The sequence below is a fragment of the Arvicanthis niloticus genome, chromosome 11 (genome assembly GCF_011762505.2).
Source record: "Arvicanthis niloticus isolate mArvNil1 chromosome 11, mArvNil1.pat.X, whole genome shotgun sequence".
Classification (NCBI taxonomy): Eukaryota; Metazoa; Chordata; class Mammalia; order Rodentia; family Muridae; genus Arvicanthis; species Arvicanthis niloticus.
This window is the reverse complement of record NC_047668.1, coordinates 15521337-16079033: the sequence shown is the minus strand read 5'-3', so window position 1 is coordinate 16079033 and position 557697 is coordinate 15521337. Positions and strand designations below refer to the sequence as shown.

The following is a 557697-nucleotide window of genomic DNA, read 5'->3' as shown; positions in this document are numbered from 1 at the left end:
CACCAAAGAATACAAATTCTACTCAGCAACACACACTTTTCTAAAATATACCACATACTGTGACACAATTTTTTTACAGATTCAAAAAGGTAGAAATCCACTCCATGCATCCTGTCTAACCATGATGCAGTAAAATTGGAAGCAAGCGAATGTCTAGTAAATACACAAGCTTTAGAGATTAAACAACTCATTACTGAATGTTTCAAAGAAATCAAGAAATAAAATGTCTTGGAACTGAATGAAAATAAAATAAAAACACTGGGACACATGGAAAGCAGTCACAGTAGAAAAATTTATAGCTCTGTGAGCCTGCATTAAAAAAATCAAAAAGAGCACAAACAACTTAATGATGCAACTCAAAACTTTGGAAAAACAAGAACAATCTAAATCCAAACTTCATCAAAGGGAAGATATAATCAGAGCAAAAATCAATGAAATAGAAGCAATACAAAGAATCAACACATCTAAGAGCTGGTTCTTGGAGAAGATAAGTTCAAGGGATCCTTGGCTCAACTAACCAAAAGAAAAAGGGTACCCAAAATACACAGAATTATAATGAGCAGGGAAACTACAACACACACCAAAGAAATTCAGAATACCATAAGGGAATATTTTTAAAATCTGTACTCCATTAAACTTTGAAACAATAAGAAATTGGATGAATTTCTAAATTCCACTTACCAAAGTTAAACTGAGAAGTAAAAATCCTAAACAGACCCATAACAAATGAGATTGCAATAGTAATAATAATAACAACAATAATAGCAATAACTTAATACTAAGAAAATTTCATGACTAGATGGACTCAAAATGGAATTCTACCAGACTTCCAAGGAAGATACACAGACAATCCTCAAGAAGAAAGAGGACCCAGCCGATCTGCTCCCCTCTGGAAACTGAGTCCGGAGGCACCCTAGGGATGTCACAGACTGCAGAGCTGCAGGCATCCTAGAGAGGACACGGCCCACAGAGCTGCAGAGCAGGGGACACAATATCCTGAAGCATCATAGAGGAGCAACTACATTCAAAGCAGCAAACATCTACCGTGGAGACACCATATCCTGAAATATCCTAGAGGAGCCACTGTACCCAGAGCAGCTGGAGCTCAGGATCATAGAGTCATCCAGACCCCGAGGAGTTCTGACACAACCAAGATAACTGGAAAGGCAGACCCCAGTCAGAAACAGTGAGTGCAAGTAGCACTACAGCTAACCAAATGGCTAAAGGCAAGCGTTAAGAATGCAAACAACAGAAACCAAAGTTACTTGGCATCACCAGAACCCAGTTCCCCCACCATAGCAAGTCCTGAACACCACATCACACCAGAAAAGCAGGACTCAGAATTAAAATCACTTCTCATGATGATGATGGAGGACTTTAAAAAGGATATAAACAACACTCTCAAAGAATTTGAGAACACAGGTAAACAGGTAGAAGCCCTTAAAGAAATGCAAGAAAACACAACCAAACAGGTGAAGGAATTACACAAAACCGTCCAAGACCTAAAAATTGAAGTAGAAACAATAAAGAAATCTCAAAGGGAGACTACCCTGGAGATAGAAAACCTAGGAAAAAAATCAGGAGTCATAGACACAAGCATCACCAACAGAATACAAGAGATAGAAGAGAGAATTTCATGTGCAGAAGATACCATGGAAAACATAGACACAACGGTCAAAGAAAATGTGAAATATAAAAAGCTACTAACACAAAACATCCAGGAAATCCAGAACAAATTAAGAAAACCAAACCTAAGGATAATAGGTATAGATGAAGGTGAAGACTCCCAACTTAAAGGGCCAGTAAATATCTTCAACAAAATTATAGAGGAAAACTTCCCTAACCTAAAGAAAGAGATGTCCTTAAATATACAAGAAGCCTACAGAACCCCAAATAGACTAGACCAAAAAAGAAACACCTCCTGTCACATAATAATCAAAACATCAAATATACAAAACAAAGAGAAGATACTAAAAGCAGTAAGGGAAAATGGCAAAGTAACATATAAAGGCAGACCTATAAGAATTTCAACAGATTACTCACCAGAGACTATAAAAGCCAGAAGATCCTGGACTGATATCATACAGGCCCTAAGAGAACACAAATGCCAGCCCAGACTATTATACCCAGCAAAACTCTCAATCAATATTGATGGAGAAACCAAAATATTCCATGACAAATCCAAATTTACACAATATCTTACCACAAATCCAGCACTTTAAAGGATAATTGGTGGAAAACTCCAACACAAGGAGGGAAAACAACCTAGAAAAAGCAAGAAAGTAATTTTCCAACAACCCTAAAAGAAGGTAACTATACAAACATAACACCACTGCCAATAACAAAAATAACAGGAAACAACATTCATTTTTCCTTAATATCTCTTAACATCAATGGACTCAATTCTCCAATAAAAAGACATAGACTATGAGATTGGATACATAAACAGGACCCAACATTTTGCTGCATACAGGAAACACACCTTTGTGACAAAGACAGACACTACCTCAGAGTAAAAGGTTGGAAAACAATCTTCCAAGCAAATGGCCCCAAGAAGCAAGCTGGAGTAGCAATTCTAATATCAAATAAAATTGTTTTTCAACCAAAAGTAATCAAAAAAGATAAAGAAGGATACTTCATATTCATCAAAGGAAAAATGTACCAAGAGGAACTTGCAATTCTGAACATCTATGCTCCAAATGCAAGGGCACCCACATACATAAAAGAAACTTTACTAAAGCTTAAAGCATACTATTCCGGGCCCCTTCCGTGTCCCCTTTGCCTGCGAAAGAGACACGTGAGACAGTGTTCGGGTGGTTACCACAGCGAGGCTTTATTCTTGTATCAGCAGAAGCAGAAGACCCAAAGCCCGGGAAAGGCACTGCTATATGTACCCTAGAGTGGTGTGTTCATTTCTGATTGGCTGTTCACTCATTACCCCTTATTACGCCCCGGGATGGGCAGTGACTTTGGCGCGCTTTTGCCTTTTGCACCTGCGCAGTTTATTTGTGGGAGCACAGGATGCCCTCGCCATCTTGTAATGGTGAATGTTGTCATGCTCACTGCGGCTCCTAACATCTCCCCCTATCAATTTTATTAAGATGGAACAGCCTATTGCCTATCAAGCATGGCACCAACTCAGTGAGGGAAAGCAGAGGCCTGATCCCCTGTGCAAAATGAGATATTGTAATGGGTTTCTTCTCTTGTCGTCGTGCAATGAGGAATACTTCCCATACCCATCTCGATGCCTTTTGATGGGGAAAGGGAGCCTCTGCCCTGGGGCGCCACCAGGGGAGGAGGTTTCTTGGCATCAAACCTTTGTGCAATCAGGCATAATTTTGGGAAATCTATCCACACTCGTGGAACATTCCCTGTCGAGTACCCACTTGCAAATACCTCTAAATATTCAGGTACCACAGTTATTCAGGCAAGGGCTGGCTAGACTTAGACCTCTCATCAACCCAGTGCAATGGGCTGAACCCTAGGGGTGCATCGACTGAGGGTCTCAGTCATCAGTTACTTTCTTAGCATAGATAGCCAAATTTCAGGGGGAGATGCTTGCTCCAAGGCTACGAGTGCTTGGGCGATAACGGCCTTGTCACATTTTTGTTGGGCTCTGAGCTTGCAGACCAACCATAACATGAACACTAATCCACAACATAGGGCTGCACCAAACAGGCCTATCCCCACCCTTTAAGAAAGAAAGAAAAGGCAGAGGTAAGCCAAGAAGTAAAATTGCCAGGGGTAACAGGGTCCACTCGTGTTCCATCAAGGCTCAAAATCCAGATCTGCAATTGCCGCTGCATCTGGTACAGCTCCCTAGTCCAATTCCCTTGTAAATAAGCAGAAAGGTTATGGCTTTGAATAAATGTATCATTCATAAATCTCAGAGGTGTAATACATAGATGTGGGGTTGCTGACACGCAGCTCATTTGAACCACATCTGTGAGTTGTTCTACATGGGCTTGGAGCAAATCAACTCTCTGATTGACCAACAGAATGTCTGATGCCAAGTGTGCATCCACCTTCTGTAGAGTGGTCAAAGCCTCAGAAGTCTTTTCTGAAATTTGATTAACAACAGTAGCTGTTGTAACTTGATTAGCCATGGCTATGCCGGCTGTCACAGCTGCAGCTGCAGAGATGGTAATAGCAGTGACAATGGCTGCCGTTATATCAAAATCTCTCTTCTGTCGAAATAAAGTCAAGGTCCCAGACGTCTGAACAGGGATAGGGATCCAAGTGGTATACTGGCTATTAGGGCCTGCTTATAGACAAGAGCAGACCAGCACTGGGACATAAATCAAATTACATAGGTAGAAGTATTAAAGGGGTTGTTGGATAGGATGAAAAGAAATGGAGGATACACACAAACTGGAGTGAGGCATTACAGTTAAGGGTAAGGAGAAATTCTGTTTAGCAGAAGCGGCGCCTTTTAAGAAGGCAAGGGCATAGGTTTTGGAAAAGCAGATAGGGTAGCCCATCTAAATTCACGATATATACTAGGAACCCAATTTAGGAGAGTCCAAGTGAGAACTGAGAGCGTCTGCAGATGAATCCTTTGGGGGGTCATTTTCAGGAACCGTCAGTCGCTCTGGCAGCCAAAATGGGTTGTCTTCTTCCTGTGGAAAAACACAAACCGCTCCCATGAATCTTATTAAAATAGGATCCGGGCCTTTCCATTGACCAGTCAAAACATCTTTCCATTTTATCATTTCTTTTGGCCTAGTTGGTTCCAGGCAATGGCGATCAGCCGCCGTGTTGCCCTGACTGTCCAAATTCAAAAAATTAAGAGTAAAAAGTGCCAGAGAGACAATAACCCATGGCACCGTGGGCAGAGCTTCCTCAACTTCTCCTTTTTGTTTTATCAAATAAGTTTTAAGGGTACGATGAGCACGTTCAATGATGCCCTGTCCCTGAGGGTTGTAAGGAAGACCCGTCAGGTGTGTCACCTCCATTTGACGACAAAATTGTCCAAAATTTTGAGAAGTGTAGGCTGGTCCATTGTCAGTTTTAAGGATTTTAGTCTTTCCCCAGGCACTCCAAGCCTCGAGACAATGTTGAATAACATGGGCTGCCTTTTCTCCGGTCAATGGAGAGGCGAACATAACTCCAGAACAGGTATCAATGGAGACATGCAACTATTGTAATTTGCCAAAGCATGGGATGTGGGTAACATCCATTTGCCAGATCTGTAATGGCCTAATTCCCCGAGGGTTAATTCCGGTATGGGGAACAGGTAGGAATTGACAGCAGTTTTGGCATTGAGTCACGATATCTCTAGCCTCCTTTCTAGTAATGTTAAATCGACATCATAGCGTCTCAGCTGTCACATGAAACCTTTTATGAAAGGCTTTAGCCAAATCCAATTTTGGCGAAAGGGCAATTGCAATCAACTTTGTGGCTCGATCTGCCAGGTCATTTCCATGGGACATAGGTCCCGGTAAGCCTGAGTGAGCCCTAACATGAGTTATAAAGACAGGGAATCTTTGCTTAGCCAGGGTAAGCTGAATCTTTTGAAAAACTTCTACAAGTCTGCTAGATGTCTTAATTAACCCAGCAACTTCTAATGCTTTTACTGCATTAACCACATAGAAGGAATCTGAAACAATATTTAAGGGACCTGGAAAGATTTCCAGAACCTCTAACACCACTAAACATTCCACAATTTGAGGTGAGGTTTCATGGTATTGTTTGGATGTAACCTTATTATTAACCACATAGGCACCCACTCCTGTTTTAAGGAGGACTGCAGCCATTTCTAAGTTTGCTGCTGCAAGTCCAGCATTAGTAAGGGAGCCTCCCAAGCCGCGACAGGCTCTCAACCAGTCTTGTAACCCTCTGTTCCTACGAGGGGCAATGACTGTGCGGCATTCCGCCGTAGCATTTTCAAAGACCATTTCTATCAATGGCATCACCTGTTCCGGGTCACCAAAAATCCTACCCGCTGCCTCGATCATTTGGGCCACAAAATCAGAAAAAGACTCCTTAGATGTCTGAATTATCTTGGACAAATAAAGTTTACTGCCTTCCTTCCTAGGGAGAGACTTCCATGCCTTTATTGCAGCTGATGCTATCTGTGCGTAGACCTGCCAGGGATGAGTGGTCTGGTCGTTCGCGTGTACGCCAACTCCAGCCAGCATGTCAAAAGTCCATAATTGTTGTCCCTCAGTGTTTGCATTAATCCTGGCTTGTGCTTGCAGTGCCTCGTGCCACAAGGCCTTCCACTCTAGGTATTGGCCCATATTGGCACCGCCTTCACCGTGTCCTGCCAGTCTCCTGGTGTCATAGCAGCTGCACTTAACCTCTCCACTTGGGATACGGTAAAATTAGCCCCAATTCCATATGCACATACCACCTCAGCTAATTCTTTGACCTGCCTATACTCTACTGGGGCATGAACACGTGCTCCTTCTGCCACTTCAAAGACCAGAAATGCAAGCTGTAGCTGTCTCCGATCTCCTGGGCTGAGAAATGAATTAGAGGCACTGCCCGGGGTATAGGCCGGAGGCAAGGGCGGGGCCGAGGGGCTCAAGGTCTTTCTTAGTCTTATCTCAGAACGGCTATCCTTTGCACAGGCGGCTGCCTCCTCCTCTAGGCTCTCCTCCTCGGAGCTGCCAAGGTCTATGGAGGCAGGCTCCTTAATGGGGTACGGGGGGTCCCCCCGAACTCTTTCTTCACCAGCCGGTGAAGGGTCCTTAACCTTAACAGGCCCTGCAGTGGCCCCTGTTCCTTTTGAGTACTCTTTTCTTTGACCAGGCTCCTTGGCCTGTCTCTGTTGCCCAGGCTTTTTTGCCTGCTTCTCCTTTCCAGGATCTTTGGCCTTATCTTTTTCCCCAGGCTCCTTGGCCTGATGCCGGCTAACACGCTCTGTTTCTGATACCCTGGAGTGGACCTCTCTTGAAACCTCTTGACTTGCACTAATAGCTGTTCTGCAAGCTGGATCCTCAAAACACAAATAAGCTAAAAACGAAAGCAACGCAAGCAAGAGGCCAACTAGCGCAGAGGCGGCAATGAGTGAAAATCTGCTCGAAACCAAGGCTTCCACCCCAAACATACCTCTCAGAGACGTACCTCGATCCTGTAGTCTTTTAACCCGCCCCGAGTCTCGGGGGGTTCCGCGGCGCCTTGAAGTTACCGGGTTTCGGCACCAGATGTTCTGGGCCCCTTCCGTGTCCCCTTAGCCCACGAAAGAGACACGTGAGACAGTGTTCGGGTGGTTACCACAGCGAGGCTTTATTCTTGTATCAGCAGAAGGGGAAGACCCAAAGCCCGGGAAAGGCACTGCTATATGTACCCTAGAGTGGCGTGTTCACTTCTGATTGGCTGTTCACTCATTACCCCTTATTATGCCCTGGGATGGGCAGTGACTTTGGCGCACTTTTGCCTTTTGCACCTGCGCAGTTAGTTGTTTATTTGTGGGAGCACAGGATGCCCACGCCATCTTGTAATGGCGAATGTTGTCACGCTAACTGCGGCTCCTAACAGCATACATTGTACCTCACACAATAATAGTGGGAGATTTCAACACCCCACTCTCAGCTATGGACAGATCATGGAAACAGAAACTAAACTGAGACACAAGGAAACTAACAGAAGTTATGAACCAATTGGACTTAACTGACATCTATAGAACATTTCATCCTAAAATAAAAGAATATACCTTTTTCTCAGCACCTCATGGTACCTTCTCCAAAATAGACCATATAATTGGTCACAAAACAGGCCTTAAGAGATACAAAAAGATTGAAATAATCCCTTGTACCCTATCAGACCACCATGGACTAAGATTGTCTTTGACATGGACAAACACAACGGAAAGCCCACATACATGTGGAAACTGAACAATGCTCTACTCAATGATAACTTGGACAAGGAAGAAATAAAGAAAGAAATTAAAGACTTTTTAGATTTAAATGAAAATGAGGACACATCATATCAAAATTTGTGGGACTCCATGAAAGCAGTACTAAGAGGAAAAATCATAGCTCTAAGTGCCCACAAAAAAGAAAATGAAAAGAGCACACATTAATAACTTGATAGCACACCTGAAAGAGTTAAAACAAAAAGAAGCTAATATGCCCAAGGGGAGTAGACGGCAGGAAATAATCAAACTCAGGGCTGAAATCAACCAAGTTGAAACAAAAAGAACTATACAGATTATCAACAAAACCAGGAGCTGGTTCTTTGAGAAAATCAACAAGATAGACAAACCCTTAGCCAGACTAACCAAAGGGTACAGAGACAGTACTCAAATTAATAAAATCAGAACTGAAAAGGGAGACATAACAACAGAAACAGGGGAAATTTAAAAAATGTCAGATCCTACTACAAAGGCCTATACTCAACAAAATTGGAAAATCTGGATGAAATGGACAATTTTCTAGATAGATACCAGGTACCAAAGTTAAACGAGGAGCAGATAAACCATCTAAACAGTCGCATAACCCCTAAAGAAATAGAAGCAGTCATTAAAAATCTCCCCACCAAAAAAAGTCCAGGGCCAGATGGTTTTAGTGCAGAATTCTATCAGACCTTCCAGGAAGACCTAATACCAATTCTCTTCAAACTATGCCACAGAATAGAAACAGAAGGAACAATACCCAATTTGTTCTATGAAGTTACAATTATGCTTATACCTAAGCCTCACAAAGACACAACAAAGAAAGAGAACTACAGACCAATCTCTCTTATGAATATTGATGCAAAAATACTCAATAAAATTCTTGCAAACCAAATCCAACAACACATCAAAGCAATCATCCATCACGATCAAGTAGGCTTTATCCCAGGAATGCAGGGATGGTTCAATATTCCGAAATCCATCAATGTAATCCACTACATAAATAAACTCAAAGAAAAAAACCACATGATCATCTCACTAGATGCTGAGAAAGCATTTGACAAAATTCAACATCCCTTCATGTTAAAAGTCTTGGAAAGATTAGGAATTCAAGGTTCATACCTAAACATAGTAAAAGCAATATACAGCAAGCCAGTAGCCAACATCAAACTAAATGGAGAGAAACTTGAAGCAATCCCACTAAGATAAGGGACTAGACAAGGCTGCCCACTCTCACCCTACCTATTCAATATAGTACTGGAAGTCCTAGCTAGAGCGATTAGACAACAAAAGTAAGTCAAGGGGATACAAACAGGAAAGGAAGAAGTCAAAATTTCACTATATGCGGATGATATGATAGTATAATTAAGTGACCCTAAAACTTCCACCAGAGAACTCCTAAACCTGATAAACAACTTCAGTAAAGTGGCTGGATATAAAATCAACTCAAACAAATCAGTAACCTTCCTCTACTCAAAAGATAAACAGGCTGAGAAAGAAATTAGGGAAATGACACCCTTTGTAGCCGCCCGAGGCCACAAGTCAACTGGATTCACCTGAAAGGGGGGCTGGGAATGAAAGGGGAAGGAGGGCGAGAAGAGATGAGGCCAAGACAAAGTTCTCTGATCAAGGCCCCAAGCTTTAATGTTCAGCTCTCAATTTAAAGGGGAAGACCCAACCCACAACCCCTCCTGGTTTCAGATGGGTGGGATAATCCATAGTCCATTCCAGGTCACAGCCAGAGATGTCTCAAGGCAAGCCCAGGGGCAGTTCTGCTGTGTTCCGGGCAGCCAAGGTGGGTAACTCCACCTAGATCCCGTCACTTGACCTTGCTGTGGTAAACAAGGTCTCTCCAGGCTTGCTCAAGGTGGGGGGAAGGTACAACCCTTCACAATAGCCACGAATAATATAAAATATCTTGGAGTGAATCTAACCAAGCAAGTGAAAGATCTGTATGACAAGAACTTCAAGTCTCTGAAGAAAGAAATAGAAGAAGATCTCAGAAAATGGAAAGATCTCCCATGCTCCTGGATTGGCAGGATTAATTTAGTAAAAATGGCCATCTTGCCAAAAGCAATCTATAGATTCAATACAATCCCCATCAAAATTCCAAATCAATTCTTCATAGAAATAGAAAGAGCAATTTGCAAATTTATTTGGAACAACAAAAAACCCAGAATAGTGAGAACTATTCTCAACAACAAAAGAACTTCTTGGGGAATCACCATCCCTGACCTCAACCTATACTACAGGGCAATAGTAATAAAAACTGCATGGTATTGGTACAGAGACAGGCAGGAAGATCAATGGAATAGAATTGAAGATCCAGAAATGAGCCCACATACCTATGGTCACTTGATCTTTGACAAAGGAGCTAAAACCATCCAGTGGAAAAAGGACAGCATTTTCAGCAAATGGTGCTGGTTCAACTGGAGGTCACCATGTAGAAGGATGCAAATCAATCCATTCATATCTTCGTATACAAAGCTGAAATCCAAGTGGATAAAAGATCTTCACTTAAAAGCAGATACACTGAAACTAATAGAAGAGAAGGTGGGAAAGACACTCGAATACCTAGGCACGGGGGAAACGTTCCTGAACAGAACACCAATGGCTTATGCTCTAAGATCAAGAATTGACAAATGGGACCTCATCAAATTGCAAAGCTCTGTAAGGCAAAGGATATTGTCAATAAGACAAAACGGCAACCAACAGATTGGGAAAAGATCTCAACCAATCCTACATGCGATAGAGGGATAGTATCCAAGATATACAAAGAACTCAAGAAATTAGACTCCAGACAACCATATAACCCTATTGAAAAATGGTGTACAGAGCTAAACAAAGAATTCTCAACAGAGGAAACTCGAATGGCTGAGAAGCACCTTAAGAAATGCTCGACATCGGCTCACCCCTCTTCCGGTCTGAGGCCAGCTTGTGAGGGCACCCCGGATACCACCAGACACATTCTGGGGGATCCATAGAACCCATAGCCAGCGCTAGCACTCCCCGTCCATCGCTTGCCCCTCTTCAGGTCTGAGGCCTGGGCCGGACCTCTGCCCAGTCAGCCTGTGAGGGCACCCTGGATACCGCCAGACACATTGGGGGGGGGGATCCATAGAACCCATAGCCAGCGCTAGCACTCCCCTTCCGGTCTGAGGCCTGCTGGTGAGTGCACCCCGGTTACCGCTGCCAGACACATTCTGGGGGCACCACAGATCCCACAACCAGCTTTAGGTAGGAAAACACACATACTACCCTGAGCTCATAGCTGGGTGCCCTGAGTGCTCAGAATCCAGCAGATAACCCCCCTCGCCCCTGCCGGCTAGCACCCCCCTTCTGCCCATCTCCCGGGTCTGAGGCCTAGACCAGACCTCTGCCAGGTCTGCAGTTGTGTGGACCCCGGATTCCGCCTGAGACATACTGGAAGGTCCACTCAACCCAGAGCCACAGAGGAAAAACTGAACTCAGAGTGTCAGACAACATATCCTGAGATATCCAAGAGGAGACACTGCACCCAGAACAGCAGACAACTAGCTGGACTGCTACCTTGGAGGCACCATATCCTGAGGCATCCTAGAGATACCACCGTAATCAGTGCAGCTGGGAAAAAATCACAGAGACATCTGGACCCCTAGAAGACCAAACACAAGCGAGACAACTGGAAAGGCAGGCTTCAATCAGAGACAGAAGTACAGGTAGCACTAGATTTAACCAGATGGCAAAAGGCAGGTGCAAGAACGTGAGCAACAGAAACCAAAGTTACATGGCATCATCAGAACCCAGTTCTCCCATCATAGCAAGCCCTGAACACCCCATCACACCAGAAAAGCAGGATTCAGAATTAAAATCACTTCTCATGATGATGATAGAGGACTTTAAGAAAGACATAAATAACACTCTCAAAGAACAGATAGAAACCCTTAAAGAGGAAACACAAAAATCCCTTAAGGAATTGCAAGAAAATGCAACCAAACGGGAGAAGGAATTAAACAAAACCATGCAGGATCTAAAAATGGAAGTAGAAACAATAAAGAAATCACAAAGGGAGAATACCCTGGAGAGAGTACCTTATCAGTACCTTATCAGACCACCATGGATTAAGACTTGTCTTTGATATGGACAAAAACAACAGAAAGCCCACATACACTTGGCAACTGGACAATGCTCTACTCAATGATAACTTGGTCAAAGAAGAAATTAAGAAAGAAATTAAAGACTTTTTAGATTTAAATGAAAATGAGGACACATCATATCAAAACATGTGGGACTCATTGAAAGCAGTACTAAGAGGAAAAATCATAGTTCTAAGTGCTCACAAAAAGAAAGTGGAAAGAGCATATGTTAACAACTTGACAGCAAACCTGAAAGCATTAGAACAAAAAGAAGCTAGTATACCCAAGAGGAGTAGACGGCAGGAAATAATCAAACTCAGGGCTGAAATCAACCAAGTCGAAACAAAAAGAACTATACAAAATATCAACAAAACCAGGAGCTGGTTCTTTGAGAAAATCAACAAGATAGACAAACCCTTAGCCAGACTAACCAAAGGGTGCAGAGACAGCATTCAAATTAATAAAATCAGAACTGAAAAGGGAGACATAACAACAGAAACAGAGGAAATTAAAAAAAATTATCAGATCCTACTACAAAGGCCTATACTCAACAAAATTGGAAAATCTGGATGAAATGGACAATTTTCTAGATAGATACCAGGTACCAAAGTTAAACGAGGAGCAGATAAACCAACTAAACAGTCCCATAACGCCTAAAGAAATAGACACAGTCATTAAAAATCTTCCCACCAAAAAATGTCTAGGGCCAGATGGATTCAGTGCAGAATTCTTTCAGACCTTCAAGGAAGACCTAATACCAATCCTCTTCAAGCTATTCCATCGAATAGAAACAGAAGGAACACTACCCAATTCGTTCTATGAAGCTACCATTACACTCATACCTAAACCACAGAAAGACCCAACAAAGAAAGAGAACTACAGACCAATCTCTCTTATGAATATTGATACAAAAATACTCAATAAAATTCTCGCAAACCGAATCCAACAACACATCAAAACAATTATCCATCAAGATCAAGTAGGCTTTATCCCAGGAATGCAGGGATGGTTCAATATTCCGAAATCCATCAATGTAATCCACTACATAAATAAACTCAAAGAGAAAAACCACATGGTCATCTCACTAGACGCTGAGAAACATTTGACAAAATTCAACATCCCTTCATGTTAAAAGTCTTGGAAAGATCAGGAATTCAAGGCCCATATCTAAACATAGTAAAAGCAATATACAGCAAGCCAATAGCCAACATCAAACTAAATGGAGAGAAACTTGAAGCAATCCCACTAAGATCAGGGACTAGGCAAGGCTGCCCACTCTCACCTTACCTATTCAATATAGTACTGGAAGTCCTAGCTAGAGCAATTAGACAACAAAAGGAAGTCAAAGGAATACAGATAGGAAAGGAAGAAGTCAAAATTTCACTATTTGCAGATGATATGATAGTATACTTAAGTGAACCTAAAACTTCCACCAGAGAACTCCTAAACCTGATAAACAACTTTAGCAATGTGGCTGGATATAAAATCAACTCAAACAAATCAGTAGCCTTCCTCTATTCAAAGGATAAACAGGCAGAGAAAGAAATTAGGGAAATGACACCCTTTACAATAGCCACAAATAAAATAAATTATCTTGGAGTGAATCTAACAAAGCAAGTGAAAGATCTGTATGACAAGAACTTTAAGTCTCTGAAGAAAGAAATTGAAGAAGATCTCAGAAGATGGAAAGATCTCCCATGCCCCTGGATTGGCAGGATTAACTTAGTAAAAATGGCTATCCTGCCAAAAGCAATCTACAGATTCAATGCAATACCCATCAAAATTCCAAATCAATTCTTCATAGAGGTAGAAAGAGCAATTTACAAATTCATTTGGAATAACAAAAAACCTAGGATATCGAGAACTATTCTCAACAATAAAAGAACCTCTGGGGGAATCACCATTCCGGACCTCAAACTGTACTACAGAGCAGTAGTGATAAAAACTGCATGGTATGGGTACAGAGATAGACAGGATGATCAATGGAAGAGAATTGAAGACCCAGAAATGAACCCGCACACCTATGGTCACTTGATCTTTGACAAAGGAGCTAAATCCATCCAGTGGAAAAAGGACAGCATTTTCAACAAGTGGTGCTGGCTCAACTGGAGGTCAACATGTAGAAGAATGCAAATCAATCCATTCTTATCCCCTTGTACAAAGCTCAAGTCCAAGTAGATAAAGGACCTTCACATAAAGCCAGATACACTGAAACTATTAGAAGAGAAGTTGGGGAAGACCCTCGAATACCTAGGCACAGGGGAAAAGTTCCTGAACAGAACACCAATGGCTTATGCTCTAAGATCAAGAATTGACAAATGGGACCTCATCAAATTGCAAAGCTTCTGTAAGGCAAAGGACACTGTCAACAAGACAAAATGGCAACCAACAGATTGGGAAAAGATATATTACCAATCCTACATCCGATAGGGGGGCTAATATCGAATATTTACAAAGAACTCAAGAAATTAGACGCCAAACAACAAAATAACCCCATTAAAAATGGGGTACAGAGCTAAACAAAGAATTCTCAACTGAGGAAACTCGAATGGCCGAGAAGCACCTTAAGAAATGCTCAACATCCTTAGTAATCAGGGAAATGCAAATCAAAACAACACTGAGATACCACCTCACACCAGTCAGAATGGCTAAGATCAAAAACTCAGGTGATAGTAGATGCTGGCGAGGATGTGAAGAAAGAGGAACACTCCTGCATTGTTGGTGGGGTTGCAAGCTGGTACAACCACTTTGGAAGTCAATCTGGAGGTTCCTCAGAAAATTGGACATAGCACTACCTGAAGACCCAGCTATACCACTCCTGGGCATATACCCAGAAAATGCCCCAACAAATAACAAAGACATATGCTCCACTATGTTCATAGCAGCCTTATTTATAATAGCCAGAAGCTGGAAAGAACCCAGATGCCCTTCAACAGAGGAATGGATACAAAAAATGTGGTACATTTATACAATGGAATATTACTCAGCTATTAAAAATAATGAATTCCAGAAATTCTTAGGTAAATGGATGGAACTAGAAAATATCATCCTGAGTGAGATAACCCAATCACAAAAGAACACACATGGTATTTACTCACTGATAAGTGGAGATTAGCCCAAAAATTTGAAACAACAAAGATTCAACTACCAGACGACACGAAGCTCATGAAGAAGAAAGAACAAGTGAGGATGCCTAGGTCTTTCTTAGAAGGAGTAACTAAATACCCAAGGGAGCAAATATGGAGACAAAGTGTGGGACAGAATCTGAAGGGGGTGTTGTAGGGAGACCATTCCATCTGGGTATTCATTCCATGGGCAGTCACCAAAAATAGACGCTAATAGGGATGTCAGGATGGGAAAGTTGACAGCAGCCTGATAAGGCTGTCTCCTTAGAGGTCCCCCAGAGTTGGACATACCCAGAGACAGATACCCACAGCTATCTATTAATCTGATCAAAGGTTCCCAATGGAGGAGTTAGTGAGTAAATTGAAGGAACCTTAAGGGCTGGTGGCCCAGTGAGGAGAGCAACAATACCAATCAGCCAGAGCTCCCCAGGGTCTAAACTACCAGCCTAAGAGCACATATGGAGAGACACATGACTCCAGCTGTATATGTAGGGGAGGATGGCCTTGTTGGGCATAGATGGGAGACAAGGTCATTGGTACCCTGAAGGCTGAGCACTGAGGGGGGGGTGGGAATCTGAGGGTGGGGAGGGGGGCTGGGGGTAGGTGGGTAACACCTTCATAGAAGCAGGAGGAGGGGGGATGGGATAAGGGGTTCCTGGGTGGTGGTGGAAATATGGTAAGGGGATAAAATTTGAAATGTAAATATTATATCCAATAAAAGAGGGGAAAAAATAGAAAAGCGGTTAGAACCAACATTCTTAATAAAATGTCAGCCCTCTTTAAAAAAAAAAACTATCTTGATACTAAAATTTGTTTTGAGAATTGTATATTGCAGAATGATCAGCCTTGGTGTATCTACTCAACAAGCAAGCTGGGCAGACCTGCTCAAACCTCTGAGGAACGGGAATTCCATCTGGAGGCATTGAAGACACAGCATCAGAGGATTGTCAATTTGCTCTCCCCCCCCCCACTCGTCTTCTAATATCTCAACGCCCATAATCAGCTTGAAGAAGCTAATGATGAGTCAGCGCCCCTATTCCCTGGGCTTGGGGACTAAGGTGGTAAATGTTGGGCTGTCTCTCTAGGGAAAAGTAGTGGTTTAGTAGGAATAGAGAGGATTAGCTAGGGTATATTGCATAGCCATAACCTATTAGTAGAAATCTGTATAATTAATATCAAGATGAAGATATAAATTCTTAAATGGCACCAATTTACTTTGTTTACAAATTTTAAGGTTTTAATTGGCATGAGCTTCTTAGTGATATAAGAGTGAGATGAATATTGTTACTCTCATAGGCATTGTACCAGTATAACACATTTAGGAATACAAAGCTTAGACCCAGTCCTTCTTTAACTTTTTTTTAACTGATTTGAGATGGTCAGCCTGTGAGTTAAGGGACTACAGCAAATTCATGACTTGGAGTTTATTATAAGGGTGTTCTCTATGTTTTATTTAGAAATAGCTGAGTGGAGTTAACAGGCAACAGTCCAGATTACCTTACATGGATAGCTGGTTTTCAAAACATCAGAAATCCTTAGAATTGACATGACAAACATTTCAGTATTAATGTTCATTTTCATTAGAGACCTGTCTGCTCCGGACAGCTTCCTATATTGAATTCTAAGAAGAAATTGAGCATCCTTGGAGTTACTCCAGTTGTGCAGTGACAGCCACTAGGCAAGAATTGCCTCTTTCCATCTACAGACAAATTACTGTCCAGAAAAGGACACACTTGCAGAATAGTTGACTGATTTTATCTGCCCAGACAGAGTAATCAGCCCTTAATAATCCTGCATCACTAAGGTCTGTCAGATGATTCTGGGCCAGAAGGCTGAAGATTTGATGCTCCAACGTTCGGTAGTATAGGGGCTTTTCAGGTGTTCAGCAATCTCTATAAATTGGCTAAGTTTTAGAAGCTATGCTTAGTGCTTCCCATAATTTCAGTTAATTCAGTCATTCTGGATTTCTGACAGGGTTGAAGTCAGAAATATTCTCATAGCCAATCCTGGCTATTTACTTTGAGAGAAAAGATCTGAGTGGATTGTTTTCAGCTGACATTCATTCTAAAGCCAAGAAAAAAGCAAGGTTCAAAACTAAGTGTTTTAGTTAGGAGAGATGATAGAGGTTCTGGTTAGTCAATAAAATGATGGACTGGGTATTAGGACTATCTTGTACCTTATTGGTACAATTAGGAATAATTATGCTCTAATTGCATTTTGAGGGAAAAAATTTTATTTTAACAGGAAGGGTGAAGCTAGGTGATGAGAGAGAGAAAGAGAGAGAAAGGGGGACATGGAGGCAGATGTTCACGTGTCTCCACCAGTCAAAGATAGTTTATATATCTAGGTTGGGTATTGGGTTACACTTCTGATTGAGCATTACTAAACTTATAAAGCCTTTGATTAACATTTAAAAAATGTATAAAAGCAAAAAGGAAAAGGGTGCATGGGATAGGGGTTTTCTAGGGAGGGGAAATGGGGAAAGGGGATGGTATCTGAAATGTAAATAAAATATAAAATAAATAAAAAAATTTTTAAAAAAGAAGAAAGAGGAAAGAGAAAAGGATAACCAAACTTCTACAAACTTCTACAAAGCCAGAATCTTTCTAATACCAAAACTAGATAAAGATATAACAACAACAAAAACCCTACCAGCCAATATCCCTGATGAACACAGACTTAAAAATGCTCAATAAAACATTTTTAAATCACATACAAATGTATATAAAAAAGATTATCCACCATGACTAAGTTCACTTCATCCTTGGATTTCAGGGATGGTTCAACATATACAAGGTAATATATGTAATAAACCACATAAATGGGCTTAAAGGCAAAAATCACATTATCATCTCAATAGATGTCCAAAACGCCTTTAACAAAATCCAACATATCTTCATGATAAAAGTCCTAGAAAGGTGTAGGGAAAGAAGGAAACATACGTCAATATAATGAAAGGTATGTATGAGAAACCCACAATTAACATAATCTGAAATAGTGAAAAGCTTGAAGCAATCTCACTGAAGTCAGAAACAACAGGAATGTCCTCTCTGGCCACTCCTTTTCAATATTGTGCTTGAAGTAGTAGCTAGAGCAATAAGGCAAGAGAAGGAAATGGAGGGATACAAATAGGAAAAGAAGTTAAATACCCCTATATGTAGATGACATGTTACTACTGTACATTAGAGCTCTCCAAAATTCTACCAGAAAGCTAGACACAATAAACAAATTCTGTAATGTGGCAGGATACAGAATGAACTTGCAGAAATCAATAGCTTATCTATAAAGCAACAGCAAACATACAAAGGAGAGCATGGACATATTCCCATTCATAGTAGCATCAAAGGACATAAAATATCTACAAGAATAAGCCTAACCAAGCATGTGAAGGACCTCTACAATGAAACCTTTAAACCTCTGAGGAAAGTGATATACAAAGACATTAGAAAATGGAAATATGTCTCATGCTCATAGATTGATATTGTGGTAATATGTGAAAATTACCATTTAACCAAAAGCTATTTACAGACTCAATGCAATCCCAATCAAAATTCCCATCTTATTCTTCACAGAAATAGGGGACAAAACTATACTGAAATTAATAAGAAATTACAAAAGTCCCCAGACTGCCCAAACAGTCCTGATCAAAAGGTACAGTGCAAGAGGGATTTCTAAGAGATTTTTAAGAGGAAGTTCTTTAGGTACTTTACAAAGCCATAGTAATAAAAACAATATGATACTGGCACAAAGACAGACAGATAGACCAATGGAACAAATCAAAGATTAAACATGAGTACATGTAACCTCAGCCCTTTAGTATTTAACAAAGAAGCCAAAATACGTAAAGTGGAATTGGACTCATGTCTATCACCTTGCTCAAAAACTAACTCCAAATGGATCACAGAGATGAATGTGAAACCTGAAACTTCCAAAAAAAAATAGGCAGAACCCTACATGATAGAATCGTAGGAAAGAACTTCCAGAAAAAGGCTCTATTTACTCAGGAATTAAGGACAATAGACAAGTGAGGCTTCATAAAACTAAAAAGCTCCTGTACAGCTAAAGAAACAGCTGAAGAGGAAGCCCTCAGAATGGGAGAGGATCTTTGACCGCTATACATATGACAGAGGAATAATTTCCATAATATATAAAGAACTCAAAAAGTGAAGCTTTAAAAAAAAAAAAAAAAAGTAACCCCTTTGAAAAATGGGTTTAGGACCTGAACATAGAGTTCTAGAGAGAAGAAAAGAATTCTGAAGTTTCATCTTACCCAAGTCAGAACGGCAAAGATCAGCAGAACAACTGAAAACAAATACTGGAGGGTATGTGGGAGAAAAGGAATCCTTCTTCACTGCTGGTAGGATGACAAGCTGGTACAGCCACTATGGTAATAAGTGTGTGTAATTTTTTTAAAAGCTAAAAAATAAAGCTACCATATGATCCAACTATACTACTACTTGGCACATGCCCAAAGAACTCAGCATCCTTAGAGATACTCGTTCAGCTGTGTTCATTGCTGCTCTATTCACAATAGCTAGGGAATGGAAAAGGCCTACATGTACTTCAACTGACAAATGGATAATTAAAGTGTTGTACATAAATAGTATGGGATACTATTCATCTGTAAAGAAAAATGAAATCAGAATTTAGCAGCTAAGTATATGGAACTAGAGTGAAGTTAATCAGACCCAGAGTGACAAAGGTCCTATGTTTTTTCTCATTAGCAGATCCTAGCTCCAAATCTTCAGGTCTAAGTACATTTCTTGGAGTAATGGCAGAAACCAGGAAAGTAAAAAGGGACCATTGCCAGAATAGGGGGTGGAAAACAATAGAGAGAGAAATAGCGGGGTACAAATTATCTGACTGGGGAATAGGAAAGAGGAGGATCTAACTGAGGAGGGTTGGAGGTAAGGAGAAGGAGGGAAGAGGGTAAAATAACAATAAAGATGTCTGAAAAAAGTCATAAGGAATCGTACTGTTAACTATTTACATTTCTCCCTAGAGGTGGAAGGTACTGAAGACACTCTACATTTCAGGTGTTGGGCCCACAGGCCCCTGACCTCCTGCCTGAGGATTAGCTACACCCACAGATGAATGTAGTCCTTATCCCTCATCAAGAAAACTGCTTTTTGTAACATGGAGACCGTTACAGGAGATCACAACCAATTAAAATGCAGAGTTGTGGAACCCAGTCCCAATGGATAAATTTACAAAGCAGCTCCCACACCTAAGACTCCAGGAATATTGCAGAAGAGGGAGTAGAAAGATTGCAAAAGCCGATGGATCATGGAGTTTGCTGTGAGATTGTCTCCTAGTAATGTCAGAAACTACATCCATAAAGTCTCACCAACATGACAGCCTAAATATGAGCTGAACAAGGACAACACCAATAGATATGCCAAAGTGAGTGAGGGAAAACCCATGAAGCCTCAACCCTATTGATAGATAGATAAATAAATAAATAAATAAATAAATATTTAAATATTTAAATATTTTTAAAAAAACTACAGGAAGCTAAGGAATGCTGAGAGCAGGAGAAATAGTCTTCCCCAGGAAAGAGCACACCAATTGGTTATCCAATAGCAAATGGCTAACCCTGAAAACATACAAGTAATATTATATGGATTGAACAGGTTATATTTAGGAATATTAAATAATATATATATATACACACACATACATATATGTATGTAACAATGATCAAAGAAAAACAGGACATAAAATTGAAAGAGCAAGAAGAGGTATATGGGGGAGTTTGGGTAGGAAAGGGAACGGAGATTTGATTATAATTGTATCATAATCTTAAAAAATACAGTAACAAATAGTTCAATAGTGGTATGAATGTTATGGAAGTAATCAACCACTTTCTGATTGTATCAAAGGCCTGCTCCATGAGATGGAACCCTTATGTGGCCACGTTAACAGGACCAATAACCTGTAGCTAGATAGGTCATAGGACCTAGGGAAGAACCTACTACTATTATTCTGCTAAATATCTATTTAAAACTATTTGTATTCACTTACTGCTCTACCCAGAGATCAATGCATCTTTAAACCTTTATTACAGAATCTTCTCTTGCAGTAGATGGTAGTTAGCTGAGACCATCAACTGGTCAACATGTACAGAATAAGAAATTCTGGAGTGCTTAGCCCTAAATGGAACATAGCTATTATATTTTTCCCCAACTCATAGATGTTTAAGGCTGCGTGAGAAAACATTCACAAGACCTGAATAAGTTCAAGATAGAAGAATACTAGCATGGAGGTGGGATGTGGGCATGGCAATGTCTAGGCAGGCATGGAGCTGGAGGAGCTGAGAGTTCCTCCATCTTGATCTGAAGGCCAACAGGAGACTATCTTGCAAACAGCTCTGAGGAGGTCTCGAAGCCCACCCCCACAGTGACACACTTCCTTTAAATCATTTTGAAATACTAGTTTTTTATGTCTTATAAGAAATGTTCTAATATATTTTGGCACAGAAAAGTTTTTATTTTTATATGTTCAGTAATTTAGTTAAAGTTTTAGAGATCATATTCTCTAGCATCACTCTGCTGTAATACCGTTCTCCTAGACAACTCATATATTGCCAGGTAGATTGCCATCAGAATTCAGAAGGAATGTAAGGTTTCTGATTCCTGGGTCCTGTGTTTGGTAATACTCATTACACTACTATTAGTATGTCTTGAGGCTTCAATTCTTTTTTTTTTTTTCTTTTTTTATTGGATATTATATTTACACTTCAGATTTTATCCCCTTACCCCATTCCCCCCTCCACCCAGGAACCCCTAATCCCATCCCCCCTCCTCCTGCTGAGGCTTCAATTCTTTAATACTTTTATTGATTTAAGATTTAAGTTGACTTAAGATACCATTTCGTTGTCTTTTACTTAAGTGTACGAAGTTGGCTATCAGTCTAATAGTGGTTCTTTTGTAGAGAATCTGTCCCTTTATCTGACCTCGAGTCTAAGCTTGTATTTCTTTTCATTTATATTGCCTTAGATTTTAAAGTTAACCAAAAATTTGTTCTCTTTTGCTATGTCCTTAAATATTCTGTCTTAAATATTTGGTTAGTCTTGCCTGCTATTATGAACAGAATTGGGTCCCACCAACACTCATGTGTTAAAGCCCTGATGGCAGCGTAACTATATTTAGCGATGCGGACCTTTGGTAGCTAATTAAGGCCAAATGAGGACATATGGGACATCATTCAGTACAACTGGTGTCCTCACAAGAGACCAGAGTACTGTCTCTGTACTTACCACCCTACATATGCACAGAGGAAAGGCTGTCTGAAGACACAGACAGAAGACAGCTGTCTACAAGCCAGGAGAAACCTGGCTTCATCTGGAACCAGTCTTAGGCAGAACCTTAATCTTGGCTGTCTAATTTGCAGAACAAAGAAAAATAGATTTCTGTGAAAAGACACAAAGCCTTTGGTGTTCTGTCTCGACAGTCTTCGCACAGAAAAATATTTGCATTTTGGAAAAGTACATTGTAGATGTCTTCCTCTAACAAGGCCACACCTCCCAACAGTGCCACTCCCTATGGGGCAAGCCTCATGTCAGGGTATATGGCTCAAGATGGCTGCAAAGCTGATAGCCGCTTTCTGCTAAAAGTCGGCCCCCAACACCTCCTAACTCTTATATGCTGTCAGTTAAAGCCAACAGGTCTACATTTCCAAAGACTGTCACACGCCACCATCATACCCAGTGTGCATTATCTCTGTGGAGGGGATTTTCTTGCCATCTTCCAGATGTTTATTTACAGAGATTTTAGAATAGTGTTCTCCCTTTCTCTCTCTCCCTCTCCCTGCACCTCTCTCCCACTCCCAGTTCTCTGCACTGATAGAATTTCTTGGGGCATCTTATTCTCATATTACTAAAAACAAAATTGAGTCTTATGCTTCCGAGATGCCTAATTTAATTATACAGTTAGACTTTCACCACACATTTAGATTTGTGTATTCATAGTTCATCTCCAGGTACAGAGCCTTGTTTAATTAGGAATATGATGGGCTGAGTCTATAATTAATTCCTTTATTCAAATACATAATTTTATTTCAGTGTTAACTTTATTCTGGGTAATGTGCTAGAATTTGTTTGTTTGTTTGTTTGTTTGTTTTTTAAACGAAGACTAGGTTCTCAAGGTCTTCAGAATTTAAGAGGCAGCACATTGAAGAGATGGTTTCAGATTACTCTTGTGGAGCTATGAAACAACTTGCCTGGGGTTATATGAAAGGTCAGAGAAGAGCCTCTGATCCAGATTCCTGTGGAGGAGGAGCACCCTGAAGGCTGACAGTCACAAAATGTTGTCATCAGTAAAATGCTTAACAAAACCCAATTTGGTCAGTTGGCTAACGTTGTTAGTTTTAAGCGTGAACCCGTGTGTTCCTGTCTGCAGAAGCTTCTAATCTTATCCATGGCATATGGTCACCAAAGCTATTCTTCCTCATCTGACTCCCTGCAAACGCAAACTAGCAGATGATAGATAGCCACAGGTTTGCAAGAGAGACAGAGGTGGGCCTCGTGCACTTCTACCTTTACTGAACAAAGAGCCTAGAGCAGATGCCCCCAGGGGTTGGGTGAACAGAAACACATAGGTGATTGAAGGCAAGCGAATACTTAATCCAAGGAACAGACTCTGTGTTCCTCAGTAGGGCAGCTGGGTGCCAATTTTGTATGTTGATAATTAAAATATTACCTTGCTGTTGCCTTTGGCTTCTTTACACAGATAAACCATACTCATATTAAAAAATAGTTATTTTCTAGAGCATCAGGAGGGGACTCCTCACAGATTTTTAATACTTATCTCCATAAATATTCACATTTATCATAAACACATGGCAAAGAGAGTAAGGTTGGTAGGAAAAGGTGAGTCAGAAGTAATTGTTTGATAATATGTCTGTTTAAATTTTCTTATAAAGCTTTTTAATATACTCTATATTTTTCATTTCAATGTAGCATTTATTAGGCGCCTACTGTATGTGAAGATTTTCAGGGAACCAAAGGACAAATAGTACTGAGCTTCTAACTCCAGACTTCCAACCAGGAAAACGAGTAGAGAGGTTCCTGAAAGCGTGAATGAGATACATAGTAAAAGATGCAACGTTTGTGTGGATGAAAAAGGCTCCAAGATGAGATGTGTTTATAACAAAAGAGATTGCTGTTAGGTTTTTAGAACAAGTCACTTACTGAAGTCCAGCATTATGAAAGTACACAAATGAGATGTGGCGTCTATTGACACATGAACGTGCTTGTGGAAACAGCACCCAAGCATGTCCATAGTCTCTCTGTCTTGAAATTTTCCACTTTTCTTCTTCAAAGATAATGGCCATCCTAAGTAAAACTCTTCTCTCTCTCTCTTTTTTTTTTTTTTTTTTTTTTTTTTTTTTTTTTTTTTTTTTTTTTTTTGTGAATTCACAAAAGTAGAACAGACTACTCAACAAAATAAATATATTTGTTTGGCCTCATTTGATTAGCATTTTGTTTTCATGATTCTGATGTTTTGCAGTATTTCATTGTGAAGACAGATATCTAGACCAGACAGCGTATGTTTGTTACACTCTAACAGATTCTGACAGTTTTTGTGATTGTACAAATCTACACATTGAATTAGAATTAAATGAAAGACAGATTCGTATACACCTGTCTAAGAAAACAAGGATTGTGTTTTAGAAGCAATACAATTGTGACTTTGTGGCTAGGCAAACGTTGCAGTGAGTGCTGACTAATATAAACCTGGATGGCGTAGAGTACTAAACACCTGGGCTACAGTGTACACCCTACTGCCCTGTGCTACACATCTACACTGCATGCTCTCTTTCTGAACACCATGGGTGAGCAGTAATACACCATGCTAAGTACCTGGACATGTGTTTATCTACACACAGAAAAGCAACAGTCAAAACATAGTGTAAAAGATAAAACATGGGTTACTTGTGGAGGGCACTTACCATAAATGGAGCTTGTAGGATTCAGTCTTTCTAGCTGAGTCGCTAAGAAGGAGAGAGGGTGAATGGGAAGGTTGAAGACATTACTGTGTACTAACCTCAACTTTCTCATTTAGGCTACACCACATTTAATTGCATTTTCCCTAAGCAGTAAAGTAGTTTTCCTTCTTTAATGTAAAAGAACAATTTTTAAAAAAATTTAAATTATTCGTGTGTGTGTGTGTGCATGGGTATGTGTACACGAGTGCAAGTGTCTGAGGCCACCAAGAAAGCTGTTGGATCCCCTGTGGCTGGAGTCACAGGTACTTACGAGCTTGCCTGATCTGGGTGCTGGGAATCAAATTCACATCCTCTGCAAGGACAGTACACTCTTAACTGCTCAGCTATTACTCTAGGCTCCTTTTATAACTTTTATTTTTACTTTATAGACTTTTGTAGTTTTAAACACTTTGGACTCTCTTGGAAGATGCTTAGGTTAAAATATATGCATTGCTGGGACTCTGCTCAGTGGGCACCAGGGTACACAGGTGTATACTGTGTATATATAAACACACAGAGCTGCATATTAATACACACAAATAAACAATAAAATAAATCTTAAAACATATATTGTATTGGGCACAAAATATTTTTCTTTGATTATATCATGAGTCTTTAGACTTTTTTCTATTACAAAATTTTTTTTAAAAACCTATTTTTTTTTTTTTAAAAGAAACAAACACACAAATTCGCCCAGGCTTATGTAAGATTAGGATAATCTATATCACTTGCTTCCACCTTCACATCTTGTCCTATTGGAAGGTTCAGGCAGTAACACAAATAGAGCTGTCATTTCCTGGAGAACAAGAACTTCTATCTGTACCACCACTCCCTGAAGGATGCGCCTGGGGCGTTCTGTGAGTAGGTGCCTCCTCAGACATGTGTCTTTTGTGGAGTTCCCAGGTTTTCCTATTTCTTTTTATTCTAGATTTGCTTCTAAGTAGATAGTGTAGGGTGAGTGCTCTATTAATGACAATGTTTCAGGGTTGGTTCTGTATTTTCTACCTTTTTATAAATGTATATTTTCATTTGTATGTATGTGTGTTCGAGTGTGTATGTTGTTCATGTGTAAACATGTTGAGGTCAGATGGCAACTTGTGGGAGTTAGTTCTTTCCTTTCCCCAGAGTGGGGTTTAACCTCAGGTGGTCAGGACTGGCAGCATTTAGGAATGGTGGCAAGGTTCTTTACCCACTGTGCAGTCTTTGCCAGCCCCATTTTCACTTTTGAAAGGGTTCACTGAGGTCTGCTGAAGTGTCTTCTAACCCTATCCACAGTGAATCAGCTTAGGGTTACTTTTAATTTTCCTGCTATTTCCCCCTTTTCTTGCCTTCTCTTCAGCTACCTGTTCCTGGTCCAGGTACATTACAATCTTATGGGACACTTGCTGTATGTGAGGACTGTCTTGGAAATGCTATGCGGCATGTGACTGAACAGCATATGTAGACAGCCATGCCAGTGATCTGTCACTGAAGATCATGGATGTTCTGGTGACAAAAGGAAGAAAGGGTTGCTGCTCGGGATAGGGTAAACATGCATAACACAAGCTCATCAGGATGAAAATAAGCCTCTGACGAATGGTGAAAACAGCCCCGTCAACCTGCAGAAGATTGCCTATCTTAAGTAGAAAGGCTACTGATTTAATCAAATGGTCTAGAAAGACAGCTTAAAAAAATAAAAGTGTCCACCCCATCAAGGGATCACCGGGAATTTGGGGATGATTTGTTTATTAAAATACTGAGTGCTTGCTGGGTAATAAACAGTAACATTCAATGTGGAGTTTTTCAAGAGCCTTCTCTGGATAAGGACTCTGTTCAGGGGAACAGACTGAGTAAGCTGCTACCCTCCATCATTACAGAGGTCAGAGTCTAATGAGGGGAAAGATAAGACACACCCAGGTAACAGTTATACAAAACATTATGTGATAAGAACCATACAGAAAGAAGAGTGAAAATGAAACAATAGATTTTTTTGAGTATTTTTTTTTGTGAGCCAGCCCCACTGAGTGCACCATCTTACTTTTTAATCTTATGATAACAGAAGGTGGTTTATTCTTAAGGCACTGAACAAGTACAAAGGACTCTAGATAGTGACATTTAATGACAGAGCTAACACTCAAATTCTGATATGTTCAGCCTGTGTTTCAAACAACCCTACAGGTTAAAAATCATGTAATTTACAGAAAAGATGTTTTTGTTTGTTTGCCTTTGTAGTGCTGAGGATTGAAAGCAAGGCCTCCCACATGCTAGGCAGGCATCGGGCCCCTGATCCCCAGCCCAGGGGATACTTACTAATCTTGTATTTTAGAATATGGAAGAGAAAGAGAGTCCTCTTCTTTCTCCCCCTCTTCTGCCTGTTTAACTTACCCCTGTCCACTTTTTTTTATTAACTGTTAGTATTTATATAGCAATCTTTTGACCCCCAGTTTTTGCTCTGTTCAAGTATCAAGAATGCACAGTTTTCAGCCTCAAGTTCATTCCTTGCCTTCACTTATGTTCCTGCATCTCAGTTTCTCAAGAGTTACCGTTGTCTCTGTCACCATTCCCTAAGGCAAATGAACACAGGTACAGCTTTTCATCTGGGGAGTCGGGGGAGGGGGGGGGTCAGCTGACCATCTGCACAGGATTCTCTCCCACATGGCTTGCTTGGCGGAGAGGAGATGCTAGTGATGAACCCAGAAAGGACAACTCGGGTCTCCTGGTTGAACTCTTACAACGAGTAAGCCACTTAGAAGATCATATTTGTCCTCTGCAGGTCTCTGCTTCCAAGTAGGCAATCACTAATGGCAATCAGTCCACTAGCTGTCCGCCCTGAGCTTCTGAAGGGCTCTCTAAGGGAAAGCAGTGGTATTCTTCAGGATAGTACTAGGTTCATAATAGAAACTAGAAGTACAGGGATAATTTCACCTGTTTAAGTTTGTGTAGTGGTTGGCTTTGAATAAAAACAAAACTGAGTTTGAACAAGATTTGTGATCTTAACTGAGATTACTACTATTTTTGGCTTTTCGCCGGTGTCAAGCAAAGCTAGAACTCTAAGGAGCTGAATCCTCTGTCTCTATGGATAAGAACCAAAATAAACAGATTAAAATCAGCAATACTATCGCAACAGTGTATAATAGATGCTCAACGATTTCTGACCGTGGGGATCAACTGGATGACAGAAACCATTTTGGTGTCCTAAGAGCTCACCACAGTTTTAGAGCATTTAACATTTAAGACCTGTACTATGCCTGATGTGACAAATTCGGTTGGTATGATGTCTTATTTTTACAGGGCCCTTGGAGCTTAGAGATATAGAAATTCCCAAGTTCTTAACTAGGTTACTCCTTAGATATTCAAGCTGTGAGGAGAACTGGGAGCTCCAGCGAAGCGGAAGCAGCTGTGAACCATGTCACGTGCTTCTCTTTAAACACACACTCCTGCACTCTTAATTGTTGTCTAACAAACTGTCCATCTGTCCTCTCCAAGAGACTGCGTGAGGAAATAATGTGCACAGTGAAATGTGGCTTCATGTTTCAAAAAGGATTTTCACTGTACAATGAGACTAAAAGAGGCTGATTTTCTGATCAGGAGGGAGCTGAACAGAGGATAATTTGACATGCAAACACATGTGGCGCACATACTTGGTCTCATCGATGAGTAAAATATGGTCTCGTATTTAATTCTCTAAATATTTTATCTTCATGGTATTAACGGTCAGCTGAAGTTACCTACCCTTATTTGCATATCTTCTCATTGTTTATCTCCTCTACACAGGAGAACCCTGAGGCAAGAGGTTGAGGGACTGGATCATTGCTCTACACTGGTGCCAAGAACACTGAGAACTTAGTAAATAATGAGTGCAGTGAATCCCTCGGTCATAGACCTCTGCAATCCAAATAGCTTTCTTCATTTAAGCATAGTGTTGCTGCAGTGTAAGTGGCAATTTTAGTGAGATTTAGATTCCAACTACGTAGTTGAAATGCTTTGAAAGATGAATATACTACATGCCGGCTGACATGAAGAACTTTACATCATTCCAGAAAGTTCCCTTCCTTAGAACACCTTGTAGTCTAGACACCATTTCTCCCTCTAACCATTGCTATTTCAATTTCTATTACAATTAGGTTAGCTTTGCTTATACATAGACCTTAGCATAGATAGCTTAAACATTTTTACATTATTTTTATTATTATATTTATTTACATCTCACATGTTGCCTCCCCATCTATCCTGGCAGAGTTCTTCACTCCCCTACCCCCATGCCTTCCATTTGCCTATGAAAGGGTGCCTCCTGCCCTCGTATCTCTCCTTCCTGGGGCATCAAGTCTGTATAGGATTAGGCACATCCTCTCCCACTGAGGCCAGACAAGGCAGTCCTCTGCTGCATATGTGCCAAGGGCCTCGGACCAGCCAGTATATGCTCTTTGTTTGGTAGCTTAGTCTCTGAGAGCTCCCAGAGGTCCAGAGAAACTAGTTGAAACAGTTGGTCTTCCTATATATGGGGTTGCCATCCCCTTCAGTTCCTTCAATCCTTCCCCTACTCTTCCATGGGGTCCCTGACCTCAGTCCAATGCTTGGCTATGAGTATCTGCATCTGTCTCAGTCAGCTGCTGGTAGAGCCTCTCAGAGGACAACTATGCTACACTCCTCTCTGCAAGCACAGCATAGCATCAGTAATAGTGTCAGGCTGTGGTGCCTGCCCATGGGATGGATCCTAAGTTAGGCCAGTCACTGGTTCAGTTTTGTCCCTGCATTTCTTTTAGACAGGAACAATTCTGGGTCAAAAATCTTGAAGGTGTGTTGTTGTCCCCATCCCTCCACTGGAGGCCCTGTCTAACTACTGGAGGTGGTCTCTTCAGGTTTTATCGCTCCACTGTTGGTCATTTTGGCTAAGGTCACCTACATTGAGTCCTGGGAGCCTTAAACATCTCTTAATTGCATGTATGTATGTATGTATGTATGTATGTATGTATGTATGTGGGATTTGGGGAATGCATATGCCTTATGAGAAAGTCAGAAATTTGTTCTCTCCTTCCACCTTGTAGGTCCCAGAGAGACCTCAGGTTGTCAGGCTCAGTGGAAAGTAAGCACCTTTACTTGCTGAGTCATGTGTGCATAGACTTTCATGAATCGACTCATGACGCAAACCTCTCCCAATTGCCTTCTTTTGTGAACCACACCTGTGAAACACATTCATTCTGTGCACATCAGCAACAGGCTTCTTCTTATGGCTGAATAGCATTCCATTGTATCAGTATGTCACAATCCATCTTTCCCTGTGTTATACAAATATGTGAACTTCAGTCTTAATTTTTCCTGTATAATATTTAGAAACTGGTAGGTCCTAATAGGTTTTCCTCTGTAAGACTTCCCAGTTTTTAATTGCTGTAATAAAATACTCTTGCAAAAGTAATTTCAAGAGTCATTTACACTCACAGTTCAAGGTACAGTTGATCATGGAAGGAAGTCTGGGCAGCAGGAACTTGAAGGAGCTGGTCACAGGACATCCACAATGAGGGGAGAGGGTGAGTGTCGGCTTGCGAATGCTCAGTTCACTTTCTTTATACTATACAGACTAGAATCTACTGCCCAGAGAACGCTTGCACCAACAATTGAAATGGGTCTCACATCAATATATATCACAACTAATATCAAGACAACCCCCCACAGGAATATCAGATGTCCACCTTCCTTTGATTCCTGATTATGCCAAGGTGATAATTAGCATGAATCTTCGCACAGAAAAGCTAAACAGTTCTTTAAAAATGTACCACTTCTCCTCTCTCCCTCCCTGACAGCATCACCTAGGAGCTCCAGCTGCTCTTAATTGCCCGAGTTTTATTCTTAGTTTTTGCCATTTTAGTACCGGGAGATGGTATTTAGTGGCTATTAGTAATTTTCTAGTGATTGTCAGTATTGAATTTGTCTCCTTTTGCATGTGAGGCATTTATATATCTTTTTTTCATTTTCACTTTTTGTTTCATTTTGATTTTCATTTGTTATATTTTTGCCAAGTATTTGTCTAAACCTTTTGCTCATTCTTTGGCATATTTTTAATGTTGAAATTTAAAAGCATCCCTCAATTTATTATTTAACATATTTTAGATTTTTCTTATGCATATGAGTGTTTCGCCTGCATGTCTGTCTGTCTGTCTGTCTGTGTTCCACAATGTGCCTGATGCCGTCAGAAATCAGAAGAGGAGTTCAATCCCCTGGAAGTGGGGTTTCAGATAACCATCTGTGAGCCATCGCTATGAATAAGCCTGTGTCCTCTGGAAGAGCAACCACTGAGCCTTTTTTCCAGCCCCATCTGGATTTATTCCTGATACATTTCTGATGACGGATTCTGATTATTTTCTTCAGTTTCTGTCCTGTATTACAGTTTGACTCTGTGTTGAACAGGGTTTTACATTATGATAAAGACCAGTTTGACAAGTTTTTCCGAGTTTCTACTTTCTGTATTCTATCTTAGAACTCATTGTTCACCCCAAGGATTCAAAAATACTTTCCTATGTTTTCTTCTGTAATCTCTATCTCAAGTTAATTTTTCACTGGAAAGAAAATAAAACTAAATCTTACCCACATACTTTGGAGTTCTCAGAAGAACTGAAAACCAGTGAGATGGGTAAAGGTGCTTGCTATCCAGCCTAATGATAGGAGTTTTATCCCTTGAACTTACTTGGTAGAAGGAGAAATCTAACTCCTAGCAAGTTGACCTCAGACCACAACATGCATGCACGTAATAAATAAATAATGCAATAAAAATATTAAAAGAAGTACTAAAACACATGTAACCTCATGGGGATGTTGCAATAAAAAACATTAAATTAATGCAAGTTTACTGACCTAAACCTAAAGTTGGCTTGATTTAGCATTCATTCAAACAACTGAAACGTTATTTTATGCAAACAAATGGAGGGGGTGAGGGGAGGGGAAATGAGAGGGAGGGACTGGGAGAAAGGAGGGAGGGGAAGTTGCAATCTGGACATAAAATAAATAAATTAATTCATAAAAAATTATCATAAAAGACAGGCTAACAGAAAAGTTAGACCAAAGCTTTTAAAAAAGCTTCTAATTGTATAATTTAATTCAATAGACATGTCATTTTCACTTGGCTTTTTTTTCCCTTGGGGAAAGAACAGTGTTTTTATTACTTTTCAAAAGTTGTTAAAGAAAACGATCAACTTTAAACACAAAGAAGGGAAGCTATGCTCATCAGACATGCGTGTGGACTGTTTCCTCTCCTCTGCTTTTGTCTCAGTGGTGCAGAATGTCTATAGACTCCACAATGGTTCCTTTTTTGTACACCAGAAACCCGGTGCCAATTAACAAGTTTTAAAATTATTTCACGTGCCAGGTTGGAGGAAAAATGGGATGATAAGGAGGAGAAGAAAAAAAACAAGCGAAACTCTAGTTAAATTAAGTAACACGCCTTGTCCCTCAGTAGTTCGTTTGTTTATTAAGCGAGACAGAGCGTGAATAGGTGTTGTACAGGACTATCTTTTGAACCAAACAAAATCCATCTTGCCACATTCCGTAGTGTCTACTGGCAAAAGATCTCAGCTGGGCTTGTTGACTTACACCTGTTCATAAGGGAGCAAGGAGCTCGGGAGACCCTTACCTGAGTATCCACCCTACCTACTGTAGTACAGTTTTATCCATAACTACAGGTAGCCTCGCTGAGGGGAGCGGGTAGTCTGTAAGCTGGAAGTGGGGTGGCTGGAGAAGTCTTCATCTCTGCTGGGTAAAGGCTTTCTAGGTGTAACCTGGGGATGAACACCCACGGCTCTGTGAACAACTCCTTGTGTATATCATAGAAGGAAGCTCAACTCACTGATTCCCTCCCCAGAATGTCCTTTGGAGGACTCATCTTCTGTTTGCTGCTGGAACAAGGATAGGCCTTGTTTGTCTGCTCAAGGTTGGGAATTTTAGCTGACTAGCTCAGGCTGGGCTTGTATTCGCTATGTAGGGAAGTCTGGCCTTGAGCTTCTGGTTTTTCTGTGTTTTCCTCTCAAGTACTGGGATTACAGGCAGGTGCCGCACCACAACCGACTAAGGCTGCTAATTATAAGCACACAGGAAAACCTTTGTCCCGAAGTCATTCTGAGAAATCCTGAAACCACACCAAACTAGCAGAGTTTCTGACCTTTGTCCGTCATTTTACAGCCCACAAAGCTATGCCTTGAACAGCAAAGGCTTTCAACAAATATTTCCTGCAAGTAGGTATGTTTTACACATTTGTATCGTAACAGAGCTAACATGCCATTTAATATGCAGGAAAAGAAAAGGAAGAACAAGAGTGACTCTGCTGCTCTACTCCAAAGTGAATCCTTAAATTCCCCTCTCAGGCCAAGTAGGTGGGCTTCCGCCCTTCCATCTGTGTTCCGGATGTTTGGTTACCAGGCAACGCGCTAGCGCCTGCCAGACACCTGTGAAGGGGTGTGGCCCCTGGTCCCCGAGCCTCTGTCCTGGACCTCACCGGCGCCTGCGCAGAATGTGCACAGGCTGGCGTTACCTGCGACTGGCCACTCGGAGAGAGTAGAAGGGCGTGGCCGCCCAGTCAAACTCCTCGGGTCCAGGCCCCGGCAGCGCCTGCTGCAAATAAACTGTACCCCACACTCTGGAGGGCCTAACCGAGCTTTTGCTACGTACCTAGAGTATGGTGCCGATAGTTCTGGAACCCAGTAGGTCTATGCTGGGGAGGGATCACCTGGCGGGATGGGCATACTTCAACGGGCACTGGGCTCTTACGTCGCAGTGGAAATAGGTAATAAGTTTCGTATTTAAGTGTGTGGGGGAGTAGGTGATTGATTCAGGGCCCTGGTGACTTAGCTGCCACACATTTCCCAAGACGGCAAAGCCTCCCAGCATGCCAGGATAGCGGACTGTTTAGAGAACTTACTCCCCTCCCCGGGCAGATAGAGGAAAGCTTTTACCCGACATGCACCGGGAATCATTTGCATATCACTAGAGGTAAACCACAAGGACCCACACTGCCCTCGCGACCCCCTCTCAGAATCGGGATCCACGAGTCTAGCCACACAATTCTGGTGAAAAACACTTCTTCTTTGTTCTCAGGAATGCGGGGATGCTCGGATAACGCAAACATCAAAATCACCCTAAGTGAAACATCTGAGAGCTTTTTGGCTCTTATATAATCCGCGGCTAGAAGGCAGGTTCGTGCTCGCTTCGGCAGCACATATACTAAAATTGGAACGATACAGAGAAGATTAGCATGGCCCCTGCGCAAGGATGACACGCAAATTCGTGAAGCGTTCCATATTTTGGTGCAGCTCTGCTTAGATAAGTCACTCACCCTGACCTATTAGTGTATTTGGCCCCTAGTGCTTGTTTTCATCAAAAAATCTGCTGTTATCAAATTCATGTTACGCAGCATTGGCCAGTGATTTTTCGAGCCACCTTGTGAGACAGAGCCTAATGGCAGGGTCTTTTTTAGTTGTAACATACACTCGGGTCTACAAGCCGGGAGAAACAGACGCTCCTGTTGCTTCCCTAGGAGGGCTAATCAATTCATCAATGTAAATTCAAAAAAAGAATCATCAAGCAATTCATAAACCAGGAAGTCTCCTAAGTGAAAAATGCCATGCTTCCCGGTTTTATAAGACTTCATCTTATAAAACAGTTATATAATGTTGCCAGTTTTGTAAACCAGAATCTCAATATTGGGTGTAAACCAATATACTTCATTTAATAATATGAGTTTAGATTGCAAAATATGGAACGCTTCACGAATTTGCGTGTCATCCTTGCGCAGGGGCCATGCTAATCTTCTCTGTATCGTTCCAATTTTAGTATATGTGCTGCCGAAGCGAGCACGAATGTGTAGCCTAGCCGCGGACTATATAAAGACCAAAAGCTCTTTAATCTTATACTTAGGGTGACTTTGATGCTAGTGTTACCCGAGCTTTTTCGCACGCCTGAGAACGAAGAAGAAGTGTTTTTCACCGGAATTGTGTGAAACCCGTGAGGATCGTGAATCTCATTGCTGAGCGGAGATCACGCTGGGAGCGTGGGTCCTTGTGGTTTACCTCTAGGGATATGCAAATGTACCCGGTGCATGTCGGGTAAGAGCCCTCCTCTAGAGGGCTCCGCTCTTTCCCCGCGCGGCATGCCGGGACAGCGGGCTGTGGAGCCTCCCTACCTCTGTGAGCGGGTAACCTCCACACTTCGCAGCTCTAGAGTAGGTGGTTTTACCACTTAAAAGTTCCAGAGATAAGCACACTGGAAACAGAAACTAGGGAATAAACAAGCAAAAGTCCCTAATTACCCTACCATTAGTAAATATTACTGTAAGTCCTTTTTATATCGCCTGATACTCAGCTCATGCTCAAATTTACTTGATTTCAAAGATGCCATCTTAGAAATTTTCATAAAGGGCTAAACTTAATCTCACATCTTATTTAATTTGGTTTCTATTCTCCAGCGATCATTATTCATTCCTCTTCAGGCTGTTGATCTCCTTATTATGGGTATGGTATGTCTTAGATACGGTCCATTGTGTTGTTAAGGAATTGATACTTTTTGTTGCTTAATTTGTTTATTCGCCCTGTTTCTTGAAAATGTGTCGTTATGCAGAAGCTGAGATTTTGACTTAAAAAGAAAACAAATTTGTATGCAATAATGATGGTAGGGCATGCGCTTGATATTGCACCTCATCAAGGAGCATACGATCTTGACCTGTGAGTAATCAAGTCTGATGGGGTCAGCATCCTGGCACCTCCATTATAAAGCTTTTACATTTGTAAAACCACCCAATGGTTTTAGACAACACTAATGAACGTTGTTCTGGTATGCTTGTATTTAACCCTTGGTTTATGAGTTAGTATGGGTAGTCTGGTGGCCAACTTCTGTGCTTCATGCTAGAGAACGAAGAGAAAGAGGTGGCAAAGAAATGAAGAAAGGAGCGTCGATTCTGAGTCTCTGGATCATCGCGTTTCGTAACCAGGTGTTTCCCAAAATTCGAGTTAATAAATTACCTTCTTCGGGCAAGATTGAAGGTGTTTGTTCTCTCGCTGTGGAGTGGATCTAGAGCCCTGCTGTGCTAGCTCTGAACCCTGGTTTCTAGGGCCGTTGTCAGCGGTGTAGAGTTTTGTAGAATCCAGTGGATACACTGAAGTAGCTTCTCTTCCTCTCCCTCTGTCGGCATGCATGAGTCTTGTCTGGATATTTTCTATATGTTTCCGGTCAGTGTCTTACAGTTTTATTGCTGTGAAGAGACAACATAACCGCTGTAACTGTTATAAAGAAAAACATTTAATTGGGACTGACTCACAGTTTCAGGCAGACTTGGTGCTGGAGAGGAGCTGAAAGTTCTACATCTTGATCCACAAGCATCAGGAAGAGACAGTGAGCTACTAGGCCTGGCTTGAGCTTCTGAGTTCTCAAAACCTACTCCCAGTGACATATATACTCCAACAAGGCCACATCTCATAATAGTACCACTCTCTATGAACCTATGGAGGGCATCTTTATTCAAACCACCACAGTCAGTCTATACAATTATTGAAAAACTCATCTGTTAAGTGAATTAGCCAGGGTTATTCAAACTTAACATCTTCTTTACTCTTCTGTTTCTATCGCATAGCTACCTTTGTTGCTTTGTTTTCCCACAGATTCTTGTCTTTCCTTATAGTGTTTTCCTATTTCTTTTCTCCCTCCTGTCCACGCTGCATACGTTACTGCACATGTTTACTCCGTCTTATGCTTTTGTTACAAATTATGTTCAAGTCTTACACTACACATTTGCAATATTAAAATGCTTTTGGTTTCTGCTGAACTCATAATATATTTAAGATCCCACATTAGCAGTTTAATTTTAAAACTCCTGTTCTTTTACCCTGAAGTATATGTGATCATTTAGTCTTTTCATGGGAAAATGTTTTTTTATTACATCTTCTAAAAGGCATTTAGAAAAGTATGCAGCAGGTAGGTGTCTTTTAAAGTAGTTATGTCTTAAATTAAGATTTGCTTATGTGAGAATAATAAGTTTAGTTGGCATGGTTAACAACTTAGCTTTAGGAGACATTTATTTGAAGGATTTCCTCAGATTAGATTTTTTTAGTAAGGAAAAATTTATTTTTGTATCCTGGAACATTTGGACTTTATTGTTAGTAAATATTATTGTCATAATAATCCTACTTTTTCACATTAATAGTAATTCTGTTGTTTTATTAAAAATAAAAACCAGCTACTTAAAACTACTTAATGAGTAATTTTGTCAAACTGTTGTACATCTTATAATCAACGACTTTTTAGATATGATGAGATGTATTTTTCCTGAGAAAGGAAACTGAGACCAAGCTCTGCTGAACAGTATTGGCACTGCCCCATCAGTGTTTGAGGCCAACTCCATTTCTCTTTCCTTCGCACCGCTGAGTGTTATTAAGTCAATACCTTTTTTTCAATAGGTTACGAAGGAAACAGCCTTTACGTCTGTCATTCCACAACCATACTTCCGGGTTGTCATTCTGGTCAGTACGCACGGGAAGGCACATCCTGCGATCCGACACTCTTTAAAAGCAAGAACAACAAAAATCTAGCATCCACCACAAGTTATTTCCTGTTCAGGAATTTTGCTTTCATTTAAAAGAGATGAGACTCAACCCAAACCCTTCCATCCTCCTTAGCAGGAAGAGCTGAGTCACCACTGTGCTGAATCATCACCGCACCTATGATCTCTTTCATCTCCTCTGACAAGGAGGAGCTCTAGCCTCCTCGACTGAGGTTAGCAACCTGGATTCCAGCTGCAACCATTATGAGAACCTACGAAACACCAGGGTGGGAGCTCTCCTATGAGGGTCCTGATTTAATTGTCCTGAGTGGGGCTTGGGTTTCTGAGAGATATTTTTGAATACTTGGAGTTCTCCCCTTTGTAAGATCTGCTTTGCATTTCTCATTATCTTTCTGTCTCTCCTCTCTTCGTTTGTCCTCATCAGATACACTGTGTAGCAGGTGAAGTGTCTCTTGAATTCTCTACCACTCCTCTGCCTTTCCCCCTTCCCTCTCTATGACTACATTCAGGGTGAATCCAGTGGTCCTGATAGACTTTTGGACAGAACTATAGGCTTTTAAGAGACGTACCAGTCTATTTCATTTCTGGTATCTAACTTCATAAACTAAAGCATGCCCAAACTTGCCTGGCAATAGATCTCTGACTCAATTTCTGACAGCTTCTAGAGGTTTGATCTATTCTAGTCATTCAAAGAATAAAACAGAACATCTCCCCAGTGATCTGTGGGTTTTGGTTTTTTTTTTTGTTTGTTTGTTTTGTTTGTTTGTTTTTTTTTAGAACTGTTTAGCCATTCCTCTGGCTAAGCAGTTCAGAGCACTTACGGTTCTTGCAGAGGACCTGAGTCCAGCTCTCAGTACCTATATGGTGGCTACACATATTGTGAACATATACAAAAATTAAAAATAAAATAATAAAAAGATTGTTAAATGCCTTGACTTGTGGCTTTCTTTTAACTCTGTTAGTGTTAAAACTCAATAAAACTATGACCATTTTGGAACATGAGAATTGAGGTAACCTGAACCTGTGTTTCTGGGTCATTTGGCTCTAGAATGTCTCTTACTATCCTTGAGGTGAGAGCTGTGTTCTTGCTTTGACACTGGTGTGAGATCTTTATTGTGCGTAGAGTTTTCTCACAGTGAGCACTTCACTTAATTTGTAGCAAATGTTTCATTGAACGTGCCAGAGGGATGGAGGAAGCTGTCATAGATGAACATCCTAAATTTCTTGTAGTTGTTATAAGCTAACAGGTGGATAAACTCACTCTCCCCTTCTATCTTGTTTAAAATGATAGGTGACCCTTGTGTATGAAAAATGTGTGGGTGGAAAGGTTCATTGTCTGGATCTAATATTTAAGTCTAAGCCTCTGGATGCTGTTTTACAGCTATGTAAGCAGTAGGTAAATGGTGACCGTGCACAGTAGTCTTTGTTGTCGACTACAGATGCTGGCCTGGCCTTCAGGCAACCTCTCTGTAAGAAGCCAGTTTTGCTTCCATTTGCACCTTTGTCTCAACATTCCTTTATTCTACATAATTTAAAAAGTTTTTTTTGAATTGGCTGTGTCATATATCTTTATTATTAATATATTACCTAAAATCTCTGATCCATGTTTTGCTTTTTAATCCACAGAAGAGGCATGGTTTTAATTAAAAATAGTTTTATATAAGTTTGGAGTTCTTCCACCGAGTTTTCCACTCACCTAACAGAGCTGAGTATATTTATAATCTAAGAAAGTACAGTTTATGGTCTAATTAAAGCTCAGATACATTTCTCTTCATTTCTAAATGACAATAGAAATCAGATGACTTTTTCTTATTTAAATATTCTCTGTTAATTTTATAGTTTCTTTGCCTTGCCATGGATGATTCATTGCTAACCTTTGATAGCAATGGTTGGGAATTTGGTGTTAAGATTTATTAAGTATACTCTATGACTATTTTTAGAGATATAGTCTCCGTTGGGTGAAAACCTCCAGAAAACATATCTTTTTAGGACTTTATCTTCTTTAGACTCAATCAGATAAGAATGTTGTGCTCACTAGCAAGGGGCTTGGATACCAGATATGAGATGCCAGAGTTGGTAAGTTTGGGGACCTGTCTTCATCTTTATCATTTTGGAACTTTGTATCTATATTTTATCTTTCAGAAAGGTATTTATTTGCCTTGTAGCGAATGTGAGATACTTCTCTAAAATCCAGGCAATGCTACTAATTGAGACTGAAATATCCTAAATCAAAGGAAGCCCATACACATTGATTTAAGATGATTCCAATGATTTAGGTTCTAAATCTCCTAATTTAAGATTTCTTCTCGGTGTGTAAGATATGTAAGTAAAATACTCCTATGATCCCTTTGTCTTAGTTAGGGTTACTATTTCTAATGACTCATCATGACAAAAAGCAACTTGGAGAGGAAAGGTTTATTTCATTCACAATTCCATTTAAAAACCATCAAAAGCAATGAGGGCAGGAACTCAGGCAGGGCAGGAACATGGAGGCAGGAGCTGATGGCAGAGGCCATGGAGGGTGCAGCTTACTGGGTTGCACCTTATGGCTTGCTCAACCTGTTTTGTTATAGAGTCCAGGACCACTAGCCCAGAAGTGGCACCACCCACAATGGACAGAGCCCTCCCCCATCAATCACTTATTAAGAAAAAGCTCTACAGGCTTGCCTAGAGCCCTGTCTTATAGAGACATTTTTTTCAATGAAGCATCCTCCTCTCTGGTAACTCTAGCTTTTGTCAAATTGACATAAAACTACCCAGTGCATGCTTGAAAATAATAATGTAGAAAATTTCAAAAGTTGTTCTAGTTTTGAAAGTATTCTTTATCCCCATTTTATTGAAAGTAGATCTTTTTGCCTCATATATCTTGATTATGGTATCCCCTCCCCCCACTCCTCCCAGCCCCTCCTCCCCCTGCCTCCTCTCCCATCTAGATCCAGTCCATTCCTGTATCTTATGTGTGATGGTTTGTATATATTTGGCCCAGGGAATGGCAGTATTTGGAGGTGTGAGCTTGTTGGAGTAGGTGTGCCATTGTGGGCTTGGCCTTTAATACCCTTGTCCTAGCGCCTGGAAGTCAGATTTTTCCTAGCAGCCTCCAGATGAAGATGTAGAACTCTCAGCTCCTCCTGCACCATGCCTGCCCGAATGCTGCGATGGTCCCTCCATGATGATATTGGACTGAACCTCTGAACCTGAAAGCCAGCCCAAATGAAATGTTGTCCATATAAGAGTTGCCTAGGTCTTGGTATCTGTTTCCAGCAGTAAAACCCTAACTAGACAGAGGTTGGTACTAGGGACTGGGCTATGGCTATGATAGGCCTGACCATGCTTTTGTCTGGAAGAATATGGATTTTGGGATTTTGGATTTGGAAAGCAGTGGAATGCTTTAAGTGGGGCTTAATGGGCTCTCCTAGTAAGAATATGAAAGGCTTTGTTGCTGAGATTGGTTTGAACTGTGCAGACCTGGCCCAAGAGAGTTTAGGGAAGAAGCATTTCAGCATGTGGCCTAGAGAACATTTCTGTGATATTTTGCTGAAGAATGTAGCTGCTTTCTCCCCTTCTCTGAAGAGTTTACCTGAGGCTAAGGTAAAGAGATTGACATTAACTGCATTGACAAAGGAAATTTCAAAAAAAGCCCAGCAGAAACTTTGTTCTCTGGTTAAGTCTCATGAAGAATGTTTTGAACAAGCATAGCAAGATTACAAAGGAAAAAAAATATATAATACATGAGGGACACCAGGAAATGAAATGGAGCAGAATCCTGTGTTCAAGATCTCACCCAGCTAAGTTTAGGACCAGGCATGGTACTATAATATTTTAGTTCCGGAAGACTGAGGCAAGCAGACCTCTGAGTTCAAGGCCAGCCTGGGACAAAGCAAGTTTTTGATCCAGGCATGGCAGTACAAACCTTTAAGAGCACTTGGGAGACAGGTATGAATTCAAAGTCAGTCTACAGAGCAAGTTCCAGGCAGTGAAAGAGTTGGAAAACAGAAAGCTAGTGATAATGTAATAAATAGAACAAGGGACCATGTTCCAGCCCCAGGAAGCAGCAGAACTCAGCAGCTTTAGTATTTGGCTCTGGCTTTATAGTCAGGAGGAGAAGGAGACTACTGGGACAATTGATGCTGGTTAGGTGGAGCTAAGAAATTAGTGGTGATTAAGAAGAGACCAGCATCACTGAGGTGAAATCTTCTGAGAAGTGTTTTCTGAGAGCACAAAGAAGCTGTGTTCCAGAGATAGCCAAGGTTGTACCTTGTGCTGCAGCTGGACCTGATAATGTAAGAGTCACCCAGGTGGTACTAGTTTTAAAGGCATGAGGGGTCATAAAGAACAGCTGAGGCTTGGCACAGTGAGAAGACCATTGGTGAAGGAGCAGGACTGAAGGGGTCATGCAAAGGTGTTGAGGCTTGGCACCATGAAGAGAGCCTATGAGAGGTTATTGGTGAAGCCTGGTTGCAGCGGAAGACCCCAGTGTATTGGAGATGCCAGTACCATGGAATAATCACCAAGAACAGCAGCATCACTGGAGTGGAGTCATCCTGAGCTTAGAGTGCTACAGAGGGCAGACTGGAGAAGTTATATCAGCCCTTTGGAGGAGCCCAGAAGATCATGTGTGGATCCCAGACATTGAAACAAGAAGTTGTGACATTGAAGTTGCCTTGGAGACCCCAAGATGTTCAAGATGCCAGAGTGGTGGGAAATCTGGTAACAGGGAGTGGAACAGAACCAGCCCAGGAGAAAGAAGTTTGTTGCAGTCAACAAATATGAAAAAGGAATTTCTTGATCTGAAGACTGCTTTGACATCAGACATGGAGATGCAGAGTTTGGAGTTTGCCCAGCTGGTTTCCTGTCTTGCTTTGGGGATTACAGTTAAGTGATTGCCTGAATCTCAGAAGATACCGTGAACTTTGAACTTTTAACATTGTTGAGACTGCTATAGACTATGGGGACTTCTGAAGTTGGATGAACAGAGATCTGCCTGCCTCTGCAGCCCAGGTGCTGGAATTAAAAGTGTGCACCACTAAGCTCAGCTCTGGCTTTATTATTATTATTATTATTATTATTATTATTATTATTATTTATTTATTTATTTTTTTAAATTTTTTTTTTTGCTTTATTTTTAAAGAAGGAAAAATGATCTGTTTTTAATTAACTCTGCATTTTGTGTGTCTTAGAAAGACATTAGGATCCTACGGCCAGAGTTCAAACCCCGGCTGCAGGGCTTGCATTGCTCACGTCTCCAACAGCTAGTCTGAGTGCTAACCTTTGCTTTTTATTATTTTATATATGAGAGACCTAAAACTTACCCCAACCAGTTGCAAATAAACACAGGGTTATCTTCCTTGTCATCATGCCTAGGTCAGTTTTATTATGGTGTGTGTTGTCTTCCCTATATTTCTCTTCCCCTCTCCCACCTTTCCCTTCTTTCATTACTCAGTCACTCACTAAGGCCATTTGGCTTTTCTCTTTATTCACGTTGCATATCATTCTAATGGGGCCTCTATTGCCCCATCTCATATGCGGGCTATTTGAAAGTCTACTTTCTTTTATTTTTCTGCTGTATTTCATTTGCACATAGTTGACTATTGTTTTTGCACAAATACAAGCTTTAATAAATGGTTGTTCTGAAGCATCTATAATTTCTACCTTTCACATTGCAACTTTATGTTTTCTGTCAACTGTGCTCACAACAACTTTAAAATATTGCCTGCACCCACTACTCATACTCAACTAACATATTTTTGTTTTTGATTCTCAAAGAATATTCACAGTACTGGGGAGGTAGAGGCAGAAGGATAAGAAGTTCAAGGCCATCATCTTCTGCATAGGAAGTTTGAAGCTAGACTGTTATTTATAATATTTAAGCTGACGTGTCTTGAAATAGAGATTTATCTATAAGCTCAGGAGATGTAGCCAATACTTGTCTTACTCTTGTCATAGTGCTTTGGTGTCCTGGTAGACATGGAGATGCTTATGTTGGACATGATTTAAGCAGAGAGGATAGGCTCCTACAGTCAGTTATTTCAGGATCTGGACCATTCCCATCTAGTGGCTCAGCTACCCCAGATCTAAGTTCCCAGGACAGCACTGAAAGTTTTAACACATCAGAGGATAAATTATTTATATAGTTTTTAGTTTTTGCTCACCTTTCTTTCTTTTCTTTTTCTTTTTTTTTTTTTTTGGTTTTGAACTCAGAAATCCGCCTGCCTCTGCCTCCCAAGTGCTGGATTAAAGGCGTGCGCCACCACTGCCCGGCTTGCTCACCTTTCTTTGATGAGACCTAGTCACACTTTCCTGGATGCAGGATGAGTCTGGGAGACAGCCCTGCAGCCACGGCTGAGCAGCGCATCCTCACCGAATAGAACAGATCTTTGGAAGCCATGTAGCTACCTCTGCCACAGACTTCCCACTGTCTGGTCTCCCTCTCCCTCCTTCCCACCTCCTGCTCTACCTGTCCCTTTCCTCTTCTCCTGCCTTCTGCAGGCCTGATCCTCTTCCATTTCTTTGTATTCTCTCTGTTGCCTCGGCACATACATTCATATCTTCTCATTTTAGTAGCTGCCCTCACAGTTCTAACATATTTACTTAAGTTCTGAAATGTCTATAAGCCTATGTGTATTTAGTACATCTCTTCTCTACAGGTAAGAAGCCCTTCCTTCCTCTTCTCCCACAAGAAATGCACCATATATCCTTCTTATGGTATAGCATGTGGCTTTATTCAAAGAAACTCATAAAATTGTTATGAATATGAAATAAACACACATTATGATTTTAAAATTTCTGTGCTCCTTCCCCCCTGAAACCATGTTCCTAGACTTTGGTCTCACTAATACCTTTGTGAAGTATGTTCTCCATATATTTTTCCCAAGTGAGTATCTGTGGCAGGTTCATCCCTCAGCTAAAGTAGGTAGGTCAGTATGGAATCCTTATTGGCTAGATTTTCCTCTCAGTGTGGGGATGCTATTGCTCCACTTTCTTTTAATATTGATTGTTGCTAATGCTAAATCTTTTGTTAGTCTGAATCTTTTCCTTGGATGAATCTGTCTTTCCTATCTAGTGGCTTTTACAATGCTCTGTAGTTGAACTGCACTGTGTTTATGGATTTATTTTGATTGATTCTTCACCTTGCTTCTCAGAACGTGTCTTCAAATTTTGAACTTGTGTTTCTCCAGTTCTTAAAATTATTAGCCACACCCCCTTCAAGTATTGTTTCTCTTCCATTAGCTCTATTTTTATAAGATTGATTAGATGTATTTTGAAACTTCTCGATACATTTTTCATGTCTCCAAACTGGCTTTTATGTTTGTTTGTTCTTAGTGGTTTTTCAATACTTTGTTGGGTGTGTGTAGCTGGAGGTAAACTCTTTTTTCAAAAAAGAAATCTTTGAGGATTTTGATCACTCCTCTTCCAGCTTTTCCCCAACTCATCCCCTTCTCTATCCGCCCAAATCCTTAAAGATAAAACTGTGCTGTCTGTGCTAGAGACTGTACTCAAACAGAAAACGGTCTTTCTAGCCCAGTATCTGTGAGTTGTCAGTAACTCCCTGTCTTGGGGTAGGAGTGTGCCCACCTCCTCTGTCCTGGCTGGGCTTTGCTCTGGCTTGGGCTTGGACAGGTTTTGTACACATTCTTGCACCTGCTTTGAGTTCATCTGTGCAGCCGCCCTGATGTATCCAGATCATAATGTGTTTCCTTGTAGCCACCCATTATTTCTGGCTCTTACACTCTTTCTGCCCCCCTCTTCAAAAATTACCTTTGAGCCTCAGGAGAGGGTTGAGGTGTATAAGTTCCCTTTAGGGCCTAGAGTTCTTAAATCCCTTGTTCTCTGCACCTTGGCTAATTGTGAGTCATGGTTTGAATTTTTAGAATTTTTTGAGATTTTATTTATTTTCATTTTAAGTGCATGAATGTTCTTCCTGTGTGCTTATCAGTACACTATGTGATATGCAATGCCTGCAGAGGCCATAAAAGGGTATTGGATTCTCTGGAACCAGAGTTACAGATGGTTGTGAGCCACCACTTGAGTGCTAGAAACTGAACTGGGATCCTTTGGAATAGCAGCCAGTGCTCTTAAGTGCTGATCTACTCTCCAGCTCTTTTCTTTCTGCTTTGAGAGATACTCTCCTTCCTGCCTCTCTTCACTTATTCCTCTTGTAATGGTTGTCTGTATCCCAATTCCAAGAAGCCCCAGCTCTCTCAGTGCCTAGCACAAAGGTGGTAGGACCTGTGCCCTTTGTAATAGTTTACATATTTAGTTCCTGCACTTGTGAATAGTTTGCTTGGGGTCTGGTTGTAATGATCTTGATGTCAGGACTATAGAGTTTCCTCTTGTCTCTTTGGGTTTTCAGGACATGGTTCCATTCTTCTCTTAGGAATCACCTATCCTGATTTGAGAGTTTTTCCCTGTTCATTTTGATGTCTTTATTGATGACTTTATTGTTCTACGTGTTTTTCATTGGGCATGCCCTTGTCATTGCTGGACTTCACAATAAAACCAGAGCAAACAAGCCCAAGTTGTTCTTGATTTTCTTTTAGAGATAGATGGTGGTGATTGAAACTGGTGATAGGAGTGTGTTGAATCTCAGGAGCTGTCCTGTCTATAAAGATGACAGGGTGTAGTTGGCACAGTAATGTGAGTCTTGCCAAGGACTCTGGGCTCTCTCCATCCTTGTTCTTCCTAACACCCTCTCTTCTTGTCTTGTCTGGTATTGATTGATGCCCCAATGCAGAGGGCCACGTGAGGACTGGTTTAGGGCCAGACAGCCTAGAAGCTAGCTTATTTATAGTCTCTGACATAGGGGACGAGGCAATCTGTATGGCTGTGTGTTATGTATGGGGTCTGAAATTCAGCCTGTACAAAATTGGGATAGTCCTGCTAGAACGCATCTACAGACTCTTTCCAGGTTTACCCACACCTTGGGTAAGACAGTCAGTTTGTTAACATTCTCTTTGCCATCTTTATAGACAGGATGCTGTTGAATCCTAGACTGGGGATCTCAGTAGGTTGGCTGAAGAGAAGGTGAGGTCCTAGTACCAAGTCATGCCATGCTGTTAGTTGCTAGAATACACACCAGAGGCTGGGCTTCTTTCCTTATTGCAATGTGGAACTGAGAGGTAAAGTGTAAGCCTCCTTTTTTGAGCTGAGTCATAATTGAGCCATTTTCTCTAGTTAGTGATGCCCTCAAACTTTCCTTGAATAGATTTGGCTCTCAGCCAAGCTTTTTTTCTACAGAAGCCCCCTTTTGGTAACACTGTCCCCAAATTAATCATGCAGGTAATAAGATTCAGACACCATGAGGAATTTGTCTTATGCCTGAGGGGCGAGGCTGATGAGTTCACCTGTTAGGACTTTAGGTTTAGAAGCAAGGAGGCTTTTGATGGGCTTCTCTGTTGGACAGCATTGTATTAGTCTGGAGACAGTTGGGGGTGCAGTAGCATCAATGTTCCATATGGTAAGCTGTTTTCAAGCAGTCCTTGAACACCTAGACGTCTTTGTATGCCTTCCACGATTTCTTTAAAGAAACTATCAGCTGAGAACTGGGAGAGTACTGGCAGAACAGTGGGAAATAAAATCCCTAGAGAACAACAGGCCCTGACATCATGAAATTTACCAAATTGCCGGAGTCTGAGGCACTGTTTCTACTCAGATCACAGACATTAAACATAGGTCTATGAATAACATTGGTACTGTGGGAGATACAGGAGTTGCACAGAAGAACTAGGGAACAGAGAGTGTGTTCTTCTGTCTGCTGCATTTAAAGAGTAGCACGGGGAAGTTTGCAGGTGAACTCTACTGTTGTGGGTAGAAACGAACTTGAGATCCACCAGAAAACAAGGTTTTCATGATAGAGGCCATTTGGAGGGTTGAAAATCCAGATCCTGGAGAAATGTGTCATACTGTGTGTTTATGTCACTCACAGTGTCTCTACTTCTTTCTCTTTTAAATCATTTCTTCTTTTTAAAAATCTCTATTATTTAAAGCTTCTACAATTGACTTCTTCCTAAGGCATCTTTCCTCCCCCCTGGGAGAAATAGTGTCTTGATAACATGCAGCATCTTATGTATTTCATATGTAGCACTTTTTTTTCATGATGTAGGCAAGCCCATGAATTGGCCAATGATGAAGGGATTATTTTGAAATCCTTCAAAAAAAAAAATCTCAAAGTAGACGAAAATTTAAGTAGATGAAAATCTTCTTTCATGGTCACTATTAGGATACTGTGACCACCATTTGTAGATCAGGTTCAAGGGTCTCTGAAGAAGATCTTCTCTTACTAATGAACATATGAGTTTTCTATGTCTCTTTTAAATGAACTAGTATGTCTTGGAGTCAGATTTGAATCAGTGGATTTTTGTGGCAAGTCAGGAAAATATTGGTACCTTTCTAGGCAAGTGTAATGATGTGATGTTTCTTGCCAAAGAGGATCAGAGATTGAAATGGTTGAATCCCCTGAGGCTGAAAGTATATGCTGGATCCACATATGACCTCAGAAGAATCGTAAAGTGTGAATAATTAGCTTCTCAGTGGTAGGCACAAAGTGTTCAATTATAATACGTTTGGTAGTCACGCTCTGCTTTATAGTTTAAAATGGACTCTTTTATCTGAGGTATCTGTGATGAGAGCTCATAGTCAAGGACTATCTGTGAGCTAGAAGCAGAAATCATCTTCCTTTGCCAGACGCCACCATTAAGAGGTTGTGTCATGCAGTGTATCGGATTCAAGGAAAGATGGAAGGAGCAAGAGTGTGCATCTAGATCTCAGATGTGTGCATCATAGGGTGTGTTAATCTGTTGTGCTGCTGGGACAAAGCACTGGATAAAAGCAACCAAGGCAGGAAGGGTTTATTTTGGTCCCCAGTTTGAGGGTTTAGTCCATCATGGTGTGGAAGCCATGGCATTGAACCTTAAGGCAGTGAGTCGCTGAGCAGGGACTTCACTTGTTTCTTTTTTTTTTTTTTTTTTTTGCATTCATTCAGGCAGGTGTGTGTGTGTGTGTGTGTGTGTGTGTGTGTGTGTGTCTGTGTGCGAAAGTGTCAACCATATTTAGGGTAGGGTGTCCTCAGTTAACTTAATCTAGATGACCCCTCACTGACATGCCAAGAGGTTTGTTTCTATGGTGAGTCTGAATTTCATCAAGTTGACAACTAAGATTAGCCATCTCAGAGGTGTTAGACCATGGCTATAGGAGTTGGGAATGAACCATCTTTCCTGGTGTAAAAAGATGGAAGAAAGAACATGTTCTTGACCAAATGACCATAGATACATGAAGAGAACCATTGACAGGAGGTGCTATAGCAAACAAATCCTATCTCCACAGATAGGAAACTGAAGCTCTAAGAAGTTTGTTGAAGGCCACAAAGGAACAGTCAGAGGAGGGTTTCAGTCCCTGTTTTCAGAGTTCTATCATATGCAGTTGAATTAATTATCTTCTTAAGATTCACAATTCAGTTCTGCATCTGATGTGGCTAGAGTCTCTTGCTTTTATTAAGGAAGAAATCACGGCTCGACTATTAATTTGCTTATGAGCAATGATATGCCAGAAGGTTAAGTTACAAACCAGACAAAGTACTACTCCTGTTCTGGGAGAAAAGGTATATATCTATATCTATCTATATCTATCTATATCTATATCTATATCTATATCTATATCTATATCTATATCTATATCTATATCTATATCTATATCTCTTGTAAAAAAAATCCTAGTTCGGTAATGGATTTGGTTCTTACTATCATTCATTTCTTGCTCCCTGTTTTCTTTTATTTTGGTGATGCCTTTGGGCTTCCTGGAGTGAATGATGATTTGCCATGAGCAAAAGAGAATTTGTCCTTGAATCCTGCTGCTGTAAATAAACGGAAACAGATGAAAGTCTGGAGAGTAAAGCCGACTGCTTACATAAGCATGTAGTTAGTCTCTTCATTCTGGTTCATCAAGCTGATAGTCCATCTCCTTGCCTACATGCAGGACCTTCACTCAGGTTACCTGCTATTGATTCATTTGTAGCGAGATGGGGGAGTTCTTTCTCTTTGCTATCATTCTTAGGAGGGGCCTTTGGCAAATTGGAAAGAAAAGATGGGGACCTCTATCAGTTTAATAGTGTGCTAAACGAAGTCATACTGTGTAAGATGTCAAATAGTGGTGGTACCAGGAATGGCGGTCTTGTAAGTCTTGTTCCTCTGAGACTGTGAATGACTTGAAAGTTGATTTACATTCCTTTTCCTCAGAGAGAACAAGGCCCTTATGGGAAAGATACGGGTAGAAGAATTTAGGGAGACATGGAAAAGAGGGATGGAAAAGGAAAACAGAAAAAAAAGGTGACCTGGGTAACTTGATGGAAAAGTACAGGGCCTCAAATGTATTTGTCATAATCAGATAGTAGAAACCATTTTGGTGATAGATTACACCTATGGAAAAGTATAACACACCATCCAAATTGACATGCTTTAGTAAGGGAAAGAGTAAGAGCCCCTTACTATTGCTGATTCTGAGCTGTAAGTCTGTCAGGTAAATTGAGATGTATGGTTTCGGATTAAACCTATACCAGACCTACAGCCAGACAATATGCAAAGAGTGAGAGACCTTGGAACACTCAGCCTTAAATGGGACATCTCCATCAAATCCCTCCTGTCAGGGCTCAGGAAATGCTGCAGAAGAGGAGGTGAAAAGGGTGCAAGAGCCAGAGGGGATGGAGGACACCATGAAAACAAGGCCTCTGAATCAACATGAAGAACAGTCAGAGGAACTCACAGAAACTGAAGCAGCAAGAATAGGGCCTGCACAGGTCTGCACCAGATGGGGTCCTAGAGTTGAAAGGAGAAGTGGACACATGCCCCCACCCCTAACCCATAGTAACCACTTGCAATGAAAATTTAGTTTCCTCCAATGGAATCTGCCTGGGGGAAAAAGTACTCTTAAAGTTAGGCAGTATGTGCAGCAATAGACACTAACAGAAAACAAACTCAATGGAATCGGTTAGCACCTTTAACGTTTTCTTATTTATATTTTTTAAATTATTTTTTATCTTTTTTTAACCCTATAGGTTCTTTGTGTATATATTATGGCTTCCAGCTTAGTGTGTTTGTGGGATTCCTGAGTAGGCAAATGAATAGGTCTCTACGCCCTATCTGTTTCATGTGCCTTTTCTTGGGCTCTTTTCTTTCTATTTGTTTTGTCCTATTCTGATGTTTTAGTTATTTTATTATGTTTTATTATTATCCCTTTGAAGCCTGTTTGTTTTCTAATGAGAGAAAGGGAGAGGAAGGGGGTGGATCTCGGTGGGAGAAGAGCTGGGGAGAACTGGGAAGAGTAGAGGGAGGGAAACCCTAATCAGAATATATTATATGAGAAAAAACTGGTTTCAAAAAAGAAAGATGGAGTTGCTGTGTGGTTTTGATTTGCATTTACCTGGTGGCAAAGGATATTGGACTTCCTTAATGTATTTATTAGCCAAGTACACTTCATTTGGAAAAGTATTCATTCCGTTATCCATCCTGTTTGCTTACTCTTTTGTTCATTTTTTCATTCTTTATATATTTTAGATATGAAGCTACTGCCAGATGAATATTTGGCAGAGGCCATCTTCCATCTTATGGGCTGTCTCTTTACTCTCTGATTTTTTCTTTGGTAGGTCAGGATCTTTTACAACTTGTACTATGACATTTGCACAGTTGTTAAGCTGTTCTTTCTTTGACCCTGACTTTCGTAATACTGACTCATGGAGTCACACCCCCACAGCTGAGTTCACCCATTTTGGTGCATGTATGGCTCCATCAGTTTTGTTCATGTGGTACTTCTGTGCACTCTGAAGCATGAGAAGACAGAGCAGCATGGTTTTCCTCTGTTTCTGCCCCAAATAGGCTGGTTTCAATCAAATGAATACCTCATCCAATAATGAATCTTATTAAACCCTTTACCCCACCCCATCCTATCTGGTATGTGTCTTATTCTTTATCTCCAGAATGGCAGAAACCAAGTTTTTTCTCAGATTTTTTCTCCTCCTCTCAGTATCTGGTATCTTTCAGATCTAGGACTGGAGTCAAGATTTGTAATCAGGCTGAGGTGTGTCTGAGGATTCCCAACATTCCATGTGGCTTTTTGTAATGCCTCACTTCTCCCAGCAAGGCCTCCTGCTGTTTAGTGTAGTGATCTGTAAAGCTCTACAGTTATTCACAGACCTCCGTGCTAGGACCACAGTCATGGCTTCTCCAGAATCTAAGATCCCAAAAGATTTCAGGGAGATGGTTCTGATAACATTCTTTTGTATAAGCAGGTCTGTGTCTGCCCCCAGCCTTGCTGCAGGACCTTGGTATCTGACGGTAAGAGGAATCAGTGGTTTCACCTCAGTAGGCTTCTCTTAGCCTTCTCTCTGTTGGCTAGTTTATTTTTTTTCTAACTAAGCATCATTGATATCAAAACCAACTGGATTTGGAAATAGACTTTAGTATTTCTATCTAGGGAATAGCAAAAGGAATACAATCTTCCCCAAGTTAAATATTTCTGGTTTTAATCCTTGGCAAGTATAATGTTTTACTCTAGAAGAATAAAAAAAAAAATACTTTAGGAGTATTGTTAGTGTGGAAAGTTCCAAATTTGGTGCCATTTCAGCAATTGCAATGGCAGACACTTAGATCCTGACCCCCCTTGCATTATTTATTAGCCTTACTGTCTGTTGATGACCTCTCTAAAGTCTCCTGGGAGGAGGAAGTTTCTTGTGTCTGTCAGCCTTCCATTCCAGTGTGAACTTACTGCTTTCCAAGGAGAAAATAATTGATAAATATGTCTAAACTCCTGCAAATCAGTAGTTCCATTCATTGATCCATCCTCTGTGCAGAAAAGCACACGTTTTTAAAATAGTTTTTTTTATATAGAATGCATGAAATCACTTACATCTTGCTACTTAAATTTCTTTCAAGATGCAAGGCCATGGGTGAGGATGTAGACAATATTAAGATCACCCCATCTGCAGTCATAGGGAGAGAGGTTGATACCCTATTTCTTAGTTATGTTTCTATTCCTGTGATAAACACCACAACTGAAGGCAACTTGATGGGGGGAGGGTTTATTTAGCTTTCACTTCCAGGTAAACACTCCATCACTAAGGGAAGTCAGGTCAGAAACTTAAAGCAGGAACCTGGACTCAGTAATTGATGCTAAGGCCTTGGAAGACTAATGTTCACTGCCTTCTTCTCCTAGTGATTTTAATTTGCTTCCCTAAGCCAGGATCACTTCTCCAGGGGTGGTACCATGTCAGCCAAATCAAGAAAATTCCCTACAGACTTGCCTACAGGCATCCAATATTATGGAGACAGTTTTCTCATTTGAAGTTCTTCTCCCCAGATAACTCTAATTTATTAGAAGGTGGAGGAGGAGGAGGAGGAAGAGGAAGAGGAAGAGGAAGAAGAGGAAAATGAGGAAGAGGAGGAGGAAAAGGAGAAGGAGAAGGAGAAGGAGAAGGAGAAGGAGAAGGAGAAGGAGAAGGAGAAGGAGAAGGAGAAGGAGAAGGAGAAGGAGAAGAAGAAGAAGAAGAAGAAGAAGAAGAAGAAGAAGAAGAAGAAGAAGAAGAAGAAGAAGAGCAGTAACAACAACAACAACAACATAGCCAACCAACCAAACAAACAATCCAGGACACCCTAAATGCAGAAATCTTCAGTCCTCTAGTGGATGCAGGCAAAATATGGCACTGGTGTCACACAAATGTCTTCTTTCCCTGTTTACTGCAGTTACAATCTAAGATACACATACAAATACTCTTTGCAGTGAGGGGGGGGGGGCGGGGAGACTGAAAAGACGCCTAAATGCAATGCTTGGTTAAACTAGGGTGGATAAGGACGACCCAGGATCCTTAGCTGGCTCTCTCACTAACTCCCTGAGGCTACTATGTGTCTCATCTTGAACTGAGCTTGAATGAGTCATGCTTAAAGGAATCCAGAGGGAATAAAACAAAGGAAAGATGGTCACTGATTTTCTGTGTCCTATTCCTGATAAGGTAGTAGTCAACCCTGCTGTAGCATGCTGTCTATTGCTGTGACACTTTCACATTGCTATCCTCTACTAAAAGCCAGGGGTTCTTATGCTTCATTACATGTCTGCACAAACTTTGCTTGTTGGAATTTCTATTCCCATTGATGATAATAAAATTTTCTGCTTTACCATTGAGGGGTGGCAGTACGATAAAGTTATACAAATAGGCTATTATGAAAAGATAAAGAAATATGAAAAAGATGTATTATATCCACTTTCTCTTTACTGAAAGTAGGCTTCCTTTTATTTAGAACTGAGTGGTAAGAAATTTGACACAGTACCTGCATTTATGTGGTGAAAGTCATGATTTTGGTAGGTAGAGAATTATATAGGACCGTCTGTGCATGGGTCTGCAACTCTTACAAAACCTGCTTCCAGTCAGTGTGCACCCTGCTCTTAGTCAGAAGGAAGGGGAGACCTTGTAATTTGCACCAGAAGGATGTTTTGCAATTCTAATAATATCAAGAGTCTTGTCATCTACCTAACAAGAGGGAAAATACCCACCAAGACCCATATCCAGGGCTGGCACTATAACACGAAGCTAAAGTGCTCACTCGTATGCACAGATTCAATTCCCAGCACTGAAAATATCCATGACTCCAGTAATTAAGCCATAGTTCTGAACAGCAAGATGTAGGATATAGTCCTTTGATTCCAGATTGATGGTCTTTGCTTATCCTCTTCTTGACTTTGCTTGGTTTATGAGCAGGAGTGACCTAGAAAAGCTGATTGGCAAAGTTCTGTATAGCTCTTCTAACTGTTCTTCTTATTGAGCTTCACGATTTTAAAGTAAAAACATCCTTGGCTTTCTTGCACATGGTACAAGAAGAAAACGGACTCCTGCAAGTTGTCCTGTGACCTCCACACTCATGCCATGATACATATGTGTTCTTCCCTTTCCACCATAAAATCAATAAATGCAATCAAAATAAAATTTAAAACTATTTGTTTAAAAAGAGTATTATCCAGCCCCGATCAACACAGCGCTACACATACCTATTAAATACAAGGTTTCTGCTCCTGTGCTTTAGAGCATAGCTGAGAAAGCCAACAGAAAAAAAAAAAAAAAAAAAAAAAAAAAAACCAACACCTAAAACCAAAACCATGAAGCTTTCTAAACTGGGCATAAGCAGTCATGAGTGGTGGCAGAAGGCTTACTTAAAGGACAAAGGTTGGGAGGAGACATGAGGGATCCGGATTAGCAAACAGGTAATCCTGGTAAGCTATCCCCTATAGAGAGGATCAAGCCAACAAGCCAACTGTGTCAGGGACTGATAGTTCTAGAAACCTGAACATTTTCCCCTTCAGACAGGCTTCCCTTTAGTAGCCCAGGTTGTCCATCCTACCATACACAGCTCAGGACTTAAACAATGGAACTCAAATGTAATGAACACATTGAGACCCGGTGGGCTTGAGGGACGTGTCTTTGTAGCTACTAATGTAGTGTTTTGCCATTAGCAAACACTCACTAATCAGTTGCATAGAATTTTCAGATGGTAAGAATGACGTTGGTAGAAAGCCCTGATGTTGATGGTCAACCTTTTCTCCTGTACAGTTTTGTGATGCTAGGAGGGGCTGAGGAGCAGGTAATGAAACAGCCGACTTAGGATTCTGAAAGATTGGGTGTTGATGCAACATGGGATGTGAAGAAATTCTGCCAACAGATGTGTTTGGGCAGAGGTAAATGGCGGATGCCCTTCAGCTAAGGTATTTGAGATTGGTCCAAATGTAGAACTCTAGAAGGGGCTTCAGTGAGCAGTACAACATACTTAATTATACTATAGAAAGATCACCAGGTGAAATGTAAGTCTTGGGTTACAAGAATATAAATAGAGACAGAGAAGCCAGCTGCAAGGATGGCAGGGCAATTTGGGGAATTATAATTTTGATTTGAACTAGGATAGTGGCAATGAGAGTTGAGACATGCAGATATATCCAAGAGGGAAGTCTCTGACATCGATTGGATGTGAGGGACTTTGAGTAAAGAGGAGTGGTGGGACTTGATTTGCAGGTTCATCTGAACAATGCTGGTAGGTACCCCCTCTCCCCACAAAAGAAGAAGAAGAAGAAGAAGAAGAAGAAGAAGAAGAAGAAGAAGAAGAAGAAGAAGAAGAAGAAGAAGAAGAAGAAGAAGAAGAAGAAGAAGAAGAATGTGGGAGATGATAGAGGGAGATGATGGGTTCTGTTTTCTATACACTGACCTTGAGAAGCTTGTAAGGCATTTTATAAACGGGAGGTGGAGAAGGAGGGAGGGGGAGTGCAAGTCAGCAGAAACCTCGGCACAGATATAGATACACAAAGAAGTCTAGCTATGAGTGGTCAGAGAGGTAATACATACACACAGGGAAGGAGCTTGGAGGAAAGAGTTTAAAGAAAAGAGACTGCTATAGTTTCTCCACCTTTAAAACATCTAGTTTCTATGTTCCCAAATATTTTAGACTGCTCATGATCAAAAACTCCTATACGAGGGGAGTGGGTGAGAAAACCAGTGTGAACAGAACAGTGCAGATGACATAGCCTGAAGGTTGTTATGTTTGTTTAGGTTCTGATCGCTGATGATTTTTACCTAATTCTAAAGAAGATGAGAGAGAGAGAAAAAAAAAAAAAACCTCTTTATTTACTGTACCAGTTCACAAATACTAGCCAGCAAGGAAAATGACCTATAAATACTCTGAGAGCATTAAGGTAAGTACACTTTTTAAAAAGGTTATGTCTTTTGGCTACTGCCTGATGTGATGATGGGTGAGGGCAGAACTGGAGACTGGCAGGGGATATTAATGGAAGGCGGTGTGCAGTCCTTCAGCCTTACGAAGAGCAATGGACTAAATCTGTTCCCAGAGGGAGGCTTGATGAGCGATGACCTCGATACTCTTTAAAACATTCTGACAGTGAAGTAATGGATGCTTCTTTTACTGTTTGACTAGCAGGTTCTTGTTTGAGTGATTAGATCTATTATGTTGAGTCTACTTAAAGGGTCACCTCAGGGCACGGTGGCTGAAGCATCAAAGCAGCTATATTTGTCTCTGTTATAGGCAGTGGGGACTGTAAAAGGCGTGCTGTAAGAGGGTGCGAGTGGGTGCTGTAACATCAAAGGCCTTTTCCCTGAGTGGTGGGAAGAGAGCGAGCACAAAGTCTGGAGAAGGTATACTTCCCCCAAACGTCCCACTCTCCTCCGGTGTGCTGATGAAGAGCTGAGGGTGATTCACAGTTAGGCGGCCTTCCACTCCTACCCTTTCCCTAACAACATAAAACCTGACTCAATCCTGAACCTTGCTAACAAAACAGATTTGCTCTTTTTCCGTCTTAGCAGCATCGGAGTCTAAAGACGGACTCCGTGGGAAGGCAGGTCCTTAGTTACCTCCTCCCCAAGCTGTTGTAGGAATTTCACATCTCTTGCTTTGCCAAAGCATTCTCATGGAGTTCAGAATTTTGGGGGTGCTGGGGTGCTGAATGTACAGCCTAAGCCACCCCTCACTCAACTCTGGGATTTTCTCTCTCTAACAAAGAGTTTGGCATTAGGGGGTCTTCTAGGGTTCCCTGCCTGCATCCTCACAACCTGATTCCAATAGAGTCTGCCCTTGGCCTGGTCCTTTCACGGTGAGCTTGACTGGCTCATGAGTGCTGTTCTGTACTTGAACAAGGCAAGTCATGTGTCAGTCTGCTGAGAAGAATCTTGCTTGCTGTAGAAACCCATCAGGGTAGCGTCTTCTAGGTTGGAAATGTATTTATTTCTCTGGGAGATGGAAGACAAAGTATGCTACTGTAAGGAGTCGAGAAAGAGAGTGGTTATGTTTCCCTGGCTCTGCCAGTGCTCGCCCAGTACCCTGGCCTGTTTAGTTTGTGTTTACCTCTGTGAAAAGCTTCCAGGTTTAAAGAAAGGGTATCATGAAGAGGCAGGTATCACAAACCTAGCTCCGACACTAGGCTGTTGTGTGACCTTGGATCACTAGGTCAGTCGTTGAACTTTATATACTGCATCGTCTTTATCTGTTAAATAATGATGCCTCATGGGAAGACTAAATGAACCAACACACACACACACACACACACACACACACACACACACACACACACAGAGCAACCTTTCGTGTGTTTTGGGATGTCACCTTCTGCATCTTCAGTCCCTTTACGAACCTTTGCTTATCCCTATCTGATCTCACCTTTGGTGCTGAAGGAAGTCTTCTGTTGTTTCCTAGTGCTTAGGTCCCCCTGGTGCTCCATATACATCACTTGGCCTTATATTCTGGTGATGGCTTTCTTATATTGTTCTAGTATTGCTGGTCACCAAGGGAATACTGCTTATCATTCTATTCTATTCGCTCACCGAGTCTTAGGTGCATATGAGTGAATATAGAAAACACTAAATCGCAAGGGAGAGAAACAGGACATTATGTGTAGGAGTTAAATCCTCCATGGATGCTTAAACCAACTGTCCTGGGTTTGAATATTAATGCTGCCAGCACAGACCTTTGCAAGTTTAGGGAGTTGCTAGTTCCTTAGTTTGTTCATCTGTGTAATGGCTCTGGTAAAAATAAAACTTTTTTCCCCAGGGCTTTTGTAATGATTAAATAAATTATTGTTTGAAGACTGTTTTGGCTGATGCTGGAGAGAACCCACTACTGTTATTTTAAAGAGCACAGGCTTACGATCAGACAAAACTGAGCCCAGAGCCTGTTATATAGTTTATCTTAATTGCCCTTGAAAAGAAATTATTCAATTTCTCTATACTGCCCTCCACTTCTCATTCAAATAGGAGAAAAACAACACTCTTTGATCAGCTGTCAGGGTGACATTAGGATGAAGATCTAAAACATTGCATGTGTCTGGTAACTGTCGGTTTCTAAAAATTAGCCAGGGTTTGTCAGTTGCCACATGGGGAATTGTTGCAGTAGCCCAGGCCCTGTTTAGGAAACTGAAGACCTGTATCTGACCCTGAGCAGAGAGAAGAGTTGAGTCAGGGTGGCTGTGGGTAAACTGCAGGGAGAGATGCTAAAGCTACTTTGTGTGGGTTGCTAAGCTGTAGCATAGGGAGCGATGCTGAAGTTACTTTGTGTTGGTTGCTAAGAGATATCATCACTGTCTTGACCAAATTAGGTCATTAAAATGTTGCCTTTGGAAGGGACTAGAGTCTTTGCCCATGGGAAATGCCAGCACAGGTCCATGCCCGTCGCGTTTGAGCATATCTGTCATTATGTAAGGCATTCCTCATGTTTGCCCTTATGTAGGCATCTCAGTTAGTGTCATGGTGATGCATCAGGTGTGGGTGAGGAGGTATCTGCCATCCCTCCGCCCCGCAGCCAAGTGGCTCTTCGAATCTTATTCTTAGAGAAGGTGAAGTTTAACAATGCAGACCTTGTGTATCTGAGAGGTACACTCGGCTTATTCTTTTAAACTGGAGGAGTTAAAAAAAAAACCATGCTGAAGTTCATGGAGACCTAGTTTCTGGGTTCAGATTGTTGGTTCTAACTTTGAAATCTAATTTAGCCCTGAATGTTGTTTTAGTATCTGCAGAGTGATTCCCCTCTTCTCTGTCAGCAGTGAGGGGCCAACTGCTTTCTACTCTAGAAGGTAGAGATATTTGAGGGGGTGGTCTCAGTCAGGAACCCCTACTAAGTCTGTCAGTCTTACAAAGAAGTAACAGAGGAAGAAAGAACAAAGAGAGGCAGGCAGTGTTGACACTAATGGCTTCTTCCTAAGATGGCTTTGCTGTGTTCCCATAGTTAAACTGGAGGCCTGAGCCTGTCTTCTGCCATAGTCTGGATCTTCATTAGACTTTATTGTTCAAGTTTATCATTACCCATTTTTCTTTGTAATTTAATTACTCTTCTGTTTGTTTGAAGGTAAAATTAAGTTTGGCAATTCAATCAGTTCTTTAGTAAGGAGATGTCATCATATATTTATGCCTCAGAATTTCAGATTTATTGCATGTTTGCTTATATAAGATGATATTCTCTATATCATCTTATATAAGCAAACAACTGATAACAACTGGCTTCAGATGTAAATATATCAGTTACAACTTTCTTCATTACCTCCAAATATTTTATAATCCTAGTCTTATCTACACTCTATTCCTGTAAGAGAAAGATTAATGTCATTTTGCAGAAAAAATTTAGTAGACAAAGTTTAAAGAAAACTTTTAGGAGCAGGAAATGGTCATAAACTTCTGTGATCCCAGCATTTGGGAGGTGAAGGCATCCTGGATTGGGAGTCATCCTCAACTACCTCCAAGGGCTGAGGTCATAGCTCAGTGGTAGATAGAGTGCTTGCATAACATGTGTGAGGCCCTGGGTTCAATTTTTAGTCACACACACACACACACACACACACACACACACACACACACACACGTGCACAGTGCACTTGCTTGAGGCTTATTGTGCAGCACAAGAAGCCTGGGAGTTAATCAACAGCATAAAATAAACTAGGGGTGGTGTGCATTTATAATCTTAGTACTCCAGAAGAAAAACAAGTGCAATTTTAACTACTTACTGAGTTCAAGGCCAGCCTGAGGTACATGCCAGCTTGCCTTAGAATACATAAATACATACACAATGCATACATACATACATACATACATACATGGAGCCTTAGAATACATACATACATACATACATACATACATACATACATGAAGATTGTTCTGCTGGCTGACCTAGATGTACTCATCCTGGTTATATGCTGGAGGAATTTTAAAAAAAAGTGCCCAGATTCCACCCCCAAACCAGTTAAAAGTAACAATCCATTATTTGGTGGTAGTGCTATGGAATTTAATCTTTTCAGAAGAGTTTGAGGGGCAAACATAGAATCCCTGATGAATTTACTGAAGAAGTAAATTCATTTTACTTTTACCATTTTAATTAGGAGATTACAAGAATTAGTATAAAAGAATTTTTTAAATGTAGCTATAACATTAAATTGAAATTTGCATTCTGCTGTTACTTTTTGGTCAGCATTTTGCATACGGAAGTTTCTGGGCAGTGACAGCTACAACAAGGCTTTGCCTTTGTGTTTTTGTTTAAGGGTTCCAGGGCTAAAATGATCATTGGCCTTTTACGGGGACCTTAGAGCATGAATGCAAGGTCTTACCATCTCTGTATTCTCTACTGTGTGATTGTGTTAGCAATAGACTTTCCCAGAGGTTGAGCAGAATACCTCTAGAGGGCTAGTCAGAGTTGATTTTTCAGAGTACAGCTGTTACTATTTCTGTGATGAAACATCATGACCAAAGAGACTTGGGGAGGAAAGGGTTTATTTAGCTTATGCTTCCATATCACTGTTCATCGCCAAAGAAAGTCAAAACAGGAACACAAACAGGGTAGGAACCTGGAGGCAGGGGTTGCTATAGAAGTCATGAGGCTCACTGGCTTGCTACTCATGGCTTGCTCAGTCTGCTTTCTTATAGAGCCCATGACTATAGGCCTGGGGATGATAACACCCATAATGTTCTGAGGACTAGAGGCCCAGGGACCTTCCCCATTAATCACTAATTAATAAAAAGTCATTTAGACTTGCCTACTGTCTTATAGCATGGAGGTCTTTTCTCAATTGAGGCTCTTTCCTCTTAGATGACTCTAGCCTGTGCTAAGATGGCATAAAACCAGCCAGAACAACAGCTTTCTTAAAGTACATGCCCTGGCACAGCTCCCACCCTCTTTTGTCTTGGATTTCAGTTATGTAACTTCAGCCTTGGTAACTGATGAAGCATATCTTTGGAATATGTGAAAGAAGAAATTATATTAAGAGCTACTTGCTTAAATTTCTCTTCATGCTTTTGTAAATATGGCAGATCCATCCTTGTGTGTAGTAAAACTCTTGTGGAAATGTCAACTCAGTACTTGCAAAAACCCTTCTAGTTCATCAGAAAGTATGATGTAACCAAGGCTGGAATTCTCTTCTTGGGGCTGAAGTCAGGGCAAAAAGGAAAGCATTCTGAGGAAGACTGTCCCTGGAGTGGCATCTGCATCAGAGTTCTTGAGTCACTTTGAGATTCTTCAGATTTGGGGCTTAGCAGGGGAGTTTGTCATTAGCATTTGTGAGAAGCAACCAAATCATATCCACAAAAGGTGTGGTACTGGCTCTAGAGGGGCTATAGTCGTGGGATATATTGTTTCATCTTGGATTAATACCATAGTTATTTCGCTTGGTGCATATTTGAAGTGGAAACTTAAGTGTTTTTGGTTTTTTGTTGTTGTTGTTTTGTTTTTTGTTTTTGAAATTCAGTTGGATACTGTTTTGCTTGGGGCAAACCCGTGAAAGAATGTTTGGCTGAAGCAGACACAGAAGAAAGGATGTTCTGCTAAAGCAAGCACATGAAAGGACACATGATGAAGGATTCTTTGCTAACAACACACATGTTTTGGTTCACTTTACATTGTGTAGTTGAGCTGCGTTTGTCAAGACTCCATAGAGAGAAAACACCAAAAAAAACCCCAAAACAAAACCCAAAAAACAAACAAACAAAACAACAACAACAACAAAAAACAACCCTTCTGGTGGTGTGCTGCAGTTTCTTGGTATTTTGATATAGACTTGGGCTGATTGGCAGAATGATGTCAGTTGAGACAGACTCATATGCTGAGACAAGACCTGTGGAAGGCAAGTGATGTTTGGAGACAGTATTCAAAGGACTTGATGGATACTGATGGAGGCTGGGCTTGGCTTGCTTATGGAGCTAGCTACGCAAGGCTTGTTGGTCTGACGTCTTTGCTGATCTTCTCTTCTTCTCTGAGAGAGGCACAGCTGAGAACTTCCCCTGGCATTTGTTGTGTTAGAATCTTGGCTCATCTGAACAGATTACACCAGACCAGTATAGTCCCATGGGAAAGGGTTATTGTGGTGGAAAAGGACAAAAGAGAGCAAAGACGACGAAGGGGGAAGAGAGCGAAGGTCAAGGGGGTCTGCCTTTTATTTGGGCTGTGACACAACTGCTCGAAGGTTGGGGATGTGGACCAGGTGGACGCTGGGATGGGTGACCTCATCACTGGATTAGGAAGCTCACTTCTGATGCCAACAGCTTCCTCTGTGGTTCCTCCTGCTGACTCAAGCCAAGGCTGGGACCTGGCTGTCTCTTCTAGGTCGTGTCACCACTGTTGCTAACTCAACTCTACCAAACTGGCTGTTGGTGTATCCTTGAGGTTTTTGTGAGTGGATAGAGCTGCTGCTGCCTGCTAACCTGTGAACTGAGCTGCCAATTTTCAGACAACACAGATGGGAGTTGCTCCAAAGAATCATTTCTAAACAGGTCCACTTCCTCCATAGCCTTTCTTTCCCACTACCTCTGGTGGGTGGTGGGCTAAAGGGGAGGTTAAATCATTTAAGATCCATCATTAAAAATAGGTTTTGAAAAAATTAAAGTTACACAGATCCAACTCTATGTGGGAATGTTACTTTTTCATACTTGGAGGTAAGTTTGTCATTAATGAATTAAAAACAACACCAACACCAACACACCACCTGAGCTTGATACCTGAAACCGTGGTGGAAGGTAGAAGAAACTGGTCTCGGCAAATTCTTCTCAGACCTAACTACAACACATCAACACATTCTCTCTCTCTCTCTCTCTCTCTCTCTCTCTCTCTCTTTCTGTGTGTGTGTGTGTTTGTCTGTCTGTCTCTCATTTTATAAAACCTTAAAAAAATCCACAGTTTATCAAAATGATTTCTTTGTCATGACAACTTACCTAGAGATGTGAAAAGACTTTTGATACAGGGTAGAACATTTCCTGCCATATTTGCCCACCATTGATGCACATTTGACTGAAGCCAGGGAGTGGCCATCTGTGAGCATTTTGTTGCAGCTAAACTGGGGACTGACAGAGGTTGATGATAGTCATTTGTATATAAAGAATTCATTCCCAAAGTCTTAGCTATCACATACCAGGAAAGATGATTGTGAAAGGCAGGGGCAGACACAAGTATTTCCCAGCTGTTGTGGGTATAGTTGGTATGTGTAATTCTGCCCGACAGTGTTTACTACTTGGTTGTCTAAGCAGAACTTTGTGGTGGCAAGGAAGGATTAATGGGCACATCTAGCAGTTATCAAGAGATAAGTGGTTATGCCAACGAGCCTTACACTGAAGCACTCAGCTTGGGAGTCTTCAGCTGCCCTCCTCAGTTGTACTGTTTGAGAGGTTTGTCCAGGAATTATGTGCTGCATAGGTCTTGTGAAGACAGAGGCCTAGATGAAGTGTTTTCCAGGACTCTGAAGACTCTCACTTCTCTTGTCTGCATCTCAGCTCCTTGGGTCTTGATATTGCAACAGCAACCCCTAGTGTGTTACAGGGTGAAAATAGGACTCTAGCTAATACGTGAGATGGAGCAGGATGTGGCAAACAAACAGGCATCTTGGTGTTTATTGAGCAACACAAGCAGATCTAAATAAGCAGTATCATCATATTTTCTAGGTCTTGACAGCTGGGAGAAGAGAAGGCAGCAGGGAGTTAGGTTTTATATTTCTTTAGAAAAGAATGCAGATGCTAAGAAGAGCCACAGAGTAGGAGGGAATCAGTAGGTCACTGGAGAAGAAATTGTTCATGAGAAATTGTTCTCATGAACAATTTGCTATTCTTCCAAAGGCTGAAAAACTTGGCTGTGCACGGAGAGAGTGGTTAGGGCTTGGTCACAAAGGTCTTGAGGCTGATCCTTCTGATCGAAGTCCTATGATGGGGCAGAAATCTTTTCCTCCTAAGGTGGTTAAATTGAAATTCTAGAGATGTCAAACAGTAACCTAAAGGCTATCAGAGTGTAAGTGGATGATAGCTATTTACTAATAATAGAGTTTTGATTAAAAGGGCTAGACCCAAGTAAGACAGGAAACTAGAAAGAAGGCGGTGGTGAAGGTGGCGGTGGAGAGACGAGGCAGGGAGTATGGGTATGAGTACAACAGACCCTCTGTCGTGGAGCTTACAGTTTGTGCAGTTGCCAAGGATCAGCTCACCACAGCTTAGACCTTGGTGTTTGTATGTTTCGAGCATGAGTCACATACAGGCAGAGCGTGATTCCTCAAACGGAAAGCACCCACAGCTCACAATGTTGTCTCCTCTTGCCCTGTCTGTCTCTTCTGAAAACGTCTAATCCCAAATGTTGTTTTCCAAAGAAGGACTGATGGAGCCAGGTACTTTTGACTGGTGAAAATGACAAACTTTGAGGTGACAGGACAGTGATGATGGGGTAAATCCTGACCCTAGGGGTACTGAGTGGTGGCTCTAAGGAACCTGTTTCTCAGGGTCAAGTGTCACTCCCCATAGAAACAGCTGCATTGATGTCTGCCAGGTCCTTTCCAGCAATAAAAAACATTCTGTCTCACGAGGCGGGTACCATTTGAGAAGGTTCAGAGCATAGGACATCTTGGGAACCCTAGTATTTGAGGATAAAAATAAGATCAGACTGAAACTGAAAAGCAAAGAGGAGACCATGAAGAGGGAGTATGAAGCTGATAATCAAATTCAGGCAGCTTAATGTTTCTAGGGCATTTTCTTTACCCAGGTTCATTTTCTGACTTGCAATTGCTTAGATCTGTGAACATGATTGTTGTATTTTTGGGAGAAGCATAATTAGTTTTACTTTTGTAATTCAAATTATTTTTCAAAATTGCTCACAGAGCTCACAGTTGCAGCCCTGATTCCTAAGTTGCAGTGACTTCGTTAAGAACTATATGGTGTGGGTTTTCTTGTTGTATGGGGTGAGGGTTTTTTTTTTTTTTTTTTTTTTTTTTTTTTATTAGTTTTCTTGTTTAGGGCATGGTACTGCAAACTGAGATGCTTAGTCCTAGAAAGCAAGCCATCTGCCTTGTGTAGTACCTGAAATATCCAGTAAAATATGTTTTAGGGAATGGCTTTCCAGCTTGAAATATGAGTTCCAGTACAGAGACACTGAATTATGATCGTTCTCCTGTGTAACTTTGATAACAGCACAACTTTTCTCCTTAAAAAGAGGAAAGCCAAATCCACAGACAGTTCTGTCTTAGAAAACACTCTAGTTAATGTCCACAACACAGGTAATAGACACCAGTTAAAGCTTTCATTGGGGTTAGTGCTGTTTTTAAATGTAGAAGCTACCTGCTGGGTTCTCTCACAGGTAGAGGATATTGCTCTGGGTCTTTGCAGTTTATCACCCAGGCTTTCCTTGAGTTATGCTTCTTTCTGCAGTTTTTGCTTCTCCATGAAAACAAAAGTATCATGTAAACAGGATTGTAGGCTGGAATGTGAGTGAAGTTTTAAAATTTGCAGAATCCCGTCCAACACTTGGGCCTTTTACAAAAATGTTTTCCATGTTGGGGATTGAATTCAGGGACTCGTGCTTGCTAAGCTCCCCCTTAGCCCTGCTGACTTTTAAGGCACTGATACCAAGGACATTCTGAGAGACAAAAATAAACAAATAAAAACCACGCTGGGTGGTTTTAGAATTTTCTATGTGAGTGTTCTGCCACCTGCTGGAAAGGGATCAGCAAGCGCTGCAAGCTGAGAAGCAGTGAAGCTGCTGTAGTTGTGGTCTCTCTTCCCCTCACCCCATCCCACTCTCAAAGCTGGGCAGAGGAAAATAAAGCCCTGAAGTCTTAGTGTGTTTGGTTTTCTATTGAATCTCACAAGCTAGGAGCTGATCATCTCTCAGGGATTTCCCCTTTGACCTGTTGACCTCTCCCTCCCAGCTCAGGCCCGGGATGCTTTGGGAAGTTGCCTCATATCATCTTCAGGCTTCATAACGCTAGGGACCCAGGATGTTGGCTGCTGTTCCCCTATTTGCCTTGGTTTAAAGTGAACACAAAATAAAATGTTTAATCCACCTTCATAAGCATGAAGGCCAAATGACCTATTGAAAGAAATAGCCTCTTTCTCTCTGTAAGAATCATAGTCACCCTACTCCTGAGTGAGCTTTTTGTTTTATTTTTTATTGTATATGCAGATCAGAGGTGTAAAGTATCATTCTCTAGACAAACTACTGCCGCCTTTGTGAGATAAGCCCTACGAATGGCTGGCTAGCATGCACCAATGGAGCCTGAGGAGTGTTGTCATTATCTCCTAGAAGGAGGGCGTGGGAGAGTCATTGAACCCGTACTAGTGTGTCTGGCCACCTTCCCCAGCCATATGCATACAGTTCTGCTCTAATTGCATGTGGCTTCAGAGTCTGGGAAGGGCTGAGGTACATAAACTGGGGAGGATTAGGGAAGGGGGCTCCATCCAGCAGCTATGAGCAAGCTGCTGTCCATGTTGGGTGTGAAGACTTTGCGGTGTGACTGCTTTGGCACCACAGGTGCTTCTGTCACCACCCATTTACTCATGCTGTACACAAAAGTCCAATCAACGTTCTGGTCCCCTGAGGTCAAATGTAGTGGACTCCAAACTGTTTGGTTTGTCACTGAGACTTGGGGTGTGTGTAGGGCAGACATCTACATCTCTCTCAGGGAAGGAATCTTGGTGACAAGAGTTAAAAATGTTCATTTTCTTGGCCAAAGAAAATGTTAACAGCAATAAATCAATCCCCCAACTCTTCACAAATGTTTCCCAATCTATGAAATCACCCAATTTGGGCAAGCACAGTTTTAAAACCCTACGGTCTCGGCTTTTCTCTCATGTGACAACTTGTGAAAAAAAAGTGGGGTCAATAATTCTCAGTTGTGACTTCCATCTTTTCCCTGGAAAATTCTCCATAGAATTTTCTGTGCTGTGACCCACATAGAAACACAAAAATAAAAGCGCTGTGGAATGAGGGTAATGTCTCCTCACTAACTGGGTCGCTGCTTCCTAGACGGATTTTGTCTGTAGTAAATGCTTGGCCTGATTTCACAGCCCTACGGATGGTTTTCTTTCTCTGGAGTTCTGGCTGGAGGATGACCTTCCTGGCTGGATGTGTGTATGGTTCTCCCATGGGGAAAACTTAGATTTTTGGCAGCCAGGCCTTCAAGGCAACTGGGACAGGATGTGGAGGCCCAGCTTCCCCGCCCTAATGAAAATTCTCAAACACACAATATTTTCGAAATATTTTCACATAGGAGTACCACATTTTAATATCTATGATTAGCTGAAAAAAATACTAGCAACTAAATTAATAAAACTGATTTTAGTATTAAAGATATTATTATGAATTTCCTCCCACATGTTTTAAGCCTTAATTCAGGCAACTTGAATTAAAAGGGAGAAAAAGAAGAGCTACCCTGGCCGAGGCAGGTATGACGGGTGGCTTCATGTAACCAGAACTGAAAATTGGTGGTAGAGAAAGCCTGAATTAAAACTTACTTTGAAAAGAATTTTAGTTAAAGAAGGTAGATGCTGTGATCAGAGTAGGGAGAGGCTGGGAAAATTTGTACTTCAGCCAGGACACATGGTGACTTCATTAAATACATGGTCCCAAGAAAAAAAAAGGGTTTGCTTGTTTGTTTGTTTGTTTGTTATTGATAACAACAGCTTTTGATCAACTGGGATGCACCATAGTCTCAGGGGCTGGAGTCTTATGAACAAATACAGAAGTTGTATCCCCAAGGCCACATGAAGAAGGTAGAAAAAAGACCCCTGCTTTACTTTCATGGTCCATACTGTTAGAGTTATGTCCAAGGAGTGATCTCATAAAACTTTTGAAGCTTAGCTGAAAACTCAGCAGATCATCTGGTAAATATTTTAGACTTTTTAATGCTGTTTTCAAAGAAAAAATTTCAACAACAACAACAACAACAACAACAACATTTTGCAGGGGTTGCCTTGTAGCCAAAATTTTGATAAAGACTGAGGTATTTTTTCTACCCATCTCACCCCAGCGAGTACATTCTATATACCGGTATAGCTGATAGAATTAATTCAATTTAAATTTGTTCTAACTAAAGGTGACCAGGCAGGGCCGGGGGGAGAAGGCTCAGCAGGCAAAGGTGCTTGCCTCCAAGTCTGGCTAACCAAGTTTCACCTTCGAACTCAAATGGTTGAAGCCAGAGTGGCTTCCACAAGTTACCTCTGACCTCCACAGGGGAGCTGTGCCAGGCACGACTCCTTCACAATAAACAGATGCAATGTAATAATTTTTTTTTTTTTTTTAAAAACAGGTGACCAGATAGAACTTGGCAAGTTAACAAAGTGTTGCCAAGTTGTATTACCTGGGAGTTTTCCCTTTTCTTCAGTCTTCTTTGTATTAAAGAGCTGATGGAATCTCAACATCACTTACATCTTAAAATGCCAGAGTTTCAGCAACAACCGGTACTGTGAATTTTCTAGGAAGATTAGGAAGAAGACAAATATGGAAGTTGCACCTTTATTTCCCCAGGTCACAGTCTTCTGTTAGTGACCCCATCTGAGCTTCTTTCCCTGTGGGGTTTAGTTCTGCCATCTCATTTGTCTTTCAAAATACCTGCTAAAGTGAGTGGCTGGAGTAAGCCTGCTTCCAGCTTCACACCGAGAGACAGGGTTACAAGGGAGGAGTTGTTTTCCTGTCTCCCTTTCCCTCAGTCATGGATCTTCTGGTCATAAGGAAACATAAATGTTAACAACTTTCTCTATGCTAAATGTCCCACGCTGATAATTTATTCCTCAGGTTGGTTTGTTCTTTTATTTCCGTCTGAAATGGCTCCCACAGGGTCACATTGCAAGAACCTGACCTCAGGCTCATCGTGTTACTTTGAAGGCTGTGGAGCCTTTTAGGAGGTGGGGCCTGACTAGGTCGCTAGTGGTGGGCCTCTGAAGGTCAGAGGTCATATCCACCCTTGGTTCTAGTCAAGTTCTATGCTCATGGTCTACTGCCACGTGAACAAATGTCGGCTACATGAACCTGTCACCATGACCTCTGCCATGTGTCCTTATGATGAGAGGATGAAACTTCTGAAACGGTGAGGCGAAATAAGCTTTATTCCCATAGGCTGTTCCAGTCTGGTAGGGTTGACGCACAGGTATTTGAAAAACTTGGGAGTTTACATAGCCAGTGAGTGGAGCTTAGAACCGACACATTTCTGATGTCCTGACTTAGGTGTGAAGCCATACAGCCTGATAGCAGTGTGCTGCCGAGAAGGTGGCTTTCCCAGGCTGTTGGGTTCAACTGCCCATCAGCAGAGGTTCAGTCTCATCACTCTGCTCCATGTCCAGCACTGAGAGAAGCAAGGAACTAACTTAGAGGTCCCAGGAAAGAGTCCTGGAAAGGCCACAGGGTCTGGCTCTCTAACTCAGGATCATCTGCTGTCTGGAAGGCCCTTCTCTAAGATGTCTTGGGATCACGCAACACAGTAATGAATACATTTTCTATATAAAGGTTCAGAAAATAGGAGTTCAGTAATTGTCCACTGCCTTGGTGGGCAAGCAGGAAGCCTCAACATGAACATGCCTGCCCAGCATGTGGCACAGGTTATCCCCTAGGCTGAACATACCTGCCCAGTGTATGGCACAGTTTATCCCCTAGGCTGAACATGCCTGCCAAGTGTGTGGTCATCCCCTAGGCTCTACTCCCACCACAGTCTCTTCCCTTTTCTGGTGACTTGGGCAAGCAAAGTCTCAACTTTTCTTTACAAATGATCAATGCTAAAACTTTTGGCTGTCCAAATCAGGCTGACACTAGATGTTGGCTTTCTCTCAGAAAAGACAGGCTGGCCTGGACTCTCTCCTTTTGGCATCCAGGAAATTCAAACTCCACAGAAGATCCTTAAAACCAATAGCTGTCTTTTTCAGACACCACTAGAGTGGCCAAGGTAGGCTGCATTGACTTCAAAGGCAGCCACATACTGAGACTGTTTTAAATAATAAGGAAACAAACCAAAACAAATAAAGCAGTCAGATCAACACCAAATGTACCTGGTGTCAAGCAAAAGTTATCTGGGGGATGCCATCCAGACTTTCTAGTGTGTGTTTAAAAAACTATCCCATCTCTTTTAAGCCATAGGCCTGTATCAATGAAATTATATTTGCATATAAAGCTTATCCTACAAAGGGGGTATATTTTGCACTGGTTCTAGTTTTGAAGCATAGTCTAGTTTTGTTGATTATGAATTGTCTAGAAGGAATGGTTTTGCAGAGCATGTATGTTCTGGGCCGTGTGTGTGAAAAATTCACCTTAAAGGAAGGCACTTTAAATATCTCACTGTTGGAAAGAGAGACACATTTAAGTTTTTCATTGTTCTTTCTTAGACGTGCAAGCTTGTGAGATATCCTCAGTGTACAGGCAGGCACCACCTCATCGGCTTTATCTGGCTTTATCCACACTTGTCTCAGAAATTCAAATGTCTTGTCTACTCATCACAACAAAATACCACAAATTCTTTAAGAGTTTTAGAAGGGCAGTCAAAATACACTGTATGTCAGAAGCTGTACCTGTAAAGCCTCACCAACATAGCCATCCAAACATGAGCTAAACAAGGAGGACACCAACAGACACGCCAAACTGAATGGGGAGAAGCTCACAAGGCCTCAACCGTATATGAAGAACTACAGATGACCGTGTAAAGCTGGGAGCAGGAGAGGGGTTCCTGTCCAGGGAAGAACACAACGATTGATTGTCAGTGCTAGATTATCAGCCTCAAAACACAGACAAGTAACATCGTATGGATTTGACAGGTTCTATTTAGGAATATTTGTGAACATACAAACACATATATGCATACAATAACAGTTAATGATAAAAGAGGCCATGAATTTCTAAGGGAGTGAGGAGGGATCCATTAGAGGGTTTGGGGGGAGGAATGGAACGGTAGAGATGTTGTAATTAAATTGCAATCTCAAAAATAAACAAAAATATTGAAAAATACACAGTATGAAATTGTCAAAGAATAAATAAAATATTACATCAAAAAAAGTTCGAGAAAGAAAGGTGTGGTCAAGGCGCTGTCTCCCTGCCCCCAATCAGTTGAGAAGCAGCTGTTTATTCTCTAATTCCTTTCAGAAAATAAAGGCCTTCTGTTTTAGCTTCTGCAGATTGTGGACCTGATTCCTAATGTCAGTTCATTATAGCCAAGGCCTCTTGTTTTATTTTTTCTTTTTTTATATAATATTTTCCCTTTTAATAAAAATAGATTATTTTTTTTCATACAATATTATCCTGATTAGTTTTGCCTCCCTCCACTCCTCCAAGATCCTCCTCTCCTCCCTTCCCATCAGATCCACCCCTTCTGTCTTTCATTAGCTAAGAGCAGGCTTCTAATAGACAACACCAAAATACAACATAATAAAATATAATATGATAAAACAAAAACCTATCACATCAAACCTTCGATTTCACAGGAGGAAAATAGCCCCAAGAGAAGGTACAAGAATCAGAGACCTACTTGTTCACACACTCTGGAGTCCCATAAAAACACTAAGCTGAAAGCTAATATATAGATACAGAGGTCCTGGGCTTACAGTTTTAGTCTCTTGTGAGTTCATATGAGCTTTGCTCAGTTGATTAAGAGGACTTTGTTCTTCTGGTGTCCTCCATCCCCTCTGGCTCTTAAACTCATTCTATCTCTTCTTCTAGGATTCCCTGAGCTCTAAGGGGAGGGATTTGATGGAGACATCCCATTTAGAGCTCTGTGGTCCAAGGTCTTTCTCTCTGCATAATGTCTGGCTGTGGGTCTCTAGATTATCCCTCAGCTCTCCTAGTACCACAGGCAGTGCAATTTGGCTTGTACCAACCACATGGGGGTTAGTCTAAGTGCCGTTATCAGAGAGACTTTCTTCTGCAGCAGATGGGAATAAAGCCAACTATTTTAAACATCTGGTCTCAGATGTTCATTATGATGCTATTTCCTCTCTTTCCTAAGAACAGGTACTATCACTCATAGCTGGCAAGTAGAAGAGTGAAGTAGACAAGCAGTAACTCATCACCAGCTCAGCCCCAGCCTCTGGCAACAGGTGATTTTTTTTTTTTTTTTTGATCTCTCACTAAATGGGACCTTTTATAGGAAACAACCATAGAGGAAGAATCTGAGTATGTTGTCAGTTTTATAGGCAACATATATGTAAACCAGAAGACAATCTTTTTCATGTACCAAACATTATAAAGTAGTGGGACCAGGTGCACAAGGGATCCTAAAATGAAGCTTCACTCTGTTCACATTGTCTAATAAGACATTAGACAACCATTGTTGGTGATATCTTGTCTATATCTTAAACCCCAAGTTGAAGAAGGGGAATAAGACCATCTACATTTAATGTGTCCATCTACATTTAATAATAAGACCATCTACATTTAATGATAGTAAGGGAAGCTGCTAGTATTGGGTCATAAAATGAAATAATTAGGGCTGAAGAACCAGCTAAGAAGTAGAACATAGGCATAGCATCCGTATTCTACATCACAAAAACAAAAGGCACACAGGAAAGGAGTGAACACAACTGGTTAAAATTGAGCCGAATCAAGACTGGTAATATTTGCTGGGGCTTATACAGCCATTTCTGTGAGGCTGAGTAGGTAGTTGACACTAGGGGCGATACTGTAGTCACAAAGAGGCATCAAATATACAGGAGTTTACATTAAGGATTATGTCTATTTTGTTTTTTTTTCTTAATACCTTTTGCTATCTCTTGAAGGAGGAAGGGTTATGATTTCAATTGCTCCATAGATCATACAGACAGCATAATGTTGACCAAGTGAACTGTAGGATAGTGATGACTCTTAGTCCCTCTCGTAGCTGGGCATTGATATATCTCCATGCGTTCGTGCACATGCATATATAATACATACTCTCCTACTTCTAGAACTTCTTATGGATAAATATCAACAGTTACCATCACCACTAACTCAATGTCCCAAGAGAACTTCACAATGCAACTGAAGAACAGGAAAAGAGTGTCTTCATGATCTATATTAATTGGGTGGGTAGCAGCCTTGTTTATCTTCTAGGAAGCACTTCTCTGGCAGCATTAAAATTGCCTGGGTCAAGTTGTTTCTAGACCTCATGGGATAGGGGTCTCAGATGAACAATTTATACTGAGTATTCATGAAAGACAGAAAATTTGTCATATACAAGACAGCTGAAGGAGATGTACAGAGGAAGCTAACTGCCTCTCATTCGTCTTTTTTTTTTTTTTTTTGAACAAGCAACCCTTCACATCTACTCTTCAAACTGCCTACTCTCTCCCTCTCATTTCTAGTTTCAGTTTGTGACACTGTTCTATTGCACCAAGTGCTGTAAAGCAGTCAGTAAGGATGCCTCATAGTGACACGCTCTCAGTTAGGCTTCTGTTATCTGCAAACTCTAAAACTTTCTAAATGAGGTATTGAGGATGCACACATGCAGAACTGGCTGATGCCTAAAGTACAAATATCAGGATCTTCAGTAGGAGATTTGATAGTTAATTAAAGTCCAGAATGAAGAATTTTAAAGCAGGAAGATACAATAGTTTTGGGATTTCGGTAAGTAGCAGCCATGTACTGCTGGTCCAGTTAGTCTCAAGTGATTGACGACAAGACTGATTTATGTCTACTGGCCTATCATTTTGCCCATTTGTTTACCCAACACCTATTGGATGGTGAATGCATGAATGGAACACAAATGACTTTTTGCACTCATCTGTTTACAGGGATCTTTTTACCTTTTGTCTTCTGATAGATTTTCTTTTCAGGTCTTTGATTAGATAGTTATATGTTTAGCCTTGACAATCACTGAGATAATTTTGGCCACTTGCCCTCTGTACTGCCCCCTGGTCTCTATTTGTATAGGGTTTTATCACATCATTACCAAGCTTTGTGGCTGCCTCCCTTACTACAGGTTCTGAAGGACCTGACACTGTCAGTGATTCACCTTTACCAGAAAGTTCTATGTGGTCTTGGAGTAGTAAACATCGTCATGGCTCTTCTAGAAACTACAATCCTCTACCAAGCATTCAGCATCCCATAAGGTATCTATTCCTGCATGTCCACCTTTTTCCCAGCCTCTTTCTCTCTTCCTTGTTACATGTCAGTATTCAAGTGTATCTGCTTTGCTGAGCATCAGTTGTGTTTTTTTTCCAGGCATCACCAAGTCAGCAGGGTGGTAGGACCTTAGCAAGCTTACCAGACCCTGAGTTTTTTTGCGTGGATGTTAAATTCTGCACCCCTTATTACTTTACTCTTCATATGAATCTTATGTTCTCTCTCTTGATCAGTTACCCTCAAAACCAGCTACAGAAGTCCTCCCGTGGGCTGGTTGGGACATGTGTGTGGATTTTCACAGTTCCTTTGGAGTGTAATCTCTTTCTTCTCTCACCAGTGCTAACATGTCACCACAGATTGTGCTGGAATTTATCCCTAGTTATCAGCTTGGCAGGATCAGTGTGGGGCAACACCTAAAGATGGAGTGTTTGCCTTGTAGCATAGAAGATTCTGACTAATATTCCTGTGTGTAGACTTGCTAGTTCCTAGTAAATAGAGGTGGCCTACCTCTGTACGCTCTAAAGGCTCAAGTGAGTCTGTAGATATCACAGTGATTAGTGACACTAATTCAGATGCCCCACCTGGTTCCAAGGTTTTCTAGAATAGGACTTTTATAAAATATATCTGCCTTGGCTAAGTATTTAAGTGCTTACTGGATGTACTTGGATGGCTTTAGTCAGTATAGGTACTTTCCCTGAAAAAATGAGGCCCTTCATTCAGACCCTTAGCACCCATGTAAAATAGACAAGTGTGAATGATGTGCACTAGGAAGGCAGAGACAGAAGGATCTAGGGGCTTACTGGCCAGCCAGCCCAAACAATCAGTGAGCTCCAGGATTCCAGGATCAGTTAGAGCCACTAGGTCAGAAAATGGATGTTGGTAATGATAGGGAAATCAAATGACTTGTGACCTGTGGCTTACACACACACACACACACACACACACACACACACACACACACGTAACATTTATTGGGCAAGCCTTCTGTCTCCTTTCCCACCACAGGCAATGAGAGCCTCTTTGTAAATGACCAAAAAGACCATTAGATTGTGGTACTTTAACTGTTCGTAGGTATCCCCAGGCTCTTTCTTATTCTTCTGTAGGGCAGTGTAACAGTATTGACCAGCCAACCCCACTGTTATCCATTTTAAATGTTTGAGTCTAAATAGTAAGAGAATTGTCTTCAATGGGACATGTTCCCACATCACTATCAGTAAAAACTTGGGCATCTGGTCTATCTTGTGCCAAGGACTATTCATGACCTAACCAACCACCTGGATTGAAATCATCTTTGCTAGATGAGTAGTGGATGATCCAAACTAAAAATCCCTTCTTACTGCCTGTATTTCTCAGACTATTCCAACTATGGGTGTGTCTACTCAAATTCTACAGATGTAGATAGGAGAGGGGGGGGGAAGGGGATGCATAGAATATTTCACATGTCTGTTTGATACCTTTGAAAAGAAAGGATATGGAGAAGTACAGACTGGTTACAGCTCTGAAGAAATCTTACTTAGCAAGCAAGGAGACAGAGAAGAGAGTGTCTTTGGAAGTACCCTTGAACTTCTGTGATAGTCAGGCATTGGCCCAGAGCAGTTCTGAGAGGCTGAGACTACTGCCTTGGCCTGGATGCTGCCTTAGAACCTGAGCATACAGTTAATTGGATACAATACATCCTAGAGCAGGGAGGCCCAAATGGCACCTTACAATTGACCAGCTCTTATAAGTGGCTACATTTCCTATTGCACGGGACAAAATCATAGAATCACATTTTAATTTTTAAAGTATTACTCACTTTCAAATGTGCTAAAATACCCTGTGGCTAAACCTTCAAGTCCTACATGGCATTTGCTCTTGCTACCTTCATTATCAGAGACTCAGGGAGAAGATGGCCATCTACAAGCTAAGGGATACCTGACAGTACCAGAAGCCAGAAGCCATGACTGAAACAGAAGGGAGGGAGCATGGTCCTGCCAATACCTTTTTAAACAATTTTTAACCCTCCAGAACGTTGAGATCACAAATGTCTGTTGCTTAAATCCCCAGGCTGTGGTGCTTGGTAGTAGTAGCTCTGAGAACTGGTTACAGATACCACCTCACATTGATTTATCACAAGATCTTTCCTACTAATCTCTGATTCAGTCTCTTCCACCAGAGCAGTGGAAATGATTTTTCTTGATCCAAGTGAGACTGCACTCCTTTCCACCATAAAACCAGGGGCGATTTCTATCTTTAAAAACAGACTTTATAAAGTCCTGTATTTAGCCCATTTCTGCCTAACCTGTTTTGGGTGTTCACCTTTAGCTTTCAAACCAGCCAGGTTCTCTCCCACACAGGAACCTTCACATGGTTGTTTTGTCTCACTGCTCTTCCCCCAGTGCTACCTGGTTCACTCCCTCACATTTCCCTGTTCTCTGCTTAGCTCTCACTGGTGTAAGGAAGTCTACCCTGACTTCTCTATTTCAAACCAGAGCCACTCTTCACTGTACAATTGATTGCCTCCCCTGTGGTAGACAATAGATTCCCATTAGCCAAGTATATTATATTTTCCCATAGCACCTGGCACCTAACATTCGATATAAATTATTATACTTATTTCTGATCATTTATTTCCCTTTATTAGAATGCAGATGATAGGGGAAGAAGTTTTTTGCTTTTTTTTTTTTTCTTTCTCCAAGGAGTCAAACAGTGCCTTGTTGTAGAAGGTGCTTAAAGCTGGCCAGTTTAAAAAGAATAGACTCTCCAAGCTAGAAATATGAGTGCAATATACAGCTCACAGCCGAGTGGCATAGCAAGTCCCCTACAGTTTAGATCTTGTTTGAATCTTCTACCCAGGAGAGACAACTCTTTATTTCCCCAAGATAATAAGAAAACATCTTATGTCAGACACAGGATGGAAAGGGAATCACACTTGCTCTTTGCCTTCAGTGACTCTAGGTCTTCAGGGTGGAGTGAAGCAAATGGGCACCACTGACTGTCTCCTTGTAACTCTTTTTATGTTTGTCCCCATTTAATTAGGTGGTGGGAAGACAAGGGATGCAAGTGAGCAATGACAGGACCATGTAGATTCATGTTCTTCCCTTTGAAGCAAACAAGACTTTCTTTGATGCAAAGTTGAAAGGTATTTTACTTAGAACTAAAATCTTACCTTTTCTACCTTGTCTCTAACCAAAGGGTATAGATTTCAGATGAAAAAAAAAATCATCATCAGGAAAACAATGACTAACTTTCTGGAACGCACAAATTTCTATTCATGAAATGTGCCGTCATGGAAGCTGTGGACTAATTCTAATTATCTCTAGGCCAATTTCACAATGACTTGTAAATAAAAATGCTGCTGGCAGCATCATGTAGAAGAAGCCTCTACATGGGTGACATCCAAGGTCAGTGAGCACAGACAAAATAAAAACAAATGAGGTGACAACCCAGTCATTCTTAGGCAAGAAAATAGGCATCTGTTCTGTTAAGTATTAGCTAGGGTTTTACTTCCAAAATTTCTATTCATAATCTATCAAAAGACAATTTTTAGAAAAACAGATCAAGAGCCTAGAGAGATAGCTCAGAGGTTAAGAGAATGTACTATTCTTCCAGAGGCTCCGCATTTGGTTCCCAGTGCTTGTACCTGGCAGTTCTCAGCTCCCTGTATCTCAGCTTCAGGGGAATCTGACATCCTCTTCTGGCCTCCTTAGGGACCACAAAGTACAAATCCACACTCAACACACAATTCAAAATAAAAATATAGTTAAAAAGCAGATCTATGTTGTATTTCATATTGAATTACTTTTCTTTTTTTTTAAATTTTATTTTATATTTTCTTTACATTTCAGATGCCATCCCCTATCCCCATTTCCCCTCCCTAGAAAGCCCTATCCCATTCCCCCTCCTCCTTTTTGCTTTTATACATTTTTTAAAAATGTTAATGAAAGGCTTTATAAGTTTGGTAATGCTCAATTAGAAGTGTAAGCCAATACCCAACCTAGATATATAAACTATCTTTGACTGGAGGAGACACGTGAACATCTGCCTCCATGCCCCCCTCTCTTTCTCTCTCTTTCTCTCTCTCATCACCTAGCTTCACCCTTCCTGTTAAAATAACACTTTTCTCTCAAAATGCAATTAGAGCATAGTCATTCCTAATTGTACCAGTGCGGTACAAGATAGTCCTAATACCCAGTCCATCATTTTGTTGACTAACCAGAACCTCTGTCATCTCTCCTAACTAAAGCACTTAGTTTTGAACCTGGCTTTTTTTCTTGGCTTTTGAATGAATGTCAGCTGAAAACCGTCCACTCAGATCGGTTCTCTCAAAGTAAATAGCCAGGATTGGCTATGAGACTATAGGTCTTCACCCCGTCAGAAATCCAGAATGACTAGTTAACTGAAATTATGGGAAGCACTAAGCATAACTTCTAAAACTTAGCCAATTTGTAGAGACCACTGAACACCTGAAAAGCCCCTATACTACCGAACGTTGGAGCATCAAATCTTCAGCCTTCTGGCCCAGAATCATCTGACAGACATTAGTGATGCAGAATTATTAAGGGCTGACTACTCTGTCTAGGCAGATATAATCAGTCGACTATTCTGCAAGCGTGTCCTTTTCTGGACAGTAATTTGTCTGTAGATGGAAAGAGGCAATTCTTGCCTAGTGGCTGTCACCGCACAACTGGAGTAACTCCAAGGATGCTCAATTTCTTCTTAGAATCCACAACAGGAAGCTGTCAGGAGCAGACAGGTCTCTACTCAAAATAAACATTAATATAGAAATATTTGTAACATGAATTCTATGGACTTCTGATGTTTTGAAAACCAACTATCCATGTAAGGTAACCTGGACTGTTGTCTGTTAACTTCTCTCAGCTATTTCTAAATAAAATATGGAAAACACCCTAACAATAAACTCAAAGCCCTGAATTTGCTATAGTCCCTTAACTCATAGGCTAACTGTCCCAAATCAGTTAAAAAAAATTAAAGAAGGACTGGGTCTAAGCCTTGTATTCCTAAATGTGTTATACAGGCACAATGCCCATGAGAGTATCAATATTCATCTCACTTTTATATCAATAAGAAGCTCATACCAATGAAAACCTTAAATTTGAAATCAAAGTAAATTTTGTACCATTTAAGAAATTATACCTTCATCTTGATATTAATTGTACAGATTTCTACTAATAGGTTATGGCTATGCAATAAGTCCTAGCTAATCCTCCCTGTTCCAACAAAACCACTACTTTTCCCTAGAAGGACAGACCATTATTAACCATCTTAGTCCCCAAGCCCAGGGAATAGGGGTACTGACTCTTCTTTAACTTCTTCAAGCTGATTAAGGGCGTTGAGATATTAGAAGAGGGGTGGGGGGAAGTGTAAGTTGATAAGCCTCTGATGCTGTGTCTTCACTGCATCCAGATGGAATTCCAGGACATCGGAGGTTTGGGCAGGTCTGTTAAGTATGCTTGATGAGTAGATACACCAAGGCTGTGTATTCTGCTGCTCTGCTGTCCCGTGCCCTCCCTAGGGTGCCTCCGGACTCAGTTTCCAGAGGGGAGCAGATCACCTGGGAGACTGCTCCAGCCACCAGTATTCGGGCCAGGGGCGGAGGGGCTTGAATTACTTTTCTTTGCTTGAATTAAAATATACTATTCAATGTTTTTTTTTGTTTGTTTTGTTTTTGTTTTTTTATATGACTTAGAAATCTTGAGTGGTGTCTTAGGAATGATGTAGTGTTTCAGGAGCAAGTCTGTTTACCCACTCCTTCCTTACTGTTGACCGCCTCTTACCCACCAATATGGATGATAAAGGGTGAGTGTTCTTTAAGCAGCACTTTTATTTACAAACTTTCCTGAAATTAGCCAAGGCAAGATGAACTACTCAGAAGCTGATGTGATTATAACTTTTCATGAATAGAAATTGTTCTGTATTTTTAACCAGTGTAATCATGGTAGAATTGGAAATCATAGTTATCAGACTCCTCTAAACGGTGTGGACAGAGAAGGAATAGCTTTCCCTGTATTAGTTACAGAAACTTTAAATTTTTTAATTTTGAATTTTTTTGAGTAGGTGTGTTTATGTGACTGTCTCTGTGGTTGCTGCAGAGGCCAGAAGTGTTGGATATCCTGAAACCAGAGTTACAACCGGTCTGTAAGCTGCCCTAAGTGGGACATTGGAACTGAACCCCAGTACTTATGATAGAGCAGTCATAAGCTTGAACTATCCAGTTTCAATTATAGGGACTTGCAGGGAAAACATTCTCATACCTCTTATTGTAAATAATTATCCTTCATTTAAATTGGGCTAAGAACATATCATAAACCTACTTCTTGTAATTTGAACGTGTGATGTCCTCAAAGGATCATCTGTTTGAACACTTTGGTTCCCAGCTGACTGATGGTTCTGTTTTAGGAGGTGGTGACCCTTGTGAACATGGGGCCTTCTGTAGATGAAGCTTGAGGACTATTGACTGGCTCTGATTCCAGCAGATTTCTTCTTCTTCCTGATCCACTGAGATGTGAAGAGCCCAGCCACATGCTTCCAGGGAAAAAATGTCTTGCATATAATTGAGGGAAAAATAAACATTTAATTTAAAATTTGAGCAAACATCCTCATTTCTAAGCATCATTTACCCATTTTGATTCATTTCTACATTTTCTCCAAAAGGGCTGCATTGGTTAACCTCATTTGTCAACTGGAAACATCTGTGAAGAGAGAAGCTCAAAGGAGAAACTGCTTCCAGCTAATTGGTCTATGGTTGTTGTCTGCTGGGGCATTTCTTAATTGTTAATTAATATAGGAGAGCCCAGTTCACAGTGGGCAGTGCCATCTCTAGGCAGGTGGGCTTGGGGTGTGTAAGATCAAAATGTAAAAGCCTTGGGATGTTATATTATTTGCTTTTGTTCCAAACTAATTTGTGTGAACTAAACAACTTTTTTCACTCCATGTTAGTAAGAACTGTTTCAAAATGAAATGCCCCTGCCTATGCTGACCAACTTCCTCCTTTTCTTCAGCCTCACTTTTTGTTGTGAGGTTTAGGATTTAAAGCTTATCACGACACCATTTTATTGGAAAAGCAATTCTTGGGAGCAAACTTTTCACTCAGTACACATTTTCAGTGTTAAACTGCCAGTCAACCTGCCTCCCCACCCCCCCAACCATTATCTCCCCATCTTCTCAGGCTTTTTCCATTTTATTTCCTTACAGGACTTACTGTTGTTGAACACTGGCTTGACTCTGGTTTGTGAAGCATAATATGGTATTCTCAGTCCTAAGGATCTGCTCTTTTGAGGAACAAAGGCTCTAAAAGATTTTTAAAAAACATTGAAGAGTTATCTTTACAGTTAGGCATGGTAGCACGTAGCTCTATTCCTAGTAACCAGGGAACCAAGGCAGGAAGATTGTTAGTTTGACAATAGGTCAGTCTTCAGTCTACATAGGAAGACCTTGTGTGAGGAGAAGGAGGAGGAAGAGTCATCTTTAGAGAAGCACCTACTACTGTCCTGACGTTCAGTTTCACAGTTTACTGGGGTAGCTGGAATCAGAGAAACAGAAATGGTGCCGGTGAGGATGGAGAGATGCTGGGTGTCTCTTCTCTCTGGTGGGATGTAAAATGTACAGCTCCTCAAGTCTCTGAGGACAGAATTACTGTATGATATTATTCCAGGCAGGCATGCATACGCATGAGAGCATGGAAACACATACATACAAAATCTTACAGACAGCGGTGCTATCAATAACATCCAATGACTATCTATACACTTTATAGTACACATTTTTTCTCTTCTAGCACTAATTTTTATTAGATCAAGGATAAATGGCAAGGCAATCTCCCCCACTCCCATATAAGCTCTCCTTCACTGTGTTATATTTTCTTTGCTATCTTTTATGTCCCTCTTCTGCTTCTATACTTTTCTACACATAAGGGTTTTCAATACTTTTGTCACAGAATCAGGTCACGACTTTTTTTTTTTTTTTTTTTTCACTTTGCGTGACACAAAGAGATGCTTGAAAGATGCTGATGTGTTATATAAACTGACTACTGGGACGAAGTGAAGCGGAAACACAGTAACCAAATTAACAGAAAGGAAGAGAGTAAAGGGCAGAACTCTGACACATCAAATGCTTCAGGGAATCAGTGGCTGCTGCCATCAAGTTGCAGACAGATAGCAAAGCTGGTAGTCATCATTCCTGGATTTCTTTTTTTTTTTTAAATTGGATATTTTATTTATTTACACTTCAGATGTTATCTCCTTTACCCATTGCTCCCACTCCATAAACCCCCTCTCCCATCCCCCCTCCTCCTTTTTGCTTTTATACCATTTTAATTTCATGCAAGTATTAAGGTCAGTTCTAGCAATACAATAGATGCAAATAGTCAAGGAACAAACAAGGCAATAAACACCAATAGTCAACAAACAAGCAAGGCAGTAAACAGAGTCCTGTGATCATGAGATTTCTAAGGGATAATCCTGATGACCAACTTATCTGAGCCTACTTCCCTGTCCTAGCCCAAAGTCGTTTTCATACCTGAAGCCTACTTCTTAGTTCTAGCTTAAGATTTATATTCCTGCCTGTAATTACTTCTTTGTTCTAGCCTAGGATTTAAATTCTTGCCTGAAATTATATCTTTGTTCTAGCCTAATGTCAGATTCCTTCCAAGCAGCTCATTTCCTTGTCCTTGGCCAATGCCAGATTCCTGCCAGGCAGCCCCACAAGCTCTCCACATCTCTCCCCTTTTTATTGCATAAACAAGACTGAGCCTGTCTTAGGTTGTTCTGCCAAGAATGCCTTCCTTAACCATCATGAAATATGCATTTATGTATGCATTTATAGTTCATTTATGGGTATCAATTCTATTCCAATGATCCTCCTGCCTGTCTCTGTACAAATACCATGCAGTTTTTATCACTATTGCTCTGTAGCATAGCTTGAGCTCAGGGATGGTGATTCCTCCAGAAGATCTTTTATTGTTGAGAATAGTTTTTGCTATCCTGGGTTTTTTGTTATTCTAAATGAATTTGAGAATTGCTCTTTCTATCTCTATGAAAAACTGAGTTGGAATTTTGATGGGGATTGCATTGAATCTGTAGATTGATTTTGGCAAGATGGCCATTTTTTACTAAATTAATCCTGCCCATCCATGAGCATGGGAGATCTTTCAATTTTTGGAGACATGAAGTTTTTGTCATACAGATCATTTCACTTGCTTGGTTAGGTTCACAACAAGGTACTTTATATTATTTGTGACTATTGTAAAGGGTGTCATTTCCCTAATTTCTTTCTCAGCCTGTTTATCCTTCGAGTAGAGGAAGGCTACTGATTTGTTTGAGTTGATTTTATAACCATCCACTTTGCTGAAGTTGTTTATCAGGTTTAGGAGTTCTCTGGTGGAAGTTTTGGGATCACTTAAGTATACTATTATATCATCTGCAAATAGTGAAACTTTTACTTCTTCCTTTTATATTTGTATCCCTTTGACTTCCTTTTGTTGTCTAATTGCTCTGGCTAGGACTTCCAGTACTATATTGAATAGGTAGGGATAGAGTGGGCAGCCTTGTCTAGTCTCTGATCTTAGTGGGATTGCTTTAAGTTTCTCTCCATTTAGTTTGATGTTGGCTACTGGCTTGCTGTATATTGCTTTTACTATGTTTAGGTATGGACTTTGAATTCCTGATCTTTCCAAGACTTTTACCATGAAGGGATGTTGAATTTTGTCAAATGCTTTCTCAGCATCTAGTGAGATGATCATGTGTTTTCTTCCTTTGAGTTTGTTTATGTAGTGGATTATGATGATGGATTTCCGAATATTCAACCATCCCTGCATTCGTGGGATAAAGCCTACTTGATCATGGTGGATGATTGTCTTGATGTGTTCTTGGATTCAGTTTTCAAGAATTTTATTGAGTATTTCTGCATCGATATTCATAAGGGAGATTGGTCTGAAGTTCTCTTTCTTTGTTGGGTCTTTGTGAGGTTTAAGTATGAGCATGATTGTAGCTTCATATTATGAACTGGGTAGTGTTTTTTCTGTTTCTATTTTGTGGAATAGTTTGAAGAGAATTGGTATCAGGCCTTCCTTGAAGGTCTGAGAGAATTCTGCACTAAAACCATCTGGTCCTGGGCTTTTTTTTGGTGGGGAGACTTTTAATGACTGCTGCTATTTCTTTAGGGGTTATGGGTCTGTTTAGACGGTTTATTTGTTCCTGATTTAACTTTGATACCTGGTATCTGTCTAGAAAATTGTCCATTTCATCCAGATTTTCCAGTTTTCTTGAGTATAGGCCTTTGTAGTAGAATCTGATGATTATTTTGAATTTCCTCTGTTGTTATGTCTCCCTTTTCAGTTCTGATTTTATTAATTTGGATACTGTCTCTGTGCCCTTTGATTAGTCTCGATAAGGGTTTATCTATCTTGTTGAATTTCTCAAAGAACCAGCTCCTGGTTTTGTTGATATTTTGTATAGTTCTTTCAGTTTCTACTTGGTTGATTTCAGCTGTGAGTTTGATTATTACCTGCCGTCTACTCCTCTTGGGTGTATTTGCTTCTTTTTGTTCTAGAGCTTTCAGGTGTGCTGTCAAATTGTTAGTGTATGAACTCTCCAGTTTCTTTTTGTGGGCACTTAGAGTTATGAGTTTTCCTCTTAGTGCTGCTTTCATTGTGTCCTACAAGTTTTGGTATGATGTGTCCTCACTTTCATTAAATTCTAAAAAGTCTTTAGTTTTTTTCATCATTTCTTTTTTGACCAAGTCATCATTGAGTAGAGCGTTGTTCAGTTTCCACATGTATGTGGGCTTTCCATTGTTTTTGTTATGATTGAAGACCAGCCTTAGTTCGTGGTGATCTGAAAGGATGCAAGGGATTATTTCAATCTTTTTCTATCTGTCGAGGCCTGTTTTGTGACCAATTATGTATCAATTTTAGAGAAGGTACCATGAGGTGCTTAGATGAAGGTATATTCTTTTGTTTTTGGATGAGATGTTCTATAAGTATCTGTTAAATCTATTTGGTTCATAACTTCTGTCAATTTCATTGTATCTCTGTTTAGTTTCTGTTTCCATGATCTGTTCATTGCTGAGAGTGGGGTGTTGAAATCCCCCACTATTATTGTGTGAGGTTCAATTTGTGCTTTGAGTTTTAGTTTTATGTATGTGGGTGCCCTTGCATTTGGAGCATAGATGTTCAGAATTGAGAGTTCATCTTGGTAGATTTTTCCTTTGATGAGTATGAAGTGTCCTTCCTTATCTTTTTTTGATTACTTTAGGTTGAAAGTCAATTTTATTTGATATTAGAATGGCTACTCCAGCTTGTTTCTTGGGACCATTTTTTTGGAAAATTTTTTCCAGCCTTTTACTCTTAGGTAGTGTCTGTCTTTGTCACGGAAGTGTGTTTCCTGTATGCAGCAAAATGCTGGGTCCTGTTTACGTATCCAGCCTGTTAGTCTACATCTTTTTATTGGGGAATTGAGTCCATTGCTGTTAAGAGATATTAAGGAAAAATGATTGTTGTTTCCTGCTATTTTTGTTATTAGAGGTGGTATTATGTTTATGTAGCTCTCTTCTTTGGGGTTGTTGGAAGATTACTTTCTTGCTTTTTCTAGGTTGTAGTTTCCTCCCTTGTGTTGGAGTTTTCCATCTATTTTTTTCTTTGTAGTGCTGGATTTGTGGAACGATATTGTGTGAATATGGTTTTGTCATGGAATATCTTAGTTTCTCCATCTATAGTGATTGAGAGTTTTGCTGGGTATAGTAGTCTGGGTTGGCATTTGTGTTCTCTTAGGGTCTGTATGATATCAGTCCAGGATCTTCTGGCTTTTAAAGTCTTTCATGAGAAGTCTGGCGTAATTCTGATAGGTCTGCCTTTATATGTTACTTTACCTTTTTACCTTACTGCTTTTGGCATTTTTTCTTTGTTTTATGCATTTGATATTTTAATTATTATGTGATGGAAGGTATTTCTTTTCTTGTTTAGTCTATTTGGAGTTCTGTAGGCTTCTTGTGTGTTCATGGGCATCTCTTTCTTTAGGTTAGGAAAGTTTTTCTCTATACTTTTGTTGAAGATATTTACTGGTCCTTTAATTTGGAAATTTTCACTCTCATCTATATCTACTATCCTTAGGTTTGGTCTTCTCTTTGTGTCCTGAATTTCCTGGATGATTTGGGTTAGGAGATTTTTGCATTTTGCATTTTATTTGACAGTTGTGTCAAAGTTTTCTATGGTATCTTCTGCCCCTGAGATTCTCTCTTCTGTCTCTTGTATTCTGTTGGTGATGCTTGTGTCTATGACTTCTGATCTCTTTCCTAGGTTTTCTATCTCCAGGGTAGTCTCCCTTTGAGATTTCTTTATTGTTTTTACTTCCATTTTTATATCCTGGATGGTTTTGTTCAATTCCTTCACCCATTTTGTTGTGTTGTCTTATAATTCTTTAAGGGATTTTTGAGTTTCCTCTTTACCTGTGTTCTCCTGTATTTTTTTTTTAAGGAGTTATTTATGTCCTTCTTAAAGTCTTCTATCTTCATCATCATGAGAAGTGATTTTAAATCTGAATCTTGCTTTTCCTGTGTGATGGGGGCTCCAGGAGTTGTTATGGTGGGAGAATTGGGTTCTGATAATGCTAGGTAACTTTGGTTTCTGTTGCTTATATTCTTGTGCTTGCCTTTTGCCATCTGGTTAACTCTAGTGATACCTGCACTCACTGTTTCTGACTGGATTCTCTCTCTTCAGTTATCTTGCTTGTGTCAGAACTCCTCAGAGTCCAGCTGTCTCTGTGATCCTATGATCTTGAGCTCCTGGGTGGAAGAGCTCCTGGGACTGAAGCTCACTCTGGGATCCTGAAATCCTGCTGCACTGAGTGCAGTGGTTCCTCTAGGATGGCTCAGGATATTGTGTCTTTTATGGGAGCTGTCTAGGTGTCTGCCCCAACCAAAAGGACCAGTTCAGGGGCCGAAGGGAAGTGGTATTCTGGAGTGGCGGGGTTTGGGTGGCTGATGGGTCCTGAGTGCCCTAGGCTCTGGGGCATAGGGTTGTGGGAGAGGGTTCTTACCTGTTGTTCTGAGTGCAGTGGTTCCTCTAGGATGTCTCAGGATATGGCATCTTCACGGGAGCAGACCAGCTAGGTGTCTGCCCCAGCTAAAAGGACCAAGCAAGGGTATTCAATTTATTTATTCTATGTGAGTACACTTTTGCTGTCTTCAGACACACCAGAAGAGGGTATGGAATCTTATTACAAATGGTTGTGAGCCACCATGTCATTTCTGGGAATTGAACTCATGACTTCTGCAGAAGAGCAGCTAGTGCTCTTAACTGCTGAGCCATCTCCCCAGTCCCCCCTACCCTATTTCTTTTTTTCTCTGTTTCTCATAGTTTTTGAAGAAACTCTTAGATATTTATCTCTAGAGATTTCCATAGTGAAAAATAAGGTTTCTCTTAAGTAAACATAACCGCAAACTATTATTATACTTAAAAGGCAAGTAAATACCTAAAATATAACATTTTATCAAAATATTTAGTTTACCTAAAAGTGTATTAACAATTACTATTAACAATAATTTAATGTAATAACTAGGCCTAACAGTGGTATAGTTCTGTAAACCCAGACACTTGAGAGCCTGAAACATGAGGCTACTAAACTTAAAGTTTCCTACAGAGTGAATTTAAGGTCAACCTTGACAATTCAGATCCCATTTCAAAAGACAAAGTCAGAGTGTTAGAGATTTATTGCTGTAAAGAGACACCATGATCATGACAACCCTCATAAAAACAACATTTAATTGGGGCTGGCTTACAGTTTCAGAGGATCTGTCCATTATCATCACGGCAGCATACAGACAGACTTGGTGCTAGAACAAGCAGGTGCTGAGAGTTCTACATCTTGATCCATAGGCAGCAGAAGGAGACTATGTCACACTAGATGTAACTGGAGCATAGAAGACCTTAAAGCCTGCTCCTACAATGACACACTTTCTCCAACAAGGCCACACCTCTTAATAGTACCACTCTGTATAACCAAGCATTCAAACACATGAATCTAGGGGGCTATACCTATTCAAACCACCACAAGGATGTAACTTAGTGGTAGAGTGCTTGCTTAGCATGTATGAGACCCTAGGCCCTGTAACTCTCATATTCACTATCAACTAATATCCAGTGATTACATATTTCCTTCCTGGTTGTTTAAGTTGTTATAGTCAGGATCTAAGAAAGGTTAGTTATTGAGATTGCATTTCTTACATTTCTCTTAATCTATGGCTCTACTCCTATCTCCCTTTCCTTTGCAAGTTTTATGTCATCAGCCTTGTAGAACGTTTCATACCTGTATTTTTGCATATTGCATTTCTGTGCTATTAACAATTTTGTATAAACTGTATAAGTTGGCAGGTAAATTTAGTGGTAGATCAGACTAGATGCTTTCTGGGGTGTAGTGTTACTAGGAGGTATGCAGTGTTTTCTCCATTTAAGGATGTTAAGAGCTGCTAATGATTATTTCCGAGACCTGTTAATTCCCAAGACACTCCGGAGGGGGATGCTCTGTTTTCACTTCTCCCTTTCTCAGTTGCAGTGTTTCCAGCTAAAAAAAGTGCTTACCCTCAGCCATCACCCTCGCTGAGGCAGTTCGTAAGAGAAAGGAAGGTGACTGCTTGATCCTTTCCTCTGTTCACCAATGTAAACCTGGTAAGTAGTCCCCAAAGGCATCTGTGATAGGCAATGTTTTTGTTTGTTTGCTTGCTTGCTCATTTGTATTTTTACTGTCTCTGTACCTCAGGCTGGACTAGAACTAACTCTGTAGCCCAGGCTAGCCTCATACTCACTGCTTCCCAGGTGCTGACATTGCTACCATACCTAGCCAACCAATGGTTCTTATAGGATTGTTACACATTGCTAGAGTCTAATCAGTTGCAGTTATTGTATATATAATCATTACCAGGATCTAAAATTTTTTTGTATTTGTCAGTTGGAATGCTCAGGTTGGCTCCTGAGTTCTCTGGATACAACTCTAGTAGTTTTTGAGGATTTCCTACTTAGTGACAGCCTCCCCGTGGCTCCAGAAAGCCTGAAGTATTTTAGAAACCACATTACCTGGGTACTATTGGTACTTATTACTTTTTTTGACTGTTATTTCTTGTGTTTTTTCCCCAGTAGACAAATAAAGGAAAAAAAAATAAAGTAAAAATACAATATGAATTGATAGTGATGCTTTTAGATTTAAAAAGATGAGTTTTATTTAATGTAATTAATCTTTTTAAATTAAAATATTTTTATTCTATGTGCATGAGTGTTTTGCCTGCATGTGTGTCTGTGTACCATGTGAATAACTGGTGCTTAAGTGGACCAAGAAAAGGTCATAAGATCTTCTGGAACTGGGGTGACAGTAAGTCATGAGTTGCCATGTGCGTGCTGGGTATTGAACTTGGGTTCTCTGGAAGAGCAGCCAGCATTCTTACTTGCTTAGCCATTTATCCATCTTCTAAATGATCTTACATTTCCTTTTCCTTTCTTCAACACTGAAATCTGTTCTTAACATCAAGATGGTTACTCATTTCCTCAACTCCATTCAAAGAAGCATGATGCTTTGCCACTGACATGACTAATGTGGCTGGCCTCTAAAGTTTTAAATTGTTTGTGCTGCCTTTTAAAAAGACTTTATTTATTTTTATTTTGTGTATTTGAGTGCTTTCCTGAATGTGTGCCACATGTGCCTAGTGCCCACAGAGGTCAGAAGAAGGCACTGGAATTCTTGGAATTCTATTTATAGGTGGTGATGGGTCACCATGTGGGCAATAAGATCTGAGGCTAGGTCCTCTGCAGCAGAAGTGTAGTTTTGAGTTGGAATTATGGGTATGATAAGATGTAATCACCCTCTTTCCTTTTTCCCTCTGTTTCTAACTCATATGTTACAAGGCAGTGGGTGGACGTATCTGCTGCATGGACTTAGCTATGCTAGTTATACTGCAAAGTTTCAGGAATGGTTAAGATTTCCAGAGGCAATGTAGGCCTTGTACAAGCTTAGGCAGCAAAAGCAAAAGTATTATTGAGTGCCTGCTCGTGCCAGGCAGATGGCAGTGTGACGAGGTGTGGCTGGGAATAAGTCGGGCATTCTCTGCGATCTCATGATTTATATTTCTGAGAAGGGAAGAGAAAAGAGTGGTAAAAAGGTTTACCATGCTGAGAGATGACTTTTACAAACATGGAAATGTCAGTTAATTTGGCTTGGTAATAAAAGTCATCTTTTGGTCTGTCCTTATCTTCAGAAACAGCTGTTTAAATAAATAAGGAAGGGACTGTACATTAAAAATGTTGGTCTTTTCCATCCTTGCTCAATGCATTTAAAACATTTCTAGAAGATAGAAGTGTCTCCAGAATTATTAATAAGAATACGGGGAGGGTAGCTGGGGATCTGATTGTGGCTAAGTAAATGTACCTGTGACAGAAAAGCAAAATGATTCTAAGTGGTTGAGTGATAAACCCAGTCAGTATCCATTGGATGGAATGACCTCTTAGCTAAACACACATGTGATGCAGGAAATGGAAGAGCTGAAGGCAGGTCTAGGAAGCAGCAGAGCAAGTTGCAAGCATTCTGTCCATCCAGAGCAACAGAATGGCTGTCCGCATCATTCCTGCACATTAAATCTCCCATAGACAAGATTCTGTGTTCAGCCTTTACTGAATCCACAGGAAATTAATGTTGTTTGGCCATGTTGGCATATCACAAAGCCACCACAAGTGTACTCTGATGTAACTATGCTTTTTTAAAAAAGTGGGTAGCAGACTGTAGTTGAAATTAGCTAAGGAAGAGTTGGAATATGCTTAGTGGTATGGTGCTTACTTAGCAATGTGTAGAATGCTAAGCTCAATCTTAAAACACTAGCTAAGGAGAAAAGTAATGTTGATGATGCAGGGTGACTCATGTCAACCCTGAATGAGAACACAGCCAGGTCTCCTGGAGTGAGGCACTACATGACATGTTGATTCTTTCTTTGCTGTGCCTTGACATAGCTGCTTCATACTTTCTGCAGGCCTGTTTCTTCTGTGTTTGTGACCTACATGGCAAGTGGAAGCTGTCCAGCCCACAGGTCCAAGACTGTATTTGTGGAAACTGAATGAGACCTTTGAGGACACCAAGTTAATCTGTCTCTGTCCATTCTCTACTATGAGTGTGTCTGTCTGTCTGTGTGTGTGTGCTGGGAGGAAGATAAGGTACACAGGTATGTGCAGATACATACACATTACACACATATATACACACATATATGAATACACACACACACACACACACACACACACACACACACACACACACACACACAGAGAGAGAGAGAGAGAGAGAGAGAGAGAGAGAGAGAGAGAGAGAGAGAATTTCTCACTGACCTGGAACCCACAGACTAACAAAAAGACTAAGCTGTCTGTCCAGTGAACTCTATGATAATTTCCACCTTCCAGCCTTAGGATTGCAAGTGCACATTATCTGGCTGGGCCTTCTATTCACACGGATTCTTGAGCTGAACCCAGACAACTACTTTATGTGCTAAGCTATCTCCCCACCCCCACTTCTAGACTATCTCTACTACAATATTAGTAAGTGGATTTTGATTGGTCTAGTTTATAATTCATTCTCATTCCTGAGCACATCAAGAGTACAGAATCAAGTCTGAGATGCCAAGGCCTAGCACCTACCATTGTGAGGGAGGCACCCAATTCAGGAGAATTCTCTTGGGACTTTCAGGAAGTTGTTCACCATTTACATTTATCCTTGAGCAAACTGTAATAGCACAGGACTTGTTTAGAATTCAGTGTGGCTCAGGGTATTACAGCAGGTCTTATTTCACACTCTGCAGTTCTATTCTGCTTTCAGTGCACACGGCTCCACTGCTCAATCCCTTCAGGCCCAGGAAAGCAATGAACATGTTACCTTCTCATGTTCCACTCAGAAATGGAGCTGTCTGTATTATCAGAGAGAAATAGAAAAGGGCAATACAATATTCAGCTCCAGGGAATAAGGGTAATTGTGCCTCAACAAAAGGAAAGCAACAAAGCCTTCTGGACCTTGAAGAAGGTAAACTCTGATTTTTGGCTCCCCCATTTCCTTTTAATCAGACTTAGATGTTTGAGAATCCAAAAGGACCTAACCAGGTGGGAAAAGCAGACCAGGTGAGAAGTAAGAATTATCATTTGCTTAGTCCCATGTGATAATTTGGAAAAAATATAATAGAGCTAGGATCCAGTTCTTTTTAGTACTGAATTGGGACAAATTAAAAGATACTGTTTAATCTCATTGTCACCAATATTACTTCACCAAATACAGAATTCATTAATTTGCCTTTCTTGGAGGATTGTACAGAATGGTGGATATAATATATAACCAATGATCTGCTGGGGACCTTTCCAGCATCACAAGTACTGAGGTGGGACACAGAGTCGGACAAAAGCCAAAGACGGATGATCTATGGCCTTGTAACTCTCTCTTACTGTTCTGGGAGCCAGAAGCTGATGGCCTCTGAAAATGTAACTCTTTCTAACTGTTCTGTTCTGATAAGTGCTGGTTTCTTACTCTGTAACTCTCTTACTATTTGTGCTTTAATAAGTGCTTGTTTCTTACCCTGTAACGCTGTGCTTTAATAAGCACTGGTTTCTTACTTCATAACTCTCTGTTCTTTTATAAGTGCTGATTTCCTACTTTGTCTCCTTTCAAGAACCTCTCACTGGCCGATTCTTGAATGGATGGGGCAGAGCCCCACCAAGCCACACACATTCATTTGGTGGGTGGAGGGGGCAGAGCCCCAAATGCTATGCTGTATTCTTTTTCTCTGGTTTTCTTATACCTTCTTAGACAAAAAAGTTCTTTAGAAAATTAGCTTATAGATAAAATGTTACACAAAAGGGGAGTTACAGAAGGATGTTGATATTAAGTTCAAAGCAATGTTTCATTCTATAAGCTCATTATAAGTTCAAAGCAACAGTTTCACATGGCTTTGCTTTATCATAGTGCACACCAGTGGCTTCATTCTTGGATATGACCTAGAATGAATGTTTTTCCTTGACCACAAATGTGTCCCAAGCCTATTTCTCTTTTTAGTGTAATTGTAAAAGCTTGTAGTATTCTTTATTATGCAGCCTTTACTTATTATTCTATGAGGAGTGGGCACAAGTCAGGTGCAGGACAGTAATACTATATATACTCACTTACGGGGTGAAAGCTTAAAAGTTGATCTCAAAGAAGTAGAGATTAGAATATGGTTACCAGAGCCTGCGGGGGAGGATGTGGGAAGGGAAAGTGGTGTCAGGATTGAATAACTTCTAATCTGCTTTTGCACAGTAGGATAACTATGGTGGAAAATAACAGAATATTTCAAAGTAGTTACTCGAGAGAATTGTGTTCTCGATGATAATAAATGTTTTAGGTTATTGACATGCCAACTTCTCTGATCATGGTATTGTATACAGGTATTGAAGTTCTACATGACACCTCATAAATATATATAATTATAATTATAAAATCACAAAAGGAGATCTCTCTTCTGGGGCTAAGGCAGGCACAGCCTCTCTTGAGGCCAGTGACCCTCTGATAGCTGAGTCATATCGTATAAATTGTATAAAAATACCTTTTGGCTATATTTTTATCTTCCGATACCCCACATTGTGGGACACTGATTATGATCTCATAAGCTAAGGGGGAGAATGTTTATTTTTATGTGTTCATGTGTTTGTGTGCACATGTGTGTACATGTATGTGGGCATTAGAGGTTGATATTGGGTGTTTTCTTCTGTTGCTCTGCAACTTATATTTTGGGACAGGGTCTTTAACTGAACCTGAAGCTCACTCATTGGCAAGGCTAGCTGAGTTCTAGGGATCCTCATATTTCTGTCTCCCCAACACTAGCATTACAGGTGTATCCCACCATGCTTGGCCAAACACAGGTATACATGTTGTACAAATGACACTTTACCAACTAAGCCACCTCCACAGCCCCTTGTTTAATTACTTTTGGTATCCTCTGCTTCTCCATGTTAAAAAGGTATTTGAGATATTAAAGGAAAGAAAAGAATCAGTATACTTTAAGTCTATGCTTGTTATATCAATCAGGGGTTTGTCAGATAAATATGTATATATCTGTATCCTAGGGTGGCTCCAAGGTCAACCCTTGTAACAAATTCCTTCATGTGCATATGTGTATGGATACACATACACCTGAATATGTGTAGGCAGATCTAATGGGAGAAGATATGTCATTGAGGGACACAGCTGTGAAGGTTATGTTAGGTACCAGTCACTTCCTGTTTCTCTTTGCTTCCTGGCTGCCATGACCTGAACAACTTTTTTTTTTTTTTTTTTCCCTGCTGTACATTTTCACATGCTGCATTGCTTTGGTGGGGACCTCAAAGCAACTACACCAACTAACAGGGACTTGGGACACTCTGAACTAAAAGAGTTGGTTTTTAAACTTGATTTGCTTCAGGTATTTTGTTACGGTGATGTAAAACTCACAAACCCTAATCTATTAAGAACAGGCTGAGTTTTGCTGTCCCTGATCTTTCTTTATCAGTTGAATCTTGCTTAGATTCCAGTAATTGGTGAACTTGGAGTCTGAGCCACTTAGTCGAGAATTTCTTCCCTATATTTAAGCCTAAAATTATTTTCATTTATTTAATTATTAATGTGCATTCACATGTGTGTTTGCCATGTGTAGAGCTCATGTGTGGAGCTATGTGGGCTGTGGGGATTGGATTCAGGCTTTCGGGCATGGCTGCAGGTGTGTTTATCAGTTGAACTATTCTGCTGGACCATGTGAACTTCTTAACACCTAGAATGTCATAACCAGATGACAAATCTAACATTAAAATTTGAAATGTGCACTTACTGTAAGATTTCATTTCCAGTAGCAGAACAGAGAGACAGAAAGGGCTGGTTGAAGTAATGCATTTCCGGGTTTTACCAGGTAGTCTCTTTTCCTTCCTTTTTCTTTCCTTTGTTAAGACTTGGGTAATTTAATTATTAACAACTTCCCAGACTTCTTTCTTTGTCTTCAGTAAGCAGGAAACATACACATTTAAAAAAAAAAAAAAAAAAAAAAAACAATCCTGGGGAGTTTCCCATCGCTGAGCAAAGTTAGGGGGGTAAAAGTTGAAGAAGTGTGGTTGCACTCAGAAGTAGCATCTTGGACTAGTTCTCTTCAGTCTTCTCTCCGTCTGTAACAGCGCAAAGACAGAACGATCCCCAGCATCCTTGTTCAGTCCAGGGACCTCTATCCGCCCCACACAAAGGAAGTATGGGGCGCTCCGGCCTGTCCTCCTTCCTTATTCACACCATGGGAATCGTAAGCAGCAAATGTTGTCTTCTTTCCTTATGGCTTTGGCCCCATCTCTAAGTTTTGTTTGTTTACTGGTGTATGTGTGGATTTGTGGATATTTTTGCTGGTGTATGTGTGGATTTGTGGGAGCATGTGCACATGTGCACGTGTATGTGGTACTGTATGAGCTAGTGTGTGCATGTGTATATATTTTTTTGACGCAGGGTCTCTAACTGACCCTGGATGTCACTGACTTGCCAGGTTGGTCAATGAGCATCAGAGATCTGTCTGTCTCTATCAGCCAAGTGGTGGTTTTGAGGTATGTGCTGCCACGCTGGCTCCACCCAGCTCCCCGTATGGGTGCTGAGTACCCAACTCTGGTCCTCATGCACGCACAGCAGATTCTTCACCAGCTGAGCCACACACATTACCAGCCTCCTAGCTCCCTCACCCCCATTTCTGATTTTTAAGCTACCTCATACTTATTTTTTTAAAAATAAAAACATAAAAGTGTTTTTACTTTCAAAGAATTCAGTATTATACAAATTTTGAATCATTCTCATAATCTGAAATTAAATATAAATTAATTTACAAATTTATATGCTCGTATAGACATTTATGCTTTGTCTATTTTGTATATGTTCTCTATTTCGGTCAGACCAACTGTTTCCCCAGCCTCATGTCTGGAGTTTGAAACTTGTATAGGCAAGAATTCTTCTGATGGCTCTATTTAATAGCCATGTCATATCATTCAAGTAATTTGCCCTTGATAAGCACATTTATAATTAATAAACACATAGAGTATAATTTAGAAATGCCCATTGAAATAGAACATAAATATTATATAGTAATATAATCCCTTGATTTAGTAATCCTTCTGTTAGGAGTTGTATTTTGCTAAAGTAGTCGGAGAATATATGATGGTACTAGTAAGTACAAGATCGGTTAAATAAACACACACTTAGAACAAACTATTATTTTTAGCTACTAGAGTAAGTGAAGTATATTTATCAAGTAACAATAATAACTAGAACAAAACCAATTGTAAAAACGTATAAAATGAAGTCATTTCATCTTAAATATCTACCTATATGTACAAATAGCCCATGTAAGTGTTTTTGAATGTCTAAAAGTGAGTTAAATAAAACAACTGTTAAGAAAGATGTATATATATATATATATATATATATATATATATATATAGACATTTTCTTTATCTGTTAAATTTTAAGTGTTTTGATTTTTAATAACTATAATATATTCCTTTTATAATAAAAATACTTAAAATATCTTGTTTCCATCAAATATCTTGACTCCATCAAGATTTATCAGGCGGCATGAGCAAGGGGAAACGTTGACTATGAGCTCCAGAGAGAGCTGCTGAAGTAGACACTGGCTATCTTTAACCTAAAGAATAGTATCCTAACCACACCATCAAGCCTAATTAGAAATGGAAACTGCGTGGATGGAGAGACCGGCACACACGCGTCTGGGGACTCATTCTTTCCTGACTCCCTCTGGATCCTTCCAGTGCATTAGCTAAGGAGCTGTTAGGAAGGCCGGTTCCAGTCACAGCTGCTGCCTTCTCATGTGTCCTTCTGATCAGCCCTTGGAGAACAGCAGGCTCTGAACCTGACAGCCCTGCCGGTTGATTGCTTCCAAGCTGGCCTGCTGGCCCGCCCCCTCCCTGCCCCCTCCCTGCCCCCTCTGGACCCTGCCCCCCAGCCATTGTGCTTTGAGTAATCATTAGAAAACACCACGAACTAAGAGGCTTTATGCTCCAGGGTGGGCTGTGCCAGGAGGGAGGCACTCATACCCTGGGTCCTTATTAGAGACAATCCCAGATCTGCGATCTTAGTTACCACCATGGCCAATAGCGTTATTTGGGTGAGAAACGCGTTCTTTCTGGCAACCATTCTATGCTCCTGGGTGTTTGGATTATGAAAGAGAATTGTTGTTTGTTGCTCTTTCTGTAAACCTGAAGACCCCACCCCCTACCCCTCACCCCTGCATCCCTTAGAAGTTTGCTCCAGGAGATTCCCCCCAAAAAGAGACAGGATGAGACATTATTCATGTAAAGGTGGCGCAGCAGAACAATTCAGGGCAGTTAATCACAGGAGGAATGCTGGGGTTGAGTTCTTGTGTGGTGGCAGCTCTATGACAGCAGAGTCAGTGGTGGGTGATAGAAGCACCCACAGAAGACAGGAAATCCTTCTGGAGAGGTCCCTCTGGGCTCCCAACACCAGAACTAGGCTCCCTTAGCTCATGTTACATCAGACCTGGAACATGACCTTTAGCTGTTTTCTGCCAGCTATACTAGTTGCCATGGACCTGACTCTCTGCCCCTACTTTTTACTCACAGTGATTATTCTGACATTGAAGGAGATGGGGGTAGGAAAAACCGAGGTGGGCACTGGAAGATGCTTTTCTCAGTATGAAGCTGAAACATTCAACTTTCTTTCCCGTCTAGTACATTTTTACTTTCATTATTTACCAAGCAAATTTTACATATCTTGATTGCTTAACTTCAATATTTTTCTATATCATTATAAAATCAGTTTTTTTGAAACACGTGCAAGTGTGTGTGTGTGTATGCATATGTGTGTGTGTGTGTGTGTGTGAGAGAGAGAGAGAGAGAGAGAGAGAGAGAGAGAGAGAGAGAGAGAGACTTGTTATATAGCCTTGGCTGGCTTGGAACTCACTATGTAAACCTGTGTGTGTGTGTGTATACATGTCTTATTCAAGTAGGAAAGATTCTGTATTTGAACCTCTGTGTGTGTGTGTATACATGTCTTATTCAAGTAGGAAAAATTCTGTATTCCAGTGTGATATGATTTGAGCTTGGATAAATACCCCAGACTTTGCTTTTGAAAGTGAAGGAGCTTTCTGCACGCAGCAGAGCTGACTGGTATACTATATCCGTGTGCTTACCTTCTCGGGCACACAGCTGGCCCTCAGTTTTCACTGCCTTTGTAGTCCCCATTGCACACACCTTCCTCGGTGCCGCCTGGTGACTGTGCTGGCTAGTGACATGTGAACAAAGCTGTCTCCTGCTCTAGGCCAGGCCTGTGGAAACTGTCTCTGGACAAGCTTACTGTCCTTCATTTCTGAACAGAAGATTCAGAGACTCAGATGAGGTCACAGTTACAGAATGGAGGAACCTGGAGACTGAATAATTTTGTGAGAAGCCTTTTGGGTAATATTCACTGACCTCTGATCTGGGTAAGAAATACATTTAATGTGCTAAGTTACTGAGACTTGAGAATTCTTAAAACAGTTCTTTCTAATATATTAAAATAATCTACTTTAAGATAAAGTTCAGAGGTACTTTCTGTACTCTTTAACTCATTTCAGTAATGGAAAATACAAGAAAAATATTAATATTCTGTGTGGTTAGATCTCCATTTAGTGTGAAAACTAGTTCATGGCATCAATAACTCTTTAAGTTCCCCTACCCTCTAAGTAGCAACACTGTGAAATATTTATAGGAAAGCCCTCAGAGACTGTTCATAATAGTGTGCTATTAATCTCAAGGACAAAAAAAATGACCGTTCACTTAGCAAGACTAAACACAAATTAAAACAACTTTCTTCAATTTCAACGTAATGGTTGGGGGTAGGATATGCTGTCATTAAGTCATTTCTAAGGGGGCCTTCCAGATGCAACGTTCTGATCATATAGGAGAATCTGACTAACAGAAACAGAAAATAAGATCTCACAAGGACAGAACCCATGAGCTTCAGGGTTGGAGGAATTCATGGAAAGTGTCACAGAAAGTGATAGTGCCCCTGAGTGCTCGGCTCAACTCTGCTTTCCTACCCCATCTATCAGCAATGCTATAGCACTGAGTCTTAGGTTCTAGTATGTGAGTCTTGGGGTAACATTTACATTCAAGCCATAGCATTGCCTAAAAGACTTAAAATAATTTAATGCATTTAGTTGCTCATAAGAGGAATGGAATTCTTGGGCATAAATAACGTCCCAGAAATAAGACAATCATTACATGTGTGTCCCTGAAGAATAATTGTGGCTTTTGATACCATGCTTAACTTAGTCTCATTAGCAGATTTTTATGAGAAGTATCTTAAGACTGACAGCAGTTTTTAAAGTATTTTATTTGACTGAGAAGAACTATCTGGGCTTATTGGTATCCGAGGTCAAAGAGCAGTGTGTAAATCATATTAAGTCTACATATTGATCTTTGAATCCCTGGGCTTTTAGCCCACCACTTTAATGACTCCTAATCTGGGTTCTGTGTACCCTGTGAAATGCAGTTACACAACTTTTTAAAAACCGTTTATTCTGAAACAGATTGAGCATTGCAAAAAGGTTGCAAAGGCAGCTCTTTGTCGTGTGAAAGTGTAGTGTGTTCATAGTTACACTCACTTCTTACTGACTGTGCTTGAGTACAATCTTTTAGACTTGAGAGAGTTAGAACAATGCATTTAAAAAAGAGAGGGGTCTTAAACAGAATAAATGTGATTCTAGGCCTTTTGTCACACTTTGTAGCAATTATATAATACCTAGCAAGTTACCGTCTTGAAATGGAGGGCTATCTTTGTTATAGGGCACTTACGGGTATTAAGCATACCTGGAATTATCTGGTAAGGTTTGGTTCACAGTAGATGTTTAATTACTGTTCATATCCCTGAATTGTATCTCCATTCTTTGGCTTCCTTATATTTCCTCCCTCTTTCTGGTTTATTTATTGGATAATATTATTCTCACGCACATTTCAACTTTATGTTTGCCAGTCTTCTAATGTCTCCACTTTCAGCCTTTTCTGTCTAAGGGGGAAAACAGCTTTCTTTGACTGTCCAGCCTATTCTGAGATAATGGAAAACCATGGCACTTGTCAACCCAAGTTTGAAGTATGGGATGTCTCCACATAACTACAAGGACATGGAGAAAATAAGTGGGAAAAATTAAACCAGTTAGATATTGCAAAATATGAATGTATGTGTGATGAGAGACAAGCAGCCAAGGACATAAACTCTCAAAGACAACTCACTCTCTCCCCTTATACTTTAGCACTGAAGGAGATCTATAGTGTCTGAGTTTTGAGATTCTGGTTCCCAACAATCCATTTTAGCTAAGTATGATTCAGGCTTTTGCTGGATTAATTTGTTCTCATCACTTACTATGATAGAAGTCCACAGGGAGGGAAAACAGTACAATACTGGCATCATCTCACCCCTCAACAAAAACCTGCTTAAAACCAGATGCCTGGTAGCCATATGACAGACGCTCCACGCTGAGGAGGGGATGTCCTCTGGGATCCTGGAGTGGCAGGGCGATTATGCTTCATGCCTGCTTCCAAGCCTAATAGGCAGGCAGAAAGGGAGAGATGGAGGCCTGAACATCTTGGAGGTGACACGCTCTGGGCAATAAGTTCTTTATGTTGGCTTGAGCCACAGTTTAGCAGCTGTCCTGTGTGATAACAACTCTTTCTGCCATATGGGGGAGCAAGATTTTTCATGAAATTCAGATTCCCAGGCTCCAGTGTTTATTTAAAAGTGTTGGTTAGAGGCCTGATCCGAGAATGAAATGGATAGCTTACATCTGTTCTCAATTGCTTCTCTTTTAAAAATGTAATGCAAGGACTATTACTTTGGCCCATAGGCCATAGGAGAGGAGAGAGAACATTGCTTCTTACCAACAGGGGTTATCCATAACAGTCAGTGTTGCGTTGGCAAGAGTTTTTACCAGGAAGAAATGCTTACCTGTAGTGCTTTGTTTAGAACTCCATCACAAATTAGTGAGAACACAAAATGAAAATATCCTTGGGACCCAGAGAACTCCATGCTCTACCACAGAAACATTTTCTCTACATTCCTGTTGCTGCTTTATTCATTATAGCAAGGAAATAGAACCAACCTAGTTGTCCTTCAACAGATGAGTAGATAATGAAAATATAGAACATTTATAGAATGGAATAGTATTTAGCTGTTTAAAAAATGAAATTAAAAACTTGTAAGCAAATAGATGGACTTAGAATGCATAATATTAAGCAAGGTCATGCTTTGCTCAAAAAATCCTGTTATGTTTTTTCTCATGTTGGATCATAGTATATAAGGCATGTGTGTATTTATACTTGCAAACAAATGTACATGTAGACATAATGTAACATGTAGAAGGGAGAAAAATAAAAGAAAAGTAGGCTAGAGAGGTGGCTTCATGGGTAAGAACACTGACTGCTCTTCCAGAGGTCCTGAGTTTAATTTCCAGCAACAACATAGTGGCTCACAATCATTTGTGATGTGATCTAATACCCTCTTCTTGTGTCTGATGACAGCTACAGTGTACTCATATATATAATAAATAAGTAAAATTACAGGGTAAGCATTGGGTGAGCGAAAGGATTAGATGCAGACTACAGATACTAGAGCCATAAAAAGATAAAGGCTGATTGGTTTTTAGTTTTAACTCTACCACAGAGTTTTAATTTTCTGTTCATTTTTTTGTGGCATGTAAGTACATAATATATTTAAGAGAGAAAGTATAGCCCTTCTGCCTGGTCCTTTATGTTGGGGCAGATTCCTAGCTGGTCTGCTCCTGTGAAGACACCATATTCTAACCCATCCCAGAGTATCCACTGTACTCAAAGCAGTTGTCTGAGCTGGTGCCCTGAGCAGACCTTGGTTGGGCACTAGCTCTGTAACTAACCCCACAACACTCAGAGGAAGCTGGACTCCCAGGAGCTCTAACATGCCCAGGATCATAGGATTACAGGATCCCAGAGGCAGCCTAATTCCCAGGAGCTCTTACACCCAGAATCCCAAAATCACAGAGACAGCTGGACTCTGAGGAATTCTGACACAACCAAGGTAACAGGAGAGACAGTCTCCAGTCAGAAACAGTGAGTGCAGGTAGCATTAGAGATAACCAGATGGCGAAGGGCAAGCACAAGAACATAAGCAACAGAAACAATGGTTACTGGGCATCATCAGAATCCAATTCCTTCTCCATAGCAAGTCACTTCTCATGATGATAGAAGACTTTAAGAAGAACATAAATAACTCCCTTAAAGAAATACAGAAGAACAAAGATAAAGAGGAAACACAAAAATCCCTTAAAGAATTGCAAGACAAGGGGGCAGACACCTAGTGGGTGTGCTCCCGTGAAGACACCATATCCTGAGACATCCTAGAGGAGCCACTTCACTTGGAGCATTGGTTAAGAACATCACTATTTGCATATAATATGATAGTATATTTAAGTGACCCTAAAACTTTCACCAGAGAACTCCTAAATTTGATTAAAAAAAAAAAAAAACTTCAGCAAAGTGGCTGGATATAAAGTCAACTCAAACAAATCAGTAGCCTTTCTCTACTGGAAAGATAAACAGGCTGAGAAAGAAATTAGGGAAATGACACCCTTCACAATAGTCACAAACAATATAAAGTAACTTGGTGTGAATTTAACCAAGCAAGTGAAAGATCTGTATGACAAGAACTTCAAGTCTCTGAAGAACGAACTCAAGAAGATCTCAGAAGATAGAAAGATCTTCTATGCTCATGGATTGTCAGGATTCATATAGTAAAAATGGCCATCTTGCCAAAAGCAATCTACAGATTCAATGCAATCCCTATCAAAATTCCAACTCAATCCTTCACAAAGTTAGAAAGAGCAATTTTCAAATTCATTTGGAATAACATAAAACTCAGGATAGCAAGAACTATTCTCAACAATAAAAGATCTTCTGGAGGAATCACCATCCCTGAGCTCAAGCTGTACTACAGAGCAATAGTTATAAAAACTGCATGATATTTGTACAGAGACAGGCAGGAAGATCAATGGAATAGAATTGAAGACCCAGAAATGAACCCACACACCTAAGGTCACTTGATCTTTGACAAAGGAGCTAAAACTGCCCAGTCAAAAAAGGACAGCATTTTCAACAAATGGTGCTGGTTCAACTGGAGGTCAGCATGTAGAAGAATGCAAATTAATCCATTCTTATCCCCTTGTACTAAGCTCAAGTCCAAGTGGATCAGGGACCTCCACATAAAACCAGATACACTGAAACTAACAGAAGAGAAAATGGGGAAGAGCCTCGAATACATGGGTACAGGGGAAAAGTTCCTGAACAGAATACCAATGGCTTATGCTCTAAGATCAAGAATTTACAAATGGGACCTCATAAAATTGCAAAGCTTCTGTAAGGCAAAGGACATTGTCAATAAGACAAATAGGCAACCAACAGATTGGGAAAAGATCCTAACCAATCCTACATCCGATAGAGGGCTAATATCCAAAATATACAAAGAACTCAAGAAATTAGACTCCAGACAACCATATAACCCTATTAAAAATGAGGTACAGAGCCAAACAAAGAATTCTCAACTGAGAAAACTTGAATGATTGGAAAGCACCTAAAGAAATGTCCAACATCCTTAGTCATCAGGAAAATGCAAATCAAAACAACCCTGAGATTCCAGCTCTCATCAATCAGAATGGCTAAGATCAAAAACTCAGGTGCTAGTAGATGCTGGAGAGGATGCGGAGAAAGAGGAACACTCCTCCATTGTTGGTGGGATTACAAGCTGGTTCAACCACTCTGGAAATCAGTCTGGCTGTTCCTCAGAAAATTGGACATTGTATTACCTGAGGATGCAGCTATACCACTCCTCGGCATATGCCCAAAGATGCTCCAACATATAACAAGGACACATGCTCCACTATGATCATAGCAGCCTTATTTATAATAACCAGAAGCTGTAAAGAACCCAGATGTCCTTCAACAGAGGAATGGATACAAAAAATGTGGTACGTCTACACAATGGAGTACTACTCAGCTATTAAAAACAATGAATTCATGAAATTCTTAGGCAAATGGATGGAACTAGAAAATATCATCCTGATTGAGGTAACTCAATCACAAAACAACACATATGGTATGCACTCACTGATAAGTGGATATTAGCCCAAATGCTCGAAATACCCAGGATACAACTCACAGACCACATGAATCTCATGAAGAAGGAAGACCAAAGTGTGTGTGCTTCAGTCCTTCTTAGGAGTAACAAAATACTCATGGGAGCAAATAAGGAGACAAAGTGTGGAGCAGAGACTGAAGAAGTGGCTGTCTGGAGACTTCCCCACCTGGGTATCCATCCCATGTGCAGTCAACAAATGCATAAGCTATTGTGGATGCCACTGAGTGCATGCTGACAGGAGCCTGATATTCCTGTCTCCTAAGAGGCTCTGCTGGAATCTGACATATACAGAGGTGGATGCTCACAGCCAATCATTGAACTGATCACAAGGTCCCCAATGGAGGTGTTAGAGAGAAGACTGAAGGAGCTGAAGGGGCTTGTGGCCCCATGTGGTGAGTGACAATACCAACCAGCCAGAGCTCCCAAAGTCTAAACCACCAGCCATGGAACACACATGAAGGGACCCATGGCTCCAGCTGTATATGTAGTGGAGGGCATCAGTGGGAGAGGAGGTCCTTGGTCCTGTGAAGGCTGGATGCCCCAGTGTGGGGGAATTGGAGGGCAGCGAGGCAGGAGTGGGTGGATGGTTGGGAGCACACCCTCATAAAAGCAGGAGGAGGGGGGATGGGTTAGGAGGTTTCGGGGGGGGGCGGGTAAATTGGGAAAGAAGATAACATCTGAAATAAGATGTCCAATAAAAAAAGAGTGAAAGTGTCAAATCCAATGTGAAGCTCTGCAGCTTCAAAGAGGCGACTCTAACTGTCTGGAAGTTCATTGGGAAGTAGAGACGTTGGGTCTGTTTAGTTTCACTAAGTATTGTTTTTCATTTGTAAGTTATTTATAATGAAGGTTTAATAAAAATGACTAAAAAATGCATTTGATAAGAAAAATGAGGCCAAACCCAAGCAAATGACATTTCTATAATAGCAGCACACCCAGATTTGTAGCCAGGATGGGAGCAAAAGCTCTGGCCTGGAGCATTTTTTAAAAATCATCACATTTTATCTATCTACTTGCCTGCCTGCCTGCCTGCCTGCCTGCTTGCCTGCCTGCCTGCCTGCCTATCTATCTATCTATCTATCTATCTATCTATCTATCTATCTATCTATCTATCTATTGATCTAGCATGTGTGTGTGTGTTCATGTGCACACGCATGCTCTCGTACATGTGATGGTGTGCTTGTGAAGCTCAGAGACAACTTGATGCAGTTGGTTCTCTCCTCCCATCATTTGGGTATTGGGAGTCAAATGCAGGCCATCACTCTCGGTGGGCAGTGCCTTTACCTGCTGAGCTGAGCCACCTCACTGGCCCCTGGAGTGTTGTTGACTGTGGAGGCCTCCCCTGGACCACAAAGATCTGAAATGGGAGAGAGGAAGAGGGGCAACATGAAAGAGTGAAGCTCACTTTCTATGGCCCCACATCAAGGTACTCAGGTTATGGCTTGGTATTGAGAATATTCAATGGTTCAGAGAACCATTCAGTGCTTTGTTTTAGGACTGAAACCCGAGTACTCCCAGTGTTGTAGCTGTTGTAACTCCAAGTGCAGTGGGAGAATGCTAGTGCATAAAAGTCTACTGTGCATCCAGCAGAATGAGAGTCCAGCACATCCAGTTACACATACCCCACAGCACTTGGTAATAAATGACTATTGCTGGCTTATGAATTTATTATACTATGTTTTTGCAGTTGATTTAGAATGTATCCCAACTTACCAAAAAACCATTTTCTATATAGCTACTCCAGAAGACGTGCTACCCCAGAAACCTCATACATCTATGCTTACTGTATCTCTTCATTGCGTTGTTTTCTCTTGAGGTTAATTTAGTCTCGTGTTACTCTCTTTACCATGATCCTACAAGCAGTAGATCATGCCATCTCTACATACGGTATAGCTTTAACTAGGTAGTAAGCTGCAGCATCTCGGCTTGTGACCATATATTCTGTGATGTTTGAGCAATGAAATCCCTTACTAAATGTATTTCTCAGAATGTATCACCAGCATTAAGTGATGTATGACTATATATAACTCAGTAAAAAAAAAAAATGGCTGAGAAACATGAAACCGGATTGGTTGTCTCTGTTCTTTCACTAAGTTGCCTTGGTTTCTTCAGCCATCAGTGAGGATGATAATAATAGCTAATGTCTCATTAGGAGTAGCTATGTGCCTCGTAGATTCCCTGTATCAGCTCACTAGTCATCCAGCTGTCCTGGCATGATGCACTATTATACTCTTATTTGTTTTACAGTGTGAACAAGCAAAGACCTTGGTGAAGTAACTTATGCAATTTAAATCATGTAGTAAGTGACAGAGCTGTCATTTGGCTCCAGATTGCCTAACTTTACAGCCTATCTTTCCAATACTCTCAGGATATTGCCCATTCCACTTATGTCAAAAGGGTGCCGAGGATGAAAGAAACAGACTGCTTTTGACATGACTGCTAAGACGGAAAAAGGCTGGCAAAGGTGGATTTGTGTCTCTACCCCCACCTTATAAGTAGCTTACCTTAAAAAAAAATCATTTTTGATTTATGTAGATATTCTCAACTCACAGAGATTCACAGACCTCTGCCTCCTGTGAGTAGTGATGGAAAGCCTGCATCAAAGGCCTGCACCACCACATTTGGCTCTAAAGTAACATTTTTTTAAGTAGGATGTATTTCCTTTTAAAAATTAACCCAGATTTTCAGATGTTAACACATGCCCCTAAACTTTAGCAAAGGTTTTCATGAAGGTAATTAATGATCAGTTTACTTATGCAGGTGTGTCTGTAAGGCTGTTTGAACAGAGGGTTAACGGAGGAGACGAAACCTACATTGAATGTGGACACTCAAGGCTGGGGTCCAGGGCGGAATGAAAAGGGAAAAACGAGAAGACACCTGCAGTTTCCTTTCTCTGCTTTCTGTTCCAGATGTGAGAAAGAAGGTCGTGCCACGCCTTTCCCTCCTTGATGACCTTATCCTCAAACCATAAGCCATAAGAAATCCTTCTAATTAGTTCCTTTGAGGCATTTGGTCACAGCAGAGAGAAAAGAAGTTCAGATGCAAATAACAGTTGCTGGTTTGCTGAGTGGTGATTACAGATGAAGTACCTGCTGTGTTCAATTCCTAATAGGAAATTAAAATTTGACATCTGTCATTATTTGTTCTTATTTTCATGTATTACTCTCAAAGACCAGCTCCATGTGTATTTTGGTGTACTATTTTAGTTATAATGGGAAGGAGCGCACGTTTACCACTAACCTACTAATAGCAATAGTTAATGCTTTACGAGGGCTTGTGATAGGCCTGTGCCTCAAAGGTTATTTATATACAACAGTTAAGCTAGCGACCAGATGATGGAGAGCATACTCTTATACACCCGAGGAAGTCAAGATAAAGAGGTACTAACTAATATGCTCAAAGTCACACAGCTTGTAAGGACAAGGCTGGGGTTGGAAACCAGGTAGGCTGATTCCCATCATCAAAAACCTGAAAGAAGAAATGGCTGCTCTGGAAATAACTTGTTTCATGGTTTTTAAATGAAGTTTATTCAGCTTCTGTGCCCGGACACCCGTAGCACTTTGGACCTCAATTGCTTTCCTTACCCATAGAGGAAATTCCACAATCCCTTTTGTGTATCCTTGACTCTAAAGCCAGACCATGTGTCTGAAGCTGTCAGATTCTTCTGCTTGCTGAATCTGGAACTCAATTCCTTTGTTCAAATTACTTTCACAAGTTTCCTTTTTCTGGTGATTTCCTTTACTGCTTAAACTTTTGTTTCATTGCTTTACACATATTGGAAGCTCAGCTGGCTGGGTCTTCCCCAGACTTAGCTCTATTACACTCCCTGGTGCTCCTTTTCCTTTTCAAGTTGTACACTTTGTATTTTCCTTGCCCAGTTTGCCCCTTTTCATTATATATCTGTATAAGAGCGGCCACTAAGAACCACACAACAGAGTCAAGGTTAGGCTGTCTTAAAATCTCCTCTGACAATGTCGTTAATCCAAAAGCCTTTGATTTAGCCCCAGAGAGATACTTTTGGACAAGGAAGGACAGAATGCAGCTACATTCTTCACCAAAATATCACAAGAACTGTCTCTAGGCCTCTTAGTAATATTCATCTCTACAACCTCTTGAGCTGAGATGTCATTATCAACATTGCTGTCAGCACCACGGACTTCTGTGCTTCTAGTAGCATGGCCATTAAGTTCCCACATAAAGCATTCAATTGGTAATCCTTTCCTAGTCTAAAGTCCCAAAGTCCGCATTTCAACAAGCAGCATGGGTAGGTCTGCCACAGCAAGACTCAACTCCCTGGTACTAAATGTATTGCTATGAAGAGACACCATGACCACAGCAACTCTTATAAAAGAAAACATTTAATTGTGTGTTTGCTTACACTTTCAAAGGTTTAGTCCATTATTGTCATGGTGGGAAACATGATAGCATACAGGCAGACATAGTGCTGGAGAAGTAGCTGAGAATTCTACGCCTAGATCCAGAGACAACTATTGCTGGAATTTCCAACCCTAATCACACGATCAAGCCGGGCGGTGGTGGCGCACACCTTTAATCCCAGCACTTGGGAGGCAGAGGCAGAGGCAGAGACAGGCTGATTTCTGAGTTCGAGGCCAGCCTGGTCTACAGAGTGAGTTCCAGGACAGTCAGGGTGACACAGAGAAACCCTGTCTCAACCTCCCTCACCCACCCAAAAAATTACACAAACTAGTTATTATAATTATAAGCTAGATACCTATATATAGGCATATATATATACCTGTATATACCTATATTGGACAGATCTAACACTATACTAACTTATTCCATTATAAGCTATAAGATCCCTTGCTACTTGTGGTATCTCCTGGACAGTATGGTTCTAGTTCATCATGTCTTCTTCCTCCTCTTCCTGTATCCTCTTTTTCCCCTCTGTCCTCTTCCTCTTCTCTACCTTCCCCCATTCTCAAACCTCCAGTCCCACCTTTCCCCTCCACGGCCCAATCACAGGCTCTACCCTTTATTGACCAGTTAGAATGGGGAGAAGGTTCAGATGAGATCACCTGAGTATGTGATGGACTGCTTGTTGGGACAGCCCCTCCTGAGGAATCAGAGCTAACAGAATACAAACAGCATCAGGACAACCCACAACAAACAACAAAAAAGAGGGGGACACTGAGGGTGGCTTGGGCTTTTGAAACCTCTAATTCCACCACAGTGACACAGTTCCTCTAACAAGGCCACCTTTACTTCAATAAGGCCACACCCCCTAATTCTTCCTAAGTAGTGCCACTCCCTGATGACCAAACATGAGCCTATGGGGGAATTTCTTATTCACACCGCCACACTAGCTAATTTGGTTGCTGGTAAGGGAGCTTTTTTTCTGGCTTCTCACTGTGTTCTTACATGGTCCCAGTGTCTCTCCCTTTTTTATAAGACTATAACTTCTTTTGGCTAGGGACCCACCCTTATTATAAACCTTAATCTTTGCTGACTTCTCATGGTTTCTGACTTCAAATACAGTTATCTGGGTGGTGGGGGGGTTATGGTGTCAACATATGAATTTTGAGAAAATTTAATTCTGTGCACAAGATCCTGTAACCATAAGGAAAAGGGTAAGTGGTAGAGATTTATGGAGAGCTGAGGGAAAAGGCAGTGGACAGCGAGCCTTCATCTCTATGAACTGAGAGGAGCTAGAGCCTCCTTTCTGCACTCAGGGTCTGCACTCTCTGTTTCTGTAATTTCACCTGGGCCCTGAAATATCCACTTCTTTGTTTTGAGTAGCTATGATAACAGAGTAGTTGGTCAGGAAACAAATGGCTGATATTTGTTATTGCAACAATTATTCTTGTGTTTCAAGCCCTGGGATTTACTTGGCCATCACATATTGAACATTTGTTTTCATGCCATAGGAAACAACTGTGGGAGTGTGGGGCGAGCAGGTTGTAAGCTGGAGCCCTTCACTGTAGGGACACAGACCCCTTTCTATGATATACACGCTGAAGAGATGGCTGTAGGGCCTGACAGAGAAGTCTTAGCAGCCCTTGCCGAGAGGGCTAAGGTAGGACACCCATTGCTTTTATGTTACAGCCTGCTACAACCAGGAAGAGAGTGGGAGACAGGGCAAACAAACAAATTCCGTGCCCTCTATAATTCTTCAAATTTCAGTTGGTAGAAAAATTGCAGCTCCAAGTGCCTTGGACAAGATGAGAATTGACCAGTTTGTATGAAACTTCACAATCAGGTTGAGCTGGTACAGGTAGAATCAGTGCTTGGAGACCACCAGTGAGATCTGCTTCTGTTTGCTTCATCTGGCTGTCAGACTTGTGGCTGTATCCTTGAACTAACAATTCCAGAGAAAGAGTAAACATGTTTCCTTGACTGTGATTATGTTATGTGCCATTCTGGAACTAATCAGTGAAACCGCAGCAGTGAGATGTGCTATGATTTTAACTCAGCCAGAGATCTCCTGTACACATGGGTTGGGATTAGTTACATTAAAACCATATGACTGGAGAACAGGAAAGGGGTTTTTTGTTTTGTTTCGGTTTGTTTTGGTTTGGTTTTGGTTTTCCAAAGGAAATTTTAGATCCCTTTTCCCAGAAGAAACTTCCCTTAAAAGTTTTAGAAATGGATGCTGGAGAGAAATAACAGACATTTACTACAGAGTGTGACTCTGTAGTTTACTAAACATATCTTTGGTCTAATGTTACTCTAGTTTATCTGGAGATTACAATAATGTGTGTTCTTATTAAAGCAAATTTCAGCCTTTTGGGCTGCTATAATAAAATACCAACGAGTAGATGAGTTAACACAACAGAAATTTATATTCTTTAAGTTTTAGGGATTAGGAAATCCAGAATCAATATTCAGAACAACTTAGAATCGAGTTCTTGACTTTCAGTTGATCAGCTTCTCATTGTTCTCATATGGCAAAAAGGAGAAAAGCTCTGCCCCCCTTTAAAATCACACCAGTACTGTTTGCCTTGATTTCTGCTCTTACAACTTTATTGGTCTCTACTGTCTTTTTTATAGATCCTCTCTCCAAATAGTAGGGGTTAGGGCCTCAACATAGGAATTTAGGGGAGAGGGCCACCAGTTTGGCTGCCTCCAGTGTATGGACACATAGATCTAGGAGCTTCCTCTAGTGCCAGCCTGTTCAGTTCTCTGCATGACTCTGTGTGGCGGAGGCTAGTGGGTAATCTCCAGGAGTAGACGAAGCTATGTCTACTGATAAATACCTAAGCATGTCTGCACAGGCACAGGCAGAGAGAAAGTTCCTCTACTTATCTCCTAAGGTTGGCTCTTTCAATCCCTGCATGTTTTCTTAAGTCTTATCCACTGATCACTGTCGCAATCATTGTCCCATCCAGTGACTGTGACTATATATTCCTTTTAACAGAACATATCCTCAATCCATAGTCCTCCTTCTCAAAAGAGAAAAAGTCTTTAAAAGCTACACAAGAGCTAGAGAGGTGATTTAGTGCTTGCTACCCAAGCACAAGGACATGAGTTTGTTTCCTTAATAACCATGTGAAAAAGTCGAGTGTGGTGTGTGTGTGTGTCTGTAATCCCAGCACTTGGGGGAAGGAGACAAGGAGAACCCTGGAATTTACTGAGCAGTTGGTCTAGCTGAATTGGTGCACTCCATGTTCTATGAGACAGTGCTCTATCTCAAAACACGAGATAGAGAGTGACTGAGGAATTTTCTAGATGCCAACTTTGGCCTGTAAACACACACACACACACCTATACTGGAACACACACACATGCACTTACATTGGTGCACACACATGAACATACATGTTACACACATACACTTAAACTGGTGTGCACACACACATGCACTTACATTGGTGCACACACATGAACATACATGTACATATATGCACTTAAACTGGTGTGTGCACACACATGAACATGTATGTATAGACACATGAGCATGTACATGTACACACACATGTACATGTACATACACACATACACCCCACTTAAATTCATCTCAAAAAGAAAATCATCTCCTCCCCAAATAAAAATGTTTATATTTTAAGTTTGAACCATCTCTTCTTAGATTATATCACATTTTTTTCCCAAAGAAAGTTAGTAGATATTTCCAAAATATTTTTTTTTAAACAATGGCTCCTTTCACTTCAAAGAGAATTCAAGTACCCATGTCGTTAAAGAGAGAACTATTTCCAGCACATAAAGAAAAGTTCCTTAAGGAAATTACTTGAGACTTGTATTACATTACACAGTACAGTATCTGTCTTTCTTTCTGTTGTTTGATAATTTCATACATGCATATAGCCCCTTCTATTTTGCCCTCTACTTTTGACCCCAATTTAATGTACTATTCTTAATTTTAAGATGTATTTTATTGCCTTTAACTACATGTAGGTGTGTGTCTACATGAGGGTATGCACATATGAGTGCAGGTATCTGGGAAGACAGAAGTCTCTGAACCCCTAGAGCTGGAGTTACAGACAGTTGTACGCCTCCTGATGTGGGTGCTGAGAACTGAACTTGAGTCCTCTGGAAGAACAGCAAGGGCTCCTCATCGACTGAGTTATCCTTTGTGCTTTTTAAAAATATTTATACAATTTTATTTTATGTTGGGGTATTTTGCTTGCATGTATATGTTCTATGTGCATTACAGTGCCTACAGAGCCCAGAAGAGGGCATCATAGCTCCTGAAACTGGAGTTGGAGACTGTTGTGAGCAGCCATGTGGGTACTGGGAACCAAATCTGGGTTCTCAGAAGAAGAGCACTTACATACTTGGGTCAACTCTTCAGCCCTTTATTTTCTCTTAAAAACAAATATTTAAAATCCATTGTGTCCACTTAAAATATTGCATGTTCATGGGTGTAGGACCATTCACTGGAGCATGGGCATCCTCTTAGGGCTCACATCCCTAAAGAAAACTGACACCCTATATCTAAGCAGCCGCCAACCATCATTAGCCCTTCAGCTGGGTGTGGAGCTTCATGAGCCCCTCTTCCATGCATGTGATATGTATATATATATATATATATATATATATATATATATATATATATATACACACATACACACACATACACACACATACACACACATACACACACACACACACACACACACACTCACTCCATCCTGTTCAGGTCTTGTGCATAGCATGATATCTTACTCTTTGAAGCTGTACCTCTGTATCTCTGAATCTCTTGATTGGAATGATGGGTCAAATCTTTATCTAAAACTGCCAAAAATTATTTTTCTGTGTATATAGCAGTAAGAAATGGGGATCCTATTTGGAATATGCTTTCTATTTCCAGTCTCTGACAGAGTTAAATGTCACTTAGCTATAATTAAGGAAATGATTTCTTGGAGATTAGAAAGATGGAGCAGCAATTAAGAGCACTTGCTGCTTTTACAGAGACCTGGCTTCGGTTTCTAGCACCCTCATCAGATGGTTCCTAACTGCCTGACTCCAGGCCCGGGGGATTTCGAAGCCGTTTTCAAGCCTCTTTGGGCATGGGTCCCTGCACTCACACGATGCACATACATACTCTCAGGCGAGCGCGCACACACACACACACACACACACATACACACACACACCTAAGTAAAGTAAAAAATAAAATTAAAAAGAAAAGAGCTGATTCCTTATTGCTTGGAGTAGCCTTGGATATTGATAGACTCAGCAATGTGTCAGGCCAACCAATGTTTTCTTTGCTGGTAGAAAATAACTCCTCTTGTAGGGAAAGACACATTTTTAAAGTGTTTTTTCCCCATCTGTTGATTGAATGATTGGCCTAGAATTTCCATGGGATATATTTAACACAGTTAAAATATATTCCAACGTTCAATGAGTAAACCATTTATACCTTTAAAAGCTTAAAAATAATAAATAAGATTAAAATATATTTCTAGAATCAGCTGAGTCTGAGTATTACCTTTTCAGAAATAGGGATAAAGATAGCAAATAACATTTACATATAGCTTTAGAGTTCACAAAATGCTTGGTGGATTGCCACTAGGTCCATTTTAGAGAGATCACTGCATTAATGTTCTCCAAAGGAGCAGCCTATTTATCTTTACATAATTACATTATATAAAATTACAGAAAGATATTTATCAGACATGTTTATACTAGTGGAGGCTGGAAAGTCAAAAAATGGCCATCTGTAAGTCAGGAAGGCAGAGAACAGATCATCTTCTGTAAAGAAGCTGGAGGCCTCAGGGATGTCAAAAATGCAGTCATGATTCAAGGTTGAAGGGAGCCCAAGGAGAGTCATCCGTGTGAGTCCATGTTAAAAGGCTGAAGAAGATGGAGTCAGATGTTCACTGGCAAGAGCAGCAGCGATAGAACTGAACCGAGTTTGCACCCGGATTTCAAAGGAAAACCTGAGACATCTGGCAATGTCAGAGATGACAGGCATGGCCACTGTAAATGCAGCTCATGCGAGGGTGGGACAGACTTTGAAGGTGAAACTGGCGTGGCAACTCCAGGATGTTGGAAGTGCCAGCAATGTGGGACACGGAAGTCAGGGCAAAGAGAGGAGGTAGCCTAAAAGAAGCCATGCTGGCTGACGACAAGACAACAGGAGTCAGGATGGATGCCACATGCCCACTAGAGGCACAGGCTTAGTATTAGTCCTGCTGAGGGTTGGTCTTGCTTTCACTCAGTTCTTCCCTGCCCTTTCTAGCCCTCCCTTTGTTATGGGAATGCTTAGTCTATGCCATTATATTTTGGATATATATATATATATATATATATATATATATATATATATATAACTCTAATTTTGATTTTATATATTTTAGTCTTTTGAAAAATGCCACATCTGTTATGACTCAGAGGACTTTTGGAGATAGACTCCTCGGGGTTGAATCTTAATCTGACACTTCTTGTATCTTTTTCTGTCCTTCCTGGCGGCCATGGCATGAGTTCCTCTGTCCTCTTCCAGCCTCAATGCACGGCTGCCTCTGAAGCTGTCAGCCACCCCTCCTGTAAGTGCTTTTGCAGATATTTTGGTCATAGCAGCATTTGCCCCACTACTAATTGCTAGTTAGTAACTCCAAACCTCAAAGTTGAAATAATTAGTGGTGTTTTGTGGTTCTAGTGACACCTAGTTTTGCTGCTTCTTACTCAGTGTTACGTCTGATGTATCTGTTATGCCACTTAACCTTTCTGACCTGCCACTATGTGACTCTAGGACAAAAAACAAACAAACAAACAAAAAACCAAAAAAACAGGATGAGAGTGTTTTTGGTACCAACAAAGAGCTGTCTGTGACAACTGTCTCAAAACTGCCACCCTGGATCATTGTACTTACAGATTCATCCTGACTCACAGTCAGCTAGTTGATGGATATATGTAATAAGCGAAAATTTGATGTCATGAGAGTTTGTACTTTTCCGTTTCTCAGCTCAGGTCCATTCCTGACAAATACTGAACTTGGCAAGATCATGAATCTGGAGTCAGGCAATCTGTTCTGGAGAGGGTCAAGAGAAGTCACAGGGCCTCAATGACGTGATGAAGAGCGAGGGCCGACAGTTTTCCCTACTGCTCTTGGGAACACATCTCTTCCGAGTCCACTGTACAGAAGTGGAGAACCCATGCTTTTTCTTCTCTGGACTGACAAGTCAGGCTGCTCTGAGAAAAGCTGCTTCTCTTCTTGGGACCCAGCCAAGTGGAACCTTCCCTGTGACCTCGAGAGACAAAGTGCTGCATTATATAGAGTTCATCCGGCCTGTACAGAAAAGAAGGTGTGTGACTTGTTTGCTGGAAGGACAGGCTGTTGTCCCTCACTCTTGAGTTAGCAAGCTGGGAAGTGAAGATTTTCCTGATGTATTTTAACCACTCTCTGTTGTTCTGTTAGGAAGTTAACTCTGTGGTGGGCGGTTATCTCAGAGTGCTTAGTGTTTTGTGTACATTTATTTGGATGAGTGTTTGAACGAACACCTTTGTACATCTGCTCACAAGGTAAGTGTATTTTCTCTATTGGATGTCTCCTTTTGGGAAAAGACTTCTTTCTATATATGGTTAATTGTTAACCCTTGAGCGTGTTGGCTCTTTCTTAACTGTTTCCTATTTAAACATACACTCGTGTTTACAAGCTTCTCCTCACACGAATGTAGAGCATCAATTACTAAAGCACCACACAGGGGCATCTCTGCAAAGACCTATGTGCTGTTACTGCTGGATAAACTGATGACCATTCATAATAGAGCATGTGGATTGCCCTCATACAGCTCTGAGCATGCTTGAACCTTAATACCAGCACCCACATTGTTAGAAGTAGTGCATGGTACTGGGACAGACAAATGCACGTTACATATGGAAGTAAACGTACAGCACCAAGGACAGCTGCACTACTAACACACTGCACACAGATGTACTGAAACAGAAGTGTTAATAGATTTTAATAGTAAACATTTAATAGATTTAAATAGTAAACGTTTGATTTTTTTTTAAATTTTGAAACTAGTTCTTTTGCTTCTCTGTATATGTTTCTCTGTATATGTTTGTGATTCAAGTTGAGAGTAAATGTTTAAGATGGCTTGTAGACAAGGTAAGAGACTGTCTTAGTTTCTTTTCTACTGTTGTCCTAAGACACCATGACTAAGACAATTTATAAAAGAAAATGTTTTATTTGGGGCTCACAGTTCTAGAGATTTCGAGTCCATGGCCGTCATGGTAGGCAGCAGGCAGGCAGGGACTGGGGCAGTATCTGAGAGCTTACACATTGATGTAAAAGCATGAGGCAGAGTGAGCTAACTGAAAACTCAAAGCTCACTCTCAGTGGCATATGACTTCCAACAAGGATCTCCACACCCCCTAATCCTTTCCTTACCAACTGGATAGCAAGTATCAAATGTAGGAGCCTGAAGGGGCCATTCTCATTCAAAACAACAGAGACGTGCCAATTTAGAGATGAGGTGAAGAGCCTGATTCTCGGAATCCCAGATAGAAAGAAAATTATTTTAACTTCATTTGAAGACCACTGTTCTCACATTTTCATAATTCCTATAAAGGACTCCCCTCAGACAGAGCCCTCTGAGAGGTTCACTTGAGCTCCTTCCATTTTGCTTCCCAGGCTTCATCTTACACACTTCACTTCATGTCAATAAAATGAAGAAGGGAAGTGACTGCAGCATAAACATGTCACCCTTAGCAGAAAATCTTAAAATTTCCTACTCTAGTCACAAAAAGTTCATGATGACTCCTATATATTAATTACATACACACACTTTACATAGTATAACAAGATAACTCGATTATTCACATGCCAGTTACTTATTTCAGTTTCTCAATCTTTTTTTTAGAAGATTTTTATTTATTCTTTGACAATTTCATTTGTGTTTATAATGTATCTCATTCATATCCCTCCAACTCATCCATTCTTCTCTCTCTGGGTTCCCCCAACACACTCTCTTATCACATACATATCCTCTTATTTTTTTTGTGTAATCCACTAATTAGTGATGCTTCTGTGCATATGGGCATGGGGCCATCCAGCAGGCTATGAACAACCTATCAGTGGCCACGCTTGCAAAGACCAATGACACTTCCTCCAGCAGCTACCAGTAAGTAATAGTTCCTCAGTCTTATGATCCCCTCTTCCACTCAGGATGGAATATTGACTCTTGTGCAGTGACCATGACATGCTTAGAAGACATCATTGCACAGAACTCCTTCCCATTCTATGATCTTACATTCTTTCTACCCATTCTTCTGTGATGTTCCCTGAATTAAGGTGTTAATATAAATGTCCCCTTTAGGTAAGAATATATATATATATATATATATCGAGGAGTATTGGTACAGTTCTCCTTTAATGTTCTGGTCTAATTCTGGGCTGAATTTATCTTTTTGTTACTGTTGGAAAATTTCTAGTTACATCTTCAATCTTAAATTAATTCTTAATTAATTAATTAATTAGTTGTTCTTAAATTACTTACTTTATTTCAACTTAACTTTGGGAGGTTAATTTATCCATTTTGTTCAGATTTTTCCAGTTTGGTGGAATATGGCTTGTTTGTTTGTTTGTTTTTATTTTGTTTGTCTGGTGTTCAATTGTGGAGGATTTTTAAAAAGTAATTATTTTATTTATTTATATTCCAAATGTTGTCCCTCCTGGTCCCCACCCCCCAGAGTTTTTCATCTCATTTCTTTCCCCTTTGCCACTGAGAGGGTGCTCCTCCACCTACCCACCCACACCAATCACACCTCTACACCCCCACCTACCAGGCATTCCCCTTCCCTGGGGCATCAAATCTCTATAGAATTAGATATATCCTCTCCCACTGAGGCCAGACAAGGCAGCCCTTTGCAACATATGTGCTGGGGGCCTCAGACCAGCCTGTGTATGCTCTTTGGTTGGTGGCTCAGTCTCTGGGAGCTCTTAGGGATCTGGGTTAGTTGACACTGTTGGTCTTCCTATGGGGTCGCCATTCCCTTCAGCTCCTTCAATCCTTCCCCTAACTCTTCCATAGCAGTCCCCGAGCTCAGTGCAATGGTTGGCTGTATCTGCATCTGTCTCAGTTGACTGCCGGTAGAGCCTTTCAGAGGACAGCAATGTTAGGCATTTGTCTGCAAGTACAACATAGTACCAGTAATAGTGTCAGGTTTGGTGCCCACCCATAAGGATGGATCCCAAGTTGGACCGTACACTGGATGGCTTTTCCTTCAGTCTCTGCTCCATTTTTTTCTCAGCATTTCATTTAGACAGAAATAATTCTGGGCCAAAAATTTTGACGGTGGGTTGGTGACCCCATCCCCCTAGTGGAGGCCCTGTCTATTTATTGGAGGTGGTCACTTCAGGTTCCATCTCCCCACTGTTGGGCATTTCAGCTAAGATCATTCCCATTGTGTCTCTGGGACTTTCTAGAAGTTCATTCCATCTCAACCCCCAGCAGTTTCACATTTCCAGTCATTTTTCTGGTCCTCTGGGCTTCTAAGAACACTTGTTCTTTGACAAAGAAGCCAAAAATATACAGTGAAAAAAAGAAAGCATCTTCAACAAATGGTGCTGGTCTAACTGGCAGTCTGAACATGGAAGAATGTGAATTGATCCATATTTACCACCTTGCACAAAGATCAAGTTCAAATGAATCAAGGACCTCAACATAAAGCCAGATACACTGAATCTAATAGAAGAGAAACTGGGAAAAAACCTCAAACTCATGGGCACAGGGGAAATTTTCCTGAACAGAACACCAATGGCTCAGGCTCTGAGATCAACAATTGACAAGTGAGACCTCATGAAAATGAAAAGCTTTTGTAAGGAAAAAGGACACTGTCAATATGACAAAACAGCAACCTACAGCCTGGGAAAAGATCTTCACCAACCCTACATCCCTACATCTGATAGAGGGCTAAAATCCAAAGTATATAAAGAACTCAATAAGTTGGACTCCAAAAAACCAAATAATCCAATTAAAAATGGGGTACAGTGCTAAACAGAGAATTTTCAACAGAGGAATCTCGAATGACTGAGACACACTTAAAGAAATGTTCAACATCCTTAATCATCAGGGAAATGCAAATCAAAATGACCCTGAGATTCCACATCACATCAGTCAGAATGGCTAAGATCAAAAACTCCGGTGACAGCAGATGCTGGTGAGGATGTGAAGAAAAAGGAACACTCCTCCATTGCTGGTGGGATTGCAAGAGGTACAACCACTCTGGAAATCAGTCTGGTGGTTCCTCAGAAAATTGAAAATAGTTCTACCTGAAGACCCAGCTATACCACTCCTGGGCATGTACCCAAAAGATGCTCAACCATACCACGGGGGCATGCGTTCCACTATGTTCATAGCAGCCTTATTTGCAATAGCCAGAAACTGGAAACAACCCAGATATCCCTCAACCAAAGAATGGACACAGAAAATATGGTTCATTTATACAGTGTAATACTATTCAGCAATCAAAAATGAGAACATCACGAATTTTGCAGGCAAATAGATGGAACTAGAAAATATCATATCATCCTAAGTGAAGTAGCTCAGATACAAAAGGACATGCATGTATATACTCACAGAGAAGTGGATATTAGCCCAAAAGCTCAGAATATCCATGATACAACCCACAGACTGTAAGAAGTTTAACAAGAAGGAAGGCCCAAGTGAGGATGTCTCAATACCACTTAGAAGGAGGAACAAAATAATCACAGGAGGCAGAGGGAGGGAGGAACCTGGGTGGGAGAGGGGAGCAGGAGGGGAAAGGGGAACGGGATCAGGTGTGTATGGAGACAGGAGAAATATAGACTTTTAAATGACATTCCAAGTCTTTGGATTTCCTTAGAGTCTTTTGTAATGCCCCACTTTCATCTCTAGTTTATTAATTCGGATCCCCCACCCCTCTGTTTTTCTGGTTAATTTGGCTAAAGATTTGTCAATGTTTCTCAAATAACTAATTTCTTTGATTGGTTGATTCTTTGTAAAGCTTTTGTTTGTTTCTATTACATTAATTCAGCCCTGATATTAATTATCTTTCCCTATCTGCTTTGCTTATGCATGTGTGTTCTTGCTTTTCCAAGGCTTTCAGATGCCATCAGGAAGTTATTCATTTGAAGTCTCTCAAATGTTTTTATGTAGGCACATAGTGCAACAAACTTTCTGTTTATGACTATATTTATTTTGTGCTATAGATTTTTGGTATTTTGTGGCTTCATTACACTCAATTATAAGAATTTAAGTTTTCCCTCTCTGATTTCTCTTTTGACCAGGTTGCCATTTAGTAGTGGTTGTTCATTCCCATGGCCTTGTCTACTTTGTGGAGTTTCTATTGCTGTTGTGTCCAGCTTTATTCCACGTGGCCAAATAGACAAAGAATGTGATTTCAATTTTTCTATATTTGTCCGGACTTTCTTTGTGTTCTCATAAGTGATCAGTTTTTTTCCTATGACTGCTGAGAAGAATGTGTATTATTTAGTGTTTGGGTAAAATGTTTTGTAGATATCAGTTAGGCCCATTTGATTTATGATGTCATTAACTCTAGATTTTGTCTGTTTAATTTTTTTCTAGATGACCTGTCTCATCTAACTAGTTTTGGTTTAAGTGTGTTTTGTCAGATATTAGAATAGCTATGCCTGCTTGGTTTGTAGTTACATTTGTTTGGCAAAACCTTTGGTATCTATCATTGATAGGGGAGTGTGTTTCTTGGAGGCAACACACACACACACACACACAAACACACAAACACACACACACACAAACACAGACACACACACACACACAAACACAGACACACACACACACACAGACACACAGATCCCCCTGATTTGTTTTGTTTTGATATAATCTGTTAGTGTGTTTCTTTAAAATTTGGAAAGACCAAACAGGCTTCAAAATATCTCTCTCTCTCTCTCTCTCTCTCTCTCTCTCTCTCTCTCTCTCTCTCTCTCTCTCTTTTCTCTTTCTCTCTGAGAGGTCTTGTCCTGGTTTGCTTTGTACACTGTTGTGATAAACTCCATGACCAAAAGCAACCTGTACTGAGGAGGAAAGTGTTTATTCATCTTATTGCTATAGTCTATCAGAAATGGAAGACAGGGGAAAACTCAAAGCAGGTACAGGGAAGCAGGAACTATGGAGAACACTGCTTAGTGGCTTGCTCCATGTGAACATAGGAGGCTATGGAGAACACTGCTTAGTGGCTTGCTCCATGTGACTTGCTTAGCTAGCTTTTTTTTTTGTTGTTTATTTGTTTTTATTTTTCGAGACAGGGTTTCTCTGTGTAGCCTTGGCTGTCCTGGAACTCACTCTGTAGACCAGGCTGGCCTCAAACTCAGAAATCCGCCTGCCTCTGCCTCCCAAGTGCTGGGATTAAAGGTGTGCACCACCATGGCCTGGCTGCTAGCTTTCTTTAACAATTCAAGGCCACCTGCCCAGTGGTGGCACAAGCCACAGTGGGTCTGGCCCTCCCATATCAATCATGAGTCAATAAAATGCCCCACAAATTTGTCTATAGTCCAAATTGATGTAGATAATTTTCCAACTGAGGTTCCTTCTCCCCAGATGACCAGACCTTGTGTCAAGTTAACAAAAAACTAACCAGCACAGGAAGTCTATGAGACACGGGTGACAGGTAGAGTAAATAGTGACTTGTTTAGGCTGATTGAAGAAACATACGCAGCAAACTTAAACCCCAACCAAACATATACCAACAAATGCAAAACCATCATGAGATGTATATACAGGAATGGAGATTAAACAGGAAGAAACAAGCAATAAAAAGATGCTTACAAATTCTGGCACAACTACACTGAGCTGAAAGGCCAGGTTCTCAGATCCCTCTGACTCTTACAGGCTTCACTGGGTGCTGTGTGCTGGAAGGGTTACTGGGAGCCGTCGATCTCTGCAACCTCTGTGTACTGAGTGGTTCTGGCTTGTGAGGAAGATGGTTGTATGTCCTTTTCTGGTAGCTTTGTCACCCTCTCACCCCACAGCACTTCCCTCACAGTCTTTACTGCTCTCTCCCAGGCAGCAACTGCCCCATGGTGCCCATCTGAGGAGCTTGCATCTGCCCTCCAGTTCTTAGCTCTTCTCCCTTGCTTTCCCACGGAGAACCCCTCTGGTCTGATAGGTTCATTTATAGGTCTAGTCTCTCATAGAAAAAGAACGTACCTTGTGATAAGTCATTTGTTGTTTAGTTTAGTTTGGTTTAGTTTAGTTTAATTTAGTTTAGTTTAGTTTAGTTTTTAGCAAGTTTCAGTGGCAAAACTATGTGCTTGTCTTCCCCTGGGAGTTCTTCCTTCAGTCTTGACTGCTCACGAGTCTAACCTAAGATTCCTGGATACGTGCACATAAGAAATCCAGTTAATGGTGCCTATTGGTCTTCACGCACTGTCCACTGTTGGGAGCTTCTGGCTTTGGAGATGTTCTCTTCTCCACACAGCACAGAGCTGTTCTGCCAGAAGCACAGGTTCTCAGCAGTTCCTCTTTCAGGTTCTCCTCTGGGTTCTGGCTCTTTCTTCCTCATCTAAATTCACCTATTAGAGTTCCTCTTCTCCAAGCTGAGAAACCATTGCTTTGTAACAAAACTAGTTTCTAATGCAGGTTTCCTGAGTGATTGCAAGTGTCCATAACAACCTTGCAAGGCCCTTATTATCCTCATTCGTTAGGGGAAAATCTGAAGCTGAGATAGAAACTTTGTCTGAGGATATATATTAGGCGGGAGCAGAAAGGCATGAATTCAGGTTCTCAAAGTGCACTCTATTTCTATTATTATTAAACCTTCCTTTTTCTTATCTTCTGATTTCCCTGTTCTTTCTTTCCCTTTCTCTAGTTTTTAACCCCTTCTCTGCCCGCTCCCTCCTTTATCACTCTTATTCTTCCTTCTCTTTGCTGTGTAAGTTCTCTTCTTCATTACTCTGCACACAAGCCTATGTTTGTTTTAATGTGATTACAAAGAAAGAATTTTGCTTTCCATTCCCTTTTATTGGGTGATGTGTGTGTGTGTGTGTGTGTGTGTGGAGGGGAAGGGAAGGGCTTTCTATGTATTCCAGACTGGCCTTGAACTTACAATCCTGTGGTCTCAGGCTTCCCTGTGCTGGGATCCTGGGCCTGAGCCGTGGTGTCTGGCACAACTTACCTCTTGGGTTGTAATAGCCATGTTAGGTAAGCAGTGTGTTTTAGTTCTCGTTTTATGGAGGCGAATCTGAAAGAGGTTAAATAATGTATCCCATTTCCCATAGCAAATTAGAGCTAGAACATCTGTCCAATGCCTTCCTACCAACTTACTGTCCTCCCCACAGCATGAACTGCTTTGCAGGTATCAGTGGCTGCTGACGGCTGACAGTCATCTAACCAACCAAATTACTCATTGGTTTTTCAAGTTAGTGGATTGAATCCTGAGGTAATCTAGAAACCCAGTCAGGCTCGAGAGGGACACAATGGACCTGAGGTTGGCTTTTTCTTAAGTCTCACTGTATGAGTGGCAGTTAGTCATAAGTCTGGCTTCTGCTAGGACAAGACACCAAAGTTGGTTCCAAAGCTAATCTTGAGATGTTAAAGCCCTTTCTGTGGGACAGGAGAGGCTTTGGTATTCACACTTTGAAAAGTAACACCCTAAATCTCACATATAAAAGTGTTGCTGGCTGATTTCCATCTTGGGATACCATCCTTTTCTTTAGTCTTAAATCTTCTTTACTTCAATCAGCCATATTCTGCAGTGTAGTGCTAACAGCTCAAAACATGAACCAGATGCAGTTACAGAGCTGCCTAACCACAGTGGCTATTCCATGGGTATACCACATTTCTTGGGTGGTTCGACTTAAGCCAAGGACTAGCATGCCAATAAAACAGGCTCTAGGCTAGCTTCTAATCTTGTATGGTTAGGAAAAAGGCTTATCTTTATGGGAAAGTACCATATAAAAGCCAGGGAACACTATAAACACAGCTCTGTATAAAGCAATAGTTTTATTACTCTATTTTGTTATTTTATAATACTGAATATGTTCTTTTGTGGCATATGCATGCATGCACGCATGCAGGAGCACACACACACACACACACACACATACACACACACACACACACGCACATTTATTTAGATTTATGTCTGTGTCAGTCTTTTCAAGAGAATTCTGTGAAGTCATCATTTTGCTCCTGTCTAGGTGCAGACTCATGACTGGGCAGGTCTCTCATGGAAATCCATGGAAATTATATCTGTGAAGTTGATACAAAGATATTGGGGCCTGTGAAAGGGAATGTTTTAAGGCGTTATGCATTTGGATATATAGTGTCTGTAGGCAAAGTGCAGTGAAACCGTTGAACTAAACCTCTCTGTGAGCAGAAAGGCAGTTTCTTGTGGGAACAAATGGCTGGGCTGCCTCAGAGAACAGCAGCTGGTAGGGAAAGCCCTGGGAAGATAGTGATGGGGGGTAGCATGCAGGCCAGAAACGCCTGGGCGTCAGCATGGGGACTGTGAACTGCTGTAGGCTGTTCTGTTTGGCTTCATCAGGAACCAGAAGCTCTTTGCTCAGGGTAGTTGACCATTGTGGGCAGATAAGGGAAGTAGTGGCTTTTCTGATAGGCAGAAACCTGCCTCAAATGGCCAGGGAACGCTGAGTTTAGGTTTCTGTTTACCTGGTGGCAGTCCTTCTGTTTACTCAGTAAGAATCCAGCCTAGTTTGGACCGAATCATCAACTTAGGACCTTGTCAGCAGCACTGGTATTTTGGGAGCCTCCTTTGTGGCCTAACACTGTCCTCTTTGTACTTAAGCTGTTACTAGGGGCCAGATACAATAGTTCCTGGACACTGCACTGCTGTACGGATTGCTGCATGGGTGCTGGATTAGAAGAGTGCTTGATACTGCATTGCTGGCAAACTCCCTGAGTTGACCAGAGCTCTGATTGACTTGTACACTTGAACGTTCCCGGCCTCTTTCAAGGGTGTGGCCATTTACCTGAGCGCTAGCTTTTGTAACGAGTGTGGAAATGACTAATGCTTTCAGACCAGACTCCATTCAACACTCATCTTTCTTCTCCGATTGATCAATGTATCCCAAGGACTCGGGTACTAAAGGGTGATGAAACCCCAACATGGAGTCCTTGAAGTGGTCCATGGCGATTGACAGTGTCCACAGAGACATCAATTGAAGTACAAGACATGTGAAATACAAAATAGCATTAAATCAAACAGTGACTTGGACAGGGGTGAGGGGAGGAGACTTATCTTAAATCTATTAGTACTTACTAAACTGGCTCAGATTTCCCAACATTTCTCATATATATATAACTTTTCTTATTAAATGCTAAGAGGAATAGGCCCAATGTATTGGAGAAATGGCTTTGAGATTAAAAATATTTAAATATTGATGGTGTGTGTGTGCGCGTGTGTGTATCTGTCTATCTCTCTCTTTGTGTGTGTGTCTGTCTCTCTTTATGTGTGTCTGTCTATCTTTCTTTCTATCTCTGTCTCTGTCTGTCTGTCTCTCTGTTTCTGTCTCTGTCTCTTGTTCTGTCTCTGTCTGTCTCTCTCTCTCTCTCTGTATATGTGTTTGTGTCTCTGTGTGTGTCTGTGTCTGTGTCTATTTCTGTGTGGGGACATATCTATGTATGTGTGTGTGTCTGGTCTGTGGAGACCAGAAGGAGGTCAGAATCCTTGGACCTGGAGTTAGAGACATTTGTGAATGCTGGTTTGTTTGGGTACTGGAATCTGAATGCTGGTCTTCATGATTGAGCTATAAATCACTGAACCATCTCTCTTGCCCAGCATATATATTTAAATCCAAAAATGCAAACATTTATTTTGTTACGGTGGCAACATTCCTAAGACAAACAACTTAAAGGAGGGAGCATTACCTTGGTTCCTAATTCCATGGTCAGTTGGATGTGTGGTTTTCATGCAGGCAGAAAAGCGGTAACAGTGAGGGCAGGTAATTTACCTTACAGCAGTCATGAAGCAAGGAGGACTAGTAGGAAGGGCCCAAACTCAAGACATAGGCTTCTAAGGCATGCTGCCATGACCCACCTCCTCCACCTAAGCCCCACCTTCCTCTCCCAGTTCTACTGTCTCCCAAGAGTCTATTCATATCTTTTCTCATGTGTATATATGTGTATATATGTATGTGAGTATATATGTGCATATATGTATGTGAGTGACTGTGCTTGCACATGGAGGGTGTTTATGGAGGTCAGAAGTTTGGATGTCAGTTGACTTTTTCAAAGATTCTTTGTCTTATTTTGAGCAAGGTTTCTCATCAAATCTGGACTTGCCATTTGGGCTAGACTGTCTGGCCATCAAGCTCCCCAGATCTGCTGCTCCTACTCACTAACTCCCCAAGGGTAGCATGAAGGTTGTAACCATGTGCTGTCACACCTGACTTATGTGTGTGCTGAGAGCTGAGCTCAGGTCTTTATGCTTGTTCACCAAACACCTACTGAACCATCTTCATGGTTCTTTTTTACTTGAGTTTTAAAACAATCAATGAATCATTTCATTCACCAAATCATGGTTACTCATGGGTAATTTGAAGTGGAAACTTAGGGGTTCTTTGATGAAGCCGGTTGGATGGTGTTTTGCTGGGGCAAACACACGAAGGAACGTTTCATTAAAGTGGTCACAGGTGTGAAAGGCTAAGGCAGACTCATGAAGGAACGTTTCACTGAAGCAGACACAGGAGAGAACAAGCACATGAAGGAACATGTAATGAAGGATTCTTTGTTAATGACATGCATGCATTGGTTCACCTACATTGCTTAGTTGAGCTGCAATTACTGGGACACCATAGAGAGAAATGCACCAACAAAACTTCTGGTGGTGTACTGCAGTTTGTTGCCACTTCCAAGGACTCGGGCTGATTGGATGCACATGTTGAGGCAAAAGCCATGCTGAGGCAGGGCACGTGGAGGACACATGATGTTTAGAGATTATATAAACAGGACTCCATGGAGTGACAGAGTTAGAGCTTGGCTTGCTGGTACAGCTAGCTGTGCAGTGCTAGTGGACCAGTCTCTTGTCTTTGCTAATCTTCACTTCTGAGAGAGAGGCACAGCTGAGAACTTCTGGTGTTTCTGCTGGTCCCTCCTGCTGACTTGAGCCTAGGCTGAGGCCTGGCTGCCTCTGCTAGGTTGTGCACAGCTGAGAACTTCTGGTGTTTCTGCTGGTCCCTCCTGCTGACTTGAGCCTAGGCTGAGGCCTGGCTGCCTCTGCTAGGTTGTGTCACCATTGTTGCTACCCTGACTCTATAGAACTGGACTGCTGGTGTGTCTGTGAGGTGTTCACAAGTGGATGGAGCTGCTACTGCTGACCTGTAAACTGAACTGCTGATTTCCAGACAACACGGATAGGAGTTGCTCCAAAGAAACTTTCTAAACAGGTCCACGCCCCCCCGCCCCCCAATATTCTTTCTTTTTCAGTACCTCTGGTGGGTGGTGGGTTACAAGGAAGCTTAAAACATTTAAGATTCATCATTAAAAGTAGGATTTGAAAAAAAATTAAAGTTACAATAATTCTTTCTGGAAACACCTTTAGACATACTCAGATGTGTGCTTCATTAATCTCCTAGACATCTCTCAATTGAGTCAAGTTGGTAGTCAAAATTAACTACCACCATGGCCTATTTCTTGCTCATTACAGCCCAGTGAATGTAGTGACTAGTTAGAAGGTATCTCGCCCCCATATAGTTCTTCCAGGACCCAGAGATACTCACAGTGTGGTTCTACTATCCCTTAGAGACTTAGGGATCCATTGGGCTGTGTATCCAGCTAGCAAGGGAAGGAAATGAGAAGGCAAACCCACTTTTAACCACCTTCTAAGGTAAAATTTCTTCTTAGCTCCCATTCCTTGGTTAGAGCCAGTCTCAAGGCTAACCTAAGTGGCACTAGGAGGGTGCCTATACAAGAGACGGTTGATATTAGTGAGTGACCCACCAGTCTGTCCTGCTGACTTTCTGTTTCTTCTCTCCTGCCTCCTTATGAAGAACATACCTTTGTTGTCTCTCACAAAGAATATGTATCCCAGGTGATCTACCTAATATGCCCTGTACTCTGTATTCACACAAAAGCCCAAAAATTCATGTGTGTATGTGTATGCGCGCACATTTATGTGGATGTGTGTGCACACATATATGTGCGTGGTTGCCCATATGAATGCACGTGGAGGCCAGAGGCCAATGTCCAGCATCTTTATATACTCTGCTTTATGTTTCTGAGACAGGGTTTCTCTCTGCCCTTGGCACTCACCATTTTGACTACGTTTTTAAGATAGGAAGACCATGGGATCCTTTTATCTTGGTTATTCCAGCTCTTGAGATACAGGCAGAGGCTCCCACACTGGCCTTTAGGTGAATGCCAGGGATCCAAAATCATGTCCTCTTGTTTGCTAAGCAATGGCTTTACCCACAGTCACTTTCTGGAGGGTGAAGAGTCATCTCTGAAAGACAATACCTGCTGTGTCATGTGGTCTCCACCTGTCTATTTTTTAACACATTTTCGGTACATTTCTTTTCAGAGTTAGAGACACTTAGCCAGCTGTTTTAATTCCATCTAAAACGATATCACGTGCTGGAGGATTGTCAGAGCAGTTACAAGCACTGGTTGCTTTTCCAGAGGACACAGATTCCATTCTTAACACCCAGCTCACAAGTGTCTGTTATTACAGTTTCAGGGAATCTAGTGCCCTCTTCTGGCATCTGTGGGCCCCAGGCACATGGTGAATGCATGCGCGCGCACACACACACACACACACACACACACACACACACACACAGGCAAAGCACCTATGCACATGAAAAAATAAAGTTATCAATATGCTTAAAAATGAGTTCTCACAAGTTATTTTTCAGGCCTTCCTTTTCTCTGCATTCTGGAAAGTCTTCTAATTTTTCAGTGTGAGTTTTGCTTCACTTCCCTTCTCTGACCCTAGTTCTGTTCTCAAGAAGTGACTTATTTGTACCTTGTTGCCCAAAGTTGTGGTGTGGCCTCTGAGAGAACCCCCTGCCCTTTAGCCTCCCGGGATCTCCTCTGCAGTAGCTGTTGTCTGCTTGGTCTTCTTCAGTCATTGGGCAGACCTTGTTGGCTGTTTCCGAATCATTTGATCCTAGAGTCTAGAATCTGAGTGCTAAGGAACTTCCACTAATGGCACAAGGGTGTTAACAGTGGCATTAACAAACTCTGGCGTTTCTGGTTTCCAAAATGCCATTTGTGGTGGTCTGAATAAGAACGGCCCCCATAGGCTCATATATTTGAATGCTTGGTCATCACAGAGTGGCATTACTTGAGAAGGATTAGGAGGTGTGACCTTGTTGGAGGAAATGTGTCATTGGAGGTGCGCTTTGAGGTTTCAAAAGTTCAAGCCAGCCTCCGTGTCTTTATCTTCCTGTTACCTGTGGGTCCAGATGTAGAATTCTCAGCTACCTATCCAGCAACATGTTTGCCTGTCTGCTACCAAACTCCCTGTCATGATACTGGGCTGTTGAAACTGTAAGCAAGCCCCAATTAAATTTTTTCTTTTATAAGAGCTGTATGGTTATGGTGTCTCTTCATAGCAGGAGAACACTGTCTAAGATACCATTATATACATCATAGCACATAATTTCCAAGACAACCCAGGAAGTGAGCAGCACAGTAACAGGCTCCTGGGAAGTTCAGAGTGAACTATCATATTCACATTCACAAAGCAAGGACATGCTTCATGGCTTGCTTCTACTAAAGATTGTTGCCATTTTCAGCCAGTCTGGGTCAACTTGTAAGCTACTGTTTAGCTAGTCTAGGATGTCAAAAATCGGACTTGATGTCAGATTTATTGAGCTATCTGATCTTTCTTGCCATATTTAGAACCTGAAAAGGTGGTCTATGGACATTTTCTCATTCTAAGAAACTATATTCCGGTGTGATTGAAAGAAAATGTGGATTTGTCTGTGTTAGGCTGGCTTATTTTACTTAATGTCATACTCTGTAGTTCTGCCCATTTTCCCTGCAAATGACATAATTCATTCTCCTTATGACTGGGTAAAATGACATTCTCTTTTATCTGTCTATCTGTTGGCCTGCCCCCTCCTCTTTATGGAGCCCTGGGATTTATGGAGCCCTCTCTGCAAAGGCTAATCTTGTTCTAGCTCTATGATTTTCACCCCATTTCTTTCTGGAGACCCAAGAGTTTTTCAGAGAGGCCAGTAGTACTCGATAGCAGGCAGCGTTAGTAATTATGCCAAGAAGGGTCCAACAATCTTGATTCTGGACTTCTTCGCTCCTGCCCCAGTTAAGGAAGTCCAGCTTTGCTCTGTATCATAAAAGAAACATTTTAAAATATTATTAGCAAACCATGATTATTATCTAAGTCACACCCTCCCTCAAATGAAACCCCTGAGCCCCTGAGAGGTTACTAACCCTGAGTACACAGAAGGAGCTCTAGGAGGGAGTACCATCACAGGGGGACTTCCTGAGCTCCAGGCTGATGCTCTTGGCTCTGCAGTGGCTCTATGCTAACCTCTCAGTGAGTACCATGGGGTCTAAGATAAGGAAAGTCAAGTTCTGTTGTGATGCTGAGTATATAGACAAGTTCTCCTCTTGCTCTTCCCTTCTTTGTTCCTAATCTGGAAAAGCAAGAGCGATCATGACTTTACATCCAAGGCAGGGCTGCTCTGTGGAAGGCTGGATCTTGGCATCTCTCCTTCAGTTTATCAGTTTTTCTTTACAGTGGGTTGCTTGAGTTCCTTCTGCCTTCCTCCTGACCCTCATGCTGCTAATTAAGAGGGCTGTTTTACATCTCAGTGAGGACTAAACAATATAATTGTCTCATTCTGTATTAGGTTTCAGAATTTTGTGCTTCCCCAGAGTTGTAGAGACAGAATGGATGTAGGTCAGCTTGGTGGTGCCTTTCTCTGTCAGTGGCCTGCAAGCCTTAGATGCTTGAGATGGCTTGCTGGTCCATGTTTAGCTCCCCTCAGGGTCACAACATGATGTTTGTTTATGCTTCAGACTGGAAAGAAGTGATTGCTTTGGATTTTCCTTGTTTGACTAAGTGGAGAAATCCTCTTGGAGTCTTGTTTTAATGTGCCTGTCAGTGGTCCAGACCCAGTGGGGGAGGGGAGAAAGTAATAGCCTCCCTGGTAGGCAGTCTTACTGCTTCAACAAAACAAAACAAACCCCAGGGTTGGGAGTGGTGGTCACAAGAAATTTCTACAGGTCTTTCACTTGTTCCAGATTTAAGTCCCAGAAGACTCTTGCCTTTTGGCCATGTGGAGGGGGAGTTCTCTGTAAGATGGGGGACAGGTCTCTAGGATCCAACCCCTTTCCACTGCTCCTGAAGGTTAGGTGGCAGCTGAGTACTCCAGCAGCAGACTCTGGGGTGGTGTCTACCCGAGAACACCCTCATGGCAGACCTAGGGCTGAGGTTTTGCCCATGTTCTGACAATTATTAGTCTGTGTACTTTAGAATTAGACTCACTTGGTCAGCTGTTTTATTACATTTTAAATTGTTTTAAAATCCATGCTTTGTTCTTTTCCTCCTTGCCAGATGAACTAAACTTCTTTTTAGTAACTTTTAAAGAGGTATTATTACTAGCTGGAGAGAAAGGCGATCGAATTGCCTGTAAGGGAACCATGAATATGAGTTTGTATTTGCTTAGTACTGAATCTGCATTCTACTCGAACCTTTATTCTCTAAATGTAGAGGAGCAAACGAAGAGGTAATTTTTATTTTATCTTCTAAAATTATTCTAAGAAAGCCCCTTTTAAACTTACGGATTTTAGTCCAATGAGGAGCCCTGTTTCTCTGGACTACATTTTGCATATTGTCTGCTTCTTACAGGGCTTCTGTATTGTCTCAGGCTCCACTGGAAATGCAGCAAGGATTCCTAGCACATCCCAGTTGCCATAGCAACAGCAGCCTTTCCCATAATGAGCTGCATCATCTGAACTGATGTCACAGCATCATGCAGCAGGTCAAACAAGGCATCTCCTAGTATTGCATCCTACAGATGTGCTGTAAACATCAAAAGGAGACGTTGGGAGCAGGAGATGGTGAGTGTTAAACGTTTGGGCCTTAATTGCATCTCTGTTTTGTTGGTTAGTCCCGCGGTGTCTGCTAAGGCAGGGATTGGGGGGGGATGTTGTCTGCTTAAAATGGACTGGAGAAAGAAGGGTTGTTTTGCCTAATTCTGTTTTCAGGCTGCTGTGTTAAGACAAAGGCCTGTGAGAGTCGCATAAAAATCAAAATGCAAAGATTTCTTGCTCCGTCTCCGCCTGTTATTTTTCGTGTTCTCATGAATTAAAAAAAAAAAAGCACAAGGTAATTTTCTATTGCAAAAGCCTAGATAAGCTCTGAAATGTGCAGTTCATTGTATTTTAACATTGTAAAGACATGTTTCTCTCTCTCTCTCTTTTTTTATGAGGCAGGGTTAATTGGTCCCATTTGCTTCTGTGATTTATGAAATATTTAGTGACTTGCAGAACGGAATTCAGTATTTACCTCCATTGGGTTTCAGATTCTTCACGGCAAGGAATGAGTGCTGAATAAGCGTTTGACATAACCCTATGTGAAAGGGATTCTCTTACATGTTCAAGAAATAATTTGTTAAAAACATTAAGACTGAAACCAGGTGAAATTATTTATGCCTTTTGATTTGTGTGGAATTTCTTCAATTCCTGTCCTCCATAGTTAGTAGGCTGTAGCTGGAGTTTTTTTCTAGGCTGGTTTGTAACTGACAGAGGAGCAAGTCTCCTCTCTGCGGCAGTTACAGTCAAGGATAACCCCAGGGAGAGACTCTGGAAAGGCCAGTGGTGATGCTGATGCTGCCGCTGGCTCTTGCTTAACTTTAGCCCCAACCTGGTGTGATGGATAAATGTCAGAGGCCTTGGTGTTTGTTAGGAATGCAAATCTCTGGACCCATAGCCTCAACTCAGTTCCAAAGCTCCAGATAAACATACATTGTTTACATTTAATTCAGGGCTTGCTCTTAAGAATCGTTACTATTTTATTTGCTAAAACACAGCCTAACCGGTCAGTAAAGAACAGAGAATTGTTGCCTTTTGTTTGGGGAAATGAAATGAATTTCCTTGGTGCAACTAATTGCTATTGGGGGAGAGAGAGGAGAAAGCACATGTCAGTTCAGTTGATCAATCTGCCGGCTCACAGTCAGGGAGTGGTCCTGTGTTTCAGTGCAGTCGAGCTGATAGTTTTTATTTATACAGTCTTACTGGAAAGAATAGTACCCTTGAGTTCCTTTGCATTAGTTAAGATTGTTGGAGCCTAAACAGTTTAGATGGAGCCTAAAACAGATATTTCACAGGAAGAAGAAAAAGCAACACCTCTAGCCAGCTTGGATTGATTTTTCTCCCCTATGGAGTTGAGCATAGCAGGTCCCATTAGGCACAGGCTGAGTGGTAGAGCTCGGGTTTTAATTAGTTTGTTTACCCCACCCGCGTGCTACTTCCAGTCTTTTAAGCTTATATCGCTGGCGTGCAGCTCTATGGGATGGAAGAGGTCAACTCGGCCTGGCCTTCTCACAAGCAATTAGGAGTATGGATGTTCATTGCCTGCTTTTTTATGACGCATAGTGTGAGCCGAGAGCTCTTCTGGGACCACTGGGTGTGAACCTAGCCCAGTCAGAAGCTCTCAGGTGAAAGGGAGGAGCAAGACGGTTAATGGGGGAGGGGAAAGTGGTTAGAACCCCCTGAAGTACAGAGCGGAGCGATGCGAAAAGACTTGTTCGGTGACATAAATTGCTAGGAGTGAAACAGATAACTGAAGGCAACGGTTTAGTGGGGTTTCTTCTGGCTTAATCCTCCTTCCTTTTGTCTAACAGTGCTTTCCGCTGCTTCATCACGGGTGATACATATGGTTACTGGAAGTCACAGTGGCCAGATTCCTTAAGGGCAGTGTTAGAAAAGTGAAGTCATGCTTTGAGGGTGGGGAAGGGCACTGGCGGGTGTGGGCCGCCACGCAGTTGCTAGCGGAACATCCGCCCTGCGCAGCAGCCAAACCTGTCATCCTCCCAACCCCAACAGCACGAAGCGACAGTTCCTCAACTTTATGCTTTTGTGCTTTTTGCTCCAGGAGAACAAAGCCCTGATAGCAGGAGCTGTCACCCCGTGTTCTGTTTCTTAGAGGACCACAGCCTGTGCTGCACTCTGCGCTCTGATTAGCTGTGCCTTAATTACTAGCTAAGGCTATTTCAGTTGCGGTAGTTTTAATATATCCCCAAGGGGTGTGTGTGTGTGTGTGTGTGTGTGTGTGTGTGTGTGTGTGTGTGTGTACGAATGGGGGAGGGAGAGAGATTGTTCTGTGGCTGGATTCACTGTGACCGTGCCTCAGTGAAATTTTCTAGAATTTCAAGTATTTTGATGTACATCATGACTGGAATATTATCAAAACTATGTTGACTGTGCAGCCAAGTTTAGACTGTGTAAGTCTAACAATTAACCTATACTTTTGGTTATGGTTTTTGTTACTAAATTACAAAGTTATAATGGATTTAAATCTTTCTAGATAACTAGGCCTTAGTGGAGCTAATAATCACAGTAACAACTGTAGCTAATATGTATTCAGCTGGTTATTTATTACTTTTACTAAGCTAAGCTTTGTATATTAGCTTGTTTAACTCTTAAGATGACACTATGAGAAAGAAAGTACCAATCTCACTTCATAAGATCGGGCTGGTATTCCTATTTTGCAGAATCAGTTCATAGGTTAGACGCTTGGCTGAAGCCACATGTTTTATAAATTATTGGGCTGAGTTTCTAAACCAAGGCAGTCTGGCTGTAAAGCCTTCGAGCTTTCCACAGCTACTCCAGTGTTGTGACTCCTTCTTTTAGTCAATCCGCTTCATTGCACGGGCCCCACCCTTCTTGATTCTAATCCGAAGGTCAGATTTCACAGGTAGAATGCACTCTTACTGCAGTCTGGTCAGTTTTCCTGTAAAGATGAGCATGAATCCTGGCCAGATGTGAGTAATTACTCTGACCACCGCTGTTTAAGTAATGCAGCAGAATTGATGTTCAGCCCTTTGCCAGGACCCCGCTTGACATATTGGTTTAGCTGACTCTGTAAAGTGCTCCACGGATAAGCGTGGGCACGACAGAGTCTCACTACAGTGAGTCTTACCTGAGTCAGTAGTGGTTCAAGTTTACTGTTCCTGTCTTATCAGCGACATCTGTAGTGTTCTGCTATTCTTAAGATATTTGCATTTGGTGGTAACACCCGTCCTCTAAAAGCGGAAATCTCCCTCACAGGCTAGAGGGTCTAATATGAATCCATCTCTTGAGTCAAGAAAAGCAAAAGAGGGTTTATTTGGCTGATGTGTCAATGCCTGAAACCAAGTGCTGTGTGATCTAATTTAAGAATCACAGCCTTGTGCAACATCCCGGAAGCCTTCTGCCTGTGGAGAGCCAATACAGTCATCTCTGCTTCATCTTGCCCATCCCCAGCTATCCGCCCCCGGTGTCATTACAGGGCTCTTGGGGCTGCTCTTGGTTTAATATAGGCTAATGCACATACTGACAGCACACTGATATTGATTCTGGAGGGGTGAATACTTAAAAATATTACTCCACAGGGTGCACTAGCTTTTTCTAGGTTCTGGGAAGAAGCTGGCCACTGACCTAGACTGCTCCAAGAAGGCCTAAGTTTGTTTCTGCATGAGGTACAGGATTGAGAGGTTGCTTAGAAAATAGTGGAGCATCTACACACACAGTGTATTTTAGAGGGGAGATGAAAATAAACTGGCACAATTGTTACGGCGATTCTTTTCGCCCGAACACAAAAATCTGTTTCTGTTTATTTGGATCTTATGCGCTAATATAGAAATCACTATACCTATATAGCTGTTTATGCACAGTTTGTATATGGGGATGAACATACCACATTGAATAATAGCCCTTTTTTTTCCTCCTTGGGATGTATGAGAATCTTGCCATGTGTCAAAAAGGCCAATATTGCCATTAATGTCTTATTGGTATAAGCTATTCTGAGAAATATAATTGCAATAATTCAAAAAGTATATTTCTGTCTCATTTGGAAAAACAACTGACTTGTGGAAATAAATGTATAAGACAGATCAACTAAGGAGAGATATAAAAAATTATCACACTATTTCTCACCTTGACAAACTCCCTTCTTGGAAAGGCCTCTAGGTAAAGCATTCTGGGAAGTTAGTTGGCTGGGGAGGGGCATACACAGAAGGCTCCAACCTTGCATGTTTACACTAGCATGTTGTACAAATATCAATTCAAGTGAGAAGGCTTCAAAACAAGCATCTTAACTAAGTTATTTAAAGCTATGTGTTTACAGAAACATTTCTAGGTCCACGCTTGTATTAGTTACTTTTTCATCACTTTGACAAAATGCCTCACGGAAGCAAAGGTCTATTTTGGCCCATGGATTCTGAAGGTGTATTCTCTCATGACTGGGATATTGGGGCATGAGATCAAGTACCTTTATGATGGCAGGAGACCCAGGGGGCAGTTCTCCATATCTTGATGACTCAGAAAGTAGAAAACTGGACTGGAACCAGAGGCAAGAATGATTATCAAAGACCTCTCCAAGTCTCACCTCTTCAGACTGTGACCCCAGCTGGGCACCAAGTACTGACAACAAGAACCTTTGGGAATATTCCAAATTACAACTGTAGCAACATTTATGTGTCTACCTTGGCTTGTCAAGGTAGAAAAACCAAATAAACACTTAAGATTGAGGGCTCCCTCATTTTTTGCTGGTGCCTGGAAATGGCCCCTTCTGTCAGGAGTGAGAAGACTTCCCTGGGAGTATCACTTTTTATAGGACTTGGTACAATAGTATCTGACTGCTAGGCATTCTGAATTAAAAAGGCAAACGGTTTCTTCCCCAGGAGCATTTATCTGTTAGAATCGGAATCCTTGATTTGGTTTGAAGACTTGGTGAGGATATAAGAAAGACTGTTTTCCTTATAATCCACCAGCTATACTTTTCTCGGCTCCCCAGCCATGAAGCATGCTCCAAGTTCTTTCAGCCATCTTGCCACCATACGCTTGAGTCACAGGGAGAACAAGGGGATACATGTGGAACTTTCAGAGCACGTTCTCAAGCTGACTGGTGCCTGAACTGAACCTGGCTTGCAGCTTATGTCATAACCTGTGCAGTTAGGTAAGCCCACAAGTGGCTTAATACTCTGCTGTTGTGGCCCTGGAACTTAATAATATCTGCCTAAGGGCGTCTGGATTTTCATTTTATACTGGACTCTATAAAATATGCAGTGAGTTCTTTATAGTCCCTTTAGCAGGCCTTTGCTATGCCTGAGCTCTCTAGGCCTTGGTTTTGAGGCTATCGTATATGATAGTCCTGAGCCAGTTCAGACATGGTTTAGAACTTGAAAGCTAAGGGACCACTGTTATTAAAACAACTCAGAGCAAAAGGCTCCCCCACCCTCGTAGAAACCAGCAGTGTGCACAGTAACTCAGTGGTATTGCTTTTAGAGGCAACGAGGGACATATTATGTTATACCTGATGATGTTTGGGAAGCCAGGTTTATGTGTCATAGCCGTTGCTTTCTGGGGAGAAATCAAATCTGCCCTGCAAAGCGAGCTAATTAACCATCCTATCGGCTCAGCGCTTATAGCAATTCTCCTGCCCTTTGTTTACTACTTGATTACTTTTATCAGCTTCTTTGTTTAACTCTCATTTAACTAATTACACAAGGTATTTATGCTGGCTGGCTCTGTTCTTACCACTCCCTCTCCCCTCTTTACTCATCATCTTAGTCTTCTCAGCAGGAGGCCAGGGGCCTATGACTGGGGATTGTATCACTGCAGGGAGAGTTCATATATATATACTTTTTTAATTAAAAAGGGAATTGCGGTCAATATAATGAACCATTCTCAGCTCTGCCTTGCTAATGTCCCACAGTCCAGATCCAGGGCTAGTGCTTGTGGCAATGATGCTCTGGTGATTGGCTCTGGGCCCCACAATAGGGATGCAGCCCACTCATCGCAACAATCAGAAAGGACTATGTTCATTTGTGACTCTACAGATTTGCATGGTTGTCAGAGAATTAACATGGATGATGCTACCTTGAGGAAAAACGATAAATTATTTCTTCTTTTTTGACTATAGGAATAAATAGGAACCTTGAGGAGTCTATAGAGGGATTTGCTGTCACTTGGAAGCCTTAGGATGGAGTTCTCTTCAAGGGTTGAGCCCCAAGAACTGCACACAATAAGTGTTGATATTTACCATGGCTACCATTGTACAAGTCATAAATTCAGATAATTAATTCAGATAATTGCATCAGTAGTCAGCAAGGAACAAATGCATCAAATATACACCATCTGCTAAAGGGAAAAAAACCTTAAAAATAAAGACAATTACAAGGACACACACACAACACACACACATACAACACACACACACACACACACACACACACACACACACAGACACACACACACACCCCACACACACAGACCACACCACACACTGCTTGGAGAGCTTGTCACAGATTCAACATTGTATTATTGTCTGAGTGCTACTTGCAACTGCCCTGATTACTTGTTTCCTTGCTCTGGACACCTGGGATGAAGTGCCAGCATGCCTGGTCACCCTTTCATTTACTCTTAGTTGACTTTTCAACATAAATGCTTTTTAAACAACTCATTACGTTCACTCACTGGCTCACTCACTCACTGGTTCCTAGCATGTCTTCCTGCTCAGCGTGTGTACCTCATGCAGAGTTACTTAAGACAGTTCTATGTGGGGCATCTCAGGTCAGGTCAGCAGCCTCCAGGGCCCTGTTTCTGCACCACCGTTACCCCCTTTACATCAGCATAACAACAATCTGCGGACACCAAGTCTCCTCTTCACAAGTCCCCTTGTGAAATAATCTGCTTGCATTTCACCTTTAATAACTGCCCTATGTTCAATTGCTGTTCGTGTTTCTGTGAATCAGGAGAATGTCTCTTTAAGAATAATTTTAATTGTTACTGTAGGCAGCCTACCTACTAATAATAGCTAAAACAGGGGGATTCTATGTGGCAGAAAACTATATGTAAAAATGAACATAGGAGTGGTAAGTATGATTAATAACATCTCCTTATTACTATTATTAATTAAAGATAAAGATAGGAGAAGTAAGAATGAGAAGTCAGTAGGCAGAGCAAGCCAGGAAGATGTGTATTTCTTCTGCACCGGCTTAGAATGGTAGCTATAAAATAATGTAAACACCTGCTTCAGAAGGGCAGCCGGTCCAGAACAGGGCCATAAGTCAGGAAACAGGTTAAACAACCAACCAACCAACCAAACAAACAACAAAACTCCCTAAAACAGTGATGATTGCACTGAGAACCAGTAAAGAATCAGACTCATACACTGAGACAGGAATTTAGCAATAAATAAAAATAATTGATATCAGATTTTAAAAAGATCTAAAGTTATTTTAGCATGGAATAAATAAGGTTTGTTATTGTTGTTTGGGTTTGGGTTTTTGTTTTTTTTCCATTCTGGGGCTCAAACTTAGGGCCTTGGGCTCTACCACTTAGCTATCTCCATAATCCTGGTAATTATATTTTTAAACATAGGAGGTTTAAATAAAACTGAAAATGGTTGGGAACCAAGGAAACTATAACATAATCCTCTCAAGAAGAGCTACTTTTTACTGTTAGTTTCTGCTTTGTTCCTAGCCTCTTTGTTTTGGTTAATATCATTTGACTTATTTGTTACAAAGAAGCACTCAATAGTGCTGGGGCATCGGTGATATCATCTCCTCAGGCTTTCTGTGAGGGAGCTGGGGCTCAGTAGCTCAGTGGACAGACCCATCGAGGGAGAGGAGAAATCGCTCAGCACGTGGTGGCTTACAACAACCTGTAACTCCAGTCAGTCCCAGGTGATCCGATGCTCTCTCTGTCTCTGAGAGGTCCTGTACAATCGTGGTGTATATAAATTCATGTATGTACACACAAATACACATAATAAAAAGACAGAAAGTTCTTGTACATACACACAATGAAGATACAGACAGACAGACAGACAGACAGACAGGCATGTTGGTTCTTCTTCTGGTGGTTGTCTCCTGTGGTGAATTTGAAGCTCCATTGGGATCAGAGTCATTTATTCTTCTTTAATTCCTGAATCCTTAGCCAAAACTATGCTTGATGGATTGGTGAGTTTGGGAAGAACTTTTTGATAAACGCACCCAGCAGGGAGAATGGTCAGCCATAGAAGTGGCCCTTCCATGTTAAAAGTGCCCAGATGAAAATACTTAGGACTGTTGTGGCAAAGGCCGAAAAGCACAGGCCTGTGGCCGTGGAGCTGTTGCCGGAGCGTGCAGCCTCACGCATGAAGCCACGAGCGAGGGCGTGTGCTTCTGTTACCCACGTGCTTCGAGAGGCAAACTAACTGTCAGTCATAGATATCTACTGTTGACTTCTGTTCCAGAGGCTTCTTTTAAATCTCATGCTGCTAATGCATTTCTTTAATAACAGGTGGTTTTTGCTGTTTTTTTTTTTTTATTTAACCCATTTTAATTAAAAGCTGTTTTTAGAATACCTTCCTTTTTAAAAAGACAGACTATCCAGCAGCAATTAGAAAAGCACCCTGAATAAGAAAATCGAAAATGCAGTGTTTTTTTTCTTTAACGATTGTAAGACCTATTCAAGTTTACTTTTGTTAGTCTCATGCTACTAGAGAAATGATTGTGATGTCTGAGGATTTTCTTATGTCTGTAGCATGTGGCATGGCCAGTTGCAGTATCCAAGGATGTTACTGTGTTCAAATAGCATTTTTGTGTTCAAATGGCAGCGTGTCAGGGAGACATTGGCTGCAGCACTGAAGCTGAGATTTAGTGTTTCCTAGGGTATTTCCCAAACCTTGGTTTCCTTCACAGGAAAACAAGGGCTAAAGCAAACGGGTTAGATTTGAATGATTTTTAAATTTCCTGTTATATCAAATATTTTTTATCTCACTTGAAGATTCTCTGTATCTTTTAATTGTTTATCTTTCTGATTTTCAATAACATGTTCCAATATTTTAAATATGTTTGTTGTCTTCATGTAGATGGAATCATTTAAATATACTGTAATCCAGTGAGGCTGTTATAATATTATAAAGTAGGTACCTTATGACAAAAACTTATCCCTCACAGTGAGGAATGGAGGCCGGAGATCAAGGCTAGGATCCTGCAGACTTGGTGTGCAGTAAGTGTTCACAGAAGGGAACCATGCTTTTCTGCTTTTGTCTTGGGCCTCTTATGTGAGCACTAACCTCTTTCACTGGGATCTGAAGAGTTTCCCATTGGCTCCACTTGCTAATATCATTACCTTGGGAGTTGGGGTTTCAACACACAAGTTTTGGTAACAAATGTGTAGACAATAGTGTTTATCTGTCCTTTTTTCTTACATTTGTGTTTGTCTTTAGCTTGAGTCTCCCAGTACATCATGGTTCCCAGCCCCTAGTTTCATCTGGGTTTCGTAAGGTTTCACTTAAACTAACCAATTGTTTTCTTTCATATCAATTCTCCCTAACTTCTCTATCTTGTGAATTCATGAATTCCTCTCTCCCTTCCTCCCTTCCTCCCTTCCTCCCTTCCTCCCTTCCTCCCTTCCTCCCTTCCTCCCTTCCTCCCTTCCTCCCTTCCTCTCTCTCTCTCTCTCTCTCTCTCTCTCTCTCTCTCTCTCTCTCTCTCTCTCTCTCTCTTTCTGCCACAGCAGATACATTCAGTACTGATCAGGATAAAAACTTGGTTCTTCCTGCCCATTAAGTATGGAATCTCTGGAAATTCATCCCTGCTTCTGACATCTTTATGAAATACGACTGACTGCTTTTATGAGTTTGAATCGTATGGGATTCCCATTTTTGTGGTCAAATGGCCAAATAATTATCAATCTTATGTGGTTCAATAAAAACCATTTGTTATCATAAACTATTAGTTTTTACTGTTTTTACATGTCAGTGGTGAAAATCAGTCCTCAGTGAACAAGTAAAGTAGTGCGCGGTATTCAGGGCCCCAGTGAAGGCTGCTCTGGGACGGTATTCAGGGCCCCAGTGAAGGCTGCTCTGGGATGGATTTCTGCCTTTTCTGCTTCCAACATTAGGACCTTATTAAGTTGCTTAACTTTGCCAAGCTTTACTTAAAAAGTGGAAATGGTAAAGCCAGCCTTGCAAGCTTGTTGGTAATGGTCACTGCTAACAGAATGGCAGCTAAAAGATGATGATACTCAAGAAGTGGTTATGATGTGGTTACTAGTAACTACCACAGTAACTACCACTAGTAACTACCACAATACCTCTCATCAGGATGTCTAAATGCTCAGCTGTCAATCAACAAGAAGAGAAACTGCTATAAGATACGGAAAGTTTGTGAGAAGTCTCTCCTTTAGCATGATGTAATGCCAGATCCACTCTCACAAAACTCACTCTGACAAGGCTTCTAAAGACATTTCTTTTGTGTCATCCTCAGGTGGTTATATTGGGAGCAGAGTCCATAATTTATCTGGCATCTTATAATGTACTTAATCTTCTTCCTTTAATTTTTATTTTTTTCAAATAATAAAATTTCATTAGAACTATAAAGTTTGTACATTTATAACAAATTATTTTCAAAAATTAGTTTTTGCATTAGCCAGGCATGGTGTTGCTTGACTTGTACTTGCCAGTACTTGTAAGGCAGAGACAATTGAATCTCTGGGAGTTCTAGGCCAGCCTGGTCTACAGAACAAGTTCCAGGACAGCCAGGGCTATTATATATAAAAAAAAAACCCTATCTTGGAAAAAAAAAAGGAGTTTATATTAAAACTATCTTATTGAGGTTAAGTGTTTACAAGTGTTTAGGAGACACAAACCTTTAACTCATTTTCTTTTCTCTGAGTGATTCGTGTTTGTTGATGACTAGTATAGAGGAGAGAGCTGACTAGTCATGAATTCAGATTTCTAGCCTCAGGTAATTTTTCTTAGGGTCAGATTTATACTTCTTCAGTTGTTTGATGTCTTCTGAACTTTCTGGATACGACTCTTCTGAATACCTCAAATGTCATCCATTCTAAAGCCATTCTTTTTGCATTTCCTCTCTGGAGAAAGCATTGTCCGCTGTCTTTCTCCCCAGGAGGATGTTAGGAGTCGTGTCAGCACTCTGTGATCTTTTCCCTCACCTAAACCTTGTGTAGTAGATTACGTTGGGCTCTCCCATCTCCCAGCTTCCCTTTGTGGAAACCACAGACTGGATACAATTAGGTAGTATCTCATGGAACTCTCTCTTGTCTCCATAATTTTTCTAATTACCTCTGAACCTTTTCCCACTTGGCTACAGTGTGTCCAGGACAACTTCATGACCAAGTGTAGCTCCCCGCACTGTCATGCTGACACGGGGACAGTATGTATAATACGAAGGCTGGATGGGAGTGTAGGAAACAGATATTGCCCTAAATCATTGTTACATTTTAAATTTGAACTAACACTTTATCTGGTCAAAGTGTCCTCAAAGTTCGTGTGTGGTTACTACATACACCCTGACTCAATGCTGGGAACATACAGCTGCCTCCAGCAAGGTTTACAATAGAGTTAAACAGTATCCTTCCTCTTTGAGGAGTCAGAAGACTGGCTTCTTTGAAGAAAGCAGATGGGACACTGGTGAGCTTAAGTTTCTGAGTTTAGAGGTTAGTCTCACCAACTGCTAGCTACCTACCCAGCCTTCCTAGGCCCTGCTTTTCCTTATATGAGCTGCTTTGTAAGCTACTGTAAAGCTTGGAAACAATGCTTACCAACTCTTAGCATAGTGCTTGGGTGGGGAGGGGGTGCAGGAAATGCCCAGCAGTGATCAGTAGAGACTGAAATATTTATAGCTTGCCTCTGCCCTGTCCTCATTTTAGAACAATTTTTGTTTCAGTTCTAAACCTGTGGGTTATTATTGGTCAGACTCCTGTACCAGCATCTTCTGTTTGTGCCAGCTAGGCAGGAAATGGCATCACACAACTAACTTAACAAAGTAAAGAGCTGGGGAGACAAGTAGGAATTACACTTATGAATTCAGCCTGGCGTCGTATCCTATACGTCCCAGGTCCCTTTAAAAATCTTTTCTCATTCCTCCAACACTGTCCCTGTAACTTCTGAATTTATAAAGCAATAATTCTTTTATTTTATGTTGCTACTTATTCACACTGAGCTTGTAAACACGTGCACTGAATCCCCAAACAGTTGCCAGTGCTGTTGACAACCGCAACTTTGCTTGCTCTTTATTCTGCAAGGAATCTGGCTATGGTACTCCCAGTGGCCTGTGTGGAACTCAGGGCAGGTGCAATTTGACTATCTCTCCATATTCTGGGTCTTTTCTGCTGCGCACAGAGCCTGAAGGCTGTTCTAATAACTGACTTCATGCCTGTTTCGTAAGGCAATGTCCCACGATCCACCTGTACACTGTCTTGACACTGTGGATATAGTGTTTCAGACACTTTCAAGATATGTAGAGGATTAAAAGATCAAGGGATTCTGTTTAGTTCCTTCATAGAACAGTGATCAAATTTTAGCATGCATTATTGTTGACATCTGCTTAGTGACTATGATTGTGTACAATGTTTGTAGCAAAGTAGTGATAGGAAAGTCAGAAAAATTATAAACCCGTCTAACTAATTCTACTAACTATAAAGTGTAATTGGGAAATACATGAGTGTGTAGTTAATTGGGCTTCAGGGTTTAATCAGGTAGTAAATCTGACCTAAGTTCCTTTGAATGTAGAATATTGCTAAGTACAGGTGCTTTCCATGTTATGTAACAATTATAAAAGTATATGAGGATAATGAGTGTGTAGAGTGTTTGAGATTTGGCTTGGGTAGGCTATAGAAAGGCTGTTCATGCAATTGCTATTTAAAAAAGATTATTTATATATTATTATAAATATCTTATATATTTGCTTCTAGCTTTAGAAAAATGTTTCCATACCAAAAAAATTGGAGCCCAGTGGATAATAAAAATCCAAGTTAAAGCTCAAAATATTGTCAAGGAAAAGCCCACATGTAAAACTATGAGTTTATTCTCTAACACAGGTCAAAGCCTATAGTATACTTAAACACAATTAGCCTTGCAGTTTTAAACACGGCATCGAGGACATTGAGGACACAAGCAGACACAGAGGTAACATATACATAGTTAGGGCACTATATTTTCTGGAAAGATTTTCAGATTACAGCCTGCCATCCATAGAGGTATTTAGAAGACTAGCATTCATTAGCAAAGTAGGCATCAAATATTCCGTCATCCACCTGTTTGGTAGGCTTGAGGAACTTTCACGTCTAGTTTCTTCTAAATACAGGGTCTCTATTTAGAAACTCCCAGCAATCCTGCTGCTTTAGCCTCCCAAGTATTGTGATCAGACGCGTCAGACACCATGCCTGCCCATTTTCTTTTAGGTGTTCCAACTGTATGTTAACAACGTTACTTGTGGTAGGGATTTGCATCTTTTAATATACATCTTGCCATCAGAAATCTTTCTAACCTGGTGTTCCTAGACACAGAGATAAAGGCATCACTAAAAGGTGCTGCCAGTTAAGACTTCAGAGAATTCTTATTCTTTGTTCTTGCAAGTGTTTTTTTTTTTCAAACTATTTTAGCTAGCCCACATGTCTTAGATATATGTAATTCAACAAATAAAAAACATGTCTAACTGTTAGTGTTTGCCTTGAAGTGAAACTATTTAATTGGCATACATATCACATGATGTCAAATTATTTTAAAGTAAATGATAGATCTTGTCAAACAAGGTTAAGTTTCTTACCCACCTCTTACCAAACGAGAGCCATTACAGTGTTCTAATTTCACCTGTCCCTCATCTGATGAAAGGTGGATTAATAAGTCAACCTAAGCTACTGTCATCTGCATGTTGTTTTTATAATACCGAAACATTTGATCCTACACTCACTTCTGGGACAGAGCTGGAACCCAAACACTCTGCCCACTGATGTCATTTTAATACACTTCAAAGTTTAGTTAATATTAATATTTGAACATTAAAAGTTAAGGAATCTGGGATGGCGAGACGGTTCAGTGGGTAAAGGCACTGCTGCTAATCCTCCAGGTCAACCTTAGCCTGATCCCTAGAGCCCACACGGTAGAAAAAAACAAAATCTCACAAGTTGTTCTCTAACCTTCACCCATGCAAGCTGTAGCACACACGGCACATTCCCCATAAATAAATAAATAAATAAATAAATAAATAAATACCTGTAATTTTATTTTAACATATTGAAACTGTGTCTTCTGTTCACCTGGTCTCTTCAGTATGTCTTTCCCCAGAAGATGGATAATTCCTACCAGAATTATTTAAATTTCTCAAGGGTGGCTATGCTTGCCTAGGTTTTTGTAATTCTTTCCTGAAGCAAAATTGGGCTACATCTTTCAGGGGCTGTAAGACATTCGTGTGACGCCATCTCAGCAAAGACCCCTAACTTAGACTGGGATGAGTTTTTCACGCTGTCTCTTACCCAGCAACATAACCGAGTCCAGATAATTCTTTGACAGCTGTAAGTGCTCCTGTGTCCTTTATTCAACCCTTTTCTCATTCCCAAGGCTTGATCGTTGGTTCCAACATCCTGCTCACAGATCCTCCAGGATTCACATCTGATCTTGTTTCAGAAGATTCCTGGCAGCTCCTCTCATGACCAGAGTGTTTGAGGGAGAGAACCCCTTCATATTCCTTTCTTAGAGCTTTTCCTTTCGTGTTTAAGTCATGAGTGGAGTTATCTATTTGTATACCATTAACATGTAAAAACAGTGACATTGTGTTTCAGGAACTAGGACTCACTTGAAGGTGTTTTTATATATCTGTAAGACAGTATCCATTTCCCAAAAGATGACATCACAGCATTTTACAGCAACAACTACTTTGGGCAGATTCAAGAGTGTACCTTCTAGACCTTATGCGAGTTTGACTTGTATGTGTGAGTGCTTGGTTTTTTGTTTTGGTGTGTTTTGCTTCCTTTCTTAGTGCTCTTCAAAATGTTTCATTTAGACTTGAAAATCAGAGAAGAACTTTCCCACAGAGGTCTTTGATTTTGTAGCTTATGGCCCATGACTGCAGGCTCCTGAGGTAAAAATGGAGGGATTTCCATTCCTTAAGTTTATGTGGTCTTCAGCCTCCAAAGTGAAGAAATCCCTGTAGACATATGAAGGCTTGGTGCCATGCCAGCGGGATGTCATTTGGGATTAGGATTTGAAACATACATATTTATTGTAAGCATGTAAAGCAGTAGCAATAGCAACAGTAAGGACTTCTACTTGCTGAGTGATTATCTGAGCAAGGCTCTATGTTCAGCATTGCTACATACGCACTCAAACCCTCAACACTTGTTAAAAGCTAGTTGAAGACATAAACCAGCTAGACTGTGGAGTCCTTGTACAATTCTTCAATAAACAGATTAAAGACATTTTGCAGAAATGGCTAATCATGGAGCCAGTACCAAGAAAAACTCAAACTAAACATAGCTATTTTGTAATTTGAAAAAGAAAACATTAAAAACAACAACAACAACAAAAAGATGGGTATTTCAAAGGGAAGACTAAATTAAAGACACCCAACTAAAATGGTTTCTATTGCCCAGGTCTGATAGATGATATATAGCATTGAGTTATAATTGAAGAACAAAAAAATGAATAAACATGAGTGTGTCCTGGATGAGAAACAGTGATTTAATACAGAGATAAGCAGAAGAAACAAACCTTCATGACAGAATAACTCCAGATTATATATGTTAGTGTTCCCATCTTCAGAAGGAAGAAGTTAACCCACCTTGGGGTGGGGGTGGGTGGGCTAGATTTAGAGGTTTCATTTTCAATGGACTGGGTAAGGAAGTGAGGATATAGTAGCTTTACAACAGAGAAATGTGCAGATGTGATCTTAACCAAACAAAGAAGTTCATGTCACTAGTGATGTGTGACTATCTGCATCTAGAGTGTGATGCGGTCATCTTTGTGATGTTCTTCCTTCTAAACTTATAATCACATTTGTGATGTGAGTTTTCATGTACTCCACACTGGTATCAAACCTACAATGTAGCTGAGGGTGACCTTAAACCACCAATCCTCCTGCTTCAGCCTTTCAAGTATTGGAATTACAGTGTGGGCCGCTCTGCTTTCTTCTTCATACCTTTTGGATTTCAAGAAAGCATCAGTAAAGTTAAGACGACACATTCTCTCTGATAAATGGCCTATATCCCTTAAGTCTGTCAAGGCCATGAAAAAATAAGGAAAGCCTAATGTTCCTGATAACAAGAGACCAAGGAGACAGGGCGGCCAGTGCAGTGAGGTGCGCTCAGCTGTGTCCTAGGAAAGAGGACACTGACGCAAACACTGCTGAAAGGCAAGCCTAGAGGCTGACAGACCCATGCTGAGATTAGATGTATAGCGTTACCACCGCATGGTGGTCCATAACACGCTGTGTTAATAACAGCAGCTATTACAGTGAGGAGGTTTAGGGAAACTAAAAATTTTAACTTTGTAAAAACTTTTTAAAACTTTTGCACTTTGTAAAGTTTTTCCTCAAATATAAAATTATTCTAAAAAGAAAAGTTTCTTCAATGGATGGAGTAATAAAAGGCGATATAGGCTTAGATTAAAATAACAGAATATTACAGAAAATTAAAGCTGAAAATTTCCTTCTCCGAGATGAACCATCAGCCTACTGGCTACCGATCTCATGGACAAATGGCTTGAGGGTTTGCTACACATTCTTCCAGACATTTTCTGTGATGTACAGACCGGTAGTTGGAAAGCACATAGTGAAATAAATCTTTATTTTTATCTACCAAACCGTGAATCAGAGCTTTAACTTCAGGACAGAGAAACGATTTTCCAGATCACGTTTAAATGTTTGTGAGAGCATTTAAACCGTCAAGTCTGTGTTTTCATTTTAAGTCTTTTAGATGATTTTTTTATAGGTACTAAATATTTTTTATTTCTTCTTCCAGACTAGAAGACTAAAATAATCTTTTAGAATTTCTAAATTTTTAACTCCTTACACAAAATTATTATCTCTAAGTGCTTTAAAAATAGTATTTGGTAACAGTATACTCTTTTAGAAGCAAAGAGGAGAAGAAATGTATTAATAATTTAGAAAAGCAGAAATAGAAAAATTATCAATAGCTGGCTATATTTAACTTTGTAGATGGATCCTAGCTTAAATGGTTACTGGTAGAAATTGAATACTTAATAACATTTAGTAAACCTAGCTTAGGTAGGATGAAAACTGTAACCTTTGTTTATCTCTGCTTAGGACCATAGAAATCACAAATTAGAATAATTTCAGATTTTGTTTACTTTTCTTCTTCCCTGGTGTTTTGGGGCTCACTCTGTAGCCTAGGTCTCAAACTCAGTGTATAACACAGGCTGGCCTTGAACACATGGCTGTGAACCTCCTGTCTCATCCTCCTGAGAGCTGGGTACACAGGCATGAGGCACCACACGGCTGGCTTTCGTTACCCCTACTGGTCTTCATGACAGCTGCATCCGGGACCTGAATTAGACTCATTTGTCCAAGCAGCATGTCCAACCTTGACAGACTTTTGAGGCCAGGGCTCTGCCATTCTCAACTGCTATTTCTCAACCAATGACTGGTACTTCTCTGTAGAAAAAAAAAAAAAAAGAAGCTAAGTGATAGAAACCTCTGCTATAGCTCATCCCTCTTGTACAAACCAGCAAGCTAGAACACTTCTCTGTAGTGCTGGGCCTTATACAAATAGGTAAAAAGTTGTCAAAATAGCCTAGAAATCAGAAAGACAGGGGCATCCTTCTTGCTCACCCACCGCTGCTTTGTGTTCTTAAATAATTTGCTTAAAACTTGCTGATTTTTTTCTTCAACATAGTATTTTTTTATTGATTCTTCTGGAATTTCACATCATGTACCCAGATCATACTCACTTTCCCAGACTGTCCATGTTCATCCCCTAACCCTTGTGACCTCCCTCTCCCCCACAATATGAAATTTAAAATTAAATATTAAAAAAAAAACAAGTCAAATTTGATTGTCTATATACTCTCTGGAGCATGATCAAATTCTCAATGGCCTGGCCCTTAATAGATCTGAGCCTTCCCCTTCCAAAAGCCTTTGCTTCCCAAAGCCAGCAGCTGTGGAGAGCTGCGCTTGGCATCCTTATCACACTTTTAAAGGGTTTTCTTCGATGGCTTCCTGTTTAGGCTGTTACTCTCTTCTGGGGTGGGTTATGGTTACCACAGAAACTTTCCCTGTCCCTCTTTCTCAACTGTGTATCTGCAGTCATCGATCTCATTGCAAAAGTAGCTTCCTTGCTCTTCGCAGTCAGCGAGAGCACAGAGGCTTCCACATGATTTCTGGTGACAGCACAGATGACTAACACGGATGCGGAAGGACTTCAGACCCAGATAGGCCCTCAGAGGCAGCCTGGACCCAAGGACATCAACATGGCAAGCATAGGCCACTCAGATCATTACGGCCCCCAGTAGTAGCACGGCCCATGGACATAGAGCATGGACATCCAAGTGGTCTTGGGTGGTAATACGGGCCACAAACATCAACACAGACAACGGCTGCAGTAGGACCACGGGACCCAGACATGACCCTAAGAGGCAGTATGGATCTGGACATCACTGTGCTGCCTATGTGGCAGCACAGGCCCCAAAACTTGCTAATTTTTAATTCCCTTGCCTGTGGGTTATAGATGGTTATTTTAATAAATCCCAGTATCAAACGATAATGCGGGTGTTTAGACTGATGTCTGATGCAGTAAATGCCTGGCATGGTAAGTGGGAATAGTAATTTATTTCTGAACAGATTGAGCCCATTTCTCCCAGGCTCATCTGTGTCTTAAAATTTTCCTCTTGCCTTCTTCTCTCTAGAAACAACCAAAGCCTGACCCCTGATTCTGCCTTTCTTATTGTCTTCCCAGTTCTCATTTCTAACAGCCATGCTTTCTGGCAGAGTAGGACGCTCTGCTGTTCGCTAAGCCGGCTCCTACACAGTAGGGATCTGGAGCAGGGTGCGTGAAGACTGCGCTCACTGTGGTCACTGGGGAGACTGCTAAGTGGACATTTGCTTTTACTTACCGTGCATCCTTTGCCATCCTGGTGTCCCTCTGTATCTTAGGAGCTGCCTTATGCATTAGTGGATCTTCCTGCAACTGTCATTTCAGTTCAAGAAACCTGCAATGGACACAAGTCCTAAGTTAGACCAAGCCAGAGAGTCTGAGGAGTGACACCAAGGCAGTTCTTTCCTGCTACCTGTTTACCTCCAGCCTTGACAGTCTTTTCTTGTCATTTCTATGGATTGCTTCCATCCTTCCCTTGGAGGCTGGGCTGCTTCCTATTCCTTCAACCTGTGTTTTTGCATCTGTTAGCTCTGTTGCTTAGAGAAGAACTCTTAAATGGATTCTCAACCTAACTGGTAAGTTAAAGGAGACATGCCAGTCTTTGTGTGATGCATTTTCTAACACCACAGTTCTGCCTTCACCAGTTTCTGTCCTCGTAATTTCCTGCCGAGGCACTGTCCTGGCCCTCTCTCTCTCTTACTTCTTCACATGGTTTCTTCGAGTCCTAAATTTTCTGATGGTTTTGTTCTCACACTAACTTGGGTGTTTTGAATTGCGCCACAGACCTTCTGGCAGGAGAGGGAAGCCTCTTGGATCCTCTTCTAGATAATGTTTCTAAATGCATTGAACCAAATACACAGAATGATACTACTAATAAGTAACTGTAAAAATACTTCTGAAAATTGTGACACACCAATGAATGCTTTTGTTTTAATTTTGTGTTGTATTTTTTACACAGTCTGGGTCCAGAATGACTTGGAACTCACAATATAGCCCAGGCTAGTCTCAAATTCACTGCCATCTTCCCGAGAGCTAGGATTACAGCTTGAGTCATGATGACTGGTTAAAATATGTTCAGATGATTTTTAATATTGTTTCTGTTGTTTGTTTTGAGACAGGATCTTGCTATGCAACCAACTGGCCTTGAATGTTCTTTCAACCTTTACCCACAAGCTCTAGGGTTACAGAGGTTAGCATCATACCTTGCTGTTGTTTTTCTTTTAAAATTAATTACACTGAATGATAAGATCCAGTTGTAACCCTAATAACTACTATAATTTTAAGCAGTGATTAGGATAAATGTACTCTGAGATATGCTTAAGAACAGTGATGTGATTTATTCTTGTGATCAGAGGCATTGCTAATACTTGTGGGGTATATTCTCTGTGTTTATAATTGAAATTATTTGAGAGAAATTCAGTTAGTGACCATGAGGTTGTAATTTTTCTCTCATTTAAGTTTTCCAACCTTTTGAATTCTATCCACAAAGCCATTAGGACCCCATCACGGTGTCCCTGCCTCCACCTCTGCATTGAACTGTCATTTATGCCAGCATTTATTATTGCCACACATATCCCCAGGACTCAGCTTTGTCCTGAGCCTGGATGCCAGGGACCATCCCTTGAATGTCCTCAGACAGTCACCCTACACTTCTTTCTCCTGGCATTTCTCATGCCCTCTCTGTTCCACAACTAACTCCTGGTATGGCCCTCTTCCATACACCTTCCTCAAAGCTCTGGGATGGCCATTCTGAGAAGCTATTCTGTTCTAAACCTAAGAAGAACCTCTCCTAAGACATTCAGTGGCTACCCTCCTGCCTGCAGATTGCAATCGAGAGTTCCTCGCATGTTGTGAGAAGCTTATCCACAGGCAATGGCCTCCGCTCCCGCCACCCTCCTCTGCTCTTTGCTGACACAACTGACTTTGACAATATACATGTGCCCCTTCCTGCACGTCTTTTATTTTTTCACACCCAGAATCTCTATATAGGCTTCTGACACCTTAGCTTTGTCTTCCTGCTAATTCTTACTCGGCTCCCAAGACTAGGCCAAGGGGCCCCCTCCTAGGAAAGATTTTGATGCTTCACACATAGTTGACTCCCTCTCTCTTTCCTCCTTTCTTCTCCACTTTTATGCTTGAATCTAACTCTTGTTTCTAGTGAGGGTTATGGTACACTGTATTATCATTATGTGTTTACATATTTTTCTTTTCCATTGATGTGTAAGGTTCTTGATGAAAAGCATGTATTTTAAGTAAATAAATACATAAATACACAAATAAATACATAAATAATCATGTATCTCTAACTCCTAAATGATAGGGACTTTATATAGTTATTATTTCTAAGAAATATTTGTTGACATATTTAATATTACTGAAAAGTTTCTAATATGCGACTAATACAAATTAACTCATTTTAGAGGATGAGAGCAAATTAATTTCTTTCTTTATAAATTGAGGGCAATGTTTTAGCATTGCTGTGTAATGTAATTGGATTTTTTTTTTTTTTTGCTGGAGAAACCAGGTCAAGGAGCTGTTGTAATGCAGGAAGATTGAAACTGTACACACTTAGAAAGTGGTCTGCAGGTTAGAATAGGCCATGACGTTTTAATGTACTGTTTTAGCTCAGTTATTACTTTGCATGTTATTGCTGTTTTTTTTTTTTTTGAGGTGATAAATGTTTATCTGAGCTGAGATGATATTTGCAGAAACTCTTAGGGAAATTGTTAAAAGCTTAGGGGTGTTTGTGTGGTCTTACTGCAGAATAATGTATAAGAATTCAGAGAGTAGATTAGGCTTGGTGATACAGAGCTGGAGAGGATTACAAATTTGAGTCCAGCCTGGGCTACATAACAAGACTCTGGTTAAATAACATTAAAAAAAAAAAAATCAAATCACAAAGAGTGAACAGAAAATAGCCTTGCAGTGGGTTATTAGTCATGGCTGCTGCTAGTTCATGTGCTACTGTGATAAAAATTAGAAAAAGACATTTCTTCCTCCAAACACTTCCCTACTATCTCTGGAAACTGCCCTAATTGGCTGATCTTATTAGAACAATGCATGTTCCTGCAACCTTCTGCTGAACTTCACGGATAAATATGCAAATCTGTGGTACCTTACAAATGGTGATTTTGTATAATGCACATCCTGGTCACCCTAGCCACAGGTTCTATTTTGCATTTCCCCTTGTATTCAGTTTTGCAACCAATTAGTTACTTTTTTTGAAAGATGGTAAATGTTTGCACATTCAAAACAAGTACCAGCTGTGCTTTAGTCAAGGCTTGGAGAAGTGGACTTTCAGTACTTCCAGGTGACCCAAGACCACATCTGCACAAGAGCTTCCTACAGAATGGAAACCAGGCACCAGAGAACACTGTAGCTCCCCGGGACAGCAGAGAGCACTGTAGCCTCCAGGACACCAGAGAGCACTGTAGCCTCCTACGCATCAAGTACCGTGCTTCCACGGGAAGCCATTTTACAGAAGCTCTGGGACAAATTTCCAAGTACACAGTGTAGAAGTACATCAACTAACAAAAGTTATAGCCAGCACCTGATCTTTGCCACACCTTATACTTTCTTGATTTAGAATTCAGAATCCCTGTTTGTGTGCAAGTCCTGGGATTGATGTGTTCACCATAGGATGCCAGGAATCTCTGTCTCCTGGTTAAAAAGAAACCCTCCCCGTCTTGTTGCTTTTGTTTGTTTTTGTTGTTGTTTTGTTGTTTGTTTTCCTTATCAAGGATGAAGTTTGGGGTCTAAAATAATTTAGATATATTTTGTTTCCTTTATATTTCCCTCTGTGTTTGCTCTCCATCTGTGTGTTGGGGACATGAACAAATGCAGGGAGCCGAGAACAGAACAGTTTACTCCAGGTGTGTTCTGGTCTGAAAGGTCTCAAAGTTGGAGGAAAGCTTGGATTTCAGAAAGCTTGGTGGTGAAGGGAGCAAATACTGGTTGTAGGTGAACTTGTTAACTTAGAAGCTGGGACCATGGGTAGGGCTCCCAGGGAACAGCAGGAGGGGAAGACTAGGATGAAGGGCAGGTGCAAAGATGCCTGGACCAGCATGAGACTGCCACTGAGCAAGCCCCAGTGATCAAGCAGGCTGTGCTTTTAATGGTGACCAGGGTTGGTAAAGTTCTGAATAAATCATTCTGGGGCTGACTGGCCCCAGAGCTCTGCTGTAAGCTTCTATCAGGGTAGATACCTGCTGAGCTTCCAGGTGCAGGGGAGATCTGGAGAAACAACAGCTGGCAGGCTGGTCTCAAAACCAGAGTTGGCTCAGGGTCTAGCCTTAGATGGATGGGGGCTTCTTTTGTAACAATAACTCAGCTGGTGAGCACTGGATTCTAAATGTGGATGGGATTTAAAGAGCGTTTGCCTTTGTAGAGCTGCCAAAAAGAGAGATACATGCCAAATACAAAGTAAGCTGGAGGAGTGCTTCACTGGAGTTTTGGATGAGGAATCTGGAAGAAGTTCAACATAAGACACTATTCGCTTTCCTGAGGAGAGACTTCTCTAAAAAGATGGTCTCTAAAAATAAAAAAGTTTCTGATGTTTTTCAGGGAAACATGCTCATTTTAAAGATACAAAATATACAATGTATCAAAGAAACAGAGCAGGGCAAAGTGGATGTTAGAAACTCTTTTAAAACATTTTTATTTACCAAAGAGTTGCAAAAATATTACAGACTATATTCATATCTATCAATCTATCATTTATATATCTACCACCTAACATCTATCATCTATGTATCTAATCTATCAATCATCTATCGTTTATCACCTATGTATATCTATCTATAATCTATCATTTATCATCTATTTATGTATCATCTCTATCATCTATCTATCATCTATCTATCTATCTATCTATCATCTATCTATCTATCTATCTATCTATCTATCTATCTATCTATTCTTTATCAAGCTTTCTCTTGTGTTAGAGTCCAACATAACCTCGACCTGCACAATATCTATACAAGGTCAAGTCAATCAAAATTCTAGCATAGATGAGGAAATAGGATATCTCTAGTCCTTAAACCTTACTGAAGAGTTATTGGCCGTTGGTAGCTCTTAAGAGAGGGAGGATTTTTTTTTTTTTGCAGGTGTTCTCACTAGTAGGTTTCCTGTACCCCAGTGGATAGTACCACACCCATGCACATACTGACAGTTAACTTGACTTAGTGGGTTACCCCCTCCAAAAAAAAAAAAAAGGACATGATGTTAGTAAAAGACATTTTTGAGACTGTACAGGGGAAATTGGAGACAGAAATGGGAGTGGATATGTTAGTGATCATATTTCAAGATCATATTTTGTTTTATACATGTATGAAGCACTCAAGAATCAAGAAAAATTAACTTAATAAGTTAACATAACCACAGTATATTGACATTTTACCATCAATTATAGATTTTTCAGACTGTCCTGGAGTTTCTGTTAGCATCCCTTTTCTGTTCTGTTGAACATCCAACCCAGGTTCCTGTGTTAAACTCAGTTTTCACATGTCCTCAGTGAAGTCTAGTTTGTGTGATTTCTCTATCTTTCATAGTTTTTTATGGCATTATTGCTTTTAAAGACTAATGGCAAGATGTTTGGTAAGGTGTTTCCAAGGTCTATCTGTTATCGGGTCCAGAACTATCTGAGGCTGTAGCTTTGGAGAGACTACCACAGAAGTGTACTTTTCTTCACACCTTAGATGAAGGTTCATAATGTCCATGCAGCTAGTTATGGGTGCTTTAGCTTGGAACACATGGGTCACTAGGTGTGTCCCTGTAAAGTGACTATCTTTCCTTTCCATGATCATTCCTTAGGAGTGACACCATTCGGTTTAGTTGGGCTTTTAAAAGGAGGGAAGTTGAGTTCATGTCCTGGAGGGAGATCTACCAAAGGAGGTTTGGCATGTATAAATTGAATTCTTACTGAAGATTCCTACTTCAGCGTTTACATCCTAGCCTGGGCATGTATTAAAGCACCAAACTGGCAAATCCGGAAGGAGATATTTTTGAGGCTATGCACCTGTCTTATTCCTCTTGAAACTTTTGTCTACCTATGACTTTTCCAGTAGTTTTTTCTTGAGACAATTGTTACGGTGATGATATTATAATAGTAATTTTTAATTTTCCCTATTCACTCACCTTTAATAATTGCATGTTCATGTAAGGAATATTTGCTCCCTTTTCTCCATTACTCACTAATTACTTGTATCCATATAAATTCATACATATTTGTTTTATGTTTTGGATTAGCATCTAATGCTATGTTTACTTGTTAAGTTGTTCAAGTGAGCTCACCTTTTCTAATAAGTGTATGTTTTTGAGAAGCTGAGGAAGATAATTATAGGCCAATAACACCGTGTCACTTATAATCTGTAGGGGAGGAAGCTAGTGGGATGAGAGAATCCGGGTTAAGCTCAGCTATAAATGGCAGAGGATGAGGGGAGGAAAGAGGAGGTGACAAGGCCAGCTCAGGAGGTCAGTGAGGCCAGTACTTCAGAGAAAGCAGCAGACAGCCAAGTTGGCAGCTAGTTCAAACACAGTAACTAGACAATCGCTGGATCATTAGAGAAGGCTACCCATATGTTGTTTTAGATTCTGCAGAACAACCAGTGATGTGAGGGCCTAATTAGAATTTTCTTCCTTGCTTCTGGGATCACTCTCCTTCCTGCAGGGTGTATTTGCAGCTTCAGTTGTGATAACAATCAGATTCTTGCTGGTTTGGGGGTAAACTTACTTTACACTTTAAAGGCTGAATCTCAGCAGAACCAGATCTGTCTTGTACTGCAGGGGGAAACATTTGTTTCTGCACATGCGTTTGTTGTAGGTTCACTGAAGGGCAGTGGCTTGCTTGTGTTCATACCAAAAGCAAACTCACGTTTCCTGCTGCGCAGGCTCCTTATGTCAGTGGGATGCTCTTGGACATGTGGGAACCTGGGCAAGTCTTTTTTTCTGAGCTGCTTTTCCTTCAGCTCTCTGTGAAAGTGAATAGATGGCTGATTAGTAATTTCAACAACACCTAGCACCTTGATGGACTTACTGCAGAAGTACAGTAGTGCTGTGAGAATTACCCCTGGAAAACAGTCTTCAAGTGATTGTCTAGTATGCCCTTCTGTCTGTGGGCCAGCCAGTGCCCCAGCACCCAGGCTGGTTAAGTGTTTTGTGTCTTCTCTTGAATGTTTCAGGTGTGCAGACTTGATGTTGGAAATAGTAAGATTCTGCTTTGTGTCAGTACTGTATAATGTGTGTCCATTAGAAAGATGAATAAGATATGTCATGGACACCAACCAATGAGTTTGTACCATTATAGGAGATTCAAATCTATTTATGTAAGTAAAATTTTGTGGATCAAACCAAAATAATATGGGCATAGTGTGAAGGGAACAAGTGAACTCTGCTAGACTTGGGGAAAGCTTCAACAACAAGCTGACATTTGTGGGGGCCAGGATAAGGCACGTATGTGCTGTGAGTGTTTATATGTGTTTGGGAGGAGAGGGAGCAGACTGCTGGTGACATTCCAGGTAGGGTGAACAGCATGTGCAGAGGGAACCATGAACAAATGTGACCTAAACCAGTTTGTGCTTCAGAGGTGAGATGAATAAATAGTTGCTGGGATCAGGCAGCCATGGAGGCTGAAGAAATGATGTGTCCATAGAGGCTGAAGAAATGATGTGGCCATAGAAGCTACAAACTGAAGAAATTATGTGGACCCATGTCCAGATGGGAGTCACACAATCAGGACTGTGCTTTAGAAAACCACTTCTAGAGAACTAAAATTGATGAGCAATTTATAGGTCAAGTTATAGGCCATGAGAGAAAAGACAAGGACAGAGCTGAGGCTGCAACATGGAGTTAGAAAGATGAGAAAGTCTGTAGTTTAGACATTGATGGAACGGGGAAGAGATCAGGCTGAAACAAAGATTGAGAGCTTCAGTGTGATCTGGTTAATGGACAGGGCATTTTGTTTGAGAAGTAGATAACACATACTCGTTAGCTAAGTATTAGGAACAGTGTTATTTTGGGCACTGAACCTACAGAGCAAGCAAGCAAGCAAGCAAGCAAGCAAGCAAGCAAGCAAGCAAGCAGACAGTCATGTTTCTGTTGCAGGATGTGCTGCTTTAGTGCATATATAGAGGAAAACAAACTCAACCACTAGTAAGACCCTGACCACCAGCAGGCTGCGTGGACACTGGTGGCAGAGGAACACTGGGAAAACAAGTCCCTGTGGGGAGTAGAAGAATTCACAGAGGAAGAACCACTTGATTGGAGAAGTGAAATATCTGGTTCCTAAGGAGGCAAGAGGGCCGAGAGAATCCCACAGAAAAATGTCACATAGGCAATGGTAAGAAAGGATGGCAGAGGTCCGTCTTCCCAATTAGCTTGTATGCAGGGTAAGGGTGGGGCATTTTCTCTCGTGCTCATCCTTGTAGCTCTAGTCTGAGTGATAGTAGAAAATATAAAAGTAGAGTGTGAATCAAAACAACTTTCCCCTGGGATAGGATGCAGAGACAATGGATCCAGATTTATTTATCCTTCGTAAAATTTGAGCAAGAAAAGAAACTATAAACAGGAAGGTAGTCGATGTGGGAGGAATAAGGTGAGGCAGAGATCTGAACCAGTTCCTATCAGGTCTCCTTGGGCTTCTAGATGTTGATACAGATTTTTTTCTCGTAGCACCACAAGCAGAGATCTGAGAAAGTCTGAGTAAGTCGGGAGCCATGGTTACGGCTGGTGAGTTTGTAACTATTACAGCAGTTTTCCTCCACGATGGTCCTGTTCCATCCACTGGAAAGCTAGTAAATCTAGGAGACATAGGTGACTACATTCTCCATCTAATGTAAGGAGCTATAGCCTTTTCCCTTTTACACTGGAGGTATGTTCCAAGCATGTTCCCCTCCCCTCGGTACTATCCATTTCCTGGCCCCGTTTTTTTCCCCTCTCCCACTAAACGGTAGCTATGTCTGGGGAAAAGACATGGGATTTTCAATCCACAAAAAGTGAAGAGGAAGGGGGCTGTTGGAATCATTTCTCACAGTCAGTAAGGTGACTACTTTTCTGGACTTTGTTGACAATGAGCAGAAAGTCGTGTCAGCCGTGTCAGAACGTTTTGGTTTTCTGTTTGTTGTTAGATGGTAGGTTCGAGTTATCTGACATGCTTTGACTCTGGAATCTTCAGGCATTCAATTCATAAAGTTAATGGTACTGTCATAAAGAGTAACGAAATCACGGATCAGTCAGCTGACAGATGATCTAAATGCCTGGCTGACTACACACACGAGGAAGTTAACGTTCAGTCTAACCTATGTGCTCAGGTTAGCACAAGGGTGGAGACAGACTCACAGCTATCCCCACAAGGACATGTCTGACTTGGGTCTCCTCCAGATGTAGCCACCAAGCCACATGCCCTAATTGCTTCCAGAGTTGCTCTTCTCTTTCTCTTGATTTTGTAAGATGCACATTGGCAGTAATTAGGTCTAGTGAGTCATTGCTAGACAGGAAGCTCCTCATCTAATGTTTATAGGAGACTAGAGAGAGATTCTCTAGAGGGGAGCTTTCCACAGCTCAGGGACATGTCGAGCTATGGAACCTAGATCTCTCTTCCCTGCCAATCTGTGCTGTCTTCATGAAGAGCTACCAGGAGCATGCATACTTCATGCCCTCACTGCCTGTTCGCTGCCTATCTGATTCTTCCTGATTTAAAGTGCTCCAATGCCTGACTGACACATGTCATTATTTTACTAGCTGGCAAATCCTTCTTTACTGAGAAAGTGGCACTTGAACAACCTCCAACGCTGTGGATCTTCAAGGCTGATTCTTTATGGGCAATCATCAGACCGCACTGACAGCCTGCCTCCCACAGCTCCCAGTGGGTAACGGTGACTATGGGCAGAGTGAGAAGGGAAGCTGTGGTCCTCACAGATGCTCTCTGACTTCAGTGCAGAGTCTTTTAAGATTTATTTATTTAATGTATGTGAGTACACTGAAGCTGTCTTCAGACACACCAGAAGAGGGCATTGGATCCCATTACAGATGGTTGTGAGCCACCATGTGGTTGCTGGGAATTGAACTCAGGACCTCTGGAAGAGCAAAGCCATCTTAACTGCTGAGACATCTCTCCAGCACCCAGTGCAAAGTCTTTGGAAACTTTGTGAAGGCAAGTCAATCTGTTTTGAAAAACCAAGCCCTTTAAATTGTAGAACAGGCTTGGAATATTTTATCTCTTGCTCTGTTTTCTAACTAGAAAATGAAAACTTTCTATATTTGGATTAGACAATTCTCTCTCTCTCTCTCTCTCTCTCTCTCTCTCTCTCTCTCTGTGTGTGTGTGTGTGTGTGTGTGTGTTGGGGTCTGGCAGTTGAAAATGGTCATTTAAGCTGTAAAACAGTTTTGTGTATGTTTAGACTGTCTGGCGAATGTGTGAATTATTAAATTTGAGGTGTTACAATCTCAGGTTTATGCCTTAGGGGCAAGATCACAGCCCAGCTAGCAAGACACTGAGGGTAAAGAAGTCCCAGGGCACACTAGCAGGTACTTTATAAACCAGCTCAAGTGTCCTTTTCCTGAGTGAGTTCTTGAATGCGGCCAGCACGGTAGTCTGGCATAAGGCCATCACAGAGTTGTCCACGGTGGGCTGTTCTGATTCTGATCATGAATTCTTCAGAAGGTATTTTAGATTACAGAGGTCCCATTCCCCTGGGAAAACTCTGACACATCTTCTGACATGGCAGCTGAGACTGGCTTCTCTTCCTAAGTCGGCAGAACGGCAGAGTCTACAAAGCACAGATCAGAGTCATCAGTCTGTCACCTAGAGTCTTACATCAGAGCCACTGAAGGCAGACACTTGGAGGTTAATGGTATGAAAGGGCTAGAGATGGCCCAGTGCATTAGAGTGTGTTTGAGGACCTAGTATTGCTCTTGCAGAGGACCCAGGTTCAATTCCCAGAACCTACAAGGTGGCTCACAACCATCCATAGCTCCAGTTCCAGGGGATCTGATGCCCTCTTCTGGTGTCCATGGCACCAGGCACATAAGTGGTACACATACATACATGTAAGAAAAACACTCATATAAAAATAAATCTAAAACATTTAAAAAAGGGAATATGAAGTGATTGGAAGTGTTTATGTTCATGGAATTTTTAATTAGCTTCCTTGTTTTGTCCATTTTTAAGTTATTAATTGATAAGCAGCTAAGTTCATGGACATAAATAAACATTAGCAGATATTATTTGGTTTGAAAAACAAAATCAATTCTTCACCTGGAATTAAAGTGGATACTTTCCTCTCTCTTTTTATTGGTCATTGATCATTGATTCCAATATCTGTTTGCAAATATTATTGTTTTTAACATGAATGCATTGTCAACCGGTTGCATTTTTGTGGTTTTCTCACTGAGGACCTTGTCTTTATTGTGCTGTTTATTTAGCCATCCTGTCCTGCTTCAACCCTCTTGTCTATAGGACAAGAAGAATGGGGGTGGGGATGGGTTCCCAGCTAGCTCAGCGAAGTATACACTGGGGCCTTTTATTTATTTATTTATTTATTTATTTATTTATTATTTTCCTTTCTAATTTGGACAAACCATTTAGACACTTGAATCTTTCCTACTTTTCTTCTGTTGATCACTGCTAAGACAGTCAAGCCCACCTCCTCTGTACAATGTTGTAATCTGCTCCACTGTGAGTGCCTTTGGAGACAGGGAACTCTGCTCTGTGAGCAGCCGATTGCTAAAAGCCTGTATCCGTTACCCTCCAATTTCCTACCATTCATTTCCCCAAGGGCTTGCCAACTCATGTTTAATATTCTTGTAGAAAATTCACGAGTCCTTACATGTCATTTTGCCCTTCTCTTCCTGGGTTGAACTGTTTTCAGTTTGCACTCTTAGCCTACGATTGCTTTTCTCTGGGCAGGAAGTAGGGTGTGTTCCCATTAACACTTAGCCTCCAGAACTGAGCGTAATCCATCACAGAGTAAGGCAGGGCTGCCTTTTCATCTCACCTTGCTATTCATTAGTTCCAATTCAGGAGTCCTATAGTGACTCCATGAATGACCATGTGCCAGGTGAGTGTGTGTGGATGTGTATGTGTATGTGCATGTGTATGTGTTGTCCTACTGTAAATCAAGGTGGCGGGAAAAGAATCAGGAGACCCTGCTGATTAGGAAGCATGGCGAGGGGTTGACAGCTTAGGGAAGCACAGGCGGCTGTGAGCAGACACAGAGGGAGGGCACTGCCTGCCTAGTTAGAGGGATGAGGAAGGTCTCCCAGAGAGAAGGATTTTAAGGCTGGGTCCTGAGGGAAATTAGGGAGACAAGACAGGCAGAAGGGGTGGGGCAGTAGGAGGAAAGCACACCAGACAAAAGGAAGGATACCTTTAAAGGCCTTGTGAAAAGAAACAGAAGGGAATGTACCCTGACTGAAGAGCAGATGGAAGATTGTGACACGGCCACCCAACATACATTCTTTTATGTGTTGTGTATGTGTGTGCATGGTGTGTGTATGTGTGTATGTATGTATGTATGTATGTATGGTATGTGTGTTGTGTGTGTGATGTATGTCTCTCTGTGTGTGTATGGTGTGTATGTGTGTAGTATGTGTATGATGCGTGTGTATGGCATGTGTGTATGGTGTGAGTATATGTGTGTGGCGTGTATTGTGTATAGGCTTCTGTCTCTGTGTATGTGTGTTGTATGGTGTGAGTAGCACCTTAAGATGAAGCCTTCAAAAGAGAGTCAGTTTTATCCTTCCATCATGGAGAATGCAATAATTCAGGTCATCAGCCTTATCCACTGAGCCATTTTGCTGGGCCCCCCAACAACATTTGAACATCTAGTATGTGTTAGGAACAGTTCTGAGCAATGGGATTATGTCAGCTAACAAAATAGTCTGAGTAAAGTAAACAAAAGCAAATAATAACTAAAATTTCCACCTCGTGGTTATGGATAGTTAGGAGTTCAAATTCCAGTGTCATATCAAACAATTTTGGGTTTTGAAGCAGTAGAAAATCACCCAAAGGATTAAGGGTTATTAATGTGGTTGGGGTCATGCTGCCTAAAGGTAGCTATGAAATTCACATAATGAGGAAACTATAGAAAAGGGCTTTATTAATAATTATTATGGGATAACAAACATAAACTGGACAATGATGGAAAGCTGAATATTCTTAAAATATTGAGAATAGTCCTGAGAGACTAGAAGCAGAGACAGTCCAAGAACCTAGATGAAAATAGGCTGGATAGCACTAGATTGTGCAGTAAGGTACACAATAATGGATGGCTATAGACTTGTTGTCTAAAATAGATAAGCAAGACATCTTTTCAGATTGATGAGATCACTAACCAGTAACTGCTAGATGGGCCTTTAGCATCTCCACTGTGCTCTTATCTGTACAAAAGCGGAATAAGAATGGTACATCAGTTATGTTCTCTGAACTGTTCATCTAGCAAACCCGGGTAAAACCACAGTACTAGAGACCTTAGCCTGATGCGACTGTTTCCAGTGACTGTTCCTGACCCTGGGATTATTGTCTCCTTCCTTTCAAGAGCTGTCTTACTGTTACTATTACACACTATGAATTCTTTTTTCCAGACAGGCAAAGGAGAGGACAACCTGTTTTAAGCATTGACTTTATTCTTTAACTGATTGATTTACTCCAAATTCCTCTTATTGTTTTCCATGATTTAAAACTACAAAGCAAATGAAATGTGTAAGTCCAGACATATCAGAAGAGGGCATTGGGTCCCATTACAGGTGATTGTGAGCCATCATGCACTTGCTGGGAATTGAACTCATGACCTCTGGAAGAGCAGTCAGTGCTCTTAACTGCTGAGCCATCTCTCCAGCACCCTCCTCCCCCAATCTCATTCTTTATGTTTTCTTTCTCTAACCGTATCTTCTTTCCTGTGTAAAGGAATGAGGATTGACTCATCATGACTTCTGGTTTTACTTTCAATAGATTTCAGAAGGCATAAACGTAAGTCAATGGATCACCTTGTGTGCATTCATTTTATTCAGCTTATATAATAGCTTAAATAGCAATATTTTGAGACACAGAAGGGGCATGTAGGAAATTGTGGTAAGAAAACTCCAGAAATATGGATATTAACTAAACCATAAAAGTTATTGTTTCTTATGGCCCAACAGACATCACACGTGAGATCTATGAACCGAGATTCCTAAGAAATTCACATGGATTTTTAGAGAGAATTTTCATGTGTTAAAATCCACCCAAAACTCTTTTCTAAGAATACATAAATAAAATGAACCTATGAAAAGTGCAATTTGCATTTATTTCAACATGAAAATGACTGTAAACATTGTTCTTTAGCTGAGTGGAGGCCATGGTGGGTTCAAATAGATGAAGAAAGCTTCATGAAGCAGATGGAATCTTCTGCATCACTTCCTGAGGGTGGAACTGATAAAAACAGGTCAGAATGAGGTGGGAGGATGCCTCAGATGTAGAGAATCAATAAGGCAGAGCCCGGGGGCAGAGGCCCAGCCCTGAGTCCTGTGCAGCTCCTGTGGGCAAATCACTGCCTGATTTGGACGTTTTCCTCATCTGCAAAATATATACAGACCAGTCCTCTTTTCAATCCTATCTACATTTATTTATTTATTTATTTATTTATTTATTTATTTATTTATTTATGTATTTCACTTTTCTCTCTCTTCTCCCCTTACCTTTCTGGTTTTTACCTTTTCCACACATGCTTACTAAGAGTTACTTTTATGTCTAACATTGGACAATGCCATGGAGACACACAAAGCCCCATTTCTACCTCTGTGGAGACAAACTTGCCATATCACACTGACTTTTATAAACGTGAGAAGTTGGCACTGTTAATCTAAAACAAAAAAAAATCTTTAAAAGACAAAATGTAACAATGATTGGCAAAGATGCCAGGGAAAACGTAACATTGTACATTGCTGGCAGTAATCAAATTTTTGCAGTCATTATAGTAATTCCTAAGACAAAATTAAAAGTTGAGCTGTCCTATGGTCTACCAATCCCACTAGTGGTATTTATCCAGAGGAGAGCATCACCATTTGTGGAAGAGACATATGTATTCCCATATTTATTATAGCACTACTCATAATAACTAAGACATGGAAACAATGGCAGTATTTATTAACTGGTAAATGACTAAAGAAAAGGTGGGGCATATATACACTAGATTACTATCCAGGCACAGGAGGAATGACATCTTGTCATTTTTAACATAGGTGGAGTCTGATGTCACTAGGTTAAGTGACATAAGTCAAGCACAGAGACACGTGCTATATATTCTCTCTCATGCGTGGAATCTGAAAGAAGGAGCTCTCTGAAGCTGAGAGTGCTGTGGAGCCTCTCAGGGACAACAGAAGAAAGGAAAGGGCAAGTTATGGGCAGACACCAAGATGCACTAGCTAGGATCAGAAGCTTTGGTATGCTGTTGCATGAGAGAGTGACTGCAGCCAAAGACAATGTACTACATAGTTCTTCAAAAGCTACAATATTTAAATACTTGCACCAAAAAGAAATAATAAGTGTTTGAGGAGAGAGATCTGTTACAATTATTTGAACATTGTGCATAGTGTATATCAAGGCATCACATGGCATTCTACAAAATGTACAATTTTTGTGTATTTGTTTTTTAAAAGAACTATCACAGTGTGTTGAGTCAGTCACAGGGAAACAAACTAGAAACTTACTTTATAAGTTCAAGTGAGAGATATGTGGGGACTTGGGAGCACACGTAGCAGGAAGGAAGAGGCCCTGCCAGTAAGGGGACAATCCTGAAGGGGAACGAGGATCTCTGACCAGATGAGTGTGGGTCAGGAAACAGCAGAGGGCAGCTGAGAGAGTTCTAAAGGTGCAAATGCCAATTCCAGGCTTTCCAGCTTCATCTGGTGATGGGCAGAGGGATGCAGCTGGGCAGGAGGCTGGCAGCAGGAGAGTACAGTTTGGACGTGTAGCTTTCCATGTGCTGTAGGATATTTTAGGTGATATTTGCAGCTCACAGTTGGAAATACTCTTATATTATGAACGTGTATCAGGAATAAGTTTGCAGATGCTGCGTGTGTCATGTGGAGGAAATGAGATTACTCAGTGAAGGAGAACATATGCTGGGAAGGGGGTAGAAGACATCTTAGGAGAGAACATACTTAAGAACTCTGGAGAAAAGGCTGAGCTTACAGTAGGAGGCAAAAAGGAACACTCAACTGATAGAAGAAGCCAGGCTTCAAACAGATAGGTGTTGGGTGTTACAGGGCAGGGGTGTGTGTGTGTGTGGGGGGGGGCAGGCAGGACAAGGATGGCAGGGTGGTGGCCAAAGTGGGGAAGGAGACTATTAAAACCCACTTTGTTTAAAAATGTCATAATGGCATCTAATGCCTCATGTGCTAACTTAAAAAAATCAAAAGTGGGTCAGTTGATATCTAGTGTCATAATTAAAGTTTATATTTATAGACTTACTGAATCCTGTAACAACAACTTATTTAATTGATGAGGAAATAAGAGAAGAAAAAGTCAAATGACTTGAAGAAAGTCTTGCAGCTAATAAGTGGTAAAGCTAGACACTGACACTCTCGTTTTACCATGGCAGTAAGAAAAGACATTTCTAGTAGGTTTCAGTCTTTGGTGGTCTGACCCCAACCAACCTACCTACCTTCTTTCCTTCCTTCCTTCCTTTTTTCCTTCCTTCCTTTTTTCCTTCCTTCCTTTTTTCCTTCCTTCCTTCCTTCCTTCCTTCCTTCCTTCCTTCCTTCCTTCCTTCTGTTTGTTTGTTTGTTTCCCCTTTGGGTTGTTGTTTGAACCCTTTTATATCTATCCTAGCTTTTTAATAAAGATGATGATAGTAAAGAATGAGAAATTAATACACAAATGCTTTCTTTGTAACGAGTTGGAAGCTCACAGTTAGGAAGGACTGAATGTGGCCAACAGCTGACTGTACACAGTTGCTTCCATAAACCGAACCATAAGTTAAACTTCCAGAAATTTCTTCAACAGTCTGAATTTGCAGTTGCTCTTAAAGAGTTGAAATATTTATTCTTTTACATGTATGAATGTTTTGCCTGCATGCATGTGTACCGTGTCAGAAGAGGGTGGTGGCTCCCCTGGAACTGGGGTTACAAATGGCTGTGAGCTACCATATGGATAGCAAGGGACTGAACTGAAGTTCTCTGCAAGAACAACCAGTGCTCTTAACCACTGAGCCAACCTTTCCATACCTAACCTACCTTTCAGTCTTACCTGGTTTGTTTGTTTTGAGACAAGCCCTTGCTATGTACCTAAGGCCAGTCTGGAAATCACTCACACTCCAGCCCAGTCGACTAAAAAATATCTCAATATCTTCAATGCAAGCTCAACGCCCTGAGAACTGTCCAAAGTATTTTGTGAAACACTAGTCTCATGAGAGTCTTTGTGGGGAAAAAAAAAGTCCCTTAGTCAAATGACTCTGAGAAATGCTCTGTTCTCTTAGAACTGAGCATCAGAGGCATTGAGCCCCACAATACAGAATTTGCTCTGTTTTCCAAACTTATTTGAATATGTTTGAACTTAGGGACAATCCCTCTCCCACCCAACCCCTTTGTCTAGAAAAATCTATAGACATCCCTCCGGGCTAGGGTTCTGAACCATTCCAAGTGTTACCTGTATCTTACTCTTCGTTCCAGAAGGCAGTTGCTCTTGCACTGTGCTTATGCACACATCAGTCTGTGGCTGAAGTTTATATGCTACACTTGAGTCCTTATAGAAAACCTGGTGCAGAGCCTTGCACACAGCAATTGTCCAGTTTGTCTCTATCAAACAGAGAAGTAAAATGTGTAAATGATATTAAAGGAGCTAACATGGTTCTAGATATGGGTAAAAATTTATATTCAGACCAAGATGAAATTTGAGAATACAGAGACATTATAGGTTTAGCTTTCAGTTGGATCATATATGTGCTTTGGAGTTAAGTTGAGGTATGGTAATGTGAGCATTGAATTGTATTTTAAAAAGAATTTTTTTCCTGCGTTTTGATATTGTCTTATGATTTGAGGCCATGCTTGGATTTGTTACCTGCCTAGACCTGATACAGCCTTTCTTTCCATCTTGGTACAATGCTTTCTCTTGCTTGATATTGGTAGCAGTCCCACGGGTTGCTTTAGTTTATCTGTGAAAGTCTGTGCAAAATTCAATCATCTGTGTTGTCTGATCTCTCTTCCTTTGCGTGTGTAACATAGCTCTGCTCTGTGTTCCACCTGTGGAGAGAAGATAGCCTTCTTTGCTTTCCCCTGAACTGTTTTCTGGATCATATGACTTGTCATGTATGGTTACATCATATAAAAGAGTGTGCCTATGAGAGAGACTGGGGGTGGGGGGTGGGGAAGGAGAGGGAGGGGAAAGGAAGGAGAAAGGGAGAGGAAGAGGGAGAGGAAGGGAGAATGCTTGCTGAGGGAGCTAGGCCAGACACCAGAGCAAGCACTTATGAGGGTGTGGTAATCTCTTGAAAGACCCTGAGCTTTTGGAGGAAAGGAGCTGATCTTCTTCCATGTAGGTATTGGCTTTACCCATGTTCTGAAAGCTAAATGTTGTATCTTTGGAGCAGAACATGAGAGGCCTTGTGAGGCCAGAGGGCTTAATAGGAGTTTTATTAAGTCACTCTACTTGTTTAAGAGCCCCGGATTAATCATAATTATTACTTTAAAATGAGTCTGAGGTTTTTATGAAGCAGGACAGGCTCATTCGGAATGTGCTTTCTCCTCTTCAGAGTCTCTTCAATTTCCAGAGCCTTTTTGGTGTCATGAAAAGTAAGTCGTTTGTGTTTGTATGTATAGAATGGCACTGGTAGTATACAGATAACCGTGGACGTGACAGGCATGGCAGGCATTTGAATTTAAAGTCAGAAATTCATTATATTAAATTACCTAAATATAGCTCGACAGTAAGCGTGCTATATTTAGAGAGTCTAGTGGGTACAAAACCCTTTGATTTCCAATTCTGCATAGTGGCCCATGTTGGTAACACCAGCATTCAAGCGGAGGTAGAAGGGTCAGAAGTTCAAGGCCATCTTTACTTACATAGCAACTTTGAGGGCAGCCTGGGCTATAATGAGAGTCTGTCTCAGAAAACAGACAGACAAACAAACAAATAAACAAATAAATTGCATGTGTGAAATAAAGTTCGGAGAATGACATTTGGCTGTGTATAACAAGTAAGCATTATGCTATCAAGAATAATTCTGTCGTTTTCCACAGTGACATTATGGTATGCAATTAAAATGGAAATTTCTTTTTCTTGGCAAGGCAAAATTTCAGCGTCATGTGAGGAGAAACTAACATTTAACAGTATTGTAATAATATTGGAATATTTAGGGCAGATATTAATATTTCCTAGAGCAAACAACTATTATGTTGTTATCATAAAGCAAGTGTTGAAAGAGAATAACACACTTCCGGCTGAATGCCAGGGGGATGCTGGTGGCATGCATTAAGCATGAACCACTAAGACAGCAGAATTTTCATCTCTGCCCCTCCCGTATGAAATATCTTGGTGCTTCGCTCACTTTGAAGTCAATATATGGTCTTTGCTTTAATCCATTTTTAAAGCTCCCTTTGAAGTCAGTGGGAGCTCATGCCCTGAAGAGCCGAGGCAGTGGAGGACTGGGTGCCTGCTGGCGATGAGGGGCGGTGTAATCTTCTCCAGAAAGTGTTTACTGCTCGACCTCATGCACGTGAGCCACTCGGTTCCACGCAGATTCTCAAACTAGTCTGAAGTATTTGTTCCTGTTATCATCAGGCTTTTAAAATGACCTAAACCAGTAACTTCTTTTTAGGATAGGACGTTTCTGTTTTAAATGATTGGGGAAGGGAGAATTTATAAGTGGAAACAATTATTTTATGTAGACAGGTTCAAAACCGTCTCACTTAACTGAAATTTTCAGGTAACTGAAAACAATAATTCTCCTGTTTGGAATTCCTTCATGCTAGTCAACCTTGCTTTTATCAGTCTTATTAAAATGCTATGAATCAGGTAGGAGGTTACTAATCTTCACTTTTCTTGCCTTCTTTTATATTGTCAATCGTCCTCTATAACACAGGCTCTGTTTCTGCTCTGATCCCTGATTATATCCGCAGCCCGAGGAAGGACGCGGAAGACTCCAGTGGATCTGCATTTCCCCCAGAGCCAAGAGTGAGACCGTTCCTCCTCTCTCTCTCTTTTCCCACCTCTCTCCTCTTATCTTATTCCTCCTTGCCTGTGTTTCCTATCTGCTGCCTGTGCCCTGGACTACTCACTGCCGACCCTACCTGCCCTTGAGGGTTGGAGGTGAGGCGGTGCGGACAACAGATATCTCTTCTAAACGGCAGTTCCCAATTGGCTGGCATTGGTCTCTCAGGCAGTCCTCAATTAGGTCCTCCTGAAGGAGATGCTTTTGCAGCTGCACCCACCGCACCCCAGCGTTTACATAGAGATGGCCCTGCCGGTCCTGTTTGTTACACCTCTCCTTGAGTTTCCTGCCTTTTTTTTTTTTTTTTTTTTTTTGCTCATTCCCTTTTAATCCGCTCCTAGGACGTTGAACTTGCCCACAAAGGATGCCTCCACTAATGTGTGCCATGGAGAGTTTGGTTCAAGGGTTGCACTCCCTCTCTGTGGTTGGATCTTGACCTGACAGTTTCTCAGAGCTTCAAACTCAGCAGCTCAAACCTTATCTCTACAGCACCAGGGATGCTTTAATTTCAACTGCGAGTGGCATCAGCTTCTCTCTAGCTCCCGTCTAGCCTGCAACATCCAGGACTGACTGATCTTGACAGCTCTTCCCTGTGCTCGCCTCGTTCCTTATCACATCTTGGCGGTGACTACAGCTGCGTTCCCTCTTGTGGCTTTGCTGTACAAACATGTCTTCGCTCTGTTTGGAGTTTTCTCCAGAGAGCCTGGAGACCATGCCACTCTCAGACCTCAGGACTCATTGTTTTGGCTGGGTGAGATGGCTCAGTCAGCGGATATAAGCACTTGAGTTTGGATGCCCAGCACCTGTATAAAACACAGTATGTGGTGGCACCTATCTGTAACTCCAGGGATGGGGGGCAGAGACAGGAAAATCCCTGGGGCTTCTGGCCAGTCAGTCTAGCTAAAACAGCAAGCTCAAGATTCAGCGAGAAGCCCAAGCTAAAACAGTAAAATGGACAGTATCGAGGAAGTCGTGCCAGCTTTGCTCTCTGGCTTTCACATGCACCTGCATGTAAGCACACATGGATACACATGCATATACAACCTTACAAAGAGCCCCCCCCCCCCCCATTTTAATCTCAGCTGACATCTGAAGACTTACAATTTGACCGGATTCTTTTTTTTTTTTTCCTTTAGCCCTCTTTTCTTTGCAGGGACTAATCTTGTGGAAGGAAGCACGCATATATTTTAAGACTGGGTCAGGGAGCTGCCTCTGTGGTGAAGATGTGCCCTTTCAGTAGCCACCCGACCCTTGACTGAGCTCCCCAACATCCATTCTTTCTGTTCTTTTAGTACGCAGCCAGGTGACCTGCAATGATCTGACGTCATGTCTTGCACACCAGAACAAAAACAAACTCTCCTGAAAATATACCCTATAGTTATTTCTCTCTTGATCTCCAGCCCAGTGCCCATCTCTGACTAGATACAAGTCCATAGAAGTTTAGTGAACAAATGAGAGAATTAAGATTTTGAGAGGCTTTGCTTTTATTTTGTTTTTTAGTTTACACTTAGGCTTTAGACCACATTTTACATTATTCAGATAGCTGATTTGAATATTAATAAAACATTTTTTAAAAATAAATATAGATAGGAAGATATTAAATTTAACTCTTATAAGGGGAAACAGTGCTAATACAATAAAGTCTGAACAGGATAGGAAATGCTGGTATAAATGTCTCCGGCCTCTTTACTGCCTTCAGAGTTACCTGCCACCAGTGAACTGCTTCTCAACCTTCCTGATGCTGCGACCCTTCAACACAGTCCCTCATGCTGTGGTGACCCCCAACCATAAAATTATTTTGTTGCTACTTCATAACTGTAATTTTGCTAGTTAGGAATCATCTATAAATATCTGTGTTTTCCCATAGTCTGAGGCGACTTCTGTGAAAGGGTCTTCTGACTCCCTTTACAATCCACTGGCTGAGAACTGCTGTGGTGGAGTCCCTGCCACCAGAGGAGAGCATCTTCCTCCCACGGAAGCCACTTCAGTCAGGGATGGAGAGCCACTGTCTGCTTCCGACACAGCTTCCTTATCACATGGGTTTCCCTTAAAAGTCTGGTGTAAAAGACTTGCTTTTCCTTAGTGTTTTAAACCAGGGTTTATAAACACACTATGCAAATCCGTCTAATCTTATTTTTTAGAAACTGATAATCTAGTTGATAAAACATGAAGTCAAAACACCCAACCTGTGCTAAGCACCTTTAAAGGAATATAGATAATATCAGTAGAAACTTTTTCCTTGTAAAGACAGACTTGGGTCTAAGTTTTGGTGATGTTTCTTTTCTGAACAGTAGAAGGGATATAGTTTTTATTGCTTATGCAACTTAAAAATAAGTGAGAATGTATAACTTTACTCAAAAATATTTTAAATTAGAAGTAACCCTTGGCTCCATTGTTTGGGTTGTTAAAAGATGTAAAAATGAGACTATACCTGGAAGCCAAACAGCGAGAGGATAGAACAAAGCCCCAGAGGAAAGGCTGGCTTGTGAAGAGGCCACCAAGAGGCCGGCATCCTTCGCTCCTTGGCTATTTCCTTATTGCTTCATGCAGCTAAGTCGGGTCTTTGCATGCTCCCCACTTGCTTCAAACTTACCACCTCATCCGCGGTCCATCCCTCTTCATCCTTCGTGACCTGTCTCGCTGAGTTTCTGTTTGTAATAAAGTCTTTCTCCTAGTGTCTGCCTCCAAGTTACAATCTGCCACAGGTCCAGGGTCCCAGTCACCGTCTTTTCATTCTTTCTTCTCTTTGCTCCTTGCTTGTCTCCAGCCCGGTGGCGTTCTAATTATTTCAGAACCTCTGGGCTTCGGGACCTAGTTTGTGAAAGGGGGATTAGCAGTAAAAACCATTCAGGACTGCCTCAGGAAACATTCTTTCCTGTTCCCCCTTTGCCTTCCACACAGTCCCTTCCAGTCACTCCTCTGCAGATGCGAACACTCTTTGTTCCTCCCACCCACTATGCTGGTTGCTTTGAATCAGCTTCTAGAATTCTCAGGGATGACCCAGTGAGCCTAGGTTTCAGGTACCGGAGAGAGGGCTCTCTTAGTGAATGAATCCAGGTCCCAGCCTCCACATTGCGTCGAAAGCTCCAGTTAGGACTAATTTTACTCCCTCTTCTGAACTCCTCGGGTATTGCACTATGTACATACATACATACATACATACATACATACATACATACGGCCAAGCACACATATACATAAAATAAAATAAATAATTCTACTTTAAAACAACAACTAACAGTTTCAATGGAAGGCTTTGAGGTCAGGATAGAGTCAGTGAGCTCTGGGCTCACTCTAGAAGCAGACACCACAGGCTCATGCCTGCTTTTCCCATGGGTTTGCTACATGAGGTTTGGGTAGGTTGTATAGTCTCTTTGTGTCCTATTTTCTTAACTAAAAAATATACACAGGCTTATGGTAAGTATTAAATGAGCTACTTCATGCAAGTTTTAGTAGAATAATGCTAGCATAAGTGGTTGATTAACATTATCATTATTTAATAATTCTTCTAAAAGTTGAGTGTCTTATAACTGATGACACAGCATTCTCTTATATTTTTGGTTGTGAGCCTAGCCTTTAATGGCCGAGCCATCTCTCCAGCTGACACAGCATTCTCTCTCTCTCTCTCTCTCTCTCTCTCTCTCTCTCTCTCTCTCTCTCTCTCTCTGGTTTTCTGAGACAGGGTTTCTCTGTGTAGTCCTGGCTGTCCTGGAACTCACTCTGTAGACCAGGCTGGCCTCAAACTCAGAAATCTGCCTGCCTCTGCCTCCCAAGTGCTGGGATTAATTGACACAGCATTCTCAATGCTCACATTTAGTTTCCCATTTCAAGGAGAGTCGGGGGATTCAGGTATCTGAATATCTCGACAATGGCTGTCAAGAGATAGATCCTTGCTTGGCTTGCTGTGTGCTGTAGAAGGGGCATGTGGAAGTCTGTGGCAGCTTTGTTTTTCATGGGAGAGAAACAAAAAGAAGAATGTCCAGACTCCAGGAACGTATTCAGAGATTTAGGTACAGCTGTTTGGAAGAGGAGACACTTAGCAGCCAGACTGGCCAGGTGACAATGGTGCTGCTGCTGCCATCTTTACTGGACGTCTCCTGTTTTTAACCAGCTTAGAAATCCCTAGTCACACAAGCCTACACTCTGCCTTTAAAGAACGCTACTTTAGAAATGGTATGTTCTAGAGTTAGAGGTAGGACTTTAAGATTTGGAAAAGAAAAATTAATTTCAAGTTTGCTCATTGTCACCTTTTCCTAGCTAAAAATATCAAGAGGTTGAAGAAGAAATAGTCAAATATCAATTAAATGTTTAGATGTGTTTTTTTTTTTTTTTTTTTTAAAAACTGTTTTACAGCAACTTCAAGAGAATTTATGTTAGCATAGTGTATGGCACATTTCTGTAATCCCTCCTACTCTCTCTGAGACAGGAGGATTGAAAGCGTGGAGCCACCCTGAGCAACTTGGCAAAACTCTGGCTCAAGTTAAAAATAGTAAAAGAGATGAGGAAATATAACTCAGTGGAATTTGGCTTTTCTACCATTTGAGAGGCCCTGGGTCCAATCCTCAGTACTGCAAGAAAAAATAAGTAGATAAAATCCAAAATGAATATTGTAACACACACACACACACACACACACACACACACACACACACACCAGGAATAGATCACTGCTGCTTAAAAAACAATTAAGAGGTGTGTCTGTCTGCCTGTCTGTGTCTATATATAATCTCTCATTTTCTTTTTTTCCCCAAACACTTTATTTATCAGTATTTGTATATACATACATACTTATACATGTATACATATATACATAATATATGAACAATAATTAAATAAGATATATTTGAAAAGTATTGGGGGTTGGGAAGAGAGGGAGGAAGGAAAGAAAGAAAAAATTATGTAAATACAATGCTCATATATGAAATTCTCAAAAAGGAATCCAGTTTAAAAAAAATGTTCAACAGATTAACTTGCATTTTACAATATGAAAATAAATATGACCTATAATTATGTTGAAGGACATTTTAACTCACTACAAACTTTGAAATTTAAAATGAAATCAATAAAAATTATTTTACCCAGCATACTAACAAAAACAACATTAACATTTTATAATTCAAAGTATTTCTGAGAACAAGAAAATGGATTGTCAGAAGCTAAATCAGCAGAGCCAGGGGGACACTGTGTGTTATTTCTTTTCTTTTCATTTCTTTTTTTTTATTATTATCAAATCATAATTTTTACTTTTAAACACAGGGGTTATAAACACAAAAATGCAGGATATGGGGAAGGGGATGACACAAGAGCATAGGTGTTCAGGGGGAGTACGATCTCTCATTTTCTATCGTAGTCTGAAAGAGTGGTTAAATTTTTATATTCGTCTGTTATATTATTTTCTAGAATGACTAGTTTTATGAAACCTAGAGTTTCTTATATAGTCTAAAACTGAGACAGAATATCTACATGTGTCCAGTCTCTAGAAAATCCAGTATGCTTTTCTGGTGTATTATGATGGAGTTAAAGTACAAGACATTTAACCTATAGAAGTTCAACCAGGGATGTTTGAAAACGAATTACTGTGCACAATTCTGCTCGTCAAACCAATCAACAAGCCTGAGCCTGACCAGCGCTCCTGGGGGTGGGAGGGATGTCTGCTTTGCCTTTCCTCCACTGAGTGACTCCCTTGGGCCTCACATTGTCAGAACATCTTCAAGGACAGAAGGTGATTCTTGTTTTAAAATGGCTCCAGTGCAAGCTAACCTTCTCATATGACCTAACCCAGGGAAGAGTCATTGTCTGCTTAACACAATGGGGAAACAATATTAAGAGGCTAGGCTAATGTATTTCAAGAATGATGTCCAGCATGAGAGTGTTAGCATTCCTGCTGCCTTGAGAACATAAAGCTTGGTGACATGCGGTTTCTCTCTCCCCAGTTAATTGTCATTCCGCACATTCTCCACCAAACAAGTTGCTCTTTTTTTTTTTTTTTTTTTTTTTTTTTTTTTTTTTTTTTTTTTTGACCTGTCACCAGAAATGGGCTGTTGATTCCCCATCAGAAAACAGCCTCTACAATGTGCTTAGTGCTAGTGCATTAAGAGCGCTGTTCAGTATTTAATAGCTCCTAACTGAATGAAGAAGACAGGTTTGGGGGAATGGTGGGAAGGAACAAAATCCATTAATTTGTGAATGCAGGTTATAGGCCCAAGAGGAGTATTTGATTGTGTTCTCTTCTTGGTAGAACAGCAGGGAAAGGGCCCGCTTTCTCTACCAGGCTAATTCATCAGAGGGATAGGTAAACTCCAGGGTAAGGCTCTGTGTTTTGTGTTGCCCTTGTTTCCAAAGGATTTGGTTTTTTTTTTTTTTTTTTTTTTTTTTTTTTTTTTTTCTCTAGGCATATTTTCATGGGACAGTAGACAGTGAGATCTGGAAGTCCCGAGTGTGTTGTTCATGGTCTGCTACTGCAGCAGAAGTCCAGGAGGGGAGGAGCAAAGGGAAACCTATGTCAGCTGCTTAGGAGTCAGCACCAGAAGGTTTCCGTAATCAATGTGACATCAGACTTCCACTGAGTTTTAAGTGTGTGAAATGATTCATTTACATTGAAAATATGTGGCAAAGAATTTCAGTTTCCTGGCCTCGGGCCCCATTCCTTGTCCTATTACAGTGTCTCTGATGAACTGGTTTAATTGGAACTGGTTTGTCCTGTTTTGTGGTAATACAGCCCTGCCTTTCAGTGAGCTTCCTGCACCAGGGAGAACAAAGTACACTTATTGTTGCTTGCTCTGATCTCAGGGAGCGTGACTGCCACCGACAAAGTGCCCAGAGAGCCTAAGCTCTGCAAACACTCGTGTATGTGTGGGAATGGGGAAGGAGTCGAATGAGCAAGTTAGGATGGATGGAGACGTGTGGGTGAAGCTTACGGTGAAACCTGCAATTGTAAACATTGATTTCATTTACGGTAATGGTGGCCTATAAAATTAGTGGGAGTTTTATGACTATCCTAGTCTTTGATCTGACTGGCACTGGGACAACAGGCAGTGAATTTGACAGGGCAGGTAGCTGTAGCCATAAGTCCCCACATCCACCTGTTATGGTGCTGCCCTGGTCTTGCTTTGAGCTCACTCACATCAAGACACTCTTGGGGTCTTCACAACACCCTGCAAAAAAAACTTGGACACAAGAAAGCATTATTCTGTGTGTAACAATACCAGCAGCCATTATTTAGACTGAAAACATTTATTTGAAGGGAGAGGTATGGCTTCCCTAATAATATTAAAAGAGTAACCTCTAATTCAGGGGGATTAAAAAAAAGAAAACCACATTTATTTGCACACCAACTCTGACTCAAGCTGTAAAGACAGAGTCCAGGTCAAAGGTCTTAAAAAGAGAGTCCTTCTCCTCTTCCTCTTAACTACATTGATCTGAATGGCAGTTTCTACTTCATGAAGATCATTACTTTTGCTTAAAATTTGCAAATCCTAAAAGATTATTTAACTGAATTGAAATACAAGAAGCATCCATGTTTAAGTTCCGTGTTGTTACCAGTGCCAGCGCTGGGGTGAACGTTTCCAGATGGCCATTCTTGGCCACTTCTTCAAAGAATTAAAATAAAGATTCACATAGATTTAAAGGTAACAAGGAAACTTTTCAAAAGCCCAAGGAAATTAGAGGCAAGAAATACATGGTCAAGAGTGACAGCAGACCTCATGGTGGTGGTGGGTGTGGCATGGGAAGTGAGGATATGCAAGGGTTCCAGATATTTGGAGTTTTCTTTCATGGGTTTCAAGAGAAGGAGGAGTTCAGTTGTTATGGTGAATAGTTTTGTCAACTTGACATAAACTAGAGTCACTTGGGAAGAGAGAACCTCAACTGAAGAACTGCCTTTATCAGATTAACCTGTATGTCTGCAGGGCATTTTTTTAATTGGTTAGGGAAAGTCCAGCTCACTGAGGGTGGCACCGCTGCTGGGCAGGTGGTCCTGGGTTGTATGACCAAACAAGCTGAGCAAGTCATGGAGTAAACCAGGTTCCTCCACGGTCGGTCTTCGCTTCAGTCCTGTTCAGGTTCATGCTGTCGCTTCTCTCTATGGACTGTAGCCTTTCAGCAAAATTAAGCCCTTTCCTCTCCAAGTTGGATTTGATTCATGTTTTATCCACAGCAACAGAGAAACAAACCAAGACAGTTGCAAAGGAGCACAGTGTGGCACTTCTCAGTTTTGATTGACAGGCCTGATTTATATATGCCTTTGCTTACTGTTTTTCCTTTCCCATCATGCATCTGATTTTAACTGTATGTCTACCCAACTATGCATAGGCATAAGATGGTAAATCGGGCATTCTCCTTAAGAGTTTATTCAGAGGATATAGTTTGCCTTATTGTACTAACATCCAAAACCATTCTGGGCCAGATGCTTAGTAGATCCAGAGTGTGTTTGAATACAATAGGACATTATCAGGCATTCACTAAGGGGATCCCAGGTTGTCAACAGGTTGCTAGATTGCATTGTTTGGAAAGAGTGTGAGTAGAGCCCAAGCCAAGTGAGTCCCACCTGCCTCAAAGTGGTATTTCAGTATATACATTGTATGAAGTTCAGGTCAGGGTCAATATATCTATCTATCTCTTTTAGCATTTGCTGTTTGTTTAAGATAAGATATTCCCCATATTTTCTTCCACTTTTGTCTTTGCCTATAAGACACCAGCATTTACTGTTTCTATTTATTTAATCAACATTATCCTAGTCTTCTGCCTTCTACTGTCCCTCGCCCTGTCTTCCTGTTTCACATCAGCCTCTGTGAAACAGGCTTTGTCCTTTGAAGCATGCATTTTCTATTTTGTCATGTGATCCTGTCAGAGGAAATAAACCTTGTTTAAACCTTAAATTATAAGGGCCCATCTCTCTATGCTTTGACTACATGGCCTGTAACTGTTTCCTTGGGGCCTGAAGTGATGTGAGCCAAAGCCCTGTGAGCTTTGTTAATGCAGCAAGGCTGCTGCATATGTGGAGGGTCTTAGACTGCTAAGTGTCAGTTTAAAGAAACAGACAAATAACATTCAGTGACACTAAGTCCCTACTAATTTAATTAGTTATTAGTCTGTTAGTTCTTTAATGTCTCCTGATTGGGAACAGAACTTGCCTTTTTAAAATACAAAACCAGCCACATTTGCAGTGTGTGTTTAGTATTCTGTCTAAACTCTACCCCCACAGGTAGAGTGGATTCTGGATCTACAGGTAGGCCTGGCCCATTATAAAAGGAGCTGCTTGCCCCCTCCTCTCTCTCTTAATCTCTTACTCTCTTAATCTCTTGATTTCTTGCCTCTAGCTCTTCTCTGTCCCTTTGCCCCTCCCCTTCCCTTCCCTTCCCTTCCCCCTCTCTCCACGTGGTCATGGCCGGCCTCTACTTATCTGCTTCTCTCTCTCTCTCTCTCTCTCTCTCTCTCTCTCTCTCTCTCTCTCTCTCTCTCTCTCTCTCTCTGCCTCTACTACCCTCCTGGCCCCCCTCCCGATATCCTGAATTAACTCCATTCCATACTATACCGGTTGTGGCTGGTCCCTCAGGGGAAGAGATGCCTCGGCATGGGCCCGCTGAGACAATCCCTTCCCCATACCTCTCCACACACCCACAGAACATACTCTCTTTATCTCTTTATCTTTTTATAAACACTTCAGTGTGGAGGAGTGAGGTCACACCAGTCCATTGGCTGATGGAAGCCTTTACTGTGGGACTATTATGGGGTTGAGGGCTTGAGCTGGAGTTGGAGCAGCAGGAGGAACTGAAGCTTGGGTCTAAGCAGGTCCTACAGCCACAGCCTTTGCCAGGGCCTTAGCCCTTAGTTGACAGAGCCTGTGACGTTTGGCCATGTAGCGATGAAGGCTTCTTTCATGCTTGGGGTGGATGATGAGAGCAAATCTGTGCAACTTGCTGTTGGGACAAGTTGGCATCTTGGACTTAACCTCTATGGCTTTACAAGAGCCGTGATGGCCTTTCCATGTGTATCTTCACATTGTTAGAACTCTTGAAGGTCTCTTTCCCTGTGCTTCTTGGCAGGTGCACAGTCTTACGAAATCCTTGGTTTACCTCTGTAAGAGATTTACATCTTTGTAAAGGGTTTCTTGATGCCATTCCTGAGTGCAAAGTACTGTGATGTTTGTAAGTAGGTCCCTGGATTCCAAATTTATAATCTCAAAATGGGATAAAAATACAATCAGCTCCAGGCTCATTGTAGAAGCTCACCCTTCCTTCTGCCTAGACCAACCCTTGCTAGGTATGGGGCATTGAGGCAGGGAATCTCACACTGGTTGTACATGGTGTACTCCTTGGGTTGTTACTACACAGTAAGTCATAGTTCCTAAAGTGTCTAAGGCCACAGAACCTCACAGAACTTTTTGCTAAGGAACCTCTGCTCTGGTTTTATTCATATTTTCTTAGTATCAGTCTTAGTTTTTTTTTTTTTTTTTTTTTTACATTTCTATAAATTTATTATGATAATATTTTTATTGGATTTTTTATTTATTTACAATACAGATGTCATCCCCTTTCCCCATTTTCCCTCCCTAGAACTTTCTATCCTATACCTCTTCTTCCTTTATGCTTTTATACCATTTTGATTACATGCATGTAATAAGGTCAGTTCTAGGTTGAGGGTCTAGCAATACAATAGATGCAAACAGTTGAGAAACAAGCAATACAATAAACACAAGTAATCAAAGAAAAAGCAAGGCATTAAACCCAGTTACGTGAACATTCCCATGATCACTGTTTCTAAAGGCTTATCAGGAAGGCCAAAGTATCTGAGCCTACTTCCTTATCCTAACCCAAGGTCATTTTTATGTCTGAAGCCTACTTCCTTGTTCTAGTCTAAAATTTAGATTCCTGTTTGAAATTACTTCTTTGTTCTAGCCTAATATTTAGATTCTTGCCTGAGATTATTTTTTTGTTGTAGCCTATGATTTAGATTCCTACCTGAAATTACTTCTTTGTTCTAGTCTAATGTCAGATTCCTTCTTAAAGCCTACTTCCTTGTCCTTGGCCAATGTCATATTCCTGCCAAGTAGCCCATTTCCTTGTCCTTGGCCCATGTCAGCTTCTTGCCAAGCAGCCTCAAAGGCTCTCTACCTCTCCCCCTTTTTTATTTCATTAACAAGACTGAGCCTGTCTTAGATCATTCTGAGAAGAATGCTTTCTTTACCCATCATGGAATATGCATTATCAAAAGCAATGCACTTCTGTCTTAGGTTGGTAAGGCTCTGTGCAGAATCTTATCCTCCTTGGCTTGCCAGCCTGTTAATTTAATAACTCTGTCTGGGGGTCCATTTTCAGGTTCAAGCCATGTACTTTGGCTGCCAACATGTTGATGTTGTTAAAGATAAGCTTTAACATGATGGACAGGAAAAAAGTATTCTCAGGACAAGAAGGGCTAGCCTGCTCAAGCTATATATGCCATTCCTGAGGTTTGATCAAAATGGAAATAGTGACCTCAGGCCATGGATAATTTTATAGGCATTATCTGCAGCATCAAAGGTCAACAGAGCAGCATTCTTTAAATTCATAATCTCACTATGCAAAGTTAACATACCCAAGAGAGGTGTTAGGATTATATCCTACAAGTGACTTTAAATTTTTTTCTAATTATAATGACAATCACTGTGAATTTCAAAAGTAACACTACTCCAATGATATTTGTCATAACACTTGGGATGGCTCCTAACTTTTGAACCCTAAACCTCCTTCAGATAATTTGAATGGGTTATAAAGCATCATTCGTTGTTCCAGATACCTATATAAATCCTTTTGTATACTCAATACATTAGTAACATTTTTTTGCTAGATGGTTAACAAAAATAGTTGTCTTAACTCCTTGTGTCAATGCTATTGCAGAAGCAGTGGTGCTAGCAATTAATGGAATTAAAGTTGTTATACCAGCAATAATCAAGCCTGCTACCCTCTTGCTTCTGCTTAAAGCCTAACTCACTTCTTCCAGAACTTTCAAGCTTTTATCAGAGAATCAAGGTTTTCTAATACTCAGGGCAGAGAGACAAAAGCTGGTTGATAGACCCCTGTAACAGACATGCCAGATTTCAACACACTAACGTAATTGGAAATTATACAGTCACTGCAACTTACAATAAATACTGTAGAAGAGACAAAACCAATTTTAGCTTGACAATTAAATGAGTCTTAAAACATGTACTAACCCTTGTTTGAAATCCAGATCCTGTCCCAACTTTATCTGTTGCTATTGTAACATCATAGTGAGCTACAGCCAGCTTCCAAATATGTCTCTGACAAAGTCCAGATCCAGTCTTCCAAAAGTAGACTGTTATTTCCCATATTGGATTGATTTCTAGACCAGTACATGATTGAGACCTAATAGCTGGTCACCTTTAAGAAGAGTACAAGAGACATAATTTCTCTTTTCGATTCTCTGTCTCACAATGTCTAAAAAGTTGAGTCAAGGTAGCTTGTCCCATCTGAGATATAGTCAGGCAAAGATGGGTCAGGAACATATGTCCAATACAGCTCCCCAGTCACTCTTGTTAGGGCACTCAGCAAGCTCACAGGTCGGCATAATTCTTTGTCTTAGCAACAGTATGTCTCACCAATCTTTTTAAAGTTCCACAGGCCTCTTCCACAATACCTTGTCCTTGAGGATTATATGAAATCCTCATAATAAATTGTTGACAAAAAGTCTCGACTGCTCAATTACAATTGTCAGACCAATTTTCTGTTTTTTTATTGGATATTTTATTTATTTACCTTTCAATGTTATCTAATCTCTCATTACCCCCCCCCCAAACCCCTTATCCCATTACCCCTTCCTCCAATTTCTATGAGGGTGTGCTCCCACCATCCTCCCATTTCCACCTCCCTGCTCTCGAATTCCCCAAACACTAGGGAATCCAAACTTTCAGGGACCAAGGCCCTCCACTTCCACTGATGCCTGACAAGGCCACCCTCAACTACCTATAGAAATGGAGCCATGAGTCCCTCCCTTTCTGTTGTCAGGCTAGAGGTTTAGACCCTGGGAGCTCTGGTTGAGTATTTTGATACTCTTTCTAAGAAGGACCAAGGCACCCACACTTTGGTCTTCATTCTTCTTGAGTTTCATGTGGTCTATGCATTGTATCTTAGGTATTGTGAGCTTTTGGGCTTATATCCACTTATCAGTGAGTGCATACCATGTATGTTCTTTTGTAATTGGGTTACCTCACTCAGGATGATATTTTCTAGTTCCATCCTAAGAATTTCATGAACTCATTTTTTTAATAGCTGAGTAGTACTTCATTGTGTAAATGTACCACATTTTCTGTATCCATTCCTCTTTTGCAGAACATCTGGGTTCTTTCCAGCTTCTGGCTATTATAAATAAGGCTGCTGTGAACATAGTGGAGCATGTGTCCCTGTTGTATCTTGAAACATCTTTTGGGTATATACCCAGGAGTGGTGTAGCTGGATCCTCAGGTAAATACTATATTCAATTTTCTGAGGTACCACCAGACTGCTTTCCATAGTGGTTGTATCAGATTACAATTCCACCTCTTAGTATCAGTCTTGAGTTCTCAGCTTATTTTCAGCATTAGAAAGTTCATCTCCCAGCTTTCTTTATAAAACCAGGTTTGATAAATTTTATTTTTGTACTAGGAAAAGATGTACCCAGCACCAAGAGCTGCAAGTTCACAAAATTTTGGTTTTAATTATCTCTGTTCCTACATGTCTCTGCACAGATATGTGGAATCCAGTCTATTAAGAAGCTTACTTTCTTCCAAAGTAAGAATTCTCTGGAGCCAGGTCCCTGAGCACTGAGTGTTTTGAGCGGAGCTTCAAGGTCGGTCTGTGTCTTAGTCACTGTTCCGTTTCTGTGAAGAAACACAATGATCAAAGCAACTTTTAGAAGAAAGCATTTAGTTGGGAGCTTGTTTATAGTTTCAGAGCCTTAGTCCACGACAGTCAAGGCAGAGAGTGTGGTGGGGGTCCTGGTGCTGGAGCAGTAGCTGAGAGCTTTCATCCAGATCTCCAGGCAGGAGGCAGAAAGAGAGAGTCTGGGCCTCGTGGTGTGGGGTTTTGAAATCTCAAAACCCATTATTGACATACCTCCTCCAACAAGGCCACACCTAGTCCTATAAAGCTGTACTTCTTAAACATTCCCAAACAGTTCCACTAACAGGGACCAAGCATTTAAACATGTGAGGCTGGGGGTCATTTTCATTCAAAGCACCAGAGTCTAGCGGACTTTATGAGGAAGAGAGTAAGTTCTCAGTCACTAGTGTAAGGTCTCACCTCCTGCATGGAGAGCACTGACTCTGTTAGTCTGCAGCCACATCACACAACTAGTATGTGCTCACGTGGGCCTGACGGGAACCACGTAGGGCTGAGAAGAACTTTTCAACCTGTTTCTGAGTGTGCAAAAACAGACTAAATCAGTCCTTGTGCACAGTGTATTTGTGTGCAAGCTTATCACAGATCCTACTTCAGGTACAGCTTAGCAGTTTTACTAGCTTTCTGAGAGTCAGCTGTGATACACTCCCTTGTGCCATCTTTGAAGTTTTAAGGTGGGGAGGGAGAAGGAAGGAGAGGTAGAAAGAAACAGAAGCATGAGGGAAGGGTGGGGAGAAGGGCCAGGAGCTGGGGGGCAGGGAGAGGCACAGAGGGGGAGGGAATAAGAAAGAGCAAATGCCTGAATGTAAGGAGAGGATACGCTCTCTTCTACTGGAGCATGTTTCCCTGCTGTCTGAGGCTGCTTGTTATTCAGTAGTGTCGCACAAATGAGATAAAACATCTAAATGACATTTTAAACGTTAGAAATACATTTTTTTTTCAGATATACCATAGGGGAGATTTGATTGTATTTCAGATTATCATTAAAGACCAGAAACTGTCTCTAGAATTCTAGCATGAAAGCTGGAAAAGGTTTCTTTAACATCTTTAAATAAACAATCTTTTATTTAAGCAAATACAATAATTATTTTTATTTAGTAAAAAATATATAAATAAATAATCTTTAAACAAATGAATAGACTGCATATATAAATAGAATAAAATAAATGAAATAGCTTTTCTTTTCCTCATAGGAACAAACTGAAGAAGTTCACATATGCTAAGTGACATCACCAGACGTTATTAGCTATTCAGAGGCAGAGCAAGGACCACACAGTTCTTCTAACTTGTGGTTCTGGCTTTCTATTACACTCCAGGTACACATATATACATCAGACATGCTGGGGGCCTTTGGAGAACAAAGAGTGAGTGGAACTGACTTAGAGGCAAAGGAATAAAAGCTGGTTTGTTTTGAAGCAGAACAGGGTAAAGTACAGAGACTTGAGAAGGAAGCATGCGATGAAATAGGTTGCAGTTTCAGCCATCAAAAGGAATCAAGTGAGAGAAGATGCTATTTACTTCCAGGAATAGTCTATTGGTCATTAACCTGCAACAGAGAAACGATTATCTTCTCTCCTGACTAAGAGAGTGATAGACAGATGTGGCCGATGTTCATATTTGGAGTTGTCTGAAGGGGAAAAATTAGAGAGCTGAGCTGTGGTGAGGCATCCAGGTGGAGGTGCTTGAGGTGGAACTGGACAACAGGAAGTGTTGGAGACACTTGAAATCGATTACATCGACTTTCCAGTCATGCCTGCCAAGTGAATGCAGCCAAGCAGAAGGTGGTTGAATCTGTTATAGGGTAGCAACTTACACACAGGCAGCCTTTTAGGGATGCTGTCATTGAAAACAACATAAGGATAACCCACAAAGGAAAATTTACCCACATTTCAGACAGAAAATTCAATGTTTATATACAAACATACATAGACATTCTATTTATACAAATATATGAATACTATACCTTTTGTATTATAGTCTCTTTTACTTAAAATTGAAATTACTTTTATTGTACCAGGAATCAGAAAGGTAGGTTACAATTTCTACTGTTTTTATGTAATGATTTCTCTTGAACTGATTTTTGTTGCCATGATTATAGGACCCTTTTGTTTTCTGACGGAGTCTACTTGACAGTGAGAAAATCTGTCTCTCTTGTATGCCATACCTTTTTCATTCATTTCGCCTATCTGTGACTTTATTTAAAGTAAATTTTCTAGATAGCATGTAGTTGGGTCTTATTTTCTGACTGTGGCCATCTTTGCCTTTTAATTGGAAAACTTTATATTTAATGTTATTATTGATATGATTGGGTTGAACCTTCCAACTTGTTTTCTATTTGTTCTAGCTACTGTTTGTTCATTTCTCTCATTTCTTTTGGGTAGAATATTTAGTATTTAATTCTACTTGTATAGCATTGAGTACTAATTTTTTAACCTACTTTGTCTCCTCTATCACGATGTTATTTTCTTGCTCTAAAGTTTATAAAATACACACATAACACCATACTTTGTATTTGAACAATTTATGTAAGATGATATTGAAATACATACATAATATTATACTTTTTATTTAAACAATTTACACAATATTGAAATATACAATTACATGACACTTTGTAGTCAAACAATTTATATAATATAATATTGAAATGTAAAAATCAAGCAAATTTCAAATATTTTTTCCTAGTGTTTGTGTTATTTTCTTACATGTTTTATTTTTATGTATGTTGTAAATCTCAAAATGCATTAATACTCTTTTTTAAATAGTCATTTTCCTCCTAGAAACATTTTAACGAGAAATTTCTTATATATTTACAACAGTACGCCTACATTGTCTACAGATTTTGTTATTTATAGTTTCAACTAAGTTTAGACTGAAGTATTTGGAGAAAACCAGTATGTGTTAGACATATACTGGCTATTTTTCTTGCCATTATTTGCCAAACCATACAGCATAATGACGATTTTATAGCATTTCCATTATTTCAGTTATACAGGAGGGTAAGAAAATGTAAATGCTATTCCACAGGACCTGGTTTCAGTTCCCAGCACACACACTGGGCAGCTCACAATGAACTGCAACTCCACTTCTCTGGTACACCGTTTTAGCCTCCGTGGGGAACTGAACTCATCTGAACATAATCTACCCTCCCCTCCCCACTTAATTAAAAAAAATGTGCATATATATACACGGGAGTATGTAAGGTGCTTACAAAGACAAAACTTTTGCATTTAAAACACTTGAGCATATGCAGTATTTTGTATTTAGGGAGAGACCCTGTAACCAGTTCCTCATGAATGCTGAAAAACAAATAGACAACCACATAGCTACATTTTTACTGCTTTTCACATATTCTGCAAATCTACATTTCTATTGTCTATTATCTTTTGCTTAAAATGGCCTTTAAACTTTTCTACAGTACATTGCTGATAATAATTTTTTTTAGCTTTTCTTTGCCTAAAATCAAAGTTATTTCTGAAAGACATTTTCAGTAGATATAACATTTTAAATGGGCAGTATCAGTAGTTTCCTTTCTGCATGCCAAAACTGCCAGTTTGTTGTCTTCTTCTTGCATATCTCCTTTTAAGAAACCTATAATTATATTTTATTTGTTTCTTGCTACATAAGTCATAGACCTTCAGCAATTTGATTATGTGCCATAATATGAGTAGTTTTCATGTTTATACTGTTTGAAATTTGTTTTTGTTTTTAACTATGGTGAATTTGTGAATACATGCTTTTTATATGTGAAAGAAAGTTTTTCGTTATATTTTTGAATGTTTTCTCGTCACGTATCCTTTCCTGAGACTCCCATCTCCCGTTTCTATTTGACTTCCGCCATCTTTGGACGTCCTCTCTCTATGCTATGGTCTGGGATTTGTATCCGGAAGAAAGCTGGGCTTACTTCCTCTAGGTTAAAATCCAGACATTTTAGTTGTGTGGACCAGTGTGTAAGGACCAGAGCTGAGGCTATGTTGAAGACAGGCATGAAAAATACCGTCTATAGATGTCTTATAAGATGGTAAACTTCTGCAGAGTCAGCCATGCAAGGCTGTCCTTAAACAGAAGTGACCTCTCAAACACCTTCATCTGCTCTTTTTTTTTTTTTCTCTCATCTTAGTTCCAGTCCTAGAGGAAACATTTAATACATTTCACCATTGCTTGTTGTTTCAACTGGCAAGGGACCTCTGTACCCTGCTGATTCCTAGTGTCAGGAGCGGAAGTTCTCTGTTATCTGACTATGTAATTCACATCAAAGAGTTTAGATAATCGCCGCCCTTTAAGAAGACTGCCTTGCTTTTATGATATGCATGGAGCTAATGCATTGTGGAAAGTAGAACTAATTTCTTAAAAGGCTCCTCTGAGACGTAACACTGATGTATGGATTGTGAATAATATGTGTGAGTAACATAAAATACATTTCATTTAGAATACACCTGTATCTTATTAACTAAGAAACAAGAACAGATGGTTTTCCCGTGTCCTTTTGATTTATTACTTGGATGTGTTTGTTAATCAAAGATAGTCTCCTGGAAATAAGGCCAGACACATTGGCCTTGTGCAACACTCAACCGCGGGACGTGAGGTAACCTTAACAATGAATCTTAAGTGTAGTGTTAAAAGATTGACAAGATCTGCAAAATTTCTCTTGTGGGATTTGACTCAGCAGGTTTTTATTTAAATATCTTTAAAAGAGGTAAAATGAAGTATAACTATCAGATTCTGCCTAATATTTAAAACAAATATGAATTGATCAATATATGTTGTTCTGATTTTGGCCTGACAATAATACCTATTTTAATCTTTAACTACTTAAAAGTTTTTTCTTTTAAATATTATTTGTAACTCTTATATTGTCTTTTAATATTTGAACCAAATATAGATAATCGTTTATCTATAATTATTAAAATAGACCTTTTATCACTATAATTATTATAAACTACATAAAACAACACAATGTCAGAAGGGTTACAGAGAAATAAAAATACTGATTTTTATTAAGAAGATAGAGTGTTGGATGGCATTTTATTTTATTCATTATTTTTCAATGTAGTTATAATACTTTTAGAGTGGAATAGTACATCCCTATATCAAAATTCAATATAACAACAAAATATTAACAAATTGAATCCAATTCATAAAAAGAATTAGGATGACCAGGTAGAACTTAATCTCAGATATGCAGGTCTGATGAACTGCATAAACAATTAGTATGCTTCCATCCAACATCAAGGGAAAAAAGCAAGGTTATATTAAATAAATATAGAAAAAGCATTTGGCAGAATCCAATAGCAATTCACATAAAAATCTCTCAGCAAACTAGAACAGAGAGACACTTCTCAAGCTCAGGAAAGAACGACAAATTCTCAGGTTAGCTCTTGAAGTGTCCTCTTAGGACATGAACAAAGACAGGATGTCCATTCTTATCACAACAGGACTAGAATGGAAGCTAATGCATAAGACAAGGAAAGGAAATGAGAACACACCAATTAGAGAAGGAAGACATGACATTCATTCTCTGCCTTCAGCTGACATGGTTGTCTATGTAGAAAATACTAACCTACTAGAATAAGCAATTTCAGTAAAGTTTCAGGATAAAAATTTAGCATACAAAAGAAAATAAATAGCAGCAATAAGTGAGTGGGACTCAAAATTAAAATTTCAAGCCATTTATATTATTTCTAAAAAAGAGAGAAACAAATGCAAATTGACAAAATATATGCATATACATCTGACAAAATATACTTATAAGGATAAAAGCAGTGAAACGCCAATGAAAGAAATAGAAATAAAGGATGTTTACTGCTCATTGGATAGAAATTATTGCCAGATGCCATCTTCCCCACGTTGATATATAGATTCAGTTCAGTCCTATTTAAAAATCTCTTCAAATTGTTTATAAATCTGAAAAGGCTGATTTGAATCATTGTACTGAGGTGAAACTCATAGTAGCCAGCATTCTTTTGAAGAGAATGAATATGCACTCACTGCCCAAATGACTGCATATATGTGTACGTATGGTATGTATATGTGTACTTACTATTTATGCTTACTATGAAATCTACAGTGTAGTAGTGGTCAAAGTATAGACAGAACTTGACAGAACTGAATGAAGAGAAAAAGACAGACATGCTAGCATAACTGTAGGCAAACCATCTTTGACAAATCAGCAGTGGTAATGCATATACAAAGGTTTTTTTTTTTTTCAATAAATTGTCCCATATCAACTAAATGATTTTCAGATGCAAAACAAACAAACAAACAAACAACAAAAAACCCAAGACACAGACTGTACCCCTTTCATAAAAATAAAGTCAAAATGAGTCACAGACTTAAGTTTATAAGTCAACATTATAAAACTAGAAAATAGCTTGGTAGAAACCTAGGTGACCTTGGGTGTGACAATCAGTTTTATAAGCAACACTGGTGGCACGGTACCTAAGGTGCAGTGGGTCTGGTATGCTGGGCTTCCTTACAATTACAGTTCACGGCTGTGCAAATATCAAGTGAATGAGAAGATAGGAAACAGACTAGGAAAATATTTATAAAAGATATAGTTTTAAAAGGACTTTTATACAAAACAAACAGGGAGAACTTAGAAATCACCAACCTCAAATAAACAACCCTTTAAAAACATGGGCCAAAAAACCTGGGTAGACAACTCACTGAAAGATATTCTGATGAGAAATAATCATATTAAGAGAGAATTATTTTTTTATGCCACCAAGGAAATGAAAGCTGGCCTTTACCAAGTAGCCTTTATTTGAAAATCTATAATCCAGAAAGATTCAAAATTTGTGACATTTTAATTGAAAGAATGCCACAAACAGAAAATTCCTTATCTCAACAATACGATAGGTGGTTGTCAAAGCACAGGTGTACTAAAGTCATTGTTCAAATTACTTTGAAACTGATGTGCATAAGGTATTGTTTAGTTCCTTTTCTCACCTTGAGAAGCATGGAAAGGTCAGAGGGTTTAAGAAGGATGCAGTCCACTGTGGGGCCAGCACAGGGCAGTGTGGCCCGGTGTCGCCTCCTCGGCTTTACTTGGATGTGAATACAGTGGATTCCCCCAGCTCCTCTCTGCACATCAAGGCTATTCCAAGGGGAATTTCCCCATCTGATCATTCCAGAGTAATTAACACAATGGACAAACGGCTCCTTAACTCTCAGTTTACCTGATTAGGTCCAATCTTGACAACCTTTGAAACAATTGTTCTTTTCTTAAGGCCACGAGTGGCATTGCTAAACTCGAATTCAAAGCTGGAATGTTCAGTATTTTTCTGCCCTTGGGGAGTGCAAAAGTATTTGGGTCATTGAAAATACTTTGTTTTAATAGTGAAGTATGAGGTTCAGCGGTGGAAAAGACAGCTGACTTTATGAGGTAGTCGTTTCCCACCACCCACCTCTGTGGAGGCTTACACATAAACTCTGCTATCTTGCCTTGTACTTGAATTATGGTTTATTTTAAATTAGCACTTGTTAATTGCTTCTTATCCTTTTACTTTTTCTCTTATTTATTGCTCAGCAGTTTGACACTGGTTTGGTTATTTCTCATATCTTTTTTGTTCTTGTTTTGGAATGAAAAATGTTTAAATACTGTCTCAGTTACTGTTTCTGTGGCTCTGATAAACCACCAAGACGAAAAGAGAGTTGTGGAGGAACTGTCAGGTCACATTCTATCACTGAGGAAATTTAGGGTGGGAACTCAAAGCAGGAACCTGGAGGCAGGAACTGAAGCAAAGGCCATGGGGACGTTCTGCTTACTGGTTTATTCCTCATGGCTTGCCTAGCCTGCCTTCTTATAGAACTCAAGACCACCTGCCCTGGTATGGGAAGGACCTTACCATATCCATCATTAATCAAGAAAATGCTTGACAGAACTGTCTACATAAATTCCTCATAGAGGAATTTCCTCAATTGAAATTCTCTTTTCCCAAATGGCACTAGGTTGTATCAAGTTGACAGAAATCTAGCCAAAACAAACAAATGGCATCTAAAGCCTACAGTCTCAACATGGTGAAAACGAGCCTTTGGAAGGGCAAAAATCTGTTTTACATGTAAGGTGCAGGTAAGTTCTAGTGCATGTATAGCGTACATAAAGATCTCATACCACAGATACGCTATACAGTAATGCATAGTTCACAGACATATATGTAATTTGTAGTATCTGTGATATTACATTTAATATACAATGATTATTTTAAAAATATGTGTAAAAGTATCCGAAGGATAGTAATAACGAAAAGCACCAGTCTAGAAGTAAGAAAGATAATTTTAAGGTAAAATGGTGGCCTATGTTGAAAGCTTCAGCATGCCGTCTGCCGTCTCTGCCAGTATGCCTCTGTCTGAATTAATGACTGTAAGCTCCTGTGCATGGGAGCTGAGTTGTTATTTGTACCCTTCTTTTCCCTTTCTGACTTCTTAATCTTTGTTATCTATTCACCCTGTTGGTTTTCTTGGCCTTGTCTCACTGTTTCCCCATAATGACTGAATATTTATGAATGGGATGGGAGTCGGGATCCATTGAGTTACAGTAATTCAGAGCTTGCAATCATCTGCTGTGTTACATCCCCACAGATGAGTGCTTCTTCTTTTAGCTCATTCTCAGAATATTTTGTTAGTAAAAAGACAGCGGTAATAACATCTACAGTGCACCATCACTCAGTAAGATCTGTAATAAACACGAGCATTCTGGTGCATCTACCTGCTCTTTCAGGCAGCGGTGTCCACCCTACATTTCTAGGCCATTTAAAACACAACCTTCCCAGCATATGACCTGGTTATGTATATGGGTCATTAACTCCAAGTTGTTATCTACATCCCTTCTGTTGAATGTCTTAACTCAGAGTCGCAATTACCCAGAGAGTGTGTAACAAATATCCCCAATAGTTTAATAAATTACTGTGTATTGTCATTATAGCTCGGAGATATTAGAAATGACAGAGTAGCCTGAAATCTGTTTGGAGTATTGTGCCAAGAGATACCATATTGTAGATGAGTGAGAAGTTATTCATCATCCAAAAAAAAAAAAAAAAAAAAAAAAAAAAAAAAAAGGGAGAAATCTTGTCATATTTTCCGATACTTACCTATGTATGGTACTAGCATTTGAAGAAACACTTTCTTCTGGGAAATGTTAGTTGAAATAGTCTAGAATTTGAACATACTGCAATATATCTTTCTTTTACCTTTTTTCTCCCAATCAAAAGACTTAAAAATAAACTATACTCTTTGTGACCTAATATGATGCTCCGTAGTTCAAGCTAACTAACTAGCTAGCTAGCTAGCTAACTAACTAACTAGGAATGTGCATGCCAGCCTCTTAGTCTTCAGTCTGTAACTAAATAACTAAATAACTAAATAACTAAATAACTAAGTGAAATGATTGTATTGGATATCTTCTGTGTAACAAAGATATGCAAATAGCAAGTACACCTTCACAAAATACGGATGCACAGCCCAGAATGACTGAGATTGGTGCATAGGAGGGAGGCAGAAGTGGATGGAGTCATAGAGAAGAGAGGGAGGGGTACAAGGTCCTCTGATGTACATAAAGGTACATAAATGCCATTGTATACTCTGTTTTCTAGAACCATGCATGCAATGTTTTACCTACTCAAAAAAAAATCCAGGATGAGGAGAAATCCCAAACAGATACAATTAGTATGTTATGAGTCTATTAGACCTGCACATAGCAGTGATTGATAAATGGAGGTAGAAGAAATGAACCTGAGAAAGTTTGGAATTGCCTCTGCTTTGACAATATATTACGGACTGAAGACTAAGAGGCTGGCTTACACATTCCTAGTTCTTATCCCTGAGGAGGCCTGGAATCTGTGAGTATCTAGTAACCATTATCAGTCCATTTCTATATCTCTTTCCTTTGAGTTTCCTTCCCTCTCTCCCCATCTCTCTTACTCTCCCTTATATATTTTGAAATGGGTTCTCACTGTATCAACCTGCTCTGTTCTCAATCTTACAAGTCTCCCTCGCCTCAGAGTTCGGTGAGATAACACACCTGCACACCCTATACTGTTTCCCAATAAAAGGAACCTCTGCTTCTCAGAGAAATGGTTGAATACGTGTGTGTGTGTGTGTGTGTGTGTGTGTGTGTGTGTGTGTTGAATCTAACCATCTTGTTATGCCAGAGAAAAAAGATGTGCTGACAAAAGAATTGAGAAAACATAAGAATATTGAATAGGGTGGCTCAGTGGTTAAGAGCACTGGCTGCTCTTCCAGGGCACTCAGGCTCAATTTCCAGCACCCACCTGGCAGCTCATAGCCATCTGTAACCCCAGATCCAGAGGATCTGTTGCCCTTTTCTGGCCTCCATGGGTACCAGACTTGTAAGTGATATGTATACATTCCTAGAGGTAAAAACACCAATACGCCTAAAATGTTTTTTTTATAAATGTTTTAATAAAAGAGAATATAGAAGCTATATCTCTACCACACCACTAGCCTAGTTGAAAAGCTTGATAAACAAAATAAATATAGCAGTAATGGGTTTCAATTCCTACAATAACATAAATATTCATGAGGATATAGGATTAAAATCGACAAATACATAGAGAGAAAGGAAACCTCTTTCTATAGTAGAAATCTAATTAATGAATGTAGATAAATGATAGAAATATCATCATTTTGACATACAATGGAAATTATAAGTATCATTAAGACACAAATAAGTTACCATGATCAGGAAAAAGCATGTTGACTTTGCGTGTCTTTTGTTATTACCTGAGAAAGATGTACTATCACTTCTCTGATGTTTTTGCAAAAATTTATAACCTTAATTCAATAGTAAGGTTGACAAAACAAAATTGAAAGCCATTATCTAAAATAACAGGCCACGAAAGTACTGTCCAAGATAGGTAGTATCTAAGGCTCCATGACCCGAGTGACTGTTACAGGTCTGGGCCAGGGAGCAGGTGCAGAAAGACAAAAGACACAGTGTGAATAAATGGGAAGCTCAGGGCACCTTTTTCAACACTCAGTTCCTGGTTTCAGCAATTGTATTATGAATGTGTAAAATGTTAACATCTGGGGAAGCTAGATGAAAAGTTTCCTGGGCTTCTTTGTACTATTGTACAACTGTTTTGTTAGGAAAAATAGAAAGTTAAAATTCAGAGTGCCCAGAGATGGCCCAGGAGAGACAAGTATTGATCTCCATGCCTGAGGATCTGCCTTTGATCCCAGGACCCACACAATTGCACATAAAATATATAAAATGTAGTAACTTTAGTAAAAGGACAAGTCATAGAAATTAAGCACAAATCAATGGCATCTTTTGGAGGAGAACAGAGATCATGCAGGGAATGATCACCTTCCTGGGCTTCAGTTACTGCATCCTGAAAGTAATGCCCATCAAATAGTGTTGTGTACAGACTGGGTGAAATTACTATACTTATCAGAGTGCAGGGATTCTGTCTTTTCAGTATGAAATTGAGACTGGGTCCCTCCCATCGTGTTTACTAAAGTAGACATGGACGTAGTGCCTGAAACTGAAAGCAGTTTGGTGGGATTTCTGGGAGGAGTTTTCTCGAGCTCTTCTTTAAGGTCCTCTTGAAAGACTATCTCTAGTCATAAAGTTTACAGTTTACCCATGATGTGCTGAGTCTTAACCCACAGGGTTATAGTCTGGGCCTTTTTGGGGACAAATGTCTTAGGATTCTCAGGAGTGTAATGATCATGTATTTATTTGTTAATAGGCTCAAAGTAAGATCCATAGAGTAGAGGAGAATTAATTGAACACTGACTCAGAATATCAAAAATCATAAAATTATAAGTGCTAGAGTTCAGGAAATGATAAGTCACTGATAAAGCAAATATCGAAAAGTACCATTAAGGTCACTCAGTCTTCATTTTTTTTTTTTTTTTTTTTAATACTACAGTGTCTCGCTAGATAAAGCTTAGGCTAGCCTCAAGCTTGTGATCTTCCTCCTCAGCTTCCCAAGTACTGAGATTATAAGGAATTTTCAAGAAACTTAGTTTACACCACCTCAGAGTTATTTTTCCTTTTGTTGCTTTCTACAAATGCATGCACATAGATGGGCAGCTATCCCTGAACAGCTATGTTGTGTTTCTTTGTTACCAGAGTCTGTTCTTGCTGTAATGGCCTTTATTTCCTGTCCCAGTCAGCTAATACATGTAAATTAATCCTGACATCAAGGCTGGTGCCAAGAAATGGTCTCCTGCTGTTTTCTAGCAGAGCCCTTTGAAATGGATTAGGCAGGTGTGAAGTTAATAGAATTATCAACTTGACAGGCTCTCCAGTCACCTAGGACACAAGCTCTGGTCATACCATGACAGACTATCCAGATGAGGTTAGGTTCTGGCTAGAGGTTAACTAAGGTGGAGAACCGACCAAGAGCAACATCTTTCTAAGGGTTGATGTCCTAGGCTGAATAAAACGAAAGTGTCCTGAGTAAGCATTCATTGTTCACTGTGGATACATTCTTGCAATGTGACCAGATGTCTCATGTGCTTGCCACCATGATGGACTGTATCCTTGAACTGGGAGCCAATAAACCTTTCTTCCTTAAACAGGTTTTGTCAGGGTATTTTATCACAGTAACAGAAACAGAGGTGACAGCACATGGTGGGGCTCTACCAAGCAACCTTTTACTTTTCAACCATGAGAGGGGGTTATGCCTGTGCCGCCTTCATTGCCCGTAGGCATTAATAGATATTCTCCACAACGTTTGGTTAAGCCACTGTATGGCTAGATCTGTAAGGTAAGGGCAAGTAGAATATCGTGTGCCAATCCTTGTCCATGTTGATGATTATAAAAATAACAGTTACCTAAGAAACTCCAGCAACTTCTCTGTTGAGAGAAATGCAGCATTGAAGTCCTTTTTGGAGTCTTAGGATCCTGAACAGGAAAACTGTCACTGTGTACACTTTCTGTTTTTTATAGTAAACAGAGAATGCAGCAAAACTCTGCCAATGCTTTACAGGCTGGACAAAGTTAATTTGCTTTCAAGAACTCCCGTTTCTCCCCCATCAATCCAAGTTTATAATCAAGGAGACCACCCATGCTTTATGTAAATAACAAGCTATCACTTTTCAGGGAAAGAGAACCTCCCCTCCTTTATCTAGTCTACATTCAGACAAATAGCTGTTTCTTAAATAAGACACATAATTAGTATTTATATACAAGGGCAATGACTACTTCCATGTTTTCTTTCCAAACAGCAAACAGTCCCAGACACAGCAAACTGTCTCAAAATGCAAGGAATCTACCAGTGTGAGGTGTCTTCCCGGACTTGGGGATCTCTGCTGTGGCAGGGTTATAACATGTCCACTGTAGAATGCCCGTGTTGAAGATTTGGTCCCCAGTGAGAATACCCTCACTCTCTCATCCCCAGTTAAGAGAGAAGATTCCTGTTGCTGCTTCCCATGAGTGGATTTTGCTCCTAGTCTAATCTCAGTTTTATGGTCCTACCCTGTGATCACTTTATAGATAAGATCTTTGTTACAGACAGTGTGTTGGGGGGAGTGGACCACAAGATCAACACAACCTCGAGGAGCTGTTTTTAAACTTTTCACTTTTGTATTACTCCTTTGAAAGGTTCATTCCTGAGAATTTGGTTATGTCTTATACAGCATTTTCAGGTCTTTGAATTGAGGAAGTGACCACTCAGGCTAAAGCTGACCCAGTTTCAGGTGCTTGGTAGTAGGAGTATTTAGAAATACGTAGATAGTTTCAGAAAGAATAGTTAAAAACAGTGGGAAAGTTAAGTAAGCACTGAAAAGTACAGATTTAATGTGACAGCTCTTGGGTCATCTTAATGGTTATGGTGTGCCTCGGTTCCTAGTTTCTTGACCAGTGTCCCAGAATATAAAATCTACTTCATTCTACTTGACACCTATAATTTATAAACTTACGTGTTTCTGAATTTCCTGGAAATTTCATGAAAACATAGATGAAAGATGACCTCTGGAGATTCTCTTTTAGTGAATCTCAGTTGACACTGAGGGGCCAAAGTCTACATTTGAATCTGTCATGGTAATACTGGGTCTTCCATTGTGATTAGTTTTATGAATGGGCATGTGACAGAAATATGCCAGAAGAGACATGAGGGGAAGTCTGCCCTTGGTTTCTAAGAAAGATTCCCTCAATTCCTGGAAATAGCAGAGGATCAAGTATTTCTGGCTTTCCTCTAGAAATTGTCTTGTTGGGTTGTGATGGCTAGGACTACCACAAGCATCCTGCCTTCACCCTGAGGATGAAGCACAAAAAAGCCATAGGCTGTAGAACTTGAATCTTATTAGCTGTTCTTTGGCTAGGTTATGCTTTATCTGATCATTTCATTGTATGAGGTATTATATATATACAATTTGAGCCAAGTTTTTCTATTGAAGCCAAAATATTGTAAATGATACAGTTGTCATTGGTGTATTTAGTCTTGTCCCCTGCCCTGTTCCCAGCTATAAAGTACCCATGCTCCTAAGTTTATGTCATTTCCTATTTCTTTCCTTTGTTCCTTTTTTTGAACTCCTAATTTCCATTGACATTCTCTTTACTTTACTCTTCTCTATCACCAGTCTTACCCAGTCTCTGGGAATATGCTGTAACACTTCAGAATTTGGAATCCCTTGAAAGGAGACAACTGTGCTAAACCTGCATCTCATCTGCATCTGTGAAACTGTAGGATCCATTTCTAGTTGAATGCATGGTGACAGTTTTACTGGATGTCTTTTTCCTCATCTTCCATTTTCACACATTACTGTGTCTTTGGAAACCATAATTAATTAGTAGCTTAATCTATCTCTTTTCTGACTTTAATTCAGATTTTCAGAATCCCACAATCAAGTCAACATTGATTCTATCAGACTTTCAAATATGCCCCGTCCTTCTGTGTTGTGTTTTTGTTGCAAAGTGTTGCAGCAGGCAGGAATCAAGGCTGCATGGTGTAAATTCCCAAATCCTGAATCGTGACCAGGATTGAAAGGAGAATGAAAAGATGTTTGCTTTCTAGGGATCTCAACCAGCTCAGCTCAAACATGGAGTTTGAAAAGGGAACAGATTTTTTTCCCCCACCTCCTTTTTAATCCCAAATTGAACTTTTTTTTTTTTCTTTTTGTTACTTAGAACACTAAGGACCTTGGCAGGTTGATAAAAAGTGTAGAATCTCATGGAATCTCTAAGAAGATTCAAAACTGTCTTGGAATTAAAACAAATATCTGTGTGTTGACTTCTCTGGTTATGGGGAGATGAGTTAATAGCCTCAAGCCAATTTCTATTGACTGGTGTCCTTACCATGATCAACAGTATTATGGTTATTTTAGTTGGATTCTGAGAGTGATGATGGGCAGGATCTTCCTGTTACAGGATACTCTTCCTACAGATTACCGGCTGAAGTGAGCAAGGAGTATTTATGTGACATGAACATTGCTATCTGGTAGGAAATAAGCTCCTCCTCCTCTTCCTCCTCCTCTTCCTTCTCCTCCTCCTCCTCCTCCTCCCTTGATTTTTTGAAACAGGATTGTGTAGTCCTAGTTATGCTGGAACTAGCTCTGTAGACCAGACTGGCCTCAAACTCACAGAGTTCCACCTACCTTTGCCTCCCGGGTGCTGACATTAAAGGTGTGTCCCGCCACCACTTGGAAATAAGGTTCTTGGTAATTATAGTGAATGTATAATTTTGTTTTGCTGTTTTATATTCTCACATAGCCCAGGATGACCTCCAACTTATCATGTAATGCATGATAACATTGTGTTTCTGACATTGGGCTTTTAATCCTCTTTCCCCTTCCTCCAAAGTACTGGGATTACAGGCATGTGCCACCATAGACCAGTATTTTAAATCCTATTTTGAAATTTTGCCTGACAACTCACACTAGAAGTAATAACTTCCTCTGACTATATAGAGAAGTCAGTCCTCTACTCTTTGTGTGTGTGTGTGTGTGTGTGTGTGTGTGTGTGTGTGTGTATGTATTTAGGTCTAGGCTCAGAAGGCACACAGATGATACTCCTTGCTTCTCCCTTACCCACAAGCTTCTGAGTATTCTCCTGTCTCTCCCTCAAATCTTGCTGTAGGACCACTAAGACTATAGGCATGTGTTACCACATCCAGCTTTTGCATGGGCTTGGGTACTAGAACTTAGGTCCTTATGCTTGGGTGGCAAGCACTTTACCCCCTGAGCCAAGCCTCCAATGCTCTAGTCTTATTTTATTTTGTACACTTGACTGTGCAGCTCTTTGGAGATAGGGAACAATAGATATAGAATCTAATTTTTGAAGTTCATCACAGAGGTTTTATATGTAGCAGGTAGTCAATAAATATTATTTGATTTGGATAATCTTTCCCCAAGAAGTATATAGCATTGTAGACTCAAAAAAATCTAATCTAAAATAGTGTTTGCTGGCATAACGTAAAGCTGAGGGTGGGCATCAAAGTTCCCATAACTCCCAAAATCGGATGCAAAGTTCTACAGAGAGGAATGAAAATTGTCAGCAGAGTCATAAAGGGATTCTTGATTCCCCTCCAAATGCTCAGAATTAATGAGATGGCTTATTAATTGACTTTTCTTCCTGATATTACAGTTTCCCCAGTTGTTGGTATCCTGTCCTGACCCCACAAATGTTATAGCAATGAGTTTCCTTTGGATATTTCAGTTCTGTTAAGTTATTCATGAAAGAGACATAGATATTCAGTGGAATTCATGCACTAGGATTAAGATAATTGTATTGTAGATAATTAAATGTCCAACATTCCCAAGTTCCAACAGTGGTGTTATGGTGGTTGGAGAGGCAGGCTCAGAGCCAGATGGTTCCAGTTCTGTTTCTTACTAGCTGTGTGACCTTAAGCAAATTGTTTACACTCCAAGTCTAGTTTCTTGTAGATTGGAGGTTGCACCAGGTATCTAGCTCTTGGCATTGTTCTAGAATTAGGTGACTCAGTGTATGAAAAACATTTCTCACCGCCTAGCACACATCGTGAGCATGGAATATTAGCTGTTACTGCTGTTGCTTTTGTATTGTTCAGCTGTAGCTCCAGTTTTCATCCTTACAGATGAGTCATGGCAGCTGTGCCTTCTGCATCCCTTTACCAATGAATTCGCTTTTGTGTGACCACATCATGGTCAGGTCAGACTGTTAAGTTGTTGGTGAAAACTTATGCCATTTTCTTCTTTGGTTTTTCTTAGTGGACTTTGCTTGATAGTCAGAGGTCAAGTTCTCACATTATGAAGATATTCCGGTCATTTTAAATGTGAGGTCAGAGGAACAAGACTCTATGAATTTCAATGAACATGCCTTATATTTTAAAACATTAATAACAAATATCTTTTATTAAAAAATTTTAATATAGTCTTTTAGTTGTCACTGAAGAGATAGTTGCCATGGAGAAAGGTGAAGTGACTGCAGGGGACTGGAGCAGACTGCAGTTCATACTGCCTAGAATTAATGCTTTCATTAGCTTTGAAATTCAGCCTCTGAAAATAATCAATGATTTTGATTAATCTAAGAGTGTCTAAGTTTAATTTGTCGAGGTAGTTTGGCTGGTGTGTTTGTTAGATTTGCTTTTGCTAGAAGTAGAAAAATACTTCTGGCATTTGAGAGAGGAGGGGTTGTGTTAAATGAGGCAGTCTTTCAGACTTTATTTTTCTGACTGGATTGGCAAGGATTTAAGATGGAACGGTAAGTTTTAGCTGCTGTGCTGCAGCAGACTTATTTTAAAGTCTGTCATTACCCTACAGGGGATATTACCCTACACTTTCTTAAATAGTTAATCATAGCTAAGCAACTAATACCAAGTGCTTCACAGAGCCAAAGTGCCTGTCGACTTAAAATGACATATGAAAATTTCCCATTGAGATCTAGGGTAATACAGAGTTATGAAAACTGAATCTAAGAACAGTAAGGATATCCATGTATATCCAAATGTAATATATATATATATTACATTTATATATATATGGATATATTATATAATTATATTATATATATGTAAAATTGTGTGTATATGTACAGAGGATCTCAGGAAAATAATAGTTATGTATAAAACTCGGTGATTTTTCAGAGTTGCACTAAATTTTTTAAAATATGGGCAGGGCATAAGGAAAATATAAAAGATTTTGAAGGATCCTGAGACTCATGAGGGTTAAGGGCAGTTTCTTTGACTCCCTGGGGTTGAACTGGTGAGTGGGGCAAACAACTAATGTGGCGAGATCTTTCTGGAACGTGCACGCCAACACCAGTGAGGGCAAAAGAGAGGAAATGTCACCAGAAGCCAGGTCAACTGAAAGGCTGCTATGCAGAGTCTAGTCTGTATTCTCATTTTATACTTTAAAAACACAAGGCGGGGTGGGTAGGCAAGCAAGACTTCACAGAAGTGTGCCTGACAGTCAGAAAGTTGTTAAGGGTAACATTCCATTGTTTTGGCTATGTCTCCAGGTCATTCTTCCCCAGGTAGAAAGTGAAGTCATGCTTAGCATACAGGCAGTGCAAGCAGTGTTGGGAGTAAGTCACTAAATAAACCGATAAAGCAGTACCTAATACATGCTCCCTTCTACCTGATTCTACTCCATGATTTAGAACAGAGGGAAATAAAGAACAGTGTGGAGAGCACTTCAACAGGAGTTGTGAACTCTGATCCAAGTAAAGGACGTTGTCAAGCCAAGACCAGCTGCGAGTGGAGGTGGGAGCAGTATCCCACTTTCTTCCTTTGACACTTCTGGCTGTGTTTCCCTGTGGCTCTGTCACAAGCCAGAGAAGGCTGTTCAGAGACTCTACAGGCAATGGATCTGCACACCCAGTGCATATTATTAATTAGTTAATTAAGTTTTGTGTGTGTGTGTGTGTGTGCACTTGTGCGTGCACATGTATATGGGGATGTGTGTGCCACCGCGTGCATATGGAAATCATTGGACAATTTGTGGGACTTAGTTCCCTCATTCCACTGTAGGTTCCAGAGATGGCTCATGCCATCAGGCTTGACGGCAGGCTCCCTGACCTCTGAACCACATGCCTGGTCTAGAACAAATCATGTTAAACACTTTACACCTGCTTGTAAGTATTTTCTATGATAATCACGTAAATAATCGGCCATGGTCAATTGTTCTCTTTGTTCACCTTTAGATTCTACGACAAGTGTAATTACCGTTTTATAAAGATTAAGTTCCAACGGTAACACTTTTAAATTCAGTGAAATATGTCACATTTTCATCTCCAATTTTGCATTTGCCAAGCAAAATTTACACTTTACAGCTCACACTGTGTACCATGGTTTTACGTTTTAAACAGGAGCTTCAGATTCCAAGCATCCACACACAGCGACAGAACTGACAGAGCTCTCGTTTGTGCTCTTCCCATGTTGTTTGCAAACAACCATTTAAATGGAATTCTGGGTGCTCTGAGGAAGGAAGGACTTCCATCTGTCAGGACCCTACAACCGAGCCTGTTGCCAAGTCAGAGAAGTGTTGGGATTCACACTGGAACTGGAGGCTGTCTGAATTGAATCCTCTCTAGAGTACAATGTTTTAAGAAGTAAATTTAAGAAGAGGAGAGGGAGCAGAGAAAGCATAGTCGGAGAAGTTGGATGTTGACGGACATACAAAAATTCTGGCAAATCTGATTTTAGAGTTTTTGTCTATGGTGTTAATAAAGGACAAGTTGGTTTTTTTGGTCGATTTATTCTTATTTTAAAATTCTCTGCAAACTATGTTTTCACTGTATGCATGACAGACACAAAGCCAGGGAAAGGAAAGGGGGTTGTTTGCCCGTGTTGTTAAGTTTTCCTAGTTCCTTGTTGTCTGTTTTCATGAAACTGTCAAGTCAGCTAGCCTCATAGTCCCATAGATTATATCGTGACAGACATATAACTGAAGTGAATGTGAGTGACTGTAACCCAGAGGAAGTCTATGTAGTTCTACACACTAAGTGAAAGCCACCACAGCCTGAGGTTTTCAGCAAACGGCATGCTGGGATCAGTGTGTGCCATCTCCATTGGTATTTGTTTCCTCTGGATGCCTGCACACCTCACTCAAGAGCCTCCATTTAAGTCTCTTCCTGTTTTTCTTGCTTTCACCCTTGGCCCCGCTTCTTGGCCACTTCTGTTTTCTTTACTAGACTAGGAATGAATTTGTTCTGGGAACTTTTAGTAATCTATGGAAAAGGTTGTTAAAAGGCTTTATGTCAGAAATGCAGTTGCTTGGTAACTTAGCCTTCTGCCAAGTTTATGTTCAGAGAGTTAAACAAACGATATAGCCTCCCACTGTTCTCAGGCCTGGGCAGCATCAGCTTTGTGGCTTAGCTATGTCCGAGCAACTCTCCAAATGGGCACAGAAAGGAGCTCAGCTTCTGCAGAGCAAGGAAGAGAAGTTGATTCTACCTGGTCAGACCTGAAGAGGCACCTAGGGAGGCTGACAGGAACAGAGGTGCTGGCATGCTTGCAGAGTTCCTAAAGCTGGCAAAAACTCGTGCTGGTAAGGTCTGAGATTCACTCTGTTTTTGCTTTTTTTCTGCATCCCCACTTCTGATAGCTCATTTTCTTGCTGCATTTTCTAACAATTTTGTGAAAAACAGTAGTTGTTGATGTTAAACCTTCCTAACAAATGACATCAGGAGCAACGGTATAGAGATCACCTGTCTTGGCCAACTTCTAACACAAGGCACATCCACACACAATGATACACTCCCCAAGATGGTGTATTAGGAGGCATAATATTAGAATAAAGAGGAGGTAGTCTAGATCTGGATGAAATATTCAACTTTATGTCAAACAGCAACTCAGGCACCAAAAATATCTAACATTCCACAGGGCCTCCTTGCTAAATAGTGTGTGGAGGTGAGTGTGTGTATGTATGTGTGTGTATGTATGTGTGTGTGTATCTGTATGTGTGGTGTGCATGAGTGTGTGTGTGTGAGTGTTGTGTGTGGCTATGTGAGTGTGTATGAGTGTGTGAGTGTATGTGCATGTGTGCATGCCTCTGTGCATGTGTATATATGTGGTGTGTTTGTATGTTTGTGTGTCTCTTTGTGTGTGTGTGTGTGTATGTGTGGGTATTTTGTCTGCATGTGTATGAATTTATATGTGTCTGTATGAGTGTGTATGTGTGTGCATGTGAGTGTGTTTTGTGTGTGTGCGTGCGTGCACAGGAAATCTATTCTCTGCACAAATTATCAGCTCTATAACTTCATATCACAGTAATACAGAAGAAGACAGAAGCTGTCATGCAATGAATAAAATTACTGTTTGACACACCATGGTGAGCCCTCCGGAGTAGGTGGCTGAGCAGAATTTTTCTTTAAAACTGGCTGGATGTGAGCCAAGATTATGCAAGTGGAAATGAACAGGGAAGGGGGGGGAGACAAAAGTCTATTGAAAGATATAATAAAAAATTTAGGGAGCCTTCAAATGTTACATTGTCTTGTAAAAGTCGCCATTGTATCATTTGCCTGTTATGTTTCAATCACTTGATTTAAATTGGTCTAGAGCCTTGAAAGGAATAGGTTCCAGATTAAAGAATACTTTTACTAAATAATCTTCAGTGTTTAGAGTAATAGAATGGGTTAGGATACTAATTATATGGTAAGCTCTTTTAATTGTAACTTGGTAGCAAAAGAATCTCTTCATACTCAAGAATGATCAACAATTAAACTATTTTCTTTTAAAAAAAAAAAGGCAGCAGTACTATATACTTGAGCATTTGCCAGAACCAGTGCGGTTTTCCCTCTCTTGTTGTTCCGCCCAAGTCCATCTGCTTGCTGCTGGGAAGTCAATGCTCAGAAACCAGCAGCTGGGAGAAAATCAGGTTTCTCCAAAAGCAAGTTCCTGAGAACAGGCAGAGCCATTGTCTCCCTAAACAAGACTGTCTTTGGGAGCCCAAATACATGAAAGAGTTTACATAAGGAAAGAAAGTGCAGAGACAGGAGGACAGATGCTGACAGGGTCTTCATCCTCCCTTTCTTCTCTCTCTTTTATGGCTAGGATATCAAGAGTAGCCCTGGCCTCCAGGAACCAGCTTCTGTAATTGTTCATGTAAATGTGTTGCGTTTCTACAAAGTTAGACCTCACACTAACGTACATGCTTTATGTTAGCTCATGGCAGGACTAAAGAAGAAAGGGAACATTGTATCTGAGAGTTACAAAATGTTCTAAGGTCTAGAAATCGAAAGAAAGATGATTTCACAGTTAACAAAGCTAATCACTTAGCTGTTACTGTATCAAGCAGGGGGAAGACAACTCCCAGTGCTGTTACTGGAGGAGGGGTTGGGGTGTGTTCTAAGGTTCCTTTCCACTTTGAAATATGTTCTTCTAAAACTCAAAACACACTTCTCATATTGACTGTCCTCCTCTAACAGATAAAGCAGCAAATAGTATAAAAGGAAATAAAAATCCATGTTTTCAAAACAATGAGAGTTTCTCAGTCAATCCTCTTGTTCATATAGGAGAGTTTTAGAAGATTATTATGAAACAATCATAATGAAAAAATAATTTTGAGTGACAAAAACGCAAATATTTAAAATTGTGTAAAACAGCTGGCCCAATTAAATTTTCCATAGATACACTGCATTAGTAGTAATTTTTTGTTAGACTTTTACTTATACAATATTCTTTAGGATTTTTCTTTAGTTTAAATCATCTAAAGAATAAAATAATATGAATGAGAAAAGCTAAATTACTTTATTCTTCATAGATGGCTAATTCGTGTATAAATACAAAGTGTATCTATACTCACCCATGCATAGCTTTAGTTAGCATCAATTTTTATCTAAGCAGTTGATGTACAACTCTGCATATATAATAGAGGCTTGTCTATAAGCCTCAATAAAAAGCTGGAGTTTTGTTTGTTTGTTGTGAGACAGGATCTCTTTACCTAGCCCTGGCTGCTCTAGAACTTTTGTAGAAGAGGCTGGCCTTGAAATAATGGAGCTCTTCCTGCCTCTCTGCCTCTAACCTCTCTGCCCCTCTGCCCCTCTGCCCCTCTGCCCCTCTGCCCCTCTGCCCCTCTGCCCCTCTGCCCCTCTGCCCCTCTGCCCCTCTGCCCCTCTGCCCCTCTGCCCCTCTGCCCCTCTGCCCCTCTGCCCCTCTGCCCCTCTGCCCCTCTGCCCCTCTGCCCCTCTGCCCCTCTGCCTCTCTGCCCCTCTGCCTCCTCTGCCTCCTCTGCCTCCTCTGCCTCTCTGCCTCTGCCTCTGCCTCTGCCTCTGCCTCTGCCTCTGCCTCTGCCTCTGCCTCTGCCTCTGCCTCTGCCTCTGCCTCTGCCTCTGCCTCTGCCTCTGCCTCTGCCTCTGCCTCTGCCTCTGCCTCTGCCTCTGCCTCTGCCTCTGCCTCTGCCTCCTGAGAAAGCTGGAGTTCTTTGGAGGCTTTCACTTCCCAAGGAACACTCAGCAGTATCTATAAATACTTCTGATCGTCATGACTGGAGAAGTAGGGGAATATTCCTTGCACGTAGTAGGCAGAGACCACAGCGGCTGAACATTCACTCCACAGTGCTGACATGACAAATGTCAAATGGTTTGAGCCAAATTTTAACAGTGTCAAGGTTGAGAAATTTTGTTGTTGGATAAATAGGCTGTTTATTAATAGAATATGAGAGATAAATGTAAACATCCAATAGGTATATATTGACCAAATCTCCAAGTTAAAGGTAGGCCACTCTTGCCTACAGCTATATTTTGTATCTTAGAAAAGAGATTCTTCGTTTTATTTTTTTTTTCTGGAGAAAGACATACTCCAAACAATAAAAATGTAGGATTCTATTTAAATTTGCTTTCATAAATGAAGAGTAAATATTTAAAGTAATTCAAAGAAAATCAACAAAATGAAGGGAACATATGGATATCAGGGAAGCACTATATCACTGCCCTATATTCCAAGACCAATTTTTAAAAGAACAGTATGTTAATACATTGGAAAAATCTAGAAAAAAAATACATATTTACAGACTTAGATGAATGAAGAGGATATAAAAACCCAAGTAGACAGATAACAAGGAATGATGTCAATCCTGTAACAAGTTTTCCAATACGTTCCAGATGGGAAGGCTTTATTGCTGAACTTTACCAACTTCTAATGGAGAAAAAATTATGATGTTTCTCAAACTATTCCATAAAATTGAAAGAAAACCCTTGAAATTTATCCTTTGAAGCCTGAATTACTCTACTACAAAACCTGGAAGTAGTGCCACCACATCTGTAGACAATATTCCTGAACTTAGATGCAAAAGTCTTCAACAAAATACATCACAAATTAAATTCAGCATCATGATAAAAACAGCCAGTCACACACCATGGAAAACAGATATTATTCTAGGGATGCAAGGATGGTTGGACATGTGCAAATCAGTAATTGCATATAAGAAGAACCAAAGACAAAAACCACATGATTATAATAGATACAGAGAAAGCCTTTAATAAAACTCAACTCCCTCTCATAGTACAAGGCCCTAAATGAACTAGGCATAGAAAGATTATAACTCAATAGAGTAAAGGTTATATATAATCATCCTATAGCTAACATTGTACTAAGTTAGAAAAACTGAAAGCATTTTCTTTAAGATAATGAAAAATATAAGCGTGTCCACTCTCTCCTTCAACCAAAGTGGCTCCCATGAGTCACACTCAGGTTGCAAGGGTTAGTGGCCAAGCACATTAACTCACTGAAACATCTGTCTGCATTTCTTGGAAGAAATATAAATCTATATAAATATAGATGTTTAAAATGATCAATATAATTTTAGCAGTTGGGGAAATGCAAATAAAACTATAATTGGATTCCATATCACCCCAGTTAGAATGCCTTTTATAAAACAAACAAACAAACAAACAAACAAACAAAAAAAAAAAACAAAGAAAGAAATGCCATCAAGGATGTAAAGGATAAGCAACCCTTCTACACTGTTCATAGAATGTTAACTTGTCCTGATTCTACATAAACCAGCAACAAGGTTTCTTTAAAGACTGAAAATACAATGCCACGATGTGGTCCAGCTGTGTCATTCATGAGATATCTGTAAACCTTAGAGATACCTGCATACCCACAAATCTTATGCTATTGTTGTTTGTGTGTTTGTACATGTGCGTGTGTATATTATTTAACCATAAAGAAGAATGAAATTTTATTATTTCAAGAAAGTGGATAAAATTAGAGAATATCATATTAAGTGAAACAAGCCAGAAATACAAATATCACTTCTTTTTTTCAAATGTAAAGACTCAAAAATGAACAACAAACAACCAAAACCAAAACAAACAAACAAAAAACCCAAAAAACAAACAAACAAACAAACAAAACAGTAAGAGGAGCTGAAAGTAGAAGAGGAACTTCAGGAACTGTGTAGGGGCTGGAAGAGGAAGGGAAAAGGGCAGAAGGGTGAATGACATGATTACATGTTACATGCATGTACAGAAATAGTAAAATGAGTCTCACGAATGTTTACCATTATTTTGTTAGTAGTTATAATAAAATAATTTTCTAATAATGAATATAATTTACCTAAATACATAAATAAAGGAGATTTTTTTTTTGACCATGTTCTCCTCATGCCTAGGGTGAAAATATGTTACTGGTTCTAGGCATTTGGGTGGTCTTCCTATATATAAACCTGCCTGTTATTTTCTCCGTTGCTAGCTAACGATTTGGCTTACACATCTTATTTGTTATTTTTTGTAACACATTTCCTAATTTCGGATTTTGCTGGCTACCCAGAGATCTTTAAGGGTATACATATTGGTTTTTTTTTTTGTTTTTGTTTTATTTGTTTGTGTTTTGTTTTTTGACTTTTAAAAATTGCCTATGTGTCAACTGTGGCTCATCATCTATAAAAAATTGCTATGTAACACTGAATTCTACAATATTAGCTTTTATCAGAAGCTAATGTGAGTAGCTCAGTTTCAGAAAATGGTGGTTGGAGACAGAGTTCCCAGACCTACCCATTTGTAAGTACTGTGTCAGTGGTACATTACAGAACTTGTGTCAAATGCATCCCTTCTGAGGGAGTGATATTCTGCTTACTCTACACTGTGAATGCCCATTTCTTCAGGAGGACTTTTTATTCTCTAAGTTGACAAAGCTCTCCTTATGTAATTTTGCAGCAGAATTAATTGACCCGCTTGTTTGTATTTTGATAGAGGAAAAAAAAAAAAGGCTGACTTGAGCTAGCCCTATTCCAGAGTAGACATTTTTATCATGAATGCATGTATTAATATATGTTATTTCTACTATTAAGAGAATATAATACAGAATATAAAGAAATATTTGAAGCATTTACATTTTATAGCCAAGTTAAGAAAGAGAGTATGGCCCACTGAAACTTCTGCATGGTTTGCATTTCTGTTTAGTTTTGTCCTAGGGGAGGGCAGTGGTTGGTGATAGTGGATGACTTTGATTTGCTCTCTATTGCTGTGATAAAACACCATGACCAAAACTAACGTGGAGAGGAAAGGGTTAATCCAGAATGAGATTTTAGATATGTGTCTCCAATATTTCAGAAACTTTTATGATATTATTGGTACCCAGAAAGAATTAGTACCCAAGAAGTGTGGGTTAAGTCTGTGTGGTTAAATATCCAAGGCCTTACAGACTCACAGAAGCTCTGAGATATGTATTTCTGTAGCAGCACACACATTTCTCCAGGTTTGGACAGATGTTGAAATGATGCCAATACTCAGGTAGTATTGAGAAATTGCCTTTGTTGTTATCTAAGTTTCTTTTCCTATTTGTGACAAAATACTCTGACAAGCAACTCAAAGGAGAAAGGGTTGATTCTTGCTCACAGTTCTACGGTACAGTCAGAGAAGTCAAGGCAGCAGGAGCTTGAAGCAACTGTTCACAATAAGTCAACAATGAGGTACAGAGAACAAGGAATGCTAGTCTCACCATGTTTATGCATGATCCATTACACAGTTCAGGACCCTGGCCTAGGGAATGGTGCTGCCCACAGTTAAGATGGCGTCCTCTACCTCGGTTAACTTAATCAAGATAATCCCTTACAGGCATGACCAGATCCATCTCCCAGGTGATTCCAGAATCTGTTTAGTTGACAATTAACACTAAATATCACAATATTGATTGTGTGTTTTTAGGCTATGTCCTGAATCGTGTTTGAAATCAATTCATGTATAAATATGAGATCTTATATTAATTTAGCTGAAATTTTAGATCTGTAGAGTCTGAATTTTCTATAATACTTTCATAACTTTTGACATTCCCTTGATTTTACTACTAGTCCTTATTCACTAACAGTTCTTTTCAAAGACACATGACATGAATTTACCACAAGGATCACCTTTATTTATATGTATTTATATGTTGAGAATCTCATATGTGTGCAAAATATATTTTTCTTCTTTTAAAATCTTTAAAATTAAAATGAACTCAATGGAATTTTTATGGGCTTTATGCTTCAGTTAGGCATTTTTGGTAAGAACCATTTTTAAATTAATCATTCAGTGGAATTAAATACATTCATATTGTTGCGTAGCCACCCCCACAGACATCTTACTCCCCATTTTGTAAACTTTACCAAGCAGTAACGACTAATTCCCTTTCCCCTCCCCACCAACTACCCACACTTTACTGCCTGTCTTTGTGGTTTGGGCTATTTGCATGGAATCATACAGTATTTGTCTTTTTGTGATTGGCTTGTTTTCACTTAGCATATGTCTCCAAGGTTCATTCACCTTGTGTCAGAACGCCTTTTAAGGGTGACTGATGCTCTATTGTATGTATTTACTACGTTTGGTTTCCCCATTCGTCAGCTGAGGGTTGATCCCTTGCTTGTTCCCATGTTCTGGCTGCTGTGAACCCTGCTGCTATTGAACACGAGTTCAGACTTTCTCTTTCTGAGCGTGGTTTCATTCCTTTTTGGCTCCATATCCAAAAGAGAATTTTTTTTCTTGGAACTTTTCTGGCTGCTGATTCTATTTTTATTTCTTCCAGAATTGCCACACTGTTTCCTACAGGGCTGTGTTGCTTCATACTTCTGTTAACATAAAGGTTCCAATATTTCTACACGCTCATGCTTTTGCTTACTTGTTTGTTTGTTGGGGAGGCAGTCTCTTCTAGCTCTGGTGAGCATTTCCCTGATGGTTGCTGATGCTTGACGATGCTTTGTGGATTTATCAGCCATTTGTACACCTTCTTTGGAGAAATATATATATATTTTAGTTCTTTGCTCATTTTTAAAATTGGGTTGTTTGTGGTTTTGTTTCTGTGTCCTGAAGTTTTCTGTATATTCTATTTGTTGATCCTTTTACATATGCATGATTTATTGATGTTTCTCTCTCACCCTGCCACTTGCTGTTTTACTGTGTTGAATTTTTTTTTTTTTTTGGACAAATGTTTTAAGTTTTTGTGAAGCCCAGTTTGTCTATTTTATTTTCTTTATAGTCAGTGAAGAATAAAAACCAATGCTATTTGACTCAAGTGACTGCTTCATACTCTTAGCTCAGGAAGATGTTCTTCCTGCACTCTGGACTTCTGTTACAATGGAAACCTTGCTCCATTTAGATATGGATACATCTCAACACATTTTAACAGTTTGTTAAGTGAGAGGTATTTCTTCCTTTAAAACATCCTTTGGGAAACTCAAGTGCTGAGGCTTGCCCTTGCATCCCGAGCTCAGTGGTTTTCAGCTTGTTTCCATTCTCATTCAGTTGAGAAGCAACTGAGCTTAGAAGCTGCAGCTGTTCCTCTGGGGGTGGGGTAAAGGATGAGCACATGTTGAGTCACCTTTTGCCAGAATACCCAGGACGATGCCAAATCTAAAGGAACCAATAATCCCCTTCTTCCCTTAAACTGTCAGCTAGCATATTCCTCTGCTTCTTTATAGATGTGACTAATTTTCTTCAAAAATCTCACATCATAAACATGAGCTATTTCTGTTGCTCTTGATCACATCCCAGAGCTGGAAGGCCAGTTCCTATTGCTGAAGACACCATACACGTTGGATACAGGATTCTGAATATCCAAAATGGATCTACCCTGAAAATCTTCCTGTGGTTTGTCTTTCACGGCACCAGAACCACCACATAAGCCTCTCAGGGAGGGAAGCAACCAATAATCCTACCCAGCTATGACAGCTATGAACCATAACAAGAACCAGGATGGCACAATATTCCAAAGGGTATAACAGTGGCACACACATCTTGGTAGTAACCTTCAGATATTTAACTGAATGTAAGATCTGCTCATGGAAAAATCACACCTGGTACTGGGCACCTAGCCAACTACCTCAGGCTAGTAAAATAATGAGTCTTGGAGAAGAACCTACAACTGCCACTTTACTCAACCAGCATTTTCCGTAACCAAATTTTAAATATTTATTCTTATACCCACAGATAAGTAGTATATTTCACCTTCAAGAATGAAACCACTTTGCAACTGATGGAGACCATTACAGGAAACTACACCGGGTACAAATGCAGACAATAAGTGATTGTATCGTGCCCAACCCCAACTGATAGATCTACAATACAACTCCTGTATCTAAGTTTCGGGGATCATAGCAGAAGAGGAAACAAAAAGATTGTAGTTGCTAGGAGACCAGCAAGGTTGCTGAGTCTGCATCTCCCAGAAAAGTCAGAGAGGCTGTACTCCTGAAGTCTCATCAACACAGCTGTCTAAACAAGACTTAAACAAGGACGGTATCAGGATACATGTTAACAAGGAAGGAGGAGAGCTCAAGGGGCCCCAACTCTAGACAAAATCTGCATGTGACTAACGAATTCTGAGATCAGGAGAAATAGTTTTCCCCAGGGAAGAACCTCCAATTGGTTAACCAATACCAAGTGGTCAGTCCTGAAATCATGTATGTACTAGTAATAGTGTATGGAATGTTTAGATCACATCTATATATTGACACACACACACACACACACACACACACACACACACACACACACGCAAAACTACAATAAAAGAAAAAGAGGTAGTCAATTTGAGAATGAGCAAGGGGAGAATACATAGGAAGAATAGAAGAGTGGAAAGGGAAGGAGAAATGATGTAATTGTATTCTAATTTAAAAAAAAATCACATCAATTTTCACATTGAAGGGAGGAAACTATAGTCTTCCAGCTACTTGTGTTTTATTATATGTTAAAAGAAAAAAATAAAACCCTTACCACATAGAACCAGCTTATTAGAGACCACTCCCAAATTCTTTTTTTTTAAAAAAAAAAACTAAAGCAGCTGACTGTTAGAAATATTCTATATCACTCATTTTTCTGGCAGGAAAAGTAGCATTTCTTGCTGGAGAAACTCAAAGGACCTCCAGGAGACACGTCAGTGCCTGAATCATTCAGAATTGTTAGCAATGTCAGGATCACAGCAAAGTGTGAGATAAACAGAAGCCACCGCAAGCAGACTTATCTGAGATTCTTTTGTAGCCGCTGTAAATGATTAAGTGGGAACAAAAGTAGCTGTGTCACGTGGTGGATCTGACTGTGGTGCATGAGTCAAAAAGAGACAGACAGGTTATTGAGAAGGCCCTGCTGTTTCTGAGTGCCACATCAATTATGAGAAACTATTGCCTACAAGGGAAAGACATGAAAAATTGAAACATCGAGTGCACAGTCATCTTCCATGCCACCAAGCTGCCGGCGAGTCGCTCCTGTGTGGGGCGTGACTGCAGGCTTAGCTGAGTCGCAGAGTAAGTGAGCAGCTCAGATTGTGACCTCTTGTGGAAACTGCCGCTGCTTCTTTTTCTCTGCAGCTCAGCTTGGGAGGTGGGAAGTGGAGAGAGCCGATGACTGGACGGACTTTGCTTTCAGACCCTAGCGTGCTGATGCCATAGGTGAGAGACTGTGAGTCGGCCTTTGAAAGACATCCAGCATGTTGATCTTCATGTGCATGACACCTAGAGAAGCCCTACATTCAAAACGTAAATCTTTCTGATGTCTTTAATGAGCGGAAGAGCTGCCCACGTGTCCGGTGGGATTCAAACTGTAGTCTTCTAAGGTTGATACAGGATCTAGTGGACTCTTTGTCGAGGTTTGAAGTCGTTAGCTCCTAATCAGAAGTCCTATTGTAGTTATGCATTTTACTGAACAGTGAAATAATTAATTTATTAAGAAACAAGAATCCAGTGGAGGAGAATTTTATGCTGAACTAGTCCATGCCTTACGCGTTTATAACTTCCAATATAGACACAACATCCTTGAGCTTGTACTGTCTACCTAGTACTTAAAATATGTGAGGTATTTTTCTTCTAAGGCTTATTGTATAAGATCCTCATTGCTCTGTGGATGTTTTTCAAAACACCAATTCATTTTGGAGCAAAGTCTGATTCAACCAGACATTAACTTTTGATTTTGAAATGCTTGACTGTTTCATGAACTTGATAGATTTAGAGCAAAATGACTGAAAGATATTTGAAACAAACAGGCTCTGTCTTACTGAAAGGCTGTGGGAGTGGCTTCTGCAGTAAGGAACACAGGAGGAGGACCCTGCTCATGGGAGACCTTTGCAGCCAGGGGCACCTTTCATTGTTATATTTCTCAGACATTAGATGCCTCGAATGTCAGAGAAGCTAAAGTGAAGGAATATTGGTTGGGAAATTCCAGTCAATTCCAGTCCTTCTAAGAGTTCTTCATTTCCACAGTCCTCTGTTTCTGAGAGAAAGTGTAATAGTTATTCGAGGTGTTCTCACACTGCAGCGTGAGCAGCAGAAGGCAAATTAATATCAATGGAAAGAATTGGCTCAATTCATTATTTGATTTTGTAGCCTGATTCACTTGTCCTTGAAAACAAGAGTTATCTTCTCTACCATGTATGTACTCGTTAGGATGAACATTGAAATAGCTTAGATTCACCTTGATCTCTCTCTCCCTCACCCAAGTCTCGTCATTGCCACAGGCAAATAAAACAAACCACAATGGAAAGTAAAAATTAAAAAGAAAAGAAAAAGCAGAAGAAACACACACACACACACACACACACACACACACACACACAAAATCCATGAAAACACAAAATCAGAAACTATGATATATAAACAAAAGACCAGTCTTTTTTTTTTTAAAAGCCCAAACAGAGCAATTTGAAACAAAAAGAAAATCTCCAAAAATACCCTTGAGATTGTTTTGTGTTGGCATTTACTGGTGCCCATGGGGCTGCCCTTAAGCGTGCTTTGTACACCCAGTGAGACTCCATTGGGCTGGTGGTTGTTAATCAGAAATGTCTTCTTGGTTCTTAAAGTTCTTTCTGAAAGATTATTTTAGTGAAATGTATGCAGCAGTGTTATTGAATTGAGTCAAGGTGAACATTTTGTATTTAAAATTATGGCACTTCCTTGCCTGGGCCGCACAGTAGAGCTGACCCTGGTGGAAGGGGAGGGGGTGAGCCGCTCTGTGGGGGTGAGCATGGGAGAGCTGGTCTGGCTACCCATCTGTCCTGGGGTATGGCTTGGGCTCAGGAGTGCTGTGCTCTACCCACTCACCCACTGTCCCTAGGGTCATGAGTGCTGGTAAGATGGTTCTGCCCCTGGCTAGCTGCAGGCCCTGCCATGGGAAGCACAGTAGAGCTAGTCCCTGGGGCCCAGGTGAGCTGGCCCTGCAGGTGTGAGGGCAGGAGAGTTGACCCTACCTCATGCCAATGGCAGAATTGGGTGGATTAGCCTGAAGAGCTGGAGAGCTCACCCAGTGGTACAATAAGGTGGTCATCAGGCTGACCAGCTCAGCTAGCACCCAAGCCCAATCCAGGGCTATGAGTTAGCCCACCCCAAAATCTACATCATCTGTGAGCTACTGGCGCTCATGAAAGGGCTGGTCCTGCTGTTCCAAAGCTGCAGTATCGTCATGACACAAGGCAACAACTGGATTACTGGGAGGAGTCCCGGCGAGGATCCAATATTGATGATGTCACAGAAGCTAGAGGTCTTGAACCAGACTCATTGCAATGAATATTTGACTGGCTTATTTACTTCTCCAGAGCCCTTCTGCCGCTCTTCTCTTTACCTCTTTCTTTCTTTCTTTCTTTCTTTCTTTCTTTCTTCCTTCCTTCCTTCCTTCCTTCCTTTCTTTCTCTCTCTCTCTTTTTTCTTTCTTCCCTTTATTTTTTTAAAGACACAATATTTATACAACCTTATGGGATGCATTATGACGACATAGGACATGTGTATCATGTGTAATAAGGATAACAAACATCCCCATCTCCTGGTTAATCATTTTTATTTATTGGGAATTTCATATTCTATTCCTCATTTTAAAATCTATCATAGATTATTGTAACTGATAGGTTCTCTACTATGCTGAAGACCCAGAGGAAGTTTCTCCAGTCTGTGTTTCGGGGTACGTTATGAGATTTCATTCTGTCTCCATTCCCCTCTGAACTGCATGGCGTCTAGTGACCACTACTCCCATTTATTATTATTTGAGATTAGTATATTTGTTTATGCAAATTAGGGAGAACATAGAATTTTGCTTTTCTTTTGCTTATTTCAATTAACACAATGACCTCCAGTTCCATCCGTATGTAAATGACATATGTAAATGACAGAATGCCATACATTTTTATGGCTGAATAATATCTCATTGTTTATATATGCCACACAAACTTTATCTACGCATTTATTGAAAGGCATCTGTGTTGTTTCCATATTTCAGGGATTGTGAATTGGGGTTAAATAAACAGAAATGCAAACCTTTGTTTGATGTGTTTCATCTCTGTTTTGATGTTGTACTCAGTAGCGCACTTGCTAGATAATATGATGGTTTTAATTTCAATTGTAGAGGAGTCGTTACTATTTTCCATGCAGCTGTATTGATTACATCACCCCAACCGTCTATAAGAGTTCTTCATTCTCTATATTCCTGCCAAACTGTGTTAGCTTTTGCCATTCTATTGGAGTGAGGTAATATTCGAGGGCCGTGACTTACATTTCCCCAATGCTCGGTTAGATCAATCATTTATTTGTGCACATACTGGCCATTTATGTTTCTCTTCTTGAGAAGTGCTTACTTAGTCCTTAATAGATAGGACTTATTTTTTCTTCTGAAGAAAAATAGTTTGCTTTTTCTTTTTTCAATTCCCATGTTAAGAAATCCAAATATTAAGAGATATATCATTCAGTAAACTTGCCACAAACATGAACACCTGTGTCCAGACCCCTCTCATTCACATAAAAAGCTGGGCACAGCAGTTTATACCTGTAACCTAGGTGCTGAGGAGCTAGAGACAGAAGGACCCTCATGGCTTGCTGGCAGTTTAGGGATCTACTCAAATCACTACACTCTAAGAGACCTTGTTTCAAAAAATAGGGTAGAAAATAATTAAGGAAAACACCCAATATTGACCTCTGGCCTCCGTGTGTACGTTTACACATGTACCCACACATCCCTGCAGAGACATGAACAAATACCACACACACACACACACACACACTATATCAAGTGCTGCCAACTTTGGAAGCACCCCTGAGCTTCAAGGTTCACTGTCATTTTGGGGGGCTTCAGAGTAGGGGCATGAAAGGTGACAGCCCTAACCCTTTGGATTGCTGGTTGATCCATCTGTCCATTAGGCTTCATTCTCAGTTGTTCTGATCACTTAGAAAACCTCATGCACTTAGGGGTTTCCTCCTAGGAGCTTGGACAAAGACCAGACCTCTTTTGGGTAAAATTATTTCCCCCAGGCACCACCCCTGCCTATCCAAAGAGATGACTAAGTCCACCAGTTCCAAAATCCTTGAAAGAAAAGGCAAGTTGCTTCTGTGTTCCCTGAATTACTGGCTTAGAATTTAGCTTTTGTAAGTTATGAAAGCCATGTATTACTTGCTTATCTAATTTACAGCTTTCAAAACATTGCTTTTCCTCTTATTTTTGGCATTTACTTAGCAGAAAAGCCCCTTTTTTGGTAGTGATTGTAGGCATTTAGAAGGAGCAAAATTAGGTAGCTGTATTCAGTGGGCTGTCTACCTAGATATTTCCTTAGCAACCTCTTCACAGAAATGTGTTTGTATCTGGGAATGTACAGGGAGTTACCAAACACTGTGTTAATACAGGTGATGAACAGATTTGTGAATTCAGGATGCTAAGAGCTTACTCTGTTGTTGCAGTTCGGCTTCCTCTTACTTTTCGTTTTGAAGGAGGACAGGAACGCAGAGGCTCTCCATTTGTTGTTAGGACTTAAAAACATGGAGATGGAGAGGATTTTTTCACCTTGGTGCTTCCATCTTGACAATGTTTGATTTAATATGTATGAATTTGAAAGACATTTTAGAACAAGAAAAAAGTCACATAATTATATAAAATGGTATTTAAAAGTTTTCCACTTCGAATCTGCGATACGACTGTGAGCGGACGCTAATGGAGAACTAAAAATGGAGCCTCCTTTTTATATTTAATGGAGTAGGTAGGACAGGACACACAGTCCCCTTAATCACTCTGATATAAAGCCAATCCCTTTCTCCCTCCCTCCCTTCTGGTACTTCTGGAAGTTTTAAGGTTATATTCTGTGTTGATTAAGATTTGCCTAGACAAAGCAGCCTTAATTATCTCAATTTTTCTTTTTCATTCCCCTTTCTTGATAAATAAGCTTCCATACGTCGTTTATTGTCTCATTTTATCTGTTCTCTCTTCTTAAGCCGCCTTTCCAGATTCCGTAGCCCCGTGAGATTCATTCCAAGCCTCACATATTCCAAAGCCATCGGAATGTGGCTGCAGTTTTTCCTCTGCCCTACTCCCGGGTCACACTGAATTCTCAGTTCTCTCAACAGTTATCTGCTGACTTTCTGACTCCATGATGTAGGGGTGGTTGTGTTAACCCATTTCCCCTGCCTACAATCCCATCAACGTCCTTCTGTCTCCTCCTATCTAAATCAAACTCAGTTTATTTCCACTATCACCTTTTCCAGCAAATGGTGCTGTTAACATGTTTCTGTCCAGGGATTAATCCATTCTGTTAGTTTGCCTATGTGTATCTCACTGCTTCTTGCCTATGCAGTATACAGAAGTGCCGAGGTAGGAGAGACAGAGACTGTTCCTACGAAATTGTATCTCTTGACCCTACATACAATGTGTCATATAAACATAAGGTGTTTTACACATAGTTGCTATGTCAGCTGATTTGAAATGACTCTTAATTCATTTCATTCACATTAATAGTAGTGGCTAAGTAACAATACTGGTATTTTGCTTTGTATTTTTTAGAGATTGTGTGTTCTTTCCAGCTCATTGTGGCCCACGAACACACTGATGATTGTGCATGCTTTGAGGCTGATTGCCTCAGGCAGCCAAGTGAATCTCTGTGACAGGGACTTCTTTCTGTCCTGGAAGAAAGAAAACATGAGACATAGTGACTAGTCTGGTCAGACTGGCTATTCAGTCTTCAGAAAATCTAGGAGGAGGGGCTGAGGAAGGAATGTGATTTATGAAGTACAGTATTGCTGACAGAAGATGCTATGCTTAGGGGGAGGGGAGTTAAGGGCATGGCTGAAGGAAAAAGTGTAATTCCACACAGGCTGTCTGAATGATGGGTGGATGTAATCAGCCATGTGCCCGTGGAAGGACATTAAAACATAGAAAGGGGAAAACCCCGTGGTGGTCTGTCCCAGCCTGCTTGTCAACATGTCCCCTTCCCAGGTGCCCTGGATGTTCTCTTTACCCTGAGATGGCCTGTGAATGCAGGAAGGTTAGAACAGTGTCATTCCCAGGAGTCCCAGAAAACATGCGGTTGGTGGTTGGTGAGTGAGAAGGCACAGGAAGAGGCTCAGTTCACGGCTCTGGAGATTTCGTTTGGAGGCGGAGCCATTGTCTCTTCTTTCCCTCAGTTCATTGTGTACTTCCAACTCGCCAGCAGCTCTTTGACTTAAAATGGTTCAGTTTCCTGTCTGTGGACCCGCAGGATACAGGGCGGTAGGCAGGCGGCATGATAAAGCGGCATGATAAAGCCCGGAGGCAGATGCACATCCCTCTAGGTGGGCGGGGCATCAATTTCAGCAGCTTATTAACATGCCCTTGTGCTTTCTTCCGTCCTGGGCTCAGGTTTCAGGTGTACTTCTTGAATTTGTTTGTTTTCCTTAATGCAATCAAATCATGAGACAAAAACCGAAATAGTCTAGAAGATGTGTTTTTCCTTTCTAAATGTCAGTATGAATGGGGTCTGTGACGAGTGGTTATCAGAGCAGAAAAGAAGGAAATGAAAGGAAGTGGGGAAAAGGGACTGTTTGTTAGGTCAGAATTGATGGAATCATGCCTAACACAATGGCCTCTGCCTCTGTTTTGTGATGTGACATGCAGCACGCAGATCTGTCAATGTGGCTAAAATTAGTCACGTCGGGCAAGCAGAGTGTGGAAGGCTGTATTCAGACTTATGATTGCTTCATGTAATAACGAGACTGTTTCTCACTTCATGGAATACATACACGAGAGAAACAGTTTCTTGAGGAAAAGGGGAACACACAAGCCCACTCAGTCAGACAGCTTTGACAGCTAGCACACCACCCTTACTTTATCTGGCCTCAGGCATACGGAGTATCATCCTGGTTCTTCTGAGCAGTGGCTGGCAGTGTTCTGTCCATGGAGCACTCTTTTCCTTAGGTGTCCTAGTTTTGGCAACTATCTCCTTTGCCTAGCACAGATCGTCACTGACTGTTTACAATAGGCCTGCCCGTGGCTACAGTCTGTAACATACACAATGGCTTCCAAATAGGGACTGGGTAGCAGCCTTCATTTAAGGGTTAGGTCACTCAAGAGAACCGAGGCTGCTGCAGCACTGCCAGCCTGGAGCAGCTGACACTGGCCTTGCTCTTGTTTGACTACAAGCAAAAAGCCAGGATGGGGAGAGAAGGAGGAGCCAGAGGTTTGATCCTGAAGGGACATTAGGAACCAAGCATTTACAGTGAGTACAGTTGGTAACTTCTCGCTTTTTGTGCTTATTTAAGAGAGGGGAATTACAGGAGAAAGGAGAGATGGGCGATTTTAGGGCTGGACAGCTAGGGTCCTTGCTTTCTGATTTTCCCTAAGAAGGCTGCCCTCATCTAAACATATACAAATGTATCCTGGGAAACTCAGGCTTTGTATATTGCCTCTCCTTTAGTTGCATGGAAAGGAGAGGATTTGATGGATGCTATTTTTAACAGGAGCCAGGATAAAAGGGGGTATTATCTCTAATGCCAGGAAGGTGACCACAGACAAACATTTGGTGATGGGAGGGAGGGAGAGGTCCCTGGGCTTCAAACGCTGATTGATCGGTCTCTGTCTTCTTGGAGTCAGTTGCAACTCGGTGGGTACCTGTATGCTCTTGGCCTGATGCTCTCACTTGCCCTGTCGTGACCTGCTGTCTAGTGGCATTTTCTTTTCTAACATCTCTGTGACTAGAAGGCCTCTTTTCCTGTATGAAGTGACTCGTGAAGGAAAAGAGTAGAAGTTGCAGCACCTAGAAGTAGAAACTTGTGCCCTACTATTTTGCATTAGTTGAATAGTTAATGTGTTTCAAAAGCCAGAGTGAGTACCAGGATAAGGACAGGAAAAGGCCACACAAAGGTCATCACCATAGTCTCTGCATGCTGAAGCTGTTGCCTTGAATTGCACAGGTTTATCTTTTACATCGGACGTGACGTTTGTGAAAACCAGGGAGCGGAGCCATCGATGCTGTGTTGCAATGTGAACTGTCAGAGTTGAAAATCAGATGTTCCTATTAATTGTTTCTCGTGAGCCATGTGATTGATTCACTTATACCACCAGGTCCCACGATTGCTAAGCGTATGACCCAAGCATTCATTTCTCAGTAGCAAAAGTATATGTAAAGGACCGTACACAACAGAAACTCAAGTGTGAGCTCAGTAAAACACCGCTTTGTCTACATCCCTAGGCTACAGGAGAAACTTCTTTGCTTGCAGTTTGATTAGTAGAACATTTGTCACAGGAAAAACTTGCTTTGAAGTTTGCCTTTCAGGGCTTGTAAGCCGCAAGGCTTCTAAGCCCTCTCTGGAGTGATGCACAGTGGTCCTCCCCAGACACCTTCTTGTTTAGTTTTTCTATCATGTTTATGCTCTACACACAGAACCATGACGGTGCCATTAGTTTTGAGGGGAAGGTTCCTTGAGGGGAGTCCTTGTTGTGTTTGTTCTTCTGGGGAAAAATATCAATGCTAACCATGCTTTAGAAATGATTTTTCTTAGTAATATTTTTTTTCTTATGAACTAGGGCAAGTCAGTTGATTCTATTTGTGTGCTTTAGTGTGATGGAGAGCCGCCATGCAGTAGTTACACATGATAAGAATAGATAAGAAGCAGAAGCAGTGATCACCGTGAAATTCTGGATCTCCAGCTGCGAGCAGTCTCACATTCTTCTGCCCAGATAAGATCTTCTCTAGTTCGGTCCCTTCATTCTGCAGCTGAGGAAACTAAGTCTGAGAGACATTGAGTGATTGCCCTGTGCTTACTTGTGTGTGACCTGAGGGCACAGGGTAAGACAATTCTGTGATTGGGTGAGCTGACTCGTTGATATATCTCTAGTTTAAGGTAGGATGTGTGTGACTTGGTTTAGGACTCTGACAAAACTGCCTGTCAGTAAGGGACACCCATTAGTTATACAGGGTCTTGGGCAAGTAGGTGCTATCTGTGCATCTGAGGCAGCTCAGTGCACACCAGTCTGACTCTTAGTTGACCTTTGACACAGTCCAGTTTTTGAGACAATCATTGTTACATTGTCTTCATTTGTAACCAGTTATACGTCCTTGAATAAGGAGGCTTTATTAACCTTTGTTATCAGATTTCTTTTCTGAGACTGAGACTTGATATTGGTCCCTTAGAAAGCAGTGAGCTGATTAATAATTAAGGGAAGTTTTCGGGGAAGTCAGAGTCAGCACCTGTGTGACACAGGAAGTACTGGGGTAACTCGCACTTCCTGGGATTGGATGCCTTCCATGGAATTTTGTTATATTTGAGTTTTTTTTTTATTAGCTAAAGCTAGTATCATTACCATTTAATAAGTTAAACACAAGATGGTTAAAAATATAAGGGATTTCTCTCTCCTGTCACCAGGCAGATTCCTAAGGCAGGCACCAAAGGGGGTCAGCCAACTGAATGAGATGTGTTTTGCCTTTTGCAAATAACCTTGCTTCAGAAAATTCACTGATAAACTTTATTTAACTCAAAATTCAGATGCTGAAAAATTAGGAAAGGGAATGTAGACATTGTGTATACTCCAGGTGTCCCAGCACTTGGGGGTCAGAAGCAAGAGGATCAGAACTTTAAAGCCAGTTTTGAATGCAAAAGTCTGAGACCAGTGTGTGCTGCATGGGACCTTGTAGGGGGGAGGGAGAGGGGAGGAGGGGGGAGAGGGGATATGATAGTAGATAAAAGAGGGAGAAACAAGGAAGTCAGGAGAGGGGTTATAGAGCTGTACTGGGAGAGTACTTAAGACATACGGACCCACTCCACTCTTACCCAACTCACTCTTACCCACCCCACTCCTACCCACCCCACTCTTACCCACCCTACTCTTACATACCCCACTTACCCGCCCCACTCTTACCCGCCCCACTCTTAGGCACTTTGTCAGTTCAGCAGATCTAGTTGTTTCCCACGCTCATTTGGTGTGGACAGTTACAAGTTCATCATACTGGTACTTGATTTTTTGCTGTCTTGATTTTTCCCTCTTTGTTATTGGTGGGTAAGAATAACTTTGTTTTTGTTACAATGTTGGTTGATTTTTTTGTTGTTGTTGTTGTTAACTTGAAACAAGTTAGAGTCTCCGGGAAGACAGAACCTCAATTGAGAAAACGAGAACATCAGACTGTTCTGTGTGCAAGTCATTTTTTTTTCTTTCTTTTTTTTTGTGAATGTACATTTTTTTTTAAAAAAATTGATTATTTTATTTATTTACATGTCAAATATTGTCTGCCTTCCCAGTCTCCCCTCTGCAACCCCCTCCCCTTCTTCCCTTTGCCTCTAAGAGGGTGCTCCTCCACCCACTCCTTCCTCACCCCTCTAGCTTCTCCCTACTCTGGGGCATCGAACCTCCACAGGACCCAGCACCTCCCCTCCCACTGATGCCCTATAAGGCAGTCCTCTCCTACATAGGTATTAGAGCCATGGACCCAACCATGTATTCTCTTTGGTTGGTGGTAGTCTTTTTCATGATTAGTGATTAATGATTAACCCGTGGGTGCTGCCACCCCTAGGCTGGTGGTCTTCACTTGTGTAAGAATGCAAGTGAAGCAAGCCTGTAAGCAGTCCTCCTCCACGGCCCCTGCTTCAGCTCCTGCCTCCGGGTATCTGGACTGAGTTCCTGCCCTGACTTCCTGTCATGATAGACTGTGACCTCTGAGGTGAAATAGGTCTTTTCTGCAGTTTCCTCCCAAAACTGCTTTGTTCATGGCCTTGGTTATAGCAAGGGAAGCAAAGGCAGCTGCTAAGTGAATATTAATAAAATTATCTGACAAAATGTGTGAGCTGCTTTCTGATAACCACATTAACTTCTTGAACTTTCGATCAGCTACTTTTCAGTAATGAAAGTATAATTTGAATTGGCTAAACAAACAAACAGACAAACAAACACATAAACACCACCACAGCAAAGCACAACCTTGTAATATACAAAAACACCCATTAGTCTTGAGTACAAGCTGTTCCCAGGACTGAAATAACACCCATTTATTATAAAACATAAGAGCTAAAGGGTATTTTATGCTAGATCACTTCCAGAAGAGCAAGATCATTTAGTAACTAAACGTTATCCTCAAAAGCAAACCTAGTTCCCCATGATATGCAGTTGTTAGTCTCACCTGTCTGGTAACCCTTTTACTAGTATGTGTCAAAACAGCTTATTACTCTAAAATTTCAAATGCCTCTGAAATTTTCAACATAACTACATATTATATTGATGTAACCTGGGTGTGGCATTAATTAATCAGCATTAATTAGACCTTTTCACTATAATCTATTTTCAAGAAACTAACATTTTGGAATTGCTACATATTATGTCTATCTATCTATCTATCTATCTATCTATCTATCTATCTATCTATCTATCTATTTCTGTCATCTCTCCAATCTTCAGAGTAGACAATATCTGAGACTAGCACATTGTGTTTCATAACTAGATCACCGTGCCGGGCAGTGGTGGCACACCCCTTTAATCCCAGCACTTGGGAGGCAGAGGCAGGTGGATTTCTGAGTTCGAGGCCAGCCTGGTCTACAGAGTGAGTTCCAGGACAGCCAGGACTACACTGAGAAACCCTGTCTCAAAAAAACAAAAACAAACAAAAAAAAAAAGAAAGAAAGAAAGAAAGAAAAACCCAAAACAAAACAAAAACAAAAAAAAAATTAACTAGATCACCCTCCCTTTTTTTACTTACTCATGTATAGAATATGTTGGTTTTAGTCTAAATGATGTTTGGATACACACATTAGGAAAACCCCCTTTAATCATTGTTTTGACACAATAGAAATTTGTTCTTTCCTTTCACATGTCAGCAATACTGGCAGAGGTTCCTTGGTTCATTTGATCCACGGTCATAGCTCTGTGCTTCACCATCCTCTCCTGCGAGCACCCCAGGGCATCTTCCAGCCTGACAGGGAGCTAGAACTCTGGCCATGAAGTCCACCATAGAGACTGGAGTAACGGTGAACAGCAGATGGGCTGGCAGCTGGCTTATTCAACAGTCCCTTGAAACAGCAATCAGAATTTCTGCATAGCTATTCCACTTCTCATTGGCTAGAACTTGGCTACAGGGCCACAGCTAGCTGCAAAGGAGATAGGGGACTCTAGCTCTAAATTAAGGACAGGAATATTAACAGTTCAATCTCAGTATTTGTTACTAAGGAAATGAGAAAATGGGTATTTGGAGAGACAATATCACCATGCTCTTGTGTTACATACTGGGTCTTGGGGCTACAATGTATAAAATCAAAACCCCTCTTTCTGTTTTTGTTATGAGCAATGGTTTCTTAATTTAGAACCTGGCTTTATTTAGAAACCCCGTTTCTTCTGCGAAGTATTGTTGCTTTATTTGGCAATCTAGTCTGACTTTGCTTTCCTATTTCCTTTTGCCTTTCAGCTGTTTTGGAAAGAAGTAAGGCTTAGATTTCTCCATGTTAACCATGAGCGTGACACTTTCCCCACTGGGGTCACAGGACCCAGATCCCATGGCCACTGATGCCTCACCCATGGCCATCAACATGACACCTACTGTGGAGCAGGAGGAGGGAGAGGGAGAAGAGGCTGTGAAGGACATAGAGGCTGAGCCGCAGTATGGAAAGCTACCTCCACTCCACACAGCAGCTGACTGGAAGATTGTCCTGCACTTACCTGAGATTGAGACCTGGCTCCGGATGACCTCAGAGAGGGTCCGTGACCTAACCTACTCCGTCCAGCAGGATGCAGACAGCAAGCATGTGGACGTGCATCTAGTTCAGCTAAAGGTAAGGCAGGCTTTCTGGAAAGAAGTTTAAAATTACCTCTGGTACCTTGAGCCAGTTTGGGTTTTATAACTGCCAATGAGGAAGAGTCCAAGGTGAAAATATAGTAACATTTGGGAACATTATTCTTGATGGTAAACAGATAATTTTTCTTCTCATTTTACGACATTGTAAATTACCTAGAGTAAAACTGGCCTTTGAGAATAGAACAGAGATACAAGAAACAGGAAGGATATTTTTGTTCCGTGTCATAGAAATCAGTTGTGGAGAATGAAAGGATCTTACAAACGATTCCATAAAGCTTAACAAAAGACTCGTGGGAGAATACCGAGCTGTGATGGTGAACAGGTCATGTGATTAGTACCTTCTGCAGAAGCTGATGCTGCCTTTGAAGCAAACAGTGGTTTCTACCCTGGTGGGAAGGGCAATGCTCTCCTTGTAGAGTGCCTTTCATCCGAAGACAATGCATCATGCAGAAGAAAGGAGCGTTTTATAACAACTGATCTAGTGTCAGAAGTTTTTCAAATGTCTGTGGCTTCTGGAGACCTTTTGAAAGTGTCACAGCACTGAGAAATGGAGGTGCTGGTGAGAATTCAATTCAATGAGGGCTCCAGAAATACACGCTGTGACTCTGACCCTGCCGTAGCCTCTTCTCTCTCCCAGGTCCTTGAGGGGAAAAATATATACCATGTAGGCCTTATATAAACTTCAAGTTAGAGGGGATCTTAAGGATGATCATTTCACCTAAGCTGGTTCATCTTAAATGACCTAAAATAAAAAGCCTAAACAGATTCATAGATCTTAACACTGAAGTGACTTACAGCCTGTAACCACCATGGAAGAGAGGTGAGCAGTCAAGAGAGAGCATGTTTCTAAATGTTTAGAGTGGATCTGGCTTAGCCTTTTATCTGGCTTAACCTTTGACCTTTGACGTTAGTTCGACAGATCATCAGCCAGATGTCTTGGTTACACTCCCACTCTTGTGATACAGCACGGTGACCAAACACGCCTGGGGAGGAAACGGTTTATTCAGCTTACACCTGTCAGGTCTCAGTCTATCACTGAAGGAAGTCAGGACAAAACCTTAAGGCAGGAGCCTGGAGGCAGAGTTGATACAGAAGCCAGAGAGGAATGCTGCTTACTGGCTCACTCCAAATGGCTTGCACAGCCTGCTTTCTTATAGCACCCAGGACCACCAGCTCAGGGATGATACCATCCACAATGGTCTGGGCCCATCCTCATCAGTCCATAATTAAGAAAAGGTCCTGCGGGCTTGCCTACAGCCAGATCTTATGAGACATTTTCCTCAGTTGTGATTCCCTCCTTTCAGATAACTCTAGCTTGTGTCAAATTGACAAGACCTCACTAGGACACAGATTACTCCATTAGTGTTTAAGACAGGGAGGGAAAAAAGACACAGAGGAGAGAAGGGAGGAGGGGAGGAGTAAGAGAGGGAGGGAGGGGAGCACTCGAACAAATGATCAGTGTAAGCCAGAGAGGCAGATGTCACTGGTAGCTGCTCCCGGTAAGAACTCAGCATGATGGAAGCAGCCGCCTCAGCAGAATGACAGGCCCTGACAGCGCCCTCCTATGGCAGTAGGGAGTATTGTAATTGGGTTCCAGAAATAATTTATTCAGAGGAATAGTCCCTGGGCATCTCGGGATGAGAGTAAACTAGAAGTTAGAGGACACGCCTTCGTACCACTCTCTCCAGTGCTGATCTGGTATGTGGCTTCCCTAAGTTGATAGAGGATTGAGCTTGTAAGGCAAATCAGTTGTTACCCCACAAATTCTTCGCACGTGCACAGGAAGTTAGTAAACGCTAGAAGAAGTGTGTGTGTGGGGGGGTGTGAACACGCTGTTAGAAGACACAGCTAAAAACACTGTTAAAAGTTTAAACGGTCTTAAAAATACTAACTTGTCATTAACTTCATTTAATTAGATCAATAGCGTACATATGGAAACTTAAATTTTAAACCAGAATAGGAATGTAAATTTTATGTGCCATTAGTGTATAGTTGTTTTGAGCGTTAGACACATCATCTCCGGGGAGATCTGCTTTCTCGTTGTAGCTGTCCTCCTACTTTCCAAAGACTTCTTGTGTCTGTCATTGCTGTTTCAGGGTGTGGGTTATCTTCTCCACTGAGAAAGGAGCTTCAGGAGACATAAGGTCAGGACAGTGGTCCTGTAATACCAGACAGTGACTGTTTAGTGATGAATTGGAATTGTTTATTTTTGGTTTATTCTAGGGCTTCTGTTAGCACCTTCTTGTATGTTTGTTTCATCAAGTTACTTAACTATAAATTCTCTGTAATGTTCTCAAATGTGTGTAACAATGGAGCTCTCCCCCTATTGAGCCCCAAATTAGCAAGCTCCAGTATGTGTGGCCTCTACTATGGTCTGCATGAAGGGCTTAGTTTTGAGTCCTAATATGCTTATATAAGTTTCTCCTTCATTATATAACATTTCTTTATTCAATGAGATTTTGGTACATTTAAATATTTGCATATGTCACTGTGGTACCGGGTTCAGCCTCTCTTCCCGGGGTGTGCAGGTGCTGCCTGTAAGCTGGGGGCCCACAGTCTGCCTAAGTCAGATACTGCTCCAGGAGGGGGTGAAGCTGAGGGAGCGGGAAGGAAACAGAATATGAAGCAGCTCTCTGAGATGATCCTAGCTTGTTTGTATTTCTTTATTGGGGGTGGGGATGGGTTTGAATGCACACACTTTATTCAAGTGAACAAAGGGTTAAATAATTTTGGGGAAAGGGCCGTGAGAATATCCAGGGAGGGAAAGGCAATTCATTGCCTGAAGGATAAGGCTACTGAGATACCTCATTAGCAGGGCAAGGTATTCCAGGTGCTGGGTAGTGACTGACTGGGACAAGCTGGTTGGGTGCTCTGAGGCTGGTATGGAAACAGGAGGGAGTTAACCCTACTCCTACTGGTCTCAGGATGAGGTTCTAATCTCAGTGTTTCAGATTTCCAGGGTTTGGACATGCTCAACCTGGCCTGTTCCATACCAGTTTCTCTGGTGGCATGGTACACGTGCCCTACATATCATCCTTTTGCATTCTACATACATTCAAACTGATAAAGAACATAGCAATGTTTTAGTGGATCTTTAACAGGACAGCCTGGTAAAGCAGCTTCCAGATGAGACTGTGGCAAAGCAGGGGGCAGATCCACCTTGGGTGAGTGGTCTCGGCTTCCCATCACTGCTTTGGTTCGTTATGTGATTTATTAATTTTCAGTGGGAAGCAGTCATCAGGGCTGAGAATGCCCAGGACCTTAAAGACATCTGAGTGCAGAAAATGACAATTCTGTGTATCTATTCCAGTGTTTCCCTAACGGTCCAAACCCAAGTTTCTTACCTGGCTACTCTGCTCCTGTCTTAGCAGGCCTCTCAAGCTGGAGATATCACTTCAATTTCTCTGAGTCCTTCCCTACTTGTCCCGGTTATGGTAGAGAGACCAGTCTTTGCCTAGGCACACATACATCTCCATCGACAGGGAGCCCATTCCCCAGATGTGCCCTCAACTTGTTCACTGCTGTTTAACATTACTGCCGCGGCTGCACCAGCTAGGCCCTTGCCTGCCTGGGTACGTAAGCCATGTACCAATCTTGCTTTCTTTTATCTTCACCTCTCTTGAAGCCTATTTCCCACTTAGTAGCTATTTTTTTTTTTAAATTTCTATCAGGGTATGCCACCCTTTTCATTTGGATCTCTTTCTTTGATTCTTATATTTTTGGTTATGAGCTTAGCCTTTAACGACCGAGCCATCTCTCCAGCCTTTTCTTTGACTCTTTACTGCCTAAGTCTCTGGTGTGGCTCCTCCCGCTCACCCTTATCATCAAAGCCCCAGAGAATGTCACGGTTGTTCTTGCCCTGTAGCTTTCCTTGTTCCTTTTGCCTCGAGACTGTTTGCCTGTGTTGCACAGCTGACTCTTGATCCTCACTGTTAGCCAGAGACACAGCCAGGTTCCAACATCCTCTCACTGGAGAGGATCAGGCAGAGGCTGGGAAGAAGTAGGTGGGGCTTATTCTGTATTTGATGAAGGACACACACACACACACACACACACAGAGAGACATCTAATTGTCTATGCATCTCACACTGCCTTTAGAATGCTTACTTTAAGTCATTTCAATGCTGCCTTCTCTGACATTATATTAATGCACACTTTTTCAAAGCTTTATTAAAAAAATGTTTTTTAAAAATGCCCCAATGGTCATATATTAAATTCCTGATGCTGACTCTTAAAACACCTACCTCAATCTCATAGACATTAGTCCTTCTGTTTTACTTATTTTTCTTTTATCCTATACAATTACATCGTTTGTTTGCTTTTTGTTTCAGATGTCTACTCTTTATCATCCTCCTTGCTCAGGACAGGATAAGGTACCAAGTGTGGGATCAGTTCATACACAGGGCTAGATAGTTAAACCCAAGGCTTTATGCCCAGTGTCTCCTCTCCCCACAGGCAGGCTTGTTTTTAAAAACATATGGGATGTGTGCTTGTTTCATGAGTACTGAATTCAGACAAGAACACTGGAGGAATCAAGACCCAAAAGCATTTGGGGCATTGTTCTCTCACTGTTGGACAATCTATCAGTGTATTTGAAAGCTTGGGTATATACATTGCCTGGGGAATCTGCTCAGACATTCTACACATTTCATAGGTGGATATGCTTGCCCAAACCCTTGTAATCCTTTTTTGTCTGGCTCATTAATTGGCAGTTATTTTGATCAGTAAATATACTTTTGGGGGCCGAGGGGGTAACTCAGTCAGTAATGTACTTGCTGTGAAAACAGGAGGACCTGAGTTCAGTCACCACGAGCCACGCCAATGTTAGCACAGACCTGTGCACTTGCAGTCCCAGTGCTGGGACACGGGACACCCACAGAAGTATCCCTGGGTCATGCTGGTTGGACAAAGTAGCCTCATCTGGAGCTCCATGTCTCAGCTAGAGACCCTGCCTCTAAAACCAAGGTGGGAGGCTGCTGAGGAACAACCCAGGGCTGGGCTCCAGCATCTGTGAAGTACATGTGCACATGTATGAACATGACCACACATATGAACACATACGAACACACAAAGTAGATGTTCAGATCTTTCACGCAGACGCTCATTTCCTTCCACCTGCCCCTGCTCCTTGTGATATCAGACCAAGCACCAACACTTTGCATCCCCAGCCTTATCCTCTAAAGGTGACTTTGTAGTCATTGTGTTGGTCTTAAAGTTTCTCTCTCATACACTACTTGTATTGGTCAATATTCTATTGCTGTGAAGGGAAACAGAACACTAATTATGGGATCAGTTAATGCATAGGGCCAGATAGTTGAGTCCAAGAATGAGTCCAAGGAGGCCATGACCATAGCAACTCTGATAAGGAAAGACATTTATTTGGGGCTGGCTTAGAGTTCAGAGGTTTAGTCTATTGTTACTATGATGAGAAGCATGGTGGCGCACAGGCAGACATGGTGCTAGAGAGGTAACTGAGAGCTCTACATCCAGATCCACTGGCAGCAGGAGGGGAGTCTGGGCCTGGCTTGAGCACTTGAAACCCCAAAGCCCACCCTCAGTGAGATACTTCCTCCAGCACGGCCACACCTCCTAATCCTGTCAAGTAGTGCTCCCTAATATTCAAGCCTTTAAATATATGAGCCTATGAGGGCAATATATTATTCAAACCAACACACCACTCTCTTATCTCCCTGAGTTCCAAGTTCTCAGGAGGAAATTTCACTATACCCTCCAGGCTGACTTAATCATTATTACTGTTTTCACAGGGATGTGATTGCTACTGAAAATTGGGGGGGGGGGGGATATAACCTTAAGATGAAAAAAATCACAGGAAAACTGACACTAAGTCCCTTCTCCATTGCTTTCAAACTGAACACACAGTCTGCCTATTTGACTTCCTGCTTTCCAGAGACATTCCTCAGTAAGAGGCATGAGAAGCATCTGAATCAGTCTTAGAGAGACTCATCTACACACCCAGGTTTGGCAGTTGTGCTGCACAGAAAGAGCCGGCCAAGAACCTTCAAACATTTCAGTCTTAGCTGAGACCCCGGCTACATGAATGAGTGTAGGTGCTGAACAGGCACCCTTCTCAGGGAGAATGCTGCTTGTGTCCCTAAAGACGTGCCAGCAGATGAGGCAAGGTGTGGACTAGCTGGAGCAAGTAACGTAGCGTATAAATAAACCGAAGTCTGGAAGTGACTTAATTGGAATCAGTTCTTGACTTTAGATTCTACTTCAAACTCCCACCACGTAAGGCTTGTGCCTGCATCTTTGATATAGGCCTGGTTTTCAAAGTTAGAACACTGGATAAGATCTGTTTAAAAGACCTTCTGATTCACAAGCCCGAGACATCTGGGAGTTGAGCCTGCTAACTCACATGGGGGCTAGAGGGCCTGCTGGGAAAAGGTTTGTGTCCTCTTCACAGCTGGGAATTTGCACACCAGCTGTGCCTGATGATCTAAAGATGGTGGAAATCTAGAGACAAGGGGCCACTAGGAGAGGATTCATGATCATCATGAGTCCAAGAGGCTACAAGAATATGACAGAAAGGGAGAGCAAGGATGGGTTGTGGCACTGCTCCAGCCCTGGAACAGAGCAATGTGGGTAAAAACTAGAGAGAAGAAAGGCTGGGCACATGGTACCAGTGGCCTCCTGATGGGCTGAGGTAGACTTGTCCCTGATTTGGGAGGCGTGGAGGGAGGAACATTCTCTTCTTTCTGTTATAGAAGAATAACAAGTCACGATGACGGTGGTTTGCTCAGAGGACAGCTATGGAGTCCAGCCTATGATTGTGAGCAACAGCCAAGGTTGGTCACTGAGGGCTTCTACCCAGTGCCCCAAATTCTTGACATACATGTTTCTGAGATCACTGAACTACTAGCACCAGCAGTTGGGGGGCTGGAGGATTCTGATCTTAACACCTGTGCGACCTCACACCATAGTCTGAATGAAGCATTCAGTTTCTACCAGCTCTGAGTAAAGGTAGCGTATCTTAAATAAGACCGAAGAGAATTTTTTTTCTGGGAAAAATACACATTTTCCTTTTTGTCCTTTCAACCATTACTTTTTTCAGAAGAAAATCTCAATCCATTTAGCAGGTTGTGAGATAGATTTAGTTAGATCATTGAAACAAGGCAGTTAAACAGAATTGTAGAGATGAAATATTTTGCAATGTTTGGTTATAAATATATTCATGTACACATACTTGGTCATGGTACGTTTATGTCTTTTTCTGAGTCAATATGAGAGTAGTTTAATAGTCAATGATTTAGACCATTCTCGAATTTCCTCAATATTTTTGATTTATACTCAAATTTTGGAAGATATACTGCACACAAACTTAGGTACTGTTTTGTGGAAAAAAAAAAAAAAACCTCGCGGGGGAGGTCCAGTGGCGGGTCCCGGCGGGCTTCCCACACCGCCAGAGAAGGATCCCACATTCACGAAGCAGTGTGGGACGGCCAGCGGCTGCCTCAGGAAGGTGTGGCAGCTGCAGTTCAAGGTTCCAAAGGCTGGGAACCTGGAGGCTGCAGGCCCAGGAGACACGTGGAGTTCAGTTTTCCAAAGCTTTTATTGTTCATTCGTGGTGAATGGGTGTAGATGGTGCGTGCTCCCCACAAAAAGTCAGGGGGCCTGGCTTTTTATAGGGAGGGGGAAAAGGGGCGGGATTAACTTAATTAGCTACGCCCCCTTCCACCTCCCCGCCTTTAGAAAACTAATATTTTAATCTCTGGAGGTGGAGACTTGTTAATCACGCCCTCTACCTACATCCTACGTGATTGATGGTGCAGGTTAAATGGCCAAGGCCCGACACTGTTTCGTGCATTATGGCCGCTGTTCTTTATTCTGGACTCAAACTTACGTGGAACGTTCATTAAATCACTACCATCAAAGGTATATCCCACATCTCAGGAGTTTGAGATAGGACTTGATTGGCAGAAATGAAGATTCATTTTTAAAATTTTTCTCAATCTTAGATCTCCTCAACCCAGAATCTCTTTTTGATTGATGTGTAATATGGTCTAAATATATCACCCCAAAATTCATGTGTGGCATCCCTTAAGAAGTGTGGCTTTCGAAGGCCCCACCCTCCTGAGTGAGATGGCTAACCTACAGTATAGGCTGGGCAGTTTCTTTTACCATGTAAGGATACACGGCGAGAGCATGCCTACTTCAGAGCAGGAAGACCTCACTAGGCACTCATTCTGCTGCTGCCTCCTCATGGGTTTCCCAGCCTCCAACAGTGAAAAAAATGTCCTTCCTTATAAATTACTAAACAACGCTGAAATCCACCCGAGTGGTGAGCGTCTTGGGAGTGTGCTTTCTCTTCTGTTTTCATTTCATTCTTTCCTTTTGTAATTTTAGAAAAGCACTCTAAAGTCTTGGTATTTTGCTTCTTCTTATACATCGAGCCATGAATTCATAGAAAATGGGTTCGAGCCACTCAGGCCCTTTTCTGTATGTTTTCACTAAGTGCTTCTCTGGGTACCATGGGCTGCTGATTTAGGTGAATCCCAGTGACTTTCTCTCTGCTTCCTTTGTCCTCTGATCATGTTCCTTCACCCTTTTCGGGGTGCTGTCTGAGTTCTTCAAGTACTCCCGTGCTCAATTTGTGCAATCATTCTTTTGGCAAAGATCTCACTCCAAACTTGCCTGTTTACATTGATGTCCATGGCTTTCTGAGTGATGGAGACGCTTCCAGTGTAGCCAAGATGACAGTTTTAGGGCATTCTTTTGTGAATGGTACCCAATCCCTTGATGCCTACAAGACTATCCTTTGTGTGTATTTGGTGAATGTGGTTGAAGGAGCAAGTCCTTGTTTCCTAAAAGGCCTGGAGAACATGTAGTGTGGACCCCTCCTCTTCTGTGTTTGTCATTTTGGCAGATTACTGGAAGATGGCTGCTCTGACCAAAAGTTTGTTTATCCAGTCATTCTTTCTTTCTTTTTAAATTTTTCTTTTGGAGATAGAGTCTCATGTGTCTCAGGCTGGTTTCAAACTCACTAGGCAGTGAGGATGACTTTGAATTCTACCTCCCTCATGTACTTAGTTTCAAGCACAGACCATCACACTTGCAGGGCTGTGCTTTCATTACATTGAATCAGTTGGAAGTTTTCATAGTAACTAGTGTATAGGTCATGTGAGCTAAGGATGTTGTGTTGTATCTAGTTAAGTGGAGCTGAAGAATCAGTCATGGTTAACAAGAGACTGGCACCACTGAAATGAAACTTTTGAGTTACATGATTGATGGGGGAGGACCCTTTCTATTGTGGGTGGTATCATCCTTGGGCCAGTGGTCCCGGTTGCTATAAGAATGCAAGCTGAGCAAGCCATGAGGAGCAAGCAAGTTAGCAGTACTCTTCCACGGCCTCTATGGCAGATCCTATCTCCAGGTTTCTGCCCTATGGGAGTTCCTATCCTGAGTTCTTTAATGATAGACTGTGATGTAAAAATGTAAGCCAAATAAGCTTTCCTTTCTAACTTGCTTTTGGTCATGGTCTTTCATCACAGTGGTGGTAACTTTGACGAGGATACCCCATAAAGTCAGGAGAAACAAAAGTAGAAAGGTTAGAAACATGCAGACATTACCCCCGCCTTTTTTTTTTTTTAGTTAGAATATACAGCCCTATATTATTTATATTATTTTCGTAACTTTATAAAGAGAAAAGGAGAGGGCTTACATTTCTCTTTACTGGTGTGGAAATCATCTTACATGTGGATCCAGACAAGAGGCAGCTCACCTGTATCCATACGCATTATATATGAATGGCTCATTTTGAAGCTCTGAAGCTGTGTTGTGTACCACACACACAGTCGTATGCAGCCACTTTGTTCAAGAGATAGAGATGGTCTGAACAAAGAACCCCGCATCTGGAGGACAGAGAGCATCTTCTACTCTATAAAGAGGGTGTTATGTTACTGAGCTTGGGCTAGGGGCATCACGTCTGGAAGACCATGCAAACAAAAGTGCCTCGATGAAGTGTGGGCTTGATAGAATCACCGCACAACTATCTATAAAGGTAAAATGTAGATGAAAAATTAAAAGCCCTAACCCCGTCTTAATATGAGCTTACAGGTATATACGGGGTGATTGGACAGGAGAGAGACATGAGCTGCTTACAAGGCTGTTAAGTAACACCATAGCTGGACTTGGGCGGGGAGGGTAGGAAGCAAACCAAAACCAAAAACCATCAAACAAGAAGCTCATCACACTGAATAACAACCTGGATCGAGCAGGGAATCGGAGGCAACTAGCTTCTGCCACCCCCATCAGCATCTTGTTGTTAGGGGCTGAGTTATTTTTCTTTTTGTGTGGAAATAGAGCATTGAAGCCTCCAGCCTGTGCATGGCTGTTATCAGCAGTGTCTGCTGTAAGCTGCTTCTGTGGTTTATCATTATCTGAATAAGAAATGTTTGCCAAATACATCGTTAAATGGAAAAGGAAATGCGTGAAATACAGCATGGAAAGCATTTTACTCTACTCCAGGGGAAGAAGAAATGGACCTGCAGTCCCAGGAGCCTTAGTTCACGAGGAAAGAACTGGTGCTTCTTACGGTGATTTCCTCTTCCATTCAGAAACGGAATTTCTGTCAAAGCTCACGCAGTGTTCATCATTGGCCTCCTTGCAAACCTTCACTGCTACAGAGGGAATGGGTACTGCCCCTGCTGAAGGAATCCATCTCCAAAACGATGCGAGCCAGGCCTCAGTGGCTGACTGAAAAGACTGCTTTTCACTGTCTAGTTCTTCAAACACCATCGAAGATGGTTTCCTTTCTGCACCTGTCTGTGCATCTTTCTCAAAGCAACCCAGAGTGAAGTGTTGTTTTAAGAAATATTTTAACTACAGATCTTACCTCCCCTAGCTTCCAGTGTTCCTCTCACATAAAGCAGAGATGCATGGACATGCTCTCTGAAACGTCTTCAAAGTCTATACCCAGCTGGTCTGGTGCTCCTTCTAACTTTTCTCTTCTGGTATCTCTGACAAGCCAGGTCCCTTCAGAAATGCATGCCTCAGAAGAGTTTCCCTTCTCCCTGTAAACTACCATGGTCTTCATGCTACACATTCTTTATGGGACAGATGAAGTGCCTACTCATGAAACCCTCTTTCAGGGCAAGCAGGTGAGACTTTCTGTGGGAGTTCCCCGACATTCTCTTGAGTTGTCTGCTGTAGCAAGGTCATGAACTCCCTGCTGTGTCTGCAGAGATGGTCTCTTTCACCTCCAGCTGTACTCCCCCCTTGATACTTACATCTTTGAAATAGAATTAGGGAGAACAATTAGCTTTCAGCTAATTTCCTGTGATTATTTTCTTGATCAAAACCAAACCAATACTCTTATCCTTGTGATGGCTTTGAGGACTTCTGAGGTGGAGTTACACTCACCCCTGGACATCCAGGTGTTAGTAATTCCTTCACTTTCTTCTAGACCCAGCCCAGAATACTTTACACTTAAGGGAAATGACTTGGAGAAGAAATCCTTGTCACAAAAGCGTTGTTTGCAGCTTTAAAATTGTGAATATTTAGAGGTAAATCATTTTGTTATCATTAAAGAATAGTTTACCTCAGAAGATATGCAATACGGAGAGACATTGAAGCTGAGATTTCTTTTGTCCTGCTTCATACAAACATGAGGTTTCTATACTCATACACCTGGCAGAGCTTCCATCGCTGTGGAAATCAGCTTGTGAAACATCCTCGTGGGCTCCCAGATTTCCTGTATTCTATGTTAAATATGTGGATTCTGATAGCGTCTCCCAAGTATGGGAGTCTACTGGATTATGGTCTTCTACAGTAAAGTAGATAAGTCAAGGTGAATGTACTCTCTGCTCAACTCAGTACAGAGTATTCTTGTGTGTGTGTGTGCGTGTGCGTGTGCGTGTGCGTGTGCGTGTGCGTGTGTGACTACACGCTCTCCTTTTCTTTTTTGTCCTTTTTGTTTTCTTGTGACCTCTTTGTGTCTGTTCCTGGTAGGTATAAGCATGAAGTGTCTATAGCTCCAATAATAGTCTTTACTATTCAATTTTCATAAATTATACCATAGATTTTTAAAAAATATTTGAAAAAGCAGTAAATTTTCTTCTTAAAGCTGATGGACATCTGCTTTGTCTCTTTCTGTGGCAGTGGGGGAGGGGTCTTGTTTTAAAACATTGCTTTAGCTTTTTCTTCAGTTCTCTGGGGAGCTATATATTTTTTGTCTGTCACAAGGCCATAAATAGGAATAAATATTGCATAACCATCTAAAGTGGTTTGCTAAAATTCAATATGTTTTTTAAAATGCAACTCCATGGATGTTTTTCAGGTTGCTAGAACAAATTTATTAAAGCTCAGAACGTAAAAATTTATAAAGACTGTGCATTTACTGTGTGTTTATGTAACAGAATTTTATAGCTTCTGCCTTTATTTCAAAAAGCTACTGTGCGGTATTTTGTTCTTCATCAAACCTAAATTCTTTTATTTGATATGTCATTTTCTTAACATTTTTATAGATTAGCCAGAGATGGCCCAAAGGACTCCTTCTTCAAACAGAAGCATGTTTAAGATGTTCATGGTTTTTGTCCTTACATAATGGCAGCAGGCAGACTCTGCAGAATGGGTCATGCAGGCATGGGGACACTCTCCACACCCACTTCTAAGCCAGCAGTCACACAGAGGCTGCAGCTCTGCCAGAAAGTCCCCCTGCCTCTGTGCACAGTGTCCATGGTCCTCGCTCCCTGTGTCTGAGGACCCGGTTTCTTTATTTGCTTTTGCCTACACCATTTCCTAACCTTCCCATGCAACTCCTAAAGCTTTATAGGGTCACGTGAGTACTCTTATTTCTTTGTATAAAATTGCAAATTTTTTTTTTGTACTCTGAGTGACTGAATTCTCACACGATCATCTTAAAGTTTCCTTTCTTCTCTTCCTATAAATGGCATTAGCATACCATGGAAACCATAACTTCTAAATCATGTTTCAGAGAAATAATAAAATATATTCATACGCACTATTAAGTTAGCAAATCATTCACAGAAATTCGGGAGTTAGGAGGAGTTGGCCAATGTAAACTGAATTTTGGTGGTTTGAACTCGGATCAAAATTTGACATTTTAAAAACAATGTAGTGTTGCTTTTTAAATTAAATTTCATCATAGACAACAGACTCCAAAGTTTCTCCTTGTTGTTTGTGGTTTTGGTTTTATCACATTTTTGCAGTCCTCGGATTCAAATCCAGGGCCTCAACCATGACAGGTATGAGCTATGTCCCCAGGCCTACATCCCAGTTAATGTAACCCAACATTTGGACCCAGTTAAATCTTAAAGTCCTCTGAAAGTGCCTATCAGTTCAGTTCATGAACTGAGACCTTACTGTTGGAAAGGAAGTAGGTTTCTGACTCTAACACTGCCCCAAACCAGTCGGCAGCCTTGCCACTCATATATCTGTTCTCTGTAGACCAAGGCAGTGCCAGAGAATGCTAACACATATTGTTTCCCAGAAGCTGCACAGTGGCTTCAAAGGTTACAGCAGGTACCAGGAGACACATGCACACTGTAGAATGGAGAGCTCTGAGGAGAAGCGGGAAAGGAATACAAATGCACTGTCAGTTTGATTAATAAAGTCCAGGCCCAAAGGTCATCTTTCAAGGGAGAAAAATAACTACAGATCAGCTGAAGTCAAGGTGTTAGCCAACAGCAGTACTGTGAGATGCTGCTTCTTCTACTTCTTTTTCCTCCTCTTTCTTCCTCTTTTCCTCCTCTTTTCCTCCTCTTTTTCCTCCTCTTTTTCCTCTTTTTTTCCTCCTCCTCCTCCTTCTTCTCTTTCTCCTTCTCCTCCTCTTCCTCTTCCTCTTTCTCCTCCTCCTTATCTTCCTTCCCTTTTTTTAGCTGCCTGGACTGGAACCAAAATCTGGTGTCCAAATTTTGTCACCAACTTGATGTTGTGGCCAAGCCACCATTTTCTAGATCTCCGCATAGCTGTTTAGCACCTGAGGAAAGTGCTTTCCACTGGGATATTTGTGGATACAGCTAAGCAGATCCTGAGCAAGACATCCATTTTGGTGATTTTGTAACCTTGGTTTGTTCTCTTCCTTCTACGTCTGTTTGAGGACCTTCCTCTCAGGGTTCCTCAAGTGTTTCACCTTTCAAGTAGTGATGTCATCAACTATTGACCTTGTTTACTTTGTTTGTCACAAAGCACTTTTCATTATGAATTTTAAAAATTCATATAATAACACCTAGAATCGAGGCACAGAGAGGATTAGTGACTTACCTAAAATCACACAGTGGGAAGGTGACAGAGGTAGAATTAGAAAGCAGGTGTTTTAAAAACATTTTTATTAATTATTTGAGCATTTCATACACTGTATTTTGAATTTATTCACCCCCTTCCCACCCTCCCATTCCTTCCCACCCAACTTTGGGATTTGTTCTTTTTAAGTCTAGTTTGTGTTGCCCAGCTAGTCTTGGAAGTGGGGCCTGATGTAGCATGTGGTTGATTTAGAATTATTAAATTGTATTTACAATAAATTTGATTTATAATTATTAAATTATTATTAAAGAAATGGACTCCCCACTCCTAGAAGCTTTTAAATGTCAATAGCTCTTCAGCTAATGTTGGGATCTTCTGGGATCTGGTGTGGCTGGAGCTTTTGTGGGGTTCATGCAGGTCATCACAGGTTGTCACAGGTTGTCACAGTCGCTGTGAGTTCATGTGTGCAACTGCCCTGTTGTATCTGGAAAACACCCATTTCCTTTATGTCATCCACTGCCATGGTTCTTACAGCCTTTCTGCCTCTTCTTCTGCAAAGATCCCTCAGCCCTGGCTGGTGTGCAGGGGGAGGGGGCCAGTAATATGAATATCTCATTTAGGGCTTAGCACGCCAGTATCTTGTTCTCAGCCTGTCGACCAGCTGAAGGTCTGTGCTCTATCTACTGCAAGGAGAAGCTTCTTTGGTGAGAGTTGAGAAGTCCTGTGATCTGTAGATAGAATAATAAGTTATTAGGAGTCAGTTCAACACTATATCCATTTAGCCAAATAATAGTGTTCTGTTCTACCCTAGGGCCCTGACCTATGTCTAGCCACAGGAAGTAAGTCTCTCTGATCCTAGTCTGTACTAATCTTTTCCGTATTAGTGAGATTTTTGACAATGTGATAAAATAGAAATCATTTCATATACATGCTCTTAATATTTTATGTTCTATATCAAGAGACTCTCCTCCATCCCCACCCCAAGACAGTTTCTTTGTGGATCCCTGGATGTCCCGGAACTTGCTCTGTGGGTCAGGCTGGCCCCAAACTCACATAGATCTGCCCCTGCTAAGATTGAAGATCTGCACCTGCCAGCTTCAAGAGTCTCTTAAACCCATTTGCAGCAACTTCAAGTTAACCCCAGAATGTCATATCATAATACCTTTTCAGGTCCCTGATTTCAAAGGGAAGAGCTACAGGGGCGGGAAGAACACACAGCTGATTGCACTGTGTTCTGTTTAGTAGTATATTGACACGGGGGCTGGCGGGAGTCTTTCTGTTATATTTCTTCTTCTACTTCAACATCAAGGACTTTGAGAAAGCTTCCTTCCTAGCTGCAAAGTGAGATTACCAGAGAGAGACTCACATTGGAAGAAGAACTTTATACCCTGGGGACTGGGCAGGAGGGCGTGTGAGGCCAGCCAGGCTGACAGGAAGAGGCCCCCCTCTGAAAACAAAATGCTTAATTAATGACTGGATTTCCCTTGCCCTCTACAAAGACGTTCTTTCTCTACTTAGCGATTAACAGTGAGAAAGGCCAGTCATGCACTGGCTGGCATTCACACCGAGAACCGACACCAAGGGCTTTTACTTGTTTATTTATTTTATGTGCATGTGTGTACGGAAGCCAGAGGATCACTCGTGAGAGTAAGTCCTCTCCTTCTAGCATGTGGATGACAGGGTTGGAACTCAGCCTGCCATACTTGGTGGCAAGAGCATCTACCAGATGAGCCATCTTACCACCCACCCCCTTTAGAGGAAGGAAGGACTCTAGCTTAGAAAACAGAGTTGGAAGGAAACAGCTCAGCAGTTTCTGAAAGAACCTTTACCTAAACACCAAGGTGTGGTGTCTTTCTTTTTTGTTTTGGTTTTGTTCATTTCTGGCCTTTAGGACAAGGTCTCAGTGCATCCCCAGCTGGCTTTGAATTTGTTATGGAGTTTTGGATGACCCTGAACTTCTGATCTACTGGCCCCACGCTCTCCCCAAGTGTTAGGATTATACCCAGACCCTGCAAAGCTGCGGATGGAGCACAGGGGGTTGTGAATGCTCGGCAAGCCTATTACCAACTGAGCCGAGTCCATAGCCCTAAGCGTCAGGTCCCAAGCATGAGGGCTGTGGCTACCATGGCAACAGAGGGTATTCCGAAAGCTAGTAGTTGTCTTGTCGAGTGTTCAGTGTAGGCTGGGATGACCCAGCCTGCTTCCTAGATGAAGGCTCACTTAGTGCAAGCCGCTTCAGAGACTTCAGAAGCACCCTGGGAGCATAAAACTTCAGTCAGTCTTAAGAGCTTACATGTTAAAATGGGGATTCTTCAGTCAGGGGCTTGTGATTCTTAGTCTCCTGTCATCCCCAGTGGAAAGGCCTGAATATGCAGATGCAGGCCTGGTTTTTCCAGTCCTGTCTCCATTACTTACTAGGAATTAGACACCAAATAGTACAATAACTCCTATGAGTCTTAATTTCCTTAGTTGTAAATACCTTACTCGGAAGGCTGTTGTTAAAACTAAGTAGGACCCTCGTGTAGAACTCTGAAATTTCTCAAAGATCACATAAATCTTAGTAAATCTGACTATGACAGTTCCCAGCCAAAATACTGCTGCCACCCCTGTGACTGTAGTTAATAAGTGACTACGTGTGCTAGATTAGTGGCAACTGTATATACTACCAGCCATAGTTAAAATCTTACATAATTTACTGTTAGATACTAAAACACAACAAAATTATCCTTAGCCATGCTTAAAAGAAGCAGGCTATTTGTTGTTTGAAATTGTAGTCCATAGAATATGATAAAAATAAACCTGATTTTCCTTCAAGATTAAAAACAGAAACCACAAAACACTGTGTTCCACATCAGTGTTCATTCTCACCGAGATTCCTGTATGCCTCTGTACATAGTACTGCATGTCTCTAAGTTTTCCTCAGCATTAATGATAATACAATTTTTAATGTTAGCACCTAAAACATCATTTATATATAACAAAGTGAATCTATACCAGATGTTTTCTCTTTCCTTATCTCTCCATAAAAGTTTTTTTTTCCCCTGTAAAAAGTGAAATTGAGAAATTCCTTTACGGTTTTTTGTTTGTTTTGTTTTGTTTTATTTTAGTAAGAATAATATAGTTTGAGGTAGGACGACATCTCAGTAGGTAAGAGTGCTTAGCTACACAAGCATTGAGGACCTAAGTTCAAATTGCCAGAACCCGTGTAAAAAGTTAGATATGTTCATGCATGTGCACCTGTAATTTCAGCAGTCTATATGGGGGTTAGGAGGTCATTAGGGCTTGCTGGCTCAGTCTAGCTCCAGATTCATTGGAAGACCCTGCCTCAGGGGAATAAGGCAGAGCATCATAGACCAGAACACCAAATATCCTTCTCTGGACTCTGGTTGTGCTCGTGTAATGCCTATAAAACTTCTCGATGTATGTTTGGGGAAGGTATGAATACATGTGTATGTGCACTCGCCTGCATGTGCTTGTAGGGGGCTGATCTCAGGGGTCCCTATTCAGTTGCTCTACACCTTTTAGACAAGGTCTCCCATTGGCTTTAATTGGTACAGCCTCCTCAGTATTGCACCACCACACCCGATTTTCTGTAGGGTCTGGGGATCGAACTCAGACCTCATGCTTCTAAGGCATGAGGTTTTACCGACTGAGCCATCTCTCCAGCTTATTTTTTCCTTCCCTTCCTCTTTCCTCTTTCTTTACCTTCCTTTCCTCACCTCTCTATACCTGTCCTGACCCCTTTATTTCACGCCCCCCCCCCCACTGGGGGTTGAATTTGGAGCCTTGTTCATGCCAGACAAGGGCTTTACTAACTGAGCCATGCTCCCAGCACTAGAAAGCTTCTCCGAATCCTGAGTCTCTAATAAAGTATTACTATGTTCCATTACTGATAGCCCAAGCTGAGAAAACCACAAATGAAAAACGAGAGAGCTTGGTTATTTTTTTTTCTCAGCTGTCTAACAATCTGGTAATGAAAACCTCATTTGACAGAGAAAGGCTTCCTGTCTGCGAACAGACCAGACTTGGGAAACACTATAAAAGATAACCCAGCCCCCACCCCACCCTTTATGTAGGTCTAAAATCGTATTAGCTGTTAGCTTGTTTGCGTGACTTCTCAAGACTATCTTTTAGGCTGGCTGCTGCAAGGAAAAAATGTGGTATGTTGTTGCTTCATCCATTTTGACATAATCAAAGCTGGTAGGTAGAAAACACAAGCTTCCTAGTCACTACAAATCCGTTCTGGGAGCTGAATAATTTATTACCCTTTCAGGAAAAGGACCTTGCTTTCAGTGTTCCAGTGTCTACTTTCTGTTCCCTCTTATGATCCTCCAGTCTTCTGGGGAGCTGCAACAGAAGATGCCGCTTCCTTGGCATGCACCCATTTACTTGTGGGCGTGTGGACTGGTATCTAGGAAACCTTCCAAGAAGCACAGTCATGCACAGTCTGGAAACCACATGCATAAGCCACACCCTGCTCCCTGCACAGCAGTGTCTCTGGTGAAGTTTCTGGTGACTAAATCTCTTCCGTATCTTCTGGCTGTCCTCCAGGTGTGGGCCAATTGCTCTTTGTGGTTGTTGTTTAAGGTGTTTGTGTTGACTTTTACAGATTTTTCTGATTATAAAGTAACATGAAATATCTGTCTGCTTCACCATCCTGTCCAGTAGAGTAGCCTCTGGTCACGTGTGATTATTTAAATTTAAATTAATTTAAAGTGAATTTAAGCTTACAAAAAGTCAGTTATTTGCTCATACACAGTTTAGTGTAGAGAGTGTCGGTCTGGACTGGAGAGCACAGAGAACCACTTCTGCACAGGCCAACAGCCTCGCTGGGTAGAGCAGACTGATTTAATTTCTTTGCTCCCAGACAAGGATAAGGTCTGGCTGGCCTAGTTCTACTGTATCACACAGGGTCTGTTGCTCTTACTATAAGTGCTCCACTGTATTCTCCTGCTTGGATAGTCCTTAATCCACTTATCTACTGATGAGTATATAGATGGCTTCTATTTTCCCTGCTATAAAAACAGTTTGACTCTTTTTTGCGTATTTGCCTTCACATACATTTTTATTGGATTTGATTTAAATTGTTCTATTTTGGTTTACATTGCCAAGCTACCCTTCAGCGTCTGTATGAAATGGTCTGCTGTGAGCCATTAAACTTTTCAATTAAACTAGAGCAATCAGAATACTTACCGTGTCCCTTACTAGGTAATTATGAGATACAAGTAATATAAACATATTAATACTTTAAAAATAAAACACTGCAGCCATGCGTGGTCTTTATATTAATTCGTGTGATAGTTGGAAGGATGGGGTGGGAACCATGGATATGTTGTTATCTCGTTCAACACAAAAGAAAAACAACGATTGTGAAGATCGGGGTAAGAATGCAGCCCTTGAGTCTTCCTTATGGGGCAGAATCCATGGCTCTACGATCGTTGTTTGTGACTGTAGGCACAGGCATGCTAATACAAAGGTGGAACTTTCCAAGGACACTGAGAAATGAGGTGTCTTCGGCTTTGGTGTTAGAATGGAGAGAATGGGGTGACAGACCATCTAATCATTCTGTTCTTTCTATAAACAAGGCAAGATTCTAGAGACATGAAATACTGGGGCTCACTCCTAGCAGGTGGTAGAAACCAATAGCCTGGCTTCTTATTGTCTACTCAGAGTCTCCTTTAGGGTCACCCCTTTCACCACTCCGTCCCCATTTTGAAGGATACAGCAAGGAGACAATTTTACTATCTTGAACATGGAAGATATGCTGGTGACATTCACTTAGTTTATTCTTGAAATAAATACTTTATGAAGGCTAGCTAGGCACATCGAAGTCAGACCTCACAATTTTCACTAGTCACTTGAAATGGCTGCAGGAATCCTAGAATGGTCCAAGCTGATTCTCTGGGCCAAATGGCAGATCGAATCTTCTCTTTACAAATGGCAGCCATGTTGCGCCACCTTCCTTAGTAACACGGTTTGGTGAGGGCCTGAGATGCCCTGTTTTTAGTTCATCTCTGAATTTTAGTTCCCTTTAAAAATAGGAAATCAAATGAATAGGCAGCCTCAAGTAATGCAGGAGATTGGGAGTAGCCTATAAAACCAGCCAGAGAGCCAGGCCCTGAATGGGCCTCAGAATCTCTTTATGAGTGGCTGTAACTGCTAGCCTTCAAGATATCTCTTTTCATTGGAATGTTTTACTTTAAAAACATTTTCTATTTTTTTTCTGTGAGAATTTCACACATGCATACAATGTATTTGATAATTCTCATTTCCCACTACTTCTTCACCCCACCCCAACTTGTGTCTTTTTTTTAAAAAAAAATAACCCTGGTCTAATCTGTGTTGCCTGTATACTCATGGGTATGGGGCCTACCACTGATGTTTGATTGACCAGCCAGGAGCCATAGCTTTAAAGAAAAACAAGTCTCTTCTCCACAGAAGCCCTCATCTGTCAACAGTATCTCAGCGAGGGGTGGGTACCACACTCTGTACATCTCCAGGTATTGACTTAACTGGAGCGGCAAAGGATGAAGAAATCACAAACACACAGATACTTAGACACAAAATACCTGGGATGGGGTGGTCTGAGCTCCCTAATGGCGAAGCTGCAGCACCTTGGGAGTGCAACATGGTTATTTATATAAGGGAGGCTGGCATTAAAAAGAGAGGCAGGGTGATTGCACATGACTGAACAAGGAGGCAGGGCTTCATGGTATGCAGCTAGACAAAAGGAAGCAAGTTTAGCTAATCTTGGTAGGAACAGACTCTGTAGTAGAGCAGTCTTAAGGTTATAATCATGGAAATGAGGAGCTACAGGTGGGCATTTTCTAATAATAATATAACATATAACATATAACATATAACATAACATAGAACATATAACATATAACATATAACAAATAACATATACCATATACCATATACCATATACCATATACCATATACCATATACCATATAACATATAACATATAACATATAACATATAACATATAACATATATATACAGATGGGTATGTATTATCAACAACCACACTGAGACCAGAGGAATGCTCTGCTATCTGGCTGAGCCTTGCCCGGAAGGCTTTGCCACTCCCATGGGTCCATGGAGTTCTTGACACGTCTGCGCCCATGCTAACAATGTACATTCACTCAGATGGGGGACCGTGAGCCCCTCCCAACTCTGTGCTGGAATGCTGACTGGCTTGATCTTGTGCAGGTCTTAAGTAGGCAGCCACAGCTACTGCGAGTTCGTGAGTGCAACGGTCTGGTTACGTTCAGAAGACGTGACTTCAGTCCAGTCTTCCTTGACCGCTGGCTCTTCTCTACATCACTTCCACGATGGTTCCTGATCCTTGAGAGAAGTTGGAGTATGATACAGACATCCCACACGTGACTGAGCATGACACAGGCATTTGTTCTTTCCACCTTTACCAGTTGTGAATTGTTTTAAGGGCCCAGCAGCTATTAGAAATTGCTCTCCCAATCTTGTTTATATGTTTATTTAGCATCATCTCCTTAGTAGTTGCTGAGTTCCTAACTCTAGAGCTGTCAGACTCCTCCCCCCCACCCCCCCCACCCCCCAGTGAATCCTGTGCTGAAATGCAAAGCGCGAGTGCCTGTCTTTCTGCAGGAAGCCAAAGGCTTCAGAGGCCTCTGGATGGTGAGCAGCTTCTCTTATGGCTCCTGCAGTGAAAGGCTTTACATGCATGACGATGCTTGGTCTTACACTGGCTAATATTTTCAACCATAAAGCAGTAGAAAATGAGGTGACAGACTATTTTGTTCCACCAGATCAAGGTGAAAATATGTCACAGTAGAATTTTGATTTTTTTATATAAAGTAAAATAAAGATGAGAACAAAACATTTGGGGGGTACCTAATTTAATAAATTGTCCATTATTTCAGATTTAGCCTTTTCTATACAGTTTTAGAAACACATAATTAGAGCTGGTGTGATGGCTCAGGGAGCAAACGCAATGACTGTCGAGCCTGACGTGGTAGAAGGAGAGAGCAAACTCCTACAGGGTTTCCTCTGGCTTTCACATAAGTAAGTGTGTGGCACAACCCCTGCCCCCCACACACGTGCAAGAGAGTTTTATAAATCTACATAATTATAATATTGGAATGGCTAGTTACTTCCCCAATATCAGTGCTTCCTTTATGTTAAATTGTTTTCTTCTGTTCATTCAAGAATAGAGTGTTTTCTAGAACATTCATTCATTGTGCCGTTTGAGGGAGGGAAGACTGCACTGAGACACAAAGTCTGTGCTTTTCTCAATATTCATCAAGCATGGCTTGTTCCCAAACCCTGAAACTCACCCTTGGAATTAATTAGAAAATTAGTTCACCTGGCTTCTCCCTCATTTCTCTCTCTTAAGCAAAACTAGTTCACCTCAAAATGTTTTTCCCTTTGTGATGTTGACCCAGGAGGAAGATACAGTAAAACCTTATTATCTTGGCCCCTTTTATCTCATTTGATCTGTTATGGTTTGCCACTTATGCTCTATTTTCAAGTTGCATAGCACTTTCGACCTGTCCCAAGCTCACTCTTCAAATATGTACAATGCAAACCCCAAATGGCTCTGCCAACCATCTGTCTGCTGAAAGCAAATGGGTTTGTGGAAAAGGTCACTGACTACAGAGAGCCTCCCTGGTGAGAGGGGATGATGAAAAAAGGGATTTGTTGTAGTTTTTACACTTACTTAGGTTCCCCCCCACACACACGGTTTTTATTTTTGTTTTATGGGATAGATACACACAGAGAAAGGCAGATCCATACACATTTCAGAATCATAGAAATCACTAAGATTTAATAAATGCATGTGTGTCTTTAGTACAGAGGGTTGCTGTCAGTAGATCCATGGCGATCTCCCTGAATATGATTCTGGTGCCTTACTTGAAAAGACTACATTTGGCATAGTTTAATTTTAATACTGATCGGTCCTACAGTGCTTTTAATATCGTTAGTACTATCGTATTTATTTGGTAAATCTTTCAAAGAAGATTTAAGGAAGAAATAAGTAAAGATATTGTCTTTATGCCACAGAAATGTAGTTCAATTGTAACTTCAAAAACAAATGAAATAGATATCATAGAGGATGCTGAAATAACACAAAACTATCACCATCGACATCTGATTTTCAACAAAGGCAACAGAAACTCCTGTTGGAGGAAAGAGAATCTCTGACACAGGGAAAACAAACTCAGGAGAAACTCACTCACAGGAGAAAACAAACTCACTCTCCACTTCACAGTCTGGGAAAAATCAACCCAATAGAAGCCAAAATCCTTAATAAGGCATAAAATTTCACATTAGAGAAAATACGTCAAGATACAGGTGCAAGCAAGACATTTCTGATAGCTCAGGAGATAGTGGCGAACTGACAAACAGGATTGCATCAAACTGGAAAGCTTCATCCAATGAAGAAAACAGTGAAGTGAAGGGAAGACTACCAAGAGACTATTCATTCGGTGAGATAAGCTTCCAGAATACCTCACTGGGTATGACATCATGGGCTCTACTACCCTCTGGAGCTGTGAGCCCCAAATTAAATGCTTTCTTTTATAAGTTCCTTTGCATATGGGGTCTCTTCAAAGCAGATGTGTAATGTCCTGTGAGACTCATGCCAACTAAAGTAATATTTCAAAAAAAATTTTTTTTGGCTCATGGCTGGAACAAAATACCTATCTCAAATTAGGTGCTTTCATTTATCTGTGGGTGGAAAACAGGACTAGTCTGGTCCAGAGCTAGAGAATTGGATCATGTCCATGGACCTCGAAAATAACTCTTAATGGACTCACAACTTCTTTGATGCTAATAATTATAAACATTTTAATCAAATAATTATCTTACCCAAGAGAGGGAAATAACATGTACTAATAAAAATAATTGAATATAAAAATAATGAATGATCTTCAATTTGAGATACTCAAATAAATAATAGCTTTCAAACTACCTTTAGAAGTTTTAAATGCCTAATGAAAACTGTTTATCCTTGATATGGCTTCACAGGTTGACGTTTTTCTTGTTTTCTGGACTTATGTCATTGTCGAAGTAATTAACACTTCTTATGTTGGTCAGGGAACTCTGAGCTGCATTAAATGAAAAAAAAAAAAGAATAGTTTTCAAATTAATTTAGTTTACCCATCAGGCACAGTCCTTTTAAACCAATCGTTTTATTGGAGGAAAAGGTTGCCCATAAGGAGAAAGCCAGCCAATAACATTTCTCCACGAATAATAGATTGGAGAACCACTGAAATAGTGTAGTTAATAAAACATTACCATCCAAGTGCGACCCAGGAAATGTTACCTAGAAAGGCTTCAATACAGTTGGAGCATAGAAGGGAATGGAGCTGTGCTGGTAATGCCATTTTTACCAGTGCTGAGTTAGGCCCTGGGGATTTCAACTCCTACCATAACTGTTCCTCTGGTTAACCTAGCTGGCTCGGCCGTAGAGGAGGGGTAGCTCAAAATCAACTTCCTTTGAGTAGCTGGAAGTTCTTCATACAGTGAATCTGATAGAAGCATTTCCGCCAGGAAGTGTAGTCTGCAAGGCTCTGGAATAGGTAGAACTTAGACAACCCTCATGCTTTATATGAATTTAGGACCAGCTTCAGGACTTCCACACAGTGTGGAAGAGGAAGTAGACTCACACTGACAAATGCCTGTGTGGTGAGCCCACTGGACCTGCTTCAGGGCTAACTGACACCTGCTGATGCTGCACACAGGGCCTGTGGTGTCTGGACCACATGCTTTTCATGTGTTGTAATGATGACATTTGTGAAGCGTTGCTGTCAACGCTTTCATCTTTGTTCAGAGGTCACAGGCTCTAATGATACAGCTAGGGTCCAACTCTCATCAACCCAAACAGAGAACATAACCGTCTTCTCATTTGCTGCTGGAGACCTCTTGAGACCCCTTCTCAACCTGGCAAGTCTGAACTGGTCATCTCAGCAACTTAGTTACTTACTTGTCATTTAGGGATGCTGTCAGCTTTGCTACAGGTATCTTCTAGTGACCAAAAGTTACATTTCACTTTATCTGCCTGGTCAAGAATTCATTGTTGTAAATGAAAGTCATGGAAAATAACCGTGAATATATAAAATTAACTTGCACAGGATGACATTTTTAAAGCCACTAAAGTGGCAGTATTGTTCAGAAATGTTCCTCCGCTGTCCCACTGTCTTCCTGGTGGTGCGATCAATCCTAGTGCTTGCAGGCTTTAGGCAAGCACTCTGCCACTGGACTGTATTCCCATCCCAAGTTTGTGTCCCTCCGTCCCTCCCTCCCTCTATCTTTCTCCCTCCATCTCTCCTTTTCTTCCTTTGCTCCTTCCTTCCTTTCTTCCTCTTCCTTTTCCCTACACCCTCAAAAGAGCAAAGAACTAGGAGCCATCCCATGTTGTTAATTCCAGCACCCAGGAAGCAGGACCAGGTGAACTTTTATGAGTTCAAGACCAGCCTGGTTTGTATAGCAAGGAAATTCCAGGCCAGAATGTGCTACACAGTGAGACTAGATAGATGGATCGATGGATAGATAGATCGATCAATCGATCAATCGATAGATGATGGATAGATAGATAGACAGACAGACAGACAGATAGATTAAATGGAAGTAGCTAAGGCTGGGAGATGGCTTGGTGATAAAGATAATCTGCTGGCAATCCTGGTAAACCTGAGTTTGAATCCTGAGTCCCATATGAAAGAACTGTCTCCCACAAGTTGTCCTCTGACTTCTATACACACTGTGATGTGCACATGCACACAGGCATGCACCCATGAGAGTGCACAAACACCCCTCCCCAAATAAATAAATAAATAAATAAATAAATAAATAAATAAATAAAACTAAATGTAGAGGGAAACCTATTCTAAAAAGACTGTGCCTCAGGTTAAGGCATGATCTGTGTGTGCTCACAGAAACTCAGAGTTGTAATGCTGCCTTTCTGTAAATGTGAAGAAACATAAATTTTGATGCATCAGTTTCTTTTTTAGTAAACAAGGATAAATCTGACTGTAAAATTCGCAGGCAGGGAAAATGTTACTACTGCCTACAGAAGACATCATGGACTGCTACTGCTATACTCGATTAATGTATTATTTTCTATAGGACGTATTTCTATCATTTAAACTACGTGTGTGTGTGCATGGGTGTGGGGGAGTGTGACAAATGCCTGTGAGTGTAGGTGCCCACAGAGGCCAGAGGCATCCAATCCCTGAGAGTTGGAGTTGCAGGCAGCTGTGAACTGTCTGACACGGGTGCTGGGAACCAAACTCGAGTCCTCTGGGAGAGCAATGGATGCTTTTAGCTATCAACCTACCTTTCAAGCCCCTTATGTGCTGTTTCCTGAGGAAAGCTGTCAAAATTATTATTTGTAATTGCAAACGCTTTACAAAGTGTTATTAGTAACTGCAATAATAGTAAAGAAAATGGGCAAGAGAAGACGTCAGTTACCAAAGTTATATTTTGACAGGAGAAGCAATATACTAATGTATTTGCAGATAAAGAAAGTATACCAGAAAGATATGGCCACAATCATGGAAATGGTATGTAGTTCCTCTGATGGAGCCAAAAGCTACTTAGAAAATGGTTTAAGTTATGAAATGCAAACATGAGTAAGGATTGGAAACACTCAGGCTGCGAAGATAGTGCAGTGGGTGAACAGCTCGCTGTGTAAAGCGTAAGCACCCAGCTTCAGATCCTTAGCATCCGAAGAACAGCAAGCACATGCCTGTAATCCCAGCACATAAGCCAGAGTCAGGAGAACCCCCGGGACTCACTGGTCAGGCAGATCAGCCAGTTAGTGAACCCTAGGTGAAAGAGCCTCAGTAAAGAAGATACAGAAAGTGATAGACACCCGGGGCTAGCTTCTGGCTTCAGTGAGTTTATCCACAGACATGTACATGTACACACATGGAGACACACATACTTAAATCTAGACAACTCAAGTTTCCTTATTTAAAAAAAGGAAGATCTTTAAAATCAGGTGAAAAAAAAGAACCTCTGAAAATTAGAAGTAAACTAGGTGTCGGGGTACGCGCCTTTAATTCCAGCACTCAAGAGGCAGAAACAGACAAATTTCTGAATTCAAGGTTAGCCTGGTCTACACACGTTCCAGACCAGCTGGGGCTGTATAGTCAGACAGTATCTGAAAAAGAAGAAATCGTAAAAGAAAGAAGGGAAGAGAAAAGAATAAAGGAAGGAGGAAAGAATGAAAATTTCAGCAAAGGAGAGTAAGCGAGAAGGAAAGAAGACGGTGTACTCAAGCATCGCAGATGATAAACAGGAATATTGACTGGCAGACTCATAACAGCTCCAACCTGGAAACCCAAATACCCATCCAGGAAGAGAGAGAGAGAGAGAGAGAGAGAGAGAGAGAGAGAGAGAGAGAGAGAGGAAGAAGGAGGAGGAGGAGGAGGAAGAGGAAGAAGAAGAAGAGGAAGAGGAAGAAGAAGAAGAGGAAGAAGAAGAGGAAGAGGAAGAAGAAGAAGAGGAAGAAGAAGAAGAAGAGGAAGAGGAAGAAGAAGAAGAGGAAGAAGAAGAAGAAGAAGAAGAGGAAGAAGAAGAAAGGAAGGAAGGAAGGAAGGAAGGAAGGAAGGAAGGAAGGAAGGAAGGAAGGAAATGAAAATGCCGCCCATATAGAGGACAAGAGGACCTACTAAGAACATAACAAATGCCCTACTTATATGTACAGTAACATTGATACATCCCAAGGCATTATATTGCATGAATTACATAAAGCACAATAAAAACAGCATGCTGTGTGATTCCATTTAAATGACATTCTAAAAATGACAAAAATCTAGGGGCTGAAAACGGTGGTATGTATCTTGGCTTTACTGCTTATCTTCAAATAATGTTTGCCAAACTCTACATTCAAGGTAAATTATATTGTATGTAAACTATATCTTAGTTTTTAAAAAAGATAAAAAGGATTTGAGAAAAGTGATCACCGCAGGCATGATGTCGGGAGGTTTGAACATGTGAATCATGTTCAAACACCTCGGAGAAGAAGCTGCAACAGTGTGGTCACTAGCAGGAATTCTCTCAGCACCTCGAGAGGTTCCTCAGATAAGGCTCTAAGTTATTTAAATGCAGGCCAATGATTCAGCTATTCTGGAGTGAAGACCATAGTCACACTTGAAAGAAATTAGGATATGCTGCTCCCATGAGTGGTTCTTGTGGGATCTTTTGTAATCAGAATGACTAGAGAAACATCCACATCCACGAAGCATGAATCCATGAAGCATGAAGCTGGCAGCGAATTCTTCTTGCTAATAAAATCACAGACATGAAGACATCATATGCAACCCTCTTGCCAAAACCACACACCGTCTATAAATCATTCTGAGAAGGTCGGGGAGAGAGTGGGATGAAGAAAAAGAAGCCTAACCATGAGCAAGCCTCCAGATCTGCCGGTTTCCAGATCTGCTAAGCAACACAATAGGAGTACAGGAAGCAAAGTGGAGGCTGTGAAACTCAGCAGGGCAAGCAAGCCTATTCCTTCAGCAAGACTCCCGGAAAGAGAATGCAGGGAGAGAGCAAGACCAATAGAGATAGTAAGAAACGTATCACCATTCAGTGGCTGTACCTTTTTTTTTGGGGGGGGGGTAACGATTAAAAATATAAGGCATAGGAACGTGACAGTTGAGATAACGCAGGCAGTAATTTATATTTGGTAACGTTACGGAGTTAACTTTAAATGGAATCTACAACGGCGTTGTGGTTGTAGTTACAAAACAGGGCCCTTGCATTTTAGCAGTGGGCACTGCAATCCCAGCGTGTCCCGGCTTTGCTTACCAGAAGGTTTAATTATAATCGGGGGAACTCAGATAAAGTGGGACTGGCTGAGGACCCTATCTGCTTTGCTCAGTGATGGGTTCGTGGAAGCCTGTTACTCTTTCTCACCCTGCTTTTGTATCTTTAAAATTTTCCAGAATGAAAACAGTATCTTTAAAAATAGCATTTATGTAAGACTTCTCACAAACCTGTAACAGAAATGTTATCATCCACGTAGACAGGAAGTGGCACTGCGGAGGTGATCACTGGCCCCAGAGTTTGTAAGGAGGCTGTTGGACCCAAGCGTGGAGGCCCATCCTCAGACACTGTGTCTTATCTCTGCTTGTTTAATAGTGTTTTCTTTAAATCAGAGAAGGGCATTTCAGGGGATGGTTTTCTCTTCCCAGTGCTCTGACAGCCGTGGTCCCTGAGGCAGTGGCATTCTTTTCAACCAGAGCCCCTTTCCATCAGCTCACGGTGCTCAGTTCTCCATCCATCCCCACGGACTAAAATGCTTCTGCTTGTTTGCTTCTCTTTCTCTCTTTCATTTTTCACGTTCTTCACTCTGTCCTGTTGATGTTTCTCCCTGGTCCTCCTTCAATTCACCAAGTGACTTGTCACCCACTGGCTGTGCTCTAGCCACCATCCCTTTGCCCCTCCCACTCTAGTGATGACTTACCAAGCATTGGGCGTGGCAAAGGAACCTTTCACTGGGCATGCGCAAAGCAGGAGCCTGGGTAAAAACACTCATAACCATGTGCTTTTTCTACTTCAAAGTTGTTGGGGGAGAAAATGCTGGCGTCTTGAATGCTAAGGACATCAAGAAGAAATGACCTCAGAAAGGATAGTTTTATACCCCAAATATTCCATACTCTATACACCTGGAGGGGTTTTAATCTCCATCCCTGTATGCCTTGCTTCCTGCCCAAGGAATGAGTACATTGAAGCCTTCAGGGACGACACTTAGATAATACTGTTTAGTGTCCTGAAGATTAATCCATATCTTTCAAGGCACACAGCATTAGAGTGGAAGAGCCTTGTGGACAGGGACCTTGCTGATCCAAGTTTAAGCCTCCATGTATGTATAGATATGGTGTGGTTGCAAGCTTTTCCAGGATGTCAACACTTTCCCTGAGGCCCAGTGGATAAAGGTCTTTGCTGGCTCACCCAGCTACAACACCACACGAGAGAACATGGTCTGAAGCAGTGCTTTTCACCTTTGGTGTACTCTGCTGTCTTCCCACTTCCCATCATTTTCTTTCCTAAGTACCTCACATAGACACTCATGTTTCATCCTCATCAAAGTCCTCCCATCAACATGACAACCTTGAAAGACTAGCCAGTCCCCCAGTGCCCTGTACTGTAGTTGGGCAAAACCCTTTGCTGAAAATTTTCCACATTGCTTTCATCAACTTTAATATTTCTAGGTTTCCATCCCAGACCACTGGTAGTAAATAGCTCTTCATAAAATAGGAATGAGGAGGGAGGGATGGATGTCTGGGCGGCTAGACGGCCAGAGGGCTGGCTCAGCTTTTTAGAGAAAGTCCTGTTCTTGCAGAGGACCCGAGTTTTGTTCTCAGCATGTACATGGGAAGCTGTGAGCTGCCTGTAACTCAGCTCCAGGAGGACCCAAAGCCCCAGATCTTCATGGGCACTGGCATTCGTATGCCCATATTCATGTACTGACACACATGTGCACATAAATAAAAATAATAAGTCTTTTAAAAGAGGGAAAATGATGGGAATTGGGGAAGGGAGATGGATTGTCTTGCAAGCCTTGTGACCAGAGTGTCATTCCCACAACAGAAAAGGTGGAGATGGCAGTGTGCCTCTGTAATACCAGAGCTTTGTGGCAAGATGGGAAGCAGAGGCAGGAAAAATGTGTAAGAACTTGTGTATCCGAAGCAATGGCAGAAGCATCAAGAAAGACCCTAATTCAAAACCCAAACAACTCACAACAGAGAAACAAGGTGGAGTAAGAGAACTAACTCCCTCAGAGTCCTCTGATTGCATACATGCTGTGGTGTGTACTTACATGAATATGCACACCACACACACACACACACACACACACACACACACACACACACACACGGCAGAATTAGTTCAGATTATTATATGTTCAGGGGAATGTGTAAAGATTGTTTTCAACTCTGTGGTGATGTTACTGGCAGACTTATTAAGTAGGCATTCCAGTAGCAAACTTGATGAACCCTCCTCTGCTTGTTAATCCTCCCTGACTCATGGGTTTTACTGTGAGAACTAATGCAACTTCAGAAAAGTGCTTTACTGTTTTGCCACAAGATCTTGTTCCAGGAAGTCATTTCTAGGCATTGTCTGATAAAGTACACCCACTGGCTTTTGAAGTAGGCCCCAGAAAGCAGCAGAAGGTTTTGTTTTACTCTCAATCTCCAATGGTGATTTTTAGAACTTTTTATATGGCTGTGCTTAGCAGATTTTGTGATTGATAATATTATCTAAGTAATTTGTGAAGAATTAAAAGCACACATGCACAGATTTAAAAACACTAATAGATTATGTGATGTTTAAATTCCCAATAGATTAATGACGTTCTGCAGTGTAACACGCCTTTAAAACATGTCCAAAAGTCTAGTATAAACCCAAGATCTTTTGAATCGTTATCTGTAGTAATGTGGTAGGATTTAGTGACTCCCAGAAAAGGAAGCAGCTGGACAATTGCCATTCACTTGTTCCGCAGCGCCATCTAGTGTTCATGGAGAAATATGCTTTTAAGTCTCTTTCTCTGCCTTGCAGGTTAAGAGAATCTTGGTGCTAAGAGTACCTACACAGATTTCTACCTGTATGTGCCAGCCAATGCTCCTTAGAGATTACATCACCTTACATCACTTTATATTAATTTCCATGGTGAAGGATTATGCATTCAATCACCTAATGAGAAGAATTGGTGTATGTATCAGTATGCATATGTGACATTTTATCTCAAGACTACTATCTTTATTTCCCAATAAAATGGCCCATAGATGCTGGGACTTACTAGTTTACTTTCGCTTCACTTGCCCTTACAACAAACATTTTTAAATGGCCAAACATGAATTCTTCTGAATATTATTATAACATTTACTATATGATATAACACATTCAAATGTCCTTTTAGGCTCAGGATGGTCTTCCATAATATTGCTTCCTTTCTGAAACTTCCAACAGATTCTTTACTGCTAGAAGAAGCCACAAAACGTCATCTGGGCCCTGACATTCAGAGCTTTGCCACCCTGGAATCTTAGGCAGCCCCTCAGCAGGTGTGAAGGCTCAGAATGTCTGCACCCCACCCTGTCCTCCAAACCACACTTCCACTTAAGGTAGCCCAGGGTTACAGATGCATGTAAAATCTGAGAGGAGCTACCTTAGAAATGTCTTCTCCTCATGCTCGTTGGACAGTGGTCAACCGAGACTGGAGACTTTCATTCCAATTTCAGATTTACAATATTTTATTCTTGGAGAAAGTTACATAACTCTCCTGTGTGACTCATTACTCGTCTCACTGTATCATGGTTGTTGCTGAAACTCACACAGCAGCTGAACAAAGAGAGCACATCCCTTCCCTGTCTGATCTGTCATTTTCATCTCTGCAGAGCCAGAAGCTGAGAGGAATTGCCAACTGTGAAACTTAGGGCATACATTCACTACCGAAAATATTTAAGTCTGCTGTGACAGAATCATGATTTGAACCCACAGTAGCAGGTGAGGCTTAAATCCTCACAGCTGAAGCTCAAAGGAACACGTAGAACTAAAAGGAGAGATTTTAAATCATAGCTTTCCTTGGGTCTTAATTCTCTTCCCTCTCCCTCTCCCTCTCCCTCTCCCCTCCCCCTCCCCCTCCCTCTCCCCCTCTCCTTTTCTTCCTCCCTCTCCCTCTATCCCTCTCCTCCTCTTCCTCCCTCTTCCTCTCCCTCTCTCCCTCCCTGTTCTCCTCTCCCTTCTCCTTCCCTCTCCCCTTCCTCTCTCTCTCTCTCTCTCTCTCTCTCTCTCTCTCTCTCTCACCCCTCCCCCTCCCCCTACCTCTCCCCCTCTCCTTTTCTTCCTCCCTCTCCCTCTATCCCTCTCCTCCTCTTCCTCCCTCTTCCTCTCCCTCTCTCCCTCCCTGTCCTCCTCTCCCTTCTCCCTCCCTCTCCCCTTCCTCTCTCCTTCCTCTCTCCTTCTCTCTCTCTCTCTCTCTCTCTCTCTCTCTCACCCCTCCCCCTCCCCCTCCCTCTCCCCCTCTCCTTTTCTTCCTCCCTCTCCCTCTCCCTCTATCCCTCTCCTCCTCTTCCTCCCTCTTCCTCTCCCTCTCTCCCTCCCTGTCCTCCTCTCCCTTCTCCCTCCCTCTCCCCTTCCTCTCTCCTTCTCTCTCTCTCTCTCTCTCTCTCTCTCTCTCTCTCTCTCTCTCTCACTCTCTCTCTCTCTCTCTCCCACACTCACTTTTAAACCTAGCAAGCTTACTACGAAAGTCAGAGTATTTATAGCCATTTGTTTCTTTTGGCTAATGTTCAGTTAGCTCGTAATCTAATGCCATTCCAAATTCACTCAAATTCCCTGAGACAGTTATCTAACCATTTCAGATAACAGAACAGACGTCAAAGTGCAAGGCACTCTCCTTACAGACTGAGGCTACTTGGGAAAGCATTTTAAGTGCACAATTATGATAAGCCAGGTTCTTACATATTACAAAATTCTCCCCTTCTCTAAGATCTGGGCTGATAGCTATTAAACATTTCAAATTAAAACTCCAAGGTAATATATTATTGGTTCTTTAAAAAATTTCAAAATCTAAAAGTAATAAATGGATTGTTCCACAGTCATGAAAATTATCACTGCAATTAGCACATAGGTCCACAAGCTAGGCTAATCCCATTATCTCTGTGGCTCTAATTATCCCAGGACTTAAGGAAAGCAGAAGTTATTTGACCCGTGACTGGCCCTGCAGTCTGCTGGTGAGGGTATACGGTAACACACGTGCAGCAAAACTCAGACTTCCTAAACTGCAGATTATCATGTTGAATCTTTCTTGGATTATCTTACATGTCAATAGAGAATTCCAAGGTCACAGTTACGAGCTAGGACGGATTCACATGCCGGTGCCTCTTGTCTTCTGAATATATTCTACCTTCCTTTGCTTTTCTTGTAAATCCTTTCAACATCCACTGGCTTAATTGGGGTGAATGGAGTCTATATCTCCTGCTAGGGCAAACGTCTTGGTTGAATAATTAGTGTTAATTGACACAGGCACCTCTACCCAAGGTATAAAGTGTCTTCATAGTTTATTTCATTAGTTGCTTCTTTCCTCTTCATTTTATAAAATCCTACTGACATGGCTACCTGACTGGATTGACTAGAGTTAAAGCACTGGACATGCTGTTACAGGACTCTATTTGGAAGCACAGATATAGCAGAGTCTTAGGAATTCTGGGTTATGACCTGGGATGACAAATTATGAGCTCTAACTTGAAAAACAATCCTTCAATGTATAAAACTTAGTAGCCTTTGTTCTTACAAGAAGTATGATATTTGACGTTTGTCACAAGTCCCTGGGCAGTCCGTCCTGGGCCTGGGGTTTTGACTTCTGCATTCTAAAGGTTTGTTGGGGATGACAAAATTTCTTTGAGGGCCCAGAAACCAGATCAAGCTGACAGAGGGGCCAAATTATCCTAGAGCATCTACAGTAGAGGCCCAGCCTCTTAATCAGGAGGTGTCTCCCTCCAGCTTCGGATCCTCTCCAGAAAGCAGCCAGTGGGCGTGGAAAGCTCCCAGGGAACATGTGGCCATGGTGGGACAATCCTTAGGAAGGGCTCATCTGAGAGCCCAGAGCAGCAGCTGGGGGAATACGTGCTTGAGCAGACAAGCAGGCTGCAAGGAGGATAAATACACTAGCATTTCCTACAAGTGCCTTCTCTGTTACTGTTGTTATTAAAAGGGGCTTGTATGGGGGAGGAGGGGGAAACCCAGGTCTTTAGCTATGGAACCATGGAACTTATTCAGAAGAGGCAGTGTGACAGCAGACTGATCTCTGTAATACAAATGGCAGCTCTTTGCTGACAGCCATTGTGTAGACTGCATGAGAACGTGGCAGTGACTTGGCAGGGGGATGGCAGCAAGGTTCTCTGGACCAACTGTCTCCTGCAGCTGTGAAAGACACACAGCCTGGCTGCCAAATGTTGGGCTCTTTTGTGCTTTGGCTGAGTTTAGTTCACTCCTATGGCAACTTGAGAGTCAGCGTTCAGGAATATTGGTCTGGTTTGGACCATCGCCATCTCTTAGCAACCGAGGGAGATAGAAATTGCCAGCTGGGTAATTTGATACTGGGAACTTGAAGGTCATGAAAATGGGATATAATGGCTGTTTGTGTTGAAGGGGGAGAGAGGGGGAAAATGATGTAATCCTAATGTGTAGAAATGTTTGGAATGCCACAGAGATTACAAAGGAAAATCCAGTTCAAACTGGACTCTGTCTCACTCAGAGCGATTAAAGTTGGGCCAAGAAGATCCTTTAAACATGTATTTTTGCACAAAAATAAAACCCCTAATGGGGGTTTGGAACGGCAGTATAGAAAATAGTTTATTCTGCATTAATTTTCTCTGAGATTGGCTCATAGCTTTATTTACATCAAGTTTTGAAACAGCGATTTCAGAATAACATAAATAACAGGTTAGGATTATATTGTTCTGACTTCTGAAGGCACCGGGCACAGGGACCAGCGAGGATGATTGGGCTGGGGAGCACTGGCAAGGATGGATCTCAGAAACAACAAGGCGCTGGAGATGTGCTTCCTGGATGCTCTCACTGTCTCCAGTTCACGCGCACACCAGCTCTACAAGGAATTGAATGTTGGGAAACTGGAAAGTAAAAGCCAAAGGAAATTCTTGATAACACGTTGTTTTCCTTTTCCCTGGGCCCAGTGAAGGGACCATCTGTTTTCTAACTAGAAAAGCCAGAAAATATAGTGTTTGTTCCTGGAACGAGCCAAATTGTCATAATCTAATCAAAATACCAAAGCAGAAAGGGAGAAAGGGATAGAGGGGCGGGGAAACCGGCACAACATTTCCCATTTGCTCTTTGCATTTCTGTAGATTCATCCAGGTGTTTAGTAAACCTGCCTGGACAAGATGCATTTGAAGGGAGTATGAATTACAGCCATGAGGACTAAAAATCCAGGGTTTTGCATGACAGGTAACTGGTCTTGTTCTCAGGATAGCTTGTTCATCCACTCCACATGTGGCTTTCGTGCTGGCACAGTGGACAGAACACCTTGCTTTCCTTGTCTCGGTCAGTGCTTAGACTTCCTTGGCACACTTTTATAGAGTTGGGTCATGTATCTAATGCAAGCAGCAGAGTGCTCCTAGCTTTTTCAACAGTACTAAGAATGTTTACTTCCTTCTATGTGAAGAGATTAGCATTTGATTTTGTGACCCAGCTTCAATGAGGTAAAGTAATAAATTTATTAACAAAAAATAGACCTCTTTTTATACATCCACTTCCTTGTATCCTCAGCCCTCCAAGGCCCATACCCATCCAACTTATAACAGAAGGGACTGAATCACATGAAATCACTGGTTTTATAGGTTAGAAACATTTTCACATTGGTTGTTAACAACGCATAGCATAGATAATCAGTACAGACAAACAAGTCCTCTGATAAGAAAACACTGTAGAATCATGAACACTATCATTAGGAGTCCCTGAGAAGAGAGGGTCTCAGCAGTGCTTCCCAACCTTCCCAATGCTATGCCCTTTAACACAGTTCCTCACGATGTGGTGACCTCCAGCCATAAAATTATTTTGTTGCTACTTCATAACTGTATTTTTGCTAATGTTATGAATTGTAATGTAAATATCTGATTTGTGGGATATTGGATATGTGACTCTGTCAAAGGGAGAGCCAAGGGTAAAGGACCACTGATTTCAAGGCTTTAAGGTAGCCAGAATGATAGATTGCTTTGCAACCAAACTAAATCGAAGGGTGACACAAACAGAAGACACAGGCGGCGTCCTGCAGAGCACAGTGCATCCCCCAGAGCCACCAGGGCTTGTAGATTAATTACTTCTAGCTCAATGGATCTTGCATTTATTTAAAAAATATTTTTCATATTCTATTTCCCTCATATTTCAAAAATGGTTCTGATTCTGAATTCATGCTAAAATTCTATGCTCTTTGCTATGAAGAATGAGAAATGTGCCAATTTTCAAAAAGCAGGTGGGAAGTTTAACCTTTTATTCATTTGGAAAAGTCCAGTCACACTCATTTTAATTGTATATCTACTTTCTGTGCCTATACATATACATATACACACATACATATATTGAGGTGCAAGAAGTATATATTTTTAACTTTTCTGTCTTGAGATGAAGACACGAAGCTACAGCCAATAAGTGTATTACAAAAAGAATGGACATCATAATCTTGTACTTTTTACTTTGCTTATGAACTTGTGATAGTCACAGTAAAACTTTACTTGATGCCTACTGTGTGGCAGGTGCCTGGGAAGCACCTATTCCTAGCTCCATCTTCCTAGTTCAAACTCACATAACAGATGGAAGAACTGAGGAATTTTTCTCCCATGGAACTAAGGTTGTCAATGTAACCGACCTTCAGGCTGTCCCTGGGCCTGCGTTGTTATGACTGTTTGTCCAGCCTTCACATTGACATACTTGATTCAGGCATCTCCTTGTGTATCGTGTTTGGTGAACATTTTTGTTGTTCTTATTTCGAAGGTGGCATTGGACAGGGCCTTTTGAACAGCTGATGATGGGTATATTTACAGTTCAGTGAAGGGCAAAGGCAGCATTTTGTAACTTTTTTCCAGAGAAGGATCGAACAAAAGTGTCTTCTGCCTGTTTGTGGACGGTTGTATTATCTGCTTTGATTAGCCCTTCTGTTTCAGGCAGCTGAGCAGATCTGCAGGCACAGGGCATTTTCAGCTATCTTTCAAAAATAAAATTTGATGTGTGTATGTATGTATGCCCTGTACAAGTGTGGGGATCTGTACACAGTGTGGATGTGTACATATGTGTGGAAGTCAAGAAGTTTTCAGACTGGGGTTCTCACTGTTGGATCTGACCAACAAGCCCCAGAAATCCTCCTGTTTCCATGTCCTCAGCCCCCAGTGCAAGGGTATAGTTATATATAACTAAAGTTTAATCTTTATCTTATGTAGCAAACACTTTTACCCATGATTCATATTTATTTAGTTCATTTTAGAAGTGTTTCACCTGCATATATGGTTTTGCATTGTGTGTGTTCCTACTATCACCAGAGACAAGAAGAAGATGCTTGGTCCCCTAGAACTGGCATTATAGATGATTGTGAGCCACGAGGTGGATGCTACAAACTGAATGCAGATCCTCTGTAAGAGCAGCAACCACTGAGCCATCTCTCCATCCCCCTCTGTCTCCTTGGAACATCCACAAAATCGTTTTATGTTCACAATTAATGAACAATGCTTACACTTTATAAATGCTTATTTAATACATTTACATTTTTCTGCATTTAAACAGAAGCATTTAGTATATCATCTTTTGTTATACTTCTGGGGTGTATTTTCACTGGCTTTTCGCTTTGCAATGAAAAACAAACTAATGAAAATTCTGATCTCATATATTTACTGTTCCCATAGCAGTCAGTCTTTCGAAGGATTATCTACAGAAGATTATCTCCTGGGAAGGAGAGTGGATATCTAGAAGCATTTCCTTGGAGTTGAGAGGCAGGATAGAAATGCACGGGTCCCTTTATTCAGGTGCCCTCAAAGCCACGCTACTTAGACAAGAGCAAACAGCCAAGCGAAGGCTTGACCGTGCTAAGTGACTTCCCTTGTATGACTGACTCTTGAAGATGTATTGATCTGCACAGCGATGCAAATGCTGAATGCCAGCCTTATTTCCCACAATCCACTCTTACCTCACCGCATTTTACTTCTTTCAGATGAAGATTCAAATTCTTATTTTACTGGGCCCCAGGCTAAAGGTCTTTCTGAATTGTCAGAGTTAAAGCAAACAGAAAGTCCTTAAGTGGAAGCAGATGAATATCGAGCCCAGTAGCAGCATCCCTTCACACTTCTCACAAGAAGTAGCTGGAGCTGGAGGGTTGCAGCTCAGTTCTGAGGCAATTGGGCTTCCTTGTGTGTATGGATGTCCACCTGACAAACTCTTTAATGCCACGGTTCCTAGACTAGAGTTGTATCACGAACTTGCAAAAATGCTGTGTCACAGTCACTGTGCTGGCCTTTCCCATACTAGATTTAGCCAGTTTTTCAATGATACAGCATTTTTGTTTTAGAGATCCTGCAACAACTGAGAGGCAATATAGAGTGGGAGCTGGGGCATGGATTCTTAGCGCATGTATTAGTCAGGGTTCTCTAGGTAAGTATAATTTATAGAATGAATATCTGTATGTATATATAGACTATATATAAAGTCCACATATATAGCAAGTACATATGTATGTATACATATATGGCATATATACATATATAGATATATACATATATGGCATATACACATATATACACACATATGTGTATACATATATGGCATATATACATATAGTCTGCATAGATAGCAAGTCCATATATGTATATGTGTATATATGTGTGTGCATATATATATATGTATATGTGTGTATGTGTATATATATACATACATGTGTGTGTGCATATATATGTATATGTGTGTATATATATGTATATGTGTGTATGCATATATATATATATACATACATACACACATATACATACATATATGTGTGTATGCATATATACACACATATACATACATATATGTGTGTATGTGTGCATATATATGTGTGTGTGTGTGTGTGTGTGTGTGTGCGCACACGTGCTATGGTCCAAATAATCCAACATTGGTTGTCTATGAATGGAAGGTCCAAGAATCTAGATGTTCATTCCACAAGGCTAGATGTCTCAGCTGGTCCTCAGTATATGGAGTATATGGCAGAACCATGAAGAAGTAGGCTCTAATGCCAGTAGAAGAATGGACTTGTTATCAAGAATGAGAACAAATAGGCTAAGAGAGAGAGAGTTTCTTTCTTCCATGTCTTTTATATAGGCTGCCAACACATGGTGTGGCCCAGATTAAAGATGAATCTTCCTACCTCAAAATATCTAGATTAAAGTTGCATCTTCCCACCTCAAAGATCCAAATTAGAAGTTGGCCTTTTCATTTCAAATGATTTAATTAAGAAAAAAAAAAACCTTCACAAGTATGCCTAATCATTTGGGTTTCAGTTAAATCCACATGTAGTCAAATTGACAACTAAGAATAGCCATCACAGGGTACAACTGCCTGGATCCAAATTCCAGATCTTCTTCTTATGTGCTGTGTAGAGTGGCCTTCTATGCCTTATTTCCCTCCTTTGTAAAATGATGGTTATAATGATAGCTTATGTCTCCTAGGACTGCAAGGACTATAAGAATGACTAATATCTGCGAGATGCTTAGGAAAATGCCTAGAATGGAAAGTACTATGTAAATGTAGCTAGTGTGGTGGGAGAGTCTTGAAGTCGTCTATAAATGGGCATTACCATCCCAGAGCTTAGCCTTTAAAATGAGCCTTTTACACAGTTTGACAGACCTAGTAGTCATCCCTGCTAAACATGAAAATCCACCTCAGACTTCACACATAGGCATACACTGAGTATTGCTGTGTATGGAGTCTTACATTTCCTTTTCTTTTCTTCTTTCATCTTCTTTTGAAAATATAAAAGATGTGGTTTCATCAGTACCAAAGAGATGGAACCAGTTCGGGTCATCTTCACCTACATCGCAATTCTGAGGCTAGCCTGGAATACATGAGACACTATCAAAAGCAAATGCAATCAAACAAATATGATGTCTCACAGTATTATCTGGAATAGCCACAGTAGACTCAAACCATCCCCCTGCATCAACCTCATAGTTGGAGCTATAGATTCTTAAATTTTTTGGTCAGTTCTTAAGAGCCAACATTAGTGGATTTTGTTGCCAAGAAACATCACTCACATGTCATAGTCAAGGGAAGCTACTGTGTGATTGCCATAAAATCTTTCAGGAAGATATTCCCCTCATATCTATGAAACCATGAGATAATGTCAGGAAGTCGAGTGTCCTCTCACCAGCAGATGTTTGGATGATTGGATAATTTAGTGAGTGCTGAGGAAGACGTTGCCAAGCTCTGTTTTGAGTCAAGATGTAAAGGAGTGACAGTTAACGTAACAGCCAATGGGTGATAACAATTATAAAAATAGACTGTCTACAGATGGGAAAGCCAAGTGAGAGAGAAGACCATTAGAGGACACCCCACCATCACAGAACTCAAACAGCATGACTGGGTGCAAGAAATGGATAATTAGTGTGTAGTTAGAGTGAGTCTGAAATGTGTGTCTGCTCAAGGTGCCAGCTGAGAAGCTAGTTGACCATCCATATAGAGAATGTGGGAGGCTCATAAGACACAGTAGCTCCATTGAGATGGCCAGATAAGAAGAGAAATGAATTCGGCTTTTCAAAGTGGGAAGCCTGAGGGATAGATGGAAGCTAACTACGCAGGTAGATGGAAAGATAACGGTTGGGTTACAATAGAAGATGGAAGAATTTCTTAGTACATTGGACAGAATGTTCTGGTTTCTCCTGAGCTATCCTATTTGGTACAGGATAAAATTAGTATGTAGGAGGGAGGGGATCTCAGGTCATAAAGAATTAAGAAGACTAGACTGAGGGGAATGCTTGTTCCTGTTTCCATGAAAACTTTTGATGTGTTAAAAAGAGCCCTAACAATATGGGGCAAGTACTTTCTGAAAAAGAATTCTATTCTTTTTCAGGACTCGGACTTAGACCTAAGACCATGTGGCTTTTACTAAGTAAATAGCAACTTGGATACATTTTTAGTATGGAACGTAATTGCTTTTAAAGGTCATGTGTGGGCCATCAAGGTTACTGAGCAGGTGAGGACTCCTGGATCTCTGGAACTCATATAGTAGAAGGAGAGAACTGGCTTCATCAGGTTGCTCTCTTACTTCTCCATGTGTGCTGTAGCAACCCACCCCTATCCATCCATAATAAAAAGACAAATAAATAAATGGTTCACTTGTTTTAAAGACACTTGTATCCGTTAGGAAGATGGTGCTGTCAGTAAGGTGCCTACCCCTCAATTATGAGGATCAGGGTCTCCAGCACCCATTATGCTATGGTGGGCACAATGTCTGTAACTCCAGAACTGGAGACACAGGCTTGTAGGTCACTGAAGCTCCCTAGTCAGCCTGAATTGGTGAACTCCAAGTTCACTGAGAGACTGTCTCAGCAAATAAGATAAAGAGTGGATGAAAAAGGCAGTCAACTTACAGGCTACACACACACACACACACACACACACAAGAATGAGGGAGAGAGAGACATATATACAAAGTTACTAGTAATGCTTTTTACTGATAATAAGAATAATACATATTTACATATCTTACAAACATTACCTATGACCTACTAGTACTATTACCATTTTGATAAATTTTCTTTTTCTAATTCTTATATTTATGTATTAAATCTGACTTGGATCCCGTCAAAATTTTAGACATTATTTCTTTAACTTAGTATTATATTCTTAGATTTTTTTCCCCCTTGACATGGACTCAGAAATGGGTCAAGATTACTTCTCATGACACTTGTGCATAGGAAGTCTCTAAGTTTACGATGAAGGAGTTTTGTTATGGTCTAAACATAGCCTTAAATATCTGTGAGCAGAGCCTTAAAGAATTTAACCGGAACTGTTGTGGTAGATAACCCCAAGATTGCTGTGCCTTTTCAACTGTGTAAGAATGTAACAAGAAGGTGCCACATATGAATGTGAAAGCCTGCTCTCAAAATACACTGTCAAAGAGTGTCTTGATTTCCCAACCTCTAGAACTGTGAGAGATATAACTTGTTGTTTGTAGGCTACCTCGTTTATGAATGACAGCTCAAGAAATGAGATTCACAACTCATACCAAGATGTGGAGGTGCCACTGTAACAATTCAAAGTGTGAAAGTGGGTTTGGAACTGAGCAATGAGTAGAGACTGGAGATGCTTTACAGTGCAGGTTCGGAAAGCCCGGATTCTCCTTCGTCAGGGTGACTCTGCTGATAACTGAAGAGAGCAGGAAGCAGCGAAGAAAGCCTCAGGTTACTAAAGAGCGCCTAGGTAGCGTAGGATATCAGTTGAAACGTGGGTGGTTAAGGCCGTCTTAGTAAATCTGAGAGATAAATGAGGATCAGGTCCAGGGCAACAGCGGAATGACCAGCCTTGCTCTGGAGCAATGTGTTCTTGACTGAATCGGATTGTGTCCTGGAGTTCTCTGGGAGGTAGAAAGTGGTAATAATGAAAGTGGAACCTTCTAAACCATGCGGGAAGAGCCTGATTAGTAAGATGCTGGTAAAGGGACTGACTTAAAGATGGAGTTATTAAGAAGGAAAGTGTAACTTAAAAACAGTAAATTGGGAAATCATAAGAGGGCCTATTTGCGAGAGGGCAAAGGTGGTGACAGAGCCATTTAACAAGGACAAGGAAGCTGGATATAAGCCATCTAACCCAGGATCTGTGGCCTCCAAAGCTGAGAGAAACACATTCTATCACTCACACGCTTTTTAGCAATGATGTTTTGTTATAGCAGCCTGCCCAGACTAAGAGTTTCTGAAGTCTTTATCTTCCTTGCACTGGAGTTACAATGGCTTAGGCCTTTGAGGCAAGTTAAGGATTTGTAATGCACCCTGAGTTGTGAGAAGACGAAACAGTATTTCTGCAAATTCAAGGAAGCTGGACCTTGGAATTTGGGGTTATTGATCTTAATAGTTTTGCTTTGGAGGTGTCTGATAAAACTTTAGTCTCTTTTCTTTTTTTATTTTTATAGACTTACTTATTATTACTTTATGGGTATGATTGTTTTGACTGTGTATGCACATGTGTGTGTTCATGTGTGTACCTGGTGCTCCTGGAGACTACTATAAGACACTCAATCCATCCCCTACAACTGGCCTTACAGACAGTGGTGAGCCACCATGTGGTGCTAGGAATCCAAGCCATCCAGGAGAGCAGGCAGTGACGGTGCTTTTAACAACTGAGCCCTATTTCCAGACTCAGTTTTTAGTTTTTCTCTAAGTTATACAATAATAAGGATTTTTTTTCCTTAGGAGAACTATCAGTGCTAAGTCAGATATCTAAAGAGACAAAGCAAATTATCCTTCAGTGAAGACTGAATCTCATTTCTAACTAAGAAAGGGTTTTGGCGACAGTTGAAGAAGAAAAAGCTTGCAAGTGATGTAAACAATGAACTCTCCTCTATGGGGTCTTGCACTAGTGAAAGATCTGTGTCCAGCCACAGAGACTTATGATCGCAACAACATCATCACCATATGGGGACTCACGGGGTCTATTTCCCTCAGCATCCATGCCTACTCACAGTGAGGGTACCCATTCACAGTCACACTGTCTGATGTTTCTTTCTGTGGTTTGGTGACAGTACTCTAAATTGACTCATCCAGCTATTCTGAGGGAAGAAAACAGTTTTGTAGGGCCAAAAGATTTGTAGACACCAAACAAAGACTTTTAAAACTGGCTTTAGCTCACCATTAGTTTGAATTTAGATTTTACTGGGATAGACATGGTTTAGTATTTAACAAATACCAAAGGAGGACACACCCTCAGGAACTGAGCTCAAAGCACCCTCCTTCCATCAGCTAAGGTAGATCCTTCTGACTCTCCTCCCTTGCCTGAAAGTGCTTCTGGACAGGAATGTGTCTATGTGGCTTTCCAGTTATTAGCAGAGAGAATTCGTGTGTATGAAGTTTCACCTATGATAAAGGTATCTTAAAATATCCTGCATTTCTTTCTTATATAAAGATTGTTGTAACCCTGGCAATGGGCAAAGGGACATTTTGTTAGTAATGTTTTCCTTATGTCAGGGACAGAGCAGATGATAGTCCTTTTTTCATCCTAGCTTGACGCCTGGCTTGGTGGCCCAAGCTATCTTATGGACACACAAAAATCAAATCAAATACAGGCAGCACAGTACAGGAGGAGGAAGACAGAGACTTTGCAGACCACCATGCCACCCACAGACCTGCTCTCCTGTGCACAGCATTTGTGGGTCACAGACACCTGCTTGCTCTCATTCCACCCAGCACAGATGGAGGATGTCACCCAGGGTTCATCTGCCACGTGCCCAGCCTGCAGTAGGAGCCACCACAATGTTTTGTCAGAAGAAAAAGAAAGAGAGGTAGAGCAACTTGAACATTATGAAGAGAGATGGGACTGGAGACTTGAAGAAGGAATGAACAGTTTTGAGCCAGCCCTGCCACCAGGGGCCATGATGAAATTCCAGCTTAAGCTGCCACTGAGGGCCGTGTCTGGGTCCCTGGCTATTTAGCAGCAGGGGTTGGTGTCAGTGTATGTGGCTCACTAGAGAACATGGGGAATTCCTGGTTGGGGCAGTCCCTGGGGACCACGTGGCTATCTAAGGACTGTGCATAGCTGGTCCTGCCCCTCTCAGGATGCTGCACTCTGGAGAGCTGTCCCTATCTCTCACTGCTGGCAGCACTTGGGGGAGCGGGACCTGCACCTTGCCCAGGCAGCATAGTGGAACTGGCCCTTGGGACAGGGGTATGGCTGTGCCGCAGGAGCGCGAGCCCTGACCTTTGTCTGGGCACCACGGTAGAGCAGGCCCTGGTGGAAGAGGTGCAGGTGAGCCACCCTGGAGGGCAAAAGTGTGGGAGAGCTGGTGTGAGGTGATGTGTTTGCATGGGCGATGCCCTCCCACTTCTGCCTCGCCAGCTGCAGTGGCAGAGAGAGCTAGCCCTGACCCCTCACTGACTGTAGCACTTGGGAGAGTAGGCCCTGCATCTTGGTGGCACTGGCCCTGATGGCAAAAGCGTGGATGAACCAGCTCCACAAAGACTGCAGCACTTAAAAGAGTGGGATAGCCCCTCCCCCATCCCCAATCCCCACACCTTGACTGTGTAGCACAGTGGAGCTGGCTCTGCAGATGTGAGTAGGAACGCAAGGGCCTGAGGGCAGGAGAGCTGACCCTGCCTCCTGCAGACAGCGGCACTAGGTGGCCTAGCCAGAGCAGACCAGTGTGTGCTGACCAGCTCGGCTGCCACCCAGGTCCAGATCCAGGGCTCTGAGTTGGCCTATCCCCAAATCTCTATCATCTATGAACCGTTCATCCGGCTGTTCCAAAGCCGCAGGATCTTCACGACCCAAGGCAGCAGCAGGAATGACCCAGAGCAGTCCTGGTGAGGATACAATATAAATGGTATCACAGAAACCAGGGGCTCAGACCAGACAGATGATTCATTGCAATGGACATTTGCAAGTGAAGCTATGTAGCCAGAAGGATACATTGTGGGACACACTATGGCTTCCATGATGTTTTTATGCTTTGTTGTTGTTGTTTGTTTGTTTATCTGTGTTTTATGGGGCGGAGGTTGCAAGGATGGCTATGCGTGGATGAGAAGATGAACGGGACTAGGGTGCCATGATGTGAAACTCACAAGGAGCCAATAAAGAGTTTTAAAACATGTACAAAATCAAGTCAAATAAGATTTTTTTTCATGTTCTATAGTGAGAACGTCTATTGACCATTTAGTGTTTTAGTCATTTAGACTTTTGGTCTATGTCAACATTCTTGTTGATATCGCCTTTATTGACTACTATAGGTGGCCAGCTATCTTACCTCACAGAATATTTTGGAGTTAATATATAAGGATTTAGTTTTTATACTTAGGTTTTTTTTTTGGTTGATTGATGGCTCAATAATAATAATTCAAGGAGTCAGAATTCTTAAGGTGGTAAGCAGAATGGCTTCCAATGGAAGGGTCCCTTACCTATTCCTCCTAACACAGTCCTCTCCAGGGGGCAATTACTGCTGTCCGCCTCCTCCTAGTGTGAATGCATGTAGCCATGCCCCTTAGCACAGAAGCAAGCTGTAGCATCGCTGAGCTCGAAGGAAGATCAGGTCTCCCAGTTACCCAGACTCTTACAGCAATTAACCAGCAAAGGAGACTATCACTCCATAATGAAAGATTCATCGTCTTAGAGGATAATATCATACTTCAGTCTGCCCATTTTAGAGCTTCAGATAATTGTAGCCATGTAGGGTGTACCCTTATGTATTTGGTTTCCTTTGCTCAAATGTTTATGATTTATAAAAGTTTATCAAGTGCTTTTTCCCCTGAACATATTGAGACCATATGATTAATCATTTTTAAAATATTAATCTGACCTTGTTTCCCAGAATATATCCAGTTTTTGTACACACACACACACACAGACACCATATATATGAATGAAATTACATATATACATATATACATATATACATATATACATATACACATATACACATATACACATATACACATATACACATATACACATATACACATATACACATATACACATATACACATATACATATATACACATATGCATATATACATGCATATATACATATATACATATATGTATATATGCATATATGTATATATGCATATATACACATATACACAAACACACACTTGTGTGTGTGTGTATTACTAGATTCATTTGGTAAAGAATGATCTATTTCTGATTTGTCCCTAAACCTCTGCTCCTTTCTCTCTGAAAGCCTGGATTTCTCCACTCTCCCTCCTCAGTGGGCTCTGTCTTTCTCCCTCTAGCATTGGAGTCTATTTGAGCTTTGTCTCAATATTCCCACCTCTCAGTTGTGCTTATACATCTGTCTGAGAAGATGGTGACAATGCCTTCCCTCTGAGTTCCAGTCTGGGTGGGATCTTAAATTCTGGATTCCCCCTCCGCTCTGGAAGCGGCTCTCTGATGCCTTCTGGCTGATTTTTCTTCTCTAGCTTTCTAGTTTTCCTCAGTGTGGTAGCTGGTGTCCATAAGTTAGTCTGCCATAACCAGGAGTAAAAATCACATGAAAATGGAAAGCTAGTATCCTGTTAGAGCGCCATAGTATTGTCAGAGGAAAATAAGTCCACATTAAGTCCATGCCTCTGGGAGGAGCAAAGGACCTCGAATCCCACCAGACCTCTTGCTGGGGTGCCCTTCCTCAATTGCTTTGTGCCTCAGTCCAGATCCTTCCTTCTGGGGTCACCCAGTTACTCATGACAGGAGATGAGGAACTCTATTCACAGCTTCTCTGTCTGTCCCCACACTAGAGTCAGTCACTGAATCATGCCGTTTGTAGTCCCCTGGTGGTTTCGCTTTGTTTTGTTTTAATACATCTGTTCACTTCTCCTCAGCCCCACTGCCTTTGCTTGGGCCCAACTGTGGTAGCTGTTTGCATTTTTTTTTTTGAAGACTCCACCCCCACTCCCGATCAAAACAAGGAAAGGTCTTTCTAAAATGTGAACCAGACCTAAGCCTTCAGCACTGTGTTTAAATCTAGCAGCAGCTGCAGCAGCCCTCTGTATAGCACTGCATATACTGTCCATATGGCCTTGCAGCATACACTGCAGCCAGGCAGTTTGTGCTACGGGCACTAAGAGAGCTCTGTCTTTGCTCAGGGGCTGCCCCTTTCTGGCTCGTGACTAGAACAAAGGATGACCTTTTAGGTTCGTTTCCTCTACAGTAAGAGGAAATTGAGTCAGAAGATTTCCAATTCTGGAGACTTTGTGATTCTGAGCCGTTGGCTTAAAATGTAGTATGAATCCTTGTAAGAACCGAGCTCACGTCTACAGCAATACCTATACTTGGTTGTAAGCATTGCATGGAGTGTGTTGTTCTGGTTTGATTTTTGTTGCAGTGATTAAAAAAAAAAATCTGACCAAAAGTAGCTCAGGGATTTATTTACACTCACAGTTCAGATTAGGGTCCATCCTGTGAGAAGTAGAGGCAGGAACTCCATAACAGGTGTCCTGGCTATTCCACACACTTTATCTCCAACTGAGAAATTCATCTCACAGGCAAAGAAGTAGACAGAAAAAGCCAGTGTCCACTCCACTAGCTTCTTCCACAGTTCAGAACAGCCTGCTGGGATGGGCTTCTCTAGCTTACACAGGCCTCACAGGCTGCAGCTTCTCTCTTGAGTGCTTTCCTACCAGTCCCTGTGGTTTTCTTATTCTTTATGAGGCTGACATATTGTCTACTTGGCTAAGCAGGCAACTTACTTTTTGGAACTTGACTTCCATTAACCAACTTCTCTGAGTTAGGTGATGCAGTTTCTCCTTCCTGTCCTTGGATCAGCAAGTACCACTAAGCTCCTTAAACTGATTTGCATTTATTCAACTGTTCATCTCTAAGGTTGCCGAGGACTGAAACAATATTCTTTTTATCTTTAAATTTCTCAGAAGCGAATACAGTGAACTAATTAATTTATATTTACATGAATGCATGTCTTCTATTGAATGCTAGTCAAGAAATTAAATTTTCTTATAGAGATCTTAAATGTATTAGCCTTGTATCTAAACCACCAAGTTCTTATACACACACACACACACACACAGAGAGAGAGAGAGAGAGAGAGAGAGAGAGAGAGAGAGAGAGAGAGAGAGAGAATTCCTAACTTGAAAATTTCAAATATGAAATATTACAAAGAGTGAAACTTTTTGACTGCCAATATTTTGTTTTCAGAAGTGGAAAATCCTATACTTAGTTGCAATAAAAACACAGCTATGGTAAAAATAATGTATATGATTACCTTTGAGCTATGTATACAAGGTATATATGAAACATAGGTGAATTTCATGTTTAGACTCAGGTCTCTTCCCCAAAATATTTTATTGTGCACATATAAATATTCTAAAATCCAAAAGAATTCACAGACCAAGATACTTCTAGTATAATTCATTTTAGATAACAAAAACTCAATCTGCATAAATATTTGAGGTATGGCAGACTTACAGAAAATTATATTTAGATGTTTCTTAGATTCCATAAGGAATATGTAACTTCTTAACTATGCATAGCTTTTTCCAGACTGATGTCAGTACTTGGTTCTGGTTATAAAATCCTGTCTTGATTTTGCCGTCTTTCTTCTTTTGAGCTAGCAAGAGCCGGCAGCTATTTAAATAAAAATTAAAAATAGTACATGTCCTGTTTGTCCCTGCCAGAATGTTAAGTGACCATAACCACAGAACTGAAATTGTACTCCCTCCCTCCCTCCCTCCCTCCCTCCCTCCTATTGTTAGTTTGAATTTGATCGCCCTGTGATACACAGTTTAGTATTTAGCAGAGGACACACTCTCAGGAACTGAGCTCAAAGCACTCTCCCTCCATCAGCTCAGGTTGATCCTGCTCAGTCTCCTTCATCTCCCAGTACCATCTGCACAAGCCTGAATGTGCTTCTGGACAGGAATGTGACTCTGTAGTTTTCCAGTCTTTTCAATACAGAGAATTAATGCATAGAAACATCTATGACAAATATATCTTAAAATATGTGATTTTTCTGATATAACAATCAACAGTAAAATAACATTTATTAAATATACTGTAGTGAGAACATCAATTGACTAGATAGGAGGTAAAGAGACTGTTGAGATGACATGATAAATCTCTACCCTTTATCTGTATCATCTATATCTATTTAATAGGCTGTCAAATAGAGGAAAGTGACAATAAAGACATTAAGAGATGTTCTAGCTGTCTAGATGCCATGACCACTTCTATAACAAACATGCTTTCCTTTTCTTTACTTGGGAAAGATTTTTCAAATAATTCAGAAGTTAAAGTGTCACCAGGGTAAACCATTCGCTAATGATAATCCCCATTATGAGGTGGCTCTGACTCTATATCTACCTTTCTCTGTGGTCATTACAAAGATGGAAGAGTTTCAGCTCGAGGAAAGTAAGGAGCAACTTGGAGGGAAAATAACTTTGTCAGGAAGGGAATAAAGTGAAGAGGCCTTAGGCTGGGGTTGGTCGAGTCTTATCCTCAGGCCTGATAGACTAGAACTGCTCTGGGCTGGTGACCTGAGAATAGGCTTTAAGTGAGCCATATTTGTACGAAAGCTTGGCCATGCATAGGGCTTATACTTTTCTTCTTTCAGAGGTATTCTTTGAATGTATAATGTATTTTATAACACACTCTACATGGCATCTGTTTGCTATCTCAGGACTACTAGTCACTTCAACAAATAGCAGGCTAGATGGAATTTGCTTTTAACTCCAAAGTAGTCTTCTTTCCCAGAAATTCCGTGGCACTCTGGAGCTTGTCCGCTCAGCAACATTTATCATCACCCACTAAGGACCCAGTGACACTTTAAAGCAGCCCTGCAAAAATGAACTGGACATATCAAGGGTCAACTAGAATTGCTCGTTCAGAGTGTGGGCTATGGGCAAAGAGACCACTGAGATGTCAGCAGAAACAGAGACCGAGCATACAGAAGACTAAGTGTTCTTCAGGCAAGGAAGGGTGACTGTTGGGGTGCTTGAGAGAGCCAGAGTGAAGGAAAGAAAGTTCTCTCTTTTGGGGAATACTGAGGTGAGTCAGTTCTAGCTTTTATTTAAGCTTCTTTGACAACAGAGCTGATTGGTTCTCAGCAGATCTCTAGTCAGAAAATCCTAACTTCTGCTTACTCCTCTGGAATATTCATCCTCTCTCCTGGAGCCCAGTGTTTGTGGAAGCCATGAGTAGGGTGTTTTTGAGGAAGCTGGAAGCTTTGTGAGCACACACCATGTGTCTGGGAGCAAGAATGCTCAGATCTGCCATGGACAGGCACTGGTAAGGAGGCACCATACCCTTTCCTTCCACGGCCTTTTGGCTACTTCTTTCCTAAGATCTACATTTATAAAACAGTCATGGTAGTGAGTAAGTGGGTTAGTTTGTAGTTTATTACAAATAGAATGCTTTGTGGATATCTGTCAAAAGTACAGCAGCTAACCTGCATAATTGTGAAAAATATTTACAGTGTAGTCTTTCTAGCTATCTCTGGAGGAACTGAACGATCTACATAAGATTCTGGGCAGCTTCCTTGTGCAGCATAGCACTGTGTGATGTATATATACTGCCAGCCAGAATAAAAACATTTCTCCAAACAGCTGTCCAAGACACTCACATGCTTTTCTTGGCTTCTGTGTTCTGACAGTTCAGACAGTTATCAAATTGGTAACTGTGGTCTGCCTCATGGCCTGAGCTCCCTGTGGGTATTTAGAGATGTGGGTAATCCTGGTGTTTCTTCTGAGCTGAAAAGTGCAGTGTTGTGCAGAAGAAACACCACACAAACAGACCACACAAACAGTAAGCTTCACACACAAGCTTCTAGTGTAACCAAGCAACCGACACATTAGACAGCCTTTGCCATCGGCGTGCATTCTCAGGGAACTTAGGTCAGTGCCTAAAATAACCCTGTTAATTGTGAGGGGCACATGTGGAATGAAATTCCAGTTAGCAGTCTGGGAGCTGAGTGACTGAGCATTTGAAACCTTACTGTCATTACAGTTCACTGCAAGCCTCTAATCGGTTAGGCCCACAGCTCTTGACAAATTCAGGTACGGAAAGAAAGTCATGTGTTTATATTATATTCTGTTTGTAAAGTTGGTGAACCAGTGACAGCCGGTTGAAAACCAAATCGACTTAAGTTACCCGATCTGGGCTTTCTCTCCGATGGTTTTTGCTTGTTGTACGGTGGCGTAACTGACAGAGTGGATGGCTTGGTCAAAGGACACGAGACTGCAGCTGCCTGTTTAGGACCCTGCCACACACTGGACTTCTTCATTCAGGTAGGCTGTGGGCTGTGGGGACCTCTTTATAATGGATAGAGGTCAATGAACCATTCAATCCAGAGCACAGCACCAGAGTCCCAAGTGTCTCTCTCACACAGCATAATTGTTTTGATGGGCCTTGTGTTCCGTTCCCTAGCTAGGCAATATGCTTTTTTAAAAAAAAGTCTTCATATGTCGTCAATAATGTATATCCGGTTTCTAGGAGGTTAGGGAGGCTGAGTAACTTTTTCAGCTGTGATAAGACTTTTGAAAACTGGCCTTCCTCTCTTGTGTTTTGTTTCCCTTATTCCAGTTGCAAACGAAAGGCTAAGGATTTGTGAGAGACAATGGGAAAATGCGAATGCCCTTCATTTCAGAGCAAATGGCTGTTACACATTAAGAATGGGGTCTGGGTTGTATTTCCAGACTGATGAAAATAAGCACTGTGCCTTCCATACACCCCTGCCCTGCCACTGGTCCCCTCAGTGTAACAGACGCACTGCTCTGCTTCCCTAACTGTGCTGACCTGGCTTGTAAATTCAGGTTTGCTTAACTCTCAAGTATCTGGCATAAACTAGGTGTATAAATACTGTCAAAGATACTTTGGAACTTTTGGTCAAGCTATTTAATCCTGCATTTAACTAGATTCACACACACACACAGACACACACACACACACACACCCCTCATATCACATGGCATATATATTACTAAAAATATGTAATAGCAGGTTTTATAATTGGTGTAATTTAGCATGTACTTGAACAGCTGATCACTTTTCTAGAACCCGTGCTAAGTGAATAGGAGTCAACACATAGCTTGATGAAACTTTGTTTGTTTGAGAACTTCACGTATCCCAATCTGGCTTCAGACTGTGTCTGAAGGTGATGATGACCTTTAAATCTTGATCCACTTGTGTGCTTCAACCTAACTGTCTAATAGATGGTAATTCGTGTTAGTGAAAGGTTAGTCTTAAGATTCTGACAGCTATATCAAGAGTGGAGTATTCTTGGAATTAAGGGTAAGGGTTACTAGTTAAAGCTGTGGCCATCAGCAGCCATTTTCTGTATGTGTGTATGCATGCATGTGTGCATGCATTTATGTGTGTGTATGTATGTATGTATTAGATGCACATGTGTGCAGTACCTGCAGAAATCAGTAGAGGGTGTTAGATCCTTGGGCTGGAGTTTCTGGCAGTTATTAGTCCACCAACCCCACTCCCATCATATGCAGATTAGTAATTGCTCCAGGCCTCTGCAAGAGAAGCAAGAACTGGCTACTGCTGAGCCGTCTCTCCAGCCCCTCGGTTATGTCTTTCTTTTATGCTTCAACTTCTTTGTTTGGACTTTGGAAGAAATTATTTCTGCCTCTGGTGTTTATCAGCTGCAGTAACTGTCCTTGATAGCTGGGTTGTTGTTTAGTAGGGCATAGGGTACCTTTTAGAAGGTTCTCGTGATACAAATGTGCTACAAAGTAGACTTTTAGCAGCAGTGTAGAAGAATGTTTTACTCGTCTGTGCAGAAATGCTTTCTTCTTTACATCTCAGCTATTTTCTTTGATACATGGGTTAATTTTTAAAAGTATTATTTCCTTTCTAAATATTTGGGGATTTCCAGAGGTCTTCATTAGTATTTCTTTTTTCTATTCTAATTTAATCACATCACATTAAGATGGCATATGTATTGTGACTTAAATCTCTTGAATCTTCTAAGACTGATTTTGCGATTGTCATCTATTTGGTAGGATTTGTCACTTGAAAAAGTATGAAAGGTACTGTTGTCTGGGAGGACCATCTGACTCCCTGATTGACTTAAAATGTCAAATTAGTTGCTAGTGTTGTTCAAATATTTTCTTCACCTATATCATTATATATATTTTCTTCATACCTTATTGAGAGAAGTATATTGAAACTGAAAATTATAACTATAAATCTGTCTGTCTCTCCTTGGAGTTCCACTGGTGGTTATTTTATTTTGCAGCTCTATATCGGGGAATGAGTGCTTAGTAATATATGTTCTTGATGAATTTGTCCTTTTATTACTATGAAATAAATATTTTTATTTCCAGTAATATTCTTTTCTCTGAATGTTTTTCTGACATTCTATAGCCATTTCTGCATTTCCTTCAAGTTTTTCTCCTTTAAGAAGTTTTGATAAATGCTACTTATGAAAAAAATGGTGTATATGTTTTATTTATTAACATATTTATTTGATTAATAATGTATAAGGACAGGTCACTGATATCTTTCATATATCCTATAATTTCACCATGCTTCTCCCTCATTTATTTTATCAATGGCAACCTTCCTTACACATGATACATAAATTCATATATTTAACACTTAGCATGCAGTGAGCACTGACCAATCAGAATGACTGTCAGCTGTTAAAAACAGGTGTGTGTTTGACTGTGTGACAACTGCCATCGTCCGGGTTAGACACAGGCACTGTTTTCAGTTTTTTATATATAGTTCTGTATACAGCGCGAAGAGAATGAACCTCACCACTCAGAATTCTTAGAGCGCCTCAGTGGTCCAGGTAACAGGCATGCCAGCATCTTACAGATCCAGGTAACAGGCATGCCAGCATCTTACAGCAGCTTTGCATTAAAGGAAAATTCCATAAGCAGTTTTTAAAACTTCATCTTAGATTTTGGCTGTTCATTTATTACTAGTTGCTTATTGAGGCCCGTCTGTCCGTTGACCATGGAAATTCTGATGAGCTGCATGGTCTTGTCCTTAAGAAGCCATCGAGGCACAAGAGAGAGAACTCTTAGGACATCCGGGATGTGTACGGCTGAGGAATGTGGGGTGGGGAAGAGCGTAAGAAGACATTATGGGCCTTACAGGATCTCTCAGGATGCAAGAAAAAAGAAAGAAAGAAATTTAGCTCACTTATCTCAAAATTGTGGCGAAATCTTTAACTATTCGCCTTGTTTCTTACTACAGATGTTTAATTTCCATCATAACCAGAACACTCCATCCAGCATTTGTGTCAGTACACACCTGGGTTTTACTAGAGCAGGGACTCTACTTTTGTGCTCTATTTAGTACATAATTCTGAGACAGGGGGATGCTTCTCTCACTGTTGACACATTTTGAATGAATGAATATTTGCCTTTGTGCAAACATGGAAAACGAAGGGAAAGAATAGGACCATTGTTTAGTTCTATCACAGGTTGGCTATTAATCAAAGGAAGTGAGTGCCACCCGGAGTCAGACCTCCAGCAGTCCTCAGGGACTCTCTCAGGCCCCAGGAGTTAGCTGTGGGGAGATAGGTACAAGACTACAGCAACAGAATGATTTCACCGCTGCCCACTGATAATGGAACAAGTGCTTCAGAGTAAAATAACACTGGGCACCTCAAGTCAATTCCTTCTCACACAAGTAGCCTCAGAAACATGAGCACAGGAGTGAGTTAGTTGTAGTTGCCATGGAGACCAGGATAGTAACAGGAGGCCAGGGTTGGGAGGCCAGACTTGTGTGATTGTGCCAATGGTTAATAGGAGTCTTTTAAAAAAAAATCTATTTATTTATCTTATGTATTTGAGTGCTCTATCTGCATGTACACCTGAATGCCAGACGAGGGCATCGAATCCCATTACAGATGCTTGTGGAGCCACCATGTGATTGCTGGGAATTGAACTCAGGAACTCTGAAAGTGTAGCCAGTGTTCTTAACCACTGAGCCATCTCTCCAGCCCAATAGGAATTTTTTTTTTTTTAAAAAATTATTTTCATTTCATGTGTATTGATGTTTTGCCTGTATGTCTGTCTGAGCGAGGGTGTCAGATCATCTAGAACTAGACTTCCAGACAATTGTGAGCTGCCACTTTTAGTAAAACTGATCATTCTATTATCCTAATGTTCTATGTGTAGATTATGTATTCACCTGTATATTAAAGCATTGGTCTATTTGGGCACGGCAGTACTTCCTGTATTCCCAACATGTAGAAGGCTGAAGCAGAAAGATTGCTGCAAGTTCAAGACTAACTGGACCATATATTGAGTTCTAGATAAGTCTGGATACAGGACGACCCAGGATGGAAACCCTTCAGAAATATTTGGTGGAAGAAGCAATACAAAGGGTCTATGCTGTATGCTTGTGTTTCCAATAAGACCCAAAAGGAAAGCTTGTATTGTTTTATTTAGGAGTGGACACCAAGTGACTAAAATGGCTACCAGGAAGGAAGGAAGGAAGAAAGGAAGGAAGGAAGGAAGGAAGGAAGGAAGGAAGGAAGGAAGGGTTATTATGATTAATGGTCTTGCTCTCTTCTGGGCAGAGAGGCTTGTTCATGTGCTTCATCAGAGTGGTAGTCCACACTGTTCGCTTTACAATTATGTGTTGTGAATGGATTTCTGATTTATGAACTTCTAGATGTGTAATAATCTATATTTTTAAAACACAAAGTTTAGTGTCCATGAGAAAAAGTTAGAACAACAAAATGAAAGAAGGGAGTCTGATTTTTATTCACTTGTGTGTCTTGTCGCTGTACAATTAGAGAAGTCACTTCTTGTGTCAGTTTGTTTATTTTGTGGTAATGGGATCACCTAGGGCCTCATGCATGCAGGGCTGGCCCTGTCCCCTAGGGCCTCATGCATACACACCTAGGGCTACACCACCGAGCTCCTGTCCCATTTCTTGCTTCAATGTTTAGATGACTAAATTTTTATTTGATTTTAGCTTTACATAGACAGTTCCTATAAATTTTTCTTGTTCAGATGAGTATATACGGTGGATAATAAAAGCTTTGATATTGATGGTCACAAAAGCATTTATAAACAAAATTGACATGCTATTAATAATATGAATGAGGTATAATTATTAATCTGTTGTCATTTTGAGATATCATCAGGTGGTATTTATTGTCAAGTTTATCATACTTTAATTATCATTATAAATACTAAAAGTAACATTGACTATTATCCAGTTCTCATGTTTAATCTTTTCAAGCATTAATCAGTTCTTGACAGAAACAGAGATTGAATACAATATTCATGTTACATGGTCTTTAATGTGTGCTGTTTCACCATAGTCGTTGGCTCAGACCAAATTTCTATAATTAAAAGTAAACTTGGCTTAGTAAGTACTTGTGTACCTGAGTTAGAAACATAAAACTTTTTTTTTTACAAACCATAATCTATTTAGTGTTTTTGTTGTTGTTGGGTTTTGTTCGTTTGTTTTTCTTGACAGGGTTTCTCTGTGTAACAGAGCCCTGGTTGTCCTGGACTTACTCTGTAGACCAGGCTTGCCTCAAACTCAGAGATCTGCCTACTTCTGCCTCCTGAATGCTGAGATTAAAAAGTCCACATTGTTCACTTTACAATTATGTGTTGCGAATCACCAAGCCTGTCTAGTCATTATTTTTAAAAGTTTAGTCAATATGTACACTATGGGGAAGAATCTCGCGGGCGGGGGGAGGGAGTCCGGTGGCAGAGTCCCAGGGCAGTCGGACATCAGGGTCCCGGGCGCGGAGAATCCCACATTCACGTAGCTGTCGGTGGGCGGGCTGGCGGCTGCATCGGCAAGGTTCCAGGGTTCCAAAAGCTGGGAATCAGGCGGAGAGACCATGGACACGTGGAGTCCGGTTTTCCAAAGCTTTTATTGTTCATGGCATGGTGAATGGATGCAAGTGGTATACGCTTCCCCCACCAAAAGCCAGGGGAGACCAATCTTATAGGGAAGGGAGAAAGGGGAGGGAATAACTTAATTAGCTACGCCCCTGGCCTTTTGATAATTCATTAATATTTAAATCTCTGGAGGTGGAGACTTGTTAGTCACACCCTCTACCTGTCCTATGTGACTGAAGGTAACAGGTTAAATGGAATTACTTCGTCCAAGGCCCAACAGTACACAAAGTATTTGAGGCTCATACTTCGTGTCCCTTTTCTTCTTTTTCTAAAGATTATCATTATGTTTGACTCACTTAGACTAAGCCTTTATTTTCAAGAAAAGAGAGAAGAAGAGGGAAGGAAAACCGACATGTTTGAACTATGGAGCTGTTAACAAGAAACAGAAGCAATTGGTAGTAGAGATCTTGCTAGCAAAAGATGCCAGTGAGCTTCGTGGAGAAGTAGACTCCCACAATCCCATGCACGACTTGTTCATTTGGCAGACTGCTATACAGAAAATAGTTGGTATGATGCTATTTATATGAAAATGAATATTATAATGTATCTGCAGGATTGTTATTGCAAAGACAGAAAGAGGGAAATACAAAAGTCAAACTGAAGTCACCAACTGCTCCTTACAGCACTGTAACCCTGAGCATACGTCCCCAGAACAGCACTCTGACAGACACTGAGCATGCGTCCCCAGAACAGCACTCTGACAGACACTGAGCATGCGTCCCCAGAACAGCACTCTGACAGACACTGAGCATGCGTCCCAGAACAACACTCTGACAGACACTGAGCATGCGTCCCAGAACAGCACTCTGACGACAGATACTAAGCATGCGTCTCGAGAGTTCAGTGTTTGCCTCTGGATGCACAGTGCCAGAGGGGACAGGTGCGTCAACACAACACATCTGCTCAGGATTGATCTGGTATGGTTGGAGCATGTACTAGGTAGAATGGTGAAGATTCTGGCATTTATCTCCTTGAGAAGGACTTTAGGGCATTCTGGAAGAATATTCCATCAGGGAGGCCCAGCACGCTCAGCGGTTGTTTCATCTCTTGACCTTTTCTTCTTTTCCTTGCTAGTTTTGTCAAATATTTCTGCACTCTACAGGCTTAATGAATGTAGCCGCAATCTGGTGATAACACATTATCTCTCAACTCCTTTACTAAAATTTAGGATTAACCAATCCCTTTTCTTTATCTTAAAGGGTATGTGTGTATACAGAGGACTTTGAGTAGACTCCTGAAGGATCAAAGATTTAGCCAACAGCCTGGTCCTGCAAGTGTCCATTGCGTGGCACACGGTAGCACTGAGAAAGTTCTATTTTACATGCTGATTCAAGGACTGGGATGTTTATGCTTATGGGGGGGGGTACCTAGTTAAAATATAACGATGACCCCAAATGTAAACCCAATACGTGATTTTAAATTTCCAAGCAGCAACATTTTAAAAGCAAAAATAAATAGGCAAAATTAATTTTAACAGTATTTTAAAATAATTTTTTTCCAAAATATTGTCATTTTAATATGTAATTACGAGGAACTAGAGAAAAATGGCTCAGAGAATATGAGCACTGGCTGCTTTCTAAAGGACCTGGGTTTAATTCCTAGCACCTACATGATGTCTCATAACCATCTCAACTCTAGTTCTAGGGGATCTGACGCCCTCTTCTGGCTTCCACAGGCACCAGGCACTCATACGGCACATAGACATATATGCAGGCAAAACACTCATACACATAATAAAATAAAATAAAAATAAACAGTTTGATATAATTGATTTAAAATTATTACTAAGCTATATTAAGCACATTTGTTCATGTGAAATATTAAGTACATGTGTTTTACATGTGCACTCTACACACTCTGGCCTAGGCACCTTCCAAGGACACCCATATTGGACAGTGCCAATCTGGAGGTTCATTTCTAAGCCCTTAGGATTATTTTTTTCTGAGTGTAGGCAGCACACCAGGAAGACAGGTCCCTGAGCATCCCAAAATGATCTTCAGGGATTAGGTGTGATAGCGACGTATACTCACGCGGCTATAGTACCTCACCTAGGGCACTTGGGAAATGCAGATGAGCTCAGCAGAAAGTAGGTTTGTTCAGCGCATAGGAAAGTCTCCACCATAGTAGTTGCCACATTTTACAATTTAGGAAACTATGCCCTAGCAGAGTAAATGTTGGGCAAGTTAATGGGATAGTGTTAGCAGAATGCACATCCTCACTCCCTCCAGTGATGCTTCTTCCACGAGGCAGCCTCCCCTCTCCTGTCCTTTGTTTCTTCCTTGCCCCTCCCTTCATTCTGCCCGTGCAGATGCAATTCCTGCAGTAAGCCCAACGTCTTCAATATTTTATTACATTGGCTCTCACTTAATGGCTGTATCCTATTACTGCCGTTTTAGAGAATGACAGGCAGCCTAGTAGTATAAGGAAGCACTGGTAAGTGCTCCAACTACCAGAAGCATTGTAAGCACCGCGTTATCATTTTGAGTGGACCCCCTTCTGCATGCCGAAACTCCTCATTCACGGAGTGAGGACCATTAAGGCTGCCATCAAGCCATCTCAATCAATGAATAAATGGCATCTTATGTTCTAATGATCCGTCTGCTTGATTGAAGGTTTTGCTTTTTTAAAAGCGCTTGGAAGACACTAACAAGGGTGCTTTTAACCGTGACATTACTGAAGTGCTTAGGTAGACTGCTCTGTTTCATAGGTTGAAGTTGTTTTAGTCAGAGAAGTGAAGTAATGCTCCTTAAAGGAAGTGCGTGGGAAAAGGTGTTGGTGCCTTGTGGATTTACTGGTTAGAACACTAGAGACGGCCAAGTTGCTTTCACTGAAGAAAATGGAGTCATACCACTACTATTAAGCTGTAATTTGGCCACATCAAATCAGTTTGGGGTTTTGTTGTTGCTTAATATTTTTAGATTTAAAATGTATTCACAAGTGTGAGAAATTAAAATATAAAGAGATAAATGATGCAGGGTACCTTGCATCCACCAGTGTCCCAGTAAATGCCTATAAGGTGGTACTTAGCCTTGTGGCTTGTGAGTCTTTCTAGAGTTTGTATTGCCATATAGTAATATGGATTTTTGTTTTTCTCTCATTTTATTTTGTATGTACTGCTTTAAAACTGACTTCCTTTTCCCCATTTAAACAGGTTTGGTTAAGCATCAAAGCCAAACTGCAACAATCGTAACACAAAAAGCTTGCAAAGCATTTGCAGTGTGATTGGTATTTATCCATACAGCTAAAATCATTCCTTTGATCATATAGTAACAGTAGATTTTCATGGTTAAACATAGCCTGAATCTAATAACCATCAGTTATATTATTTTACACTATTGTATCATACTTTTCTTTTTATTTTTCTATTGTATACTAGTTTATTATAATTCTAAAATATGACCTTGTATTATAAAAATAGAAGTTTAAAATATTTCTAGAAAGATGTATTTTTCCAAAATTAAGCCTATAGTTTTGTGCTTCCTGTGGAATGAAATTCTACAAATTTAATTTGGAAAGCACCCTTCTATATCTCTTTCTAAGATAGTAGTTCTCAACCTTCTTAATGCTGCAACCCTTTAATATAGTCTTTCATGTTGTAGTGAGCCCAACCATAAAATTATTTTATTACTTCAAAACTATAATTTTGCTACTGTTTTGAATTGTAACATAAATGTCTGATGTGACCCACAAGGGGAATCACAACCCACAGGTTGAGAGACACTTTTCTAAGCTCTATAAAAAAGTAATATTATAGAAATATTTTGTAAAACACAAATAAATACACAAAGGAAAATTTAAAGTATGAAACACATAATAGGAAAGAGAGCTTTTAGACAATTATTTCTTAATTTTTTGAAGATTATAATATAATTATTTCCTTTTCCTATATTTTCTATATATACAATTATTTCCTTTTCCCTCCTTCTAAATCCTTCCAGGTACCTCTCTTTGCTGTTTTTCTAATTATGGCCTCTTTTTTATTAACTGTTGTTACATATGGGTAGACGTTGTGTGTGTGTGTGTGTGTGTGTATGTGTGTGTGTGTGTATGTGTGTATGTATGTGTGTGTGTATGTATGTGTGTGCATGTGTATGTGTGTATGTATTTCTAGATATAACATACTCTGCTTTCTAAATTTAGAAGCATAAATGGGTTGCTATTTTATAGCATAAAAAGTTTTCTTGTAATCATTATTTTTGTCTATATGGCATTTAAATTAATATATCATATTAATGGCCATTTAGTGTATTTCCAGTATTTGAACATTATAAATTATATTCCCACAGTAGATTTGCATGTAAGAAATTTCACAAAACGTATAAATATATTGAACACTTAAATTATGAAAAGTAGGATTGCTATTCAGTGCATATATTCATTTGGGATTTTACAGAAGCAGCCAAATTGTATCCCGATTGTTAAATTAATTTGCTATCCAACTGTAAGTGCTGATCTACACCCATTTCCTGTTGCCTTGGCAAAAATTTCCAAGACAGTCAAATCTCTTTCTCTTAATGGCCTTAGATTTTGAGCCTAGTTTAGTCTTTCCTGTGTAGTTTTTCTAAATTATAGTCACTTACCTTCTATTTTTTATTCTAAATGTTTTGGTCCATTGGGATTTTGTAAGGTGTATATGAAATCCAACTTAATTTATCAGTTGCCCTGTTTCCCCGACTGATTTGAGATTTCACATTGCAAATCCCCATGAGTGTATGAATTCACTTCTAGACTCATCCTGTATCCTGTGTTAGCATCAGTCTGGATTCCTGAAGCGTATTCTAACATTTGCTAAGCTGCCTTACTGACCTCTTTGCTAACTGGCCTCTTCTCTTTCAGATTTCCTTGGCCATTCTTTATTGTTCATTTTATATTAAAATTGAACAATTTCTTATTCTTACCCTTACCTAAAGGCAAAGCTGCTATTACCTGAGTCGAAGTTTATGACGTTGCTTAGGGAAAGTAGTTTCTGCCCTGACTTCCTTCAATGATGAGCTATCATATGGAAGTTATGCCAAATAAACCCTTTGCTTCCCAAGTTGCTTTATTCATGGTGTCTCATCACAGCAATAGTGACCCTGACTAGGATGCCTGACACAGGGGTCAGGTGTACAGGAAGAGGAGCCAGCTTAGGGTTTGTTGCTCTTTCAGATGAGAGCAGGGTGACTGGAGTTAAATGGACAAACACTCAAAGTAAGTTTTTGTTAACTCTTTATCGACCATCAGCAGTTATTTTAGGTTCTAGGATCTGATAGAAATCAAGATAGGCAGAAAGGGCTCCTATTTTTAGAGAACCTATATTCTAACAAAAGGAAAAAGTAGAATTTGATTTACCAACACTATATTTTTGCCTTTAAGAGAATGGAAAGAGAGGAGGGAGGAGTCCCAGTTGGTAAAGTGCCCACCTCATGAACAGAACTACCTGATTTTAATCTCCAGAACCCAGTAAAAAAGTTAATGGGCTAGCATACACTTGTAATCCTAGTGCAGAGAAGGCAGAGGCAGGCAGGTCCCTGAGGCTTGCACTTAAGAGGTAAGACTTATACACCTTGCCTCAAATAAATTAGCTCCCAAGTGAGGCACAACACCAGAGTTTGTCCTCTGACTTGCACACACACACACACACACACACACACACACACACACACACACACGCACGCACTCAAACACACATATACTGGGGAGAGAGGCAGGAGAACCATCAGGATGGTGCAAGCCTGATGTCCTGAGTTCAGTTCCTGGAACCCACATAAGTTAGGAGAGAACAGACTCCACAAGTCTGTCCTCTGACCCTACACACATGTTGTTGTTGTGTGTCATGCCCCCCATACACGCACGATAGTAATAACGAAGTCTTAAAAATTCTCAAAAAGAGAATGAAAGGTCAAATATCCAGCAACAAGGAATTGGCTGCATAAGTAATGTATGTTAGTCTGCCCCGGGAATTAGAAAGATGTTAATTGGCACGAAGGGATATTCACACTGTGCTATTGAATAAAAGCAGCACAAATCTGGGATTCAGTATAGAATATCCAGAATGTGGAGTACACTTTGTACAAAGGGGGAGTGACTAGAGACTTATCCATTTATTCCTCATTCAGTGTCTGCCAGGGACTGTTTCTATATCAGGCAGTTTTGCTTGATGGTAGATAGACATGATCCCTGATTTGGTTTTTACTTTAGGCACATTAGAGTGTTTTACCTTCATGTAATGTCTGTACAACACATATGTGCCTGGTGTATGTCAGAAATTGAGTCTGGATTCTCTGGAACTAGATTCACAGATGCCTGTTAAGCGACCATGTCAGAGCTGGGAACTGGACCTGCTTTCTTTGGGAGAAGAGCCACTGCTTCTAACCACCGACTGTTCTCTGCCCACTCCCCCCCCAACCCCCCGATTAAATTTTGTCTGACCTTTTCATACTTTTTTTTTTTTTTATAATGATCTTGATGTAATTTCTGTTGAAAAAACAATTTATTGAAGTTTTAAAATTCTATCTGCCCTGGGCCATTTGTGTGCTATAAATTTGTTTTCTGAATCATCATTGACTGTACAAATGGAATGAGAGACACACAGTTAAAAATGTCAGTCCTTTCCTATCTCCAGTCCAGGTCTTATGCAAGGGTGGAGGTGGCCCCAGGACACCAGTTTCCAAAGTGGTCAGAACTGGATTCTGCCTGGCACGGAAGCAAGTAGCGTCCTGTTGCTGAGACTTTGTATCTCTGGCTGTTTATAGTGTTTCAAGGAGGCGGGTCGTCCTAGCCTGGTGTCAGTTTACATTTGCTGTATGATACTTGATGCTTTTTATATTTCTGTTGAAGTTGCCTCTCCCGGAAATCTCTGTCATTCCATAAACCCTGCTGCCGCCTCTGCGTGCAGCTGACCTCCTACAGTTTGAAAAACAGGGTGTATTCTGGTTACATTTAAAGTAAGTTTCGGGATGAGTTCCTGGCCAAGGATTTGGCTCTAGTTATCTTTTCCCACAGATTAAAGGGGAGGGGCTTATGCAAAGCCTCTGTGCTGTTTTCTGTCTCTGTGCTTCTGACCTTCTGAACTGGGTCAGCCTTATCCTCTCCTGGTCTTTAAATGCTGGATCTCTGTATATATGCTGAAGAACAAACAAGCAAGCAAAATCCATCATTTTCTTTCTTTCTTTTTTTTTTTTGAAAAATATTCCGCACTTCTTATAAATTATAATATGAAAATAAATGCATACTGATACAAAAGCCAAACAAAAACAACAAAAAAAATGACCCACATATAATGTCTTTCCCTGTGAATATGCTGGTATATTTTTTCTTTGTCTTTTTGGCTCACATGATTGTCTCAGCTTTTGTTCTAACGTTTATATAGCCTGTTAAATAAATTGCACACTCTATCTTGGCCAATCCTTCTAAGCTATGAAGAACGGATACTATCAAAATTTCCTTTTCTAATATCATGTAAGGTCAGAATGCCATTTTCAGGAAAGCATTGGTCAGCCACAGCTCAAGGAAATTACTGATCAAGTGGTTAATAAAATCGGTCATCAGTGGACAAATCCCAAGAGGCATTTTAGTACAGTGAGCTCCTGGGGTCATTGATGGCTTTGACATTAGCGACCTATGAGAAGAGGAAGGAAATGATCCCTCTGGGCCAAATCACTCTGAGCTGTTCTCTGCCAGCCTGGGAGGCAGACAACCTTTGACCTTTGTGTGGGCTTCACAGAAGCACCCCAGCCCTCATGCACTGTAAGTGAACAGACAAGCAGCATGGACACGCATAGTCCTCTTTTACCAGAAACACCTAGGTTTTCTGTAGGCTTTCCTTTTTGTCTTCACTGGTCTCTTTTGTTATCTGACCCTTTCCAGCCTAGATCTCCTCACACTTAAAAGGTTTCTCTCAGCCTTTGCCTCTGCCTTCCAGGTAGTCTGAATTATTTGCACAAAGTTTTAATGCAGTTCTGAAGATGTGACCTTTTCTGAAGGATCTTCTATATCTTCCTTGGTTGCATTCTGTGTGCAGAAATGATTTAAATGCTATATCCTTACGACTATTGATGTCCTGGTGTCTAATTCCTCCACCAAATCTTTCTTTCAACTTTCACAAACCCGAAGGCATGCTTCTAGTGGCCAGCACCATTGTCTTTCTGCACTTTGCCTTCTGGTTCCCTCCACCTTAAAAAGAACATTAATTGTGCTCTCTCCTATTTAGAAGTCAACTGGAATATTCCACTTTGCTTCAGAAGTAGCTGAAGTCTAACTTACAGATAAATAATGGAAGTTGTTTTGCCTTGTGACCCTCTCAGCTGTGCTTTTCTTACCCATATTCCCAGCATCCCCTGCTCTGAGCCACTCAGCTGTGCTGCTCTGTTGCCCTTTCATTTGTGTCTTTAATTTTATTATGTCTGTTTCCTGTCAGTACACTTGCACACATCTGAATTTTCACCAGACCATCACAAGATGGTTTCTGTCTACAGTGAATTAGGAGTGGGCCAAGCACATGGTTTAGGGCATGTGGGGCAAAGAACATTAATCATGAATGAAATATTGAATGAATCTAGGCTCAGATGTTGTCCGAGTCAGCTCAGAGCTCATTTATCGATCCTGCCACTTCTTTTGTATGTATTCGAAAACCCCACCCATTGTTTGAAAGGCACAGAATTCTCTGTGCATAATTAGGGAGAAGAAAGTCCTTCAGTAGGTTTATAGTCAATCTAAATAAGCAATGGGTTTTAGAACGACATTTTAGATAAAATTAATCTAGGTATATAAGCAGTTGAAGCTGAATTTGTCACTTAGCTTGTAACAGATTTCAAAAGCAAAGAATAATGTCCTTCGAGGAGGCTGAATCGCTGTTACAGGATTATTTGAATAGACCCTTCATCCTCCATTTTGGCGGGTCATTGGAGTATTAATAACGGATTGCTGTTGTGCTTGGCAGTCAAATATGTTATTCTTATCCATTTTTATTTCCCAAAGGAGCCTCTGGAGAAGGGCAAAGAGGGTAGATTTAAAACCACATTATTGGAATTCAATACCTTTCATCTTGTTTTGTATGTCTAGGGGCTTGCTGAAGAGTGGTACCAATCTGGAGAGTCAGCCAAGCATGGGCCCAAAAGGCAGGGTACCAAAATGGACTTTCTTAAGTAAGATATAAGCTGGATTCTGTGTTTTAATTTAGCTTTCAATGATCGACACTAACATTTCCAGAAAAGATTCTGAATGTGTGTTTCTGCACTTTGATCATTTTGCTTTTCAAGGGTAAAGGAATGGACAAAAATCCATCAATGCAGATTATTTAGGCTAATGAAAATAGTTTTAAAAGTTACATAGGTCAATTACAAAAAATATAAATGCATAAAGTTATACAAGTCAATTATAAAGTATAAATGTGCTTATAATTTATAAAAAAAATTATGACAAACTGAAATTTTAGTCAATGTAAACTGAACAGCTGAGGGAATGCTAGGTTTTCACGTGCCTTTGTCCTTCCCGTAATCACACAAAAGCCCGAGAAGAGATGAATTTGAATCCTAGAATGCTAGAGTGTCATGATCACTCTGTCAAGTCTTGGAATCTGTCCTCAGAAAAGTATCCTCTCTTGAGGTTTTTATAGGAAAACGCAAAATAAGCTGGCTATCCAGCCATACTCAAAGGGGACTAATAATGTTTCCATTCCCGATGTTACTGCAGATGAATACATCCTTTCCATTTCATAAGGACCATTTCAAGGTCCTTAAAGAAAAAAGGAAACAAATAAAGTTAAGTCTTCAGAACCAGTTTTAATGATATGTTATTTGTGTTAGAAACAGATGGTGAATTCCTGGTCACCTGACCTGGGAGCGCCTGTGACTCAGGGCAGGGTGTCCATAAGTGAAACCAGTAATATCTTCTCACCTGTAGAGAATACCTCAGTTTCAAGACATTCCTCAGCCTCCCCCACATGCACACGTATTCCATGCATCTCCCACACGCACTTTATATTACATGCATCCTCTTGCCACATGCTCCTTAACTATCTACTCTTTGTGTGGAGCTGCCTTCACTTCTTAGTTGTTACGCTTCCTCCCTCCCTCTCTCTTTCTCTTCCTTCTTCTCCCTGACAAAAGACATTTCTAGTGGAGAAATGTGAAACTTACTCATTGACAGTGCAGTGAAAACCGTTTGTATACTGCCACTTCGAGAAAGCCTTTTGAGTAGCTGTAATGCCTTTTCCAGCCTTTTCTCCTTGAGTATGCAGAAACACTCCTTTTATAGAACTCTTGCAACTTACTTTTTATCCTCAGTTAAAATGTATCTTAACCACAGGATTCCATTCAATGTACTTTGGCACATTGTCGATGTATAAGGTCTGTATCAGTGGTTCTCAACCTGCGGTCTGAACCCCTTTGGATCCTGCATATCAGATATTTACATTATGATTCACGACACTAGCAAAATTATAGCTGTGAAGTAGCGGTGAAGTAGTTTTATGGTTGGGGGTCAGCACGATGCAAGAAACTGTATTAAAGGGTCGCAGCGTTAGGAAGGCTGAAGACCACTGCTCTAAGGCAATATTGTATTTATCAACTCAGATGTCATCCCAGTTATAGTGATAGAGAAAAGATTAACAACTAAAAAAACCAGAAGAGGGGTGTACTGGACCTGTTGATAGACCCACAGGCTGAGAACTGCTGCCTTAGAGGAAATTCCTAGGAATGAATAACTACATCACTAGAGATAGTGGAAAATTTCCAAGAGGCTCACTGAGGCTTGCTTTCAAACCATTCCTATATGAAGAAAAGACTGACATTGCATAGTCTAAAGCGACTGTTATCTCTCTTGTAAGGGCCTAACCATGGCCTCTGAAATTAGCTCCTCACAGATCTCTGATTCTTCAAGGGTTCATTTTCTATTCTAGGTTCTCAAAAAAAAAATCTCTTAAAAGCCTGTGTCTATTGTGTCACTTCCCAGTAGGCATGTCGTGGGTGTATAAAAATCAACAGCGTAGCTAGCTGTCCCTGAGGAGGAGGAAGACATAGAAACACATCTTTAGAAGTTGTGCCATGGTCTTAGTGGTCTAAATATACAAAGTGCATCTAAAACAAGGCTGGCTTGGCCAAGGTTATGACTTGAGTCAGCAAAGACATCCCAAACAGAATTTTCATCTATTTTATGACTCTTTTTAGAGAGGAATATTTATGCGTACGTCCAGAGATTGAATTTATAGATGAATCTTTATATCTAGAAATGCTCCTAAGAGCCTTTTAAGAGAGCTGATAGGAACTTTCCAAGTCAAGTAAGACAAATATAAATAATTAATAGGTATTGATAGCTCTCCCTCCCCACAAGGGAAATCTGAAATGATTGCAGTGAGGGTGAGCGATACAGTCAGACAGAGGAATATGTGTACTTGTGTTGCTAATACGGAGAACTGGAGACGGGAGGTGTTATGTCTCGAATCCACCATGCCAGCCAAAGGAAACAACCCAAATGGGACATTAACTCCAGGGTGGTGCATTGCAGTTTTGGCCCTTATTCCAAACGGACTGTAGATCCTTCCCCTCCAACTGCTGTTCAGAGTCTACAATTTTACTTGCCATGTGAGCTATTGAAGGGGCCATCACAGTGTGTTCCTCACAGAGAAGACCCATGCTCATCATTGTATAGCCCTAAGCTGTAAACAATCCCAGTCCAGTGGCCTTGCATTGTTGAGAATAAAAGATTGCCTCACCTGGGACACTCAAACCTCGGGTACCAGGTCTTCTGTGTTTTTGATTACTGCCTTTGTCCTTTGGCTTATTCTCTGATAGTTCTATGAAGTCTCAGTGGCTACGGAGGCAGGAAGCTTCTCGGGGTATACTTATGACCTGAATTTTCCTTTCCTGGATGATTGTTCATCATGTGGTTCTTGTCACATTTCATTGAAGGACTTTGAGGGACTGGAGAGACGGTTCAGAGTTAAGAGCACTGACTGCTCTTCCAGAGGTCCGTAGGTCAATTCCCAGCAACCAAATGGTAGTTCACAACCATCTGTAATGGGATCTGGTGCCCTCTTCTGGTATGTCCGGAGACAGTGACAATGTATTTACATACAAATAAATAAATAAATAAATAAATAAATAAATAAATAAATCTTTTTTTAAAGGAAGGATTTTGAAGCTAGTAAAGAAACTTATGAAACTTGAAACTTTTATTAAATTATGTAAACTGTTGACCCTACAGTGCAAGTTATTAAATCTCAAAACCCCAATGAAATTGCTTAGTGACACATTGTTCAGCATCAACATCTCTCTTCTTGAATGATACATATAAAAACAGAAAAAAAAAGAGGTATATCAGAAAAACCTACAAACTTCATGTTCTCCTAGAAATCATTATAGTCATTTCAGTATTAGCAAATAAAATTGTGGCAAATTGTTTTCTGGGGCATAAAAACAAAGAATGGGAGTTCTCTGGTTACCGCTGGGTGATGTTAAGAGTGGGCATCTTTCCCAAAACTTGACGTCTTTGTTTCCATATAGCAGCAGGCTTACACACAGTTTCGACTTCAGCATCAGTCAGCTAAGACGGGTGACACATCTCTGGCTCCATGCTTTCTCGTGAGTGGCATGGAGAATACCAGCATCACGACTGCCAGTGTTTAAGGAATCGTACTGCTTTCCTCTTGCTCCTCAGCCTCTCTTCTCATAAACGCAAGAGAGGATTCCATGTCAGTTACATTCATCGGCCCAAGCCGATCCAGATTGGTGCGGATGCACCTCAAAGAGCAAACAAACCAGTTCCTATTTTTAAGGGCACTCCCTCTGGTTTGTGAAGTATCATATTTTCCTCAGGTGAATTGAATTCTATAAACATCTTTTGGACATTGTTCATAGGTTTGGCAGGGTCCTGTTGGTGTCTCCTTATAGACATAAAGACAAACAGAGCTGGTTTCCTGCCTCTGGGAAGGTAGGCTAGTCAGGGGACTGTGTGAGTGAGAGCTAATTATAACAGCAGCGTCATTTCCAGGAGCGATTTTATTGCAGTCATCATGTTTATGTAATTTTACCAGTAAAAAAAAGGATAGCTATTGTATGCAAATTTATACCGCGTTAGTCATAAAATGCCCTACTACTATCCTTCCTGCCTGTATCCATTATAGCTGTTCTCAGTGAGGGAGTATGAAGTAGACACTAGAAAGAGTGTTTGGTGGAGAAAAAAGGAAAAAGAATGTGATTTAGTTCCTGGTTTGGGAGACTTTCCAAAAAAAAAAAAAAAAAATGGCTGCATCTCTAAGGTCACTAGCTACCTGGAAGATTGAGTCAAGTGAAGAGTGAGCAGCATAAACATAATGTCTTCCGTGTCTTTTGTCCCTGCCAGTGATCTTAAGGTCCTGGGGATGGCTGTATGGTGGGAGGAGAGTGTCACTTTCCTGTGTTAGCATAACCAGTTCTGAGGGAAAATATCCTATAGGTCGATGCGTTTGAAGGTTCATCGTCAGCTCCCACTTACTTCTGAGGCATCCCTCTTTATCCTCCATACTCTCCAGAAAATGGCGCAGGAGCTCTGAACCAGTTAGAGAAAAAAGTGGGTGCCGGTGCTCACATCGCCATGACCTTAAGTGCTCTGCTTTCTCTTTTTGCCTAGAACTGAAAGGATTGTGTGAACCAAAAACAAACTTCTATGTTTATGTTTGCTGTGACGATGAACTTCTACTATTTTTAACTGATTAGATAGCAGAATTTACTTCCTTGGTTCATTGTCCTGCAAGTTTTGAACTGTCTTTTTATAATTATGGGTTGAACTGGGGACAGTTTGAGTATCTTTTTAAAACATTGTTGTTCAAAGGGTATTTTTAAACTATCCTCAGCTTGTTATTTTTAGAGACATCTGTTAATCTAATCATCAGAGTGAGCTTGCTGGACAACAACTTTTCTCAGAGGGAAAGGTTTAAATGAATGAAATCCACATAGAACCATGGGAGATTTTTAAACCGAGAAAGCAATGGGTAATATTGAAAAATAAACCTGAATTGTTTTATCTACTATAATTAATTTTTTAATTGTCAGTTTGTGAAAGTGTTTGTAATGTTTTCAGTCATAAGATAATTGGTAGCCACGAACTGTAAAGAGAACCATGAGATGTACCTACCATCTAGCCAGGAAGAGCATGCACAGATAGAAATTAGTCTTCTGGGATTGACGCTAACTTGGTACATTCTGTTGGTGATACAAATCATCAAGACTTGTGTGAAATAATGCCCTGTTGTCAAACAATATTATAGGAAGTCAGATGTAGTAACTCATTTATCTCTATGCACAAGATGGTGGCACAAGATAACAGTTCAGGCAAACCTCTAAAGGTTTATCTTGATCACTTCAACAAGTTTCTCTTTTCTGCATTCTTCTACCTTTACAATCCCAAGGTCTTCTCTGTTCCTAGACATGGCTACCAAGGGGCAAGAGGTGCTTTAAAAGCACTCTCTGAATCAGAAGTCTCGAGCCTGTGTAGGTTAGTAGATCTTTCATCGTATAGTTCCAGGGGATCATTCATGCCAAGGTCCCATTGTTCCAAGGTGAAATACTTGGAAATACAAGAGAGGAATCTGGAAGTCAGATAACAAAGGTCTACACTAGGAAAGAGGCTGAAACAAGCAGAAATACACATAAGAATCAGCTGCAAGCAGGGACCGTGGGGCAATGTCAGACTAAGGCCACGAGGATGTCCAGACTCAGCCTTCCCTGCTGAAGAATGACTGGTGTGCTCTATGGTCTCTTGTGTGGATGCTGGGATAGAATCTGTGCTTTTTATATATCTCTTCTTTAGTATCTTCATCCATCTTCTGACCTTCCCCCCTCTAAACTCAGTTTCTTGCCAACCAGCACTATTCTCTCTCTCAAGTTCTTCTTGAGAACATAGTTGAAATAACTTGAAATTAAACAGTATTTGTTGGGTTATTATAATTCCCCATGAATTTTAACTCCTATCTGAGCTTAATCAATCATTGTCATTGTAAGCATTTAAAAATTCTACCTGTGGCATGAAATATTGTGTCTCCCATTAATACTCTCAGTGGCAGATAAAAATATTTTGCGTATATGTTCTTAAGATGCGTGAGTGCATAGATAGATAGAAATCTGATCACGAAGGGATTGTTTATATTTCTAAAAAAGGATTTTCTTATTTCTTATTTGGTTTCCTCTGAGTAGCAAATGCGTGTCTATCAAGAGTTTAGTCGTAAGGACTGAAACCAGTTTCTAGTTGCCGTCTGCTCCAGTCACACTAGCAGTGGAGTCTAGACTCATTTCCTACGTGGATCGGTTAGGCTGGCCAAGTGCCCCAGACTGTGCTTCCAATTCACCTTGTTAATGAAGTACCTACAGGGCCTCCAACAGGTCAGTTCTCCTGGAGCTTTTAAATTACAAACAGTTCCTGCAGGGAGGCAGTCATTCAGCTAATTACTTTATTAAGTCTCTAATTCCTAGATTGGATTGAATTAAATTATCAGGTTACCCACAATCTTCAGCTTCTTTCATATAAATTTCCAACAAACAGGCAATTGTTAAGAAGCTAAGTATCAGATCTCCAAACTAGTTATTCTATAAATAGTTGTTTAATATTTATGCAGAGTGACAGAGGGAAGCATATTTTTCTATCACTAGAGAGCACATAGTTCAGAATTACTACTTACTTTTCTCTAATCAAATCTTTGATCAGGTGCTCATAACAAAGTCCAAGTTTGGGAAAGTGGGTACATACACATACAAGCACATATGCATGCAAATGCACATATGTACACATACTTGAATGTACAAACACACACACACACACAGCTTTTTATTCTACGGTCTGTGTGTTCATATGGTTTTGGTCAGGCTAAGCAACTGATGGTAGAATAGAAAGCATGAAATAATTTATAGATTCCAGGAAGTTGCATCATGCTATGCATTATTTAGTTTTTAGAATTTTAATAAGGGTTACATGTGCACATTGCCAGAGTATTCATCAGAGGGAGGTGGGAGTTTGAGAGGAAGGTGATTTTTTTTTTCCCCTTCAGAGTTCATCATCTTCTTTGGGAACTGTACCAACTTCCTTTCCTTTTGTAAATATGCAGGAGGATGGTTGCCTGGCACCAGTAATGCTTGGTGCCCCTTTAAGAATTGTCTCTCCTGGGTAGTTGCCTGGGAATCTTGACCCATCACCTGGCTGACTACATTCCTACATTCACTATGAAGGAGTCAAGTCATGTGTCAGAGGAATGGGTGGCATGGATTTTGGCATGTGGTATCATAGCTATATATAACCTATTGTGCTGGGTGCTGGGAATGGGTGAGAAATTCCTATTAGTCTATTCTGAGCAAGTGGCACAGGATTATTCAAGCTATTGCTGAATGAGTCTGTAGGTCCTTTTTTTTTCTACTAGATACTATTTGCAAAAAACCAAACACTGGGAAAGCCAGGAAACTGTTCTCTGACCAACAAATTGGATGGGGGAACTAATGGTTTAAAAACTCCTTATTCTGGGGCAAATGTGGGGTTTGGAGTTTTCTAGAAGTGAGTTATAAGTTATGAGGTGTGATATATGTGCTGACATTAGTGCTCTCACGAAGGGAGAAGGGTTATGGGAGCCAGGATGCCCTCTATTTCTTACCTAATTTGGACTTGGTCAAATCTGGCACAGTGCTGGTGCATCATGGGTGCACTATATCAGAAATCAGACAGACATGTTTGTGTTTCTCTATGTCAAAATTCACTGAATAGTACCAAACTGGCTACACTATTTACCAAGTAGTCCCGGTTTTCTTTGATAGCTGGCCATTGGCAAGCATAGGTTCTTTTATCAGGATCTTAATTACAAATACTTTTAGATCACATGGTATATATGACATAATAATTATATCTATGTGTAGTTACACAATGGCTACAAAAGGATTGCAGGAGCTACAGCAGAGAGCAAGTCCTATGGAGGAAGAAAGTAGGAAGAAACATGCAAGGAGTCACTGTGCAGGCAGACGTGGGGGTGTTAGGTGATACTACAGAGGCAAGCCACGGTTGCAGAGTTAAGCCAGGCCTCAGGATTGAGTCAAGATGAGGTACGGGATGCCACAGAGGTGATGGTGTGGACTAACCATGGCAGTTTAAGCTGGTCATCAGCAGTAGCTAAACTGAAACCCCAGGCGCTCAGGAGTTCTCTAGCTGTTGGTCTTTTCATGCTCACAGGGAGGAGTCAGAAGACAGGTTGGTGGAGACCATAGCCACAGCAGTGTTAGGGGCTCTTCTTTAGGGGCTCCAGAGAATGGCGTTGTAATCTTCATTAGTCTGTTTTTTTTTCTGATATAATTTTAATACACCCACATGCTCATATGGTCCCAGTATACATTGCTAAGTTTATGGTTGGTACCTTCTTGCTTTTAGAATTTGGTCTGTGCTTTGTGGGACATTCTGAATGGATAGTGTGGTGTTTGCATGCACCAGGTTCAAAGTCATCCTGCATTTTCACGAAAAATAGAGCTAAATGTTGACTGCACATTGGAATCACCTAGGGCAAAGCAGAGTCTAAAAAAATTTATTTTACATGTTTTTGGAGTAACAGAACAGGGCACAGCCAGATATCAACATGATGGGGTGGTTTACATGGTTATAATGATATTGTAATGAAACCAAAGTCCTTTGGCATACGTCCTGGTCAGGGTTTGTATTGCTACACAAAACATCATGACTGAGAAGCAAGTTGGGGAAGAAAGGGTTTATTCAGCTTTTACACTTCCACATTGCTGTTCATCACCAAAGGAAATCAGGGCTGGAACTCATACAGGGCAGGAACCTGATGCAGAGGCCATGGGGGAGTGCTGCTTACTGGATTGCTTCCTCTGGTTTGCTCAGTTTGCTTTCTGATAGAACCCAGGACTACCAGCCCAGGAATGGCATCATCTACAATAAGCCCTCCCACCCTTGATCACTAATTGAGAAAATGCCTTAGAGCTGGATCTCATGGAGGCATTTCTTCAAGGGAGGCTCCTTTCCCTGTGATAACTCCAACTTGTGTCAAGTTGACACACAAAACCAGCCAGTACGGCATGTCAACATGGTGCCTTGTGTAGCTGGCTTAGAGTTCCCTTCAGCAGGTGATAACTGGACAGTAGGCAAGCACTCATTGGCATCCAATTAGCTTTACATATCCAAGCAACAGCACTTGAGATGACAGTGGTGGGACATTGAGAGGATAATAATTGTATTATCTAGGCAGATAACAAAGCCGTTTTCTCTTCCGGTTATTTGAAGTGTTCTGCATCTGTAGGCTCAAGGAGACAGAAAGAGGCTAATAAATAAAAACCAGGAGTATGAGAGGTTGGGAATACTGTCAAGAGGGGCTGGAATGTTAGCCACAGATGCTGGGCTAGGAGAGAAGAGAGGGAGGGGCTGGAGCTTGTGGGTGTGGAAGAATATCTGAAATGGGAGTTAAAATCTGGAAAAAGAGGAGGTGGTGGCCCGAGAGACCTACTGATATTTCACAGTTGGAGTGATGACAGGGTTCAGAATAGAGCTGTGGCAGAGATGCATCAGAGGAACAGGCTGGAGGCCTAGATATTACAAAATAAAGGGAGTCTGAGGTGCATCGGAGTGAGCATGAGTATGACTTAAGATGGCGGTATGGTTGGTATGGAGCAGGGAGAAGGTGAACCATATGCATCTGTCACGGTAATGTAGTTTAAATTCTTTTTAAAAAATTCAACTGAAATCCAACATACACATGAAATCAGAAGGTTATCCTGCCGGTGTAGGAAGTTTTGACACTGATAGCAAGGCTCAGAACCCAAATGGTTCCCTGAAAATTTTACCTTAATTAAACTCCCCAATTTTAATAATCAGTGATGCAACAAAACATGACAGACAGAACGCCTGTATGTCACATATCTATAATTTTGATTAACAACTTCTTAAAGTGACCAAGTGAATAAATGATCATCCAGGGGCTTCACGTGTCTGCTGATAGCCACAGGCACTGAGACCTTGTGAATCAACTGTCAGGTCAGATAGAGAATCTGCCCTCCTCATAGTATGTGTGAGGGTGATTGACATTTTGAGTTAGTGTTGTTTTACGATTTTTGGTTCTTTTTTCGCCTTTGTGTCTCAGAAGTAATTCTGTTTGACATTGAGAGTTGGAAATTTAGGTTCTTACCATGACTTTAAGTATTAAATTGTGTCATTTTTTTTTTTTGAAGATTGACCATTGCTCCTTATGCTGACAATTCCACAGCTAATTTAGAATGGCTGGGGATTCCTGTGAAATAATTCTGCCTTTTTTTCTGTTCCTAGACATCTGACTGGTGTGTCTATTCTGAAATGTGGTGTGCTCAGTATAGCTTACCGCTGTCAGATAAAGCAGCTGCCAGGGCCTTCTCTAGAACCCTGATGAGTAAGAATCAAGTCAGAACGGACCTCTCAGATGAGCTATTAGTTAAAATACCCCAAGAAACAGGAGCATTTTTTGCGGTTTGAAAGAGCCCACCCTTTCTGTGCATGTAAACGGGCCAGTGTTCAGGAATATGGCTGCAACGGTGTAATAGAACAAACGAAGCCAGATGTCTAAAACATGCTGTGGCCGCCCTTGTGCTTGGCGAGTGACCTTTTGTAACCCCTCCTCCCCAGCATGAGGCTAAGTTGCCCCCACATCTGCCCTCACATACTTGCTTTTCTCTGCTGCAGGACATTTGCGAGGATATTTCTGACCACGTGGAGCAGATCCATGCCCTCCTTGAGACGGAGTTCTCCCTAAAGCTGCTGTCCTACTCGGTCAACGTCATCGTAGACATCCACGCAGTACAGCTGCTCTGGCATCAGCTCCGTGTATCCGTACTGGTCCTCAGGGAGCGCATCCTACAAGGTCTGCAGGACGCCAATGGCAACTACACTAGGCAGACTGACATTCTGCAAGCGTTCTCTGAAGAAACAAAGGAGGTGAGTGGCCTTTGGCAGCAAGTCATGCTTTGCCAGGTGTTTCCATTCGAAAACGTTTTTCCGGTTTAGAGATGCGAGGATGAGGTTTTTGTAGTGAAGTCAGCAGGTCTTTATCTAGGATCTGGGCAGAGTGACTAGAAAGTAACCACTTGAGTGTGAAGGGGGCTTTTGACATAAGTTTGGATAGATGTCATCCATAGATGCTAGCACTCCCTGACTTCCTGTCTCTTCCACAATTATTTAAAGCATATTTGTTTAACACTATGTTAAGGTACTAGGAATATGATCAAAACAGCATTTCTACTGGGTGGAAAGATGGCTCAGCAGTTAAGAACACTGACTGCTCTTCCAGAGGAAGGTTCAATTTCCAACCCTCTCATGGGAGCTCACAGCTGCCTTTAACTCCAGTTCCTGGACGGTAGTTCTGGCCCCAGTGGATACAGGCATGCATGTAGTACCAGACAACCACTCAGGCAAAACACTCATACACATAAAATACCCACTGTCTCTGAAAAGCCATCATTTCTGTTGTGAGGAGATTTAAATCTCGTTGGGGATAGAGAGAAATGAAGAGAGGCTACGTCCAAACTGTGATAAGTCTACAAAACGCAGACGGACATCAGAGAAAGAAGCCTTGGACTAATGACATGGCATTTGTTTTCATAGCTCCATAGCTCTTCATACTTAGTTCAGTTCCTTGCTATTACTTTTTCAGAACACATGTTCTTCACATTTACAAGGCTCTTGTCTGTGTGAGATTAAGGAGCTTCTTAATGAGTGTTGTAGAATTCACTTATTTATTTATTAGTGTTTCAATTGCTGTTTAACTCTCAACACCACAAAACAAATCTGTGCCTATTTTTATAAATGATGTACTCTTACTAATTTTTGTTTATTCAAAATAAAGATTTCATTGTAGAAAGTCTGTGAGGGGTTTAGAAGACTATGAGATTCAAGATCTGCTTTGCTCGCCTCTTAGCTTGCCAGTCTCTGCTTGCAGTTAACATTCCTTGCTGTTGTGACTGGGACTGTGGGGTGACACTGGGGGCCATGTTCTCAGTGTGACTTTCATGGTTACATCATGTAGTATCCATTTGGATTCTTACAAAAAGAGCTAAAAAAATATTTATAAATTTAGTCTGAAGCAGCTCTGTGCATTTTTATTTTTAGGGCTAGTTTTAGGATTATTGAAGAGAGACAAAAATACATGGTGTGAAGATGGGTAGAGGAACAGTGCCGTCCAGGAACTGCTTTGTGGTGTCTTCTGTGAATCAGGTTCTGCCTGCTCTGATCCTTTGCAAACCCTTCTGCTCTCACTGTGTGCTACTCAGGGAGAGCTGACAGGGGTTTAGCTTTGTTTGGTTTTGCCTGCACACCAGAACTGGAAAAAGGGCAGAAAATTCAGATAAAATTCTCAGAATACATCTAGTGGTGGAAGATTTGCAGAATCAAAATGAAATCGAAACACTTTACAAACTAAGATGAAATACTGGTAAACTAGAACAGCAGATGCCCACCCAATGGATTAGGTTTTTTCAGAATTCATTTGCCTTTCAGAGCCACAGAAAAGAGTGAGATTGAAACACGAGATAGTGGCAAGTTCTAATTGTTTTTCTCCTTGACAACACAAAAATATGAGTTTTATTCTTTATTTGAATATTGAGCAGACCATATAAAATAAACGAAATGGTGGGAACATTACTAAGGTAAAGCAAACCAACCAATCAAATAAATGCATTAGAAAAGAAAAAGCACTTTGAAGCAAATCTCAAAATGTACGACGAACCACACCAAAATATTCTGTACTCTGGGTGCTTGGCCATTTGCTTCAGTTAGCAAGGAAGACAAGGGGTAAATCGTTTTGTTTTATAAATAAGAAAATGAAACTAAAGAAAAGTTAAGTGGGTGTTTAAATATAGAAGCCCAGGAATAGTTGAATTAAATTAAACCAAGCCAGTTTTTAATTTAATAAGTCCTCCAGGTTTCCCTTCCTTTCTTCTTTCTCTTCCATACTCTGTAAGTTGTTATTGGTTTTCTAGTATGTATATGGCACAATGAGTAAACATTTGCAGGTCACCCTCACAGTTTTGTTATCATCACGTGATTTTGATGGTAGGCAGGGTGGGGGCTGACATCTCATCTCATCTCATCTCATCTCATCTCATCTCATCTCATCTATCTCAGAGCTCTTGTCATTATGTCCATCTGATGGGTGAGAGGACTGAAGTGAGAAGAGATAAGTTCACATGTGTACTGATTGATAGTTCTTAACATATGGAAGCATAAAATAAAAATAACGTGAATGATGCTTCCTTCTCTATGGGGATCCTTCTAGAACATCCACGGCATGACATGTTGTGTATTCCTGCACTGGCCCTTGTCACCAGCTAGTAGTGTCTCTCAGGACAAAGCAGTGCTAGACTGTGAGCCCATACGAACCAGCCTCATGCTGTCATCATTCTGTATCTCCTGCGATTGTACCTGACATTTATATACAGATATTACTGTATGGAAATATCTGAAGAACTAAATTAAACACTTTAAAACAGAGCAGATAGCCATTGCTTTAGGTGTAGAACAAGGGGATATTAATTTAGGTTGGTGAAATGGAAGTTAATCATAGTGATTATTTGATTTTTTTTCAGCCTACAGACAATGAAAACTTGTAAGACTTAGGTTGTCAGATGATGCTGAAAGGTTTTTGTGTATTTTCCCATCATCCATCAGAATGAAGTTTGCTTCACTTTTCCTTGTCATAGCTGATCTTTCTGGTTGCTCTCTGGATAGTACTCAGAACCAGAGTCACCAGTGGTAAAGACCAAAGCATCTGAAAGAGCTCAGTTTATCTGTTGGAGGGCAGGGGTCTGAGGAGGTAGGTGGCGTTTGGCTAAGAGAACTGTGACTTTGTATGACAGGAATCAAAACACATGGAACATTGCATATCAAGATTGTAGGATCCAGGGAAGAGAGGAGTGGTAACACTGAACTGGGGACAAGAGTAACCAGGTAGTGAGAAGTCAAGGGTGCTGATACACTTGTGGAGCATGTTAACAGGGAGTCAGTTTCTGAGTTACGGCTGTTACATCTCCAGTTGGTGACAAACTTTAGTGCAGTACCACAAAAAGATGTAAGAAAACATTTGGGCCTCAGCTACTTAGTTATGGGTTAGGAACAAAGCATAGTCTCTGTTCAAATTAGCAAAGAAGCCAGGGAGTTTCCTTGAAGACAAGACAAAAAAGGTGGTAAGAAAGTGAATAAAGTACCTCCTACATATATTCATGAGCGGAGCCCAGGAGGGCATGGCGGAGAAGAGGCATGCTCTGCAGGTCTAACAGCCCTCTCAGTACTAACAGTCCTGTGTGTATCTCTGCGAGCTAAAGGTGAGAAAACCATCACGTACCCCATCCCTTCGTCTCATAGCCATGCAAGACTTTTACTTCAGAGAATTTGTTTGTTTTTCTTAAAATTGCCTCTGCAGGGTCAGCAGTGTATAGCATTATACTTAGCAACAAGCTAACATGTACCAGGCCATTGGTTCAACCCCCCACACGACCCCTCTTCTCCCACCAAAAACCCACTGCATAGTGAAAACCTTCATTGGTTTTATTGTTCTCCTGTTGTCATTCAACCTCCCTCACCCCTGCCTCCAGCAGGGATTAAATCAAAGGTGTCAAACATTTTGGGCTAGGATTCTACCCCTGGACTATAGTCTCCATCCCAAGACTATACTGTTTCTGTTTGGTGAATCTTTTTTTTTTTCTTTCACATAAGGGATACAGTTTTTCCGCATTGAAAAATTCAATAGCTATAATGTGCATGCTTTTGAGTATGGATTTTTTTTTTAAAAAAATCAAAACAGTAACTAAATCCCTAAAGTTTTACAAAGATCAGTCATACTCTATTCCCTGAGCTCAGTCATTTATTCATCTAATATACAGTGTTAATAAATATGCCAACATGTATTGAGCATCCGCTGTTTAAGAGTTTGGAGACTAAATAGACTCCTGGCCCTCCCTGTTTGTGCAAAGGCAGGTAGCTGACGCTTTCAACATCTAGTTACTGCCTGAACTCTGAAACTAATTCATTATAACAGTACCTTTCTTTAGTACATTTTAAACCTCATGGAAATAGGACAGTAATTTTGATAAGAACATTATTATGACAAAACAATAGAAATATTGTAAATTTCTACTAATTGCTAACTTAAAAGGTCTTAGGGGATGGCTTAGGTATATAACCATCATTTATAATGCTTTTTAATACGCTATCAGTTTTATTCTTTGATAATTTCATACAATGCATTTTGATCCTATTTAACTCTCATTTCTCCCCTAATTCCTACCAAAGTCACATCCTCTACCTTATCCCTTCAACTTCCTGCCACGCCCCCCTTTAAAAAAAATCCACCGAGTCCAACTTGTGCTGTGTAAATCTTCCAGGACGTGTGGCCATCTGCCTGAGCATTCTCAGTCTACTTAAAGAAAAGTGATTGTTTTTCTTTCCCAGAAGCCATCACCTGTCAATAGCCTCTCAGCTAGATGTGAGCCTTGCCGGAGGAGGGCCTGATCTAGTGCAGATGCTGTGTCGCCTCCACAGCTGCTGTGAGCTCATGAGTGCAGTGTTCCTGTCATCTCTATAAAATGACATCTCCCTTCAGTCTTCCCTGACTGCTGGCTCTTACAGTCTTTTTGCCCTTCTTTCCAGCAACTGTCCCTGATCCTCAGAAAGGGGGTGATATCTATGTCCCATTTGTATTGTGTTGGGGTCTCCAGGACTCCTTTGACCAACATCCTGGGTAGGGACATTCTGCATCTGGCAGTTGGTCTGTTATTTAGTACGCTGTAGTTCCTGGGAGAAGCATTATTTTCTGTGTGGGGTAACTCCAGTTAAACTCTTATGTATGAATATATAAATAGTATCGTCCTAGAGGAGAAACTCCTAAGTAATGACCAACTAAATCAAACACTTAAAAAAAATCTACTTTTAGATTGGGAATCATACTCTCATTCTCTTAAAAACTGCAAGCTTTTCTCGCTCATCCCTGGGTGGTTTTAGGTTCTGACTTTGTCATTTAATGAGACTTTCCAAGGCATGAAGCCTTGAAGTCACACAACTACACTTAGCTCATGTCTCGCTGAGGTTAGAGGTCAGTCTTCATCTCTGCTCAGGGCACATTGGTGCTAAAGGCAGGCTATGCCTTTCTCAGTACACACCATTGATTGCCAAAAGGTAATAATACAGCAAGCCACAAGAGTGAGCATCCACTGAGCAGGTATCCATGTGGCAGACTCTTGTCTTACGTATTTTATTCCCTCCAAGCCTTTCAACATCTTTGTGGCATGGCTTATCACTTCTTTTCCTTTAAATGTGTGTGTGTGTGTGTGTGTGTGTGTGTGTGTGTGTGTGTGTTCACACATGTGATATAGCATGTATGTGGAGGTCAGAGAACAGGTTTCAGGATTTGGCTTTCTCCTTCTTCCGTGTATGTTCTGGGGCTCATACTGGAGTCGTCAGCCTTGGCGGCGAGCATATTTATATACTGAGCCATCTCGCTACTCATCACTTCCCGTTGCTACATGGAAGAAACAAGGGTTAACAACATCAAGCTGCTGACCTGTGGTCATAGAGCTGATTAGTGGCAGAGCAAGGGTGTGACCCTGAAACTTGGTGAGTCTCATCATTTGTGTCAAGTCAAAGTACACACTCAGAGGAGGAAGTGACACACAGGCGGAGAGAGACACTACAGATATCACCATCCATTCATTCAATAGATGTATCCTTGTGCTTACTCTGCAGTTATCTCTAAATAACAGGGTCAGACCACACATATTCTGTATGACTAATATTCTTATGATGCTTACATACAAAGGAGAGATAAGTTAGACAAATATCATAATATTAGTTACTATTCCCCAGTGAGATAAATAGTTTAAGAGGAGTTGGCGTGGATGTGAGAGCATTCTATGAATGATTCTGACTGAGGTGAGAGTCTAACCTCTTGAAGAAGTAAAAACTTTGGCTAATATATAAGGGATGGAAGAGTCCCATAGTTGAGAAAAAAAATGTAGAAAAGTTTCAAGACAGGAAAAGCAAAGTTCCGAGGCAGGAGGAAACCTGGTGTGTTTAGAAACTGAAAAGGAGCCGGTGTGGCTGGATGGCATTGGGAAAGAGAAAGTTACATAAAAGAGACCTTCAAACAATTTGGAGTTTGGTGGGGATTGGGGGAGGCACCCCACACCTGGCAGTGTTGGGTTTTTAATCTGACAGTCAAAGGAAGCTACTAAAGATTTCAAACAGAGAAGTAACAGTATAGATTTGCAACTTGTACAGGTCCCTGTGCTGGCCGCCTAAAACACAAACCAGAGAAGCAGGCATGCAGTGTTTGAAGCACTGTTCAAGGCTTCAGGTGAGCAGTCTCATGCAAGCCCTAGGCTGGCCCTTAGTCATGAGGCCACAATGACTTATTTTCTTCCTTCTGCTGTAATTTAAATTAGGCCAATAGAGCAGATCTCAGAAGAAAGTGGTGAGAATTAAATGGAGGAGTATAAGAGTCAGACACCCCCCACTTTGAGATGAGGATGCCCAGGTTTAGGAAACACCAGGTACTACAATTGTTTGTGCAATATCATCTGGGTATTGTAGAATAAGAGTGTTGGGACTGAAAACAGATACAGGAGGAATCCCTAAAGGGAGAGAGCACTCCAGAGACAAAATGAACTTCCCATGTAAGTCATGAGGAGACCCAGTCTTGGGATGACCTGGCTGAAGGGACACAGGTCTAGCAGGTGGACGGGAGGCTGGGTTCAAAGCTCTCACTCCAGATCCCTTGTGAAGAGAATGAGGATTCGCCTCCTTTACTTAAGGTGCCAAGGGCCTCAACCAGGCTATCATTCAGCTTGGTTAAGAGAATCCTGTTTTTAACCTACATCATCAGTTAGAAATATGGCTTGTCATAGGATATACAAACTACATTAGTAATGAGACAAAAGCCTCAATTACACAATTAAAGAGTAAAAACAAAACCTTAGAATGCTATTATTAGTATGGAAGAATTTCAAACTATAATAGCTCACTTGGAATCATAGATAAAAAGGGAGAGGGTCAGTTAGCAATTAACACACTGTTGGGAGCAGGAGGTGGGGGAGGTAAGGCAGAGGGAGGAGATGAGGTTTGAACATTCGCTCATTTTCAAACATAAGCTGTGTATACCTTTAAAAGGTGGGGCCACTGCAAAAACCGGTCTCAAGCAGTTTCTGTTACATTTTTTAAAATTCAGTAGTTCACTCCCATGATCTGTGAATACGGACTTAGCATTCTTGAATTAATACACTTAATCATTCTACTTACAATAGTTCTTGATTTAGCCACTATGGCAGGCTCTGGAGCGATAGTGTAAATAAAATCATTCATGCAGATTCGACTTTTATCTTCAAAAATGTGGTTTCTACTTAAGGCTTTAGTTAAGAAATACTATGAAGCTAGGCCTTGTCATGTAGGTCTGTAGTCCTAGCTGTTCATGAGGTCACGAGGTCACGGCAGGATGGCAAGCTTAAGCCTGCAGGTTGCGATGGGAGTTCAGGGCTGTGCCAGTGACTCAGCAAGCAGGAGTGAGAGGAAAGCTAGGACAGAGCAGGACAAGAGACTCGAAGAGCAGTTTTCCAAAATGTGCAGCATCCTAGTTCAGTCTCCAGAGCTACAAGCGACTAACAAAACTGGAAGTGCCTTTGAAACAATCAATGCACTCTGTTTTGAAAGAAAAGATAGAACCGGAAGTTTGGGGTTGGTCTCGACCATCTCTAAGGCTCTAGGCCCACTTTAAAGTTTGAATACTTAAAAGGTGAACAGTGTATATAAAGCAATGTAGTAATTGGTTGTGTGCCTTTCCATGGGTCAGGCCAGAGCGACTGAAAGCAATTCAGATTTCACGGGGAATGCGTGTACTCAATGTTAGACTCACTGAAACCGTTACTATTGTGTGTTTCAGGGCCGGCTTGATTCCCTCACAGAAGTGGACGACTCAGGGCAGTTAACTATCAAATGTTCTCAGAATTACTTGTCTCTGGATTGCGGCATTACTGCATTTGAACTTTCCGACTACAGTCCAAGCGAGGATCTGCTTGGTGGCCTGGGCGACATGACCACGAGCCAGGCTAAAACGAAATCTTTTGACTCTTGGAGCTACAGTGAGATGGAGAAGGAGTTTCCTGAGCTCATCCGAAGCGTTGGGCTGCTTACAGTGGCCACCGAGCCTGTCCCTTCCGGCTGCAGAGCAGCCAACGAGGACTCATCTCAAGTGTCCCTTTCAGACGACCACAAAGGTGGACATGAGGGAGACCATGCTCCTGTACCTGGAGAGCAGCTGGGCTCAACACTGGAAATGTCTTCCGTAGGGGACACACTAATAAATGCTGCTGAACACCCTTCGGAGACAGCAAAACAAGACTCTACTTCCTCCCCACAGTTGGGTGTGAAAAATCCCCAGCCTTGTCCTTGTGAAATTATGACTCCCAAGAGATCCATTCGAGATTGCTCTAATTATAACGAAGACTCTCCCACGCAGCCCACATTGCCCAAAAGAGGGCTTTTTCTAAAAGAAACTCGCAAGAATGAGCAGAAAGGCAGTGATGTGAAGGGGCAGCTGGTTGATCTGAAGCCTGAACTGAGCAGAAGCACCCCTTCCCTGGTGGACCCCCCTGACAGATCAAAGCTCTGCCTAGTGTTGCAGTCTTCCTACCCCAGCAGCCCCTCTGCCGCCAGCCAGTCCTATGAATGTTTGCACAAGGTGGGGATCAGCAATATTGAAAACATAGTCAAAAGTCACATTAAAGAAATTTCTTCTAGTTTGGGAAGGCTTACTGATTGCCATAAAGAGAAACCGAGACTGAAAAAGCCTCACAAGACCTTGGCTGAGGTGCCTCTGTGCAGAATACCTAAGCAGGGAACTGGTTCAGAAAAGCAATCGGAGAACACCAGGAGCTCAGCAGTGCCGAGCCTGGTGTCTCCTGGTGCTCCCCAAGCCATGGTGAGACCAGAAACAGATTCTGCGTCTACAACCTCAGGTGACGTGTGCCATCAGAGAAATCGGAGTGGACAATTGCCAGCACAGTCGAAGGCCCCGAATTCTCCCCCTTGTAGTCAATGCAGTGAGCCCTCTCTTGGCTCAGACAACATCAAATCCCCAGATCCTCTTCTTTCAAAAACCAAAAGCCAAAAAGGCTCCCCACCCGCTCCACGTCACACCACACAGAACAGTCAAGTGGTGGAGGCCTGGTACGGCTCTGATGAATACCTAGCGCTGCCATCTCACCTCAAACAGACAGAGGTGTTAGCTCTGAAGCTGGAGAATCTAACCAAGCTTCTGCCCCAGAAACCCAGAGGAGAGACTATCCAGGATATTGATGACTGGGAACTGTCTGAAATGAATTCAGATTCTGAAATCTATCCAACCTACCATATCAAGAAAAAACACACAAGGCTAGGCACGGTGTCTCCAAGTTCATCCAGCGACATAGCCTCATCTCTCGGGGAAAGCATTGAATCTGGGCCCCTGAGTGATATTCTTTCTGATGAGGACTTATGTATGCCCCTCTCCAGCATGAAAAAGTTCATTGATGAGAAATCAGAGAGACCTTCATCCTCTGAGAAGAACGAGAGCCATTCTGCTACAAAATCAGCTTTAATTCAGAAATTAATGCAAGATATTCAACACCAAGATAACTATGAAGCCATCTGGGAAAGAATTGAGGTAAGGTTAGTTTTAGCCTAGTGATTTCTTGTCTGAGTTTTAAAAATAATGCCGGGGAAGTATTCGCCTCCTTCTGACTCTCTTATCAAATAGGTTAAATTTTAAATTAAAATTTAAATTCTTCAAAGACATGAACCTACTGCCTGCTGTAGAATTCTGCTGACACCACTCACACTGAGCAGGGTACCTGATGGATGAGCCATTGATGGGAAACAACTTACAACAGAAATGGCGCACACATGTGATGTGCATCCAGTGCACACACTGGGCGGGGCATCACCGTCACCTTCAACACTTCTAAATCTCTTTCCTTAGCCTCGAGTGATTCTCCTAGCACCCGTTGAAAAGACCACGCATATCCAACTTATTAGCCATCCTTGCTTTCTCCCCTTCTCTTCCTTTTGGGGACCTCTGACTTATTTCTAAGCATCTTTCACATGCACCACTTGGGGATCTGAGAGAAGAGATTTGATTTGGGGTAAATCTGTATTTTTGGAAGGAATTATTGAATGTGATAAGACATTTGAAGACAGACATCAGCGCCCCATAATATAGCTTATGGTTTTATTCTCCAAGAGGCATCCAGACAGAGATTCACTTTTTCTAGAATTCTGCTGGAAATAGATCTAGATAATTTTATCATTGTATTTTTGCCATTGGAATAAAATTGTCCATACCTTGCAGAATGCGTATGGCAGTTCACTATGTGTAAAAATCTTCCAGATGCACCTTTAAGCCCAAAGAAGGGTTATTTGCAGAATGGATTATTCTTCCTTATTGATGGAAACAGAGGCTTGGTGAGCCTAAGTTAGTTTTCTAAGCTAAACTGATTAGGTTGACAGACATATCAACTCACTGACACTTTTGCTTAGAAAAAGTATGGATTGCAAATCCATATCTTTTTTATTCGTCATTCACTTTTAGTGTTACAGTGTTAGGAAGGTTTCTCCTGCAGGAAAATTTCAATAAGGGAGGGGGAAAAAGCCATGTAGATTTAGTAGAGAGTATCACTGTAACCCCTGGGTCTGCTCAGATACCTTCTCCAGATACCTTCTCTTGTCTTTTTGTTTGTTTGTTTGTTTTTGTTTTTTGAGACAGGGTTTCTCTGTGTAGTCTTGGTTGTCCTGGAACTCACTCTGTAGACCAGGCTAGCCTTGAACTCAGACATCGGCCTGCCTCTGCCTCCCAAGTGCTGGGACTAAAGGCTTGTGCCACCACTGCCCGGCCTCTTGTCTTTTTATGTATGCTCATCACTGGACATTATCAGGCAAGGCACTGTTACAGTACAGTGCATATGGACAGAATAACCTTTGAAAGAAAAGTCAAGTCCATAAAATAAAATTAGCATAAACATGTAATAGTTATGTTTTAAATAATTGTCATCATACATCAAGTATTTATGTATCTGGTCCTCATCACAATCCTGGCATAATTTCAAATGGGGCTAATTAATTGGGGATTACAAATATAGACGAGGAGACAGAGGCTGAGAGACACCTAGCAATCCCCTCTGGAGCCCACACTACTGACTTGATGAAATTCTCAACGTCATAAGTACGGCGTTAGGACTTGAAGGCAGAGGCAGCCATACCTGAGCAGTGTGCACCATGGCTCCCAGACTGACAATACGAGAAACTATGGCAGCCTTGGTGGGGACCAATATGGAGTCGATTTTAGGGACTGCTGTGATGAAGAGCAGGAAGTGAGATACAAAGAAGTGAATGCAATCAAGCAAAGGATTCTAGGCCTTGCTCAGCCACCAAAGCTTCTGAGGCCATTTTCCTATTTTCACTCCCTAATGTTCCATCTGGCCCTTCTGAGCCTCACAAAGCAGAAGGTTGAAGACATGCTAATGGCCGGTTAACAGGAGGGACTAGTAGACCATGATGGAATTCCCCAGGACAACACCCGCATATGGTACCTAGCATCTCAGATTCCCAGGAATCCTCAGATTCCCTGTCACTCACCTTTATGTCTTTACACTGATTTTATTGATAGGAAAGTTTTCTTTGAAGTGTACTTTTATTTTTGCTCCTTTGAAACCCATTTTTATTTATATTTGAGATTATAATTTAATTATACTTCTTTTTTTCTGTTATTCCCTCCAAACCCTTCTATATACCCTTTCCTGATCTACTTAAAATCGATGACCTCTTGTGCGTGTGCGTGTGTTTGTGTACATATATATTCCTAAATATAACCTGTTGAGTCCATGTATTGTTACTTGTATCTATGTGTATCTGACTCTTTGGCACTGGGCAACCAATTGGTGTGCTCTTCCCTAGGGAGGAGCATCCACTGCCAGCATTACTCAGTTGCCTGTAGCTCTTTGTGTAGGGTTGGGGCCTCATGGGATTTTCCCCGTCCATTTGGAAACCTGTTCTTTTAATAGACAGCATATTTACATGGTTTAGGAACATAGACTTTGATACCCATTATCTCTCCCTCCCATCCCTGGACCCTGTCTTGAGTTCTGGTAACTGTTGTTTCTTACCGGCTTAGATCTTTTAAGAAGTTCTTATTCCCACATAAACACGAGCAGACATATTTGTTAAGTAATATTTTAAAAACCAAGAGTCAAGTTGCAACCCGTCCTTCATAAATAGAAGCTCATTTTTATTTGTTATTATTATTTTCTGATATCTCTACCAAGTTTGCGGGGTGTTCCATCTCCCCATGACTTACCGAGAATTTATGGGATGGCTAAACTGGTTGAGAGTTTCAGGTTAGCGTGCCCACTGCTCTGCCCCATGAACTTCCAGCATACAATTAAGAGGAAACAACTAAATTAAGCCACTGAAGCAGTTTATTTTTTCTGATAAAAGCATGAAATAGAATAAAAATAGTGAGGAGAAATTATAAAAAGGAGTGCGTAAGGCAAATGGACTTTAACATAGGTTAAAAATTAACATGATGTCTGGACTCATAACTAACACGAGTGCATGAGCTGTATCCCAAAGGGCAAGTCTAGCCTGAGCTGTTTATTCCTACTGTTGCTCTGTCTGTTGGTTAACTTCATTTTGTTATATTTCTTCTTAGAATTACTGAGCAGTCAAACCCAGGGCCTCTTACATGCTAGGCTAGGCTAAGCAATCAAACCCAGAACCTCTTACATGCTAGGCTAGGCTAAGCAATTGAACTCAGAGCCTCTTGCATGGTAAGCTAGTGTTCCACCATTCAGTTACATGCCTAGGCTGTTGCAAAGTAATGTATTATGGGAACACAATCATGCTTTTTTTTTTTCTCTGTTGATGTTTCTGCTTTGTAATGATAGACTTGAAGTGTTGTGGCAGAAAATATGTAGCCTGTGAAGAATGAAGTACTTCCTGTCTGGCTGTTGGTGCAGCCAAGTTCCTAGCCTCTGCTCAGGATTGAGGAGGAACGAGAGAACCTCATTCCTGAGTAGCATATATGAAATGCCAGGTTCTGCAGTGGGTCCTCATGTAATTTAAATAACAACCCTATAGAAGACCTGCCAGGATCTGGTTCCCAGACAAGCTTTTGTGCATGTGTTGAGGCTCTTTTAATTGTCATGTTAAAATTACTTTTGTTTCTCCTCCAGTATTTAATGTAAGTTGTATTGACTGTACACTTTCTAATTGTGTTAGTGTGTTAAAACCTATGTCTGTTGTGGGGGTCTCTATCAACCAGCTTTTGTTTTATTGCCCCGAGTATCACAGGACCTTGGTATTCTGAAAAAAAAAAAAAAGCTTGCAAATACTAGAAAAAGTGAGTCAGGCTTTAAGCAGAAGCAAGCGGGTTTAATTACAGCTTTAATTACATTAATTGCTAGCACCACTGCTTCTGCAATTGCTTTGACACAAGAAGTTAAGACACCTGCTTTTGTTAGTCATTTAGCAAAATAAAAATGTTACTAATGTGTTGTATATACAAGAGTATTTAGATAGGTGTTTGGAACAATGGATTGATGTTCTTTGTCCTATTCAAATTGTGGGAAGGAGCTTCAGAGTTTAAGAGTAAGGAGCCATCTTGAGTGTCATGCCAAATACCAATGGATTTGTGTTACTTCTAAAATTTACAATGATAGACATTATAATTAGGAAAAAATTTAAAGACACTTGTAGTGTATTTGGCATAATTCTGATACCTCTCTGGATGTTTTAACTTTGCATAGTAGATTATGAATTTAAAGAATGCTGCTCTGCTGAGCTTTGATGCTGCAGATACTGCTGATAAAATTATCCATGGCTTGAGGTTAGTATTTCCATTTTGGTTAAGCATCAAGAATGGCATATATAGCTTGGTCATGCTAGTCCTTATTATACTGGGAATACATCATGTGAAAGCTTGTCTTTAACAACATCAACATGTTGGCAACCAAAGTACATGGCTTGAAACTGAAAATGGACCCCAGACAGAGATATTAAATTAAGAGGCTGGCAAGACAAGGACAGGTAAGATTCAGCACAGAGCCTTGCCAACCTAAGACAGAAGTGCATTGCTTTTGATAATGCATATTCCACGATGAGTAAGGAAGGCATTCTTGTCAGAGTGACCTAAGACAGGCTCAGTCTTGTTTATGAAATAAAAAAGGGGGGAGATTTGGGAGCTGCTTGGCAGAAATCTGACATTGGCCAAGGACAAGGAAATGGGCTGCTTGGCAGAAATTTGACATTGACCAAGGACAAGGAAGTAGGCTTCAGGCAGGAATCTGACATTAAGCTCGTACAAAAAAAGTAATTACAGGCAGGAATCTAAATCTTAGGCTAGAACAAAGAAGTAGGCCTCAGGCATGAAAATGACTTTGGGATAGAACAGGGAAGTCCACTCAGATATTTTGGTCATCCTGATAAGCCCTCAGAAACAGTGATCACAAGAGTGATCTCTGGACTTTGTTTATTACCTTTCTTGTTCTTTGACTATTTGTGTTTATTGTCTTGCTTGTTCCTTGACTGTTTGCATCTGTTGTATTGCTAGTTTCTCAACCTAGAACTGACCTTAATACATACATGTAATTAAAATGGTATAAAAGCAAAAATAAATAAATAAATAAATAAATAAATAAATAAATAAAACAAATGAGAAGACCTGTCCCATTTTGCAGATGATGAATCTGAGGATCAAATGGGCTGAAGGTCACATGGCTGCTAACTCTAAGGGCTAGAATCCAATTGAGATGCTTGATAGAGAGGACTTGATCTGTGACAGATAGTGAAATGCCAAGGAATTCAGACAGTAATCATAAGAATATAAAAAACTCGATTTATCAAGCCCACAAATGCTCTTCTGGGTTAGTAAATGAACAGTGGGAACACTTCCTAATGACTGTGGGAAACAGCCACTTGTCTAAAGTGGGAAGTTCTTGGATCTATCGGAACAGCTGAGTGATGCCCAGGAGGGCTCCAGAATGCAGTGCTGGGTGGCATCACCTCATTGAAGACACTCAGATAAGCTTTGTTTGATACAGCTCAAGGTCTTTTGCTCACACTCTGGGTTTCTGGATAACACTGTCCTGGAAAATGACTCAGCTGGAGTCAGTGGTACTAAGTTGGTAGATGCATGTCATAGGTAGGCCCATTTTTCCACAGAGATACAAATGTCTTCACATGCCAGATTACCGTATCTCGGCCATAGTTAAATGGCTCAGCTGTTGCTGTATTTCGTTCTCAGAGACATATATACACCACTTTTGAGAACTTGCTGCCAGCTGGGGATGTCACCACTCGTAAATTATTTTGGATTCAGTGCAGCACATACTTAGTTCAGCCCCTGCTCTTTGTAACTGGGTTGGATAAAACTGTCCTCATGTCTGCGCAAAGGCAGCTGTCATTGTGCTCAGAGATGAAGCTGAGAAGGCGTGGGTGGAGTGTGTTGTGAAAGGAGGAGAGTGGATTAAAGCAACACTGGCTCTAGCAATGATTTTCCCACAATAGAATGGGTACAGACAGGCCCCGTCCTTACAGACTTCATTTTGGTTATGTGCCAACACATCCATGACCACACTCTGAAGGTGGTGAACATCACATGACCTCTTCGTTTTCTTTCTTTTCTGTTTTCCATTCATTGTGATTACCAAAACTCACATAACAAAACTCGCCATGTTAACCATTTGAGGTGTACAGTTCAGTACTGTTGGGTATTCAGCGCTTAAGAATATCTTCCTCTTGTGAAACTCTTGCCAGTGGTTCTCAACCTTCCTAATGCTATGGCCCTTTAATGCAGGTCCTCACTTTGGGGCGACCTACAATCAGACAATTATTTTGTTGCGACTTCATCACTGTAATTCTGCTACTGTTATGAGTCATAATGTAAATGTCTATGCTTTCCGATGGTCATAGGTGACCCCTGTGAGAAGGTTGTTTGACCCTTCCTGATGCACAGGCTGGGATGCACACTGCTGCTCTGTGCCATTAAGCAGCTCCCTTCATTCTCAGCCCCTTGTCTGATTTTAGGTGCTCTGGCAGCAGCATCTATAATGGAATGACTGATTTACTTCACTTAGCACAAGTCAAGTCCAAGTTCTGTTCATATAAGCCCCATAGTTTGTAACACAGTTGCATCTCCTGATCCACAGCAAGAATAAGTCATAATATATATATGTGTGTGTGTGTGTGTATATATATATATACACACATATATATTTCTATAATATAATATATAGTTTATTATATAATATATAATTTAATACTATAAAATGTTATATTATAATATATAATTATATATAATATATGATTATAATTAAATTATATATTATATAATATATATTTTATATATGTATATAAAATTATATATATTTAATTATAATTATACATTATATAACATATATAAGATATAATATAATGTATATACTATTATATACTATTATATAATATTGTGACATGTATAATAACTCACCATGTGCTACCTGTCCAGATTTTCCTCTGCCTTGAATTGGCATCCTCATTGTCTTTGTGATCACATACCTGATGGAACAGCTTAAGGGAGGGGATGTGTTTGGCATGTAGAAGGGTAGAAGGGACACAGTCCATCATGACAGGGAAGGCATGATCATAGGCAGCTTTGTGACGGACTCATGGGGCTGGGACTCTTCACTTCTCAGCAGAACTGGAAGCAGAGGCCAGACTGGAAGCTGGATGTGTAAAACTATGTCAACTTCAGGGTCACCCCCAGAAATTCATTTACTGCAGCAAGTCTCTATCTCTGAAACATTCCATGACCACAGCAGCAAATAGCCGGGGACCACATGTTCAAGTATGTGAGCATATGGGGGCCATTTCACATGCAAACTGAAGCAACCCTACTGATCCTCGTGTTAGGGAAACCCTGGGGACCACTCTTTCTCCCATACCCCCTTGTCTCTGCGTTTGTTCTTCCACCCTTTCTCTCATTCCTGCTTCTTTACTCTTCTGGACATCGTGCTCACCCCAGCTCCAGAGAAAGGCGGCCAGCTTTCTTCTATGGACGTGAATGTTTGACACATTCACACGCCACTGATCCAAGTCACCAGGGAATTTCGGAAATGAGCCGACATGTTATTACTACAGCCGTCTCTTGCTGTAGCTGCTGGTTAGAACAGCTTGTTAGAAGGAGGGGACTATGAAGTTAGAAGGAAAGAGGCCAGAGAGGGGGTTTGAATGCCACACGCGTGCACAGCAAAGCTCTGAAATGAATCTGTGTAATGAATGCATACATGAGTGAATGAATGACTGAATGTTCCATTCAGGGTAAGCTTCTTCTAGAGTAGGATTGCAAACCAATGATCCAAGAGACCAGGTGGATGGTGTAAACGAGTCTACAGGCTGTGTAAATGAGGGCCAGTGGGCTGATTTAAAGGAGCCTACACATCGAAAGGACACCTCAGCTTCAGATGACATTTGTGTGGGAATGTGGCTTTTGTATGGCAAGAGATTTTTTTTTTTTTTTAAAAAAGTAGGAAACCTACATTGTATGTGACACCTCCCAATTTTAAACTTTGAATCTGAGCAGTTTTTAAATAGACCCGACAAACGCACTCATGACAAAGCTATGGCTTCAAGTCACTAATCTGCAATCTTTGATGGGAAACTATTTAGGGTTTTTAAGCATATAGGATCGATAGCTTTTAAACATTAATCTGACCTTTGAGGGCATGCGGCTAAGCCATGGTGATTTTTAGCTGTGGTTTTTTCATTATAACTGCTGGAGGCCATTCCAAACATCCCAACCTCAAACTGTACCCGAGAGCGATGAAATCAGGATCTATTGTTTATTGCTTTAAAAACTCTTCAAGTAGTTCTGGCAAGATGGCTCTGCATGAAGGCTCTTGCCATGCAAGCCTGGAGACCCGAGTTTGATCCCCAGGACCCACTAAAGGAGAATGGAGAGAATCAACTTCACAACCTGTCCTCTGAGTGCTATACACGTGGTAAGACGCATACATACGCACACAATAATAAAGATTATTAAAGTTCTTCAAGCAGTTGTGATGTTCAATTAAATTGGACAATAATCCTTTAGGGCTAATTTTGAAGGGTTTTGCAGTGGGCTCTTTATGTTACTACATAACTAGATCCATAAAGATGATTTGTTACGTTTTTGTGTCTGTCTTAAAATAAGATAGGGGAGAAAAAGCTTATTGCAGATTTCAAGTTGAAATTTGGGGGCTGGGAGAAGAAAAGACTTAATAAGTGGTTCACAGGAACCACATCAAGTTAGGTTACGCAGTAAAGGTTATCTTAAATGCCAGTGCTGTGGCCGTAATCCAAGTTGAGAGTTCTAAATCAACACAATGGTTTTAAAGATAAGCCCACAAAATTCTCTTTAGGGATAATAACAAGTCTTCAGAGTAATGTATTGTACCACTGCCAGGAGAGAAAAGCAGCCTCGAGTTAGTCCTGCTGATAGATTTATTGAGCGTGTCAAGGTCATTGTTCAAGGTTGGTTGAGAAGAACCACTGATTAGAAAAAAATTCCTTCTTTTTTTTTTTTTTTTTTTCCCCGCCCCCCTCGGGAGGAATGCGGCAGTGCCTTTTGTGGTTTCTGCAAAGCTGTCTGTGGGCCTTGACAATTAGTGATCATGTAGCGCCACCGTGAGGCTATGGGAGGCATTGCATCTGGTTCTCTTGGAAAAAAGTTCTGTTCAGAAATTTCAACGTGACAATGAAAATGTCAGAAAGAAATTGTGTGTGTGTGTGTGTGTGTGTGTGTGTGTGTGTGTGTGTGTGTGTGCTATTCTTGGTGTGGAAGGGCCATGACTAGGCAACAAACTCAGGTATCAATGTGATTAGAGCAGCAAAATGCAGTTGACATTCAGTTTTACATTCTAAAGACAGTTTTAAATTTTGAAAGGAGGGCAAGAAGGAGAGAGATAGGAATATAAGAGAAAATGAGGAGAGAGCATAAAGAGGGGGAGGGAAGAGGATGGGAGAGGAAGGAGGTAGGGAAGAGGGTGAGACGCAGGGAGAGGGGTACGAGAGAGTGAGAGGGAAACAGGGAGCTCCTTTTCTCTTGTGAGCTCCAGGCTAGCTAGCCCCATGAGTTCTGGGGTGATGTCCTAGTCTCTACCTACCAGCTTATAGGAGCACTGGGGTTACTGGCTTGATAGCATCTCCTGCTTTTGACACAGTTCTGGGGATCAAATTCGGGTCATCAGCCTTGCATGACAGCTCTTATCCATTGAGCTATCCTGCTGACCCACATTTAAAAAATTCAATTAAAGCAGTGCTTAGGATACCGGTGAATTATTCTCTTCTCCTTTAAGCATGGCACAGTATCTTTTCATCACCGTGTGGTATTTTGGAAGGAGACTATTACACATCTGAACAAAAGTCTCTACTGCTTACTTGTAGCACCACAGGAAAGATATGAAATAGTCATTCCTCTCATGCTTTATCATATTTGATTGATAAAATATATAAACAATACCACTTTTATTAGTGAAGAAAGGTAGAAAAGCTACTACTCTGCCCAATGACTTCACAGTGGGCCGTTGGTTTTAATTCACAGCCCCACTTATTAATTATGAACACTTAAGTCTCTCAAAATTTACAATAAAAGCTCTGTGACTTTTGTTTGACTTTATTTCTTGAGATTGAGTCTAACTTTGTAGCCCAGGCTGGTCTGGAAGACAGCACTCTGTAGTGCTGTCTCAGACTTGTGGCAATCCTCCTGGGTTGACCTCCTGAGTGTTGAGATTAGTGGTGAGAGACACTATGCTTAGGTGCATTTTGTCGTTTTGAGATATGATTTATTTTTATCACATCGTTGCATTGACTATTTTATGAAATCCCAAAGAGTAAAGACTACATGAATGTTAATCTTAATGCTATTATGATTTTCCCCTATGAATCTGGAGAATTAGCATCAATTATATTGAACAGAACTGCAATAAGAACCTCTGGTCCCGTGGAAAGCATTCTTTGAGGCTTTTTACCTCAACACAGCTAACTCTGTGTCGCATGGGATTCTGGATGCTTCTCCTATAAAATCTTCATGGCGTGTGCAAGTGAGGCTGAACATCAACAAGCTTGGAAGTGCAAAACTATTCCTGATGCAGTCTCAGCACTGTAAGATGGAAGAAGCAGATATCCTGGAAGAGTGAGGCCTGGGTTAGAGGTTATAAGATGCCCCGAGAGGGAGGGAGCAAAGGTGACAGACAGTGAGACGATGAGTGACCCAGTAAGAATTAGACACCGGCTAATATAAACGTATGTCAAATGAGGTCAGGTAAATGCACCATATTGGAAACATTCATCTTGGTAGACTTGCTTTTGTGATGTCTGTCAGTACTGTTGCTTGTCCCCTGTTCAGACAAGGTAGGGAAGAACCATTCCTAAAGCATAGGCTGTATGTCACAGTCATGAGTGACATCAGCCTGTGTCTGAGCCAGCGGGTCTGACTGTCCAAACAGACTGTCCCGGAGCTTGCTTTGTGAATGAAAAAAAAGATGCTGCCAATAAGCCAGAGCCTGTGCTTTCCATCTCTTAGGCTGAAGAATGAAGGGAAACGGCTAGCTTCCCAAGAAGCCAGTGGCTCTGTCTTCTTTCCAGTGACCTTCGGAAGTAATTGTGCTTTCTTCTTTCTTGAATGTCTTAAGAAAAGCATATTGGCAAAGTATCACTTATAGGTGATAATCTGACATCTCCCATGTCCAGATGTATGAGTATTTGGGAAAGAGGGGTATGGAGCAGAGACAGAAGCAAAGGTGGATATCATAGCTAGAAATTTAGTACTCTTCCTTTCTGATCGCCAAACTAAATGTGGCAGAGTTGATGAAACTTTTTTTTTTTTGCTATGAGTTCCTTAATTTCTATTATATAGAGGAGATTTGCATCCATATTTACAAAAGTTAATACTTAATTTAAAATTTATATTTACAAAGTAAAGCTTTAGTAAAGCGGTTTTTTTTCTGGTCCTATTGTCACTCCATCTCAAGGTTTCTATTGTTTGGTGCAGGACATTGTGTTTAAGAGACTACCGACTAAGGGGTGCTTAAGAAGATGTAGGATGATAAAAAATCATACTGTGCCCTGATCTTTTGCTGACACATTCTACTGGGGTATAAGATGATAAAGAACTCCTAGAATAGTCTTGCTTAAGATATAAAAATGAAGAACATTCAGAAGCATAGCAGATAGGACTTTATAGCAAAGGAAATGTCACTCTTGGTAGGAAGAGATTTCTGAGCAATATGTTAGTGACTAAAAAGATTCCCTGGTGCTGCATGGTTGCAAAACATGACAGCTGATGAGGTACCTCTGGAACAATAATGTCTTCTAAACCAAGCCCCATCTTTCCCTCTAGTGTTAAACTCACCACGTACATTATTTTGAGTAAAAAAGCTTACTTTTTGGTACTTCAGTTGCACCCCCCTGCAAAATATACTACTAATCTAAGCATATGACAGAAGGAGGCAAAAGATTCATGAGTTCAAGACCAGCCTGGACAACACAGGGAGTACAAAAGCTTCCTGTACATAGCAAGACACTATCTTAGAAAGGCACAGGCAAAATAGGTGCGTGACTAAAGGCTGTGACAGTTAAATATGTTTAAGTTTCTAAGGAGCCCCAGTTCTGCTTAGCACCTTCTTATCTTGTATTCTTTTCTACCTTTTAGTTGCCTAAGTCACTTTAAAGTCAACTTTCCTCAGGATCCCCTGCCACATTGTTCAAATCTACCTCTCCCACATCTTGGGCCCTATCAGTGGCTTCCCCAGTGCCTTTTATTTGTGAGACTCTGGGCCTCCTGCCATGATGGATGATGTTTATATTGTATTAGAGTTGATTTTCTCCTAATTGGTCCAATAATTTTAGTTAATGCATTTCTCTGTCATCTTAGGAAGTTTATGTAGACAAATTTATGCAATGACTATGTGTTCAGACAAATATAAACATCGTTCTAGTTTATGATATTGCCACACCACAACCTTATAAATAATATGTACTTATTTATTTGTAAATATGAATATTTATAACATATTTATAATTACACACTTATAAATAATTCCCTCAGTAAATTTAACCAGAAGGAAGGTGATTATACTATATTATATATAGAAAGGGGAAAGCCCTCCAATAGATTTAGAATGGTCCATCAAACTCCTGATGGAAAGATTAAGAGAAGATAGTAGAAAAGCATCAATAAATTGGGATTATTCTTGGGAGAGGAACAATTGAAGTGGATCTTGAAGGACAGATACCGTGAGTAAATCACAAAACGTTGAGTGTGTGGAAGACACCAAGGATCACCTTGTCAAACTACAAGCAAGATTGTACAGACCACAGTGAGGAATGAACACTACTCATTTTACAGAGAGAACCTGTCTCTCCAAGTCCTGGAATGCTTCCTATTAGAGCACCACCCCCTGCTTCCATTACAACTTGAAAATGTATCTCAAAGGGACAAGCCAGCCCTCTGCTAAAGCATGTGTGGTGTGGAATGGCTGCCCAATCTTTAAGAGCTTGATGGACGTTAGAGAGCTTTTCCTTCTGTGGTTTATGTACAGGAGTTTCATTGTCCAACTCTAAGGCAGAGACAGAACCACCGAGACAAAGTAAGAGAAGCTGGTGTGAAGACTCTTGAGTGTGCTGCGTGTTTTTAGGCATCATGGTAAACTTCCTGATTCATTGTGGAGTCTTAATAAATAAAGTGTTAAAAAAAAAAACAAGACTCAATCTACATTTGTACATATTTGAGGAGTTTAACAGAAGGGCAGTTTAATATTTAATTCAGTTGGCTTGGTGTTATCCAATGTAGAATATATATATATATATATATATATATATATATATATATATATATATATATATAGTGTGTGTGTATATATATGAGTTGAAGTAGCATTGATAACTTTGTGTTATTCCCGAAGCCCTCATCTATTTTTTTTACTTTGAACCCAAAACTCTTGTCTAAAAGATGCCTACAATAACTTTAAAATGAACAGTGAGACTTTGATGCCGCGATGCCTAAGGTCTTCCGGCACAAGTATCCCCTGAACGTGCACTGTGGTTCAGTTGTAATTGCTTCCAACCTCGTTTCCCTTGCTTCAGTAGGCAGATTTGAAGGGTTGTCTGGAGCCCTGCTGTGTGCTCTTTGTGTTTTGACCACGGTGATAGAGCTCACGGAGTTGTGTCCTCTTCTGGTTTGCTGCCCTGAAGTCCCAAGGCGGTTGTCGCGTGTTCTTGTCTACAGGACCATCTCTGCACATGGAATTTTAAGCCTTAAAAGAAGCATATGTTCCCTAGAGAAAAGCTAGACTGTTTAGGTAACAACTCAACAATTACATGTGATCTTTTGAATAACCTGAGTATTATACAGACACTCCATCAGTCCACATGTGTTCCTGTAGAACATGTTTGATTTGCAAGGTCTTACTAAAGAGGAAAGCACTTGGTGCAAATCCTCACAGGGTTGTAAGGATGTTCAGCTCTGCTCTTCGGTGTCAAGAAACGGCCTCTTCTCTTTGTCCCTGAAAAATTTACGGGAATATCAGAAAACGTTGCTTACTGAAGATGCATGACTATCCCTAACAAACCGGGGCGGGGGCAGGGGGGCTTTAGCTGTGGATAAAAGACACCAGGAAGAAAAGAGAAGAGAGAAAGGGAGAAGACGAGAAAAGAGAGCCGAGGAGTGAAGAATAAGAAAGGGGGGGAGGGGCTGGGAGAAGAAGGAATGAGGAGAAAAAGACAAAAAGGAAACAATAATCAAGAAAAAAAGGAGACTAGAAAAGAGAGAATTTAGAACGGGAAGGAAGCTCTGAGCTGGGACGTGATTGGCTGAGTCACGGTGGGTGTGGTAGGCACTCAGCTGTTGCAGATGGAAGCCACTAACAGAGGCTTTGCTGCCCCTTTCTCTCTTTGTACCCGAGTGGTAAGTCTGTCTACATAGTCTGGTATGGTGGTCCAAACCTGGAAAAAGAATCCTAAGCAATCCTTTTCTGGCTTTATGAAGTACGTGAAATGTATAACACCTCTGTGCCCTACTGTCGTCATCTGTGCACTGGGAAATCTGTCACGACTCAGAAATACTGTTAATTATTAAAACAGCTGGGATGAAGAACTGAAATATTAAGCATTTAAAGTTATGCTACTGCTCATGGAAAACCTACAATTAAGCCATTTAAAGGGCCAGAGAAGATGGATCAGTGGTTAAGAGCACTGGCTGCTTTTCCGGGGGACCCAGCTTTCAATTCCCAGCACCCACATGGCAGCTCACAACTATTTGTAGCTTCAGTTACAGGGTTCTGGCTTCTTGGGGCACTGCACATACATGGTAAACAGACGCACATGTGGGCAAGACACCTACACACATACAATAAACGTAAGTCTTAAAAAAGCCTTTTAAAGTGTTAATATCCTGAATTCAAAGGTATGAATAGGTCAAATATTTTGTACCTATAGGCAAATAAAGACCAACTAATCTGCCCAAGTTTCCCTGTAGGTTTGGGGGGGGGGTTCTCCATACAAAGTCCTGCTTAGAGGGAGTCTGTAAACTTTCGGTATGGTGAGGTTACCTGGGAGCACCTCCAGCTCCACTCGGGAGCACCGCCAGCTTCGCTCCTCACATCTGAGTCTGTCCATGTCGCAGCTGCCTCCCTATGAAGCAGAGTGTATGGGAATCTTACAGGGTTCTTGTGAGGATTAAACTGAGGTTTGACAAATAAGTGCTCAATTAACATGTGTTAATTAGCAATAGTTTAGTACTACTTGCAGTTTATTCTGAAGTATTTTTAAGCTTTTAAAATTAGGTTTTCACTATTTGAATCTTAGAATCTTTGATAATTTCTTTGTATGCACAAATAGGGAGCGACTAAATTCAAAGTCTCTAGTTCTTTACAGGAATCCTTTCCCGCCGCAAGACGCGTCTCTTTCTGGGCTCCTCTTGTCCTGGGTGAGATCACTATTACTAGAATGGCCAAAGCCCACAGATTTCAACTCAGTTTCCCTCTTGTATAATCCCTGAGCTCAGAATGGACCATCTCTATCTGTTGAGTTTAGATAAAGCTATTTTTCAATCCCCCCCATTTGTTTTTGCCCCTTTCTTCTGGGACAATTGCACTGGAAATGCTTTTATATCCTAAAGCTACCCATTGACCCTCTAGAAGAGGAGCTAAATGTTTCCCGAGGCATCGTGTTACCATTGGCACATCTCTCTTCTGTCTTAGCCCTCTTCTCTCCTGGTCTGGGCTTTGTGAACAGGAAAGGGGGCAAATCAGTGAAGCAGAGGAGACAACTGTCTGTAATCCCCAGAACTTTACCCAGAGCCTCAGGCTCTGGTAGCACGCAGGTGGATTTGTGGTCAGGAAGAGATAAACCGCATTTGAGTCTGATTGTATAAAAACCTAAATTAGACGCTTGAGATAGAGATTCTGTATAAGAATTATGTTTAGAAATGCATGAATCTACATCCTGCAGGGTGCTCACACCCAATCTCAGTGCACAATTTTGCTTCTAAATGGAGGTCTAATTTGCTGGTTCTCAGAGCCTAAATAAAGCTGTATTGAGGGAAGTTTGTGGGGTCCCTTAACTGTTACTTGTTGGTGACCCCACTGCTAAAGACTTGTTCCCGAGGGAGTGTGTATTTTTTTTTTTAAGTTGTAAAATTTTATTCTTAAGTGCTTGGCTATTAATAGAAGCATTTGTTGGTGTCGTCCTCGCTAACCCCCAGGTTTGCTGACTGCTTTCTGTTCAATGGCTCACTGATCTTGGAAGCAGAACCTTGGCTGTCTCTGAGGGCCCAGAGCAGAGGCTGCCACCTGTCAGACTGTGACTGTGTGGGAGCTTTTCTCATCCATCTCCTCAGCAGGGCTTAGTATAGTGCAGTGCACTTACTGTGTGTGTGTGTGTGTGTGTGTGTGTGTGTGTGTGTGTGTGCACGCACGTGCGTGCGCACATGCATGCCTGTTTTTGTGTGTATGTGTGTTCTATATATGTTTGCAATAGGAATGGGTATGTACAGGTAGAGGCCAGAGGTCAGATCAGGTGTCTTCACTGAGTTCTGTCCGTCTTAGTTTTAGAGACAGTCTTTCGTGTAGTTTGGAACTCATGCCTCGTCTTAGTTGGCTAGCCATTATGTTCCAGGGTCCTTTCTGTCTTAGCTGTCTCGAGGTGTTGAGGACGCCATGTTAATCCAGAAGTGACTGAGTGTCTCACAACAACCCTCCCCATCATCTCGCTTGCATTCTTTCTGCCTCCTCTTCTGTGATGCTCTCTGAGCCTTGGTGGTAGCAGTGGGTGTTGAGAACAAGGTCTCATTGAGGGATGAGGAGCCTTTAACGCACTTCCTCTGGTAATTATCATGGAGCCTCAAAAATGAATATTGTCATCTGAATTTTACAGGTGAAGGAACCGATTTCAAAGGCAGCAAGGCACTCCTGTAGAAACCACTGGAGCCAAATTCAGTTCGGGGTGGCTCTAACAGTGGTCCTTAATGTCCACTCTGGCTCACGATGAATGTTTCTCTCTTAATATACCATCTTCTGCTATCCTTACATAATCTTTATTTATTTTCAACTTTCAATTCCTGGGAAAAAAGCCTACCAGTAAAGTCAGCCTGTCTTCTGTGATGTCCTGTGGATCCAGTGAGACGCTGTATTTGGGTACCACCAAGTCCATCACCTTCCAGCTCCAGGGCACAGACAGGGCACTTACTCTTCTCATTTGCATACCAAGAGTGACAACGGTCCCCACCCCCTGTGATTATTACAGGTCCTAAGTGTTTTATTTTACACAACAGATCCTAGCTGTAGTGAGAGGTGCTTATTACTTCAGCTAGAATTATCTGGCTGAATTCCCTGAGCCCTTAACTGTGGAATACTGAGAAAAGTGGCAATTAGGTTTTAACGATGTAAAATACTCACCAACAAAAGTTGGCCATTTTTTTTTTCTCCATAAAGTTAAGTAGTTCACACTTCTGGGGTTCTTCAGCACGGCCCTGTTTGAAGGCAGTTGATTTGATCTAGTCTGGCTCAGAATTCACATCTGAGGTCTCTACCAGGAGACAGAATCCTTTTGAGGTGAAGACAGATGCACAGATACCACGGGGAACCCGGCAATTCACGAATTAGCTAGTGCCGTCTGATGACCACTTTCTCTGTAAGTAAACCGAGTCATTCAGTCTGTGAAGGCACAAGTAGTATGGCCTTGTTCAAGCATTTAACTTCCTTGAAATCTTCCTTCAGTAGGAAGTGACCTCTGTAGGAATCTTTCTCGTAGAGTTCCTCTCAAAAAGGGAGGCAGAAAGAGATCCGTGTGAAGGGATGGGAACTGGGGAGCAGAGGATCCAGATGCTTACCTCAGCCATTCTGCTGTGGGGTTGGGGGGGGGTGCGTTCTCCACACAGTGCAGGGCAGCACTGGGCAGGAGGAAACCTGACTTCTATAGTTATCCAGAACACTGGAGAATGCACTCGTGTACCTTAGTCCTAAACATAGCGAGGAACAATCTTGGGTACAGATACAAGTTCTGGGTATAACGGAATATGTTCCTCACTCTATTCGAAATTTTTTTCTTATAAAATCATTTGAATCCAATATACCTGAGTTTAGACATGCTCTGTATTCTGCTTGCCTTTAAAAGAAATGATATTCATCTTTTTGTACCCATTCATGTCTAACAGGATGCTTTGCACATAATAGGATCTTACTGAATATTTAAATGAATCATCAGTCTTTGTTATTCTACAGTTTGATCCCTACTTCAAAATAGTTGTATTTTTTTTTTTTTTTTTTTTGGATTTACCCCATTTCTGCACATTACCATCCACACTGGCCTGTTTTCCTTTTTTCACACCACGAAGATGTCAGCAGGTCCCCTGAAAGCGAGCATCAGCAGCGTGTGTGGGTCTAAGTGTGAGTGCATCTGTGCACATCATTCTCTTGGTCTTTCTGAGAGAGGACATGTCCTGTGACTCACATGCCCTTGGTAGTACATGGACATGCTGGCACACTGGACAAAGCCAGGAGATAAATGCACCAAGAACTGAATGAATGCCAGTGAAACGGGATCTCCATTCAGCAATTTATATCCACATTCTTAAAACCACACACAGCAACAGAGGGGGTGGCGGGGTGTAGAAAGCCAGGATTTCCCTAAGAGAAAGTACAACCTGGTTTTTGTTACAAGTGGGAACAGTTGGACTTCTCACGTTTCTGTTTTGATGGATGAAACTTGGCATTGGCAAAAGAAGAGGCGGGAGATCACGCAGCAAATAAACACAGTGAGGGTGGGTGGGCTACAGTTCAGAAGACACTTTCAGAGAAAGGATCTCGTCTTCTTTGATGTCAGCCCTGTTTTGCTGGCTGGCTGAGCTGCACAGACACACATTCAAGGAAAATTTCCCAGACCCCTGGGTTTGCTAATTGCATCTCAGGTATCTCAGCTTACCTTGCACTCATGGCTCTGCTAGAAAATCTGACATGCGTGGCTTACAACTCTTTGACTAACAGCATCTATGATGAGGATCCTGGACATTCTTATCTGCTTTCATGGTTGTTTTTAGAGAGACAGGGGATAATTAATCACCTAGTATTGATTATATGTAAAATAGCATACTTAACTATTTGTCCTTTGGATTCAGCCCGTTTCCGAATAGTTTGCTTCCTGACTTAATTTTATCCACACCAATTTATATACAACAACTCTAGTCAGACTTAACAGTAAGTGGTAGTTCACATGTGTACTAAAATTATGATTTCCATCTCAGTTGTCAGTCATCTACACTCTCCTGTAGGTGACAGATAATGCTTCTGTATACATGTTTATATGCTCAGCAAAGGGTCTCTTAACTCTTCCACAAAAATTCCATTATGAGGGTACTGCCTGATGACTTGAGTTCCACTGGACTCTTGTGGGAGTAGCAGGTACCTCCAAGAACATCTGTCTTAAATATGACAGGTGGGAATTTGTGATGTATTGACGGCCTCCTAGAAAATCCCGGGAAAACATGGACACATCACTCCTCAGGGTGCCAGACTGAGTGGTGTGCTCTAGTAGAGACTGTGGGCCTCTGTATCTGATCTCTCCCATTTGGAACAGGAACGTGTCTCTGGGCTTCATTCATCTGCTTTTCTCTTTTCTAACATCCTGCCCCGTTTCTCTGTTTCTTATCATCCACTAGGGGAAAACCATTCACATTTCGGGTTATGAATTTAAAAATAAAATTTAGGATGTACTAAATAGTAAAATTCAACTTCTGAGAAGCATGACAAAGACAGTGAACATCTACATATTGGTTTTATTTTTGTCTTAGGATGTCCTCAATAAGGCATTAAAACATTGATCAAAATAAATAAAAGGTAAAAAGAGAAAGAAAGAAAGAAGAAAAGAAAGGAAGGAAGGAAGGAAGGGAGGAAGGAAGGAAGGAAGGAAGGAAGGAAGGAAGGAAGGAAGAAAGGAAGGAAGGAAGGAGAAAAGGAGGAGAGAGGGGAGAGGAGAGGAAAAGGGAGGGGAGGAAAAAAAAGAAAGGATGGATTTCCTGGACTAGGGAAACAGCATTCCGAGCAGAATGAATGTGGAAGCCTGCCTTTGCTTAGCATGACCTCCAGGTGGCGCTGTTGACCTACACATGGAAAGCAGACGCCCTGTTCACTTTATAGCTGGATTTTCACTTTTTCAAAATATTTTCTGTCTCCACAGATGTGTTCTTTTAAATGGTCAATAAAATTTTATAACCACTATTTGAAAAATTGCAAGATTATTGTGATTTGTGCTTCCTGGGCAAGAATATTTCTTCCTGTCCAGACATACTCAGCCAGTCAGGTGTCTGTCTGCATTTGTTCCGTGGTGTCTCTTTTCTGCCCTTTTCTTCTCCAGAGCATCCATAGGCTCAACCACAGAAACTTGGGTTGTCGATGGGACACATCCGGGTATCTTTAGACATAGTTAAATTTAAAACAAATATCCTCATTCAGCCCTAGTAACTCGCTCTATACACTCTGAGTGGACTGGGTCATCTGTGCTCAAACGCCACCCTCCCCAAGACAGGATGTGATTTGGGTGTGGCCAAGCAGAAGTTTGTCACGCACTAGAGATGTTTTGAGGTAACTTATGCGGTGCACCACACGGTCTCATCATTCTCTAGGAAAGTGCTCCTAGGTAATCCAGGAGGAGAGTTGATTTCCTGTTCGGAAAGATTTCGGGCCAGGAGCAGTGGTCACCACCAAAAACCAGAACATAACAGAACAGAACGGAACAGAACAGAACAGAACAGAACAGAACAGAACAGAACAGAACAGAACAAAACAAACCAATCAACCAAACAACAAAACAACAATAACGCCCCTCCTCAAACAAACAACGAACAAAACAAAATAGTAGCAGGGGTTACCATAGTTTGAGACAGTTTGGGATTTTTAAAATTGACTTTAAAAATAATCAACTAATGTTCCTCTTGTGCCCTTTTTTCTTTCTCTTCCACACAGGGGTTTGTGAACAAGCTGGACGAATTCATTCAGTGGCTAAATGAAGCCATGGAGACCACCGAGAACTGGACTCCTCCTAAGGCAGAGACGGACAGCCTTCGGCTGTACCTGGAGACACACTTGGTAGGCAAGATCGTGTTGTACCTTTTCTTTCCATCAAAGATTTCAATGTCGTGATTTGTTTAGGTCCAATATCAATTTTAGTTATCAAAATTCAAATCAAAATCGTTATACGCTAATGAATCCAAGCTTTAATGGGGTTGGACCTCAAGCTGACCATTTTCAGGCATTTCAAGTAATAATATGACACCTAAAGCCTCCATATTTCAAACAGATGCTTCAAAGCTTTCTCCAGGAGGGCCACTATTTTAAAACACCTTAGAAAATCTTATTAGACCTGTGTTCTCTAAAGTGATGATTGAAGATTTCCCTCTTCTTGGAAAAAAAATAAATGAATAAAAGAGAAAATTTTGATGACCATTCTGAAGCTTTCTAGAGTTCTTGTAAAATTAATGAGTCCCTCATTATTAAGAAGGTCTATTTAATCTGTTTCACACTTGGCTATTTTAATAAAATATTTAAAATGATGATCTCCATCATCTCTGCTGCTACGTGGATTTTTCAGCAGATAATTAATACAGCTGTCATTATGCCGGGCACTGTGCTTCGCAAAAACCAGGGAGTCGTCGTGGATAACACTTGGGTGACTATGCTTTGAGTCTGTTTAAAGCAGGAATTATAGACCAGGGTATATTTGATGAACCTCAGGAGGTTTGTACTGAATGCTTCAAATGGCCGATATCAATTATGAAGGGGTGGGAACCCCGTACCGGAGTGTGATAAAGCATGACCAGAAAGCACGTTGTCATAGGAAATGAAAACTCAAGTTTTAAGGATCTCATCTTTATTCCTTTCACTGATAGCATAAAATTGACAAAGGCAACGAACAGGGATCCTTGGGTGCCCAACTGTGGGGTGGATTTCTGCCCCTCTTACACGCTTAGAATTTGGAATGAGCGGGCACCGCAGAAGCGTCCTGTGCATGGTGGTTCACAGGAAAGACTGCAGAAGGACAAAAGACAGACAGGAAAGTGAGAATTTTAGTTAGTTTTGTGTTGTGTTTTGAACATGTTTTATGTAACTGCAAGTAAAATGGCCTCAGAAACCAGCTGCAGAAAGGCTTGTGGATGATCAAAGATGGTTTGGCTTGATGGTCTATAGAAATGTCAGTGGCCATAAGTACCTGTCTTGTACTGGGTTTGGAAAAGACTGCCCTTAGCACTCAATTCCCTGTAGAACACACTTTCCAGGTTTTTCTTTTTCCTTTTTTTTTTTTTTTTTTTTTTTTTTTGAGGGCATTTCATAACAGCAAGATAAAGATATTCAGTGCTTTATGATGTAAATTATATTAATTAGAATGTCACCGTTGCACTGGCATTGTTCTGACAGAAATTCTAATCTGTGTTTAAACAGGACTATATGAACTTTATTTCACATCAAGTGTGCTGTCTTAATTTTCTTGATTTAATATTTTATGGAAAACACACATCCAGCTTTTGAGGTTCCTGAGGGCACGAGGGCATAAGGGTGCCTTTGCTGTGGGTTGCTCACTGAAAGCCAGTTGGGGTGGCTGTATGGTACGACCAGGGTCCTTTCCTCACGCAGCGTGACCCCGTGTAACCACTGCACAGTCCCATCTCAGCTCTCTTACAGAAACCTTGCTTTGGCATCCCGGTGCCGGCCTTACCTTATTCTAGCCCAAAACTAGAATTTTTTTATGAGAGAATATTTTGTATTGTTTTATCTTATGTAGTTGCAACTAACCTTATGTATCTAATGTTTACTTAAAATGTTGCTAATACAACAGCAGAAGTAACATTTTACATTATCACTCCATTTAAATTGCTATTATGTTTATGGCATTACTCCATGTAGCCTTAATGATTGCAGAACTGTTTATCGGTGGCTACAAAGAAGCTCAGGCATCCATACCTGCCTCGAGACAATGTTCTCATGCTAAACATGGCGGTCACTGCCCACTCGCTGTCGATCACCAGAGAGTCCTTCCTGGTCTCTCTGTTTCTGTCAAAGGATTGACATTTTGTCGGGGGACACTTTTTTCCCCCTCTTTGACTATTCTGGCTAGAATAGAGGTGACATAGGTACAGTTGCTTATCTCTGCTTTTCAAATGGTGAGAAACTGTGGTTTGCAGGCCAGTTCACTGAATGTTAAGTCAACCTCACATTTTACTTCTGATGCTATGAATAGCAATGTGCGGTAGCCATGTTAGCCATCTGTGCATGGTTTGATGGGAAATGCTACAGAAACCACTGAACGCCTCTGGACTCTACCAGATCAGTTACCATAGGACAAGACTCAGCTTCTCTCTGTCCACCTTACCCTGATTGCCATGTGTATCTTACTGTATTATCATTGCACTGAACTAATATTCTGTTAGTCTCAAAAGGAGGCAAAGTCTACCTTTCTATAAAAACTATTCAACTGAGCCTAGAGATTCATATCTTAGCTTGGTCTATACAAACCCATTATTGTTCCCTGATATGGAAGAAAAAGGTTTTTACAGTGTCATGCAGTAGTAGAGGTTGTCAGACACACTTGCTAAACATTTTTTTTCTAGATCCTGTGATTCAGTCTTTAGGAGTGTGAGACCTGAGAGTGATTGTCTTCTCTGGTATAGTAAGTTGGAATAGCTGGCATCTTCCAGTATTTACTTGTAAAGAAAAACAAACACCAAAACAACAGTTGTATATTTGTATCTTGATACTTAATTCAATTATTTTCCATGATGGCAGCCAAGGTTTTTTTTTTTTTCTAACACTAATCAATTAATGCTTTACAATGCCTCTCTGAGAGAGACACAGGAATTTTATTTTAGCTGTAGGAAACAGTGTGAGATTGTCATGGTACATCAGCGAGTTTTCATGATAATTAATCATCTGCTTGCAACCTGGCTGCTCCTTCAAAAATACAATTCCCATCTTTCTGGAAACGGGCATTTTTCAGGAAATGTCATTTGGAGGTGGTGTATGGCGAGTATTGGCCATTCTCTTTTTACTGAAACCAATTTTAGAGGTAGCATTGTACGAATGTATTACTGAGAAGATACCCCTTTCTCTCTTTCCTTCACTGGTATCTGTTTCCTATCCTCTTCAAAAACAGCCCCACTGAAGTGTTTGGCCTGCAAGATTGCATATTTTAGAGCATGAACGTTTGTGAGCTTTGACAATCTGAAAGATATATACACTCCAACAACATCACGATAGTGAGAGCATTCATCACCCCAAACTTCCTCATGACATTTTGAGATTCCTTTCTTCAGCTCTCCCCAGACTATGCTGTATCCCTGAGCAACTGCTGATTTGGTTTCTATTCTATCCAGTTTGTTCTGTCTCTAACTTTGTGGGGTACGACTAACCAGCATGCTCTCCACTGGGGCACCAGCCTGATCTCTCTCCGTCAGCATGTTTCTTGTTAGCTATATCGACATTGCATCTACCAGTGCATCTCTCCGTGTTGTCGACTAGCGCTCAACATGGGCGTGGTCCACGCTTGATGACTCGAGCTCCTCATGAACATTTAATATGTTTCCTCCACAGTCTTTCAAATTACGTATACCTGAGTAGAAGCACCAGAAATGCAAGCATGGTGAATAACTGCCACATGCCAGGGGACGTAGCTCTGGGATAGACTGTGTGCTTAGGAAATAGCCACGGCAAGTGTTTATAGATTGCGTTCCTTTAAGAAAACGTTCAGGAGTAAGGCAGAAGAGGAGGCCACCCTGGCTAGATTCACAGTCTGCCCATGTGCTTCTGGAACGAGAGCTCTCATCTCTAGAGTCCTTGTAATACCATACCTAACTCACCAAAATGGGGACCATACCATAGGCATCAGTGCCAGGAAAACAAACCAGACCCTTATTCATCTATAGCCAGTCAGAGTATTCAGTGTGGACTACTATAGTCCAGCCAGACCAGACATTGGGCAAGAGGAATAGCTAACCCAAGGGCAGGGCCAATCTTAAATTTGGAAAGAAAGTTTGCATAGGGGTCCCATGCTGTATGGCACAAAGCTTGATCAGTTTCATGTTGTCTAGGACTTTTAAGTTTGTTATAAGAACTATCTGACTTTATAGCCCAGGATGTCAGGGGCCTCACTACATAGCTCAGTCTGGCCACTAGCTTGCAGTCTCCTGCCTCTGTATCCAGAGTAGCAGAATAGCAGGCACTACCATGCTTGTCTTAAGAAGCAACATTTTTAATTCAATTTGATACATGAGAGCCGAGTAACAAAATTCAAGACTCATGTCCATACATACACGAAGCACTCGTGCAGCCAGGCAGCTACTGAGGTGCCAGAGCAGTGGTTCTCAACTGATTCTCAGCCTTCCCAAGAATGCTACCCTTTAATGCAGTTCATGTTCCTGTGAGCCTAAACCATAAAATAACTTTCATTGTTATTTCATAATTGTAACTTTCTACTGTTACGAATGAACTGTAATGTAAATCTCGGTGTTTCAACCCTCCCAATCCACCAGGGGTCGCGATTCACAGGTTGAGAACCCCCATACTAGTGTTAGCTGCTTGAGGTTGGCTTGTCTTGGGGACTTTCCATTGTACAGAGACAACCATAGGTTATATATATATATATATATATATATATATATATATATAGTCCTGACCAGTAAAATTTTATAGGATAAATGAAGGAATTCAGAGAAAAGGTTTATTGTTTTCCTAGAGATAATTAGAAGCAGGCCTCGAAGGGCATATATCACTCTGCTGGATCAAATGAGAGGAGGCAGCTTGGGCAGGGATTTCATGGTAAGGGTAACTATTGAGGAAAAGTGTGGGAGGGAGACCATGGGGTGGCTGAGCTTCTGCTTGAGTCTCTATGGGCGCTACTGGACAGTAAGGGACACTGAATGACAATTTAAGTTGCCAAACGTTTCTCTGGGGCACTGAAGGTTTTGGCTTTGTGTCAAACAGAAGAATGACGGTAGTCGATCACAAAACCATGCAGGTAAGGCCAGGATGGCATAGGTTAGCTGAACGATCGTAGCGGAGAACAGGCGTGAGTATAGTATTCGATGTTGTAGCATAGTCTAGCAGTTATCATTCTTTAAGAATGTGGAGTTTGGCTGGCTGTGTGTAGATAAGAAGTGGGTGACAGTTAAAAAGTCTGAGGAGAGGCCTCACTCCTGTCCTCTCAGACACCAGCTCTCTGCTCTTACTCGCTATCCTCTGGATAGTCCCAAGTATTTAAAACCAGCTACAAACATGTGCCTTGCTTTATCCTCAGTTTAAACCAGCAACAGGCCAAAAGCAGTTACTATAATATACAGCTTTATCCCCTTTGCACGGCTTGGCAATATCTCTGTTCTGAGTGTGCCATGATTTACTTTAAACAATCCTGTATGCCACACACTTGTCATGTGCAGTCTTCTATCTCAAACGATGTGTCTGTGTGCATGCTTAATTGTCTTGTTTAGTATGAGTATGTCCTTCCGTTCGGACGTTCAGGTTAAAAAGCTATGCACATTCAAAACTTTCATCTATTACTGAAGTGTCTTTGGTGGAGATGTTGTGGTGCGCTCAGTACTGAACATGCCCACCGCAGTCTGCCGCTTAGCTCTGTCCACGTGATTGGTGGCTAACAGGAATGCCCTTCGTACTTCCAGCATTTCCGGTGGGGTTGTCACTTTCTCCATGTTTGGGGGAGTCATTTGCGTTTCTCTCCTTGGATCTTCTGCTCGTTATTCTTGCCTGTTCTTCTGCTGGGTCATTATTATTTTACTTCTGGATTTACATGGGTTTCTTAAATATTAAAGGGACTAATCCCTTGTCTGTGTTGTGACTGGAAAAGATCTTGAAAGGAAATCCTCGAGAAGTCTCTTCCAAAAGAACAGGGACATTTCAACATTTTGTGCCTGTACTTAGGCAGACCTGGGAAGCCATGCTGGGTCTCTACCCTTGGCGAAACCAGTGTGTGAACATCAAAAACTAAAATCTTAGATACGGAGGGTCAAGCCTAAGATCAAAGAGTTTGTAGGCGAATGCGGAGCTTAAGAACATTGGACATTGAGAACCGTCGGCAAGGGGAGGTGGGGAAGAATGGGAGTGGATTAAAGGGGATTCACAAATCACACTGGTGAGACTCACTCACTTTATACCTTTCTGGATCCATCTTACCCACATGAGACTCACTCATGTCCACTCAGAAATGTCAGACAACATCTGTTTGTCTGCCCTGTTCCCGTCTATGGCACTCTGCACTAAACCCAACAAAGTGTGGGTAAGATGGATCCAGAAAGGTATAAAAACCACTGGGCACTTCTCAGCATGAACTGGCCCTCCCGGCAGTGCCAGGCGCATGTGAACCAAGGTACTGTGACATCATCACTTCACATATGTAGTAGCGTGTAGAATGTGTGTAGAATGTGTAGAATGTGTGTAGAACGGTGTAGAATGTCTTTCACTCAACGTCTAGTTAAAGAGAAACATTACACTATACTCAGTGGGAAAAGCAAACAGTGTGAAACAGCATAGAATGAAAAGCAAAAACCTCCACCCTGCAGACTAACCAGCTCAAGCCATCTGTTCTGTGTTCTTTCGAGCCCTTTTATGTAAGACAAGTACATTTGAAAGTCCATGCTGGATACTCCATTCAGTAGTCTGCTTCTGCGGATATGTTTCTATCTGTATACAAAAAACCCCAGTGCATTTTCACAGCCACTTAATATTTTATCACATAGACATGCCCCAGATTATTTAATTAAATCTTGTCATGATGGGCATTTAAGCTTCCTCTTTATTTATGATTTCTTTTTCAAATAACGCTTCACAAATATTTAGTCTCACACTGTAGACAATCTTCTTGTCCTTTTCCAGGCAGCCTGCAGCAACAACTCAGGGACCCTATGTAATAATAATTTAAAAAATCTCATACTCTAGGAACAGCTTTCACTGTAGGTAAGAAGAACCAAGGCAGATCTATGCTGTGTGTGTGATATCTGAGTCCCTGATTACAGCTGCACTTTAAAAAAAGCACTCTCTTCTGGCTCGCTTTGTTCATCCTAGTATTAGTGCCTGCAATTTGAGTTGGCTGCCACAAGGTGGCAGAGGAGCACCAGAATCCATTTGTTCTTGAGCCGCCTCCCCCCTCATTCCCGTCCCCCCCATCCTTACTGTGCCCTTGCCCCAATCTTAATAAACACAATTGGATTTAACTAGCAATGTGTCTGGTTAGGAGAATGAACCGCAAATGCAGACACACGCGTTTGCCATCACCACCTAGATATTTGTGTTTCATTTTGGATTCATTCGATTTTTATTTCTACCACAAGTAAAACCAGTGTACCACTCACGGTTTTTCCCAAACACTTCCGACTGTTTGTCTTTTGCTTGCCCTCCTGTGTCTACCTCTGCTCCGTTTTTCATTGCTTGAAGTTAAGAGATCACAGAGTTTGTTTTTTTTTTTTTACCTGCTGCCCACCTCTCCTGTCTCCTTTTCTCCATTGAGATGACGGGCAGCCATGGCCTAAGCAAGTCGAGCTTCACAAGACCGGTAGCTGCCATGGGGCTGTGCTGCTCGGCTAACGGCTCAGTCAGCCAGACTTCAAAAGCCAGAGCCGAGTGTTTGGCCCAGTTGCCTACTACCCACTTCAGCCTCAGGAGCAAGGCCACAGCCTTCCAGGAGCTTTGAAGTTCCATTTGCTTGTCTCTTGAGTCCCATCAGTTTAAAGTGTAGCCGAGTGTTTAGCAGGCTATGGCACCATCTCTCCCCTTTGGAGAATTTGCAATACTCAGTTCCCAACCTGAGCCATTTGCTTTGGTGGGTGGGGATGGAAGTCTGTCAGGAATTACAGCATTCGGGCATTTTGTCGTTGCTTGTGGCAAGGAGTGGGAGGCTCATTTTGGCCACGTGACAGTCATAGCGACATTCCAGTGCTCATATGGTTCATTCTGTGTGTTTAGGAGACACATGTGTGTCGCTTTTCAGTCAGGAAGAACTGTACTTCCTTCCTGCTTGGATTAAGGGCTCTTAGGCCATAATTGTCAACAATTCTCACTATTTTGTGTATATTGTTAGTGCCCAGTTCTCAGACAGTATTGGCCGCTTTTAACTAGATTGCCAGAGAAGTGGTGTGTTTATCAAGCACTGCATAGCCAGAACTATGGCATACTGCGCTGTGAAGAAAGGTTTGCAGACAGGCTTTGCTTTCTGTGGGCCATGCACAGGGCCGAGGGCATTAATTATGGACAAGGGACTCATCTCTTATTACATGGAATTTTGGAATCTTGAGTCAATTTATCTGGTATAAATAATAAAGACTTCGGATTTTTATATTAACCGGGATAAAAATTACCTGTCATACAGTTGTTGTGAAGGTGAGTTCAGCGGGGGTAGGCAAGGAAGACTTTTCCCTTTGGGGGGCCTTTGCACATCTTCCTTGAATACTTAAGAGCATAGGGCAAGAATGGTTCACAAATTCTTAAAGAAGTTGAAATTCTGTGTGTTGGCTAGCCAATTGTTGAGAAGAACTCAAGGTTTCCTTCTGTTTGTAGGGGTGTGATTCATCTCTTTTGGCAAGATAAGGCAATTTGAAAAACCACAACAGAAATAAAAATGATAGTTCATTTATTAGAAGGGTTAAACATCCTGCAGGTTTAATATTACTACTTAAAAATATGAATGCTGTATGACTAGACAAGTTGTTAATGACTTGACATTACAAAATTTATTAAATTTATTTTTAAAGTGGTTTGGTTCCCCCTTTCAAATGCACAAAGCGTGTGGGAGTTGGAATAGATCTGCCCCAGGCTGCCAAAACAAATTTTTAATGGAACTGGAGTCCTTCAGGGATTGTCCTAAATCCACATAATATTCTTAAGTCCTGGTGTTTGCACTGGGACCTGTGTATTAGCAGATGTACGTGTGAATAATATACGAATATCCATCCATCACCCTGGTGACTCCACACCCTTAAGGACTGCCACACATCAATTATTCCACCTCAGGGGGTAGAGAGATATTTGGGCTAACATTGACCTCCTTTTCAATCAGTGCCTCCAAACAGTATGTTCTGGAAGTCAAATAGTCCCTCAGACAGAACTTCTGTTTGAGAATGCATTCGGCCCGATGTCGCCATGCTGAGAAGCCAATATGATTACCTGTGTCAGGTGTGGAGGCAGCATCCAAAGAAGCAAATGAAAACCCCGTCACTCAGGAGGCACCGTCAGCATCCTGGATCTCACCCATCTATCTACATCTTGCATAAATTAGCCAGTCTATCAGGGAAGAGTGTCAACCTCACTGAGCTGCATCTACTTACACACACAGATACACACACACACACACACACACACACACACACACACACACACACACCAAAAAACAAAATCAACTCTCTTTAAAATGAATTGTAAATTGCTTGAGGAGCTAGATTCACTTTCAAAAGCTTGGAACCATTTTTATGAACTGAGGTCTTGGGATCGAAGTCTCTTTAGGACGGACGAGGGTTTTTGCCTTTTTTTTTTTTTTTTTTTTTTTTTGTCTGTTTGTTTTAAAAGAAAACAAAGACTTTTTAAACATGTGGTTTTAGTTTAAAAAAATACTTGGAAATGCAGCAAGTTCTCTTCGTAAGCTTCTGATATTATAGCTGAAGGCGTGTCACAGATGTGCGTGATAAACCAACGACAAAAGTAGCCACTGCCTTCTGATGGAAAAATGTACAGTGACTGACCATTTATTTAATTGTGTGCTAAGTACCATATGATGAGAGGGTAAAGTCAAATTGATGATTCAGGTTACCCCAGCCAGAGTACAGTTTACATGGCAATTATGCTGGGTCATCTAAGTGTAATTGGCAAGTAATTTTGTAAGCGAAGGAACATGACAGCTCATTTACATGGTGTTCACTGAGTAAAATTTGGGGACATTTATCAACCACTCTGGAGTGCAGAGTGATCGTAGTGATATCCCTCGGTGCTGCAGGCTGTTGGAAGCTGGTTTGCAGGATGATTCTCCAGGCAAACGCTCCCTTCCATAGTGGTTAGCCGTGTGCTAGGCCCTCTCGTTCCGAAGTGAGTGAAACCACAGCGCTTTTCTCAAGGAGCTCAAGGGTGGGAAACAGACATGTCAATAATTTTAACGGAGGTCGGTAAGTGGAGGCTTGAAGCTTGCTGTGGATATTAACTTCTAGGAAAGATCGGGAAAGCCTTGCTAGAGAGCACACTGAATTGAATTTTAAAGGATGATGGGGCTTTGCAGAAACAGCACTTGCCAGACACGGGCACAACAAGAACAGAACCCTAAAGGAACAAGTAGACTGTGGGGTGGAAGCCTTGGAGTTGAGCTGATAGGACCTGCAGCCAGACAAGGGCTGAGCCTGATACATAGTCCTGGCCAGCCATTCAAGGACTTAAGACGAGGTGGGCCTCTATCTGAGCTGTCTTGAAGGCATCGTTTTGTGTAGTAACAGTTACTGTGCTATTGTGATATACTAGGCTCTGTTCCATGTGTATCAAGGGATTTTTATCTTTATTACCACCTAAGGAAATAGACACTAAAATTCCTTTCACAAATGAGGGAACTAAACAGACAGGAGTTGCCCAGAATTAAACAGAGTGATAGAGGAGATGGGCTTTGAACACAACCATCCAGTTCTGGAGTCCTTGCCTGTCACGAGCACTGACCCACATGATGCTTTTGGCCACCTCAGCATAGTCTGCAGTAATTCTGGACTAACAATTTTATTCCCACGGTACTCACTAGGCTCCGAGAGCAGTGAGTGTGGCCATTCTGCTCATCGTCCTATTTGTAAGTGTGAGATCATAGTGCCTGTAGTGTACTAACACACAACCAATGTGGATTGTGGAGGGAGGACATGGTCACGGACTGTGTGGTCAACCTAAGAAGGGAAACGATGAGGCTTGGAGCCAGAGCTGGGTTAAGGTACAGATGTGTGGGTGGGGACAATGGACTGGGCTCAGTGAATGACCCAGCGTGTGGGTCTTGTTGGCATATTCTTGTATTGCTTCTGATTTCCGACCAAGGTGCTGGAGAATCTGAGAAGCAGGGAAGTTCACAGTGCTCATCACAGAGCTCTTAAATTCCTGGGAAGAACTATGTGGGCTCAGGATAAAAGTTAAAAGAGACTTCCTCAGAGATGGCTAAAATTAGAAGGGACAGTCTAGGGACAGAACTGCCCCGGGGTAGATGAATAGTTAGATAGCCTTTGGGACTCTTCTTTCTTTGAAAATTCTCTAGTTTAAAGTAAATAAAACTTCTCCTGTTTCTCTTCCTAAACTGCCTGGATGGAAAAAAAAAGATAAAAATCAAAGTATGCAAGGACCAGAAAATATTGAGTTCAAATGCCTTGATTATAGATAGAGGATCGGAAGCACACAGGGTTACATGACTCATCCAAGAGCACACCCTCAAGGAAGAAGAAGACAGGGCCGTTGGCTTCTCTTCCTTAGGTCTCAGTAACATTTTTGGTTTTGGTGTCTCTGCGTGCAAGCCACTGGTAGATAGTGAGACACAAGCAACAGAGATGGAGTGTTTGTCTCTAGGGAAGAGAGTATTAACAATAAGGGGTGCTTGTCACATGGCAACCTATGCCATTTATCAACCTGAGAAGGTGAATTTAAGTATTTATAAGAGGAGTTAGGGAGATGGCTGAATGGGTGAGGCCATTTTATCGGCAAGCACGAGGAGCTGGGTTCAAATATTTAGTACCCACATAACAAGCCCGTCACAGCTATACATGACTGTAGACCCAGCACTGGGGGACAGATTCTAAAAGCTCACTGACCAGGCAGCCTAGCTCAGAGGGTGTATTCAAGAGAGAAACCCTCTCTCATGGCAATTAAGAAATAGAGTAAGACCTGCTGCTCAGGCTTCCAATGAATGAACATGTGCTTGGGTACCGAATGGCATGTGCACATCACACACCTATACCACATGTGCACAGCATGTGCACGCGTGCGCACACACACATGTACACACACACATGGCAATACTCATGCTCACACATACATGCACACACGTACATGTACACAGCACACACTTACACACATGCGTACACATGCACACACAGCACACATGCATACATACAGATGTACACACACACAGAGCACATACACACACATGCATACACACAAATGCGCACACATACATGTACATACATGCACACATGTACATGTACACAGCACACACATGTGCACACATGCACACACATTCATGCACACATGCATGGGTGCACACACATTCATGCATGTACATATACACAGCACACACACATACACACATAGTACACACACACAAACACACAGCATAAACACATGCACAGTACACATATATGAACACACAGCACACACATAACACATACACACATAGGGGCACACACACATACACACACATACACACACATACACACACATACACACACATACACACACATACACACACGTACACACACAGTATAAACACACATACACATACAGTACACACACACACACACACACACACACACACACACACACACCCCAAGGATCTTTCTAAGCACTATTCATGGCCACACTGTGCTAATGGTTTCCACTCACTGTCTCTAATTCTCGCAACCGTAAGGTAGTGATGTTTTCACCTTGTTTCTAAAAGTCCCTAAAGCATAACCTGTTTCCTGAGATCAGACCGTGCTAACTTCTGATTCCACTGTCCTCAAGTGATGTCAATGCTTTGTATGTTTTCTCGAGGTTTTCTTTGTCTTTGCAATGAGATTATTTACATATTAACATCTATAATTTGATAGATTTAATTTTGCCTTTGCTTTTTGTTTGTATCCTCTCTATATTTGCATGCCTTGCCTTGTCATTAAAATTGCATTATAATTCCTTACCAGCTTTAAGAGCTTCTTAAGCCCTTACTGAGAGAGTTCTCATTCTTTACTTACGTGGTGTTTTGAAAGGTGCATTCTATACTGTGAGCACCGGCATGGCATCTAACTTGTGTGGATGGCATTGTGGAGTGGTAAGTGAGAGCTGCGAGCACCTCGTGACTGATGATGACTTGCTTGCCCAGGCCTTCTGACAGACCAAATAGCTCTTGTTTGGCCAAGAACAGAGTGGCTCTAAGCAGAGCTGGTCTGAGGCACAGTAATGACTTCACGCTTTGGCTTTTCTAACTGAACACTTACTCCCACCCCACCACCACCCCGTGCAAAGCCTTGTTCTCATTTTCTGAGGGAATGAAAATCTTTGTGTGAAGAAGTGTCACAAAGTGTCTTCCTCATCAGCATGTACACCATCTCTTTAAGTGACAGTGGGAGTAAGAGTTCATCAGTTCAACATGCCTTTCACATTTGGAGACTCCTGACTAATAACCTCTGGTATTTAGCATCAGAACAGCCAAAGAACTAGAGTCTGGCACACGCTGCTCTCACGCACGGAGAAAAACTTAAAAAGACAGAAGATTCACTCCAAGTTTCTTTCTTCAATTCATTTAGAAGAAAAGGCATACCTTTTTTTAATTAAAAAGAGTATGAACACACAGAAACATCTGGCCCGTATCACCACAGCAACCTCCTAAATCGGCCCACTTGTCTCCAGCGCGTCCTTTAAAAAATCAAGTCTGTATGCAGCAGGCAGCAAACCTCACAGGTCCGCTCACGTCACTGCATGTCACCATGGCTCTTTCGTGATGCTTGGGGGTCAAGTCCCGTATAGTAACAGTTGCTGTGTTTCTTTCTGCCTGTGGTCTGCCCCAGCATCCTGGAGCACCCAGACCTCCATGCTTCTGCATCTCTCAAGAGCCTCTCTAGACCTTGATACAACTCACTTCAATCCTCATGAGCTCTCTGCAGGCTCTGCTGAGACTGGATCTCGTGGGCTCCTACAGCCGTTATCCAGTTCTGGCCTTTTTATACTTGGCTGGTGTAGTATATTTTAACAATTAAACAAGCTCAAATCCCATTGGGTTAGGCTATTATTACTCCATTTTGCTTGAGGCAAAAAGTCTCTACCACTTGGTATCACACAGAAAATCCCAACTACACGTGTATTCTGCGCTAGGTCGTACAAATACACTTGTACTTATCTCTATGACCCAACGGACTAGACTATAAGCTGCCCGAAGACCGTGGTTCTGTATTGCTCCTTTTTACATATGTAAATCTGGTAGGAACAGCTCAATAAATATAACTATTGTATTCACCTATAAAACACACCTAGAAGATATACTAATATATAGATATATATAGTATATACGTAGAAAAAAGTCACATTTACTCAAGAAAGAATCTGGCGCTCTCTTTGGCACTCGTGATGCTGCCCAAACATCCCAAGACTCACAGTGCTCAGGAGACCTGGTAGATACAGACAGTACCCACAGAGTAGCTGAGAAACTGTCCTCACCATAAGGTGCCAGAAGGATGGACCACTGTGGACATTTGAGTCTTTAAATGTGGTCATTTCCACGTTTTTTGTCCCGGGAGATTCCCCCGGAAGCGATCATTTTCACATGCATTTTCTTTATTCATTCCACAGGCATGATCTACTTTGTCAGGTCTTATGGCCAGGTGTAGTCATAGGTACCTGAGTTGTCTGAATTCACAGCACATTCAGGTCTACAAAAGCTGATCGTGCCAGATGTTGTAATAACCCCGTTGCCCATTGATTAACTTGATAATTTTTTTCTGGTTGTCTTTCTCTTTTTTTATTGGTTATTTTATTTATTTACATTTGAAATGTTGTCCCCCTTCCTGGTTTCCCTCTGTAAACCCCCTATCCCACCTCTCCCCCTGCTTCTATGAGGGTGCTCCCACCTTACTGCCCCAGCATCTTCCTGTGCTGAGGCATCAAGCCTCTACAGGACTAAGGGCCTCCCCTCCCATTGATGCCAGATAAGGCCATCCTCTGATATGTATGCAGCTGGAGCCATGGGTCCCTCCATGTGTACTCTTTGGTTGGTAGTTTAGTTCCTGGGAGCTCTGGGGGAGGGGTCCAGTTAGTTGATATTGTTGTTCTTGCTATGAGGTTGCCATCCCCTTCAGCTCCTTCAGTCCTTCCTCTAACTCTTCCACTGGGGTCCCTGTGCTCAGTCTGATAGTTAGCTGCGAGTATCTGCATCTGTATTGGTCAGGCTCTGACAGAGCCTCTCAGGGCCAGCTATACCAGGCTCCTGTCAGCAAGTGCTTCTTGGCATCAGCAAGAGTGTCTGGGTTTGGTGTCTGCATGTGGGATGGATCCCCAGGTGGGGCAGTCTCTGGATGGCCTTTCCTTCAGTCTCTGCTCCACACTTTGTCCCTGTATTTCCTTTAGACAGGAGCAATTCTGGGTTAAAATATTTGAGATGAGTGGGTGGCCCCCTCCCTCAACCAAAACCTGTGCCTATGCACTGGATATGGTCTCTACAGGTTCCATCTCCCCTTTGTTTGGGTATTTTTTCTAATGTCACCACAATAATTGTTTTCATAATCAGTATTTGTGTTTATATTATTGGATCTCCTTTTTTTAAAAAATGTTTTCAAAATGGTATATTTATCTATTTTGTGTACATCTGTGGGTGGAAGAGTGTGTGAGGGTCATGATGGAGCTCAGAGGACTTTTTAATGGGAGGGGTGTGGCTGGTTCTCTCCTTATACTAGAGATCAGGTTTTAGAGATCGAAGTCAGGTTTTTGCGTTTGGTGGCAGGCACCTTAACCCTCGCAGCTATCTTGCTGGCCCAGGAGCTTTATTTATTTATAATTAGCCAATTAATTTCCTCTTGTGTGTGTATGAGTGTGAATGTGCAGGCCAGAGGAGGAAGATCTGCAGGAGTCAGTTCTCCCCTACTGCATGGGTCTTGGCTTGCTGGAAAGTCCCTTCCCCCACAGAGACCTCTCCCAGCCCCTACTTGTGTTTTCCTTGTCTCTTCAGTTACATGTTCCTTTAAGGACACTGAAAAAGACTCAGTGTTCCCGAGAATCCAAGCTGCACAGACCAGTAACATAGGATCATGGGGCATGGCCATGCCAATGTTCTTGGCATAAATTTAGTCTTGAGAATTCTCTGCACCTTCAGGGAGTGGTGTGGGTATTGCAGAGGGACTGGACACACTGCAGGCATTTTGGAGAAGATATGCTAACAGCACAAGGATGGAGACAGGCTCAGCTATCGGGTTAATAGAAAGAACAAATCCATAAAAGAAATAAAGCCCTTCTTTAGGGAGAAATGGAGGCAATACAAGGAGAGTGTGTTGAAGAATCCTTTAACAGCCTGAGATCTCACTGACAGTTCTGTTAATGTGCCTGCTTGGCTGCCTTCTTGGGGGCCTGTTGCGAATTCCTTACTTGATATTATTAATGGTTAATGGGCACACCTGAAATCAAGCAATAATGCACCATTTGGGTAATAGTTATATTAAATGGTTCTTTTATACAACATCGAGCTTATCAGATTACCTCGTTCCTACTAATGACTACCTCGTCTCTTCCAATTTCCTAATCAAACGTTTCTACATCATCCTGAAGCACAGCCATTCTCAGATGCATCTGCCCTATACTCTCAGCTTCAATGGTGTCAAATTGCCAGCCATTCTCCTAGGTCCCTCCATTCTCTCTGGCACTGAGACATTGACCTGTGTGCCTCTTTGAAAGCTGGTGATCACTAGACATTTGATACAGGTAAATAGTGAGCCAACGACATCACCAGGCTGAATTTAGAGTGATGTTGAAATTTTTACAACAGGTTTCTCTTTAAAGTTTGGTGAACTCATCTTCGATGCTTCTCTTTTCCCTGCTTACGTTTCTGAAACCTGTGTACCCTATTCTAAATGGCATTGCTTCAGTGTAGAGGAATCTCACAGCAGGGACAGAAAGAAAGGATGCAACTATAAGGTAGTAAAGACTTAGCTATCCATAGGTGCTGCCTTAATTGGACTGATCAGAAGTATTGGGGCATCTGACTGATGGCTCAGCAGTTAAGAGCATTTACTGCTCTTGCAGAGGACTCGGGTTCTGTTCCCAGCATTCACATAGTGACTCACAACCATGCATACTTTCATTTCCACAGGACCTAATTCCCTTTTCTGGCCTCCACAGGCACTGCATGCACACAGTGAACAGATATACATGCACATAAAATTCCCATACACGTAAAATAAATACATCTGAAAGTATTTTTAAATAGCCATGTTTAAAAGGAAGTATCAAGGTTTCTGATATATATATATATATATATATATATATATATATATATATTTATTTCGACTGACTACCTGTAGCAGACGGAACAATGTAAGACATTCTGATCAGTACGCAGGGAGCCAGATATTGTCTCTTTCTGGAATATTGAGCTGAAATGTTACTGTATCTTCTGAGAAGGCTGGATGACATAATTCATCATTTTGAATTGCATCAGTGCAAATCCTTATCTCTATGCTATATTGCTATCTCTCTTTGTTTCATGGTATCTCTCTTTTCATTCTATCTCTGTCTATGGTACTTTAAAATGTCCCTTTTCTCCAGGAAGAAAATAATGCAGGCTCACCACTGGCCATCCACCATAACCCAGTCTGCATTCCCCAAGTTCAGCTGTCCACTAAGGCCAGAGCCCACAGATTTTGATCTCCAAGTCTCCATTGCCTGGCTTGGCATCACAGACCACACACAGTACATAAATCATGGAATGAAGACACGATCTTACAGTTTATTATACAGATTCTTCAGTTAAATTATATTCTCTGTCTAATCTAATCCTGTGTCAGATATGCTTAATACCAATCACAGTAGAGTGTATCCACGTATTGTCCCATGATGTTTAACAAAAGAAAACACATTGTATTTTGGAACCTTATTACGAAAAGCCAATCTTTAGCACACTGTATTTCCAATTAGTAAAGCTGAGGAATGAATTCTTGCCCCAAAGACTAATGAATGATTCAGTTGCTGATGAGTGCTGTGATTTTCCTTCACTGGACTCCTTTGGTTGGAATGTCTTATCACATTTCAGAATTTCATAAAATATCTAAACTTCTCAGTAGAGAGCATCACTGGATGCACTCAGCAAGTGTTGACTATGACCACAAACTAGTGATCCCTAGTGTGTGATATGAGTTGTCTGTGAAACTAGCAATTCTTTAATCTGCTTATAATTTCCAAGCTAAAGATGGAAATACAGCAGAAGATCCCTGATAAATTTTACAGTAGCATCACATGTAAAAAGGAGGAGGAGGAGGAAGAAGAGAAGGAAGAGGAGGGAGAGGAAGAAGAAGAAGAGGAGAAGAAAGGAGAGGAGGAGAAGAATGATCACCACCAAGTGTATCTGGGGAGGCTTACTGGAAGCAGTTTGATATAGACCATAGAGTTTGATATAGACCATTAGAGAAGTCAGTGACTGTCATGAGGAAAAATCCTCATGATGTACTTGTTTATTTATAAGACAGCATCACATCTTAAGAAATAAACTTTTAAAGGGCAAAAAATCTGGAAAGCGTTGGGATCCAGACCATAGCATGTAGCCGCCCCTCTCTGTCCTGTGGCTCTTGCAGAGTCTAGGAACAGAGAGGAATCAAACAACCCTGTATCTGTGGATGCATCTAGGTGACATAAGGCTACTGCATTTTCCTGCTGCCAAGTTCTCTGGTTTCGTAAAGACTTGCATTAATAATGGTTCTTAGAAATGAAGGAAATCACACATGTGCGGGTGGGAATTCACTGTATTTTATTGAACGCTGCTACTCTCCATATAGCCTATGTGACTTTTCATAAAATCGTAATGAATTTCTGGATGTGTTGAGCTATTTCCAAACAGGTGCACTCTGCTACTCTAACAGAAACGCTTAAAGCCCACCCCAAATATCAATAGCTTTTAGTATTGCAAATTAGTCTGTCTGTTGGGTAAATAGGGCTGTGTGGTTCTTGATAAAAAGTAGTAAGCAATTCTGCATGTGTGTTTCGTGTGTAACCACCTGCCAGAGCCTGATGGTCCTGTGCTTCTTTTCAGAGTTTTAAGTTGAACGTGGACAGTCACTGTGCCCTCAAGGAAGCTGTGGAGGAAGAAGGACACCAACTTCTTGAGCTCGTTGCATCTCACAAAGCAGGTAAATCCCCCTGAAATATTGCGGGTCTTTATGTCTCCAGACTATTAAGAATGAAGAAGCATTGCTGTAAATTACTGCATATATTCACTTCCTTATGTATTATTAATATTTACATTATCAGATTGACCTTCAAGATTTATAAATGTTTCATATACTGCATACAATGCTGTGATACTTATAAGATGAAATACTGCCTCCAAACGGTCTGTTCATTTTATTTGGGGCTTGCCATCCGCCTGAGTTCCAATTGAAATCACACTCCTGAAAACTTCACGATGACATGCTATTTGATGTAGGAGCTCTGGCAGTGACATTAAGATAATGAGGGAGAGCTGTTCTTATAGACACGATGCATATCCACTAGGGTGAACATGGGCATCGTTACGGATATAAGGCAGGCTGCCCATAGACATCTGATTATTTCTCTGCCAGTTCACACATGTGGACGTTGGGCAAATTCTCTGTAGGTCTTTGCATTCACAGAGGCTTAGGCCTTCAACCAGCTCTTAGACCAATGTTGATGCATTTATGAAAAACGCATTATGAGCAAAAAGTAGTTTTCTTGTATGGTTCCACTTATCCTGCTAGACGACGACCATAAAACAGGGTGGGCTGAAGCTTTTCCCCCACCCCCACTTACTATACAAACTGGAAAAGAACAGCATTAAGTAGATGTGTTAATGCCAAATAGCAGTCTTTCGATTCTGGCCTATTTACTGTATTTCCAATCAGGTACCTGTATCTATTTTCAGGTACCTTTCTTTCTGATTATTAGGAAGTCTGCACACAGATAAGCACAGGGTCTTAGACTAGAGGTGTGAAGCTATAGTGTTAATGGCATTTACACGTCACGATCTGTTCCACTCGTATTGCTCGCACCAAACCACCGAGTCGGCGTCAGTTTCTGCATATGCTTGCCCCGTTTCTGTGTTGTTATGTCTTAGCATTGCCAGTCTCAGCTCTGGGTGGCAAGTGGCAGGCGACGGGAAAGGGAAGGTCATTTAAAAGCATGTGTATAGTTTGGAACAGCCACACAGCTTTCTATGTCACAACCCGTCACGGGTAAAGATGCAGCTGGGCCCACAACTTGTGCTTTCCTCTCCTTTGGAGAAGGACTGAAGGACATGCTGAAGATGATTGCAAGTCAATGGAAGGAGCTTCAGAGGCAAATCAAACGGCAACACAGCTGGATTCTCAGAGCTCTGGACACCATCAAAGCCGAGATACTGGCTACTGATGTGTCTGTGGAGGACGAGGAGGGTACGGGAAGCCCCAAGGTAAGTGGCTTGAAGTTTGCCTTATACACTCTTATTCCTGTCTTCTTTTGAACTAGGCACCACTGAAGTTTTCTTTCCACCCCTAAGGCTCTTCGTTTCTAGTGGGTAAACTTTGCAACTCCTTCTCTGTCTCTCTCCTTCCATATATATATATGTATGTATATATATATATCTTGGCTGAAAACAAAACAAAAGGCGACAACTTTCAAGTTTTCCAGGAAGAGGTCTCTTTGTGCAGAGTAGCAGAGCAGAAGGGGGACAGGATTCTCGGGGTGGGAGGAAGGGGGGCATAAAACATTTAGTAAACAAAACATAAAGCATCTTTAACATGAATAATCAGAATGGTTTTAAATTGTTTTGTTGCAACTATAAATCACTGTAATCAGTGCAATCACTCAGCTCTGACATCCATTAGCCGCTTGGTTACAGCAAATTAACAAAGAAGAGAGAAAGTGATTCATTATCTCATTCCTGTTAATGACTATCAGATGCATTGCCTAATTAGGGGATGGTCATTGTAGTGCGAAGAAGGTCATATGCTTTGCTACAAATCTTTTTGCTCAGAGTGTAACTTCTCCATAATGGTGCATGCACCGAATACAGCAAGGTTTTTTTTTTTTTAAATCAAGTATTGGCATGTTTTGATTATCCGTTTTGGATTTACGAAATAGCCTGTAAAACATATGCCACTGAACATTAAATGAAGCGCCTTTTAATCCGGAATACTGCTGTCGTTAAAGGTATGCTGTGGATTTACAATGTCGAAAACAATTTTATTAATTTGACATTTTCTTAACATGTCTCAATTTGTGAGAGGGACTCCAGAAATTAGTTGTATGGTAGACTCAGGATCTGAACATATTGTAGCACGGGGGGAGACAGATCGAAAAGTTCATAGTTTCTATTCCTGGCATGGACAAAGCAGGTAACACTATCAAACCACATTTCTTCAGCACACACGTGCATGGACATTGTGCTCGGAGCGAGCTAGCACACACTTTGCCCTCTGAGGCTCACACTCTTGAATACAGGCAGAGCAGGAACCTAAGCCAGTTCCAGGACACTGAGACCATGCAGCCAGTGAAAAGCTCAGAGGATCCCCTTTATCTGTTGGAAACAGAATTGAAAGGCAATATCAGCCCCATTGGAGGCTGATCACCCTCCTCCGGGGAGGAGGTCACATTCCAGGAAACACCTGAGGAAAGAGAGAGAAGTGCGTGGCACATGAGCACATATTTTAGGAAGTGACCTGATGGGGGTTCAAAGCTGCAGCTAGCACCAAGGACTGGACCCTGGACCTTAGTCAGCAGACATCTCCTTACTGAGGAAGCAGTTGATTGGCGACAGCTTCGCTGTGGAAGTGGAGCCGGAATGACAAGAAAGCACACAACTAAAAACTGAGTTGTGTTTTATTTACTTAACAGACAGAGGGGTGAGAGGTAGACTCATGGTGGAGTACTGCATGGGGACGTAGGCGAGATTACCAACACAAGACAAAACAAAAGCTCTCTGTCACGTCCATTTTCCATTCACAGGCTGCTCTGCGTTCTGCCATATTCTTCATTTAACATCACAGCAAACACTAAACATGGTAAAGCAGCCCCAGAGAGGTTAACCAGTTTGCCTAAGGGCACACAGCCTCTAGGGCTCAGAGCTAGGGCTTGAGTCTGCACTTTCAGGCTTAGATCCCAGGTTCCTCTCTGCTCCCCGTTGTTGTCGTTGTTGTCAGTGCCTGGGCCGAGTGCACACTGAGCAGTTAGAGAGGCCGAGCTTGTGGGGTCAGGATGCTCTTTGAGATTGTACTATTAAAACAACAAAGGGAAACAGGTTATAGGGAAGAAGTTCAGGAAAGTCCAGGGAGGGCTGCTGTGAGGGAGTGGTGTGGTCTGAGAAGGTTAAGAGGCAAGGGGGGTGGGGGGAGCTGTTGGCCTGCTGTGGGGGAGGGGAAGGTTGTGACTAAGTGGGAAATAACCTTGGATTTCTGTGTAGATATATTCTTAAAAGACAACATCAGCATTTTCAGAAAGCCTCCTGCAATGGCGGCCCCTTCTCAGGTTGTAATGGGAACCCCTGTAAGAGGCTCCTCCCCCGCAACCCTCTCCTCCCCCACATATAACCAATGAATGGGAGGATGTCTGAGACATTGTTACTTAAATAGCAAACAGTACCAGCTAAAATGTTTAAACTAGAACTGTATGATTAAACTGGGCTCTATCTTATTCGAATGAAATGTTACACAGCCATTAGAAAGCAGTGTAGACAACTTTGTAAACAGATGACACCTGTATTTAGCTATATATTTTAAAGCAACTTTGAATTTTCTAAATCTCTATCTTGACGGAGAACTATTATAAAAAGGGAAACAAGAGTAAATACAAAGTGTTAGAGTTAAAAATTATTTAAAAGGCCAAATGGGGGACACAGAACATTGGGAAAGGGGTGGCCTGAAGTTAAGGATGGGAGGGGGAAATGAATACCCTGACCAGTGGTGATCCCTGTCCCTGATTTCTAGAAAACAAAAGGAAAAGAACAAACACTTGCTTTTTGAGTCACTGCAGAAGAGACAATGTCTCGAGTTTCATCAGCTTACAGAGAAGAACAGACTTGTCCTCATTAACGCATTCCTACTTCACGTCACCACACAAACAAATGCCACAAATGAAAATACCAACAAGAAGAGATTGTGTGTGGTGTCTGCATACGGGGAACCCGGGAGCTGCAGAGCCAGGTGATCTTCCCTGACAAACACATCCATACTCAAGGATGGCTGTAAAATAAACGTAAGGTTAAGGATGCAATGGGGAAAGATCGGGTTCTTTTCCTATTTGTTTAATGTTTCTGAATTGTTTCTGTTAGAGTTGGGACAAACTATCAAGGAGACAGACTTAGAGTGCTTGAATTAAATGGCTGCCACGTATTACTGGGTGTCTTTGAGGCAATTACCCAACTTCTCTGTTTCTCACTTGTAAATGTAGGTGAGTATGTAAATGTAAATGTTCAGAGTATGCGGCCATCACATCTCAGAGAGCCCCACATGGTGGGATAAAAAATCTAATAAATTCTCATAAATTGTTTGCTGCTCTCCACATGTGCGCTGTGGCACACCTAAGTCATCTCCCCAACCCTCGTAGAGCATAATTTTTTTTTTTTTAATTAAGGAGTACAGATAATTTCTTCCTCAAATATCTGTTATTTTAGTTTAAAGAATGCTTATAATGAGTGGGTGTTTTGTGGAATACCTGCAGTCCTAGCACTCAAGAGGCAGAGGCATAGGATCATTGAAGATTGAGGCCACTAAATGAACTTCAAGCCAGCAAGGACATAAACAGGGTGTGCAGAGCAGAGCCTTGCACAGAGTAAATCCTAAACAGGCAAAATGCAGTGCAGAAGCCTTCACAGTCTAATGACACAAGAGACGAATGATTAGAACGGATTTGATAAAATTCCAACAGAAACTGGAACAAGATGCTTTAAGTAGAGGGGGAAGAAACATCAAGGAAAGATATGGAAGGAGTTGACTCTTTAAAATGAGGATGGGAGGATATTTGCCAATGTGAAAATGATGGGCAGAGAACTTAGCATGATAAAGACTCAGAAGCCTGAGATGTTTGGTGGATCTGGAATCCAGGACCATTGCCATAGGCTATTTTACCTGCTTGCCAGCATCTGCACTGTGGATCCCAGTACAAAAAAAAAAAAAAATCGATCCTGACTAATTAGTGATTGGAGCAATAAGACTCCAAGTCTGAAGGACACACATACATATTGCCTAAGAATTTTCTGTCACATAGCATAAAGTACTGCAAGCTGAAATAGGGCACACCAGAGCTCCCCTGGGCTGAGAGTTAGCCTCTGGCTCCCCCGGACTGAGAGCTAGCCTCCACTGCTTCCTGTCCTTTCCAGGAGTCTTCTTCTTATGGCGTGACCTTGCTTGGGTCGCTCACAAGTTGTGCCATGAAATGCAGCCCCAAATGTAGCAGTTAACGATTATCTGTTTCATCTGAGACCTAAGAGGAATGAAAATTAAAACATAATAAAAATAACTCCAGAACTCATCTTAGGTTTACTTCAGAAGCTACTGGGAGCTTGAGAAGCGTAATAGAAAATCTAAGGAATATATCTAGGGGGTATTTTTCTTTTTTACCTTGTTTGAGAGACTGCAGGAAAGGGCTTGGTCTTAGAAATCTTGTAAAGAGAGAGGATAGGGGGAAATTCAAAGACTGTGGGAAACGTCTCCCCCAGGACCCACGCATACCTTATTTGTTGTATTTCATTTTTTAAAAAAGTGTTTTCCCAGGACTGTGAGATCTTTTATACATGGAAATAGAGAACATAATTCATCAGTTCCAGAAATACAACTTTAGCATATGCATCCAAGAATTTAAAATATGCTTATAATTATGTAAGAAAGACTGATAAAAATTTATCAACTTAAACTAGAGGCTTAGTATTTTAATTATTTTAGTGATGTGCAGTTGGAAGATTTCAAAATATAGTGACTATCCAATGTTTTAACAGAAGCTACATGTTTTTGACCTTTCAAGGTAAAAGCCAGAATATCCTAAGGAAAAGAAAATTAATTGACATTGTCTCTTTTAAAATGTTCACATCTGTCCTCTCTTTGCTTTTCCCCTCTGAAGCTTCAGGACATAGAATCAGGGGCCAGTATCTTCCCATGATACTTACCCAACTTCGTATCAGTGAAAGTATGTAACAACAGCTTCTTTGTCCTTTAAAAGGAAATAGATCTAGGTCTTTAGAACACAGAACACCTGCAGATTTTGACAGAGTTACCTGTCTAGGTCCCAAACAGTATCTTCATTTCCTTAAAGGATTCAGGTATCTAGGATGCTCTGGATTCAGGGACATTTATTTCATCCTCTTTCTCTGAGGTTCAGAGGTGAAGTCATCATCCTCTGAAATGGGTATCAGACTCTGAAGCTCATCAAAAACATCAACTCAATGATAGCTGAAGAGCAAGCTCACAGAGGCCTTTAAATATGTTTGCACAGGCCTACAAACAAGAATTTTAGGTCTGACTGGGACTGGGAATTGTGTAGCTTTTGACTGGGTGTGAATTGGGCATCAGTGACTACCCAACCTATCTTCAGATGTCAAGTGAGGGAAGGAAGCTCAGTATTAACAGGCACTCTGGCATGTTTGCTTACCCGAAGTCCAAGTGTTAACCCAATGCTTAGGCAAATGAATTGTGGGTAATTCTGCTTAATTAAAGAATGATAAAGGGGTGAATAAGGGGACTTGTTAAGATGTTCTCTGCATTAGATGATGCCTTTGGGGTAATAGTGCAACCTGATGCCGTTGTTCTGGAATACGGTTTGATCCTGAATTTTTCAAAGCATTACTGAGACTGAGCACTGTCTCTGCATTAAGCTCTGATCTAGATAAGGGACATATATAGTCAGTATGTTCTTTAATATAAGTTTGGCATAAAGGGCATTATGATAATAAGTGGGAATCCCATTTACATATTGTCAGCTGCTGTACTGCTATATACTCATATTGAAATCTACTGGAGACCCTTTCATTTTACAAAACTAAAGCCAAGAAAAACATAGGCACATAATGTAAAAGGAACTAGAAATGAGATAGTAGGAGTAAATTGTACCTAACAAGGAGAGAGAGAGAGAGAGAGAGAGAGAGAGAGAGAGAGAGAGAGAGAGAGAGAGCCAACAGGCAAAGGCTTTGTTGTTTATTTATTGAGTGCTGACAGGAAACTCTGCCCAGTGCTGAGCTATACGTGAGAGAGAAGATGCGCTTTCCTGCTCCGTGGTCTTATCATTCATGTAAGCACATCATGTAATGGCTTGTCTAACGCGCTTTGGGCTATCTTAGATCTAGAATAATAGATCACCTAAGATTCAGATCATCTTAATTAGGATGTTGGCAGACTGAAATGGAATGGTGTTCTTGATGAAAGCAAACGAGTAGGAAGTGCGTTAGCCTCCACGCAGCATCCAGACAGCTCCGAGCCCTTCTCTGCTCAGGGAGAGCTTCCTTCTCTTGTGGATTTGTGGGTAGCCCCTCTTTTGTTCTCAGAAGGGCAACTTTTTTTTTGTTTTTGAAAATGCTTTATGCTTTTTGAAAGTCAGAAACAAAAGTGAGGACCAGTGTGGTTACTAAATTTGGATGCAATCCAGTTTTACAAAAGGTTTCTCTAATTTCCTAGTTTGCATATTTATTAGTCTGTAGCTCTGCTCTGATGTGGTGACTGGTGAAAAGGATTATGAAAATAAACATATCTAATGGTAGGTCAAAGGCTGGCTAGAGGTCATCTCTATACTGGAGTGTAGTGTAGTGCAAAGTAGTGCAGTGTAGTACACTGTAATGTAGAGTAATATAGTGTAGAATAGTGTAAAGTAGTGTCGTGTAGTGCAGAAGAGAGTAGGGTAATGTAGTATAGTTGATAAGAACACAGCTTATGTCTGTCTTCTCACTGTATGTAGTTCCATCACTGGTGACCTTGACTAGAGAATAGAAATGTTTGGCTCAGCAAGAATCTGAGTGAAATTCTTTGGTGAAATTCTGATCAACACATAGAAATTTCATAGAAGTAAGTAGGCACTTGACTTTTCCCTATCTTTTTACTAGTACCCAGAAGTTAAAAAGATGCATTTTGTTAGCTACAAACTTAGCCATAGAAAGAGTCCATAGAAAGCAGTCTTCTACTACCTGACTCACACCACACCCTTCTATTCATTATAAAGATAATACACAATAAATACAATAGAGAGATTTTTTTTAATGCATAGTGGAGGTCATTATCTTTTGAAACTCTTATATATAAATACACAAAAAAGTCAAGATACATAATCGCTTCTAAAGATGCTTTCAAATTAATAAGTAGATTCTTTGAAAGTGTGAAACAATGACCTCAGTGTGTTATTTACACTTCTTTCCTGGAATGTGTTATTTCTGGCAGGGGAGTACTTGGCCAGCGAGAGCCTTGCCTGCTGAGGAGATCACCCTGCTTTGACTCTTGTGTTTATTGAGTCACACAGGACTGCATATAAAACAGCACTTTACAAGTACCCACCCTTTCAGTCAATACCCTTAACACTTAAAACTCCTGTCTAGCTGTTCTCACACCTATAATGGATAGCACTTCTATCCAGGGATGTCAAGGGGTATTGAGATGGCTACATTTTGCTCATCTCTTTCAGATACACTTGAGAGATGGCCACTTAGTTGTGATAGTACCAGAACATTTCCCGTCTCATTTTCCAGTATCCTTAAATGAAAGGTGACACTTCTCAAAAAATGTTATATGTAGATGTGTATGTAGAAGTTTATTAACATATTGCACACTCACGTACACACGTATAGGGAAATGTTAACTAGATTGAAAACACTCTAGTCCAAAGCTGAAGGTCCAGTTCAACACAACTTTTAGACCATTTTTCACTGAACTTGGGTAACAGATTCTCATATTTGTCCTTGGTTGAGCATTGTCTCCTGGACTAAGTAAATTTGTGGACCTCAGTAAGTGAGATAGAGCAGAAGAGGAAAAAAAAACAAGCCTAAAGAAAAGACTCAGATAAATGAAACAAGAGACAGAAGAAGGGTGAAAGAAAGCAGGAGCCATGAATCCAGGGACATGCTGCAGAACCTAAAGCTATTGCCCAAGCTCTCCTGTGGATGTATCCTACCATAGGCTACCCATGCTCTCCTGGGGATGTATCCTACCATAGGCTACCCATGCTCTCCTGGGGATGTATCCTACCATAGGCTGCCCATGCTCTCCTGGGGATGTATCCTACCATAGGCTGCCCATGCTCTCCTGCGGACATGTTTTTCCATAGACTGTCCACATGAGGCTTACGGGCATCTCTGGTTTCTTGTCTTTCTTGAGTGTAACCTCTCTCACTTTCAGTCCTTCATTCTAGAAACTAAAGTGAAAAAAAAAACCTTTATATTTGACCTCATAGGCATCATTGTTCGACTACTGTGTGTTGTATAACATGCATGGTTAGTATTTATAGTAGCCTTGCTATACTCTAGGTTTGTGTTCAGCCCTTTACCTCTTTCTCTGGCATACTTAGGATTCTTACTAATATTTTGTTTCTTATAATTTTCTAGTTTTTCTTTACTTAAAATCTGTCCCCCTCCTTTTTCTCTGCCTCACTCATGGCTCTCACAGAACCTCTGTCTATAATGTTCTTATTCATCCGTAAAATCAATAAGTATTGACTGCAGTCTTTTAAACTCCGTGAATATCATTCTAAAGGGAGTGAGCCTAATTTCAATCTGATTATATTTAAGAAGACATTTACCCCACTAACAGAATATGGGGTTTAGAGTAGTATCTAATATTCAGCTAAGTTAGAAGTCAGAAGAAATTGGAGGACAGACATCCTAGGTAAAAAACAAACAAATAAACAAACAAAACAACAAAAAAAGAGAAAATATGAAGGACATCTAGGAAATGACAAGCAAGAAGAGTTTGACACTTTTGAAGTAGATGCCCCTGTGTTCATGTGAAGGGAGAGGGGCCTTATGGAGGTTCAAACTGAGATGCATTGTAGAGAGCTTAAAATAATAGGCTGAAGAGTTGTTACATGCACACGAATGCTTCTAATGATTCAGTATGTCCATAGAAAGCAGATGGTCAAGGTCAGGTGGAAGAGAAAAGATGGAAAGTTATTACAGACAGGCTTAGTAGCACACACTTGTAGTCCTGGGAGTTGGGAGACTAAGGTATGAGGATCACAAGTTCAATGCCAACCTAGGCTACATGGCAAGACCCAATCTTACTGGTTATCAGACTATTATGGTTCCAGGGAACTTGTGTTCAGATATTCGAAAGAACAACCTTAAGGTGCTCTTGTTATCACCCAGTACCATCTCAGGAAGACACAAGCACAGCACAATAAAATTTTGAGACTACATTCAATAACTTTTATGTTATATTATTATAAATAATATATATGATATATTATTATAAATGCCTTATTGTATTGATGGCTATTGATAATCTCTTACTGCCATTAGTTTTTAAATTAAGTTTTATTATTATATGTGTATTAGAGAAAATGTGGAATATATAGAATTTGGTAATAAATGAGTGGTTTCAAAAAGCCACTCTGGGGTCTTGAAATATATCCACCATGTTTAAAGGAGACTTCTGTACAGTGATTCAAATGCAGGAGAGGAAGTTACTTGGGGGTGGGAATCTGTGAAATTTAAGAAGGAATATGTGTCCTCTCCAATTGAAGAGAAAGTATCAATGAACATTGATGATAAAGTAAAGACAAAGACAATGGATTTAGGATGACATCAAACTCAGTGACTAGTTTCTGGGGAAATGATTGCCATAGATAATGGGCGGAGGGAGAGAGAGGCAGGTCTGAGAGAGCAGAATAGGATGTGCATCCTGTCCTCTCAAGAGAGTTCTTACCATGTGTGTCCTGTCTCAGGTGAACTGGGTTTATTGTTTATGCTGCAATGCAATGGTTTACCATACACAGCCTTGTAACATCATTTTCATCTTGACATTCCATTTCTCTCTTTTATACTTAGCTTTGAGGGTGAGTCCGTCAAGACTCCTTGGAAGAGCAAGTCCATCTTAAACTTCTCTTTGACTCAGTTTACATAATACTTCAGGTTATGGTGTAGTTTATTTACATTTATCTGCTTACTATGTATTTCCTTCTGAATGCTGAGCATGGAAGTCCACTTTATCTTGCTGTCACAGTGCAATGTTTCTCTTAGCCGTGTAAATAGTGGCTCACTCTTTGCTTTTCTATGCTTTTCATTCTGAACAAGACAATCTTAACCGAAACTTTAAGTGGTCATTTTACCTGTTTCCCCCAATAAGTAGTAATTTATACTATAAAAGTGAAAATTCCCACAATTTTATTATTACTACGAGGCTTACTTAAAGCAAGTCACGTTGGTTAATTATTGTAGTTGGTTACTCAGATTTTATGTCTACTTTATTTTTATCTTTGTTTTTAAAAATGCTTGTTCGAATGGTATGTTCTGGATAACTTCCTTAAAATAAAAAACCTAAAAGCATCTAAAAGGAATTAGTAACTGGCCAGCTCACTAGTTGATGAAATTTGTGGTCTTTGCTTTAAAGCTCTATAACAAGGTTAGGTAAGATTGACCCTGAAAAGGTAGAGGTCTCTAAATTGACATAAATTCAAAGGGCAGAACTAGATCAGAGCAGTATTTGAATGTCTAACAAAGTCTAATCTCTGACATATTATATTTGGTTCACTGTAGTCTGTGTTCATAAATATATCCTTCTAGTAAATGATGAATGTGAGACTTAGCTAACACAATAAAGTTTGTATGCTTCTCGACCTTTGTAGCATGCACACAGCTAGAGAGTTCTGCCCTGCAAAATGACCACATGGTTTCTCTGTATAGCATTTCTCTGGCACATACTCCGTATAGCAGCACATGCACACACATGAGCATTCGTGTGTTTTCTCAAGCCAGCTTTGTTGGATCTGCTTCTTTGCTGCTCTCCATGTGATACCTCTTGTATATACTCGGATTTCATTCTACCAATAACACGCCAGGTGAGAAAAACTAAATTTCACTGGACAGATGCACATGGATAAAGTCTGTAAAACCATTCATTTCCAGCAAGAATTTCTGACCCAATTGTGAGGCCAGAAAGGAGTGGTGCTTCTTCAACATATTTCAACCTATTGTGTTTATTTGCGCCATCCAAATAAAAGGGCTGTGCACTTTGAATTATAAGGAATTTTGAAACACTTCTTTGTTTCAGCTAGTCTTGTTTTCAGCCTCAGTCTGAGTGCATGCCAGGATGTCTACTTGCCTCTCTCCCTCCCTCCCCCATCCCTGCCTCACTTCCCCCTTTCCTTCTTTCTTCTTCCTTTGCAACATGAAAATAACTGACCATAGTATATTGTGCTGGTGATTTTTTTTATATTGAGACATTCTATGACATTGATGATTATGACCGTTGCAGGGAAGTGTCAGCCTGCTTAGCATGTTTCAATTTCTCCATTATCCAAGACTTAGGACATTCTATACCTTGACCTATTGTACACTTAACACTTAGAAAGTGATTTTTCAATGACACTCTTTAAACACAAGAACTGTATATGCCTTTAAAGGGTGCTTTATGGCCCTCATTGTTCATTCTCAATAATCTCTTATATCACTGGTTGTTTTTCTTTAGACAGAAGTTGATAATAATATGAACAGAAAACAAATGTAGTTTTCAAAGTCATCATTGTATAGTATTGTTATATTTTATAATGAAATGAAGTCATTTTATTCCCTAATAAGTAGACTTCATGACTATTACTGTAATTCAGTCATTGGAAATTGCCTTTCTTATTTGAAGGCTAAGAATTATTAACCGTTCACTATAGGACAAAGAGAACAGCAATGTGAACAAAGATATCTGAGGAAAGGTAGCTCTAATATCCTTAGTGTTTGTCTTCCTTCAGAGTTACTTTCATATTTTATCCAAGTGTGGAGTGGCTTGCAGTTGTATTCCTAAATCAGACCTTTGAGAAATGGCATATTCAATTGTTATATGCAGATTATTTTAGTTTTAGTTGTGCACGAAAAGCTTAATGACAATTCTCCATTGGCTCATACACAAAATGGAAATGAGGTAAACGAGTTTGAAGATGGAATCTCTTTGGAAATCCTGCATTTTAAGCAGATGTTCTCTTACAGCCTCCTGTCAATGAATGCCTTGAAATAGAAGCTCTTGGTTTATGTACTTTTCCAGGGCAATCAATAGTTCTTTCTTCCCATAAATAGTAAAATTGGTTATTAGGAAGTGTGGGCACACTTGTCCTCATAAAAGGGAAATAGGTTGATCTTGTTGCACTAATGATTTAATCAGCAACAGAAACAGCAAATAATCATTATTAAACTTAATACAGCAGGCCATGTCGCCTGGGTGACATTCCTCCTCCTTCCTGACAGAACCACTTACTCTGCCTTCATAGCCACCTTCTGTCATGTGGTGTCTTTCAGGGGAGGTGGATCCTTCCTCAGCCAGGCAGTGAATCAGGGTTGGTCTTTCAGGCCACTAAAACCATTCTTTTGCCCAACCATAATTGGTTTGAGCACAAACAACTGACATACACTCACTCATCTGGCCAGTGAACTCCGGAGGGAAGTCTCTACTGTTTGATTAGCTTCCTCTCACTTTGTCACTTCAGTCTATCAGACATGCCTTTCATTGGTTCATAGCACTAGGTTTCTAGTGGGACTTGGTTTCTAGCTGATGGGCTCTGGGGAAAGGACTACAACCTAAAGCCCTCTAATCTAATCGGTGCATTAACTTACTGGTGGACCCATAATATTATAGCATTATTGGAAGATGGTGAGGGGTAGAAGGTAGGGCCTACTTAGCTAACTGGGGACACATTTGGAAAATCAGTATGGTTGTCTCCTCCTGATTCTTCTCCCTCTTCGTTCTGGCTGCTCTGAGCCGGGCAGATGACATGTGCCCCACCACTGTGGCGTTCTTCCTCACTTTAGGCCCCAGATGATAAGGACAATAGAGCTTGGACCTCTGAAACCATGAGCCAGAATAATTCTTTCCTTTAAGTTATATCCAGTATTATATCTCACCAATGAAAAGCTATAAACCCAATAGGCCATTCATTTCTTTAAATAGCCGTGATGAGAACAAAAAGGTGATTTTGTAAGCTAATATTTCATAAAACAACAATAAAATATATGGCAATGATAACTATTATTGGCTTGTTTTGCAGGTTAAAAAGCCCTCAAATTTAATAAATTTTTTCCCTTAAAGATTAAATTAAATATCGGTTACTTTCATTGAGGAAGAACCAACTTTGAGACTAAAAAGTGATAGGATAGGTAGAAAATTTGCAGAGCTAGCCAGTGGGGTGCTAAGAGCAAGTTGGTATATTCTCACATCACAAATCAGATCAAACGTGGTGACCCAGGGATGTCAGAGAATCTATTCTTTTGCTATGTTACTTGCACATGACAAGTGATGGTTCTACCTCCCCCTTTTCCCTCCCTGAGGTGATCATGTAGAGAGTTGACTATTTCATATGTGATTGTCAGTAGTCCAGAGATATTCTATTAATAAACTCCTATAGTTACTACCAATCTGGGCATCTGAATCCCCATTCTCCTGCAGAGCTAGGTGGAGAGGTGGGGATGTTGCTGGGCTATATGGAGGACCTTTGAGTGGGTCATGAGATGAAGGAAAACCATAGGATCAGGGCAAAGTTAGAGATGAAAACCCAAAGGGACATCCTGAGGTAAAGACAGATCTGAAACAGAATGTAGCAGGAAAGAGTATGAAGAAGAAAACAAGAAGTAGGTCCTGGAGAGACACCTTAAGTGACCAGTACTCAGAGCCAAATACTTCATGAGTCCAATGGTACCCTTGGTAGCATTGGTAGTGACAGTTGTATGTGGGGATATTGGTCGGTCCCAGAACAGGTCCTGCTTTCACACACCATCCTGTGGTTCTTGAAATTCTTTCTTCAGGGCAAAAATACTGGTCATGGAGATGTTACAGGTTCCATGCATGACACTGTCAATCTTTAAGCTCCAGAATAAATCTTAAGGTGACTGGTTCTAGAGATTTAAGAAATAACAGGTTCAAGATCTTGAAACCTTATATGAAAGTTGTTGTGAATGTGGTTCTGGTACCTCATTCAGGGTTGTTGATATCTCATTAACATGAATGTAAAGATCTATAATACCTTTCAGTGAGTCATTTATTCTTGCTGGGTGTATTATTCAGAATGTAAAGACAGAAATGTGACACTTGGCTAGTTGACTTAACGTTGGCTCAGTTGCTGACCCCTCAACACTGTTTACATCTCTGTCTCCTTGCTTCTAACTCCACAGGGCTTGCCTCAAACCAGAAAAAGGAGGATGGTTTACTTAAAATAAGTGCTGTCAGGGAATGGCTTGGGCTCTTATAGTCTTGTCTGTAGATGCCTCAGTAAATTTTTCTTCCTGTATCTGACACTTTTTGCTTAACAACCAGGATGCTTCTGTGGGGTCAATCTCCAGAGACAAAGAAGCATGACCTGTGCTGCAGACAGAGAAGATTCACAAGAGAGTGAAAGAAGAAAGCTTTTATTCTAAGTAGGTTTATCTGTGTCAGTATGTATGGCTAGAGTGGTATACTCTCTGTGTAAAGCAGAGAGCTCCACACCTTGATCTCCTAAGAAACACAGAGCAGTAAGTGGGCTTCATAGTCTGTCTGCATCTGACTGCTCTCCCTGTGTTAATCACCATGTGCTCATAAAAGCATACAGGTCCACAGGGATCCGTGTTGGGCAGAGTCAATAAGTTGGTTAGTTTGTGCACTATTTGGGGAGAAAGGAGTAGAGTGCAAATGTGAATTAACAGTGACCACATAAGTGAAAGTGCCAAAGATATTGCTGATGAATGACTTCTTATTTAACTGTATTATTATTCCAAATAAAAAGGTCTTGATAAATACAAACTTAACTTTGTTACTGACAAGGCCAGGAAGAAGGCATTCTGCAAGTACAGGAAGAAAAGCAAGCTGCTGGGTTTATGAGTCCAGGGCCCTGCACAACTACACAGAGCATTGACGATACCAGTAGTAGATGGTGACAAATGATGACAAAGCAGAGGGCTAACAAGACAGATAAAAATATGCTGTTCAGGAAAATAGTCTGCTTTTATGGAGCACATGACATTCCTGCATCCTGCGTCTGCCATGATATAATGACCCTATTAACAGAAAAGAAATGAAAGATAAGGAGTCAGCATGGTTGCTGCCTAAGCCCACCATAACGTTTTCAATTGCCTAAAGTTGCAGCCTCTCAGGAAAGGAATTACACTTGTTGGATGGGCCTTTGGGCTCGCTGGAGAGATCAGTAATTTAAAAGATTCGGGGCTTAATTCTAATGAAATTTGATTCAGATTTCCCATGTAAAACAATCATGGCTTTTCATAATATAGAAAAATATGAGACAATTAAGGCCAGGAAAAAATAGGCCCAGGACAATAAAAAATCGTACCCCTTCTCCTGTTCCATAAAACTATGGTAAGGTGCTAAGTAAGACAAACAACCTTGTAATTATAAAGCAAGTTATAAGAAGTTATTTTTATACTAAAATTCACATTAATGGCTTTAGCTACAGCACAGTTATTACCAATTGCTATTAACTTGTTGCCACAAACAAGCTTAAAATTTATTTCACATTCTGTAGTCCTAATAATTTTTTTGAAAAAGTGTGGCATTCGAATGGTGTAATTAAAAAAGTAGAATAATAAACCTATGTATTTATGAAGGGCTTGTATATGTATTTGCTTAAAGTAAGACAGATAATTTCTAGTGATTTTGTGAGTCACACAGTGAATAATTAAAATAAATTCAAATATTATCATTTCAATTTCCAGTTTGGTGAACATAAGCAAATTATTATGTTTGTTTTCAATTCCTGCAAAGCATATTAAAATTAACTTTTCCTCAATTTAAGTAATGTGTATAACTAAACTTCCTTCCCACTGTGCGCTGGTTTCATTTATTGCTGTTTGTAAACTGCCCGGGATAGATGCAGAGTGGATTGGACTTGGGACTCCTTGAACAGTTTCTTCTGAAATAACACTACATACGTTAAGCTCAATTACACCTCCAAACATCCACGGCTCACTTTTGGTAATTTATTCATTGATTTAACATAGCACCCAGAAGAGCCATGCCTGCTGTCATTTTTGTAATATATTATGTTTTAAATATACTCATGTTCACCCATGCACACCATTAAGGTGTGCATAAACCTGTGTTTTTCTCTCTTGACAGCTATAAATGTTTGTTATTATTACACAAAACATATGTTCATGTTGTTTTTGTCTAAATTATTCTATCTGGGGCTATAAAGTTTTAATGTTATTAGTTGCCCTTAGAATTTTAATGTTTCACTGCTGTAACCTTCTTAGGATTTCTGTGCAATTAAATAGAAACTATTTCATTGCAGCCTGGAAGAACAATATATTTTATACAAATAAAAAAACAAAAAGCCTTCTTGCTGCATTCCTTCAGTATGTCAAAAATGTTTGGTTGCAACCTCTCTTTTTGGGTTCAGTGGTGATCAGACCGGGTCACATCTGGTGAAATGTTCAACATTCGTCTTCCTGCCTGGCATGTCTTGGAAAGACATGGATTAGGTACCATTTCAGTTAAGGGAAGACACTTCAGACAGCTTTCCAGGGTTGTTCAGGGCACTGCCTGGATGGCTGCATGTGGCCTTGACTTCAGTCTAAAGTGCAGAGAGACCTGTAGGGACTAAGCTCAATCTAAAGCAGAACAGACCTCTGACTTGCCTTGCCAGGCCACCCCTTGCTTAGGTAGAGTGACTTTATTTACATAACAATGGAAGCAGCACCATTTGGCAGAGTCAAGGCAGTCTATGAACTGTTTCTGCCTTGCTCTTTGAACTCACCAGACCCGAGTTTCCACTAACATTTGAATTATTTTTATTATAATGACTCCACTCATTAATATATAAAATTCCTGGTTGTCAGCGGCACTTCTCGACCAGCTGACCCCTTGCAGTATATTCAACAGACTACTCAAAAAAAGAAAAAAGATGCCAACAATCATGAAAAAATTATTCTTTTTCTTTAAACAGTACTCCTGAGACAACTTACATTATGGAACTAGAATTTTTCAGTGTTCACAGAGCTGATTGTCAGGAAACTGAATTAGTGACCGCTGGCTTTCTTCTTTGGCAGTACTCAGTCAAAGGTATTCTCCAGGAGGGGAAACAGGAATTTAAGTTCTTAAAAAAATGTGTGTATCAGGATCACAGTCTTCTATTTGGTTCTCACTGTCCATGTGTAATACTCTCTGCAAAGCCTAATTTAAAAGTTAAAGTCACGTTTTAGTCCCCGTGCAGACTGCCTTTGTTTCTTCCTCCTCCTCCCCCTCCTTTAGAGTATTCACAAATGACAGATTATTTAGTAGACAGAAGTCACTGCTTAAAAGAGTAGATTTAGCTAACTTACACCATTTTTTATCTGGAGATTTTGCCAGTTATATGGTGAAGTTGGCAGGACAGAGAGAGGTGGTGAGTGCAGATCCTAGCTGCCTTCTTTTTTTTTTAGAAATATCAAAAACTATAGTAGAAAAATTCAGCATTTATAAAATGATGGCAGTAGTAGAATCGGAAGTAAAGGTGCCCAGTTCCACAACAGCCTCTCACCCAGGGCTCATCTCTGCTAAAAAGCTAACTCTGTGGCCAGGGTCCTCCGTGAGGAAAGGGTCATGTCTATCAGTTACCTGGTGGTAATGACCATAGCGGTCATTAAAGGGGACAGATGCTATTAAGAATAGAACCTCAACTTTTTATTGAATTCTATATTCAAATGATATTAGCTTCAATTCAATGTTTAATTGAGGTGTAACCATGCAAAAGCTACAGTCAGGTACCAGGAAGTAATGAACATAAAATTACATGTTCTTCTGATAGGTTGACGGGTCTTTATTAAAATTTCAAGGGTCTCCACAGAGCTGTTAGTAGACACAAACTGCTCTTGAAGTCTTCTGTTACATTAGGGCTGGGTGAATGGTTCCAGGAAATCATTTTATCTTGGACCATGGAAAAGCAGGGGGGAAGAATTTAAAAAGGAGGTTCTTCTATGTTAAGACAGAAGACCTCTGTAAATGGCAAGGTTTGGGTGCATCTGTCAAGTCTTCAGCAAGAAGCATCTTTTTTCTTCCTTCTCTTCCAACTACATGAAAAGAGACAGAAACCCCTAGGAGCCCGTCAAAGGAGCCCACAAACTATTCTCCTGCAGCTCTCTATGGCCATATATCGGTGGGCCGCTTTTTGAATGTAAGAGATGACTGTAGCTTTGCATCTCTCAGAAGCTGAGCATACAAAAGCAATGTGTTCCAGTGCACAGAGAGTTGCATGTAAGCGTCTATGTAGCAAGGAGGCAGAAGGGCCCAGATTTCTAAACACAAATCAGCACTTAAATGTGACTTCAAATTATGACTTTAAAAACGAGTGGTGATTCTTTGTCATAATCCACTGAATTATCACTTGACAGAGAAAAAGAAGTGTTTCACATGACTACTTTCGTGTGATACCTAGAAATATACTATTTTATAATATTCTGAATATCTCAATTCCTAGACATAAGCTGTAATGTATGTATGTATTGTATGAAAGTTATATGTAAGCTGTATGTAACTACCTCTTCCTGTCACCATTATATAAACATGTCACAATTTAAAGTACAAAATTTTTAAATGAAGATCTTGTTTCATTTTAAATGTGAGCTTTGAAAAGATTTTGCTTTATAAGCCTATTAAATTTACTCTGAGCCATTTTAATACTAAAATTAGAAATAAAATTTTAGATTAGAGTGTATGCAGCTCACTGTATTGTTCATATATAGAAATTGAATGATCTTCTTTCCAATATAAGAGCCATAGAGTGAAAATCACCTCATGTTGCTATTGTGGAAAAAAGCAATATACATTACTTATAGAGGTTGATGAAAAAACTGTTAATTCAATGGAGTTGGGTATCACAGGGGTTTTGTTCTGAGACATTTGTGTAATAATTTGTACAGTAGGATGGGGGCAGGGAGACAAGGTGCTTTCATACCAGGGAGAAAAGATCCTATCAAAGCTGTCACTGACTAGGACCCAGGAACAAGCAATAACTCCCATAGATGGGAAAGCATTACCTCATAGCTGAGACTTCAGTATTACTTGGAGTCTGAAGTAGAAGATAAGCCCTTTCCACACAGCATGGGTACATCTGCTTAACAATGAACCCTTTTTCAGATATAAAGGAGTTGGTTAATTCTTCTCTTGTAAAATGATTTATTTTGCGGTATTTAAAATAATAGATATTCAAAGAAGACAGTAAGGGAAGTCTATGAAATAATTTTAAAAAGTAGACTGAGGCACCATGGGGGAGTGCTTGCCTAGCATGTGGGGAGACCCTGGGTTCAATCCCCAGTAATGAAATAAGCAAAGTAGCGAGGGCTTACCACTGGATGGCTAAGATGGCTGACATGCAAATATGTGATATGGCCTTCTAGTCTCATTTCTACTCATAACAGTTTATGCAAAGTTTTAAAAATTCAAAGATTGTATAGAAAGATTTGGATTGCATCAATTTATACATAATATCAAGAAATATGCCTTCTGGGCTAGAGAGATGGCTCAGCAGTTAAGAACACTTCTGTTCTCATAGAAGACCAGAGTTTAGTTTCCAGCACTGACACAGCAGCCCACAACTGTCTATAACCCCAGTTCCAGGAAACCAAATGCTCTCTTCTATCCCCTGTGGGCACTGCACACATATGGTGAACTTATACACATGTGAGCAAAATATACATATTAAATAAAAAAATCACTTTAAAAATGATATATTCTATATTTAATTTTTCAAAGATAACATTTTCCTGTTTTGAGAGGTTTATTCATATGTTTCTTTTACTAAAGTCTCACATTGTGCGTGAAATACTCAATCTCCTATTGATTTTTATTTTTAGAAATTTTTTCCGTGAGCACCTTATATTTGCTATAAGGTGAAGATTGCCACCACTTTTTTGGTTATTCAAATAAACTAAATGATATTCTAATGATAGGTTTTATATTTACCAATTTTCTCCCTTTTCAGAATGCCTTCTTGGATAGCTTAATGATTTTGTGATTGAATTTTATAATTGACAATATATTTTTAAAGATTAGATTTGTACGCTTGTAAATAGGGTTTTTTTTTCAAATATAGCAAAATAGAGTTAGTAAACACTATACATTACTGTTGTGTGGTCATACAAGAGCAAGATCACATTGAATGGACTTACCTGATGGAGTGGTCAGAAAGTGGTCAGAAAGTGGTCATTTGTGCATTTGTCTCTTTATTTATTATGCAAGTACACACCAAATATATTTGTCACATGTCCCAATATCCTGTTTTCCCTGGACTTCCAAGATCTGTTCTCAGAAAACTCGGGTTTCCTCTTTAAATGGTAAAGACATAGTTTTCAAATAGTATACCAGGCAAAAATTGATCTTTTATGGCAATATTCTTGTATCCACTAGCCTTTGCTCAGATGAAATGGAAGATTTTCAGATACACATCTACAGCATACCTAAGAGTCCAAGTAGAAAGCCTGACCAGGAACAGGGAAGGAGATCAACAGGGATGGACTTTGAGCTGAGAAGAACCTATTGGAAAGGTCTTGGGTGTCACAAATAACTAGAAGGGACAGGAGACCAAAGCAAAAAAACCAGGCAGGCAGCATAAAGAGTATTCAAACTTTTACCTCATCGAGAACAAAATTTAGAGAAAGGCTTGGAAGCAGTATTCTAGAAAAAGATTTGAAAGTGGTGTTCTAGAAAAGGTTTGGAAGTGGTTCTCTAGCAACACATCACACTACTTATTTGATTTGACTCTTTGTGGTTCTGGGGTAACATATTAGCAGAAAAATGTAGTTACATTAGCTCCACTCATTTGTATTATACATATTTCACAAGAGACCAGAACTACTTGGTCAACAGCCTCAAAGAGGCAGAGCATCAAGTTATCCTAAACAATGTCTCCTTGGCCAGTAAAGAGGAAAAGTATGAACTCATGTTCACTGGCTGGCTTTTTTTCTGAGTTTCCATCTTCCTAATTTGATTTCATCTGAATTTTGACAAACTGTATAGAGCACTTGTCCTTCCTCCATCAATTTGTGCAGGTTGTCTTGGATTCATGCTTCAGTCTCTGTCAAATTTTAAGTACAATAGCACTGCGTCCACACACGGATAGTGTACAGAACATGTAGAAATAGAACAGCACCTGTTCTCATTAGGATGGAGCTCTCTATTTGGGGAGAACGAGAGAATCAGTTCCCCTATGAAATACATGCATTTCATTCTGTCGCTTTAATGTGTAATGACAGTATCAGCAAGAGCACAGGCTTTCTCTGGTGGATTACAGTTCCCACCGATTGCTCCCCTTCCCTCCCAGGGAAGAGGATGCCCCTTGGACTGTCAGCACTGTTTGCGATTTTCAAATATATGTGATTTTACAATAACAGGTGAGCAGAGGCCTTAAGAGGCATAGTTCTGAAACTTTTCTTTCTGTCATGAGAATAGCCTGTCCAGAGGCTGATCCTGAATCCAACATGAAGACAACAGGTAGAGATGACCTTCGGCTCACTCACAACCATCCTTCCCTGGCATGTAGCACAGCCAGGAAGCAAACTATTGCTTTCACTTGTTACTGCAGCAAAACTTACCAAGTATATAGTTGCCAAAAGCTTAAGTAGCATTTTCCTAAACTTGTCAAGCCGCTCTTGACTTCCGCTGTCTCCTCATATCTAAGTCTTCCTTTAGCATTGGATTCATGCTCACAAATCTTCCACAGCTCTTTGTTTCAATTCTGAAAATGTTGTATTTCCAACGCAGCCTGTACGCCAACCTGTGTCTCCATATGTCCTATTCATCCTCTATCAATATTTGGGCAAGTTCCTTTTCTCTCCTATAAACTCTAAAAGGATATTTTAAACAGTAAAATATAATGATCACAAATAACTGACTCCTGGGCTTAAACAGCCATTACATCTCAGATTTACCATAGACTTGGCTGAGTCAATTTGGATAAGTCACTCAAACTGTTTCAGCTTTGATTTCCTTATCAACAAAGTGGGAACAATGGGTACCCAGTTCACTGGGCTGTAACATTAACCAACACTACGCATGGGGATGGTCATAGATCATCTGTTGCATAGTAAATGCTCAAGGGCTAGCTGATCTTATGCTGTTGACTACATCTGGAATGTTTACATTCCTTCTGACTCATCTTGGTTTCAACTAAACTTCGAGTCTGAGTTTAAAGCCCACTTTCTCTATTATATCTTCCCATATATTAAAATTTTCATTATTGTTTTTTTATGAGCTAGGCATTTGTTCTTGTTTCCAGTCTTTTAGACGGTAAACCGTGAATTGAACATACTCTATGTCTTTCTATAGGCTAATAACATCATAGATTTCAATCTAATTGACAGAGTGTGATTTCCTTCTTGTGGTTATTAATTCTGTGAGATAAAATTTTTGTTTAAAAAAAAATGACCACTTTAACAGAATAAGAGTTATAGACCATTCTGGAAATGGTTGCCTGTCATCTAATTTTCTTACTGATTACTGATTGATTGATTGATTGATTGATTGATTGATTGATGTGTGTGTGTGTGTGTGTGTGTGTGTGTGTGTGTGTGTGTGTATGAGTTTATGTGCACTGAATGTGTGCAGGTACCTGCAAAGACTGGAAGATGTTGGAAGTCGGGTCTGAAGTTATAGGAGGTTGTGAGACACTTGATGTGGGTGCTGGAAACCAAACCCAGTTACTGTACAAGAACATTAAGAGCTCTTATGACTGAGCCAGTCCTGTGGCTCCTGGTTTCTTTGTAAAGCAACCCAAACTTGAATCATTTAGAAGTTAAAGGACTGAGGCCCAGGTACTAGGTTTAGTTTTCAGCATAAGGCTTGAATGATCCACATTATTGCTGACTTTAATAAGGAGAAACTCAAAAGGGAATATCATTCCTAGTTAAATGAAGTGTGCATTCTGCCAAGGTCAAGCTGCCTTGTATTATTTGAGACTCACTGCTGAGTACTTTATTAATTGTTTTCAGACTGGAAAATGAAGTTATAGCCTTTCCGGGAAACTCTGAGAATCAATTTATTTTAGTGAGGATGGGGGCATGGGAGAGCAGCTTGCAATTCTGTGCAGCTGTGAAGAGCAAGGAATTATGGGAAGCTTGCTGTATAAGTCATGGTCAAAGTAAAAGTGCTTGCTTTGGGCATTAAGGCATATATGAATTATGTGCAAAACAAATAAGGAGGGCTCTATATAGTTGTTTTATTGTCTATTTACATTTGTGTTATTAACTAAAAATAAAAAAAAACTTCATATGACACGAAGACATCACCAGTCCTCCTGTAACTATTAAACTGAAAGTAATTTTAGAAAGTACTACCCTGAACAGAGTATTATTAATTTATCTCTGGCTTTGGAAGCCTTCTTGGATCTGAGAGCTCGTTGGAGCTAGATTAGATGAGTGAATTAGAACAACATTATATTGAAAAGCATTAGTAAAAATAGACAAGGCATATGTTCTTGCTATTGCTACTATAAGCAGTAGAAAAGAATGTCAAATATTTTTGTTGAAAACTTATAAATTCAATTTCTAAACACAAGTGAATAAAGTAAAAAATGAACTATTAAGTATAGTGGCCATTTTTAAAGAGGTCTGTGTTAAATATGAAGGTTGCAGGAGCGCACACGTGAAGCCGAATACTAGCAGAAGGTGCGATTTTAAAGAATGGCATGTTATGAGGCCATGCTTATTAGCTTTGTGAGAGCAATACTCCATACAGTTTATACACTGCTTTATGTAAGCTAGTCCTCTAGAGAGCATGTATTAAGTTACATGCACACCATACAGATAGTGCTTTACTTTCTGAGTTGTGTAGAGACTAGTGTTTGTAAGGACTTCATATTCTGTCCACCAATGTTTTGCACTTATGTTTTAGGTTATTTAAAATAAGAGAGTGCCAATGTCTATTAGAAAAAAAATCTATGTAGACAAAAATAGCAGAGTTTGAAATGCAGCAAGTGTACATGGGCAGAAATACCTATGTAACACATATAACACAGTCAGAGTCAAACAACTTGCCCATCAAAATAGACAAATGGTATCTACATTATTCTATATTCATGCACACAGTCTTTATCCAGAGACTTAGCCTATCAGAATGTAAGTTGCTATTCTTGGATGATGATGTAATAAAGTCTCTTTAGGTGTATGGCAGATTTTGAAAATGTTCCTTTGGTGTGTGTTTTGAAGTAACAAAGTTTTGAACTAAAAAGGTATTTCGCTTGGTTGCTAGTGGGGTATACAATGAACAGAGCTGGTTCTGTATTCCTAATATCATTGTATGTGAATACATAGATGAAAATATGTGTAATTGGAGTTATTATGCTAGAGAAAAACATGGCCTAAAATCAGAGAAGAAATGCTCACATATGGAAGTATAAAGAGCAATGCCCTAATATGAAATGCTTCCTGAGTTTACATGTCTTCAATGGGACCTCCGCTATTTCAGCAATGCTCCCTAAATTTCAAAATTTAGCTGACTTTGTACACTAGTTATATGCACTTCTGCTGGTCAATGGTTAATTTCAGTGTGATGATTCAATACTACAAATAAGATTTGGAAATAGCTAGAGGAACAATGGGTGATCCAGAAATAGAAGTGAGTTGTTTCTTTACAAGTGCATCTGAACTTACAATGTGTAGGTTATCATTGAGTATATTTTTACAGAATAGAGCCCTTTACTACTGGAGTTTTTAAGTACATATCAATTTTTTATGGAGAGGATATTGTAATCTTCTCCATCTCTCTCAAGACTGGAACTAATGGTTGCATCTGTAAGATTTCAATGAAAATGTGAAAGTCATCCCAGCTTTTGTTCATCCAATCCTGAAGCTGTCAAATGTTTACTAAGTGCCTTCCATATGGTACAAACTGTATACCACACTTTTGGGGAAAGGAATTGTAAACAAAGCCAGACACAATTTGTCTACACAAAATCCCAAGGAAGATACAGCCTAATCAAATACTAACACAAGTAAAATAAAATCACACCTGTGAAGGGTTGAAGGGAGTATAAAAACCGTGGTTGAATCATCTACTCAGGAAGCTTGGCAAGAATTAACCAAAGCAGCAATAGAACACCAAGCCAAGCCTAACCTTGCTATGGATAGAATGGGGCTTGAAGGAGAACTGTAAGAATCTTTTCATGATGGGGCAGCACTGGTAATTTGAAAACCAGAGAGAGACCTTTGTGCTGAAGGAGAGGTCACGGAGGGCCTGAGTGTGGGACAATGTGAGGCAGGGAAGGAGAAACCCGAGATAGCAGGGACCTTACAGTTCTGCACTTCTGTAAAAGCAAAACAAGCCAATTCAAATTTTGTTCGTGGCTTTTACGCTAATAGATACATTTCTCAAGGCAAATGCCTTTCAAAAACTATGACAAAAACATTATTGTGATAGAATATTTTAATAGAATGTGCATTTTTTTCTTTCCTCTAAAGGGAAGGTAGCACACCTCTTCTTCAGTCATAAAATAAATAAGAAGAAAAGTAAGCTCTCTAGTTTCTATCTTGTTTATCCTAATCAGGATTAGCTTTATCCTAATCAACAATCTTGTGTTCAACCTTAATGATATTTCATTAGCTTCCCAGAGCCACCTTTCCTGTCTAAGTCTAATTATATCTAATGGAATGTATCTCAACTCACTATATTAAATCATTTTAAAGACATTTTAAAATCACTCCAGAGCTTTGATTTCGAGAGGACTGAGTTCTCTTACCCCCTTTTTGGGATCCATGTTCTTCCCATCTTCTCCTTTGCCTGTCCGCCTTATCCTCTTCATAGCAAATGTGAGCAGATGAGAATATTTCTTTTTGTAACAATTCTTAGCATTTACATAAAACATCTGCTCTTTATTTTATTTTTATCGTCTCCATTTTTTACAAACACATGCTGGTGGTGTCATAAGTCAGTCATTCAATACATCTTACGTAGGGAATATTCCATTTTGTTCGCCCCTGCTCACATCACCTCTAACGGATAACGCTTGTTTGATGGATTCTTACTTTGGTAGTGTATTTTAATATCCTATTGTCCCTCAAGGAAGTCAATATTCTAAACCTTATGAAATTTCAGTAAATATGACTTTAAAATGTCTTAGAAATTCTACTTGCAAGGACAGTAGATTCTGGAGCCCTGTTGCGGGTGTGTAGAGACAAAAGGTGCTCATCAAAAGTATGGCAACAAAGCTATAGAAACAGAAGCTTGAAGTGTGAAGTCTGAAGGAGCCATTGGCTGATAGAATTTTCCTGTGATGGCCTTCGGTGTCACGGTGTCATGTTATCAGAAACACTGCCACTGGGTTGACTACTCAGCGACTCACCAGATTCTATCCAGGTTCACACATGCAGCATGCTATTTTTAAGATGAAAGAAAGAGATAATTGTCTCTACTCCTTGGAAAGTCCTGTGTTCTTCTATGCTGAAAAGGTCTAGGGACCAATAAAGAAAACCATTCTCATCCCCAGTCTATTCTGGCCCTGGGTAATCAGTTATGCATTTGATTACATCTGGACTGAAACAAAAGAAAACAAATTGTGAACAGGGAAGAAGTGGAATGTGCACTAATATGTAATGAAAAAAAAATCAGAAAGCTAGGTAGGATTCCAGGTACAGAGAAAGAGGATATGCCCGTGACTTTTAAGTGGGAATTGCCGGAACTGTGCTAAGTCTCCAGGACTCCAACTTTGGGCTTGAATGTGAGAGTAAAGGAGAGTTTCCAGAGGCAGCTACAGAAGGCCACAGTGTGGACTGGTTGACTGCAGTAGGCCACCACGTTCCACAGCGCAAGGAACAACACAGCATCATTTGGAGTTAGAGAAAGGGGAAGCTCATTAGAGAACAAATAATCAGATTTGGGGATGTTTGCTTCCTTAATAAAATTATTAATTAAAGGGTAAGGCTTAAAATTATAAATTTTACTGTCAGGGCTAAAGAGCATAAGGTTTCTATGCAAGAAAAACGGGGAATGTGCTCTTCAGAGTTCCCGTTTTTATCTAGAGAGAGAAGCAAACCAACAAACCAAAACCAAACAGTGTCCTTACGCTATAAGTATTTTCTTTGAAAATGTTCTTAGTATCTGGAGATTCAAAGATGGCAAATCAGCAAATAAATGAAGGTATCTTTAAGGGAAGAGGCTGTTAACATTATTTTTTTCCAGAAACGCAATATCATTTACTTGGAGGAACAGAAATGATTAATATAGTCTTTCTGTTCGGGGAAGCTATTTCACAAGATAAAAGGCTAGTAATCTAATAACTAGCATATCAGTATTATTTTATTTGCTTCTTCCTGTTTGTAAAATAGCTTCAGTGCTATCTTGTTATTGCTGTTATACTTGGCTAGTTATACATCTACGATAAGAGAACATAATTAATGTGAAAAATTATTCCGAAATGCCCGTGTTTATTCTGTGTCACTTTAGCAGTGCCCCTTCAGGAGTGCTCGGCTCATTTTCCACTTGCATTCAATAACAGGCTTGCAGCCAGTGGCATTGTATTTACACAGTTTTTGTCAAAACAATTTTATCTCTAAGAGATTTTGATCTACATTGTCTGAAAACTTCTGTTTCTGTTTAAAACTTTAATGTAATTTCTTGTGTCTCTATTTCAGGCAATAGGAAAACTTTTGAACTTACACATACTTGGCAGCTGTACGAATTTTTTTTCTTTCACAAGTTGATTTTTTTTAAGTAGGGAGAAATGCCCTTAAAACCAAGCATTTCATTTGTAAGTGGACTTGGGGGGGGGGGGGCAGTCAGCAATAAATGCAAACTCTCTCCTAGTCACTCACCACAGTGGGAGCATTTGAAAAACATTCCACTTGCTATGACCTTCAGGCGGTTAGAATAGCTTCAGATATTAGTGAACCCTTTGTAAACGTTAAATGAACCTCCAATAAACCTTATTTTGAATATGGAGAGATATATTTTCATTGTGATGCACAGGGATTACATGTGCATCTCTCCATTAGCGTTATTCAGGTAAATCCCATTACAAAGTGCACATGCTCTGCGCAGCTTCGGTGTTAAGACTGTGCCAATCGAATACTGCACGATGGTCAAAGTACTGCATAGTATTAGAATGTTTTCATTAGGATGAAAAATTTTTTATGAAAATATAAGCGGGTGAATCAAGACTTACTGGGGCAGCTAGAACAAATCTATACATTTCAATATAATGCTTACCAAATAAGCGCAATAAGGAAGGTTCTTTAAAGGGCCTCTTGCTATTGCGTTGTCTCTAGTAGGCATTAGAAGTCTTCCAGGTCCCAAATAGAGGAATTCACTAGGTTGGGAGTCACTCTTCCCCTCTGGAATTGTTCATTTGGAAGCCAGGGCTTTGAGCTAAGCAAACATCAAGCCACTGAATAACAATGTCGCCCCACCACCCCTGCCAGCCCCTACCCCACCCACCCCACCTCTTCATCCACTTATGCATTTCTTCTTCGTTTTATTCATAGATTCTTTTTATGCCATACCTTTTTAATTTCTCTGTTCTTTCCTTATGATTTTTACCTATGTTACTAAACGTTGAGGCTATGAAAGAAGATCCATGGGTTCTCCTTGTGTAACTCACTTCATAGTGGAGAAATGTACAAATAAAACACAGCAGGCCTTCATTTACATTTGAACTATAAGACACTTGGTTCATAGTGTCAATTCTCAGCTCAGAGAAAAGCCCTCTGAAATAAGAGTTAAAAATGCACAGTTCTTTAAATTGGTTATGACTTCTTCCCTGGGCTTAAGACATTAGTAATGCTGGTGGCAGTTACATGACTCTTTCCCCTTCTTTTCTCACACCATACTCACCTGAGACTGAAATACCTACGAATCCCGCAAGGTTCATGTGTGTACACACGTATACAGAGCACATAAGCTTAACGTATGGAAACTGCTCTGCACATCCCTGGGGATGAAATGGCTGCTGGTTTAGACCATTTCCCACAGATCATTTGGTGTCAAATGGTCTCTTTAGCTGGGTGATCTTTTATTGGCCCCAGTGACACAAAGGCATCAAAAGTCTCACATCCGCACACACATCCGTCTCCAGAAGGATTTAGGGACAATCTTTAAAATTTGGAAAAGTATTAGAGATGAGAAGTTGCTACTCCAAAATTGTCTAACAATGTCCAGAGAAGTGACTCCATGAAGGTCATATGTCCCCCCCCCCCCATCAAGTATTTTCAAGGCAACATCAGAGAAAAGAGCTGTCAGTGATTTCTAATCTGGCTAGGTTATATCTGGTGACCTTGGAGCAAAGAAACTCACATACTGCTGGTTTCTTGAGACATCCGTTTGATCTCCTTGTGAATACTGCCCAGGGGGGTTTGTTTCTGGGCTGCTCCTGTGAGCTCTGCTGGGCTAGGAAGTACAAAGGTTTAAGTGCTTGAATTTTCTCCTAACTTGCTATAAAGTGGAACAAAGTCTCTGGAACAGGCTTTGGCTCGCCTTAGTTCTCTTGATTTTGGGGATCAACATTGAAAAAAAAAATCCCTCAGCCTCCTGATTTTTTCCTGCTTCTGTTTCTTTTTCTTTCTTTTCCTTCTTATCAACTCTCACATCCTAAAATGCCTGTGGTTTTTTACACATGGAAATTATTTTTTAGCCGTCTCTCGAGTCTCCCTAGTTTCCGTGCCTCGGTCAGCTCTCAGTAGTTCTCCGAGAGCTCCTACAATAAAGATTCCTTCTGAGTTTTTTTGTCCTGAGGTCTCCTTTCCACTGAAAAGCTACCAGAATGCTTAGCTGGCTTGCAACAGAGTGTGGTTATGTAAACCAAGACATTCAAACACAGATTGACCAATCAGACACACCCACGGGTTCTAAGGTTATTTCTGTAACATAGCTAACTCTTGTGTTACCTGCTCATACGTTAGAATGTTGCTACCACCCAGCAAATTAAAAAAAAAAAAGTATTAAGTTTCGACAGTGAGCTGATCTTAAAGCTTAGACTCTACTCAATATTTGACTCTAGGCATAGGGAAATTGAGTTATTAAACGAACAATTATTTGGACAAATTATTTACTTATCAAAGAAAGGTATTTCATTCTGTAAAGAGCAAGGAGGCACTGAGGAATTTTCCCACCCTGAATATTTTATTTAAATGCCATCAAGCTATCTGTAATATTTGTGCATTTCCTTTCCCACCCTTGCTGATTGTCAATATATTTGTGGGTAAACAGACATCTCTCTCTTCTACAGCTGGCCTCCTCTGACTCCACATGTTTCTTGATGACAGTGTCTATCATGGGTGACAAGGGAGCCTACTCCTGTGTTGATAAACTTCCCTGCCTTAAACAGGGCTGTGCTGGTTTCAGTGAGTCTGTGGGTGGTAGGAGAGGTAGGGATTGCTCTTATATAATCCTTGGGAACCTGTCAGGCAGATCAGGGTAAGGCAAGAAGGAGTCTGGGAAAAATACCACACAAGGCTGAATAACACTTTTTAATGGAAAAAATGCTTATTTTGACTCTAATTTTATGCTTAGATGCTTTTAATTTGATCCACATTTAATTTGTCATTCCTTGGAGAAGGCATTGATTCTATGAAAAACTATCTGCTCTATTGCTAATGAACAGGATTGGCTTCAGAGCCTACCATGATGGCATTGTGTTTTAACGTGCCCACCTGGAAACGGTGCACCACATATCTCTGGAGTCATTTCTGTCACCTCTGGGCCCACTTTTCTGGTTGTAATTGCCTTAAAGCTTTGCTAAAGTCACAGTTCTGAAGAAAAGAGGGCAAAGGCTGCACACTGACAAAACAGGTCAGAAAAGCAAGTATGGGTGCTGAGTTAGAGCACTGTCAAGGGTCAGTTAAGGGTGGAATGGCAGTTGGACATGGAGGGCATCTGATAATATTCAAGATATATTTATATGATTTTAGATTCACTAAAACCCAAATACTTGGGCAGTGGAATAAAAATAATGATATTTAACATGGGTGAGAAGTTTCAGGAAGGCAGAAAAATTTCGAGTCTAGGCTAACTAACTACATGTAGCAATTACCTTACTTGGCGCTCTGAAGCTGTGTATATGATCTATCACAAGCCTGATATCAGAAAACCCATGTCTCCTATGTTTTAAAAATTAGGCTGCTGCTATTCCTGAAATTCTAATGGCTGCACTAGCAACAGTAAAGATGTCCAGGTTTCAATGAAATATATTTCATAAATTAGCTTATCATTGCATTGATTTAACATGCCTAGCAGGTGAGAGACAAAAACATGTGTTATCTTCCCTAGGGAACCTTCAATGAATGTCATTCTGGCTTCATATGTCTTTCTTTTCTTCCCTTCTTGAACTGATATAAAATTCTAATGTGTGCCCTCTAGTTCCATCTTCACTGAAATCTAGCAAAAGCGCTGAAGGTAAGGTAGTGGCAACGGTGCATGAGAGTGGGGGTGGGGGAGGGCCACGGTGATTCATAGCATGCTAGAAGAAAGTTGCATTGCTAACAGCACACTTTTGTATGTAGACAGGTTAAAATATGTCACATATCAGTGTTAAAAATGAAGTTATCCATCTTGGCTAGTTCCTTAAAGTTCATAGAAAAAAAAAAGCAATAAAACTATTGGTAACTTGGAAATATTTCCATCTTTATCTGAGGGCATGCCGTGACACTATCCTTCAAAACAATAGTCAAGGAAATAAGTCTATGTAATTGCAATAGAACTATTGGTAATTCTGACAAGTAGCTGTTGTTTAAATACCAGAAATGTAGACGTGACAAACTGTTTGCATTGTTATGAAAAGGAAATGTGACATTTTTCCAGTAGTCCTTATCTATGAGTCTTTGTCCTAAGCAAATTTGAACCTCTGATATAACGATCATTTTGCAAATGACCTTTATGAACATAGAGGCCAATATTTTCACAAAGGCCCCAGCCTTCTTTTTCTGTCTGTTCCTATTTGACAGACGAGAAACTAAGGTATATCATTGTATGTTTGTCTTCTTTTACTGGTAAGAAATGCAGACCTGAAATGCTGTTTGCTTTTTTTGTTTGTTCGTTTCTAAACAAAGAAAATATCTAGTTCTTTCCTACCTCATCTTTTACAGGAAGACAAAGCAGGTAAGATTTATTTATTTATGTATGTAAGTACACTGTTGCTTTCTTCCGAAGAAGGCATCAGATCACATTACAGTTCATTGTGAGCCACCATGTGGTCACTGGGATTGAACTCAGGACCTCTGGAAAAGCAGCCCATGCTCTTAACCACTGAGCCATATCTCCAGCCCCCCCCCTCCCCCCGCTAAGCTGTTTTTAGGTATCGGTTTCCAACTCTTAAATTCAGCATCTTGACATACAACCTTCAGCCAGGATTTACTTCTCATGACAAAAACAGGATACAGCTGCACCAATGGTTCATAATAGTCTTTAAATAAATTTACAATATTGAGATGGGACTTTCAAATGTTAACTATTGAATGTTGGCTTCACATGATATAAATACTAAGAACTCAAATATCTTTAGCAATTGAAAACTAAATGTTGATATTTGTGGACCACTGTGCCCTGGCAATTCTAGTGTGCAGTTGTGTGAAATATACCTTGGTTTTTAAGCAAACACCTCTTTAGAACCAACCCTTCATGAAACTAATTCAAAGTTAGGTTGTTATGTCATTATACCCTTCAACATGACAAGAAAAAGTATGTGTATGTACCCTACAAGACACTTGAGCTTTAAAAAAAGACAAATTATGATACACTGAATTGTAACTAAGTAGGGGTTTTTGTAGAGTCTTCGGATTAGTTGTCCCTCCTTTTCCATTTACAATAATACAAGTGTCCACTTCGGGGTACTGAGGCTGCAGCAGTCACGATGGAGAGAGTTAAATGCCTTCTATTTCTGTAACTTCAGGAAATCTACACTGTTACATGCCAGATTTTGCTAAAGGGAGATTCAGTAAGTATTACTTTAAAAATAGATGTTTTAGAACCGTATGTTAAAGTCTAGGTGGTTTGAGTTTTAAAATGATAGCAAAATGTCTCACAAGTAAGATTGGATTTCCATCGCTTGCCTTTTTTTTGTTTGTTTTTTTTTTTTTTTTTTTTTTTTTTTTTTTTTTTTTTTTTTTTTTTTTTTTTTTTTTTTTTTTTTTTTTTTTGTGGTGAGCCACTTGGAAGAGCTTGCCTTCTGTGGGGCACCATAAGCCAGCAGCATGGCAGCTTCTTTCCAAATGTCCTCCCTTCCCTCTGTCATTATCACAGCTGGCATTTAGCGAGAATGGTTCCCAGTTGCCTGAACGGACTTTGACAAACCTGGCAGTGCAAAACTGTGTCTTAACCTACTTGAATTGGAGCTGTCGGAAGCATCTAGGCATGCTGAGGGCAGTTTTGAGATATACTTTTTTTAGTATAACACTATATAGCTCCACACACTCAGAAGAGCATTCCTTGTGTTTGATAAAATGAACAAATCACTAATGGCTTATATGGACTTAAAAGTCATGGGCATATTTGGACTAACGTTCAAAAGTGGGAATCCGAGTAGGCTTGGCAATTCCGATTTTCCATTCACAAGGTGCCACAGTCCCCGAGAAAGCAAATAACTAAAAAGTTTCTTTTACCAAAAGAAAAAAAGGAGTGGGGGGGACATCGAATTTTTAAAATATAAGTTTGAAGCTAGTCTTCCACAGATAGCCAATTTAATTATGCTAAAAATGACATTTTTAATTAAACACCAAGGTAAGCATAAATGGATTTCAAAATAATTAATCAAACATCAAAAAATTGAAACCTTTTTCTGCTTGAGCAGCAGAAATGAAAGAGGCAGTCTTCGGGTCTCACAGAGATTCAATCTAATTTAATTCTCTGTCTTCTCTAAATAAACATTCCTAAAACCTTTTTTTCATCTGGGGGAATAAGGATGAGAGGGGTAATCAATATTTCTAGCATTTTAATTAAAACCGTTAGTGGAATAAATCCATTTAATTATCAGTTAATGAAATACAAGGTCATTTACCTGACAGGAACTTTGAGGGTGGATTACTAGTTGGAATAAAGCAGGGGAGCCCGGTGTCACAGTCATTTAACTTCTGTCAAATTTAAGGTTAAAATCCTTTTAGACTCTTTAACCTATTCTCCAGCGTTTTCCTATTATGTATGCCGACTGGCCAGAGGAATGCATGCTGAAACTTATTTTACATTTAACTGTGTTTCTAAGTTTACAGTAAAATTCTAGAATTTTCCTTATATTTCTAAGGCATGAACTGAAAGATGGCAATATATTCTAGTATGTTTTTGTTTTCATTTTGTATTTGTCATTTATGAATCTATAGGTATGCTTTCTTCACTGTGAATCATAATTTCTTTATTTATATAAATATGAATCAACACACTGTAAGTTTTAGCATGCTAACATAGAACAAATATGCAAAAATAAGTAAATCAATTTAAATAAGTTAAGGTTATTATATGTAGTTCCCTTCTTAAGGTGATCCAAACTTTACTAGAATCATATGAAGAATTCAAAGCATTTCATCCCAGGTTAGTTTGAAATCAGTTTTTACAAATAAAAAGCTATCACTAAAGTATGTTGCCAGGCTCCTATGAACTCTGGTCACTGTCTCTGTAGCTCATTTTTGAAACTAGATTCTTACGAGGACTCTTGTTTCTTCTTAACATGAATGTTGAATTAATCATCTATAAATTACAGATTATTACAGTTTTGTAGATTGAATTTGTCTTGAAGCTAGAAAGTTCAGAGATTTAAAACAGGTAGCCTACTTGAGCTCTCATTCTCTCTTAAACAGAACTGACTGAGTTAGGGTCACAGGCAGTGCAAACGTGTGCATCCAGTGTTCTCCGTGCTTCGTCGACTCTGCACGAATACTAACACATCCTTCTACAGCTTTTAAGCACATAAACTCATCATGATTTCTAAATGCTAGACACAATTAGTTTACAAAACCTTATGTTGGATTTAAAATAAAAGTGAATCAATTATCAGCTGGAAAGTGTTTTAATTGAAGCAGGTTTCTCTACGAAAATGGAATAAGATTTCACCCCTCTTAACCCAGACTATGAGTAGGTTTCTGATACTGTGGGAAAAAATATCAAAACATAGTAAGAAAACAGGATTAGATAGCATCAAGAATGTTCTTTTTATGTTTTCATAAATGTAGTCCTGCGACTCTTGAAAGGAGGGTAATAAAATTAGTTTTAAGATACTGAGACATATAAAGGAAGAAAATTATCAATGGATTATCAATGGTACCTAGATTTCAAACTTCACTTGGGCTACAGAGGCAAGTCGAATTGGCCTTTGTACTTGGTGTGGTACTGTTTTATCATGGGAATTTGTCTTTGCCTTTTACCATATATAGTCCTACCATGGGTGTCTAATGCCCTGCACTTATGTACTTACTATTCAGTGTCTGTCTTTTCCATCTCTCCAAACCCTAACCACTCTCCTTCTCAAACAGGGCTGCCATGCTTATTGCATGTGTCACAAGACTACTGGCTTCATGTTTTCTTCACACTTCTGAATGTTTTGGAATGGCATTGTCATCTTGTTGCAGATAGTATGCTCCGTACCACAAGGACCTGCTTTAGGTCATTTGTACAGCTGCACCAGAGCACCTGAGACACTATTTATAGAGTACAACTACTTACTTCTCATAGAGGTTGAGACACTTAAGATGAGGCACCAGCAGGTTTGCTCTTTAATGAGGGCACATTCTCCATATTCAAACCAGCACCTTGTTGCTGTGCCCTCTGGAAGGGATGGGAGAATGAGTGCCCTCCCTCAGCCGTGAATCCTTCTCAGAGGGTGCTGAGCCTTTATTACTTAAGGCCATGCTTGTGTTGTATTGGGGATTAAGTTTCAATACAGGTGTGGTGGGACACCATCATTCAAACTACACTGAAATCAGTTGTATCACTGTGGACTGTAGAAGCCATGTTTCCCGTAGAGTTTATGTGCAGCACATCAGTAAAATTTTCTTCCTGTTCCTCCACTTTACAGAATTTTTTTAATTGAAGGCTTTTTTTTTTCTATTTCCCTTTGGCACTGGATCTGGATCATCTGTTCATTTTATACGTACGTCTTCCTTTAGAAGTCTATATCTTTAGTTCAGTCTCCATTGACTCAGCATATTAGATTGCCAGGTTTTTATGGTATTGATATCTAACTTTACTTGTTGGGTATGTAATAATATAATAACTACACTTATATTTCTCTCTCCCCACTTTTGCATCACTGTCCTGCCTGTAAGTGCTATGTTCCTCAGCAATAGGGGTCTAAGTGATTCTCACTCCTCTCCCCTTAATTTCCCAAATAGGAGCCAGTGTCCTCCAAGTGCTAGCCCACCCTGGAGAAGATCCTTTGGAAAAGCAGGGACTCATGCATTTATGTTTCCTAGCCCAGGCCTTTTCTGCTTCCCACCAGCCTCTTACCTGGATTTCATTCCTTCTCTTAGAAACCCACAATGTCAAGGAGGTGGGTTATTCTGTGAAGCATTCATTTGTCTCCTGGTCTTTATAAAAGTACACAAAACTCCTTACGAGGAAAGTCCTCACATTGTATTTATTACTGGTGTACCAGACCAGAGACATTTCCACTAAGACATTCCTTAGAGATGGTGGCAACCTTGTCACCAAATGAAATTGTTTCCAGTCCAGAGAACTACTCTCTACCTAACGTACGCTCAGCCCCGTCCTCTGAGCAGTTCTCCTTTCTCTTTTCTTCTTTTTAAATTTATTTTTGAATTATTTATTTTTAAATTTATGTGCATTGGTATTGCTTACATGTATGTCTGAAGGTGTTGGAGCCTCTGGAACCAGAGTTACAGGCAGTAGTGAGCTACAGGAGTTACAGACAATAGCGAGCTACCACGTGGGAACTGGAAGAGCAACGAGTACTCTTAGCCACTAAGCCATCTCTCCAGGCCCTGCTCTTCCTATTTTCTTCACATTTCTCTTTCTGAATGCCTGTCTCAAAACTTTTTAATCCAACACTAATTTTCTCTCATGAAGCATTGTGTACCATTCATTAAAACCTTGAGTTGTTCTACTAACTGGTCTATGGTAGGCCTCAATATCAAGTATTCTACCATCGACAGTTTAGTTACTATGTTTGGTTATTTTTTCCTGTTTCTTTTATTGATGACTAAGTAAGGGTTGGTTGCCAATTTCCTCATCTATTATCTGTAAGGATACTGATCTTTACCTTGAAGGACACAGTGAAGTTGACGAAAGTGTCAGGTTTGTATCTGTTCTTTTGCTTTGAATGGCTTGTATGTTAGCAAACACAGAGGAAACAAAATATTGCCTCATTATTATTTATGGTCATGAATTGGTATAGTCAATCAATGCAGAAACATACTAATTGAATTTCATCATTTACATTTATGTATGAGTGGAAATTTTAGGTCTCTTTCCTTTAAAACTGGTGCAGACTTATAGTAGCAAATCCGAGACCCATTTGGGCTCCTCTGCCATGTGCATAAGTCTAATTGGAAACCATTGTACCTTAAACTCCTACTAATTGCTCAAACTTAAAGTCATTATTTCAGTTCTTTATTAAAAATGAGCCTTTGCCCTATAAAATGCCCATAATTTTTAGCAGCTATATATCTGGTGTGTAATTTCCTCTCTCAAAAAATGTCATGCTCAATTTAATATTGGTATGTCATTTGCAACTGGCTGGGGGAGCTTTTTGAAGCTATTATATTCTCTAGTTTCACAAGAGCTGGACTCTGAAGCCTGCACGCCTGACATCCTAGGTCTGTTTGCCTGACACTGTCCCACAGTGTATTTCTCTCGCCCCAAGGGCTGCCTTCGAGGATGTTCTGTTGTGGAATGAGAGGACATGGATTAAAAAGAGGAGTCGTTTTCTGTGAGAAAGGGAATTGAGAGCCCAACCACAAATACAACAGACAAGTTAAATGCAACAAAATGCACAAATCTGTGTGCTAGGAAAGTGGACCACAAATGGTTCTCATAAAGACACTTTACATGTAAATCTTTATGTAGCAGCTATTTAAAAACAAGATGTAAAGAAATACAATAGACTACTCAGAAAGATTTAAATTCAAAATTGATATGTGTGAGATTTGCAACCTCTGTAAATTGTAACACTATACAATAATGAGGACATCTTATTTTAATATCATTTTATCCTTTTAAGATTTCATGTGTTTATATAATGTATTTTGATGATATCTACCTACCATTACCTCCTTTAACCTCCCCTACTGTCCCTTATCCTGTCTTCCTCCCATCTTCATCTTCTCCTTTCTTTTGTGTCCAAAAGTGCTGTGCATATGAACATGGGCATGGTGCCATCCACTAGAGGAAGGGCTGCCTAGTAGTGACCATGTCTTCAAAAGAGAGTGACCCTTCAGACAGTCATCAACTGAACAACGTATCATTGGGTAAAATTATTAAAATTAACATACTGACTACCAAGAAAGGATGGAAGCTTCAGCAGCTTCATAACAATGGATATAAAAGAGATGCTTACATCATCAAAATGAGTTGGGCTAAGATACAAAGACTATATACATATTCATGAACACTATTCTTGTCCTCTTGCCTTGGTTACCTTGTGATCTAAATGTGTCTGCTTCGTTTTGGTCTAGATTAAAGGTAGAGAGTACTGTGGGGTAAACACTATAGCATATTTAAACAACTTATTATGTAATAGGACATGTTATGTGTCAATGAAACATTTAAAATGGCAAATATCAAGTTGTCAAGTGACTATGGCATATGAAGTGGGAGCATAAATACCTGGGGAGATGCTTTACCCTTAAGGAGTTCAAGATTGTTTAGGAGGCTACAATTTACATATCCTGATAGACATACCACTATCAATGGAAGACCGTCAGTGATGCACAGTCAGAAATGCAGACAGAAGAGCGGGAGCTGGGGGCTTTTGGCTTCATCCAAGTAAGAGAACACCTTAGGGAAGGCATTTCACATTGAAGTCTTGCTTACGAAGACTTCATGGTAGGAAGTTCTCATGTCTGAGGGCAAGGAGGCATAGGCAAATTGATGGGAGATGGAAGTTACTTGAAAAATAATAGAAGATAACATTTTAAGGGAAGGCTAGAATGTAGCTCGTTGGTAGAGTCCTTGCCTGGTACGCAAAATAAATAATTTAATAAGTAAGAAAATAAATAAATAAGGAATGGAGAAAATAAAGGAGAAAAGAAGAACAAAAAAAAATGACTTTAGGGTCAGCCTGGGGAAGCCCTTTCTTATCTAGCTGTCATTCATTACCTAGGTAGGCGAATGAGACTCCATTCTGTGACATTTAGGAAAGATAAAGGTGCTAGCCTGTGGTAGCTGTGACAGAGGCCAGTGTTAGGAACGGAGAGCAGCCCAATCCTCCTTGGAGTCCCTGGGAACAAGCAGTTGCAAGTTAGCGATAACTTGACAGAGCAAATGAGCCTGTGCAGCTCCGTGCACTCCCCAGCCTCTCTCCTGTTCTCCTTCCAATGTGATCCAGTAACCCTGCTCTCTTGTATTTTCTGCTTATATTTGAATATCTGCTCACAACACTTGGGACTCGCTTACTTTCATTGTGTAGACACCCAAATGTCTTCATCCTAACATACTGCCTTGTATCCAGAAGAGAATTTGCAGGGACATAGTTCTTAATTTTGCGTAATATTCTCTTTCTCCTCCCAAATACTAGGCAAGCAGTTGTCTGCCGACTTGTATTTCAGCATCCTGAACAGTTTGCTTAGTGAGTAAACTGGATATCACCGATTGTTTTGAAATGTTTGTTTTAAAGGGATGCTATTTGTTTGTTTGTTTGTTTGTTTGTTTTGCTATGACGTTAGGATAACTTGAAACAAAAGGATACTAATATTAAATGAACACAACTTAAAACTCAGCACATCCAAGTGACCATAGTAAGGAAATAACATGAAAGTTAACTTTGCGTTAATAAGAGCTATGTGCTTAGTGATTATTTATTGTTTGCTACATAATGTAAGTAAGGTGACAGTAAACGGCCATTTTGAAACATGCAGCACTTATTGTTTTAAAAATAAAATCTCTGCTAGTTTCAAGCTTCTATTGTTAAATACGTCCCCAACTAGTGCTCTGTCTCATCTATGGGAAGAGTCAGAAAAGCTGAGGAAGTAGGTGGCCCTGCTCTGACATGAAGCATAGCCATTTGTCCATTACATATAAAGGTGACTGTCTATGGGAACTTTTCATGTCAGTCTCCTCTGCCTCCCAAAAGATTATTAAAAGATTAGTCTGACAATCATGTTTAAAACATGGAAACCGTTGGCTCTGTATTTTCTAAGAACATCCCTTTTCATACTGATAGTTTCTACCCCTATGTCTCATCCTGTTTAATATTTTAAATTTGGCTTGTTCTCGGAAAGGAATTGCTATTTTGTGATTTACAACCTTGGAGAAAAATAACATACTAGTCATAACTTTGCAGTTTTTTGTGATGCATGAAGATCAGATTTTTTAATGTTGGTTAATGCTTTGCTAATTAAAGTGTGCATGTTAATTAAAGCAGAGGCTAATGTTAATTACCTATATTAATGGAATCTCATGTAGCACCTGCCTGAAGCAATGGGTTCAATTTTCAAAATATCTCAATTAAGGCTGGAACTTTTGATTTGCATCTAGTAGGGTTTCAATTAACTACACTGAAAACTTCAAAAACACTCTTATGGGTGCAAAACAGCAGTGATTATACGAAGTACAGTGGGGTTTGTTAAGTTCATGTACAAAGACTTCTTTCATTACTCTTAAGTCTGTTTTTTTTTTTTACTGGCCAAGATTGTATTCATTTAACAAAAGTCAGAGAAAACAGCCAGATGTATATTGCTGACCATAATTCCATCCAAGGGAGGCTGAGGCAGGAGGATGGTGGATTCAAAACCAGTCTGGGCTTCACAGCAATACATTGTCTAAAACAAAACTAAATCTCAGTACAAACATCAGCTCCTGAATATCTTACTAATGTTAACATCTGAGTACACCTGTCCTTACCCTCGTGACATTCCCCCCAGATGACAGTTTTTATTCATGTCCCTTGCTAATGAACGTTGTATTCCTTTTATTTAACCATATATAACCACTGTAAGTTTAACTGTATATAAGCATGTTTTATGGCTCACAAAAACACATTATTGTGTGTTTGTAAAACAAAAACAAAAACAAAACAAACAAAATGAAACAAAAAACCCCCCAAACCAACCAAACAAAAAACAAACCCAAAATACATTTCTTGGCTAGAATGAAAGTGAATGAACTATTTAGCACCTTGTTATTTCACTGTTGCTACACACACAGCTATGACTTCTCTTGTTTTTATGTGACAGCTTTACATAAGGTACCGAGTTACTATTTAGCATCTCAATACAATGTCAAACAAAAGATTGATATTTTTGTTAGTAAGTTAAATATGATTTGGAATGGAGAAGCGGGTATGTCAGGGTAAGTCATTGTTACAACACCAGTAAACGTGTGTTTTATCCTGGTGACAACTGTGTTAACATTTTCTTTTAGCTCTAAAGTTTAACTTGAATGTTCTACAAGCAAACCTGGCTCATGACCACAATCACAGTAGAATGCTTGCATTGTTTTAGAAGATAATATGTGAGATTATCATACGATGGGGACCAAATCTTAAAATAATTAGTTAAAATGTAAACAGATAACTGAAGACAGGTACATTGTGATTAGTATGCATATCGCTAGCTCTCCTGTACCTACTGCTGTATTTGCTAAAGTCCCAATAACAACCATTCCCGGTGGGTCTTTGGAAGGGATTATGAGCTAACAGTGATAACCTTTCTGACATCTAGTATAATCATGGTTTCAGAAAAATAGTTTCCATTACTGTGAATAATTGAAAGAGAGGTAATCGTCTCAATAGGTATATACAAATAGATTACAAACTGATTTATGGTCCCTGGAAATCAGCATCATTAACTATTATTGTGCCTTAGCAGACATTGATTCTGATAACTGACTGTTGATCTCAGAGGGCCAAGATTTGTCTCCATTCAGCTGTAGAGAATATCAAACAAGTCTAAGATTGCCATGTGTAAGGGATGACTATCAAGGTGACACAAAAGGCACATAGCTGCTTTTGATGTGCTATTGGCATGGTGATTAAAAAAATATTTAAGGTAACAACAAATAGTATTGGCTAGGCAAAAACAAAGATGTTAGCTAATGCCTGATGGCAGGAGGTGTGGCTGTCAGAATGGATGTTATGTGTTCACTAATGAAGAACAGCATAGGGATAGACAAGGCAGTGAGCACTCTTGTTCTTCATCTCACTACTGACTAGTTAGCTAACTGGTCTGTTACAAGATGGAACCAATGTACTAACTAGTTGAGTAATGTGATGAATATTAATATCAGACTTTGCTAGGATGAGGCAGCGGGCCAGGTCTTCACAACTAGAAGAGCAAAGTCACCAAAGCATCCAGTCCCTGTTGTATCACCATTAAGGTGGCAGATGGCAAAGCATTAGCAAGAAGATATTGAGAACAGCTGAAAAACATCTGGTGGGAAGAGACAACCTAATAGGTATCCTTGGCTGTGCCAAATTGAAAGGCAATTATTGGGAATCCTGGAAAGAAACTTCTATGTGTAGTTGATGGGAGGAAGGTTGGCTAGAACACTAAATTCTAGTTTAGGGATTTGGAAATTCTGGAAAGAAGTGACTTTAGAAACTCATTAATAGATTATACAACATTAACTTGCTTTCTGTTTTGCTTCTGTCTTGACCTGCAATCTTCTTGCATTGCTTCAAACCTGATATTTGAAACAGGGTCTCCCATTGAACTTGGAGCTCACTGATTGTCTAGACTGGCTGGCCAATGAGGTCCAGGGATGTACCTGTGCAATGGCATTGCACAAGGATGCTGGGGATCTGAACTCAGGATCTCACACTTGTCCTATACCATAAGTTGGTGTTCATTCGTCTTTGTCAAGAGGATCACCTATCTCCTAATGACTTCTCTGTCTGTCGGGCTCAATCCAAAGAGAATAACGTCTCATTTTTGGAACTAGTGATTTCTAACAGAAAGAAGCAGTAAGGAGAAAATCCCCCAATAGACTGATAGGTGGAATCTGGGAGACTAAGTACACAGATGCCTGTTCTACAACTAAAAGAAAGTCCCTTATAGATTGCCAAGAAATCATCCTTCTGTGTGGTCTATAAAAGAGTGTGCAAACTTAGACAAGGAAAAGATAAATCTGAACAGGTACTGGGTGGGTATTGTCTGACAAAACTTTTCCTGATGAGTCTAACTTGGTGAATCATGAGTTCTGTTAGGGTTACTTATAGGAATATGGGCAAGGGGTCATTTATAGGAGCAGAAATGACTCAAAGGCAGCTGCATCACCAGCGCCCTCCCTCCCCACAGTTTCTAATCACAAAAGCTGGGAACAGTTAGAATGTTTTTTCCCAAGAGACTCAGTTGGTCTAAACCTCTTCCAGGCAGCTTAGCTAGGTTTTGTTTCTGCCTGGCAGCTCTTTCTGTCTCAGAGTTTTCTTTGCAGCATGGCTTGGCTTGTCTGAGAGTGACTCAACCTCCATTGACTGCAATGGCAAGGAGGGACCTAGTGGATCTGATCAGTTCCAGGGACTTCCTGAAGCTAGCTAGTTGTTTTCAATTGTTTACCTTGCAATCTTGGAGGAAACTGTTACACAGCAGGGAGTTGCTTGTTTTCCAGGCACTCTCATCATCTGCTTGTTGTTGAAAAGACAGATTGTCAAAGCCTAGTCTTTCAATAAATGTTAGGCCCCATCTCCCTTCATCCAACTCTCTTTTTAACCATTGAGCCCAAAGCAGTCCATTCATTACCTTTTATAACTTTTTGTTTGCATTTGTATTTTTCCTCAAACAAATAAAAAGACTCAAACAAATAAAAAGGAAACAAGTAAACAAACAAAAACCCAGTTTACTGTAAGCAGGGTCTGATCACAGTTTCTAAGATCTAGAGTCTAGATGTCCTCTTTAGGTGATGCAGGGTTATTTCGAGCAGAATGCAAGTTATTTTGAAGAAGTGGCAGGGAACATGAATGAAGAGCCAGAGGTTGGAAAAGGTGGGGTGAATATTCAGTGTTCAGTGGGGACAGGTCATGTGTAAGAGCCCTGACAGAGTCATGTCTGAGAAATGGTGGAAAATAGGCAGAAGAGAGGTTAGAGAAAAGCTACCAGAAGAAGCAGAGAGAAGTCAAGGGTTCTGCATGTGTTCCAAGTTTAGCTCCAAAATTTTAAATTACCACAGCTCCTCTACATTGAACCCTACATATCAAAATATCATAATGATAAATCATGCTACTAATTCGGAAAACCAATCAGATTGGCAAGAAAATGCCCTCACGGTGAGGCCTCATTGTTTTCTGCCACTGGGCTCTGAAAGACTGGATGACACAGTGGTGGAGTGATGAGCTACAAGAAGAAAAAATAATCAGAGTGTACACAAGAGAGTTTCATGTCTGAATAAAGGAGCAAAAACGTTTGGATGAATCTAACATTTGGATAGAGTATGGGGCACTGGGCCTTTCAGAAAATGGGTGAACTACAAACCTTCCTCAGTAGACTTGGTATCATATTGAAGCTGCCAGATGTTGTCATCATTGGCAGTACCAATGAGGGACTAGCTAGGGAATGGACATCATGGTTTGGGGACTACTGCCTAGAAACGATACCCACACTGCCGTGGAGTTCCAAAAATGAAGCATGGGACTTGGAGTCAGGAACTCTGGGACCTTCTTCCTATCAGCAATGTGACTTTGTACCAGTTCTTTCCAAAAGAATAATATCTGACATATTGGTGTCCAGCATAGGTTGTTTTGATTGCTAAGGAAGATGTTATACATGGAACCTGAAACCACAAAAATAATGTAATCTATTACCTGAAGTATCCAACTCTATTAGCAAGTGGTTTTCGATTAAGCTAGATGTTACTCTCCATCATTTCAGCATTAATCCAGATGCCCAATGAATATGCCCTGTTCTAGGTGATAGATAGTGAACTCAGGATTAGACAACCAATTAATTTGAAATTTGCATACTGTGTCAAATAATAGGGTAAAGTCAATAATTATTTCATAGGATAATAGATTATTTGAGGTAGGGCTATAAAATATGAATGCCTAATTATGTAAGATATAAAAATTATGTTTCTCCCTAACTGTTCTATGAAAAGGCAGAGAGTGCAGCTCTATCCTGACTGTGGAGTTATGCCTGAAGTCAAGATGTTTATTGTTTTATTTGAGAGTATTATTATTCTCTTAGGTCTGGTTCTCAAGGTACAAAACAGCAATTTAGATAAAATAGATATAAAATACCAGTGTACTTAGTGCCAGTGGGAAAGGAACTATCTTCTCATAGCTGCCTTTGATTCTGACCCTGGTCTTTTTGTTTCTGTCTCAATATTCGATTCAAACTAAGGTCCCACCAGTCTTTACCAGTTGGAAGAAGCCAGGTGGATTTTTGTATGGGGAATTTCATGTGCTAGATTCATCCTCTGGATATCTCATAATTTTTTTCTTCTACTCCTATTTTTTTCCCCAGCCTTTATTTCTTATAAACTGAAAATTTAGTCAAGAAGCTTTCTTGGATTGAAGCTTACCATGTGATATGCGTGGTTCTGGTGGTATCTGGTCATGCCAGGATTTCTACTATTTGTGGTGTCAAAGGTGGTGGTGGTGATGGGGGCCTTCATACAGTTGAGATTCCCCTTAGAACCAGCAGGTAGTCACTGGAGCTCATGTATTGTGTGGGAATTCAATTCCCTGTTGAGGTATTCATTGGTCATGTGTGCTACAATCAGTTATTTCTTTGGAAGTTACAAAATAGTCGTCTACTAATTGTAATGTTTCTTGTGCATTTTTAGCTGGCTAAAAAATCTATAAAGTTTTCTTGTATCAATTCTGATAAGTGCAAATTCTCTCCTAATGTGCAAGTATACTTTGCTTCCCAGTGTTTGGAATAATGTGTGAGTGTAATCGCACGTTCTTCAATGGCAATTGTTTTTCTTGTTTTCTGGTTTGAATCTGGTTATATACAAGTTGTTCAGCATGTAACCATCACTTGAAGAGATTCTATTTGGAGCATTTATTTACCACTTTTGACAAAAGGGCTTCTTCGTGATACAGCTGCGTTTTAGTCAGTCACTGCTTCTTCTCTGTACAAGATGGTAGTCCAGGCTCATTCTTTCTTCCATAAACTTTTACATTAATTACTAAACTAGTATTTTCAGCCTTTCTTGACTAGAAGTGGGTTATACCAACCCTTTTAGCCTACTCCACTCATTCAGTCAGTACTTGTATCAGAATCCCATGGTTGATATCAAAACAAATCTGGTCCACATCTCCTAGGCATGCTTAAAACCTTATCATGTAGAGGAACCATGAACATCCACACGGTGGAAGAGACATCCTTATACAAGGGGGACAGATTGTATATCCTGAGAATTCAGGTGAAAGAGGAAATTCTTTATCCTAGAGGAATAAGGGGGAAGAAGAACTGCAGAAATGGAGGATGGCTGAGACGTGGAGATGCAAAAGTCTTATTTGTGAGTGGGCACAGGTTAGTCTGATGAGAGTATGAGTGGATTTTTCCATTTATCAGCAAGGAACTCATAGGGGATACGTGGGAAGGTACACCAGAGGCCAGTCATAAGGCGTATGGAAACCCAGTGACAAAGCGTTTAGCTTTACCCTGGAGCAAATGATAACTAGTAAGAGTCTTGTTCTTTGTTGCTTGGTTTTTAAGTCAGAACAAATAAATGACTGACCAATCACATGATTTTGGAAAGACTCTTATAAAGGCCTTTTTCTCTTGTGGACCATTAAAGGGGACATTTAATCATGCAGTAGGTAGGTTAGATGCTGAGTTACCTAGCAGTAGCTGGTGTGGTGACTCAAGCCCAAGGATGCTAAGTAATTCTGTGATTTGTGTCTCACACACCAACAAATCATAAGAAACTTTCAGTGCCACTTTATAATCAGGGTTGCTTCAACTGTCCCCAGCCATGAGAAATTCCACTGCATCCTAGATAACTATTTCCCAAGCATGAAACCCATTTCTTCCTGGGTTGCAATTAAAATTCTAACATATTTATATTTATGCCTTGGAGTGCTATTTGTACACTGAGTTTTAGCTATATAAGGTACAGCAGAAAAGCAAAGACCTAAATCGGCAAAACGTCCCTGAAGATACAAAGACTGTAAAGTCACACAGTAATAACACACCATGTGTTCCTTATGAAGTTACTTGCTGGGTTGTTGAACACAGATTGGAACTTCAGTTATCTTGTTTCTCATCTTAATTGTGGTGGCTTGGATGAGAATGGCCCGTAGGCTCACATGTTTGAATGCCTGGTGCTCAGTTCTCAGACCTATTTGGGAAGGATTAGGAGGTGTCGTCTTGTTAGCGAAGTTGTGTGTCACTGGGAGTGGGTTTTGAGCTTTCCAAAGCCCACACCATTCCCAGTTAGCCCTTTCTCTATGTCTCATGGCTTTGGATCAGGATGAAAGCTCTCAGCTTCTGCTTTACACCATGTTTGCCTGCCTCCTGCTGTCATTCTTCCCACCATGATGAAAACTAAAACTGTAAGCAGGCCCCCCAGTAAACTGTTTTTCTTATGAGCTGCCTTTGTTATGGTGATGTTTCAGAGCAGTAGAAAAGTAACTAAGAAATACAAACTTAGGATCTAAATGGTAAATGTTCTCTCCCAGGTGGAGTAGAGAACACAGACTATTAAATATGAACCAGGAATATTAAAATATTTTTAAAGGCATTCTTTGTGAAGAAAAGCAACCTCAATGATACTTACAAGTATAATCACATTATATAGGATTGTGATATATCATAAAGTCTGAAAAAACAGTTTTATTTCAATGGGTAAATTGTTCTATCCCTTCCCCTTGAAAACTGGCAGCCAAACTGGGTATGTTGTAGAGCCTGAAAGTGATCCACTTAGGTTGACTAGTTAGGAAGCATTTACTTTTTTCCTTTGGCTCCATTAGGACTTAGACTTTTCCTGTCCTGTTTGTGATGATCAAGCGTTATTTTCTACTATGTCTGTGAGAATTCTATTTCTACCATTGCCTGAAATGGGATAACATTCCTCCCTGTCAGAGTTTATTGAATCTTTTATTTTATTTTATAGAGACCTGCTAAAATGAAATATCACTTTTAACTTAAATATGTAACATAGGGGTTTACTAATGGCCAAGATTTTTTTATGTTTGCAAATTTCAGAGAATCCCAGTACATTTTTTAAAATGCAAAGAGTCTTAGGTGATTGTGGTCAGAATGACCCTTTCTTTTTAATGCTACAATTCACATCTTAGATTGGCATCAGTTAGACTGCCAGCCTTGGATATTTATTAGAACCAGCCATGATTCTACTTTCTGAGAGTACACAGCTCCTTCTACCATTAATATTACTAACATATCTCATAAATTTCCATAAACAACTCACTCATTCATTCAGCACATAATTTTCTGGGCACTGGAGATGCAATTGTGAATAAGAAACATGTAGAATCATGTACAGAATTCTCCAAAAAAAATTTTAATTAAAAAAGTGGGTGTATGGTCCCTGCCATTGTGAAATTTGCCTTCTAGTGGGATATAAATTAAAAATGAATAGTCTAAAAATTATGCAAACTATCAAGATAATACAAAAATGAGCCAAACACAGTCATAAATATTAGGGAAATCAAAGATGGCGTGGTAGGAAGAAGAAAGAAAGAGAAAGAAACTCCATTTAAATAGATTTTGAAGATATAACTAGTCACATGAAAAGGAAAGGCAGAGAATCCCAGGCAGAGAGAAGTACACATAAACAGTTCAAGGGGAACAGGTTCATTCAAGGAGTGAAATTGGAAGATGTGTCCAGAGACCAGCCAGCCAGACGCTTAGCAAGCTGCAGTGACATCACTTCAAACACTGCAGGCCCTAAAAACTCTGGAGAGGTCTGTCTCCAGCACACTGGTTGCCAATATAAGAAGTAAGATGTCACCCAAACCATTTAAGAGAAATGTTCATTCTGGCCAAAACAGATTTGGAGCACAGCACCGAATTCCTGTTGTTAGCTTGTCTGTTCTCAATGCCCCTAAAATAAAGGCAGCAAAACATGGAGGACATAATTTTTTTCAACCTGTCCTATACTTAGAATATTAGTATATCCAATAGGTAAGAATAGAGGCATCAAGGAAGAGAAAAAAAGAGACACTTGTTTCTTTTTGTTAGTCTTTTATGAAGGTGATAACTCAGAGACCTAGTGAGAATTTTCAGGAAAATGTAAGTAGCATGTCCAGCTCTACAAAATGTAAGCAACCCTAATGGTTAACCTGTGTTTACATAGACAACACACACACACACACACACACACACACACACACACACACACACACACACACACACACACAGGAGAATCACTACTGTAGAAGTGTGTGGGGGTAGGTAGACAACTATTGTGCCGGGTTTTGTTTGTTTTGTTGGGTTTTATTTTTTAGGTTCTACTCTTAACTTTTTGAGTTTTATTTTAAAACATCCTGTTAACTGTTCTTTGCTCTCATGGCAGTTGCTTGCTGCCCCCAGATCCTCAATGTTGCATTTACGTCCTGTACCCCGTTTCCTCTTGTTGAGTTCTCCTCGCCCGCTGACATTCAAGAGCCTGTTTCTGAAGTGCCGTGAACTTTTCTGACTTTAGAGCCCATGGGAAATCTTGGCTTTTCAGTCTCTTCCTGTCAGAGACCCTGACCTTCAAGGAGCTGGACCCCAATAAGTTTTAGATGTAGAACAGTGAACACCCAAGACTTGGGTTCTCTAAGCTTTCTCACATCTTTTGTGCAAGTAGATTTTTTTGATATTTTTTTAAATTTCAATTTCATATTTATTTGCAGGGAGGTGCATATTTATAGAAATCGGTTCTCTTCCACCATGAGTGTCTGGGGACTGACCTCAGTTTGCCAGGCTTAGTGCTTTTACCTACTGTGCTATCTCGGTAACCCTGCAAATAGATTCCTACCTGTTGTAGGGTTTTACTGCTGTGAACAGATACCATAACCAAGGTGAGTCTTACAAAAGACAACATTAAATTGAGGCTGACTTACAAGTTCAGAGTTTCAGCCCAGTAACATCAAGGCAGGAACAGGGCAACATCCAGGCAGGCATGGTGCAGGAGAAGCTGAGAGTTCTACATCTTCATCTGAAGGCTAGTGGAAGACTGGCTTCCAGGCAGCTAGGATAAGGTCCGTAAAGCCCACACCCACAGTGACACACTTACTCCAAAAAGGCTATACCTCTAATAGTGCCACTCCATACAAACTATCACACTCCCCAGACTTTTGAAAAATGTTCTTGTGGGCTAGTGTGTTTTATTACTAAGTGAAGAATATTAAAATATGTGAAACTGGAGATACTCCATGTTAATATGTTAATACCTATTCCTTTGTACTGAGTCAGCATATAAGATGTCTTTTCCCCAGTGAAATAGCTAACAAGAATTAGGATAAGGGAGTAAAGAGGGTAGTGAGGAGCTTCCATGTCTAGGCTGTTACATATGGCTTTGTGGATTTCTACAGCAATTTCATCCAGCCTATAGGGCTCAAGTCACTCAGTAAGCATTCACTGCCTCCATTAGAATCTCCCAATTAAGCATAATCATATGCCCTTGGATTATTATGATTAATAGTCAATATAATATAAAGCAATGGTGTTTTCTAAAAAAAAAAATTGATATTTTCTACAAATACAGCTTTAAGTAAAATATCTACTGTGAGTTTAAAAGTAGGTTTTCATTTGTGCCTTTTTCTTCACCTCCATATATTTCTCATTAATCAGCGGACTACATCACAACATAATTTCTAGATAAGATGTAGTTTTTCCTTTTTAAATACTTTGATATTCTCATCTGTTTTTATGACATGTTACTGCATGTCTCCAGAGGCATGAAGCATTTTTATTTTCAAGTAAATTTATATTAGTTGCAGCATCCAGCTGGTTTAGATATAGGATCATTTCCTGTTGGTACTGTTTCCAGGACAATTCTTTTTTTTTTTTCTCCTCACAAAAATGAAAAATGTAATTTAACAAAGATATCCTATAATTGCCTTCATATCTAGCAAGGTATCTAGCAAACTGAATACCTTATTTTATTTAAAACATCTGTCTATATAATGTCTAGCAATTGTCTAAAACTACATCATCCATGGGAAACACAGCTGTTGCTATTTTTTATTTAATTTATAGGAAACCAACAAAAATGTCTCCTTAATATTGTGTCCTCTGCTGTTTTATTACATACAAGGTATTTTCATAAATGAGACCAACTTGCCTTTTGAGTGCTTGCAAATAATTTAGTCTCTTTCAAATCAGGAAAGACTACTAGCCACTGTTTTAGTGTCAGCATGGAAACATTCTACATATAACATTACATATAAGTGTGTGTGCAATATAAATATTATATGTGTACATATCTAGCAATACATCATAATAAGAGGGGATCATGCTGTTCCATTTGTGTAATGAATCTTGTTTGAGAGGCACATTTTAATTGGTAGGCTTCTTAATGTTATTTGTATGTTTTCACTTACAATAAAAGTGTAAAGTCTTTTACTGTGAAGCCTTTCTACTGATTATAGCAATCAGTTGATGTTTTGTTACTTGCTTTCTTGCATAGAGAAAGGTGGAAGCTCTGCAAAAGCTCTTTGTCATAGGCAGGGTGCTGAATGCTATATAGGAGAAACCCATTTGTAAACTCTATTTATTGTATATGACCCTTGAAGCCTAAAATTAAGTGTTTAACTTTTACTAGATTATATCAATTTTGACTTAGCTGACTGTAATAACAACAGACACCTAGGCTTACAATATGTGCATGAGGAGAAAGCTTACCTTTTCCAGAAACATAATCAAAAGATTCCCTTTTGGAACACCAGGCGTATGAAAGGAAATGGTTACAGTCCCCTAGTGACACACTGTTATGATTGACAGGAAAAACCAACATGCCTGCCACCTGAGACATCTTGTTCAGGAACTTTCTGGAGGGTAGTAAATTGGTGTTGGCACAAACACAAAAAAATAAAATGGCTTGATTCAGCACTTTTCAATTCTAACTCCCCAAACACTGAAGAAAGAAGTAAATATTCATCAAATGATCAAAATTTATATTGATTTTTATTCTACATTAGCAGCTCAAAGTCGAGATTCTTGACAGGGTGGATGTCGGCTTGAATGATTCTCTTTGAAATGAGGATACAGGCTCTGAGCTGAGTGCTACCACGAGTTCCTGAACTATAGACCCTGACTATGGGAGCCCTAGGTGGCTGAGTTTTCAGAAGAAAGTATAAAGACACTCTTGTTTGCTTCTGTTTTGATAACTAAATTGTTTTTATTAGTATGTAAAGTAATTCTTGTTGCTCCTGCCTCCCCCCCACACCCCCTCCCCCAGTCTCCATTTAAAGACAACCACTCTATAGAAACTCAATGGGACTGCAGTACAGGTAGTAGCCACAGACTTAGTAGTAGCATTTGCCAGCTACTGAGGGAGGAGCCGCTAGACCTGCAGGCTGAGGGAGTCCTTCCTGACTGGATCTTCACAATGTACATTTTTAATTTTTAGTGTCTGGTGGAGAATAAAGAGTTTTCTGTAGGTTGGTGTGGAAGGCAGGGACTAGGTTCCTGCTGCAGAGTGTAAACACAGACTTGATGCATCTGTCACAGCGCAGAGATCTGCTAAGGGAACAGTAATGGAGGAGCATCGAAAATTCTAATCATCCCCTCCAGTCCACACCTTGTAATCACACTTCCCCCACCATAGCTCATGACATAAAATGCTGAATTTTTAATGAGTTTAACGGCTTGCATTACAAAAAGGAAAGGGTGAATGGTGGATGAAGGGCCTACACACGCAATTGTGTGTCACCTTTGTGTTTGTCTGTGAGGTGGAAGTGGTTTTTGTTGGATTAATAAACATCTGATATGCCATTAAAACAGAGGGAAAAGACATTTTTCTTTGTACATAAATGCAAAAGAAATCATGAAAATGTTAATTTTCCCACTTTGTTTGTATGTTGCCATTTTACCGTGTGTATGTGTGTGTGTATACATATATATTTGTGTGTGTGCACATAAAGTTTAATTTTTTATGCAATGATAAAAGAACATACTGAAAAATGTACTGTTACCTTGGCACATTTTTTGAAGGGTTTTATTAGTCTGATCCCTGAATGAATATTTGAGTGCTTCTTGGGAACCATAATTTTTCTAGCTGTAGATTATATATTCCCTGAAGGTACACACAGTGGCAAACCTACATTTGTATTTTGTACAATTCAAGATACATTTGTCAAAAAATTTGGTTGAATCAATCAACATTGTTCCAACGAAATGTTAAACCTGTGACCCTCCTCTTCCCCAGTGAAGGAAGCTTTGCTCTCTCACTCAGGTGCATGTGCTGTCTGGAAGGTGACACAGGTTCTCCTATATTGTAACAGCAGTGTGTTATTTCTGTCCAGCCAGAATGTTCCTGATCAAGGATATGTGGATCAGTGTCTAGACAGAGCCCATTTCTGTATGCAGAATGTACTTTGAATTCCCAAAGTTAATTATGTGAAAAATCTTGAACCACTAACCATGTGAATAAAAACAAAAAGGAAAAAAGTGTGTGTGGGGGAGTGGGGAGAACCCAATATACACGAATAAAAAAAAAAAAGAAGAAGAAATCTGACTCTTAAAATGATGATGGGAAACTCTACCACGCAATCATGGACAGGAAGAACTGGTTGGCAGACTCTTCAACCAAGAGCAGAGGACAGAGGACAGGAGAGGGCACTGAGCTGCTCTGCCCTCAAGAGCAGAGGTCCTGAGAACACTCCTTACTGTGCTGGAGTAGAAGGGGAGGTGTGGGGAGGACTGGCGTCTGACCTGAGTATTCAAGACAAAAGAAGAGAAAATGGAGGCAGCGGGTATAAATGATAATATAAATGTGGTTCTCCGTGGTGAAGAAAGACAAATGGGGCTAGAGCCAGAAGACTGATTAATGTTCACTACCATCCTGGCATTATTCAACCCTGAGAGAAACACAACACTGGGGTAGCTTATGTGCTAGTGTAAATAACACAGAGGGTAGAAAGCTGTTGTGCAGGAGAAAAGGCGCTTTTCATGGACAACCATCTTTGGTCAGTGAAGAGAATTCTAGCACATAGCTCAGTGGAGGAGTTGACTTCAGATAGAAACAGGTTGAGCCCTGGACCAGGAGGGGCCCAGAGAACACAGATCTAGCTGAAAGCTGGAGGTGGATTTGGTGGGAATTTGGTTAACAAAGTCTAGCATGATATGAATTGAGGAAAAATAAACTTTATTTTATTTGTGGAAGCTACTAAAGATATCCTGAACGAGGCCGAGCATAGGAATTAAGAGAGACACTCAGAAAAAAGCAGGACACATCCAAAAGCCTGTGTGTAAGATGTGGGGTTTCTTTAACTGAGAGCCATGGTGTATTTTACAATAGTCACATGGCATCAAAGGGTCCCTAAGAAATATAAGTGAGATCCTAGGGTGGCTCCTGAGAGACATGTCTTTGAGTTTCTATTGTTCCGTGACCTAAAACAACTCTGGGAGGAAAGAGCCCATCCTGTCTTATACTTCCAGACAACAGTCCATCCCTGGGCAATCAGGTCAGGAATTCATTCAAGCTGGAATCAGAGGCAGGAACTGAAGTAGAAGGCACAGAGCAACACTGCTTACTGTTTGCTTTTCATAGCCTGCTCAGCCTGCCTTCTTAAAGCACCCAGAACCACCCGCCCAGAGGTGGTACCTCCCACACTGAGCTGGGCCCGTTGATGCTCTATGACTACTGTAAATCATCAATCAAGAAAATGCACCACAGGCTTGCCCACAAGCCAATTGGATGGGAGCATTTTCTCAAAAAGATCCCCTCTTCCCAAATGCCTCTAGTGCATACCAAGTTGGTTTAAATCCAGCCAGCAAGAGGCACCTAATAAGATTATAACTGATAAGGTGAAACTCTAGATCACAGGCATACAGGAGCTGCCATACAGGAGCTTCCTTCACTGTTAACATTGTTAACTGACTCAGGCTTTAAGCTTGGTTCATTGTTACTCTAATATAAAATATCTACATATGATAAGAATTCTATCTCTGTTGGCAACAGATGCTAACAGCAAATGCTTACTGTGCTGGAATCTTGCCTCTCAGTTGACCAAGATGTTTAACCAGACTCCTGGATAGAGCCTCTTCCCCTTTTCATGCCCATAAATTTCCATGTTGGGGGCTGGAGGACTGGCTTAGCAGTTAAGAGCACTGACTGCTCCTCCCTAGGTCCTGAGTTCAATTCCCAGCAACTACATGTTGGCTCACAACCATCTGTAATGGGATCAGATGCCCTCTTCTCATGTGTCTGAAGACAGCAACAGTGTACTCATATAGGTAAAAAGAAATAAAATTAAAATCTTAAAATAATTTTATAGTGTGCCTCAGTTTCGTTTTTTCCCTGAGACTTTAGTCCCCTAACCTTGAGGGTAACAGAGGGCCGAAAACCATCTGTAGCCACTTCCATGCTGTGTGAGGTCAAAGACCCTACTTACCTATGGATTGAAAGCCTCAACCTCTCTGATCTGAGGGAGCATAAGAGGGTCTGAGCTTGGAGATTGGAGGGTCAACATTTGGGAGGGATCTGGAAGAGATGATGTCATTACTCAAGACATCAAAGCAAGTGCAAGAAATGACGCCTGTATTAGATTATTCTGACAAAGATTAGCACCCAAAATAGTAGGGCCTCTATCATGAAGTTATCAACTTAACTTTTGAGTTTAGGAGTGAGATCTCATGTACTATAAAAAAGAGTATATCTATAGTTAATACTAATGCTATGGCAAAACATAAAATAATTTGAAAAAGGGAATGAATTTAAAGGAAAGCAGAATGAGGTTATCATTACTGAGTATGTGTTATGGAAACAATGTCTGAAGAAAAACAGTGAATCAAATCTAAACGCAACTGAGGTGCTAGCCACTAATAGGCTTAATGTGGCTTTGTATTGTTGGAGTGGCTGTGATTTGTCCTTCCTGGCATGACACTGGCTCATACTTAGAATTTAATGGAGAGGCCTCTAAGTCCAGAATCATGGTATGTCCTTTTAAAAAGTCTACACTAGCCCCTTTTCTGTATTATTACCAATTATATCATCATCATCATCATCATCATCATCACTTGGCTATACTTTCCTGCTGAGTGTTTGAGGCCATGCATGTAGCCAAAAATTAACCACATATTTCCCTTTGACCACTAAGGTCAGCTAAAGCTCTTTAGGGAGAAGCCCTGTGGATCTTTTCGTTTTCTTTTACTTGCACCATCTACCCTTGGAAGCAATGAAGATAGTATTCTCTGTGCTTGCCCATCTCATTGTAGACTGAAGGATGAATTGTAGTTAAAATTTAGCTGTGTTATAATACTTGAAACCTGACAAGGACTTCTAATAATCTTCAACTCTGTTAAGTTTTAGTTTTCTGATGAGAAATCGAGTAGAAACCTTAATTACTTCATTAGAACATAAAGTATTTGTTAAGCATGCTTTCATAAACCTATACTATCCTTAAGTATTAACTTTCATTTTAAAAAAGTTGTGATATACTTTAAAACTTTGGTTTTGTCCTAATACATTTTGTTTTAGTTTGGAACAATCATTTTCCTTAGGGGGAAAAAATCTTCCTAATATATTTCATCTTCTTAAGATGAGAAACTTCATTGTTTTTTTAAATCAAACATTTATTCTATATCTTTTTTTTTTATTTCATGGTTCTTATCTGATTTAGTTTTAAAAAAAATTTTTAGAAAACATTTCATTTTAAGTAAAATATTGAAAACACATGCAAAATGTTAACAGTTTAGGAACATTTTTTAAATCAATAAATTTAAATTAACTAATTTGTAGAGAATAGAATCCTATTATAGCAGTCACTTAGAAGCTGTTTTGGGGAAAAAAAAAGGATCTTCAACAGTGCTTCAGAGAAATCCCAGACATGTCCTGAAGAAGTTAGCAATGAGGGATGGGACAGAGGTACACCCTCCTCCCCCAGCATCACTTTCAGCAGCCTAAATAATTTTTCTAAACCTTTAGGACCCTCATCAAACACAATGGCACATACATTTAATCTCAGCATTGAGGACACAAAGGCAGATCTCCATGAGTTTGAAGCTAGACTGGTTTACATAGTGAGCTCCAGGCCAGCCAGGCCCACAGAGTGAGACTTAGTCTCAAAACCAAACTTTTACATAACCTCGACTCAGAACCAACTAGGATTCCTGGCTTTGATGCAAAAGCCAGTATGAAGCAGAGTTTGTTTAATAAAGATATTTTCATATATATTTAAGGATGCAGGTTAAGATAGAAGTATTTAGAAGTAAGACACACCAGAAAACATGGTTATGGGCTTCTCTAGGAGAGTTGTCAAGATTAATGTTAATATCATTCTCAAGAAGCTTAACCCATCAAAATATGGAGAGAGAGAGAGAGAGAGAGAGAGAGAGAGAGAGAGAGAGAGAGAGAGAGAGAGAGAGATTATTAAAATGACTTACAGGCTGTTGTCCAGATAATTCAACAATGGCTGGCTGGGAATGACAAGTCCAAGAATCCAGTAGTTGCTCAGTCCACAGGGCTGGATGTCTCAGCTGACCTTCAGTCTATGCTGGAATCCCTAAGAAATAGAAGCTAATGCCAGTGAAGAAATGGACTTGCTAGCAAGGCAAGAACAAGCAGGCAAACAACAAAAGCTTCCTTCTTCCATGCCTTATATATGGCTTCCAGCAGAAGGTGTGGCCCAGATTAGAAGTGTGACTTGTGACTTGCCACCTCAAGATCTGGATTAGCAGTGAACTTTCCTACTTTAAATTAAGCAAATGAAAGCCCTCAGACGGATGCCCTCTCACTGGGGGTTTTCTTTTAGATATAGTCAAGTTGACAGCCAAGCGTAGCCGTCACATCGTCACATCGAGCTCCTCTCAAGGTGGCAGGAGCACAGATAAGCTATCTATGAGGTCACAATCTCATCTTGGTAAAAGGCTATCCTGAGGTCACAATCTCATCTTGGTGAAAGGCTATCCCGAGGTCACAATCTCATCCTGGTGAAAGGCTATCCTGAGGTCACACTCTCATCCTGGTAGAAGGAGGGATTGCAGAGGACCACGGCCATCACAGATGGCTTTGCTGGCTCTTTGTTATTGCTGAGAATAGTGTTTGAATTCCCTAACCTGCATCCTCCAGTAAGCACCCTTTACTTTAAGCTCTTTATTCAAATGCCCTAAAGCTTCAGTCACCATTTTGAGTGTACTATGTCCTTTCATGACTCTGAGCCCTTAAAGAAATCAATTATTCTGCCTCTGGAGATGGCTTCACCTACCAAAGCCATACTTAATCACCTCAGTTCTGGCTCAGACACCACCTCTGTCAGCTGTGCGGCCTCCTCTGCCTTCAGGTGTTTGTTTATTTCTGATTACAGTGTCACTTGGCACAGGCCTTTACCTTCTATGTTGTACTCCTTTAGAGGAAGAGAACGTGTTTTGTCTTCCTTCTACTCACAGCAGCTGGTAGTTCCTCAGATAAAATAAACTCTCAGCAAATGGACAAATAATAAATGGGAGGGTGGACACCACAGTCATCAACGATGTCTTGTCTAATGCTGGTCTTGGTCCAGACACTAGCAAGGTGCTCCGAATGCAAGATTTCAAGGATGCAGACACAGCTACGTCTAATACTTGCAATTCAAAGACAATCTGAAAGTATATCAACCCTCAAAGTAAGAAGTTTACATATGCATGTGTTGTGTAGGACAGTAACCTGGTCTTGAAATAAAGAAGGCACTGTTCCAATAGTGCCATGGAGAAAGGACTCTCTGAGAAGTAGCATGTCAGGTGCAAGCTGAAAGGTAAAACATTATCAAAAGAATGTTCTAGAGAAAGGGAATAATACATGAGAAACTACAAGACAACACATCCCCCAAATTTGGAATGTTTAAAGAATTAAAGAAGGCAAATATGGACATAGACATGAAGAGAGAGACTGTCAAAGATCTAGCCTAGGCAAGAAATTGCTTAGCCTGTAGGAGAAGCTTGTTTCTTGGGTCTGGGTGAGCCAGGAGTGAGCCAGTTCATGTTTTATAAGAACCACTCTTGACAATGTCAGTGAAAACAATTGGAGGGATAGAAGTGTTTAATAGGAGACACATGCTAGATAGTAATTGTTATTAGACACAATGAAGACTTGAAGGAGTCGGAGTAATGCTGGATCAGAGAGACCAGAGATACGCCATGGAGGATGAAGCCCTATCATAAGGGTTGACTCATGGGAACTTGACTAGAAGTCAAGATGACCTTTTAGCTTTGGCTGTTTGTTTAACAAGGAAGGATCAAGAAAGGGAAGGATTGAAGCATTCAGAGAATTTGAGAATGCGGAGTTAACTTTTTAAACAGAGGAACCTAAAGCGATCTACGTCAGGCGTCTGGTGTGAAACTCAGGGGGGTGGCTGAAGGCATTACTATATAGATGACACTTAAAGCAATAGTTAAAGCTATGAAGAAAAGAGCCCAGCCCAAGCTCTGACACACCAGTGATCTTAGCTGTGACACAGCACGATCAGCTGGGGAACAGTATATACAGCGAGTGTGGGCTGTTGGAGAAGAAGTCAGGTAGCACACCTGAGGATTTACTGCACCAGGAGTGCCAAGCTGTGCGAACATCCAGGCTGCAGGGAGGAGGGGCCATTTCCTCATTTCATGGCATCCTCTGTGCCAGGGAATTCCCATTCCATTCTAATTTTAACTGTTGCCTCTGAGTTAGTATTTAAATCCCAGTGTTCATACAAGACCGAACATCTTCCTCTGATTGTCCCACCAGTATCTCTAGCCCAGTTCACTTGCTATATCTGCTCAATATCTCTGCAGCCTGGAAATACAGAGGCACACCCACCACTAACGTCTCATTCTTTCTTCTTAATAAAAATGTTCCAATCCCATTTTTAGATTCTCTTTAATATCTATCAGGCTCAGTTTCCATATGTGAAATACAGTGAAGTTTTAAAGTACCCACAGCTATCCTAGATGATAATTAAAACTCTTTTGTTCCGAGAAATAGTGACACTGGTTTTAAGAATGATATTTTCTTCAAAACTGTCTCCTTCAAGTTTATGTCTGGATTAAAGTATAGAAGAAGTAAAAAACTTAAGTCTACAAATGCACAAAAAAATTTAGAATGGCAATGCCACTCAATCCTAGCAAAAACAAACAAACAAACAAACAAACAAACAAACAAAAATTTCTATGTAGTTCTGTTTTCATCAGCACATTCTGAATGAGTTAAAAACAGAGGTAGATACGGAGATAAGCAGGAAGGACCTGGGATGTCTTGTCATCTGCTTATAATGAAGGGAATTTCCTATGCGAGAAAAAAACTTAAGTAAGAGACTAATTATATTTTGAGTTGTTTTCTGGACTCTTTCTCACACTCTACAGTTAGGATGTTTCATCTGTACACAGAAATGGCTGTGGACCCACTAAGGGATGAAGGCTGACTAGTTTTCTGAGTGGTGATAAGCCTCTGTTTTGTCTTCTTTAATGAGCCATTTTGTGAACAGCGGCACACACTTGTGAGATCACTGCCCAGAGTGAGCCATGGCCCAGCACATTACTTACATGGCTGACAGAAGCCTCCACAAGTGTGTTCCCAATGGCTCAGGTGTGATGTGTTATTCTAATGGGTTTTCTACAGAGTACCCTGTCCAGGTCAACTTCCTCATTATGCCCCTTGATTGCTGGTGAAGGGGAAGTTGTAGCATTTGGGAGACTGTTCTTAAATTCCTTGACTATTATTTAATGCCTCTGTGTCATCTTATTTGTCTCAGAAAAATTTGACATAAGCTTTAAAAAAGATTTATTTATGTGTGTATGTGTTTGACTGTATGCTTGTATGTGCATGTGTGTGTGTGTGTATGTGTGAATGGATGCTTATGTGAGTGTGTGTGTGTGTGTGGGGGGGAGTCGTGCATTGAACTGTGTGTGTAAAGTCCAGAGAGAGTGTTAGATCCCTCAGAGCTAGAGTCACATGTTTGAGTTGTTCTGGGCTTGTTCTGTGGGTCTCGGATCCGAACTCTTACCCTGACGATCGTAAAACAAGTACTCTTCCTCATTCAACCATTTCATACTCCTGGTAGACTTTTTACAACACTTTCAAATCGTTGATTAGCTTTATTCTTTAAAACATATTTTTAGGGAGCTGGAGCAATGGCTCCGTGGTTAAGAGTACTGTCTGCTCTTCTAGAAGTCCTGGACAGCTTACTATGTTATATGTAGTTTCTTGTCTGTCAAATTTGTGGTTCTTGACATAAAATTCAAGGCATCACCATGCTGGGTAAGGGGTCTACCACTGAGCGACATTTTCGGTCCCTAACATAACTTTTTCCTTTCATTTTTTTGAGATTACAAAATAAGTACAACATTGCTTCATTCCCTTCCCTTCTTCCAAACCTTCTCATACATTACACCCAACACAGCTGCTCAGACAGGAGCTGAACAAGGACAGCACTAGACATCCCCAAGTGGCCAGGGAAAGCCCAAGTGACCTCAGTCCTACACAAAGACCTTCAGGCAACTAAGGAATGCTGAAAGCAGAAGAAATAGTCTTCCCCAGGGAAGAGCACACAAATTAGTTACCCAATACCAATGGTCAGCCCTGAAAGCATACATGCATGCAACATTATATAGACTGAGTAGGTTATATTTAAAAATATTTGTGTACACATATATGATATGTGTATATAAGTCTTAATCTGACTGAATCTCTTCTTGTTCAAGTTGGTAGGTTTGAGCAATAAAACCTAGATGGATGAATAGAAACTGGTTTGAACTTTCTGAAACTTTAATACATAAATACAGTAATTTGAACATTATCTCTTTAAATTCTCCATGGAAATTTAGAGCATTCACAACTGTCTGCTTGTGAAAAGTAACATCACAGGATTTCTAAATGTTTCAGGCCCTCTATGTAATCACTGCTTTGTGAGACTCCTCTTTTCTCTATAGCTGAGTCTCAAAAACAAAAGCCCAGGCAAAAGGCCTTCATTGGCTCAAGAGGTTAAGAATAGAAGGCTGTGTCTGGCTTAAGTTCTCTTACATATTAAAGAGTTCTAGTTACCCAATTACCCAAATACACAGTGGAATTATGAAATAGCTTTAAGACTGATCAGAACTGTTAATGGATGTGTTTGATTTTGTGAAGCATACTAAAAGAAATTCAAGAGTACCTTGGTCCACAGCACATGAGAACTCAGCCCTGCCTCCTCCCCTCCATCACAGAGAAGCATGCCCTTGAAGAGATTGCATTTCCAGTCTCAGCTGTGTTCTAGGGAACCCAAAGCCACAGGGATCGTGACAACCACAATAAAGAAAGCATCATGGGTTTCTGTGCAAATAGAGTTCAGCATTCTTTAACCTCTGGTTGACAAAATAATAATAATAATAATAATAATAATAATAATAATAATAATAATAGTAGTAGTAGTAGTAATAATAATAATAATAATAAGAAGAAGAAGAAGAAGAAGAAGAAGAAGAAGAAAAGAAAAAAGAAAACATGACCATTAATTGAAATTAATTACTTTCTTTAGTGAAATTACTGTTTATTTTGCAGCGAGCCCCCAAGTGTTTATGAACCGTAACAATTCAAGTCTATGCGTAAAAAAGTCACTATACTAATGATTTAAAATTAGTAAGATAATAGTAAAGAGTAAAAAAAAGCAATAAATGAAGTATATTACCATTATTAAATATGTAGTAGAATTAATAGCAGGCCTTTTACTTCTCCCCAGTGAAGAAAATAAAAAGGCATTCAGAAAAGAAATAGACATACATGAAATATCCCAGTGTTGTGAATTGGAAGGAGACTTCTTATAAAAGCCTACGCATGCCAACACGAGGAAGAGTATTATTAAGAAATTTCATAGAATTTTTATGCAAAGTTTTTATTGTGCTGTGTTATGATCTCAGGAATAGTTTGTGATATTTACTGAGTCTTCTGAGAGTTCATTTATTCAGGTCATATTTTAAGAAAGCACTTCTAAGATTCAGATCTATAATGTAATTCTCTGATATGCCCAGCTGATCCCATTAAATCCAACCCGGCACCAGCATTATACTGATGTGAACAATTCCCTTTCTTTAAGTTGTTACACCTCACTTGAAATGCACTCCTGGATTAAAAGAGTGATTCTGCTTTGCTTCTCTCTCCAGGCTGAGGTTCAGCTCTGCTACCTGGAAGCGCAGAGGGACGCGGTGGAGCAGATGTCTCTCAGGCTGTACAGCGAGCAGTACACCAGTGGTAGCAAGAGGAAAGAAGAGTTTGCCGACATGTCGAAAGCGCATTCGGTGGGAAGCAATGGGTAGGGGACAATTCTTTTCAGTCTCACTCATCTACTTTTTCAGCAACATTCCTCCAGCAGGTGTTAGGCAGGCTTTCCTTCCCAGCTATCGGATAAGGAAAAGCTCAGTCAGGTGCTGGAGTTGAGGGCGGTGGGTTTTACCAGCCTCTGCCACCTAAGCCAAATCTTCTGACTTTTGTTATTGTCTGTAACAGACAGCCTTGTGGTTTAGGAGTGCTTTTGAGACTGTGTTTTATCCATAGTATTGGTCTTTCTTCTTCATAGATTATTTTCAAAATGTATATTCCCTTCCCTCCTAACATCTCGGTTTATGTTAAAGGCCGTTTATGAAATTTTTGAGCACCAGAATTTCATCAGAAACTCAGAAGAACATAAGACTGAGGTCTAGTAATTGTTTAGAGACCATGGTTTAGCCTCATACCTTCACACCAAGTCAGCTGGAATTATAGACTAGTTCTTGGCTTTTTTTCTTTTTTAATACTTGGGACAGGGTCTCACGTGATTCAGGCTTGACTTGAGCTCAGTGTACAGTAGTGGCTAACCTTGAACTCCTGATTCTCCCATCTCTACACCCTGAGTCTGAGGTGAATGCTACTGTGCCTGGAAGGACTAACCCCTGTGATGTTGATAGTGCATGAAACAAGGCAACTGTGTCTGTGCTCCATGGGAAATTTTATTCAGCTGGAGATATCTGGTTCCTCATAGATGCGATCATTTATCCACAGTCTTCAATAGTTGTCATGTACTTAGATATTTCTGAATGCCTGTAAAGCTATACAGACATTGCCCAGTGCATTTATATGTTTCTCTATTTTCTAACTCAATTCTAACATTCAACAGATGATCATTGAAGAGCAAAAGTAAGGATGAAGTTAAATTATTTCATAGTTTTAATAAGCAATCATCTTTTTCACTTTTATACTTGGGCTAGGCAACAAGAGATAGATATTATTCTCTGAGGTTAGATTACATGTTTGTGGTATGATATAAATCTGTGCAAATAACACTGCCCAGAATATTCCCCGAAAATATTTGCAGCAGCAAAGACGCCTATTCTTGTACTTGCAAGAAGGGTGCAGTTTTTGTCTTTTTGAAGACAGGGTCTCACTATGTACCTCTGACTATCTTGGAACTCACTACATAGACCAGGCTGGCCTTGAACTCAAAGAGATTCACCAGGCTCTGCCTTTTAAGTTCTAGAATTAAAGGCATGCACTACTACAGATACCTGGCTTGCATTTATCAAGTGCTTAGATTTGTAATGGACTTATAAAGCTTATACAATGTTGAGGGTTAAATTAGCCCATAGATTAGAGATTATGTCCTGTTATTAAAAAAAAAAACCTCAGAGTATAAAAAATATAAGATAAATATTAGATACATATTTGTTTAGAAATGAGAACAAATAATCCATATGATGTTTTCTACACACAAGACCTGCTATATATTTAGTTGACTCGTGCTACTTGACTCAGTAGACTCAGAATTTTTCTATTCACTAGAGGGTAGGAACAGCAGCAATTGAGAAGGGAAAAAGGTTGAATCTCAGAGCATGAACAATCAGCTGCTTTGAGGCCTTAATGTACTTTAAGTTCCCCAAATGCCTAAGCAGTCTCCGGTGTGCATGCAAGCTCAGGCTTTAGGTCACACTGGCATGCTTTCTAAAAGCCTGGGGATTGAGCGGCACCGCGTGCTTCTGACCTCAGATTCCAAGGACCCAACCTGTGTACTCACTCTGGCCTCCATGCATCATAAATCTACCCTGGGAATTGCTTAGCTAGTAACAAGCATTGTTCTGGGTTGTGGGAGTAGGTGAACTTTCCTGATAGCCTTTGTTTATGCTCCTTAGGGTGCTGAAGACTGTTCATTGTGCAGAAATTTAAGAGCACACTGAAGGAGAGCCAGCTATTTAATCGCAAAAACAGAAACCTATACTGCCTTGTAGGCCCTGTTTACACACAGAAAAGCACTGTTTGAGAAATCCCTGTGGGTGAGGTTATCTGAGGTGTCTTGCCCCCAAGACCCTGCTCCCACAGTCAAATCTGTAATTCAGAAGCCTTACAAACACAGCCTTGTAAAATTACTTATTCCAATGATAGATAAACTTCATTAACCATTACAAAGCATGAGTATTGTTTCATGAAAGCAAACGTGATAATAGCGTGGGTTTTGCAGAGTCTATATTGCAAATGTGCATATTCAATAGGCTAAAGAGGACATTAAGCCAGTAACCCAACTCCTATACTTTCATTTTCTCCCCATTCTTACACACATGCCCAGATGCTATGTTATACTATAGTTGTTATACTATGTTATACAATGTTATACTATGTTATACTATATGCTATAGTTGTACAAGAATACTACAAAGAAAACACAACTGCCACAGTGAATGGTGTTCTTAAATTTCTACAAGTTTTATGTAAGAAAAATATTTTTTTGAAATGAATTGATAATCTCTCTGGCTTGGTGTTTATTAGGATGGCATATCAGAGTTAATACCCAACTATCAATTTTGTGCTTAGCAGTCTTGGGTGGATGTGGTGAGAGGATTTTCCTGAATGCAAAGGGCCATGTTCTGTGAGAGCGCATGCTCACCTGTGGGAGATACATATGTATACATGTAGGCTATCCTATCATGGAACCATGACTCCTGGATGGCCTGCAATATATAAGTCTTTGTGACTCTTCAGGGGAATAAACACCATTACTTTTACTTTTTTAAATAAGAAGCAATATTGATTGTTTTGGTTTTTTCAACAAGCAATTCTTCACCGAGGGTCCACTATGTGCATGGCTTGATGCTCAAAATGTGACTCACCAACAACCTGCACTCTGTATGCTTCATAAACAGGCACCAGCTCTTTTTTCAGGTGTCTCTTCCTATAAAGGGGTTATGTGGTTTCACTGTTCAAGTAGTATTTAAAGTGTAGTCTATTGTATTCAATAGCTATGTACTTACTGAGAAAACTTAGTTGATTTTTAGTCATGCCTTCTGTTCAACATATAAATCAGGAAATTAAAACACCCAACAACTGAATGATCCTCTAGCCCAGGATAGAAAAGTTAAAATGGAACTATTAAACACACACACACACACACACACACACACACACACACACACACAGCTCAGAACCTTGGGTCATGAATATAATGGTTGCTGGGCGTGGCTGGTGCCTGTTGTCTCAGCGGGAGAAAGAGACAGATTGTATTTGAGGGTGTTCTGTGAAACAGCAAGATCCTGTCTCAGAAACTACCACAAGCAAAGAGCAACAACAAAACAAAAACGTAGACAGTTTAAAAGTCATATTATCTCCTCTCTAAGGGTTTGAGCTGTACCCTGGACAAGCTTTTTAACACAAACCCTGCATCGTGCAAATTCCATATTATATTAAACTTACCATGGAAAAATGCAGTAGTCTGAAGGAGGTTTTATTCCACAAGGATGTCTTTGGCAATGCCCTGCAAAATGGTGTGTGTGGTGAGTTCAGTTACTTGAGGATGCTAAGACTGGAAGCTCGCTGAAGCCGAAGACTTCAAGAGTACAGTGACAATGTGTCCAACATGTGGAACAAAACCCTCAGAAAACTCAAATTCACTTGTTAATTTGACCACCATTGTTAAATGTTTTCTGTAGTTAAGCTTTGTGTGAAGTAGAGATGGGGGAGAAAGTGGGATGAGCTTTACACAGTTTAGTTGTAGGAGCAGGCAAATCTACAACCTAAATGGTAAAGTATCGAGTTAGAAATATGAGAGGGTTAGAGACCGGCTCCTGGACAGCAGAACTCAATTTGGACTGTGCCCAGGAGAACAGGAGCAGATCTGAGAAGACAACAGAGAGGGTCCTGGAGGTGAGGGAATTTCTCAGTGTAATCTGAAAAGTGCTTGCTGAACCAATACCTACAAAGTCAGATCACAGCTTCATGTTTCGCTGTGCAGTAGGAGAGGGGAAATTGGGTTCTCAAAACTGATGAGATGGATTCCTGAAGCACAGTCATGTCCAGGCATTCAGTGCACTTCTTGAATCTGGTATCCTGCCTGGCACGTGCTAGGTGCTCACACGAATAAGTAGCCGAAATTGATGTGGAGCCAGCAAAGGTCTAGAGGGTCAGTAACTAGATCATTGACGGTCCCTTACTCTTGAAAGCAAGATAGCAAGCTGAAGAAATGGAGAAACACATTTGAGAAGGAGGTTAACTCCAGCTCCTGGATTTATTCATTGTGTGTGGTCTTGGCTACGGTCACCAATGGAACCTTAAAGCCAAAAGCATCCCCTTCCTCCACTGCTTGCCCCAAGTGCTTAAGATTCTCATTCTAAGGCGGTTTGGAGTGGGGGTGGATGGGTGGAGTAATGATTAGGTCGAAAACTCATTACTTACTAAGAGCCAGTTTCAGTTTTTTGTTTAGAGTGTGCTCTCTGAGACAGGAACATCAATGCCTCCTACGAATTTGCTAAAGCACCTTCTCTAGCTTTCAATTAATCCTATAAATTTGGAAAATATGGGAATAGGCAGTACAGTCATCCTAAGTGAACAAGCTTCCAGAAATCATTTCTGGAAGTTTGGGAAGCACTACTTTGGACAATGAAAGTTTTTTTTTTTTTTTTTTTTTTTTTTTTTTTGGATTAGGAATTAATATAAAGTATGCTAAAATGATGGAAGATTGAATATGTAATAAGTAGACAGTCCTCTGCGGACTTTGGGATAAAGAAAATGAGAGAGGGAAAGGCACTCTGATGCCCTGGGTGCAAATGACTTTGGTGTTACTAAAGACTTAATGCATATCGAAAACTTCTTAAACAGTGGCCATGCAAGAAGACATTGGTGATATGAAGTCAATGACATACAAAGAATTTTGATAGGCAAATATAACCCAAAGGAGAATCACCCAGGCTTGGAAATAAAAACAGTAAAAACCATGTTTCCCCAAATGAAGCATCTGAAAATAGCTAGAACAGTCAAGGAAGTTCACCATGACACGAGGTGACAATGTTCTAGAGGCTGGGGAGATGGCTCAGTAGGATAAAATACCTGATTGGCAAGCTCAAGAACTTGAGTTTGAATCGACAGCCCCCACATAAAAACTGGGCATGACCTTGCAGCCCTAAAACCCCAGCACTGGTTGGGGGTGTGTGATGTCAGAGACAAGTGGATCTCTGAGAAGTCACAGGCTAGCTCAACTAACCAGAACAGTAAATTTCCTGTTCAGTGAGATACTCTGTCTATGGCAATAAAGTAGAGAATGATGATACTTTGGGTTTTTTGTTTGTTTCTTTGTTGGTTGGTTTTTCGAGACAGGGTTTCCCTGTGTAGCCCTGGCTGTCCTGGAACTCACTCTGTAGACCAGGCTGGCCTCGAACTCAGAAATTCGCCTGCCTCTGCCTCCCAAGTGCTGGGATTAAAGGCGTGCGCTACCACTGCCCAGCTATGATGATACTTTGTATACCTAGAATTTCTAAAGAATAAAGAATATTTAAAAATATGTACCTTCTTACCCATGATATTAGATATACTCAGAATGCTTCTAACCAAATAATATCTATCTCTAGGGACAGTCCTGTGTTCTCTCTAATCTAATTCAATGAGAACATGTACCAGGATAAAAACTGAGACTAGAATTTCAGTGGCACTATGCTCCTTTATGGCTACACAACCTTCATTAAGACATTTAACTTCTCCAAGATTCATTATTGGTATATAAAGTGGGAATTATTATCATACTGTATTCATTCAGGAAAATTTCTGCAGCAAGAAAACATGATGATTTATAAGAAAATACAAAAATATATGTGAAAAACCAGTTAATTAAATATTTATTATGCAAATATTGCATTTCTGGGAGTATCGTGAGCTACTAGGAATGCAAAAGCGTACAAACGATTTCATCTCGAAAGTCTGGATGGAAGGACAGAGAGACAAAGAAGAAAGGAGAACCAATGCCTTAGATAAAACATTAAAAATTACCAGACTCAATTCCAGACATCAGTATTACAGGATTATTGACACTGATTAGCGCAGCCTGGCTTGGAAGGGTAAGGGAGACATAGGAGAGAAAGGAACGTTTGGGTTACATGAAAAGATGTGTACATTGTAGTAAGTGGGAGAGTGGTGGTTGGGGGCTGCAGCTCTTCAACAGTAAGTAGGCAGAGGGCATACACTGAAGATAGCTGGAGAAGCACACAGAGAAGGTTCCCAACTCTGCTTGCTTGGTAAGGAGAGATTCCCAAGGGAGATTTGAGAAGATATATCATTATCTTCTAAAGTATAAGGCTTCCCCCACATCTGGAGGAAATTGAACAATGTTTGTTGGAAACTGGGTGGTAGGAGTGGGGGTGGCGATGTAGCTAAGGGTTGTATCTTATACCAAAGAAAATAGAAATGTCATTCTCTCATCATACTAGATTTTAGCATAAAATTTCTTCCCAACCATATATAAGTTATTCCTGCACCTCGGCCTGAATGAAATGGCAAAGGGCTAAATGTGTGATAGAAAAGATGAGAAAAAGACACGCCTCCTGATTAGTGCGAAAACACACACAAAATGCACATATAACACCCTCGAAGAGAACTGCTATTGACAAGCGAAAAGAAATGAATCACTATTTAAAATATTGCTTGATTAAAGACCAGGTTTGTTTCTCTAAATTAATTAAGCAATAAGATACAGTAAGTGGCTTTAAACACCTGAGAAGAGAAATAAGCACCCTGGATCTCAGTGCCTCGGGGGATCTTCTGGGTTTCTACTGAGCAATAGGACACATATTTCTATCCAGTTGAATGCATTCTGCTCCATTCAACACCCTGCCCTCCGAAACAAAGAACATTTTTAATTTCTGCTTGATGAGTATTTTTGGAACCTGCTTATATAAAATATTTTCTATGGGTTTTCCACTACTCATCCACTAGTCATAGAAATGAAGTACTTTGTCTTACATGTACCAGTATTGAAATTATCTTTACAAATGAGTTAATTCACTAGGCATCTTCAATAAACCATCTATCTTTCCTGCATTCTTACTCCTTCTGATTCTTCTTCTATCCCAATATAATAAGTAGCCGATCAGTGTTTGATTCAGATCCTTTTGGCTCCTTCAAGAGTGATTAAAAGTATTAAAATGAAAAATGTAGTCAGAGAAGCAAAAATAGACAGTCTCGGTGTTGTATGCCTGTCTACCCAGCTATCCAGGAGACTAAAGCAGGATCACCAGAGCCCTGCAGATTATAAAAATAGGACGTTGGGTGCTAAAACCTACAGAAAACACCAGCCAAGAGAAACATGCTCACTTGGTACCACAAGTCTATGTTCTTTGAATATGTAAGTTCCTTAAATGTACAGAATTAGGTAGTTTTCTTGTAATGTTCTAACCCCATCCATACCAGGGGCCAATGAGCTGCAAATCAGAAAAGGTTGGAAATTTATTTTGCAAGGAGGTATGACTTCAAAGTTATTAGTTAACAGTAGAGTTAACTAATAAAGATTTATGTATATTGCTTCTGTCTATAGATATTGATAGGTGCCGAGAAGGATAAAGTGCTAACAAACCTTGAGAAGACAACTTGGATAAACCTGTCCAAACACACGGTAGTGTGCAGAACAGAAATGTTTTAAATTTACAGTCTTTGGTCATTCTTCTACCTTCTTCCTCAAAGGATTTGAGTCACATTATAAAATTACTGATAATAAGACAAAAAGCTTCATTACAACAACTTAGGCAAAAAATAAAATAATTACATGAAAAATTAGAAGTGAAATATTTTATGCATACCTTCGAGAATGGCTGTGGTTTGGCACCAGGAGTTCCACCCTCCAAAGTAAAGATAAAATTTCATTTCATTATCAATGCACAGTCTTATAAATTATATATATATATGTATATATATACATATATATATATAATTTGAAGCAATATCTTACTAAGATTTGACATTAATTTCTCCTTGTTATTTGAATATGGAATGTCTTTGACATGTTTTTGAGCACTTGGTGTCCAGTTGGTGGCACTGTTTTGGAAAGCTGAGGAACCATTGAGACCTGGAGACCTAGTGAGCAGAGGTGGGTCACTGAGGAAGGGCCTCACATCCACCATTAGTTCTGTACTGATTCCCTACTTCCTGGGCCAGTGTCCACGTGAGGAATTTCACTCCATGGCCCTCCTGCCATGGACTCATTCCTCCATGCTTTCTCTTGCCAGGACAGAGTGAAATTCCCTGAACCATTGGGTGAAAATGAATCTTTGCTCTCTTAAGTCACTGCAATGAAAAAGTACCTAACATACTTTCCTATAGGCTGTTCTGTTGTCTACAGCACAGGTATCAAACCCAAGTCCTTACACATACTACAGAAATGTTCTGTCACTGAGAACAGCTATTGTTCCTTAAGTGAAAACAAGGCCTCTGTGTTACATCTCTAGAGAGAACTAAATCTTAGAGCAGTTTTAGGAGGTAAACTGTGCAATAATGCCTAAGGATATAAGAGTGGTGGTATAAGTAACTAAGACCCTGAGTACAGCACTCATTGAGCAGGGTCAGCCTCCACAGAGACAAAGTCCTCTTAAATGAGTGTTCGCTATCAGGATATGGCAACAGGTTGTTTATCTCATCTCATGACTCAGAGGTAAATATTTCCTATTTAACATTCGATAACTAGTGATACCTAAAGTAGGGTGGACATTTTTACTAAGAGGTGAGCTCCTAAAGCCACAACCAACATGCATACAGCTGGCCTGGATTCTGAGCCCCATCAATGCACACAATAATGGAAGGCTCATTTCTTTTTTTTTTTTCCTTTTTTAAAATTGGATATTATATTTACAGTTCAGATTTTATCCCCTTACCCTCCTTCACCCCACCACTCAGGAACCTCCTATCCCATCCCCCCTCCTCATGCTTCTATGAGGATGTGCCCCCACCTATCTCCCACTTCCACCTCCTCACCCTCGAATCCCCCCCCACACACACTCAGTGTTCATCCTTCGTGGGACCAAGAATCTTCTCTCCTACCTATGCCTGACAAGGCAATCCTCCCCTTCATGTACAGATGGAGTCATGGGTCCCTCCCTATGTGCTCCAGGCTGGTGGTTTAGACCTTGGGGAGCTCTGGTTGGTTGGTATTGTTGCTCTCCTCATGGGGCCACAAACCCTTTCTGCTCCTTCAGTCTTCTAACTTCTCCATTGGAAAACCCTTGATCAGATCAGTGGTTAGCTGTGAGCATCAGCCTCTGAATGTGTCAGGGAAGGCTCATTTCTGAAAGAAAGAAGGAAAGAAAGAAAGAAAGAAGGAAGGAAGGAAGGAAGGAAGGAAGGAAGGAAAGAAAGAAAGAAAGAAAGAAAGAAAGAAAGAAAGAAAGAGAGAGAAAACAGTCTAGTGTCTCTTGATTTGCCTTCAGAAATATAGGTTCTTCCTTCATTCTCCCAAATTTTTCTAAAATTCTTCAGGAAGTTTTTCAATTTGTTGACTTATCTGAAAATTTGATCAAGAGTTTCACTTCCTCTCGGCCTTACAGAATCCTGAAAAGGCCAGAAAGAACACTCAGAGAAATATATGTGGGCATTTCTAAATATATGGATTATATCTGTTATTTCACTGATAGGTGTTTGTGAACAGGTGGTCGATGGGGAAGGATGACCAATTATAAACAAAATTATAAACAAGTTTCTAGTCTTGATTTTACTTTTCTTAGATATTTTCATGTATACATATATATGTATATTTGGTTATATATTTAAACATACATATATGTACACACACACACACACACACACACAGAGAGAGAGAGAGAGAGAGAGAGAGAGAGAGAGAGAGAGAGAGAGAGAGAGAATTACTGCTGCTGGAAAAACCTCCATATTCTTTTTTTATTTATCAATGGCAAAATCAGGCTGCTTGTCTCCTGAGGATGTTGCTCAGGATTTTCATTCAAAATAGTAAATTATTGTCCACACTTTAATATTTCTAGAGTGGCAAGGGATTCCATGTGCAACTGAGCCCACCAGGGTCCACACCTGGAAAGCTACATTGAGTGTGTAATGATATGACTGGGCTGGTCGCACTGTCATAGCCCACATCCGTGCTTCTGATTCTGTATGGAACAGGGACTCGTGGGAGATCCTGAGCTGTTATTAGAATTTTCCTTCAGTAAATCACTTACATTATATTTTTGTAACATTTTCTTACCATTTCCTTTTATGTCTCTTTTGAAAACCAGGAGGCAAACTTCTCTGCTCAAATAATGTGAACAATAAATGCTTAGTGAATATCTGGGGAGAGACTCAATATGCAGAATATGTAAGGAAACTTGCGTCATTTAATAAAACTTTTAGCGTAGGAAGGTGGGTGATCTTTAGACATTTGTTAGTGCAAATTAACCATAAAATATGAAAACTATATGCATATGTATACATATAAAGTACATATATATGAACATTGAATACTCAGCTTAAGGTAAGAAACGGCTATTTTTGTATTATCTTCTCTTCAACCTATAATGGCTCTAATACGATGATTTCTTAATTTGGTTGTCTGTTTTAATCAAAATTCCTCAGTGGGCCAAGTTAAGGCCTCATATATTCACACACACCTTCCATTGATTTCACTTGGGTGACACTGTATCGTTAAAGCAAAGTTTAAGTTGAAATGTTGAGTTAATGATGCCCACTTTAAATACCAAAGGCTGAATGCATTTGTGTATTAAACACTTAGCCAGTCAAACAGAATTCCCATCAGGGGTTCAAGAAAACAGTATTTCTGAAACTACACTAGCCCTACAAATATATATTGTCATTCTATCTACAAGGGATGTGCCAAATCCACCAAACCAATTTGGTAGTCTGTCTATTTTTTCTTTTCTTTTTTTCTTCTCTTTCTTATTCTTTCTTTCTTTCTTTCTTTCTTTTTTTTTTTTTTTGATTAAAAAAAAGTCTTGGAATCTTTTTTAACAGTAATATGGGTAGAGTTGAATGGTGACCAAGACACTCAAATATCATTTTGGCAATCAGCTGTAGTTATTAAACCCAAACAATTAATAAATACTGAAGAGACATTATTTGTACATTTCTCAAGGTCATGTCTCTTCTCTCTGTTTATCCGTTGTGTTAGGTTCTCCAACTGTCCTAGTCACTGTTCTATTGCTGTGAAAAGACACTATGACCAGGACAACTCATATAAAAGAAAGCATTTAATTGGAGTTGGCTTACATTTTCAGAGGTTTGGTCCATTATTGTCATGGTAGGAAGCAGGGCAGCAGGCATGGCAAAGCATGGTGCTGGAGAAATAATTGAGAGGTTTAGCCTGATCTTCAGGCAGAGAGAGAGAGAGGAAGCTTGCCTGAACTTGGCATGGACTTTTGAAACTTCAAAGCCCACTCCCAGTGATACACTTCCTCTAACATAGGACCATACCCCCTAATCCTTTTAAATAGTGCCACTCTCTGATGACTAAGCATTCAAATATATGAGTCCAGAGAGGCCATTCATGCCATCATAACTACCAACTAAACACATACTTGATTCTACATTTGTCTAGCAAAAACTGACTTTAAGTTACAAGACTGTTTATTCCCATGATTAAACATTTAAACCTCTTAAAATGGAAATATTATATTTAGAACAGAATGTCTAACTCTTAAGACCTGGGGATGAGACAGTGGAGGAAACGTTGCTTAGTATATGTGACCACACATCCAGTTAGGTTCCTAGCACTGCAAAACAAACACAACTACTTTCTTTTTTTTTTAATTGTGAACCAATTTAATATAGGTATACGACAATTTAAAGAAAGAGTATGCCAAGGAATATTTAAGTGATATGGTCACTTCGTTGTACTTTCATATATCCCATGTGAATATCAATGTTTTATAACATTTTCACAGAGCATGGAACATAGTCTTAGAATAAAAGGCAGATATGTTTTAAGATTGTTTAGAAACCTAGGAGGTGAGCTAGGGGAAGAGTTCATACCTGTCTAAGAATGAGCAGTCAGATTCAATCGCTCTCTCTCTATATATATACATATATGCAGTGTGGGTTAGTTTGCTTATAACTCTAGCATTAGGGAGGCAGACCTGGGAGGCCCCTTGGGACTTACTGGCCAGACAGCCTAACTGACTTAATGAACCCCAGTTCAATGAGGGTTTAGTAGGGAGGAGAAAAAAGGGGAAATGTGATTATATTATAGTCTTAAAATTAAAATAAATAATTCAAAATGTAAAAGAGATGCTAAAAGAGCATTTGCTCTGTGAGTTTCATGTATTGATATTGAGCATTTTATAAACAAAAGTAGAGACATTTAAAATGCATCTGTTAGTTGTTAAATTAAAACTGTGTATTTCATCTCAGCATCAATAGATATCTTTAATGAAAAATAACCATTTTCCGAAATCAAAAATCAAAATAGTAAGAAGAGGGAAAAAAAAAAAAGAAAAGAAAAAGACTCCTGCGGAACACTGCCTGCGGCGAGCCTGAGCACCTGCACCCGCGCATTCGTCCTCACGCATGCGCACCCTCACAGGCATGCACATTGCTCCCATCATACGGTATATAATCAAGGAGATGAATAATGGGTTGATATAATAACCTCGATAATTATCAATAAAATTTTGTAACAAAAGTCTCTCTAAAAGAGTATTCATGTACTCATAGGAATGTAATTCCTTATAAAAATTCCTGCCACTTAATGATTACCGTCAGTTACCCTGTCCTCTTTAAAAGGAGAAACCTGGGTGATTTTGCTAGAAAGTCAACAAAAGAACCTAGTTGTGAATTCAGCTGATCAAACTGGCTTGTGCTTCAAGGGGATAAAGAGCTGCCAACTGGGTCTGTGGTGCCACTGAGAAGAAGTCACGAAATGAGGCCCTTCCATATACCATACTGTAGCTGACAGGCTACTTCAAATATATTACCTCTTAAAATTAATCAAATACGTTGAAAAACGCATATGTTTGAAAATAAAGATAAGAAAGTTTTAATGACTCCCATGCCCACAAGGTTTTCTGTGATTGTGTGCACATAAAATTGTAAACCTTGCTGTATGTTTCCTAAGAATTAACAAAGAAATTCAGCAATTTCTGATTTGCCACAAATTATTTATTTGATTTCACTAAATTTGGAAAAATCTAAGGTTTTCCCATAAGTTTACAAATTAATACATGGCCAGTATTATTAGGCATACATGCCTTTTTGAAAACTTTTCTTGTTTTCTGTATTAGGACTTCGTGATTTTTTTTTTTTTTTTTTGAAACATTGGTGCTAACTCTACACCAAAGAACCAAAATGTGTTACTAAGGCATTTACAAAATTACTTGTGAAATAGATTTCGCAAATGCAATATCAAACCTAAATATCCTTAGCTGCAAAGAAAAGCCTATCTTGAAGATATGCAGAGTATCTTTGTAAGGCTTGTCCCTCGTGCTCAGGTGTGGACTGCCAACTCAAAGCTGTGTTTAATAGCACTAGAGAGCTTGTTCTAAGGCCCTTCGTAGGGAGACTAAGAAGAAAGAGTTTGGCAGGCCTAGTAAAAGCCAGTGGATAACTTGCCATGTTTCAAAGCCTTTTATCATCTTGCATCTATTTTATATTTATTTCAAGTCTATTCATTAGTAATTCTCTCATTCATAAATTTTCTTTAACTTTTGTGTAGAAAAATGGATGAAAGGAATAAGGTGTCTAATCAATTGAGTATTAATTATGTGCAATGGTTTAAATAAACAGCTGCATCCTTAAAATACACTGAAGGGGGGAAACTTACTCAGTAACTCCCTGCAAAGTGCAAATTAAAATTACTATGAGATTTAATTTTATCTCGATCCAAATGGCTAAGGTTAAGAAAACTCCACCCTGGCTTCTGCTTCAGTTCTTGCTCTGAGGTTTCTGTCTTGAGCTCTTGTCCTGGCTTCCCTTCGAGATGGACTGTAATTTGTAAGCCGAAATAAACACACTGCACCCTGGCAAAGTTGCTTTTGGTCATTGCGTTTATCATTACAGAAACCAAAACCAATCTAGAACAGCTGGGAGAGTAGGAAGAAAAGAATGAGTTTTAAGATCAGCATTGAAGCTTTAAATATATGATAGCCTCCTAAATGAATTCATTTTCCTTTGGGAGTAATGTCTTAGTGGATGCTCAGGTCTTCAGATCTCCTGTTCTCTTCCATCCTTTTCTCTAAAATGACAGCTGAGCAATGAAGGTTTACATGACCTTGTGATTCTTGAATGCAGTGACTAAACACAGGCTTTGGGTACAAGCTACCTGGATTCTCAGGCAAGCTGCACCCTGTGGACAGCTGTGGTTGTTTTACTTTTTGTTTTATCTTGGCTTGGTTAGGCCTAGAGGAATTCTTGCTGACTAAGCCCCATCTCCACCCTCATGGATCTTCCCAGTTTTCTAAGAAGCCTTACATCACATGTTAGATCCGCACCTCCCAGCCCTTAGGTTCACTGCGCCTTTGTTGCCATGGAAACGCCTGTGCCCAGTTTAGCCATTAACTTTCAGAAATCTTGGAGTCTTCTCTTGGAGGAGATTAGGTAACAGGATGTCAAAGGGAGCCCTAACCATCTTCCATCTGCACACTCCTGCTTATTGCAGGCACAACTTGTCAGACAATCTCCTTCCTAGCAGGAGATGGAGCTGAGGGTTCTGTGTTTTCTGCTTCCACCTCAACCTGCCTCACAAGCCAAGAACTTTGGCCAAAAGGGAAGGGAAAAATACATCAGAGTACCTACCCACTCCTTCTATCTCTCCTTGGTTCATGTTCTCAAAGCCCACTTAGATGAAGAGCTGACCGTTCATGCTACCTTCTTGCTCCCTTTGCTTTTAATATTTCTCTGGATCTTTCTCTCCAGATTTTGTGGGTGATATTTCACTTTTACTTGATTTTATTGGTAAAATATTAGAAGGTGGAAGGGGTAGGAAATGGTAGCCATAATTTAGGATACATTTCTAAGTGGCCATTGACTTAGTAGTTATTCTTTATCACTCATAGACTTAACTTTGAAATCCTGATGATTTATTTCTCTTTCTATGATAGTTGATTTGCTGTTGAATATTTGAGTAGAAATATCAATTCAGATTGCACAAGTATACTGGAAATACCTTGCTACTCAGAGGGTGGTCCAAGCATCAACAACGCTTGCTAGAAATGTAGAATTGCACCCTGTTCCCCAAGCATGAGTTAGTACCTTCACTTTTCTAGAATCTTCAACTGTGTCCATATCTTCATTGAGTTTGAACACGTGGTCCCAGACCACCAGAGGCCTGCTGAAGTTCGTGTGTGCATCGGCTACCCATGCTGCTGGCATCTAGTGAACACTCACTAATCAGTTCCACAATCAAGAGTCTTTATAATTATGCTAAAACAATTAAAGCAAAATAGACAGCTCCAGATCCAGTTTTTCCACTCCTAGATCCACCTTAACCTTGTTTGACATATTTACTAAGATTAAGTATACAGTATGCATTTTTCTTGAAAAGCAGTCTAACACAAAGAGACGAGAACACAGTGGTAATGAAATACCCCACTGCCTAATCCACACTAACAGCTGGGGTCACTCTATGGGCACTAACGGAGAATCTGCTTCAGTGAGTTTGACAGAACGGTAGCATTTCTCTTAGGCGTGGTTTGAAGGTAGGAGGACAAAGTCATAGTTTTCATCCTGTACTTTCATTTTCTGATCACAGTGTTTTAGAAGAATCTGGGCTTTACTTATTCACCAGGCTTTCAATAGAGAATCACATTAATCCTTTTAAGCTCCTTATTCTAATGATTTATTTTGTTGAAAACCATAGTGTTCCTCCTTTGAATTTTAATGATCGCTGGCTATTCAAAGATTCATTGTTTTGACTTCCTGTCCTTACCTTTGTTTCCTGCATGTCTGTGGGGAACACCTGTCTAATACTGGATCTGCCACTGGTTCTCACTGGCTTACCAGAGTCACTCAAGCCTATCTCTGAGTGTTAAGTTGAAATGCTAGCTACTCATCCATGACAATAAATGTAGGATGTATGTTTGCAGAGATGGGCAGGTAGACAGCAGAGAGACGGATGAATGATTGAGTCATTTTCCGGTGAAAAAAATATTTTGGACTTGTTAGCATATGTTATCATTGTTGAAAATCTGGAAAATAATTTAGTAATAAACACTGAAGTGCCACATCTAGGAAATTTAAATGAGAAAGCAATTTGGGTTTTGAAAGTGCTGTCTTTACCCCAATTCCAGGACTATAAAAACTTTGGCAAATTGCTTGCCCTCTACTTCTCAGCCTGCCAAGGGATGGTGTGCTTCTTTTCAAGGATGTAGTCATGGTTTCTTTGTTTAGAAAGGGGTAGTAGATGATAATAGCCATGATGTGACTCAGGAGAGAGTACAGGAATTACAAGTCGTGCTTTCAAAACCTAGGAAGTGGCTCAGTCACAGCCCTGTGTTCCTGCTTTGTCCTCTGTGAAACCACACAGAGGATTTTGCTTCTCCCTTTACAGGTATTCACCTAGGAACATCCTGGGTTCTCAAGAATATATTATTCTAATATGAGATTTTAACAACTACACTGTATTTATGCATAATACATTTTTGTGCCTTATCTTCAGGCTTCTGGACTTTGATTCAGAATATCAGGAGCTCTGGGATTGGCTGATTGACATGGAGTCCCTTGTGATGGACAGCCACGACCTGATGATGTCAGAGGAGCAGCAGCAGCATCTTTACAAGGTTAGAGCTACCCTTCCTGCTTTTACTTTGCTGTGGAAGATCTGATTAGCCTGACAAGTGTCTCTCTCAGGATATCTTTGTGTTCATTGTATGTATCATGGTGTCTATTAGAATTCCCTCCCCTGTCCTCAAACTCGTTTCCCTCCCTAGTGTGCTGACAGGCCGTACCGACATCATAATTCCAAGAAAGTTCCCTTTATCACATCCTGTTTGCTGTAATTCTAAAGAAGGACAAAGCTTTATCTTCAAGACCAATAACAATAAATGAAATTGCATTAATAAAAAGACTGAAAGCGAAGCATAGATGGGCTGGTAACATTTAACAGGATGTATTTTGATTGGAGCACTCAGGTAGATTCTGTCTACCCCTCAGCTCTTCTCAGAGAAGAAAGAAATTTGCCTTCATTTTGACTCGTTATTACCAAAGTACAGGGCTCATACAATTTAAGGTATATGCGTGATGCATACAGCAGGCTTTCTCATTAAATCTGTGCATTTTCAGGTGGTTTAGGAATTCTTGCTTGGAATTCATATTGATTTCAGATAATCCATCTGATAACTATTATATTGCTTCCATGTCTGCTAGATCCCCCTTAACCTAGAGTGTTTTACCAATTCTACTTAAATAGCCTTAGAAGTTCTTATAAAACAATCATGTGATTTTTACGGGGGAAAATGGCTGTAAGTTTCACAGTCCCTGTAAAGGCTGTGGGGGAAGGAAAAGGGACATTCTACTGAAATATCAGGCTGCAGTAAATCTTCCTCATTTAAGCAATTTTTATTGGAGTAATTCTGACAGTTGTCATCCTTGAATTGCTTTGAGCATATGGCATATTTCAAAGAGCAGATTGTGAATCATAAAAAATAAAATTAATAACTAACCACAGAATCAGCAACAGTATAATGACAAGAAACAACTACCCTCTAGCTTTTTAAAAATTCTTATAGAATAAGAAGTATACTCAAGGTCAAATAAAAGTTATCTTCTTCAATTTTACCATTTTAGGTAACCTTTCTTTAATAAAGTATTTTAAATGTTGTCTCCTCTCATGAAAGAGACATATACTTTAACAGAGTCTGATTGACATTAATTATTGTCCCTTGAGAATCATCTTAGTTAAGAAAAGATATAGGTTCCCTATGGACTTAGTAACTGGGGACATTTTACTCTCTGTAGAATTCTGTATAGCATTGATGTCTTCTAGTGAGTTTTCTGTTTTCTGTATGGACAACTGTCCACACTACCCAAAATGTTTGCCAACACAACATTGTTGAGCAACACTTTCCAACTCATGTAACTAAAGTCTGGCTATTTCACATCTCTTGTCAGGACCGGAAATTACATATGAAAAAATGCTTAGAAACCTATATTAATTCAGTGTTAGAAAAATATTTTATTTCTAAAGCATCATCTCAGAACTTATTGGAATCACGTTGCAAATAACATTTCTTTTCTTCTTGAAGCATTTTGTATTTTGCCTATAAGCCACTATTTTTCTGAAACAGTGCTGTTCTTTGTCAAAATCACAGCCATATAATTTACATCACAATTAATAGGAAATCATTGAATGAAAAAAGCAGTTGTCTTTTTTCTTGCGGTTTCCTTGTAAGTGCTTCGCCTGAGAATTCCTGTCCTGGCGAGCACTGAGGGTGATTATTCCACCCACTCAGGACGTCTAGATTAAAATATTTCTCCAAACATTTTCCATACAGTGTGCTTTCATCGGTGACTCAACCCGTCACTGTGCCTCTGCTTTTAGGTGTTCAACATAGACAGATATTCTCTTTGTGTTTGGTTTCGTAAAGGAGATATAATCAAGAAGCCAAGGGGGAAATGCTACAGGTCTGCAAGGATCTTGACATGAGTCCCAGAGAGTTGTGAAGATCTAGAAACTTCCAAAGCAATCCTGGGGATATGGAATTAGGGATTCTGTAGAAGTGTGGTTTTTAGATTAGGAAAAAAAAACTGACTGAGAATTGGTCTGAGGTCTTGCTCAAGAATCCCCTAGGGCTTCCCAGGTCAAGGCAACATTGTCAGTACCCGAGTCCTGTGTTCAGATCCACTTTTTGGGAGAAACCACTTTACTGGTGACTTATTAGAGGGGAAGCTGTAGCCTATTGCTCAAAGAGACTCTTGACAGTCTGGAGCTATTTCATTGCTCCCTGGGTCTTCTTCCCTTTAAAATGCCATCCGACCACCCTGAGCATTTTTATCTTCATAATGGCTTCTACCACCCCCTGCCAATCAATGCTTTATCAAGCTTTTTGTTAAAAGCACCATTGGTGTTTTGAGTTTTGGGGACTATGTGTTCCAGGAGAGAATGTTTACTATTCTTACTCCTGAGCTGTAAGATTATCTGAACCCACGTCAGAGGATTTCTAACCTATAATATGTAACCTGTCTTCATTTCTTTTTACATCTTTTACAGTGTATGTGTGTGTGTGTGTGTGTGTGTGTGTGTGTGTGTGTGTGTGTGTGTGTTCTGCTTTGAACACATGGAGGTCAAAGTGTGAGAATTTAGTTCTTACCTTCTACCAGTGGGAAGAAGCCAGGAACCAAACTCATGAACTCAAGCTTGACACCAAGTATCTCTGCTGAGCTATCTTGCTGGCTTTTTACTTTTATTGAAAGTGTTAACATCTAGCCAAGCAGTAGTAGTACACACCTTTAATCCCAGTACTTGGAAGGCAGAGGCAGATGGATTTCTGTGAGTTTGAGTGACAATTTGGTCTACAGAGAAAGTATTAGGACAGCCAGGACTACACAAAAAATCCTGTCTTAAAAAATAGGGGGTGGGTGGGTTAACATCAAGAGAAATGCCTTTCACTTATGATACACACACACACACACACACACACACACACACACACACACCAAGCATGATAGTGTGTGCCTAGTAGTATATGTCTATAATCCTAGCTAGAGTAACTTTATGGGAGCATGCCTGATGGCATGTGTGAGGTCTTAGGTTCAAACCCCAAATGACTATGAAAAGTGGAAATGAAGCTCATCCTGTGTGGCATAACTGAAAGGATAACTGTGCAATTTCTAAAGTAACTCTAGAGTTGAGTGAAGGTAACTTAACGGTTAAACGAGCAAAGGTAAGGGCAGCTGTTGATCTGGCTTCCATCCTCCATTGCATCTGAAGCCTTTGCTTCTGTTCTTGGGTGGCTATGTATTCCATCACCCAGCTCTGTCCCTGGCAGAGATGACTGTGTCCAGATTTATGCATTGGTGTGGTCCTAGGTGAGGTCCAGCATCCATACTTGGGAACGTCAGGTTAGAGAGAACCTAGCCTTTGCAGCACTCAGAAAGCAAAGCTTACTTAGCACTTTTCATGGTGCTTTTATACTCCGGTCTCTGCTAGAAAGTCAGCTACCCTCAGCTTCCAGATGTGGCCACATCATTCGGCACACCTGCCAAGTGGGATACTTCTTGTTCAAGGCTGTTTATCTGAAGCCAGCCAAACACAAAGGAACATATACAGGGACAGAAGGGGCTAGGATAGGCAAAGCATACATTGACACGAGATGACGGCATTTACAGCCATGAAATATAAAGCACGTTTTCTGTTTAAGTCATTTCCTGTTTTCAGGTTGTTAGACATTTAAGATCTTCTCTTTCTAATTAATTTTACACTACATCATTTTGAGAAGAACTCAATTCTTACTAAAAGTTAACTATTCACTGTATTACATCTTCTTTTCCATTTTGAGTTGGTAAGATGTATCACCAGCATTTCCCTGCCCCCTTCTCTTTCTTGCCCTACCTCTGAATAGGAGTCCTCTGTGTCTATTTTCTAATAAACGCTGGCAGTGTCTTCAGCCCAGAAAATACAAACATCAGCCCTTCTTGTTTTTTCTTCCTCAATCTGAGAATTGCCTCCAAGGAGAAATTGCTCCCACCCTCTCAGGTTCTTTCTCTCCGTTCTTTCTACTTTCCTAAGTAGGACAATTTAATTTGTCAAAAGTAACCACTGTGATTTCGAAAGTTCAGCTCCTATTTGGACTAGAGTTACGGAGCCAGAATTCATAATACAGGGAGCTGTCATTCTGCTGGTCTGCTTGTGCATTAACTATTAATGGAGAAATATTTAAAAACCCACTTGCAAAGGAAAAGCTCCATTTTTTTTTCATTTCTGCAGATCAAAGGTGACATTATTCTTGGGCTCGAGGAAGCTCTGTCACTTCCTCCCTCCCTACACATTTTATAGACTGAGTGATCTGGGAATCTGTCATGGGTGGGAGAGCTGAACTCTGCTGCTGCAGCTCTCCCAGCAGTCAACGCTGACTTTGGAATGCCTTAAGGGTGCACCCCTTCCTGGACCACCTGACCCCCACCAGTTTTACACTACCTACCAAGCACAGACAGCAGAGTTCATCATAATCCTGTGTTGATGTATTAACCAAAGGAAGTGTTAATCTCAGGACTCAGGGTCAGAGGTTGGAGTCTGGTGAATATTGTTATAATCGAACAATAGTTACTTTCAGATGACATCAATGGGTGTGTGTCTTGAGTGAGTCCCTTAGCTATTCCACAACTATATTAGATCATATGATTTCCAATGAGCTAAAAGTAACTCTCCCAGCTTGAAAACAATCTCAAACAGATACCCACCAAGACTTTAATACGAGGAAATTTACAATGAAATTTTTTTTGTATTTAATTTTTAAATTTTGTTATTTTATTTATTATTTATATATTTACTGTATAGTTATACATTTTATGGAAACAATACAAGTTTTCTGTATTTTTCTCCATTAGTGTCTGATCTAAATGTCCTATTTGTTAAAAAAAAAAAAACTATTTGTTTTGCCTAATAGTTACTGAATGTATTGATTAATTTTTATGTTTATAAATTTCAGATTGTTAAGAATCTTCATTAAAATACTCAAAATATTTAAAAAGATACCAGGAGCAGTAGCAGCTACACAGGGCGCTATGAGTGAAGAATCACTTCAACTTTATTATTCAGACTGGGCAGCATAGCAAGACTTCATTTCAAAGAACGTTTTAAAGTAAAAATACAAACCAGAACTGGGGAAAATATGCACAGACTAGTGGCTGCTTTTGTGTGAAGAGCTGGCATGGCTGCCAGAGCTGCCGTAGCCTGTCCCATCCCTCACAGCTGCAAAATAGAAGTTTGAGTTTCCTGGTAGCAAAGGCAAAGAGGGAAATATGTTTACTTACACAATACTTATTTTGTATAAAAAAAGCCATAAAAATGCCTTTGAAGAAGCTAGGTCATTGGACACATATATGTTGTCTCTTAAAAGTATTTATTAAGTGTTTTTTTTTTACAAGTAAAATTGCAAACATAGTATTTGTAGCATCTGAACTAATGTACAGTTCAGTGACTTAGTCGCTAAGTCAATGTCAGATACTTGGAGCACAGACCTCACCAAGAGACTCCTGCTGATGAAAGTTAACCAGGCAAACAGAGGCAACAGGGATGAATTAAAGTGATCGACAAATAAACATGGATGAAAATGCTAGGTAAAAACCCAAACAGCACTCGAGACATAACAATGAGAGAGCTGACTTGGAAGTAATGATTAGGGGAAAGGCTACATTCGGAGTTCAGGAAAAACAATACTGTAGAGAATTCAGGTATGTGTTTAAAAGGCTTTGCAACTTTAAATGCGTGTGAAGTATGATTATATATTCCAAGAAGTAAGAAATACAGAGTAAAAGAAGACAAATGGGACATACTTGGCTTGGTATCTTACGACAGCTGATGCCAAAGTGATGTTGTCATTGCTATGAGCTGATCATAGAAAACAGATTAATCACGCCACGCCTATATTTTATAAACTCACGAATATCAACCCTCTGGAATAGATTCCTTTTATTTTGCTCTGGATGGAGCTGTTGTAAATAATTTCAGATGTTTCTTGATACTCTCATGGCTAAGCTTGAGGTCCTAGAACTGGATTGCATATCTGCTTCATGGTTCAGGCTGTGTCGACTGGGCTTAGGGTTAAAAAATAGCCACGATGTATATTTTTTCATAGGTTGGTTTATAAAATAGAAATGTGAATTGAAATTTGAATTCTGATAATTGGGCATCATATTTGGATTTCAGTACCAAATTTTATGTTTCAATATTGACTGTACCAAATGAAACAAATAGTAGGTCATTCAAACAGGGGAAGTAACCACAGAGAGCAGGCACACACACACTTCATGATAATTTTCATTTTACCTCATTTCTAGTTGATTAATTGGCTAGCCTAATTGTATGTTACATTAAAACTCCATTAAGATAAGAAAAATATGCTTAAAATCATTATAATATTTCAAATAACATTATCTGGTCATTTTTAAAGTGACCAAAACTGAATAAAATCCACCCCGTCTCCACTGCTATCTAGAAATGAACTTGTTCCATTTCTATTAAAGTTCAAAAAGCCCTTAGATTAACTGTCACATTAATTTGGGCATTGATGAATCACTGTTCGATAGAGATACTCAAATTTATATTTTTCTCTTTTTAATTTGAGAGCGAGCAAAACTCTTCATGAAATGTTTAGGGCAAAGGCAACCGCCCCAGAGCAACCTATGAAACACGGTTCCTGCTGGAGCCTCTACGTCCTATTTGATTCACCTTTTTTAAAAAGGGGGAGGGAAAGAAGAAAGATTTTAAAGAACAGGATGCCAAGAAACAGTTGGCTCTGTGCAGAGGTCGAGGAAGGGAAGTCCCGCCAGGAGTCTCTGTCTCCAGTGGTGAGCTGCTGTCCGGAAGGTGCGCTGGCTCTGGGGCTGGCCCTGCGGCATTGTGGCGCTGTTCTCTCTCTGGCTGGCCAGCTCTGGACTAGAGTGGATCAAACAAGCTGTGGGGGAAAGTTTCCCTCATTTGCATCACTTCTAGACAGCCCTGTCGTACTCTTTGCTGACAGGAAATCACTGTCTTTGTCACCTTTTCTCAGGGCCCTCCTTTTGGCAGAGATGGGCCATGTGACCACGCTTAATCACAACAACAGGGCTGGCTGGAGGCTCTGACATGTTTTCCTCCGCACTTCAATAAATGGGGTAGAGGAGTCAGTAGGAAATGACTACATTAATTTTATAGTGAAAAAGATAATTAACACTTGAAGGCCTGATGCTCTTACGTGAACCTATGGAGCTACTATTCAAATCTAAGTAAATGTATCAAAAACTTGTGAAAACTATCTGCTTTCATTCTTTTTTTTTTTTTTTTTTTTTTTTAATCTTGAATAGTGAGAGCTAGGCACATTGGAGAGAGAAAAAGAGCGAGGCAGGAGAGGGAGTGTTTGCATGTGAGGAAGAGAGAAGTGGAGGAAGAAGAAGAGGAAATCCTAGCAGGCATTAGCTATGTTTGAAAAAGCAACTTAACTGGGCTAACCCTTCGACTTTCGGGGCTGGAGGCGGGAGCATGTAAAACACCGCCTGAATGATATGAATAGACACGGACAAACAAAAGCAGCAGTGTGCTCCTAGAAAACTGTGCTTAAAGGAGTTTCCTTGGCAACAGAAATGCAGTTCCAAAAGTAGACAGAACTTTCCTCAGAAAACATACTATTAATAACAACCTTCCGGAACAACTTGGAACAATTTGACGACTTGGCAATAACACTGCCAAGTGTTCAGCAAATTAATCTCACACGTAGAGTTTATATTTCTCTTGTCTGTGGTTCTGCTGGACCCCACCTAGTACTCTGCTTTTCAGTGGCTCAAGAGTGAAAAAAGTATTTCTGAATGCTGTCATGGAAAAAGGAACCCAAAGAAATCTCAGTGTCCAACATCACTGGCCAACGGTTGTGTTCGGCCTTGGGAACCTACCAAGAGATCTTAGTTGGAGGAGATGAGTGTATTCCGGTGAGAGCTGCTACAGGAAATCGCACACTTTAATCACCCTCTGAATACCTCCTTTCTAATAAAGATGCTTCCTGGAAAAAGACTTAACAAAGGGTTAACATCCTGAGTCTGCCTCTGATATGAAGCCCATTTGAGGCCATAGACTATATAAATGTAATGTCAAATATGGGCTGACTGCTAGTTTTTAAAGAATCATCATTTCTTGTCAGCTCAGAATGGACTCATCTTGGGTCTACTTAGCCAAGGGGAATCATTTGAATTCTCCTAAAGGCTGCTTGCCAGCTGAGAGTAGAATGCTCCCCTCCTCCGACCTTTCTTGAATCCTTGGATGTAAAGGTTAAAAGTAATCAATATCTCATTGTGCTGCTTGGTTTCAGGGTAATAAGTAATAACCATCATGTTAAATCCAAATGATCCAAGATTGCACCTAAATGAGCTGACCCGTCAGAGAGGTGGTGTTAATTGCAATCAGGATAACCAGGAGAGTTTGCTAATAAAAGTTTGATTTAATTGTAAAAAGAAAACCAAAATAAAACAAAATTTAATCTTTAACTTTTTGAAAACTTTTACTTAATTAAATAGAAATGTATTATCTGCTTCTATGTTAAGCTGAGAGCTTTGGCACCATGCCTGGATGTTTGTAGATTTCCTTCCGATTTCTATAAAAGTCCTAACAAGAAAGGGCACCGGTTTCACTGACTTCTTTGTGTCCCAATACTCAGTGAAGCATATGAATTTTAGATAAATGATTTAATGGAAATATCATCTACCTATTTTTTAGCACCTTCCAATTTTAAATTACTTACCTTTACAACTTATATTCATTCATATTTTGACTAATCTGGTTTAGAGCTAGAAAATTATATGATGTATGATTAAACTTTATAGACTGCGATGGTATGAGTTTGGGCTTGCTGTTTTCTTAAAAATTAGTAGAGTGCCAAAGCGTAAATATGAAAACCAAGTAGTCTCGTTGACAAAGGGTAGTGATCTGCAAATGATAATAATTAGGTTTAGTGCACCATGTGGTTATATCAGGACGAGATTGTCTATAACCTTAATAAACAGCACTGCTTTAGACGTATATGCCATTGGATACAAACATTTGTTTCTATTATGATTCTATGTAGTGTAAGGTAAGAATCAGATCTATGGGGGCAGTATTTTATTATTTCAAAAGAAGTTCAAGAATTTGTTCAGAATAGGTGGTCAGCCCCAGGGGGAACTCTGAATCACAGTGCCACCAGTCACGAACTTGCTACCCTGGTTCCACTTGTCCTTGTCTCACAACCATGTCTAACTATACAAGGAAGAAGGTTAAATGTCCTTTAGTTGGGAGGGTTTTGTAAAATGAAGTGAATATTGAAGGTCAACAGAAGACTTCAGGAAGATGGATCAAGTGCAGATTTCTACTTTTTCATAAAATAAAAAAGGGACTGTGTTCCCAGGAATGTATGTGTGCTTGAGTATGTCCATATGCCATGAGATGGGAGTGTCAGCTCAGGATCCATGAGCCTGTGAGGTGCCATTCACATCCACACCATAGCCATCTTTACAGAGAACACAATGGACCTGAGCTGGCTCTCTATTCATCAGAAGCCTTACATTTTCTAAGGCGTCTTTGTACTCCAGGGAAGTCCTATATTCTGTCAGATTCAGAAAAGCTATATCTGAAAATATTTATCTGTTTGGGAGATACAGTAAAGGCAAGAAGATTCAACCTTGTGAACCCTGTTTCGCCAAAGAAAGCCCCCTAATACTCCATTGGAATACCATTTATGGAGAAAGCACTTTCTAGTGCTGTCAAGGAAGCAGTTTCAGTTCTCAGAAATAGGGGCATTTCTCAGCATCTTTTAAATAATGTGGACTTTTTAAAAGCTCATACATTCTTAAATGTGTAGGCACTTCTGTGACACTGTATCTCTAATGAGGTACACTGGGGCAGGATAAGAAAGCAGTGCCATTTCTGCTGATGATTTCATTGATTTGCACGAGACACAGAACACATAGACACACAGGTCTACATACATGTATATGTACATATTTTTTTCTGAAGGAAACACCCATCAAGTTTATACTCTACTGCTTTCAGGTTTATTTCAGTTTATTACTAAACTTCCTTGTACAGAGATAGGATGTTTCTCTGGAAGAGCATCCCTGCATCCTGAGACTCATCTGAACATACTATTCAGCTGCTTTCCCTAGTTGATTCCATATGTCTGTAGACATTAGCATAAAAAATTTATGATTGTGATATTCCTCTTGTCATGTTATCCATTAAAAACCGAGAAGCTTGTGGCAGAAGTATGCACAAAAAATGCATTTATGCACACACATTTACATATGGGCACACACGTGTATGAAGTATTAATTTGTTTAATTAAAAAAGTCTTTCATCAGAATTGAATTTAGATGAAACCAGAGTCCTTGGACTCAAGACATTTAAAGCATGCATATATAAATAAGAACACAAAATTCCTTCATATATGCCAAGTTTTCAGTCAGGAGGACATTGCTGTGTTATAAATCTTGGAATATTGGATTTTACTGCCTTTTTGACAACAATGCAGTGCCTTTAATACTCAAAATTGCATTCCAAGAAGCCTTCCTCCCAAACATCACACTGAGTTCTTTGTTATTAATTAAATACATAATCTAAGCAATGCTGGTAGATTTAGGCTCTGTAGACTAAGAATGAACAATTCATGGCAGGTGAGATGCCCACAGGTTGAACGGGTAATAGTCCCTGCTTGTCAAGCCTGGAGGCCTGAGTTTGGTCCCTAGGACCCATATGGCGGAAGGAGAAAACTGTTCTACACTCTCACATATACTTTGGCACATGCATTTGTGCATATCCACAATAAATAACTGTAATAAAACTTAAAAGCATTAATGATTACAATTTTTGCTAAAATTTTTGTGTGCCAAGAGGACAGACTTTGTGTTTATGGCTTGTCTCCAAATACGGCAAAATGTCAGGGCCATAATAGAAACAATAATTGTACTTCAAAACTATTTCCAGCAAAGTTTATTCAATTGTTAAACTCTGTTAATTAGAAGTATGCCACTATTTCATGACTTTACCAAGGAAGTCATTGAATATAAAATTTCATATTTTTTATATTAAATATAAAACCAAAATCTTTCTCCTTGGAAAACTAAAAATAGGAAAGCCAGTTCTTAATAATAATAATCACAGTGCTGATATTTGACCAAATTGCTATCAGGAGAAAAGAAGAAGGTAAGAGAAAGAGAAGAAGGAAAATACATAGGTCATGACTGGGTCATAATCAGCACACAGAGTAAAACTGATCAACATAAATGTGCAGGCAGTTCCTAACCTCTCAACCCGTAGCATTCTGACATAATATTTATTATTTATATTAGTTAAATAAAAGTTTTTAAATGATGAACAAATTTATACTTGGTAGTCCAAATCTGAGAATGAACATTTAGGGGATAAAGAGGTGGGTTAATAGGGAAAGGTACTTTGTGCTGAACCTGATTATTATTTTTTATACACACACACACACACACACACACACACACACACACACACACACGAGAAGAACTCCAATTTAGCTAGCATTTCATAATCTATGTTTTGATGATACTTTCACAAGTTTCCATTCTTCCAAGTTTGTATTAGAAAAAGAATTAAAATACAGAGCCATCTTTGGGAGCCTCTTCTGTTTAAAAATAACAAAAATAGGGCTGCCAGGATCAGTGCCACAAATACCAGGTATCAGCCAACTAGAGACTTAGTTTAGCCCTTAAAACACTTTAACAGAAGCAAATCATTTAATTCCTTACCCACTGCCCACGCTGCTGCTCAGATCTGTGTCCTGCAAGGGTGGACATTTTCAGGGTCGAGTAAGTTCGCTCTGTAACACTCTCGCCCCTGTATCACCGTGCAATTGCTGTTTTCTCCCAAAAGTTGTCTCTTAGGGATTTTGTACAGCTATTTAGTTCTGTAGAAGATGAGGATTTTAGTAGAACTAAAAGCAACCTCATAGGCATCTTTATTTAGTTTCCTCCCTTCAAAGATTAAAAAAAAATATCATTTCAGATAAGAGAAATTTATCCTCTATTAAAGATCTTTCCAAAAGGAATTCTACAAACTCCCATTAAAATGTTTAACAACTTTCTCTACCCTAGAAGTCTTCTTATATCCAGTGTAAATGCCTTCTGTTGTTAGGTTTGATTGTCAAATCAACCAGAACCCATGCTCTATAATTAAATATTGTTTCTTTCTTCTATGTAGTCAAGAGTTTTTCAAGCTTTTGCAGTTTTCTTTTCAAGCTAACAAAACCATATTTTTAGATCATTTATTTCAGTTTTGTCTACACTCCATCCAACTAAAACTATCCCCATGCTCTTTTCTAAGAGAAAACATGCCAACACTAAGAGACTACTGGCATATTCAGATATGTGAGGAACACAGCAAGCTCCGTGGATTTCTCAATCAAATTTTTCCGCTCACTTATTGTCCACTAATAAAGGGCTTCATGGATGGTTTAGGGGAGGGATGTGACTCACCTGGAATGGTTTTACATATAGTGTGCACCTGAAAATGAATCTAAAACTAAAATGAAAACAACGTAAAAATGGACCCTCAAGCAATCCTCTTTTCACAGGGGCAGATCCATGTCTTCTTGCAGCTGATATATAATCTATTATTTATGAAGGGATGAGGCATCATGGTTTGGCCCCAGTTTCCACCTAGAACCTACACAGTATGTCAGTGTCCTTGGCTTATTGTCATATATGTGGCAATTTTTAATACATTATTTCTGACTTGGTTATATCTAGTATTATAAAAACTATTGATGTAAAGATTTTAAATATAAAAGAAACTAAGAAAGAAGAAATGGCAGGAGGCAGTATTTCATGGGAACATGAACTGGAAAGACAGTACTTTAGCCCACCAAGAAAACAGCAGACTCTGCAACAGAAATGGGAAAGGGGTCAAGTCAAGTGTGTTCCATTCTGTCTCCAAGGAAAAGGTGAGGCTATGCAAAGCATTTCCAAGTTAGAAAGAGCTTATTATATTTTCCACCAAGATTTTAAGACATTGGAAGCACCAGACTTTAGGCATAGGCACTAGGGATGATGGCGCTTACCTTGAATGGTTCTTGTTAAAGTTCAATCAAATACTGTATCGTCTGGAACAGGAATCTGCCAATAAATTTGGCCTTGCAGGTCAAATCTCATTTTTAAATAAAGCTTTATTGGGACACAACCTCATGTATCATTTGTGTAGCTGTGGTTGTTTTTACAGTAAAAGAGCAGAGCTCAGCAAGCCGAGCAGTGATGACACAGCTGACATGTCTAAACAATTTACAATTTAACATCATGGGGAAAATGTGTTAATCCCGATTGTAAACAATAATAATTACACCTGTGCTTTATGAATATATAGTGTTCTTCAGGTTTGAATTATTTCTCAGTTCAATTTTCTGTCTGTTGTACTGAAAACCATCTCTTTACCTTCAGTCAGTGTTTAAGGGTCTAATCATCTTTTTACAAACAACCCAAGTTTTCCATTTTCTTGGTTTTCCCGTGCACCACTAAACAGTTAGTTGGCTCATTCACCACCAGGTGGCCTCCTATGCTCTATTGTACTTGTAGGACCCAAAGAAAGAGAGAAAATGGCTCTTTGAACTTTAGCCATTGTCTCTAGTACTTCACAGGCAGCTTGGCTGCTCTGGGACTCCTGTATTCCATGTTTGGCACAAGAATATAAGTAAAATCATACTGACTTCCTTAGGAAACTAATTCTTGTGCAGAGCTGGAAATAGTTGAGCCAGTAAAAAAAAAAAAAAAAAAAAAAAAAAAAAAAAAAAAAAAGATTGGTGTGTGTGTGTGTGTGTGTGTGTGTGAGAGAGAGAGAGAGAGAGAGAGAGAGAGAGAGAGAGAGAGAGAGAGAGAGAGTTGCTCCCACAGTGAAGTTCTAACACAGATTATGCCTTATCTTTGGGCTCTAGTTTTTTTTTTTAGTCTTATAGATACAGACCCTTCTGAGTCTTTGGTAAGCATCACTAAAGACACTGTAAAGAAATCACATGGTCAAGTCCTAAAAAAGTAAGCCAGAGACCATTGTGCAATGACCTATTTTTTTATTATTATTTCATTTGTTTGTATGTTGTGTATGTATGTATGTATGTATGTATTTATATGTATGTATGTGTATATTTATATGTGGGGGGGGGGGCACATACGTGCCATGCGGCTCATGTGGAGTTCAAAGGCCAGTATGACTGTGCTTCCTCTCCTGGCTTTCTTTTCTCAGGTCTAATTTTCCTCACTGTGAAGTGAGGGGGACTTGAACTGAGTTGCTCTAATGTGGGTTCCAGCTTTGCCATTCTCTCTGGTGTAGAACTACAGATGATTGTTTCAACACTTGACTTTGGTCAGTTTTGTGACATCTTATTTTCCACCTTAATCTTCTTGCTTTTTCTCTTTAGGAACATCTACTAACTGCTCCTTGGTGTTTCACAACATCTAAAAATATAGTCACTAAACCTTTGAAAAACGTCCTATCATTTGAGCACTTGTTTTCCCTTCTGTTTGTGTTGTATTGCTGGTTTATATCTGGATTATTACAGTGGCTCTCAGAGCAGCACATCTAAACCACTTAGCTGTCTATGAGTGTCCTAGTTTGCTTTCTGTTGCTGTAACAAAAACCATGACCAAAACAACCTGGGGAGGAAAGCCTAAGTTTCAGCTTACAGGTTGGTCGATCACTGAAGTAAGTTAAGGCAGGAGCTAGGAACAGAAGCCATAGAAGAACTCAGCTTACTGGCTCCCTGAGTGGACTTTCTTTCACAAGCCAGGCCCACCTGCCTAGGGAAGGCACCACCCATAGTGGGCCAGGTGACTCTACATTCATGGTATTGAAGAAAATGCCCTACAAACATGCCCCTAGGCCTGTCTGATGGAGGCAATTCCTTGTAAGGGTTCCCTTTGCCCACGTGAGTCTAACTGACAAGCAAAATTAGCCATCACTTTGAGAAAAGAACCTTCAGGGCCCTTAGAACATTTGGTAAAGATCTAGCTCAGAAGTGGGATCAAAAATGTTGGTTTCATTGAACAGTGAGTTGTTGAAGTTAAGTTAGCTAAAGGGAGAGAGTAATGAGTTATTGTGGGAAAAAAGGGGTAGAGCCACAGTTAGGTAGAAGGAACACTTTTTAAATGGTCAGAATATTTTAACGTATAAAGACAGAAGTAGGTGAGGGTTTGAGGCAGGCCACGGGGAGAGAACTGGAGTATGACTGGCAGTGGATGCAGAGAGTTTTAAATTTCAATAGTGATGCCTGCACAACTCCATGTACGAAGTAAAAACTGCCATGCTGTGCACCTTTGGTGTTAAATTGTATTAGGTATTAATTATATCTCAATAAAGCTGAATAAAAACAGGTTATAATTGAATAAAAGTACTTCGGGTGACCTAGTGACAGGCAATCATTGTACCCCCAAATTCCCAACTGGAGTGTCTTCTCTGGAGGACTGGGTAGCTGAAGGCAGACAGGCTTAGTGGATGGACACAGATGCTTATTTGCTTGAGGAGAAGCTGATCACAAGTTTTGTAATTTGCAAACTGCTTTAATTAATATCAAAGGTGGTTAATAACTTGGGAAATTTCCATTATTTTCTGTTTGACAGAAAATACATCCTACCTTAGTTTTTACTTTTTAATCATATGTTTTGAAAGTTGTCTTAGGTCCTAATACATATATCAAGAATTAACTGGAAATAGGAAGCTGGGTCAGTAAGGGCCTGAGTTTGAGTATTCTGAACTGACATGAAGCAAACTCAACATGAATCCATAATCCCAGAACTCCTATACGGAGCTAGGTGCTGAAAAAAAGAGAGTCCTGGGGACCAGCTAGTCTGGCATATTCAGTGACAAGCAACAAGAGACTTTGCATCAAAAAAAGATGGAAATGATCAATACTTTAGGTTGTCTTTGGATGTCCAACACATACACTGTAGCACACACCCACATTCACATATATAAGCATGGACACACACACACACACACACACACGTGCACTTATACACAGCATATATACATGGTACACACAGATAAAATGAAAGGTATCTAAAGCATGTTCTGTATTGTGATACGCTATAGATGACCAAATACTTTTAAAGGCTAACCTGAGCTAGTGCATAGGTAAAGGCACTTGCCACCAAGCCTGGGACCTAAAGGATGGAAGGAGAGAAGTGACTCCTGCAAGTTGTCCTGACTTCCAAATGCAAGCCTTGGTGCACATGTGCTCACAAATAAGTAAATGCAACTTTTAAAAATGCAAAAGGCATCCTTCCCTTTAAGTAATTTATAATCTATTTTATTTAGAAAAGTAAAATCAAACCGCATGATATATCAGCAGACAGCAAATCTGTGTGTATTCAGAATGCATGTTCACTTTCTCATAGCTTATGTAAGAAATAATAGTTAAACTGGTATTTTCTGGGGAGAAAATTAAATAAGAGAATAGATGTAGATCCTCTGCAGAAAAGTGCAATGTGAGAAAAACAACAACAAACCCTTAGATCTGAAATTTCTCTTGACATGCTTCTAGAACTTTATCCAAGCCAGGAAATCCCCCTAGAGAGGAATAGAAAGCCCACAATGACTTGAAGAAGGTTTATCTAATGTGTTCAGTGGAAGTTTGTGACAGGCAATGTCTTTTTACTTTCTACTGATAATGCAGTGTTCTATTTCAGGGAGAGACTCATGTTTACAAATATGTAAACGATCACCAGGAACATAGACATAGAGAACAGGGGTACACAAGGCTCTGCCAGACTGGCGTGCAGCATTCGGATCAAGTTTGACCAAATACTTGGATAGTGCTTATTACATAGCAGCCTTAGACCTTACATGTTCGTTCTTCCAACTTTATGGACTATTAACATTATTCTTGGGGGAAGAATAAAGACCCAAGGAAGTGCTAAATGGATTATTTGCTTGTAAGATTTGTGAAGTTCCTAGCACTGGCTAATAGCATCATGTTCCTTCTTCCCTTCCTAAGAGGAGAGAAAAATACTTATACCTTGCCTTGTATATTCTGCAAGAAAGGAATTGAATGTGTATGTAATATTTACTTTTTTAATGATTATTCTTTGATGTGTCTTATTGTATTGTCTAATGAGGCCAGAGAACAATTATGTTATTTCTCAGACAGAAAAAAAGGGGGATTTGCAGTCTTGCATGCAAATATATAACAGACCAACCCCCCCAATTAAATCTTATTAGAAAATTTATGGTGTTAAAATTGAAGAAACTCTTTGATTGGTGCAGTTTATATAGGATTACTTCACCACATGTGAGTGGTTAAAAAGGACAAGCCTGTCATCTTGGTTTCACTCATGGGGAAGCCATGAAAAAATGAAATGACTTCCCTTGGATTCTACAACGTCATCTATAGGATGAAGGCAGGAAGATGGTCCCAGGGCAGATGGCACTCAGTGAGACATGTTGACTCTCAGTGATGTGTAGAGGCAGTCCGTCACACCACAGCTTTAGTCCCCATTTCTTCTTCAGAACTTTGTCATTGTTGTGACAGCATCCTGCTTGAAATGTCTACATCCCACACCTCCCTTTCTTAGACTTCTTGTCTTCTCCCAGTAAGTGCTTAGCCTTTCTCAGCCATCACACTCTCTTCTGCTGTGTGACTATTTCTGAGAAGTTCTCACTGAAGACCTCTCCAGCTATACTCTCCCCTTTCTACTTATTACTTTTCTACTTATAGCCTTTTCTACTTATTACTTCCCTCCCTCTAACTGTCTTCTTATTTTGTTCTCTGAACTTTTCACACTTCCTCTTTATTTTATCACTCTGCCTCTTGTGTTTGAGACACACATATATAACTATTTTTACATGTGCCCCTCCCCCTCTTTGTCTCCATCTCTGTCTGTCTCTTTGTCTCTCTCTGTCTCTGTCTCTGTCTCTCTCTCTCTCTCTCTCTCTCTCTCTCTCTCTCTCTCTCTCTCTCTCTCTCCAATATAACAGTTTTAATAAACTTCTTTGGCCACTTATGGCAGATTCCTCCATAGTAGTGGGGGTTTGGTATGTGCATCAAGGCATTTACCAGTTATTATGACCAAGATTTGCGACTTGGAGTCTTAGTTCATGCCAAGAAATGCCTACTGCAGCCCAGAGCATCTTTAAACTCGGAGCTGTCATTCTCCTGAGTGACAGGCATGGCCGTCACTGAGAACTCTTCTATCTGACCTATTAGCCTCCACCTCACACTATTTAACATCTATGATTTTTGGAGAACAAGCAACATGGAAACGAGAGAGCCCTCAAGGGCCACAGGGTGGGTTCTTCAGTGTATTTTGGCTACTTCAAAGTTACTTTGAATGACATTCTTGACCTTGTTTACATTTAACTCCTAGAGCCCACCATTTTCCTCAGACATATGGGCTGAATCTGAAGAAACAACAGAAATATTCCTACCTCTTGTGGGCTTTCCTTAGGGGCACAACAGTAATGACAGTAGAGCAAAGTACTCTTTCTGAGGCTAGAACAGCAAACCAGGTTTAGGTTGGAAACCCTAAAGTCTATTCACTGATAAACATGAGAAAGTTCCCTCTTCTCCAAAAGAAACAAGAGTGGGAATGATGGAAGGATCTGGAAGAGAAAAAATTTGGAACTGGGAATTAGAACTAGCCTCTTGTGTGCTGATAAATATTCTCCTAAGAAAATGCTGTCTCACTTAGGGGTGCCCTTAAGTGTTTACAAGAGATGTCATGGTCTTCCTCTTTTCCTACATGTTTCATAGATGCTAACCATTCCTGGCCATGGGAAGCAATTTACTTCATGTCTATCTGAAAACTGAGAATATTTCTAGATTGGATGTTTTACCAAGTAAAACTCCCACAGAGGGGAGTTCAAAGATAAACAAGACAGTCGTGGCCTTTTTGTTTCTGCACACTGACTTTGCTTAACATGGATTTCCACAACTGATTTAGGTCTGTCTGATCTCTCTTTTGGGAGAAATTCAGATGAATAAATATTTTCCAACCTTCTCCATCTAAACCATAATGTCAATACTTACAGTGGATAAAGTGTAAATAATATATGGTGCTTGTTCATTTGTTGCAGAATCTATGATCTAATTCTTAAACCACATTTATCCTCATCTGAAAAAGGCATCAGAAGTACTTTTTAAAATGTGGCCCTAAGGTATCAGACATTTTGCCATTAAGGGTTGGTCTAAGAACACTCTTAACCCATTATAGATCTATTAAGATTATAGGCATGGCCAGTTGATGAGATGCTTGCTGTGTAAGGATGAGTGTACAAATTTGATCACAGAATCCAAATTTTAAAAAAATTCCAAGAGTGGTGGTCCATGCTTGTAATCCAAGAACTGGGGCTGCAGAGACAAGCCATTCCCCGAAGCTCACCGGCTACTCAGCCTAGCCTTCTTGGCAAGTTTCAGGCCAATGAGAGAAACTTTCTTTTAAAACGGTAACAAATAGACAAAATGAATTAAACAAACAAAAACAAAACAGTAGGTGGTACTTAAGGAATACCATTCAAAGTTTTTGTGACCTCCAAATTTACACACACACACACACACACACACACACACACACAAAGGCTTCTGCACATACATGTGCATCTGTGCACACATGAACTTACATATACAAGATTGTAGCTATGAAAATCCTCTTGTCTTCATAAAAAGATTTCTTATGTGTGTGCATATGTACATGTGTGTGTGTGTGTGTGTGTGTGTGTGTGTGTGTGTATGCCACGTATGTGTGGGTACCTAAAAAGGCCAGAAGAGGGTGTTGGATCCCCTCTTCTGGAGTTATAGGCAGTTCTGACCATCCTGTCAGAACTGAACTCAGGTCCTCTGAAAGAACAGCATGTATTATTTTTTATTCTGTCTATTCTCTCTCTCTCTCTCTCTCTCTCTCCCTCTCTCTCTCCCTCTCCCTCTCCCTCTCCCTCTCCCTCTCCCTCTCCCTCTCCCTCTCCCTCTCCCTCTCCCTCTCCCTCTCCCTCTCCCTCTCCCTCTCCCTCTCCCTCTCCCTCTCCCTCTCCCTCTCGCTCTCCCTCTCCCTCTCCCTCTCCCTCTCTCTCTCTCTCTCTCTTTCTCTCTCTCTCTCTCTCTGTGTGTGTGTAACTGTGGCTATCTTGGACCTATCTCAATGGGCCTGCCTCTGCCTCCTGAGTACTAGAATTAAAAGTGTGTGTCACCACAGCACAGCTAAAAATTTTTTCAAGTTAGGTGTGGTGGTGCTTTTACACCCAACATTCTGGAGTCAGAGGCCGATCCATCTCTGTGAGCTTAAAGCCTAGCCTGTTTTACATGGTGAATTCTAGGTCACTCAGGGTTACATAGTGAGACCTTGCCAAAAAATATTTTATGTATCCATTGTTTGAAAACTTAATACATGTGTCTAAAGCATGCGTGCAATGTCTTCTGAACATCTCTGACCCACTTCAGCTTCTCCAGACCTCACTGTATTTCCCCCTTCCAACTTCATATTCTCTTCATTTTCTTTTCTTTATAGCTCACTGAATCCAATTAGAGCTGCAAATATGTACCTGGGCCTGGGGTCACCTACTGAAATATGGACAGTCAAAGAGAGACCACACCACTGAAAACAGCTGAGTCCACCCCATCAACCAACACATTCCAGTAGTTCTCAGGATCAGGGCCCTTTACCACCTAAGCTAAAATGTTGATAGACTTGATTATGTATATGTTTTGTGTAGGCAGCCACAAGTGCTGTGATGTCATGAGAGAATGGCTGTCGTGTTCAGAAGACACTATTTGGCAGAGCCTGTCACTATGCTCTGGTTCTTGCAGTCTGTCTGCCTTCTCTTCAGTGGTGTTCCCTGAGACTTTGGGGAAAGGTTGATATGGCAGTCCTTTCTGAGGCTGAGCTACCCATTGTTACTCCATCTTTGCCCTTTAACTAGTAGTGAGTCTCTGAGTTAGTCTCTATCCCTGTAATAAAAAGCATCTCCAATGGGGGTGAACACTGCACTAATCTATGGCTGGAAGGGTAAATATTTTAAAGACAATATGATACTATGTCTATTTAGGAGAAACTACATTTGATTCTTCTCTGGCGCCTATGACCAACCTCCCTCGCCATGAGCTATGGGCCAAGTTTCCTTTCTAGATAGTAATTTCTTCCTTTGGAGCACTCTTTAAGTTGACTCAGGAACCTGTTGGTTATCTCCAACACATTCAGGCCACTATTGCACCAATGGGCATTAGATATGAAAACATAAAAGTTTAACATTAAAAGTCACAGTGTAAGGACATACCCATTGGATGGCATTTCCATTTGGTTTTGTGGAGATGAGCCTGAAAAAGGTTTGTCATGTGTAAAGTCTATCACCACATGATGAATTCTAGATGTGGCTTCTCCGTGTAGGAGTCTTTAGTCTCTGGGGAAGGCCTAGAGCAGTAATCCTGAGGAAATGAAGTTTCTGTGGGGTATGTGGTTATTGTTTTCGTCATGTCTACATTCATGTGTATTATTTAAGACATGTGTATTATACTCATTATGTAACCCAGCTGACCTAGAACTTACAATCCTGCTGCCTCAGCTTTCTTAGTTTTTAATTCTTAGAATTAAAGGTTTGCAGCACTACACCAAGCTTGGGGAGAAAAGGGCTATGAAAATAGGGTCACTAGTTCTAGAGACTTCAGTACCAACACCTTTCTGATGAATATAGCTACAGACTTCACATTCTTTCTTCATTTTTTTTTCCCAAAGAGGAAGCAAGATATTCCCTTTGGGGGAAGCTTTATCAACAAGGTTAACCTAAGAAGCACATATTTTTTCCTTATGAAATTAATTTGACTTTTTTGGCATTATTTTTGAGGTGTACAACATCTTGGCAACTGCTTTGGTCTGAAACTATGTGATTTCAGAAAAGCACGTTTAAGAATGTTTAATTCAGCGATACAAAAGCACTAATGAAATATGCATGTATGAATTTTATATCATATTAGTTCCCTCTTTCTTAAAATCTGAATAAAAGCCAAACATCTGGATTATGTTTGAAAAGCCTGAATTTCCAATTTTCAGAGAGATCCGATCTATTTTGACATTGCACACTTAGCCTTAACATTTACAGCATGCTATTAACATTACTTGCAATTGTAGAAAAAAAATCGTGCGATTTAAACAAACTTGGTGCCTTCCAATGCTAAAAATATATCTATATTTCAACTGACTGCTGCTGCGCAGCCATACACAGCCATAGTTTTGGCTTCATCAGCATTTCCATGATAAATACTTGTACTGAGCAGGCCCATAATTCTGCTATAAAGATATGGGATAAGCTTTGACATATAAATTCTCCTGTTGTCGTACGTAAAAACAACAAACAGAAGTTCATTTATCACTCAGCTTGAGAAACTATTCATTGACTTAGTGCTTCCTAAAGGCCCCAACTATTGAAAATACATCATTATTACCCAAAGAAGACATGATAGCCATAATCCTTTGGGGGCTCTTTTCTTCACCAATAACCAATAATCAATAGCCAGCTTCTGCTGGTTATTTTGAGGCTAACTTGACAGTCAAGAAAGTAAGTATTTATGGTGAGAATTTAGGGAAGCAAATGATTGTTGTATCTACTTTTCTGTTGCACCATATGTAGTAGAATCTACAAATTAAGTTTTAGGGGAGAGGATATATATACGAGAGGTCAGTGCAGACCATATAGGAGTGTGGTGTGTTTGGAGTTTGACTTCAGTTAAGTCTCAAGTGACATTTAGCGTATATATTTGTTACAGTAAAGGGTATCTTTGTTCTTTTACTACATAGAAAAGACAGCTAAAGTCTGTAAATTTCCTTCTCAATTCTTTTGTTTGGCTTAAGAAAATGCAATAGCATTGTACTCGATTACATGAAAATAAATGTGCTTACAGGTGTCTTTTAGTAAGGGGGTAGAAAACAAAAGAAACTATACACTAAAATAGAAATGTCTGGAAAAAAGAGAAGCTGGGTTTGTTCTGCCAATTTCTGCCCCTACACTTCCCACTGCATTCTAACAGATACTGCATGTTTACACAACTATCCCTACTACATGCTGACATGGCATTCCAACATTTCCTATATGGTACTGCAACATGGAACCTTTATTTGAATGGTTGTGACCCACATCCTCACTGAAGTGTATGTAAAGGAGATGTGTAGATTTTCAGAACAATATAGCATAATTATAGTTTCATAGCCTAAGGCACATTACCATTGCACCCTGCTCTGTGTATGTGTGCGTGTGTGTGTGTTTATGTGTGTGTGTGTGTGTAAATGTGATCAACATAAAGTGCCTTGTTGAAATAAGGGCTAGCTGTGTAAATTCTGGAGGAAGCATCTCTCTGATATGTATTTATGGAGTAAAGGGCCTGACAGGTTTCACTCCGAGCGTCATGAAGGAACTACCTTCATTAGGTGAAGATGGCTGTAGAAGTCTTAACTTATTTGCGTCTCTGTGTTTTGCCCAGCTTAGATTGCAAAGGTTGCTTTTATGTGCTTGTGTATCTTCTCCACTGCACTCCAAACACACCACACTCCTATATGTTCTGCACTGACCTCTCGTGTATATATCTTCTCCCCTAAAACTTGATTTACCAATCAAATTCTACTACATATGCTGTGACAGTAAAGTAGATACAACAATCATTTTCTTACTTACTTCCCTAAATTCTCACCGTAAATTCTCACTTTCTCACTCCACTCTCACTACAATCTGACATTTTAATCCTATTCCAACAAGAGACAGTTTCTTAGTTGGTAGTTTGGGTCTTGGCTTTTTATTCTACACAGAATCGTGTGATCATTATGGCAGATCTCATGAATGCTGGCGAAAAGAAACGCAAATGTCTAAAACAGAGAAAGCTTAGATTCCAGTTTCAGACCAGCATTCACTCAACCCCACAGAATTTCTCAGCCAGCTATACTGGGCTCTCTGCCTGGACTTCTGGTGACTCGGAAGATGCTCTCTGCCTTCTATGCTGTATGGACTTAGGCTTCGGACTTGGAACTCCAGTATAACCTTCATAGAGCAGGTTAAGCCAATTATTTTCTATGTAAAGTTCTCTAACACCCAGTTTGCAACAAGTCCCTTTTCTCTGCCCTGAGCCCTCGTTCTCCTCACGGCTACCCATTGCTTCTTCTGGGGCTTTCTACTCCAGCAGGATCAAATCTTCTCCATTCCTTTAGAAGTTTCCTTTGGTATTCAATACGATGTCTCAGTCTTCTCTCAGTGCAACAAATGGTTATTTGTTTGTTTCTTTAACATCTTTCTTTTAGTGTTTGCTGATTCAAATTGAAGCGAAAGGCAAGTGAAACCCTTGTGGCTTCCGTTCTGTATGCAGTTTGGTGAGGCTCTTTTGGTGAGGCTAGGCTGGGACGAAGGGTTGCTAATAACTCTGTCATGCTTGACATTTGTCATTTTTCCTCAGATTTAATTCATTATGCTAGCATCTTTGTTTCTTTTAGAGCCTAATATTCTCATCCAAAATAGACAGCATGAAGCGGTCCCCAGTGGACGCAGATCTAAGACACGGACATTGTTTGGTTTGTATACTAAAAGTTTCAATGTAACATGAAAATTATGAGATTTTTACATAAACATATGTATCCCTGGCTTCACTTAAAACAACATATTAATGGTGCTGAAGCCATATTGAAGCCACATTTCCATTCGAGGATAGTTGGCTTGCATTCACTGCAGACCACACCACCATCTCCCATCTTCTGTCCCTGGGGTCAGATTCTAGTAATAATTACACTTGTGGGTTGTTTATCTTTCTTTAGAGAAATGGCTGCCTTTGACTACAATGCTAGCAGTCACTTAATGTGAATGAGAGAAGAGGACCTGTTCTGACCTTACGCTAGTCTTCGACACCAGCTTCCAGGCAGTAGGGTATGTGAGCCAGCTATTGCTAGTTTGTGATAGCTGGATAGAAATTCAAGAAGTTTGCCAACAGTAACAACCATTGGCAGCTCAGAATCTGCCCCGATGGGAATATTTATACTAGAGAAGTCAGCAAAGACTACAAATCAGCACTTTCATTCTTTCTACTTGAGGACCAGTTAATTAACATGTAATACCTGTAAGTATTTGACCTTATGATCTGTGAGCTAAATTGTTCGTTATTTTATCAAGTAGTAAGATCAGTATAATCTGGCAATCTGATCAATCTCTTCTTATGCATGTTTTCCTTGCTTATGTTGTTAAAACATTGAAGAAGACTGGACAGAACAAGAGGAGGCTGGATACCCATCATGATCTTTACAGACTGTAGTCCACAGGTTCTCCGCAGAGCTCCCTGTACATTGTGCTTCTGAGCATCTGTGTCCATCTGCTTGATTCACACCGAGGGAGACCTAATAGAAGTACATCCATCTAAAGCACCAATTCACCTCCTTGCTGTAGGGATTTAAGTCATTAGATTCCGGGTGTTTGTTGCTAGAAATTTAATCATGTTTAAAAATCTGGCTGGCAGTGTAGTGAAAAACTGCCTGCTCTTGCTACAAAACTGCATTGAGAAAGTGAAAGGGCCGAATTTCTACACAAGTTGACAATTAAGATTTCCATAGATGCAGCGAGAGTTAGCCAGCTCCTGTAGGGGAACCAGAGCCAAAACCTTTTTGAGCACTTCAAACAGACAAAATTATAATAGAGTCAAATCAAGACTAAATACATCAGCTGAAACTGGAGTTTAGCTTATCAAACCCAGACCCAAAGCATGAAGCGGAGAGCATGTTGGATATTTCTTCCTTAAATTCCTCTATGTTTTTTTTTTTTTTTTTTTTTTTTTATTGGCACTGGAGAAAAAAATAACACATTAAAAGCTCCTGACTGAATTACTGTCCTAAACCAATAGATCCACGGGGCTTGTTTAGCTAAAAGCCACAACAGACTTTGTAATGCAGTGATGTAATCTTGGCTTTGTGTCATTTATATTCAACCTAAAAAAAATTTTTTTTCCTGAATAGACAGGCTGACAACAATATTGTTCAGTGTGGGTTTTTATTTGGACTCTTTCCAAATGGTTCACATGCCTTCACAGTAACACATCATGCTGCTTATGGGTTTCCCCTTTGCCTGAATTCTAAACTTTCCCCCTTTACTAGCTTTCAATTTTTCTTTTAATGTCTCAGTTATGTTTGTAAAACTAACCAGCTCCACCACAAAATTAGGATGTATCTTGCAGAGAGCATTCATTTTACTTTTTGCATATTTTTCCGGAGGTCATGTCAAGGTTAGTTTGAATTCCATCCTACATTAAGACTTCTTTCACAGCTATTTAGCTCGGCAGCCTACTCCCCGCTGGGGTCTGCCCCTTGGGCACGTCAAAGCTTCAGACCTGACAAATCACACACAGATGAAGCTGTACAGTTTTTTAAACAGTTTGATCAGTAACTTTTTCCCCCCCTTTTCACTATCCTTCGTAGTAAGATTCTTTTTCCCTTTGAATTACCATTTCAGGAATTGAGGGTTTCTATTTGAGACAGTTTGCTTTTACACGAGAGCTGTCTACTAGCAGTGTCATTTATTACAGTGTGCTGAGAGTCTTCTAGTCACAAGATGGCAGACATACAGACACGCTCTTAACTGGCAAGACTGGAATTGTGTTATTAAAACCTACTTGTAGCAGGAAGGTTAGTGTTGAGATATCACAAATTTCCTTGGGATCAGAAAATAGAAACATATACAATTTATATCCTGTTATGAGTTGAACCTAAAAACACCTCGCAAATGCTTCCTAATATGCTCTTATCAGTATTTTAGCAAATTGTGTAATTAATGGTCCAGCTCCCTTTCCTGTTTAACTGATGAACTTAAAGTGCTTGCATGGGAATGTATCAGCAAACGGTCTCCTTTACCTCTGACGTAGCAGATCACAAATTTTGAAAATCAGCATACTGCCTATGTTTTTATGAGTTGATAAACATTGACTGGCACAAAACTGCCCAATCAGCTGAAGAGATGGTGTGATTCTGGCTGTGGTTATCTCTGCAATGCCATGGCAGAACAGAGTTGTTTGTTTGTTTGTTTGTTTGTTTTTTTTAAAAATAAGTCATATCCACATTTCATGACATTTTCACATAGGACAGACAAAAACCACTGGAAGATTTTTACCTTTGGACTAAGCTGAACACTTACAGGGAAGAGGGGGAAATAATATTTAAATGATTCTCAGCAGGAAAGTACCCAATGAAGGTCCCTTAAAAGGTTGCCTGGTTGAAACTAATTAAAAACAGGTCTAAATAAGAAAAGAAAAAAAAAAGGATCAAAGGAATTCCATGAAGTGTCACCATGCTATTTGAGGGCATCTTATGTAATTTTTTATAATTTTGGTCCAGGAAAACACTAAATTCTGAGAATGTCCACTTCTGTCATGATGCTGTTTATTCTTGCAATAGCTGCACGTCAGCAGGCAAACATCTTGCAGAGAGCACTGCAGCACCCGCGCATTAACACATTATGGTGAAAAGAGGGGCTTGTGCTTTTCACGCAGTGCGTCTCAGCCTTCAATTAATGTGAAAGCACCACAATGCCCATGCAACTTCTCTTGCCTAGTGGTGCACCATTTATCATTGCAGTTTTACATTGACCTTGACACCCACTTCATTAGAATAAAGATTGTCTACCATTTAGGTTACATTGTTCCTCTGCACAGAGACCCCATGCAAATTTCTGTTCAGATAGAAGAGCTGTGAGCTGTCAGAGGTCATCTGCATTAAATGATTGCAGCTATTTTCCAACCGCTTCTTTTCATTCTGCTCAATTCAGGCTAGGAGGATCAATCAAGTTCTCTGCCTGAAACAGTAGGACTGCTGGGAATATAACTGTTTTTGGTAGGAGTGGGTATGCCCTAAACAGTGTTAAATATTTAATATAAACTCATTAAAGGCCACGCAAAGGCTTGAGAAAGATGCCACATTTATAGAAATATCAAGGGGGACAGGGAACCCTTTCGAAAAAAATAGAATAGTAATTATCAATTTTATAATTCCAGAAGATGTAATCACAGTGTTTCCTCGACTTACTGACTTCCTACTTTTTTCCCCCCCCCACCCTTGACCTGGGTTAGGAAGAGGGGAACTGGGAGACTTTATATTCTTATGTAGTATTTTACACAAGATTGGCAGGAAAAGTTTTCAGTTTGTCGGTGCTCCTATTTTAACTCAGTAACAATAAATCCTGTCCTGGCTGCATTTGTTTTAAAACACATAGCTATTCTTTACGTAAAAGAAAAAAAAAATGATTAGGGAAATAAGTTGCCCCATCTCCTCCTTAAGTTTCCTGAGTGATATAATTGGAATTAAATTATTAATGGGAGATACTTTTAAAAAGATTGTTTTATGATCTCCTATTAGGGAATTTGCAATTCATTTTAATATTTGTAGTTTGATTTATATTAAAGATAATGCAATCTATGTTCAATTAACAATACATGGCCAATGTAATGTGATTTCCAGATCATGCAAATGGAATAAGCTAGAAGTGGGGGGTGGGGGGACTCAATTCTTAACCTCAGATGTAATTTGCTGTGCGAGTTCTGGCAATTTTAAATGACATTGCACTTTTTAATTTTTCCAAAGGCTCAGCAGCAAATTTATCCCAATCAAGAAAGCCTATTATTAATTTACAAGGACAATTGTAGGAGTCTTTATAATTTCTTTGTGCAATTATTCGCCATAAATTCTAATGGTAAAATACAAATAGTTTGCAAGAAATAACCACTATTACTTGTGTTGCACTTGAACCTTCTTCTGGAATCTTTAGCATCCTCTCCAAGTGTTGGTGATACTGATGCCTTGTGAAGCGTCTCAGGCCTTTGTGAGATGCTGGACGTTGGCTGTCTTAAAGAGGGCAGCACAAGAGCCGCTGCAGAGGCAGCCCTGGCCTCTACCAGTCCAGCTGAGCTGTGGACCTGGGCTTTCCTATAAAAAGATTCTTTGTTCAGCACTGAATAGCATTAGACATGGGCTAGCTGAGGGGCCACCATGAAGCCTCAAAAGAGGAGGGCAAACACTAGCTAGAGAATACAGTGTGAGAGTCACAGACATAGCCTTGCATTTGTGAGCAAAATACATATTTTTACATATTATTTTGTGGTAGTTTGGGTTCTGGTGTGTTCCCTGAATATATTTTCTTATTGATACACTAAGATATATTTTGTCTTCACAGTGCTTTTTCTTTTCCTGCCTGGTGTGGGGCAGGAGAGATAATCACAACAAATGTACAGGTGTTTGAGATACTAATTTGCACAGGCAAAGATTCAGATGTGTCATTATTATAACTAGATAATTTTTCTTGTCTTAACTCTTCTAAATATAAAGTCACCTGATGGCCTGGTTAAAAAGAACATACTCAGGATACAAATACTCAAGCCCCGATAACTCAGAATTGGACAGCCATATTCTTTAATCAGGAAAATTGTTTGCTTTAATTCGTGTGCTCCTCGTAGCCGAAGCTCTGCTCTCTGTTTAGTAATGTCTGCTCTCTTTTCAGCATGACCACCAGAAGCACCATACAAAAGTCTTACAATGAACGTCTTAATCTCTCTGTGTGCTTTTAGAGCATTATTTTGAATTCCATCATGCTGCCTTTTTTCTCCCCTCTTCTGATGTTTTATTACAACAGCAGAATTCCCAGGGAGCTTTGGGGGCAAGGTTCACATAATATAGCCCTGAAGTTTTGCTAGGTGGGAGCCATCCCCCAGGCTTGGCCATCTTTTGGCGATCTTTCCATTTCAAAAAAAGATTCACTGGGTAGACTCTTTTACAGCATTAGCTGGCTATGGTTTATTTTGTATTTTATTTTTTATTTTTTATTTACAAGAAAGTGAGTATCTACAACCCTTTCATGATGCTTTCTTTCGCTGACCTCACCGTGACAAGGCATCTTGTTCTTTAACATTGAGGGAGGCAGAGAAATGCTTGAGTTTCTCAATGTGTGCCTTCTATACCAGTTTCAAAATGGCTTATTCTTCTGGTTTCCATGGTGACAATTAACACTGTTTCAAGGCATTGTTCCACTCTCCATTTGGGCAGAATTTTCGGTGTGATTTTTAACAAAAAGAAAAGAGAGAGAGAGAGAGAGAGAGAGAGAGAGAGAGAGAGAGAGAGAGGAAGAAGAAAGGAAAAGAGGGAAAAGTTTTAAGGAAGGGAGGAATGTCTGGCAAAAGTGTCAAAAAAAGTTATCTCAATCAAGCCTGTATTTGCTACTAAATTCATTTATTTTCAGAAATCCATGTTTTATTTTTTTATTGGCGTTGATAATTCAGTTTTAGTATTTGTGCATTTAAAATGTAAATCATGAATAAGAATTTCAATTTTAATTCTTAGTTAAAACAGTGAACTAACTATTAACTCTGGATTCTCTTTAACTTTTCTTTATAGCCAAAGAAATAGCTTTTAGGACACTAGTAGCCTGTATCTTTAATTTAGATCATTCACAAATCTATTAAGAGGATTCATTAGACCAAATTGAATTGGCGAAGCAAATACACTTAATAATGTAAATATGCTCTTTGAATCGAGTATATTTTATTTTTGACCAGACAGCGTGGCCCACAGCAGGTGCTGTGGAAAGTTAAATACCGGATGCTTGTTTACCTTAGCACTCAAGAAAAGCCAGCTGACTTTAACTTTGTTAATCTCATTTTTGGCTATTGAAAACTGGTCTGTATCATAACCTCCCCATACTATGAAACATAATGGGGCAGCTTCTGCTCATTTACTGCTGTGGGTGAAATGAATATGAAGATGAAATTATCTTCTCACCACAGGATAGGGAAGGCCCTTGATAGGGGAATGGGGAGCAGATAGAGCTGGTGGCTGACTCTACCCATCTAATGCTTCTGAAAAGATGCCAGAGACAGAAGGGCACATGTTTAGTAGAGTCAACAAGAATGAAGAATTACATACACAGCCTTCAGGCCCTAAACTGTATTAGGTTCAAGCTTCGCAATGTCTCAAAACTCAAATACTTTCACCTTATTACACGACACGCTAGTACTCTCCAGTCACACATCAATCTATCTAACAATTAACTAGGTTCTCTCATAGCTTTTATTGTTTGAAGGCATTGCCTCTCAATCACCTCTCCCATCAGGCTGCTTATGCAATAGGCATAGGCAGTGACAACAAGGGCATCCAGAATAACAAGGACTTTTTAGTCTAATAACCACCTCAGTAGCTATTGCCATGGCTATTCATACCACATTCCACAGGGAAAGAATTTTCACAATGTCTAAAATCAAATTAATTGCTTTTTGTCTTTTCATGATTGCAAGACTGTTATTTTTCAGGAGAGAATCTAAACTGTCCTGCTGTTTTACTAACATGTGAAGGAGGAGATATTTAAATATGGGAAAGAGAAAAGAGTTTGCCACAAGAAAGTCCAATAACCAGTAGAAGCCACTCCAAGAAGGCACAACTGGAGGGTTCTCTCTGTTGATTAATACATATGACACAGGGAAAAGATTTGAATAATAGTCCTCTGCCTGGCTGAAATACCAGTTGTTTCCCACCCCCCCCCCCAAACATCATGTCAGTCTTACCTAATTAGTTATGTAAATCTTACATGAGAATCTGATTACCTAAAGCAGATTGCCTCTCCTCCAGTCATCACACTGACAAATCACACACTATCTGAGTTTCTAGACTACTTGTTGAGTATTGAGTTGAGAAAACTTAGGTGGACAGTGTGTTTTCTGTACTGGAGAACCATGGTCCCGGCAATCGTCTGCAGTTAGAAACGCAATCAGAATTTCCCATATTTCACAGTCCAAATTCTGGAAGCGCTCTGAAGCAACGTTTGATTTTCTTCAGTATGCATATTCACGTAATTTTGGATACTCTGACACCCTGATCAACATGCATTAATAATATAACATGCTTTAAATCACCTCATTTAAAACATTTTGTTCTGGGATCCACAAATGCCTAACATTTGGAGGAGTTTACATGATACAAATAATGTGCATGTTTAGTGTAAATGGAAGATTAAAATATGAAACTGAAAGTATGCAAACAAATGCACACCAATGCTGAAGATGTATTAACTGAAGCAGAGGTACACACCTTCTTTTCTTTCAAGCTAATTCCAATTCTAGCTCTGTTTAGAATTTTATATAGGGTGTTTTTGAGGGGACTAAACTCATCTAAGTGTTTAAGGATTTTGAGGGGACTAAACTCATCTAAGTGTTTAAGGATATTATGAACCTGCAGACCAGCAACACTTTGTCCCCACCAAAGCTTTCCTTGTTAAATCTGATAGTAGTGTTTACCTTAGGACAGAGGGCAAAACAGCAATGGTACCATGGAACTCAGAACTTGACTTCATTGTTTCAAGGAAAGATATCTTGGCAATATGCATATTTAATATTTTCCCCACAACCTAAATTTTATACTCAAGGATACTTTGATGCACACCTCCCCGTATACATGACAGTCATTTATAGTTGGTCATAAGACTTTCTGACTGTGAACTTTCCCAAACACAGATATGTGAAAAGTGCCACCACAAAACTGTCTTTACCGAGGAGCTATTACATTGTCTCCAAGAAATGTCTTTGAAGAGATTCACTTGGCAGTTTTTTAGAATGTAGTGCGTATTTGTTGGGTCAGGAAGGTTCAGTAGTTGACTGAGAAGTCCGGGACAGTTTATGGTACTCGGTAAGCAATTGTAAGTCTGTAACTATCGCGAGGAACTGGTGGGCATCCTCCTTCTTTATGTGTACGCTTTCTCTTTAGCTCTCAAAGAGTTTCTAAGTAAAAGAAAAATAAAAACAAAATATTAACTGAGGCTTTAATTAATCGGGAACTTAAAAGAAATAAGCCATATGATCCTTATGGATAATGTTTTTCTTTCCAAGATAATTTTGTTAGTCTGTTTGTCAATAGAGTCCAAATAGAAACTAATCAGCATTGTCTTAACTTTTATAACTCACAGTCCAATGTATGGGTTGTTTGTGGCACAAACATTTTCCTCTACCAATCTCCATCATTTGAAAAGTGCTTCTCCTTAAAGAAGGTCTCACCTCCCAGGAGAGTGGCTGATACAGGTGTGTCATGGGAGAAAACAAACAAACAAACAAACAAAACCCCCCCCAAAAACCCAAAATACTTTGAACTCTTTCTTCTAAGACAGATCTGCTCAGAACGAGGGCTCTATAGCCAAATGGTGTCCCAAGCTAACTTGAATGGTAAGTCCTTCCAGGCCAGGAACCTTCTCATTTATTATATTTTAAATTAAAAAAAAAACCCATAAATTGTGTGTGCAAACTTAGTTTTAAAAGACAAGAATCATTGAAACCAACTCAATACAAGTAGTGTCTACATAGGCATGTGTGGTAGGTGAAATGTTTCCAGCAACATTACTGGGTCACGAGAGGTGATCAGGCTTAGCCTCCAGGAAATTGTATTGTAAACGAACCCTTTAGTCCCATAAACAGTATACATTCTGCGTAAAGATCTTTCTTAGAACATCTCTGCGCCCTAACGAGTCACCCTCTCTTCTCTTTCAGCGGTACAGTGTGGAGATGTCCATCAGGCACCTGAAAAAGACAGAGCTACTTAGCAAGGTTGAAGCTTTGAAGAAAGGTGGCCTCTCACTACCAAATGATATCCTGGAAAAAGTGGATTCAATTAATGAAAAATGGGAGCTGCTCGGGGTATTTGCATTTTTATTACTGTTTGTAGGTTCTGTGTACATTTTTGTGTGTGGTGAAGTACTCTATCTGTCTGATTTCTAATTTGAGGCACAAATCTCTCTCTCTTTCAATTCACTCCTTACATTTCAAACAAGCTACTCATGTTATTACGGGGAAAACATTGCTTTTCCTCTTCTGTTCGTTTTTTTTTTTTTTTTAAATTTATTCTGAGCTGTCTTCTCTCAGATTTTAATAATTTTGGTTCTTTAATACATAAAAAAGTAAGTAAAATATGCCATGTATTACGGGTATGCACCAAGTCAACTCTAATACAGTATATCTGATATACACTGCCTGTCATGCTTGGATGAATGTTAATAGAATTTGTTCTGAAGGTACATGTTAGAGACATCCACTGTTTAACTGTTCAGTGTAACCTTAAAATGGAAAGCACAGTTGCTACTGCAGCTTTCAGGTCACACTAAAGCCAACCAAATCAAATATGCAAATTTGACCCAAGTCTCAATTGCAAAAATGAATCTGCCTTTTTTTTTTTTTTTTTTTTTTTTTTGCCTCAATTTCATGGGCACTTTTAACAAAAGCAAAAAAAAAAAAAAAAAAAAAAAAAAAAAAAAAAAAAAAAAAAAAAAAAAGTTTTGTGTGGTTTATTTCTTGCAATGATGGCCTGGGTCTCAGCCAAAGAATGTTAGAACCTGAGAAAAAGACAATCTAGACATCCTATTAGCAGAGACCCCGGTGGGCTCATGCAGGAGGCTGCACTGTCCTGTTGTTGGAAGAAAGCAGAGAGAGAAGTTAGCCTGCACATGTTCATCAGCTTCTCTCCTAAATTGCCTTCACTTCAAATCAAGGGTAAGCTAAATTCGCCAATTACTTAAATGATTAATTAGAATAGCTACTATGGGTGGTGTCAGTTACAGAGCATAATTTTTCAAGCCCTCTATTTTTCTGCCTCTTTAATTTTTTTTAAAAAGAAATAATATTCTAGAAATCTTTTGAATTAGGAGCTCTCCGAGTGCAGCGGTGACTTGGCGACATGCCAGTGTTCCGTTGACGCCCTGCTTAATCTAAGTGATTAAAACCTGCACATTTAAGCCCTTGTTTCTCATCTAAATTCCCCACACTTCGTAGTTGTTCAAAGTAACTGCAAATGTTAAAAATTCTTATTCCTAGTTATTATGGTCTTGCCTTTTAATGATAATTAATGTAATTCGCTTTAATGCATGGTGGTTTAAATTAGGACCTACTGAATTCTACAGTGTACATTGATCTCAGGAGAAATTACTATATGATAGCTTCAAAGCTGTTTACAAAACGGAGAAAGATGGCAACTTTGTTGGCCACACAGATAAAGTGATAGCCTGCTGACACTGCATTTAAAGGTAACTTTCCTAATTTGATATATAACAGTACTCCCTTAGAAAACTGTTTAAAGTGTGTCATGATTATCAATTCCTCACCAAAAATTTTTAATTATTACACTGAAGACACAGTATTCACTTAGTCTCTATGAGTCAGACGCCACTCAAACTCTCCCCCTTTTGACGACATATCACTCTAATCCCAAATTGTTTTTAGAGTCACTGTGAGAGAGTAGGGTGGGGAGAAGAGTTTAGTAAAGCTGAAGCCACACTGACCCCAGGAGGCATACTGCTTTAATTGGCATGATTACATTTTAATTGGCATGGAAAAAAATTACAGACAAGGACTTTAACTTCTAACAATAGTAAAATAGAGGGATATGGTTTTTAATATTTCTTTCATCTAAGGTGAACAGTGTAGAATGGAAATACATTAGAATGAAATGTCAGTGGTGCGTACAGTCTAATCTGTGAAATTCTGTCCCCTGTGCTGCATATGACTCTGTCTCGATTGCATATTAAACAACCCTATCAAGGCAGCCATTGGCATCTGCTGCGCTGACACAAATTGTGAATTAAATGAAATTGATGTCCTCTGTCGTATATTTATGAAGACGGACCATTCTCTGAAGTATTCTGTTTATAAAGAATTTATGATTGCAAACTGTTCCAGAACAAAAAAAGTGGCAATAAATTCCTTTTTGTGACCCTAGCCTCCAAGGGCATTGATTTCCCCTCCTGCTGCTTCTTTTGTTACAGCATAAAAACAATAGCTAAATCTGGATTCCACTGAGGGTCTTCAAATTATCAATATTTGCACCATGAAAATGCAAGGGTGTTGCCAAGACAGGCTATTTTTCTGTCATGATCTCCTAAAGATACTATTTACAGAGCACTGTGGAGCAGATGAATGTTTGTTGACTTAATTTTATTTGTGTTTTAAGGCGTATTTTTCTAGGTTTAATTTATCATTATAGATTAAATCCTATTGATTCTGTAAAGAGAGTGCTTCTACCAAAAAGGGAGAAAAGAAAACCAGCTCAAAAGGCACCTCTATACCATGGTGCCCAGTCTACATAGGCTTATAATACAGCGAATTGAGTATTATTTTAACATATATATTAAATAATCCACATTCAAAAGGAGAAGCAGGAAGAACCTTGTAGCAAGTCAGGTGACATCGACAGCCGAACCACAGAGTACCTCTGTCGTATCATTTGGGGAATTGTACTTTGCAGAAAAGGGTGGGGGGGGGGCGGGAAGAAATTATAATTCTTTTTTCTTTTGGTCTCTGATTAAATTCAGGCCTCTATCTCTTGAACACTTTATATAGACAATTTCTTACTGAAAAATTTTTGCCAAGAGAATTCAAATGAATTTTTGTCCATGATCAAACCTCTTTCCTGTTAAAGCAATGTCTAGGAATGAAGTTTTGCACGTGCATCCTCTGGTAGTGGGAATAATGTGCACTAACTAATCAAACCCCAAAGACACAACCAAGCCAATCAGAGCCGCGTGTCAGTGCAAAGAAGTACACGCACTGCCCTTCTGTGGGTCTCCGGTTTTGGGCTAATCGGCTAATCTATTTTTGTTTTGTTTTTGTTTTTCTTCTTCCTTTTAAATCTGATGCATTAGAAAACCCTAAGAGAGAAGATACAGGACACAATGGCAGGCCACGGTGGGTCGGGCCCACGTGACCTGCTCTCTCCTGAAAGCGGAAGCCTGGTAAGGCAGCTGGAGGTCAGGATCAAAGAGCTGAAAAGGTGGTTAAGAGATACAGAGCTTTTCATCTTCAATTCCTGCCTGAGACAAGAGAAGGAAGGAACGAGCGCCGAGAAACAACTCCAATACTTTAAGGTAATAAAAAAACAATCAAAGTTGATAAAAAGCTTTCTTTATGGGAGAGATGAAATATTTATCAAGTACTTAAAGTGTTGTGCGCCTGCATCTGTGCATGGCTGGACCCTTAAATGCTTCCTTGAATTTACAGACATTATCCACACTTATGCTAACCTCTATGTGTGTCAAAGAGGAACATCAAGCATATCAAATACACACTGTATATAGAGGAAGTCTGTGCTGGCTGTGTGTTTGTGCAATGTCTGTTAATTGAGAACGTTGTTGAATTAAAAGCAGATCAACAAACACAGAAGATAACTGAGGACTCGAAAAGATCTAAGTGTTCCTTAAATAGCTTAACAAAGTGTACTTCCATAAAGTGATGTGGTAAAACCCACACGATTTAATTGATAACCATAATGCTAACAAAAAAAAACCCATAATTCTACATATGAAAAAGTCAACTATTCACAGAAAAAAAAAAAAAGAAATAAGAGAGATCCTGCATTACAGGTGTATTCCATTGTAAGCGGTGCTTAATCTTAACAACAGGATTGGTATTGTTTTGGTGGATTTTTCCATGGAGAAGCATTCTTCCAGTCCGTTTCTCTTCTTTATGCAGTGTCAATTGGTTGAAATTTAAAAGGCTTTTAAAAAATAATGTATTTGTGTTTGTGTATGTGTATGTGCAGGTGTGCTTGCATGAACCCTCATACACCATAGCATGCAGGTGGTGGTCAAAGAATAACATCTGGCAGTTGGTTCTTTCCTTCCATCATGTATGTTCCAGGGATTGAACTTGGTCATCAGGCTGTGGGGAGTGCTTTTACCCACTGAACTATCTTGCTGGTCCATTAAATGCAATTTAACATTTGAATGTTTTACTTCAATGTCCAGAAGAGCCTATGCTATCTCCATGAACCAAAAAAGTGGTGATTATTTGGTCTCAGTCTGATCAGTTTGAGGCCTTGAGGTTATGGAATGAATTAGTAGGAAGATGCCTTACAGCATGGGGGATCTTAGAAAGGAAGAAAAGAGCAAGTAAGAAGGAAAGAACTTTCTGGAACAAACGAACTTTTTTTTCTCAAAGTCTTCTAGAAGCAGGTTTTATTCACCTGATGCCATCGAGCAATCTATCAGAGAATTTAGTCACCTTCTGTCTGCCGTCCATCTTGCTTATCTTGCTCATTGCTGTAACAAAAGACAGGGGACCCTCAAAGGCAGGTGCTGGTAAACTGCCTGGGTCACACCCATAATAATTGTTTCAAATATTTCATCTTCTGCGATTGCACTGAAAAGTTCAGATGATCAAGCCCTAATACAGGGAGAAAGCACAGTCAGGCATGTGCCTCTATGTCATTTGGGCACAGAATGCATTTTATAGATTAGCTGGACAACTACAGGGGTAGTTGCTGCAAAACAATTTTGCACTTCCGTTGTATCTTTATTGCAGTTTCAGTGAACTGACCAGTGTCCCCAGCTCTGTAATTAGGTCACCTTCTAGTTCCATTGGTTGTTTGACAGATGGTCAAATTTTTTGCATGATTCCCATGATTGCTTGATCTCTTTCTCTGTACATGGCCTTCTAATGGTATTTATTTTGCAATTACATATGTTAGTAATTATTTTTACTTTATGTAGTGAGTTCATTGATACAGCACAGAAATCTCATAACACTGTAAGCCCCAAAGTGGAGAAAACAACTTTATTATCACAAATATTTGACATACGTATTCCAATGTTGTATACATGGATGTATAGGTATTTGAAATGAAGTGTTTTTAAGAGAACATGTGTTATTATAGATGAAAGTGAGAAGTGCATTACTTTGGTAGGTGCCTTCAAAGGCCAGTAGATTTGATCTCTAGCTTTATGTCATGCCAATAGCATCTAGGCCTAAGTAACACGTTTTAAATTGTGAGAGAGAAATAGGGGGAGAAGAGGTAGGGGGAGAAAGAAGGAGAGAAGGAGAAAGAAGGAGGAAGAAGAGGAAGGGACAAAGGAGGGAAAGGGAAACACCAAGAAGTGGACTTTGGGCTTCAGATCACTAAGTAATACCCAGCATCCTAGTCTTTCTAGGTCACTACATCACTAACCCAGATCAGTATTTACTTGGTACCCCAAAGAAACAGAGAAGTGCTGCTCCAGGACAGCAGGGCTGGCACATGCTTCTTCCCATTTAATTTCTGTTCTTCAGTGGTGTATTTTTGCAGTGTTTTTAAGTGTTACTATCTGTTGATTTATCTGTGTTTATACCCCAGTCTCTCTCTTCCTCTCTCTCTCTCTCTCTCTCTCTCTCTCTCTCTCTCTCTCTCTCTCTCTCTCTCTCTCTGCTATATTTAAATTCTACAATAACTGCAGAGAATAACCTATCTTTAAGAAAACGTAAAACCTTAACCAACAATGTAAACCTGACTCTGTGGCTCCTATCTGCATCCTGCCCCTGCCTTCCTCCAGGAAGGCAATCAGGCTCCCAAGCCCAGTATTCATTCTAGAATGCTTCTTATAGTTAAATTGAATTCCTTAATGTTGGTTGCGTTTCACTTTATTACAAAGATATTCATGCTGTAAGCTACCCTTTAGGACTTCCTTCTTCATGCACGATTATAATGCAAAGATCATTCACAGTGTTTCCTTTGAAAACTCGACTTCTCCATTTTGAATATGTAAATATATCTCATTTAATCCTAAGAGCAGACCTATGAATTAGCTACGAGGATCTTGATTTGGGTTGTAGGAATCAGAGGCACAGGGAAGCTAAGTTTTATATGTCCAAGGTCATCTTTAATGAGCAATGTAGCATTATATTGAAATCTAGGGCTGTCTGGATCTAATGATCTTTGGATGAATTACTGTGTAAGACTGATCTTAACTGATATTTCCTAAGTATTCTTCCATATCAGGTGACTCAAAGGAAAGGACAGGACAGAAATATATTTTCTTGTTTTGTTATTGTAGTTCTGTTACCTGCTTATAGTATAAGTTTTTACCCAAAAGCTATAGCTTTAGCTATTGTACGTAGGATATGTGTATGCCAAGGTTGGTTTGTTGTTGTTGTTGCTGCTGCTGCTGCTGCTGCTGTTCTTTATCAGGGTCCTTTGCAATGTGCCATATTTTAAGCTGAAACTCTTCAAACCTTTGGAGATTATGGAGCCCCGAGATGTTTCCTTTATGACTTGAAAGCCGACTTTTTTCTCTTTATGATGCTAGGATAGAACTCAGTTCTTGTGCATGTTTGACAGCTAGCTGCTCTACAACTAAGCTAAGTTCCCAGCCATAAAGTTGTCCGTCAGGATCCGAGTAGACAAGTTAAGGATCTGGCGTAACACTCTTTTTGTTGTTGTTCTCTTTTGAAGAAAAATTTATACATATCTGTTGGAATAAATACATCTTGTAGTCAAGATTTTAATATTTATAAGCTATTTGTGAGTTTTTTCTCAGTTCTTCTTGTATAATTAATCAAGTGTTCTGTGCCTTACCATTGGAAGAACAGAATCAAATGTTTGTTATGTAGTATAAAAATGTAATAGTGTGTATGATGCCTCAAAAATCATAATTTTAATAAGCACACACAGAATAAAAGCTTTTGCTTACAAGAAGTCTAAAGAAAATATACATTAAAACAACTCAGGTGAGGGAGGGATGAAGACTCTTTATGTGGAGGAGCAGGCTCTGCCCTTCTGCTGGATCCACATGTCTTCTGCCATCACTGGCTGCACAGAAGACACCTTTACTTCCAGGCCTTATCTCTATGACTTTTCATTCTCTGAAACCACAAGGCTTTACTGATCCCCCAAGGCATGATCGAGAAGACAGAAAGGTGCTATATATGAAAGAAAAAGTCCATTCCTTTGTAGACAGATCTGTTTCAATTCAGTTTGATATAAGAAAAGTGATCAGGATTTTAATGTTTCCTTGGAAAAGAAAAAGAAAAAAGCAATTCTAGATTACTTTTCTGTAAAGCAGTGTGGTGGTTTGAATATGCTTGACCCATGGGAAGTGGCACTATTAGGAGGTGTGGCCTTGTTAAAGTAGGCGTGGCCTTGCTGGATGAAGTGCTTCACTGTGTAGGTGGGTTTTGGAGGGCTCCACTGCTCAAGCTCTATCCAGTGAGGAAGAGAGACCCTCCTGGTTACCTTCAGAAGACAGGCTTGCCTTGGTTTCCTTCAGATCAAGATGTGGAACTCTTAGGTCCTTTACCAGCACTGTGTCTGGCTGCACTCTACCATGTGTCCTGCCATGATAATAGACTGAACCTCTGAAACTGTAAGGCAGCCCCAATTAAATGTTTTCCTTATTAAGAGTCGCCTTGGTCATGGTTTCTCTTCATAGCAATGGAACCCCAACTAAGACAGTCAGTTATTGTGGAAAATGAGGGATTAGACACAAGAGAAATTCTATACAATGAGGAGTCTAAGCCCAGCAGAGGTGTGTCATGAAGAAATGAACCCAAAGCCCTGGGCTAGAAATATAAAAGTCTTAAAGACTGAACACAGTTTTACAAGAAAGCATGGGAGTGCATGTCAAGGACTTAATGAGGCCGACTGGCAAAGGGCCCTTACCACCCTGAGAGTGTAGCTTCAATGCCATTGGCTAGAAGGCACTGCCTTTTAACCATGACCCTTCAGAGAGAAAGGAATATAATTACTTAATCATATATTCCTTGTATTCCAAAAACATATTCATTTATTCTAAAGACTCTAAATTAGGAACAAATTGTCTATTACCAGCTAAAGAAACCCACGGCATTGGCATTGGCTGAGGCCCAGAACCAGGCTGGGAAGGGTAATGAGAGTAGGCCAGCTACAATGCTGTCACCAGAAGGGGACATGAAAGAAATAGACCTCAGCATTTAATGCTGTAGATTTGCATAGCAATTTAAGTCTGACCAAGCACTTTCATGTTCGTTACTAATTACCGTCTTATATGTGCACTTATTTATTTTTATGAATGAAGAACTTGAGTTGTGGGAAATAGATGTGGCTTGTTTGAGTGCACACACGGACAGCAATAGGGGAGCAAAAGCAATGTTCTGTTGATGCAGATTTCAGCAGTCACCCACTATGTCACTCAATGCTTTTTCAGGGAACTGTGGAAACTTTGTTTTCTTCTGAAAGCACTTTTTTTCCACAAAAAAACTAAGTAATATAATCTGTCAGTTACACAACTGATGCTATGGTGCAAAAGCAGCCACACACAGTGTATTAAATAATAGATGTTGGCTGTGGTGGATTAATTTTAACACTCTTTATAAAAGCAAGCAGTAGACTAGATTTCACCCAAAGGCCATATTTATCTGACCATGTGTTAGACTTTATCAACCACCAATGTGGAAATGGCTGCTTCTTAATGCCTAAGAAATACAAACCAGGATGGAGAGGTTGTCATGGATGTAAGGATCTGAGTTCAAATCCACAACATCTTTATGAAAGGTGCACGGTGTAGTTTTACATCAGTGATCCCAGAGATAAGGGTGGGAATAGAGACTACAGGAGGCTCACTGGGGCTCCAATCCCATTGAAAAAGGCAAACTCAGGTTCAGTGAGAGACTCTGTCTCAAGGGAATAAAGCTGACAGCAATAGAGCAGCACAGTAATGTATTCCTCTAGTCTCCACATATACATGCATGTGCGTGCACATACATACACAGAGGGGGGAAGAGAGAGAGAGACAGAGAAAGAGAGAGAGAGAATATGGCCATAGCATTACACTAAAACCACACCTAATACTTGTTGAGTATTTACACTCATGTTGCCATTTCTAAGTGTTTTGTCTGCAGTTGCTTACTTAATCCTCCTCTCCTCCCTGAGGAGGGTAATAGCATTTATTATCCTTTACTTATAGAAGAAGATAATATTGAGATGGGCTCTATAACTCTATATTCCATATCCTGTCTCTGAATACTCAATGACCAACTATGGTGTTTTGAATGTGAAAGGTCCAGCAACAGCTGGTGGTACTCTTTTAAGAGCCTGCAGAATCTTTAGGAGATGGGCTTTAGCTCCAAGAAGTAAGTCAGCAAGGGCAGCTCTGAAGTGTACACCCAGCTTTATGTTTAGTCCCCCTTTCTCCATCCGTCTACACGATAGCAAGCAAACTCATGGTACTATAGCCATAGCTTCAAGCGGCTCCCATCAGAATGCTTTCACTGCTGAGAGAGATGGAAGCTTCGATCATTTTCTGTAATAGACACTTCTTCCTATCCAGTATTTATTCACAGAAATGAGAAAGGGAGTTAATACACGTAACTAAAGGAAATCAGCATCAATGTTTTATGTCACGGGAATGAAAAGTTATGGAGTGAAGCTTCTAAAAGGATTCAAGGTTAACTATGAATGGTGCAGCAGGAAGAAGTGGTCACGTTGAAAATAAATGTCACCCCTTCTGGATGTGATAACATATACCTGTGATCTCAGTACTCAAGAGACCCAGTCAGGAAGTTCGCAAATTTGAGGTCAATCTGTGTGACAGCAACATTGTGAGACCCCTGTCTTAAAACTTCCAAACAAAACAACACTAAAGAAGCAAACCAATGAAGAGACAGAACGAAAAAGAAATAATACTGTTGCTTAGGAATTTCCTCCGTGATAAAGCCCTCTATCTTGGAGTGAAGGTAATTAAGATGCAGGATTTTCCAAGCCAAGCCAAGTCATTCCATCAGTTGGGGAAGTTTATCACTCACAAAAAAGCAAACAAACCAAAGGCTTCAGGGAGTCCCTAAAATTGACTGGCTTCTCCTCCCCAAGCATTTTAAGTACAGAGTGAGAGGTTCAAAGAGATGCTGTTGGGCAAGCCAAGCTTTCTAGAAGAAGTGGAATTAGCTAAAGAGGCTCAGGCCAATTGAGTTCTGTCAAAGAACACTCTCCAACTTCGAATCCCAATAAAACTGACAGTAAAGTAATCAACCACTAAGGAGGAAGTCAGTAAGCAGACTCCCTAGAAAAATCAAAAGACTAAAATAAGGAAGATAATATAATAAAATTATACCACTCCTGCTCTAGACTCATGGGACCAAAGCCAGCATGCAATAATAATTTGAAAATTGCATGTCTGTTGTGACACTTATTCATAAGAGTTAAACCATGGACTCAGCCTAGGTACCATTAATTGATGAATGGATAAAAACATACACACACACACACACCACACACAAAGATAAACACCACATATTTTGACTCATATGCAGAATATAAATTTTTTAAAGACAAGATAATAAAAGAAAAATTAAACAGGAAGAGAGAATGAGGCTGAGGAAGAATAACAGAGGCCGGGGGAAGGTAATCGCAATCAAAGTGCATTTACTCATGTATGAAAATGTGGAAATGAAACCAATTTAGGGTTACAATTAATATACACTAACAAAGGAAATAAATCAATAAATGGACTTTGGGAATAAAAATAAGACCAGCATAATTAAGACATTTGGGGAAAATTCTCCATAGCTACTGTAAATATCCTAAATGGCACTGTGAGTAATCTCATTTCCTGTGAACCTCAAAAGTCAAGGTTAAGAAACAGGAGAGAATATTTGCAAGTTTCAATATATGGGAAAACTGGTCATGGTTCTTCCTGCTGCCTGGGTCATCCTGATGCTCACCTGGGTCATCCTTATGCTTCCTCCTCTAATGATACTACAGACAACGCAGTGAGAATCTGTGTTCAGTAAGAGCCAAAGCAAGCCAACATTTCAAACCAACTGCCATGGTAAAGGTTGGCTTCTTTCAAGGGGCTTAGATATATTTTAGTGGCATAATATTAGCCACATGTGCTAGTCAAAAGAATATAATATATGCTCATGAAAAATGTATCAGATTTCTCTATCACATATTAGAAACTCCTGCTACTTAATACCATAAAATATTTTAAGTAATTGGATACAATCTAGAAAGGACTTGTGAAAAGAACTGACTGATTAAAGTTGAAATCCAATGATAGAATTTAAATAAATCCTGTTCATATTAGTAATCTTTTGAAGCGCAGTCCTAGACAGTCGAAGCCAGCCTTACTTGCTATGTAACCGAGTGATCTTAAACTTCTGATCCTCCTGCCTTTGCCTGCTGACAGTGAGGATTATACATGTGTTCCACCATGCTTGCCTCACCCAAAGAAAAGCTTATAAGTAGTGTTAGTATATCTTTTAGAGTAAATTGATGCAACAGGAGATCACCATATTAATTAAGCATGATAAACCAGCTTCAGAAAGAGAAAACCACACATTTCTCTCATTTGTGGATCCTAGATTTTATATCATTACAAAAGTCAGTGTGTAGGCGTATGTGATTGTGCATGCGTGAGGGGAGATGAAAACAGGTACAAGAATTGAGAAGAAAAGAAGGATATGGGGAATGGATGGGCCCAAAGTAATGATGCACTTGAATTAAAATGTCTTTAAAATCATTATGTACAATGAATATATGCCAGTAGTTAAAACAACTAAGGAACATCAAAGACCCTCTTCTCTAATTATGCCCTTCATGAGAAAATACTGGATGGTATCCCTATGACCTGGGGAGCTCGGCTGAGCTGAGAAGGAGACAGCCCAGCTGAGTATTCAGGTTTACCACTCAGGTGTACCACTGCTCCCAGGTAACCCTGATCCATGGAGGCTACAGACAAAGCTCAGCTCAAACATGCAGCAGAACTACATTCTGAAATCACAGTTATGGAGGTTTCCATCCTTGATATCTCTCTTATCATTTTAATGTAGTTTTATTTGTTAGTAAACTCAAAGAAAGAAACGCTGAGAACAAAATTTCAAAGGCCTTTCTGTACTCTGTATCTATATTGTGTATTCTGTATCTGTCTTGATTACTTTTACCACAACCAGGACAAAACACCATGTTCAAGGCAGCCTATAAAAGGAAGAGTTTGTTGGGTGGGAGCTTGCAGCTCCAGGGGTTTAGAGTTCATCGCCTCCATGGTGGGGTGCATGGCAAAAGTCAGGCAGGCATGGCACTGGAGCAACAGCTGAGAGCTCCTATCTTGAGACCACAACCAGAAAGTGCAGGGGTAGGCAGAGAGACAGAGAGAGACACTGAGAATGTCAGGGTTTTTGAAATCTCAAAATTCCATTCTCCAGTAACACATCTCCAACAAATCCACACCCCATAATACTTCCCAATGAGTCTACAGTTCCATCAACTAGGGACCAAGTATCAAACTATATGAATCCATAGGGACCATTATCATTATCATTAACATTACCACAGCACCTGAATAAGTGTGGAACTGTAGACTCATTGTAGTGCAAGAATCTAAACATGGGATCTATGCTGATTTTTACTTGTTGCTCTGATAAAAAGTGCCACGACATCTGGGTTCTTTCCAGCTTCTGGCTATTATGAATAAGGATGCTATGAACATAGTGGAGTATATGTCTTTGTTATATGTCGGAGCATCTTCTGGGTATATTCCTAGGAGTGGTATAGCTGGGTCCTCAGGTAATGCTATGTCCAATTTTCTGAAGAACCTCCAGACTGATTTCCAGAGTGGTTGTACCAGCTTGCAGTCCCACCAACAATAGAGGAGTGTTCCTCTTTCTCCACATCCTCGCCAGCATCTACTATCACCTGAGATTTTGATCTTAGCCATTCTGAATGGTGTGAGGTGGACTCTCAGGGTTGTTTTTATTTGTATTTCCCTGATGACTAAGGATGATGAACATTTTTTTAGGTGCTTCTCAGCCATTTGAGTTTCCTCAGTTGAGAATTCTTTCAACAGAGGAGTGGATACAGAAATGTGGTACATTTACACAATGGAGTGTTATTTAGCTATTAAAAACAATGAATGCATGAAATTCTTAGGCAAGATGGAACTAGAAAATATCATCCTGAGTGAGGTAACCCAATCACAAAAGAACACACATGGTATGCACTCACTGTTAAGTGGATATTAGCCCCAAAGCTCGCAATACCCAAGATACAACTCACAGACCACATGAAGCTCATGAAGAAAGAAGACCAAAGTGTGGGTGCTTCTGTCTTTCTTAGAAGGAGTAAAAAATACGCAAGGGAGCAAATATGGAGACAAAGTGTGAGACAGAAACTGAAGGAGAGGCTGTCTGGAGACTGTTCCATATGGATATCAATCCCATGTGCAGTCACCAAAGGCAGACACAGATGCAGATGCCAGGAAGTGCATGCTGACAGGAGCCTGATATAGCTGTCTCCTTAGAGGTCTGCCAAGAGTCTGACATATTCAGAGGCAGATGCTCACAGCTAACCATTGCACTGATCATGAGGTTCCCAGATTTAGAGAAAAGACTGAAGGAGCTGAAAGGGTTTGTGGCCCCATGAGGAGAGCAATAATACCAACCAACCAGAGCTCCCAGGGTCTAAACCAACAGCCTGGGAGCACATAGGGAGGGACCTATGGCTCCAGCTGTATATGTAGGGGAGGATGGTCTTGTCAGCATAGGAGGGAGAGGAGGTCCCTGGTCCTGTAAAGGCTGGATGCCCCCAGTGTGGGGGAATTCAAGCGAGGGGAGGTGAGGGTGGGTGGGTGGGTGGGTGCATATCCTCATAGAAGCAGGAGGAGGGGAGATGGGATAGGGGGTTTCTGGGGGGTGGGGAATTGGGGAAGGGGATAACATCTGAAATGTAAGTAAAATAGCCAATAAAGAAAAAATTACCATGACAAAGACAACTGAAAAAAGAAAGACTTACTTTGGTTCGCAGTTAGAGGGTACAGTTCATGATGAAGGATTCTAGCAGCAGATGCTGGGGGCATCTGGTCATTACATTTACAGTTAGGGAGCAGAGAGTGATGATTATCTTCAGTATAAGAACCAAACCCAGGGAATATTGTTACATATTTTTAAGGGTTAATATTCTCACTTCAACTAACTTAGCCACGGCCATATCACACAGGCGTATCATGAAGCTCGTCACTGGGTCTAATTCTGCAGTCTCCCCAGGTAATAACATTAATACATCATGTCTTAGTTAGGGTTCTGCTGCTGTGAACAGACACTATGCCCAAGGTAAGTCTTATAAGGATAAGATTTAATTGGGGCTGCCTTACAGGTTCATAGGTTCTGTCTAGCATCATCAAGGAAGGAACATGGGGAGCATCCAGGCAGGCATGGTGCAGGAGGAACCGAGAGTTCTACATCTTCATCTGAAGGCCGCTGGCAGAATACTGGCTTCCAGGCAGCTAGGATGTGGGTCTTAAGCCCACATCCACAGTGGCACACCTACTCCAACAGGGCCACACTTCATAATCGTGCTACTCCCTGGCCAAGTGAGTTAAATGACACAGTATGTCTATGTTTTATTAAAGCAGGCCAGTGGTTAAGAGTACTGGCTGCTCTTTCTGTGGACATGGGTTTGGTTACCAACACCCACATGGCAGCTCACAATTGTCTGTAATTCCAGTCACAAGGGACCAGACACCCTCTTCTGGCTTCCTCAGGTACCAAGCAGGCACTCATGTGGTACATAGATACATACATATTCAGGCAAAATACCCATACACATTAAATAAATAAATAAATAAATAAATAAATAAATAAGTAAATAAATAAATAAATAAATAAAAGATATGCATGGTAAGAGCTCAGTGTTGTAACTATCTGCATTATAAGTACTGAGAAACTATCTTCAATATTTTTTGCCTTTTAATTTTTATCTTTTAATCATTTTTTTGAGATTATAATACAATTGTACCATTTCTGCCTTTTTTTCCCATTCAAACTCTCTCATACTGTCTTCCTTGATGCCTTTCAAATTCATGGCCTCTTTTTTTAATTGCTATTCATGACATACAGATATACAAATTTTATATTTTCCTGAATACATAAATACATCCTGCTCAGTATGTGTATTACCTGTGTGTACGTTTTCAGTAACCAGTTGGCGTGCTTTTCTCTGGGTGAGACTACTTCCTCCGCTGTCAGCATCTCTTAGTCGCCCATAGTTGTCCATTGACTTAGTTGTTCATTGAGTAGTGTTGTCCTATTGAAACTTGGCAGCCTTTCCCCCAACCATTTGACATGGCTATCGCTGTTGTCATGGCTCACTTAATATTTAGGCAGTCGTGTTCTTGGTGTTCTTGAGAATTTTGGGGTGTATCTTTTGACATTTCTAGGAGACACAGTCTCACAGAAAATTCCCTTATCCTCTGGCTATTACAATCTTTCTGCCTTCTTTTTTTTTTCAATGTTTTTCTGAGCCTTAGGAGAGGGGGCTGTTTTGTAGATATATCCAGTGGGCCTTGGCTCCACAACTCTGTGTTTTGATTGGTCATGGTTTCCTATAATGGTATCTATTTGTTGCAAAAAGTAGTTTTCTCGATGAAGGGTTGAGGACTACACTTCTCTGTTGGGTATGAGGGCAAATATATAGAAAATAGTTGGGGATTATGCTGTGAACGTGTATATTTTAGGACATGTATGTGTGAAGCTTTGAAGACATGATAAATAAGCAAGTCCTTTAGAGTTTCAGTTACTTCGGTTTATTTTAATTTTAAACATTCATAGTGAATTGGTATCTTCCATTACTTTACTCTGACATCATTCCCTCATAATTGACCAGTTTATACTATTAGGTACCACTAATAGGTTTTCTTAGTTGTTAACGTTATGATCATGGACTTTTGGTTGTCTAATCTCCAGTGTGTGATTTCTCTTCACCTGATAATCTTTGTTTATATTTCTGATTTCTACTTTTAAAGGGCTTTCTCTAATTTTTACATTCTGCATCCCTGTAATAGCTATATTTTTCCATTTATAAATCTATTTAATTATAGATGATGTTATGTAAGTCCTCTAAACATCCCTTCTAACTTGGCACAGACTTCCATGTGATGCAGTTATTTCTGCATAAGGGTTCTGTTGCATCCTCCATTGAGATGATCCGTGAAGAGGGAAATTCATTTTTTGTATCAAAGATGCAGGGCTATTGCCTCTGTCGTCATGGTGATAACCTTACTCCTTGGATCTATAGTCTTTCCAAACTCTGTCTTTGAAATTTGAATTCTGATTCTGAACTAAAGTTAAGGAGGAAGTAGTTAGTCTTCCTGGTCACAAATTCTAGCCTGGATGGCTGTACTGATAGCATGGATATATTTTATTGGTTTTATAAATTATCATGAACTTGTTTGAGTCATTTCTAAAATACAAAGAGTCCCACCACTAAACTGCTAGTGTAGTAACAAGAACATTAAATGAGCCTCTAAAAATCAAAGATAAAAAACTCTGGATTAAAATTAATGACCAGCCTGCTTTTCCTGTATTTTTAAAGTGATTTCAAGGCCCTTGGCCCACCCAGAGAGAGGGAGAGACAGAGAGAGAGAGAGAGAGAGAGAGAGAGAGAGAGAGAGAGAGAGAGAGATGCTTGCATGCACACACACACACACACACACACACATACATAAACACATATGGTTTAGGATATCCATGTCTGTCCTTGTTACCCCCTTTTTGTTATTTTAAGTTAGTTTATCATACATTGCATTATTGACAAATCTGTGTGCATATTTTCCAATAAGCAAACTAAGTTGTTCATCACACTCTCTGGATTAGGGTTTCTGATCACCCCTTGCATCATTTCATTCCTTCATATCCTCATTCAATAAATAGTCATCAAACACCTACCATGTAGCAAGGACTAGGATGTGTGTTAACAGAACGTGAAGCTTGCAGTGTTGTCACGTTTAAACATGTTGGAGTGTAGAGTGCTGTTTGTAGATACTTTAGTGAATTGGAAGGTTTGTTAAACTCTTTGATTTACTTACAGGATTGTGAATGAACTAACTACTTGGAGAAACTGGTATTGAAGCAAAAACATTGAGCTTTGTTGCCAGACACGCCTCAGTTTCCACTGTTGTTGACATATCTAAGCCTTGATTGTTGGCTACAATTTTTATCCTATAACACAATTAGATCTTTTTTTCATATGTTCAAGAATTCCTTTTTAGCACTGCTTTGCATTTTATAATAGTTTTAGAATCAACTGGCTCAGCATGTCAAAACACTTACTGGCAAGCCTGATGCTCTGAGCGGTGTCTTTGGGATACATGTGGTATGAGGAGAAAACTGATTATTATGTGTTGTCTTTTTACCTGCATACAATCACCATGGCATGTTTACACACACACACACACTACACTCTAAAAAACATTTAAATTATTTTTCTTTTAATTTTTAAAAATGTTGTTGTATGAGTGTTTTGCCTGCATGCATGTATATGGACCACTTGCATGCTTAGTGCCTGTGGAGGCCAGAAGAGGGCATTGGATCCCTTCGAACTAGACCCGAACATGTTTGTGAGTTGCCATGTGGGTGCTAGAAATTGAACCCAGGTCCTCTGGAAAAAGAATAAGTTCTCTTAGCAGCTGAGTCAACTTTCTAGCCCCTGTACCGGAAAATTTTAAAGTCTGTTTTTACTTTCACTAACTTATCTAGAACTTCTGGTAGAATTCTCAACCTTCTTTTCTATTTCTGAAATACCTCACTTTCAATGCTTCTAATATATATATTAAATATATATTATATATAATATATTTATAATATATTTATGATATATTATATATTATATATAAATATTATATATAATATTTAATATATATTTTAATATATACACATATGTATATTAATACTTTGATAAAATCTCCTCCCCTCTTCAAGCCTTCCCTTATCCTTCTATTTTTTCTCCAAACTTCATTGGGTATATCCTATCATATTATATCTACCTATTTATCATTTGTGTATGTATGTAAGTATGTATGTTTGTGTCTGTCTGTCTTTCTGCCTCTCAATACCTACTGAATCTATTTAGTGCTGTCTGAGTGTCCACGGATGTAGGGCCATCTATTGGAAACATGAGTGTCTTCTCAGCGTCTGCATCTCTGAAGCTCTTCAGAAAAGGGTGGGATTTTGAGCTTATCCTCCTATTCATGCTGGGACCTTGACTAGCTTGATCTTGAGCAAATATTGTGCATGGAGTCCCAGCCACAGCAAATTCACGTGTGCAGCTGTGCTATTGTGGGCCCTATGTCCTGCTCTGTCACTCTCATATTGTTCCCTTGAGACTGGTCTTTCCCTGAACTTGAAGCTAAGCTAGTGGCCAGCAAAGCCCCAGCAATCCTCTCTGCCTCACCCCACACTGACACAAGACTCTTAGTAAACATACATTGTTACCTCTTTGACTAATTTGTTGTCTTTGACTAATTTCAGAAGTATGTTGCTTAATTGCTATGTGTGAGGGTTTTTTTTTTTCCTATTTCTAATTTCTTATGTCATACCTTAGAAGTTAATACAGAGGCATTTGTCCAATTTCAGATTTCTTAAATTGGCTGAGAGTTGTTTCTGGTTTAGTGAATACTCCAAGGGAACAATGTTTCTATGTCCTTGAATACATGTTCTGTTGCACATCACTGTAGCCTTTCAGGTAATTCAAGTCCACTCTACTCTTACTGATTTTTCTGTCTGGATCTTTCCACTGTTGAAAATGGGGACATTGAAGTCCATCATTATTGGTGCATTCATATTTCACATTTCATTTCTGTTTCATTTTGCTTATATATTTAGCTATTTATAAGTGTTGCATCCCTTTGGGGAATTAACTGTTGTAATAAAGTGACACTGGGTCACTTGTCACAGTATTTGAAGTGTAGACATTCTCAGTCCTCTTCCATCAATGTTTCTGAGGCTAGTCTCTTCCAACCCTTTGCTTTCTCTCTATTGTGTGTTTAAAGCTACATCGAGTCTTCTGTAGGCAGCAAAATGTTGGATCTTGTTTTCCTTAATCTGTTCAGCCACCTTGCCTTCCCGTTAGATAATTTACATTTAAACTAATTATTGATATAGGTAACTGCTCACTGCACCTCTTTTCTAGTTGTTTGCTTGTTTTGTTTGTAATTGTTTTGCAGTTCCTTTGACTCATTCTTTCTTGTCTTCCTCTGTGACGTGCCTTTTGTAATGGTTTGCATGGATTCCCTTTTCTTTATCTTTTATGCCTGCTACAGGTTTTTCTTTGTTATTGGCATAAGGCTCAGACAAAACATTTCAGCTACAGCAGTCTACTTTTAAAAGATAACTTTGTTCCCCTAAAAAAATTACACATTTTAAATTCTCTCACATTTTGTGTTGTTGGTGTAGTCAGAAATAAGTTCGTGGTTGCAAAGAAAGAGACTACTGCTCCAATTACAGTGTCTCAACAAGACAAACTTATCTCTGATCGAAAGGGTGCCCTACACATGGGGGTTGGGGGACAGTGCGCTCACAGGGACAGGGATTTGGCAGATGGTGACTGTATCTTTTCCTCATTGGCTGAGGTCCAACCTCACAGCTTTTTGTGATTGGCTAGTCTCAAAAGAATCAGTTCAAAGGAAATGAAGGAAAGTGTGGAGGAGGTGGCCACATCAGTCATCAGAGAATGCAGCAGGAAAAAAAAAAAAAAGGCTTTCTAGGGTCAGGGCAGTAAATCAATTTCATAAAAGTTTTACAAAGTTAGTTAGTGAGAAATAAAAAAAATAAAAAGATTTAAATTTCTTGTCTTAAGCAAAAGTTTGACAGTGTTTGACAGAAAAGACTAAAATTTAATGTTTTTTTAAAAATGTCATAATTTATATCTTTTACATAATTATCGATTACCAACCAAATCATTGCAGCTATAGTAATTTTAACCTTTGTCTTATAATCTATATTAGAAATGAGTCACCAAAGTAGTTAGGTATTCCTAATTTGAGTATATTCTGAACTTTATAGCAGATTTTATGCTTTCATATGGTGTAGCATTGTCACCATTCTAATTTTTACTTGAAGAACTCCCTGTAGCATCCAAGTAAGGTAACTGTACTGGTGTTAAACACCTAGGCTTTTGTTTCTGGAGTCTGAGTCCCTAAGGTCAGGCCAAACCTGGACATGAGTGTTCTGAGATAAGTTCTGCTGCTCAGGACTTTGTGACCATGTGGAAGTTAGCCTGTGCTGGGATGCGCCCAGGGCCATGGAAACATCCTGGACCCAGAGTCCATTGGGTCCACCTAATCTTAGAGCTGTCCTGCAACGTGGGTTCACAGAGGTCAAACTGGAGCTAGAATGCTGGGTTAGACCAGGGTAGAGTAAGACTCAGAGTCTGCTAGAGCCTGGATCCTGAGTTTATTGGAACCTCTAAAGCTTTGAGTGTCAGCATAGGACCTATGTCTACAGTGCTTGCCTAGACTCTGGGAGAGCATATGTGGCCATGGTGCTAGCATGGACCTTATGCTAAAAGAGATAGTCTAAGGCTAGGTAGACATGAAATCTATGTCCTTAAGTACCTCTCTGAGACTAGAGCAATAGCCTCTGCTGCTGACTCGTGGCTTGGGCCTCTAGAAAAAAACCAATGCCAGAGGCTATGGTGCCTAGAATCTCTGATAAAGCTAGGGGTTAACTTCATTCTCCTTCCTCCAAATACACAGTGTTTCTCTATGACTTATTGATTAGGTTAAAAGGAAGAATGATACTGACCGTGAGAAACTATCCTTCCTCTCTCTCTCTCTCTCTCTCTCTCTCTCTCTCTCTCTCTCTCTCTCTCTCTCTCTGTGTGTGTGTGTGTGTGTGTGAGTGAGATATAAGTGCTCCCAAGTTTTTTTAGCCGTATGTTTATATTCCTCTTAAATGATAAATATATTCTTCAATAAAATTCAGTTTCTGAGAATGACAGAATGAAGGGATTCTGGTATTTGAAAATAAGAATTAGTTCAAGATTTTTCTGAAAATATGAATGGAGATTTTTTCATTTATTGAATGCCGTTTTCTTAAGCAAACACATGTGTCAAGTACTATCTTGGATCCTAGGCAAACAGGGAACAATCCATACGTCTCTTAGAATATATAACACATGGTCTATGGTGGGATACAGATGAAAACACACGCAGATGAGATCTGCCATATGATTTGATGGTACACATATGGACATAGGATACCTCTGGGGAGGTGACTGATCTCATGGGGGAAGCCAGGAAATTCACAGAGTAAATGACTGTTTTCCCCCTAATTTTAGATATTGCCTTTAAAATATTTTTTATTCATTCTTTGATAATTTCTTGGAATGTATTTGTCCTAGTCAGTTTTTTGTTATTGTAAGAGACATCATGACAATGGCAACTCTTATAAAAGAAAGACTTTAATTGACGCTTATTCATAGTTTTAGAGGTTTAGGGCATTATCAGTATGTCAGGAAGCATGGCAGCACACAGGCAGATAGTGTCCTGGAAAGGTAGCTGAGAGTTCTATATGCAGTTCTGTAGGCAACGGCAGACCAAGAGACAGAAAGATGGAGAAACAGAGACAGATGGAAAGACAGACGGACAGACAGACACTGGGCCTGGCATAGGCTTTTGAACCTTAAAGCCCACTTCAGTGACATACTTTCTCTAACAAGGCCACACCTCCTAATTCTTTCCAAATAGTGCCATTCCCTAATGATGAAGCATTCAAATGTATAAACCTATGGGGGTCACTCGTATTCAAAAGACCATAATATTTTCCATTTACCCTCTCCCTCCCACTGACTCCTTCCAGATTCATTCCCACTTCCCCACAGAGACTTCATTTTTAAAATTAAGTTTTTAGTAAGTAAACCATATAATGGGTATCTTCATGACATATTCAGATGTCTATCATTGTTCTTTGCTCCTCTGTGACCTCCATGACCCTTCTTAGTCCTGATTCCCACTGGTCCTCTTCCTCCCTTGAATTAGTTTTAGTCTACATTTCTTACATATACACATACACATACACATACACATACACATACACATACACATACACATACACATACACATACACACACACACACACACATATCCCACTTATGTCTAAATTCTGTATATGAAAAAGATAACTCTGTATTTATAAATTTTTTGTCCCCATTATCCTCACTTGACCCTCCCAGGCCCCTTTCTCCTCCCACATAAGTGACTCTACACTGAGATCTGTAGTAAAGCAGGGTCTGAAGAACAGAATATGTAGAATTCTAGAAAGAAAGAAAAAAACAAGAAGAAAATCCTTGGTGGTTCTGTGTACTTATTTTTTATTAAACTCTGAATTAAAAAGACACTATAATATGTGCTATCAGAGAGGAACAACCTTGATTTTGTTTTACGACAATGCAGTCAATACCTTGGAGTAAGTAAATCTGCAACAAGGGCAGAATGAGCTATGGCACTTTACCCTTAGATGAGACCCGAGATCACCTTGCTCTATGCCTTATTCCAAAGAGAGAAGCCAGGCTTCAGATGTTGTCAGTGACTCTCTCAGGACCCAACAACCAGAGCCACACCAGAGCCTGCGTCTCTTGAATTCCAACTCAGGCCCCAATCTAATAATGTCAAACCAGTGGCTACTTGTAGATCATCACATATGTTTCTGCAATATTCAAATTGCTTTATTTTTGTAAAATATGCATAAGAAGCCTATCTGATTTGAAAAATAGAAATAAAATGATCTTCACAAAGGGCATAATGATTAATGGGGAATTTACAGCCACCGAGTGCTCCTTTAAACAGAAGTAAACACATGACACATTCCAAGGTTCCCCTGACATCGGAACTCAGAGATTTACCATCATGACCCTCAACAGCTTCTACTTTTCAGGGGTTGTACTCTCAGGAGCCCACAGCGGCATCGCGTGTGCTCTCATTTTTCACCTTGCGTTTGTGTTGCAGCTCCGTATGAGGCGCTTAAGGAGCTTTAGCGACATTAGCTCATTAATCCTCCCAAAACCTCTCCAAGATACAGCCGAGGCATAAATCATTCTATCTGAGAAAAAAAAAAAAAAAAACTCAACATTTTTTTCTTCCTTTTACTGATACTCTAAACTGTTGGTTAATCCTGACTTATACACTGTACATGTAGAATACCACATTCTCTTCTCCAGTAAGAGTTTTCTTTCTTCTTAGAATTTGATTTCAGGAGGCTAGTATAAAAATAGAATGATAGGTCTCATGATGAAATCTCCTCTGAGAATCATAGGTTAGGAAGTGCCTTGGCTTTTGAGCTCTGTTTGTACTCCTTTCCCCAAACGTCCTTTATTGTCCTCCGTTCATGACTAGGAAACATGATTTTTTGGTAACTGGAGGGCTACTTCATGATCCACTCAGTGCTCTATCAGCTGAGAACACCAAGAAAGCCAATGTGTATCCATTCAACCATGTCACCCTAATTCCCAATAAAACACCAGTGCACCAAACTTCTAGGTTCACCAACAAAACAATGGAAGTTAAAGCTTTTCACTTTTCTGTGTGTTGCTTAGGCAAATGGCTTTCGCTGTGAAGTTATTTGAGTTAGACTTTGAAGATACTAGAATATCATCATAATGTATAGAATCTGAAGGTATCAAGGGATGGCTTTCTAGAGATGGCTGCACTGTACATGTGTTAGATAGGGTTTCTATTGCTATGATATAATACCACGACCAACAGCAACTTGGGAGGTGTGCTTGTCCAAGTGACAATGGCCTCCATAGGTTGTATGTTTGAATACTTGGACCCTAGTTGGTAGCACTGTTTGGGAAGTGTGACATTGCTGAAGAAGGCATTGCACAGGAGGCAGGTTTTGAGATTTCAAAAATGGCACCATTCCCACTTAGCTCTTTCTGCCTTCTGCTTGTGGATGAAGACATAAGCTCCCAGCAACTGCTCCAGCATGCCTACTGGCCTGCTGCCATGCTCCCTGCCATGATGGTCATGGACTTAAACCTTCTGAATCTGTAAGCCCCCAATAAACTCTTCTTTCTATAAATAGCCTTGGCCATGGTGTTTCATCATGATGATAGAAAAGTAACTAAGACTTGTCTTACTTGGTATCAGTTGGAGACATTGATATCAGGAAGTAGGCTATTGCTGTGAGACTGTGATGGACCTGACTTTGCTGTACTATTTCTTTGGAAAGATGTGGAAGACTTTGAAACTTTGAAATATGAAAGCTATTGAATGCTGTATGCAGGGCTCAATGACCATCATAGTAGGAGCTTGAAAGAGAGCGATGTGGATTCTGCAGGCCCAGCTTAAGAAGTTTCAGAGGGGAAGAATATCATCAAGTGTGTCAGAGACCATTCTCATATTTTTGTCAAAGAATCTGGCTGTTTTCTGCTCTTGTCCTAAAAATCTGTGTGAAGCTAAACTGAAAGGTTTTAAACTAGTTACGTTGATAGAGGAGGTTCCAAGACAGCCTTATATTGACGCTGTCCTGTGTTTATTAGTAATTGCTCTTATACAGAGCTATGGTGAAAAGGGGCAAATGAGAAAGAAAGAAATACAAAATGTGCAGTTTGAGGAGAAAAAAAGGCAGAGGAAATTTAATGTTGGTGCCAAAGCTTACGCTGAATGAGATAATAAAAACCTGATTGCAAATGGAATAAAGAGACTGGTGCCCTGGGGGTAAGACCCTACTTGACTACGCTTATGACTTATCAAAAGGAAAACTTATGCAACCAAAAAGCATGGGAAAACATAACTCAAGGAGAAAGCCAGCTTCTACTCCAAGCGGACAGCTGAACTTGAAAACATCGGCCCCGGGATTCTGGCTTTAGAGTCATGAATGATACAATTGCAAAGGGGTTGTGGAATCTTCTTCTTGGGCCAGGTGTGTAGCAAGGGAGTCCTTGCATGGAGGCCTGGAGTAGCCACTGTTGAAGCTGTAGAAATGAACCCTGTGTTGCACTGGAGACCCCTTGATATTGGAGCTAAGAGAAATATGTCAAACCAAGCCTTCAGACAGGGAGTGAAACCATCCCAAGAGAGAGAAGTGTTTCAGTCAGCAAAGCCATCTGAGCCCTTTTGACATCAGACATGGAAATATAGGATTCATGCCCTGATCAGTGTTTGGCTTTGCTTTGGTCCAACTCTTCCTCATGTTCCCCCTTTTTCCCCTTTTGGAATGGTAATGTATATTCTGTGCTATTTTATCTTGGAAGTGTGTTCTTTGCTTTTTTTGATTTTATATGAATTATAGTTATGAGATTTCCTTTATTCTCATAAGAGACTGAATTTTGAAACTGTGTTGAGACTGTGAAAAACTACAGGGACTTTTGTAGTTTTACTAAATACACTTCACATTATATGGTCATAAGCCTATGCAGGGGCAGGGAGTAAAATGGTAGTCTGAGTGGAAATGACCCTCAGAAGCTCATGTGCTTAAACATTGGTTACCCAGTTGATAGAACTGTTTGAGAAAGATTAGGAGGCGTGGCCTTGCTAGAGGAGGCGTAGCACTGGGATGAGCTTTGCGGTTTCAAAAGCCCAGCCATTCCCAGTTACCATTCTCAATCTCATGCTTACAGATCAAGATGTAAGCTCTCAGCCATTGCTGTAGCCCTACCCTCGCCTTCCTGCTGCCATGCTTCCTGCTATCATGGTCATGGACTCTAAACATCTGAAACTCTAAGACAATGCTTTCTTTTATACTTTTCCATAGTCATGATATTGTAGCAATAGAAAAGTGACTAAGACAGGAGGAAAGGGTTTATTTCACCTCATACTTCCAGGTATCAGTCATTGTTGGGGGAAATCACGTCAGGAATTCAAGCAGGGCAGAAACCTGGAGGCAAGATGCAGAAGCCATGAAGGAGCACTGCTTGCTGGCATACTCCTCACAGCTTGCTCATCCTGCTCTCTTACAGTGCCTAGGACCACCAGACAAGAGGTGGCACAGCCTGCAGTAGGCTGGGCCTCCCACATCAATCATCAGCCAAGAAGATGCCCCTCAGGCTTGCCCACAGGTCCATCTGATGGAGGTATTTTCTCAACTGAGGATACTTTTCCTGAAGGACTCCAGCTTGTGTCAAGTTGACATAAAACTAGCCAGCATAGGACATTATCCAGAAAAAGCAGCTATAGTTATAGCCAACGGCAGTGAAAATAATAAGAGCACAATAAAAGTTAAAGAAATTAATACTGTAATACCTCTATGACGCTTCACGAAAGATGACGGCTACCTTGTAACTAATTTAATAGACACTCAAAGTTTATTTTATAATATTTTAAAAGAGGCCACCATAGTATAATTTTCCTAAGTGTAAACTTATATAATATCTCATGCCAGAATATGTTAGAAAGTAAAAGATAGTTTCCTTTCAGAGGAAGACTATCGAGTGTGTATATTTTGTAATTAAGGTGACAAAACTGGTTTTGTTGAACTAGGAGACTATCCCCAGATGTGGTTTCTTCCTCATTCCAAATGGTTTTTCAAGTGTTAAATGAATCTCTCCTTTGTGGTTAGACAACTTATAATCTTTCTTGCTGCCAGCATGTCAAAATAGAATAATATCTCTCAGTCTATTTGGAGAATATGCCCTGTATACTTGATTCTCCTTGAAGGAGGATGCAGATAAGACATGTGGTACCTCTTCCCACAAGATAAGAAAGTAGATTCCTTTAAAAGAAAGCTTAGTTTTATTTAGCAGGGACTTCTATTTTGTTTCAGCTGTTAAGGTAAATAATGTAGTTCCTACATTTTCTTTTCACAAGGTTCTGAGATGTTGTTTGAAACTAATACATCATAGTAATTTACAAGTTAGCTAAAACTTACCATCTCTCTACCATCTTATAAAATAAAAGTAAGCATGGTTTGGTTTTACTTATAAGTTAAATATTTCCAAATGATCCCAAGAATGCAGTTGATATTACGTTTCTGAGACTACTGAAAGCTCGCTTAAAAACATTATTTTTTTTTTCAAATACACTGGGTTTCTACCTCAGATGCAAAGTAAAAAGCTAAGAAACAAATTAGAAGTAGCCCACACGCACATGTCTGTTTAGTTCAGATGTGCTAAGAGTAAGTGGGGGTATGGAGTTTAATGCTGCTGTCTCTGCCTCTATGTCTGCAGGTCAAAGAGGAGTAGAAGGGTAAAGAAGGCGCTCTTCTCTTGTGGAATTTTTCTCTCCTTTACAACTTTCCCTTTGTTAGTCTGATTCCCCCCAGCTCTACTCTTCCTTCTTTGTCATTTTACCATTCTAGTTCTTAAATCCCTTTATCCCCCAACCAGGCTGGAATAATAAGGCTGCTTTTCTAAAACATTAATTCCTAAATGTTGTACTTCAAGAAACATTAAGTCTATGGTGAGTCCAGGGGTGTCTTCATGAGAAGCAACATTAAAGTCTAAACTGTAGGGCTTGATACAAGGAAGGGGTAGTGAATAGTCAACTATCATATGAATGGAAGAGTAAAGAAAGTACTGTGCCTTGGAGCTAAGCAATTAGAAGGAAATGGTCTAGTATGTCTCTCATGAGTCCTGTTGCCAGCGTGCTCCATGTTTTCCCTAAGAGTGTCTCTTGGCTCGCATGGTCCATGTTTGCAAGCCTTCCTCCTTGATATGATGTCATTCTTTAGGTATGGCCTCTATGATGACCCTCTGTCACAGAGTTTGCTAAATAGGGGTATATTGCTCTGTCACTTGTCACACAGCATTCTTTCCTCCTTCTCCTCTAGACTGCCTTGGGTATCCTTTGATCTGAAGGTTTGTGAAAAAGAAGAGATAATTTCATGTAGCTGGGACTACCTCCACCCATCCAGAACTGCCTAAAATGTTTCCCATGGAATCAGTATGACAAGAAGCCTCAGTGGGCATTGTGAATAAATTTCAAAATACAATTATGTAAAAATCTATTATAATTACCCCCGCTCTGCTTATGAAAGGATGACCGTGGGAGTGTGTCTGACGTTCTAATGGCTAAGTTTCATCGACACCCTGCACTCTCCCCCGTGATTGCTAAAAGTTTCCTTTCTGTAATTGCAGAATAGTTTAGCATCTTAACAATAATGGACATGTTTTTAAAAGATTATTGCCAAAAGTGCATTCTTTATTCCAGGGAGACTCTGTAATAGATACTAGCATTTTTAGTAATGATACAGGCAATCTGTAAGCTATTACAGTTTCCTTTAGAGTAACTTAATCTTCATATTGTTTTGTATGTCTAGAATTTTAATAGTGTTTTTAATTTAGAAAAGGAGGCTTATAACATATTACTAATTACATGTGAATATGAACTAACTACGCAACTACTGAATTTTATTCTAAAAACAAACATATTTAAAAAGTACTTAACCTAGTGTAAAGAAAGTAACAAAGAAATTAAAGAACATCACATAGAAAGAACAGCAGCATTCATGGTATAACACAGTGAGGGTTAGCAATTTTTGGAATGCTTGAATTATTTTAATCTATAAAACATTAAGAGGAATAAGGTCTCTTCTAACTAAACGTATTTTATAACAAATCAAAATATGATTTATTAAACATAACTATGCCTGTTTGTTTAAGACTTAGTAATACCATCCAAGATGGATGATCCAAAGAGTCTGCAGGAAGTTACAGCAGTAACAATACCCTGGTAACCCTTAGTGATTCAGAGTGGTCAGTAAGCATGCTAGACAGCCAGGCCACCTGAGATCATTTCCAGGTTGAAATGCCAGGCCCTAGATAGAAGGCTATCACAGGCTTTTCTATTGGGCAGGTGAAAGAACAGAAGGGAGATGGGTTTTCTTAAAACTAAAAGTAGTTACTGGAAATACTTTTATTTTATATGGTTCTAAGACACGGATCAGTATCTGAATCTTAAATTTTCATACATAATTTCAACACTCTTTGGGCATGCCACCCAGCTTCTCTCCAAGGAGCTGGTGGAGATGTGCTTGGTGAATTAATTCAGTAGACTTTAGTACTATTTTTAAAAATCTAGCTTTTATATTAAACAAACCACTTTGCTATTTTGAAAGGAGTTATAATCTACTTAAAACTGTCATTCTCTGTTTCTGACTTGCAATTAGATGATATTTCCAAAATGTCAGACCAAGATTCTGCTTCTTCCATCACCATAATTGAATGTGACAGCCAAGATATTATATCAATACCTTTTCCATAATTAGCAATAAGGATCCTGCCAAGGGTTAACTAGAAAAGTTTCATAAACATTTTTCTACAAATGGTCCTGAAGGCGGTATTATGCTTTTAAAATCTGCTAATGTAGCAAAGACTTGTGACAAGCAGAAGACAAATCTATGAGAACTGTTTGGCGAGAAGAGTTTTGTGGTGTGTGATGTATGTTATGTAAATGAGCTTATTAGGACTCTCATCTATTTTATTATTGGTGACCAATTTAATAGAGGCATTTAAAAAACAATATTTCTGCCTGCCTCCTAGAAGTGAAGAAGATACATTGATATAATTGAGAGCAAATGATTGCATGTCGTGCCATTTAATCATGTCATTTTTCAATTGCTATTTTTTGCACTCCACTGCATGCTTATAGAATATTTAGCTTCAGTATAGATTGAGTCCCAGAGTTTGCAAACCGAGCTGGGCTCTCCATATGAGCTAATATTGTTTTAGAAATTTGGAACCAGTTAAAATACCCAGACATCATTTATCTTATTTTATTTTAAATATGTAAATCATCGGCCACATGTCATTTGCAATGCTTAAAATTTTGTCTACTTTGAATAATTACTTTGAATAATTATTTATACTTCTAGGATGTAAATTCTCATTTGCAGACATTTGGCCAGGATGGAGCTGTCAGGACTCAAAGAACTATTGACCCTTTGTGACTGTTGATAATCATTTATCTAACGGACACTTTCTAACTTTGTTTAGTCTCTTCTTTATCATTTGTGTAATATACATCTTCCTCAGAAAAGGAAGTACTTTCACTAAGAAATAGAATATGAAGTTCAAGAGACAAGAAGAATTTGTCAGCTTGGTTCACTGGTGAATTTCAGACACTTAAAACAATGTCCATTATAATAAACGTTTCATTCATATTTGTTTAATTAATAATTTCCATCTATGCTATCAAAATCATCCTAGATTCAATTCTAGTATATTTCATACATTTTTATATGTCTTAAGGGCTTCTAAGTAAGTAAAAGATTGGACTTCTGAAAGCTTGAGGTTCTCGGGTCTCTTAACAGTAGCTTTATGTTTGTAGCCACTTCTGGTTAAGAGCCTGGGGCAGGACAGTTTGTAAATGTAGAGATTTTACAAGTTATGTAGCAATCTTACAAGCAATCAAGCTTTCTTTTTAAATGTCAGTGTTTTTCCTGAGTCAGTTTTTAATTCCACATAGCTGAGTGAAAATGCTTATTGTCAAGCCTGTGATCTGAGCCCAATCCCCTTAACAGATGTGGTGGAAGGAAAAACTGACTCCTGCTGCAAATTGTTCTTAGACTTCCACCACACACATACAATGGTACACACACACACACACACACACACACACACACACACACACACACAGAGAGAGAGAGAGAGAGAGAGAGAGAGAGAGAGAGAGAGAGAGAGAGATTAAAAGTTCATACAAAAAATTAGTCAGTACTATATGGGATTAGGAAAAACAATGCACAAATTACTGTAAAAAATAGTACTTCAACAATTGATAAGCAATCCTAATGATTATTATTTTATGTTCAAATGAGATAGATCAAATAGCTGAGGAGAATATGGCACTGTTTTTATCTTGTGTTTACCCAGATGTGTATGATCCACAGGATTATTGTTGGTGTGGGATGGGATTATCATCTGTATGCCAAGCCTTCCATTTCTCTACTGATGTATCAGAGTTGTAGATGACAATTCATAAGACACATAAGAATGGCATCACTGCAACAATTATATTCAACTAATACTCTTCATTTTCCATATTTCTCCAAACTCTTCTTTCAGAATCAGGCTTCTCCATATTCTTTTCTCTTGATATATTATGGTATTTCTAGAGGTAGGAGACCTTGGTTAAAGTCAGACTGCATTATTTTTATCCTAGAGAAAATGTCTGATCTGTCGAATGACGTCTGTAGGTCAGTAATTCCATCCCAGTAGATTGTTTAGCTATTATCTTAGAAATACAAACTGTTTACTTACGAACAAACTTTGCACTTATGAATGTCCCATTGGTCTTTCACTGACCCAGGGTTGTACAATATGTTTCCAAGCTTTAAACTCTCTACTTAATCATAAAAACAAGCTGTTCTGTGTTCTTATTCATTATTGTTAGTGTATGTCTGCTTGTTAGTATGTGTGTGTGTGTATGTGTAGTGTGTGTGTGGTGTGGGTGAGTGTGAGTGTGAGTGTGTGTAGTGTGAGTGTGAGTGGTAGGCTCATGCTAAGGCATGGATGTGAATGTTGGAGGATAGCTTTGGGTGTGTGTGAGTTTTCTATTTTCACCAACCGTTCCAGAATTTAATCCAGATCATCAGGCTTGTACCAGAGGTGCTTTGGGTTGCTAAGCCATCTTACCAGCCACCAAACAAGTCTTTTATGGCATAAAAGTATTCTTGATTTAGACGTTATCCGAAGACTTCCAACATCAGAACATTAAATTACACTTTGTGTTTATATCTGAACTTATTACAAGATGTCTTCTCAGAAAAATCTTTATTGATGATCCAATCTAAAGCATCACCTATTTTATTCTACGGTTCTTGTTACATGATAATTTTGTGTTTGCAATTATTTCCAGCCTCTTCCATCCACGCACAGAAAATTAGAATGTAAATTATATGAAAGCAAAAGTGTGCATCTTGTTTACTGCTGTATTTATCGCTGAGAAAAGTGCTTGGCACACAGGAGACACTGAAGTTCACTGCTGGCTGGGTGCATGGAAAACTTAGTAATTGTTATCGTCATACCCTTCATTCACTCCTAGATTGTAAGAACCAAGGTCAAACTTGTGATTTTCAACTCTTCTCCTATAATGCCAATCCTCTCTTCCACCTCCCAGCGTTCAGAAGCCTCATTCTAGTCCTGTGACTCCTAATCGGTCTCTTTCAGCCAATGGTGACCTTTCTTGTTCCTCAGGCCAAGTGCCAGCACTGAGTGGTAATACAGTACACTGGAGTCATGGCCTCACTAGTCTTACAGCTTCTTGATGAGTTAGGCATTATCAGAAACCTTTGCCTTGTATTATATCCCTTCCTTTAAAGAATCAGCCACATTATAAGCTCCTAGGAGGTACTGCATCTTGTTACACACCTGGCATCCTCCAATGTTAATCCTGTAATGGACAGTACAATGTTTGGCACATAATTGATACCCATCAAGTGCTTACTGCTGTAATAATGTCATTCATATGGACTTTGCCAAACTTTGCTCCCTGACACTGATCTAGAATCAAACAGCCAAAAGCCTCTTCGGCAGCGGGGATCAACACTGTAAGTTTAAATTGGAATTTAGGACTTGTAGTTTTCTGTTTCTAAAAATAATCTTCTCAAGTGACATTTCTAATTCGTAAAGTTTAATCTGCTTTGTATATGATATCACAGTGTTTTCAAACTGTAGGCTGCAACCAGTTGCCGGGCTTTGCTAAGCTGAGGACCACTGAACCTCTCCCTAGAATCCCTGCTCCGTAAACATGTGACCAGCACCGACGAATCTGCAGGCTAGAATCTGCAGGCTAGCTTTGCTTTATTTCCTTCCTTGAGATGCTAACTAACCCTGTAGCCCCAGCTGCACTGCCATTTATTATTTGCTCAGGCTGACCCTAAACTTACTATCCCCTTGCCTGAGCCTCCTGACTCTCTGGGATAATACCCAGGGAAGGATTTGCAGTTCTAAGTTCCTGGATGATGCAAATACTCCTGGATCTGGGGAATCACACCCTGAAGACTTCTGTTCTGGAAAACAATACTACATATAACAAATAGGAAGAAAGTTACCACCCTATGAAGTCAAATTGGTAAAACGTAAAGTAGCCAAAAAAAAAATAAAAATAAAAATAAAAATAAATAAATAACATAGGCGGAAGTATAGGAACTGGTCAAAAGGAGATTCCCCCCACCCCCACCCCCAGTGCCATTTAACATAGAGCACACCTGTGTGGCTGCCATTTTCCCATTCTGTTGCTTCATTCACACTGGGTTGAAGGCAGCCACATGTCATATGTGCAGATCATTCCCTCCTTCCTGAGCTTGTCATATACAAAACATACCACATTTTGTTGTTAAACAGTTGATCAGTATAGAAGGTGAAGTAATGTTTGCCTTGATAAACGGCACTAACTGCTTTGCAGCTCTTTGTTTAACACATGATCCAGTATCCCAGTGAGTACCTCATGTTGACCCAACCAGTAGCGTTAACACGTTGAAAAAAAAAATGTGTGAGAGATACTGGAGGTGACATGCTTTGGAGTTTCCCCGGTCACATTTGCTTCTCTGTGTTAAATATACTTATTTGGGGTATTTTTAGACTCTTTATCTTCCCCTTTCTCTCATTTTCTTCGTTAGCATATGTTTTAATATAATAGTTCCTTCTAGTAATACTTGTTCTTTTAGTTTGCGTTTGTTTGTTTTCATTCATTTGCATTTTGTGAGGTAGAAAATACTTGTTTGACACCACGAAGGTGGACATACAAGTAAATGTTTCTTTTCATGTGATATGTTTTCATTTAAACAAGTGTTTAACACAGTGAGAATGGAGCGGTGGCATTGAGCGTCTTCCCTCCAATGCTGCTAAGAGTCCAGAGCCGATGAAGAATGTCACAGTAGGCTTGGCAGAGAATCGTAGAGCACTACTTGCCATTTGTGAGGCTCTGGGTTAAATTCCTAGCACCACAAAAGAAAAAGAAAAGATTGTTTTTAAAAATCATTATTTAGCTCACTAATAAGAGTGATTTAGACATGAAAAAGTTGATTAAGTCAGAAGATATACAAAACAAAGCATTTCCTCCAATAATCTTGTGTACTGCCACTGGTGAATTGAAAATCAGATTGGCCGTTGACGAATAAGAGGAAAGCTGTCACCTGCTTATTTTAACTTTCTTATAATGTGACCCAAAACAAATGCACTCATCTGGCCAGTTTAAGGAAAAGGGGGTTACTTCTCAATCTTAAGTCATGAAAGTATTATTGTTGTTATTATTATTATTTCTTCATGTTTATTACAAAATTGCCTTTTTAGAAACATGACAAAATTTGGTGGAAAGTTTACAAAAATAAATAAGAGAGACAGGAATTTGAGAGTAGCATTCCAGTCTGTATCCTGACAGTCCTGCTGAGGGGTGGCAGTAAGGTACTGACAAAGGTGGGGTGGTGCAGTAGTAAAAGCATTTGGAATCCCTTTGTCAGACAGACTGAAAATCATGTTTAGAAAAAAAATGCTTCCCCGGCCTCCTCTTACTCTATTTTTCACGAAGGCGGTGCTACTGTGCATCCGAATCAGTGTGACCTCATTAGAACGTGCTTCAGAGTTGATGTAATTGCTGCACTAACAAGCACTGCATATGGTTCTGTGCCCTCTCACCTTTCCCAGCTACATCACCACTGTGTCTCCCCTAACACAGTAAGCACTCCTTATCATCTAAGGCTGCTCCCTTGTGTTCCATCGTAGCATGTCTCCGGGCTCTCTACCCCGGAACTCCATCAGTCCTCTTGGACTGCCTCGTCCCTGCCATTTCCTTAACGATGCATCAACTCCCAGTAGTGACTTGCTTGCACATACTTCATTTCATGTCTGTCTGTCTGTCCCTCTTTCTCTCTGTGTATGTGTCTCTCTCTCCATCTCTGTCTCTCTGTCTCTGTCTTGGTCTCTCTCTCTCTCTCTCTCTCTCTCTCTCTCTCTCTCTCTCTCGTACACACACACACACACACACACACACACACACACACACACGATGGTATTGTACTTACTTATGTACCCCATCTCTACTAGACTCCCACCTCCTTGACAGAAGAGGTAGTGACTTAGTTAGCACTGTGCAGTCCTCCATTAAGAGGCTCAGAAAGAGGAATATATACTACAGATTTGAGGACGTCTTAGAAGAATGTTTGTCTTATTATTCTGTCTGGTCCTTAATTACTTAGCTGTAGTTTCTGTTTTCAAAGTATACTTCTCTAAATCCCAAGGCAAAAGATAATAATAATCATTTGTCCCCATTAGTTATATTTAACATTTCTCAGTACATATGGAGAATGCGTATCTCGGTTTGTTATAAAAAAAAATAATGTAGAATACGGATTCTAAAGAATGTTGCCAACAAACTACTGATTTTATTTAGTATGTGTGATTTATAAATAAATACATTTTGATGGTTGCCAAGGTAACACATTTATGTAGGAGAATGTTATCAACTGTCTCTAGGTATAAAGAAATATTGAAAAAAAACTGTTAGGTATAAAAAGTCTCTATTTTCCTTCTCTTTTGAACAGTTCACATAGAAAAAAAATTAATCTAGAGTGTACACTAAACCCTTTAGATACTTAAAGTGAAAACCCACAGAATTGAGAAGGTGAAAAAATCAGATTATAGATGTTAACATGACCTGATTTTGTAGTTTCAATTTTTAGAACATTATTTGTATGTGGGCCATGGTGTGTGTGTATTGTGAGTGCACATTAGCGTAGGGCACGTGCACTGTGTGCTTGCACATGGAGACCAGAAGAAGACAGCCGGCGTCTTCTACTGCTTTGTGTCCTAATTTTTTGAGACAAAGTCTGTCTCTCTGAACCCAAATGCAGCATGAGCTAGCTTTCTAAAATTGTCTCTACATCCCAGTATGTGTGTGTGTGTGTGTGTGTGTGCGTGTGTCTATAAGGGGGTTACAGGTGTGTGTAGCCCTGCCTGACCTTTAGATGGGTGGTAGGATTTGAACTCAGGATTTTGATCTTGCAAAGCAAGAGATCTGACCCATCTCCTCACCCTTGCTTTTATAGTTTTAAAAGAAATGTGTTTATCTTAACTTCCTTGCATTTAAGACGTAGATGCAAATTCATTGGATTTGTAGATACTCAATACGTTCTCCACACGTTCAGAACGTCATGGTCAATAATCTTCATGAAAATGTGTTACATCCCCAAAACCATATTTGAGGACTTCGTGAGGTGCATGAAGCCCTTCTGAGCTGCTTTGCACATGTGGCTTGAACTAACGCTGTGCACATGGTTAGAGCCGTTCATTGTCATTATTTCTTGTCAGCTAAAAACTTTGAGACTTTTTGTTGGCATACAGATATGCAGTTTATTATATTTATTTATGTTATTTTATTTATATTATATTTATTTATATCATTCTACTTTAGAAGAGGTTTGCAGAATCCAATTTCATAAAAATATTTCCTTATTTTTCTTAGGCCTTTTCTTTTAACGTCCACAGATCAAAACCCCAAGTCATTAATATTCATGTCTGTAGGTTTCATTTGAAACAATTTCAATTGGCTATAACCATGCTACATTCTTTCATTATTCAATATTGAGCCAAAATTTGGTAGGCATTAGGTGGACATATAGATGATTTAACAGTTGTAGATTAAGACAGTAATTTAAAGTGACTGTGTACACGTGTGTGCATGCATATTTTGTGTGTGTGTGTGTGTGTGTGTGTGTGTGTTTGTGTGTGTGTGTTTCTTGGTGGGGTGGGCCTGGGGATTGAGAAGGTAGTTGGGAGAACTGCCGTTGGAGAGCGAAACAGTATTATTGCTTTCCTAGGCTTCGAGTTTACCTTTGCTTGTCAAGGGGTCTCCTCTCCTCAGCACTGCACTGGTGAATAGCACCGGTAAAGGAATTTGTCAGACCCAGGGTGGTACAGGAGTTGTATAGGAAAATAGTAATGCACCCCAGGAAAATAAAGAAGGATTAGTTCAGGAAACCCAACTGAAACAGCTGCACGGGTAAGATTTGAATAATACAATTTCTAGTCATATGTTGCCATAAATAGAGGTTTGGGAATTTATCATTCGCCTTATTTAAAATTCAGAAATATTAAAGGTACAGGTTCTCTCATTACAGAAATAATAGAATTCCAGCTATTACTGAGTTAGGGTCATTTAAATGGATATAGCATGCATTATATCCGTAAGTGGAACATCTGTATCAAATGTCCACCTGCTGATCAACTACCCCTACCCCACTCACAATTCAGTGAACAGCACTTAATCATTTTAAGACTTCTTCTAATGAAGCCTTATCTAGATTAACATTTTAAGCACAAATACTTTCAGGCATTAAAACCCTCACACTAAATGAAATTGCATTGTCTTGTTTACCCTTGTTGATTAATAAGCAATCTGTTAACTGTTAGAACCGTCCAATTGTGGCGGTAGAGGGAGATTAGTAATTCAGTGATGTTTGTGGGTATAATCATCATTTCTGCTGAAGGCTTTGAATTAGAATATCACTTACACACTATCCGTAGGCAAAGAAAGGATATAATATTTTTAGACATGTGTACCCACTATTTTGCTTCCATTGTTCAGCTTAGGGTCAGCGCTGCAATACAAATGCTTCTGGGGGCAAAATGCTATTTTGATGCATGCATATCCTTTTTAAATAGTGTGAGTGTCTATTAAAAGAAAAAGGGCAAACAGCAAACTGTGTGGTAATAATCCAGTATCTTGGTTTCTGTTTTAAGAACATTATTGCTTCGTTAATCAAGCATTGGAAAAAAAAATATTGCCCACTGTTTTTGTTTTGTTTTGTTTTTTAGATAATAGAGTTTACATATGAAGATTCTTTGCAATATTACTTATTTTTTGTCAGTGAAATACTGAACTTTTTCCCTCCAAAGAATCTAGGGATCAGTGTAGAAGAATGATTATGTTTGGGAGGAAGGATTTTCTTTCTACTTCTTGTTGCCTTTCCTTTGACCTTGAAACAACACCCTTCAGTTTGGTTGACTAGAATTCATAGAACTTAAATGATTTTTTTTCACCATGTGAGAAACTGTTAATACCAAGGTGTCAAGACAAGAATTTCTAGTTTGGATAGATAAATCAGCGAGAAGGAGATGAGGACACAGAGGCCCTAAAATCTCTAGCATGTATTATAGGCCACCAATATCAAGGAAACTGTAGGTCCCTTTCCTTGTCCTAGTGTGAGAAGCTGAGCATATCCCCACAATGTGAAATTAAGGTGGAAATACTCACCTCAGGGTGTCAGAAAGTCAGTCCTACAAACACACACAGACTGGTCTTTTTCTGCATTACAGTCGCTCTGTCATGAGATCAAGCAGCGTCGTCGAGGAGTGGCCTCCGTTCTGAGGTTGTGCCAGCACCTTCTGGATGACCGGGACACCTGCAATCTGAACGCAGATCACCAACCCATGCAGCTCATCATTGTGAACCTCGAAAGGAGGTGGGAAGCCATCGTCATGCAAGCTGTCCAGTGGCAAACACGGTTACGAAAGAAGATGGGGAAAGAATCCGTGAGTGTCTTCTCCCAGCAGAATCAGCTCTCTTTTTGACAAAGACATACCCCTAGGGTTTGGGCCATACATTCATCATATACCCTAGGATTTGGGCCATACTATATTAATTATATATGCTTTCTTGCAAACTACAGGCATAGCTATGCACTAACCAAAGCTCCATTCATTGTAACACAGTTACTCACTTTACTGACATGCATTTTAGCATATCTGATTGTCTTTCAAAAGTCACATGTATATTTTGGCTAACCTTACCAGTAAAGCTAGTAATTCTTTTATTTATCCCTTCACCAAACATGTTCACCAAGTACACGAGTTTCCAAGAATATTTTGGTAGGAGTTATCTTAATGCTCTGATTGTGTGAAGCACTGTGCACGTACAGTTTCATTGCTGAATATTTATTGTTTATCTTTCCCTTTAATGAGGAGATGACACCATCTGTACACCTGTCCCCACTGGTCCTGCTTCGAGTGTCTTCTGATGGATTACTGAGAGCTGTCAAGTTTCTTCCTAGAGTTTAATGCAGTGTTCATAGTAGGGGGTAGTCACTCCCATTAGCAATTTGCCAGATTTGAGAGCGCAGGTTTAAGCAGTTACTAGGAGAAAGAAACATGTAAAAGTGGGAGTTGTTTTATTATAATATAAAATACACATTTACTCTAAAGCCTTCATATTCTTAGGAGAAATAGTCATTGAAAAAGAATGTATTTCTGAAATGACCTTGACATTGCTTATTGGTTGTAGGGCCAGCTTTCACATTTGACTTACATAAATGAAATACAAATATAGAGTGGGGTGATGTGTGTGTGTGTGTGTGTGTGTGTGTGTGTGTGTGTGTGTGTGTATTTCAGCTTGACATGGGAAGGGCAGAGTAAAAAGAAGGGAAACCAATATAAAAATCTTGTCGTTGAAAATAGTTTCACATACAAATTCTATTCTTAACAAAGCCATAGGACTTACTTTCTGGTATGTTTTATGGTAAGGACTTAGGGTGGGAAGACAGAATCATTTGACCTATTGGTCTGCCCCCCTTTGCCCCCCTTTGCCTTTGCGGCTATGCTGTGCCTAGGAGATAGTTTCTCTCAACCGTTCTGTTCAATTGATCTTAGCTGAAGTTAAACTTCTTAAGACCTCCAACTTATCATCAATAACCAGAGTCAACATAATAAAATGGATTTTCTTGAAATAACATTTTTGTTGTGAAGCTGTTTAGCTAACATCTTTTCTTCCTTGCCTCCTGCCTCCTCCCTCCCTTCCTCCCTTCCTCCCTTCCTCCCTTCCTCCATCCATCCCTCCCTCCCCTTTCCGTTTCTTCTTGATAATGTTTGTAAAGGCAAAAGAGGTTGCTATTCTTTCCTCTACTTTGCAATGATGATAATGTGACTTAATTAAGCACCAGTGGCATTTTACAGTATTCAACTGGTTGAGTAAAGACAAGTAATTGTCTTTCAGGATTTATTTGATTCATATGATTAGGAATGCTGGATTTGGCTATACATACTAGATGTAGGGAATCTGTATTTGCTTGTGTGTGTGTGTGTGTGTGTGTGTGTGTGTGTGAGAGAGAGAGAGAGAGAGAGAGAGAGAGAGAGAGAGAGAGAGAGAGAGAGAGAGAGAGAGAAGCTACAAGTGCCCTTGTGTGTGATATATGAGGGTCTGTGCCTGTGCATGTATGTATGCCGGTGAGCATGCTCCCATGAGGAGGCCAGAAGAACATGTCCTACTCTGTCACTCTCTTATTCCCTTGATACAGGGTCTAATAAAATCTGTAGCTAAGCTGTCTATCAGCAAGCCCCAGTGATCCATCCTTCTCTTTCCACTCCTCACAGTACTTGAGTCATAAGCACGCCGTGCTGTTACATGTGTGCTGGGGATGTGAACACTGGTCCTGTCGCTTGCACAGAAAACATCTTACCTGCCAAGGCACCTACCAATCCTCTGGATTGTTTTGCCTACATCTATTGTAAAGGCAGGTTGCTCCCTGGAAGCTTGAACTGCTAGAGAGAGGTTATATTAGTTGCAGGGAAGAGTCAGTCTCTTCTAATTAGGTGATTTGAGATGATGAAGGGAGTAATCAAATAGGCTGAAAGCCTCTCCCAGGAAAGGAGTGGAAGGGCAGTAAGTGGCCCAAGGCTAACAATGCAGGGAACTCGGGGGATTGTTGAATTGAGGGTGTTTCTCTGTTTCTTTGCCCTGCAGTTGAGTGCGGAGTAGAACTTGCTTTTATGATCATACAAGTATTTTGATAATGCAAGAGGTGACCTTTGCCAAAGGTCAAAGGTCCACAAGTGACCTGTTTACCTGTCCATCATACACGTCCACTCCCCTCCATTTTCTGATTTCTACTGCTATATTCTCAAAACTTGCCGTATATTTTGCATACATAGGTCCTTGGTGAATATTTGCTGAATAAGTGAATATACGACTTTGTTTAGTACATTTCTTTCATGCAGGCATTGGTATAACTGTATACTATACCCATTCTAATTCTAACGTTTCATTGTTTACAAAAGAAGTCAGTGTATCTCTAAGCATCATGCTTTGGGAATCATTTTATTTCTGTAAGAATATTTTACCTTCATAAGCTAACTTTTACCCTTCTTTTTCTTTATCAAATAAGGCTTTGTTAGACTCCTTGGTCTATTTTCTCAGTTCAAGGAAACTTTCAGCCTCTGCATGAGATCTGAGGAGGCCAATATAGATAATTCACTGTAAATCTTTAGGGTGCTGGAAAGCAGAGGGCTCCATAGTCAGGAAGCTCCAGAGCTAACAAAAGCATCTTCTGAGGTCTCTAGCAGATTGAAGAGAAAAAATTGAAGAGAACAATTTGCTTCTTTGAAGCTAGAAATAGTTCCCTTTTTTGTTCAGTCGCATTAGGAAATGTCACTATCAGAGTGTGATGTGTCATCTCAGTTGTGAACGGGATGAAATCTAAAGTCACATGGGAGATGAGCCTCTGGGCATCCTCTTGTTTTTCAAGACAAGGTTTCTGTGTGTAGTCCTGGCTGTCCTGGAACTTATTCTGTAGACCAGGCTAGCTTTTAACCCAGAGATCTGCCTGCCTCTACCTTCCAAGTGCTGGGATTAAAGGCATGCCCCAGCACCACGGGGCCTCTGGGCATACTTATAGACCTACCCACTGTGGGTGGAACCATTCTCTAGGCTGGGATAAAGTGACCGTAGCACTAGTGTTGCTCTCTGCTTCTTGGCTTTGAACACAATGGAATCGTCCACCTCAAGCTCCTATTGCCATGACTTCCCTGCTATCTCAAGCTGAACTCTAACCGTGGAAGATTTTTTTTCATGGTTACATGCAGACAGACATGATCAAGTTGATAAGAACCAGTGCTGAAAAGCATCTTCAGGCAATTAGAGGAGGGATGAGAGGTGGGCTTAAGAAAAGTGACTGCCAGCTTTTCAGCTTCCAGAGGCAATGGAAGTCAGGAAATGGAAAAGGTGGAGATGGAAGTGAAGCAGCAATGTAAGAAAATAACCTAGACTTTCCTAACAGAGCAAGTGGCATCCAGAAAGGAAAGAAATATGGGTTCTAAATATCTATGGGTAAAGCAGTCAATGCTGGCGTACTTACACTACTAGAAAATGTTAAGGGAAAGCCATCAACCAAGCAAAACTTACAACCAATAGAAACCTGGATGTGCACAGAGGAATAGACCATGGAAATGATAACTGGGAGTAAATGAGAAGCGCTTTCCCTATTATTTCAATCTCTTTAAGTGTTAATAGACTGTTTAAATCAAGATAATAGCAGTGCATGGTACGATTTATAGCACAGAGGATAAAATGTACAACAACAGTATCACAAAGGCTGGGAAGCAGAACTGCCAGGGTGCTTTGTACCATTTTTATTTTATGTGAGGTACTAGAACATCCTTTAAAGGGAGACCAAGATAAGATCAAATGTGGATGTGGCTGTTACACCTTAAAAATACAGCAAAGCAAAAAGCTAGAGTAAGTCACAAAAGGAAATGAAGCAGGATCATTTTTTAAATCCCCATGTTAAGAAGAAAAAGAAAGTAAGAAACAGATGTAATAAGGTTTTTTTTTAAAGGCAAGATGAAGATTTAAAGTGGCTGCATCAATAGTCCTAGGAATGAGACAGACTGAAAGCTACTTAAAAGAAAGTAATTGTTAAATCGGGTAAACTCAACCACACATTGCCTACCCAGGAGTGGGAGACTGAGTATATTAATGTTAAGCAAAGTAGATTTCAGAGCAACAAAATTATTATGTATAGAGAAGGGCATGTCTTCACCATGGGAGTTCCAGCTTACCACAAGCACAAGACATTTCCAAGTCTCTAGAACACAAATACATACAGAAAACCTACAGTACTGTGAAGGGGCAAACAACAACAAAACAGAATATCAAACAAGGTTTCCGACAGTTTGTCTCAATAACTGATAGAGCAAGAAAATCAGTATGAATGTAAGAGGAGATGGATGAGAGCTTGAGACAGCATCACCTAACTGAACACTCCAAGTCTTACGCCAAAGGCAAGATGGTATAGACAGAAGCTGACCCCTTTCGTCACTGGTGGGAAGGTTGATCGCTGTACCTGTGGGATATGATATGGAAGTCCTGTAGTATTTAAAAATAGAATTACTGTTTGAGCTCACACCCTCTGTCCTGGGTATGTTCAGCCCCTCGTTAAGGAGCCTGTATACCCATGATCTTCACAACACTATCCATCATAACCAAGGTATGGAAACCAAGTGATCACTGATGAATGAATCAAGGAAAATTGTGATTTTATATTCATCCTTTATATAAAGATGCTGACATTTACAACAATATAGAAAACCCTAGAGGGTACCATATGACATTAAATAAGTGGACACCAAAGAAAAATACTAGACAATCTGATTCATATGTCGAATTTTAGAGTAGGAACAGAAGAGAATGGTGGTTCCTGGAGAAGAGGACAGGAAACATGGGAAGACATCAAAGAATACAGTTTCAATTATGGTAGAACAAATAATCTGTAGATGTAATGCATAAAAGGATAGATGTAATTAATAATATTGCCTTGCATACTAGACGTGGTAAGACAGTATGTATTAGGTCTTTTTTTGTAAATACACATTTACAAAAGAAACTCTGAAATTATGGATATGTGAATTTTATTGACTGTAATATTCACTTCACTGTACGTCTGCATATCAAAGCATGGTTGTAATCTTACACATATGCATGCACACACACATATAATTGGTAAGCATGTCATCTAATAACAAGATGACATTATTTTTAAATGTATACAGAACACATATCAAAACTCTTCTGAATCACTAACCAATTTTTAAAAGAATTTATATTGCACAGGCATAACCAAGATCTGGTAGACTAGTGTTGCCATGCTCACTTGACACAAAGTGTGCTCCTTGTCTATCACAGGATTCATTTAGAAATGTACTTGGACATTTTTCAAATAGATGTAAAGGAACATACTTAAAGTTTCTACCATATTCTTGTTCCATGCTTGGAAGATCTTTGTGGGACAATTTCTTTCTTGGTTTTCCAATTCAATGGTATACCTGTTTGCAGATAACAAGCCAAATTATGGTAGAAACAAAGCCAGAATTTTCTACAACTTGCAGCTGTCTGAGGATGTAATTTCAGAAGAGACAAGCTGGAGGAGATCCAGGTATCATTTCAGAATGGCCTGACAGAATGCTACATCATCATGACCACTGGCCACTTCCTGGGTTGCTCCAAGATTTTGGAGAATATTTGGGAGTTGATTGTGACCACTGAGGACACTGGCCTTGAATGAACCAACACAGAATGAATAAACAGTCCTATACAGATCTTCCTACAAATGCCAGTAGTATTCCCGCTGGGAAACACTTCATTCTGCCAAGATTCAGACTATCCTTATTTTCATTCATATCCTTCATTCTGAGGACAGATGTCTTAAAATGTGTCTCTGAAAGACAGTTGCTATAGATTACTATAGAGACCCAAGGCCTTTTCTACAGTGCAACAGATCTTTTGTCTATAGAAGAGGTTATGAATTCAGGAGGGACGAAGGCACTGGGGGAGTGGAAAGAGGGAGACAAATGGTAGGAAATGATAGACATATAGTGTATTTGTGTAATGAACTCTGAGAAATTAAAATCAGCTAAATATTTTAAAGAAGAAGAGGAGGAGGAGTGAGAGAAGGAGGAGGAGGAGGAAAAGGAGGAAAAGGACTTGTCTTGCCAGGCATGGTGGCGTGAGCTATAATCCTAGCACTCCAAATGCAAAGACAAGAAAATGGAAAGTTTGAAGCCAGCCTGAGCTATATAGTGCATTCCAGGCTAGCCTGTGCTACTTGGTGAGAACTTGTCTGGAAACAAAACAAAAAATATAAGATTAATGGAAGGCAGGAAGAAATTTTTCTTTAGTATCTGTTTTCCTATCAATTTTGATTTCTTCTGAGAGCTACAGATGGTTCTATCACTATTTTTTTTTTTTAGGAAAAGTTGTCACCAGTAGTTAAAAAAAATCTTGCTTTTTAAATGAACATTTAAGCAGAAATAATGTAGGGTCCTTTGAACCTTTGCTGTATGGAAGTACATCTTCAAGTTCTTAGTGGGTAGAGGGTTGAGGTTTTATCTGCACTTGCACCATTTTCTTCCTCTGATCCTTCAGAGCTCTACTGAGAATAGAACTTTGCGTCCAGAAACACCTTACACATCTAATGGCCTTGAAAGTATACAACACATCTAGCCACATAATTGAAAATAATAAGGCCAGGATAAATGGGATGGCCCCAGGGTAAAACACCCAAGGGATTCAATTGGTGTCACTTTGCATCAACGTCCATGCATCATGGTAATTGAGGTAACATAACCAATTACCACATTTTAATTAGAGTTCTGAGAACTTGAGGAAAATTGCAATGATGGGCCCGCTCACTTTTTAAAAGAGAAGAAAGAATGAAATAATAGGAGAAGAACCTGACGCTTTGCATTGTGCAGGCTCCTTACAAGCTTTCCTATAGAAAGCTCTCTCTCTCTCTCTCTCTCTCTCTCTCTCTCTCTCTCTCTCTCTCTCCCTCCCTCCCTCCCTCCCTCCCTCCCTCCCTCCCTCCTTTTTTTCGCTCTGAACACGTTCCCATTTGTGCTGTATTATTACTGGTGATGCATTTTGAAAATAAGAACTTGTAAATGCTATTTTGTATTACTTAGGTAATAGTGCCCTCCGTCTGATCTAACTAATAATTTTACAATGTTATTAGTAAAGAAATTCCTTATAATACAACCCATCTTCTAATTTTACTTTATCTAGGTGTCTTTCACATTGTAACCTGAAGAGCCATCCTAAATAGTAACATACTAATAAAGTATTTAATAAAATACTAATAAAGTACACATTTCTCTGACTCTGGTCACTAAACAAAAATAGACTTAGATTCCACCCCCTACCCCCCATGAACAAAAATTAAATGCAGAAAGAATTACTGCATTTAGAAAATAAATTTGACTTGTGGCAATTATTTTTATAAGGCTGGAGTTTAAGTGAGAAACCTCCTGTAAAATTTTACTGCTGCTACATAATCAAGTAATTATGTAATTACTTGTACTTAATTGCTTACAAGAGAGATGGTTGTTAAAAAAAAAATCTTTATACATGTCAAAAACAGCTTCCTTCTTTAGAATATTTCTACCCAGGCTCCCAATATCAAAAAGCTTGCACTAGCAGTACCCTATAAATAATTGCATTTCATAAATCTTTCATTATTCTCTCTAAAGGTATGAAAGGGCATCATATAGATATCTACATGCCCTCTGTCTTGTCTCTACTTATGGTCAGAGAAGGGGAGGAGAAGAGAAAAGGGAGAAAGAAGTAGGAAGAGGAGGGTGGAGGAAGAGAAGCAAGAGGAGGAGAAGGAATGAAAGACGGAAGAAACGTTTTAAATTGTAGTTGAATGTTAATATACGTGATGTTAAGCTGAAGAACTTTCCACAGGCAGAGTGAATTTCTCGAGGGAAATGGAAATTACTTCCATAAGCATTACACACAAATACTGTGATGAAGAGTTTCACCATTAGTTGTGTGACTGTGCCAAATCCCTTTTCTTTGTACACCTCCATGTCTTCATCTGGAAGGCTGAGAGGCCAGTACCACTTGCATCTCAGTTATGTGAGGTTAAATGAATCAGTGTAGAAGGTGTTTCCAACAGTTGTGAGCCCATAGCCAATAGACGGTATTTGCTGTTGGCATGCATCGTATTGCTCTAAGCAAGTCTTACTCTTAAAGTTAGCATATTTATTAAGTAATCTGACTGCCTATTGCCTATGGCAGTCAACATCATGGATAAAAGCTGCCTATACTGAAAAATCTTTGCTGGAATGCTTTCCATTTTCTGCAGAACAGAAACTAAAATAACCTGTTGTACAATTAGTCTCAAGAACAATCCTGGAGGTATTTTGCCCATACACATGAGTATTGTCTAAAAATACATCTCTTTGTAGCAGCCGGATCCTGCCACCATGTGCCTTGGCTGAGTTCACAGATCTGTTGTATGTATGTTATATGTATGTATGTGCGTAGTATGTAACCTACAGCTTCCTTGTCACTCCTTTCCTGTTAACCTCTTCCTGGCAAGAATTAAAACCTTCTGCCACTGCCATAGCTACTGCTTGTGGACCCACCATAGGAACATTACATTGTGGTTTAGCAAATATTGGCCCCCGGCACCAAAAGGTCCAGAACCTCTGCCTCCAAAGTCCCCTTGCTTTGTAGGTCCAAAATTTGAAAACCAAATGTGATAATTGCCTGAGTAATAACAGCTCCCGCCACCTCCAAAACTGCTTCCCTCATCACTGGCACCATTAAGGCCACCTGCACTGCCACAACTGCCACAGCTGCCACCAAAGCCACCATGACCACTAAAGTTTCTTCTATGACCAACATTGTCATTGCCACCAAAGCCACCTCCATAATCATCACCAAACATTCTGGAGCACACGACCTCTTGGGCTGAATGAAGCACTAGCCATCTCCTGCTTCCCTGGGAGTTTTCCTTCACAGGGTAGCCACTCGCAGAATGGTATTTCCAGATGACAACCTTGTCCATGGAGTCATGGCCATCCATCAAAGGTCACAAAAGCAGAGCCCCTCTGCTTTCTACTGCTGATGTCAATCATGAGTTCAATCACTTCTATTTCCCCAAAAAATGCTCAAAATAATCTCACAGGTGTTAATGACAACAATAGACATCTTTTTCAGTTACACAGACACCTGGTTTTTGAGAATCTTCTCTTGACACGGCTCTCTTTGGCTCCACAACTCTGACAGTGACCTTGTGTGGCTTTGCACTGATAGCTTCATCCAGCTCCTCCACAGTGGTGTAGGTGACCAGTCCAAAGCCCCTGAAGCGTTTGGTGTTTGGATGTCTCAGCACAGCACAGTTGGGGAGAGGAGGTCCCCAGTGCTCAAAACACTCCTTAGTTTCATCGGATGTTTTGAAACTCAGCTGATCATTGACGAGCTTACACGGCTGCTTAAGGCAGGGAGATGAGAGCCTGCCACAATGATTCCCCTGCCCCATCAGTGGGCAGACAGGAGTAAGCCAATGAGCACACTCACAAGCTTACTTTTTGTCAGTCTGTGCCACACTGCCTGAACTAGCCCGGGTAATATATTTGTGCTTAATAAGCGGGGCAACAAATGACAGATAGTGAGCAAAGAAGGAACCCTTTTCTTTGTGTTTCTGTTTAGGATTTTTATTTTAACATCTTTTTTCTTTTTCCTTTTATTCACATATACCAATGCACAAAATAGTGAGTCTGATTGTGCTATTTTCATAAGTATATATGATACAGCCTGATCTCCTATCACCTTTTCTTTTTCCCCCGCCTCCTCCTGCATTTCCTTTTGCTCTTTCCAAACACTCTCCCTTCTATTCAAAGCTGAGCTTCTTAAGGTCTAGATTCCATACATGAGAGATATCATGTGATGTTTGTCTTTGAGCATAGCTTATTCTTTTAAACCTGATGATCTCTAGATTATGCCACCTTTCTTTAAATGATATTAATTCATCCTTTATGAACAAATATTTCCATTGTCTATGTATTACACCCTTTTTTTTTATCCACTTGACCACTTTTTCTTGGCACTTCCGTTAGGGATTTTAAAATTATTATTACCTAATCTCATCCATCTTTTGGCTGTCTCTAGTCTAATCCAGTTCTTTAAATTTTTTTCTTGTCTTACCTTATAGTTTTAAGGTTTTATTTGTAACATTTAATTTTTCTTACTAGTGGTTCTATCTCTTCTTGTTTGAGCCATGTATGCATGTTATTGACTTCTCCATTGGAGGTTTTAGTATGTTAATCACAGTTACTTAGATCTTCCTGGTAATTCTAAAATCTGTGTCATATCGAGGTGATTTTTGAGGTTTATCTCATTAGACTCTTTCTGAGCTTTTAACATGTCTTATGTGGTTTCTGTAGTCTTTTAAAGATGAGCACTGTATGTTAAGCAATGAAAACTAAGTTAAATGGCTCTCCATGCGAATTTTATATTAATCTGGCTAAGAGTTGAGCTATATCTCACATAGTTACAGCTCTGGTCCTTTTGTGCAGAGCTCTTAGCTCCTTACTGTTCTTGCTTTTGTCTCTCCTCTTATCATTGTTCTTATCTCCAGGATTTCCTAAGAGTCTTCCTCAAATACCTTCTATCACTTCCAGCTCAAACTCACTGTTACACTAGAGCCCTGTTTAGGGACTTGACAAAGGGTGAGGGAGAAGATGCATTCTCAAGCACTGACCATATTTTCTAAGTGTGTTTGTCTTTGTACTTACTGTCAGTGTCCTTGCTGTCTCTTAGTTTGTTGACCTGTTTCCTTAAGAAAGGAAGACAACAGAACGTTGGAGCATCAAATCTTCAGCCTTCTGGCCCAGAATCATCTGACAGACCTTAGTGATGCAGAATTATTAAGGGCTGATTACTCTGTCTAAGCAGATATAATCAGCCGACTATTCTGCAAGTGTGTCCTTTTCTGGACAGTAATTTGTCTGTAGATGCAAAGAGGCAATTCTTGCCTAGTGGCTGTCTCCCCACAACTGGAGTAACTCCAAAGATGCTCAATTTCTTCTTAGAATCCAAGACAGGAAGCTGTCAGGAGCAGACAGACCAGAAGGCTGAAGATTTGATGCTCCAACGTTCTGTAGTATAGGGACTGTCCAGGTGTTCAGCGGTCTCTATAAATTGGCTAAGTTTTAGAAGCTATGCTTAGTGCTTCCCATAATTTCAGTTAACTCAGTCATTCTGGATTTCTGACAGGGTTGAAAACCTATAGTCTCATAGCCAATCCTGGCTATTTACTTTGAGAGAAAAGATCTGAGTGGATGGTTTTCAGCTGACATTCATTCTAAAGCCAAGAAAAAAGCCAGGTTCAGAACTAAGTGTTTTAGTTAGGAGAGATGACAGAGGTTCTAGTTAGTCAACAAAATGATGGACTGGGTATTAGGTCTATCTTGTACCTCACTGGTACAAATAGGCATAATTATGCTCTAATTGTATTTTGAGAGAAAAGTTTTATTTTAACAGGAAGGGTGATATGTAGGAGGAGCTAAGGGGGAAGGAGTACCAAGAGGAAGAGATGGAGTAAGGAGAGGAGAAGAAGAAGGAGAGGAGAAGCTAGGTGATGAGAGAGAGAAAGAGGGTGGGGCATGGAGGCAGATGTTCACGTGTCTCCACCAGTCAAAGATAGTTGATATATCTAGGTTGGGTATTGGGTTACACTTCTGATTGAGCTTTACCAAACTTATAAAGCCTTTGATTAACATTTTAAAAAATTGTATAAAAGCAAAAAGGAAAAGGGGGCATGCATGGGATAAGGGTTTTCTACGGAGGGGAAACGGGGAAAGGGGATAGCATCTGAAATGTAAATAAAATATCCAATAAAAAAATAAATTAAAAATAAATAAATAAAAAAGGAAGACTAGAGGGGTTGATACGAGAGAAATGGACTTTTTACTCCTGTTAGAATCCCAGTGGTAGACTAGCTTCCTTTCCATGTTAATATGCTTGTCCCTAAGTACCCCCTCTACTCTACTCAGCATAAGTGTATGGCTTAAATGGCTAAATCCCACTGTGGTTATTCCACCTCCTCATGTAAGATGTGTTGTAATCCCACCATCTTTAGAAATCAAAGTCCATAACCTCCCAAGCCCCCACAGATGGATCCCACTGCACCTGCAGAAACTATTTACACCAGCCCATCTATCTAGTTCTAAATACATATTTTTAAATTGACAAAGGATATGACCAAACAAGTCCCAAATCAGTAAATAAGGTAATAAATAAACCCTGCGTGAGCATCCGACCTAACAAGCCAGGAAAGAAATGCAAAGGAACATTATCAGTAGCATCAGAACATTTATCTTTTTAAGACTGTGTCTGCAGATAATCTGAACTAATCCTATGACAATATCCTCATGTTATCTATAAATCCATGCCCAAAGTGGAAGTAATATGAAGTTCTAAAAGTTTCCAGGAGATTTTTTTTTAAAGAATATCTAAAATGATTAAGACTCACATTCGTCATGAGTATTTTATGATCTGGAAAGTTTGATACAGTGCAGAGACAGGATGTGTGTGCAACGCTAATCATGCCATGCATGCATATTGCAGTTCTGAATTTTAATGTGTTTAATGTGTCGGGGATTAAGTAAAATGTTAACTGAGTTATGTCAAAAATTCTATGTTATTATTTTGCTTATATATTTTAAAGCTTAAAAAAAAATTTTGTATTACAATACATCATTACATAGGAGAATAGTTTTTCTAAAAATGTCCTGCCGAGCTCTCCAAACACGTCCCTCCCCAGTTTCAGTCTGAACACTCTTGTCCACATTGATCTCTCCCCTTTCTTTATTCATCCTGCTCCACCAGGCTTTCAAGTCCAGTTGCTCTTTTTCTCTCATTCTTCTCTCTAGGCAATCTTACCCCACCCATAGCTTCAGGAACTCCAGACACACAAAGTCAGAACTACAGCTCTCTAGAGATCTCCCCAAGGCATTTCAAACTCTGTCTGTTCAAAAGAAAACTCCTAATCTTTCCTGACAAACTGATCTCTCTCCAGTGTAGATCTCACGAAAAAATACTGTCATCTCCTCAGTAGTATAAAGGCAAAGAAGGGGTCCTCAGTCTCTCTTCACTGTATCCTGAGCATCCAGCTGATGGGTTTACTGTATAAAGAGCCCAGTCCCTTAAGTGCACCATTGCCACCGTTAGTCCAAGCTGAATGAATCTCTAGCCAATGATTAGTTTGCATAGAATACTTGAGCTATTCCGAGTACACAAAGCCAGCATTCAGCACACATGAGTTGGGCTTGCTCTTAGCTGTACCACTGCCTTTCTCATATCTTCTGTGTTCTCTCCACCCTGAAGCTTGTGTAATCTGTTAAAAGTACTAATCTGATTTCTTCTGTATCTGCTTGTCCAGGTTTGCTTCTAGTCCAATCTCTGCTCTCCCTGGAGGCCAGACCCCCTGCTTGCTGCCAAGCCTTCTAGTGTAGATCACTTTCTCTGCACTCACTCCCTAGGGCAAACAAAGCCTGGTCCCTTCTGCCTTCAGGGTGCATCCAGCTCTCAGTTCCCACCCAGAAAATTCTTGTTATTCTCCAAACATTGACTACAATCCCACCTCTCAGGAAAGCTTTTCATGACCTTCTGGAATAAACTAAATCTCTTCCCTGTATTGTATCAGAGACAAAAACTGACCCACTGGCTGCAAATCGTATCTTTTTTTTTTTCTTTTTACTTTGTACATGGTACTCAATAAATTTGCTGAATATATAAACATATTTTATCAATATATGTTTATAGCATAAATGAATGGAGTTGTCTAAAAAGTTAGTAGTAACTTGCCTTAGGCCATTACTTATTTTCAGTTGTATCCCAACCTGTCACCTAGTTCTTATAAGATTGCCTCTTCACCTTCTGACACATCCATATTTTAACCAACCAAAGAAACCTCTTGTTTCCTTGTGAAGAAGTCTGTTCTGAATTGCCTAGCCATGAGTTAAGACATTAAAGTCTTTATAGGTCAGGAGTCCTGGAAAGAACTCAGACTAGTAAGTAGCCTTTTGCAGTGAGCAGCCACTTCTTTCCTTCTTCCCAGTATGCAAGTTCGAATTTTCTCTGCCTAATGTCTTGACAACAGACAAAAAGCACGGTCGAGAAATGCAGGCATTAAGCCTCAACACCAATCTGTTGATCATGAAGTCACATTAAATTCTGATTTGAGAGAAAACATTTAAGTAGAAATGCCACTAGTATCAAATAACTGCCTCTTCCTGCTACAAGAAGATGAGTCTTTCCCTGACTTTCTTTTTTACTCAGGTCTAATACTTAGGTCTGTTGTTTCTTCTGGATTGCGTTTACAATTTTTAAACATATTTATGACTGAGTTTGCTGAATATCAGATAAAGATTTTATGTTTAAGTCATGGGAGGTTGAAATTAAAATATCAAAATTGAAAAGGCAATTTTTGTCTGTATAAAAGAAATTACACAGACAATCACAGGTACAAGCCCATAGGCTCAAGATATCAAAGCTAAAGCTATTTTAACACAGATAAAAACTATATTCTTCCCACAGCCATAATGCTGCCTGTTTATTACTGTCGGCTTACAATGTGTACTGTATTCTGAGTGTTTAATCTATTTGCCTGCATGGTTTTTGCTGATTCTACTGGGTTATGGGTTAGGAGGAAATGAAATTACCGATAATCTAGAAATACCTTGTGAGTACCCAGGGCAGGCTTGCCACTCTGGCATTTTCCTGCAGAAAACTATCTTCACTGTCAATGAACTTTCAAGCCACATATACTGACAGTAAGACAGTACTGACATAGAGGAAACAATAATTACTCCAAACTGTTTGAGACAGAAATGACAGCATCTGTCACAAAGTCAGCTATGAAACTGTGAGGTGCTTTCTGTGTGTTCAGTGTCCACACAGTACCATGCTGGGTTCAATGAATATCTGTTAAATAAATAAATGATTGTGCCAAATTATAGGCAAAAATATTGAAAAAATATTGGATGAAGAAAGTAGAATCCACATCCACCCATCCACTCATTCACTTAAAAACGCTAATGAGTATGTACCAAGAACAAAAGAACAGGGCCACTGGGACCAAAGGAGCAGGCATCATCGATGAGGAAATTGCTGAGGTGAATGTTAGCTTCACAGGAGTGCTACAGATGGAACACCGGTCCTTATACATAACCAGATTAGGGAAGACCTTCAAAACCTCAGTAATTTAGAATAACAATATTTATTGAAAGGTGTGTGTGTGTGTGTGTGTGTGTGAATAAGGGTGTTTTGGTTTTATGAGTGAAGCAGTACAAGTGCAAGGAATTATTTTAGGGAGCTTGGTTTGGAAGTGATATGCTGGACTAGAGTAAACCCACAATGTTGTCTCTGCTTTCATTCACAGATTTATGATAGGATTTTTCTAAACTTGCACAAGACTGTTTAATGGCCTTTTAATTAGGGGATTTTTCTTGTGCATTTGTGTTAGTCAGGCTTTGTTTTATGACTCTGACAAAGGACTGGGAAGATCAAAGGAAGAAAGATTTATTTTGGCTCATGGTTTCAGAGGTTTTCTTTATGGTCAGCCAACCTCATTGTTTCTGGGCCTGCAGTGAAGCAAAACCTAATGGCAGAAGAGTGCCATAGAGCAGAACTGCTTGTCTTGTGTCGACCAGGTTACAGAGAGAACAAGAAGAAAGCCAGGCGTATGACGTAGCTCCCAGGCATATGTCCAAGACCCCTCCCTTCAACTATGTCTCATCCCCCAAGTGTCTGTCACTCCCCGGGAACTGTTGAATTATGACTCCACCAGCATCAGTCACAGGTCACATCCTAGAGCCCCACCTCTGAATTCACCTTTGAACCAGCCCTTCAACACAGGGCTATACCAGGGTCTTGCTTTCTTTTTCTAGATGTAACATAGTTTTATCTCTTGAGCATGTAACTGTGGAAATAGAGGGTTTTTTATTGTCCTAGGGAAAGTAGTTTTCCTAACTCCCTTGTAATATATCCAACTTTCTTGTCCTAAATTTTAGAAGACCATTCTACAATAAACTTTAATGGTATTTAGCTGATTAGAAGAATCTATGAGCCCTGATTTCTCCCCGTGCCCCCCTCCCCCACACTTTAGCCTTAAGCAAGAGTAGCTATGCCAATTAATCCTGGAGGTTAAAGGTCTAGAAGCTACTAAAATAATTCATTTTGAGAGCATTTCTGCATTTAAGTCAATTTTGTTCAATTTGGGATAAAGAATTTTAATATGACAGGGAACAAAGTATGTTATATTCTCTTACCCCTCATCCCCCCCGCCCCCAGTCATCTTTATCCGTGCCACCTTGTTGGCTCTTCTTACTGCTTTTGCTTTCCCCAAGGATGGGGATGGGGAAAGGTGTTGCAGTAACACATACCCCCTTCCCGAGGACACCCATCTTCACTGAGATTAAAAAGAGTCAACTGGACGTAACCAGCTACATGTGCAAAGAGGAGGACCAAAATACATCAGCTAAGGATGCTAGGCAAATCCTACCACTGCACACGGTGTACCTCCTCAGCCTCTTTCCTTACTACCTACCACTCTCTACCAGGGACCGCAACCCAACGAAAGAGCTCAATTTAAGGCTGAAATAATCAACATGGAAAAGGGCTAGGATTCAGGTAGCTTTGTGTTTTAAAAGATTCTTGTAAGATCACCAATCCACCATATCTAAAACGATGACCATCATACTGTTTTAACTGACAAAGCAGACTCGGGGAATATGAGAGGTTCGACTCATGCCTTTCTGCTTCCTTCTTTTCTTGCCTTAGTTAGAAAGAACCCACTTAAAATACAGAAAGGAGGCCAATTTTCAAAATGCAACCATCCCCCCCCCCGTTTTTTTTTTCCCTTAGCAGCACTCATACAGTAGCAGTGGTAAAATAAACAACGATGTGTTGGATTTTGTTTTTCTTTATCTATATGACATTTGTGTCAGCGCCGTAGCTCTAATCCATATTCAGGTCTTCATGTTTGGTGTGCAGTAATATGTAAATGATCTTGCCAGCTGCATGGAGCAGTGTTTGTTTATTCTATTTCTTTTGGCACTGCACGGAACTGAATTTCTGCCAAAACGGGGCTGCTTCAGGGAGCGCTGGTGCTCCAGGAGGAAGTTTTGAAAGGAAACGCACATCATAAGTCCTCACTCTGTGAAGCAGAAAAATCAAAACAAACTTTCTGTTTACTAAAATAGCAGTATTATGAATGTAAAATAATGTGTTTGTTAAAATATAATGAGCACGCTGCCCATCTCTGGGATGCATGGCTTCTGTGGGTTTCGGAAGCAAGGGCACAATACTGAGAAAGCTGGTACATTTTGATTCTTGGAAAGAAAATAGGTGAAATGAAATAGACGGAGACAACATCTAGAAGTTTAAAGAGGAAAGAAATATTTTAGCATGCATATTAATCTTTGGAAACACATGGCATATACATGCATTTAAATGTGGACAGCTGTGGCGTTTAAGTGTTAAAAAATTTCATTAGTGATGCATAGAGCTATCTACTTCTGTTGGCAGGCCTTTCAGTCTTCAATCTGACACTTCCTTTTTTATCCAGCAAGCTAATTTCCCCTCTTTTGTGAGGAGTAACTGTTTTCACACTACTGCTTACCCAGCAAGCCTCCTTATTGTTTCATGGCTAATTATCTTCTCCAGCTTCACCTTCCCCAGTGAGGGGAGCAGGACAGCTTCTCCCGGCACTAATGAAAGCTAGGTTTTATGGGTACACTGTGTAAATAAATGTAAGCTCTGATCAGGCAACGTAATAAACAAGTTCCTGAAGTTTATGGAGTCACAGCTCAGCTAGTACTTTGCTAAAGAATGAAGCAAAATGATTAATTTGGTGAAGGAGGGGCCTTTAGATGCTGGGGGGTGGGGAAGTAGTGGGCTCCGTCAGTTTAATATGGAAGCTATCTGCAGGTAAGCACACGGAATCTATATGGACCTGGATGTCCCTGGTGGTCCCCAATAGCAAGTCTTAACAGAGAAGTCCTTTGGAAAATATGGCTGATCTGGTAAGAGGTGGATATCATCTGGAATTATATGTTCCTGATTACTTCCAATTTATTAATAAAAACCAACAGCCACGATTTGTATGACATAAAATGCAAGCACAGCAGAGATACCAGCCACAAAGACTGCATTGCCAATGGCCTTAAGGGAGTGAATCCAGCAGTTTTGGTGTAGGTAATTAACCCTGCTGGCAGCCCAGAGTCTTGCTTATCTATACTATAAACTCAGTGTATTCTCTAGGTGGCCCTCCTAAGGACCCACATTTGAAGGATTTAAAGCACCTAGTTATAGTTAGCCAAAAAGAGGCAATCAAATACATCCTAACCCCTAAAGATTGCATTTTATTTTTTCTTTTTATATAAATTTATAAGTAAGATAATTTTCTCTGGATTTAAATTTTTATTTTTTTGACATAGAAATCTGTGCTTTCTGTTACCATTTGAAGTGCTGACATGTAAGAATGGACTGTGAGCCTCCACTTTTGTTGCTGCGTCAGAACACTGGAATAAATAAATTTCAGGGGAGAGGATTGCGTTAGCTCACAGTTTCATAGGTTTCAGATCAGATACGATTGGGTCCATTGCTTTTGGGCTCAAGCAAGATAGAGCGTCTGGACTGGGAGCCTGTGGTAGATAGAGCAAAGCAGCTAACTTCATGGAAGACAGGAAATGGAGAGAAAGACATGGAGGAGCCAGGGACAAGTTGGAGCCTTCAGAAACATGCCCCCAGTGACTTACTCTCACCAGTGAAGCTATCCCTCCTAATAGCTATTCCCATGGGTCAACTCATTAATGAGGCTCAGATCCCCATGATGATCCATTTACTTTCCTGCCACCAGCTGAGGAGTAAGCTTTCAACACTTGGACCTTTTTATAATCCAAACCGCAAGACCCAGGGCCACTGCTTTTATTCCACACAAGATGAGTTTTTAAATATACGGGAATTTCAGAAACTTTAGTGTTCTTCCCTTAAAATCTCAAACATAATTCTACATTCTTAATACATCTAAGGATTCTTTATCATGAATCAGAAGTATTAAAATCTTGAGGAAAACCTTTATCAAGATCATTTGTTACCTGCTAGAAACATTCATCCTGAGATTTTGAACAACCTACACAACATCCATTGTGGTTTGTAAACTCTCCAGCTGTTTTTGTGGGGTGATCAGTAACGGCTCAAGGGAGGCATCCTTGCAACAGTCCAGTCCCCATCTCAGTAAGAAAGCAATGATGGAAATCAAGCAAGGCATAAGAAGATTAGATGCAACGGTCAGACTTCTTCAAGAAAACGAGTTACCAGCTCACCTGCCTGTCAATCAGCCTTCAACTTTGAGCCAATCATATTATAAATGTGAGGAAAGCAATCTCTGTTGACTAGTTCAAGTAAGATGGCACAGAGACAAATGGCATGCTCTGTTTTGAGCTGTAATTTACTCGCATATACTGCCAACTTTATATTCTTATTTTTTCCCCTCTGAATTAAGTGTTTCAATCATCAACTTAGAACTTTAGAAGAAAGAAAGAAAGAAAGCCGTACCCTGCTTATCCAGGAGGAATTAAGAACAGTGAGGTCACAGTGTTGGCTGCCACTGTGTACCTTCCGTGGAAATGAGCAAAGATAAAGTTCTCTCAATGAATATGATAGTCTTCTTTCTCCTCGTATTTCCTAGGAACATGTTTTAAGACCCCTCACAGATGCCTGAAGTCTTGGATACTAAAGCCTATGTGTTTGACTAGCATGTTGTTTTCCGATACACACAGTGGTTAATAGCTTTCCTCTTAAAGAAAACACTGATCGCATACTGTGGCTATAACTTTTGTTGTTGGGGTTTTGAAAGCAAAACTAGCACACATTTCCTTTTCCTTTGCAATTTCAAGGCTAGATCTATTCTTATAGTACATCTTACCGACCTCCATATCCAGCTTCATCTTTTCTTTCCTCACCAAGAACTTTTACCTTTTTACTTGAATGAAGCACAATATGGTTTCTCTTTGGCAAATTCAAAACGCCAGCATCAGTACTCTTGTGACATGGGGCTCTTAGACATTAATAAAATAGGAGTTAGTTACTTGAACATAAGAAACTAAGAAAGGTGTCTACTAAGTTATCAACAGGTGGATCTCTCATATACAATGGATATCTAGACAAATGGATGGTTCATATCAAGGAGGCACGGGGCAGGGTAGAAAGAGATTTCTGTTAGACTACTCAGAACAGTGTTCAATTTAAATTCTCCAAACTGTTTATATCTAGAGTTTCCCATTTAGTATCTTCAGGTTTCAGTTGGTCTTGCATTACTGAAACCGTGAAAAGCAAACCCACAGAGAAAGAAACAACCATGTGCACTTTGTAGAGCCCGAAAAGAAGTGAATCTTATCTGTTGTGTGATGACTGGCTTCTCGGGCAGACATCTGTGTGTTGGCAAAGCTTTCCTTGGAGCTCATGCTGGATCATTCTAAGCATTTTATGTTATCATTCTAAGAATTTTAAGTCCTCGTACTCAAAATGCAAATACCAAACAGCAAGAATAAGCCAGAAAAATGGGGTGTGATGTTATCCTTGAGGGGGACTCCTTTATCCTGCTGGCATGTTGTCCTGAGACTTTCCACGAATTGGATAAAATCGGAGCTGCTCTTCAACTCCGTCTGGAATTTCTACTGTTCCACCAAAGTTATTGTTTTATACTTCCTCTTATTTCAGGTCTATATAGTCTGCAAGGAGTAGGAAAGAAGAAATTCCTTTAATTTAAACGCCTCTTAGTTTATTTTTACAATTTTATTATTGGTACTATCTTGAAATCTGAAGGAAAATTCCAAGGACACATGGGATAGGGACTAAGAGGAGAAACATAGATCTTTTGCTTATTGAGTCTATTTGGAATGGAATGAAAATTTCCATTGTTTGCACCCAAAGCAATGGGCAAGATAATATAATTTATTTGCTGGTAGAAATGGATTATTTTGTAGTTTCTTTAGTGCATTATTCAGATGAGAAAGTAACTCTGTCTTGCAGTGAAGGACACATAGGTAGGCACAAAAGGCCTTGAGTGCCTGTGTGCTACTCAGGAGACTGAGGTAGAAGGATCACTGGGGTTTGGAAACAGTGTGGCAACAACCATCCTGAGTCCCTATGGCCATGTAAAAAGAAAAAAAAAATACAAGAAGTTATTTATGCAAGAATTAAGAAAAATAAGATTGGTAGATTTATTGTCATCTAGCTTTAATATTAGCAAAACTGAAGTTAGACACTTAAGCTTTGTATAGAAATTATATAATAATCTAAACGCCCTTAATTCAAACAAATATACTGCTTCTCCATTAAAAACACTTTCTAGAATGGCCTTAGAGCTTGGAGAAATACTTCATTCACATCTTCCAGTTTATTATAAACAGATGCAAATCCAGAATCCCAAATGAAAGATCTGCATAAGGTAAGATGGGAGGTGACCGAAAAGCCTCCGTGTCTGTCTGGGTACACTGTTCTGCTAGTACCCTAAGATGTCCAGTAACCAGAAGCACATCCTGTGTCATTCTTTAACTGTTTCAGAGTTTAAATCTTCAGTATCACCTTCTTTCCAAGTGGTCCTTGGGGAGAAGAAAGGTTGAGCCTCATACTTATCCCTTGGAGTTTCAGGAGAGCAGCCACAGCCTGAGATGTTTTAGGGTCCCTTCTTCAATTCCTTATCAGTGTACATTCAGGCCTGATCAAGAAGAGTCTTCATGAAAATGGAAAAACCTTTGCTGTCACTCAGGTTTTAGGATTTCTATGGCCAGAACCTAAAACAAGGACAGAATAAGATTTGTATTATTCTTGGCTTTATATTTGAAACAGTACTTTTCTGGGGTAGCGTGCGCGCGCACGTGTGTGGTGTGTGTGTGTGTGTGTGTGTGTGTGTGTGTGTGTGTGTTTTCTGCTTTCTTCTGTAGAATTCCCTCCCACAGCATCCAGGCCCAGGCCACTTTGTTTATAGAACATCAAAGTTCTTGGCAATCTGCTTTTCACAAATGAAATAAAGTTGAGGCATTAAATGGGTTCTTTGTTTTGTTTTATTTTTTTTAATTGTTAAATAAAGACACTGTTGGGATGTGCCCCCATGTCTGGAAGTAGTGAGAGAAATGTCAGGGCAATCAGAGTTTGCCATGTAGTCTGACGCTGCTGTGGTTTCTCCAGTTTTGCTCTTCCAAGGCTAGTGTGAAAGGGCACAACAGGAGGCAGACAGCCTGGTGGGCCTGTGTGCCCAGTGTCAGTCTGGCAGGCCTGTGCCCAGTGTCAGCCTGTTGGTCCTATGTGCCCTGTGTCAGCCTGGCAGGCCTGTGCCCAGTGTCAGCCTGGCAGGCCTGTGCCCTGTGTCAGCCTGATTAGACTGTGCCCAGTATCAGCCTGATGGGTCTGTTCCCAGTGTCAGCCTGGAGGGTGTGAGCCCAGTGTCAGCCTGGCAGGCCAGTACCCACTGTGAGACTGCCTGTGAACTTGTGTCCTACAGGTTACTCTTCAATGCTTGCATCTCCATGTGCCAGCCCATAGGATCTGGTAGCTCTAAGTTAACTGTGTTTTTATCCATCTGTCTCTCTGTTTGATTTTAATTCAGTAAATTTTTCTTAATTCACACAGAAGTGATCATTTTAATGTGAACCACTTCATGGTCTTTAGTATACTGACAATATTGTATGACTGCTATCTCTACTTTTAATAGATTTTCATTGTTCAAAAGAAACTCTAAACCTATTATGCCCACGACATATTTTCTTCCCCTTTAAGAGTCCCTGGAAACCAGCAGTCTTCATTCTGTCTCTGAATCTGCATATTTTAAATATTTCTGAAATTACCTATTTCCTACTATTTACCTATTCTGATAATACATGAAATAATATGCTATGTAGCCTGTCCTTGACCTACACCCATAGATCCAATCAGACATAAATATTTGGGGAAACAAAACTGTTTCTGGCCTAACTATGTGCAAAAGCCTGTCACTTTCCCCTAAACAGTACAGGGTGGCAGCCTCTTAGAGTGTGTCCACACAGGAATAGACATCAGAAGATAATTTAAAGTACTCCGAATGATATGTATTATGGAAGACATCATTTTATATAAGACACTTAGGCCTGGGAATGTAGCTCTGTGGGTATCATATTTGTGATACGCAAGTGTGATATCCACACTTATGCAAGGCCATGGGTTTGATCCCTAGTACTGGATGAAGCTGAGCATTCTCAGGTTTGGGTCTCCAGAGCACTTCTTCCAAGGATATCACATGACAACTGAACATGGCTTTTCTGTCTCATGCCTTACACTGCACACATTCTTGAGGCTATTGGCTTTCATAACTGAGCAGAGCCAACCTTCAGAAGTCAGCAGCTCTCTTGCTCATTTTGCACTGTACAGTTTAACCCCACCACCTTTTTCTGTCTCCAGCACAATCTGGGAGACAGGAAGTAAGCCCTTCTTTTACTTCACTTGACAATGTTATTTTGAGAGCCTGTTTTATATCATAAAGTGTATTGTATGCTGGGCTCTACCCGAGACAGGCAAGGCTAACTTCCTGTCCTCATGAAGTTTATCTATGGAAGGGACACTCCTGTCTTCCTTTGCTGGATTCCTTGGAGTCACATGTAATAGGTGCTTTGATTTTCAGCAACTTTAGCTTATGTTTGTGTTGGTTAATTTTCTGTTGGCTGTGATAAAAGACCTGGATAGAGAGGGACTTATGGAAGAAAGGATTTGTTTTGGTTTAAGGTTCCAGGGGATAGAATTGATCATAGTGGGGAGGGCATGGTAACTATCAGGGAAAGCGTCGCAGCACAGCCAGGAAGCTGGTGAAGCATGCTTTCATCCACACACAGGAGGGTGCGTGCACGCGTGCGCACATACACACACACACACACACACACACACACACACACACACACGGAGCACACACACACACACACACAGGAGCACACACACAGAGAGAGAGAGAGAGAGAGAGAGAGAGAGAGAGAGAGAGAGAGAGAGAGAAGCAGAGCAAGGCTATAAACCCTGCAGTCCTGCTCCCAGGGGCATGCTTCCTCCTGCAAGGCTCTCCCCTTAATGGCTCTGTGACATCTCTAACAAACTGGGAACCAAGTGATCAAATACACAATCTTGCAATGAATATTTCTCGTGCATAGGAAATACGTTCATCCCAACACTCATTTTAGTGAGATTTGTGAAAGGGCTGGATCTTCACTCGTCTGGTTTGAGCTTCTGAGCAGATATGTCACTGAAAAAGAACATTCGGAAGAACAGTTTTTGATCATTAGTGTGAGATAGACTTCCAAGGCGTTTTCTCAGGCATTTTAAAAACAGGTTACATGCACATTCTTGTCAATCTGATAGTGAGAAGGATTTGATTACTGGAATGTGTCAGCCATGATAGAATTCCACAGACAATAGACCCAACTTTTAAAGAAAAATTATTTTCAAAAAAATAGAAAGACCTTGAACTATGGGCCTGTTTGAGGACAGTCAGGTGTCTTTCTCATTTGGTTTTTCCTGGAGAATGAACCCAGCTGTAGCACAGAAAAACCGAAAACATCACTACATTTACAACACTAATGCAGTAAGGGCATTTTCATTATTCGTTTCTAAGCATAGTCAGTGTTTAGTTAACTGTGTGGTGTCGGCTCACCAGCTGTGGGTAATGTGAACCTTGAGACACTTACTTAACACTAAGTCATATCCTCATCTTACTGTGGCAGAATGAATCTGTTGAGAGCTTCCAGTCATTGTCCCCATAGGTCTGCCCATTGACGTTTCCAAAAGTGTTCACAGCAGTCTGTGAAGCAGGCACGACATGCTTAGGTACAGTGTTGGAACTGATATTCACAAACACTAGATAACTTACATGAGAACGTGTGTAACACAATTGTAAAAATGAACAACACTTCCGTCTGTTCATTTCTACGCCAGGCTTCATACAGCTGATAAACAGCAAGCAGCTTTATTTTAGTCATATATATATATTTTCTTATTTACTTTGAAATCAGTTCTTTGCTCAATAAGAGACAGGGCGATGCAAAGTCAGAATTGTTTTACAATTATTTCTCTGCACTACAAGGACTTGTTGGTATTTTTTTTTTATCTAATTTATACCTGCATCTAATAAACAATAATTATGTTTCTAATGCATTTTGGTTAAAAATAGGCGTTAAGAATACTGTATAAATAAAGAAGTATAGTTATTATATTTTGCTATTTCTCCTGATTGAAGTTTATTTTCCCAGCCATATCCCCTCTCTATATATTATTCCTCCAAGTGTCCAGTTCTCTCTTGCTCACGAATGTGACTGTCTTCCAGTGTCCCTCACAGGCTCATGTTCTGGTGCTTGTTGTTCAGCTGGTGCTCCTGCTTATAAGGAGAGGCTGTGGAGCACGTAGGAAGGATGGCTCAGCTGGAGGAAGTAGGTCACTAGGGTTGAACATTTAAAGGAGCTGCTGGGCCCTTGGTTCCTGCCATGTTCTTTGCACCCCACTTCTCTCCCAAGGACTGGTGTCTTTGAAACCGTGAGCCAAGAGCACCCATCTCCATTTGATTTGTTTGTCTCAGCTCTTTCATCAAGCCAATATGAATAGTAACTAATATAGTTTAACAAAGTATCTATTTTTCTGAGAAAAAAAAAAAAAAAACTTCTCTTCCTAGATTTCTATGTGCAATTCTTCTGCTCACTGAGCTTATCAGGTTAGCTCTAGAACAACAGTTCTTAACCTGTGGGCTGTGACCTCTTTGGGAGTCATCTATCAGATATTGTGCATATCATAATTTACATTACAAGTCATAACAGTAGCAGAATTACAGTTATGAAGTAGCAATGAAGTAATATTGTGGTTGGGGCTCACCACAATATGAGGGACTGAATGAAAGGACCACAACGTCAGGCAGGTTAAAAACCGCTGATCTAGAATAAATAGTGTGAATGAAAATTGCAAGATTTTCTGATAGAAATATTCTGTCTAGTTTTGTAGTATATCAATCATAGTCTTAGTATTTTCAAGATCTTTTCCAATGAACAAGTCTCACGCCATTCATTCTTCCCTTCTCCCTCCTGACCGTCTCTTATAACCTTCCTGCTCTCTTTTAAATTCATGGTCATTCTGTACATTAATTGTTGTTACATACATTGTGTGTGTGTGTGTGTGTGTGTGTGTGTGTGTGCACGCGCGCGCGTGCGCGCGTGCAGTTTCTAGTTTTCTATTGTCATGAAATTGTCATGTCACACTGATATGGAACCTGATCGTTTAGGTAATCAGGCCCCAAACGTAAAGGCCTGTCAAGGGCATACAAAGCAGCTTCCTTGCCATCCAAGGTCAGGCAGCCTGAACCGTTATGTCTCACTCTCCAACATTAACCTAGTCCCCTTCCTCCACCCAAAGAAGGAATGGTTCCTGTCACACAGCATAAGTCACATTTTAGTGTGGGTCACACATTAACTGGACCCACAGAAAATGTGACCATTGTCAAAAACAGTCAAATATAACATAAGTCATGTAATGTAAGTCATGGGTTAACTAAGCTTTTGCACCTATGAAAGCCCTCCTTTTCCCTTGAACTTAAAGGAAGACACCTTGTTTCCTGGGCCCTACTTCAGGGCCTGTCTATGTTGCTGCAGATGTTATCACTTCACTTCCCTGGAACCTCCTCTCCTTTCCCCGCTAAAACCTAACTAGTCAAATTTATGAATGAAAGGTCCATACCTGAATTAATTTATATTAGTTACTTCTACAATGATAGGCTGTCCATGGGGTCTTCATTTGCTCTTCAGGGGCCATTTGACTTTATTCAAAAGCTCTAGATTTTGGTGTGGAACCATTTGGACTTATCAGTTTGACAAGTATGGGAATATGTACATCTTTTTTTGATAGCTAAGCAATTTCTTTACAAATTACAAAAAAAAAAAACAAAAACAAATCAAATTCTTAATTAGTTTGAGCATTATTGATTATGTTGAAGTGCCATATTATGTCATGTTATGTCAATGTGGGTGCCATATTCCTCGCACCAACAGCTGCATAGAAGGCAAATGTTTAATTATGTAAGGATCCTCACATCCCTCCCCAGTATCCCAGTGGATGGTTTAGGTTAAATTAGAAGGAAATGGAGATTTTATTTAAAATACCAACAAAATTTACTACAGAACAAGAAGGTTCAGGCTGCCCTCCACCTGAAGGCTAATGCAGTCAAGAGTTTCTGTGAAAGAAACTGACTTATGCCATGTTGGCAGTGAAGAAGATGGAGAACATGGCTCCTTAAAGCTCTATTTTAGGGTTTTAGGGGTTCAGCGTGCTTGTCTAGGGAGGGAAAGGAATACATCAGGAAAGTCATATACTGAAAGGGGTCTTTGTCATCTACAAAGTCTTCCTCCTCCTCCCTTTTCCCCTCCCCTTCCTCCAGGACATAAAGCCAAAGGCTCAGCAGTGGGAGCATTACAAAGAACCTCAAATGTTCTGGATCCTATAAATCTAAGAAAAGGGTTAGCAAGAAAGGGTGGACCATTTCTTCAGAATATAAAATGCTGGGCAAGAGGTAGAAAATCTCAGCCCTACAGAAGGGGAGGGGAGGGGAAAGGAAGAGAAAAGAAGGGAAAGGAAGGGAAGGGAGTTAAAAGTAACTGCCAAGGACAGTTAAAAAGAAAATGACTGAGGCTGAGTGAAGACTTCATTAATATGGAATTTTTTTAAAAAATTAAAAGTGAATGATTTCTAAGTAGATCCAGCCAGATATTCCCTGGAATTATACAAGGAAGTTTTAAAAGACAAGAGACTTGGGGGTTACATAAACCATAACATAAACCAGGTTTAATCCTTTCCTATGGAGAAGCTTTATCCCAACCACTTTTGAGCTGTTCCTTCAGTACCACTGAGTTTTATCCTTTCAGAGGCTTGAGTCTGTAAATCCATTAAGCAGTGTCTGACCATGACCATGTCCAGAGGCAGTCTAAGCTGCAAGCATCCCTTAGGCTTAGCTTCTGGCACAAGATGGCACAATTGTGGAGTCTCCGGTTTTGAGACCTTGTTGGAAAATCCTCTGCTGTCACATGTTAACGTTGATCTGAGTAACAAAGCACTCCTCTGAATGCCTGGGTTAATTATTTATCAGCATTGTCAGTACAGTGTCAGGCAAGAGAGTGTTTGAAATTAATACACCATTTGAGTGGACTGATTGATTGCCCCTACAGCTAAAGACTCTAACATTTACTAGCTATGCAGACTGGTCATTAGTCCCTTCTTTTATCTGTTAGCAAAGAATAAACAGAAGTTGTAATAAAAATTCATCAGAGTGAATAGACTTGGTATCTAAGTGGCTATGATAACTGGCCGTCTACTAGATTGACTGCTAGAACATTAGCAGCAGAAAAGATTTCTTTTAGAAAAAAAAAATCATCCCCTAATTAATATTTACCTTATAAATGGACTCTTTTAAACTAAGTTGGGATATACAGGGAATCTTCTCCATATCCACTATAATAAAGCACACTTAATAAGTTTGTGTGGCATTCCTTAACCATTAGTTTTAGGAAGGATTGAGGCTTTACAAATGTGCCCGATTATGCTCCAGGTGAGGTTTTCTTCCTCCCACTAAAGAATGAAAGCTGCGAGGCCTGTTTTTCAGCCAGACATTTGAGATAATCTGACTTGTAATGAGAGGCTCTGCCTTCAGAGGTATCACTCTTCTCACCTATCAGATCATGGTTTGTTTCTAAGAGTAAATTGGAAGGGATGGTGAGGAGATATAGCCAAGGAGGACTCAAGGAGCTTATGAACAATTCTGCACATGGTAAGAATTAGTTACCAAATAGTGCCTGCTTCCCCGGGAACTTATAATTATTTTACGTTTCATCCAAGAGTGACTTTGAAGATCAATAGAACTATCTATTTTATAAGTGATGATATTGATGTTCGAAAGCTTAAATAACTCATATAAAGTACCGAGGCCATCAGCGAGTCTGCTAGTTCTAGAGTCATGGCCATCCATCTGACTCCTTGGCATGAGCGTAGGTGGAGCTGACAATGCTCTACGGTTCTGTCTGTAGGGGAACCTCTCATGGCCCACACTGCATTTTTTGCCTTCCTTGGCTCCACAACAGAACCAGATGATGAGAAGTGAGGATGCTGAAGGAACTGTTTAACAGCTACATCCAGAAGGCCAAGAGACTATTGAGTTCTCATGAAGACAGGCAGATAGCAGCAGAAGGGCACCTAGGCTATCGCATCCCTGGGAGTCAGGAAAGTCTTCAGTCAGTTAGGGACTGGAAGGTTTTACCTGTCAGAAGCATAGGCAAACCAATAGTAATGATCAAGAAGAGTGGAAGTGAAATCTTTTTCACAAAGAAAGGATAAAGAAGAAAGGGACCGAGGGAACAATGGTTGGGGAGCTGCCTGGGAACACTCAGGAAGATGCAGGTATTGCTCATCTTGGTCAACAGGAAGCAAAGTTGAGTTCTCATGGCCAAGCCCAGGAAAGAAAGGAAAATGAAGGTATAATATACACTGTTCTAGGTTCCTGGGTAAATGGGACTTTAACCCAGAAGTAGAGGCAAGAAGGTTCTGATTCACAGCAACAGATAGTTATCTACTAGAGACTCAGGGAGTAGACTACTATGAGAATATACATACCCTATGATATTCACAGGCTCTACTTTTGAATCTTCGCTTAGCAGACAGTTTAATTTTTAGCTGCTTTAGTTACTTTCATATAACACAACTAAAATATTTACTTACGTGATTTAAGGGGAAGGGTATTTCTTTTGGCTCATAGTTTCAGAGGGTTCCGTTCATCGTCACCTGGCCCCAGACTCTGGGGCATGTAATGGAGAATTTTTGTTTACTCTGCTGTGAAGAAGTAGCAGAGAAAGAGCTGCGGACAAGGTCCTCCCAAGACCCCACTCCAAGTGACATATTTCTTCCCACTAAATCTTACCTGCAAAGATTTCCAGAAGCTCCCAAAATAGTATGATCAGGTGGGGATCACACGTTCAAAAAGTGAGCCTTTGGAACACAGTTCATACTCAACCACAATAATCAACCCAACCTAAGATGTAAAACAGAGCACAATCAGCAAGAAATAGTTAAATTCATAAAGGATCATGTAATAATATACCGATTTTACATTTGAATCTACATTAATGCCTCAATGAGAGTCATTGTTGATAAAAGCCCATCCCTACAGTGTTTGGATATTATCTTAAGGAGGAATAGAGTTCCTGATGCTGGTACCTTCCAATCTGTGCTTCATTTTTATGTTCTAACTTCCAAGAGGATCTAGTAGATAACAATTTTCCGATTATGTTCTCTAATATTCTCTCTCTCTCTCTCTCTCTCTCTCTCTCTCTCTCTCTCTCTCCCTCCCTCCCTCCCTTCTTTTACAGGAGACTTTGAATGTGATTGATCCTGGTTTGATGGACTTGAATGGAATGAGTGATGATGCCCTGGAATGGGATGAAACAGACATAAGTAACAAACTCATTAGTGTGCATGAAGAATCTAACGACCTTGATCAAGACCCAGAGCCTATGGTACCCACAGTAAAGCTTGAAGAGACACACCACAAGGACTCTGGTTATGAAGAGGAGGCAGGTGACTGTGGAGGGTCTCTGTATACCTCAACTATCACTGCCTCTCCCAGCCTACACATTTACCAAGTGTACAGTCTTCACAATGTCGAGCTCCACGAGGACAGCCACACTCCATTTCTGAAAAGCAGCCCGAAGTTCACAGGCACATCACAGCCCACTGTTTTAACTAAGAGCCTCAGTAAAGATTCGTCATTTTCATCCACAAAATCGTTACCAGACCTTTTAGGGGGTTCTGGTTTGGTGAGGCCTTACTCGTGTCACAGTGGAGACATGAGTCAGAATTCAGGCAGTGAGAGTGGGATTGTCAGCGAAGGAGACAATGAGATGCCAACCAACTCTGACATGAGCTTGTTCAGTATGGTAGATGGCTCCCCAAGTAACCCTGAAATGGAACATCTGGACCCACAAATGGGAGATGCAGCCAATGTGCTAGAACAAAAATTTAAAGACGAGGGGGACTGCACTAAGCTTTCAAGTGTCTCTCAGGCATCCGTCTCACCAGTAGGCTGTGTAAATGGAAAGGCTAGGGATTTAAACAGTGTTACCAAACACACCACTGACTGTTTGGGAGAAGAATTACAAGGAAAACATGATGTGTTTACATTTTATGATTACTCATACCTCCAAGGCTCAAAACTCAAATTACCAATGATAATGAAACAGTCACAGAGTGAAAAGGCACATGGGGAGGATCCCCTTCTTTGTGGTTTTTATTTTGATAAAAAGTCCTGCAAAGCTAAACATCAGGCTTCAGAGTTACAACCAGATGCACCTCCCCATGAAAGAATTTTGGCAAGTGCACCCCATGAGATGGGTCGCAGCTCATACAAAAATAGCGACATAGAGAAGACATTCACGGGCATTCAGAATGCCAGACAGCTCTCCCTTCTATCTCGTAGCTCATCTGTAGAGTCCCTTTCTCCAGGGGGTGATTTGTTTGGATTGGGAGTCTTTAAAAATGGCAGTGACAGCCTCCAGCGAAGCACTTCTTTAGAAAGTTGGTTGACATCCTATAAGAGCAATGAGGATCTCTTTAGCTGTCACAGCTCTGGGGACATAAGTGTGAGCAGTGGCTCAGTTGGTGAGCTGAGCAAGAGGACACTAGACCTTCTGAATCGTCTGGAGAATATACAGAGCCCCTCAGAGCAAAAGATCAAGCGCAGTGTTTCTGATATCACTCTGCAAAGCAGTTCCCAAAAGATGTCCTTCAGTGGCCAGATGTCACTAGATGTCGCATCCTCTATCAATGAAGACTCACCGGCATCTCTTACAGAACTGAGTAGCAGCGATGAGCTCTCTCTTTGCTCAGAGGACATTGTGTTACACAAAAACAAGATACCAGAGTCCAATGCTTCATTCAGGAAGCGACTGAATCGCTCAGTGGCTGATGAGAGCGACGTCAATGTTAGCATGATTGTTAACGTCTCCTGTACGTCTGCTTGCACTGATGATGAAGATGACAGTGACCTCCTCTCCAGCTCCACTCTCACCCTGACGGAGGAAGAGCTGTGCCTCAAAGATGAGGATGATGACTCCAGTATTGCAACAGATGATGAAATTTATGAAGAAAGCAACCTAATGTCTGGGTTGGACTACATAAAGAATGAACTGCAGACTTGGATAAGACCAAAACTTTCCTTGACAAGAGAAAAGAAACGGTCCAGCATCACTGACGAAATAAAGGTCAATAAAGATGGGGGAAGTAACGAGAAAGCCAATCCCTCGGACACCTTGGACATTGAGGCCCTTCTAAATGGGTCCATAAAATGTCTCTCTGAAAACAATGGGAATGGTAAGAATCCACCCAGAACTCATGACTTAGGAACCAAAGGTGAAAATAAGAAAAATACGTATGAAGATACTAAAGATCCACACGTGGCTGACATGGAAAATGGCAATGTTGAAAGTATTCCAGAAAGAGAAAAGGAGACACCACAAGGGATTCCAGCAGCATCAGAGAACCTTACTTCAAATGTGAAAAAGATTTCTGAATCCAAGCACAGTGAGGGTGAAGCATTAACGGATGGTCCTGATGGTTCAAATGTTGCTGGAAAGGAATTTGGTCCCCCAAAAGATAGACATCCTCCACAGACTGGTCCCAATCTCCAGCATCCTGAAAGTGGCGACTGCATGTCAGCCCAGAACTCTTGCCCAGGACTACTGTCGGAAACTGGTGGTGGAAGCAGACAAGACAGTGATGGACTAAAATCTTCGTCTGATGGTGCCCCAAGTGGGGCTAGAAAATCTGCTGGTTGCTGCCTACTTGAGCAAAATGAGACAGAGGAAAGTGCTTCTATCAGCAACAGCACTTCCTGTTGCAACTGCAAGCCAGATGTTTTCCATCAAAAAGATGAAGAAGATTGTTCAGTACATGACTTTGTTAAGGAAATCATTGACATGGCATCAACAGCCCTAAAAAGTAAATCGCAACCTGAAAGTGAGGTGGCCGCTCCCACCTCCCTAACCCAAATTAAGGAGAAAGTGTTGGAACATTCACATCGGCCCATACACCTGAGGAAGGGGGACTTTTATTCCTACTTATCTCTTTCATCCCACGACAGTGATTGTGGGGAGGTCACCAATTACATGGACGAGAAGAGTAGCACTCCCTTGCCACCGGACACTGTGGACTCTGGCTTAGATGACAGGGAAGACATGGATTGCTTCTTTGAAGCTTGTGTTGATGATGAACCTGGTGAGGAGGAAGCTTGTCTCCCCAGTACCCTTCCGAATGAACCAGTGGTCCCGGATGAAGCTACTATGCCAGAACAAATGACAGCCAGGTCTTCTGTGTTCAGTGATGAGACAGACATGGTGCCTCTTTCAGGACCTTCCCCTCAGAAGGGAGCTGATGATGCAAAGGAAGGAGATGATGTGTCCCACACTTCCCAGGGCTGTGCAGAGAGTGCAGAGCCTACCACCCCCTCAGGAGAGGCCAGTAGAGAGGGGAGTTCAAGAAAGCAAGGTGTATCAGGAATGCCAGAAGAAAAGGCCGCTTCTGCCAAACCGAAAATTCAAGCTTTCTCTTTGAATGCAAAACAGCCAAAAGGCAAGGCTGCGCTGTATCCCAGCCCCCAAACTATAACCTGTAAAGAGAAGCTCGTAAGCTTTCATGAAGATCGACACAGTAACATGCATAGGTAGAATGTAATGCCCCCAAGCATGGAAAACATCTCATTGAAAGGTACGTATGAGTACTTCCACCGTGTGTGTGTGTGTGTGTGTGTGTGTGTGTGTGTGTGTGTGTGTAGATATGAGTTTGCATTAATAGAACCACTATAGAAGACTGGTCAGCATGGTTAGTTGTGACACATACACATCTGGATAAGACATTTAAGTAGAAACACAACAGTGAATGCCACTGTGAAAAGCACAAGGGGACCAGTGGTGAAATTTTGATATTTAAAGAGACATTACATTTATTCCATCATTTTGGCAAGAGCAATACAATATTTGAGAAAACAGCTGATCCATTTAGAGCTTTAATTGCTTCAACTGGAGGAGAAAAAATAGCTTGTGACTTACGGGCATTCCCTGATCAAACTGGATGTTCAGAAGCTACCTTCCTTACTGCAGCTCCTACTTAGAACCGCCTAGCGATGAGCAGGGATCAGGCTAAAGGCTGTGTCTCCTTCCAGACATTCGCGTTCCCTCAGGCTTCTGCTTCACATAACCAGTCTCCCAGTCACTTCCCCGTGGAAGGCTGTACTGTCATAGCTCCTCATCATGGCCTCAGAATCAAACAGGAGCAAAAAGTTGATGTAAAGGAGGAGGCCCCTATTTGTACACACACAGATTGAGCACCAGCACGGAACGCAAACACTGGGAGGATACGAGACAAGTTAACAGCGTCTCGATAAAAACAGAATTTTTGAATTTTGCCTGAAGGTGACAGGCTGATTGCCATCAATTTTTTTTTGAGAAATTCATTCCACTTTTCATATTTAATAAGACAGCTATTGATTGATAATTCTGAGATGGTGATATAGCTCTGGAAGCGACACAGAGATTCTGCTATTTCCCATTTCTAAGCCCCAGTGATGAGTGCACTTCCTCAATCAAGTTTAAAAAGAAATTTAGCTTTCAAGTATGAGAGTTGTATTTCACCAAAGTATGAGGTGCATAACACCCCTCCACCCCCACTACAGAAGCCTAATGCCGTAACCTAAACTCGTGCTATAGGAAATGAATTACAGAAGCAATCTACCCTAATTTGTTAACTTATTCAAATAACAGTTATTATACTTAACTATGCTAAAGATTATCTTTTTTGTGGCAGATTGTTTATTTTTTTGATGAGCCTAATTACTGATTTTCTAAAAGTAATTTACATTTATTACAAATACATCTTTTAAAATGTGACAGATAAATGTTGTTCCCATAATGTATTATGAAAAAAGTTACTATTTAAAAACACATTATTTAATTTGAAAGATGAATGGCAAACATCATTATTTTTTTTTCCTGCAACACCTGTGCCCTGAGCTCATTAAAATGTGCGGTTCTATGTCGAGTTGCTAGAATCGGGTGCGGGGGGAATCTATACCATATATACCCTAAAAATAAACTCCGTGTGCAAAACCGAAGAAAGGCATCCTGTCTACTGATGGAGCTTTACTAATTTTCTATTTCAGACACTATTTACAATTGGCTGCAAGTGAGAACAAAAGGGGGAGAGAGAGAAATGTGTTTTCTGTGAGTTGCGGCCACCCTATAATCACACCCTCCATCAGTATGCAGTAAAACTGACCATTAAGGGAAAGTAACTGGGACTCCATAAGCCCAGAACAGGTTTCTATTAGAACTGATTGGTTGCGGGCTCAGCCCGCCTCCACAGAAGGACCTGGAAAGCCTGGCTGATTTTGTTTTCTGAAAAAGAGATAAAGGCTTGAAAGCAACAGTGCTGTGAGCATGCCACCCTGTGACTGTGACCCTCAAGTCACCGGTCCTGCTGAGATCTGGAGCAGAGATGCGCGGGCCGGGTGAAGGCTCTGGAATGTATTCTCCCTGTTTCATCCTCTGGGAGTCTCCTCCTTTCCTCACATAGAGAAATGGAATTGGAATGAAATGTAAATGATGAGCAATTCCATTTTTGACTTGAGGGAAGTGGAGGTGCCGATAGATCTGTGTAATTGTCACGTTTTACAAGCATAGATGGTGTAAAAATATCAGCCGCTTGCCTGCCCATCAGAAGGGTTCTGTTGTGACCCACACCAGGCTGTACCTTGGCCAAAGGGAAGAAGGAGCCAGATTTAGAACTGTAGAACTGACATCGCCCCCAAGTGACTTGTTATCAGCCTAGAGCTATATGAACAGCCATAGATTGCTCCTATCCACCTTTGAGGGTGTGTGAGCACAAGTGTGTGTGCAAGTGTGTTTGCATGTGTGTGCGTGTGCATGTGTGAGTGCATGCATGTATGTATGTGTGTGTGCAGAGTGAATGCACGTGTGCATGCATGTGTATATATGTCTCAGTACCATATTAACGAAACATCTTGGTACCTGACTTTTTGCCTAGTTACAAGCTTTGGGTGTAAGTTTGCACTGACCTGTCAGGTGTCAAAGTACTATCACCTGAGAAGTTATTCAATCTGAAAATGCTGCAAGCTTCCAGTCTTTGTCAGGGTGTGTACTGAAGTTACATCTGACACTTTGCATCCATATGAGGTTGTTGTTGTCAGTGTTCCTTCTACAGTGTCCAAAACCAGCAGAAGTTCTTCCTTTTAAAAGCCATTTGGTAGCATTGTCTTTGTACCAGGACAACACAATTCACCAAAGTCAATTTGCTGGAGCTCTTTTCCCAGAAATAGATTATCAGATGAAATGATCACAATTCCATCCGAATGTGTTTACGACTTAGAACCACGCAGATAGTCTGCAACCAGAAGAGATTCTTTTTATAAAGAGTTTTGAAAATTATATTTATTTACTGTGTTCTAATTAAAAACCTCTGAACCCATTTGAGAAGATTTACTATGTGTGTTTGCACTTATTTCCAGCACAGTGCTGGGCTTTTCACTGGATCCATCTGTGTTAAAATGGAGAGGTCAGTTATAGCGAATCACATCCAAGGGGATGTAACTGGCTAGATCCAGCTCCTCCTGCCTAATTTGGAGGGAGAAAAGCACATAGGGTAGGCCTGGAATGCCTCCTAGAACCTGCCTGCCTAAGAAATGTAGTTTGTACTAATCATTCTGTTGTATTCTGACAGTTATTTCTTCATAATCCTCATCATAAGCCTGTGATCTTTATGAATGGTTTAACCCTAAATTTTAGGCTGGATAAATCTTGCAGTGTAAAAAGTTAACTCCTCACATGCAGCCAGTGTGTATTTTGTGTCTTCTCCTTAAATTCACCTAATGGTTTAATGTGTACATGGTGTGTGTGTTACTACTTCTTTTGGTCTTAGTTTCATTGCCTTGCCTACTTTACCAGTCTATTCATGGGAGGGTGGCCACAGAGTTTTAGATTTTAGATGAATATTTATGTTGATGCGTGTTAACATAATTTAAAGTGCATCTCAGCTTTTATAAATTGAGAAAGTGGTTGGAGCCAATACTTCTCATCACACATGATGTCTCATTCTCTTACTGGACTGACATGGGTATCCCAAGGCTGGCCAAGCAGCTGTAGGAAACTACATTGGGTGCTTGTATGTTATTCTTTCACTAGACACTACATGTGTCTATAAAAGTTACCTTTAAATCACCTTACTAACCCAAGCTTCTGCTGGATGTGCTTTAATTATCTGATACGTCTGAATAACTTGCCAAGCTATATAAAGATTTTTCAATAAACTCTCTCTCTCTCTCTCTCTCTCTCTCTCTCTCTCTCTCTCTCTCTCTGCCTCTCTCTCTCTGTCTCTCTCTCTGTCTCTCTCTTGTGCTCGCTTTCTCTCTCTCTCTCTCTCTCTCTCTCTCTCTCTCTCTCTCTCTCTCTCTCTCTCTCTCTCTCTCTGTGTGTGTGTGTGTGTGTGACTCATTCTGTGTTCCCTCCCTCTCTTACACACACACACACACAGGGGGGAGGGAGGGGGGGGAATTTGGGCTTGAGCCCATTTGGCCTGCCTTGTTCCCAAGTGTGCCAAATTGAAAGAATTGATTACCCAGAGGGAATTCAAATGCCAGCTCCTTACTAAGATGGGGTTGGCTTCACTGGAGGATTCCCCGCTCAGATTCCTGATGAGTCACGTCCTCAGCATGTGAGCAATGCTGCACTGTGCTTTCTTGAATTACTGCATTATTTTTTTATGGTACGAAGTTTTGTTCCATTTGCCTCTGTCTGTCTCTCCCATCCCTGTTAACTTCCCATATCTTCTCAACATCCTCTTTGGCTGTGGCAGAACAACGGTGGGAAAACTTATTCTTTCTCGTACACAAAGTTGTAAGTTTATAAAAAGAGACAGAAAGACACAGAATATTTGCTTCTAAGAGGTCGGGGGGGGGGTGTGGAAAACTGATATAGCACTTCAGAATTTAGATTAAACCCAAGCAGGCAGAGACCTGCTTTATTTGAGAGCTGGTCTGAGAACCCAAACTACTTGGTATCCTGGAATTTAGATGTTTCTCAGATTTGACCAGTTGTTGTAGCCATTTAGAAATAAGTAGGGCAGGGTGAGCTCAGAACAAATTTGTACCAATCATCTCACATAAAGAGAGAATTGAGTCAGTTTAGTTTCCACAATGTTTCCTAGACCTAAAATGAAGCACAGTAATAGCTGAGTTGTAAATTCTAATTGTACCCTTTTCTAGGCAAGGACCTAAAGCATTCAAGATTATCAGAATGTTGTGAATGTTCCATCACTCTATAATAGAACATCATATACAACTCAGAGGAGGATGTGTTAGTCTGGGAGCCAGGCACCCACCTGGTCTGTGAATTGTGTTCATACAACGTTGCATCCCTTGGTACTGACTAACTGACATTTTCATAAAGATTTAAAAAAAAAAAAAAAACCTTGATAAAACTGAGACCATCCCTAGAAGAACAGATGAACTGATGATGCAGAGAAAATATAATCATAGTTGATTTTTCTTATTTCTTTTTGAAAAGGTATGAACATATTAAAGTATCTATATAACTTGCTTAACTGAAAATGTGTTTGTGTGTTCTTTGAGCCTTGAGCTAGTGAAAGTCACATTTCATAACTTCTCATTTCAGATCACTAGCACATGACCGTTCCCCCTCCCACTCCCCTCTCCCAGCAGCTTCTGGTAAGGGCTTCGTTCTGCAAATGACAGAGACATTACTGACACCTTTTCCTGTCACCTCTTTCTTTCCCGTAGATAGCCTGGCTGAAGCTCAGGGCTGGCCCTTTCAACCCTAGGCTGGTCTTGGGTTCCATCCTGTTATCACTGCCGCCTGTCACATTGACTGTCTGAAGATGAACCTTCCTGGTGAATGTGGTCTGTCCTCGTGGACCTTTCGATCTGGATGTTTGCATTGCTTCTCTTAGGTGATCGTCTTAGTTCCACAAAGCTGCTTGTTCTCCCGTGGATTCCTGTCCCAAGCTACCTCTGGCAACCCTATCTCTCCAGCAAGACTTCTGTTTTCCCTGTCCCCTCCCTCCTCCTTTTAAAGCTCTGCGGTTCACCAAATTGATGGTCCATTGAACCCACTGTCTGGAATGACACCCCTCCTATCAGTACTTGACCAATTTCATGTTTTGCTCTGAAATTTTTCATGGTATTATACCTATGTTTATTGAAAGAGATTTACTTAAAAAGCCCAGCCCTTGATTTGATTGTACTATAGAGGAGACACATTGATCCTTATAACAAAATTAAGTGATGTTTGAAAGCGCCATTTTAATTATTTCTTCTTAACAATGATCTATGCAGCACTTCTAGAAACAACTATAACAGTGTTGTATCTTATGAACTGGCATATTCTACTATTAAGTTTGTTTTTGGTTTCTAGGCTTCTTGAGGTGGTAATGAGAAAAATGCTTTTTTTTTTTTAAACGGTGTGCCTTGCTGTATTTCTTATACCATTTATTAAAAAGCTGCTTTTGTGGTAATATTACGTTGGTTTGAAAGGAGGAAATAGCAAGGTTAAGATGCGTGGAAAATTTCTGTATATATGTATAAGCTAGTGCAAACACTGATGTATGACAGTATAAAATGCTTTCATGTTTGTGACGTCCAGTGATGTGGAGAGTATAAGCCTTAAACCCGTTTGATTGCATGGTAATTAAAATTGGCATAATAAAAATAGCTTATTGGGGGAAAGGAAAATTAATGATCTTTCTTACCTGTGTTCTTTACCAAATTCTTGCATCTGGTTCTGGAAAAGAAAGACAAACAAACCCCATATATTAGCTTCCAAATTTTCCATATTACACAGAAGGCCTGAGTTGCTTAGACTACAGACTAGGCCTGAAGCCTTCATAATTTTCAAAAATCTTTCTGTTTCACTGTAAGCATCCTGAAATAGCAAAGGTTTAAAGGCCATTTCCATCAACAACGTTTTATTCTAAATGCTTTTATTTCTACTTGTTAATGGTTTAAAGTTGTATTTGGAGATCTCTTACGTGCCCTAATTTATTTTAAATATTTAAATGGGTTTGATGGATGATATAGAAAATTTGATTATTATTTAAACTATAGATTTCAGGTGTATTTATTTTGTTAAGAAAAATCAATATAGAAATATTCCATTTGGTCTTTTTTTTACTTGAAAGTTCAGCTATTAATTTATATCATAACTCCTACTAAAGTGCCTGACACACAGTAGGTATTTCACAGTTTCCTGAATTATAGTATTGAGTGGGGTAAATATATATATATATATATATATATATATATATATATATATATCTGAGACTCCTGCATTAAAACTAGAAAAAGATGTGTAACGTGAACCACTCACAGTATATAATCAGATTTCAAAAAGCAAAGAGAACATGACAGACATATGTAACCACAGAAATGACAATCATTCATTCAATAGATCACTCATCAGCATCTTTTGCCTGCAAAGTTGCTATTATAGATTCAGGGAGAGTAGATATGAACGTTGCACTACCCTTGGAGGTTTATTTGTGTTTGAGACAGTGACCGACCACACAAACATCATGCCATAGTGTTCCACGGGTAAGGAAGAAAGCAAGTGTAGAGAAAGAGTCACAACGAGAGAGAGAGAGACAGTGGTGAGGGACCAGGGCAAAGAGAAAGGCTAGGAGAGAGAAGAGGTTAGCAGGGCCTCACTATAGGTGTGACAGGAGAGAAGGCCAAATAGATAAGACTGAAAGGTGTTTACAGAGCCGCTTGGAGCTTCTGTGTGCTGTGTACTAGGTATAGGAGATGCAGTAGCTTGCGTGGGGCTTTATTTTATCCCATGATTAGAACTTACTAGCACCATCCCAAGAACACTTAAATTCCACGTATCTGCAATTTCACAACCTTAATAATTTTGTGTGGGTTTTGCCTCTTCTAACCTTTGCTGCACAGATTTTTAAATGGATGGCTCATTGTAGGCTTTTGGGTATGTAGTGACTTCTTCCGAAGGACTCTTAGACATCTAGTTAGAGTATTCGCAAGGATTGCAAAGGAGAGATGTTAGACATAACTGTGTTGTAGGGGGAAAGTAAGGGAAAATTAGCTAGGTTCAAGGCAATAGCAGAGTGCACAGGGATCGTAGACTGAGATACAGAGAAAGACAGATCCTAGAAAAGTATTTGAACATTTTTAGACCTCTGTTGGAATATGGCATTATTTTATATACTGAGACAACCGGAATTTCTCTTGGTCAGTAACTAATGTCAAGTCTATGTCTATTAAAAAGACATTCAAAAAATTAATGGAACATGCAGGACTATTTGCCTCTTATGTACTCATAAAGACTTAGAATTTGAAAATATTTATTAGTTAACTACTTAACACTAACACCAATTGCCCAGGTCGACTCTGGGATTTTATTAATGCCTTTTCCAGCCAGAAGAGATGGAAGAGCCTCAGTCTCACACCCTGTGTAGACACTACCTTCTTTCGGTGGCATTTGAAAACAGCTCATTTGCTTTGTATTGATTCAACCAACTATATCTACACATGTCCCACAACGATAGTTTGTTATTTGTTAAGGCAAAGTGTCCCTCTGATGGGCATGTGCCTCTGTTAGAATGTGCTTTCCTTAGGTTGCTAAATAAAGTCCACAGGGTACCCCTCCCTCTTTTAGTTTTGCTCATTGGTCCTATGCCTGTGCTGCAGAGCAGCCCCTCAGAGGAGTCCTCGTCCCTCTGTCTCATGGCCGCCCTGCAGGTAACTGAGGACAGTTATTCTCTTCCCCAGGAGTTGCTCCAACTGCCCTTCATATGTCATGATTTCAGATCCATTTCAAACTGACTGAATGTTAAACAGGCAGAACCCTTGACATCAAGGGACTGTCTTCATCATACACGTAGAGAGGTGTGTGGACATTTAAGTGCTAAGTCTTCTCAAAAATATATTCGAGATATATGTTTATTCTATTATTGTAAATTTCAATAAATAAACAAATAAACAAGTGAATAAAATAAGAATCCATGACTTCCTTCAATGGTCCAGGCTAGTGCTGGAGTAATTTTCAATCTTTTCCCCACGTTGGATACAAACATAGTATTTCCATGTAAAACAGATCTACCCTTCCATTTGCTCACTCGGTAATTCATTTGGTCATTCGAACATTCGTTGAGTAGTCACTAGTGTGTGTCAGAGGCACAGTCTTGCCTCACCTACACAAAGACAACTGAAGCATGATCTGTGTTTGCAGATTTCCCTCTGATCATACCCTTGAAGAGAATAATTATGATATTTTCCCCAGATTAATTTTCCCCAGACCCACTTACTTCGCCTCTTATCTAGCCTAACTACGCTATCGAAAGTCAGGTGACCAAATTGATATGTCCTACGGTCTAGATGGAACTGTGAGAAGTGAAGTGGCTTTAATTAAGAGAGAAGAGGTATTTTTTCAGATATTTTTAGTCATTCAACACATCTGCAAACAAGAGAGCAGTCTGAATCTAGGGCCTGCGACAGCCCAGGTTTGATTGTCTTGTCGCTTGGTTCATTCAGCTCAGATTTTCACCATAATGGCTGAGAAGAGAGTAGGTGCAGATGTCAGTGAGATGACACAGCTGGTTCTCACAGGGAGAGCTGTGCTCACTTTTAAACAACACTGAAATACATTAGAGTTTTTTTTTTATTTTTACAGTAACTATAAAGTGATTAGAGTCACTTTTATATTTGAAGTAGAACTTGGACCACCAGAATTTACAGGGACACCTCTTTTCAGATACACACAAATTTCCCCTATTTTTATTTTGGTAATTTTAGACCTATGGGAAAGCCAAGTGTTATAAGAACAATGTCTTTGCACACTTCACTCAGATACATTACTGTTAATATTTGATATCTTTCTCTCTGTCCATGCCACACCACATGACACATCACACACACATGCATACATGTGCATGTACACACTACCTTCTTCTATGATTGTACCATTAGAAATTCATTTTTTTGCATACAACACTTCATTTCTAAAAATGGGCTAATATGATCAGGAACATAGGCATTTTCTACAAGTCTGTAACACCATACAATAATACTTAGTAATCCTTATTACAGTTTCTCTACTTTCAGGGTATGCTTTTGTGTGTGTGTGTGCACTTTTACTTTCAATCTTGTGCCTAAACAATGACCACATAGGCCTTTTAGCTTCGAATCTTCTTGATCTTGAACACGTTTTTCATTCTCTTTTCATTTCCTTTTTGGTCCTCACTGTATTGACATTTCTGAAGAGCTCAGATCAGTTTTATAGAATGAGTCACAACCTGGATATTCCTGTTATCTTCTCACTGTAAATCTCAGGATGAGCTGGTTTTGTAGCTATAGCTTATGGGTAATAGTGTGTTCATATCTTAAACAGAGTGGGAGTGGATCACCTACATTCTTGATTCACATTTATCTTTTGTTTTCTAAGGCAGAGGTCGGCAAATCATGGCCCATGGGCCTAATTAACCCACTGCTTATTTGTATTTGACCTGGGAGCTAAGAATGACTTTTATCTTTTTTATGTGTCTGAAAAACAATGAAAAGGAATGTTTTGTGATAAGTGAAAATTACAAGAAATTAAAATGTGTCCGTGAATAAAGTTTGATTGAAACACATTCACACACTTTTTTTTTTTTACATATAGTTAGTTTTGCACTATAACTGCAGTTACTTAACATAGTCAGGATGTCTGAGATGTTTTCTTATATAACCCATTGTAGACTCTCTTCTGATCCCTGATCTATGGAATTATAACATTTGATACCATTTTGTGAGAGGCTGATAGACTGCAAAGTCAATGAGACATAGAACACGCAAGTTTCTCTTTCTAGATTTTATTACATTTATTAAATTTCAGTTTCATGGTGAGTGACCGATCCATTGATATTCTTAAGTCACAGTATTCTATGATTTTCTAAGGCAGAGGGCAGCCAACTATAGCCATGGACCAAATACATCTTTTCCTCTGATTTGTAATTTTAGAGAAAAATAAAGTGTACTTTGTTTCATAAACAGAAAGATTGCCCTACATCATTAATTTAAGGATTTGAATTTAGTTTACTATTAATGATCAGTTTGGAATTTAGTCAGTCATAAATTGGATATTTAGTGCAACCAAGACCACCAGAAAAATTGGTGCACCCTAAACTCAATGTACCAATAAATTGAGACCTTTTCTCTAAAGCAGTTTTAAGTATTAAGCCAGGTTATTTTATTATTATTTATTTATTTATTTATTTCTCAACCATATATATGTATGTATGTATCCTTCAGTCCTGGTCATATATAAAAGGTTTCATAAGCCAAGGAAACAGCTATTCATCTGAGACTCTGCTGTGGTTTTGGGTAGACACTCTCATTGAGTAAAAGAGTTCAATGAAATCATTCCTGTAGTTCATCCATAGATTTGATGCTGGCAGCTCTTTCACATATATAGTAAGAGAATGGTCAAGCAAACCATACATATGCTCCTTTAAAAACAGCTACATGCTTTCCACACAGCAATTACTTCTGCATATGAGATTTGCCACCAATTTGCTTGTCCAAAGAAAAATAATAGATCAGGTCCACGATGTTTCTTTAGCAATGGCGTGCTGGCTAACGCCTTGAGGCCACCTGACTCTCCATTGTGGACTCCCACCAAAGTAGAAAGTATGCAGTTCATTCACTCTTGTACTTTGAAATTAATCGTGGCCTGCGCAATGCAACCTTCCTTAGCTTCTTTTCCGGGCAACATGCATGCAAAACTTGGATGATGTTCCTACATGTGAGATTGTGTTGTAACAAAATACTTAACTCTGGGAAATTTGTAAACAAGAGAATTTGTAGCTAGACAATCTAGAAGCTGAGAAGACCAAGTTCGGGGCAACAGAAGATTCAGTGTCTGGTGGAATCCTTCACGCTGCTTCGTTGATGGGTGTTCTTTGTGCTTCCTCACAGTGAGGGGTGCCGAACAAGCCCCCTCAGCCCTCTAAGGGCAGTTATCTTGTTCACAACTTAGTCATCTTCCAAAGACTCTTATCTTAATTTTGTTGCACTGGGGATTGGGTTTGAGCATGGAAATTTAGGGATACAGACATTCAGAACACGGCATAGGCATTTGCAGGCTTTGGGGCAATTGCCAATAAAACAGTTTCTACTGAGGAAACTACTCGGCTCTCTTCTCGCCACGCAAGAAAGGGAACAACAAAGTTGATTGGAGTGACACGGTTTTGTGGGCAGTTTAAGAACTGTCTAATTTGTTCTTAAAAAAAAAGTTATTTCTAAAGTTTTGTATGTTATTATTGATTAGCGGCCTTGGAACATCATGTTTAAGACACACTAAATAGGAGTGGTCCCAAAGCACAAGAGGATGAACCCTGTGCACTACACTGAACAGCCCCAGGTTAGCCACAACCATGAGGAATTTGAGCTGTGGGGAGTCAGCTCTTCAGAAAAGCAGCATTAAAAACAGAGATGTGAGACATTGGGAAACTTAGACTCCCTCAGCTTGGGAAATGGCCAGTCTAGGCAATCTGGTCTTGGGAGCCTTGCCCAGCATGAACTTTGGAGGCAGAAGATGATAAAGATGTCCCAGATGTGCCGAGAGTCACACCTCACTACCTAAGCTGCATCAGCTCCCCACTGTGCTGTTCTCCTTCATTCGTGTAGCTTAGGGAAGTTTGACTGGAAGCCTGAGGAGTAAATTTGGATATGTTTCCATATCATGAGGACAAGTAACAATACAGCTTATTAATTTCGTGCAAATGAGTAATATAGTCTAATATAAACCATGTTAAAATTATGAAAACTTTCCTTTATCTTTAATCTACCGTTGAAAACAAAACACCAACTTCATAAACAAATGGGGGTATTATAGATGTAAAGTATTATTCATCAAGATTTATTCAAGGTCTTAAATGATTCAGGCATTAAGAACATAAAAATACTCAAAATCCTCTGTAAACCCCATATTCCCTAACCACTGATTTGTCAAAACATTCGGGGTTATAGAATTAGTCTGGTTCTGCTCGTTGATCGTGTTACTTAAACTAAGTCAGAAATTCAAAGCAAATCATTCCTTTTGTGTGTATTTCCTGGCAAATGCGTGTCATTTATTTTAAAGAATCTCCAAATAAAAAAGCCAAACTGCTGGAATGTACCTTGTCATTAAAATCGAATGAAGAACATGGAGCCTCCTTCTTTGTGATCTCCTTCAGGGCCATCTCGTATGGCGCTCAGGCAAGGCTTTGTAGAAAATCCCAACTTTCCAAGAAGCATCTCCCTTCCCTCCCATTCACGGTTACTACTTTCCAAATAACTCTCGCTGTGCTCTAAACTCTGGATATTCTCCTCCACGTCACCAATGGTGTCGGCGTCTTTGCATGCTTTGGGTTTTTAAACTTACGACAAGTTCTGATTGGTTGTGAACGGCAGGAGGTACAGTCCTCAATACTGATATGTTAGGTCATAAGTAATTTAAAGCAACTTCAAAACATTTTCCTAACTCAACATTGTCATGATTACCAACTGATGTTTAGTGTCCTAGGGTGGCAAGTTACAGGGAAGGAAACTAAGTAAATACACATGGTACTGCTGCTTCACTTGGAACAATAATAATCTAAGTCACGATCGCCTACTGCATTTATGTGTCAGGCACCATGCTAAGTACTTTTGATGTGCAGTTTGGCCCCCACAATACTATGTGATTAATGGTGTCCACATATTTAGTTGCTTGTTTAAAAAAAAATGCAGTGCTAGCGATGATGATGATATATGTTTTATAATATACGATTTGCGGAATAAAGAGGTAGGTGAGTTTTTACATGTATTATATTTGTATTTCATAAAAACGGGGTATTGAGGAGCAAAAGACTATCTTTAAAATTCATCTGCTGGCTGCTTAAATGATGATATGTTATGGAATGTTCCTTTATCGTCTCTCTCTATGCGTTGCTGAATTTCCCACCTCTATTAAATAGTTACTGAATAGTAATTCAGGTCAAAACTGGAGAAAGAGCTTTCATTTTAAAATACATTTCTTATAAAAATTCTTTAGGAAGAAATGATAGCTAAATTAGCACTTGAAAAAGGCCAAAGAAAATTATATACTGTATATAATTATGCCTCATTATGACCTCTGCACGTTTTCCAGAAAAGTTAGGCATTAAAAACACACACAACAGGAACACCTTAAAGGTCAGAGTCTGATGAAAGAAAAAAAGCAATAGTTAATTATGGACGAGATTAATGTTCGGGTAGGAACATACATTTTATCATTACATTTTGCTTGAGAAATACTTCACAATGTGTCATTTCCCACACATGGACTTTATTTCATATCTGAAAAAAGTAGTAGAATGAAACAAATTCATAAAGCAAAAATATTAATTAAGTTTAAGGCACTGAAATTATTACATGGTTTTTTTGTTGTTGTTGTTCTTAGCATTCTTTATGTGAGCTTTTTCTTCCCATAGGTTTATTTTCCTAAAGGCAGTCTGGCTTGACGAGAAAGGCTGAGT

The 557697-nt window shown here is 40.3% G+C and overlaps 1 protein-coding gene and 2 non-coding genes across 5 annotated transcripts; 2 read left to right on the top strand and 1 right to left on the bottom strand.

The window, feature by feature from the left end:
* Positions 1-34226: 34226 nt before the first annotated feature.
* Positions 34227-34333, top strand: LOC117717443 (U6 spliceosomal RNA). The gene has a single exon (XR_004607924.1). It is a non-coding gene; the product is annotated as a U6 spliceosomal RNA (small nuclear RNA).
* A 443-nt stretch (positions 34334-34776) lies between these two features.
* On the bottom strand, positions 34777-34883 carry LOC117717444 (U6 spliceosomal RNA). Its single transcript, XR_004607925.1, has one exon. It is a non-coding gene; the product is annotated as a U6 spliceosomal RNA (small nuclear RNA).
* Positions 34884-132880: 97997 nt separating this feature from the next.
* Akap6 (A-kinase anchoring protein 6) lies at positions 132881-556365 on the top strand. 3 transcript variants are annotated; one of them, XM_076941873.1, is made up of 15 exons: positions 132881-133035; positions 185303-185434; positions 228799-229162; positions 307130-307381; positions 315366-317126; positions 337984-338106; positions 356987-357083; positions 358194-358360; positions 421286-421434; positions 438004-438124; positions 471515-471661; positions 474655-474876; positions 509751-509966; positions 540459-543849; positions 548951-556365. In XM_076941873.1, the coding sequence occupies exons 3-14, from the start codon at positions 228833-228835 to the stop codon at positions 543807-543809; spliced, it is 6936 nt and encodes a 2311-aa protein (XP_076797988.1). In that variant the 5' UTR covers positions 132881-133035; positions 185303-185434; positions 228799-228832; the 3' UTR covers positions 543810-543849; positions 548951-556365. The 3 variants fall into 3 exon arrangements, with proteins under 3 accessions (XP_076797988.1, XP_076797987.1, XP_034370427.1); XM_076941872.1 differs by lacking the exon at positions 185303-185434; XM_034514536.2 differs by lacking the exon at positions 185303-185434 and having other exon boundaries at positions 132882-133035; positions 358197-358360.
* The last annotated feature ends 1332 nt before the right edge of the window (positions 556366-557697 follow it).

Excerpts from the sequence above, each read along its gene's own strand:
- Akap6 (XM_076941872.1), top strand. The coding sequence starts at position 228,833 with ATGTTAACCATGAGCGTGACACTTTCCCCACTGGGGTCACAGGACCCA. Across the intron at positions 229,163-307,129 it reads TGCATCTAGTTCAGCTAAAG|GACATTTGCGAGGATATTTC; the intron begins GTAAGGCAGGCT and ends TCTCTGCTGCAG. Across the intron at positions 357,084-358,193 it reads CGTTGCATCTCACAAAGCAG|AAGGACTGAAGGACATGCTG; the intron begins GTAAATCCCCCT and ends TCTCCTTTGGAG.